Source organism: Ischnura elegans, chromosome 8 (assembly GCF_921293095.1).
Source record: "Ischnura elegans chromosome 8, ioIscEleg1.1, whole genome shotgun sequence".
In the NCBI taxonomy this organism is placed as follows: domain Eukaryota; kingdom Metazoa; phylum Arthropoda; class Insecta; order Odonata; family Coenagrionidae; genus Ischnura; species Ischnura elegans.
Window position 1 is genome coordinate 106,600,074 of NC_060253.1, and position 576,716 is coordinate 107,176,789.

Here is a 576,716-nt window from a genome sequence, read left to right on the forward strand (position 1 = left end):
TTTTCGGGGCTGTGATGGTTAAAATTGATATGTTAGTGACGATTTGCTTTGATAATTAGCTGTTCTCTTGCCTGTCAGTAGTTCGGATATTTGTTTTTATAAAAAAATCATACAGTTTGTCAATTTATTTAGTTACTGCTCTCATTCGTTGGGACGCTTCTTGCTCTACTTCTCTGATTTCGGCTCGATAAGTAATAATTTTGTTTTTGGAGATAACTGTGTTCCTATGGTGATTCGTTGTTAATGCGACTGGAAAACGCTTTAGCATAAATTCACAACGTTCTCTTTTCAAAGTTATTGGCTGAACATGTTTTTCTTCCTGATTTCTTATTCAATATGTTTATCTTCTAAGAGGCGATACTTTTGGCGTTATATATACATTTATTTCGCTTCCAGTGTAATAAGAAATGGTGAATTTGTTCTCTCTCTCTCCTAACTCACTTGAAAATCGATGATTTTTTCCGACGCTGTCTTAATATGAGTAGAAAAGCCGACTAACTCACGAAGACTTCCATTCACATACATCGAATATAATGGGTTTCTTTATGGGCTTATTGTACCTATCGTATGCTTGGATGCGTGGCCCTTGCAGCGTACATCTTGTGAATGATGAACTACCTTTGGTCCAAACGCTGTTGACTACATTTTACTCACATAAAAACATGAAAGCACGTTGACTATTTATTGAAACTTACATATGTAACACAAGGTATCATTGACGGTGACAACAGCAACTAATCCCTTAGTGGAAGCATTCGAAATGTGATGCTTCTGAAGAAATGGTGACGAATGAATGAATTGGCTGAATGAGTGTTTGGGAGCTACTGAAATCGATTGTCGAGAAGTATTTTACATACACTTAAAAGTAATTTGAGGAGAAAAACACGTCATGAGGCCTCATTATCGGAGGAAGACAATCGTGAATAAACATGTTGACAGGAAGAACAAAACAGTCAAGAAATTCCTCGCTATGAGATTTATGATGCAGCTGGTGAGTATGATATACCGTGGGATAACTAAGCAAGTGTGAAATTTTATCTGTTAGGAGAACTGAGAGGAAAGCTGCGATAAATCAATGTCAGAATTGTTGATCTTTATCAATTATGATGGTGAATTACAGCTCGTAGAGAGAAAAAGCAGAAGCTAACGATTGCTCTTGCGATTACCAGGAGATACTGATATGGTTTTATACGACGGATTTATACGCGATGCCTTGTGCAGAATGCAGGAAAAGACATAGTGAAATACGTATGGTACATACAATGGGGTAGAAGGATAGTGAAAAAGGCTATGGGAGGTTAAGGAAAGGGAAAGGGACAGGAGAAGGACACATAATGCACATATGCAAACTTCGTGGGGACAATTTTAGAATATTTTAAGTTGTTGGCGAGTTTACTTTTCGGAGCTTGCTGATTGCTACAATTATATTGAGTAATTTGTCCTTCCAAAGATCTTTTGAGCATTTATTCGACATTTCCTCTTCATGATTATGTGGGAGTGTTGAAACCGGTCAAGGATGTTCCGATTATAAGCTTTGAGGAATGGACAAAGAGCTGAATATATTTATTTAGCAAGGTTAAGAAATTTGCTATGTCTAGGGTTGGGGGTGTTGAGGATGAGTTGGATTTATGATGTTTTCCAGAGATGAGGAAGGCTGAAAGTGGGTATGGCGTGTCCCTGAGTCACACCATTTCGCCAGGTGGGTGAGGAGGATGGGGTTTGGTGGTGGATGGTGGGAGTTTAAGGAAAGGTGGAATGGGATAGGGAGAGAACAGAAGTCCAGTCAAAGTCTTTCGTCGTGCTTTAAAATTTTAAGTGTTACAACGTAGCCTAGGGCTTCAAGGTCGGGTTACTTCTTATCTGCATGGAGGATCTGTGGTCCTAAAATACTGAATTTTTTCTCATTTATCCCATTTATATATTTTTAATTTCATCACTCATAGGCTTATATACTCAATACTTTATATAAAATTATATATGATACATTTACCAAGATTTTTGTTTCGACTTGAATCAATTTCACGAAGTCACGCCGCAAACAATTGATTTTATCCGATACTGAATGGAGGGTACTCCTAGGTCAGAAGTTCTTCTTGCTCTTAGTAACGATAGCAAGTGTAGATGGATGAAACAATAAATTTGTTTCGGAAATAGTCTTTATTTCCAAATATTGGGAGAGATACCTGAACCTCAATGGCAAGCAATAACAACAGTGTCTGCCGGAGAGTTATGGCCCATCATTGAGACAACCTCTATCTGTTTCATCCTAAGATCAACCGCAATGCTTTGGTTTAGACGTCAGAATGACAGCCACGGTGGAATTCTTAGATCTCTAAAATAAAACCATATTCGATCACGGCATTTCGCCTGAGCTCATACATCTTGAAGAAGCCAGCCGGAAAGTGAGCACAAAGACTTCCTTTGAACATGCATTTTTACGTTGAAAAATCCAATACCCATTACTCTAACTTGAAATCATAACAGAAAAATTCAGTATATACATTTTGAAAACCTGTCTTCAATGAGCCTACTAGATCATTTGTTGGTTCAACCCGAAAATTGGTTGGGATACGAGGGCAAAGCTCACTCCAGACTACCAATAAGCCACATGAGTATGAATTTTAGACATTTTGTGAAGGAGGAAAGTGCCTGTTCGTGGGCCACTTCATCGCATGAATGTATTTGACCTTTACGATATCCAAAATCTTCTCCCGGATTTGAAAACGGGACTGTTCGATCAGTTGCCACCAGACATCATGCTCCTCCATCATCTAATTCTACTTTCACATACTACCATGCGAGCCACCTCGGGGGTGTTTGGCAGGGAGTGGCTAACCGCCAACATGCAGCATACAATAGGTATCCCATATGCCCACCACACGGTCGTAAAAAATGCACCATAACCAAAACAATACGTGCTCATCCATAAAGTTTGAAGTGAGCTCCCCACAAGTGTGCACCGCCCATGCAACCCGAGACCATAACACAAATACGTTTAAATAGATAGCCAACACTTGGCAACGGCTAGTAATTAATGTAGTTCATCCATCCAGGGTTAGAAAAATGCAAAGTAACAACCCTGAATAAATACTTAGAAAACGATGCTCAAAATTAAGAAGCTGGAGAAAAATTAAAATAAAATGCAGTAAGAACAAAATGTACGCAAATGGACAAAGAAAAATATTCTATGAGTCGTAGCGAGTGACGCCATTCATTTTATTAATCGAGATACCGTTGCTATCTCTGATAGTTGTTGGAAAAAATGACATACCATACTCTTCGTATTACAAACCTGTCTATTACAGTTCGACGGTTAACGAAGAACATTTTTCATATCGCTAGAGAAAGAAATTCTCTCCGAATTTACTTAGTGAATTTAAGGTTTCAGGAAATGGTGATGACAATGACCTTGCAGAAAGACAAATGGGAGGCCATTGCTAACGAGCGCTTGGATTGGAGCAGAGAAGATGATTATGATTGGTCGCCTCCCTCATCCACCAATCATCATCTCTTTGCTCACGCACTGGTGACGCAGGGTGTGGCTCTTCTGTTTCATTTCACAGTCCATGGAAGAGATTTGAGCTCTTTAAAGCAACTCTGCTAAAATCTAGACGCTCTGTTTGGGAAACCTAGTGATTAAAATTCAGGAATCAGACATCTTTTGTTTATAAAATCTTGGGAAAAGATTGTTTTTATTTCCCTGGTTCCTTAATTTATAATTTACCAAACCACGAATCTCAGAGTGAGGATAAGAAAGAGCGTTTATTGGCTTAAAAAAACCGTTGTCGAGTGACCTTTCCGCAACTCCATGAAAATTCTGTGCTGGGGCAGGGCGCTTAGTGCCTTATTCCGTCGATGGATTGTACCTGCGAGTTAATCTTGATAAATGAATTCCTGATCCTGTCAAGAGATGTGGAATTGTATAGCATGCAGGGTTTAGTGTGAAGGTTGTACTCAACTGTAAAGTACTCTTTATCAATCGTGGATAATCTAGAACCGAGGGTGTATTTCTTCATATATATCTACACTCCGCAAGCCCCCTACTGAGGTGTTTGGCAGGTGGTGAACCATCACCAAGAGGATTAAAATTTACTCCCACCAGCATGCACCACGCGTCATGTATGTGCGCTACTTAGCACATAATCTACTATATCCTACTTAAGAATTCTATCTGTATATGAGGCTAGAACATGCAGAGCATGCTGTTAGAGATATTAGGATAGAAAGAATACGTAATTTAGTAAGCTACTGCATCGGTATTCCAATGCCCTAACACTACCGTTAAAGTCTCGCATCGATCGAGGAGAAAACGACATCTTGAATCTATCTGTTAACAGAATTCTCCAGTCTATCTCTCTTATTTTATTTTTATGATCTAATATACTGTAGTACGTTGGCGTTAGTAGGATTTGGTTACCTTAATCGGAAAATAAACTTCTTGAATTAAAATAATATGCTTAGACTACTTCTAATCTAAGTAATTTCTCACACTTTGTCGTCGTACTTTCTAGTATTCTTTTAAAAAATTCCAATTGATAAATATAATCGTGAATGGAGATCACTAAAAAGAATTCCTCTTTCCTTTTATCTTCTCATTCAGGTTTAAGGGTGGATTGAAAGTGCGCTGATAGTCAAGTAGTTTATTTCAAGTTATATTTATTGTGCTCTGAAAGAAACTGATTTTTTAATCCGTTGGATTCGCGTGGTTTCTATGCATATTTTGTTCTCTGATTTGCTACACGAGCCATTTTTAGGGCGTGGATGTTATCGACCTGGTGAGTTATTACAAACCCTAACATAACGGAAGAAACCCTTTCTGCTCTTTTGCCCCAGAAGCTTTTGTGTAATACCTAGAACAATAGAATCCAAGGGAATTGGCACCGTGACGATATTCAAGCAAACATGTTGGCATTGTATGTCTTGAAGCGTAAGGCATCTTGCCCTCTGAAGCCAATAAAATTCCGCTGGGGAAATGGAAGTTTGTAACGTGGAATTACCGCTTTCTATCGGAATTATCAGGGAAAAAATAAAACCTAGGTCGTTGGAAATCCATCTCTAATGTCATTTTTGAAAACTTTGTCTTATTTCTTCCAACTCATTTCGCAAAATAGTATTATGGGGGAAAAATTCTTGACAAAGTTATTGCCGCCACTACGAGAAAATACGTTTCCTCTGTGATGTTAGGCCAAATGCTGACGAGGGAAACTCAAATACGTCGCATAATCTTCCTCTTCTAAACTTTACGAGTCGAGTACGGTTGAGTTCACGAGACTTGCCTGTCCCTAGTTTAATTTTTAGTGGTCCCTCAATGTTTAAATTTAAGTGAATCATTTACCTCGCCACAGTGAAAGACAATGTACTCGGTTTGAAGAAAAAGAGGATAAGAGCAAAAATGGGGTCTGTTTTCGACATTAGAGCTACGTAGAACATTTCAAAAGCAAAAAGAAGGATTTTCTAATGATTCAAAGTCCAGGCGACAAGAATACCTAAGTTGTGCCAGGGGAATTCAAACTGTGGTGATTCGAACATAATTCACAGTGTCCGGCGATATCTTGTGGAAATGTTTTATATCCATGAGAATAAAATAAAATAGTAAAACTTCCATACAATTTTATTAATAAAGTACCGACCCGGTTTCGACACACTTCGCTTGATAATGACACTCCGTGGCGAAACCGGGTCGGTACTTTGTTAATAAAATTGTGTGGAAGTTTTACCATTTTATTTTATTCTCATGTGGTGATTCGTGTCAGACTTGCACAGTGGAAATAAGGAGTCAATGCCGCGTGTCTAGTTCCACGGACTAAGAATGAAATGCCATCAGAGATAAAACTAATCATCTCGAAGGGTCGAAATTTTTGTCGGGATAGATTTTTCCCCGTTGTGCATCAATTAAATAGCAAATCGCGAGATGCCGTGGTTTCTGTGGATGGTGTGTACCACGTGGATGTAGGCGTCCGTTTCTTGCACGCCGATGGCGGAATGTCGTCCATGAGGCGGCTGATTAACACTCGGTGTGGTATGAGCCGATGGAGGGAGGCGTGCGTCGTGTCGACCCGCACGGGACCTCCGATTCCCGCTCCGAGAATAGATCACACGCGATCACTCGGCTGCACCAGATCCCATCGCCCTCTTCCGACAGACTTCAGCCCCCGGAGTCGCTTATTCCGGGAGTCGACCGTCTAAAAAGGTCAACTGCCTCTTTGAGGGCAGCCCGAGTGGCCGTGACACTACGGAAATAATCCATCACAAACCAGACCAAAATAATTTTTTCAAAATAATGCAATGCAATTTTTTAATAATAATGCAAAATAATTTTTTCAAGTTCAGCGATGAATCGTTTCCACGCTGTTTCGCCAAAGATGTCAAGTGAGGTGTGAAATATACCATTTTAGATTTATTGCACTTAGGGCGTATATCACCTCCCGGAATAATTGAGTGCATAGAGATAAGATTGCCGTGTAACAATGACTACCTATAGGGATAATGTCAAGCGAATCGTGATTCAGCAGAAGCAATCAAATAGTGACTCAGTTTAACACTAGAACGTCCGGATTGTCTCCTCCCCAAGGGACTCAAATTGATGCCCTCCGAGATTCCCCTCGTTGTATAGAGAAATAGTATAGTAGTTATATTATGACAAAAGTATTATACCATTTTCCCGAACTGAAGGCGGCTGGGTGGAAAATAGAAAGTAGCCAATGGGAAGCGCTGCCCCTTCCACCTCTCCGTTCCCCTCCATCCCCTTCCCTTTTCCCCTCCGCTCCCGTCTATCCGGTCGACCGGTGTTGCCAGCCTTGGGAGTAACGGTACTTTCGGGGGCAGCAGAACGAGCGCTCGGCGATCTCCAAAGATTCGGCTTGGCAACACTGCCAGCTGGAGAGCGATGTGCACTCAACGGAGTTCGGAGAGAGACTGCGGGCTCTTGCACACTTTTTCCTGTCGCTCTTCTGTGATTGGCTAGAAGAGTGGGTGGGTTGCGAGCACGCTCAAGGTCAGCCGCCTTCAGTTCGGGAAAATGGTATAGTATTTATACCGGCCATTTAGTTGATATGACTTTTTAAAGTCGATAATAGGCGAGGTAGGATGTAAAAAAGACAGGCTACCGGTAGTTTTGGCAAAACATCGGCATTCGTTTGGGTATCTCCCACTGCGCCCCAGTTTTTTGAGGGGCTCGTCATTAGAATCTGTTTTTAGAGCGTATCGCCATTGCAGCATGAAAGATGAACGCAAATATCTGTATTAATTATCCATTAATATAGAAATATATCACAGCGTCTAAATAAAAAATGAGTGTACTTCCTTCTTTGGATTTCGGACACTCGAATTTCATCCCAGACCTTCAGAAAAAATCTGAAAAAAATTCACCATCATCTAATTGTCGCTGCCCATTTTTTTGGGGGATTTGAAGGGGAATAGAACGTTAGGGAAATCGATTAGCATACACGAAAAAGCTACGCAAATGAGTGAAGGAGAAGCTGTAAGAAAATCAATGCCATCGTGGAAACTCTTGGTTTTTCTCCCTCTCTACAATGTTTTGGTTGAGGGATCAAATTGATCCCAGTGATCGTTTAAGGCAAAAATGATATTACCGAAATACGATCTACTGTCATTTCCTAAGAGAATGCTTGGAAAAATTGCAAAAAGATCAAATTGATCCTCATGGACGTACGCGTGCTAAAATAGTCAGAAATCATTGGGCATTAAATGAAGCAATGAAAGGGGCACTACTTTACGGTAGAGTCAGCTATAAGTTAGATAAAATGTGTAGAGATTTTTTCATTTTGCGAGCCCAAAAAATTAAACTAATTGCGTATCATGGCCTTTCTGATGGGAAACTTAAATTCCGAAATGAAAGACGTGGAATGAAAGAATACGAAGAATCAGACGCACCTTCTCTATTTGGAATCGAGTAATGAAATTGTTCATTCTCACTGTGCCATAACTTCAATGTTGGCTGTGATAGTGTTCACCCTGACCCAACTCAAAGATGGGTGAATTACCTATATTCGTGGCAGTGAAGGCCAATTCTTTTCTCATGGACACCTTGAATTGCAAGAATTTAGTTGGAGGTTGTCCAGAGGATTTACCTTGAGATTTTTAACGTGAGGCTTCTTGTTCTGCAGCCTTATTCTGCTCCCATATGGCCAAATAATGCCTATAAAAGGTTATAATAATTGCATTTAAGGGATCTCTTAAGGGTCTGCAGTAAATGATGCGTGTCTCACTCATCGGGACTCAGCGTCCGCGTCAGAATGTTCTTGGGCTACTGCTTCCCCCATATTGGACCTTCTGTCTTCGTAAGGGCGGATTAACGCCGTTTTTAATGGTAGGTGCCCATTGCTCATCGTGGCTCGCGGATGCTATGTCATTCATCTCCTCGGTACAGGTGTTTAGATAATCTCCATTGAAAAATGAATGGACATGATACACCATTGAGAAACACATTAAGTACCGTGTATTGAACTGGCGGAATAACGATTTATGTATCGAAGGAACGTTTTCTGTACCATTTTCCTATTTTCCCGACACCAGACCTGCCTCTGTACCCCTTCTAATCCGTCAACTCTACCATGTGCCCATCACGAGGATGAATCTGGATTTTGGTATTACCATACATTGCCTAATAATGACTATTTATTGAGATCTACTACGGAAAAGTACCTTGCTTCAATAGTGATGTCATAAGTCTCGAGATCAATTGACACGGTATCCATTGGTGGATGAATACTTTATTACCCATTTTCGACACTCAGCGCTTCAACCTAAATGTTGGTGTGGATGTGTGAGGGTTGAGCTTACCTCAGACTAAACTGCAGGAGTGTGGATACCACAGATCAAGGGAAGGGACCCAATGTTCCTCTCTGGACTTCATAGCACTGCGGCTATTTTTTGGAGGTGTCCAATGGTCAATAATTTTTTATGAATAATATCATTTTTACTCTTCGCCGGTTCCATTACAGCCGTAACGTCGCTCGTTTCAATAGGTATTTTGTCTATAGTAATCAGGGTAAGACCGTGTTGAACTTATGACAATGGACGTTATGGCGACCAGTGAAACGCCGTCGTCAATGAAGCCTTTGACACTAGATATCGCCAAACAGACATCATTGACTATATTTTCTCCAAAGAAACAGAACGTGATTGAAAATTCTTCCGCTCTCTATTAATTTCTTTACTTTTGGCAAGCTTGTTCCCTAATGTAAATCCGTGTTCTTTCAACTTTTGTATGTCATATCCTAGTAGGAACAGCGTTTGGCTGCAAACTATAGGGTCGTGAGTTCATATCTTTCGGGCACTCTCGGCAAACATTCTCGCGGTTCAAGATGGACAATGAAATAGAGTAACTAACGTCTAACCTGAGTACTTATCAAACTTGTGGGTTGAAGCTTTCAGAATTGGTTGAGAGACTCGAAGCTGCGGAGAGTGTTTCAGTGAAAATATGAAGTATCGCGTTTATTGACGTTAGAGTTCTTCTTTTATCAACTTGTGCTTAACCAACCTCCAAGCCTCTTTCTCCGTGTGTGGTTGTCAGCCGAGAAGCAGCATCTTTTATGACGACCTTCCGGGAATTAAAACTGCTAATGAGGTCGACGCCCTCCATCTAGTGGTCATCCCTTAATCAACTCAGACAAACCTCTCTTGGAGACCTTGACTTTCTCTTTCGTCAGCTCAAGATGGTAGTGTGCATCTCGGAGTCGTAACTGGTTTTCTTTATGACAACTCAACCATCATGAGGTTCCTCAAGAATTAAGGCCAATTTATTGGCGCGGTGTAGATCCCTCTGAAGAGCGAGATCAGTGGAAGGAAAACGATGATATCCGATTTTTTTCCACGGAATAAAATGCATTGAGTCTGGGAATACTTTATGGAATATTAATTCGGTAAGATTAAAAATTTTTCATCTAACTAGGAGAGTAGCACGCCGTTTGCGTATATATGTGATAAATTGGGTAGGAAATTTTGTAGTATATTTCTTAGAATCGTGAACGAAAGACATATTTAAACTTTTTTTGCTTAAGATTACTCATAATTTTTTTAAGAAGTGGTGCTTCTTTGTAAATTGCAAATTACGTCATGACTTTTTAGCTTTGGCTTTGTTTGAGCATGCGTAATTTTCAAACCATGCTCATAGAAAGCACTGTGGTTGTGGACTTCAAGTAGATTAAAGTAGATAAAACGATTGTCCCATTTTCTCTCATTATTTCTACCATGACTGGAATCTTTCAGTGAGTAATTTGGCTTTCTGTTGCTGAGATTCAATTTTAAATCCCAAAGTGTTTTGATAGCTTTTTGTTATTGGTTCAAGAAAAAATACTGTTTTAAAACTCTCAATTGAAATTTATATATATTCGGCTAACAGGCTATCTTTGTAGGAATGTGCTCGGATGTACTGTATTAATGACTAGCCGATGGTAAGTTCTAGCTTTCTTTGTGAGTGTATTTTTGTTGTGGTTTACGGTTGCATGGAGCAATGCACGCTTTTTGGGAGCTCACACCCCCTGCACATGTTTTCGTTATTGTGGGTATTTTGTAATGACCGTGTGGTGTGCTGGGAAGGATCCTCTTTCATGCTGCATGCTAATGATCAGCATGCCCTGCCAACTTCCCTCGAAGTGGCTCGCAGGGTAATATGTAGAAGTGTTCCTACGCAGCCTCCCATCCACATGGGTACATACTATTCGATCTCTACGTGCCTAGCTCAATAATGGCGATCGGGCGAGAAACAGGGTTTTGTGGCCACGTGGCATGGCCGAAGACATTGTATCGATGGCTAAGTTCTAACAACACGTATCTAAAAAATAGCAACTTTCCAGGAGAACTAAAAAACGATTAATTTATTCTGCTTGTACATTGAAATTAAAACTAAAAGTTCATAAAACTGAAAAAATGATGATGATGATGATGCCAGCCTACGCCGTCGAAACGTCGGAAGAATGATTTTTGGGAACCCGTAAATGAATACAAAACTAGTGAACGAATTGAAAAAAAAATCAGTGAAGTATTCCGCGGTGGACACACAATCCAACAGACTTCAATCCTGAAGTCTGTTAGATTGGGTGTTCCTCTCAGTTCTCTATATTTTCTACTAGGCCATCGCAGCTCCTTGCAAGCTCCTTGCAACTCTCATTATACGTAAAATACAAACCACCAGTGAAAATTGGCTCTAATACCGAGTAAATGCGCACAAAATAATCAATAAATCCAGCGTAAATCGAAATGTCGAATTTACAATGTTAAAGTAACTTCTACCCTAAAAGTGTGCACACATTCAAGCACTGACGAAATATTTGCGGTGACTAACCAAATGCAACAAAATAAGTGAGAGAATCAAAATTTCGTTGAGAAGCTGAAGTGGCGCAACAAACTTAGTTCCAAAACTTTTGAAAGCGGCTGCGCATACCATCCAGGCTCTACGTAACGTAATTTCTGCGATCGGACGAGACTCGTGGCTTTGGGGCGACGTGGTGTGGAATGATGTGGAGTTATCACGATAAATCATAATCGGAGTTGGCGGGGTGAGGCCATTCTCCACTGCCCGTTAAGTGTCTCGCCCCCCTCCCTTCCCTCTTCGCATTTCGCGACTGTGTATTGTTGGTCAGCGTTGTCCTATCGAGAGCCGCCACCGCCGGAACTTCCTCCTTCCCTTCATTCAACCCCCATTGCCCACCCCCGCCCGCCCCCCCCCCCCAACAACCCGATCGCCTTTTCGGACGCCCTCGTGCGCGGCACCATAATTGGAAGAATCGATCCAAGAGGCAAAAGTGGAACGCACTGGTCGGTTGCTTGGTAGGTTGTGGTTGCCATTGGTTTCGGTGCCAATTCGGTGCCGGTGCCCGTCGCTGTCCCCCTCCCTCCTTGTTTGGCCGAAAGGTAAAGTAACTTAGGCGCTTATTCTGGCGTGCGAAATACTGAAAAAAAACAAAATATATAGAGTTGATAATAAGAAGCAGTCATCTTGGTGACTTCTGCGATTAATTTTATGGATTGAGGAACCGTTTCTGCCTCTGCTAGTGCGAGGACAGAATTGATAAAATATATATTCTTATAGAGTCCTTTAGTCCAGATTGTGAACAGTTTAATTCGCAGAGAAACAAAACACACCATACACTTTTTATATCCACCACAAACTAACCTTTTCCTAACAACAATCAGCTAAACAAACCTGTGTAAAAAAACATAAATGAAAAATATCATGGCAACACCATATTGCAAATTTCTATATTAACAACACATTTTATATCCACCACAAACTAACATTTTTTCTAACAGCAATCAGCTAAACAAACTGTTTAAAAAAACACAAATAAAAAATATCATGGCAACACTATATTGCAAATTGCTATATTAACACCCCCCTCTATTTGACAATTCTTTAACACATTTACTTTTTCCGTTGACATAGAGAAACGTGTGGTGCAAAGTGGCTTAGTTAACATATCAGCCTTTTGGTGACTTGATGGCACATATTTTACATTTAAAATCTTTTTCTGAATAAGATCACTCAGAAAATAATATTTCACCTGAATATGTTTCATTCTACGATACTTATGTCTAAACAATAAATGAATGCAGGACTGATTGTCCCAAAACAAGATTACTGGCTTTTTTTACATCTATACCCAGGTCTTCTAAAATTCCAATTGTCCATTGGGCTTCACATGCACCCTCACACAAAGCTACAAGTTCCGCTTCTGTTGTGGATAGTGATGCGGTCGACTGTTTTCTTGTACTCCATGGTACAGTGCAACCAAAGACTTCCAATACAAAACCAGATGTGGACTTTCTGTCTTGTGAATCTCCAGCCGAATCTGCATCAGCAAAACACACTACCGATTCAAGTGAATCCTTCTTTGGAAAAAATAATACGTAATAAAGTGTACCTTTAATATATCTAAGCACTCTTTTAAGTCCTTTCCATAGTCCCTCAGTGGGTCTTTTCTGATACCCGCTAAATAAATTTACACTCAGAAACAAATCAGGTCTAGGAATAGACATCAAATGCATTAAACATCCAATAAGTTCCTTTACTGGTTTATCAGTTATAATAGGCTCATTCTCAAAATCGGTACCACAAAAGTTTTCTTCAATTGGAGATTTGGTAGGTTTGCAAGCACACATATTAAATCTACTCAACATATCTTCCATGTACTTCTTTTGAGATAAATACATTCCAGCTCTATCCATGCCAATCTTAATTCCTAAGTAGAACTTTAAATTTCCCAGATGAGTCATCTTAAATTTTTCCATTAATTTTCTTTTCACATGACTTAATTCTACATCACTACTACAGGCGATAAGCAAATCATCAACATAAAGTAGAATACAAATCAAAATAGCTTCCTTAATGTACACATACAGACATCTATCATTCTTTGACTGAACAAAACCAAGGCTTTGCACATACTTATCTAAACAACTATTCCATTCCTTGGGGGCTTGCTTTAGTCCATACAATGGTTTCTGGAGCTTGCAAACCAAGTTTCCTTTAACATTAACTCCTGGAGTTGGTAGCATGAATATTTCATCATTTAAATTACCTTGAAGAAATGCACTCTTTACATACATTTGACCTGAAACTAATGATTTATGGTTAATGACAGACAAAAATATACGAACTGTAGACATTCGAGCAACAGGGGCATATGTTTCTTCATAATCAAGTCCTCTTCTTTGAGCGCATCCCCTGATGACTAATCTTGCTTTGTATCTAGAAGTTTTTCCATTTTCATCTTTCTTCACTTTGATGATCCATTTTGCATCAATAGCTTTTCTTCCTTGGCAGTTCACATGGTGTCCAAGTTTTATTTTCTTCCAATGACGATAATTCCTCCTCGATGGCTTCCTTCCACAGTGGTGCATCTCTCCTCTGCTCCACTTCTTCAAATGTGGCTGGTACGTCACTAATATACTCTTCAGCCATTAGAGCATATGCTACGTTTGATCATCAGTGTCTATATCTTCTACATAATCATTCAAATATCGTGGTGTTGTTTTTTTTCTTTTTTCCTCTTCCAAGTTCTTGTGAATCGTTGTTACGACTTCTTGGTAGTTGTATTGGCTCTAAAGTTTCTTGAGTCTCTGTATGTAGTTCTTTGTCTATTCCTTGAAAATTTACACCTTGCATTTCAATATCTTCATTCTTTCCTTCTTCCTGATCAGTACTGGAATAGAACTCTTCATTCTTCCATAATGACTTAATTGTTCTTTTCTCATCAAATATAATATCTCTTCCACTGATTAACCTATTAGTTTTGATATCCCAAAGTCTGTATCCATTTGCACAGTATCCAAGCATTATACAAGCTTTAGAGTGGGTATCAAGTTTTCCTTTTCTTAATTCTTTCGGTATATCAAGGTGAGCAATACATCCAAAAACTTTGAGCTTCCCAATATTTTGTTTTCTTCAATACCACAATAGGGTGGTTTCCTATTATTTTTTTATTGCTTTAATCGAAAGATTATTACTCCTGGAGTACGTATTTCACGCTTTTAGATTTTTAAATGACAACATCTATTTTTTGCGATTAAATGAAAAGTGAAAATTTTCAAGCGCGCGAAAACGCGACGCTTAAGTATGAATGCCGGGAAATATCTCCGTACGTCGTATTTCTGGTTCCCCCTCCCGCCCGGTGAGGTGACCTTGAGGCGAAGCTTAGCGCTGATACGTCGCAGGGTGCTAGCGGATAGCTGAGTACCTTGCTGGACGGTAGCGCTTGGCTTAAAAAGGGTTTATTAATACCTTATCAAACGAAGAAAACTTTCCGAACTTAGCCAGTTTTAATAGGTGATTATTAAGACATGTTTCCCTGAGCTCTGTGCCTCATGCATGCATTGGTAACCTCAGACGATGTATAACTCCTATCCTCTCGTGTAGAAACTAGGTCCCTGTGACGTCATGCGGAGTGGAATCGCATGGGCGCCAATCTGGCCTTTTTCAAATGAGGATAAAATTTGACCCTTGCCATTCGTCTAAACCGGTATTTCAAAAACCAAATAATTTGTGTATTGTGAATACACTAATGGTGGGTAACGAATCGCAATCAATGCCTTTCGTTTTCTTTGATGAAGGAAACTACCCTATTCTGCTGGAATGGCATTTTTTAAGGCTAACGTGGGACATCTGTTTATAGTATAAACTGCTGACATTACTGCTTCTGACCAGAATTTCTTTTCAAGTCCAGAGTCCGACAGCATACATCTTGCCTTGTCCATTATGTTCCTGTTCATCCTCTCAGCTACACCATTTTGAGATGGTGTGTATCTCATAGTATATTCCACCTGTATTCCTCTTTTAGCAGAAAATTCTTTCATCATAGTTGAGACATACTCTCCTCCATTATCACAACGGAGTCGACTCAATGGCAAATTGAAGTGAGCTGTTGCTATGGCTGTATACATCTGAAAATACTTAAAAACTTGATCTTTTGATTCAAGCAAATATGCAACTGTAAAATGGGTGAAGTCATCAACAAATATTAGGACATATTCTTTGCCGTCTTAGGATGTAGGACTAATAGGCCCCATCACATCACTATGAATAATTTCCAATGGACGATTTGCCCTATTCCTAGAAGTATTGTGTGGCAGCTTTGTTTGTTTTCCTTCCAGACACACTGTACAAATGTCCTTTTCCTTTTCTTCTATTCTCAACCCATCAACAAGCTTTTCTAATATTTTCATGTTTTCATATACGAGGTGAGCCAAACCTCAATGCCAAAGTGCAGAACTTGAAGTTTCTGAGCTAATTAGGGCCTTTTCCATATTGTTTTTCTGTAATATCAGCTCTATTTCATAGTTTCTTTTTTCTGTATCCAATTCCTAGTAGAGTTCCCTCTTCATATATTTTCCCTGTTCCATTCTTAAACACAGCTTCGAGTCCTTTCATGTCTAATTGAGCAACTGAGATTAGATTGATGTCTATATCAGGCACTATAAGAACATTATGCAAGGTTATGTTCCTCCATTTTCCTTCCACATTTGTCTTTACATTTATATCTCCTTTTATTCAGCAATTAAGAATCTATTTATTTTGGCTATCTTTATTTTAATTGGTACATCTAGCTTGCTGATGTGAAAAGCTTCATTCTTCAAGTAGGTCAGATGCTCTGATGCCCCTGAGTCAATAATCCATTTGTTCCTTAAATCTAAATAATCTAATTCTGAGTACTCAGCATTCAGTGTCACCGATGGATCTTCAAATTTGCAGGTTGTGAAACTGTAGCTTGCTTTTGTTTCATACATTTCATTTGCTCCTTTTCCATGATCACTGGAGTCAGCCAGATTAACTCCACCACTATAATGTCGAAATAGTTGTTGCGGCTTTCTTCATTGAGCTCTCGTGTGGCCGGCAATTCCACAATTATGACACGTAAAAGGGAAAGCTGGTATTTTCTTTTGTGGATGTCGGAAATCGTTTTTCTTTTTATACTCTTGTGCCTGTGGCTTTCCATGAAAATTAATAGGATTTCTCATATACTTTTCACTTATATACTTTCCTTTTGACTGGGCAGCAAGTATTGAAATCGGCTGGTCTTCACACATGGGTTTTTGCTTGCTTGTTCCTCGTTTGGCTTCCTCATCTATTAATCGGCCTTTTACAAAAGATAGAGTTAATTCTTCAGTACGGATGGTCTCAATTGCTGTTACAACTGCATGATATTCCTTAGGCATGGTTAATAATAAGTGGCAAATTATGTCATTCTCTTCCATCGTTTTTCCTTTTTCTTATAGCTTTATCAAGCCTTAAGAGGCGAGCTTCCAATTAATCCTGAGATGGATTGAATTTCATGCAGAGCAATCTCTTCATTAGTTGTATTTGATTTGTGATACTTTTCCGCTCAAATATAGTCTGCAGTATTTCCCAGGCTTCAAATGCTGTGGCCTTATCCTTTATGTATTCCAAGTGGCTGTATGATGAAGGTTAGTTTGTGGTGGATACAAAAAGTGTATGGTGTGTTGTATTTCTCTGCGAATTAAACTGTTCACAATCTGGACTAAGGGACTCTATAAGAATATATATTTTATCAAGAATTATATTGTTAACACTAGAAGGACGTATGGCTACCTAGAAGGGCTATTACCCCTCATTTTGATGGGTAATTTCTTCGTTTATGTTAAAATTAATCGATAACCTCCATAACAGCAATGGGACAACGATATTCCAGCAGATAAAAATAATTGATTGACTGATAAATATTGGAGAGGCGTGTTTTGCGTTATAAAATAAGTTTAAACCAAGAATTTTGTTGTTCACACTCCTGAGGCATACTGAGGGGTTTCGTCAAAAACTGCTACGGGCGTAGAGACAGTGTTACCCAGATGTTAAGCGAATTAGGTTGGGAGCCGTTGGAGACTCGGAGGCTGCGCGCTAGGCTTTGATTGCTTGAACAATTGAGAATGGATATCTTTAAGAGCGATACAGTGAACATAATATTAGAGCCACACTATATTTCCAGGTCCGATAGAAGCGATAAATTACGAGAGATATTTTGTTGAACGGATAGATATGGGAATTCTTATTTCCCCGGAACCATAAAGGACTTTAATAAACGCTAGTCCCAACCTCGTTAAAGCACTTCATTTTTTTCAGTTGTAAACCGCTGGTGTCCTAACACCCCCTGCCACACGCCTTTTAGGCGGCTCGCGGGGTATTATGTAGATGTAGGGGTTAGCTCTCAGACCTTTGGACCAACCTTTGGATTGATCTCTGACTGACTGATTTTAATCTATTACATAAAATAAATTGGCATTCGCCTAAGCTGTGACCTTTCTTACCTACTTGCACGTATTATCCCAGACGGCAATTAGCTTGTTCTCAATGTCTGCTGAAAATGGACCGATGGCGTTATTTTTTGTAGTCCGTTTTGAGTTGGTGGAGGATAAGAAAGTTTGGGTGGTAACCACTCGCCGGCTCTAAATTTCCTCGTTTTGCAAAAAGATTTAGCATGGGTCAACGGGAGGATTGGTGTTGTGGATACCTTGCCGGAGAAATATGGGATATCGTAATGCTTTTTGTATTTTCATATCATTATCTTAAAATTTCTCCGATATACGAATTAAATGATAGGTATTTAACAAGTTTTTCAAAATATGTTTTTCTTGCCTTCCACAGACTAGCACTATCAAACTTATCCTCTCATTTCGAAAATGTTAGAGACTACAATCCTAAATTGAAAATCATCCTTGAGCACACATTCAGTGTTTTTGCATTTCTAGAAAAAAATATTACAACTAGAATATGCATGCTGACTGGACAAAAACTGCTCGTAAAATTGCATGCTTACTTAGATAAAAATGAAATGCATTGAAGAATGACGAAAGCCACTGTTTTTTGTATGACATATTGATCAAGCATGGACTATCAGATAATCATTTTATTACCTGCTTAAAAAACCATTTACAGACTTTTTGCCTTCCAATGAATTGTTATATATTTTTAAAATTATTCATTTTGGAATGGAATCTAATAACGGTTTTTTGGAATGATATCAATTAAAATTCATAGTTTTCTTTCGCTCTTAGTCGTGGTAGGGTACAGGTTGGCGTGACGGCTCTCGAAATATGCTATCAGAAATTTATGAAAGGTGATTCATGATTTTTCCTGTTTCATGTTTCCAAGATCTGTATATAAGCATTACTAGGTTATCTAAATCACATCTATGTGACAATTATACCTTACACTACCCGGTGGGAATTTGATGCGATCACTGACGCACATGCGTAGCGTGCTATTATTCCATTATTTTAGATTCATCCATTACACAGGCCAACAATGAAAAAACTTTTTTTACTGAAAATACCTTATTATTATGTTTTTAAAGTTGCTGAATCCAAATATGATGGTTTAAAAGTTGTATCATTCATGAAATCAAGCAATGTTTTTAGAATTTAACAGATTTTTTATAGTTATAATAAAATTGAAAAGTAGGTCTAATGAACGAAGATAATGAGGATTACTGTTGGCACTTCACCGAGAAGTTCAGCAAGCGATTCATCGCAGGAAAAGCTACACAAGAAGCTTCAAGGAAAAAAGGGAAAGAAAATGTAGACCAATTCCAGTTGACAAGTGAACCCTGAATTATCACGCTGTAGTAAATACAAACAATTTTATCACGATGTTGTGAATAGTAAATACAAACAATTTCGTGATGCAACACAGTGTTTAATTGATTTCCCTGCATACCGTATAGGGGTATTAGACTAAATATACATATTGCTTGGAAACTATGGGTGATACAAAAAAACTAAGGCCAGGTTTGGATTTGGCACATCAAAATCTATAAAGATCAGCTATTAAAATAAAAAAGTTTTCAATCAAAATTTTTTTGTTGGCCTGTGTTATTTATCCATCGGCTGAATGGTTGGTTACTGCAAAACGAGAATCAACGTTACTGAGTGGTAACTAACGTCCATTCCTAACGGCGAGACAGATTTTATTCACACTGTAGAATCCACAATATTTCCTCGTCGTATTCAAAGATTGATGGCTATCGAGTACATTTGACGTGCCGTGTGGGTGTTGGGACTGAGTTCGATTTAAAAAAAATGGAAAAAGCGTTGTTTGCGGACGATATCTCTTTCGAGAATCATTCGCCTCTGTTATTTCCACCTCTTCCCCCCCCCCCCCTTATGCCACTCACATGTTCACAATGGCCCCTGTTAAGGGGGCTATTACCCTCCCTCCACTGTTAGATTATCAATACCCCCTCCCTATCCAAACCCTAAGCTCTTCACTCCAAACCTTATCCAACCCATTACCCTTTCTCTTTGTCCAGCTGTGTGCACATAATGCTATGCTCATAAATAATATCTTATTAATGCGGGCTGCTGGAGATAATTCGATCGCATAGAAACAAGTCGTGACAGTTCAGAAGTCTTTATGCATTCCATCTCACGCTTTTTATTTGCCAAAGCATTTTCAAAAATTTTCGTGAACGAATTCACGCGTTTTCTTAGTACAAGAATTGTTTTGAGTTTGCCGAAAACTGTATTTACGTTCCAATTTCATGCAGAATTCTTGGCGATCTGTCCGCAATTCCTTAATTTTCAACGAGTCATCCCTATTAAGGTGGCATCATGAAATGCAAGACCTGCACGCGGGTGCAAAATCCGGTCGACCCTCTGCCGTGTCTTTTGCTCGCCTAAAGCCGTGCCTGGCTCCACCCGCGTCAATGTAGCGTAACTAAAGCTGCGGTTCGTACGTTTAAGTGTGAGCTCTTGCCCTTGGAGACGGGAAGCGAATGGTCACACACAAATATTGAAAATTTTACCCAAATTTAATTTCAATTAAAAATCCATACTCCATACGCATATTGGTCTGACAGCAATGAACGACTATATAAGGTTTGATTCACGTTAAAAACCAATACTTACAATTAGTGATGCATCTTTCTTGCGACTGCTATGCTTACGTCGCAGCATAATCAAGTTCATGGCTGTATTTTCTTCGGAAATCTGTGCCATTCGGCAATACGTGCTGTAATTCAAATTTGTTAGTCCTTGATGACGCATTCGAATTAGAGATGCATACTTTTGTGGAATGAAGTGTTTTTTCCTTGGAATCCTTGGATGATTGGATTTCCTGATACCTTTGAACGTGTCAAGTAAAGCATTAGTGGAGTTGTATTTGTGGACTTTTGGCTTCAAGAGATGCCAGCTTGGTAATGAATGCTTGAGTTTGGGAGTGTCTGGTGACGGATTTCCTGTAAAGTCTTCTCAGTGCATCCAGTTGTAGGAGATAGCTCAATCGGCTCATCTTGAACCTCGGAAGTATGCATTGAGAGGACGGATATTGAATTTCTAATGACCCTCACCTTCTGGAATAAATTCAAATTACGATTTCATATCTCGGAAAATAAGTCTCCCTTTCTCCGCAAGGAATGTTAAGTTACTTTTCTTCGAAGTATTTCCGAGGAAATGGCCAAAATTGCGCTGTATGTTAGCGCTGTAATAATTTTAGCGACTTGCTTCCTCTAGGATTCCGAGAAGTGCATGGAATAGCAAAGAAATTTAGTAAAGAGTTCGTTTAAGGAGCATATTCATTAGTTCTGCTCCGATTTTAAAAGCGTGTCGTTGAAATTGCTAGCAACGGCGTCCCAGAGCTCATTCATTGCAGAAAATTTATCCCAAGACTTTTCGTTCGTTTGAAGGTTTCACATCCTCCTCATTCCTAGGGTTTATTTCAAGGTTTGAGGCTGCATTGGGGATAATGGAATTTGCTTTCCACCGAACTGCGTGAGTTTCCTCCGTTGACGAAGCATCCGTAGGTGATGAAGTTCGAAAAATGTTGTCACGCAATGATCCAGTCTTTGAGGCCGTACTCGTATCATACTGATACTTAATGTGTACATTCCTGCATTCCTGATCCAATACCGCTTTAAAATTTGATTCGGAATGGAGTGAATCTTGGAAAATTTTCTCTTTGTCTTACTAAGGAGATACAGGCGGAGGAGTGTCGTAGTCACCATTGGAAATTAACTCGAGGGTTTCTTTCTAGATTCTTTGAGATCCCTCGCGGATGATATTCCTCGCAAAAAGACAGTATTGATTGGTCGTCGTACTTTTATATTCGGGGAATTCATCTATTTTAATCTTTCATTTCTAATCCAATAACCCTTCGATTCACGATGGAGTGAATCTTGGAAAAATTTCTCTTTGCCAAACGTTAATCTTTTTTCACCGAAAAAATAATCATAAAATTTGAGTGATTATTTAATATTAGCGTTCTAGTATTTCCTCTTCAACCTTTTTGCCTCATGTGCCCGAATCGAATCATTATGGGGATCCGTTTAGTGCGGTGGCAAGAGCGTTAGATTCTTACTCGGGTGGTGCGGGTTCAAATTCGAAAGTGACCACAACTGTCGGTCGAATTACACAGGTCAACAAAAAATATTGTTTGAAAACTTTTTTTAAATTTTAATAGCTGATCTTAATAGATTTTTATGTGCCGAATTCAAACCTGGCCTTAGTTTTTTTGTATCACCCATAGTTTCCAAGCAATATAATATTTTAAAATTAGTCTAATACCCCGATACGGTATATAGGGAAATCAATGAAACACTGTGTTACATCATAAAATTGTTTGTACTTACTGTTAAATTACTTACAATGGTAATGTAGCGTGATAATACAGGGTTCACTTGTCAACTGGAATTGGTCTACATTTTCTTTCCCTTTTTTCCTTGAAGCTTCTTGTGTAGCTTTTTCTGCGATAATCGTCTTCTGAACTTCTCGGTGGAATACCAACAGTAATCCCCCATTATCTTCGTTCATTAAACCTACTTTTTCAATTTTATTATAACTATAAAAAAGCTGTTAAATTAAAAAAAATATTGCTTTATTTCATAAATTTAACTGTAAAATATGAATAAATGGTGGGTGATACAACTTTAAAACCATCATATTTGGATTCAGCAACTTTAAAAACATAAAAATAAGGTATTTTCAGTAAAAAAGATATTTCATTGTTGGCCTGTGTTGTCATCAGCTGGCGTAGTCGATTGTTTTAGAAGCGCGGCTTGGTACTTTGGTCACGGGCGACCACGGTTCAAGCGCCGGTGATGGTAATTTGTCTCTGTCTTATAATAATTTTAGGAATCACTGTCGCAACCAAAACTACTCATTTAAGTCAGTCGCTTTAGTGGTTTTCTATTTAAACCTTATTTTATGGATTTTCAAGTTATTCTGAGTGAGACCTTTGGCCTGGATTTCGGGGATTTTATTTTGCCATTACAGGCACACATGCCGCCCTACGGCATTTAAGTTTGGATTTCGAAGATTTGTGAATACTTCTTTGAATGAAAAGGGATTGAGATGTCCGCTGCGCTACCTCGAGACCGAAAAGGATGAGCTGAATGTTTGTTGCACTGCGACGGTTGCCCTCGTAATTATAATTTTTATGGATATAATGGGAATTTACCAATATTGAGCGGTCTTATATTTGAAATAGCTGGTGTAGAATAATTATCCACAAGTATGGCTCACAGGGGTAATGTTATCACGGTATTTGCATTCAAATTTATGTTGCAATTGCTTTGTGGTTTTAACTCGGTATTTTTTTTAGAAATGTCAGACTCTAAAATAAAAAATAACTCGGTCTATTTCTGACAGGCATTCGGCATAGATGGGTTGTACAAGCGCTATTTTCTAGGCTTTCCTGTGTTTTGACATTCGACATTCCTAATTTTCTGCGAAAAGACTTTATTCATTCAAATGGCTTCACGAAGTATCGCCTGCAATGGTAGTGTTTAGATTAGACGTTTTTTGTGCACGAAACTGCGTTCTCTCTTTTTTTTTATTCAGGACTGTTCGGTTCGTTTTTTTTTAATGACTCGGGAAGAGAACACGGAAGTTTCGAATGATTGATGATTGGAGCGCTGCGATAGAGATAAAGAGGAATGGCCGAGGGAAATTTATGGCCGTTGTCTCCGTGGAGAATTTCTGCGCGCATGTGTTGTGAACCGATCATTCTTGCTTAAATACGAATTCCACAACTTCGAAATACATGCTTAGCGTCCAATAATAGGGTAGTTTCCTTCATCAAAGAAAACGAAAGGCATTGATTGCGATTCGTTACCCACCATTAGTGTATTTATAATATAAAAATTATTTGGTTTTCGGATTCTCAATTTAGACGAATGGCAATGGTCAATTTTAACTGCATTTGAAAAAGGCCAGATTGGCGCCCATGCGATGCCACTCCATATGACGTCTCAGGGACCTAGTTTCTATACGAGTAGATAGGAGTTTTACATCGTCTGAGATTACCAATGCATGCATAAGGCACAGACTTCAGGGAAACGTCTCTTAATAATCACCTATTAAAACTGGCTATGGTCGTAAAGTTTCCTTCATTTAATAAGGAATTAATAATCCTTATTTAAGCCAAGCGCTACCTGCTAGCAGGGTACTCTGCTACCTGCTAGCATCCTGCGTCGTATCAGTGCTCAAAGCCTCGCCCCAAGGTCACCTCACTTGCGGCAGCGGGAACCAGAACGACGTCACACGGAGTTTTCCCAGCATTCATACTTAACCGTCGCGTTTTCGCGCGCTTGAGAATTTTCACTTTTCAATTAATCGCGAAAAATAGATATCGTCATTTAAAAATCTGAAAGCGTGAAGTGTGTACTCCAGGAGTAACAATCTTTCGATTGAGGCAATAAAAAAATAGGAAACCAGCCAATTGTAAAGGGCTTGTATTGCGTGTAAACCATCGAAATATTTGGAGTACGCTTGAGGTAATGGCTTGTGGTGGTGAGACATTTATGTTTTTGCTGAATAATTCTTTTCTAGAGTTCTCTTACTACCCCTAAAAATTTTCTATGATCCGAAAATACAGGATTTTTTCGTAGTGTAGATTATACATGGACATTAAAAAAATACGCAGGAGCGAACGAATGCTGTGTTGCCACGTCTTGCGCATGAAACTTTGCTTCCTGGTTACCGGCACTAGCCCCGCGCAGCCCCGTTTGGCAACATGACATTTAACACACACAAGCTATGAGCATTCACAAATATAAATAAATTTTATAGATTATCGATTATAGAAAAATTGCAAATAAATTAAGAAGTGTTTCTATCAATTTTATTTTTTATTTCGGGGTAAACTGTAGACCTAGATAGTGTTTAAACAATTTCGTTATTTTGCAACATAATATGCGTGATAAAAATACGCAAAATTCATTTTATCAATGGAAATTAATGTTTGCAACTTATTGTGGGAGGTGAATGTTGTAGACGTAGTAGTTTTCCCTGGGTTGAGTTACAAAGTTCATGAAGCTGACGAAACGAATGCTGCGTCTAGCGCACAAAACTTTGCTCCCTAGTAACCGGCACTAGCCCCGCGCAGCCCCGTTTGTCAACATGACATTCAACACAGAAGTTAATAGCATTCACAAATATAAATATTTTTATAGATTATGAAGTTATTTTTATAGATTGTGGATCATAGAAAAATTGCAAATAAATTAAGAAGTGTTTCTATCCATTTTATTTTTAATTTCGGGGTAAACTGTAGACCTAGATAGTGTTTAAACAATTTCGTTATTTTGCAACATAATATGCGTGATAAAAATACGCAAAATTCATTTTATTAATGGAAATTAATGTTTGCAACTTATTGTGGGAGGTGAATGTTGTAGACGTAGTAGTTTTCCCTGGGTTGAGTTACAAAGTTCATGAAGCTGACGAAACGAATGCTGCGTCTAGCGCACAAAACTTTGCTCCCTAGTAACCGGCACTAGCCCCGCGCAGCCCCGTTTGTCAACATGACATTCAACACAGAAGTTAATAGCATTCACAAATATAAATATTTTTATAGATTATGAAGTTATTTTTATAGATTGTGGATCATAGAAAAATTGCAAATAAATTAAGAAGTGTTTCTATCCATTTTATTTTTAATTTCGGGGTAAACTGTAGACCTAGATAGTGTTTAAACATTTTCGTTATTTTGCAACAAAATATGCGTGATAAAAATACGCAATATTCATTTTATTAATGGAAATTAATGTTTGCAACTTATTGTGGGAGGTGAATTTTGTAGACGTAGTAGTTTTTCCTGGGTTGAGTTACAAAGTTCATGAAGTTGACAACACTGCTAATTTTATAATGCGCTGAGTCATTTATTGCACTCGCGTGTCTTGATTTTTGAATTTTTCATAAAAAAATAAATAAATTAGAATTGATAATAAAATTAACTTTAAAATGACGAATTATTTATCATTATGGCATGCACTGAAGTCTAAATATAAATTAAAGTACATCGGCACATCATTTTGACGCCGACCGTAAGCTATACGTCGAGTAACAAGATATTTTTCTAAGGTGTAGCAAAGATGTTACAAAAATTAGACGTGGTCGTTGCAAGTTTTAATTTTTACACAACAATATTACTCCTTGACTTCATAAATTATAAAAGTGGAGTTTGCTGTGTCTTCAGGTTCTATAGAGCCGAATTACGACGCTAGGAGCAAGGAAATATTGTGAGGATACTAAAAGTATTCTATTAGTACTGAAACTTCCATATAATTGGTATTAATATTTGCTATGATATAATGCAAGTGATAATGAGAGCTATTGATATGATATTAGTGATGGATTGATAATGAGAGGAATGCCTCTGGAGTTGTTATGGAAAGTATGGGAGTATAAATGAAAGATATATATACTCAAATTGTTATAGGTATAATTTTGAAGCATAATAAATGTTTTTAAGGAAAATTTTCAATCTTTTGTTGTGTACATAGTGTACAGTATTTCATAAAGATGTGATGCAGAAAAAGTGTTTCATACACTGGTTTATTCGGGTAATAAATAATGTGTTTCCCCTGACATTTAACGTTTACGAATGACCATTGCGGAAATTCGATTTCTAAACTCGTAAAATTGCTCTCAAAGGTAAAAATATTTGTTCATGTGATCTTTTCTCATAGCAGAGAATAGCATATTTTTTATATTTTAATTGCTCGTTGGATGTTGGCGCTTTATCCAAAATGTCCTCAGAGCAAAAAAAATCGGCTTATTCGCCAATTTTCTTCACGGCTTCATTCAAAAAAATTTATTTATTGAATGAAATGTGACAAAAACTTTTTTTACTTGTAGATTAGGGCTGTATCTACAATAGAAAGAAATAGAAAATCGAAGGGGTAGCAACATCGTAAAATTCATTTAAAAATTAGATTTTTTATAAACAAAATTAGCTCATTTAAATGTCATATGAAGTCACATATTACTCTTTTTAAATTCAAGGCCTCATGAACGTGACGTAAAGCTATAAATATTCCGGATTTTTTGGCTAAATAATGAACAAGTGCAATGCTTTTTTTAAAGAGTTTTTAGGTGGTGTAAGAAATTAATTAATTTCAAATTATAGTGAGTGATTTTATTGAATTTATAATGTTACAGGAAATTCTAAGTAGCTGTTTGTGCCTACGCCTGTGGTTTTGTTGACTTGATGGCTTTACTACTCAGAGTTCCTTTTCTATAATGCCTTAGTAACTTCCTTCGTATGATGTCGGCAGAGGTTCGGCTACTGTGTTTCTATGAGAACTTGAACGTTCCGGGTCAAGGTTAAATTGATATTCATCTTAGTATTACAGTAGGTTTGAATAGGTGCGTCAAGAATTTTTTTTTGGAAACTCGTCAAATCGTGAAATTTCCCTGCCGCCCAAAATGCTGTATTCTTGTAATAAACTCATTCCAACGCGGTCTCAGGCGTTATTTTGTGGAATTGCTTCATTATACAATAAAATTATACAAAAAAAACTTTGTTTTATTCCACACTTTATTTTAAATAGCACGACCCGGGTTTCAGCATCTAGTGCTATCATCAGGTTTTTTTCGGTTCTCCCCCTCCACCCACGGTTACCTATTTAAGAACATGCCACCCATCGAATTGCACCTGAATTGCAACTAGATGCTGAAACCCGGGTCGTGCTATTTAAAATAAAGTGTGGAATAAAACAAAGTTATTTTATTCTATCATTCCAACGACTGCCAGGCCTTCCTTGCTGCTTCACAGTCCGCGATGTCATCAGTTACCTCGTCACTCGTTTGCATAATAATTGACGAAGTGGCAAGATTAGTCTGACTTCTCCATCGCGTCTCAGCTGGCGAAAGAAGGATGATTTCTGCGCGGCCCTCATCTCTATAACCGTGAATCGCCTCCCATGCTTCCATAAGTAGAAGATCTGAATTTACTCGGGTTTTCCTTGCGATCCAGTTTCTCCTATTTAGCTTGAGAGGACTACAAGATATAGGTGCTTCATTCTCCATCCCTGATTTCGCCCGTGAACACCCGCGACAGGAAAACAATAACGCACTCACAATTACATCACACTTTTCGACGGAGCATGGGCCCATAACCTGTCGACAGAGGTTCGACTACAGTGAAAACAAAGCTAAAACTCTCAAGCATCTTGTGTGTAATTTTTCCGCCAAATCTTGCGGGAAAAAAAGGTAAATCGGCGTCACTTCTTATTTGGGCGGAGCGGAACCTCAGCCGGCTGGTAATACTCTCCGAGGGTACTTGGACACCCGTCTCATTCCTCTTTCCTTCCGGTGCGGAGTAAAAGAGGCTTCTGGGAAATATATGCTCGCACGTTGCTCCATGGAAAGGTGAATAGCTCTTCCCGTGCGGGAGGAGTTTTACCTCTCCCCCTGACGGACCACTCAGTGTGCCTCGGATGCTTCATGGCGGGCGGCTCCCGCTTTTAGACACTCGTTCATGCATTGGCGAAATAAGCACATTTTTCACTGTTTTTCCTGGCTGAATTAACAGACTTCCGATCTTCATCACTCACAATCATGCCGTGCTAAGTAATGCAATCTCCGAATTTTGCTTTAGTGCATAGGGATTGCATAGGGCACAGGCTGTTAAATGGGGCAGTTAGCTTTGGTAGTTAAGTATAGGCTAATGCCATCATTCATCTACCTCTAAATAGTTCCCACGCCCCAATTGCGTGTGTTTGAGGGCATAATAACACCTACTGTTGCAAAAAAGGGAAAAATTGAGTGTCCACTGCACACTGGAGGTATTTGTCTATCGAGTTCCATGTAGTGTTTATTAAAGTTCTTGATTATATCGGGTCAAAAACAAATTCCTATTGCTATTCTTTCGGCAAAATACCACACTTACATTATAGTTTCTATTGAGCCTAGAAACCCATCGAGTTTCTAAGAATATATTCTACGTGTCACGGTAATAGATGTAATCCTAGCACGTAGTCTAATAGCTTAAAGCGGTTACCAGTTTTAATATTAAAATATTGTACCGATTAAGGTAGGTTTCCGTGGAGTACTTAAGAAGAATTCTGGGAAACTCCCTATCCATCAAGAACTTCCCTCTTCAATTCACAATAAGGTCTACTCCCTTTCATTCTATCGAAAAAATCCTATTCTTTCCCTCGTTTACCTACCCTCCAACACTGTTTTCAGCATCCCCTCCCCTTTAACAATAAGTACTCGCTCCATCCATAGCTTCTGTCTCCTCCGTATCTCATTTAAAAGCTGCCTCTTCTCACCCACCATATCCAGCACTTCGTTATTCCTCCTCCTCTCCGTCCGCTTCACCTTCTCCTTTCTTCTCCACACCCACGTCTCGAATGCCTCAAGCCTTTTCTCGTCCTCCTTCCTAAGTGTCCATGTTTCCGCATTGTAAATCGCTAAACACCAGAATAGACTTTTCACTGACCATTTCTTTAAACTCTTGCATAATGATCCTCTCATAAGCTCCTTCCAGTTCATGAACGCTTCCTTTGCTAGTGCAATTCTCTTCCTGATGTCGTTACTACTGTGTCCGTTATCCTCTAACGTGCTGCCTAAACAGTTGAATTGCTCTACCTGCTCAAGTTTTTCCCCACCCACCTTTGTCTTTAGCAATTCTTGTAAAATCTGTTTTACGCTTTTTATACAATTGCAGTTTATCAGACCGGTGAACCTGATAAAATGCAGACTTTGCATTTTATCAAGTTCACCGGTAAAAAAATTTCTGAGCCGTTTTGCATGTGCTCGCTTCGAATCCAAGGTGAGACCGGTCTAATGTGATGAAGCAGCAGTCTTTCCCTTTTCCATCCGAAAACCTCCCCACATCACTCCTGATGAACATAATTTGTAACTGATGTAATTTCGTTCGATTCCGGAGAAAAGCTTCTCTGATTTACTGCCGGGGAAAGATGTAATATTGGGATAACTTAAAGCAGGATTTGATTAATGGATATTAGATTTTCATTTTTCTCTTGTCTTGAACTCATTTAATTAATGATAAAAAATTCCTGGAGTATAGGTCATATAATGCAAAAAGTTTTTGCATTATATGACCTATAATCCAGGAATTTTGATCATTAATGGATATACTATCAGACAATCGTGGATTGACAATCGATTTTAATGTGATTCTTTTGGAGAAAAGACTTGGTGCATTCCTGAGTTCACCAATATGTTTATTAAGTCATTCCATTAATTTTCATCGAGGGGAAAAATAAAATGGCTTTGGAGTGTATTTCCTCCCCATGTTTCATATTCCCTCGAAAGGAGCACATGTAAGCTGCAGACATGTGCGCCCGCTGTCGGAAGGTCTTCGGGAAAAAAAGAGATAAAAGAGATGTGCTGTTTCGCCCTCGACAGGCCTCACCTTGAATGCACAGCGAGCGTATGGGACACGGCGCAGAAAGGCTTAATCCGTGAACGTAATAAATACAAGGGATAGCAACGTAATTTTTCATAAACTGGCACCAGCGTAGAGAATGCGTTACACAGATTTGAAAAAGAAAAACTAGGGTGGCAGTCGCTAGGGAGTCGGAGGCTACGCTCTGGGCTTAGATTGCTTGAGAAATTAAGAATAGATGCATTTCAGAGAGCCAGAATAAAATTATCCTAGAAATTCTCCATATCTCCGGGTCGGACCAATGCGATAAATATATTTTTCCTAACAGAGAGGCGTAGGAATTATTTTCCCCCGAACAATGAAGTGAAGTACTTAAATAAATTCAAGCTGAAACTTCGTAGACACATTTCATTTTCTTTTTTATTGGCGGCTGGTGTACTTACACCCTCCGCCAGTGTAGTAGCCAGGAATTTTGTTTAAGGGGGGGGGGGGTCCAAAACCAGGGGGAAAAAGAGTTTTTGAAAAACAAGGTGCTAAGTGGAAGACTTTAAACTAATTTTAGAACATTTAATAACCGAAAAAATCATTTTTCAAGGAAATCTTTTGTAAAGTCATGGTTTTTAAATGTTTGTTTTTCCTTTGTGATGCAAGGAAAGTGTGGTTTTATATTTGGAGGGGGTCCGGACCCCCTCTTCCCCCCCTCGCTACGCCACTGCCACCCGCCACACGCCCATTGAGGTGGCTAGCGGGGTAGTAGTGCGTAGATTTAGATGTAAATAGACTGCAGTCCGCCCTCTGCCGTTAATAACGAAATCACTAAATTGCCTTCCCGTTCTTTAGTGGTTCACGGCATGTTGGTCCCGTCTCCATTACAGGCGTTGACCCTGGCTGCCCACTCGCAATCTCTTCAAAGAATAGCCCCTTCGCATTTCTCGAGAGTGTGTTTTTTTGGGGGGAAGGGGGGTTTGCCGGAATGGAGCATGCCTGTACCCCTCCCGAGAAGGAATGAGTTCCCCTGCAGTTTATATTTCGCCTTCCGCCCCGATGAGATGAGATTGGGACGAAAGGTGGTTAACTTTTTATATCGCCCACTTCCCGCCTGGCGGCGCCCCAATCCGAGCGCACCTCCCCCTTCTTTTATTTATTTATTTTTTCTCCCCCGGTCCAAGGAGGTTCTTCTAATGAAGAAGTTTGATGAGTAGGATGCCGTCCTTGTCCGTGTGCTCGTGAGGGAGGTGGCGCTTTTGCGAGGCGACTCATTTTGGCGACGAGGTGACCGCGGAATTGGAGAATTAAGGAAGCGGCTCCGTCCAGAAAAAAAAAGATATGAGAAAGAGCTGGCTGTTTTCCCTCGAATTGCCGCACTTTATCGTGAAAAAAGGCCTTCTCATGCCATTACATCATTAGAATCTGGACAGTTTTGGATATATTCTCACCCTAAAATTTTGAAATGAACTATTATTCAGAGATATTATGTTTGCGCGATGGAGGATGAAGCAATAAAGGTGATATGGGCTTGTCTTAAACTTTTATGAAATTCAAGTTTTAATAGGATAATTGAAGCAGGAATAAAGTAAAGTCATTGATGCATCTCAGCCTGCGGATTTCAAGCAAAATTTTAATGCTGTTGCTGGACATGTGAAATATTGTTCTTGTAGCATTTCTTCGAAGAAGACTTCCTCCACGGAAAACACATTCTCCTTCTGATTTCTATTTTCCGCAATATAAATCGAATTTTCAATGAAAAACTTGCATCAGATTGCATCTCACAAAGTTACGCGCATGACTTACCACACGAAAAAAATGGACCTGGCCCGGCCATACTGTTATTTTACCCTAGAGATTCATGTAGACTTTGATAACCGGTTGCGCGGTTTTTTTGGTATAATTGCTTAGTTTCTGACGTGTGGCCTTACTGCTTTCGTGACTATTCATTACTAATGCTAATTTTTCTTGCAGTATTTCCGATACTTAAAAAGTTAATTTTTTTATGAGCCCACGTTTCGCCACCAAAAGAATGGCACCTTTAGAGCTTACATTAGAGCAGCGGTTCCAAAGCTTTTATTTCTCCCATACACCCCTTTATGTGTATAGCTGATATTGCATCCCCAAAAATGTAACGTGCACAATTCATAATTTCACCAAGGATAGGTGACACTTTTAGTTATAAATAATCGTATGAATAGAAAATTTGCTTTAAATACCCCATATAATATGTGCACATATTTCCTGGTTAAGAGATACATTGTTCTTTGCGTCCGCTTTTACCGATTATTTTCGGTGTACCCCCGACTGGTTCGTCGCTTACCCCGAAAGGGTACGCGTAACATCGGTTGGGAACTGCTGAGTGTCACCGGCGTTAATGGGTGTTTACATTTAAACATAACTATTTACAATTCGTTTGCATCGTATCACGGTATGGCAAAAGCTTTTAACCTCCTCTACCCTGGCGTATTGTAAACAATACATCGACGTTTGATTTGTTTCCTATTTGGCTAAGTGAAGTATCGTCATTGCAACTTGTTCAGTGCTTCCTGACCGACGACGGTATCACACAGAATCATGGATCACATAAATGGCTAATGTTGTTTGTTGACGTTTAATAAACCAGAAAATATGAAATTTAAACGAAAAATAATGGTTGATAGTTCCGGTACGAATGAGGCTAATACATAATCGTTTGATGTTGGACCCCAATTTCTTTTAACTAGATTTTTTTATTGCTATCGGCTCATGTGCAAAAGCCGCGGGTCGGCTTCATTAACGAGATGAAGCGGTCCTTTCCGTATTTTAGGCGTTGCCTCCTCTAACATCCCCATCCCCCATCACTCGGCCCTCCATTACCGCTCGGCTACGTGTCGTTAATCTGCTGGCGGCGGCGGCGGGGCAGGCCAGGGGAATGGGATATGAACTGGCCACAGAAGATGCATGTGGAAGTGCTTCACTCTGTGTGGATGCTGGGATGGACCACTCACGGGCCGCTCGCGGGGCAACGGAGAGATACCATCTCCAACATTTTGAGCCCCTCCGAGGCTATTCATGGACCCCCTTCGCCATCGTCTTTTAAGAGGTGGTTGCCCTATGACCCCCGTATAGCGGCATCCTTGCTGCCATATTGTCTCTAGATCGCCTCATCTCAGTGTTGTCTTACACAGTTTTTCACTATAGTTTAGTTTTATGATCCATCTACATTTTCCGATCAGCTAACAGATCGGAAGATTGCTGTTTATCCGCCGGCCTCGGTGGTGGCGAGGTAAAGTCCTCGCCTGCCTAACCAAAGGTCGCGGTCTCGAGTCCCGATTGGTTAAGTTATCCTGAGCCAGGGCGTTGATATTTGTGAACGATTGATTGTTAACATTTACCAAAAATCCTGATGTAAGGGCCGAATAAAGCTGTTTTCGTAGGTTTGAAAATAAAAAAATAATAAAAGTAAATTAATAAAGAGGGCATAGCTGCTGATGATATTCGTGCGTAGGTTTCCGCGGCGTTGTTCACGATGACTGCTAATTTTCGGGTTCTCCAGCCGCGTCTGTCGTTTATGGTTGACAACAGTTTCGTGGAAGAGAGTACAGACCAATCAGCGCACAGGGGGAGATCGGCCAGTGCTTTATAAGACGGCAATAAATCAAAACTTCTCACCTTCGACCTGAAGACGAAAGAAAGATGGCTTTCGTAACTTTTGTCAACCGTAAACGATAGACGCGGCTGGAGAACCCGAAAATTAGCAGTCACTGCTGACGCCATGTAGAGCACATATAAGATCGGCGTGGATTTACCGTATATTTTAGCCAAAATGTTATACTTTAGAATAACTCGATAGGAAGTTACATAAACAATTGAGAATATCACTGCAAGAGCTATTTGATTTTATTTTTTAACGTAAAAAAATTGGCATAATTCGGCGATTCATTGTAGAATAGTTGAGAAAAATCAGCCTCTCCATCAATTTGCTTGACTGAGATCCAGGAGCGAAAAATGCTGGTGAGTAAATTTATGAGTAGTTAGCTTATTAGACCGAGCGACGGTTTATTGCCTTGACAAACAAGATTCCCATGAACTGGGTAAATAAGTAAGCGCTGAGATAGTGAAAATTGGTGCTCGAAGTCATCAATAGCTGAATTTGCGATGTATATAACACGGTCATATTACAGCGAAAACTTCAGTGCATTAAAATAAACTATAGTTGAACTTATCCAAAATTATTTCCACAGTTCCCGCATCTTTCTCAAATAAAGCGTATGCTCTCATATATTTTGATATCTTGTCCCAGATGATGGCTCTGTTAGCTGAAACGCGTCGCACGTGATAAAATAATTGTGGAAAAACGCAACTAGATTTTATTTTAATATACAGAAATTCCACCATACATTCGCTTGCCAAGGCGGCCAGGCACTTCGATATCACTGTTCGTCAAGAGAGAATGTACTGAATTTTCTTGCGATGGTCAACAGATGGCAGTGCGATGGGGCCAATCTCTCTGACGGATACCTTGTGTCGTGGGCGTCGTGGGTAAGCATAGAAGATCCCCTTTGGCCTCTCTCTTTATCTTTCGCACTCAATGGAAACGTCCACTGCTGGACCATGGGTTGCTGTACTCAGAGTCCTCTAGATTGCTCTCTCAACACTACTCTCTCGTTATTATATGGCAATATAGAGGACTCTGCTGTGCATTACTACACCAGCGCATTACCATAAAAAAAAACGGAGCGGTAAGCTACGTAACTAATCCCTTATCAATCTTATTTGAAATGAAACCTATTCCATACTTACTGAAAACAGTCCACGAGGCAATACTAAGCAGCCTTTCTTTTGAAATAAACAGCTGAGTTACAAGTACAAGAGCCATTATGGAACTTGTATGCCATTTATTTATTCCGAAAAGCAGTATTCTTAGCCTGCGATCTTGGAATATTCAACTGATTTTTCCCGATAGAACATCATATTATTTTGCGTGGTTCATTATAGAGATGAGAAAAGCAAGACTAACCGAGGATAAAGTTCCAAAATTATTCACAAAGAAGTAGGTATCAATGTATGTATGTATACTCAGAAGAAAGTGGAAAAGAGACAAAACAAAGCAATATTGCTATCTTCACAGTTAGTGAATTTGTCATTTATGATCTGGTACATTTATGTGACTAGGTTAACAATTGTTTTTCCAGATTCGTCGTTACTTTCAAAATCTTTGCAAAAGCCGGTTATCAGCGTGTGGATATTAGCTAGCCTTTCAAGAGATAATGGTTCTGAGGCATTATTTTTAATGCTATTAAAATCAATGGGTTTCTCGTTGAAAATAGCAGTGGGCGCTGGGAAATTACCTTCCAAAATGGAATCATACTCTGGTTATCGTGGTTATAAAGTTGCTTTCTGGGGATGTACGCAGGATTGACGTAGACCTCATGATATTACCAGTGCGTTGCTCGAGATGTCAGCATTCGTCCGTTGTCTCCGTGACGCACGCGTGCCCCGCGTTCTCTCTGAAAGGAAGCCCTCCTTTGTCGATTTTTATCTTGATCTCATGGGACCCTTACTGCTAATTACATTTTTGTAGGAAACAGAGCTTGGAATAATTAGAAGCGAACGTTTAATCCATTAAATGTAAATGCAATTCAGATGAGTGGTTTGGGAATCAGATTCGTTTGAATGCTAACTAAAGTGCTGAATTCCTAGAGTGTCGGCCCGGGTTCGAATCCGTGCGTTGGCTGAGAATTTTCAGGCTGCCCGATCCCCACTTCAGAGCTTCGTGGAGGACATTTCAAAGAACAGAACTCCGTCCGTCGGATGGGACGTCGAGCCGTGGACCTTTTGGCGTCTTTTATTGAAGAGCAGGCTTATGCCGACGCCGGGTTTCTCTCCGCTCTTCTTTCTTTCTCTCACGTCATTCTGTTGCAACGACAGCTATCGGGGTAAGGCCAGCTGCAAATGCGGCACAGAGTTTCGTAGCATCAACATGCTTGGTAATACGAATGAGAGCACAAGTAGATTCTGAGAGAAGCTCTGGAAAACATTTAAATATTAATATGTGATCGCGTCTCCCCTCTCTCCCATCCACGGCTATAAGTCCGAAGACCAAAGAGTTGGCACTTCGAAATGCTTCAATACTTACCGAATTTTTGGAATAAACCGGAACGAGCTACCAGTCGTCTGTGGCTAACGATAGTTTTTTTTCTAATGCCGTGCACAATAAATAAATAGGCGTAATAGCTGTCAGTCGCTTCCTCCAAATACCATACTCAGATGACTGTCGAATATAACTCGGCTTCGCAATATCTGCAAAAGCTGGACACGGTTTTTTCGTGAATCAACAGTGAATATAGCGGATTTGCGTTTCAGTTGAAGGAATGGAATCGGGATTAGATTTTATAAATATTGTAAAGTAGAACAATGCGGCCAAGGCTGTTTTTACCGCCGCGGAAGCACTTTGCTCTCTCGTGCAACTTAATTTTAAGGCTATATGAGAAACTTTAGCTTCGTGGAGAGAAATAAGAAGTAACTAATCTGAATTTTAGCTCATTCTAAAATCTGAATGGCAGAGTTGATGTAGTCTGCGTCATTCGCTCCGGCTATACCTTTTGATGCACTGAATGGTACCTCACTCGGATAGGGTGCATCTGATGGCAATAGATAGGTCACCGCGATTAAAGCGATATTATTCTTCTCCTCCTCTGTATTGAGGAAGCACGAGAAGGTCTTGTTCTTTGGTATCTTAAAAGCGTGACCAACATTTTTGGAGGCTTGTTGATGCTACAACTTTAGGCTAAAATTAAGGTGAAGGTATTAAATCGTTTCTGGCTTGACGTGTTGGTAATACGATGTATTCATGATAAATTATAAACTAAAAATGGTAATTTCTACACTTTAATAAATAGCTCCACTACCGACATTAATTTCGACGTATAGCTTGTTCAGTATTGAAGTTATTTAATAAAAAGTGGAAATTACCATTCGTAGATACCGCGCCGTCGATGCAACGTCGAGTCTAGTTTGCTCTATGTTACAAAGCTCTATGTTTGCCTTGCCCCGCAACGATTATTAAGAGAAATTAGGAGAATGAATCTAATTGCGGAACGAAAGGAAGACACCGAGGAGGGAAACATAGATCGCTTATCTTTTTCTAAACACTCAGCTTAAGACCAAAGAGAAAGGCACGATACTATTTTATCATGGATTTAAGGTGAAGATTTCAGTGGCGGTGGATATAGACGGTTTGCCGTCCTCGATGACGATGGGGTAATGTCCTCGTCTTTCAAACCGAAGGTCGCGGGTTCGAGTCCCACTTGGGTGGTTGCCTTTATCCAAGATATGGGGGTTTGTGATCGTCTTACGTCGTTTTTCGTTAAATTCCTCCCCTCTGTGAAGACCTTAAATGCGATATTTTCAAGATGATGAAGATGGGAATAATCAGAGTATTCCTTATTTCAGTGTATTTTTAATACATGATCGTTTCGGAAGCAAAGTTGTGTCCAATGCCATGGTCGCAGATTCTGTTGCAACGGCACCTATCGAGGTAAGGTCAGCTGGAATCGCGGCACAGAGTTTCATAACATCAACACGCTTGGAAATACGAATGAGAGCACAAGTAGATTCTGAGAGAAGCTCTGAAAAACATTTAAATATTAAAATGTAATCGCGTTTCCCCTCTCTCCCATCCGCGGTTCGCTCCCATCCATTCCTTGAGTCCAACGGCGCATCCCCCGTCCCTTCAGAAGCATTTTTTCTTCCGCGTCATCAGCTCCTGAATCTTGTATTAAGAGTGCTAAATCGCCATCACCCCCTTTTATTATTGTTTTACGACTTCAAGGAGTCGGCATCGCTTTCTCCCAAAAAAGACTCCCCATACTCCGTTCCCTAGATCGTTTCCCAGCTTTCCCATCACCATGGAGACCGCGCCGACGATGCAACGTCGAGTCTAGTTCATCGTTAAACAAAGCTCTACGTTTGCCTTGCCCCGCAACGATTATTAGGAGGAACTAGGGGAAATAATCTAATTGCGGAACGAAAGTAAGACACCGAGGAGAGATACATGGATCGCTTAGCTTTTCCTAAACACTCAGCCGAAGGCCAAAGAGTTGGCACTCCGAAATGCTTCAATACTTTCCGAATTTTTCGAATAAGCCGGAACGAGCTATCAGTGATCTGTGGTTATCGATAGTTTTTTTTCTAGTAGCGTGCACAAGATATGAGTAGGCGTAATAAAAGTGGCAGACATATTTGCCGCATTAAGATGATAGTATTACAAAATCATCTCTAATATATATGAGATATTTTCATAAAATAAACAATCATACGAAAAATCATTAGTTTCATTCCATTAATATTCTAAAAATGTGTTCAACCTTAGCTTTAATTTCGTGAGTTTCGGAGATGAATTGAGACGATTTTCAAGATTTTTATTTGCTGCTATGAGTGCTGGTGTTAAAAATCTTTACATTAATAATGACATTCAATATTCTTCTGATAACTGCACATTCCAACTTACAATCAGGAAAAAAAACTTTTTTGTGGTTTTCGACATATTTATTCGATTCCAGGCCATCGTCGTAGTAAATATGTCTATGTAAGAAAATGAATAAACCGGAGGTACGTGTCGAATTCAAAATGAACGTTGGTCAATATTTCATTGATGCAATCAAATTATGGCTTACCTATAAAATTTGACCCGAGGGAAAAAGGTTACTTTTTGATGGTATAATAAAAAGAGGATTTAACGGCTTCCCGAGTGGCGTCAACATTTTTCTTCTACTTTTAATGCGCCATTCCTGGTTTTATGTTTTTATTTCTTCAGAGAAATTGAGCTATAAAGTTAGCAGAGAGTTATTGGTAAATAAACTGTTCTTGTAAAGAATAAATGCTCAAACTTAACTTTTATTTAATGCTCAAGTTTCATGTTTTCGACCACTTTATTCAAAAACTCTTTTCACAATATTTATCTGAAGAATTTTTCTATCAAAATTTTATCAATTCCTATTGTTATATGTTTAGAAAGATGATGAAATCTGCTAAATTTTCCAGTAAGTAAGTCTTTCCGGATTAATCTTTCTCTCCACTCATTAGCTCTTACCAGGAGAGGACCAAACAATTAGTCCCGGGTTATTTTCTCATTCTGAAGTTGCGGGTTCTGTCCGCAGTAAGTGTGGAGATTTTTAAAATAAAAATTTAAAGTCTATATCAGTACGGTAAATACTGTAGTTCACGTACAGGAAATAGTCCGCCAGAGCAGACGTTAGGTAATATTGTCCACTTGCAGATTTTTTTATTTTAGAGTAAGCCAGCCAATACACCGCGTTTTCATTCCCTGTTTTCATTCATTTTTTTCTTTTTTCATTTCCTGCCATTCTTTTTTTTTGGCGCAAATGACGATATATATTTGTTGTTTTTTCTATGTACCATACCAAGGTGAACCAGTCAGTACCAGCTTAAGCATAAGTGGGTTGTAGCAGTAATCACCCTAAGATTGTATTCTCCCTCATTTTTTCACCCCAAAATTTTGTCTACAAGCGATTATTGACTAATTCAGGGTTCAAATATTTTAAAAATCTCCCAGAAGAATCTTATGCCCTAGCCTTTTAATTTGAATGCATAACATAATGGCTTAGCAGCAATCTGAAGATAGTAACCGTGATAAAAAGGTCCAAATACATAAGCTGGAAAGTACCGGGTTAGTTTCAAGATCTCACTTAGCTAATTCAGGCGGAGTTTAGTAATTACTGCAATTAAAAGGGCAAAATGCGACTTTAAAATACCGATTTATCTGTTGAATTTATTTAAATTGAGAATAAAGGTTACACCCCGGGAAGGCAAAGTAAATGAGAAAATCAGAGTACGTTTGGGGGATTTCAAATTATATTTCTCTTTATGACATAGTTTTCACCCGTGTAAAGTATTTATAATTCTTATCTCCTTATTTGGCGTAATTATATTTATGTAATGTGTTGCGTTTAATACATTGTAGGCATTAAAAAATGAGGAAGAGGGTAATGTATTCGGAGAGAGGTGGTTTTTTACATTTGACTTGTCATTCGTTCAGGATGGAGGGGATCATCTTAGCCTAGCACAATAGTTTAATGAAATGAGGTCTAGTGGTATCCTCGTGAACGCGGCGTGGAGCGTCACACGTTTGTAGGGGTATTAAGGGCACGTGGGCTCATTAATATTGCTCCTAAGATTAGCGTTATAACCGGAGATTATGGCAAGAGCCAAGCGAGAGTGGAGGTGATCCGATGGTTGATTTCGAAACGCAATAAAGGGCGTTGATGTTGGAGAGTGAGAGTGTGTGTGTGTCGCGAGATAGAGGCGCGCTTAAACACTTTCCGGAGGCAGATAATGCGCTCGCGGCGATAATAAACACCTTCCCCGCCGAGTGAGATAAGAGGCCGTGTCTTCTTGGAGAAGCTGCCTTCAGAGGGTGGCGGGAATACTGCGGTGGTCCTACCACGGTTCCACATTATGCACTTGCATCTTCGCAGGACGAGGGGTTTATTCTGTATTTCCGAATGAAAATGACCGCATTCGGGGAGCTGTTGGGTTGGATCTTCGAACGAATCGTTCAACGAGTCATTCATTGCTTGAGGAAAAAACGATGATACGATGATAATGAACCGTTCCCGAAGATGTGAGCCCTTTAAGTGAACCGTTACTCGCGCGCCGTCTCTTATCGAACTTCTGAAAAATACCCGTACTTGGCTACTTCATCCGAATTTCGAATAACATCACCGATTTTACCAAGTTCGCGTACACATTTAGCCCAAGTTCGGACATACGTGATAATCTCCCTGGGTTGCGGAGGACGAACATACTAAGGTAGGATCTCGAATCGGACGATCTTAAATCTAACCTTGAATTCTGGAATCACGGAGAGAAATGCTGGGTTTTCGTCGGAAGAGCGTTAACAACTGTATTCCAAGAAAATATACGAGCGACCTTTTACAGTTCCAAGCTGTCTGCATGGCGATTACCGGCAGATAGGAAGGCATCGTTCACCGGTGATTAAAAGTTATGCAGTCAATCTCTGCCCTCTGATGGCTTTACTTCACAATGGATTCACTTCGCCTTCTTCGCTGATTTTGCGCGCGCTCTTCAAAATTCCGATTCGTCCGGTCTGGAGGAGGCGACAGGAAGTTCAAGAAATTTCCGCCGCAAGTGAAGATTGGGGAGAAACCTTTCGTCGGGATTAGTCTGCTATTAACGAATGGTGCCTGGGAGACTCCGGTTTAACGTTCCATCTTACGGACGGAATGATTTACTTGATGTGCTCTCAAGCATTCAAGCAGGAGTCTCTGAAAAATTCTCCTCCAACCTGGGTCCACAGGCTGAGAAGCCAGAGCTCAAGGCATTGTACCAACTCTTTCGTTTGCGCCTGATTTGGCGATTTATGGAATAAAAAAGTTTACTGCTCGCATTTTCCTAAGTTATAACTCTATGTTGGTTGACTTTGTTGCTATAAATCTCATTATTTGATCGGTAATTTGCTGATTCTATGATATTTACTATATTCTTCAGCCTGTGATCGGTTCTGTAGAATTGATAAAATTCGTAAAGCGAGGGTAAATTGAATTTTTATATTCCACTTTAGTGTCCGTAATAATTATTAATATGTGCATAGTGTTTACAACTAATTAATAATTGGCGTCACTTGGTGCTTCTGTAGAACGAACTCGTCTAAAATCTACCATCCTACGAGGGGCCCAATAGTCTGTAATCGCTCTGGCCGCAGCTTCGCCATATGTTTCTCTCTAACAGCTTCCTTGCAGAGTTTTCTTTTTTCTTGGCGGCGAAGAGGAAATATTTTTTGCAATTTATGAACCATCCTTTCCTTTGCTGATACTTTGGGAAGAAACATTAAGAGTATCATTTGCGTCACCAGGCTTATTTTTGTTGTAGCCTAGCGATTCGTGTAATGAGTAAGGAGGAGGATGACAAAGCATTCATTTCCAGTTATACCCAAGGTGCCGTCAATTTTAACGTCATGTGCGATTCAAGGAATGCTGATATCTTCGTGGAACTATACTGCAGAGGGTACCATTTCGTACTATTGGGATTCGAACCCTGCTCCTGCAGTGACCAGAAACTCCACCTAAATTCGCCATTAACCTCCCACTTATCTGGTTGGAGATCGAGCTGTTTCTTACTTTATTTCCATCACTGATTCCAATAGTAGTTGACAATTTATAACGGTACAATATTTTCTTTATCCTCCGTTTACTCATATCATGTATAGTCTGTAACCTGTGAGGGAACATCGGAATTGTAAGTGCTTTAATTGTCTGTGACGTGAAAAGTCACTTAGGTCATTGGCTTCTCTCTCCTAATGGTATTGAACGCTGGGTCGCGTTGTGTCCCTACAATTTTGCAAATATGACAAATTTTGCATTATTAATAATATCTAATTCCATTGATGGGGTGAACATTTTGGTGATTTTTTGTTATCGATATATCAGTGAGTGACTGTGCGAAGAAAAATTTTGTTTTCTCAGAAGGTCTACTTTTCTATCCAATAGGGTGGTATTATTTTTTATTGCCTACATTTAAGTATTATTACGACTGGAGTACATATTTCATGCTTTTAGATTTTTAAATTACGACGCATATTTTTCGCGATTAAATGAAACATGAAAAATTTCAAGCGCGCGAAAACTCGACGTTTAAGTATGAATGCTGGGAAAAGCCCGTGTGACGTCTGGCTGCTGCTGTGTGAGGCCACCTGGGTGCGAGGCTATGAACGCCGCTACGATGAAGGCTGCCTGCCGCTGAGCATGGCGGCAGCGTCGAGTACCCCGGTAGCAGGAAGCGCTTGGCTTAAATAAGGATTATTAATACCCTGTCAAGCGAGGGAAACTTTCCTAGCATAGGCAATTTTAATAGGCAATTATTAACAAATGTTTCCCTGAGGTCTATGCCTCATGCAGGTAATCTCAGACGATGTAAAAATCCTGACTGCTCGTATGGAAACTGGGTCCCTAGCGTCACGTGGAGTGGCATCACATGGGCGCCAATCTGGCCTTTTTCAAATGAGGTTAAAATTGACCATTGCCATTCGTCTAAACTGGGATCTCCAAAACCAAATAATTAGTATATTATGAATACACTAATGTTGGGTAACGAATCGCAATCACCGCCTTTCGTTTTCTTTGAAGGAAACTACCCTATTATTGAACTAGTTTGCCTTTGTATTATATTTCATGTCACACCTAATGGCTCTAATGGGTCTCCTATAGTGATCGAGTAAGAGTAATTAATATTTGTTGCTCAAGATGGAGTAGCTTAAAGGTGACATGAATTACAATGAAATATTAATTCCAAAGGAAAAATATATGGTACCTACATATTATACGGTAATAGGGTAGTTTCATTCATCAAAGAAAACGAAAGGCATTGATTGCGATTCATTACCCACCATTGGTGTATTCATAATATACTAATTATTTGGTTTTAGAAATACCGGTTTAGACGAATGGCAATGGTCAATTTTATCCTCATTTGAAAAAGGCCAGATTGGCGCCCATGCGATACCACTCCACGTGACGTAACTGGGACCTAGTTTCTATACCAGTAGAAATGAGTTTTACATCGTCTGAGATTACCAATGCATGCATGAGGCACAGAGCTCAGGGAAACATGTCTTAATAATCACCTATTAAAACTGGCTAAAGTCGGAAAGTTTTCTTCGTTTGATAAGGTATTAATAATCCTTATTTAAGCCAAGCGCTACCAGCTAGCAGGGTACTCTGCTACCTGCTAGCATCCTGCGTCGTATCAGCGCTCAAAGCCTCGCCCCAAGGTCACCTCACCGGGTGGGAGGGGGAACCAGAAATACGACGTTCGGAGATATTTCCCGGCATTCATACTTAAGCGTCGCGTTTTCGCGCGCTTGAAAATTTTCACTTTTCATTTAATCGCGAAAAATAGATATCGTCATTTTAAAATCTAAAAGCGTGAAATACGTACTCCAGGAGTAATAATCTTTCGATTTAGGCAATAAAGTAGTAATAGGAACCACCCTATTATGAATTTTGTATTAGTTTAATATAGAATAAATAAGTACATAAGCGTCGTCGAGTATCAACTCATTTTGTCAAAAGTCAAATGGGATACAAGTCGATAAAATATTGCAAATAAAACCTTTGATCACGAATCAAGACAAATTAAAAAATTTATTGGCTATTATGAACCTATTTCAATTATCTCAACCATAAATTCTCTTCTCATTTTCAAGGGGTTCGGGTGGCATGGTGGCTATAGTGACGGATTTGCACCCTGCCGGCCCGGGTTAAAATCCCGGCAATGACACAGTATTGTCAGAGATTGCCCGATCCATGTTTGATTGCTTTGCGCACATCATTCCAGGTGTAGCCCTCCGTCTGTCGGATGGCCATTAAATCGCGGTCACATTGTAGGCTTTGGTTGTGTGCCGGCCAATGCCGACGTCGGGTTTCTCTCCACCCTTCCCTTCCTTACACCTCCCTCATAGTGCAAAATACCTCAGCTGTCGATCGCCTCTTCCGAATGCCATACCAGCCCTACAACCAGTGATTAATTTCTAAAAAAATAGGTTCCGTAATGCACACCATCATGCTTAATCCTCACATGCTCACATATAAGCCGCCGTCCGGACGGACGCGTCCCCCCAAAATATCCGATTTTCAAAACTTTTTTTCCTCTTAATTTACCTCATTTAATTAATGATAAAATAATTGTTGAAGTATCGGTCAAATTTATATATGATGCAAAAAAGGAGTTAGCCAACGTGTCAGTTATTTAAAACCTTCATCAGGGCTATGAATGAAAACATGAGAAACACAATAAAATACAATGATATACAATATTGTTGCATAAATAAATGTTATGAAAGAGTTTTTTATTTACAATAATATAATTAAAAAAAAGAAGAGAATACCTACAAAAAAATGTTTAAATACCTTATTTTGCACATATTTAGTGATATAAGATAACTAAACTATTACCAAACCTAGTTACCATTAACTTTGATCAATTAAATAAAAATAAATTTAACTAAGGTTTTCAATGACGAATATTTCTCGGGTTTGCAGCCAGGTTCGTGCTTTTATACAAGCCGACGTTTCGGGAGACGACTTGTATAAAAGCATTAACCTGGCTGTTAACCCGAAAAACATTCTTCAGAAGTATTCACCAGGAAAAATTAAAAAAAGGTTTTCAGTGTCTGTTTTTTTTTATTACAGCTGTAAATGGATTTAGATATGTGAACCATTTCTTTGAAAACTTTTTTTCAAATTAAAATTAATTATTTTTTTTTAACTTCTAATAAAATTTATAGTGAGGAATCATGTTTTACCAAATATATAAAAACGAAGACTGGTTTTTGACATAATTCAATTTTCCCTGAGAGGTGCTGGAACGCTGTTCCGGTTCGTTCCGGCCGAGATTAAGCACTGCCATTCGCAATGTCCTTTCCAGTGCCCACCAATAAGCCCTTTCTCATCACCAACAAGTTCATGTGCTCACGTTGTCGCTTGTTTTGTGTCCAGCTGGCAGTTCCAACCAGGGGCGCAGCTTGGAATTAAGACTTGGGGGGGTTTTAGGTGCAACTAGACCTGGGGTGTGTGGTATACCCGCCAGGATAAGCGGGTGGTGCGGGGGCCGTCCCCCAGAAATTTTTTAAGATAAATGGTTCAAAATGGTGAGTTTTATGGCTTTCTGAGGGATATTTTATTAATCCTTACACTTTTCTATAAGTATATAAATCAAATGAAGTAAAATGGATTAAACTTTAAAGTTTCTCTGAGCTCTGGGTTATCCCCCAAAACCCCCCCTCGCTGCGCCACTGGTTCCAACAGCCATCCGACCTCATATCGCCACCGTCGTCGCCATCCACTGCGGTGGCCTAGTGGAGTGGACGAGCGCCCGTCTCAGGCGTACCTTGATATCTTGTATATTTGAAGAGGTTCTATTTATACAATAGAAGATAAGTTGCCGAGCGATAGAATACCTATGCGTTACGCCATTAGCGGAGTTACAGAATGTATCTCTGCCGACGACCCAGATCCTCTTTGCCGTTTCGTAGTGTTTTAAGAAAGAAAATCTTGCCTCACGAATCAGCTCAAGCAGTGAAAAGTTTAAAATTTGCGTTCTTTTTCTATTAATCAGTTCAAAGCTTGCCGATTGAAATAGTGGATCAGTGTCTCCATGTTTCTGGGTTTCACCGCGTGGATTTTCTTTTTTGCGACGACAGTTTCTCCGGTATTCCAACCGGCGTCTTCAGGTCGATGTCTGTCAGGTCGATGACCTAAAGACGCCGGTTGGAATACCGGAGAAACTGTCGTCGCAAAAAAGAAAATCCACGCGGTGAGACCCAGAAACATGGAGACATCATCTAGACAACGCCGCGGAAAACTACGCATCAACTTCGTAGTGGATCAGTATGTTGCGAGTGGCGCTAATGACCTTGATCGTCCACGTACCGTAAACCCCATTGCTAAATAAATATCTTTAGCATCAGGAGAACATTTTGGGTCATTTATCACGTCCAAAACGAAATGTTAAACTATTTTATCCATCCTATTCCTATGAAATTTCACTATTTTGTGTATGTTTACTTACGCTATGCTAGTACAGAGAGAAATTTTCATGATTACCGACAGAAATCTTTGTGATGGGTGATATATCTAGGAAGGCTATGGATCCTTTTGTCATTCAACGGGTCCTCCTTCATTACCTCTCATTGCCGCCCGGCTTCTTCTCCATTTCCTTCTGTACCCTCGAGGTTTTATTTAAGAATAAAACGACACGTAAGAATAAACAATAAATGTATTTGAAGCCTTATAACCCGTTCCAATGTAATTCCCCGAAATCAAGGATTATGATGGCCCGTGGGTTGCTTTATACGGAGCCAAGAGAAAATTGTGGTTTTTGCAAATAATATCTTAGGAATATTGATGGCGTGGAAAGCGAGTGTTTAAAACGGTTCGAGAATAGGCAATAAGGGCTCGCTTTGAGATTTTCACGAAAATGACGTTGACTTCGTGTCTCTTCCGAATCTGTTCAGTGGTGAGGGAGTCATAAGTCATCGAATCGGGCCTCTTTGTTTGCGAGCGCCAAATTTCACGAGGCCTTATCACGGAACATCTGCGCACTCAATTCTGCGTAATCTCGGCCGCCGCGTGCCGCTTGTGATTGCTTAGAGGGCGTTGCCCCGAAAACGCCCGTCCCGTCTAAGAACGGCAATTAGCGGCGCCCACGAGGCTCTCGTGATGAGCGTTTTCCACTCCATTCGGCAATTAAACGCGGCGAAAGTTTGACGTAGAGTCGCACAAATGTATGAGCGGAATATATATGTACGAATGCCATGGTTGGTTGGAGACTGAGTCAGAGTGTTGTAATGCGAGTTGAAATGAGTTACCTTCGCGTTTACTTTATCTTCCAAAAGTACAAAGAATAATTCTACATCTACACCAACATAATACCCCGCAAGCCGCCTAAAAGGCGTGTGGCGGGGGGTGTTAGGACACTAGCTGTTTACAGATAAAAAAAAATGAATTGCTCTAACGAAGTTGGGACTAGCGTTTATTTAAGTCCATTATGGCTCGGGGGAAAAACGAATTCCCATATCTATCCGTTCGGAAAAACATCTCTCTTAACTTATCACTTCTATCGGGCCTGGAAATATTGTGTGGCTTTAATATTAAGTCCTCTGTGTCGCTCTTAAAGATCTATTTTCAATTGTTCAAGCAATCTAAGCCTAGCGCGCAGCCTCCGAGTCTCCAGCGGCTCCCAGCCTAATTCGCTTAACATCTGAGTAACGCTGTCTGTACGCCCGTAGCGGTTTTCGACGAACCGCGCAGCCTTCCTTTTTATTTTGTTCAGTTCGCGGATTAAGTCTCTCTGCACCAGATTCCATACGCTCGCTGCATATTCAAGGTGCGGGCGGACGACTGCGAATTAGCACCTTTCTTTTACTTTCTCATCCGAGAAAGTAATAGTTGTGAAGCCGTTAGTTTGGATTGGTCCAATAAGTATGAGAATCTTAAGTGGTCATGCTACATTATGTTATACTTTTCGTTCTTCGTTTTTTTTTCTATTTTTTTGGACCCGAAGACGAGAGCTGGAACGCGCCCGAAAGTGTCGTCCGCCAAAAATGAATCGACGCGGAATTAACCCGAAAATTTATTATCAACTTAATCACTGCGGAAGCCTACGAAGCACAAACAGTTGTTGCAGTTGTGCGGGTAAAATTGCTATTGAAATTTGAACGTAATATTTTTAATATTGCAGAAATAAAAGAAAATTCGTTAAATAGTCAGTTAATGGATGAAACAAACGACTGAATTGAAAAAATGAATAAATAATAAAAAACAATTTTTTAAAATGTCAACAGAGCATGAGTGAAGGGCTACCTTGGAAAGTTTAATGTCTCCAACCCTTAATTGTTTTGACAAAAGTTGAGATGTGTTGATCAATAATTGCACGTTACGGAGGTAAATTTAGTCCCTGGTTATTCATATTTGCTGAATTGCATCACTTTTACGATCTGTCTGAAGTTTATTGAAAATTTCGGGATTAAAGTTACTCACATGTTCGCCTACTGTTCAATGATTAGCAAATATCGTAGCCGAATATTAACTATTAAAATTTATAGCGTATTCTATTGAGCATTTTGAACAGTTCCACCAGTTCAGCCGATAGAAAGAAATGAAGTACACCCACTGCAATTTATTCCATAAACATGACTAAAGACAAATTTCTCGCATGTCTTTGCCATTTACTAAATGTTGAATAAAAGTGATCGCTTGTATCGCAAAATTTTCGTTGTCAGTGGATTGACGTTGTCTTCTTAATATGTGGAGAAGGTGACCCGCAGCTAAGGTAATTTATGCCCAAGGGTATGGAAGGAAGGGTGGAGACAAACCACACATCGGCAGCAGAGACTGCTCTTACAGAAAGACACCAAGGCTGGTCTTATGCGACGGACGGAATATTGCACTTGGTTCCACAAGGTACTCAAGCAGAGATCAGCAAGTCTCTGAAAAGTCTCTACTACTGCCGGAATTTGAACCCAGATCCACTGGGTGGAAAGCCGACACTCTGGCCACCACACCAACCTAATAAGAAAAATTAGCGGAGAGTCTCGTGGGCTCAATATTTACGTGATGTGTCCGCTCGTGAATTTGAATGTATTCTTAACCGTCGCGTGACATCCACTCGAAAACTAATTCATTAGCAAAGTTTGTCGACCGCATGAAGTATTTGGGCGGGTTCAAATTTCTCTGAGAAGTTGATAGGCTTCGTTTCACCCTTGGGTTTTTGTTGCGACATCACTCGTATTGTAGAATTCTTTAGCGCTACTCTGAGTAGCATGCATTTCTCAACTGCAAAGAGGAATTCTTCATAGTTTAGTCTCTAGTAAGGCGGACGACCGGACGTAACATTCGTACTATAGGTGTAATAGAGAAAGAAATGAGGTAGCTATAGTCGCTATAGTAGCTATAAAAATTTTAAATTTTTAAATGTCCATTTTATTCTCCATCTGTACAGCCAGAAAGCCATTAAATTACGGATAAAATTTACGAATTCAATTAATTTTTATCGACGTAGAACGTATTGTTATGTACATGCCCTAAAATAAATGCCAAATACTACGAGTTGCAACGTGAAGGTTCTGTAAGTATGTAGTCCGTAACTTACTGGGCAGTGAAGAAACAGTGCCCAACGTGAGCTTTGACGCCTTGAAATGCCCTCCAGGTGATTAACGGGCACCCTTCTGTTGAATTCCTGAATCATAACTTCCCTATCGCACTCGAAGGCACTTTATTTGTACACGCGTCAATTCATTTCCGTTTTTCTCGAAGCGGGAATAAACATAAAAAGATTCCCTGGAACCTTGGACTCGAACGGTGACGACATTGACTATCCGATAGCGCTATCAAATGAGGCGAGCTGAGATAATCGAAGGTGCGTAATCGAAATAGTTAGACTCTCGCTTCGTGTCGCTCTTATCGTCTCGGCATTCTTCCCGACTCCGCCGCTCTCCAGTCCTGGCTTTCGCAACTGCTCTCGCGATCACTCGGCTCGGAGTCCGGGGACTTCGCGCCGCCGTGCGTGTGTAAGCGTCGCGCGTTCTAGGCCTCCGGGGGCCTCTGCTCAGCACTCGCTTTGAATTACGCGTTCTATTTAGATATCGGAGTGTTTCTCGAGTGTGTTGTGGTCTGGCTGCCTTGACGCGTCCCAAAGTGCTTCCATGTTGACGAGGACTACTCTTTGTGGCGAAGCTGGGCTTCGACACCGAAAGCAATTGTGATGTAGTGTCTAAAACTTTGCGCCTCGTAGGTGTGGGGGGAACTGTGGGAAGTTTTTCGAAGCCTATACGTTCAAATCAAATACATCCTCGGATGCAAGTGGTGTGCGACTTCTCCAAGGATTAACACCATACCGTCATGCTTCGAATTGGAGACCCCAACGTGACATGTGCAAGTGTAATGTGGTATTCGGCTTTACTCCTAGCCGTGAGCTCGAACTTGCGGTGTTGCTGTGAGACGGGGCCTCACATCTTATTTACATGACTACTATCTTAGGTCTCAAGAGAGATAGTAATATGAATGCAAAAGTGCTCGCATACTTAATTGTGTAATCTGACGAGGAATACGCGCTCGCTGGTGGGCTTGGTTTAATTTCCGGATGAGGGGATGAGAATCTCATTCGAGTGCGGGTATTTGACGGAATCAAAGGAGCTTCCTTCTTCATTTCACGGTGGCTTGTCGACACAATCCCCGCGAAGCAAAGCCTTCTTCTCGTTTCAGCCATTTTTCACTGATAAGGCGTCGCCCCTTATCTGATTGCGAGGATGGAATGCGTGCATTCCTTTACTCTGTCGGTCGATTCTTTTTATTTTTATATCTCGATGGGCCTGTGCGCGTAAACACAGCAGCAGTTGTTTCAAACCTTGAGTTAAGTTCAACAGCCATTCGCGCCCGCTCTTATCCCGGAAAGTGACTCGGCTTTGACAGCCTCAGTTGTGAATATCTTAGGTGAAGTGACTCCTTCATTCTTCTCCGTCAAAGCTCACGCTTCAGTGACATCATGGTGGTAAAGAACGAGACTTGGTGCCTAGCGAGTGAATTCTGAAAGTGGGGTCCTTGCTGGGATAAATCGAATGGCTCTTGTTATTATGTGTGTACGTGACGGGTGTTCTACTGCGCTTGGCGAAAGAGTTCTCTTCCCGCTCCCACCCAATTTCCTTGCGCCTCCGATGGGGTGGGCAAATCTCTTTCCGTGCGCTTGCTGCTGAAATATCGCAAGGGCACGACCGTGAAAGAGGAAGCGTAGGAGCACGAATATAAACATTGGGATATACCGCCGGAAGAGGGCGCCTGCTCTGAGTCACTGCGTGCCTAGCTTTCCACCGCTTGTACACGACATGTCTTCGAGATTACCGTAGCCTTGGAGTGCTTCTCAAGATTTGTGGTAGTAAAATCCTTGTTCACTCGGCAGAAGGGGATGGAAAATTATTTGTGAGAAGCGCATGTTCGGTGTCATGGTCATGGTGGTCATGAAGTTAATTTCCGTCTCCATGGAAAATGTTTGCATAAATTATCGTGGTTTTTAGTTCCATATTGGAGGCGTAGTGACCGCTATGGTGGGAATCTGCGTTAAAGAAAATTTTATGTGTGAGAAAAAAGTGATTAATGTGTTCATACAATTATTTTTCTTCATCTTGGGTAGCATATCTACCTACGGCAAAGGTTTTCAGTACTGTAGTGGTGGCGTTTTAGTCGCCATGTTGATAATGATGTGTGGATAAACGAACCTGATCTGCGAGAAGAACACAGGGAAGGATAAGAAACATTCTTATTAGCGGTCAAGGGGTAGATTTCCGTCGTATAAGGGAGTTTTAACATCCTCAACTACGGTAGTACCATATTGGCGGCGAAGCTATCGCTGAGGTGTAACTTAGCGTCTTTAAGATTGAACGGTTGCCGCATCACTCGTGGGCCGTGCGGCGTAGAGAATTCAGAATATATGTTCGCGGGCAGGAGAAGTCTGGCTCGTCGCCGTTGCGAGCGACGGTCGTCTTTTGTTCCGGTCGCCACCGTCGTCTTCGCATTTGAAGAAAGGATTTCTCGAGTGCGGGAGTGGGGAGGAGAAGTTGGTCGTACGGGGGGGGATGGCTGACGACGGTGGGCCCTTCATTCGCCAACTGGAGGCAAAGTGGAGCAGGAGCGACAACTGATTTGAAAAAAAAAGAAATAGGCGATCCTTTCTGTGGATCAAAGTGAAAAAAATAATGGCGAGGCACTCCATGAGATCCTCGTAGGGAATAAAAACTCGAGAATTCCACTTCCTTTCAAAGGGAAGCCGTCGGGAAAGGAATGTCAAGTGCAGATCGGTTAACGTTTTCCACTTTTTTTCGGTTAGAGAGGTCTTTGCCGTTGGCACCTAGTCCCGACCTCACTGACCTATGACTGAACTGCTTCGAGGAAACCATCACGAAGAGGAGAGGCCTCAAGGGTTTCCTCAATATACCATGAGGACCTTCTGAGTTGCGTTCTAAACAATAAGAGTTTCGATTCCGCGAATACTTAATTAAAGGGCAAACCTCTTTTGAGGGAATGAATTACAGTATTTCGTGCCGGTAATCAGCGCAAAATTATAAGTCTGCTTCATGACGTAAAATGATCATCGGTTGACCGGATCAATAGGTCTATCCGCAATCATTCTGAGAACGTTGAAAATTCACTTTTGTTTGTAATGTATGAATTATCAGGTTTAGCTAATTAAATTTTTATTACACTATCACGTGCAAAGGTGAGAAAAAACCAAAACATTAGATGATAAATTTTCTTGGCTCCCCTAATAAGTTTCCAGTACGTAAATACAACTTTCTTGCCGCTGTGAGTCACTGAATTGGGTGCGTTCAGTTAACCCTCAACCAGTTCCCAAGGAAAACCTCCAGGTGCGCCGCATAAATTATTGGTCCATGGCAGAAGGGAAATTTAAAGGTTTACTATTTATTAACTACGTAATATATTTAAAATATCCAAGATACTTTGCTGCAAACGAAATGCTATTTATGTGCTGCCATGTTTGAAAAAGTAGAAAATTCTTTAGATATAAATTCTGGCAAAAAAGATAATATCGCAAGAAGATAAAATGATTGAACATTTACAACGTTATGAACATTTGTATTCTACCCCGTAAGTCGCCTTAACATGCGTGTCTCGAAGTGTTATATGCCAGTGCAGAATTAATTGAAGCAGTAAAAGTTCATTCCACCTGATCTATATGTATATAATTTTTAGCACCCGATATTCCTAAGGCTTCCGAGTGAATTCAGCGACATAAAGGCAGAGCGGCAAATGTGTTTGAACGTGATCGAAGAACCTGTGTGGGCTCAATTCATGGGAAGAGAGGAAATGATTTACGTTCGGCGGATTCGTGCGAGTGGTGATAATTCGTGGAGGCGCAGATAAAGGCCCACTGCGGTGGATATTTCCCCGTGGCCCTTCGTCGCTCATGGAGGCCATGGAGGGCCACTCGGAGGATTTGGAGCTGCGGGGTTCGCTCTCCCGGCGGATCAAAGCGCTGCTGCCGCACAAGCATCTGCAGAAGGCGCAGTCCACGGCGGACGGGCTGCTGCAGAGGAGCCAGAGCTTCTTCGAGGAAGGGACCGGCCCTGACTCAGCCCTCACCCCTGGTCTCAAGCGGAAGATGTCGAGGTCGCAGAGCCTGAGGAACGTTGCCCTGAACATCAGCATGAGGATGCGAAAGTCAAAGGTCGGTCTCGTCTAAAAACATCTCGACAAAAATCTTCTGGAAACTCCCCCCTCGAATTTTTATTTCGACTTTATTTGCCTTCATTATTATAAGATAACAGTGGTGAGATTGATTTGATTTAGCTCTCCATTCCGCTCTCCTATCCTCTAGCCTTTTCATAGCGACGTATTAATTCCCTTTTACACCTTTTATAACCTGCCCTATGTAACTCATTCGGGGCAGTCCCTTGCCCTTCTTCCCTTCCACCTATCCTACGATTGTCTTCATCAGGGCATTATGTCTCATAATGCGGCCAACTAACATAAATCATCCTTAAGAGTTTTAGAGGACTTATCCTTTCTCCCACTCTTATTAGCACTCCCTCATTAAATACTCGGTCGATCCATGTCTTCATCACTCTGCGGCAACACCACATATCGTCTTTCAACGTCCGAGCTTCGCTCCCATAAAGAAATAAGCTCCATTGTAGTATACAGGGTGTCCCATTTATCTTGACCACCCGAAATTACTTTTTGTCCAGATGCAAATTCAAAAATGTGTCAAGCAAATGTTCATTATCCGTCCGGGGGACATTAATCAGCATGATTGCCTTCCTTGTAGCTTTGTTTGTAGATTGGTAAGCATATATTTTTTATTCGGCAATTCATTTCCTCTCCTAAAGACTTATTCAAAAATGTTGCACAGTGGACCATTAACATAAACAGAACGTTATGAAAGCATAAGAAACTCGTCCACTTACTGGAGTTAGCAGTAAAAAAATGACAAAGCAAGTCAAAATATAACACCAAAGTCACTTTGAGCCCGGGACCACAACCGCGTTCACGTCTATGGTGCCATTTAAAAAAGACATACCGCTGTTCATATCACTGTAAATAACAAAGCTACAAACATTTAGCTGCGAGTAGATTTTTCTTTTTGCCGGAAGCCCTCTCGCCTGTACTGCTAACTTCTTTCCCTTGAACATTGTAAATGCTGGAAAATTTCACGGGTTGTCGGCTAGGAGAGAAGTTTCGAGATGCGATTCCTTTCTCCTCTTCGGTTAATGCAAATGACGAGGAGCGAGGGGAACTTCGAAACGACTGTTATTACGGTCCATTATACCCAATAGATCATAATAGAAAATCCGGTTAATTCGCTGACAAAGTGCTAAATATTAATTGACGGTAATCGTTGTATTTTTATATTTATTAACCACATAAAGTATTCCTTCTCCATTTTTCCAATGAGGGCTACTTGCAAATATTCATTTTATAATATCACATAAAATTCTAACTATTGTACGCTGCCGTAACATAATTTACGAGGACATAGGATCTGAATCAAGTCATTTGCACACCTTGGTCCTTCCAGATTGGCGGGCAAAAATTTATGGCTAAGTAGTAATGTTTAAGAATGAAAACTAAGTTTGCAATTATGGCTTCTAAAATGTATTCGATATCATAAAAATATCCTGATTTTCTTTCTTCAACTCATTATTCTTGAATTGACACTAATGAAGCTGCAATTTCTTAGGCGTAGCGTAAATGAACAGTATTATAATAATTGCTGGATATAATTTTGCTCTACCCTGTTTCTACTGCTATATGTTGTGCAAGGATATGGATTTCATCATAAAAAAAGTATTTTGTGTTATATAAGGCTTTATTTGTCGAGTTTTTTTTATAGAATGGAAATATCATTATCCCACCTGTAAAAGCTTTAGGGTCGTAATTCATTTATTACTCTTCAATATGAGATAAATATTTCGCTGCAAACGCTATGGAATAGGCTTTCCAGACGATTGCCTATCAAGAACATATTAAGGTCAGCGGATTTTCTTGTGGCCTCTGTTTTTGTCCTCCATTCTACCGCTTTTATTATCATATTTTACACTCTGATGAAGGCATTGTGGTCAACGGTTGGTACTTTAGCCATAATGAACGCTTTGACGTCAGTAGAATAGGTGCAAAAGTATATGTGTACTCTTAATAAGCACTGGTTTATAGTTGCCCATAATATCATTAAAAATAGATAACAGTTTTTCTCTGCAGCAATATTTTGTATAAAACCGTAAAAATTTATTCATAATGTGTCAGGGCTAATTTACTAGCATAGTTCGTGGTCGCTTGCATTATCTGAAGTGGTTAGTTTAAGAAACTAGTTTTGTTTTTTCTGCTTTAAGTGGCTCTATGACCTGTGGTTGCATCTCTACCTATGCTTAAGATATCTCCTTTTTCATTTTTGGTTTTAACTTTCTTCGTATAAAGAGAGTTTGTTTTGGGCTTAATATGGTTGAATTACAACATATTATTGAATTTACTGGAAACTCTTCTCACACACTTTTTCATTCCTCCCGAAAATTGGTCAATTATTTCTCCAGCAAACCCCCTCCCCTCCTCCCACTCTCCTTTCCCCTCACTTTCTTCCCCTCCGGAATATTTGAGCGAGATGTTTTGAGAAGAAGTCTTATTAACATAACGCAAAATCTTTAGTATTTGTGGAAAAATGCCGGTAACTTTTAATTTACCTACTCTTTGTATAAGTTTTCCAACGCGGAAACCACCAATCAGCGGAGTATTTTTCTTCTCCTGCGGCTGTGTGGTTATCTCTCCCGTAATTTTCCGTCTTGGTGAAAAATGTCAACAGCTCTGTCTAAGGTGTGAGATTCCATGGTAACGCAAATGGAGAAATATTGGATTTTCCATCTCTCCTTCCTCCGTTTCAACGAGCGACTCCCTCATCTTCTCCACGGATCCAAGAATTCAAATGCCATTCCGTTCACGATTGCCGGTTGACATACATTTTTCCCAGGTTTGAGCTGTATCTTCTCTCAGCTTCTTCGGATTGGTCACTTCTTACTTTTAGGAGTCTTTCCCTCGTATTGTCAGGAATCATCTGGTATATATTTTATCTCAATGAGAATTTATTATACATATTTAAAAGGTATTTTTTAATATATTTAAATGTCAAACCTATTTCTCGGGTTCTTATCCGTACGAAACTTGATTTGTACTCATTTTGTATGGGTACTTTTTTATCTTCAAATAAGCCGTTGGAAGGGAGTTTGAATCAGGTGGGAAAAGTATATGGATTTAGGTTGTACATGCAATCGAAGTATGAGTTTAACAAATATAAACATTTAAATAATAAGTTAATCATTATGAGATGGCATTAGTGATATCGAAAATGAAACATGGTGATATCAGCACGATTGATTGTAAGCGAAATTTTGAACAGGTTATTGTTATCTTCAGTGAAATATCTTCTCTTTTAATCAAGAGTTTATTCCAAAACAGATGAGCTTCCTGAGGCTGTTCATTGTGGTTTCATCATCAATATGAGTTCTTTATCTCGAAATATTATCTTTATTGACTTATAGTTTCATCACTTTCCGTTGTTTTTATCCCTCCGCATGCCGCTGCTGGTATCGCATCAGTCATGTGAGCTTTCCGATCGGAGAAGATTCACGGGCTCATCTCGCCTTCACATACTTTGGCTTTTGATGTTCTTACGTGAAGCCTGGCTAAATTTGGAAAGTGAATTTCACGTTTTGAATTGACATAAAAAAATTCCGCTTACAATGGATTTGACCATTTAAAATTTTCATTTTTCCTGCATTATATTCTCCTTTCTCAAAAACTATAAGTTTTTTTAATTTCCTCTTCCTTAACGGGAGAATTTTATTTATAAAAATGAAATTTATCTTGACTATCAACTCTTCTCGACAATCGATAAGTGGGAAAATCAAAAATTATCTTTTTAGTCTATTAATTCGCTACGACATCCACAGGCTTGGTTTTTGACGAAAACTAGGATGGGGAGACACAAAGGGAGATGGGTGGGATGGGAACATCAGTACCTTTCGTTTAGATGATGAGAGGGAAGCTCTGCGGAGTTTTCTCTTAGAGTCGGCCAATGGTGCGATAAATCCCTTTTATTTCTATGTGACTAATAATTCAATAGACTCGTATTTTCACTTTGAGTTTGTTTCCATATTTTGCAAATTATGTTCAGCATTTGATCGGTTTCTGATGCCAACGGAGCACTAAAGGAATTAGGGATCATGATTGTTTACCAATTTAAATTACATCCCATCATTTTCGACTTGTTCCGCGAAATATTAATTGGAAATTTTGGAGAGGAGAGATCACGTGCTCCCTTTTAAAAATCCGTTGAGGCGGGTATGTGGGTGCGATGCGGATGTCAGTGCAGTCAGGCTCAGGGATAACCCCCGTGATGAATACGCTCACTAGAATTCTGATTTTCAATCTCGGTCCATCGCAATTTCTTTTCCGACCCCAATATATTCCGGTGCATCGTGTACATGACATTTTGAGCTTTTTCGAATTGGAATTCGTCGGGGCTTGATCGTGTCATCTCTATCGGTACAAGTTTACTTTAATATTTTTTTAGATTTGTGTACTCGCGGCGTTGTATCCACGCATTCGCAGTTTTCAAATATCACGACTGAAATCTCCAAAGCAATTGCAGCGTGAAATAAATCTATGAGAACCTTATCCTGATCTATTTTTAACTCCTCAAATTAACTCTAGAGGCATGGTGTGTTTGGTATTTTATTTATCACGTGGTCGTGCTCTTTCTAATGCCACTTCTGTTTGGGAAACAAGTTTTCAATTTGTTATTCCAAATTGCCTATCCCATGCTATTCCTTGTAAGTCGAGGTCTTTTTGGACTTACGGGATGAATGGGCATCGTTTTCCGGTCTTCCATGAATATTTTCCATGTTTACTGATTCAAAAACTTTTGATGATGAAAAACTCAAACATTTCGTATGTTCAGTGGGAGTTTGGATTTAAAAACTATGTCCACTGTCACAGGAAAACTTGAAATTGAATTTTCAAGTAATGAAATACCTAAATTACTGTTACGCGAGGATAATTTAGTTCTTCTTAGTAATTCTGTTACTATAATCACCAATGCGGTAGAAAACGATAGATTCGACTTTTACTGGGCGAAAATTCATGCAGAATGAACTTAAAAAGCCTTTCTAAATTTCTACTGAATTTTTTAATGGCACTCAGAATTTTTTATTGTACCAATAAAAATCTTTGTTTATTTTCATTCACCAGTAGTCTTTCGTCAGTATTCTGTTATTTGTACTAAATAATAACAATTTATCTACTACAAATCACAAATATAAATTTTTATTGCAAATATAAAGAAGCGATAAAATTAATAAATACATAGTTTCATGCTATTACACTAAGTCCTAAGAACTTATAGGTACTTTATTAGGTATTAACCATTTCATTGTTGATTAAAAAAATACATATTTTAAAAAATTACCTGTTATCTTGAAGTGTTGGCAAAAAACTTGTCAGACGTTAGTCGTAAGATGTAGCACCTACTATTATGGGTATGCAGAAGCAAGGTATAAAATGGTATATGTCGGAAGATGTAACAAAAATATTTCTAAAATACTTAGTTTGAGTGACGAAGAGAAGTCTTCCACTAAAGAAAATGGAAATTGGACGTGAAGTGAACACACATAAATATAACGTATGCTACTTTCAACCTTTTTTTTTAAAGATTCTTCTCTTATTTTTTCTACTCTTTTTCTAGCCTTTAGAGCATTATAACCCATATAGACTTTAGAACAGTATCTTTATAATTTTAAACTCTTTTTTTAAATTTTGCTTATTTAAAAAATATTTTACTTGGGCCAACGTTACCCTTGAAAATGAGTTACTTTGGCCCAAGGCGACTTCATCCACTTAAAAGCATTGTAAGAATAACAAAGACCAAAGAAAGTATTGGATTCAAGAGGAAATTAATATATTTTATTTAAAACACATTAAAGAGGCGTTTTAAGCTTAAAAAAATTGTTTTAAAGAAAAAATATTAAAATAAGACTGTTGTTTTATTTTTATTTTTTACCTAAGTACTTATTTTAAAAGTAATCGAATTACATTATCCACAATTTTAAATCCTTTTCGATGTAAATATAATTCAAATACGTAGCTTAACCTGTGACCCCAACTGCCGCGGCATATTGCTTACTGCTAGTTTTGTTTCATTTTAATATATTTAAGATATGCCGACACAGTTATGTAATGATATTTTTGTGTATGTTTTCATACTTTTATTCAGTTGTTTTGCCAGCTTTGGAACTACTTTGACTTAGAGAGAAGAACAATACATGCATTAAAAGGATTTATAATGGAGGAAGACAAGGTTTTCAAAAGTACAACCTACTTTGTCCCAGAAATAAGCTGAGTCAAAGCAGGTTTTAATTTTGATGTTGCTAGACCTGTTGCTATCATGAAATTATCACATAAAAACCTTATTAGTGTTTAAAGATATTAATAATAAAAGTAAATAAATGTAATTAATAAAAAAGTAATAATTTCAACTCTACTAATGTCTTAACTATTGAATTGTGCTCATAAACACTTACCAGATTTGTAGCAGATATAGAGCTGCTTTCACAAACAAAAGTTTATGAGCACAGAAAAACAAGGGCTTTGTACAAGAAAAATAAAACCACCAGTGCCGATCCAAGTGGTGAACAATTAAATGCTTGGAATACATCACTAAAAGCTTGATGCTGCAGGTTAAGGGAAACTGCTGGAATCAGAATCAGCCTAAGAAAACCACGTTTACGGTATCATTGTGATTCTCTTTCACGTTCCACCCTGATCGACCGAAGTCTCCAACGTTGACGAATAATCCCTATGACAAAGGGTTGGATCCTCTTGTGGAATGTCAATGCTCGCCTTCTGATAAGTTTAAGCTCCTGCGCTACGCGTTAGGATAAGACATTTATGTTTACTCTTCAGTTTGATCGATTCTGAGTCACCACTTATTGAGTGTATTATACGCAGAATTGTATCAGAATGAACAATCGCACAATAAAGTGTCTCGTCATTGGCTGAGCAATCGCGCATCACTTGACATTATCGCTCCCGCATTCTTGGAAGCGGTCTCAATGAACTTTCGGTCTAATATTTGACCATGTATGTATGTGTGAAATTTCGAAGTCTTCCGCGTGAACGACGGTATTATGTACACGAATTGCCATGAGAAAAAATTTCCTGCATTGGGAATCGAACCACTGACGTTTGATGAAGGATTTGGTGCTTTCCCGGCGAATCTTGTTGAGAATTCGCCCTGAAGACGATGGCAGAGAAGGCCATCGAAATTGGTTGGCAGCAATGTCCATCCTGACCCGGCTGATCTCCCGAGAAGACATCATCAACACTGACGTTTGGCTCTCTGGTCCACTGCGCAGACCATACTTTTTATAGTTTCTCGGTAAATGTTATTGTAATACAGGAACATGGATAGCGAAGTGGTCTGTGCAGTGACTCGGTAAGCCAAAGTTTCATGTTTCGCCTCCTAGTCTAGGGGAATTTTTTCTGATGGTAATTCATGTATATATTTGCCTGTGTTTCTTGAAACGATGAAAAATTTAACGCTTTCACGGTGGGTGGTTAGAATCAGTGGCTCAGCGAGGGGGGGAGGGGTTTGGGTTTAAAACCCCTCCCCCCCTCGCTCCCAGTGCTCAGAGAAATTTTTACGTTAAACCAATTTCTTTATTGGATTGATATAACTAATAGAATAGTGTAAGGATTAATCAAATATCCCTCAGAAAGCCCTAAAACTCATCATTTGAACCGCTTATCTTAAACTTCCACAATTTATTAATCTCGAACCTATCGCTTATCCTGGTGGGTATCAGTGGCGCCGACTCCATGGGGCCTGAGGGGGCCCGGGCCCCCTCAAAGATTCGTTTGGGGGGGCGGAGCCCCCTCAATAATTCAAGAAAATAATTAAGTAATATAATGCTTTGTGAAATCACAAAAATATATTGGTGATTTTTATTTCCCATGTTTAACAATAGTTACCTTTTAAAATAAATTCAACAACGTGTGCTGAAACAAATAATTATTAGGTTAAGCAGGTTAACCCATTATAACCCAATGTTGCTTCAAAGTAACGTCAAAAATGTATAAATTTTCAGCTCTTTTTAGGAAATATCTAAACTACGTATTATTTTGGGGTGTAAATTTTGATGACGAAATATTTATCTGCCTCAATAATTATGATAGAGTGCAAAATTTTCATCTATTCAGAATAAAAAATCTTGAAATTTGATTTCTACCTTAAGCAGCTCTGGGTTATAAAGGGTTAACTGAATCAAGTGGTGTGAATCATGGTAGTGTTTAGGTGCTGCGACACACTTTGAATTTAACCTCTTCCCGGGGCAAGACCTCCGATATGGGCCCCCCCAATATTTTTTATAAGTCGGCGCCCCTGGTGGGTATTCCATACCCCCACATTCCCCGGTATTAGTTGCACCTAAACACCCCCCCAGCTTTAATTCCTAGGTGCGCCCCTTGTTAGAAAGTATTCTTCTCGAGTATTACACGGTCATATGGTCCACGTTGATGACATTTGGCTGGAATACTTTTTTAGCATCCTCATGGCTCAAGTGAGAAACCGCAGATCTCTCTTTCCGGGTATTTATACTATTCTGCATCAACTGGGTAGATGTGGCAAAGCTAGGTGGTTCCGAAGAGTATTGGGCCCAGCTCACCAAGTAGGCAGTTGAGATCCGCCTCGACAACAAGAACATCTACAGGGACCACGTCCTGGCTCATAGCAATATTTGGAACACAATAATAAAAAAATGACTGAAATGATTGGTCGAGACAATACTAATCAATGACGACCCAATTGATGCAGATTCGTATAAATACGTATTCACCCAAAATGATAGAACTGCGGCACCTTACCTCAGCTCTGAGGATGCTAGGAAAGATTTCAACGAAAGGTCGCAGTGGGCTGAAATCGAAAAAAGCTGGACAGAACCTCAAAAACGATTTTTTTGAGTGCGGAATTTGGAACTTTACACGGTTGTTGCCAATACTTTAGTGCATGTTTGGACGCAAACCGTTTTTCACAGCTTAATTGTTTAAACAAATTATTTGGCCTCAAAGTTGAATAAATTTCGCAAAAATTGCCCGCATTGAATTTTTTTTCGAAATTCAGCATGTTAAAACTAATGCCACACCTTCTGTAGTTTTTCAATAGAAACAAACATTTAAAATGTTATCATGTAGTTTATTATTGTTAATTCTTGACAACTTTCACGACTCAGTTGTATTATTTGTGGCCGATACGATACAAAATGGCAAACCCTGTCTTTCGTCGAAATTTTGTGTTCATGTAGGATTATAAAAGAGGATCACCGAATTACCTCGAGATATTTACACCACATATACTAAAAAATATACAGAGTATGATACCAAAACAGGAATTGCGACCACCTGCGACGCCGGAATTGACATCGATTTTTCGAACGTGCGGCACAGTTCGCAGCTCGCTGTTGGCCACGGCGAATATCGTGCTCGACAGATGTTGGACTTTGAATCTTTTAATGCAGATCAATTTTTATTTTTTAGAAATTAGAGATTTTATTCGAAAACAAAGTGGGCGATGATCCCCTCCTCCTTGAACTTGGAAATGCTTGGAACGAACTTGGATGGAAATGTTTGGAAGGTTGGCGCATTTGAGAAATCTCTATCTGGTCGATTCAGACTAAGGGAACACGAAGTCCTCTCCCTTGACCACCCACGTCTTATTCTTAATCTCATGTCAATCGCATCAACAGCAGCCGTTATCCTGATCGTCTTCGGCCTCTCTTTCATTACTTTCTAAAGTTTTTTAATCCTTTTATTTTTGGTGGCAGCATCTCAGACGTAGTCCTTCATGCGGTCTCTATCCATCAGGAATACTTATTTATTTATTCATTTATTTCCATTACCCCATAAACAGCACATTTACGGCCTTTACAATGGGGAATTAACAATTAACAATGAAGGACATTCACACACGCCCATGCCCTGGATAAGGGTAACTTACCCAGGCGGGACTCGAACCCGCGACCTTCGGTTTGGCAGTCGAGGACTTTACCCTGCCGCCACTCATGCACGTCCTTCACTAAATATCCCTAGTCTTTGTTTCGGATATGGCCAGCCCTCAACTTATTCCTGGAATATCTGACTTTGATTATGTCTCGATGCTGATGCTGTTTTGTACCTCAATAATATGCTTTTTTCTCCATTGTCCCCTTTCATATGTGGCCCACAGTTTTTTCCCGAAACCGATCAGTCAATGATTAAGAGTTAATCAACACGTTGCTTCACCTCCAGCCTTTTGCATTGGGGTCTTCATCTTGTTCTCCTAGGTTTTCGTGACTTTTAGAGCCGTGCTCATGGGCATTAGTCATTATGCCACGTCAATCAAACTCCAACGCCATATTTAGTCAGTCAAGTCAATCTAATCAATCTGCTTCTCATTGTATTCTCTGCTGCATCGAAATACTATCAGGCAGTATTTATGCCAGTTTCTTGCTAGCATAGTAAGGTATAGATGAAATTACCCCCATATTGCCATGATGAGAAATGAGAGAAATGCCCTTCAATTCTTTGAGTCCATTATTTGTATTTCATAGGAGTCCATGAAATTCATGTATCCTTTTCAAATTTGACATAACGAAAGTTATTTGTAATTAATTTTTAAGCTGGAGATGATGAGAGGATTAAATAAATGTCTTGAATATAAAAAAAAATACTCGAAGGCTTCAAACATCAATTAAAATGTTTTGTAGTTAAACCCTCAAAAGACATTAGAATATGTTTAAAAATTTTTTATGGTCAACTTATTAGCTGACGTTATGTTACCAAAAGTAGCATTATAGATGGTATTTTTTCACAACTGTAAGGCTTTGTTATATTTTATATTTACTTTTCGTCCATGAATTAATGTTTACTAGCGTTGGAGTAAGAAAAGTTACATAAATATGTATGGTGTAGTGTTTATTTAATTAATTTTGGGCTTAGAAACTTTAAATCACGTCCGTTGGCACTATTAATAGATTTTTAAAGTTAAGAATTTAAAATTAAGTTTATAAGATAAAATTTTAAATTTAAGAATTGATGTTTAAAGTTTTGTGTTGTTTAAAGTGTTGTGAGTGGCAGTCAATGCGCTGGTAGTGGATTTTAAGCTATGGAGGCAGAATATTTAAAATGAAAACTGAGGGAATTATACTTTCTGAAATTATGGAACTTATTATCACCTACTTTTTGTTTCCAGTTTGCGAAAAAGTTGAAAATTGAATGGGGAACATGCATGAACTTTGTTTCTCCCGTTATTGTAGGCTATCTTATAGAGAATTTTCTCACCAATCCGAATATATAAGTCAAAGTTGTCTACGTCAATCACAAATGCTGTAAAATGGTAATGAAATTCTTAAATAAATCGACGAAAGTCACGTGACCCGGAACGCTTTCTCATTGGGTTGACGTCAGCGAACAATATTCAGTCTCAGTGGCCTCAGTTCTCCGTAAAATTCGATGCCTAAATACTGCAGTTTTTCAATGAAGACAGATCTTTAATGTCGTTAGGGAGTTGTTGATAAAAAAAGAGGGGGATTGTTGGAGGAATGAGGTGAAAAGAAAACTGATTCACAAAATGACTGAAGTGGGATTTAAGAAGGCGCAGTCAGACAATTTACCTATGGTAGACTCCTTTATTGTGGCCGCCTTCCTTAAAAACAGTGATTCTTTCGTCGCCGCCGAGATGCGTGGAGTGAAAGCAAGCAGGTAAGCAAGCTATTTAATGCATAGGAAAAATTTTAACTTTTAACATTGTTTTCTGTTTATAAATACTTATTTTTGAAATCAAATAAACTATCCTTCATCAGCGGTTAATTATTAGTTGCCCATAATTTTAATACCAAACTTATCATGCGGTTCTCTTATATCAGCTCCATAGTCGTTAGAATATAAGTAATGAAATAATAGACTTATGTACAAATATGTTTCAGGTATGATTAATGCCTAATAATTCTGAATTATTACAACATCTTCACTCACCAAAAATACGATTCGGCATTCAGCAAACTAAATGTGTCTCATAATATGACACTATCTCTGAAAAAAAGAAAAAAGGAGCTGCACTTTGTGTTGCTGCTCCTGATTTTGAGAAGACAAAGAATATTTCTTGTCTATGGATCGAGTATGACCATGATTTTGTAATGAATGTTGTGGCTGCCGCCACAAGGTTTTGGGAGAAAAATATTTTTCCTATTCTTTTCAACAGCTGTAAACATGATTAGTTTTTTTTAGTTACCCCAGAACTGGCCCCATATGCTTCTTGTTATATTTTGTAATAAATTTATTTTGCACTCCCTTTCATTGTCGGCATTTTTTCAAGTGTGCTACTTTATTAATGGAGCCTGAAGATCAATTAAGCCACAAGATATAATAATCACATCATCCATCAAGGTAATAAGATTGTGATCTATACAGGCATGAGAAACTAACATTTTAAATTCCCTAATGCGTCTGATAACACGCTCAACATGAATCCTCAAGCTGGCAATATTTTCGTCTCCATTACTTCCTTTTTGGTGCTCTTAACTTCAGACTTAACACTGGGGGGTGGGATTAATTTGCAGCCTTTTGTACCAAGAAAGCTATCAATGTGTTTGAAACCCCGATCAGCCATCATAGCACAATGAGAAGGCAAGTATTTAAAGTAATCACATTGCTCTACAAGCAGTGAATCAGATATCCGACCTCCAAAGCCCTTAGATATGTAATTTATTAATCCATCAGGTGAGCTAGACACCAAGTACTTCAGAGTATTTGCAGACTTGTATTCCGACCATGTTAGAGCTTGTTTTACAGGGTCCGATGGTTTTTCTATCTCTACTTCTAAGCAATCAATAATTGATTGTACATGGCTATACCTTGATCGAAATGGTATGGGCAGTAACTCTAATATCTTTTTCTTGGCTGGCCATATAATGAGCTGTTTCATACATTGGGATATTTTTGGAACAGCATCATGAAATACCCTACTAGCTGTGTTGAATGATATGCTTAAGTCATCAGAGAGAATAGTAAAGCATTCATTAAGTCTAATCTTTTTTAGAGTTAGCATGATCATGGACATATGTAAATTTGTGTTTCTCTGAAGAGTGCCCAGAATGAAGCTACAGTTTTCAGGTACACCCATGTATAGCTTAGGGTTTCTATTAAATAAATTTATTCGTGCAATTGCTACTTGCTTTCTTTCAACTGAGTCATTTTCATTAAGAAATTAAGCTTCTTAGTCATTAGATGAATTATCAGAAAAACTGTACTCATCTTCTTCACTCACATCCTCCTCAGAGCTCGACTCCGCACAAGTTTCACTGACTTTCCTTCTCTTCAAACTTTGAATGGGGGGTGTCTGGGTATTTACATATTTTATTTTTTTGGTGATGTCGCCCTATCAGATACACATGTCTTTATTTGCGTTTGTTTGCTCCTGAATTTAGTGCGTACTTGAACCCCAACACTTGATGACACTTGAGAGGAAATACCTGAACTACTCTCCTGGTCATCCTCTGACTCAGCTTCACGTTCACATAGTTTGTCAGCTTCATTGCCACTGGAACCTGTGCTCAATTATTTATATATATGAATTGAAAAATGCAAGTATCAAAGCTCCATGCACACGTACTTAAACCGGTAGAAAAATGCTCGGCAAGGTCAAGCCGAAAACCTTGCTGCGCATGCTGCACCACCCCGCGAAAGTCTCCATCAACACGGTAGAAAAATCTTATAATAATACTTTTCTTGAAATATAATAACACTTTTTCCGTTCATAATTAAGTTTTTCCTTTGATGTGATTGTTTGTAACTTTTCAATTTATATTACGTGGCAATAACATCCTTTGGCTCAATTCAATCTTTTTTAACTCACAAAAATAAGATTTGCAACCTTACTGGCACGTACGCTGAAATGATCCTCACAACAGAAAGCTGTTGATAATTTCGAGATAGAATTTACGTCTCTTCTGCAGGCTCTCAACCATTTTAATCTCTTCTTCGAATCTTTCGGGACATAAATGAAAACCTTCTTCGGCGTGGAATTTGAGGTATTTGAGCAACAGGGCAGGACACAAGATTTGTAAAACTTTCTCTCTTTTTTCTCGTTTACATCCATTATGCTTGTTATGCTTGAATGAAATAATCAATTAAGATTAGTGAAAATCACTAATTAAGAAGCAAAAGCAATAATTTACTCGAAATGCCGTTCCATCATTCATCCACTTACTTTCTTGTCAAAATATAAACAATGGTCTCTAGCGATATCGTTCTGTGACGTCACGCGTCCATTGCCCCATGACGCAGTGTTTTCAGGCTGCCGAGAAAGAATTATTTTTTAAGAGTGATATCTCAGTAAAAAACCGCAGGTCACCTGTGAAATTTTTACCAAATCCATTTTAGATAGTGGTCTTCCGATTCATCAGGTTATAAAAAATTGTGCATGTTCCCCATTGTTTAAGTGGATATATTGTGAAATATCTTTACTGGAATGCTTATTGTTCACCCCAGCATTAAAATTTTTGGCGTTCGTCATTTGACATCCGTTTGAATGAGGGCACAGTATTGGGACGCAAACTATGCGAAGTATAAACATTTGAACTCTCATGGATGCATTATAACCTGTTCTAATTGCAGATATTAATTTGGCTGAAAGAAATTTAACTCTAAGGGACGAATATAATGTATTTTTAGGAGGAGAGAAAACATTTTCAGTTTCCAGTTCTGAAACAATAATTTGAAAGCTGATTGAATCCATCAGCAATCCATGCAGAATTTTATCATCAGCGAAGTTTTCATGGAGAAAATACGTGAAAATATATTGTGCATCGTTTGGAAATTAGCTCATTACTTTCTGCGACTTTTACTTATGATTTATTAATTCACTTTGTTTAAATACCAAAATCATAATGTCCTTTGTAAAGTCCATTGCAACCAACCAGAGGTGGTCTGACCAGGTCGGCTTTTCGGCGATCGCCGAGGGCCCCGAAGTTTGGAGGCCTCCACAACGCAATAAGGTGGTTTCCTATCAATTTTTTATTGCCTAAATCGAAAGATTATTACTCCTGGAGTATATATTTCACGGTTTTAGATTTTTAAATGACAATTTCTATTTTTCGCGATTAAATGAATAGTGAAAATTTTCAAGCGCGCGAAAACGCGACGGCTAAGTATGAATGCTGGGAAATCTCCGTGTGACGTCGTTCTGGTTCCCGCTGCCGGCGTGTGAGGTGACCTTGGGGCGAGGCTTTGAGCGCTGATACGACGTAGGATGCTAGCAGGTAGCAGAGTACCCTGCTAGCTGGTAGCGCTTGGCTTAAATAAGGATTATTAATACCTTATGAAACAAAGAAAACTTTCCGACTTTACCCAGTTTTAATAGGTGATTATTAAGACATGCTTCCCTGAGCTCTGTGCCTCATGCATGCATTGGTAATCTCAGACGATGTAAAACTCCTATCCATTCGTATAGAAACTAGGTCCCTGTGACGTCACGTGGAGTGGCATCGCATGGGCGCCAATCTGGCCTTTTTCAAATGCGGTTAAAATTGACCATTAGCATTCGTCTAAACCGCTATTTCTAAAACCAAATAATTTGTCTATTTTGAATACGCTAATGGTGGGTAACGAATCTCAATCAATGCCTTTCGTTTTCTTTGATGAAGGAAACTATCCTATTGCGTCTAATGTGAAGCGTATACAAAAGGTGTGATAAAAGAGACTCGGATTATTTGAACCAAATACTTTTTGCAATCATAAAATTCTTAGTTTTCACTAGATGCTTTATATACAACATACTCAGGTAATAAGATTTTATAAAAAATAAATAAAATAAAGGTGTCAGAAGAAAACAGAGAGCCTTATGCTTTTTTGAAAGGGTCGTTCAAAAAGGTTACTATATATGTTTTTTTTTAAATTTCATTGCCATTTCAAGGAACCAATTCCCTAAGTGGAAAATAGAATCATAATACAATGTTGTATTTTAAAAGCAGTAAAATTCTCATTATTCACTGTGTTTTTTAATACAATATTGATGTTTTTTATTGAGTTTTATCTGATTTTGAAAAGCCAGAATAGCGTCAAAATCTATTTCTGGGCATGCAATTTCCTAATATTTTCCGGGGAAGGACCCTCGAGTCCCCTGATATGGAGGGCCCCATCATGAGCTCCAGCTTAGGGCCCACAACCACTCCAGACCGCTCCTGCAACTAACGTTCGTTAATGATTTTATCACAGGATTTTTTGCATCTTAAGATGGATGCATGAAGTCTCCTCCAACTGTATATATTTGTATCCTGGACCCATGGATCAGCTGTCAGGCACTCATCACGTGCCGTGCTTTTCCAACCCCCATTTCAATGTGATAAACCCATTTTCAACCGTGAATTTTATTTTCTTCTGAAATTACGTTTGTATTCTGGTCAAAGTTCATGAGTAAATACGCCAATTCGTCCAGTGTCATTCATTTCCAGTATTGAGGTCAAGGCGGCTGGCATCATTAAGCAAAAGTTGGACTTCGCACTGGACGTTTTAGTTTGATTTCACGGAAAAGTTGAACTTCTGCCGCCTCACACGTCACACTCTTCCCAAAGGACACCCCCAACCAGTGTAGTGTCCCTCTGTCTTCAAAGATACGCCTTTGTCGGGATTGCTTGGTCGGCGAAAAACTTATCCAGTTCTTTATCGCTTACTTCCTTTCTACGAAGACATTGGCATCATTAAAAATTTGGCGTCGTCACAATCTCACTGCCCCAAAACTCACGGGCATCATTTAAAGTTGTGCATTATTCTGCAGATGTGAAATGTTTTACCCAGGAGAGTATTTTCAATTGAAAGCCCATTAAAATTATTTCTAATTTCGTACTTAACGCCGTCCCAAAAGCGTCTCTTTTCCTTATTACCTGTGTTCTTTTCACGGCCATGTTGTATATTCTTATTCCACCGATTTATTTTTCTGCATATGTGCAGAATTTATCCGTATTTTGAAACAATGCAATTGCATTGGGGAGGATAATATTATAAATTTCAGCTAATAAATACGATTTGCCTCCCTATCCGTGTCGAATAGATAAAAAAATCTTAATAATTAGACTAGCAAGTTTTGCCAAATTTGTAAATCTGTCTGTTAAGCTTGCCCCTATCGCACCCATTCCATGATAAAACTTAAGTTCATCACCATAACAAATGGCAGGGAAGAAATAACATCTGTCACGAAACGTGTCGTAAATTACTGAATAAAATTTGTGGACAAAGTGCCTTATCTCTTTTTCTTATTAATTCAAGACATCATTTCACTATACTCACCTGCGTTAGTTACAAATATTTCCCCATTGCAGAAATATTTGACAGCAATGCTTGTTGTAAATCTGCCTCATGAAACGCAGTTATTGTGGCTTTCAGTTGCTGAGGCTGATGCTTTGTTGATGCAACTAATTATTTCTATCATTTGCCATTCGCTTCAGTCCCGCGTAGTCACTCCATGATATTATTAAACTCGTCCAAACTCTTTTTCCTCGATTTTTCTTTTCCTTTCTTGAGTACTACTTCTCTGAAATTGTATGCGAGCTGACTTTGTGGAATATGTTCATAATTAAGTAAATCAATTGATCACTTCATCTTTGTGTTTCCTATACTTAATGTCTCGGGAACGTTAAAACCAGTCAAAGAGAAACAAATAAAATGTGTGCAATATACAAAGTTTACTAATTAAGTGTGAAGACTTGTTTAACTCACTACTTTCCCTTCAAAAATATTTTTTTAAACTGCACTGTATCTAATGACTTGTGCAATAAATTTCATTTTTCTCTTCGCCATATTCGCCGGTAGCCATGTATTCTTGTATTCCGCATAACTTTCAATTTTGCCTTTCCTTTTGGCCTGCTCGTATAATAACACGTTTTGTTTAAGTTTTCGCTGTCTGATATTTTATTGGAACTTTTTGTTTTTGGAAATCTGTACCGTTTCTTTGAATAATCTTTCGGTTAGGGGTTTAATAATAAGAGGTTTTCAAAGGCCCTTGGAGTTGCATTTTATTCGGCAGCTCATTTACTCAGCATTTCATGGTCATGGCTACAACTGAAGCCATGTGGCAATGCCACATTGTGGCAGTCACGTTCACGCGGATTCCCATTGTGTTTCTTTCGGCTATTAGTTTTTCAGTCGACCACCCTAACTTTCGATGCGTTTAACGCTGAGATGTCTGATAAATTGGAATCAATTTAAGCATATAATGCTTGTCATCTTCAAGATACAGACATCCAAATGTAGGTGAACGCGGAAACGAACATACCACGACTTCCATTTATAGACGTGTCATCACTTTTGGAAAGTCTTGGCATAAAATCGTTTGGATTATCAACCTAAAATTTTCACATAGTCTGTGTGGTGGTAGAGATGCCAATGCTGATTCCAAATCCAAATCGGTGAACTCATAAAATTTCTCGACTTCGTTTGATTTCAGTGAAGTATAGGTATTTTAATAATTATTATGACAATTTTCTTTATTTCGTTTCCCTACAAAAGCTACTTAAATGGAATTATATCGTTCCTCAAAACATTTATAAATGTAGCCGATTAAATATGGAATTCCATGGAGAATTTAATTTGAAAACAGCAATGTGATGCCGTAAAATAAATTGAAAAAAAATCAAAAGTGGCAAAATTTTAGAGGCTTAAAATAAGAGTGATTGGCAAACCTTTAGCCGTAATAATTAATTTCGACTGCGCAAACGATTTATTCATGAAACCATCAAAGGAAACGAGATTGTGTGATATCTCAAATACTTCCGTAGTAAAAAGGTCCCGGTTATGTGTCCGAATATGCGTTCGGAGAAACTCCAACGTGACGTGCTTCCAAGAATTGAGTTTTTATCTCTCCGCTGAAAGTAATTTATTGACAGACCTATATTCGCGTTTTCCCGTCGTTGAGATTACATCCGAGTAAATAGTCTGAGTGCGGTGACCGAATTCTCAAAGACATGTGCTGTGGGGATGTCTTGCTCTCCGGATTACCTCAACCACCGCTGTCTCCGTATCTGGTGTGCTATCACTCGTATCTTACGCCGTTTTTTATCATACTTAGTTGAATTTTCCCAGGTATTACGTACCACCGTCCATAAATTCTTTTTTATTTCGCAGAATGTGGTTTTCATGAAGATGCGTAGCATTCAGTTTTCCAAATTATGATGAATTATATGAGTATTGAGTCTAAAATGAAAATGATTGCGTTATCGGTTTTAATTTGGGAGATGATTAATTAACTGTGAAATACTTAATCTAATTTTGTGTTTATGGAAATAGAATTTATTAAAAAATATTGTATTTGGAAAAAATGAGCAGCTTATTAACTTGGTGACCAAGCGTACACTGAGATGAGCTCTACCTTCAACTACAGAAACCAAACTTTGGAATGGATTGAGCGGGAATAGGTTTAATTTAGGTATTCCTGAATTACGTTTACCGGCGCTAGGAAAAGTTCATTAGGGCATTCCTGGAAATCCTTCGTCATTTTTGACGGAGAACAAAGCATTTACTCACTCAGTGATTCAACCCGAAGGTTGGTTTGGTTAGGTGATGGTAGAGCTCACCCCGGAATAGGCCACGGGGGTGGGAGGTATACACACTCCAGGTTGAGGGTGGCAGTTCCTTATTATGGGCCACCTCGCACTTTCATGATTTTGATTCGGGATGTCCGAAGGCTTTACTCCCGATGTGAACCCGGGTCCCCTCGATCAGCAGCCAGTTGCTAGACCCACTAGGCTAACACGCTCCCCAAATAACTATATATAACCTAAAATAACTTCTATTATTAGTAATACTCCTCAGTTGTCGACTGCAATCGAGCGGAAAATGCCATTTTCCAGTTTTAATAATTGTGACTTCTAAGAACGTCTTGTCATCCGTCTTTAATCCGATTCGCGTGTCGAACCTAACTAATTTGATAAATTAACAAAAATCTTTAAACGCTTTATTTTCACTTTGCTGAAAGAATAATTAAAAATCTGTAATTCCTTTGTAAGTATTTAAATCCCCCTTCCCTTTAATGTGCTTCTTGTCGAACATAGATGGTTTTTAGTTTCAGATACATTGGAATTCGACTGGTATTTTCAAACATTCCCAGCTTTAGTGGGATATCTTTGTAATAAAGTGGTCACTTAAGAAGTAGCTCCCGATATTAATAGCAACTACTTGTATTTTTGCTATGCCAAAGTTTAATAATTAACCATTTCTGCTACCACAAAGTGTCAAATGTATTTACTTACGTCTCTAAAAATTATCATGATGGAATATTAAGTCTTGGGAATCAATAAATTTGGACACTATCCCGCGAAAATAATGATGAATGCAAAGGAATATCTCTTGGAAATAACAGACCTTGTCGAAGTCGAAAAAGATGAACTTATTCGTTATATGCGTCGGGGTAGCAATATTCTCTAGACAGTCAAGAAGAGAAAGAATTCATAAAGAATTGGTGCTTTGAGTATCTTGCGTCATTCCCAGTTGGCTTGCAGTTTGGTATTAAAAACACGTGCAGCCATTTTATGATATTTTTTATTGCCCTTAACCTATTTTTGTACTTGTAAGAAGGGCCTTTTCACTTAAATGTCCTTTCAGTAGCCGTGTCTACTTCAGGGCACATTATCATGCGGAGTAATATAAATTTCCTCGTCTCCATTGTAAAAAATATTTCCCATCGCATCTTTCGTGCGCACGTGCTGGGGTTAAGTAATGAACTTATTTACATGGGCTTCGCCCGGCCCTCCGTTCAATTAGGGTAATGAGAAGGAGGCACACTGCTGTTGGGACCACGGTGGCAGCCACTTGGGACCAAGGCTTGCCAGACACTTGAGCGAGACGCTGGAGCAGTTCGACGCCTGTCTTAATTCAACGGAATATTCCTAGCCTTATCGAGTTCGTGCCTTCTTCTAAATCGATATTTTTTCTTTCTTATCGCCGAATTTATCAGGGGAATCTCAGAAAAAAATATAAAATAGCATCGAAATTATAGACGGAAAGCCATTTCTCATGCCTTCTGAAAGTATTGGTTATGTTGTGAATCCATTCGGCTCAAATGAAGGCTTGGATAATGGATTCTTATCTCGAAGAACTGTGTTCAAATTATTGCGGTGGCTGAGGTTTTCAGTGGAAATCTGGCTTCATACTGAGGTATTTTGTGCAGACTATTCGATAAGCAGCATTTCGTCAGCTGAATGGGAAGTCAACGCATATCGTTGCCTTACTATTTTCCTCCCTTTTGATTTGCAGCCGGAAAACTCGGAAGCTGATTCATGATTATGCTGAAAGTACACCAACGGATGAAGTTCACCATGAAAAATTATTTGACTTAGCCGGAATTCGAACCTGGATCTTCCGATTGCCGGTCAGGTGTGTTAGCCTGTTACACCACCAAGCCATTTTCCCAGAGTGAACTTCGGGATGGGTTTTACCGAACAAGATGTTCCTGCAGTACTTTGACTATGCTGAAAATTTCTTTGCTATTCATCCTCTATGAGCATTCCCTACCACCATCGAGTTGTGACCAGCGCTGATGACCTCATCTGTAAATAAACTTCTCTTATTTCAACAGTTGAAAGTTGAATTTCGTATTAAATAATATTCCCGACGATGACGTTAGAAACTAACTTGGAATCTTATCTAATAGGGTGGTTTCCTATTATTTTTTTATTGCCTGAATCGAAAGATTATTACTCCTGGAGTACGTATTTCACGCTCTTAGATCTTCGAATGACGATAGCTATTTTTCGCGATTAAACGAAAAGTGAAAATTTTCAAGCGCGCGAAAACCCGACGGCTAAGTATGAATGCTGGGAAAAGTCCGTGTGACGTATTTCTGGTTCCAGCTGTCGCCCTGTGAGGTGACCTTGAGGGAGGCTTGAGCGCTGATACGACGCTGGCTGCTAGCGGGTAGCTGGGTACCCTGCTGGCTGGTAGCGCTTGGCTTAAATAAGGATTATTAATACTGTATCAAACGAAGGAAGCTTTATGACCTTAGGTAGTTTTAATAGGTGGTTATTAAGACATGTTTCCCTGAGCTCTGTGCCTCATGCATGCATTGGTAATCTCAGACGATGTAAAACTCCTGTCTACTAGTATAGAAACTAGGTCCCTGTGACGTCACGTGGAGTGGTATCGCATGGGCGCCAATCTGGCCTTTTTCAAATACGGTTAAAATTGACAAATGCCTTTCGTCTAAACTGGGATTTCTAAAGTAAAATAAATTGTATATTATGAATACACTAATGGTGGGTAATGAATAGCAATCAATGCATTTCGTTTTCTTTGATGAAGGAAACTACCCTATTCAAATAAAAATGGAATACAATCTGGAGATACATTTTATAATGAGCTGCAAGACTTGAATGGTGTGGGTATATGAAGTTGAGTCATAGGTCGGCGTGTGATCTCCTTCGAACGAGTTTCCTGGTCCACCCAACTCCCGCCGCAGCCACGGTTTCCGCTCCTGTGTTACGGATTATAGAAAAAATGAGGATAGAAATTAGAGTGGATGCAAAGATGTTTGTATGTATTCGATGTTACAATACATATACCGTTGTGGTTGCTATCTTATATTTATGGGCTGTCCTTAAGAAAATATATTTTTTGATTGCCCCGAAAAATCTTGGGTTTGTATATGAGGTGACACTGGGTTTCAATAAGAAGTTTTAATAAAAATTTGAAAGCTATATTTCAAACTTTGAGGTTGAGTGGACGTGAATATTTTTATTAAATTCAAATTGAAGGCAGAAAGAAATGTGTGTGTAAAATCGTGATTAGTGTAATATGTTGTAGAAAATGCTTTAAAGAATTGAAAAGAAAATTCGTCGTGGGATATTATTTGGTTAAATGTTCTATTTACAAGAAAATAGTCCCCAGCGTATCTTAGAAATATTTGAAATATATTTTATGATATTTCACCCCTGCGACATGTATTCAGTTCTGTGATATACGTTTTTACGTATTGGTATTTTACATAATTGCAGTACTACTATATGTCTGATACTTTAGAACGGAGGATACATGCATAACCTTCCTCTTTTATTTGCGATATTTTTCTAGCCCTGGGTTGCTGACCTTGCTGTTGTAGCATTTTTATTCTTCAATTTTAGGTAAGCTTAGGTATTTTTACACATACCTGCCCTTGAATAATGCCCAATGCCGTAAAATTAGGCTAAAGTCAAAGAACAAAATATTTAGGCCAACTTTTAACTGCGTATTTTATAAAGATATTTCTGAAAGATATTTTTGAAAAGTCTCAGCTCCCTACTCCTGCTGAAATATGATTAAAAAAATGATTAAATTTACACATAATTTTTCCTCTTCAAGCTTATTTAATTATATTTTGAATATGATATTCAAATTTAGAATATCAGTTTTTTGTTGCACGAAAAAAATACCAAAATATCTAAAACATCAAAAACTTATCTATTCGCTCAAGAAAATGTTCATGAAAAATAGTCGTTTCGTAAAAAATAGCTAAAAATGCTTTCACCTGCAGTCAAACAGGCCCTTCATCCCCCGAAGTACCCATTATTATAATTACAAGACTCGACACCGCTAAAGCATGGCCCTTATCGAAAAGATTGTGGCCTTTTATCGATGATCAATACGGGGGCAATATTTTTTTCCACCCACCACAGCAAACCTTGGTGATGTGCGGCATGACTGCTAAGTCCGGCGGCCGCGGGTTTGTTTCCGTTGAGGGGATTGGTGTTTGGACTTGTCGGATAGGGGTCGTAATTCATAATGATGGGTGCGCGGTAGGTCGGAATGGGAAAGTATGGCTTACGGAGGAATGTCGTCGGATATCGCGTTTTGATTGGATGGATGTGCTCGGCCCTCTCCCCTCCCTCCCCCGCCCCCCCAGTCTTCGTCTACCCCTCCCTCTCCCTCTCTCTCTCTCACTTCAGTTGCGCGCGGCCAGTGATGAGGACTTATATCGTTCCCAGTCGTGGGTGTATGGATTCGAGGCTGTTAAACATACAACGAACATAGCAATTTTTGAATGAGTATCGTCCCTAAGTCTTAATGAGTTATTACCATCATCATAAGATAAAAATATTACATCTTTCCTGCGGAGATGTTTACGGGATATACACCTCGTGTGTCCATATATGTAGACAACAGTTTCGCCGGGGCATTGCAGGTGTCTTCTTCATGTTGAAGATGAGAAGATAGGTTCACGATAAATGTCGGCAGCGATGGCGAGTTTCCAAATACTGCACAGGCGAGTCAAAAACTCATTCAAACCGCAAACTTTTGAAGTTGGTTGGCGCATGTGATTGCTTTGTCGGATTTAAATGTTTTTCGTGTGAAAAGGAAACTTAAAATTAATATTTATTAACAAAATACAGGAAATGATTTCACAAATGGCAACAGAATGAAAGAAGATATTTTTATAGTTGTATCGACATTGTTTTATACGCATTCATGTGTCGTAGTCAGGCGTCTTCTCATTGGTCCATAGGAGAGGCTGGAGACTCCTCATCGGTCCATCTTCCCTGGCGTTTTTATTTTTCTCTTGCGTTCGTTTGAGCACTTTTTCCTTGAGTTGGATAGCTGCATTGTCTTGTCTGTTAAATGTTTTCGAGGATTTCGTAATCGCGAACACTTCCATTTCTCTACGTTATCTTCAGCCATTATATCTCGAATCTTCGATAGATGTTTGATATGGAATGAGTGGAAGTGTAAAAGAACAAACATCATGAACATTGAGGAATACTTAGATTGAGTTGATGTAGCTTGCCATTTATTTCTCCGATTCGCCAATATTTTTATGCTTACGTTTATTTGGCTCTGCATAGAATATTATAGCGGTTTTTAGAGCGTAGGCCGAAGTACTCTAGGCTCATCAAATCGAGTCGGAAGAATACTTTAAGCTCAAACAATGATAAAATATAATTTAAATGGCATATTCTCTCATAATTTTATCTACCGGGTTAGGTTTAACTTTTCAGTGAGTCGATATGATGATGGATGATAGAAAACATAATCTTAAAACATAAAGCCCGGGTGTTTTCTAACAAATTTTTTTTTCACATAACTAATTATGATATAAGTAGTCTTTGATGACTAAACAATTATGCAAATATGACTTTAAGGATTAATACTTATCATTGTGTGTAATTATACATAAAAGTCGTATCAAAACAACCCAGATGATATTCATTCATAGGCTAGTAAGTTGGCCGGAGCAACTGGAATCTACATTCTTTTTAACCGAAGGTTAAGAGATGTAGTTTTTCAAAAGTACCTTAGGAGATCGTGGTCAGAAGTATTTTTTCTGACTTTAACCCATTTTTTCCCTTAGAAATGTCTCCTTGCGATTTTGTAGATATTGAGGCATTCCGATCTTACGGTCATCTTAAGAAAATACGATCGTTCTTTTGAAAAATTTGGTGAGGCATTAATCAAACAGTTTTCTCAGAATGACCCGTGGTGTGAGTTAAAATTATATTTTCAATGCCCTTTTATTTTATCTTCTATTATTCTTGCATCCTATTTACAGACTGTATGCGTCCATACTGAAATTCCGATTTGCAAGTGTTTCTTACAGCAAGTGGGATAATTTCTACCAGTTTTAAAAGCAAACTAATAGATGGATTTGGTTTACATAACCTTAATCAGTACATCTGAGACAATTTTCAAGCAAAAGAGCGCGCAGTTTTTCATCTAGAGTCTCATTTACCTTGCGCGATAGAACATAGCCAAATGTGTGCGGTGGGTGGAATGGGTTAATACAAATGTAATTCATGAATAGCAGCACTTTGATTTCATATTATTCAACTCTTAAATCTACCTCTTGTTAATGCATTAAATGGATTTTACCTAATAAAGCAGTGATAATCATGCTATATTTTCTGAAAGATTTTTCATAACTAGTATTTTGTAATTTTCGGTATTCATAGCTAAAATGTTTGACACCCGTTGGTCCCTTAGAAGAATAAATATCCTGGTGGAAACGCAGTGGTGTTTAGGCAGTGTTCCTAACGCTACGGCGGCGGCCCCACTCGGTGGGGAGAGGCAACAACGTGGCCTGATTCATATTCATTCCGTGGACAGGCGAGGGAGGGCGGGCCTGTCCGTCCGAACGCGGTGATGAGTGGATCGGCGAAATTCCTCGAAATTCGGGGCGGCCGATTCGCAGTGAGGGCTTCCGCTCTTTGCTGCCCATCAACGCCGCGTTTAACACCGAGGTTGTCTCTCCGGTCGGAGCGCGAACAACAGATGCGGTGGAACATGCATGAAGAGCCACGACACGATACCGAAATAATAGGCATTTTGATGGTCACCCGCGCGAAAGCTCGTGGGTCATAACAGGTTATCGTTTTTTTTGTCGGGCGATTGAGAAATAAGAAAAAAATTTCCTTTCATCATTATCGTAAGCCAAAAATCGTAAAACTGGTTTGACAAAGCTCTCCGATTCTGATCTTTTATCTAATAGCCTTCATATATTTGAAGCATTGGCTTGGGAAAGATGCTATGGCCGAAAAAAATCGAAATTTCGTTTATTCATGGAGAAGGTAGTACATGCACATGCCAATGTCATGGGCAGGGCAGAAAGTCAACGGGTGCAATATATATCAGTTTCTACGATTGATGAAGTGTGTACACTAATATAAGCTTCACAATGTTATATATCCTGTCCTATGCAACTCATTCGTGGCCGTCCCTTGTCCTTCTTCCCTTCCACCTGTCATTCTACGTTTGTTTTCATTTGGCCATCATGCCCAATAATGTGGCCAACCAAGTTTTCCGTCTTCTCCTTAAGGTTTTTAGAAGACTTCTCTTTTCTCCCACTCTTCTTAGCAAGCACTTCCTCGCTACTAAGTAGGTTGATCCATTTATCTTCATCATTCTTCAGTAGCACCACATTTCTAATACTTCTACACTTGATATTAAAATAAGACACTGCAACACTATTTCCACTGATTGTGTGTTTTATTATTAATCCACAGATTGAGATAAAGTTTGGCCTGGTATGCTATTCTATTATCTTAGCATTACGAATATCTTGTATGATGGTGGGCTCGATATGGAGAAAGAGTTCAACCATATCGTGCCAAACATCATACAAGATACTTCTACTCTTGACATTTCTGCACCGGTCAACGTCCAAACTTCGCTCACATTGAGAATCATGCTCCATTTGTGGCATCTGATGATGTGGCACTTACTCGGTCGATCCATTTTATCTTAATCATTTTTCGGCATCACGACATTTCGAATGCTTCTAACCTTTACTTCTCTGCAGCTGTTGACACCCAAGACTCGCTCGCGTAGAGAAACTTGCTATTTATATGTAGAAGATAATTATTGTATTATGAATGTATATATGTATAGTGAATTATTTACTTATAGCTATGCTTGTATTTTTACTCTTAGATATTGTTGTAATCGTGGGATTGGTTAATGGCTGGCCTTGATTATTCATTGTCCCATACCTTACCTTAAATTCTCTATCGCTCTTCTTACCCATATCCTTCCATTCACTACACCAAGTATTAGTGTATTCAATCTCTGTAGGTTATTAGGCATTCAAGAACTAAAAATTTTCTCCGTGTCGACCTTAAAGATGTCTATTCTCAATTTCTCAAGCAATCTAAGCCTAGCGAGTATGAATTGCACTTAAATTTTCCAGAGAGCAGGTGCATTTTATATTCATAGAATTATATTGAAAGAGAAGTGTATCATAATGATTTGGAGGGTAAAAGTTTGCCTTGCGATTATTCTCCGCTCCGCGAACAGCGCGTGTGGAGTCGAGCCCTCCAATTGGCCCTTCGCTCGCGTCTTCCCCACCATTTCTCCATCGCCCGTATTCTGCGAAAACAATAGGATAATTCCCCGCGAATAGTTTCGCTCGCTCTCGGGTGAATGCGGATAATAAGTGGTTGGAATCTGCTCGAAATCTCATCGCATATTCTGCGAAACGAATGAGGAGTAACGCTGTCGTCCCAACCAGTCTACCTGAGCCCTATTGTCGATGCAACAAGAAAGGCTTATTCAATCAGAACGCGGTTCTCGGTGAGATTTCCCGCAAACCATTAAAATAAAAAATAGTTATCATTCCTATTGTGACGCTAAGTTGCCGTAGTTGAACCTCCAGACTCTCCAAGTCAAGGATTCATTGTCATCCTTGTACATATTTTGGCTCGGGCGCCTCGGAGGAAAAAAATCTTCCTTTCCTTCGCTCTTTTATTTTATAGCGTTGCAAACGAGAAAGATCCTCGCCGAACGGGGTACTTTTTTTTATTATTTTTAGGTTGCGTGTTTGCCGAGCAGTAGCAGCGCCTTGAGTCACGGCGATGAAAGGAATGGAGAATGGAATAGGGGCCATTGTCGATTCCATTTTAGGCGAGGAGAATTCTCTCTCCCGCCATATCCCAAAACTTCGCTTCCCTTTTCACAACGTAAAATAACTCGCATCCTCGCTGTTTTGTGACGTCACGTTCCGACTATCGCGATCGAATCGGTGCAACAATGCCATGGATTCCTATGCGATCGCTCCACAACTATTCAAATATGGCCTTGGGTTAGAAAATCGTCTCGTTTTTATTTTTCCATTGTTGCACTCAAGGGATTTTTGAATCCCTTGAAGAAGGAGAGTGCTAAGAAGAGTGGGGTAAAAGAGAAGTCTTCTAAAAACCTTAAGGAGAAGACGGGACAACTTAGTTGGCCACAATATGGGAGCGTGGTCACTGAGATTCGTTAAATCGAGGGATCGAATCCGGATTTGCATTACCATGAGTGAGGCAAAGTTTGCATTGTTGGATCACTTGCTCCTAGATTGTTGTAGTCTGTTTATCGTGTGCGTATTTCTTTGACAGTAGGAGTAAGGAATTTAATATTGAGCCTCGCTTCCGCTAAAAATTCAGCGACTACCTCGTCAAACTGGTGATTTATTCTATATGACTCGTATAGTCCACAACTCGATTTTCTCATAGCTGTTTTGCCTTCAATCTATTCGCATTAATTAATCGTTGAGTGTTATCAATAAATTCCTAAATCGCTTTACATATCTCAAATCTCCAATTTTCCCTTTTAAACGTCTGGTCATAGAAATTTAGGCCATAGACATGTCTGATCACTCCTCAATGCCTCAACGTGGATTGCAGTATCTTGAGCGGGGATGGCGAGTGAATCGATACGAAAAATTTTAGGGAAACGCAAATACGAGGCCAAGGCTTAGTTTCGTCCCCAATTAAAATCACCGAGGAGTTTAGTTTCGACCCGGGACGAAACTTTACTCCCTGAAACGAGGCTAAATTAATCAAAACTCCGCTTCTCCTAAACCAGAAGTTGAGTTGAGGGGGATGAGAGGGAATAGTTTCGACCGATTACGTTTGACATACTTGTGGAGAGGTTGAAACATTGAGCTTGAAAATCGAATGGCCAGTTTGCGTTCACCGTTCTCCTGTTAGCGGTAAAAATATGAGTGCACCATGCATCTAATGGCGGTATGCCAAACCTCCTCAACTTCATTCAACCGCACCATCTCGGTTCTGGGGTCGAAACTAAATTGTTCGAAGGTGAAGCACGTGGTCCCTCCGGTGCAAAACATTATCTGGGTTTCGTTTCGTCCCAGAGTTTTAGTTTAGTTTCGACCCGAACTGGTTTTGACTCCGATTTCGTTTCGACCCTGAGTTAAGCTTCCCGGGTTATTCTTTTTCATTTCGTTTCTACATTTCGCTCCCGGGAATGAAACTATTGAAATTTTACAGGTTTTCACATTCCTTTAGTTTCGGTTGCCTTCCCTGATCTTGAGATACCAATAGAGACAGTCTGAAAGTTGGCTCATTTGAATCCGGAATGCATTCTAAGGCTTTATGAATTCTCTGATATTGAGCGTGATGGCTGAGATTCAAAAGGTCCAGGGGAGTTCTTGAATGCTCCTGGACAATCCTTTTAACTAACTGCTTCCACTAACATGCTTCCAAGCAATTCAAACTACTTATTAACGATAGAAAAGCGAAATTTACTGTAGTAAATGATTCAGGCATGAGAAAAACACTTTCAGGTAAAAGCGTATTTCTTATTTTTCATGCTTCCATTATAGTATTTTTTATCATTCCATTAAGCACTCCCAGTATTTCATTTTGAATTAACAATTATCACAGTTGAGTCTCTATTGCAGATATTTTGGGACTATTTATTTAGATTTTACAATGTAAATTATATGTGATAATAAAATTTTTCGAAGGCTGCTCATCACTTAAGAGAGCATGAGAGTGCCTTGGGTAAACAGATTGGCTTTCGGGTGGTCCTCGGCTAAAATATAGGTAAAAAAACATAACAAATCGGGTCTAAAAGTCCACATTAAAAGCGTATTTGAGACGAACCTGACCCCTCTCTCGTACAGCACCTACGCCCTGAGACAAACAGTTGTAACCCGCGACCAAATTATTGGCTGAAAAGGTTAATATCCGGTTTCTGAGGTGGACCCAGGGGTGGGAGAACAAGAGAGGACTACGCAATACGTACAGCATTGAAGGGTTATTCAATATCCCCCATTCCCATCAGGTAGTTCAATGAAATAAGTATCAATGGCTGTTGTACACACGCTCCTAGATTGGTCTGTTTAACCGCAAGACATGATCCAGGGTTTGCCACTGCTCCTAAGCTGGCAGGATAGGTACATAATTATCGATTTTTGTCTAGATATATTTACAGGCCTTCTCCAAATAGAGTAATACTGTATTTGGTTATGGCGTTGTCATGGAGATGCTCCTAGAGGCGAAACTATCACCACAAACCAATGAATACACTACTTAAATTGGAAAGGTATTAAGTTATTTATAGTTAAGTTAAGTTTAAGTTAGTTATAAGGATATTTATAAATATTGCCTTTATTTATTTCTCAATCGTTTTGGGGGCATGCACCTACATTATTTCTGCATCTACGGCACTAAATATGCGCCATTATTTTACGAATCTGTGCCAAAAATATATTTATTTATTTACACATTGCAAATAGGCCAATGGCCAGGTGTCAAGTAATACGCAGCTGAAATGTGAAGCCTGTGCTATGATTACATTACTAAGCAAGCAAAAAGAAAGTAAAACAGTAGTCGGATATAGTGTGAAAAATGCACTCAATAAAAACAATGCGGCATGAAATTAGTACTTGCATTAGATTTTAAGAGTACCCGTCTTAACCTGAGGCTTACTCCTTTGAACTGATTATACCGAATGGCCTCTCTACGTGGAATTCGCAATTTCCCGGAATCAGCGGCATGAATTAAATGGTCCATATGGTTCCACCGGTGGCATTCGCGAGTCGGGGCAAAATATTGATCTTCCTTTTCGGGGAACCATTCGTCTTTCCAGAAATCCTCCTCTGCGAGCACAGCTGGCGACGCCGCAGCCGCCGCCGCGACGCTGCACGATGGCTCCGTCAGCGCTCCGCCCTCGCCGGCCGCCCACGCCGCGGACGCCTTCCTGCTGGGCTGGCCCACTCCGCCCTCGTCTCCCCCGGCGGCGCATCGAGCAGCCCCTGTGAGGGGCGACCAGCACCCGCCTCCTGCGGCTGCAGCAGATGCCGTGGGCCCCGGGGACCCGGAGGAGTGGCCGCCCCTGCCCGAGAAGGCCCAGGTGCTGAGGCCGAGCGGGTCGCGACCCAACTCCCTCTTCAGGAGTTCCTCCTTTTCCTCCCTCCTACACTGTGAGTACCGTAGAGTTATTGAAGCACTGTGTACTCTAAGGTGAGTACTCTCCTATATTCATTAGCGGCAGAAGGGGGCAGGTATGCAGAAAGGGCATACACCTGCATCGTGCGCGTGGAAAGTTCTGCGAAACTGTTTTGGAGGGATTCGAACTTAAGCGGGGAATGGAGAAAAACTTAGGATAATATGTTAGGTAAAACATTTCACCTTCACTTCGTGGTTCATGTTTAAATGCTACTTTTATCCACCGGCGATTTCCGAATACTAAGCAACCGTTTGTTGTAATTTATTTGATCAAATTTGTCTCTGTGACTAAACGGTTTAGTTTATTTTATAATGTTGAGATCACCAGCTGACACGCAAAAGCCAATCTATAAATACATCGGATAAAATTGTATTCTCAGACATACATGTCACCGTTTTTGTGGAAAGATAGGCGTGAAATGTTTGGAGGGATGCGAATTTCGGCGGGGAAAAGAGAAAAAACTTAGGATGACGTTATGTATCAAAACGATTCGGCAGCACTTCTTGGTTGATGTCAAACTTTTCGTGTAAACTTGTAATGTTTCAGTATCTTAATACAGGACTCAGAATTTGTACAGAACTCTTGATTTATAAAGCTATTGATAATATCGGGTGTAGGTCGTCAGTTTGGGCGATTTAAAATAATTCTTTGTCAACGTTTCGTAATTTATTGACTTCCATTTTCAGAGCCTATAATTTGATATAAGGGTATATAATTATTTCTATATGAATTTATGTTTGAATGAATTCTCCAATACTTATGGAAACTGGATTAACTAAAATAATGGAACTTAAAAACAATAATAAGTCGTGACCTCGGACGAATTGTTTGTGTGGTTTTAATAGAAAACAAACTATAACAAATCAGCTTGATCGAATATTATTTGACAATTACGAATCGCGTTTGAAAATTTCGGGTGTATTTTATCGAAAATTTCCTTCATGATAGGGGTGACCTCGGTTTTATTTGAAATTCTACAGCATATATTGCAATTCTCAGTTAAAAACTCAACTTTTGGTGATAAATTGAACCGTTACCAGTGAAAGTCGTACATGTGAAAAAGTTAAAATTATTTATAGTGACTGTAGCCTTAACCTCAACCAAAACTTTCCCATTTTTGAGAGTGACATTCGTACGAGTGAGTCGCTATTGGACACCATTGTCTTTTACTTTCCATTTCAACATGTTTTATCTTCATATCTATTTTATCTGCAGTCTCTGAAAAGAAAAAGGTTCCCAAGGCAGTGTGATTGGCGATAAAATTGTGTTCCGTGATATTTTTAAGCTCACAGCATGAACTTATCTTTCATCTGAGACCACTCCTCAGAATCTTACAACGGAAGGCTTAGCTTGTGCCCGAAATATCGAGGAATGATTGAGAACCAATTGTCACTCGTTTCTTGGGGAGGAGAGAGCTGTTTTCGCGGGATTGTAAATGTCTTCTTAAAAATTAGACTGAAGTGAGTGCGATAACTTCCTAATACTTAGGAAATCATTTGGTGAAAACTAGCCCATCAACTTTTTCTCTGTCACTAAACGGTTTAGGCTTTTTTGTATACCGTTGAGATCACCAGCTGACACGAAAAAGGCAATATGTAGATAGTATGAGGGAAGTGGATCGTAAAATTTTGGAGGGATTCGAAATTTTAGGGGATTGAGAAATTAATGGAAAAACATCATACACACCAACGGATGAAGTTCGCCATGAAAAAATATTTGACTTAGCCGGGATACGAACCGGATCTCCCGATTTCCGGTCAGGTGTTTTAGCCAGTTACACCACCAAACCATTATATCATTGTCAGAGCGGGACTTCGGGATGGGTTTTGCCGAACAAGATGTTGACGTCACAGGTCCACACTGTGGCACATGTGTTGAGGGTCGTGCTTACTAAGCTTGGCATGGTGGTGTAACTGGCTAACACACCTGACCAGCAATCGCGAGATCCAGGTTCGAATCCCGGCTGAGTCAAATATTTTTTCATGGAAAACTTCATCCGTTGGTGTATTTAACTTTGCGTCCGTGCGCATGGCTGCGTACAAAGTCACTGAAGTGCTCTGAAACATCATATATTCAACAAATATCGGTTTCACTTCGTGGAAGTATTTCCTACTCACCGAATAAGTCTATTTTGAACGTATTGCTTTAAATCAGTACACGGCTTCCTAGGTTTCTTTCCCACCCACTGCCATGTCTTTTTCATCCTATTTTATTTTATTTATTATCTTTCAATAACAATTATAGATTTTATGACACCTGAATTTTTCAAGTTAATGTCTTAAATAGGCCTTGTTATAACTAAAATGCATTCTAAATATATACTTTCATTGTTTATGAAAATAACGCTTTGTGAGAAGGTACTTCAGAGGGTTGAGAATGTGAGCGCAAATTAGTAGATATTGAGGAAAAATTTGATACCAATAATTTTGTCTTCCAGCAAAATGGAATGGCCGCATGTCAATTCCTGTTGCCTAGGCTTGGTTCACAATCAGGGTGGTGATGCTGTCACCGATGGGTAGGGTGGTTTGTTCCTATTTTTTGGCTTTAGAAGTATAAAGGGTGCCAGGGACACACTCTGGATGCACCGCCTAAAGATAGGCATGACTCACGCACAAAAAGGTCACTGATGCTGCAAAGTCAGACTTCGGATTAGGTCAACAGATAAATTTCATCGGAATCGCAAAAAATGAATAAATTACATTGATTATTTCGCAATATACTGAAGTATCGTGGATGGAGATACAAATATTTTTCGTCCGCCCAAAGTCACACTCCCTAAGAATTTTATCAAACATTACATCTACGTTATCCCGCAAGCCGCCTAAATAGGCGTATGACGGGGATATTTAGAACACCAACCGATAATAAATAAGAGGAGAAATGCTCTGACGACGTTACGCATAGAATTATTAAAGTTTATTTTTGCTTTATTAAAGTACTTTATTGTTCGGAGGAAAAGATTTCCCACACCTATCCGTTCGGAAAAAATATCTCTTAATTTATCGTTCCCATAGGATCTGGAAATATAGTGAGGTTCTGATATGATGTTCTGCGTGTCGCCCTGAAAGATATCTATTTTCCATTTGTCAACCAGTCTTAGCGTGCGTACCATGCAGACTCTGAGTCTCCAGCGGCTCCCAGTAAAACTTTTTTAGCATCTAGGTTACGCTTTCTGTACGCCCGTAGCAGTTTTTGACGAATCGCGCATCATTCTTTTGTATTTAATTAATTCCACGGATTGCATATTTATGCACAAATCTCATGTGCTCGCTGCATGTTAAAGGTATCGAGGACGAGGAGGTATCGAGTTAAAGGACGAGATCGAAATGGTTGCTAGAAAATTCATGGAAAGAATTAAAACAAATTGCATTTAGCCATCATGGTAGTGTTCCGCTCCTTCAGGAGGGGAAACTCAGCCCATCTTCGGCCGCGTGGTGGTCCCCATGTGAAGTCAATTTAAAATTTACACTCATGAACAAAGCCTAGAAACTGTGAGCATAGCACGGTATAGGATGTGTTGACAGTGGAGTACCAACAGTGGAGCGACACGGCACTTTACAAATGGTCGGTGGATCGGGCGGCGCGGCAGAGAGGACCTCATGCGAGTGCCCGCCGGATAGGAAAAGAAGGGCTAGGAGAGCGAGGATAGGAGGGTGGAAATGAGAATTTCACTGGTAAGTCAACAGCCGCGAACAAACTATTAGCTAATTAGGGGCCTTGAGGTTGCGGTGGAAACCGCGACAGATTGTAAAATAACGAAGCATATAATTATGCGTAATAAAAACAACAGTATGTATTTTCTAAGTAATCATTTTGGGGAAATGCGCCAGCATTAATACGAGAGATACAGGCCCGTCTGCATCGGTGATACTCGAAAGTGCAACATTGAATTTGGCATTTGAGTAAAGAATTAATGGCAGTTCGTATGTTTAGCAATTGCGATTGAAAAACATCGCTAGGCTTGACTCGACATTTTGGCCTCTATTGAAAGAATAGTGGAAACTAGGCACGAGTGCATAAAAATATAAGGATTTATTTGGAATAGTTATTAAGCATGTGAAATGTATCGTGGCCATATTTCATGGCCACACATCATTCGCAGAGCTGAGATTTGAAGTTGGTGGAGTAAGCCGCTCATATTCAGAGCGGTGGTGCAGAGATTATACCCTCGCCGCGATTGCTGCATTTCCGTTCCGCGTCATCTGCTCCTGGTCGTGTTCCACTAATCGCGCTCTCCCACGAGATACTCAAAGGGCGTTCCCTTCCATTCGCTCCGTGTGCACTGCGGAACACAAACTAATTAGAAGTCTCCTTTGGGAGATTGTTCGGTAAAACCCAGCCCCGGATTTGCCTAGGAAGAAGACGGCTGGATGATGTAACTGTTATCGTACCTGAGCGGCATTGCGAGATCCGGGATAGATTTTCCGGTTAAGCCAAATGATTTTTTTTAGCAATGAATTTTATCCTTCGTGCATGTAATCCTGGATATGATCCACTGCGATCTTAGGATAAAAAAATACACTTAAATGGGACTTTAAAAAATATTTTTTAAGGAGATTTCCGCAAGAAACGAAAGAAAGGTCAATTTCATGAAATTTAAAAACTATGCTCTGTCTTTTGTTATTCGTCGATTGGCGATAAAATATGTGTTGGGCTTTCCCAATTTGTTTCGTGGATATTCAATTCTCAAATCAGATTTGTTACAATTTCAGAATTTCGGCGATTCTGGAGTAAGGTTAGGGAAGCTTTGAACGTAGGTTTTCTCAGCGAGGGGCATCGTTGCTAACGGTTTCCGGGTGCAGCTGCGTGTTGCCTTGTCGTGCAAGCTTTCGCGACCGTTACAGGGCGCATCATCAGGCGATGAAATGCCTCCCTTCATCGCCTGATGATGCGCCCTGTAACGGTCGCGAAAGCTTGCACGACAAGGCAACACGCAGCTGCACCCGGAAACCGTTAGCAACGATAAGGATAGGGAAATTATTGATTACAATTAAGTTAGAATTGGCTTTGTTATAAAAAATGTAATTATGTTATGTGTACTGAAAGTAATGGGAAGATGGAGCCAAGATATTCACCATTCTTTTCATAAATTCTTATTCGTCGATTAATGTTAAAACTGAAGTCAGATCGTAGTGTTTACACGTAAAATGTGCTTCGGGTGACTCATTTAGCTTTAAAATCCATAATTCTATAATAAAAGCTTTTAACCGTCTAAACGATATGCTCCCCCGTTTATTATAATGGAGTTTGTCCATGAAAGCTAAACTTTTGCTCTAAAGTTTGCATGCACCATTTTTCAATACACAAAGAAAGAAAATACTGCATAGAAGAGGTAGTTTTAACTTTCAAAAATATAATACAATAGAATATGGTTTATTGCGCGTAGAGATTGAAAAAGTACTAAATTGGCATTCCGGAATCGAATAAGTACATCTCAGTTGAACGGAAATAACGTTTTCAAGCACTTCATTCACGATAGGGTGGGAGCCTCGGGAATGGCCTCTCTACATTTCAAAAATCTCAGCTCTTGTGTAGAAAAATTCACCGCTTGTATCTATGAGCAGACAAAATATATAATGCATGCAAGTTTCATTTATTACAAAATAGTATCTTAATGGACACTGTTTATATTATAGTTTACCCGTTGCTATGCGGCCATTACGGCCGGATGGAGTCCCTTTCGGCTTGTCATGCATAGCTAATCTTTGTTCATAAAACTCTTTTTGCAACTCGATGGCAGTTGATTTCTTTTGCATTATTTAGCTCATTCTTCAATTTATTATATATCTAAAAATCACTTTACGATTCCGTCCGATTATATAACTTTTCTCTCATTTAATAAAACTTTTCATCGTGAAAAATTAACGACGCTCCATTCATGATAATTAATTTCTCCAGGGCTATTTTCTCCAAAATATAAACAGTAAAAGCAAATTTATATTTTTAATACTTATTCCAATTGATTGAAAGTTAAAAAAATAAAATCAAAGGGACCAGTGTACTGTAATCATATAATATATCATAGTTTAAAATCGACCGTCCATTTAGGCGTCTGCGACTCCGAGACCAGTGCTTCGCTTTTCTCTCACTTTAACACTTATTTCTACGCGAAGGTGCACACATACTAACCCGTGAAATACACTGTTATGCAGTTCATGCATACTATTACGCAACCTAATATTTAAAAAACCCCATTTCAAACTTTCATTTTTGGACTTTTGTCCACCTAAAGTGGGGTTTGGCCCCACTGTGGCGACGGGCGGAGTGCTGTACTTTCCCTTAATTTCCCCCAAAAAAAGGACTCAAATAGGGAACGTGAAATGAATGATAAATTTAAAACATAATAATATAAAGAATGCATTTTTATACCGATGATCTCCGATATTACAAAGCATACATTATGGCCACATGGGAGGCAAATCAGTCATCGAGTATTAATTTTTAGCCACTCTTTCTTTTGAGCCGTTTGATTTGACTGACGCTATTTTTCCTCACAAGAAAAAAATTAACCAGGTGTCGCCACAGGATTACGTTCGAAATTTGCAGGTGTATTGAAATTTTAATAGACATATACTTTTGTTGGAACGTCCGATTAGTCCTAGTTTTTGAGATATTTTTAGTATAGTGTACAAGTGAAACTTCTTTAAGTATGTAACCCGTGGTAAATAAATAAATTTCCCGGCATAATATGCTATCCCGCGCTGTTTAAATACAGTTACAGTTATAATATGCTATCCCGTCCTCTTAAATACAAATAATTTTCCTTATCATTGCCATCCCCATTTCTATGACGGCTTTCATAACGCAGTAACGTATGTAGTCTCTTTATTAGGAAATTTTAGTTATCTTTATCATGGTATCGATTCCCAGTTTCCTCCAGGTATCGCATAATACGTCAAACCCAATTCAACTAGATATCTATCATCCATTACAATCGGTCCCTGAGCGTCTGCTTTGATATGCCTTAACGCTCGACAATTCTATATGTCATATTACAATAAAATGGAATTGCTCTCTTCCATAGATATTTTAATGCGTAAGACACATTTCGGCTCACAGCCATTATCTGGTACAAGACCATTGGCACAAGACATCTGGTACTAGACGAGATGGCTGTGTGAGCCGAAACCTGTCATTAGCATTAAAATAATTGTGGGGAGGTGCAATTATATTTAATTTTAAATACGCCGAATCTATTCAATACAACGCCTGAATCGGTTGATCTTTATGTCATCCATTATTTCAATTTTTCGTCTAGCACTTTCTCACTTTCCCATAGTTTTTCCTTCAACAATTCATACACAGTGGCAATTTTTTCGAAATAAATGTCCCAAATCCTCTCTTCCTCTCTCTGATTCCCTTCCGCCGTTATCTTTCCTCTCCTATTCCATGGACTTAGGGCCTATTGTCATTGGTACTTCACGTTTTATCCTCTTCACCTTGAGAGTTTATGAGTAAGTTTTGCATTATTTTGTGATTGCTCGGTGCTCATATTTCGCTACCGTAAAACACAATTCTCCCAACAAAATACTTATTTGGGGAATTAATAATATTTTGGTGAGGTGCCTTTGATTCGTTTGGATTATGGCTCTTTTTTACTGACCCAATTTTACCTTTTTTGTCACATTTACAGCCATCTTGTAATCCAATTTTCCAATGCTAGAGTTAATTTAAATCATTTTTGGAGTATCGGTTCAGCAAATAAATTCGTATTCAAAGCAAAGATAGTGATACAGCGAATTAATTCTCTATGTTTTGGACTAACTACACAACTTTGAAAATTTTACAGCTGCTAACCTGGATGATGAAAAATACTTATTTAAGGTTACAAACAGTAAGTAGTACCACAGTGAAAATAAGGAAAAATGAAAATGTATACAATTATTCATACCACACGAAATCTATTACACTTTTACTTTAAAAATTTCCTTCTATAGTCTATTGGAGTCGCTGTAATTATAGATGCATTACAAAATTTGGAAGTAAATATTGCATCATTAGTTAAAAATGTAGTCAAAAGTGTGCATGCGAAAAGACCTGTTGTGAAACTCCGCGAAATTTTTTTACGCCTTTGATCAGTGGAACTTCCTAATTGGACTCGCATACATTTTAGACGTTTGTGTTGCTCAAGTTTCAGTTTTCAATTCATGGGCATTGAAAAAAGGACTTTTGACCTTTCAATTGATTTAAACAAGTGCCTCAGTATGCTCTGTAGTACTTTTTAATCCCTTCAAGTTAACTCCTAGTAGATTGAAGTCGCCAAATTTCGGTCCGTGCCGATGTCTCTTATGCTGTTTTATCTAGGTTATAAATTAGGATTGTGAACGTAGAAATTGGCATATTACTCCTCATATTTTTTCTGGAGAAGATGTGTTTTAAAATATGCATGTGAAATTTTCTCGTCTTGTAGGTTCTCTCAGCCATTGTAATTTAAACTCATCGCTTTCATTTTAAGGCTCCATTATACATCTCTTTATCTTCACCGCTTCACATTCTTTCTGAGTCTTTCTTTTCATGATAAATTAATTGAATTTTTAACGAAAGCTCATTCATGGGGATAGCCATAATGTTTTCCTGACTCCATTTTTGTACCCTTGTGGTACACCCGAAGGGCTGCAGCATATTCAATCCTCTTATTGACAATACTGCTCCGTTGCAAGGTTTTCAGTTTTTTAAATCTCCTTCCTCTTGAAAATTGACAATTCTACAATATGTAATGCCCATTTCCACTGTGAATTTCATTAATGAATTACGTCGGGCAGTAAACCACACTTCTTGAAGAAGTGAGGTTAAAAAATGATATCATAAATATTTCTATGCGCGGGAAAGTTGGATAAGCTTGGCCTTAATCCTGCACCATAATGAATATTAAATAAAGTCTCTGCAAAAATAATTGTCATAATTATCGCAAATGCAAAATATATTATACCTCTTTGGCATGTGAAAATTCTCTCGGTCCATATTTGTCACCAGTTTGACTTTGGTATGTAAGTCTGAGAGTAGGAGTGCCAAAATTGATATCTTTTCCGGAATAAAGTGACAACTCCTGTGAAGCAGAAATAGTTCAGCATATCTTGAAAGTGTTCAATCTACGATCTCATGGGATTTTAGTTATCGCAAAGCAGAGATCTTGATATGGAACTTTCACAGCAGCATTGCACTGAAGCCACGGCTTAACGTAATTTGCAGCAGTGAAGAGTCTGTGCAATATTTTCTGCACCCCAAAAGGTAAACGCGTTCCGAACAGTGTTCGCATGCTCTATCGCCGGAACATCACATTTCCTTGGGACACCTATCAGCTGCTCATTTTCACCAAAAGATATGACAATATTACTTCCTTGTTTTCAAATGGGAACAGTTTACTATCCTAGGACCGAAAAAGAAACTCCAGAATGCATTCTTGAAATTGAGTTGTACGAGGTATACTTTATTTTTTGGCAAGTGCTTCTGCATTCACTTGAAGATATTCAAATACGTTATTACCCTCACTGGCGTAATGGAAACGTCCTACACACCTTCACATCTACATACTGCCCGACAAGCCTCCGCAATAGGCGAATGGCGGGGGGTGTTAAGACATCAACCGTCAACAAAAAAAAGATATATGCTCCAACGAAGTTCTGCCTAGCTTCTATGAAAGTCTGTTATTGTTCGGGGGAAATGCGAATTCCCATACCTATCTGTTCCGCAAAATATCTCTCTTAATTTATCGTTTCCGTCGGGCTTGGAAATTTAGTGCAGTTCTAATATGATGTTCTCCGTGTCGCTCTGAAAGATATCCATTCTCTAGTTCTCAAGGAATTTGAGCCTAGCGAGCAGCCTTAGTCTCAAGCGGCTCTCAGTCTAATTCTTTTAACGTCTGTGTAACGATTTCTATACCACCGAAATAGTTATCGATGAGCCACGCAGTTTTCCTTTGTATTTATATAAAGAGCTCGGATTAAGTCTGTCTGCACCGGATCCCTTGCGTTCGCCACATATTCAAAGTGCGGAGTGGAGCCTCTCTCTTTCTTTTTCATATTCCCTCAACACGCCTGACGAATCCTAACTTCTGCTAACTAACCAAAATACCTAACTAACGCTCTGCTAAAAAACATTTTGTTTGAGTCTTTCCCACGGAAGTTTCGAAGATAACCCCTCATAACTCCTAGGTATCGTAATATCTTCTTTTAAAAGCCTTAAATTCGTTCTTTTTGCCATCGTTATGTCGTTTTCTCCATATTATCTGTAATTCAGCTGACTTCTGTGGACAATGGAATACTATTCTAGTCGCAGTCATGCTGGCCTTTACCAAAATGCGTAGGGGTAGCGTCCACGCCTGCCAAACAAGAGGTCGCGGGTTCGAGTCCCACCAGGGTATGTTGTCTCTATCTAGAGCATGGTTGTCCGTCCACGTTGATATTGCTAACATGTTGCAGACCCCGCTGAGAAAGGTCACGTAGAGAATTTTTCGGTAGCATGAGAATAAAAAAACCTTAGAGACACTAACCTTGAGAGTAGGTATCACATTCTCGTACAGTAAGCTTTACCTCCCGTTCGTTAAAAACTTTGAGTAAGAGAAACTTTATGTCGGATGGAAATTTGTGCAGTTATTTGAGGATTAATTTCACCCATTTCTTAAGTAACGAAAATGACTCGCGCGATCTTACATTGGACACACTATACAGGGTGTCCCATATATCTTGACCACCCGAAATAACTTTTTTTCCAGATTCAAATTCAAAAATGTGTCAAGCAAATGTTCATTAGCCGTCAGGGGGACATTAATCAGCATGATTGCCTTCCTTGTAGCTTTGTTATTTACAAAGATATGAACATCGGTATGTCTTTTTTAAAGGGCACCCTATATTATTTATTCGGCAATTCATTACCTCTCCTAAAGACTTGCTCAAAAATGTAGCACAGTGGACCATTAACATAAACACGGTGTTAGGAAAAATGACTGACTCTCTAGCGCTTAGTGCAGGTACGCGGGTATTGGAACTACTCCACTTGCTGACGTTGACGGTGAACAAATGAAAACAGTAAAATGCACACCAGTCATAAGAAACTCATCCACAGTAAATGGACAAGTTTATTATTTAATTTTTGTTTTTTTTTCCCGGCGAACAATTGCAGTGAAGTTTTCTCGGGTTTCACACCGGGTCAGGTCCTCCATTTCTCCTTCCAACGTTTTGATGAGCAACTCGCCCATCGTCTTCAGGGATTCAGGAATCCAATACCAATTCCTCAAAAACGTTGGAAACGTTGGAAGGAGAAACGGAGGACCTGACCCGGTGTGAAACCCGAGAAAACTTCAATGCAAGTTTATTATGTTTTCATAGCGTTGTGTTTATGTTAATGGTCCACTGTGCTACATTTTTGAATAAGTCTTTGGTAGAGGAAATGAATTGCCGAATAAAAAATATGGGGTACCCTTTAAAAAGACGTACCGATGTTCATATATTTGTAAATAACAAAGCTACAAGGAAGGCAACCATGCTGATTAATGTCCCCCTGCCGGCTAATGAACATTTGCTTGACACATTTTTCAATTCTCATCTGGACAAAAAGTTATTTCGGGTGGTCAAGATAAATGGGAAACCCTGTATAGAAAAACTCTTGAAACAGGTTGAGAAAAGGGTTATCAGCGCGGGAAGCTAATGCATGTTTTTTGTGACTTTATGTTTAATTTTGGCGAGGGTTACAATGATTTGATTTCAATCATGTGTTGTGTAGACCGTTTTAGATGTATGAAATTGATATTAGGAGATGAGAGCTAAAACTTTTCCGTACCGGAAAATGAGGGACAATGCACGCATTAACCATGAAGTGTCATTGTATCATTTAAATTTGCCATTTAATTTAATGTTGCTTAAATTGCTGTACGTATGAATTGAATTATTCTTTTTTATAATTAGGAGATGGATCGTATCACTTTGAGATAATTTGATATTCCGTGGGGTACAATGAGTGTCTTATAAAAATTTTCCTTTGAATTAATGTTTGCGATTGGTTTTGCTGTATCGGAGATGGCTAGCATATTTTTAATGTATGTTTCAATTTTCCAGTGTTTTCAATTTTCATCAATATTTGGATGATGTTCATTTATTCTTTGAGGTAACCTATATAAACAAATAAGAAGATACATTTTTATTTTATGCTTAATTCATCCAATTTATATTCATGCATACGAAGCGCTGTAGTATACGAAAAACCTTTTGCAATTTGAATTGAGAGATTATCAGAGCTTGAAGCGCTACATTGTTTTTAGTTTAAAGAATTCTTCTCAATTATAGGCACTGTGGAATTTTTTACAGGAAACCCGATACACATGACATTCGTGGGAGGTATACTTACAGTTTTTATTACACTAATCCACTACCTCGTTGAGGAATTACATGAGCACGCTATTGAGCGGGCAGTGGCCTCTTAAATGCTTACGACGCTCGCTTGGATCACCTCTGGCCACTCCAATTCGTTAAGCCGTAATTCCCACTTTGTTGCCAGCCTCCGTGTTATAAATTCCGACCTGGTTGCCGCGAAGCACCGCCAAACCCACCCTTTTCTCTCCAGACACTCTCGACTAATTGAAAGCCGGCTTCCTTCCTTCCTCCCAAAGCTGACCTGCACGGTTTCCAGCGAGTGCGCCGCCAAAAAAGGAAGGTTGGCCCGCCGACTGCATAATTGAGTCGGGGCATCCCACGTACCTATCTGTTTGTCTCTCTCATCTTTCTTTAATCTCCACTCGATCGACTGAGATTGGAGCACTCTTGCTGTGCAGTTATTGAGGCATGCTGTAATATACGCTCCCCAAGTTTTTATTGATGAATGCAATCGGTTGAATAATTGACGAAGAAACTGGTTTTAGCATTCTTTTATTAATTCGAATTAACACCGAAAACTGCACTTCATTGGCTTATACTTCGGGTTTTCTCACAACTATACGCACACAAAAATGCCAGCTCAGGATAGGGCCAATATAATTAGATGATACTCGCACCCGCGACCTTCAGTATGGCAGTCAAGGACTTAATTCCGCCGCCATCGAGGTCAGCGGTCATAATTGAGGGGGTGAGAAGCCAATGGGTACAAGTTTATTTTTCTTAAAAGAGCGAGGAACAGAAATATATAAAACATATGTATTTTTATTTTATATATGTATTTAATATAGAAAAACTTTGTTGGCTGCCAGGGGATACGAGTAAGCGTCTCTGTTCTGTGCTGACATCGAGTGGAAAATGAAATGCACTAATTAATATTTGGTTGATCTCGTTCGTTTTCTTCACCTAATTTCTATGCCTATCTCTCTTTAGAAAAAAATCACTTGAACCGCTCGGAACCTCATTTAATTCTTAAATTGATTAATTGATTGTTAATTTATTTCAATACCTATTGTAACGTTTCATATTTAAATACTGTTACTTAGCGTTGTCAGGGATTTGTTGATAAATAGGGGAGGGGATTGTTGGAAGGAAAGGAATGAAGTTGCTTGAAGGAGTGAGATAATAAAAAAACTACAATTAGAATTGAATAAGGAGGAGGAAAAAACAATCGTCTGACGTCACGCTATCCAAATTTAGTGTAGAATTAAAGAGAAGCGAATTCAAATTCTATTTGAGAACAAATACCGTATGGTGTATGAATTTTGTCCCGGGTTGTAATCCCTGGTGAATGAAGCCCTCGGATCCCCTTTAAAATCCTCCAATTGATAGTTGGCCCAGGGGAAGGAACTAGCCCACCTGCCCTGAATTTGTGAAATTCATACCCCTTTGGCTTAGTCCGTGGTGATATCTGCCCTTACCTCGGCAAAACAAACATTTGGGTTGAATAACTGAGTGGTTGATGGATTTATTGTATGAAGATGAATTTCGTGCTGCGATTTGTAATGCCAATTATTCAGCTTGCTCCAAACATTTTTTATCCTCCACTTACTCAAAATGGAATGCGAAAAATGGCGTCATTGGTCCATTTTCAGCAGACATTGAGAAAAAACTATATCTCGGGAATATACGTAAAAATTGGTAGGGCAACGACTTAGGTGAGTTCCATTAATATGTTAAAAGTCATTCAAGTCAGTGATCCAATGCAAAGATTGGTTTGGTTAATTGAGGGTAGAGCTCACCCACGATTAAGCTTCAGGCATGTGAACAGCAAACATCCGGGTTAGGGGTGCTAGTTCCTTTCCTAGGGGTCCTAGCGCTCCGAGAATTTGTTTAAAAAGGATTCACCCAGGATTTGAACCGGGGAACCCTTCCACTAACAACTTTTCAATTCCCACCAAGCTACCTAACGCTCGGTTAAGACATTACGCGCTCACCATATTTAAAGGCAAATCCTCTGTGACTTAAATTTTGGCAAAAATTTAATATTTTTAAAATTTTATTTTAACAAAGCGAACTCATTAGATTTAATGCTGGGACCATGTTTTCGTTCTTTTTTTTCAATGATCTATCTTTTTCCATAAATTTTAAAATTATATTTTTTTAAGTATTCCAGTTAAATTGGTGATATTTTCCCGCAATACACGTATTTATTTCCGCTACTTTTTCGCTCTTTATCAGTATTTAGAAGATACCCAATCAAACCTAGTGATTTTGTGAAAAAATTGTAAGCAACGTTATGATACATTCAAAATTGATCTGTTAGCCTGAAAATGATACTAATTTATACCATTTCATAAGTTTTATTACACTAAAGTAAATATTACGCGCGTTACCGATATTTTTTACGACGGTGTTCATCTTAATTTTGGATAATACGCATACATCCTCAGTCACTCACTTGCGGCTACCTTGACGTAGATGTTACGTCACGAGCACCAAATGTGTTAAAATAGGGCATATCAAAGTTAAATTGAGGTTTTGATCAAGTATTTGCTATTATACTTACATTAATATTCTTCCACTAAAAATTATATCACCTTAATCGAGAAAAAAGTAACTATTTTTATTCCTAATTCCTATTTTTTCTGTAGAGCTATCTCGATAATTATCGCCCGTTTTGGGAAGACAGTCGATTTTTTAAATACGGATTGACTAAATTTTCTAATCTTAAAATACTGGCTAATTCTCAGGGAAAATTAGGGAATTGGCCAGTAAATAAAAGGATATATTTCAAGTAATAGCTCTGGCAAGAGATGGCCTAAAACGCATATTCCATAAGTTTCCATCTTTAAAAAATAAATGTGTGTGGTGAATGTGAATTGAATGATGTCATATCTACTCTTAAAATATGGTTTTCTTCCGATCACGATCAGTGATCATGAGTCGTTTCACTTCCTGTAGTGAACCGTTTTATCTTTCTCACTCTCTGTATCTACATTTTTCATAAAAATTTACTTTATGGCATTATTCAAAAATATTTTTTAATTAAATTGTATCCTTTCGTGGAACCCTTCTTACCGTTATTAGGGGGCATCTATTAATTATGTGAGATGTGAAGTGGGGGGGGGGAGGTAAGCCGATTCTCACCCAACCTCACGTGGGGGAGAGGGGAGGTCCTGGAGAGTATCACGTAATTTTTTTCCACAAGAAACTTCGTAAAATATGATAATATATTACGATCTTAGTAATCTTAAATACTAGTCTTAACAAATAAAAATTATGTTTTTAAATAAATCCAACGCAATGAAGCAAAGATTTCTACATCTACATAATACCCCGCAAGCCGCCTAAAAGGCGTGTGGCAGGAGGTGTTACGACACCAGCCGTTTACAACTTTACGTATTTACACAGAAAATACACGTTTTGTGCAATATCACGAGAGATTAGCGGGAGGGAGTCAAATTAAATCTCACGTTATCTCATTAAGAGGGGAGGGGGTTGTCTAGAAATCGCCAAAATCATCTCACGTTATTAATGTGCGTTCCCTTACGGAATTTTTCCAAATAGACCCCCATTCATAACATAGCTTTGAATCATATTTTCTGTGAAAAAAAACAATCGTCAGACGTTACAGGGTTTGGGGGATTGAGTATGAATGCAAAGGCAGTAAGGAGTGGGTAGGATGTATGACTGGCTAATTAAATCAAAGCAAAGGAGCAGGTGTAGGTGAAGGTCATCATACAAACAGCTTCGGCATCAACATATTACCCTACAAGCCACCTATATAGGTTGCACGTTCCAAAGCACGTTGATTTTTAAAATCCATTTTTTCACACGAAAGCCCGTTTCTGCGCTCACCCCTTCAAATTGCAAGGCGTGGTGCATTGTGGTTGTATTACGGATTTGGGTGTGAGAAATTCACCGTTACACCTGAGTGTATGTTTTAGTGCGCGTTTCACGAGAAGTAACAGTCGTCTTTTATAGTTCTCTAGCAGAGAGGCATAAAAACTCTGGAATTCCATAAAATGGCGGAGAAGGTCACGAGATCTCTGTCTATCGACAAGAATAAAAGTTTTCCTTATCTTTGAATGGTTTTCTCGGCTTCGGTTGTAAAACATGAGCTGTCGCATTCCGCCAGGGCTTTAATGTTCTTTCGCTTGCCTGAATTAATTATTCTAAACTATGGGCGCATTTGGGAAAAGAGGCTTGTCAAACCTCGAAACAATGCAAATTTTCAAGCAAAGTTAATTTTGAAGCATTCATGCTCATGATTTTACTTAGAGTGGATAGGAAAAGTTATTAAATTTCATTATTATAGGGCATTCCGATGAGCATTGGTAAGGGAGACATATAAATGGTTAAGTACCTCAATTAATTGTACTAAAAAATTCTGACCTTGGATGTATTGCGCTGGTATCTAGTAATGCTATTACATTATTCAGCAACAAGAGTGGAATACCAATTTTATTTACTCGGAGAATATGAGGTACAAAAAATTAAATCCACAAGATATCAGATTTACTATCAACCAATTTCTTAACGTTCTGTAATTCCGACAGTTACGTCCAGATTTTTCCTTTTAGTGTCATGCCTCCCTTGGAGGCAAAATTTCAGCGGCAGAAAAATATTTTGGCGTATAGATTTTAGCTCACTGTACTGAATTTAATTTTTATCTGCTGATGAATGAAAAGATAGCCCTCCACTCCGGTTGTTTTAAAATAAACTTGTAATTCACCAAAATGTTTACCACTTACTGCGAAAGGAAAGGATCCGAAAGGGCTTTTAAAATATCTGCATTAACAGTCATTTCCCAAGTTGAATACGATCCCTTCGGTCGCCTCAACACTGACACCTATACCGTCCATGTAAAGATATTGCTTTTATAATTTAAAGAGTGATCTTAAAAAATTTACGACCCTAGCTAAAATTTTATTGCTGCCAATTTTTCGTAGAAATCTGGATTGTCGTTTTAGCAATAAATCTATCTTATTTTATAATTTGCGTAAGGAGGTGGAAAAGTAATGCTGTTCCAAAATGGAATGTTATATATGTCACACTTGCGTCGTCTGCTCCTATTTTCTCAAATAATTTATGCTAGTATGTACAAGTATTATTTACTAGTATTAGTAGTCATTATTTTTTCTTTCTTTGTATTTTATTCAGTAAAACAATTGAATGTTGTTATTCTCATCCATGCGAATGCTCGTCATGGATTTGTAGTGCGGTTCAGCACTTCAGTAAGTTTTGAGGAATCATTTTGGCGGACTTGTAGTGCTGCATCTGTCTCGGGTGTAAGCGCCTCCATGGTCATGGTTCTCCCTCCAAAATCGTGTGCCCTCCTCCCTTGAGGCATGCAGAAATCGCATCGAAATGACTTTTTCTCGTGCGCATTGCGATTTTCTAATTTCCTTCCTCGGCCCCAAATGGGGCGCCCTGGTCCTTCCGGAACCACACCCCCTCCAATGGAATGTGTTAGCCCCCACCCCACCCCTCCCTTCCACCCTCTTCAACTTCCAATTTTTAGATATTTTTTTTTCACCCTGCCCCCCATTATGTTCACGCAAGCCCTTATGCCCGCCGCCCCAATCTATAAATATTCTCCACTCTTAACCTCGTTCCATCTCGTTGTGTTTCGGGGGCGAAAGGTGGTCGAAAGCCAACGTGATTGGCTCGCGTAGTCGTTACCTAGATCTTGTCATACAGTGAGTGCAAAAAGTATTCGGACAGCTCTTGTTTCTAGCTAAACTTTTCATTTTCTCCGTGTTGCTGGCATGAAATGATTCTCAGTGTGCACTATTGAAACTTTATTTGTGCATGCACTGCAGCAACAGCAATAAATAATAAACTTTCGAAGCTTTAAGTGAAATAGAAAAAAAAACTTCAAACGTGTCGCACAAAAAGTATTCGGACACCTGAATTTTTCATATTAAATGAAGTTAAAAGGCACACTTTACGCAATACTTAGAATTTTTTCGCATTCCTTTTGGTTTTCAGGACTGCCTAAAGGGGATTTGGCATTGAATGGACCAATTTTGAAGTGAAAATAGGGTATTTTGAAGGGGGTATTTTGTACGTTCTTATTGCAAAGCAGTATTGAGGTAATTCTTGTTTCACATATGCCTTTCCCCAATTTTATTTCCCTAACACTCCACCGATGCGCTATCGATTTGAGGTTTAGTGATTATGAAGGGGTGTTCAACTCTTTGAATGTGTCATATACTATCCTCAGGTTTATATTCTTTGCTTTATTTTAAAAATCTTTTTCCTGTTAAAATAATATATATTTGTTTGTCAGTCCCATCTTTTCATTATTAACTTAAAAAATTTGCTTTATTATGACAATATACATCTTGTGGTCAATGATTCCTTCCACAAAGTGCAAATTACCCACTCCAGACGAGCCTATGCACCCCTATACCACCACAGCACCAACCTAATGTATCACTGCTGCTTTCAAGTTCTTAGGATCGAGCTTACTTTTGTTCTCATTCAACTTATTTGATGACCATCGGATCAGAATAAGTCGTACTTACTCTCGTCAGTGAAAATCACGCGATCCCACTACTCTAAAGGCTCAGATTAATGTTCCCGCGCGAACTCTACATGCCTCTTGCGATTGACTACGCTGATCCGCTGTATCTTCATTGCTACTCGGCCGTGGTAACCGTTTTCTTTCAACACATTCCGGACGGTACCTACATAGTCGTAAACACCACACTTCTGTTGGTTAGCAATTACCTTGGGAGCGCTGGATTTTGGATCTTTCTTGATTTCCTGCACGATGAATCGGTTGTCACTATCAGTCAATTTCCGTGGACGTCCACTTCGGGATTTGCTAAGAAGAGTCTCGGTCTTCCTGAATCGATTTACTCTGTCGTACATAGTTGACCTAGGTTGTCCGACAAGTCCAACTATTTAATTCAGTGACTTACAATGATAATTGTATCTAATAATGAGCTTTCGCTCAGCTTCAGTCGTCTCAGTTGCCTTTCGTCCCATGCCTGTCAACACTTCGGGTCGCCGTTCGGTCAGAGGTGCATTTCACCTCACCACAGCCAAGGAAGTATGTGCGCCAACGGTCGGACAGCAATGGCACCGGTAAGCTCCGATAAACGCGTGTGAATCGACGTGAACCGTGTGTCCGAGTACTTTTTACACGCGAAAATGTTGTGTACTGCTAATGGAATCAATCTCCAGAAAAATAGCAACAAATTCTGATTCTTTCAAGATGTAGGTACACCTTTATCAAAGCAGTACATGTTAATACTATATTAATGCTGAACCCGAAGAACAAGTGCAACGAAGCCAAAATAGTAGTGGCTGGAAAAAATACTGTCCGAATACTTTTTGCAGTCACTTTATTTGTATTCGGAGTTAAGATAAAGCGAAAGTTTACCTCTGCACCCTATGAACGCTTGGGAAACGATTGCATCATTCAAAGGACCTTTATGACAAGAAGCGCAAAAGTGATTCGTGATGACAGTGGCATACATTATGTAGGCCAGACAGGGAGGATATTAAAAGACCGGCTGATAGAACACAGGAGCAGTGTAATTACCAAAGACCATTAGTCATATTTTTCAGAGCATTGGAACATTTTTAGCCAGTTTTGCAATTTTAAGTATAATGTTTAATTTTGTGCTGACAAATGTTTTACGCCAGCCTCAGTGGCGGCAGGGTAAAGTCCTCGCCTACTAAAGCAAAGGTCACGGGTCCCACCTGAGTAGGTTGTGTCTATCCAGAAAATGGATGCTCGTATACTTTCAATCGCTAAATGTTATGAAAACTCCGATTCAGGAGCCAAATAGCGCTTTTATCAGTGATATGACAATAAATAAATAATTAATGGCTAAATCTGGACTTTCACGAGAAATTCTAAATTACCAATTCTCCGGATAATCTCTGTGACGACAAAGTATACGATGTGATTCATCTCTTTTGTATTTTATTATTCCTCCCCACCTTGTGCAAACACAATAGTCTAACACCTATATAGGTGGCTTGTAGGGTAATAAGTTGATGCCGAAGATGTTTGTATGATGACCTTCACCTACACCTGCTCCTTTGGTTTGATTTAATTTGCCAGTCATACATCCTACCCATTCCTTACTGCCTTTGCATTCATACTCAATCCCCCAAACCCTTTAACATCAGACGATTGTTTTTTTTCAAAAATCCTCTTTATTTCCTTCAACTTACAGGTTTTTACTGTCTCACTTCTTCAAGTAACTTTCTCCCTTGCTTATCTTCTCAAAAACCTCCCCTCTCCCACCATCAACAACTCCCTGACGGCATAAAATAAGCGCATTCATTAAATATCAACATCAGTATTTGAATATCAAACGTCGCACCCTCTTATGCATAGCCTCCCCATCGTCGGGTCATTCAGAATTGAAATTGTGTGCTGGTAATTACTAAGGTCTTTCATTCTCATCCCATGATGATTATTATAACCGCTAAATTGAATAAGGAAATTTAAACCGGCCTCGGTGGCGGTAGAGTTAAGTCATAGCCTACCAAATTGAAGGACGCGGGTTCGAGTTCCGCCTACGTAGGTTGCCCCTATCGAGGGTATGGATGTTTGTGTACGTTTAATTGTTAATAGATGGGAAAACCTCCATGTAAGTGCCAACTATAACGCTGTTTTCGGTGGTGTGGTAGGTAATAAATAAAAAAAACTAGCATTAGAACTCACGTCTTCATTGCAAAACTTTTCGGTTAGGCATCATTCTTCTTCGATGGCGAGGCAGTGAATAGGTAAGAAACTTCATTTTAGGAGACTTTGAATCTATTGCCAAAATTTCATTCTGAGTGTGGAAAACATCCTAAAAATGTAGTATCCTTGTCACTGACAGTTGATTGGGCCCTTAAAAACTCATTGGAGAGGCTGATATTTTGAAAATGATGTTTTCAAAGTCCAAGGGGCATTGGTCACGCTAGCATCTAGCATTGCATGCTGACCTCAACTCATTCCCGACATCTTTAATTCGTCTATTAACAGTTTTTCCTAAATTTTTGCTTCTGATGTTTTCACCAATGTAGATATTTATATCAGTTCTGTTCTGCTTTCATTATTTGTCTCATTCAGAATTTCAAATAGTTTTTGCTTAACAAATGAAGAGGTGTATTTTATAGATCCTTAATTTAGTTTTATTTTTTTTGCCGTATACTAATTAAAGAGTTTCGTGGCTTTAGGATATTTTATTTCCTCTTGCCTTACTGTCAGTGTAAGGTTAAAACCTACGCTGCGGTTGCATTGTTCATCAAACCCTAAAATTTTCTCCAAGCAATGCCTAATGGAGAGATAAATACAATGATTAAGGAAAACTTATATTTTCCAAAATCCAGAGATACATTTTGGGCTAATATTTGACATGTAAGTGGTAAGAGTTGCATTTTTTACTTCAAAATATGCTCTTGGAACCTTCCGAACATTATGTTGCATGTGAGATGGGATCATAATTTCACCCTGCCTCAGTGGATAAAGTGTGTGTCTAGGGGTATCTTTCGTGGATATCCAAGGCTTGATTTCCGGCGACAACGGAAATTTTCCTGCCCGCAATCCGATTCCTACTTGGGTGCATTTAGTAAAGCACTTCAAGTACCGCATTGCATAATCCTAATCATATATGAGGCAATGCGCCTGAACTCCATTGGTACCTGTCAGGATTCACCGCTCCAGCCAATATCACGTTCTAGCACTCATGTATGTACCTTTGTTTCATTTCCTGGCATCACATGCATACAGAAGGTGTTGCTATGATGATTGTGCTGAGACAAATGGTCAAGCCTCTTTGGACCACCACAGCTAGGATCACCTTCCTCAGTCGAAGCAGTTTTTTATCAGCGGTTCAGATTAAACCAAAAATTCATTAAATCCACAACGGAGTATTGTTTGTGTCGCATAAGCCCTATAATAAGGATTTGATAGAAGATGAGCTATCATAAACATGAAATAGATAAAATAGGAACGAAAAATACAAAAAAATGATCAAAGTGATAAAAATTGCCACTTTAAATGGAAAAAGGTAAACAAATATTTTTTTGAAAAAGAAGAAAAGGCAAAATATGATAAAATCAAAATACGATAAATTAATCTGTCTATTACAATCGTGAAATCACTAGTGTTCTCAATTTAGAGCATGAGTTTCTGCTACCATAACCAACACATCTACCCACACAACACAAGCAGATGCCCACAAAAATTATTGTAATGTAAACTGGCTGGTTTTGGTGAACTTGATGTATCCGCTTCGGCTGAAACGCGCCAAATAATTTGAGTCTCATTTTATAGTCAACGGATAGCATTTAAAAGCAGATGTCCATGTACAAATATTTGGACTGTGCGCTTTAAAATAAGGAAATTGCAGTTATGATATTAAGAGCCGGCTTTATAATGTCTGGTTAGATCTAACCATAACATGATATAGTCTTCTAGTCTTATGTTGATTGAAAGTTCTGGTCATCTTAAAGTTAGTTCTAATACAGAAGCTAGCGAGACCTTTTAACAGCCTCTAGGTAAAATAAGGCCCTAAGAACTTAAGGACATGTTTATGAATAACAAAGAATTAACTAGGGAAATTGTGTAAACGTATGAAGAAAACATTCGTAAATAATCTTAAATGGATTGTTACGCTGTTGTGGGAAGGAACGTGGGATTATAGAAGTTAAGAAATAAGTATAATAATTAGCTTTGGTCCTTTTAAGGTGAGAATATTGAGGAGATTCCAGAAAGCGAGATGGTCGAAGAGGAAAACGAAATTAACACTGGTCTTTCATTATGAAATCTACGAAAACCTTCAACAGGGATGACGAACGCCAGGAAAAAGCCTGGGAAGACCGACAAATGAGAATAGTCATAGAAAAATGGCGGTCGCAATTGATTTTTCGAGCAATCGATGTTTAATCGTAATGAAAAGCTCACCTTTTCAACATTTTTCGAAATTTAAACCAGAACATCAATAAATTGAAAATCGATGGTTTATTGAAAGAAACACAGATTGTGCAAAAATGTTTTTTATTCATTCAAAAAGCACTCAAAATATAAATTTAACATCTAGAAAAAAATTTGCTGAGAATACATGCTTGAATTGTGGGTAGTAAAAATTTACAAGTGGTGGCACATTATACTTTTGGGATCACTGCTTGGAACGATTCGGCTTCATTAAAATTTTTAAGATAGATCAACTGATTGAGATGATTTCTTGATGAGCAAGGGCGTGCCTTGTCACTTTTACCGGCTTTAGAGACAAGTCTTTCACATGGGACGGATGACGTTATCGTAGGCAGGTAGTGATGCTGAAGAGATGGTCAAGATCGGAGTTGAGCTATTGAGTTTGGATCGCAACTCGAGGATCATGGCTCGGTATCGATTTCCTCGATTTTTTACTGCTAAAATCAAAATTTCGATGTTAATCGAAATCGTTACAAAATTATAAGTCTCCGGCCTTCTGTATGGACCTGGATGCAACAGATGAGAAGACGCTTGACTCCGACGTCGGAGTCACGTAGTCTTTACATGGAGTTAATAAGACACTCTGCTCTTCTTCGACTTGAAGAAGAGAGCTGCAGTGCCGGCAAAACTGTTGTCCAAAAAGGTGAACAGACGCGGTGCATGTCCCGTGAAAATATCCTGTACACTTGTCTTAATCGATTGCTTGATTTGATAATAACCGTACTAGTTTCCATCATTCTCCTACTACGTTGGAGGTAACTTGTCGCAAAAAGAGCTGTAAGTGTCCTGAAGCCAATGGCAACCGACTTTGGGCCGCCGTTTTCTCTCATCTTTCGTCGTGAAGATAGTTACAGAATGGAATGAGAAACTGCGACATCTGCGAAGTACCGGTCCAGCAGGAAACGGAGGGAAAGCACTCATTCAGCCAACATGTCTTACCTGGAAAAATGTGTGTGTGACAGTTTATTTATATCAGCGATCAGGAATATTTTCACGCTGGAATATTCAAAGTTCAATTTAAATTTCAATTATATTCAAACGCCAGTTCTGGTGTTTTCATAATTAAAGTGCTCAAAGTAATAAACAATCCTAATTTAAGGAATGTTCTTTTCTCTTACACATCTCTTCGATCGATTTCGATCTCTCTTTGCTCTGCACACATCTGGCTCAGACATCACTTGTTGTTCACTGAGGTAAATGCACTTTTCTTGTAAGGAGTAGTACTAACTGACAGTGAACACAAAGTTGGTGGAATTTCATGCACGTCAAATGAATATTTTGGTAATAGTTATTGTAATCAGTGTATTTAATGACTGCTGAAATGCTGGCATTTTTTGCCATATTTTGTGCTTACATTTTTACTTTTTTATTCTATATTAGGGACTTCCTACTTTTCCTAGAGGTTTATATTCCGACGCAAAAGTCGCAACCAGGTATGTGCCCTATTTTTGAAATATCAATGTTAACATCTGAAAAAAACTATAATCTTTTTCGATTTGATAGAATGCGTATTTGTTTTACTTTATTGTTTTCTGAAATCCACTTACTTCTTATTTATCCCCATATCCCCTCGACTGTAGTTGCTCATGTCTGATTATGATTATGTTTATGATGTCTATTTTCTTTTTTCATATCATATTTTGCTGTACCACATCTTAGATGCTTAGATATTATTGACGTTTGTGTAACAGCTTCCCAACTGTCCTATATATCGTATTGGAGTTTTTATCTGGAAAAAAAGTCGAGTTTTTTTTGTCAAATCGCTAGCATTTCTGTCTGCGTCTCTTCATTATTTACTCCAATCCACTCAATATTCTCTTCTTCTTTTTTCCCGGTGGGCCAGGGGGCCACAAGAGTACGGGCGGTCGCAGCCGGCGGGCCGCACTGTCCCGCGGCTCCGTCTCCTCCACTTCCATCAGTTCGTTGGGCGCCCCAGGAGAGCAAGCCATCTTCCTGTCGGGCCGCGAGTGGGGCGGCGATGGAAAACAAGCGACGAGCGACGTAGCGCACGTCTCCAAGGAGAAAAGCGACCACGATGGAGGTGCGCCGACCCCGCTCTCTGGCGGAGAAAACAAGAATAAGGGCGCTGTTACCGTGACTGTCGTTGGAGGCGCTGCTGCACCGGCTGGAATATTGTGAGTCACACTTTTTGAACTTTTTTCAATCATTCAAGATATAATACGTTCTTGGATCAGAAAGTCTAAAAATGCATACTGAGGTGCAGTGGCGCAGCGAGGTGTTTTTTTTTGGGGATAAACGCCCCCCCAGAGAGAAATTTTTAAGTTTAATCCATTTTTCTTAATTGGATTGATATTACAAATAAGATGGTGTAAGGATGAATATAATATCCCTCGAAAGCCGTAAAACTCACCATTTAGAACCATTTGTCTTTAAAATTCCGCAATTTATAAATCTCGCACCTACCGCTTATCCTGGTGGGTATACCGTACTGCAACACGAGTTATTAGTTGCACCTAAACCGTACAGCAACACTACTAAACGTAGTACCGTACTGCAACGCAAGTTTTTAGTTGCACTTAAACCCCGCCCAGCCTTAATTCCTATGCCCCCCAGGTGAAGTGCGTCATCAAGAGCTTGGTCGGATATTTGGACGTCCCACCACTCTTAACTCATCCCACAGTATTACGACAATTCATTTGATTGATGTTGACAAGCATGGATTTTGAATAATATATGGTGAATTTTTTTGTTGCATAATTCACGTTAAAGTGCGATGAAAATTAAAATGAACGATTGAATGAACGATTTGTATTGCAATGAGTGCCATTAAAAGCGAAGAGTTGCACTTCATCTTCTCTAGTTCGCAAGTTTCCACAATAGGCGAGTGGCGGAGGGTGTTATTAACAAAAAAAAAGATACCTTAAAATTTATATCTTCTCTAATTCAAGGTATCCTTTCAAGGTATCTTCTCTTGTACCGGGAATCGAATCAAGGACATGCGACTTTCCGAGCCACTACCAAGCTACCCTTTGTAATTGAACCGGTGCAAGCGAATGTTGGGGAACTTTCACGTAGCAAGTTTGAAATATTACCAAATAATTACGGAAAGTTGGAAAAATAAGTATTTTTTGTTTATAAATCACATGAAAACCTCGCTGAGTCTTAATTTCACCACGACAGGCAACGGAGCTCACCAAAGATGCGTAGAGGGCCAGACCATTCTTCTCGGTTTTTTCCCTAATATTCCAGCGATGCTCAGCATGAGTTCAAGGCAGCCGTCATTTCTCTCAACTATTGCCCCCATCGTCTTTGCGACCAGTGTTCCGAATTCCTCCATGACCACAGCACAAATACCTCCATTTCGGGGCACGTGAGTGAAGATGGCGGGCACGACTCCGGAGGCATTCCTCAGTGGATTTCACGCAGCCTGGCTCGCTCCTTTGATCTCGGGATAAACTTCGGACGCTGTGACTTCGACTGCGGTATCTTTTGTGTGGACCAAGACCATCCCTTCAATTTCCCGCTTTACGTGAGCGCTGTCTTAAAATGCCTCCTCTGTATTTATACCAGACACGCTGCAGTATTTTTCCTCTTTGGTGTGCAATCGGCTGACGCGAAAGTAAATCAAAGGCTAATGATTCCAAGTACCCTCGATTACTTTTCAGTTAGCGAGGCAAAGGATAAAATTACACGTGCAAAATTTAGCTTCTTTATAGATCTAAATTTCTTGCGCATAGTTTTACTAAAAATTGTTGATGATAACTTGTAGCAAGAATTCTGATTCATTCCTATACTTAAGAAAATATATGATTGAGTAATCTTTAGTTTCGGGGTGTCAGAATGGTTTACCGTAATTTTTCGAATTAAAGAGGACAATGTTTCTAAGCATATGCGTTTTCTCGAATCCTTTTCGGATAAAATATAGCACGAATGAATTTCAACTTGTAATTTTTTTCTAATTAAAAAAAGAAAACCACGGAAATACTGCAATTTTAATTAGAACACTCCACCCAACATAAATCCAGGCATCAGAATAGTTGCCGTCGTGAAGTTTGAGGCTTTAATTGTATGGCTTGGTCCAAGATTCAGGCAGGGTAGGTCTGGATGAGAAGGCGGTGAATAACTGCCGGGGAGAACTTAAGTTCCCAAAATCATATGAAAATTTTTTAAAAGTGGTGGTGAACAGACCCTTGGAGAAACACTTCCACCCGTGTGAACCAGCTTTAAAACAGAATTGAAAAAGAGTTCAAGTGCAGCAAAAGAGCCGAGAAATTGAGGATAGACGGGTGAGCAGAGTATTTGACAAAAGTAAATAATTACATATCCTAGTGATTATGAGTTGATGATTCTTGTCAATGAAAAATTTTCAAAGTTACAACTGAAAGTTCATTATTCTCAAAACCGTTATCTCTGTGGGAAGCATCTTAAATAATTTCACGATGCCAATTAAATTATGAAGAGGGAAGTGATGAGGATGCAATTAAATGCGTTTTTTAATTTATTCTAAATGTTCGTTATGGGATATATGAACAGAGAAGGAGAAGACGGATGAATAATATAAAATATTTGAAGTTTTATTAGAAAGAAGATCAACCACGTGGAATTCAAATCAGTTTTGTGCCTTCTTTTCGATGTTGTTGAACGAGGTACTCGTGAAACCAACTGCGGTAATTCCTCCCACCTCTCATTTTTGCTAACATTGCCCTCTCAGCATTCAGCAAATCAGTACATCTACATGTAACCCTACAAGCCGCCTAAAATGGCGTGTGGCGGGAGGTGTTACGACTCCAGCCGTTTACACAGAGAAAACAAATGCTCAAACTAAATTACGAGTAGCATGTATTAAAGTCCCTTATGGTTTGGGAAAAAGCGAAATCCCATATCTATCAGTTCGGCAAAATATCTCTCTTAATTTATCGCTTCTGACTGAACTGAAAAAATAGTTGGACTCCGAGTAGTATTAACGCTTAAGTGAGGTGCCTTGCGGAGTATTTTTTACTAAATTACAGTACACAAATTGCAATAGCTTTAAAAAGACTGTCATTTACAGCAACAAGTGTAACGCACTAAATAGGGAGGAATACGCCCACTGACCGTCGCGCCAATCGCCTAAAACTTACAAAAAGTCCTTGGAAGGCTTATAGGAAAAGGGCACTTTCCACTACGGCATTAAAAAAAACTGATGACAACAATTTAAAGCTTAGACTGGATTTCAATCAAAAGTAGCGGAAAGCTTGCGAAATGCCTGGTGACTCCAACACATACGTAATGCATCACATATTATATAGGGTGTCCCATTTATCTTGACCACCCGAAATAACTTTTTGTCCAAATGCAAATTCAAAAATGTGTCAAGCAGATGTCCATTAGCCGTCAGGGGGACATAAATCAGCATGACTGCCTTCCTTGCAGATTTGTTATTTACAAAGATATGAAAGCGGTATGCCTTATTTTAATGGCACCCTGTATATTTTATGAACGACTGACGTGCATTTTACTATGTTTTCATTTTTTCACTGTCAACGTCAGCAAGTGGAGTAGTTCCAATACCCGCGTACCTGCAGTAAGCGCTAGTGAGTCAGTCATTTTTCATAACACTGTGTTTATGTCAATGGTCCACTGTGCTACATTTTTGAATGAGTCTTTGGTAGAGGAAATGAATTGCCGAATAAAAAATATAGGGTACCATTTAAAAAAGACATACCGCTGTTCATATCTTTGTAAATAACAAAGCTACAAGGAAGGCAGTCATGCTGATTAATGTCCCACTGACGGCTAATGGAGATTTGCTTGGCACATTTTTGAATTTACATCTGGACAAAAAGTTATTTCGGGTGGTCAAGATAAATGGGACACCCTGTATGTAAACGGCTGGTGTCCTAACACCCCCTGTCACACGTCTTTTTAGACGGTTTGCGGGATAGTCTATAGATGTAGATTGTTTTTTAAGAGGTATCTGGGGTGCCCCACTTGGCCCAATGCTTTCTAGAGCAGTGCCTCGACCTAGAACTCTCCCACCCACGACGACTTCATGGTTCAAAGACTATCTAGCGGGTCATCATCATGTGCGGGGGTGTCGATGCAGCAGCGAGGGTGGAAAGTTCAAGGGTTACGGGGAGGGTTGGCGGCGGTGGGGGTTGGCGAGGTGTTTGCAATCATCAGGCCGAGAGAATTGGCACGGGATGGAACGGATGGGGTTCTTTTTTGTTGATGGGGGGGCGTGGATATCACAGGGAAGCATCTTTTGTGGAGAGAAGAAGAATGGCTCGAGTTCCGAGGGTTTTGCTTTCGAAGGGAAGCGTTAAGGGTGTGGGTTGGGTTGGGGGAGGGTGGGGGGGGGGGGGGCGGATTTGGCGGCGGTGGTGTATTGTCCTCCGGGATGGGAGAAGGGGAGGGGGTGGGAGTGTGACGTAGGTGTGATGAGGATCTGCAGCGAGTTCGCACTTTCGCCGACAGGTGTCGAGATCTCTGTGGGAGGGATACGGAGTTGGTTCACGTTTGCGCCGCCAAGGTGGCCTTCGCCTCGTGCGGCAAAAGAGTTTTTGAGCGAAAGGGGTGTCTGTCAAGTGACGTTTTGTGGAAAAGCCTGCGATCATTTCAAGCCCTGTATGCCTTGCTCACTTGCAGGCATGCATGTATTCAGGCGCAGCATTGCGCTGCTTGGAATGTTGGTTTAAGGTCACGAGAACAGAAAAACTTGGATTTTTCATAGGAATTCCTAGGACTCAATCCCTACCATTTAATCGTTCCCTTGCCAACGCTTAGAAACAGTCTAAAATCGAACTCTGCGCTACGTCACTAACAAAAGTAAACACAATCGAATTAAAGACATCAGACGCGCTCACATAGTTCCGAAAGTACACTATTTTATTTGAATGCAAACTGTGCGCCTTCAAAAAACCCTTCCATGACACACGCTTGAAGAAAATTTGTGAGAATACCCTATCCAACGGAAACGCTTTAATAGCTACAGATTTCCAAAAAAGTATATTCCAGTAATACCGAATTATTTCCTTCCTCTTTCATTAAAATTTTTTTTTGACTGCGTTTACGATGCTTATGTGTTTTTGTCCATGCAGTTGGCCGTCAAAGACTAAAAAATTTATAATAATTGTTTCGAAAAAAAGGGAACCAGTTGCAAAATGAAAAAATATACAAATGGTAAAAAACAAACAAAAATAATAAAATATCATAAAAAAGATATTGAAAACAAAAATATCAAGAAAAAATGAAAATTGTATGTTAAAATTGTTGTTTTCCATTCGGAATAATTTCCCAATGCCAGTTAACGGTTATTTTTCGGATCTCATTAGATTTAGAGTGCATTGGACGCGCTCACTTTCGACTTTTCCTTCACTTACACAGGGAGGAAGAAAAATTGCAAATGGTCCCTTAAACTTGTTGTGTCATTTGTTCGCATTCAACGCGCAATTTATCTCGTTGAAGAAGTGGTATGTATACTTACTGGCAGCTGGACCATTACTATCCATCCCTCACCGGTATAATTACTGGGGTCGTATTTGTTGGTGAAAGAACGAAATGGCAACTTATCGTAAAATATATTGAACTTGTAATTAATCAGCATCGAAATTCGTCGCATTTGGTATTGATTCGACGCTATTTCTTACCTGAGGGAAATATGCATAGTTTCATTGTTCAATAGGTGTCATGGAAATAAATCTACCCGCAGTTCATATGCTGTTAAATCAAGAAGTGCATTTACATTACTTCTCTGCATTTCGGATTAGGTACCTTTCAAACAGAATTTTCAGTCACGCATCCGAAATATACATATATGTATACATATATATATACATGTGTAATGCCTAAGCACTGCAGAAACGAGTGACTTTGTTCGCAGTCACGCGCACGGGTGCAAAGTTAAATACACCAAAGGATGAAGTTCGCCATGAAATAATATTTGACTTAGGCGGGAGTCGAACCCGGATCTCCCGTTCGCCGATCAGGTGTGTTAGCCAGTTACACCACCAAGTCATTTCCTCATGGCGAACTTCGGGATTGTTTTTAAACGGAAACGCACTCAGAGGATGCGGCTATGTCATTTTCACGCAATACTGCAGGTTAAATCTGATAATATTTTAATAGCACTCTGTTTAACTCTAATGCATCAGGTAATCTTTTCCTGCAAGCGTATTTATTCCTTTTTATATCCTTTATTATCTTTCATATTCGAATTTTTTGAGGCCACGCCCTGCTGATCTTACCGTCCGTAATTATTCTGATGATAATGAAATCATTATTGTCGCGTAGGAGAGTCTTTTAACTTGCGTAAGCATTAGTGGCGAATAAATTTCTCACTTTGACGCCATAGTGTTCTTGAAATAATTTTCTGTCGATTCTTAGTCTTTGTTGGAGCCATATGTCACTGACGTTTGGTCACTGCAGGTTAGTTTAACCAGCTGATGTCGGTTAGGGTGAAATCCCCCCAAAAATAGATCCTATTTACGTGAATAGGTATAGAGGAAGCAACAGATTCATAAATCATAATTATGTGGAATTCAGTACCCTTTTTCGGGACGAGTTCTACCTTCATTTTGTTAAAGCTATGTAAGAAAAGGATGTAAATGGTAGTATTATGCAAGGAGCTGGCACGAGATAATGGAAATAATTGAAAGAAAAATACTATCGTCGATATGTCCAATGGAAAGGATAAGGATGACGTAACGGCGATAGTATGTAATGACAAACCAGAGAGAAGTAGACATGTGGGAAGTGCTAGAATCAGGGAGGAGACCCGAGCACAAAGGGATTCATAATGATTAGGAGGGTATTTTAACTTGCGCAGGAGAGAAGAGTTATTAGGCATCACCCAAATGAAACAAAAAAATCATTTTCGTGGCTAAAATTTCATTCTGAAACGTTGCGTCCTATTCAGGCATTTCGATCCGTCTCATAGATGTCTCCATTGCATAATTGTATTCTGAAAATCCTTGAAAACAAATGCTCATCATTTATGTTGAACTTGGGTGAAACGACCTTTTAACGTAAGCGTTCCAGAATTTTACATTCTAAGAAGAGGTATCAATGTGAAATTTGAACAGGTACTTTCAAATTTTTACTTTATTCATTCCCACGACCGTCGTTCATGATTTATATCTTATATTGTTAATTCGCGGAACTGTGTACGGGTATTAAATGAAGAAGTTACGTAAATTGGATACTACTAACTGCAAGAAAAACATTTCTTCAAAAGATTTATGTTTCTTTTAGTATACATTTCTATCACCAGGGTCTCTCATCCCATTCTCAATGGCGATCGATTCTATGTAGGGAACTGAATCCCAGAAAGACGTGTTCCAATCTGTGACGAATGTCTCCAGTTCCCTCTTGGGTCACAGAAAGTATTTTATCTCTCTATAGGGAGCCATTAACGTGCCTAACCGCAATCCAAATACACGCCTTTGGGGACGGTTGAATGTCCTGAATGGGGACGCCGAAGAAAAACAAATCGTTGTGCGTGAATGCTGAGTCTCACACAAAACCCACTACGGCCGTAAAAAAAGTATGTCAGGCAAGACATACTGTGCCCTAGATTGATTTCAATTCTGATTTGAGCGGTTGCGAATGTATATGTGTAAAAGTTTTTTCATTTGAATTGCTGAAGTTTCTCATTTTGTCAGTTAATATTTAATGTCTCCTGGAAGGATCTGCAGCCAAAAATACTTCCGTAAATACTCTTAAGTAAATGTAAAAATTATACGCATGAACTTATCTCATTCGTCAAAAACGACTAATAATATGTTCTACAAATGCTATGATACCTCAACACAAGATAAAACGGTATAATCGACCGTGAATAAGCCGCCCAAAATATTTGCTGAAAAGTTTGAAACATCGGCTTTCAATGTAATATGTTTTTATGGTTCTCACATTAGCCGTTGCGTGGTAACAATGTGCAAATTAAATCAGCTGCTTAGAAGGGATGCCTCTTCTCAATAGTTATTTTACTTTATCTTATTTTTCGGCATCGCTGCCTGTAGAAGTCTCCGCGGTGTCCTCGCCTGCCGATCCAGGGGTCACGAGTTTGAATCCAATCTACGTGGGTTTTTCTCCATCCCGAACTTGAAAATACGTGCGTGCCCATCGACTCAATTGTAAAGGAGGACTCTATTTTTCTTATTTCGGATGATAAATAAATATCTACTAAAAAGATTATTATATTATAGTTTGATTACAAAGATTCTACAAATAGAATGTAAAGTAATTGTTAGTGTTTCAATCAACGTGAATATGAAAAATACTTAGTACAGCGATTGGAAGGGCATGGTGTTAATAATGTTCCAAATGATCCAAAAATGATTATGTATTTGCAAAAAAACATAAGTATGGTTTGCCTCCCTTTCCAACTGTGATGCATCTATTCTACGCACATAAAAATCACTCGCCCTCTATATCTAAGCCCAAATGATGAGGATAGATATGAAAATGTTTGGTGTAGCCATAGGCTTACATAATGCTCATAGTTTATCTGTGGTAGATAAAAGTGATAAGGATGAAATACAGAAAAATAAAATTTGCTGATGAGAACGATTCAATGGACTTGTGCCTTATCTATCCATCCTCTTCATTAACTTTTTTTCTAGCATAGTGTATCACACAATGGGTTTCGATATGGAATCACTGCATTTAAATTTTTTCGAGGTAGCTCCACGTCGCTGGCCAGACTACTTAGATAAGTGAGGTTTATTCTGAAGCGACTATCTAATCTATTACTAGCTTGAAAACTGAATTTTTTTGACTTTAGAGTTCTCAGGGATCAACCCTGCACGGGTTTTAAACTGATGGATTCGCAACCGAGTGCCTTCATAATTTTTTGTATAAAATGGGCCCTTCCAAATTTTACATAATACTTATAGATGCATCGAGTTATATATAGTTTCTCTGTGACAATTACTCAGGGTTATCTATGAATTTGCGAGTTTTTCCGCAACTCGGAGCTGTTGTAAAATCCAGCGGTAAATTTGGAAAGAGGACTCAATATTTGCATAGAGTAAGGATATATAGAGTGAATATACTTACTCTATGATATTTGTCATCACGAGGGCGCGGGTGTTCGGGAAAACGCCCAACGCGCGATGTTGATATGAAGCTGCGATTTAAGACTCTCATTTAAAAAAATCCGCAAGCTATGGACCGAGGAAATGGGGAACAAAGTTGGAAGGGAAACGATTGAAGGAGGTAATACGAATAATATGACCACATTTGGACGTTAAAATGTCAGCCAATCGGCAAAGACCTTAGATGCCCGTTGAATGAAGTGGGATGAGGTACGGGAGGGACCCCTTGAGATGCAAATATGGAGGCTTTTATCAAAATCGGGTGATTGGGTCGATATCGATAAATTTTCATTGAGTAACTGAGAATGCGACGAGTCAATATTTTGCTGATAAATGCAACCAATTGCCGAGGAAATGAACTATGAATACTTCAGCTAAGTACCTCAAAGTGACTGCTCTCACCTTCCGATTTACATCTACTGCAGGCAACGGCATTTGGAATGGGATTCCTATTCTCCTTTTTCATTTTTCAAATTAATTTTTTAGCTATGTGCACTATGTTTTCTCTTTGATATATAATAATATTTTAAGGTGTGGCATGAATCTCCTTTGCATTTGGATTTTCTTTTTAGTTCTGTCGTTATTAATAATGCGCTCACTTCCAATCGAATGAATGCCATCGTGAGTACTCTCTTGTATTTATTTTGAATACCCCACGGTTTTTGTTGACATCGTACATAATGTACAAGACTCTTCATACCTACTTATATTGAGCAACTAGTTCTAAGAAGCATACAATTTGTTTTTGAAGAATAGGGAAATAATTCTTCGTAGAGGCGATTTAAGCTGGAATAAAACAAAGCTTGCATAGCTTATGGAATTCTTCATCATCTGAAAATTTCAGTGAATTTATCATTCGAAGTGAATTACAATTTATAAAGGATGAGTCGCAATGCCTTCTAAGGGAAATAAACACTCGTATAGATCCGTAAGTTTTGTCAGCAGCTTAGGCCTCAGATCATTGCCATTATTTGAAGATGATAACCACTTACCTATTTCCCTCGCGAACATAAGCATTTTACTGTGATAACTATTTTTAAATGAGCATAATTTATTTTTCTGGTTTCATTTTAGTTTACCGTTATACTTTGTCCCTCAGCAAAATCAGGGTGCCATGGCATTTTTGAATGAATTTTATTTGTTTGCACTCGTGGTAAATTCTGATTTTTTCTTTGTAATCAGTTTATCAATCAAAGCAAATTATTTGTCTAGAATAGAATGTATGAATAATGAGAATAATGGTGATGTAAGCTTGAGTTATACATTGTACACATGTAATGTTTAGCACCATTGATAGGGCCAAAAAAGTAAGTTTTTTATAACGTAAGTGAAAAATAGAAGCCGAAGGAAAGTCTTAAAGATATTTCTCTTTCAACTGTATGGTTTTCTCCCTGGAATCCGAGTGTGTGAAATCGGGGTTGAGGCAATTAATTGAAATACCTTCAGAAAAAAATCTTTTAATTTAAAATTAGCCCTGGTACTTTCTAATTTGAAAGACTAACTTGCACGATTTACAGGAGATTGTGTAAGAATTTTTTAATAGTGAATCGTTTGTAATGCTTCGAAAAATGTAATAAAAATTCTTATAAAATATGTGTTTTTCTGGGAATTATTCTTTCGATGTAATGCATGGTGATGAAGTTAGTGCCGAGCGTTCACTGATATTTTCGACTCACACCAGAAGTTGCTTCCTGCAAGTAAAAAAATATACCATAACGTGGGAAATATATGCAGACACAACGATTAGAGAGGGGTTGATGATCCCTCCGGAGTAGGATGGGATGACACCATTTGTGAAACGACCACTTGAGGCAATTTCCTGATAATGTGTCACACCCGATTGACATTTTTGGGGCTTTTTTAGTGTTTGCCAGTTAATCAATCATCAAATCGAAAGGTGTTGACGAGAATAGGAAAGGATCATCTCTCAAGTCGGATGTTTAGCGACTTTAATAGCTCTCTTTGTAAGGATTATGATGACAGGCATCATCTCCTCGTGATGGCTGCATAAGTCTGGTCAGCCTTCTGCTATAAAGCTTATTACCTACCAGTAATAATGAGGAAGTAATACATTATGAAGGGAATAAAAATGCACGAGATTTATTCCTTTGTGTTATCTTGACCTGTAAATGTAAAGAATTTTTTATTTGAATAACAAATCCAGGCATCCATATTCAGAGAGAAATTCTATCATACAAGCTGAATTGTTTGGATATAGGTATGGCAAACTACAGGTGAAGTGACAAAAATATGGAGACTGATGTTATCATATCCGACTTCAAAGAATTATGTGCGTAATGAATTAACCTATATGTACTCAGTGCTGGTTAAATTTCAAACTTTCAGAAAATGATGATGGCTGTGATGATGTGTCCGGGAAAATGATTTTTTTTTCGATTTTCATCATTTCGATGTTGATGCATTCGCAATAGTGCTTTTGCATTTTCAAGGTTTCTTTTGCCTCTATGAACAGGTGCATGGCTTTGACTTGATGACTTTGTCTGTCTCTCTGTAGCACTCGGAAGTCTGGAGAGAGAATGTGTTTCCCATCAGTGTGAAGTCTTCATATATCCCCTCTCTCCAATAATGATAACAGCGACAGCTACGATGAACCTCTCCATCCACGCTCTCTTTCAATCCGCCGGAATCTTCCCCTGCGCTAACCCCAGGGCTTGATCAATGGACCCTCCAATCCGACCTCCAGTCTGTCTATCGCGGGTGAGGAGTGGGATGGGGGGGAGGCAAACATCTCTATATCGCAGTTGGAGAGTGACGAGCGACACCTTATAAATCGAGGCTTTTTCTCCCGCCAGCCAGTGTGGCCAACGACAATCAAAAGAAATATCAACGTGTCATAAAAAATGGTGCACCATTGCGGTACATTTTGGTGTAAAGAAAAATTATTATTTAACAAATTATCACCATGTGTAAAAGCTCGGAAAAAAGGTCCGTGGTTCGATTCCCGGTCCAGGGTAATTTTTTCTCATGGCAATTCATTTATAAACTGTCACAAGTCGACCATGTGGATGGGTGGTAAAATGGAGGATATAAATAAAAACATAAAATGTGAAAAAGTACAAAATATAAAATATTAATTATAAAAAATACATAAAGGCCCTCACAATTTAAATTTTCCAGCCTCGGCATAATAATTTGAGTCTTAATTGGGAAGGGCTCCAATATTTCCTCGAGTAAACCATCCCTATCTTCTATCCCCCTTTCTAGGAAGGATCATTTTGGGTGCTTGCCTCGAAGGCTCTACCTTAAAATTCCTTCATCGTCAATTGATCAGAGCCTTTCAACCTGTTTGAGAGGTCATTCCACATAGGATCACCAATGTGTGCTTTACAGATACCCTTAATTCGTGATTCTCTCCGCATTGACTCTAATGATTTCTGACCCAAAATCTTTAGCATCCTAAACAGTGTAAATATTGCCTTCCTTTTAACAATTACTATTTCCAGTCTTGCAGCCTAGTGTTGAACTATTATCAGGGGAAAGACTGAAAAATTAGTGAAGGAAGTTCAGTGACCTTTCAAGGGGGTGAATGAAGTTAAAAATAGTTAAATATATTATATTTAGTATGTGCTTAATTCCTTTTCCCGGTTATATTCATGTTTAAATTTCCTTCGCCACGTGATACATAGAATGGGTTTACTAAAGAGAGCGTTGGCTACCCTTTTCTCGACTATTTCTTATCAATGTATGAAGTGGAATGAATGAAAAATATCCGAATGACTGACAGCATTATACAGGTTTTTATGATCTTTTTTTGTTTTTTTTACCCTTTGAGACCAATGCCGAACGAATCGACGCCGAGACATTCGTATCGCGCTGTGATCACTTTATTTGTTTTGAAATTACTTCATTAATTTGTTTTAAGTGCTTAATTTTTTGTCTATAGAGAGTCTCTATGGACCACCGATTGTTACTCAGAAGAAACATATAGGAGAGGGCGTGTGCTGCGCACCACGGGACGTGGTTTATTTACCGGACATTTGAATTTTCGTTTCGTAGGAAAACCTGAGTTGTTGACTGCACTCAGCTGTGGGGAAGCGGCATGGCCTGCTGGTAGTTGCAGCCGTAGGGTGGCAGCACGTGCCCCTTCAGACGCTTGAAAATAAGACAAGAATTTTTATAAGGTTATCATTACGTTCGTTTTGCTTTATGCATTGCGGAGCCTCAATCATTTAATCCTTGACTCCAATTCATGAAGACAGCTTTGTCGGTCATTGGTCATTCGCTAGTCAGCACACGAAAAAAAGCATCCCCCAAGTGGGAAAGTGGCACGCTTAACTTATTAGTATTTTCACATCAACAACTTTCATATTAAAAAAAGAATATTTCGCTCAATAATTGTATGTTGTTTTTAATCTCAAATATGAAAATTCCGATCGTCTGTCAGACCCTTGTGTCCCCCCTGAAAAAAATCCCGGATCCGGCCTTGGTTATAACGGTTCCTAAGGTGCAGGCAGCAGGTGCTAGGTTGTTCTCGGTTATGCCAAAAGATAACCTAAAACTCAGGTTTACCGTCCCTAACAAAACCAAATTGTAACTCTGTAACTGAAGAAAAAAAACTTATGAATATGACAGGAACCTTGGCTGGTGAAAATGACCTTTCTCTCGATTTGTTTCTTTGAGCGATATGCCATCAGAAGGAAAACCACTTTTCCAGTATAGCAGTAGTGGCAGCACAAACTTTGTTCGGATGCTTGTTTCCCCCGTTTCCAATATAAAACAATTTTTTGTGAATGTGCACCCAAATATTACCAAACCATAAATTGGTTACGAGTGATCCGCTTCGTGCGATCGGCCGATTACAGGTCTATGTATCAACTTAAATATTTTCAAATATAATTTATAAGTCTCCAAACGAGGGGGCGGGAGTCCCTCCCTCGGCGCTTCTGGCACTGCGAGGGTCAAGGGTCACAACCTGTATAATGCAGTTGCGCGATCGTCCCGGGCACCACAGTATCTTACGGGCGAGTGCTCTTTATATTCAAGATCTAACTTTCGGTGTGCGTATTTGTTTTTCTCGAGAAAATTTTGCTTTTCTACTCTATGTTTTAGCTTTGCCTAGTTAATGTGGATTTGTTCAAACTCAACTAGGCTTTAAACGATGCGTTTTTAATATTCAAATTTAAATATATTATTACATGAATAATAGATATTTCACTAATTAATTGTCCTTCAGTAGAAACCATTTCCTGTATTAAATCCAATTTGCACATTTTCTCTGTAGTAGTCAGAGGAACTTTAAAGCAAAGAGATAAGCGGGTTAACCATGCGTGTAGAATAGGTGAGACAGTAGTAGGAAGAACGGCTTTCCTCTTGTAGATGATTCTCTATTTGCTTCGAAATTTTTCATTCGTGGTGTTGTAATAAAGGCATATAACGTTCTGTTTTGGAACCAATTTTTAAACTGCTTCTCGTTTTGCACTTCGTGGTAAAATATTATTTGTTGATCAAATCTCTCTTAATCATTGCCCCAAGGAATTCCAACAACTCAACATTTGCAGTCTGTCAAACTCTACCTGGACCGCACTAATAACTATTCCTAGTACCTATCTTCAAAGACTTTCTCCTTTTCTCTGTTTTTCGAATTCTAGCTGAATTGATATTCCTACCCACTCTCGCTGTTGTATACTATCAACAACAATCATCATCGCTCGCATTTGATAGTGCCACCACATCAGTAATCATTTTAATAGATCAAATCCGGCCGAGTTTAAATTCTATGGAACTATGAATTAAGAACTGCTTCAACCAACTTATATGAAGTGAATTTTACGCAGACTTTCAGCCACTTATTTTTATTTTATTGTATACGAAGCGTTCTTCATTTATTTAATTCCATAATACATTATGATTTGATGCATAGACGTTAGTTTTGAATATTGGAATGTTTTTAAATATAGGCGTAAATAATTTTTTTTGTGCTTATTACCTTAAAAGAATGCATTTCCATTTTTAGAAATTTTATCCACTCTTATTAATACGAATGTAATCACTGAATTTATTTGCATAACAATAATAAGAAAAAAGCTAAAGTATTGATTAATTCTTTATGCGGGGATCTTTTTATCAAAAGAGGACGTGGAGCATAAAAAAATTGAGTGGTTCCATTTTTTTCTTCAGATCCAATCTCGATCGACATCGGGCTAAATTTCATTTTCATCTCTCCCGCAAGCGAAAACTGCAAGCAAATTAATTAAAAATTCCTTGTAAAAAAAGTGCACGGCGAACTAAGCTCAGGAGATAATTTTAGTTCTCGACTCATTGCACTGAGGATTAAACTCCTGGGTAATCGCGAGTTTAAAATTTGAGGGGAGAGCTGAAGGGAAATTCGCCAACGAGTTGACTTTGACGGAGGTTGAGAAGGAGAGGTTGACGTAAATAGCAGTAAAATTCTGTCAACGGCATTATACGTTTTTTTTTCACCCGACCACAAGTGAGAAATAAATGACATAGCTTTCGTTCCAGGATCCGACCAACTTTGAGACCCCCCACTCCCGTACCCCCGACCCCTCCTCCTTCTCCTCGGTTTTAATATCGCCGTGGACGTCACTGGGGGTGGGTGGTTGGGGGGCAGGGGGGAGGGGTGAGGGAGGGAGTTTCCCACACGGCGGCACCAAAGCGTCCAGGGTGAATGATGACTCTCGCCGCGACTTACATTCCACCAACTACACCCCACCCACTGCGCCTTCCGCCATCTTCCTCCTCCCATCTTTCAGGTGTACTCCATTCCAAAGTTAGCCCATTATTTTCGAAGAAAAGGTCTCCTAAACACTATTTTAAAATATTAACAAGAACTCCAAGCTAATAAATTAAAAGCTAATGGCAATTTCCCAAAAAATAACGTCATTGCACAACCGATTTCACTACATTTTGTATTATCTTTAGTATCTTTATTGGCAATACAATGTTTTGAAACCAGTCATGTAATTGATGTATTTGTGCAACTTTGCCTGTAATGTTTAATTAGTTTAATTTGACCAGTGATGCATACATTGGTTTGAATTCCTCGGGATTAAACCTGAAATATATTTAAATCCGTCGTGTATACATAAATCCTGTGTATAATTATCAGTAATTGTTATTACTGTTTATTACTAATAAGAATAAAGTTTATTTATGCTAGAATTGCGAGAGATGTAGCCAGAAAATTTCTACATAGAACTCAATGCATCGATGGATAAACTTTTATGTATTCATGCGCACAATTACAATTCTGAGATTCTTCAGCTCTCCATATATCTCTATCGCAAGCAAGTTTCTCCACTTCCCTCACGTTCTTCTCCCTTGGTCGTGCTATATATGTTCCAAGTACTTATCTCTTGATCTTTCTCGGAAAAATTTTTCCTCATCTATCTATCCATTATGTTACTCACGTATTTGCTATATATTGTTACATGATCTATCCACCGAGTCCTTTGCTATCTTATGGTGTTCCAATGTTCTCTTTCTTCTCTTAATCTTCAGTAAAACTCCTCGTTTCACATCATATCCATTTATTGCATAAAAGAGTAAAATATTTTACTTTCTGTGACCGATATTTCCCTTTGGACTACATTTAAGTATATGTAGTAACAGATGCAAAATGTTTCCTTTTCTTGTGTCTTCATTTACTCAATTTTATCTTTTTTTCTACGTTGATGCAAGCAATTTTCATGGAGCGTCATTTTTCTATTCGTTACAAGAATTTTCAATGAGACATTTGTAGTATATATTTTCTCATAGCTGGTGTCTATATGCACGAAAATTCTTATAATGCTTTATTAGCAGCCTTCGATTGTTTCATCTTAATTTGAAACGAGATTTTTTCCACTTTTTAAATTTTCTTAGGGACATCATTTTCCAGATAGGAAATAATGTTAGACTCTCCCATTAATGATACGTCATTTTTTGTCTCTGATTTTAGGATTTTAAACCTAGCCGTGCGATTTTGATGCAATTTGGCAAACAAATGTTGTAAGGTTTGTTTTATGCAAGCTTGTTTTTTTACTTTTTCCAAATTAAAGTATTCTCATCGTTTTTCCCATGTCCACATACGTAGGATACGACATTTTCACCAAGAAATTCAGCTTTATTTCTACCTTGAAATGTTTAACAATGAAACCTAATAAGGCGAAATACAATTTCGCATTTGGACCCGCATTAAGTGGTAAAAATCATAAAATTTGATTTACGTCAATTAAAACTTACTATCTTTTCTGATGTGTGTTTCGAATGTAATCAAAACCACACAACTGTAAGTCCCAGAAATAAGACTTAAAAATTGGCGCACAGTTGATGGGAGTCTGAGTGCATGAATATATTCCGTTCACTTACTTCTTCAGGTATTCCTTCCCCCTCCCCTCTCCCCATACTTTACCGCATAACAGTTGAAATTTGAATGCGCTACATATCATTTGTACCTTGAGGGTGATGTAGTTATATCGAAACCTAGGTCGTAATACATTTTTTAATCGTGGAAAATTGAAATTGTTTATTTCAATATAAATATGAATTGAAAAGTTCTGGGGTTGTATTGAAAAAAAATATCGTTTTACCGGGCGCACAGTCAGTGATGAGAAACTGTTGCTCCAGTAGGGATATTTGTCAAATAGGGTGGTATCATATTATTATTTTTAATTGCCTAAATCGAAAGATTATTAGTCCTGGAGCACGTATTTCACGCTTTTAGATTTTTTAAATAACGATATCTATTTTTCGCGAATAAATGAAAAATTTCAAGCGCCCGAAAACGCGACCCCTAAGTATGAATTCTGGGAAAACTCCGTGTGACGTCGTTCTGGTTCCCGCTGCCGCGAGTGAGGTGACCTTGGGGCGAGGCTTTGAGCGCTGATACGACGACTTTCCGACCTTAGCCAGTTTTAATGGGTGATTATTAAGACATGTTTCCCTGAGGTCTGTGCCTCATGCATGCATTGGTAACCTCAGACGATTTAAAACTCCTATCCTCTTGTGTAGAAATAGGTCCCTGTGACGTCACGTGGAGTGGCATCGTATGGGCGCCAATCTGGCCTTTTTCAAATGAGGATAAAATATACCATTGCCATTCGTCTAAACCGGTATTTCTAAAACCAAATAATTAGAATATTATGAATACACTAATGGTGGGTAACGAATCGCAATCAATGCCTTTCGTTTTCTTTGATGAAGGAAACTACCCTATTCTGCTGTGAGCTTTGTGTTTCTGTCTCTCTTCCGCGCGTGCGCATATGGAGTTTACCGGCTGCGCTCGGATGCAGGTCTCTTTGCCAGAACATACCACCCTCTCTCCCTTTTCCACCAACAGGAGAGAGGAACGTCGCCGGCACAGCGCACCTTTTCGTCCGGGGGAATGTGAGGCTTCTCCCCCCTCCCCCGCACCGCGCACAGCCCATCCCCCCCTGCTCTCGGAGAACCCACCTGGCTCTCTGATATTACTCACAAACACTCCCGCCCGCCCGCCCTCGCTAGCAAATGCCTTGGTGCTTCTGTGTGTCATAAACCCACCAGTGTGCGGGATTAAATTAAAATTTAACTGCCGGGCATAAATCATGTTATAGGAGTGGCAGCAATTAGACCGCGGTTTCCCGACGGATTTGGTAAAAGTAAATGGACTCGATTGAAATTACTCCAGCCAAAGTAACTTATAACAAATAAGAGTTACTTTTAAAAATAGAAATGGATGAAAAATAAGTACTTGCAATTTTGAAAGCCGCGGCGAACTTCAGTAGCGGACACCAACTCTCAAATTATCCCTGAGCTTTAAATTTTTAAATTCTTGAAGCTGCTCTAAATTACTTATCCATTATGATTTTTTCGCATTTAAAATCAAATACATTTGTTTTTCATTGTGACTATATTGCATTACATTCCTTAATTTAGGACCATTTACTTATTGACACAAGTCGATGGTAACTCATTTGAAGTTACACTTAATAAAGGCTATACGCACTAGCTTCATATAGGTGAAAGGAATACGAAGATGTTACTTTCCCTGGTACTGGAACGTTTCCGAAAATTATATTATGTGCTGCATGCCAATTTGAGATTTTTTAACGCAAAGGTTTTTGTTCAGTGGCGGGAATAATCAACGTAAAGCTCATTGGTGTCTGAAAGCAGCAATGCTCAGGAATTACTTGAATACGTCCGTCATCCAAAATGTTGTCTATTAATATGTTTTTATACGACCGGGAATTTTCAAACTGCATATCCCTTGTACTGGAGAAATTCAGTGACACATGTGTCGCTGCAGGATAATGCGTAAAATACCCAACTAAGAATTCTTCCTCAAATTTTCCGAACTATGTTTTCTATCACATCTCACCAAAATGGAGTTTATTCTCGTAGCAGACGGTTAAGATACTATCACGCCCCTGCTGTCGGATAATTTTTTGTCGGGTCGGCCGAAAATATGTTTTCTTGTCTACGTAAGAAATTATATATAGAACGCGGCTATGGGTATTCCTTCGAGGACTAAAATATTCACTCATTTGTAACTGTTCCATTAAGGGACGTGGGGTTAACGAAAAAAATTTCCTAGGAATGCATCACATAAGGATTTGATTTCCCCGCCGTACTAAATAAATGGTACGTCTTAGATTCATATTATAGAAGGCTATATAGCCACAGTACCTTTCAATGCACGCCACATATCGGTGTTCCCTTCAGCCAGGGGGCACTACCCGCTCGCTCAAAAAATCGATCTTAACGTCTAAAACCTTTGCTGTTATCGAAGTGTGAGTATTTTCGTGTCATCCGGTTTCCATTTTTCATATTACAACACAAAAAGAAACATTGAAACTGTAGTCTGCCATTTTTGCCAATCAGATCTTTGATACAGACGTTTATGTCAACGATTATTTATTAAAAATTACCGTTCAATTACAGCAATCACATAAACGGTTTAGTTTAAACTTTAAATTGCAAGGAGCAATAAGAATTAAAGTATTTTTAGCTTGAATCGATGAATTTTCGAAAAAATCATTGCGATCAATTGTTGCGAAAACACGTTGGACTTGAAAAGCTAAGAAAAATGGTGAGTTTCATCATATTCACGAAATTATTAACAATATGTGTGCTATTAGCCACCGTACAAAAAAACGTGCTTTGGCGTTATTGACCAAGTTTTTATGTCAGCCCACAGTATGCCGTATATTTTATTTTTTGATCTACTTTATTAATATCAAATCCTCTTTTATGTAGGAGGAAGCCTTTTCATCAAGGAGGATATAAAAAAGAATTTTTTCTGACCATATTGCTCACACAGCGTATTAAAAACATTATTATCACTGCATTTATGCAGTGATAATAATGGATTGTGATCAATTTTAATGAGGTAAACATCCTCCTCAATGGCGTGAGATCGACTGATCCAGGAATTGAATGAGGACGGAAGAAAGCCCGTTTTAACTCTGTAGTTTGACCTTTTTTTATTTTAAAGTTGAGCCATAAAACTATTGCTATAAATATCTAGCATTTTTCCGAATCATTGTCGACAAAATAAATTGCATTCAATAATAATTTGCATGCCCTAAGAATTATATTCAGCGTGCGGGATTTTAATCAATATTCAATGCTGAACATTCACAAGGAATAACTGAAGTATGCATTTAGCGGAGGTATAAAATAGATAAAATGCGATATTTTTAGGGAAAAATTTATTTTTCTCGTGCATATATTTTTCCTTTTGCTGTGCTGTGAAATTATGATAGCTGTTTGAAGTCCAACAGCATTTTGACATCCTATTGTGATAGCAACCATTCTTTGATACGTGAGAAGATTTACCAAAGGAAAACGATTCAATTTAGGGTGAACCATGCAATTTTCCATAACACTGCTCGTAAAACCTGGAAACATTGAAATTTACATAATATATTTCGTATAATTTGAGATAGTACGTTATGACAGCGTTTATTTCAGAAATGATTCATCTAAACGTCTTGTATGGGGAAACAAACATAGCTGGGAATTATCAGGAATACCTAATTTTTTATTTCGTATTACAGCACACAGTACGTATCTTTGTCGTTTCTTTTGTGCCATGATCAAAATACCTGGTTTATTTGACGTATTTCTCCCATACGCCACCAGAGCGGACACTGAAATCCCTCAAAAAGATTACCGTGACTGCTGGAATCTGCTACCTGGCTCTCGGAACGTGAAGCAGCTTAAAATGCCGTATCCTTTCAACGACGCCTAGAAAATAGAGAAACAGAAGGAAGTAGAACTAGGAGCACATGCTGCAAATTGTTTACATTGTTGAGGCTAGAATTTCAAACATTTCCGTCGATTAAAAAAATTGACCTCATTAATGGTGCCTATTACTTTTGAAGAAAAATATAAGCTACTTATATGCCCAGTTTTACTCGTTAACTATGTAAATGAACTGCATGTATTAATTTATGGGCATCAGAACCTTTTCAGGGCGCCTTCTCACTCGGCGTAACGACGCAATTGATGGTGCTAATTGTGCGAAGCTATCATGTATTGATTGCTTATGGATACTAACTATCATTATTTATGCACACTTTTCGTGCATTCTTCTGCTTCGTATGTTAATTACTCCCGTTGGAAAGATACATAATGTTCTCAGTCCGTCTCTATAGGCCACTTCTTAGAATAAAGGAGTTCTTTCTCAGCAGTGTGGACTTCTTTTCTGTAACTTTTCTCTTTTTGCGTATTACTCGCCCAGTTGCCCTTGGCATTTCAATTGAAGTGTCTTCGACGTATCTCTGAAGAATCCATTTTAATCAAGTCTCATGAATCTCTTCCAATAACAAAAATACTAATGTGTTTAAATAAAAAAATAGTCACGGAAAATATTATTCGTCGTGAAATTCTTCATTCAATCTAAAAATTTATTTAAATAATGAGAGAAAATTGGTACTTTCATGTAAATGCATAAATTAATTAATTTCAATAATGTCCTCGTCTATCTACTACGAATAAGAAATTGATATTTTTTTCATTTTAATGAAGGTTTATTTTATTTGGCCATGTCGCATATACAAAACAGATATTTAGGTCTAGGTTTTTACTTACTTCCTGGATTACTCTGAAAATATTATGATGGACATAATTATAATCGGTCTTCAGTTACCGTCCCGTTTTTAAGAGCGATTTTACACCTTATTCACTAGTCGCATTTTGATATTATACAATACTTGATACTCTTATTATTGTTTTACTGTGCTCAACTGCGGTTTAGTGTGGCAGCCATCAAGACCGCGTTTGGCAAGAGGATTACTGAAGGACCTCTTCAATATGCACAATTAGGGCTTTTAATATTGGATTAGAGAAAGCCCGTGACGCTGCCATGTATCTCTTAAATAAACTCTAGCTAACTGCGAAAAGAGAAATGCTAACTTTGCTAGAAATACTGGAATACTTGTTCTTGTAAGGTTTTTTTATTTTCACATCATTTAAAAATACACTGAGGTGACCTATTGTTTTATAACTTTGAGGCAATTACTACAAATAAATGGGAAATAATGGAGCTGAGCCTTACTCCTTCAACTGTTCGCGCATTTTGAACGTCGGCCGGGCCATTTGTCACATCAAATGGGAATGTATTTCCAGCTATACATCAACTTTATTGCAGGAATGATACCGATTAAAGTAGGTTCACATGGACCATTTTGCGAATCACTCCACCCGTACCCCATACTCAAATTGGATTTCGCCTTTCGATCTCTAGTTAGTCCCATTCCCTTTAATTCTGTCCGTATCTTCTAATTTCATCCTCCCTCTTTCCTCCCACTTGCAATGTTCCCTCATTTTCTCTCTTTAGCAACTCCTGCCTTCTTTGCGAAGTATATCATAGCCGAGGGGAAACAGTTTTTAACTAAATTTGAGGGGAAGAGTAATTTCCGCGGACTGCATTTCATTACAGCTAATCTGTGCGAAGTAAGACACGTCCGGAGAAAAATGAACGAGGAAATCCCTCTGGCAGGCTTCTAAGAAGAGGGAATATTATTGGTGGCAGCATAGAACACGACTTCAATGTAGACAATGAGGTATTTTGGTGGGAAGGGAGAGGACGAAAACCTATGTAACAGGTGGGTGGAAGTAGGCACTTAAGTTATAACAAATGGGAAAGGATCGTCGCTTCGGTTGGAGGTGAATAGATTGTTATGGCAGACTAAAGAAACAAATTATAATTGGGTTTCGGGAGAAGCTAGATGCAAGAGAAAAAAACGTAGAGGTTCCACCGGCGGAGAATATTTTTTTCATAACAATCAGAGCCGAGCTCGTCTAAAGATGTCGTTGCGCGTGCATCTGCTGATTACTTGCAACGATGATCCTGTTGACGGAGCTTTAATTTTATCCAGCGCCGAATCAGGGACGCACCACCGTGTGTTTCTGCATTATTTTGGTCTCCGTATCCAGGAGGTGGATTTTTGTCGAAATATTGTTGATGAAGCCCGCTTGAAAAGTAGGCCAGGGAAGCGAGGGTTGGGGTGGGATGGGGGTTGGGGGCGGGGTTCGGTGTAATTTCTGGGTTCAGAGGAGAAGGATGGGTTGAGGGGGTTGAAATGGGGGTTTGTGGGATTGATTCGGAGGGGAACCGCTGGCGCCACCGTCAGCAGCCAAGAGATTTTCTTTCTTTCTTTCTTTCTTCCCTCTCCGGCGATGAATCTTCTCTTTTAGACACGATATTGCAATGAGTAAAGTTTTGAAACTCTCTATGATGGGTAAGTTAGTGCGTGATTTGCCTCAGTTAGGATAATAGATAGATATTAGCTAAAAATAAGTACAGCAAAGTAGTGGTGATAAAGCAATGACCCAGCTATGAAGAAGAAAGAATTAGGAAAGGAATGAGACAAGGCCGTGCTTTGTCACCCGTAATTATCATAGTTTACATCTAGAAAGCCATTAATGATATCAAAGAAAAGGCCTCGCGAATTACAGAGATATTCATTGGAGAAAAAGTTAACATGCAAAGATTTGCCGATAACATAGCAGTCATAGTAGAGACAGAAAAGGATCTGAAAAAGAGTCTGTTTAATATGGGTAGTGTAACTTTCAGCTGAAAATTGGCACAAAGAAAACCAAGATATCAGTATGGAGCAGAGGAGAAGTCAAGACTGGCATTGAAATAAGGAAACAAAACTGGAAGAGATGGATGAATCCTATAATTTTGGAATCAGAATAACCATCGATGGAGGAAGCAAGAAAGAAATTAGCAGTAGAACACTTCAGGTGAAGAAAGCAATCCACGATAAGAAAGATATATTTACAACGGTAAATTTAAACACAGATTGTAGGCAACAATGGTTCAGAACTTCTTAGCGATAACTCATTTGGTGTGTACTACTTCTCTATGGAAGTGTGGCATGGACAAGGGCATTATAGGGAGAGGTCTTTCGAAATGTGATGCCAAAGAATGATGAGAATCTAGTGAGCAAAGGATATTTCTAAAAGGGTAGGAGAGAAGACAACCCTTAATATGGTTAAACTAGAACCTTAATTAGAAGGCTAAGTAACTTAATCAGCCATATCTTGAAGCAGGGTTGCCTGGTGAGGACAAGCGTCGAGAGACAAGTGGATACCAAGGACGGTGCGGACATTTCACAGAGAGGAAAATCATTCACCTTGATTCGAACCCTGATTCCCCGGTTTCCGGTCGAGTACTTCAGCCAGTTATCACCGCGGCTATTTCCGGTGTACTAAAATGCGTCAAGAGCGAACACCTCCTGTGTTCCAAGTTCGGGTTTTGCTCTTCAGCTGTGGCGCCGAGCGCACGGCTCGGCCTGCTGGTCGCATAATATGCTCAGTAGTCCATACCACCTTGTCTGTTATAGCCCACAAGTTTCCACAGAGGTAAGTGACGCCTGGGTAGCTTAACTGGCACTCGACCTGGGAGATCTGGGTTCGAATACCGGTCAAGGCAAATGAATTTTTGTCTGTAGAATTTCCGCGTTTACCAATTTTCCAACGGTACGAGGGAAAAATATTTACATCTTCAGTCTGACAACGTTCCCAGCAGGAGGAACAAAACACCGAGTTAAATATTAAGCACGCAGACATACACCCTAAAAATGGAATGTACTTTATAGTCCAACCTTCTTATTTTAAGCCAATCCTGGTTTCAGCGGAGTACTGCCATCATTTGGGGTAGCATTATTTGCAGGCAGTAAGGCAAAGGGTAATGGTGAAAAAGGTTGGTTTAAGATGCATGGGAGTTGGAGGTTGCGTCAATTAATAGTGTGTTATAAAGGAAGGAGCTTGGGATGCTGATTTTAAGGCTATCGAGGCGGGCAAAAGGCGGCTGCAGGCCAGAGATCTTGAGGATACGGGAAGGGGTGTGGAGAAAGTGATCATTACGTAAAACATGCAAGCTATTCACGATATATAATTACTTGAAAACGTTTGACGCCGTTGTAATTTACGTGTTAAATTTCAGTACATTAAAATGACCGGCACGTTCTAAGTTACGGAAACGGTCCACCAAATTAAGGTTTTCTCGATCGTCGACGTATAAACTCATGTGTTATTTTAATTTCTCCTTATCTGTTCGTCATGTTTTCCCTTCGCTCATGAGGGAAAATTATTCGCATAAAATTAATCTGAAGCACTTTCAAGTATATTCGAGTACTTACTCGTCCTTGGCATTGACTAGAATTTCAGCCAGCTTTTTGTTTCACCTTCCGCCCCAATGCTGTTCATTCTTAGAATAACTATTAGAAATTCTCATCGCAGGAGAGGGGACCGGTGTCGTAAGTTAAAGGGTTGTTATTTGCTCTAAGTGGCCATTGAGTTTGGGAATTCTGCTCCGTAGCTCTCATTAAAAAGTCACGGCTCGTAGAGACGGAGTAAAAACGCGGCTTGCTATGACCGTTATGTTGCGTGACGAAATTTTCCTGGAACTCTGAACTTGTCTCCGGAACTTTGTGGAGCGTGGCTTTACCATTGTGAGTCTCAGACGGTCGTAAAGTCTCAACGCGCATGGAATACTCAAGGGGAGAAAAAACTGCATTGCTCTTAGAGGGGGCCCAGGGTATTAGGACCGCTTGCGAAGCACTCTGGGATATGTCGATAGACTACCACGTGTAAGTTTCCGCTGTAAATCATGCCAGCGCGTGCTCTTTTATGGGAAGACATTTTTTTAGACTGCTTTCGGAGGTAAACGTGGAACCCAAAGAAATAATGGAAAATATTCACGTTCCATAGTGCATTATTGCATCGGAATTTTAGCTGGGTTTGAACGACTTTTGTCATGATAGGTGGGCGGCGTACATAAACCTCATTAAGTGGTAAAATGGAGTACCAGTTGTGTTAGCATATACCATTCAGGCCTCCTGCCGAATTAAAAATTCCTTTTCCCTAATTTCTCGGGGCACGATCCACAAATTACTCTCTCATGTGGTAAATGAGGAGAGGGGCATAGGCGAAACATCACTAATAAACAGCATTACGGTGGAAAGTTCATTTATTGATCGGAGAGTATTTTTTATCTTGAAATGAATGCTATTAAAGTCACCCCAATTTGGGACAAATGCAAATGATTAATGATTTTAAGTCACTCCCTTATCCCACACACTTCTATTTTTTAATCTTTTAATAAAAAAAATATTTTTTAAACCTCTCATCGCAAAAATTTGCCCACAATGTTGATGCAAAATTCCAACCCTGCGGAGGAATGGATGTAACGATAATAAAAAATACCATTGTGTATCACGACGTACCAAGCAGCCGCATAACAAAGTAATATGGATCATGAAATTTGGAAAGTTCCCTTGTTAGAGCTATAAGTTTTGGAGAAGAAATAATGGAAGTGCAGTTCAGCATTAGCGATGTCATATTCTATCATTTAAAAAATCATAAATAATTCGCACTAGCGAGCCAACTCATCGAATTGTCATCCATGTAATGCATTTTTTAAGTTAACGATTCTCTGTTTTATATTTTCCCTCCCTTTTCTTCGAAAAAATCTTCTTCTGGTGGATCAAGCATACCTAAGTGTGGAATCGCCCGGTGACTAACCATCATAAATATGGAGTAGCAGAACGATCTCGACTGCATCTGGAGAGTTCAACCCATCAGGGAATATTTCAAGAGGTCGTGACTCTCCTGCTGTGGGAAGATACCGATAATATCCGACCAAATTGTGTGCTCGGAAAATATTGGGAGCTACATCCACCGTACTATTCCTCAGAAGCTTTCTCCTCTTAGAATTTGAGGCTTTGATTAAAATTACAGGGGAACTAACTAGAGGGTGTTAGCAGTTCAACTATTTAAGCAGCACGCAACATGACAGTGAATAGAGTGGTAACGGCACCGTGAAGAGAATTGCCTTGGAAAAGGAGGCATTTATCGACTGGAAAAAATATTGGAATAAACATCTTTCCATGATTAGAAAATTTATTGCGACCTATTTCTATCGATGTAAATATATCATTTTCAAGGTACAAAATTATCCTATGGTCATGGGCACGTGGTCAATGGTCATTCATCTTTTGTACCTTGAAGATTGATTCATTTTGTTACTCCAATAAGGAAAAATTCCATACCATCACGCTTTAATGTTGCGATAGGAAAAAAACTGATGAAATGATTAAGTTATGACGAAGTGACAAGGCTATCGAAGAGTCTGATTTAGAGAGCAGCGATTCATGGTGTGGAAACGCGGGCGCTGAGGAAGGAAGACGAGGAAAGAGTGGAGGGTTTGAAATGTGGGTGGGTGGGAGAATTGAGGAGGTCAAGTAGAAGGAGAGGAATAGGAACGACAAAGTGCTCGGCGTGGTGGGCAAAGAGAGGGAAGTTGTTAATAGGGAGGGGACAGTGTGTGAATGGAACGGGAAGTAGGTAATCGGAAAATGGATGTTAGAATAGCAGCGGAATAGTCCAGGCGAAGAGAGCAGCTGTGGTAACGACACAGACAGCTGTAGTGATTTCCAAACTTTTTAATTTGCTCTACCGGTTACAATGTTTTCACATCATTATCAAGAGCTGTCTCTGATTAATATCGATGAATTTCCACTGAGAAAACTCGTCAACAGTCAGTCTGAAGCGAGCATACTACAAAAAGAAAAATCTACTCACAACAGGAAATTTAAACATGGAAGTAAGGGAACAGTTTATCAGAACCAAAATTTGGAATATTCTTTTCTAAGGAAGTGAGGCGTGGACATTGACAGCCGCGGAAAATAACGGCCTTCGAAATGTGACGCAACAGAAGAATGATGAGGATCACATGGATCGACCAAGCAAGGAATGAGGAAGTCCTAAGAAGAGTTGAAGAGAGGTGAAGCCTCATGAAAAACTTGACAAAAAGACGGAGGCCATGTCTTGAGACATGATGACTTGATGAAGATAATCTTCGAGGGACAAATAGACGATTAGTATGGAAAAGGAAGACCTAGAATGAAATATGATTGAGCAAGTAAAGAAGGATGCGAAAGAGAAGAAATAATTAGGTGTGAAAAAATTGGCTGATAGAGGAAATGAGTGGAGCACTGCGTTAAACCAATCTTAGGATTGTTGACCACTGGGGATGATGATGGGATATTAGAAAGGGGAGAATGATAGGTAAGCTTGGGAGATGGTGGAGGACAGTAAGTGGTATATGTATAGAGTGAAAAGGAATCGATCTCACTTGGGAATGGGTGTTCAATTTAGAAGGGGCGGCAGTCGAGGTGACGGTGAAAAATGGGTGTGGTAGTTTTTGTGTACGTAGTCACAGATTCTAAATAAACGTTACTGTATCTTCTATTCAAGATATAGTCCCCCTGGCTCACAAATCTAAATAGCTCTAGTATGTTGCGGTGAACGCTTCCGAGCTCCCTTGATTGGTAATAAAAATTCTGCAATCATATACTTCCTCAACCATGTGAGAGAATCGAGTGATTCTGTTTTACACCAAGTACTTGAGTAGCTATGAGCTCATATAGATTATAAAATTGCACCTCAGCTGGGGAAATAGCACCCCCGATAACTCTAAAGCCTTCATTTAACTGAAATGCAAGCCAAACGTGAGATTACACTGGTAACTAGAAAGTAAATTCTGTCGATTTTATTGTGAGGAAAAAATTAAGGGAGCTAAATACGAAAAGGCTTGTTACATATTATTTTCCTTGTGGAGGTCATAATTTATTATTGGATATGGATATAAGTTAGGTACAAAACTTCAGTAGAGACGAATAGCTATGCGTGGGAGAGCCTTAATCTGTGGCGTGGCTAGGAATTTCGTTCGGTTTGGGGGGGGGGGGTCGAAAATCAGGTTGGGGTTAATGTTAATAGATAATAATCAGACAACCAGTCAGGTCGGTTGGGGGGGTCGATAATCAGGGGGAAATTTTTTTGAAAAACAGGGTACCAAGAAGAGCGTTTTAAACTAATTTTAACACTTTTCATAATCGAAAAAAACTTAATTTGCTTAATAAATATTTGGTAAATTCATGATTTTTTCAGTATTTTGTTTTCTTTTATGAAGGAAAAAGAATGTGTTTTTATATTTCGGGGGAGGGGGAACGTCCAGACCCCCCGGCCCCTCACCCCCCCGAAATATAAAAATACCTGGCTACGCCACTGGTCTTCACCAATTCACGCGCAGCAGTACAAGTACCTGAATTATAAATAGGCGACTAAATCCAGTATTCTCACTTCAAATAGAATACGGAAGGAGTGTTGTTTCAGAGATCATGACCAATTGTTTTATCTATGAGCTCACAGACATTGAGAGTTGCGGGCACTAAGGAAGCGACACGTTTTGTATGGAGGTTACTTCAGTCATGTGCAGGGGCGGATCCAGGATTTTTTTCTGGGAGGGGCACAAGCAAGGCCGTATCCAGGATTTTGTTCTGGGTGGGGCACAAGGATACCTCGTAATACAAAACGAACGCAATGATAATGGGACCGTATTAATAACCATATATATTTTTGAGGGTCTGGGGGGGGAGGGGGGGGGGCCCGTGCCCCCGTGCCCCCCCCCCCCCTGGATCCGCCTATGGTCATTGGCCTCTTGATTTAAAAATCCACATAAAATATCGCGTTAATCAAGAATAATTAAAAAAAATTCTTTCTTGCTTCTTCCGTCGTTGGTAATTCTGCTTCCGAGAATATCTACTCCTTTTCAATTTCAGGTAACTAATTAATATTAGCATCCCCAAATTAAATTAAGAATTATTCAATTTCTACTATTATTCTCGCTTAAAGTCAAATTGAATCAAGCCTGCGAGCAAATCGAAATTTTATATCTTATTGCAAGTAATGAAAAATCTTTGTAAATGTTTGTTTCGGCAGTCGAAATTTGTTTCTTGTTTCTCATTAGAATATTCTTAGAGTTGTATGTCATTCTTAATATACAATTAGGGATTCTATTTGATATTATAGGGGAATAGCGGATTGAAGTACGTCATAACTCATTTCATTAAAGGACCGAAGTTTTGTTGAAGTTAGCCTGTAGTTCAGTTCCTTGCCTATATTTGCATGGCCTTGGATACAACTGTACGGCTTATTGATGTTTAAGAAAGGGAAAAGAAATCCCCTCGTCACGGCCGCGTCTTAAGTCGAATACACAGTGTGGATGGGGAAGGGGGTAGGGCTGCCGTCGTCGAGGAAACGCCCAGCGCAAATAATTCCTCTGTGCAAACATCCCCCTCTCGAATTGCTAATTTAAGAAGGGAAATGCTTCAAACTTCGCGATTAAGGAAAAGCAGCGTGATGAAAAAACAGGCGGGACAAATGAGGGGGAATATTCTTTGCCTCAGAGGAGGTGAACTCCGTCAGGTGCGTTGACAAAGACAGAAATTAATTAGAAACTTTTAAAGCTGAAATTTGCCTTCATAGCCAATTTTTCTTCAACAACTATTTGCAGAGATATTGATTTAAAAATATTAAATAGAGTATGATGTATGTCCTCCATTGATCAGTAGGGCACTCTCTCTCTCTTTGATATAATTATCTTTCCGTGTCTATTATTGAGAATTTAGTGGCAAGGGAGATGCAAAATTGTAATTTTTGAAAAGTAGTTCTGATGCAAGCAATAAAGGGAGCTGGTGAAAGAAAGCTATGCATGCATCTCTTGGAATTCGCTATTTTTGCTACCATTCCAGCGTCTGAATTGGAATATAATGCAAAGTTAGACTATAGATAGGATTTTTAATCTACATATGTTTGATAAGAGGTTATACCATAGATGGGATTTTTAATCTACGTATAATTGTAACATGTTCCAAGTTTAATAAAATTCGTCCTAGTATAGGTAGGATCGTCGAAAGCATTTCATATTCTAGTTTAAAAACGAGATTAAAATTAAGTGGGAAGATTTCTAGATTTCATTTTCCTCCTATTTTGAAAATTATTGATATAGATGTTAGTTGGTCAAATATGAATTTCGGGTATGGTTATCTCCCATACGGAGTTTTGGTTGGCATGGTACACAATTCGCAGAGGAGTCCTCATTGGGCTGGTGCCACCAAACTATTTTTTCAAATAGGTTCTAGTTTGAATAATTGAATTATAAATAATTGTCTTGTTGTGCGTGTTAATTTTCATATGATAGCTACAAAATATATATGCTTGATAAATTTGTGTATTTTTCAGATAGTAAAGCTTTTGTTAAAAATTATTCCAGAAAAGTATTTTGGTTTACATATGGGTGATTATCCTGATTAAGGTAATACTTATTGTTAATTCGAGGTGTAGATAAGTTTTGTGTACTATCGTGTATGTATTTTGTCGTTTGTCCGTTCAATACATTCCTGCTTTCAATGGCATCTCTTTGGATGTAGGTTTTTTAAGCGTACAATAAATGTATACGATAAATGTGCAAATAAGGCAAGAGGCATTTTATTCTAGTGAATTTGGTCGAATCGTGCAATTTTTATATGTTGTCAGTGCTTTCTTCTGTAATAAACAAAGCTCTCATGCCGTTCGAGTTACGGTTTTCACTTTTCAGTTTGTAAAATTGCAATACTTTAAGAAAAAAAGTACACCTCTAGCAACTGTTTTATTGATGACGCATTAATGCATGTGTATATATTGCTCGATTATCATTTATTCCCTTTTATAAATCTAACTTGAAAAATGGTAATGCTGTAAAACCTCATCTTCGACCGTAACATCAGTTATAACCAGGAGCAAGTTGTCTACTAATCTCAGGTCAGCTATTGTCCACTTCGTTAAATTTTTGGGATCTAAAATGAATCTCTACCTGTGTATTGCAACTGTTACTTTTACTATCATAATTCAATGGTTGCAGTGGATATGAAATACCCAACTGAATTCCCGGAGAAAAAATTCTACCGGAATTCTACGGCATCAGGAGCTCCCCGATAAACACAAGTCAAGTGTGGTAGAGTCAGCTTCTAAATAGCATACGCCGTTAGAATTTCAGCTGACACCGAGCTTCCGACCGGGATATCTCCGTAACCCTTCTCTCTGGCTGCAATTTGTCTTCGAGTGGCGTGTGGCAGGCCAGGAAATTGGACCGAGGCATGCTTGCTCCCTCCCTGTGTCTGAGGCCCGTGCTCACTGTGCTGGTTGAGTGCATATTCCACTATCCTTTCATCGCTCGTACACGGTCAGTACGAGGATAGAATATGGCCACAGCCGCATTTGGAAGATCCATCTTCTCAATGCCTCTCTTTGTCGCAAATATCATAACATTTTTCTTCCTCATAAAACAAGTCACAACAACTTTTTGGGTATCAATTGTGAAGGTGGGAAGAATAAGCTATGAAAATGCCAAATTTTGGTTGGTTTTAGATTCTGATATCGCAAAGACGTTTTGGAATAATATCACAATAGTGCAGGAAATATCTAGCTAGAGCAACCATAGAGGAATAAATAGGGGATGGATTACCTATATCATTTTCATTGTATTCTTTCATCGTGATCTGTCCGAGGATTTTCTCACATAAAGGCAAATGAAAAAATTACTTTTGCGTAAACTAATGGTATAGCGTGGAATGGCACTATTTACAATCTACTGAATTACATTCTGAGATATTATTTCTTTACACTAGAACGGCCAGGGGGATAAAATTGAACTTTTTTCGATTTAAGATAAATGTCGTTTGGAAACGATGTGTCTCGGAGTCATTTCATTTCGTGAAATTTTATCATTCAATAGTTCATTCGTGGGATTAATAGTAGGACCTTCAATTCTTTCTACTTTGTACGTAAATACCTAATTTTTCTTTAATAGAAAGAGGAGATCAAATGATCCCTCCGCAAGGAATATCATATTTCGAAGAATGGAAGGTTCTTAACTGACGTAGTTTCTGTAGCAAGTTAAATCTCCATGCTCTCCTTTATGGAATTGAATCATAGGAAAAGAATTTTTGAAGACTAATTGATTTCTACCAATCCAGTTTTCGGCACATAATTCCATTTAGAATACCACCTCGAAATCTGAGTCAGTAGAAATAAAGAAGACTGGAAATAGAAAAGTGCTTTCAGTATGTTAAATATCAAAGATTTCCAACAAATTACGCCGGAAACTGTATCTTTTATTCGTAGAATAATATTGAATTTGGGGTTTAAATGATTGCATCAGCATTTATTCAGCAACCCTGAGCGGTCTTCTTAAGTTATTTACTCCGAGAATATTTGTTCAAAAAATACTATATGCATTGAGATTACGTTGTGAACTTAGCCAAGGAGCCGCTCTACGTGACGAACTTGAAGGTGACACTTCAAGTCAACTGCTGCCAAAATCCTGGGCTTATGTTTCGAGTGGATGATGACATTAATGCAGCGGCTCCGATCGCTATTAATGTATGCGTAAATATTTGCATAGCTCAAAACGAGCGTTTAATCTTGTGAGGAAACTATTTTTTTCCCACTCCCGTTGATAACTGGGGTAGGATTCCTTGCTGAAGTTCCTCTTGGATCTCTCTCTTCATCCATTCACCTCGCAGTCATTAATTCACCGCTCGCCCAGATAATGGATTCAATCCGGGACCGAAAAAGGGGATCTCCTCGCCTCTATTAGTCAAAGATCCGATTTTCTCGTTAGTTTGCTTTTTCCTCCAAAAAAATGAACCGTGAGGCGCGAAGGGATGAAGAAGCAATTTAATGATCATGATGCGCTGGTGTTGCGTGATGGTTTCATCACGTCGAGAAAGAGTCACGAATGAGCGGATCTTGAGGGCGCTTCCGGTTCCCCTTCGGACTTGTTTATTTTGACGACGAGGAGGGTGTTAGCTTCCCAACAGCGCTTTTTTATATCGATGACGGCTGACACGAAGGGTGTTCTGAAAAAGCGGCTCTCAAATTATTCTCCCCTTCCGATCTTACAATTTTATTTTTCTCCCCGAGAAGGGATTACGACAGAAAAATATTGAAATTGATGCCTACAGTGAAAAATGGAAGCATTTGAAATGTGGTGCTGTTGATGAATCATGAAAATATGATAAAATGGATGTTCCTGGTAAGAAATAAGGAAATGGGTGGAAAGAAAAGTCCAATAAAGGCCTAAGGAGAAGACGAGACGACTTAGTTGCCCACATTACTATGAGGCAAGATGGCCTGATGAAAGCAAACGCAGAAAGACAGGCGGAATGGAAGAGGGGCATCGAATGAGTTGCATAGAAAATGTTATAAAGGATGTTAAAGAGAAGAATTACGTCGCTAAGAAAAGGATATGAAAGGATAGAAGAGCGGAATGCAAACTTAAGATTGTTTAATGATGATAATGATGGTCTATTTAGAGGCAATGTACATATTACCGGCTATGTAATGTCGTCTCTTGAGTTACGTCCTTCAAAAAAGTGCAGAATCAATTCATAATTCGTCAGCCTCGGTGACGGTGGGGTAAAGTCCTCGCCAGCCAAACCGTAGGTCGTGGCTTCGAATCCCACCAGTGTAAGTTATCCCTATCCAAGGCATGGATTTCTGTGTTGTACTTTGTCAATTCTCTTTTGTGAAGTACTCTATGCGTTCTTTACGGGGAAGTTGGAAAGAAATATATATCATACATCTTTTTTTAAATAGGCATTATCTTATTATAGTTAACACATAACAGACATTTCCATAAAAGCAGCTAAATTTTGTAGAAATTTATAAGAGAATGTGCGAAGTGCTATTCATGAGCTCATATTAAATAGGGTTAAAAAAATCCTCTTATATAAAAAGGAGAAGGGGAGAAAAGTCTCTTTGACTTGACTCGCACTGTGCAAAAATGTTTACCGGTTAAATGTGCGCAAAATCGCCTTCTCAAGCTGCCGTAATCTTTCTGAAAGCAGAAAAAAATGAATAGCGTCGGGGGGGAAGCGGAGGAATGTTTTGAAAATGGAGAGAGTGCTCCTCTTCTTCCGTGAGATTTAATTTTGCTCCGCCGTGGAACTCCTTCGACAGAGGCGCCGCGTGGCGTGAAACACGCACGGCGGCGCTCGGGCAAAGGGGGATGCGTGGCCATTCCTCACACCCCTCCACCCCTGAGCTCTGGAACGCAAAAGGCCGCTCGCTCCCCCCTCTTCAAAAAGACTCCTTGCCTCGTCCCCCCCTGGAATGAAGTTAAAGAGTGCAAACAGCGGGCACAAATTAATCTCGGGGGACGTCAAACAAAACCGACGACAATGAAGAGGGGTTGGCAGGGTGCTCTGCTCTCTCCTCAGGATCCTCAGTCGTGGATACATCCCCTTTTTTGTCCCCCCTCCCCCTCCCTTGTTTGCCAGTCCCACTGCTGCGGCTCGTGGTCTGTCGCAGAATTTCATTCCGCCTTTTCCACGAAGCGCAATCCACCCGACGATTCGAGATGCGTCCGTCGTTTATGTGCCATTCCTAGAAAAGTGAATCTAGGAACAAAGAAAGTTTCTTTTGGGAGATTAATATCTTTGGTGATATATATTTTCAAAAAAAGTAAAGTGGTATTCAATTTCTGGAATTTTTTTTTTCACCCATGAGAAGTCTTTAAAATGAAGTTAATGTTTTCACGTTATATTTAATAATTTGAGAGTGCCGACCGTGAAGAAAGATCTGGTGCTTTCCCGGCGAATGGACTGAAAAAAGTTTTCTTGAATGTCGCCACTCGCTTCCCTAGTTATTATTTAACAGATTTCCATCGTTGAATATTAGTAGTTTCAATTTTAATTTATACTGTGTATTTATTAATACTTATCATACCTTAAAACAAAGTCACGGGTGAGGCATCAGATATGCAGCACTTCGGGTTTCATGCCTTCACCGCAAATCTTGACCAAAAATAAGCACCAGTCTAACGATACCACTCTCCGGTAACGATATTTCTTTTTCTTACTCCAAACGGGTGAGAGTGTCAATTTTCTCCTTCCCCTCGACTTTTCCACGTCATCAGGGGCAGAGAATAATAATTTCCTTCCTTAATTTCGAGGAACATTCCCTGATGACGAGTAACGGACCAGATCTCAAAAAGTTGGAGAAAATGGACACTCACCAAGATGAAAACCTTATTCAGTGCCGACCATGGTTTTAGCACCCCATCTCCATCGTTATGGTGAAGGTATTAGCACTGGTAATTGAATGTTGTCACTCCGATATCAAATTTGCGAAACTGAAATTCAGCGTCTGAAAATATGAAAATTTTATAAAATTACAAGTTACAATCTCTTCGTATTATAACAAACTTTGATGTCTTACATATCGAGGAATTATGTTATAAACTGCAGCCGCTTGACCCGTTAATTGCGGAATATGAAAGCAATCTAAATTAATGTTAATGCTACCCAATTTTTTATTTGAGCCCTTCTGAACCAAGAAATAGAAATACCAGTATCGTCACAGCTGTTACTTGTGCTTAAAAGAGGTTTTTAGAGAAAAAATAAAAATTGAAGTCCTGTATATTTGCTGTCTCATCCGTGAATATTGTCTCTCGCATTATTAAGCCATAAAATAAACTTGCCAAATTAAACTTTGAAAGGTACGCGCTAAGATCTAATCGTACGTGACGCATCTCAACTAACTGTGAAACTTAAATTAAAAAAGAAGAACTTTGTGCTTTCACATTAATATTTATTCACGACCATGGTTTCAACGTTAGACGTCATTATCAGGTGAACTCTACAGAGGTCTATCGCATCCTTTTATACCAGGCTAGGAGTGGTAGGGAGGAAGGTTACTAGGTTGAACGGATTGGTCAACAGAGATGAGGGAGGGGTAAAGAACCTGGTCAAACGGTAGAAAGAAGTTAGGGGGAGGAGGCTCCCTTAGGGAGGGCATGCAGGTGGAGGGGGGATGGTTCAGGTGAGAGAGAGGCCGAAGAGTTCGTCATGTCATTAGCCAAGGAATTTAGGAGTGGGAGGCTTAAAAGAGGGGAGTGGTAGTCATAAAAAAAATTCGTTTACAATGTTGTCATTGGAACGTACGTGCTGCAAAATTTCCATTTGTTCCAAAGCGTCTAATCTAGGTCCTTTAGGTTCATAATGAAGCACTTCAAAAACAAAATCACTTTGATGATTATTATCTAACAAATGTATAGCAAATTGTGAAGTAGTCTTTTTATTTCTCTGGCAGGCTTGATGTTCTTTCACCCGCTCTTGAAATTGTCGCCCCGTTTGCCCAACACACCGCGTTGCATTCACATTTTAGTCTATACACCCCACTCCTTTCTTCTCTTGGGATGGGATCTTTTGTGAGGGAAAGAATGTTCCTGAGGTTGGATTTATTGTAAGACGCAACTTTAATTTTATCCTTAGGCACCTTTTCGTAAATCTTCGGCCCGATATCCTTTAGGAAAAGGATTCTACGCCACTTGGCCGTGAATTCTTGTCACGTTCGGGGTCCATAAATTTCTCCCACTGCTTCTTTTTTTAATTGTTTCCGATATAAGCTATCAATTAACTGTTCGTTGTATCTATCTAACGATTTGATCGTTGGATTATTCTTCCTCATAGAATAATCCTCCAAGGTCGTTAGTATATTAATTGCGTTTTGCTTGGTTTCGCTTATAGTAGGGCCCGCCCGCCTTGTGACGGTGCGGGAATCCTCGTCCCTTCCTTCCCCGTCCTTTCCCTGGAGGCGTCGTCGGGCTCCTATCGCGGCGGCGCCTCCTTTCCTTGTTCCTTCCCGTCCTTCCCCTTCTGGGTGCAGAGGAGAAAAGCAAGCGCTTACAGTCCCTGCCCCAGGAGTGTATCCCGCGAGCCCGCCCTAAGGGTTTCGTTCCACCTGTTCGTTGTATCCTATCTACCGATTCGATCGATAGATTTTTCTTCCTCATAGGAAAATCTACTAGAATTGGTAGAAGAAAAATTGCGTACGCATAGTTTCGCTAGGTAGGGCCTCCTTCGCTTCTATAGCGCTGGAGTGTTTAATCCCTATTTCCCCCCCTTCCATTCCCTTCCTTTCCCTGGATGCGTCGGCGGGCTCCGATCGCGACGGCGCCTCTATCCTTTTTCCTTCCTCTCCAGCCCCTCCCCGGGTGTCCTGGCGTATAAGCCTCGGGCTTGGTTCCGGGCCCCGGTGTGTTGTACCCTTAGCAGGGTTCGCCTTGAACCCTCACAATTCCTGTTCGTTGTATCCTATCTACCGATTCGATCGATAGATTTTTCTTCCTCATAGGAAAATCTACTAGAATTGGTAGAAGAAAAATTGCGTATGCTTGGTTTCGCTAGGTAGGGCCTCCTTCGCTTCCATAGCGCTGGAGTGTTTAATCCCTATTTCCCCCCCTTCCATTCCTTTCCTTTCCCTGGAGGCGTCGGCGGGCTCCGATCGCGACGGCGCCTCTTTCCTTTTTCCTTCCTCTCCAGCCCCTCCCCGGGTGTCCTGGCGTATAAGCCTCGGGCTTGGTTCCGGGCCCCGGTGCGTTGTACCCTTAGCAGGGTTCGCCTTGAACCCTCAGAATTCTTGTTCGTTGTATCCGTTATTTTTAGCAATTAGTTTAATTAAGTTTAATTCCTCATTGAACTTGGCAGGGGAGCCTCCTCCCCCTAACTTCTTTCATACCATATGACCAAGTTTTTTCCCCCCTCCCTCTTCTCTCTGTTGACCAATCCGTTCAACCTAATTACCTTCCTCCCTACCCCTCCTAGCCTGGTATAAAAGGATGTGATGGACCTCTGTAGAGTTCACCTGATGATGACGTCTAACGTTGAAACCATGGTCGTGAATAAATATTAATGTGAAAGCACGAAGTCTTCATTTTTAATTTAATTATGAATCGCTTTCACCAAGTTACGCCTCAAACAATCAATTTTAACTGTGAAACGTCATACTTGTATCATTGTGATCGAGCCGTGGAAATTGTTCTTAGCTTTGTTTGATATAATGTATTGTTTAAATTTCCACTACTCTCAGATAATGGAAAATGTAATTAAACATGTAGGACTCCATTTAGGTTATTTATAGGCATATTCATTCCTGCTGATTTTGTACCATCATTCATTCAAATGATGATCAAAATATGATCATGCATGACAATGCGTATTTTAATCGCCATTTAAATTCGAGACTGTGGTTAAGCCGTGAGAAGTAGAAATGAATGTATAGCAACAATCAAACTTTGAAGTACTAATGTTTAGCGATGAAAATGTTCTAGAGAAGAATTGGGATAGAACGTGATGTAGTCCCTCGCTTGAAATTGCGATGACTCTCGAAGCACACGAGTTTTGTGTTGAATGGTGGGTGACTCCCCTCTTCTGGGACCTGCGTGGACACAGCACGCAATCCGAAAACCGACGTTTAAGGGGCATTTTGTATTGGTGTGCGTCTCCAGCTCATGGGAAAGAAAGCAATGGCGGAAGAATGGGGAGAAATAAAAAAAAGAGATGAAAATGGAAATGCGTTCCGGGCCATTATTGTTTTCGCTGTGTTTGCAGTGGGATTGGGGGTGGCTGAGAGGGATCGCGTCTTTCATCCCTCCCCCTCCCCCCCCCCCACCACACCACACACATATTCGGCCTCTCTTTTGCCTCTCGCTTGCGTTTGAGGAAAGCGCGACTGGAATGTAACCGAGGCGGTGTTTGTACATTCGCTCGATTGGTTTTTATTGAAGAAACTGGATTCACTTGTTGGTTTTCCTTGCGCATTTGAGCAAGCAATTGTTTCCAATAATTGAGTATAATATCCCTTCGCAAACTTGACGGTACGGGGCAAAACCTCTCTGTGCAGTAAATATCCTGCTTAATTAGGGTAAGAATGTGTTTGAACTGTTGGAGTGAATGCATTAATATTTAATTACTTTTTATAAGTAATATTGTGTTTATTATCCCATTACTTCGTATAGGAAATATTTTTAATTGCTTTCTACTGATCAGAGACGTATCTATCATATTGGTGTAGATCGGGAATGAAGCAATTTAAATGGCTATTCTATTATTTTTTTATTCTTGAAGATTAAAAAATGCATTCGTAGAAAAGTGATGAAAAAAAATTTTATTTAATTACCAACCCCTAAAATGAGTGTTCTGGTAACATTGCATCATCAAATAGTCTCTGGCATTCCAACCGGCTCATGTCAATGAACTAATTGCTGTAGACTAATGCATAAAAATTTCAAAATACAAGTTTTGTAGTCATGAGCCGATTCTCATGGTGATTGACGCAAGTTTTCGTTTTCCGATGTATAGGAATTAAGGTAGTGCTCACTCTAGTTTTGTAGTTCATAGGGTGAGTGAGTTCATCTCTTAAGGATGAGTGAAAAAAATTACTGGCCACCAATCTTCTAGAGACGGAATTCTTTGATTACATGCATTGCATCTTTGTCAGAAAACTACGGTATTTTAGATATATGATTTCCATGATAGGCAACTAGGTTCCCGATGATATTAGATGAATTCCGTACGCTTACTCTGACATATTCAAAATCTTTTGTTTCTCTTATTCTTTAGCGGCGAAAAAAAACTTTAAAAGCTTAAAATTCAACTTGGAGGAGTACGGGGAAAGTTCAAAGCATACATATTGCATCCTAACTAGCTTCCCTCCGTCATTTGACCATCGTCATCCAGGAATGGCGATTTTTATAAGTTGAGTAGGAAAGAATGTATGGTTTCAATTATCACCACTCTCATATTATGACCAATGCAGTTAAAATCATATGTATAATAGGAACTCCATTAGGGTGAGTTGTATGTAGGGATGGAAAAATAGATTTCGATTTAAATTGAAAATCGAGTGTCTAGTCGAAGATCGAGGTAACCGGAATATCATGATGATAAAGTTTCCATCCAAACTAGATGTTTAACTTCGATCTGAACCTCTTTGTTTGGTATCAGCAGCGCGTGGTGGTAACATACGCCACTGCCGCGCGCTGAGTGAAGGCTAAGAGCACGAGAGAGAGAGAGAGTATGATGAAGTCACCTGTCCCACGTGAAAGACTTTTCTCTAAGGCCGGTAGGGTTGGAAAGTCACGCTCTCCATCACGTAGAAAGCTTATCAATTAATTAATCTTTCTGAAACATTTTCGTGAAGCAGAATGGTTACAAGCGATGATTCCCTAACTATTATGTGCATGAATTTTTAAATTTTCATTAATAATAATTCAAGCATGAATTCTACGTAAATTTTTTCTATCACTCAAGTGTGCATTTTGAATGTTTTGCGAGTGAATAAAAAACGTTATTATTATACAAACTGTATTTTTTCAATGATAACCGTAATTTTTTTTGATTAATCTGCCTTCAAAAATTATGAAATTAAAAAAGAATTAATCAACGTTTTGGCTCAAATTTCGATTTTTTTGAAAAGTTGAGCTTTTTATTTCGATTAAAAATGGATTTCTCGAAAAATCGAATTTGACCGACATTCTTCCATCTCTGTTTGTAGGCATACTCATTCCCGCTGATTTAGAATCAGCTTTCACCCCAATGATGATCAAAAACTCATTCTTTCGCTGCCCAATGCAAGGGGGCAACAGAAATTGAGAAGCACATAAAAAAACGGTTTTTTGGTGATACCAAGTGAAATTGGCTTTGATGTTCGGCTCCATTTCAGTTTTAAATACCATTATTATGCAAATTTTTCAAATATAGAAACTAAGGAGATCGCGATTTCCAGCCTACGATTGTTGCAACTAGTCAATGACGTCAGAGTCGAATCTGGGTGGTTATTCTGTATTTCTGAATGAAAATGACCACTTTCGGAGAGCTGTTAGACCTTTAAACGAACCGTTCAATGATTCACTCAGGTAGCACGATGGAAATGAACCGTTCCCGCGGAAGTGAGTCCTTTAAGGAAGTGAGCCTTTACTCGCGCGCCATAGGTGGTCACTTGTTGAACTTTTAAACAAAGCTCGTATTTGTATAAAACTTTGACGTCATCAAAATTTTATCCCTAATTCGGAAACACAACCATGGAAAGTGTAATTTACTTGTAATTTAATATTGAAGAGGAACCATATAGGTAAAAACTGTGAGGATGTCACTCACGAGGACATATTTCGTAGGAAAGTGAGTTAGTGCTGTGAAGAGCTGAATTGTCGCTCACGCTCACCCATTTTCATTTGTTGGAAAAGGATGGTGCCTTATGATGCATTTAAAAAATAAAGGCGAGATGGCTTCGGGTGGCCTCGAGTGCGAAGTGGCCTTATTTTTACGTTTTGCGAGTGAACTGTCAGATCCGTTGGGCCGAGGGAACAAATATGCGCGAGCCTTTGATATCGCAGCTCCACTAATTTCAACGACGCGAGGCGAATTAAATCACGGTGTGAAGCCGCGCGAAATGAAGCCACGGAATGAATTAATAACGCCGCAATGGTGTGTCGCCTTTTAATCCCCTTTACGGCCGGGAGATGGCAGTGCGCGCGCTGTGGATGGTTGGGGATGGAATTACCTCCCCCCTCCACCCCTCCTAAGGGCCAGGGTAATTACACCCCGCGCGCCGTGGTCTTCCGCTGCTCCATTCGTATAGATTCTCCCAGCAGCCCCAGGCAAGATCTTCTTCGTCTCAATGCGCTCATTTCCATGTGCAAGTGTTGACTTCCAAAGGACGATCGTTCTCTCAGCCGTTTTTCCTTTTCGTTCCGAATATTTTCATTAACGCGATATCTTAGAGATTAACCGTACAGAAATGGTAAATAAATCCTGACGATCAATTAGAACATTAGCAAATTGCAACAATATCTTAATGTGCAATGGTGCATGAGGAGAGTGTTAAGTAAGTTTAATTTCCTAAACTAAGCTTGATGGTACGAAAAACAAATTGAAAGTTTTATAAAGGATGTCCATGAAGAAAAAACCGTGTGGGAAATTTCGAAGTAGATGAGAGATAAACTTGTATCGCGTGTGTTGCGACGTGAGAGATTTCTCAAAAGGAAAACCAAAGGGAAGACTAAGTGGAGGGCACAAATTGCAGTCTCCAACTGGGCTTTATGACTGCAATCATGAAGATCGTACAAAGAGGCATATTAGCAACTGGAGATGAAAGTTAAAAAATGACTCATGCCAACCAACTCCGTGGTTGAAATGGAAGGAAAATAGTAATATGTTTTCAATACTCTCAAGAGAATGTTATAGCTATTTTAGTAATTGCCATCAAGTGTCCAAGAAATTTATAGAAATCGTTCATCATAGTAGACCGTCTGCATATGCTGCGAAACGGAGTAGATAAGTTTCATTGGCTGTATTGTACTATGTATTATCTCACCGGTTTAAAAATTTAGTTTCCCCAATATACTTGTCGTGCATTTATCGTATCGAATTGCACGTGTCGTATGAAATGCTAACAACCATATCTTCTAGACTAGTTTAAAGTGCACATTATTCTTACACGCAAGACAAAGTGTAGAATTTAGAAACAAAAAAGTATGAAAACACTATGCTTACTCGCCCAATGCAAACTTCGGCTACTTATCACGACCAACCTGACGGAGTTTATTATATGTTCTAAACCTTCGATCATTTTCATGGAATAAATTGTGAATAAATCGTTCTAGACTTTTGTAAATATTTGTGCATGTTTATATTTTAAATTTTAACTGAAAATCGAGAGCTGATAACGTTTTGCCTTGGATATGGGATGCTTTCGTAAACTGTGTTGGCGGCGCCATCCATTAGCGAAATGGAATTTAAATGCGCTCATGTCTGCTGCCTCGTCTTGAATATTTAAGGGAGTGCCATTTATCGATGTCTGCGGTTTCCTTTTACCCGTTGAATGCCTCGATTTATCCTTCCCGTTGTTCCTCACCGAAACACGAGTAACACAATCACATTAAGGAGGATTCACCAGATGAACAAGAACAACGATTTTAGTAGTAGTTAAAAAACATCTCCTTTCCACTTCCCATTTGTTTAATATCATAAAACATAGGCCTCATTCTCTATATGTTCCTGAAAATAGCATGTAGGAAATCTTCATGTATTTCTTTAGATTTTTGTCATTATCTATGAGCGCAGAAAAATGAGATAGCCACTGGAATAGAAGCGCTATTTTGACAAATATATGTGGTATAAGGAGTGTTATATCTCAAGAATCACTATAAAATCTAAGTTTATGAACTTCTTCATGCATAAAACGCTTCGGCTCACAGGGCCATCATCTAGCACAAGACATCATGGACAAGACATGGTTTTGACTATGTGAGCCGTAACGCGTCGTACGCATTGAAGTAATTGTAGAAAAGTGCAACAAAGCTTTCTTTTCAATAATGCAAAAAGTGCAATAAAGCATGCGAAACTTTCACTACATCATGCCTGAATTGGATGAATGTCTTCATACTAATTAATGACCAATTTGTGGGTAAAAACTAAGACTTGAATCGAAACAGCCTTATTGAAATAAAGTGAGACTTTTGCTAACTCGAACTTCTGGGAAAAATCTTTAATAACAGACGCAGTGTGCGGCTAATCAGTCGGTACACTATGAGCTCTTATATTGCTTCGAAATTTGAAAAAATGTCACTTGAAGTTTTTCAAATGCTTAATGAAGTTACCACAAATGTTTTGCTTTTACTGTCGACATCAAGCCGCTGCAGAGCCTAATTAATTTTACCTCAGTAAAAATACCCAGGAATCGATTTGGCATTCCAAGTCATTGGATAGGTCATTGCAGAGTACATTTATATATCTCATTTAATTATCGAATTACAAATTGGTCACGTAACTATGGTACCTATTGTTAGCTAGCAGGAGAGACTCTAGGAGTGTATGGAAATAAGTGCGAGAAGGCTATAAGAACGAAGTACATACTTATCATGATGAGCTAATCTATAAATAAGAATATAAAACTTAATAGGCATGCAGAAGCTGACGAAAGGAGACTAAAAAATCCTATTGAAAAGCTATATTGGATCTTTTAATTACAAAGCAATTTCAATTATTTTTTTGCAGCTGTTCATAGGGTGGATTTTTTCAGAGGTGTTAGTTTGCCATCGTCTTCGGGATGATTCACTATCGCCATCTTCTGCAATCACTACAGCCTTCCTTATGGGTCCTCAGAGGACAGTTCCGCGTTCCATTCTGAAACGGTCCGTTTCCCCACATGATGGATACACAAGTTTACTGAAAAAGGTGCTATTTTGCAACTGGAATAGAAGTGTTATTTTGGGAAATGTATCTGGTATAAGGCGTGTTATACTTCAATGATGATGATAGAATCAATGATTATGAACCTCACCATATTAGTCTGTGACCAATTGGCGAATAAATATGTAGACTTTTCCTAAACAGGCATATCGATGGATAACTTCTAACAACACTTATCTCAAAATTTCGCCGGCTCGACACAGGTATCTTAAACAAAGTGTAATAGAATTAAAGAATAAAATTCAAGAAAACAACGACTCTTTGTTGGCAAATGTATGCTTCTTTTTCAGTTTTATGAACATTTGGTTTTTAATTATTGCGTAAAATTAGAAAAAACTAAACTTGTTTTTGCTCTCCAGAAAATTTGCTATTTTTGAAATACGTGTTGTTGGGACTTTGCCATCGATATTGAAATAGAGCGAGGTCACTCTTTACTCGAACTTCTGTGAAAATCTTGATTGATAAACGCAGCCTTTGCCTGATCAGTACACAGCTTATCACTGACTATCCGCTCCGTCAACTAATAATCCTTTCTAATAAGGAAAGAATGCATTCCAGTAGGCAAAGTTCAGTGAAAATAACCGACGCCGCGATGATAATAGGGTGGTTTCCTAATATTTTTTTATTGTCGAAATCGAAAGATTATTACTCCTGGAGTACGCATTTCACGCCTATAGATTTTTAAATTAAGGTATCTATTTTTCGCGATTAAATGAATAGTGAAAAATTTCAAGCACGCGAAAACGCGATGGCTAAGTATGGATGCTTGGAAAACCCCGTGTGACGTCATTGTGGTTCCCGCTGTCGCCGTGTGAGGTGACCTTGGGCCGAGGCTTTGAGCGCTGATACGATGCAGGCTGCTAGCAGGTAGCGCTTGGCTTAAATAAGAATTATTAATACCCTATCAAGCGAAGAAAACTTTCCGACCATTGCCAGTTTTAATAGGTGATTATTAAGACATGTTTCCCTGAGCTTTGTGCCTCATGCATGCATTGGTAATCTCATACGATGTACAACTCATATCTACTCGTATAGAACCTAGGTTCCTGTGACGTCACGTGGAGTGGCATCGCATGGGCGCCAATCTGGCCTTTTTCAAATGAGGATAAAATTGGCCATTGCCATTCGTATAAACTGGGATTTCCAAATCCAAATAATTTGTATATTATGAATACACCAATGGTGGGTAAGGAATCGCAATCAATGCCTTTCGCTTTCTTTGATGAAGGAAACTACCCTATTAGAGATTCGATTCCCCTCCCGATATTTCAGTGTCTGAGGATGACGTCACGACTTTCTTCTTCCTTACGTATCCGCTTTTACCGCTCGATACACCCTTTCTCTCACTCTCTCACGGACACTCGTAGTCGTCGTCTTCACTATACAAAAGAGCCCTTCTTCCATTCTATGTGTATTTTTTTCTCATCCTCCTCCCTGCGATAGAACTACCGGGGCGCGGCGGCCCCAGGTCTTCAGCCATGAGATATTCAGAGGTCACTTCCACAAGAGGGGAGGGAGGCAAAGGATAAAGGGGGGGAGGGAGAGGGGGTGGGGTGAGGAGGGTTGGGTGGAGTCTCCCTCGGAGAGATAGGCCGGAAGTTGAGTTAGAGAGTGTGCGGCGCGTGTTATCTCTGCACCGCCGGGTGCGGCAAGGGTGAAGGCCTCGCCAGTTAGTGTGCGGGAGAGAGAGCCCCTCTAGCCAGTGCGCCCCCCGAGTTTCTTTTTTTTCCTCATCCGCCCTATTTGCGTCCGAGGAATCTCACGCGTGATACGCGGATGTGACTGACGTCATCCGACGCGATGATGCTCCATTCGTACGCGCTCGGCTGCGCTGTCGGTATTTATTTATCCTGGCCGTTCTTTTTTAAATAAATGCGCAGTTCTAAGTGAAATTCTGCTCGGAGTGGTATTTTATTTTTTTATTTCCCAGGAGGTTATATAATCTCGTGGACACGAACTTTTCCATTGTTAATTGTTGTAGAAACCTCCGATGAAAAGGCCTCATTTTGCTGTTTTCGGAGGAAATTAAGATGAATTAAATAAAATCTCAGAATACTAAGATTAACTCGGAGAATACGATATAAAGAGCTGTGTAACACAGTTTTGAGTGAAATTCTGCTCAGCATGGTGTTTTATTTTTTGATTTCTCGGAAGGTAATAAAATCCTGTGTTGACTAAGTTAAAATCCTAACTTTCGTGAAAAATGTTGATTGAAAAACAATGACTTCGGTTAACTGGCATATTATCAGGTATTTTGGCTGATAATATGTAAGAATGTCAGGTGAAAAGGTTTTTCAAAGTCAGTTACCACTATAAGACAGCATTAATAATTTCAATTGCCGACTTCTTGACATTCCAGTATATAAAATAATATATAAATATAATCTAGCGAAAGTTTTTGCACATTTCAGTGCAACATATTTACGGCCTCTGTGATGGCGGATATAAGACCTCGTCTGTTGTACCGAAATCCGCGGGTTCGAGTCTCTCCTGGATAAGTTGCCTTCCTTGATGGTTAATTGTTGTAACAAGCGCATTATTGATAAATAAATAGGACGATATAAATAACTGCGTAACAAACTGATATTCCTCTTCTATGCAAGGTATGATGCGTGTAATATGCTCATAAAGGACAAGAGTATTAGAGTATTAGTCGACTCATAGATGCCAAATTATTAAAAGGATCAAACAAGTATTTATTGAAGATTGTTAGCGCCTTGATGTAGATTCTGTGGAGTAGTCTCCAACAGAATATAATCCCTTTGCTCCATTCCTGCATTATAGAGATGAACACCAAATATATTTTAAGTAATAACTGTGCCAACATTACTATATATCCATTAACAATATTGTGTGTAGATCGAAAATTTGGGCGATTAAAAATTATTCTTTTCCAACTATACGGAATTTAATGAATTCCATCTTCAGAGATGGATAGGAAGAATCATATGAAGTTAAAATACCTATATTTAAGGAATTATTTATCAAAATTGATATAACTAATTGAGGGATAACTACCTTAAATTTTTTTGCATGTGTCTACAAATATTGCTACTTCGTATTTGGATGAATCCGCCAAAAAATAACATAATAATATAACTTAAAAAAATACTAGCATGATGCCACAAAAAACACCAAAAGATTCAACATGTATGTACAACATATAAACGGTATCAAAAGTAAAAGTAAGCCAGTATGTTAATGAGTACATCCATCAAGAAGTCGAGAAAGAAGATAAAGCATCAATATATTTACAAAAATTGAATGGGGGTCAATGCATTTGTGAATAAATTCCCCCTGTGAATAAGTGCAAAGTACAGATACACTGGTGAATGAATAATGTGAATATTTTCCTCGGAGAGATTCGTAGAAATGAATCGAATTCATGAATTCAACCGGACGCGTGGGAAAAGCGTTTGTTCGTGCAGAGAGTGCGCCGGGAGGTGGCGCTTGGCTTTGTCATTCGAGACTCGCTGCAAAACGGGATGTTGTGACGAGTGCATTTTATTTCGTATTTTAAATCCGGACGGCGCGATTGTATTTTTTCTGGAGTTATTATACTGAGGCTTTGGCTTGATTCGCGTGGTTGCCTTCGGGTTTCCGCCGGTTTGTTTTGATATAAATGTTTGCGTTGCAAATACGCATTTGTGAATCATAAATATCGAAAGCATTGGAAAATTGAAGGTAATGAATGCATTCCTCGGTTATTTCATCGCATAGCCGATTCAAATGAAAGCTAATCCAGTGATGGGAGTTTTTTTTACCATGAAAACCGCACAGAGAGTTTTTGCAGCTAACTCGATGCCATTGCAAACAATCCTCGTTGCCAAGCATCAGTTATAATCTGACGCACGATTTTATTTTCAACAATACTATATCAACATTCTCATTCTCTATAAATAATTTATCCATATATTTGTCTTGCAATGACTGCAGAGCTAATGATAAGTTACATTAAACGCTGAAAATGTTTCTCAAATCGATGATATAACTGTATACTGTTGAAAACCCTCTGCCGATTCTGAGATAACAAAACAACCAGCGTATTAAAATCACACGGCCAATTTATGTTTTCTTTTTCACTGCAGAGGTATTTCGTAAATATTTTCCATAGAATAAAAAAGGGAAAATCACTACAAAAAGCAACGTTTAGAATTATTCCTATGGTATGGTATGGTATTTTGAGGAGGCGACCGACAGCTGAGGTCATTTGCGCCATGAGGCAAGGGTAGGTAAGGAAGGGTGGAGAGAAACCCGGCGTCGGCATTAGCTTGCTCTTTACGAAAGGCGCCAGGGGGACCACGGCTTAACGTCCCATCCGACGGACGGAGTGTTGCGCTTGAAATATCCTCCACACAACTTTCAAACAGGAATCTGGCACTCTCTGAAAATTCTGTGCCGCTGCCGGGATTTGAACCCGGGCCCACCGGGCGGGAAGCCAACACTCTAGCAACCACACCAACCCGATCCCCGAATTATTCCTTCATGTTGCTTGTGGCCTTAGATTTGGGGCATGCCTATTTACGATCTTGAGGGGAGGACGATGAAGGTAGTGTAGGAATCAAGATTGGTAGCTTCCAAAATGTTGTGTAATGGAAGACAGATGAAGGTAATACGGATTGATCGTGCGTGTGACGGGGGTGTTCTAACAAAAGTGGGACGCAAGTCTTTTGAAAACCGTGGATAAAAGAATGGACATTTTTTTCGGCCACATCATGAGACCAAATGGCAAAAAAATTTATCGTCAATGGGCAGTTGGAAGGAAAGGCCGTCAGAGGGAGGTTACGAATGAGATACATGTAGAAAGTGATGAAGGATTTAGAGATGATGAATAATTATATTGGTTTAAGTTTAGGTGTTCAAAGACCAGACTATAGCGAAATGAGTAGAGTGCTCAGTCAAGCATGTCTTAGGATTGAAGACTCTTGCTGATGATAAGTGGCCAATAGCTCTATCTCACGTTGTATTCCTGAGCTTTAGGACCGAGGACAGAATTCTTTTTCCTATCAGTCACCTGATGGATTTTTGTGTATGGTTCCAAGTAGAATACTCAGACCGCTTGAAAGGCACTTGGGTGTTAACGAAAATAAATAGCAGACTTCGTTGATTTCCACTGATTTATTTCGTCCGGACGACAAGTTTCGAACCATAGAGGTCATTATCAAGTACAACAAATTTGTATGGGAAGCAAACATATATACTCCTTGAAGGGGATGGGGGAGAGGGTGGAAGGAGTGGGTGTCAGGAGGTTGTTTTCTCAATTCTCAATACAACCTCCACTTGGGGTTTCCAACCCAACACCTTCCCCTCCCCCTCCTGACACCCACTTTTTCCACTCTCTCCCCCATCCCTTTCAAGGAGTATATGTAAGTGTTTGCTTACCATTCAAATTTGTTGTACTTGATAATGACCTCTATGGTTCGAAACATGTCGTACGGACGTAATAAATCAGTGGAACACAACAAAGTCTTCTTTTCATTTTCAAGTATTAACTTCCACATAGTTGAGCCTTACACAATTGAACGGACTGGATGTAATTTCATTACACATTACACGTAAATATAGAATCGTAAATCGTTCATTGAAAGGAATACAGATATGGCGCCTGAATGTGCGCCATTGACATTTCTATTTCTCTGTCAAAAATGAGTTCTATCTTACCAATGAACACCAATCTTAGGGAGATTAAGGCAGTGAGTTAGGCTTTTGTGGAAATCTATGTAATTTATGGGATTTTACATCGTTCCCTTTTGCACGGGTTTGCGTGAAATGTTTTTTAATCTGGTAGATGAGCATGACACAATTTTCTGTTGATCGCGGGAGCTTGACATATTTTATCATGTGTCTAAAAAATTTTAAATTTTTGCAGATACTTGTGTTATTATTAGGAGTTAAATTTGCAGAGAGGGAAGTGGGTTAGCTGAGTGGATAAGAAGTCTCGGTTGTTGATCGAAAGGTCTCAGTCTTGCCTCTGTGATGAAGCATTCGAGCAACCCCGGAGAAGACTCCTCGCTCTTCGAGGTGATCAAAGATAAAAACTATCACCCTTGCACTGAATGAAATATCACGCGCCTATGGCTCAGACTAGGCTGAGCTCTACTCTAACATATTTGAACCAACTGCCGGGTGTAAACAGCGCGTGAGTGCGAAGTATTGTGAAGACAATTTTTGGCATTGAAAAATATGTAAATTTAAAATAATTTGAGAATGGTTGGGTAGGAAGCCATTTTCTATTGAAGTAAGCATGGTCTGCGTGTCCGGAAGGGAAAAGAATAAATTGTGAGTGGAGAAAGAAGTTTTTACGGTAGGGAGGATGTTGAAACACATCCTATTTTAATATGCGCAAAACCTCTCCCATTCTTACAGCAGTGTGTGCCCGGACTTGGCTACTTCTGGCTATCATCTTTTCGCTGCGATGAAGAAGCGGCTTGGAGAAATTATTTCGCTGACGATGATAAACTTAAAAACGCTGTGACACATTGGTCTCAACCGCAGGCGGCCGCTTTTTTATGCAGAAGGAATTGGTAAAACGTTACAGCAAGTGCTTGAATAATGGGGGAGACTACGTTAAAAAATAGAGGAGAGCCGTACCTTTTGTTATGTAAATAATGTTTTTGACCTCTGTGCCGGTTTGATTTTTACAGTGATTCTGAGGTTACTTTCCAAATTCCCCTCGTGTTACCAATTTGAGAAAATAGTATTGGAGAGGAATATGGGGGGGAGGAAATATATTATGGAACTTTCCCAGGAGATCAGTGGATGTATCACATGTGCGACGTATGCGCCCGAAAGGTTTTAAGCATTATTCACGCAAGGCTTCCGTAATGGCCTTGGTTTCAGGTGTGTTTGGATGCTAGGAAACCACATTTGTAACCAAAATGTGTAATAAGCCAGCAATATGGTCGAGGGAAGCAATGGTGGCAGAGGTAATGCGGGAAACGGCATCATTCATATTGGAAAGGGATTGATTTAGAGGAGGACGAGAGCCTTATATTCCGATTTTCTGGTGTTTCTAGTGTGCGAAGCTAACGGGAGGAGAATGATGAGGACGGACGATGAGCGATTAGGAAGGGACACTTTGTGCTGCTCCTTTAGCGCGATTGATAGCCGAGGATTGAGGAGGACTTAATGCCTCGCTCACGATTTACAAAGAGGTCTTTGAAAGGATATCGGCGAGGCTTGGTGAAGTTTCAAGTTAGTGGGAGATCTCAGGGATTATGGGGAAAGTTCGATGGACAGAAAGGATGGTGGCCTAAGTGGTAAGGCTGCGGAATGGGGTCGTTGCTGCTGGAGGAAATTCGGAGTGGAGCAAGTGGAAGGCAATTGAAGTCGTCGTTTCAGAAGCGTCGTTGAAGGAAAAGTGCATTAGAAGCGGGGAAGCAATCCATTCAAAAGTAGGCTGTGTTTGAGAGAGAGATTTTTGAAGGTTAGTGCGAAGATGGGCTAAGGAAAAATGGTAATAGAAACTTTTTCGTGGTCTCTTTTTTAAAAACTGGCGGCGATAGTTTCCGCATGGAAAGGCTGAGGAGGGAATCATTTCATACTCTCAAAATAGATAGTTGCTAATAAATAAATAGATAGGCGGACGATTTGCAGAGTATCCTGATAGCGTACCTATTAGTGGTCAATGCTCTAGATAGATTGTACCTCCAAATATCTTAAACTTGTTCTACTATGTTTTGTGATTTTGCAACCTGGTGATAAAACCTTATCTCTATCGGAGAGGTTTTTCGACCCGTGTTCACAAATTTATGACGATATGATTATGTAGTACAATTTAAGTTCCACCATTATACAAGCACTCATTTTTTATCGTTATTTATGCATTAGATATCGTTTCTTTCGATATCCTCCTGTAATTCTCATATCACTCTATTGATTTAATTGCCCAAAAATCAGCTAAAGAAAATTAAAGTAAGAAATTTCCTCATTAATTTCTCTTAAAAACACATTGATATAAATCTAGGCTTTCGATTTACTCGCAAAATAATCTCAGATTAATTTCTGGTATTAATTTCCCGGAAATGCTTATTTGTTACATGAATTACATTGAGTCAATATCGCACTTAAAATGGGAAAGGGCTGGAGATTGTTGCATGTAAGACTTATGCCACTTTAATTAGCGACGGGAAAAGCAGTTCAGTTATTTTTTAATATAATAATTTCATTAGATTTAAATGGAAGATATTATGTTTAGGTTTCCTTTTCAGTAGAACTGATTTTTAACTTACTCTGAAAATATTTATGAATTAAATAGATAACTGATTTATTTTTTGGCTGTCTTTTGCAGTTTGAATTCATTGTTAATGAATTAGACAGTTTTAGACAGGAGTAATTTACTTAAACAGGAATGTAACTTTTACAGCCTTTTTGCCATGTTGATAAAATTTATTTTTATAAGCTGTAAACAGACCTACTTCTGAGCTTATTTTGTCATCAAATCACTCGAATCTCTTTCTTCTTATTCTTGTTTTGAATGAATAATTGGTATATTTGCATGCGGCTGTACTTCATTCTCTTCGCATTAGAAATGAGTCAATCTCAATTAATAAGTAAAACGGTTCCTTTGCTCTTAATAGGCACTCAGAAAAGCGCGCTTTGGACTCAAAAAGGACCAAAATGGTAGATTGAAGAACCCTAGGTTTTATATAACATTAATAAGTTCAGCCGAGCTTGCAATGAAGAGGTCTGTCTACGTTAGAGATAAGGTAGGGACGAATCAAAGAGACTTTTTAAGTGCTTTTAATCGCAGCCTGATCTAATGGGTTGTCTAATGCCTTTTCTTTCATCACAACTTAAAGTTAGAAATTCACATGCGCGGATGAAAACATCTTAAGAAATTTGGAAAAAATTAAGAAATAAACTTTTTAGGAGGCATATCGCAGGATTTTCATAGTCCATGATACGCAGCTTAAATTTATATATAATAATTCAGTAATCCGCGCATTGTTTCTGTTTTGCTGAAGAATATAAAGTGAAGCCGAATGAATTCAATGAAATATGAGAACTAATACTGATAAAATCCGTTGCCCTGTGAACGGGGCGTGTTGAATGAAACTCAACGAGGGAATGGGAGTTATTTACAAAGGCGCGCGTGAGAACAAGAAGGATGAAATGGGCATGTGTTGAGAGGAGAGCCTGGGATCAATACTTAAGGATGAAGTAGTCCTCGGAAGACGACCAGAAGGAAAAAGAGAGCACCTGGCTCAAGGCGGTGGACTAAAGCCAGACGTCAACAGACAGCAGGGCGGAGCGGAAAGTGGATGAAGGATTAGGCGCAAAGAGACGCCAGGTCACTCCATTCGGACGCGGTCAAATCCCAGCGGAGACTCTCTGGCAACCAGCAGAGTTTATTCACTCTCTCACCCGAGTTTATTTTTACCATTCCAAACAGGAATCATTGAAACGTTTTTCTAATAACGTTATTTTTATAAACTCGCTTTGTTGTTGGCCATCTTGTCCGGGTGAAATCTTGCAACTCAATTTTAACCCACTTTCCGATTAGTTTACCAGCTGCAATTTTCAGGATAACGCAGATCCACATGACAATGCAATATTCTAACACTTTCATTATGATTTTGACTGTATCTCTATTTTTATTAAGAGTTTACAATTAAATATGGAGATTAGTTCACCAAAAGTCCGAGGGTGGCGCTGCGATCATTCAAAGGAACGGGGATGATAGTCGAGGGTGATAAAACAAATTTGTTTGCATAAAAGTTATTTGGAAAATTGATTGAAAAAAATTATTAGAAAAAGAAGGAGCTAAAAATACATAAAGTTATATTCACATGAATAATGCCATTTGAATATTAGAGTCCTTTATAGCTCGCGATAAAAACGTTGCTTGCTATAAAAATGTATTTTATGTGTAATTGCTTTCATTACAAAGATTCCTTACAACAATTCCTTACAAAGAAATTACTTTCACATCGTTCCTGAGCTAGTGTTTCAAAAACTTAAAAATCAAGTACGTCTCATGCAAAGTATTGTAACGGCTTCTACAAAAAGAGAAAAAAATTTCTACCGATTTCATTCCCATTGTTAAATTTGATCACTTTTGTAAGTCAACTCTTTATTTTTTTTAAATAAATGCAAACTACGATGAACATTCTAACGTAAAATTATCCATTGTTCACTATCACACTGGGATTTTACTATAAAAATCGATTTTACAGTACTGCAGAACTTTTGAGTGATACGTGTTTTTGCAATTTAATAAGCTAATATTGCTCTACTAGCTGCTCTATACTTAGCTACTATTGCTATTTTAATCAATATTTCTGAGTCAGAGTGGATGAAAAATGTGGAAATGTTAATTTTAGTGTAAAAACTCTTCTAATTGTCTGCTAATCCTCCGCTCCGTTACATATTGTTTTTTAAAGCGGAAAGATCTATTGAAGCACATTTTTTACATAGTCAATTTTTTGTCGATGTTATAATGCCCTGGACTTGATATAATAAATTCTCTACTTTTGAATAGTACATCTCATTAATGGTGAAGTTATATGAAACTAACTTCTATAGGGTAATGTTTAATGTTACTACAAGTTAGTTAAAATTATATATGGCTAAGTTTACTCATTCATCCTTTGAAAATCTTCTTAAAAAAAGGGTTTTTTATTATTTTGTTACACCTGAGATGAATTGAAACGCAGTTGAATGAAATTATTTTTTGCAATTTTTATGGCTAAATTGCCATTTAAATGGCATCAGACAAAATGCTTTTTTTTCTATTTGCGCATTGCTTTCATTTCCAGCCGTAAATCAAACTTGAGCTGGTTCCATACGTGATGTTACAAAGGAATCCAGAATTTCAGCTATTAGGCTTTAGCACTCACATTTATGGCATTTGCAAAATAATTTTATTTTCCAATGATCCAATTATTCAATTGCTTTAATGGCATCATGATTTACAGATGATCAAAAACTTATGGCAACACGTGAGCACATTTATTACACAGCCAAAGCTATTTTACGGAAAACATGAGTCAATAGCAATGGGAACACAATTATATCAGATCATTATTTTTGCTTGACACCTAATCAAAGATGAAAAGGAATAAAATATTATCAAAATATTTTGAATATGTTTAGAAGTCATGAAAGTCCACTAAAAGCTAGGGAACTATTCATTTTGCTATCATAACTTTAGTCTGAGGAAATCATGAAACTGCAGTTAAAGCCGGATTAGTGGATAATAGCTAATTTTTATCTCCCAGACAAAAACTAGCACTTAATGGCATTGTAGCAATAGGGCACGTGCTGGCGTGATCCCAAATACTGATTTCACTCCTCCGAAATATTGCTTCGAGGGCTTCATCTCGCAACACGAATCTACTCGAAAAAAAAATTGCTCCTAAGGGCGCGCTACGAAATACAGAGGGAGCGGCGTGAATATTCCCCAGAATATAAATTTACAGCTCGCTGATTACATTGCTTCCTCCACCATTGTGATCCCCATGGATATGTTCTTGTGAACACCGATAGAGGACAAGCAGGTCGCCGTGACCTTGAAGGGGCACGAAGACGGAGTTGTGTAGGACATCGTAAAGAGAGAACTGGGTGCAGCGAGCACTTTAATCTCCATTTAAATCCATCGCAAGTGAATTACGATGGAGTGGACTACTTTAAATGGACGGCGCGTCTAGCATCTCTCTGTTGCCGCATCAAATGCTACGGATAGTTAAGTGCCCAGGTCGTAAAACACTCTCTTGAAGTGGTTTCAGTGCAGGTTAGGACCCTTCTCACAGGGCCCATGTCGATTTCCGACTGTGTTTTCAGACAATCATACCTCTTTCAATTTACTGAATAAATATCACCTACATCGCAGCACTCTGCCTTATAGATGCTTCTTTACTGTATCCGTATGTATCTTTCATTACTAGTTATTCTATGCGCTGATTCCTGCACAGAAGAATATTTACCCTCCCCTGGACATCAACTTTCAAGAACCATTCTCGCATCAACATTTCACTTTCAACTATCGCTCCAATTTGAAAAATAAATTTTTTTCTGGTAGCTTTCCTCATTTTTCGTACATTATTGACTGCATACTGAATACTTAAAGAGAATTTAATACCGAGGTGTAATAATCAGAGGCTAGCCTGTTTTGCCCTCATGAATTCCCCCTCTTCCTATTTGACTAACCCTCAATCTCTGAGGCTACGCATTTGTAAATGAAAGACTTCTCATTTTAAAAGATAAGTAACCTTGTGATTGGTAATGCATAGATTTTATCATCGTGGTGGTCATTTGTGGTGCGAAATTTTCATGCCTTATTATTAATCCATACTTCTTTAGGGTAAAATATTTTGTTAACTTCGAAAGAAATGTCTCCCTCAATCCCTGAAATACTTGCAGGCTTCACTTGATGGTGGTAAAATATAAACTAAAAATGTCAATTTCCACACTTTAATATAAAACTCCACTTCCGAATATAGTGTCGGCATTCTAGGTCATTTTCTAGGCAAAAAAAATATATAGAAGTTGAAAGTTTGGTTGGCAGCGGAGTTTTACATTTAAGAGTGGAAATTACTATTTGTAGATTATGTTGTACCATGGGTTTCTCCCTTAAGACTTGAGTTGAAGACATTTTTGTAGATATCTTGAACATAAATTGTTATATCTGGTTGTAGAGTATTTATGGAATAAAAAAACACGTGCACAAGGGTGCTGGCCTCTTTTCTCCGACAAGATTTCGTTGCTCAGCTTCGCATTCGGCCCCTCACCCCTGTTGATCCCCTTCGTAAACCCCGTTCTTTCCCTCCTCTCCCCTCTATCATGGTCTTGGGCCCAGCCACTTCCTCCAGCCGCCTTCTTATCCCGCATAACAGCTTCCTGTCTCCACCCACCGTGTCGAGAACTTCTTCATCTTCACCCTCCTCTCCTCCACATTTCGAACGCCTCGAGCTCACTCGCGTCCTCCTTCCACGGCGTCAACAGTTCCGCCAACGCCTCACAGTATAAGCACACTTTTTGCTCTCCGTTTCATTACATTCCTGCACATGGTCCCTGTCATTAAATCTTCCTTGTAGTGGAATGCTCCTCCCTTTTCCGACCGCGCTCTCCGCTGCTGTTTTTTTTCCTCTCTTCAAGAATCCTTATATCGAGTGGCGAGCAATTCAATTAGCGGATGGTTCCTCGATTTTTGTGGTTAAGTGCTTCTTCCTGGATTTTCGCCTCTGGCCTCGCGTCCAATCCCTCCGCCACTTTTTCCTGGCATCGGAGCACGCAGCTGCTCATTTTCGTTCGCTCTGGGCTCTCATTATTCTTCCGGCTTGTTCATCACGCTGACGGAAAATCAAAAGACCCTCACTATGGGGAAACAAAATAACCTGTTCTCTGTGTTTTGATTATAAATCAGCAGCTGAATGTTTTTGGCTTCCTCAACCTAATATCGCCACGCCTACGTCCCTGTTTAGATTATTAAGTCAAAGCCGACGTAGTGAAATGAAATTTCCGTTTTTTTAATCTTCATTTTCAGCTTATAAAATCTTATTTTCCCACCACGGCTCTTGATTTAACCATAAATTGCTCGGTAACTCAATCAGAATGAGAAATGAGGATAGCGGTGTTTCTGAAAATAGGGAGGTAATACTGGAGGACGTTGGTATATTTCATTTTTAAAGAGGGTTTTTAAATATTTTATTTGCGCAGCGCAACAAATCTCTGCCTTGTTTTCGAAGTCAAGAACTTCAGGCTGAATTTATTAACTACAATAGATTTGCATACTCCAAAGTTTGATTTTTAAGAAAACTTTAACTTCATTTAATTCTTTGGAAGGGCATTATTTATATTGATCTAATTACTGACCTATACAACATGAATATTTCGAACCTTACCTGAAACATATTTTTAAAAGGTTGGATTATTTGCAACAAGTTAAAAAGCGAACATACTTAGTGGACATTTCTGATCTAAAGAGAAATAACATCAATTTGAAGAAAGATAATGCAAAATACTATCTATTATGCCTGTGAGTTTGTTATCGCTGTCTTCAGTTTCCTATTGAGTGGCTTTGTTTTCAATCCATTAATATGCTCTGAAATTTCACTTTAGTGAAGGAAGAAATCGATAGGTGCGGGTTCGAATCCCGGCTAATCATTTTAATAACATAGCCAATGAAGCCAATTAATTTTTTTCTGGGCAAATTCCACCGTTGGTTTATAGGAGAAAAAATGACAAAGCGGACGTGTTCTCGCATGCAGTGGTTAAGTGAAAGCTCAACGTTCAAAAAGTAGTCGTCTATTATGAATGCTGACGACGATGTGCTTACATCAGCCATTTTTTATAGATTTTAATCCTAGCATGAGTAAATTTATCCCCTATTTGTACTCCAAATTGAGGCAAACAGTACTCTCAATTCGTCGTAAAAATTGATTCGCAACACATTTGATTATTCATCGCGTAAGGAAGAGTTCAAAGCACCCACTCACTCTTTCTTATAAAGACTGAAAACACAAGTCAAGTAAAGGGCATTGCGCCCTTGGTGACACTTTTTCTCGTTAAAATAATGAATCAAACCTTTTAGATATCAACATAGAACTAATACATTGATTCTGTGGCAATGATTAGTCATACATGGACATTTATCCCCGATATGTTAAAAAAAAATGTATGGCCTGGTTATTAATCAGTCCATTATGTTGTGGAGTGCAGTGAAAGCTTAATGATGAAAGGCCCATGTCACTTCAAATTTAAGAAAATTATCGTCACAATTTATAAAATTATTATTTTAAATCAAGCTATTGACATTAATGTACGTTGAGTTTGAGAATGCGATCAATAATTTGTTTTGACACATTCATGCATACTCGAGTTTCTCCTGACTGCTTCAGACTTTCCGTATATCACCACTAATTCTCCATTTGGTGTACCAAGCATGTAGTCGTCGAGTGTGCCTTGTGCTATTTCAGCATCTAACTCCGCATCCTTGCTTGTAGTAAGAGTAACCGCGTCGTATGAGTCTAGCGCTATTTTCGGCCTTCAGTCCTTCGTATCTTTCGGCTTATCGGACGTAAAAAGTTTGAAAAGAATCGGCTTGTATGTTGAACCCAAGGAGACTACATAGAGGAGGCCGAATTCCATTCCATAGAAGGGTGATTTCTGTTGAAACTTCGTCACATTTTAATCGGTTTTCTAAAATTTCCACGGCGCGGTGATCAGTGCAAAGTGCACTTTTTTCCCAATATTCTGCTGTATAATGTTTACAATTTCATGGATATCATTGAAAAGTTATGAATTTGATAGTTCACATCATCATGTATATAAATTTCGGTCAACACCCTTAATCATAACTTATTTCACAATAAAACTTGGAACAATTTCTCCGTCACCGACACTAGTGGCGACTTTTGTGAACCCACTTAAATGCGCGGTCGGTGACGAAACGTTGAGGCTGATTTGAAGATCCTCTTTTGTAGTATTCGTGGTTGAACCTTGGGGACACCTGATTTTGGACTTTTCTTTTCACATGGCGCAATTTAAATTTAAAATCTCTTTGCTATGAGTAAGAAAACGTCCATTTTAAATCAAGTGGAGAATTTTGTGCACAAGGCGTCGTGGCAGACTTTGTCGAATGCTGTGGATGCATCGAGGTATATTATTCCTATTATCATTTCGCTTTTATTATATCCTTCCGTAATGTATTCTGCGACACGGCGTATTTATTGTGTAGTTGAGTGCTTAGATCTGAGTCCAAATTGTCCTTTGGGTAAAATGACAATTCTCTCTGCATATAGTTTAATATATATGGTACCATTGCTCACACCCAATATTTCTCGAAGTTGGATAAAAGAAGTAGGGGTCTCATTTCTTCCGGAATCGGTGTCTACCACTGTTTTTTGTAATACATTAAATGTGTGAATTTTTCTATACTCTCGAAAATTGTCCTGTCCTTATTGATTTGTATGCTTTACCTGCATTGACCTTGCATCTTGTTAATCACTTCATTTGGTATATTGCCTTACATTGTCTTCTGCGGTAGCTTTTCTATTGGGCAGGTTTTTTTTATTATTGGTCGTACTTTATTTTAGGGCCGTATTAATAATCGACTCTCAGGATTCCTCTAGGTGTAGATAGTCCGTTACGGCCCCCCACGCACGTATCATTTCAGGAACAATCTCGAATTTAATTTACCAGTTATCGGTATTGATTTCTTATTTTGGGAGTGGAGTGAGAGGCTTTATTTATAGCAAATATGTTCTCTAGTGCATTCGCTGTCAAATTTGTTTTGTCTTTTGGGGTTATACGTTCCCTTGTCGTCAATTTTTGCCATCGTATTGCTCTATGACGTTTGTATCAACGATTTAACAATTTTCCAAATCGATCCGTCATTCTTATTGAATGCAAACAGTTGATCCTCCCAGAAGTCTGCGACTTGGATTTTTTTGGAAATTAGCAAGAATAAATTATTGTATCTCCGATATCAGTTTTAACTTTAACCCTCATCGTTTCGATGCTTGACATTGTGTGTTTTTTTTTGTCTCTCTCATGAATGAGTTCGTCTTAAATTAGTGTTGCCACACCACCCGAGATACTCCTCGTTTACTCTTAATTCTATCTTGCCTTAGCACGTAACCATTTGCCTCCCATACCTCAACCGGCTGTAATTGACTTTAAGAGACGAGATATGGGCATTATATTTTCTTAGAAATGGAAATAACTCCTGCGTCTTATTTATTACGTTCTCATTAATATGTTTTGATGATTATGTCCTCATAATGAGTTTTAATACTCAGCTTGTTCGTAATTTTCGTGAACATATACTGAAATATTTGCATTTTTTGCTGAGGCATTGCTGTGAATGTCTTCGATGTCAACAAAATACTTTTCAACTCAATTTTACCGCTGTATAAGAACTAAGTTGGAGGGTTTAAAGAAGAGCTTTTTGTCTCCTCCTGCGTGTGAGTTTCCAAGCCGCCTTTGTTTGCCATCCTCGTGGAGTGATTAAAACTTCGGTCATCTGCTGACCTTGTCCTTGTATTAAAATTCTTGTCGGCTGTCGCCTGTGTCTTTGCGTGATTAAAAATTCGGTCATCTGCTGACCTTGTCCTTGCGTTAGTATTCTCTTCTGCTGCGGCCCGTGTCGTGGGATTAAAATTCAGGAGAGCTTCCCGCAATTCAGTTGTTTCGTTTTCGTCTATTGTGAGCACGTCATTCCGTGTTCTTTTTTCCGCTCCACCGCTCTTTCCTTCCAAATGCTGTTGGTTGGTGGCTCAGCTGGTGCGATTTCAATTATTCTCTTCAAGCCGGATCTCGATGCATTCCTTTGTTCATATCTCCTGGAATTCCGCCTTACGGAACAGGATTTTTACCCCGTCACAAGGAATGTCGTGGCTGTGGTTGATGACAAGGTCTGCCACTACAGATGTCTTGGCTTGTTTCGGGATCGCGATACAAAATATTCTCTTAGTAGAGCCTGGAAGCCGATGTGGAAGAGGACTGCTCGACCCTGATACGGCGGTCTACTAGGTGTTTCGTCGGTTTCACTCTACGTCTCGTGCGATTACCAATAGCCATCCCGGAAGAAAAGAGGTCCAGATAAATATGTTTTTTACAATGCTGCTGTTTTATCTCTAACAAATTAAAACTTCAAATGAGGGGGTGAGAAGCCAAGGGGTACAAGTGATTATTTTATCGACAGATTAAGGTAAAGTTAATTGTTAGAAGAAATTACACAAAGACTTGGTTTCCAAGGGAAACGAGTGAGTCTCTGTTCTGTGCTGACATCGAATGAAAAATCAAATGCGCTGTTATGTATCTAATTGATCTCGTTTGTTTTCTATACCTAATTTCTCTACCTATGTATAGAAAAAGGAATTCACTTGTACCCCTTGTCTTCTCACCCGCTCAAATAACTCTTTATATGAAAGGAATATTCCATGAAGAGGAATATTCCTAAACGATATTCTTGCTGTTAATATGTCTAAAAACCACAAATGCTGAACTAATATCCACGTGCTCTGGAACCTTTATTGAATGTACATTTTTTGAATTTACTTGACTTCACATCAGCACGGAAGATGGGAAGTAACTCGGCTCCCGAAACGTCGGCAACAGTGTCAACATTCACCCGGTGGGAAACCTGAGTAGCCTTCCGAGACGCCGTAAGCTGGGAAAATATAAGAGAACACTTCATATTCATGGCATTGCACAAATGTATCGCGATATTTCAGAGTCAGAATCTTATGCAATATTTCCATCGCAAGCGCAATAGGAAATGCAGTATGCAAGAGTGCCAAATGTTATCCTTTGATATTCAGATATTTTTTACCCTAGAGAGGGAATATTAACTGGCTTCCGTTACGGACGTCACATGTGCCGCCGCTAGCAAAATCCGGTCGGTCACCGCCCGACTGCCTGGAATGCAGAATGTGCGAGCCAAACGCGATGGGGTCGGGGAGTGAATCCAACGGAGGGAGGGAGTGTTTGGGAATTCACCGCGCTGGGAAAGAGCTGCTCTCTCCGCATCAATCAGACCCACGGGTCGACCAGTGAGTGGTTTGCCCAATGAGGAAGTTAATTCACCTTTTTAGGAGCTTATTGTGAAATAGGTTAAAGGGTTGGATAATTTATCTCGTCCCCTTTGTGAATGGAAAGGAAAGTAGAGTAAAATTTGGTGATCTAATGACTACCCGTAATAACATTTGCTAAAGTTAGGGTAAACAAGGTACTCGTTGATTTTAGAAATTGATTGCTGAGGACTTATCCGTTGAGATAATGCTGAGGATTACCGAGGTAGATATATTTTTTTTAGCTGATCGTTAAACTTAATTATGAAATGGTTTCATTTTTGGAATGGCACTTACAAATCCATCAGTGTAAATAAGTGCAAATAATGTTGGTGCGAAGGCTTAAAGTGCAAATAATGATTAAATGTACTTTCATTTACTTTCAATTCCATTTTTACGGTTTGACACCGTATAAATTTTCCTTAGACAACTTTGATTAGTCCTGAAAATAACGATTTTGGTTTAGATGACACCTACTATGGAAATGATGCCATTAAAAGTTAAACAAAAATTGTAATAAATTGGATTTTTTTGTTTCATAATTTCCATTTTCCATAGGTTTCATTGTTTCATAGTTTTGCTGGAAGGTAATTCAAATCACTTTTCATGGTGCAATGCACAATTGAAACATTTTTAAAATATGTAGTTTTGCAGAAATATATTGATTTCCCCCTTTTAAGCATTGTTGTGGACGCTTAAAGTTTTCATAGCTTTTACGTATTGAATTTTCCTTGTGGGAATTTGAATTTGAGGAGAGCTATAAACTAGTATATTCCGTGGGTCATTTGCTTCGAAGCTTGAGCAAGGGAATCCTCACTGCTCCCAGCTTGCTCTAAATATTCGGAAGCCTATGCGAAAACAGTGTATATTGCCGATCCACCGCTACGACCCCCGCTTTCATCCGCGCACATATATTTCCAATCGAGACATCTCGACCATAAAGAAAAAAATAAAGAGCGAGAGAACGGTTTAGTCTCTTTCTCCCCGATTCCTCGTCGCGAGGCTTGGATCGCGGTTATGTATGTACACATTGAACGGTCTTTAGCTGATCCCAGAGGGGACCTAATAAAATGGAGTGAATAATGTTGAGGGCGTAATGCGCGGGATCAGCTGGTTGCGAAAGGGGGAGGGGGAGGAAGGGGGGGAGCTGGCTTACGTAGTAGCTGGGGGTTGAGGTGGGGGTGGCGGAGAGGGTCCCACCACCCCCCACACCACTCTCTGGATATCGACCAACTTTGGTGGTGGGATGGGAAGGCAGCGTTTTCCGTACGTGTTTTGAGGGGGAAGGGGGTGTTGTATCCCTAGGGTTAAGGGGGAGGGGTGGGTAAGATCACCGCCATGCCGTCAGGCGCGCTCTCTCTGCCGCACGCACACACTAGCACAACGGGGGAACACCCAGAGAACCCTTTTTCCTTCTCCTCCCTCTTTTACCCTCGAGCGTTGGCCTTTTTTTTCCTCCCCGACGTGCGCGCCCCTACAGGGGGTTGGTGGAAGTCTCTCTCTCGCAGACGGGGTTGATTTTAGGGGGGGGGGGTTGGAGTAGGGGTACGGGGTTGGTGGGGAGAGCAACCCATTCCAATTTGAAGGGAAATCGCGGTGGGTCGAGAGAAGAGTTTTGCGACGCCCACAGGTACTATTTTTTGTTTCTTTTTTTTTCTTTTTTTTTTTGGAAACGCTTTAACCTCGTTTTTTCCAAACCCTCTTTTTTCCCCGCTCTTTCCCCCATCTCTTCAAACCCCCATATACCAACCCACGCGCAATCCCTCCGTATCTCCCTTTAAACCCACGGTCGGAGGGACGCCAACCCTCGATACCAATTCACTCACTCTCTGATTCCTACAACCCAGAGGTTGGCGTCGATAGGTGAGGAAATCACGGCGTCAGGCAAGCAAGTGTGTACGCAGTCAAGTTCACGAGTGCAAGTGTACGCCAAAGATGGAGTTTGCCATTGAGAAATGAATCCAGAGTTTGAATTCCGGCTAAGCCTAATGATTTTTTCATGATAAATTTCATCTTTGGTGTCGGTGGGGAAGGGTACATCTCAACTCAGACTATGTCAAAAGCGTGGGAGTATCTCATTGAGGGTATCGGAACCATTTCCTTTCCCTCTGGCAGTTCACACCGCCAAGATTTTTGTTTTGAGGTTCCAGGTGCTTCGTTCGGATCTGAACACGTGGCCGATGAGTCATAAAATGCCCTATCAGCCAGGTTGCTTCGTTCCTCCGGAGAATCGCTCGTAGAGAAGTGAAATACCATTATTTAGATTAATATTGGGAAGTATGTTTGCCAAACTGTCAAACTATGAATGTTAACTCCAAAATGATGTTTACGATTTTTTTAATCGAAAAAATAAGATATTTGCAATTTTAAATTAAATAGAAAAAAATATTAACAGAATATGCAGAGTCAGAATTCTGCGTTATTCTATGATTAAAAATTGTATTCACTGTTTAATATTTGTTTGATCACCATGATAATAAGGTTTGACGAATAATATCCTCATATTTTTCTCGATCTCGAATCACAGCACTGAATCTTTTTCATTTACAATCGTCAATCTCGTTGGTAAAAACCATCGTTCCCTCACTTCACTGCTAATATACCACGGGTATCACTTATGTTGATTTACGAAACTATTCGTCGAATAAATTGCAGCATTGCTTGGTGACCTCTAAACAATAATTACATAATTGTCCCAGATATCATTGAATCGCAATATTAACGATGAGATCGCTTCTATCACATTAGCTTGATTGCAATCTTCAAAGGCATTTTAAGGGAAAGAGACAATCAGAGTTTGATGCGTGAACCCGCGCCTGCACTTGTGCGGGTGGGCGTGGGGGGAGTCGGAATTGACTCTGACTAGCGGTTGAGTGGTTATAGGCTTCGGCTTATAATTGAGGATAGTTTGTGGCTTATCCGAACCAGGCTATGAGTAATATCACTGAGTAGCTGAGGATGAAAGTAGTAATTGCATTTATTTTTATGATAAATGCAGTAGGCCGTAATCAATTACGAATAAAGGAAGAAAGGATTACACGAAAAGTAACGGCATTAATTTATAAAAGATAACGAGATAGATACAAGGCATAATGTTAATTTATAAGGCTAAAAAAATATATGATTTTCCATTCAATTAAGCCGTTTTGAAAATAATGCAGAAAATAAGAAGCGAAGAGAATAAAAGAAAAAATTGCTCTTCTCGGGAAATTAATGCACATAGTAATACAATTATACATTATTTTAGCAGCAAAGCAATAATTATATCATTTATTTCCTGCTAAGTCTAAATTTTATCGTCTTTTTTATAAATATTAAAACATGATTCCTGATTGTAAATTTTATTTCAAGTTTAAAAAAATTTGAGTTGGAAGTTTAAGGAGTTTAAGTGGGGGCTTATAATTGAAAATGGTGTGAATTAAATGTGTGGTTATGCATTTTAAAAAAATTCCTAAAATGTTTTGAAATAAGCACTGATTATAACTACATTTTAATCGTTAAAGCACTTGCATTGATTTAATTACACTGGGGAATATCTATTTTGCTGTATTAGATCTGTGACTTGTTTTTTGACTAACTTTTGGCCCCTAGATAAGAAAGTAACCACAGTTTTATGTGTCATGTCAACTTTTTAAGCTACGGATTACCCTTTTTTCTCGTACGTCGTACAAAATTTGCATATGTAGCTTGAAGATATTTTTAAAGGAATTTAACTTTTAGAATTATTTACTAAACGAAAAATGCAGCTGAAGTAATGAAATGCATGATGATTTATCGATGCGTGCCGACTGACAGCTAAATATAAGTGTAGGCAACTTTCACACCACCCAACCTCCCCCAGAAGCACATGTCTGCCAAGCTACATGCCTGCGTCTCACTTTAGTATCTCCGGCGTGAATAAACAACAGTTAACCTGTCGCTGGTCTCCTACGGTGTCATTCGGAGAAGGTTCATGTCAGCCGCAATGTGATCCATAATCAATCCAGCAATGTGATCACATTCACATAGCACAGAGAAAAAGTTGACATGGTACATAACTACATTTTATAAATATGTCTGCTCAGTGGGGGCAGCGAGGGAGGGGGTTTGGGGATAAACCCCCCCCCCCAGAGCTCAGAGAAAATTTTAAATTTAACCCATTTTACTTAATGGATTAGTATTACTTATAGATTTTATATATTTTAGATATTACTTAGGATTAATCAAATATCCCTCAGAAAGCAGTAAAACTCGTCATTTTGAACCATTAATCTTAAAAACATTTCTGTAGGAGAACCCCCGCAACTCCCACTCACCCTGGTGGATATGCAATACCCCACACCTCTAAGTATTAGTTGCGCCTAAAACCCCCCCTAGCCTTAATTTTTGGCTGCGCCCCTGTGTCTGCTTATTGTACTCTTAAACAGCTTAAAACTGTGATTTTAAGTCAACAGAAATTGCGTCAGAAGTTGTTCCCCAGTTTTATTCGTCTGATTATAAAAGGGCAGCACGTTAAGCACTTGTCCTAGATGGCAGCTGTGGGACTACCCTTCCACCCCGACCACCACCTCCCCCGCTGGTCTCCTTCCCCCCCCCCCACACCCGCGAATATGTCGCTGTGACGCTCCGATCCGTGCCCGTGCATCCACTCGGAAGTAAAAGGAAGGAGGATCTGCCAGAGAGTGGTCGCCGCTTGCTCTCAGATTAACTTTGAATTACTGTCGCCCTCCTCTCTCCTTCTTTTTTTTATTTGCCTTTTTTTATTCAAACTCTTATTTTTCCGCTCCCTTCTTTTAGTTTTATATTTCAGCGCCCAGCCTAAAACGCTCTCGGTCATTTTTTTCCGCTCAATATAACTTTTTTTTATTCGAATCTCGCTTTCCGAATGATTAACTGCGTTTGGGCTTTCGTTTTTTATTTTGCCATTTTGTTCTTTTTCAAGCGGTCCATTCAAAGGGATGAGCCTCTTAACTCTGGAGATTCTTGTACTATCAGCTGGTGGACGCTTCGTGTTTTACTATGGACTGCGTCTGATGGATGAGGGATTATATGAGCGAATATATTTTTTGGAATTGAGTAACCTCTTTTTGACATCATATTCCTTTCTTGTGATGTTTAAAGTATCTTTGGATCTTTGGCCTATAACATGGGATTGTGTGCTATTCCCATTAAAAAATGGATATGGATGTCATGCCAAAACATTAACGATTCAATTTTTTTACATTCTATGATATAGATAGAGGTATATATTTTGAGAACGTTGCAAGAATAGATATTAGATATTTTTACTTTATTCTGACGTTCAAAGGAATATATAACTGCTGAAAGGAAAACAGAATAATCTACGTAGACGGCAATGATTAATATGAGTTTAGCAGCAAACATCATCGTTACAGTTATTTCTAATCATGTGACCATTAGTGAGTAAATATTTGACTTATTACTATTTTAGAAGACAGCATAATAATTTTGAAAAACAAAACTTTTTATCTGGCAAAATACATAATCATTGGAAAATGATGCTAATAAAGATCGAGTAATGTAGGTACCCATCTAAACTAGAGAAGAAATGATTGTGAATAAAAAAATACTCATTTTTTAGTCCACATTGTTTATTTCACCGACCAAAACTCGACGTGGGTCGTCATGTTAATTAATTCTGTTGAACTAGGAAGTCCTTTCTTTGAAGTCCAACCTGGGTAAGCGGCATGAATATTCGTACATTATAATTGTGATATGTTATGATTACCCCGACGTAGAGGCCAAATAGCGTTGCTTTCGGTGGTATGTCGAGGGTAAACTTAAAAATAAGGTCGCCGATTGAAGTGCTAGGTGCGATCCGCCAGCACCGCCGTGTTCCTTGGTTCCTCCGCTACCACTCTCCGCCCCCGCGAAGCATTGTCGACCGCTCACTGTTGCCATAGCAGCCGTCTCCATCGAGCTTCTCCTCACCTCTTCGTCCAGGTGTGAAATCCGGTCTGTCAGACGAATTTTGACCGGGAAAAAAGGTGAATTCTAACGACATTAATTGCCAATTGGTTGAATTTTACAGTGAAAAATGTAGGGATGTTAAAAACGTTCGTAGGTAGGGACACACGTTCCTTTCCGGTCGCGCAAACGTCCAATGCTAGGTGGGTGCCCAAACAGCTCATTGAAGACCACCAGAAGCAGCGTGTAAAATGTGCGGAAGAGTTTGTGCGCCATTTTGAAGAGGAAGGGGATGATTTTATCACTCAGTGATTTCCACATGTTGCTCGCCCTGAGGAAAAACCTTGGAGAGATGAAGTTCGCAACGGGCAACGAGGTGCAAGAGGAGGTAAAATCCTATTTTCGTAACTCGGGCGGAAGTTAGCATGACGACGGGACTCAAAAGTTCATCGAGTGGATGAGGAAAGTTATGGAGCACCAGGGTGACGACATCGGAAAATAGCTGAAGCCATGACCTCTCCAACTATGTATCCAATAATGTAAATAAATTTTACAGTCAATGAACGAAAATTGGAGACCTTACTTCTAAGTTTACCCTCTTATAAACAAATTTCTCAAGTCACGTCTGGGGCAATTATATCAGTGTAGGAATGGTGCTATAAATTGCTTGGGTTAACCAACAGGTCCATATTATGAGGAATTATCAGATGTATTCGCCTGGATAACACCCAATCGTTCTCTGATATCAGAGTATTCACTATGTTTTCAATTGTTTTGGACATTTAAGTCACTAAAAACGCGCTACTGTTAAAGCTACTGTTATGGATTAGGAGTTGAAGGAGGAAATTAGCAAGCTACTACGTGTTTCGCAACAATATGAGCCAGAATCGGATATTGAACTTACAAGAATAGTAAAAACAAATGTGTCTATGTTTGTGGTCGCGAAAAATATCCATTGAATCCAAAAATATTTTTATTTCACTTTAATCCTACCATTCCTTTTTTTTTTAAATATCAATAAAATAACATGGATTATTTTTTTCGGTCTTTCATCGGGTTAAAATTTCACATGTTTGGCTGACGTATCGAGGTAAAAAACGTTTCTCGACTTTCAAGTAGACATTCCTGCGTATTGATGCCATGAAAATTGCGCCCGTATTCACGCCAAATTCCGATTCTCAGTAGCCAGTAGTTTATGTTTTGAAGTCATTTCTTCTTCAATTTCATCTCCTTTCAGTCACCTAAATTTTCATGAAAATTTTGTCCCCCTATTAGTAATTGTAGCAAAATATTTCCGTTTATTTTCTTTGAGCAATCTGGTAATATTTTACAGTCGCAGTATTTTGGCATCTGCATCTTCCTTAGTCAGACTCTTGTTAGTTGAATCACCGGTATTCTTCATTCTGCTCGCCCTAAACTGCCATTCCCACCCGTTGGTTTTGGCAACATGCTCTCCGCCTCGAGAGCTAAACAAACGTGTGTCAGGATGGTGTACCGGATCCGGAAGCGCGATGCTTTTCTGAAAGAGACGCTCCCACCGTCAGCTCGCTCGTTCTGAGCCCTTTCCCTTCTAAGTATTAACAACACACAATTTCCAAGGGAATGACTGATAATGAGTCCCTTTTATAGTCTGCCAGGGATTAAATATTGTATACGTCTAACGAAAATACGTCTCTTCGATAAAGTTTCTTATATCAATTTTTTGTACCTGAAGCTACCTTCATTCAGTACAATAGTTCCCAGGCCCGATTTAAGTTTTTCCTGGAATACCTATTATCATGACTTATATGATGTTTATATATTTATAAATTACCTAAGATCCTTAGGGAATCCTTTGGCCATCTAAATAAAAAATTCTAGATTCGCAAATTGGGCCAGGAAAAGGACCCCCGCCATGATTTAAGGCATAACACGGCCGTGGCTTAGACTAGGGTGATCTTCATACCCTCGCTAGTCCAAACCTATCTTCGAGTTGATTCACTGGGTGAGTAAGTAGATATTCGAGGGACACTATCAGGAGACAATTTTAACCTCCTGATGTGTTTACCTATCGATAATTATTGGCATAGAGGCATAGATCACTACATTTATGTGGCGAAAAATAGGCTAACTTATTGGCAAAAGTGTTCATGAAAGCAGAATTAACGGTCAATAGCACATAATAAGTTTCATCGACATGGAGACAAAAATATATGAGTGGAAGGGTTAAGAGAGGAACAGTCTCTCTCCACCATTCCTTCCTTAAGCCTTCCCTCATGGCACTAATGACCTCAGCTGACGTTCGGCTCTTCCAAATAGCATTCCATACAATACGAGGTTGTTTTTTCCGAGTCGAACGGAATTTAGCAAATGATAGGTCGAAATCAGGCAGTCAAATCTCTCTCAACGCGTGCCTAATGTTTTTTTTGCATTCTGGGAAAGGTCAACGGCTGGTATCCAAACTCACGAATATTACAAACGAGGATCCTCAAGTTCGCCTCTAAATATGCTGTCACCCACCCCACATTTAAATGTGTTTACAAAAGTCGCCACTAGTGTCGCTGGCGGACAAAGTGATCCGAATTTCACGGGGAAATAAGTCATGATTATGAGTTTTAAACGAATTTTATACAAATTAAACATTTTTCAATGATATTCCTCGCAATTACAAGCAGTACACTGCAAAATACTGGAAAAAGTGGATCGCATTACACTCATCACCGCTCCCCAGACATTTTTGTAAACCGATTAATCCTTTCTAACCCAAAGCTACTTTTTTAAGAATTCAAATTTCAAGATTTTTCATTATGAAAACTTGAAAATTTTGCAATTAATCATAATTACCGTGGCAGCTGAATATTTCGTCATTACTATTGACACCACAAAATAAATCGAAGCTTAGATATTTCCTAAACAGAACATATAATGCATACATTGTTGATGTTGCTTAGAAGCAACATTGGGTTATAACGGGTTAAAATGAGACCGAAGTGGCAACAGGAATCAGCCTTGTATGGGATGGAATTGGATCTCCTATATATGCAGTCCCCCTTGTTCGCGCCCATTGCAGCGGCTCACGAGATATACCTAGCACGAGTTTCCAAAGTCGGAGGCGCGCTCCATCGACGTGAGCGGCTCTTATTTCTACCCTCGGCCGAAACGTGGCGCCCCGGTCGCTCGCCCACGCTCTCTCGGTGACAGCGCGCAGATCCTAAGGGAGAGTGTGAGTGAGTCCCTTTTTGCGGTCGAGCTGCTCCTGCCGCACCACCCTTCCCTTCCATTCATTCTATTACCCCTCCCACAGCAACCCTGGGGGTCGCCCCTCCCTGCTCTTAAGACTCCGTGGGTCTCTCTCTTCCCAGGAGTAGGGGTTTTTGTGGGAGGAGGGGAAAAGATGCCTCCGGAAAGCACGACGGACGCGGGGTGAAAAATTGAATTCTCCCCCCGGCCACGCAGACTGTGCGTGAGATACAATGCCTTGAATATATCAGCGACTGTAACGTTTTGAGGATCTGCAGCCGGGTCGGATTAGCTGGTTGGGAGATAATTCAATGCCATTCTCAAGTGTTGAATTAAAGAGGGAAGATAATGTTTCCGTCTTAAATGTGATCAAGATGTTAGTATTGTAGAAAAAGCTATTGTTATCAGTATTATTTTAGTGAGTATCTTTGTCAACCGCCAGCATTTAAGGATGTTTTGAAAATCGTGCGTATAGTGAGCAACGTATTTTACTCCAATATGATATTCACATACATATTTATTTTCCATCAGGAATCGAAAATAAGGTAGTTTTTTAATTTTAGTGATAAAATGAATCATTTGGTAAAATTGTTAATGAGAGCAGGATTAACGGTCAATAGGAAGAGCAGTGCAAAACAATAATTGGAAAAATCGTAATGTGGGATAGGTACCAACCTGGGAATAATAATATACTAAGTCAATCACGTACATCGAACAATCAAAAGTCAAGCATCATAAATGTGTGATACCATGAGCCTAAAAATGTAAATATAGGTTGTAATTTCAAGAAAGAGTGCGATATTTTCTGAATGGCAGCAATCGTGTCCATTATTGTTTTACCAGTGACGCCTGAAAACGTCCGATTAAATTGTAATTGAAATTAAGTAATAAGAACTAGAATATTATTATTATTATTCAATGAAATAAATCAAAGACATCATGCAAACACGAATCGTTCTATCCACTATTTATTTGAGCGCCACATTTTGCGTTAATTCTCAAGTCTTATAAAATCCGTCGCTAAAGCATGTGACGAAATTAATATCATATGATCCATCATAAAACATGATCACGACCTTTTTAAATTAGAAATAATTATATGAGCAAAACGTAGAGCTAGCATAATGCTATACATTTTATTCGTGTGCTTTTTTATTTCGTGTAGGATAATTATTTATGGATAGGTATATGGAGGCTTTCTAAATGCGATACCGCAGAATAATGATGAGGACCAAATGAATCGACTGAGTATGTAAAGAGGAAGTTCTAAGAAGAGTAGGAGAGAAGAGAAGCCTCATGATAACCTCACAAAAGAGACGGAACAACCTAATTGGTCTTATTTCAATGTCTTAAGGAGCCAATCTTCGAGAGACCAGAATATGGTAAGAACGGAAATGCTCGAATAAAATATATGGAACTAATACAGAAGCATATGAGAGACACTCAGAAGAAAGATACTGAGAGGTGAGCAGAATAGCTGATGGTAGAACTGAGAGGAGACATGCGTCAAACCAATCTTAGGATTATACGGAGAGACTCTTTCTTGACGTATGTGAACACTGAATGTTTCTCGGGCCTCCACTAACTAAGGTTAAAAACTCCGTTGTCGCTCAAGTTTCGAAGAGAGCGTTGCTCATCGCCTATAGGGCAGTATGATGCAGGAATCGAACAACCGGGCTAGTATACGATTGCTCAGGGGTCAAGCTGCATGTGATTGGTGGATGCGTCATATTATTGGATTCAATTATTGGTCTTGGTCAAAACTTTTTCCCTTTGTCAGCTGGATCTCGATGGTTCCTTCTCCTCCCTGTCCCAGAAGCCTCGAGAGTTAAAGAAAAGATACGTGTCTTTCAATTTTATGGCATTGCGTTCTCTGCGACCGGCGACTTCTCTGGTTGTCTGGCAGTCTGAGGTTCCGTCGTTGATCCTTAATTATGATGTCTATATTTATGCAATATTAGAATTGTTGGGCGGTAATGATGATGGAAAACTGAGAAAAATCATTGGCCTTCTATGTCATTAACGCTCTCTAACACAGAGCTGATTCAGGGAGAAATCAAATTTCAAGATTTTTCATTCTGAAAAATTGAAAATTTTGCACTCAAATATAATTATTGTGGCAGCTAAATATTTCGATGTAAAAATGTGTCAATAAAATTTACATCACAAATTGATACCTGGTTTAGATATTTACATAAGAGAGCTGAAAATTAATACATTTTTGATGTTGCTGAGAAGCAACATTGTGTTATAATGGGTTTAAGAAAATTCACGGCTGGGCTAAATAGACTTTCTCTGATGATGCGAATCTGTCTCTGTGTTGCAGCAACAAGAGGGAGGAGGCGAAGGGGAGTCGTGGGCCTGGGTGCGGTCACCTCGGCGGCAGCTGCGAGCGGCTCGTGAGGCGATCCCGGGTGCGGCCCTTGCTGGTGCCTCCGTGCCCTCGCTGTGCGTCCACTGTAGGTCGGCCCTGGTCGCTGGACGTCACGGCCCTGGTCGAGGAGGACGAGGAGCAAGCAGCAGCCGCCAAGGACGACCTTGAGGTACGGTCGATGCTTTTTTTTTAATTGCTCGGTTGCGAATCCCGAGGGCTATGCCGACATTTTCTACAATTTTTTTATCAGTGGTGGAAGCTAAGCGGTGGTCTGCCCTCCTGAGAAAATCGTAAAGTTTGCAAAGTATCCATCGTCAGATGAAATCTTGGCCACAATCCTTTACATAGTTATATTTAATGGTTGTTTCACCGATAGTAACCAAGTAATTCCATTATTCCTCAGCTATGCGCAGGTTGAACATATTCTATGTATTTTGATCATATATAAAAGGCATGAATGATATTTATGAGCGTTTATATATGATTAACAGGAAGCCAAAATAAATAGCAAGAAATGTTTGAGCTAATTGTTGAAGATTTGATGATTTGACTAGTTTTGTTTCTATAATTTTTTAAAATAATAACAAAATTACCATTGACTGCACCCTTTACATGTCTAGTCTCCAGGAAAAGTGTTATACTATAACATTTTCAGGAAAATCTCTACATGAGGGCAAAATAAACTGACGTAGAAGAAAGGCGAAGCGGGAATCTAAGAATTCTCTGGCTTAAGTCTATTTCTTCGTCTTCGTTAAGCCTTTAATACTCACGTATTAATCTTCCAATTTATTCTCAAACTCTGCATTTTTGTAGATAAGTCACGATGGACTTTCATTGTGGTCTCCGGAAAATTATTTTTAAAACATTTATTATTGATGAATTGTAAATTCAACGGACTGCTACATTACCCTGGAGTGACTGTTAAATATGAGTTGAAATTATTCCTTGTTTTTGTATCCATTGAAAAGAAGAAAAAAACGAGTATAAATCTTCATAGTGCGCTGAATTAAATGTGTATGATCATCATAATAGATAGAGATAATTGCCTAATAATTAATATAGATATGGAATATAGCATCTATTTTGCGCCTTTTTAGTGTATTAACAGATAATTATTTCATGGAAATAAATAAAGGATTTCAAACGTTTCTACCGACAGAGAATTGAAACTACTTTAGAGATGTTTCCTTCAAGTTATTCTTTTTGGTTCCACTGTAACCTCTTCAGTTTACAGTTATTTTATATTCTTGTTTCTATTTTACAGTTGTATCGGCCAATACTTTTAATTTTGCTGCCATTTGTTGCTAACGTGTTGATGTATGAAAATGCATCGATGTTCACGGATAGTAATTGCGGAAAATCCGGTAAATATTTTTATTCTGCATTGGTTAAAATATCGGAAGACGAGTGTTTAAAATTTAGCCCCGCTAATGCAGCCTACAATTCAGTGATAAAGTGAAATGATCAGAAATCATCTTGGAAAGAGGGAATGCGGTGCTTCAGTGGTGAGAAGTCTGATCTGAGGGTCCTTGATTCAAAGTCCGGGTAAAGTATTCGTACACCCTACTCAAAAATCCTCAAAGTTAGGGGTGTGCCCAGGGAGACGAACTATACCATATAACCTGAATGTGCCGAATTTAATCGAAAGTGACTTAGTTAAGGGTAAACATTTTCTCCTCTTCTATCCGAACAACCTTATGGTTGAGTCGCTAAGTGATACAACCACAGAATTTTTATTCCCAAGGTAAGATGTATAAGATTAAAAACATGTATTCATAGTAGCTATGTGAATAGTCGTTGAAATTTGTCGTGTTGAACGGCTGAGTCCACTCATTTGTGAAATATCATTCTCATAGCACGTAAAAATACAATAGATAAAATGTGTAAAAATTTATGTAACTTTTACATTACCTTTATCTCATACGATATTTCTGAGGATTCCGTTTTATTTTGGTAAAATATGACTGCTAAGGAGATATTTATTTAACCGTTGATAGCAGTGGTAAATAAAAATCTCGTCGCTCGCTATCGAGTCAACCGCATTTCAGATCAGGCGCTAGATTTCAAATTTTCCATACGCTGCGGTTTAAAAATCTTACAACAAATCTTATCTAAAATACTTTCTTTTCAATGCAATCTTTTCACGTTTCCTCATGCGCTCTGCCCGACTTATCGTCATCCCTTTCCAAGATTGCGAAAGCGTCGCAAAAGATTTCCTCACACCTTCGTGAAATGCGTTGGGGCGTTAATTCCCTCACTCGCGCGCGAGGAAACGTTTCGACGAACGCAAAACGAAAGCATAAGCACACACGTCGTTGAGATTAAAATTAGCTCCGCGTCGTGTAGAGGGAGAGTGAGTGGGGATGATGATAATTGTTTCTGTTTCACGGAGTAGACAACGGCCGCACGAAACCCTCCTCCTCCCCTCCGGCTTCTCTCGAGCGCCACCGGTGCCATCTCTGGGCGGGAGTACTAATTAAGTGCCACTGAGGGGTGTAGCGGGTCTTTAGTACTCGAGGGACTTTTTCCGCGGATTCACCGGGAGTGTGGGGTTGGGATCGGGGGGGGGAGGGAGGTTGGAGGGGAAGGGGATGAGAGCGGGGAGGCTCCTGCTCGAGCAAGGAGGGGGTGAAGGGTGAGATAATTGCGCCGGAAAAGGGTGAGAAGTGAAGAGGGTGTTTAATGGGAAAAGTTCGTCCCAGTTTTTCAGTCTCCAATAAAAATATTAAAAGCTCGCTAAACTTCACCCCCGAGGAAGATTTTCAAGCCTCCGCCCGTGGCGAGTGCGTGACTTCGGCGGTGCGTCGCACCGGCGCAATTACTCGCGGCAGAGTGGCAAAATCTGGGTCGGGGGTTCCCCAGGGGAAGCGATCGCTGTGATGATGGAGATATTTAATCTGGTTACTTCATCGGCGGGTGTCACGCTGTTAGGGGTAAAGACCGACACCCTCAGGAATACGTGATTCCCGCACTAACCCATGATCTGACTGCAAGACATAATTTCATAGTTGCGCTTGTATTTGAAAATTTCCATCAATTTGAAGTCTTCTGCAGTTGTGCATTCTACATATCCAACGTCGTCAGTATTCACAGAGCAATTAAGCAAAATGTAAAAACAAATATTACAGGGGACATTTCATTCTACATCCTCCTCTCTAATTTAATGTGGATTAGTTAGCGATCACTCTAACTTTCTCTGGCTGATCTTTTAACTTTTTGCAAATCCATCAAAACCATAAAATATAATGCTAAATTTTATAAGTTATTGAGGCCACAGCCTCAGTTAAAATGTTTATTATACCACACCTTTGACTGTGCGAAGTAAAGTGATGATGGGAATGAACACATTACCTTCAAGAAAAACCACTCTATTACTATTGAATCGGCTGAAAATTCGGTGGGTAAGATGTTTCTTCTCAAAGCTTGCATAAAAGGTAATCGAAGTAGGCAGCTGATAGTAAACTATCAGTATGAAGTCATAAATGTAGTTATGTACAGCATTATAGCAGGAAATGGCTTATATTGAGTCGGACTTTTATTTACTCTGCATCATCGAATGCTGCATTCGTTTCTATATATTTTTAGGATGCCATTGCGGCTCTAAATGCGCCCTGGTAAAACCGTCAACAGGCCATAACTTGCAAAGTTGTAATCATAATCCACGAAGTGAAAAGCCTCACGGGATGCACATTATACTGCAGACATCACTAAGCAATTAATGGAGACTTGGAGTCAGAAACAAATATTAACTTACATCTCACCTAACCTAATAAATTGTATCCATGCGTGGTTTCAGCGTGTTACTGCTATATACTAGCTGAGTGTTGAAGAAGAAATGAAGGTCTAACGATAGTAAATCGAGTAAATAATGCTAATAAAATTAATGGAGTTCACAGTAAATCCATGATTAAGCGATGAAGGAATAAGTTAATACAAAGTTCTTTCTAACTGCCTTTCGAATCTGAAATTTTGACTTTTTTCAAAATATATAAAAATTCAAGTTTCATTATAAAATTTGAAATAGAAAAATATACTGACCTTTTACACTGAAAAATTATTTTATGAAGCATCCGCTTTTAGAAGATAGATGCAGATCATCTTCCTAAAGAGATATTCATAAAAAATACAATGTGGCGCCATATATAAAGTGTCGTTCTAGAGAATTGGGTTTCATAGTCACATAAATTATAATAGACGAACTTCCCGATTCGCTCGTTCAACTGTAGATTTTATTTATTACACTGAAATTCCTGCTTTTGATTCTGCCAGGTGGTTAACTATATTGGCTCGTGGAATTGTTATTTCTAAGCAATAAAATTCCATAACAAGGTATTATTTCCTTATTTTATCTTGACGATATTCATTCGTTTATTTTTCCCATTATGACTTGGCATATCGATATAAATGATGATGATCGTTAGCATAAATTAGTAATCCCTCGCCGTTCGTACGGTAATACGAAACTAATCACGGTACTTTTCTTCCCCAATTATATGTCTGGGGTTACACCAGACCAATGGCTCTATTCCCTTTGCAGCTGGAGTCATTTTACTAGAGCGAGAATGGTTTTACTGCTCAGCCATAACTGGTGAGCCAAGGACTACTTCTCATGGTGGCGAGGAACGGCTAATCTAACCGGGAGTTTAAAAAAAATGGTTGAAATAGAGCAGGTAATTGGAGGCAATGTGGATGTGAAGGCCTTATTAGTTCGTAGAATAAACTGCCCTTGGGAAGGATATGGTGGGACACTAAATACAGGTTTTAAAGCAGTATGCATAACGCGCTAGGCAACGTTTATGAAATAGGCAACACAATCTGCATTTATGTTGAGCTGGTTGCATCATCATCCCTATCTTTATAATTGGAGCGCGAAAAATAGTCCTTCGTTCTTTCAAAGATAATTCTAGATAATATGACAAAAAAAATTACTTTAAATTTGAATCGATTTGAGTTGCTAACTAGCATTCCTGTAGAAAATATATTGATAACAATTATTTTAATTCCAGACTCCGCGTACGTGAAATATTCAGTGGTTGGTTCGGGAAAATAATTTTTAAACATGAGTTTTCATTAAAAGATTTCATTATTTCCAGACCTGCCTATTTAAAAATCTTCTTATGAATAGCAAACAAAAAATACTTATCGTAACACTATAAAATATCATCGCAACTGTGTCTTCCTCATCCCTCACGACCAACGGAGATGAAAGTTCAGGAAAAATTGGTGTGTTTAAGCAGTCAAAATTGATCAAGAGCAGTAAGAAGAGTACTTAGCAGTTATTTGAAGATATGCAGTCATCCCCCCAAAATTCGTCCTTTTTCAAAAAGTCGAAATATTTTATCTTCGCGCTCAAATTTTTTTCCTAAATGATTCCATATTTTTTTTGAACAGCTCTAAACTGCTCTACTTACAGCGTCAGACTAAAGCAATGGTTGTACGAGATAAAACAAGGGAAATTTTATGCTCAGCACATTCATCGAATAAAGTATGCAAGTCAAAGTATTTTTCCGGGCCCTGAGAACTTCATTCATTCCAGAAAACTGCAAAAATGTTTTGCAATAAAAGATATGATTGCTTAAGAATTGTTTCGCTTCATCAAAATGTTACTCTGTGTATTTCTATTTACAAGTTTATCGTGTCATCTTCCTTTTTCCCAGCAAAAACTAATGCGTATCCTATCTTCGTTCATGAGCCTTATTGTAATAACTTGGCTTCAGTGATGTGGGATGTTAAAATTTTTCATTTTATTATTTTGCATTATTTTTCATTAGCCAATATTCCAATTACCTTGACTTCATTAAAATACAATTAGAAACTCGTGGTGGAATGCAGACCAGTTTAAACCCAATGTGATTGAAATTCTGAGTGCTTTGCGGCGGTTTATTGATTACGATTTGGTGTTCCGCGGCTGAAATGTTTTTCACTGTCATTAGGGATTTGAGTACATGGATTTATAGCCTAATTGTTCAGTGGTTCAACGGATGATGACTAATGAAAATGACTCGTCTGAATGAATGGTGTTTGGGGATTATTGTATGTATGGCTCTTCGTTTAGTCCGACTGTATCTTCTTCTTCGTGGTAATATTTCGTTTCAGCGTCCAAAAATATTATATTTTATGATTCAACATTGACATATTAAAATGCGGCTAAAATAGCCTTATCTTCAAGATTAAATTAAATTAATTTATTATCGTGAACTGTTTTGGCCCATGAGATATTTTACAAGAGCACAACAGTTCAGTAAAAAGCATTTTACAGAGGTACAAAGAAAAAAACGCGACAGAAAGGCTCATACATACAAAATAATTGAAAAAACAAAATAGAAAGCTATACATGCATAAACATAAACTTCCATCTCAAATGCGGATATCTAGCAACTAAAAATCTAGCAACAAAAAATGTCCATACATTTTAAATACATTGGAAACAATATCACTATTTGTTCAGAGGAAAACGTTCAGGTCTAACAGAAAAACGTAAGGATTATGAATTGGTATTTGAATGCAAAATTAAATGTTCTCATGATTAAGTTTATGCATATATATCCTCCTTATTCCTCCCCTGACTCCAGAGTCAGGGTCAGACAAAGGAGCAAAATAATAAATTATATGTGTAAAAAAGTAATTTTTTTGCATTATAATTCATGCTGAATTTTCATACAGCTGGTGATGCAATAGTTCTTGTAATCTGAGGTCAAGAAATGGCATTACATACGCTTCACTCGTGATAAATGCAAGATTTTATGCTTTTTAATGGTTTAAAACCACTTTCTTCTGAAGGATTCCGAGATTACAGTACAATTATCGTTCTAGAATTGAAAAGCAGTGCTGCAGAGACTTTTATCAGCACATTGATATTCACTTTTAGCACCCTAGATTATTCAAACCCATACCTTGAAACGATACCAAAAAGCAATCCAAGGCTACACCTTATTTTATGATCTATCTTGCCACTTATGGTAAGAAGAGAGTGCTTTCTTTGACGATTTCTTCTTCCTGTGCACCGTCCTTTGCCGACGGTCAAAATCATATCGTGGCCATTTCACCATGGGAATAATACTTTGAATTTTGGGCACTCAGTATCGCATTCTAAAAAGTCGTAGATGATGATTTTGTGGAATTCCATTCTGGATTGTAAAGAAATTACACGTGCACATCTTTAATCCTTCAAGGAGTCGATTATCCTTACAATTAAATATTTTTAATGTTACAATGGAAGAATATACTGCCTGATAGCTACAATTAATTTATAATTTTTAATCAAACACGCAATTTTGTCATCACTTGAGTATAGGAATTTTGTGCTTCATAAATATCTATTATCTGTGCTCGTGATACCCAATGCTACATCTAAGGTGAGAAATAATAGCAGGATATAATACTTTTAGTGCATTTTGATCGAGAAATGAATTCAAGTTCACATGTATCTTTATAACAGATTTTCCATAAGTATAGAGCTTAGCTTTAATTAATCTATTCCCGATCTCCTTTACCCACATAATGGTTGAATAAACTCAGTCAAACATTTAACAGTAAACTCAGTCAACAAACATAATGAGCATACACAAGGTGAAAGGCGTGTTAATTTCATGGAATTTTATTGCACTGAATGATTAAAATTCATTACTTAGACTCAATTAAATTTTGTGATTTGGGTGCTACACTCAAATGATCATTTCCATCATAACAATTGGAGATCAGCTCAGTCAAAATACGCACAGGAGAGTTTAGAAAATCTTCGAACCTACAAAAGGAAAATCTGTTTTACATTTTGATAAACATCAGCGCTAAGGGAGATCATCACTCTCCCTCTACCGGTTTTTTTTATTTTCCACGAATCACTTATACTTGATGGAGCTATCATCTTCAAATATTCAGGGTACATAGAATTTACCCTTGTCGATATTTGTCAGATACCTACCTGGGATTCGTCAAGAGTGTTTTGAGTACATTTTCGGATAAAATGAGTGAAGGAGAGGTGATATTTCGCACTCTCCCGGCCACACATTGAATATTCAGCGAACCGCTGCAGAAGGGTTTCATCCATGAACTTCATGACGTACGAAGAAAAGCTGCATGATTCTTCCAAAACTGCCCCAGGCGTACATAAAGCGTTACGCAGTTGTTGGCTGAATTAGTCTGGGCGCCGCTAAAGATTCGTAGGCTGCGCGCTAGACTTGGATTGGTTGAGATTTAGAGAACAGATATCTTTCAGAGCGACACGGACAACGTCATGTAAGAACCCCATTACATTCCCCGGTTCGACAAAATAGATTAATTAAGTTATGTATTTTGCCGAACGAAAAGGTATAGAAATGGGCTCCTTCCCCGAAAAATTAAGGAGTTAAATAGATGTTAGACAGAACTTTGTCAGATCATTTCATTTTTATTTGCTAACGGCTTGTGTACATAAACGCCATACGGCTATTGAGGCTGCTTGCAGGCCGGTATGTAGATGTAGGTGAAAAGTTCCCAATTGCAGCTCCGAGTTAGATATTATGGGCTCAACAATGTCTCAGCTATCACTATAACGTGATATTCTACATCACGTATAAACGGAAAGATTCTACTTTCTTGGTATGGTAGACAGCTCGTTTTTTGATACTAGGTTTGAGAAACCTTTTACAAATCTGATCGTGACATCGATTCACCTTCATTTGTTCTCCTTCTTCATTCTCCATCACGCCTATTGAGGCGTCTTGCGGAGTTGTAAGAATACGAAGAAGCATTTTCTAAATAGTAAAATATTTCTATTTAAGTCGAAATATGTACACCCTTAAACCAATCTATCAATTCTAAAAATTTCTACAGTATAGCGTAAGTTTTCAACAAGCATAAAGGTAAAATGCGAGCAGTTTAGGGGATCGGGTTGGTGTGGTGGCTAGAGTGTTGGCTTCCCACCCAGCGGGCTCGCATTCAAATCCCGGCAGCGGCAGAGAATTTTCAGAGACTACCCGATCCCTGCTTGAGTGTTGTGTGGAGGACAATTCAAGCGCAACACTCCGTCCGTCGGATGGGACGTTAAGCCGTGGTCCCCTTGGCGCCTTTCGTTTAGAGCAGGCTAACGCCGACGCCGGGTTTCTCTCCACCCTTCCCTCATGGCGCAAATGACCTCAGCTGTCGGTCGCCTCCTCCAAAAACCTTGAACGAGCAGTTAAGCGGTTACTACTTCCTTATTCCATCTCTGGCTCTATAGTGAGACACAAGAAAAGGGGCGAGATAGTGCTCTTTATTTGTAAAAGCAAAAAATTGCTTTTCGCACGAGGATTTGTATTAATTTTTTTAAAAGCTGTTAATGCAGCAATACTACGCATTTGAGGTCAATAACTTACCTGATATAAGCTCTTGTCCAGGTAAATCTAAGATCTCTGCCAATGTTTCGTATATATAACTTCGAGAGCGCTAAGAAAAATGAAATTTTGCGGGAAATCGTTTGCTTTTCACTTATAAAATAAGTCAGCGTTGGCATCGCACCTGATTCTGTTCGCATTTTCCCCTCCCAACACATTTTTTGTTGGCCGAGTAGACTTCATTCACTATTCCGCCCTCGTTCCGTCTCCCTCCCGGCCACTTCTCCTCACCGCCGGTGACCCGACATCTCCCTTAGCGCTCCATTTTGGCGGATCGCCAGCACAAGTTGCAGCTGCTGATACAGATACATGAAAAAAGTTTCTCCGAGAGTCGCCCTTGCGAAACCAGTTCAGGTCCGCTCTCTAGCGGGAATGAGAGGAAGTAGAGGCCCTATCAGTTTAAGTCATGCCGTCCTCTCGCAGCGGTGCAACAAATCATGCTTCGGTAAAACTAAACCAAATAACTCCCGACCCGAGTTTATGGGAAAGTGGATAAATTTGTATGGAAGGATTTTTTTCCCCAAAAACTGCAATCGCAAAGTCACAGCCTTACCCGGAAAAAAGGTGTGAAAATTCCGCTGAGGTGTGAAAATGCTTTGACCAGTATTCGAACCCGGATTACCAAAAATTTGCTGTTTTCCTCTCTGCTATCGCTCCATCTTTACTTTTGCTTTTGCACGACATCGTAAGGGTTCGCCGTTTCGCAATAATTTTGTTTATTATAGTTTATTCATTTGAGACCAGGAAATTAATATTTGTTCATCCATTTATTTTATTGACCACATACAATTAATCCATGGCGCGGTATGGTAGCTAGTGGTATCACCATAAGGATTTTTTATTTTCAGATTCCTAAAAATCATTACGCATGGCCCACCCTATTACAATTTTCTTATGCAGAATGAATTTAAATATTCATTTCTATTGCAAAACGAAATTCCTTCAGATTCTTTAAATTATACTTGTATCTAAATTTCAATTAAGCTCCAATGATATTGGGTAATGTAATTTTGTGGACTTAATATTTTATTCTGTTAAGAACAAGCAGAAGAAATGATTGCAAAATCATTGGATTTTAATTTAGAATGTGATATTGGTTTTTGGTCCCGTTCGCAAAACAAATAGCAAGCCGACGGCGAAAATATCGGCTGGCTGATGGATTTCAATTGCGCTTGTTTACTCTTGTCACTGGCTCTTCCCCCTACTCTTCCCCCCCCAAAAAAAACCATCCCCATCACAATGCCTCGCCGGGAAATTGAGTGAACAAAGAGGCCGATTCGGATGAAAATTCGATTTTTGATGTGTCAATGTGAGCGGAGGGGAGTTATCAGACGTTTCCGCGAAAAAAAGGGACGAGAAAGATTTGGGATCACAAGCTTTGGCGCCTCGCGGACCTTGAAAAGGTCACTGCGCGGTCTGAAACAAACCCTGTTAGTCATTTTTTTTATTTAAATATTTTAAATAATTCCATTTATATTTTTGAAAAATACTGTTACTCTGGCCAAATCCTTTGATGCTAAAAGTAAGTACCTGGTTCATGTAATGTAGACTTTTTTAGATTCACTGTATTTTATAATAATCCCATCTTCGATATGTTTTAGGATAAATTTTATCAATATAAGTTAATGGAGAAAACATTATTATTTTAGATACTCTCTAGGTCATATAATCAATTAGTTTTTCTATCAACAAATTTGTTTTTAGTTTTAACACTATTCTAATTTAGCGTATTTAGGTATGACTCTACTTGTAAAAATAGAATCAATTTTTTTATTTTTCTCATTAGTAAAGACATAATTGATTGATGTTTCTGCAACCTTAATTTAGCAATAAAAATTAAAAATATTTTTCAGCGTCTGACATCGTTGCAGCAGATCAGATGGGGTAACCAGAGCATGAAATTAATATCCATAAGTTGGCTAAAAGTGTCCGATATATTGTGTACCCGGTCCTTCAAGCTAAAAATTGTTTAATGACCATGTTCAGCTTAGAAAGTATCAGTTTTAGCTACTCAAAACAAGTTACTGTAGGTCATCCTATTAATATTTACCCGAATCAATGCTATGAAACATCTTTAATCGATTATAATTCAAATGAGGTTTACGCATTAGCCATAACTGAGGTATTTTCGACGCATTTCGTAAAACTTAAAATATATAAAAGCATTATTCATTGTAAGGTACGAAGGTTTTCCGTAAAAAAAGGTTCCCTTAGAGCTGCAATCGCGATTAACGCTGTTAAACGTGATCCGAGGACACTGGGATGAGGGTTGGTTCTCCCCCTCTCAATTCTTGCTGATGCGGTTAGAATAAAAAAATAGTCTTTGCTTGGCAACGTTGATTCTCTCGAATGGTGCGAATAATCCTTAGCGATTCATTTGTTTACATAGAACACTGCTCCGATGAGCATTCATTCCCAAATGATTGAAATCTGCGGTGCTCAGTTATATGAGGGCACAACGTGCAAATGCCACGGAGAGTACAGTGGACGCACACATGTCCAGCAAAAGCAGCGTTTTGGATGGCGACCCAAAACATTTACAAAAGTGGAATCAACAATGCATGGAAGGTGGTAAGAAGCATGTCCTTCGGAGGGCACCGGGGGATTTCTACGATGGAGGCCTAAAAAACCGTACACCGTATGCAAAAATGCATAAATTTCAGCGTTGAATAATAATAAAAACAGGAAAAAGTTCAAGCTTGCCAAAAGTATTTCTTTAATACCTAAGAACTTGTTTTTCATTGTGAAATCTCATTGGAAATGTTGTTTTACGCTTAACCCTTGTAATACTAATGTATTATTTCTTGCTCCTTAAACATTAAAACATTTATAGATATAATACTGAGCTTAAATGACCCTAGAGAATTTAGCGTATTGGCGGGATTGAAAAAACTTTCATTTGAAAAACAATCATAATACTGCGTATTTTATTGAATTGCAAAAATGACTTAAAGATGAAATTTTGATGCACAAGTTATATGCAGTAATATTAAGGAAGACAATTTTATAAGAAAATAAATGGAGTTTAACTTTAATAAATAAATTTTAAAAAGTTATATGGTCTATGTTCTTACTTCCCTTAATTGTTTTTGACAAACAGTTGTAAATTGTTGGCCCTAATAATAGAAAGCTTTGTTTCAGCAATTAAACATTTGGCTTGGGCATAGTTACATGTGAAATATTTTATGTAGGATTCCTTTGAGATTTTGACCGACGGCATTAACAGATTTCTGGTTTATTCCCTCGTTGATCCATTAATGGATAACTTATGTTAAAATAGTTCTTGGAGTGTAGGTCAATGTATGTTATGCAAAAAACTATCATCAGGGCTTAGCTTTGTACAAATTTATTGATGAATTAATAAATAAATTAAATTTTAATTATCAATAAATATGTGCAAAGCTATGCTCTGATGATAGTTTAAAATAAACAGAGACGTTGGCTAAAACTTTTTTGCATAACATACATTGACCTACACTCCAAGAACTATTTAACATGAATTAAACGAGGTCAAGATAAGGAAGAAAAAATAATTAATGGATGACTACATATAACAAAGAATCACTGCCAACATATGCAGTATTATTTTTACATGTGGAATGACCAGTTTTCTATCACGAGTCAGTTAAGTGGGATTATAATAGCATGATATTTTGGATTTTTATCTCGAGATTGTGACATTGTGATTGCTTCCCGTCGCTTCGAGGGAGGTTTGGATGAGCGGCAGAAGCAGCAAAGAGCGTCGCCGCTCGACTCGACGCGATCTCAGCATCCACTGACGTAATGCAAGGGCGATCGAATCGCTTTCATCCCCCTCCCACTTTCCCAACTCCCCCCACCCCACCCTATCATATATATATATTCCTATCCTCCCCCGTAACTATCCTCCTCCACAACCAACCCCCTTTCTACCCTATGCGCGCGCGCGCCGTCCAAAATCGCCCAACTAACCCCCTCCGTCCGAACCCGCCCTTCCCCCAAATTGCCGCCAGTCGGCTCTCGCCCGCGCTACGGGAAACCCATCCAGTTTAACACGGCCGCTCCTCTCCCGGCCGCGTGCTCCCGGCGTGCTCCCCACTCCACGCGCGTTTATCCCCCGCGTGCCAACCGGAAAATCGTGTCCAAGGTCCAGGAAAGTTGCATCGTGGTGTAGTCCTCAACCTTCGAAGAACTCGCATATTTTTTCTCGTGCCAAAAAAACAAACCTTCGTGTTCCAACACATACTCCGCGGGACAGTCTTTCTACTCACGCCTCTCCCGGAACATTTTCTTTTCAACTGAAAGTTTTATTCCTTCGAGAAGTTCTTCATCGCTCCATTCTTTCCCCGTCGTTTTCCAAGCTGTCGTGTTCTAAGGGTGACGATTCCCAAGTCAACTCGGAACTTGGCTCCAGTTAGTGGTCCCCCCTTCGCCATAAGCCTTCCTCGGTCGGTGGGCGGACTAACAATCGCATCTGTTCGGGGTGACTGCTCTCAATCTGTCGGGTGGCTTCCGGGTGAAGGAGGAGGGGAGGATCTTCTAGCTCTGCCCCCTCCTATTTGACAGCGAAAAGTGGAGCTGATAGTGAGAGCGCCACGGTGTGGACGTTGACGACATGCTTTCGGACGAAGGTGGCGAGGTGATTGTTAGGGCGTTCGCTAGCGGATGGAAAGTGTTTTGCGAATACGTATGGGACTTTGTTATTCGATAAAAGTGGACTAGAGTGAGTGCTGTGCATTTAGTGACAAACTTTTGGCCACTAAGAAGTGTTGTTTTGCTTTTTTCAATCCTGATAAAATCCTACGAGGAAATCCTTATTCCTCCAATAGCTTCAGCGTTATCGAGAGTGGATAGTTATCATCTCTCTAATAGGACCACATGCTGCATTCTTGCCTTTCCCCTGTACATGATAATATTGTCATTATCTTCGGGATTTGGAAACATACTGCCGATCCTCTGCTGGAATCTTATTAATTTATCCTTTGGATTTTGAAACATCTTCATGTCAGAAACCAAGAGTTTTTGACTTCCGATCACTGTGTACCAGATACAAATAAGAAGACGGCTCCAAGGCTTTATTTCACCAATAAATGAAACTCAAGCCTTGACTTTGTGACCAGTCCTCAGATTTTCCATCAGACTCAGTCCGTTTAATTGTAGCGCCGAATTCATGCTCGTGCCCTTCATCACTGTTGTTTTTCTTCTGAGTGATTTGGTGTTCACATCTTTCGTGAGTGCTGGAAAAGTGCAAACCTCCACTGTGAAGACTCTCTTCCTTCGTTCAAGAAATTTCCTGTTATCGTTTGTGGATGGGGCCAAATCCTAGTGGATAACTTTCCCGTGCGATGGGGTGCAATGCCAATGCCTGATTTTCCTTGGTCTTCAGCACCTTTGTTGAAATATACCGAAATTGTCCATTGCCTTTCGCATGATCAATCTTTTGGTTCAGACTTCTTATATTTTAATTATTACTGCGCTCTCTCATCAACGGGGCTCTGTTTACGTTTCCGAAAACCATTTGGGATTTCAGCTCTCTTAAATATTGAGTGAATTACCATCATTCTGATCCCCCTTCAATTATTTGCATATCAGGTGCAAATTCTAAATTTTTAGCGAGCGCGTTCTAGACTCCCGATTGAAAAACTTAGACGGAATTCCTTCCCGTAGACTTGAAAATGTTGAATATTATATCTTTTATAGGTATTCATTATTTGTGAAGATCATATCAATGTAAGTATAGTTAAATCTCTTTTCGTCGATACTAATAGTACGAAGAAGACATTTTCAAATATCTCTTCAAATTTATTTTATTGGTTTTTGTAAATTGACGACAATTCCTTCAAATCAACAATGCTGCAATAAGAGGTTCAGCTTGACCCTTAGGCGAAAAAGTTTACGAAGACAACGTTGCTTGAAGTGGAGTTATCCAATTAGGCTGCCATCAACAGTATCAAAATTTTGTGTCAAAACTTTGATAAATCTTTTATCAAATATTGGTGGTCGTTTTAACGAGGAACAGTGTATTCCATCTCTTCCTTAGAGAGGAGTTTACAGTTTACTGTTAGACATGCTTGACGTTTCAGAGCTTAGCGGTGGATCGGTGTAAGCAATTAAAATATAACATCAAATCAACTTACTTTCACTGCTGAAGAAATAACTTTCTCGAGCCATAACGCTTGGCAGCTCTGCTTTGCAGACACAAAGCTAACTTCTTTGACCCGAGATCTCTAACAATCTCCCGCTTCCATCTACACGTTGTGTGAATGGAGCTGAAAAGTGCTAAAGTCGATTGTGTTGTCTTCTGAGTGGGTTCCATGAAATTATTTTCGTCATCTGAGTAGTCCCTCACATTGCAGCTGTGAATAGACCAATAGACCATCCAGTGGAGTACATGGATATGGTTTCTTTGGAGTCGTCAAAGAGCAATTTTGAAGATATTAACTGCTAGCAAGGTTAGCCGGCTGGCTCTTCCAATCTCCATAAGCGGTCAATTTCCAATAACATTCACGACTTGAGCGATCGACGGCTTTCCATAAAAAGCAGTGGCAATTCCATTAAGAAAGAGTGAGATCATAGCGTCAGCTTTTCACGATTGAGCATTGAACTGTACCGCCGGAAAAAGAATTCAACCGTTACGCTATTTCAGAGGGTTGATCTATTATATAAGTCCAATCCTATTTCTTTCGTTTTATTCCGGTAAGTGTTGATGTTTTAGCTGAGAAAACGTATTTCGCATAGCTAATATTTTTACGCAAAGTATATGGTGATTTAACTAATGGGTATATTGATAAATGAAATTGCCATTACATTATTTTTCTAACGATTTAGAGAAAAGTAAACGTTAATTTCATCAGGTAACTAACTGTTTTCCCTCTAAATTATAGACGCGCATATGGAAATTAAAGCAATATCATTGCAAAGCACTTAAGTCACTTTCACTCATTGAAATCGCTTTCACAATTATTTTAAGTTGATTTGAAAGCAATACGATATCCGCTCAGTTATCATTACAATTTGAAATTTTTATTGGATAACTAATTTTTTTAGTGCCGTAGAAGAACTTTTTTTAGGAAATCTTATTCCCTGTTGTAGTGGTGAATGAGAAGTTGGTTTGATTGTAATTCATCATATCTGCGTGTGTAGTACGCGAAGTAGTTTTCAATACATTTCCGAGGAAGATTTTCTATTCTAATTTGGATCGCGTTTCCGTTCCTGATCCTTGGAAATGCGCGTAGGCACGTCCGAAAGGTTATTCTCGCTAAACCGCAACGCATTGATATACTTAAAATGTAGCGAGTTCAAGTTATTCAAAGGAGTTACTCATAAAGTTACTATGGGCATGTATCTGGAGCGTAATTAAAATTATTTCCATCAAGACTGAAGTTTTGGAGAGGAATTTTTCCTAATGAGTATTTACAAGGCCTATCTTGCAGGTTTGTTATATCGTGGAAACCTGAGCTTTAGCGTCAAGTAATTTGCTCTCTTAAGGCATTTGGGTGCCTCCTTTCTTGGAATATCCACGAGACCACATATAAACTGTTAAGAGCGTAAAAATTCTCTTCATTGAGGTTTTTTTTAGCTCACCTCCGGGGTGTAAACGTAAAAACTGTTGCCCAGCACTGGGAGTTGTCGTGCGAGGAAAGACAGAGGGAGCGCCCTCTTATGGAGTGACGCAACTATAACGGCCGTAGCGATTGAAAGCAAGACTTTGGTGGAGGCCACGAGGTCTTCTCCAAGGCCATAAAATTCGATCATCTGTCCACCTAATTTCGGAAAGCGGCTCTGATATTAATCGGCGTCTTTGAGTAATTGCATGGATTGCAAAAGATATTTTTATCCCTGAAACACACCAGTTGAATAGCGGTTGGTGGGATCTAGTGCTCACAGCGAATAATTTTGAAACCGCAGTTCCACCAAAGAGAACTACCGCCAACTACTCCTTGAAAGACTATGAAAATTTATTGTGCCAGGTTAATCACCTCTCTTGGGTATTTTGAAATTATACCAATAATTATTTTAAACGGGCCAGGGACCTATTAGCCAAAAGAAATTTATGGCAACATAGTATCCAAGGCATCTTTACTCATCAGAGCTCGTTCATTTTGTGTCCATAACTTCCGAAATTCCTGTAAGTTTTGTTTTGTTATCAGTTTTGGAATTGAGATGAGAACGTTAACTTTTTTATCATCCATAAGGAATACAGAGAAATTTGAAAACTTTTTAGAGCCAAATTTAAAATTAGACTGAAAATAATATTCCCCCAGAGCAGAGTATTCAAAAAAATTCCTCCTAAAGTTTAAAGGTTTAAAGTCCTAAAATCTTGCCCTGGTAGTTGAAAAAGAAGGCAAGCTATAAAAGCAGACATTTCACTGATTTTTTAAAAAATTTTCTCTAGTTGTACCCTTTAAAAAAGAAATTTCTGAGTCCCTCGTTATCTGAATGGATCCATTGTAAAAAAAATTAGAGGCCTAAAGAAACTGAACTTTCTTTTTTTCTGAGGAATTTGAACATACGAATAAAATTCAGTGTGCCACCCTTCTATCATTTGATGGAATATATGTCATAAATGCATGGGCTAGTGCTTCTGCACTGTTCCAATTATATCATCATTATTAAATTGATCGTTATTTACAAACTTACTTAGAGAAAGGGAATTTTAAAAGAGATTCCGCAAAGCACCCAAGAAGTCTCCAGCTTTATGCTCCGGGTTCAAGGTATTCGTCGACATTTTTTTCACCTCGACCTCTTTTTCTGCAAAGTCGGCCATTCATATCGGTGGGAATAAAAAGAAAAAGGGAGCGCCCTCAACGAGTTGTGCAAGTTTGGAAGATTTTTCGAAATATTATTATTTTTTTTCCCCACGAGGGAGAGCGAAAAAAAGCAGAGACGGGGACGTAGTCGTCGCTTCATTCGATTGATTTTTTTCTTCCGCGTCGCTCCGAGAGAGAGAGAGGAAAAGAGGTGCCGGTGTGTGTGTTGATGATTCGCGTACGGCGGGCGAGGTCGACTTTTGCCATTCATTTCCTGTGGGGCGCGCGTAGGGCCTGCCTTCCCGTAAGCAGAGGAGGCCATCGGGCCGAAAGCGCGCTTTGAAGCGAGACGCACCAGCCTGCATTTCGCTCACTTCCCCACCACCACAGGCCGTGACACATCCCCGTGCGAACAATGCGATCTCCCCCGCCCGCGGAGGGAACCACGGGACATTGTGGCGCTGCTGCGGGCGTGACGGAAGCCAGATAAGCATCTCTTCCCACTGGACCAGAGCGAGGGGTCGCGAATCCACAACAAAAAAATTTTTTTCCCCCATTTCCAGGAGCTGTATTTCACTCAACGGCGCTCTGTTGATGGTACCGGTCCATTGTTGCTCAGGACCGATACCATATATCTGTAAATACACTTCCTTGGCAAAAGATTTGTTTTACATAATTATTGCTCTCTTACCGAGATATAAATAATCGTAGGCAAGATTTTCTTTGCGAAATAAAATCGAAGATTCATCATTTACATTTTCCTTCTATAGGCAAGTACTTCCACTTCGGTAATACTTCTTGAGCCTGCAGTCGTAATCACCTTTTTGTCAATAGCGGCAGATAGTCGATTTGAGTACACTAAACCCATATTTCACCATATTTACAAATCAAATTTCAGGATTATATCGATATTTGTTGCCCAATTTTCATTTGAATGGTAACTAGAAACCTTTCACGGTATGTTTGTCTCAAATACGTAGCCGATCGAGCCGAGCATTTTTTATAGTTTGCCGTATTTTCAATCGATTGCTACAACTCGGAGCATAGCATCACAACCGTCTACGGTCTGTCATTCTTCCCCTCGTGGGGATATTACTTGGGACCACGGATCGCATCATCCCTTATTCAGCATTCTGACAGCATAAGGAAAGAAACTCGGCTCAGTGACCGACAGCGAGAGGTTACATATCCAAGGAATCCAAGGAATCCAAGGAAGGAAAGGTTCTGGTGGTGGGGAATTTCTTTTGCATAATTTCTTGAGTTCTCATTTCGCTCACACCTTCATAATTTTTTGTCTCTTTTTGCTCATCTTTAAAACTGTAAGTCCTTTTATATTTTTGTCTGCCCTCTTAATCTGTAAAGAATTTCATTATTGGTGGATTTGAAAATTGTTTTAGTGAGTGGAGCAGGTAGAAAAATGAGGTGTTCAAATTTTGTTTCATGAATTTTAATTAATTATATTCTCGTTTAAGAGTGATTAATAATCGTATTATTTTTCCAAAGTATTTTTTATCTACAAGGAATATTTGGCCTGCGCTTTTAACACTGATAACCAGGTGTATTAATATCATCGAATCGAAATAAGGACTATGTATAATGTTTGAAAGGCGTAAGGAAATATTGAACTCTATTCATTAGTTTCACGTAGAATCTTTGGTTAGAAAAATATTTCAGCCTTAAATTCATGCATTGATGAACCCCAAAGTATAGTCAGTTGGTGGTTAGTTCGATTACATACAGCCAAGCGATTGGTTTATTATACGCATTAGAATTTCTTGGCGATTTTTCGGAATTTTAGTGGGCTATTACGGAACCGTTTGCTGTTATCCTTCACTGTCTCTAGTAGAAATATTATTTGGGAGCACAGTGTGAATAAATTCTTTTTCAATAGCCATATTATATGCGCAATTTTTTCATCGATATATAGCTTATAATAAGCAAAAAATATCTTCATATTAAGGCTTTGTAGGGTTTTCATCGTCAGAAATACGTGAAAATAATCTGATCTAGCCAAATCCGTGACTGAATTGAGCTCAAAAAGGTGAATGCCCATTGTGAAATACTGAATCACTTTCTAGCTCAGCAAAATTTAAGCTCGGGTAGGAAAGCTTTTTCGCACCCACAGTGACCTAACGAAATATTCACTTTATCCCCCAGCGGGTTCTCTTCTCTGTGACGAGCAGTGCCCTGTGTAGGAGCTATAGACCTCGCCGTTCAAACGCCCGAGGCGGAGCTAATACGTGGGATAGTATCCATTTGCATATCGGGAATGGAATGAGAGGAGGGATTTGCTTAAAGATAAAATCGCTTCGTCCCCGCTTCCAGAATCTGCTGGTGAGCCGCTAATCTCTCGAGCCACCACTGGGGAGACTTAAAACGCGCGAAAATTTCATAACAGGCGAAAACCTCTTCGGTTGCTTGCCTCGCTGTGGAGAATTAAAAGCGAAGAGAGATACGTGGGCCGAGCGAAAAAAAGCAGACGTTTCATATTCCGCCTTAACCTACATTTTCTTTTGTCTCCAGTTTCTCCCTGTTTTCGTATTTGTTGGCTGTGGTGGCCGGAATCTGTTCCACGTGGGATTGAAGGAGAGATAGAGAGTCCCTCCGCATCGCTCTCTGAGTGAGCGAGGAAAAAGATCAGGGTTTCATCTTCCCGCATTTGCTTCATTTTCATCTCTCCCCGATTCATCCTAGATTCTCTTCTATTAGATTGGGTTGGGGTCGTAATAGTGTTCGGATTGGATTGATTGCTACCCGTCCCGGTTTCAAGTCTCGAAGTCGGTAGAATTTTTTTAAAGTCAAACTAAACCCAACCTGAATTGATGTTTAGAGGGTACTTTTACTATAGGTACACGTGAGTATATTGGGACCTCTAATCCGTTACTGCCATTCCTTGAGAGCAAGCTAGCCCCCGTCGCCAGTTTTTACCTCTCCTCTCCCTCGACGACCATTTCTTTTGGTAGTAAATGGTTATAACTCGTCTCCATAAACCTATAGCAGTGCCATTGGGCGGGGGATATTTCCTGGCCTTCCACGTGCTGTTAAAGGGAGGATAGCGGCTCCACAGCGCGCTCCCGAAGTGCTGGCACTCTGCCCACTCGTCCCCCTTCAGCACGGCGCGAGGGAAATTGAATGGAAGTGTGAGTGAGAGCAAGGCCTCCTCCCTTCGTAATGTAGAGCGGCGCGCGTGAGAAGGCCGTCACCGTAGACGAGGATCACTCCGCCTCCGCCCAACTCGCCCACCGGCCGCCGTGGTTCTTTTTTCACCCAACTGGGCCGCCGCCCGCTTGCTCCATCTCCCTTTTGCGAAGGCTGTGTTGTTTGTTGTTCCCGAAGGAAACGTTTCCCTCGCATTCCAAGCGCCCGTACCATCCCTCCGTCTCTCTCTCTCTAAGCGAGCTTGGAAAATCGTGGCTCTCCACACTTGGACTGAAAGAACGGAGAAAGGTCGAATGCAACGAGATAAATCGGACCTGATTTCCTGTCATAGGATGCAAGCCTTTCTGCAGTGCGAAGCATTTCATGATGGACACGCCTGAAAGCTACCGATAAATTTGGTTGACCCTCAATCGAAAGTCTTTCCCTGGACTGTGCTCGCCGCAACAAACGGATAAAGTGGTCGTCAGACCGTGACCTTTCTACTTGGGTGCCCAGCCGCTAACCAGAAATCAGCTTTGTGGCACGCTAGCCTTTGTGGAAATATTTTTGGAGTTGCATTGTTTTCTACTGCTGAGTCCTAGTGCCTGGCGTACATTCGGTGAGAGGAAACGATCTTGCTAGTTGGGACCCTTTGTTGGATAAGTAAGCCAAGCACAGCTAGTCTTGTTTAGGGGAGTATTTATTTATTCCCCAACTCTTTCATCTCCATAGCCTCTCACTCTTAGCGCATACGGACCAGATTTCTCGATCGGGAACAGGTCTAAACCGTTGACTCAAATATTTTGGTCCAATTCACGATTAATCGCCACCTTTAAGCTCCTAAACATAAAAATATTCTTTGTTTTTTGTATGCCTGCAGTGCGGTTCACAGTTGGGAGCCGAAATATATCGCTTCGATCGGTTTTGGTGACACTTGCTGTAAGTAGTTAGCTGTGCGACCATACCTGAGCTTGTCTCGTTGTTCCACTCAAGAAAAAACAGAGAAAAAATTCTGGAAGCAAAACTTTTGACGTGTGTTTGTAAAAACTATATTTGGATAAAATATAGAGGTTATTCAACAAGAACATCGCTATTGCGATTGAAAATGGCGCCAAAGTATTCCATTTCCGCTTCCAAAACTGTGGACACGCTCAGCAGTCGTTGAAGCCCGGCGCTTGGCGCTCGGAGGTAGTGGCGGACTGATCTTTATTACGGTGCTTGGCTCGCCCTTGTCTGTCCCTCTAAATTTGCAAATTCCTTCGCCGCCTCCCAAACATCGCCATCCACCCGCCGGGGGCAAGCCGTTGGAGCACCACCGACACGGCGATTCACGTACATTGAGGCAAATTCCGTTTCTGGGTCAGGACCGCGACGTAAATCACTCCCCGGATATTATCGTCTTGCATCGCGGAAAGGGGTGCTGAAAAGGGGTGGCCGAGGCGGGGGTGCGGATGGGGGACGAGTGCCTCGCCCTCTGACGGGAGAGAGAAAAGGCCAAGGGGTTGTCGGCGAGACGACGTCGAGTAGCGCCTGCCCTTCCATCCATTTCAGTATCTGGTAGTGTCTGCAACGGGGCCAAGGACGTTCTATCCTAACACACAGCTACATTTACACGCCCCCCACGACCCTATACAAAAAAATTTGAATAAAAAAAAAAGAAATTTGGGGTTGGGATATCTTCTCCACCCCCCTTTTCGAAGAACCCTTTCCCGCTTGTTGGCGGCCGCTGTCCCGTATCCAAGGAGACAGCGGAAAGCAATTGATCGGGCCGGGAGGGCAGATAGCCGCCGCCACCCGCGGGATCAAGCGAACCCACTTGCTCTTTCTCGCCCCTTTTGTGAGTCCTGGGCTCATCGAAATCCGTGCTCAGGCACGAGCCACTATCCCAACGTCATCTCTCGGTCGGGAAAAGAACAAAAAACAATTGAAAATGCTCGATTGCTGAGTTACAGAGTGGACAAAAACTCGATTACTCGCTCGTGATTTGCAACGCTCGCGAATCCATCGGGAATAATACTTTTTCTCGCTTCGCTGAAAGTAATTAAAGCATACGTGCTCTCGAATATTTCTTTTAGGATCGGATCCTCTTTATTTCCTGGGCAGAAATGACCAATTGAAGATTATTTTGGAATGGGTTTCGAATTTTGATGTGCATTTTCTCCGCCGTCTAATATTGAGTTTTATCAAGTCCTGCCTAGGTTTTTGCAACGCTCAATACCTCTCTACTCTCACAGTCTGGTGGCATCCACCCCAAGGCTCGCTTCTATCAATAAAAGATTACCCTATTAAGTGAAATAAATTCCAAATTATTTTCAATACATTTGTGCAAAAATATATTTAAAATTGCGGCCGGTGTAATTAAAACCTTTTTCAAACGCATCAGAAGCATGTTTTTTCTCCATCATTCAAGGTACTTAGAATTTTTATTATTACTATGATTCAATTTTTTGTATAATTTCAAAAAATAGTTTTACAACTCGACGTCAAGTGTTTTTTGCGCATCATGCTTTCAGATATAATACATTTATATATGGTTAAATTCATTTAAATTATCCCCATTTGAGAGAAAGATATATATTGCAAAAGTTTTGCCTTGCTCGCCAGATTCCGTTTCCTTTATCATCAAGTCCAAAGTTTCTCACGCCTTGAATCTGTTAATTAACCTTACATAAGGCCTATTTTTGGTCTCAAGAGATACAAGATACCTTTTATACCAAGGTACCCTTTTCCTCTCACAATTTTAATGAAATGGCTTTGGCCTTCAAAACACCTGAGATAACAGGGATTTCCCTGCTAATCGAATTTTCCGTTCCATGTCAAAGCCCGACGTAATCTCATCACCGTTACTGTCTGTCGAAAAAAAAACCTTGAAAAAGCTGAAACGGGAAAACGAGACAAAACGTTAACGACTATAAAACGTCGAGCAGCTTTTAACAAGGCGAATGGATCAGATGTCTTAATTTCGTCAGGAGACCGTAAACGCTTCGAATCTTCGTTAGCAGACTGTCCATAATAGTTCCACCAATCACAGAGACGCTTTTCTGGATCGCCATTAGCCTTTGACGGCTACAAATATCCCTCGATCTTTCTTCGTGGCGGGGAAAAATAGGACGTAAGGTATAGCTGGAAAGATTGAGGGAAAAGAGCATCGCTTGAGGGAGCGACATTGCCTCGCTTCATCCCGATGTAAAAAATCCATGGCTGAAGCGACGTGAGTGAGTTTCCATGGCTACCGTGACGAAGAGAGCTCTCGACAGAGTGCACTCTGGCAGAACAAATGAACACTCAACCGCGATTTTCCGCAGGCGATTTTTTTTCGCCCTTTTTTAAAAATCTTCTCGCCAAGAAGGTTTAAAAAAAAGAGAGATGGTAATGATATTCTTCCAAGAGCGCTCTGAAAGATTCCTTGACCAGAGGCACTCGCAAAATAGCAGTGCATTTACTCCTCCTGCGAGTGAGTTCATGGAAAAATTATTTTCGTTTTCATCGAACGAAACAGGAGATGATAATAGAGAATTGAATTTAGAGGGTTGAAACGCCTGTCGTTACCCTATTCTTCGAAGGTTTTTTCCTTCGAGTTTTCTCGTAAATGTGGTTACTCATGTAGGCCCAAATTCAGCTGTGTATATGTTTTCATCTTTTAAGCAGTGAAAATGGTAATGTATTCGGCGTTATTGGACGTTATATATTCTCCTATTCGCCTCTGGTGTATTACCTGGTGTTAGGGAAAAGATTTAGTGAATGCTTGATCACTCGTGATATCTATAGTTCCTCCAAATAAAGTAAAATTATTTCTCTTAAACCAATAATCTCTTCCAAATTTCGCACGAAAATGACATCTCCAATTTGAGTTGGTGCAAATGAGTGATAAAAAATTGTCTTCCGGTCCATGCGTGAAAAAACTATAGTGAAGACAGGTGCAAGAATTTAAGTCTCGTCTCAGCTAACTGAAATCAATATCCATCGCACTAGGTTGCCGATTTACTCATGCTTATTGAGATAAAGATTTCCTATGATGGTCAAAAATAAGGGAAATGTAGATTTTTAAGCGTGAAAATTCCCATTGAAATTTTAAATCAATGAATAGTGCTGAAAATTTATTTAGATCAATGATAAATTAATTTTTTTACGTCCCGCTGAAAGGCATGGCTTGACTAAATCTATCATTTTGTCCTCATTCATCGTCGAAAGAAATAACTTTTAGAAGAATTTTGAAAACCAATAGTGATCAATGACGAACTAACCCGTGGACATTTAGAATATTCACCTATAACCACGCTTAGATCGTTATTCGATGTCATAAAACTTGCAGGAAGTGTTTTGTCACGGTATTAAAGAGTCTAGCAGTATTAGGACAGATGTTCAACTTGCGATAGGTGTGAGTTGTCGCGAAAGGTTAAATAAATTTTGTATTTTTCCAAATTAATTTGACGGTTGTTGGCGGCTTGAGTAAAGTTAACATTTGAGAATATTCTCAAACTTGTGACAATCCACGGAGGGAACAATCGGAAGTTGCGTCTTCGATTCTAAAACGTATAAGACTGCACGAAATAAATGGGCGCTCTAAGCTCCTAAGATTTGGGCGGTCTGTAGATTTTATGTGCGTGTGTGTGTGTGTGTGTGTAATTTTGTCTCTTCTCGTTAAAGAAAGCTTGAGCAAGCCTGTATTTTCTCGAAGCAGTACAAATAGTGATAAATTAGTGATGAAATTGTATGACAATATATATACATAAGCATGGCTGAGAAGGCATGTGAATGACCCTGCAGGAAGAGACCACCATATATCCTCCGCTCTTTCCGACAGCTTTCCCTCGCCGAGGAGGGTGGCCTACAGAAACCAATCGGCTGGACAGGGTCTGAATATTAGGGGAACGTTTCGCTTATTCTCGCCGTATATGAGAATCGAGGTATTTCCTCATCATTAGGAGATAGGTGTGTAAAATCCTCGACCCAACTTCCTCAGCTACGATCTTTAGAAAAGTATTCCTATCGCGTTCCTTCGGGTGAAGACCACTTTCTTCGTGTAGTCCATTTTTTAATCTTTTCTTTGAGATTATCTCCCTCTTAAATCGATAAGTAAGCGTAATGTCTCATTGCACAAAGAAAATCGTCGCTTTTTATCGCATCTATCGCTGTAAATATTTATAATTGGGGTTCGAATATTCAGTTAAATCATCTGACTGATTTTTGGCCGGGTAGTTCAAAAATCAAAGCGGCATTTTTTTTCGAGAGGTAGTGGATTGTGGCGTATCTCCCGGTGGTAATTTCTGTGCAAATACTTCCATTCTGCTAGGTGTCCTAATTGGAATTACATCCCTTCTCTTACTCTCCCTGTTTCTTTTGGCGCTGTGCCCTTTGTACATACGATTTCTCGCGTATCACCACTAAATATTTCCCCCGCTCACTTGTTTTCCGTTTGGCACTTGGTGTCGTCACTTTCACGGTCTTTCCACCCACCAATCACATTCCCGCGTGCCTTCTTCACGGCTAAGCGATATACTTACCAAGTGCAAGTTATCTCGCGGAGCCGTAGCGTGTGCTCAAACTGATCGCTTGTTTATATTGTCCACACTCACTTCGGGCTTAGCGAGTCACAAAAAACAAAGTTTTCCCCTTCTTTTCTTGAAAACGAATGCATTGTCAGGGGTGATAGGGCAACGGGTGGCAGCTATCACTTTAAAATTTGCTGCAAAAACTGTCCGACACTCCATTGTGGTTGAGCGTTATTCAAAGAGACAACTTAATTGTAAAATTAGGAAGAAAATGAATATTTTAAACCCTCATTATTTTTAAACCTTGTTCAAACGAGCCGCCGTTGACTCTCTGGTTTTCTTGAACTAAATTAATTACTAATTGAAAACGCTTTCACTGGCCTTTCGAGCATTTTGAATGCATCCAAAAAGAATATTTAGATTATCCTTATTTGCACTGTCAGTTTATACACCTACTGTGAAACATACATTGCTATAATTTAACTGGATAAATATTTAAAATGTTAATTGAAACTAAAAATGAAAACTATTTTGTGGAACTGAACATAAACACTTGATGTTTTAACAATTTTCAGGGATTTTAATTTCGGTTCTATTGCCCTCCTTCTAACATTATGGTTCATAATTCTTCTCATGTCTTTGAGTGAGATTGAAACAATTGAAAGGGTTGATGCGCTGGAACATTTTTGCGAAATAGAGAGGGATGCTTTTTGTCGGATTGGCGGAGTAGAGAGGAGGTAAGCGAAACGAGGTCGCTCGCCTGAGAAAAAAAAACTGAAGGTGCATCTCCGTAGTTTCGGTGCGATTTTGCACGACCGTGTGCTATCGACCCGAACCACGCGCCGTAGAAGAAGAGTACAAATTCAAGAATAGTAATATCACCCCATGGCGGCCATTTTACCCAACCATTAGGAAATCAGAAAGCGCAACTGTTATCATACGATATTAAGAGTATCGCATCACTCGCTTGACCTGCGTACAATAAATTCTAATGGAGATATCCTATCATAGTTTCATACTGAATGTCTGTATATAATCCTATATTTACCAATATTTTACACTATAGTGACATAATTATATTCTTCCAGGGTAATTTTTTCCAAAAAATTGGCAATTGAGGAGTAATAAATGCGAACAATAAGTAAGATAAGAAATGAAAACCCCAGTTCATATGCGCAGGCATATGCTCACATATTTCTATAAAAGGTGATAAAAATATCATTTGCAATCCATTATTTCTCGACTTCTCCGCTGCGTCGTCGATAATTTTGTGTAACGCCTCGAGGTTCGTATTTTTCCTGAGCTAAAAATATCTTGATAGAGGCCATTCCTTCAGATTGAATATTTTTTGTTATTCTATCCAAACTGTGATGCCTTCCACCTCAAGTGATACACTCGCGTGTTCTCTTCGCCGTATTCAGCCGTAGGCAACCGTAGGTTTATCTCTGGATTGGACGCCCCCTACTGCTTCCAGTCGTCGACAATATTGGTGCGGTATTCTATGAGCAATAAATTCCCTTTTCGTTCGGCGTTCCCTACGCAATAATAATAATAACAATTGGAGTTTTTGTGTGGAGGTGTGATTCTCGCTTTTAGCGTATAGTGTTCTGCGGCGGCTCTGAGGCTCTGGAGAAGAGAGACTGCGTCGATATCAATCACTCATCGGTTGAGATTTCGCGGGAGAGGCGCGGCGCTTTCGCCCTGGGCCGCCTCCACACCCCGGAAGCGGCGTTTCCGCTCCCCGTCTCTCGCGGTTCGGCTCCGAAAGTGGTTTTTTCCGCTCTTGACGTTGACGTGACTTGTGCGAGTGCGACCGTTTCTTTTTTTTCCTCTGGAGCCAGATGGAGTGAGCCCAATTTCTCTCTTCCTTTTTTTCTCTCTCTCTTCGTGGGAACAATTCTCGGGTGTGAACGTGTGCGATCACTGGAGCGGAAAAATACTGCGAGTTAAAAAAAGGAAAGACGATAATTCCGCTCCGCTTTCGGTGAAGTGACAACACTTATCTCCTCGAGAGATCCTTCGATTAGTGGAGCCAACAGTGCGACGAGGATCTCCCTCTGAGTGATCTTTTAGTTAGTTTTTTTTTTTAACTCATGTCAAACATAAGATGAATCATATTGAGTGTTTTCTCTGGATTTATGAGATTATGACTTGCAAACCTCCCTTTAACTTACGCTGTGAGTCACTTCGCGACATTCCTGGGACAATAAAAGATATTCATTCATGTGATCTCAAGGGAATGTTTTGAAAGGAGGTGAATGTCACAAAGGAGGCGAAGAGTCCGACGAGTGACTCACTACCTCTGGAGATCGAGTAATGGGAGATTTAAAAAAAAATTCGATCTTCTGGTGATCCTCTCTTTTGAATCGTGAATTCTATGTGGGATGCAGAATCCCATTTTCATGGATATATTTTGATTTATATTTTGCCGCAAAGACCAAAGCGACGAAATTCCCAAAAATGGATATTCAGTTCAAATTTTGAAAATTGCTGAATGGATTAACACATTTATGAATGGATAGTAACTCGCTTTCTGTGTGGTGCTCCTTTGATGGCGAGAAGAGTATATTTCGTGTGATCTCATGAGATAATTTTCTCCATAGAGGAGGATTTTTAATTGTTCGTGACACGTTCTTATCTTGAGTATTTATTAGTGAGCGTATAAAAAAAGAGCTGCCGATATCCTGGTGATTTTTTTGACGGCGTGAGTGAGTGTGGTGATTGTTGTGTGTGAATCGCCGTGGAGACAGTGTCTTCCTTAGGGGGCCGAGGCGCCGCAATAGGGGGGCGTGGGGAGGAGGCGAGGGGGGGCGGGGGCGGGGGGGCGGTGGGCCCCGCGCTGCAACTCGTCCAGGACTGGCGTCGACTGCTGGACAGCGTGAAGCGGCGCGTGAAGGCGGCGGGCCGCGCCGCTGGTGATGCGGCCGCCCCCGCCAAGGGCCTCTCGGGGCCCCGACCCGCCCAGCCTAACCCGCCGCTCCCCGGGCCAATGGCCCCTCCCTCCCCGAGGCCCTCGTGCAGAGGCAATGCGTCGCCCGAAACCACGGCCAGGGACGACTTTCTGCGAGCCACCATGCGGATATTCCTCGTGGTATCACCACCGGCCGGCAGAATGCAGGTACATATGCGATGGACATTGCTGTTGTGTTTAACCACTAGATTGGTTTCAGCGGCGGATTTATGGGAGAGGCGGGGTGTCGCATAGGTCTTGATAACACAATCCCCCCTCCACAACATTTACAAAAAAAATTAATTTTTTTTTGTCTAATAGTTTTCATATTTTCTTAAAGGAGTATGGGGAGTGTATGTGCAGATGATTACAAGTCCCAAATGTGAGAGAAGTTTGAGTTGTATTTTTTGGAGGGCGTAGCTTCCAGAACATTTCACAGTGGAGAACGTCACTCTTTCCCGGGGGGTTATTTCATTCTCCCAGGGCCTAGGCCATGATCCCCCACCACCAAATTTAATGCTGATCCACCCCTGATTGGTTTCCGGATTTTACTACGCGTTGATGGTGACGTTCCTCCTACCTTGTTGTGGATATTACATAGTATTTGAAGTAGACTTCGGACAGATGAGGCCATTAGTGCCATGAGGGATGGGTACTACCCATTGGTTAGGGAAGGAAGCGAGGAGAGAAATCCGACGTTAGCATTATCCTGCTCTCAGCTTTGCTTGATGGGACGTCAACCCGAGGTCCCCTTGCTCTCGCCAACGGGTTAGTGACGGATATTTTGAGACTGCCTCGCCATATATAACAGTCATGGGAATACAGGAACCTGATAGCATAGTGACCTGCGCAGGTCCGCAAAGCTTAAGGTCCGTAGTTTGACTCGATCCTGGGGGATATTTCTTCTTGCGGAAATTAATGTAAAATGTGTGCATAACTTGTTTTATGTAATGCAATTGTGGTCTTCCTCGGCAGTTTCGCCTCAGAGTTTATTATTCAATGATTCTTGTCGAAGGTCCACCATGACGAAGATTGTATCCATAGAAAATGGCTCCTCTATAATTTTTTTTGAGTCGAGAAATTTCTATCTTCTCCTGCTCTTCTAAATACCTCTTCATTTTTAATTCTGTCCATCCAACTCATTTTCAGCATTCATACGTTCCAAGTTGAGGTATATCTTAGATTTATGAGCACTCTATTTGCAACATTTCAGTAAGGTGGTGCTCCATAACTATTTATATAATTTTTAATGTGATAATTTTACTTAATTTAATTTGAACTTATGATTTGCTGCTACCTAATCGCATAAACTATTAAAAATAAGGCATTTTGCAGGTTATTTTATAATACTTTTAAAAGTATACATTTAAAAGTTTAAATTTTTCGCAGAGTTCGTCCAACTTTAACCATGTTTATGCTGTGGATGGTATTAACATAAAGGCAACAGACGAAGTGAAGTACCTAGGAGTTACGATAACCTCAAACCTCTCGTGGGGAACACTTATAAGGAGTATTTGCGGCATAGCCCTGAAGAAATTAGGATTCGTCGAGAGTACTGCGGGAAGATTTTTGGATCAGAAAGTAAAAGAAAGGTGCTATTTCGCACTGGTACGACCGCACCTTGAAAATACAGCGAGCGTATGGGATCCGGTACAGAAAGACTTAATCCGCGAACTGAATAAAGTACAAAGGAAGGCTGCGCGGTCCGTCAAAAACTGTTACGGGTGTACAGACAGCGTTACCCAGATGTTAAGCGAATTAGGCAGGGAGCCGCTGGCGACTCGCGCTGGGCTTAGATTGCTTGAACAATTGATAATGAATATCTTTATGAGCGACACAGAGAACAAAATATTAGAGCCACACTATATTTCCAGGTCCAACAGAAGGGATAAATTAAGAGACATATTTTGTCGAACGGAGAGAGAATGCGAATTCTTTTTCCCCCGTACCGTAAAGGACTTTAATAAATGCCGGTCGTAATTTCATTGGAGCGTTTCCTTTTTATGTGCAAATGGCTGGTGCCCAAACCCCCCCTGCCACACGCTTTTTAAGCGGCTTGCGGGGTAGTATGTAGATGTATATATCCAGTTAATATAGTTTTATGTGTCACATTATATGAAAGAAATCGTCCTGTTCACTCTCCCAAACTAGACTTCTCTCTTTTATTTGAGATAACGCATACTCTCTTTCATTCTAGCTATATATTATTTTTTTTTCCTTCCCCTCCTCCAAGCATTCCTCTCTCGATCATAGCATTTAGTATATTTGTTAGAATTCTTCCCCTTTCCGGTCAATGCTTGCTCTATTCAAACCGTCTGCCTCCTCTTTATCTTATATGGAAGCTTTTTCTCTTCACCTACCATGTCCACCATTTCGTTGTTATTCTTCTTCTGCTTACACTTCCCTTTCTTAATCCTTGCTTCTGCCCAAGTTATAAAGCCTCCAGTATTTTGTCGTCCTTTTCTCATTGGGGTCCACGTTTCCGTACCGTATAACGCAAGGCATTCTAAGCCAAGCCAAGCTAACCTTTGATTAATTCCTTCCTGTTCATGACCTCCTTCTTTGCTAACGCATATCTCTTCCTAACATACTTGCTGCTGTATATTTCCCCATAGTATCCTGCCTTTACAGCTTCACTTGTTTTAGTTTGTGACCACTTCCTGTCACTTGAACCTCGCCTTTCCTTGCACGCGGTGCGTTACAAAACCGCATGGCTTTGGCATTCCTTTGATTAATTTTAAAGCACCGTTTCATTTTATGAAGAAAGAAAATTTTTTGAGAATTAGCATTTGAATTCGATGAATAAAAATAAATTTGTTTTCGGATTCTGTTTGAAGTTCCATTGAGAGAGTTAATATGAAATCAGAAACAGGATATGTATATATTTTTTTGACCGATATATTGTCAGTGAATGGCCTTATATGTGGATGAGTAGGTATGTTTGAATCATCCTCAGTGAGGCATCTCCATTCCTCTTTCATCGGCTGTTCCCGTACGAAATACGGGTATAGCACCGGATTGCTGACCGAAGTCTTTGAATTTTAAAATTCCCGCCACCTGATTATCTTTTTTCATAAATCGATTCGGCAATTATCTTTTATTTATTTATTTTCAGCTTCCCCGAAAACGGCATATAAAAGCCTTTTACAACGTAGGAATTAGCAAAGCACGATATAAACCTCCATGTCCTGGATAGGGACCACCTACTCATGCGGGATTCGAACCCGCGACCTACGGTTTTGCAGGCGAGGACTTTACCCCACTGCCACCGAGGTCGATCTTATCACTTAAAGAGCTACTCTCGCTGATAAAATATGAGTATACGTTTGGGATGTTTAACTGAAAATGAGTGGACATAATTTTTATGAATTGGATCTTAAATTTTTCAGTTCCTACGGTGTTGATGAACATTGTTTTCATTTGTAAAATGCCATAAAAGAATGGTAAGGCCATATTATGTAAAATATTTGTCTTCGACTATTCCATTAGGTGTAGATACTACAGATTGCACAAATTGGGCGTTTTCCTGACATCTTCTCGGGATATTCACCTGATAAATGCGTTGCACATAACCAACTTTTAAATGGGCGTTTCGTCCATCGTCATCAGGGTAGATGCATAATTTTGACTGAAGCATTGAAACTTAGGAGATATAAAACGAATGAAACTGGCGGAAATCTCGATAAGACTTCATGCAAATAATTAACCGGGAAAAATAACATCCAATTGAACGTTTTTTTCCTCTCAAATGAAAATAACGAGACGTGATGACAATGGTTCAACTACGTTAATATTTTCACTCATCTTATGTTTTAACAAAAAAATAATAATATTAGAAAATACAGAATTTTAAAATGTTCATTCATTTCATAATTTTAAGTTCACCCAAAATGAAGACGCAATAATAGCGTAAACTATTTTCACAATAATAAATCATAGTAACAGCCGTAATACATAATGAGCTCAATACACTAATAGTACAACTAATTACTAAAATAGTCAAGGCCGGCTTAATATCTTATAGGTACTATATTCTTTACAAATTTATAAAGTCACTGGCATCAAGTACGGGTACTGTCCGCGAAACCTTTCCTTGGGTAATTTTATATTTAATGCACTTGAAATTCCATTGAATGAGATCACTATTCTATTACGAGGGTGGTTTGATAAGTTCTCGGAATCACCACGAGATGTCAACGCTAGCGCAACGATTTTTTCATGTGATACCTATAGTTCTATGTAAACACATGCCACGTCTATGCTCGTGGAAAAGAACTGTGGCGGTAACGTGACTCTGTTGTTGTTCCCGCATAGTGATTTGCAGAGATAGAAAAAATTGAGATTCGAGCAGTGATTAAGTGCTTCGAAAAAATAGGCATGAAAACAAAGGACATTCATGCCGATTTCCAGAATACACTGAGGGACTCTGCTCCTTCATATTCATCTGTTTCCAAGTGGACAGATGGATTCAAATTTGGTCGGGAGAGCTAAGATGATGATCCGTACAGTGATTGGCCAAGATGTGTCACTACTCCAGAAACCATTACAATAGTGCCCAAAATGGTCATGGAAGATCACCGTTTGAAAGTGGGTGATATACCTTACGCTTGCCAGATGTCATCTAATAGGGCATATCATATTTTAACTGAAGATTGAGAAATGAAAAAAATATCTGCAAGATTGGTGCCGCGACTCTTGACGTTGTATCAAAAACGCATGAGAATGGACATATCGGAACAATGTTTGGCCCGATATAAAAGAAACGGAAAAGATTTTTTCGCCGATTTGTAACCAAAGTTGAAACGTCGGTGCACTACTTCGGCCCAGAGACAAAACACAGCCAAAACTGTGGAATAATGGTGATTCTCCGCCACCAAAGAAAGCAAAGATAATTCTTTCGACTTGAAAGGCCATGGCAACAAGGTCCTAGGATGTGAAGGGTATTCGGTTTGTAGATTGTCTCCCCACTAGGCAAAAAATTTCTAGAGAATACTAGGCTAACCTCTTGGATAAATTGCAACAAAATATCCGCGACAAAAGGCCAGGTTTAGTAAGAAAGAAAGTCATCTTTCATCAATACAATGCGCGCCTGCACACATGTGTTGTCGCCATGGCAAAATAACACGACGCATGGTATTATGGAGACTACATTGAAAAATAAAGAAAGAATCAGTGATATAAGAACATTTTTTCTATTCCATTCCGAGAAATTTTCAAACCACCCTCGCAATTGGTGAATTCATACAATAATTTGTATTCACTTTTCTTGTACAGAATATCCTTTTTCGGAATGCAGCCCTTTTTGCATAATGATTCGTCTCAGGCCAATTCCGAAGTAAATTACTATGTTCTACTCATGGCCGCTGTCGCTGTAATTTGAATCTCGGGAAGAGTTTAGCTAGAAAATTTAGCATGACATCATCGTCCATCGCTTGAAAAATTCTCTCCGTAAAGGACGGGGCTTCATCTCACGGTTCAAATCTCTGAAGCCTTTTTAGGGTGAGGACCCCGTTTGGGTTACTTAGTGCGTAGTTCCAAAAGCAATTTTGGAGCTGAGAATCTTCAAAAGCATATGTGCGCACGTCTCGCGAATAGGAGGGAGAACGTTCCTCTTCCCTGATTATCGAGATAAGAGATTAAGGGTCGGTCGTGGAAATGAGGAAAACCATGTACACAATTAGCAAGAAAATACGAGAGAAGACTTATGAAGACAATGGAGAAATACTCACTTCCACTTTTCGCAAAACCCTTTCGCTAAAATAACAATCGATACATTAATTAAAGAATGAATTAATGAAGTTTATCTATGCTCTTGGTTTCCTCATGAGAGTGAATGCAAATACTTATAGCAATTTATGATCAAACATTAAAAACAAAGATATACCTGGCGCAATTCTCTTGGCAATAAGAAGCAAAAATATCACGCCGAAGAAAAACATGGCACCTAGTTGGGGAAGCCCGGGCAAGAACATAGTGCGGGCAAGAAGAATAAGCGGTTTTTGTCACAAATCGCTTATATATATGGTATCACGATACGCGTAGGCCAGCTCAGCTGTTTTTTTTTTTTGCGACGCAATAACAGTAAAAACGCTAGTTTGGCGTTAAAGGAAATAAGAACGACTTCTTGTCTTCTTACTATTTTCGATAAGGTTTGTACGTATGTTTTTGCACTAAATTTCTAGTGATCAATCATACCTTTTTTTCCCGGTGGCACGTTTATTTAAGTTTAATTTGTTACGGCAGTTTTCCATTGACCGCCAAAGATATCTTAAAGCTTTATGCATCTTTCTAATATTGCGGCTTCAGGCAAGACGGGTATGGGAAAAACGGATTGGTACTCGTTTCTGAGGAGAATCACAACTTTTTTGTTACTAACATGCATAACATGGACGAACAGGTGTGAAGAGCAGCACAGCTACCACCACCAATAGTTTTATCCATCAAAATCAAAAGCCAACTTGGAGAGGGTCCACCAACCACTATTATTTGCTTCTGAAATGCAGCCGGTTGCTGTTTCCTTACGATTTTCGCAGTTTTTTTACATATTTTTTGCACCAATTGTCTTTAGGGCAAACAGAAGGACCGTCAAAACCAGCACCTTCGGCAATATTCATACCACTCCCAATCAGACCCATACCAGCAATGGTTGATCCCAAAACAAACCGCAAATGCAAGGGGAAACAATCAGAGATGTTGACGTACACTTCTGTTAAAGCTATAAAATATGACAAATTAAAAAAAGACAAAGATAACAGAATTTTCAGGATCCAGCAGTTGCAGGATGACAGAGAAATCTAAGAATAAAAATGCCATACCAGATTTCTTTTGCTTGGTGAGTACTGGAAAATACAGTGAGCCGATTGTCGAAGACTGGATATAGTGCAGCCAGTGCCGAGGATAGGCACACGACAACTGCACATCATATGCAGGAGTAGGCAGCTACTTCCGAAATGATTTTCAAGACTAGCTATAGAATATTTCAAGTTATCCTTCTTGCCCTTAGAGCGTATCCGTTTAGCCCAGATACTACGCTCAAATCGGGGACGGTACTATGGTAGCAGGTATGGTTTTACCGGTATTATGGTAGTATCACTTCGCGGTAGTATCCGGGGAAAACAGATAAATAATACTTTTTTCATTTAATTGATTTTAGAAGAAGTTACCATTTAAGTTATCATTTTTTTTAATAGCTCAGTCCAAGGTCTGTGAAACAAGGTACTGATTAATAATGAAGAAACCTCTGTTGATCGTATATTTGTACCTTTTTGTCTGGCACTTTCCTTTAATATAAGCGTCTTGCCCGGACCTCCCCTATATAATCAGGACAAACAGTGATAATCACGAGGAAGATAAAAAATTAAAAAAAATTATAATAAAAATTATGAAATGATTTTAAGAAAAAATTTCAGCCAGCTGTGAAAGAAAATAATTTTACCGGGAAAATGGTATCCTTGCACTTCCTTCAACTCCTGAGTGTTTTCATCATGACTACCACGAATTTCCTCCAGTTTAGCTTTATTTCCCTCTGTCATTATTTAGGATTCATGCCATGCTCATCATGGTTTAGCCGCGAAGCCTGAATCAAAACAAGTAGGTAATTATTTGTTCATTCATTGTAGTGCGAGATCATCAGTGGAGGCACCCTGGTGTAAAACAGCCTTCTAAATGAGATTGCAATAATTGCTTGAGAAGAAGAGGAAAATAATATTTCAGAGAATAGCGCTATCTAGTATTTGTTGCAATGTTACAATAACCAAATGTGCAGGTTAACCATGGTTTGATCCTCCAGATATGCATCACTGTTGCAAACGTATCTTTTTCCAGTTTCACAACTATCGTTGCCAGTAAACCGTGAAACATGAGCTTTTGAATATTCGGAAGAGGGCCCTCTGAGGTCTATCGAGGGAGAAACTCTTCCGACCCTATCTTTTCACGCTGATAGTTCCCGTTTCGGTCCTTCGAGAGGAATTCTAAAGAAGAGAAGAATCGTGTTTCGGATTCGAAGAAAGAGGGATTTGGAATGGAAACCTTGGATATTATTCTTCGTCACACACCCGGACTCGCCACCCCAACGTATCATATAGAGATTGAACATGAAAAAAGAACTCTTTTATATCATTCCGACCCTTGCGTTCCTACTTTATTCGCTTCATTGCGACTGTATTCGGTAAAATTGTCTTTTGGATCTTCTCTCATCTCTCCGACGATACATATCTTTGTGCTTACGTGTGCATTCCCTTTGGCGTATTTCCTGTGAACATCCATTCTTGTCCGTAGGCGAATAAAAGGTTCTTTGCTCATAACATGATTTTTGCCAAACTATATGCCATTTAAATATATTTTTATGTATTACTTTAGACAGAAGTATGAGGCACCACATAGAAAAAAACCAACGTAAACCAATGGAAATTATTATCAGTATCGTTCATGGTAATTTTTTGTAGGAGACATTTTGATTTTCTGAGTATGGGCGGACATTACTTTGATTTTACAGAAATATTGATGTGTGATAAAATTTCGTTTCCAATATTTACAGGTGATAATAGCCTTACCCAGGATTCATTTCAAATACAAAATTATTCCGATAGTGAGAATTAATGAGATGTGAAATACATATTTTTTGGAAAATATAGAAGTGAAATTATATCATCTGTTTTTATTTTAAAGAAAAAAGCATTGACATATGACGAGCTACTTATACACACGGTTACTTAGCTACACGATTTATTCGCAAATTCGTTCTCTGCTTTCTAACTCAACACCTTATAGCATTGAAATAATGCAATTTTAGCGTTTTAAATGGATTTTTATGTCGATGTAGTCAGCGGCGTCTTTAAAGCATGTGGTCTGCCCGGGGCAACCGTTGAGTTTGGCACTCCCGGCCCCGAGGTGGCGCTCGCATCAAGCCTCACGGCCCTGGAGATGGACTGCTCCCTCCATCTCCCTACCTAGTTACAGGCTCATGCTTGCATTTCTATATCTAGCCTTCTAGCGATTATGTTTTTCGATTGATTTATTAGAGATTATTTCCTTATTTTATTCACTATAGACTCTATAGTGAATAAAATATAGTATATCGAATAGTGCAACCTTTCCATATAATGTTGATGCTCGCGCCATCACAGCAAACTAACTCTATGAACTCTAATGATACTCCTTGAGCAGAGAGATAAGATAGTATGGAGACCACTATGTCTTTCGCAGACCCGGAGCTTGGAGAAACATAACTCAAATACACAAAAGCCGGTTCTTTTAGTAGAGAATGGTGTTCCGCTATAACTGTCCGACAGTGCTCCTTCGATTCAATAATTTCTATTACTCTGGTATTGACTACCCTTCCGTCAAAGTATAACCGTGTAGCTCACCTAAATCAAGATGGATTTGCTGTAAATCACTTATAATATTTCTCTTTTCCCTTCTAATTCTACATCGGTCAATGAACTTAGAAGTATATTCTTCAGTTATAACACCAATGTCTACAAGTACACTTGATGCTATAGCAGCAGCTGTACGGTGAGACACCCCGTATTGATCACAATGAAAAGCTGTACTTTGGAATTTTACCCTCATTTGCCATGGTGATTTATATTTTTTTGGATGTACTAGGCATGTAATCTTCCTAGTCAACAAATTTCTCCTTGATTGTTGAACTTTGCGTTGCGTCATTTAAAACCTCAACATCTTCACTTTCGGCTTCAATAGGGTTAACATGCTGCCTTTTTAAAGTGCAATTTTGCCTTTCAGTTCTAGTGGCCAGTTTTATTGTCATTTTTGATCTAAAGAGCTAATTAAAGCTTCACAAAAATTATCCTCAAGTAATTATTACAAAACTCTGAAAAATAGGCGAAATTGCAAAATTTATACATTTTTAATGATCTTGTGTGATCGGTAATAACAGTTAAACGCCATAAATATGCATATATAAATAATAACCTATGCTATTTGTAATCATTTTTTGCTACAGCGTTAAAAGGTATTAATTAAATTAAATTTTTTTACAACGAAAAAAAATCAATTTTTTTCATTTTGATTTTTTTTACAGGCGTAATATTACGTCATCCATTTTTCGAAAAATCGTACTTTGCCGTTTTTAACAAAGTGGTTCTAAACTGTAAATAAAAAAGTAAACTAAATAAAAATTCCGTCTTTAAAATGATACCAAACACGTATTCCTCGCATCAAAGGCTGGTTGTTAAGAAATGACACAAAAGCAGTGGAAATGCTAGGGCTCTGGAGTGCAGATTTATAGTACTAAGGTCAGCACGAAAAGTGTACACCCGAACATCTGCTTAATCCGAACAGATCACAGGTGAAACTTTTAACAAATAAAATTAACCTTTTGTAATTAAAAGCAGTTACTTTCTTTAATATGTAGGCCTTAAACACAGTAAAATCATTCTTTGATGTGCAAAGTTTAAGACATATTACACATTATAAACGATAGACTACGAACAATATTCAATACTATATTCAATGCTAATTGCAGTGCATTGTTGAAAATTCTAGCAACTAGTTTTTCTTGAAGCTTAAGGGTTGTGTGCGCTTCCGCTTTCTAGACACATCAACCGCACTTCAAAACACAAATGCTCACATAAAACATGAAAACTCTGTTACCACAGTTGGCACACTAAAAACTATAGTGTGTAGCGACGACTGCCCAACGTGCCTAGAGCAGCGTGAGTATGGTGCGTAGAAAGAAGAAGGGGTGGGACGGGCATAGTCTTGCCCGTTTACGTGGCCCCATGCACTGCGCACGACTGTGACTTCTTCTTCTGTTTCTATCCGGTTTCTTAGTAATCCTAATGTAGGCTAATCTGAACACTCAAGTAATCCAAAGAGGGTTCGGTCCCAATGAGTTCGGATTAGTGGGACTCCACTGTACTTGCATGATTATTGATTACTTTTTATTTTGTATTTATTTATTGAGATCGACGGGATAAACTCTTAGCATTAAAATTCTTAATTACAGATGCGAATAAGTTTATGATATTCACATATTGGAGTAAAAAAATATATCTTCACTCGATTTAAAGTAAGAAAACAGAGACTATTATAAATTTGATAATTGATGCACGCAGTATTTGATACTCTTAAAATACTAACATCATATACATAAGTAAACAATAATACACACTAAGATAGAAAAAATGTATCTAAAATAATACCCAAGATCAATTATTTATGCATCAGTAGGCATGGTTATAAGTTTAAATATATTTTTAACTGTCTTCTTGAAAATCGAACGCGAGGCAATGGCTTGTAAATCAGTCGATAGAGCATTCCAAAATCTGCGGAGCCTGTAAATGGAAATAATATATTCAGGATACAAATAGGAATGCAATTCACGAATGATACTGAGTGGCAACGTGAAGAGAATTTAGTTGTCTTTACTCAAACATTTCCTCTAATTCAGCAGTACACGTAAAGCCATGGCGAATGTTACATATAAGAAAGACGTCGTTATAACGGTAGGCATATTCAATTGATAGAATGTTAATCGCATGTGATATCCAGTCATAGTCGTGATCAGTAATATCCATTGGTTTTGTCCAGATAGTATCCATTTGTGTTTCATTTTTTACACTACAAACTCTTCTTCCCCATACTACTACTCTGAACCCTATATTCCGTAGAGATAAACGTTCATCCGACTTTATTTCCTCGGTACAAAATTCTTTATCCATAGATTTTTTCCGTGTTTATGCTATTTACCTCTCTGAATCCTTTACCGTAGGGCAGCCATTCTTTCTGGAATCTATTTCCTTTCAGTGGCCATGAAATTAGTCTATAATATAATGAATCTTGTCGTATTGGCTACTTATTTCTTTAAGCCCTTTCGTTGGCCTTCATGCCAACTTTTCTCGGGTTGAGATCCCGTTTATAAGTTATCTATTAAATCAAACCTTCCACTATATACTTTTCTACAGCATGTTTCCCCTGGACACCCATTTGAAGTTATTCACGAACTCCTTCGCACTTGCATTGAAGTCATCGCTTGTTACGCTGACAAGAAAATATTTTGAATAATCGAGTAAGTATATTTACGAAAAGGTGGGGCAAGTTGATACTCGTGAAGATATTCTCCGATGTATGAACGAAAAACTTTATCCGATCAAAAAGCATCGCGTTGCAGAATACGTCAAATCATAGCCGATGACGAATTCCATGTAGCAGGTATTACAATTTGCGTTCATTGTACTTCACGACTTTGAATTGATTCCATCATAATAGTGAAACTCACTTACTACATAAAGATGTCGCATTATTATCAATCTTAGCTCAAATAGCCACAATATTCGCATTTCTCATTATTGAGGTCATCGGTAATAATTTCAGCTCGAAATTTATAAAAGTATGTTAGCGTATTCATATTTCTCACAAATAAATTTTGACCCAAAATACTGGACGTAACAAGTATTTTTTACAAAGCCACGCGAGCAGGAGAAAATTTAACGCCAAGGATGAGATCCACTATGAAAAAATCACTTGACATTGCGGGGATTCGAACCCGGATAGGCTTTAGGTGGTGTAACTTGCAGCGTGCCGGACCTGCACTCCGAAGATCCGGTTTCGAATTCCGGCAATGCCTAATAAAGTTTTCATGGCAAATTGCATATTTTGTGTAAACTTTGACCCCTTTCCCTTGCTCATAATACTTGGCTATAAGTCTATGTGTAAGTATTGGAAAAATTGGCGTACTGTGATAAAAGTAAATAAAAGTTTGAGTTCATTTTTCGTAACGCAGAGGTTGCTTTCTTAGTGGGATTCCGTGAGGGATGAATAGGATCAGCGGAAGGATTTGAATGGCTTACTTGAAGGGACTCAACATCTTGGGGAGAGGGCAGATCCATTGTGTGGATACCTCAAGGGCCTGCTTTCCCCAGTCACGTGGCTTACCTATTCCATTAAGTGCTCAGTGCAGCCTCCTCCACATTCCGCCTACGGGTCCATCTTCTCCTCTCACTCCATCGCTTTCGATTTAATATTTCCATTTCGCATCGAACGCTCCTAGCCTGACCAGCTCCTCTTTCAATAGTTCTTAGCAGCCATAATACTGTGTGCTCTGTATTTTTTGAGACGGGTTCTCATCTTTTCGAACCATTGCCGTATTCTATTTATCATAATATTCGCGTTTAAAGATATGTACTAACATCTCTTTGTTAAGAAAAATACATGCAAAACGTTGTGTTTAGTTTTTATTCCATATGCTTGAATTTGGAATAAATTATACATCGTATATTTTCATAGATTATACGCATTCTATAATTACACAGCGCATAAATTGGAAAGGTCGCACTTTGCTGTGGAACGTGTATTTTTCAAATTAATTATTAGAATATAATTAATATCATGAGCCTTCTTTCTATTATATACCACGTTTTATTGATTGCGTTATTAAGATGCAGCCTTGTTTTCAATTTATAAAAACATAGATAGTGGTTTCTCAAAGTGGTGAGCCTTCCATTCATTTTCTTATGATAAACTTATCATCATAAGATGTGAATAATTAGGTACCTGTCAGTGTTAGAGTAGTTTGGTGTACAAGAGGCCGCATACGCTCATCGTGATAAGGGCATAATATCTTGATCAAGTAAACTTAAGGATAGTTGCATGTCTTAATGCGACTGTATTAGGTGTGGAATCCAGGAGCATGGATATTGTTATTAAATTACTTCTCCTCTTCATCCTTTTCAGCTGTTCCAGATTTAAGTCATCGAATTCCTCTTTTTTGGCGTGATGAATTTGATGATAACATATCATCCTCCATTCCACCGAGCGCTTTTATTTGGCGCGCTTAGGTCTAAACTTGGAACATTGCATATGTTCACTAAATGTCCTTTCTGACCTTTTAGAAATCTTTATGAAAGCATAATTTTGTTCCCATTTTCACCTTTTAAACTTTCTTTTGAAGAGCACTCCAGAAAAAGTATATTTATAGCATTCTCAGTCCCTCCGTATTTATAGCATGGCTACCGTCACTCCTGTTATACTTACACTCCCCTTTTAACAACAGTCAGCGAAGTCAATTTGCACTCTTTTTGCATCTATTATCTATACATATCTATAAAAAAAGGTTTTCTTACAGCCACTCCATTTATTTTATTTTCCCAGAGATTTGGATTGCAACTGGTTCTAGTATTACTTCACCCAAGTTTTATGTGTTCTTATTATTCCAAACCGTTCGAAACCCGTTTTTAAATAACGTTTTGAGAATATACACAATGTATTAAGTCTTACATGCATCCTAAAAATCGTTGGTTCAATTAAATTCGCTTTCAATCATTTCTCAAACTATTTAATAGCATAAAGATAGTAGTATGGAATTAACCTAAAGCATGCTTAAAAACACTGCATACCTAGGAGGCACTTCTTATGGCGGGCGTGTTCAACAATGTACACTAGGGTGCCTCATTACGCCACTTTTTTTTAGGATCGAATCGTAATACCTGGCAAAAGTTGCATACCCGGATGGGCATTACAGTTATGATTTTTTTTTCAAAATCGGTTAATATCTTCTGTTCCCCATTTTGTCTTGAAATTTCGAAATTTTTAAAGGAAAACGTTAAAAATGTAAATAATTTAAATTTGATTTCAGCAAGCTCTCATTTTTTCCAATAATGTATACCATTGGTCTTTCTTTGATATTTCAGGACAAATAAGTCAGCTCTATTCCTTTTAATTATCGAGAAAATGACCTTTTATCGTGTCCCCGAAAGCAGGTTTTTGTGGGTAGGCAACCCGCAACACACTTTCTCATTCTACGCTATGCATATGCGATAAATGACGCGAAATAGAGATGTTTCTCAGTGAAAAACGTGAAAATCATGCCTGAAGTTCAAGGGTAGTCACCAGGATTAGTGTATGCTCTTTTATGCCATATGTGGTTTTAAGTGGTGGAATAGCTCGAAGTGAGCTGAAACATCACCTGTCCGAACCAACCATCGAGTTGAAGGACTGAGTGAGTAATATCTTTCGATATTTATAACTGGACATACGCCTCATTTCTTCTAGTCCTATTATATGAATATATATAAACGCTGCCATGCAAGGCACCTTATTAAGCGCGATCCTTCTCACCGAAATTCCACCTTCCCTGTATTCTCCACTCTTTCCTTCGCAGTGGTCTTAACATTTCATAAATCTATTCCAAGTGTCAGTCATCATTTTACCTGTCTTTTTCCAGACGCTCGCTCTCGACTCAAAGAATACCTGCGGCGACAACTTAAGAGGCTAAAGTAGTGCGCCGCTTGGGCGAGACATCTCCAAGAAGGGGATCAATTTTGCGGCCTAATCCCTTTACTCATCATCTTGGCATTAAACATGCTATCGCTCTCGAGTTGCATTTAAGAAGACATCATCACCACCTTCTTTTTTCGTGATATTTTACCACCTTCAAGCGTAACATATGCCTAAAAATGTCTCGATGAAGCAGGTAACTCTCAGAAAATAGAGCACTGGAGGAAATATTATTACTATTTCACAGCATTAAATTCTAGCCAGGTAAAGCTATCGGCAAGGATTATTATTTAAACTATTAATTCTTTTTTTTAAATAGATAAGTTTCATGTTGCCAAAAATCTTGTAATTTTCCTGAAAGTTTTCAAATAAAGAAATTAAAGTGAGCATAGTTGAAGCTAACAAAATTTCTTTTTGCCTCTGGATTTTCTACAACTATTTTAAATACTTTAAACTGTCCACACGTCTTTCATCCCTTGTCGTTTATCACCACTGCTGCTTTCAATATTGATTCGAGGCGTGGTCGTCGACTCGTGACACATCGCTCATCGCTGATTCACTAATGCCTCGCCATACTACCTATTCTCCGCAAAAAGGCCCTCCGTCAAACGGAATGTTTAATAATCCCCCTTTCCCTATTCCATCGTTCATCAACTTCCCGCTAATGAGTTTGGTAACGCCACTTGCCGGTGTTACCACGATCCTTTTTTGACATCCAGCCGACACGAATGCATGTCTTTCCTTCACACGAACCTTTGGATGCCTAATGTGACAGTTTTTCAATTTTCACAGAGCTGTGGGCAGAACATGAATTACAGAAAGATATATACAGCTTTATATATCTTTCTTTTTGCTAACTTTATATATTACGCATAAAATTTTCGTAATCATTTTCTTCGACACATGCCACTTGTTTTATTTCTCCCTTATTTGGGTTTCCACGAGTAATTAATTACCGCCATTATTACTGGGTAAAAAGTATTCGTAAATAGGTTATTTACATACTACCCCGAAAGACGCCTCATTGGCGTGTGGCAGGGGGTGTTTTTCCTCGTCATTTCCCACACTCTCCACTCTGATTCCGACTCCATGCTATGCTTTCAATTCCAAGCACAATTTTCAGCTTCAGAAATAAAGACAAAGCTATTTTTGTGTGGCCGTTTTATGGCCTCATTCTTCAATTTTCGGTCTCTTTGTAATAATAATAAACAGTGATAATACCAACGTGGCCCTTAGTACGGCTGTGCGAGCTTAAGACGCCATTTGAATGAATCATGAGTTCTTCAGTTCTAAGCAATAGTTTGTTCTTTTAATCTGTCATCTGGCCTCCAAATCACACGGGAGCTTGAAAAACTCATTAAAATTAGATTTCTACAAAATTTCATGTGGGTTGAACTTCCCTTAACCTATATATGATTTCTCTCCATTTATAACGAATATTAAAGGGGGTCGAGTTGATGTTGTGGCTAGAGTGTTGGCTACCCACCCCGTGGGCTCGGGTTCAAATCCCGGCAGTGGCAGAGAATTTTCAGAGACTGCCCGATCCCTGCTTGAGTGTTGTGTCGAGGACATTTCAAGCGCAATTCTCCGTCCGTCGTATGGGACGTTAAGTTGTTGTCCTCTTGGCGCCTTTCGTTTAGAGCAGGCTAATGCCGACACCGGGTTTCTCTCCATCCTTCCTTACCAACCCCTCCTAAAGTTGTTGGTCGCCTCCTAAAATACCATACCATACGGAGATTAAAACTGTCCGCATACGGTTCTCTATCGTTCTTCTATCTTAGACCGCTGTCAATATCTCGAAGGGCATTCTCTATTCCTCCATTCTAAAATTCTTAGTTATCAATCCAGGGATGATGATAATATTTTTACGATATTAACAGATTCCTCCAATCATTAGCATTTTAATAATATTTAGACGAAACATTTAAAACCACCCATACTACCCATGGATACCCAAGAGGGACTCGAACCCGCGATCCTCGACTTGGTAGGCGACGTCTTACCCACGCCGAAACCGAGGCCGAATAACTGCCCCAGCAACGCATTCTTGCTTGCATTTGCGTAGAAAATGTTTTTCCTAAGTTTTCTGCACAAATTCTCTACAATGTATAGATTGAATACTTTGTTATCATTAGTGATCGAATCAAAAAGTTTGGTTGAAAACTTTCTTGAATCAATGGAAAAGAGAGATTTCAATTTTCCACAAATTTATTTGATAATGTTCGACGCGTTCAGACCGTCAGGTCATTCTGAAGTAAAATGTCCTGACCTAACGGTTGAAACGCGTCGTACACATTTAAATAAATTCGTGGAAAAATTGCCATCTCCAATTTTCATTAAATCAGGATGTCCTTTCACTACATATTGCCTGCCTCAGTTACTTTTAGTTAACTACTTCATAAAAGTGCAACACTAAGATATCTAAATATCTTCCAGCGTATCGTATTCCTCCAAAATGAGAAACAAATAGAAGAATAATTTTATTGCATGAAATGTATCGCTCTCACTTCGTCTGAATGGTGGCATGGAACTCTGTAGTTGGAACTTTTGCCTTTCAATCACCTCACATCCATGAGATCGCAGAATCGCAAACTAATCGCTCCCTTTAATCATTCCCTTCAATTGAAATTGGTTTTTCTTCCTTTGCATACTGACAATTGCCAAACTGCATGACCGAGATTTCGCTCCTCTCCTTTAATGGTCCAGCATCTCTTCTCCGTCTTCGTCCCACAGCATCCCTCTCTAACCCTCCGCATGCTTTTGTCAGGCATGAGGAGAACCCAACGGTGATGTGTCAAAATTTTGCGCCAAAAGACAGCTTGCCACCAAAGTGGAAAGCGGAAAAGGTAGTTTTTCATAATTAATCTCGTGCGTCATATCGGGGAGAGGTAAGCGGACCGCTATTTCAATCATCCAAAGTCATTCATCAACGCCTCTGCATTATTTTAATAAATTCAAAATTAGCAATCCACGTGTGAGTAGAGATTTTCATTTAGATTTTAATGCATTCTATCTTTGAAAAAAATCCCTTGCACGCACCGAATTAAAAAAAATGATCTGTCATTTTATTCGTAAAACCACTGGATATAGTAGGTTTCTTCTTGATTATAACAAAAATAGGAAAACAGTCAATGACACACGCGATTATTTTTTTACTACGCAGCTTATAACTTTAAATTATACCTGTATAAAAAATAATTTTTATTTTTACTTTTCTTGCTGCAAAAAATAATAATAAATATCAAACACCTTTGCACTGGAACATGTAACCGACCGTTTGCATGTACCTAACCGATTGAGCTGACTGTTGAAAGTCTAAGGGCAGCTATTCAAGTTTGAAAATTGATAAATATATTCCGAAGAGTGAATATCATTCGCTATTTGAATCCTCCTTGAAACAAATATTTTATTGACATTTTCTCGCATGCAGTTTAATTTCTACTTTATTGCAGGCTGCAGTTAGTCTCTTTATTGCAGCACCGTTGCCTGTTATAATTTCATACGTTTTGCCTACGATGAATATTTGCTTCCTTATACCAACATGCATACATTGGACATGAATATATTTCTCCACCGCGTTTCTTCTATTTTTTCACTGGCTGTGATAGGTTTGCTTGGGTCCTCGGCTGGTGTTTCCAACTATTTCTAGCCGCGAGGTAATTATCTAGACAACAACTGATGCTTGAAGGTACTTCGAGCATAAGGTTGAATAGCGAATTTTTAGTTTCTGGTATCAAGTATGTGTTACTTGATATCCGCTTTTTTACGCCAAACTTAATTTGGGCAATCCAAATGGCTTAATTTAATTTCCATCGTGCATTTCAAAAAACGAAATACGATTTTTCTTTACCTTGCCTTTGCTTTCTGCATATCGTGCTATCATCAGGATTATATGATAGCGTGATATGCAAAAACCCGGATCGTACCATTTGAAATAAAGTGTGGAGCATAACAAGTGTTTTTATTTTTAACATGTCAGCGGTTAATTTGAAATTTCACATACTTTTAATGCGTATATTTTTTCTATGTAACTGTGGAAATTAAATATTTTAATTGCCAGGAAAATATTTTGACGCCGCGATTATTAAAGCATTGAACTAAAGATTTTTAAAACCACTTCAATTCGAGTTAGTGGTGTATTTTATCGAAGAATTTCAACATCATGGGCATTATGAATCAAAATCCGTATGAGTGAATTATTCCCTCCTCAATAATAGAAATGGAAACTAATTTACCATTTTATAGTCATCTGAAGGCATCAGTACAGCACCAATTAACATGATTCGTGCCGCAATTATCCCTAAATTGATTATAATGACGTTTGAGAAGAGTTAGAGCCGAATCGGTCCAATTTGTGACAAAGGTATGGCAGTTTAAAGCTTTCAACTCGTTTAGGTACGCCGTGAATTTTATGAGCGTTTAATGGGTTTCTATGGTTACAATGAAACCTCCGCACATTACGCTGATGTAAAATGGACTAATTCCTTGCGAAGCATAAATTGCGAGTTCGAACGAATTTCGCGAGAGTGCGTTGGCTGCGTTTGAGTCGCGGTCTTGTCACGCACGCCGATCAGAAAGGAGGGTGATCGATGAAAGGTTTGAATTGGAAGTGACGGTTGATAAGCAATTGGATTGGCGGACTCCAAACGGTCATGTAATTGCGCACCCGAGTATTCTCTGCGGAAATTACGGCGTGAAGAGGATCCGAACGCAATACAAATCCAGTTTCCGCGCCCGAATTATCTCTTCCCCACCTGTCCTTGTCGGTCCCCCTCCCACCCCATTCCCCCTCGCCCCCTGATACTTGGACACGAGGGTGTATAGATACCTGCCCACTGCGCAACGATGAACCTGCATGACGCCGCCGGGGAGCGCGTTATTAAATAATTGCGCACTATCTCTGCTGTTCATGCACGGCTGGGCCCCGGCCGTTTCCACCCGCCTAACCGATTAACCCGGCCATTGAAGGTGGGTGGCTCGCTATCAATCTTAAATTGTTTGCGAGCTAACTTTTTGGTACTTGCTCATGGTCAAATAAATGTACCAATAACTTTTATTTTCATTCATAACAACTTTATTTGAGGTGTGAAAAGTGATATAAGAATTGAGTGGAGAGCTGTTTTAAACCAATCATCTGATTATTTACCAGTGATCATGATGAGCTTTATTTGGCACAACCTTGACAGATTTCAACACGCCCTTGCCATTATTTGAATGTAATACTTGAGTTATTACAATATATCCTCCTTATAATGGCATGGGTGTGCTGAAATCGGTTGAGGTACCAATTAAATATGTGTGAAATATAAAAAGTTGTCAATATTTTAATTTAACCATTTACTATTTAAGTTTCAAGGATATAATTCCGCACGCAACATTTGACAAATATCTCACACTTTTGAAGTGGAACCTGAGAGTGATCGTTTACACTAACCTATCCGGTTAAGCGGACTATTGAAGGTCTACTATTTAAGTGTAAAACTTAGATAATAAATTTACATGAGTGAATATCATCCGCCATTTTGGCTCAATCTTGAAACCAATCTTATAATCATAAATTTTCTCGTAAGCAGTTTAATGTCATCTATATTAAAAATTATTTCCTGCTTGTTCTTTGTAAGCATATGTATTGTATGTATCCGTGAACATTTTTCCACGAACCTTAGTCAAAAAGTTTAACAAAATATTTTCTCTATCATACGGTTTAAGCTTTTTGTTTGACACTATGACATTGCCATCCATTTTCAAGTGCCTACTGAGAACGCTTTTTTTTAGAAAATGAGATTTTTAAAATTGTTTAAAGGATAATCAAAATTTATTCCGTCAGTTTTTTTTTCACTTTCACAATTCATTCGTTTTGTACACTGCCAGTGGCGCCTACTCCATGGGGCCTGAGGGGGCCCGAGCCCCCTAAAAAATTCTTAATGGGTATGAGGAAAAAATGTGTCAGGCTTGCCGATTTTCCCCGGAGTGTCCAGATATCGTGATTCGAGTTATCAGGGTTCTAATTTTGGTCATATAACTCTTCTAAAACGCTTAAAAACTCAAAACTCACTACTTATGAAACTTCCCGGTACAAGAACCCCGGTTTGGACCCCCCCAATATTTTTTGTAAGTCGGCATCCCTGTACACTGCCTCAAATATTCTTTTAAAGTGAAATTGCTGTGTGAACATATTCTATCAACTCTTTGATCCGGTAGAGCTCATCTATCTCTTAACTGTCACGCTTAATAATAAAAGATAACAAATAGTACCTGCAAGACTCATCAAGTAACACATACTTGATACCAGAAACTAAAAAATACAACATTCTCTTCTAATGCTAAGGATGCATTGAATCTAGTGGGGTATCTCATGGGCTGCATGATTTTTTTAAATTTGTTGTTGTTAAACGTTGCGTTGCTGAAGGACAAGGGCATAATCAGTGGGTATGAGCTTAAGCCGTGACTATCTGCGAAAGAAAATGTATTACTGCTAATAACTCAATGCCTAAACCAATCAAAATGGTTATACTTATTTATTTTCACGGTATACTTTGGTATGATTTGCTCAATATAGTGCTAACTATGATTTTTACCTAAATTATACAGCAATGATAATTTTTTCAAGAATGTCTCAAGAAAAATGTGTGTCATTTTTGACAATATTCTTGTCTGTGATTATCTCGATGTCCTCAATGTAGCCCATTGCGACAGTGGGAAAAATTTATAACTCGCTTATCAGCACAACCAATCACGCGGTTAGCAGCTAGGATTGGAATATTATCTGTATGATGCCAGTTCAATTCAAATTGCTTGCCTATCAGCCTGGATAATGAAGGACGTAATGGAATCCTTCGTATAATACTGACAAAAATTGAACCATTTATCTGGAGGAAATCATGAAAATTTCCATCGCGCAAGAAAAAGATTCAGTAGACGTCAGTGTTGTTAATGTTATAATTGAGTGAGATTTCTTCGTTCGGCATTTAATCAATCCTAAATGGAGGAATAATGTGGAGGAGAAGGAACGCATAAAGCTTTCAGATGGGAGTGAAACTTTCCCAAGCAACTGTTGTTTCTTTAATGCATTCTCTAATTGTATCCTTTTTTGATAGCTACAAAATAGGCGAAAAGAATGAAAATTTTGAATTCCATTTTGATTCAGATGCCGAAATTAAGTTTGGATACAGCATGAGAAGTAATTGATTGCAAAATGATGGAGTGAGATGGGAATTTTCTCATCATACGAAGACAATCGTAATTAAAATACTAAATTTTCCCGGAAAACTTACACAATTATTGTAACGGGTGAGAGAATGTTTACTTAAAACTTCATATATTGAAGGCTAGATTTGGTGACCTTAACATGTTGAAATATCTTGAAAAAGCTGGATAATTGCTATAGAAATTGTTCTTTTTACTTGACCGTTTTCCTGTCTGCGCTTTAATTTTCGTTCAAACGCGTAAAAGTATCGCACGGCGCGCCGCGGCGCCACCTGCCTCAGAAGAATTGGATCTTGTCCATTAGTAATTACAGTATTAAACGACACGACAGCAGTTACGAATGCGCCCCAGCTTGTGCATTGGAATTTACACTCAAACACCTTGTGTAGAGGCCTCCTTGGTGGTTGTATTTGAAATCTTGTGCTATGACATAAGGGTGGTTTCCTTCACCAAATAAAACGAAAGGCATCGATTGCGATTCGTTACCCACCATTAGTGTATTCATAAAATACAAATTATTTGGTTTTATAGATCCCAGTTTAGACGAATGGCACGGTCAATTTTAACCTCATTTAAAAAAGACCAGATTGGCGCCCATGCGATTCCACTCCACGTGACGTCACAGGGACCTAGTTTCTAAACGAGTAGATAAGAGTTTTACATCGTCTGAGATTACCAATGCATGTATGAGGCATAGAGCTCAGGGAAACATTTCTTAATAATCACCTATTAAAACTGGCTATGGTCGGAAAGTTTCCTTCGTTTGATAAGGTATTAATAATCGTTATTTTAGCCAAGCACTACCTGCTAGCAGGGTACTCTGCTACCTGCTAGCAGCCTGCATCACAGCGGCGCACATATCCTCGCCCCAAGGTCACCTCACACGGCGGCAGCGGGAACTAGAATGACGTCACTCGGGTTTTTCCCATCATTCATGCTTAGCCGTCGCGTTTTCGCGCGCTTGAAAATTTTCACTTTTCATTTCATCGCGAAAAATAGATATCGTCATTAAAAAGTCTAAAAGCGTGAAATGCGTACACCAGGAGTAATAATCTTTCGATTTAGGGAATAAAAAAGTAATGGAAAACCACCCTATTGCAAGTCACGAAATATAAGGAGAAAGAAAGTCCTGGACATAGGGAGCGAGAGAATGGGACAATATCTGTTTTACAGTGGCATAAAAGTTTTCTCGGACATTTTTCGTTCGTTTCAAAAAAAGGCAAATTCTGTAAAATGAAACAATTTATAGCTCGGGGAAAACCTAAGTATAGTCCTCAGGCGTTTTCAGAAGCTTTAGATGTAAATGATATCGCGGTTTGGTTTGCTTGGTTTGCCTTCTCTTTTCTATCAGGCATATGAAACATCGCTTTCTGAGTTTTCTACTTGATAAATACAGAGTTGGCTTTGGTGGCCTTAGAATAATTTAAGAACACGGGAAAATCTGCGTTACTGCAGTAAAAATTATAGCGGTTGGTGTGGAATTCAATGCCATAGCGATTGCCGGCCACGAGATTAATCAGCCAACTGATAAACATCTTTGCATTATTAAATATTTTCTACACAATCTGAACCTTAAATTACTTTCTAAACGAATACTGGCCTAAACTTGAATGTATTCGTATATAATGGCATTATTCTTTTGAATTTGTACGGACTGAATGCTCTCAGAAAAATTAAAATGCGCCTAAATCATTTGAATCTCTTCTCCTTCAAAATTAGTGCTACTAGACCGTACTCCTGTGTGGAGCGGGCCCCATAAGCTTCACATACTTGATATCAGGCAGGGTTCATATTCAAAGGTGTGTGACATTTAAGGAATGGTGCGGTTGGAATTAAAGATCTATGTTTGAAACTTGAACAGCAGATGGTTTACTTAATATATTGATAACTTTGTATTTTACACACAGCTTTAATATCGGGTACATGCGGGATACTTACTAATACCGAATAAGGATCATCACCTATTACTGTCATAAATAAAACACTCATAACTATTACAGTAGTAACTTCTTAGCAATTTACTCTGCATAATGTTTACATATGCGTTTACGATGGGATATTTTTTATTTGTACAATTTATCGCCATATTGACCAGATTTTCCACAGTAACTCAATAAAATAATTAAAAATAGAGTATTCATTGACGGAGGTGAGTAAAGTAACCGAAATGTTGGCCTTTCTCCGAGTAAAACATTATATCCTGACGAAAATTCGAGACAGGATAAAAAAATAGTTATGCAAAGCGATTGATATATATGAATGAATGAATTTATTACTCCAACCTAAAATGTGCACTTTTTTTTAACAACACGAAATTAATGGAGCTTTAGGTAGCTTAGCTACGGTTAAAAGAAAAAACCAGCATGGAAGCTACTATCTTATGTCCGCTATACACGGTGAATGATCATGCGAATGATCATGCTGAATGATCACGTGATCATTCATAGGATCATGCGAGCAAAATAGAACATGTTCCAATTTTCACTAAATTATCATGCGCATGAAGGTTCATTCGCGAATTTTTCCGCCTTACACGTTGAATGATCATGCGCATGAAATCATTCGCCGTGTATAGCGGCATTTAAAAAATGAAATTCAAGGCAGGCCAGAAAACGAAAGGATGTATGCATAATGTTTCTGGAATATTATCCTTATGAAACATATAGATGACAATATACAAGAACAAATTATAATACATGGACAAAATGAAATAAAATATAATTCCTATTTCTCCTTTCACAAAAAATATAAAAAATAACATAAAATAATATATAATAATACGTATGTATTCACAAACACATCAAAAAAGAACATTTATATTATCATGGGATTGCAACCAATCTTTAGCCTTTTTACAAAATTGATATATATATTGATGTCCCAGTCAATTTTTCCACCCTATGGCCACCTCTTATATTCGTTTTCCTCACTGTTCCTCGTGGTATGAAGAGAGAGAGAGAGGTAGGGCGGGAGGGCGATAGGCCAATATCTGTCTGTCGTGACATCAAAGTGCGCGGGTCGATTCCGATGGCCCCGGGGAAGGGGAGGAGGTCGCGCCGGAAAAACAGACGGCGGCTATCTCTCCGAGGTGCGTCGCCGTCGCTTGTTGACGATAGGGGCGCATGGCATGGTGTGGCTCTCGCCCAGGTGCTTCTTTCTTGGCCTTTTGGTCTCCCTCGGTCGATAGACACGGGCCCTCCGAAAAGAGACAACCCTTGAGAGGCAGCAACTGGCACACGCATTCTGCAAATATTACATTAGTTCCTCATTAAAACTTTCGCGGGTACTCGTCATGTTGGATAAAAACTTTTGGGCTATGTCGCCGCGTCAATTCTTGGGTGGCCCCAACGTTTCCCGACCGATGCTGGTCGCTTTCTCGAGGGATTCTGAAGAGTGGGGAATTTAAATTCTTACATATAGGTTTCTGTGTCAGGTGGCGGGGGAGGGGAGCGGGGTAGGTTGGAGGAGTTGATTGTTTTTCCTCACTACGGGTTGCCAAGTACGGCTAATTTTAATGCCGGTGTCCCTGCTGAAATTGTTCTTTCCTTCTTATATATTTCAATGGCTTCTCTGGCGAGTCTCTGTTTAAAACCTTATACATTTGTTGGATATGCTGCGTCGTTCATTCATCATATCTGTTGCGCTGGCCCTCCTTAAAATACCCTGTCAAGAAGCTGGCGGCTAAAAATTTAAAAATTGACATTTTTTTCATGTCCTGTCCCAATGTAGGATCACAATGTGACCCACCATATTCTAAAGCAGGCCTTGTGAATGACTTGTAGGCAAAATCTTTAGTGCTGGTGCAGCTTTTACCCCAGAGTTTTCATCTAACAGCGCAATATGTACTTTAAAAGCTTTAGTGGTCGTGATTTCAGCATGCGGTATCTATTTTAAGTCCCTACTTAAGGAAACCCATAAATATTTACAACTATTGTTCAGGAAATAGCTCATTGCTCAGAATAATACTTACATTTCGATGAATTTATTGGCTTTCATCGGGTTTATACCCCATGATTTATATTGAAACCTCATTACATTAAAAGTTAAAAAATAACGGGAATTTTGTTTTTTTTTCATCGAAAAATACGTTTATTCATTCATCTTCACTAACGTTCTCCCCTTCAAAACATTCCATACTGGATAATATGCACTTCTGCCGACGTTTCTTCCAATCCTCGAAACTCTTTTCAAAATCGATATTTAGGGTAGTCTTTAGCGATTTATTTTAGTGTCACCTATGCTTATTAAAGTACGGCCATATAAGATTCTTTTCATTTTGAAAATAAGAAAAAGTCACACGCAGCCATGTCTGGCAAATATGAAGGCTCGGTCATCTTTTAATGATTGTTTTTGGGCAAAAATTCTTGTACAAGCTATGAATTCTGAGCCAGAAATCACTTAGCTCATAAAAACACATCTATCCGCAATGGTTGCTATACACAAAGTAAACAAGTGAAAACAGGTGAAAATTTTACCATACCTGAGGGGTCTATGTCTACCGACGTAATAGAAAGAATTTACAATCGGACTCTCGATAAACTCGATAGAAATTTAAAAGTTTATTCCCCATTTATTTTCGGGACTCACCTCGTAGGGTGAGAAAACTAACGGTCGATTTTTTCAGTCAAATTTTTCACAGCAACTAATGCAAGCAAGCATGCTTTGGAAGTGGAAATGTCTAATATAAGTTGCAACGCATCAAATTCCTTCGAATAACTAGAGTAAACGAAACGCTCAAATATTTTTTCTTGAGTTTTACAGCTTGAAGATTTGAAATCGTTTTTATTTGGCATGAGTTCATTTTAACCACCCAAAGTACAATCAGGGAAGGAATGATTTTTCAGTCATGTTGGATCAACATTAAATTGTACGAATTTATCATTTAAGAAATCTTATTAAACTTTCGGGGGTAATGATACCCCTGTATTTTCTCTACCTCAAAAATGTCCATCTGCTGGATTAATACAAGTTCGATAAAAAAAATTTCTAATTGTTTTGACTCAAAGCTCTTGGGCGGAAAAGGCACAATCCGCAAATGGAAAAAAATGGTCGCTCGGTTGCATCTGTCTCGAAATTTTTCCCGTGCGGACTGCGACTGCTTTATCCAGCAGAAGAAAGGAGAGACGGTGAAAAATGAGGAGGCAAGACGACGGAAAGTATGAGAAAGGAAGGGAATATGAATACCAAGAAAGTTTTGAAGAGTCGAGTTAAAAATCTTTAAGAATCTGCAAAAATTCCTCAGAGAGATCTTTATAGTTCCAGGCAATTCAACTGAGAGCATACTCGTAAAAATTACAGTTTAGCATATTTGCAGACTTAGTCATTAAATTTTAGCATAGTTAGGATAGTTCAAACGTTTTCTATGCTTGCATTGTTTCATTGTTTTTGTTTTTATGGACCTGGGCGAAATTTCAATCAGCTTGATTATATATTTTTGTGACTGAAGCTTTAATGAGATTGGTCGGTTTCTTCTCGGCCATATTGAGTAAAAGTTTTCTTTTTGCTGCTTAGGAGTGAATTCATTAAAAAATATTTCATCGCCAACATTATTTCATTAACGCAACGGACATTGTTATAATTTTGAGTGCAGTGAAAATTTTCTGTTTTTTTTTTTGCAATGTTGTCATTTTGAATACCTATTGCATGGAGGTACGTTTAAAATTTCTTAATATTTTCTACTTGAGAACTTGTTGCGAGTTGCTCTATTCGAATGATATTTTTGTTATATGAGAGTTTGAGAAGCCAATTGGCACAAGTGGTTTTCTTTCTAAACAGAGTTAGTTACAGATGTTGATAAAAGAAAGATAAAACATATTGGTGGGATACGAGTGAGTTTCTGTTCTCTGCTGACATTAGGTGGAAAATCATATGCGCTACTGAATATCTAGTTGATCTCGTTTGTAATCTATTCCTAATTCCCGTGCCTCACTCTGTTAAGAAAAAGAAATCACTTGTACCCCTTGGCTTCTCACCCCCTCATATGAGTATACATTAAATTTTAAAATTTCCTTTTGGATAGCTCTAGGCGACAGTGGCGCTATGAGAGAATTTTTCAGTCCACTGCCATGATAGATTTGTATGAATGAATGGGGCAAAGACATTTAATCAATCCTAAACGGAGGAATAATATGGAAGAGAAGGAACGCATGAAGCTTCCAGATGGGGGTGAAAATTTCCCAGGCAACTGTTGATTCTTTAATGCATTCTCTAATTGCGTCCTTTTTTGAATGCTACAAAATAGGCGAAAAGAATGAAAATTTTGAATTGCATTTTGATTCAGATGCTGAAATTAAGTTTAGACACAGCATGAGAAGTAATTGATTGCAAAATGATGGAGTGAGATGGGAATTTGAGCAGGTCTAAATTCAAGACAGTGCTTTCACTGAAATGAGTTAGTGATTTACACTAATGAATTGGCATTAGAAGTGTTGGTGTTAATGTTTGTTGGTGTCACCGTATTTAATGCTGCTCATTCCAATATATCGGTTTGGTCAGTTGCATGCAAATATTCAATCGGCATTCCAAGTAACTAAGAGTATTAGATCATGTGTTAACAACAGACTCAGCTTACGCCGATAGTAATATTTCATGCCTAAATTTATTCTTATCTCATTGCTTTTTTTTAACACCTTGACATGGTTTGCACCCCATTCATCCCATTTATTTCTATTGTCTTTATTCACGTTTGCAATGCAATCGATTTTAACCAGCTTTTAAGATAAAGGTCGTATTGTGTTATCAGATACCGGTATTTTATCCAAGCAAATTCAAATTAGTATTTTAATAACCTTAGCCAAAACCTGCATTTAATTCTACAAAATACCACTATAATGCCCATGTTTCATATGACCAGAAAATTTTGTAAGGGTAGCACAATAGTGAGGAGTTTCTTTGGTTTCCAATCCATTCGGCTACATTGAACTCATTATAACAGGGGAAATCAGAAGTTAACAAGAATAAAAATATTCATCCCCCGTCTTCATCTAAATAATTAAGATCTGTCTAAAACTCCATAAGCATATTTAAACATGCGATATTGCTAGAAAAGTTTTGAGGCAACTACAGAAAAGTCGATGTGACTTCTCGATTTGCAGTCTGATGCCCATAATTGACTGTGGTAGAGTACCTTGGGATTTACACGATGGTGAGTATGAGATTAACACAATGTTAACAAAACGAATGCATTCATTTATACACGCTCAGGCGCTGAACACAATATAGCCAATTTATCTGGATGTGGGTGAGGGCAGAGGTCTTGATCCTGAGCGATCTTTTTCAAAGGCCAATATCATAAGAATGTGAAAGATGGATACTGCGGTCATGTTTCTTCTTCCTTTGGCTGAGAGGTCAGACGGAATACCCGGGGTGAGGTAAAAGGGTGCCATGGATCAAGGGTCATGTATAATTTAAAAGGCTTTCATTCCTTGTATTAGAGAGTAACTCCTACGCTAAAATTAACTGAGCCAAACTATCTATTCTAATAATGAACGAAGTCAGTGACTCGGATAACGAAATGAGTTGATAGAACGGCAAATGAATTTTCCACAGGTACTTCTCCCTTTTATTAAAATATTTCACATAAATAAGTTTAATTTAATATTAAATCATTCATAATTGCACACATTTTATTAATATGAAGAAAATCCCAGTTAGTCTATTGACTAGGTACACATGCATAATAGGTCCTTCTCGATTCGAAAAAGATATCGACTGCTGTGCTTCTTCGTAGTTAACGCACGCATTTTATCAAACATTATGCTGATTATTTCACTAATTGGCCATGGCTAACTTAATCACTTGAACTTTATGATAAGGGTAAGAAATAACTTACGCAAATGCGATTGGGTGAATCAAATCCTAGCGAGGTGATTTCAAATAGTAATCAATTGGATTTCAAAATATCTTTCTTTTGATGAAATCAACGTTTGCTCTCACAGAATTAAAAACGTTTGCCACATTTTAAACTTATCTACCTCACGGGAAACTATTGTCAATACCTGTTAATACGGATTCAAATATCTCTTTATATTTCTGAGAGTAAGGACGAAAAACGGACGTGAAATGAAACGACATTTTTATCATCATCAATTTTCCTCTTACTATATGAAACCAATTATTTAACTAAAATTATGATTGGATCGACTGTCTTCTCGTCCTTGTGTCGTATTGCTAAAAAAAGAAGGAAACCCTGCCTTAGTGCTCATTTGTATTTAAAAGTTTTCTTGTGAATAATGTATGCTGAGAATGGATCACTTAAGAATTCCATTGGGACGCCTTTAATTATAAAATATTTGGTAGCGCGTAATGATCCAAGTAAATTTAGCGTTTTTCTTATAAAACCAGTGTATTTTAAATTATATGTGGTTTTATGATTTAGCACCATTATTTTCACTGATATTAGCTATGATTTGTGGACAAATAACTCTTCCTCGATAGGAATTCAAGTTATTTTCAGCTCCAATAGTAGATATCATCCATTTCTTTGCTTTAAAAACAAGTTGAATGCTGAGCAATAAAATTGTTGGGGTTTTGAAAATATCAGCATCGATCATCGGATTCCCCCGCGCCGAGGATAAACTAATAAAAACCATTTCACTGCAGAAGTTTAGTTGATATTTTAGTTGCATCAATCATCTGCGCATGCAGTCAAATGCAGTTTTCTTTGTTGGATTTATTGTTTATTTATCGATATTAATATTATTTACTGATTGCGGTTCACTCCTCCATTTTAAAGTGTCTTCTTTTATCCAACTATAGATTGAGTTATCCGATTGAGTTATTTCTCAACCCCTCTGAAAATTTGGACGAAAGTCGAAGTATATAATTCATTTTCAGGCAAGGAATAATATCAATGCTACCAAAGATTTGCATCCTGCCTCATGATGCCACTTAGTATTAATATTAATGAAGTGTAAAACAATATTAGTTAAGTTCTGATTATGTGTCTTTCTTACGAAATTGGACTTAATTAACAGTATACAGGGTGGAGAAAAATTGTGCCACAAAATATTCACTTATGATAGATGATGACAGTGGGTTCGGGGGTCCCAGGGCGGGCCCCGCAAAGGATACGCTCTCGAGGACCGGGAACCAAGTCTGAGACTTATACGCCCGAGCCTCTCGAGAGGGGGAGGACAGATAGGAACAAAGGATTAGAGGCATCGCCGCGATTAGAGCCCGACGACGCCTCCAGGGAAAGGACGGGGAAGGAAGGAAGGGACGAGGAATCCTGCACCGTCACAAAGGCGGGCAGGTCCTACTACTAACGAAACCAAGCAATATGCAATTAATATGCTACCAATTCTAGTAGATTTTCCTATGAGGAAGGAAAATCTATCGATCGAATCGGTAGATGATAGATGATGACAGTATGAACCAAAATTACTGATGGTTTTTTGGTCGAAAACGCATAATTTTTAAACTACAGAAGCTTTTACTCCAGCGTTCCGATTGGCCGCGAGTGTGCCCTGTTGCCGGATCCTCTGGACTATTCATAACTTTTAATACTTTGCCACCCGGAGATAGTGATGTATCAAAGGCGTTATATTTTCTTAAAAATCATGTATTACGGTGAGAGGCCTTTTTTTGTATTTTGCGAATCTTTTCTTAGATCAGCTTCTTTATTTAATGCAAAACAGTGCGCTCTCGATGGCAAATGTATCGCCTTCCTGCGACGTTTAGATTTCCATGGAGAAAGTAGGTCTGCCGCCTGGAGCTGGTGGGCGCTATGGAAACGGTTTCGCTTCGCTCTGAATCGTCCCTCTCCCATCCAACGCTCATAACTTTAGCGCCGCTTTGGACGGCTGAGTCAGGTGCAAGGGACTGGAATTGCACGTATTTTTTATGGCTTTAAATGGGAAAATCACTTCCCGAAGGAAATCCCTTTCTCCAAGGACCTTAACAGGAGCATTTCCAATCCGTGGCAATGGGTATTTGAGCACGGTTCCCCAGTCGTTATTCAAAAAGAGACAGGGTCGAATATTGGACACCTGGCTTTCTTTATTCGGTCTCATAATAGTTTGACTCGTGTTTTAATATCTATTCTCTGCGCCTGAGTTGGTTCATGTGAGGGTTTGAGCCCGGTCTCGTGAAACATTACGATTTCCACCTGCTTTCACAATCAGCGCCATCGAAATGCCGCAAACACGAAGGAAAGTATGAGTGAAAAATCCCTTTTCCCGAGAAACATTTAGAATTGTTTATAGTGCATGAGAATTTTCATTTATTTCAACCTCGAACCTCCAGTTAAAAATTTTTTTCCATACTAAGTAAGTTAATGCAATTGATAGTAGCAGATGAGGTACATTTTTGGTCATATATAAATATTTACTCATTTTTTAAGGAAGCTGCGCCCTATCCGAAAAACGAGCAGTCGTCATAATGTTTCTTTCTCGCTGCACAGACTAAATCCTATTGCATAGATCTGTGTCCAGTAGGCAATATCCTAACAAGAGATGTGAATGGCCTCACCGCTACGTAGACTTCCTGGACCGGCAGGCTCAAATGTAACTCGATGCGGCACATCGGGGCAGATTTCAGCGCAACTTCGCGTTTATTGCGGCACGGGCATACCCCAATCTCATTTAAAATTTGCATAAGCATTTTTTAGAGGCAATGCAACGTAATGGGGAGGAAGTGGGCGAGAGCTCAAAAGTTTTTCAAGCCGGAAAATAAGAGGCAGCCTAGTGTCCACATTCCCTTCACAATCCTCCTTCACTTTCCTAACCCATTTTTTCATCTCTCTCGCCTCTACTTTCCTTGTCATATCCTTCGTGATCCCTCTACCCTCTTAAGTACCCAATCAAATTCTCTGCTGCTTAGATAGTTACAACGTTCGCTATTTTCCATTCCTACTATACAGCTTGCTACTTCCCTATCTATGGAATTCTATTCTCCACTAGCTCCTGTAGTCACCGTCTTTTAGTCTCCTTCAGAGCTTGTGGCGCGAGTTTTTGCCATATCTAAACTTTTATCTCACGATGGTGAACTATGTTATACTTTTTCGCATCCATCGGACTCTTCCATAAATATAACCACCCTTAAAGAAATTTGGTAATGGGTTCGTCGTCAATAACCTGATCTGTAAAAAATTCTACTTCTTTCTCCACGAGGTTGATTCTCATACCCAGAATAAATTCCCCCATTCCGTTCCCATCTCTCTCTTATCCTACTGAAGCATTCCACACCCAAATCATAATCGCTTGGGTGTACCCTGACTATTTCCTCGAGCTGTTCGTACACCTCGTCTACTCCCTCGTGTTGGAGGTTGCCGGTCGTCATATACACCGAAAAAATCGTATGGTTGGTGTTCTTGCCTCAATTTCCACCACCAGAGTCATATTGTTTACAAACATGTCACCTTACCGGGTTGTCATCCTCGTCAATTCGTCTTCGTGACTACAGTTTCGCCAGCGTTGCAGCTGGCGTCCTCACTTCAAGCCTGTAGATACTTGCTGCAAAGCTAGCTAAACTTTCGCAACAAAGATGAATCGACACGGACGACAACCTTGAAGCCTTGCTGCGCCCTCTGCGCTACTCCGCGGAAGTATCCATTACACATGTCACCTAACCCCCTTTTAACCAGAATTCCATCTAATACCATTGCTATCTCACTTTGGTTGTCCTCCCGGCCAATACATAATCCTGAATCCCCACTATCCAGCACTTCACGCATTCCCAAAATATCCATTATCGCAGTTATTACATGTTGTCACCCCAAAAAGCAGTGTTTGTTTTGTAATTCCCGAGTGAGTGAGGCTTAAACGGAAGCGTGAATTGTTGTGCGAAAACCATATTTGAAGTCGGCTCACTATTGCTAAATTCTGTCGTTGAAAGCTTCCACTTACACCTAAGGCTGCGGCAGGATGCATATTTACAGTCAGATTCTGGGCTTTGGTCCTCTTTTCCTTCGATCGTCAAACATTTATTACATTTTAATATCAATCAATGCAAAATAATCACATTTTTATCCGATTAAACGGCATTGAAAATAATTTCAATAACGTAGATTCGGGAAGCAACTAATTTAGACAAAAAAATTCGCTTTGAGAAATAGTATACGAGTAATAACGATGCAACTCATTTCACTTATTCACATCAGATCTCTTTTGATACATAATTACTATCGGTACTTACTTTTATTTTGGTTGCGTAAACATCATGCAATGGAAATTTTCCCATGGAAATTTTCGGGGGCTCACAAATGAAATCCCATCCTAAAGATAGCGGAGGAGGGTCCAATATTTTGAAGGAATAAGCTTAGGACTACGGAATGAGGGGCCGCTTGTCCTCCTAATGATATTACCCTTCCCACACCTCCTTCCCTCCTCTCGTCTGCCCCCGATATCCATTGAGCCTGGATAATCGCCCCCGAGCAAAGGCCGCCGAAGACGTCTTCACACGGAGTGGGTGGGCGGGTGGGCTGGGCGAGGCCGAAATGCCACGGGGGAAGGCGCCTGTACGTCGCCCGGGCGCCGGCGCCTGCTCCTGATCCACCAGCTAATTCTCTCCTTTTCCATCGCTCTCTCTCTGTGCTGCCACACCAGCGCACGAGGGAGCGCCGACTAAGTTTGCCCGTCCGTCTGCGCCGCATCGCTCTCATCCATAATTTGATCGCGCGATTAGATTACTTGGACTATGTCTTGGAGGAAAACGGGAACCATTTAGGACCGAGTTCGGTTCGGAAAACAGAAAAGGAGACCTCCCCTTGATAAACGCGATTAGATTCCGGAACTGAAGCATATCAGCATCACCCTATTTTCTACTTTTTGAAGATTTGATGCGTTTTTTTAAGCAGGTGCTGTTCATTCTTAATATTTAATTATATTTGCCTTTACTATTCGGAAAGCAAGGCGAAATTACATTTATGTGGCTTTTTAAGTACATCAGGCTTCACTTCGAGGAAGATACTTATGTTCATAATTATATTAGCACATTTCAACTAAACTTTAATATCGCTTCAGTATGCTTCTCTGTCAAGCGGTATTATCAAAAATGTACATGAAAATTCACAAAATTTAATCATCATATACATCTGATGCTGCCGTTTAGAGGTGAAACATGTTCAACCAGCATTAAATTTTAGTGGGAAGGTACTAATGTGATTATAAATATTTATGCGTCTTAATTAACGTATTATATAATGCAGGTTTTGTTTAATAATTTGTTTACTAATTTTATAACTTATTGCGTATGCGTCTCTTGAATCATCGTTTTCATAGGCTCTCATTTGCGTAAATAGGCACAGGTAAAACGCTATTAAAAAGGATGGTGACGAGTCTGATCCGGAATGTATCGCTTTACGGTGCGTAAACTTTGACACTGACGAAATAAACGAGATAAGAATGGAGGAATAGGAGATGTGCTTATGGAGGAGAATGAAGAAAGGGAAATGGACGGAGGAATGGAAAGAAGTGATGAACATGGTGGGTGAGGAAAGGAAACGTGCACATGAGATACGGAGGAGACAGATAGTACGGATGAAGTGAGCACTGAGCGGGGAGGGGATGAGAAAGACAGTTCGCCCGAGTTTTAGAGGGAAGAATATTTAGTAAGCATAAGAGGAGAGGGAATAGCATTTAGTCAATACACATGTATTGAGAGAGAATGGGCCCTATAGGACATCGAAGAGGGTGGTTCAATTTGGCGTAAGAGGCCACTGGGGTGATAAGCAGAGTAACCATGTAACCTTATATTAATCAGTGGAACACCTCAAATAATAATGCACGAAAGTATTCGCAGATAAAATATGTATATTCAGGTCACCAACCTATTTCTTTCAACTTTTCCTCACCACGTTTTACCTATATATTTTGGAGTGTGACTTTATCGCAAATGAAAATAGACTCATGTATCCTACGTGGTTCGCAAAGGTGGAATGACCTATGGAGTGTGGTGGCCCAAAGGGCCCTGGATTACAGATAGAAGGATACCCGCTTCAAATCTAAATGAAGACCTGAGATACATCAAAGCTAAAGTAATTTATTTAGTTCTATGTAGCCCAAGGAAAAGAGCTTGGATGTCAACGACACGTTTTTAGATATTATTGTTGTAATCCAAAGAATGAGAAAGTTTCAATTTTACTCAAACATGTTTGGATGAATAAAATCATTTGAAGATGCAGGCAAGCACAAATGAATCAAATAGTTGTAAAATGGTGAAGTTTATAGGTTTCACTTATTTTCTCAAATAACCAAGTATTTGAATACACAGAAAAAAAATCGGAGCGGTTTTATTTGCGCTTATACCGGAATGCGTGGATAGGTCTTAAGTAAGATCTTCTACCAAGCGAACCCTTATTACGGGAATCAACAAATGGAACATTCAAAGATGAATGCACGCAGGTTTATGTAAAAGTCACATCGCTCTTTTTTTTTAAACAAATCTTCGTCATTGATGTCCAAAATATGATAGAATGATTTGATAAAATACCTTGGACACATTTAGCATAGTTCAGCTTAAAAAACGTGGGGAAAACCATGATAACGGAAAAGAATAACGCCCAGTAAATTTATGTGCCAGAATAGCCTTAATGATTATGCTTATTTTGATGAGTTGATTATTCCATGAGAGTAAGTAGGGATCCTTCCCAATCATTTTGGTAATCAATAAATCGCAATCATAAAAGCCTTTATACGAGTCGAACACATTAAGGAAATACGAACAAAACTTGTTTTTCCACAAAAGTATTCAACATACGGGTATGTGTGATGTCTGAAACGATCAATACTTGAGCTGGTAAACTTACTTCAAGATGCGAAGAGTAATGAGGCTGACATGGAGAGTTGGTTTTAAGTGAATGAGAAAACGGAGCCAGCGGGGTGAACAGAGCTGATTGAATGTGGAAGAGATTAGACAATGGAGAGGGTTGGCAGGGAATCAAGAAATGTGAGGTTTGGGGAGAAAAAAAAAAGCTTCCAGAAATTCGGCGGCCGAGAGTATGAATGGCTGAAAAAGCTAGGGGTGACGGGATTCCGGCATCAATGGAACACGGAAGAACGGGCGAGAAAGTGGATGAAAGAGAGTTCTTGCAAAGAATGTGTAGGGGACCTCGACTCATGCAATCGGACTAAGAGATTAGCTTTTTCGGAGTTTTAGATATGTAATAAGAGACATTTCTAACTTCAAGTAAAAGGCTTTGTTAAACAATATCTCGAGAATACGGGAAATTACCATTTCCAGTTCCCACATTTTCGTTCTCCTAGTACTACTTACAAAGTGATGGAGATGGATTTGCCTGTCCAATTCAATATACCCTTGCCTATCTTGCTTATGTTTGTGTCAACATTCGTATGCTGTTTCTTGATAGATGTAAAAACCTAAAAATATATATTTTTTATACCATAGATATTTTTTTAAATGATATTGAATCTTTTCTGTGCAGGAAACGATATGTAGTTTTTTTCTCTGCTCTTACAGGTTATCCTAGAGCAGAGTTCTCCAATTTACTAAACCACGAGGGGCACATTCCAAGTTCCGAATCGCCCCGCGGGCCGGATAGCAAATTTGCCGATGACTGAAGTATTCGATACCAACGTCTACTGAAGAATCCGGTGGCGTATTTCTTATTTACGAACAGTTGAAGGCGACTTAGACGCGTAGTACAGCGCTGCAATGCTCCTAGCGGCGTCTCACAGAGTTAAACGAGCGAGAATCGCGCGCTACTTGAAACGAGTGTGCGTGCCGGATCCGGCCCGCGGGCCGTATTTTGGAGTCTCCTGTCCTAGAGTATTAATAAACAGTCATTTTTTTCATTATATACTCACGTAAATATCATGTCTTGTGACATCCGTCGAGTGCTTCCTTGGCGTACGGCGATCCACAATTCCAATTCTTCTCCACTTCTTCGGCACACTACCTCTTCTCTTAACCTATTCGTCCATTTGATCTTCATCATTCGCGTCGCTAGTACCGGATTCTAAAATGCTTCTTTTCGTTCCTGCTCAGATTTTTTAATGTCTAATGTTTCTAATGAGTACCAAATCCCACACTAATTGATTCACATATTTTCATATATATGTAGCTTAATTGTGTGCACCTTAAAGTGTATGAAAGCATATTTAGTCACTCACCATGAAATTACTTAGATTAATGATCAATAAATGTTCAATGGGGGAGACCGGCCCACTGACACTGCCCAATACCGGACAGTGTGTGTTTCGAAAAAATAAGCTAGATAGCTGGGTCACGCACCCTGGCCCTGAAAGCGCTATGCCACCCAAAGTCATTGCGCAGTAGGCAGCCATTTCCTCCCAGTCTTATCAGAATCAAGCAGCTTATTGTAAGAGGAGGTGGGAACGTGGGTATGGGTCACATTGAGAAGGCATTCTTTGAAGAGCTAATAACCAAATTAGCCGAGCATTTAATAGATCTAGACAAGAAGATGAATCCTATGAACAAGAATGAGTTTCTAAGATTTTGTTTTGAGTCAGCTGAACACTTCAAAATTCCACACTACTTTAATGAAGAAAAGAAGACTGCAGGAGATGAGTTTTATTACGAATTTTTAAGCCGCCATCCCCAAATTTCGTTGCGAAAACCACAGTCAGCCAGTAATTAAAGAGCTCTCTGTTTAATCAAACCACAAGCAGACCTCTTTTTCAACAATTATGAAGAAACGCTAACAAAATTTAACTTTATTTACTTATTTACTAATTAAGAAATTTATATACTCGTGTTAAATGAATTTTTCATCATGTTAACCAATGTAATCAACGTGTTGGTCAGTGCTGATTTTCGGGTTCCTCAGCCGCGTTGGTTGTTTTTGGATGACAACAGTTTCGGGAGCCATCCTGCTCCCGTCTTCAGGTCGAAGGTGAGAAGTTCTCGTTTTTGGCTGTCTTATAGCCAGATATGATAACGCCAGGATAATCAACGTGTTCTTTAAGTGTCCGGTACTGGGACCTGTTTTTAGACCGGGTTTTTGGACCGTTACAAAAATTAAACCTTTCTTATTTGTAAATTGGATATATTAAACCACTGTATTTTGCAAACATTGATTTTTTCTCTAAATAATAAACATTTTAACTTTCCAGAAATTTCATTTTTGTTTCCTACACGTATGACAAAAAAATATTACTTTTAAAAAACCTTAGGTGTTCGATACTGGGCAAGTCTCCCCTATTTTCTTGCACTTAATTCAGTTGTAATTGCGGTAATTTCAGGAAGCTTGCTAAGTTACGAAGTGCACGTAATTATTAATAAGGCAGCCAATCGAGTACAAACGCTCTCCGTGATAGTACGTGAGCATAGCCGTGCCGAGTCCCGAATTTTCGATTACCCCGCCAAAGGGAGGGCTATCGGCCTGTTTCTCCGTCAAAGTGCCAGTATAAGCAAATTACTCGGCTCGATTATGGCGGGGAAAGAAGGCTGCTATTGAATTCTCTTCCGCAAATAGAGAGAAAGGTCTTCAGTATCGGAGTATAAGGGGGAAGAGAGGTCAACCGATAATATCAACCAGGACTAACGGTCTTTAGATCAATACAAGCATAATTTTAGCTGTATCTGGCTGCTTTGATCAATGCTGCCGATAATATTACATTAAATCGTCAATTTAAATGTAAGCAAGTGGAAGTTCACGGATTTTCCTTCTTATTTTTACCTGCGTTTCTTATTTTCATCTCTGTATTTCGTTCACTATTGTGTTTCCTTATTTTTGCTCTATTTAGCTTCAAGTATGTATATTTGTAAACATTTAAATTCATTCCGCTTCAGTTTCATGACTTACCTTTTTGAGGATCTTTTTCAGTACTAAGACACGTTAAATATCTGCGTTATAGAGGTTTTATTTGGTTTTTTGTCTTACGGTTTAATCAAAATTCCGCCACTCTCCTTGAATGCATGCGGAATTTGAAACAATCGAAAGCAGTCGTTAGGGAGAGAGGATGGAGACAAGTACCGATAGCCATATGTGACCTAGCCATCTGAATTGTTGTCCTTGGAGGCATTCTCCAGAGCATGAAATGGGCCGTTATCTTATTGATGACCTCTTGTAGCTTGCATCCATCCGGCCACGGAGAATTCGAGCAGATGCTTCGATGTTACAGCGACATCCCCATGGATCCACTGAAATTCTCTCCCCCGGGGTTTGAACTAACGATTCGCCGGTTGACGAGCGTTTTACTGTCGGTAGCTAATCGATGACAGCGAATGGTATTCCATACGATATGAGTTTAGTTACATTATTAATGACTCTTATAATGTGCTTATCTATCGATTGAAAAATTAGTTATTATTCAATATTGACGGACATTTGTAAAAGGAATGGAATTAATTTTTTTGAGCGAAATTGCTCGAAACGTTTCAGCAAATATTTTGCCACCATTAGGAGTAACAAATCAAATGCCACAAGCTACCACAATAAAAAAAGCATTGGAACTAATTTTTACATGGATGACACAAAATATAAATTATAAAAATTAATAATGAACAGCCATATATAATATCCTTATTCCTGGACCAAATCTCCTATGTGATAAAAATATTTATTGTTTATAACTCATGTAGTGAAATTGGTCCACACAATATGGTGTAATAAGAAATATTCCTCCTAAAAACTAATAAGAAATATTCCACAGAAGAAGTTCAATTGAAATTGCAGCAATCATCTGCGCATGCAGTCGAACGCAGCTTTCTTTGTAGGATTTATTATTTATTCATCATTATTAATATTATATACTGATGGTGGTGAGCCCTTCATTTTGAAGTGTCTACTTTTATGCAACTATAGATTGATTTGATTGAGTTATTTCTCCACCCCTCTGAAAATTTGGAAGAAAATCGAAGTACATAAGTTATTCTAGGGTATTTATCAGGCAAGGAATAATATCGATGCTACCAAAAATTTGCATTCCTCCTCATAATGCCATGTATCCATCTCATAACCGCAGATTTATAAATTCCAATATCCCTTATGACTATTTTGGCTATTCTCCTGTAACCGTACAAAATTATGTCCATAGACTGCCGTAACAAAACCATTAATACTAGAGCAAAACCAAACTGGCTCATAATTTTATGTACCCTTTTCAACTTTTACTGAAAATTTAGTGAAAAATATTATATTTCCCAAATTTAATGTCCAAAAACTATGATTAATCATGTCCCTGGGAAATCCCACATAGATTTTCTAAGAGGCATTAGTTGTATTAATAACCTCTACTAAATAATCTATTTTAAATCTATTATTAAACAAGTTACATCAATATAAACATTCAAAAATAGTCTTTTCGGATTGCTTTTCATTATATTTTTATACAATTAAAAAAAACTCAACCAGTGTGTAAAGAAGGAGATAGTCGGCTATATTGGGTTGTTTGAGTTAATATTTGGTTTATTGAATGTTTGAATGGTAGAAGAAAAAGTTAAGTACAGTTTATTGGCTGAGTCAGGATCATCAGTCATTTCCGTGGACAAGTGAAAAGATGTAACTAAACACATTTTAATGATTACAATTGAGATTTCTTTTACGGCTATAAGATACAATGTTAACGTGGTAAGGACATTGTCCTATCCTATTCTCTGTCCCAATAGGGTAGTTTCCTTCATCAAAGAAAACGAAAGGCATTGATTGCTATTCGTTACCCACCATTAGGGTTTTCATAATATACAAATTATTTTGTTTTAGAAATACCGGTTTAGACCAATGGCAAGGGTCAATTTTGTCCTCATTTGAAAAAGGCCACATTGGCGCCCATGCGATGCCACTCCACGTGATGTCACAGGGACCTAGTTTCTACACGAAAGGATAGGAGTTATACATCGTCTGAGATTACCAATACATGCATGAGTCACAGAGCTCAGGGAAACATCTCTTAATAATCACTTATTAAAATTGCCTAAGGTCGGAAAGGTTCCTTCGTTTCATAAGGTAGTAATAATCCTTTAAGCCAAGCGCTACCTGCTAACAGCCTGCGTCGTATCAGCGCGGTGGGTGGCAGCGGGAAGCAGAAATACGTCACATGGACTTTTCCCATCATTCCTACTTAGCCGTCGCGTTTTCGCGCGCTTGAAAATTTTCACTTTTTGTTTAATCGCGAATAATAGATATCGTCATTCGAAAATCTAAGAGCGTGAAATGCGTACACCTGGAGTAATAATCTTTCGATTTAGGCAATAAAAAAATAATAGGAAACCACCCTATTATAATTTAATTTAGAGGAAACCATCATGTCTGTAGACATCATATCCGTGAACTCTGCAGTCCACGCACATGACAGATGGTAACGGACATGATAATACACTATGACTAGTTACAGAATGTCCAATGACAATTTAAACAAACTTTTTCTCGTGAGTAAATACATAATATTCCTCTTCTTTCGTGTCCAAGGGCACATATGTCATGTTCATAAACAAATGAATAAGAAGGCAACACAAAAGTAATAATGAAAAAACAGTGTAAATATTAACACCGATCTCTGCCACTTACGTCATTAGATTGCATGGATGACAAACCGTAATTACACAATTTTGATTCTTATTTTTTTTTCTTTATCTTGACCTCGTTTAATTCGTGTTAAAATATTTCTTGGAGTGTAGGTCAACGTATGTTATGCAAAAAAGTTTTAGCCAACGTTTCTGTTTATTTTAAGCTATCATCAGGGCTTAACTTTGCACATATTGAAACGATTTTACATATTTATTGATCAATAAATATGAAAAATCTTTTACATATGTGTTTAATGCTTAAAATCGGAGGAATACAAAGTTAAACGTTGGCTAAAAATTTTTCGCATAACATACGTTGATACTAATTTTTGATTCTTACATAGCCAAAATATTTTTTTTTGCCTGCAGAAAATGTACGTTTCCGGGAGAATGATCCATTTATGAATAAGCCACATCTAGGTTGTTTGCGAATAGCCAAAAATACATTGAAAATAAATGTTACCGTAAAAACCTTTTTATGGAGACAGGGAGCATTGGAACACCAAAACGGTTGGGCGCACTTGGAATATGATCCACTGAAATTTTCCGAAGAGTCCACTTGTCTGTCGGAATGGCCTGGATGGAAACAGCCTATCGCGTCGGCGAATAACACAAAGCGTGGGAAGTATCTGCATAATTAGCGTGGGATGTATCCAAAACCATTTGAGCTTATATCTATGTCATACATCACTTGATTGACTTTTAATTTAAATTACATGAGTAATAGATGGCCTTCATGCATTTACTGATGTGCTCCTACCTTATGTGCGTTGCAATAAAATTGAATTGGCACAAATTAGATAGGGATGAATGATAATACAATGAACGTAAATAGTAATTAAATTCCGAATTTATAGGAATTTGAAAGGACAGGCTGAATAATGAATATGACCGATTATAAATAAATAAATAAATAAATAAACTTTATTGGCTCTAGGAATCCTTTCCTTTGGAGCCTAAATAAATACATAATAATAAACACTCAGACTGAGAAGGTTAACATAAAAAAAGAAGAAATCATCAAACACTAAACCAACCAACTCAAACAACCACCTTTATACAGATTTCCAATAACATGAAACAAAATCAAAAACCATACAAAAAACATACAAACCAAAAATTGCAAGTTGCAGACGCTTATATAAATTCAGTTATCATAAAAATAAAAAGAAAACAAAGACTTTTTGAAATTATTGAATCCTGAGATATTTTTTAATTCTTGGGGAATCGAATTCCATACATGGCATGAATTAATATAAAATGAATTTTGATACATCGTTGTTTTATGAATAGGTACAATTAATTTATTTTTATTTCTTGTTAATCTTGTTTTTTTCATTAAGTTATCTATGTAAGGATGGAAAATGTAACAAGGAGTTTCAGTTTTTAAAAGTTTATACATAAAGAGACCCATTTGAAATTTTCTTCTTTTTTCAATTTTTAAAATTTTTAATTCCTTATAATATGGAGTGACATGCTCATAATATCCAATGTTACACACATAACGCAAGATACAATTTTGTATTTTCTGTAATTTAGATATCTGACATTTATTAATGTTCGACATCACCAAAGAACAGTAATCAATATGAGGAATCAACAAAGCATTCGCTAGTTTGAGTCTCAATGGTATTGGCATTAGGTTACGGAAGCATTTTAACTGGTGCAAAGATTTAATTACCTTATTAGAGATGCATGCTATGTGTTCGTCCCAAGTTAGTGTTTTATTTAGAATAACGCCTAAATTTTTAACCTTTTCAGAATAATCTATTTCTACGTCATTAACTTGAATTTTAGGCAGTGAGCCGATGTTTATGGAAGACAAGACCTTGGCGCTGCCTATTATAATGCTCTTTTTTTTCTGTGAGTTTAGTTTCAGACAATTTTTAGACGCCCATTCACATATAATTGAGATATCTTCGTTAACTTGAGCAATGGCGCTAGAGATCGCATTGCGATCGCAGTCAATATAGATCTGCAAGTCATCAGCGTATAAATGGTACTTACAATGACGTATCTTATTTGGGAGGTCCTGAATGTAAATGACAAAGAGCAATGGCCCCAGTATTGACCCTTGGGGGACCCCATGTTCGACAGGGAGTAATTCAGAATGTACATTGTTTTACCGAGTACAGTGTTTTTATCCATTAATTTCAAGAGTGCGTTGCCAACCCACTCGTACACATTCCTTACTCCATACGCCGATCCCTAGACTATCCCTCGTTAAGCGCTCACTCCAACACTGCCTTTGCTCCCTGCTCAATTCATTACCAGACAATATTGATCTGTTTTTTCTGCCCTTAAACTCATTTGTCAAACTCGCCATGTCCCATTCCTCGGCTAATAAATAAACTTCCCTCTCCACCTCCCTTTTCTCGTGCCTTCTATTTTGTTCTTTACTATCTTATGCCTGTACTCTTTGTTCAGATTTTTTATGTAAAAATTTCATGTTTGTTACTGCGTCACTCACTGGCGGGGCGAGGGGGGGTGTTTGGGGATAAAACCCCCCAAGAGGTAATAGAAATTTTTAAGTTTAATCCATTTTACTAATTTGGATCAGCATTACTTATAGAATAGTGTTAAGATTTATCAAATATCCCTCAGAAAGCCGTAAAACTCGCCATTTTGAACCATTATTCTTAAAATATTTTCTGGATTAGGGCCCTTGCAACTCCTGCCTGCCCTGATGGGTGCGCAATACCCCCACACTCGTAAGTATTAGGTACCCTAAAAACCCCCTAGCCTTAATTCCTAGCTAGTTGGGGGTGCAAATACCTTCTATTGGACCATTTCGCACGTAAAGGATTTTCTTTGGAGATCATCCGAGACATGTACCCTTCGTTCAACTGCCGAGCCCTTTACCAAATAGACTAGTACGCTTAATACTGCGTAAATTATTCTCTTCAGTTGATGTACCAGCATTGACTTCCAATCGCCTTATCACTGTAATTTACAAATGTAGCGAAAAGGCGCCAATGTCCTGTGTGCTTGCTCCCATTACGATGCAATGCCAAGCATCCAATCCCGTGAGTATCCATGCATCGTATCCAGGCTGCAAATTGCCAATATAACAATCACAACCAACACTCTCACTTCACCTTGGACCTGCCCTGCACCGTAAATTTACAATGTAACGAATTATACGGTTAACGATTTCTTTCTCATGCATTTATATCTTTACTATCAATAAGCGCATTGATATGGACCTCCATTGTAGTGATGAGAAAGCACTAAGCTACAACTTAAACTAAAATGAAGAAACTTTTCATAAAGGAATCCGTTTTTATGCAACAAATCTATTAGGTTTGTAACTTAGTATACGGGAAAATATATTTTTCATACAACCTACCGCGTAATCCCTCTTAAAGTTGCAAATTAGTCTGAAAAAGGAATAAAAAAGTTCGTAAAACAAGATTTTTAACCAAAAATAGCATAATAAACAACAGCTATATTTTTAGCAGTGAAAGATTCTGGGGCGGAAGAAAAAGTGAAGCAACGCGTTTACACACTACAGCCGCAATTCTTTTAATACTTTGTTTATTCCTCAAAGGATAAAAATAACCACATGCTCAAAGATGGGATACCACAAATTGCTTATCATTTCAGAATTATTCGGTCTGACACATATCGAGGTTCTCAAAAACATGAAAACTTTTAAAGGAAGCAGGTTAAGATGATTGTTCCGGTTTTTTATCCAATCCTTAAATCCTTTAATTCTAAGTCTGAGTACTATTACGGTGAATTTGCTCCGGGTCAATTTGCTCCCTATCGATCAGCAAATATAGTTGCGGGAGGATATGGATGACCCAACTTCATAAGGAGCAGAATAATATTTTATAAGCATTCAAACCATAACAATTAAAGCTATAAAAAAATATTGAATTCTCATAAGCAGCCGAAATGAATATTAATAAGTTTTTGGGCCGCGAGGTTCCGTTAAGTCATCCTGGAAAGTATGCACCACTAGTCGTAATTGTAATTAATAACAAATATTTCTATTTATTCAAAAAAATACAAGAATTAAACTTAAAAATATATAGTAGCCACTATTTGACATAGTAGAATGGTTTCAGAGACAAATTTTTATTAAAGGCATGCGCAAAAAGATCAGCGACTCTTTTCTGATCGCTGCAAGTGTTTTTGAAAACGCCAACCTCACTGAGGTACCAGTTTACGTAAACATTTTCGGCTGAAACGTCGGCAATCTCATATTTAAGCCAAATGACCACTTTAAGCGGTGCCGATCAAACAAAAATCAAATATTTATTTTCATAGAGCACTTCCGTCGTTACGGGAGCTAAATGTCGTCATGTTTTTTTTTCAAATGACACACTGAAAGAAGGCAAACTTTAAAAAAAATTGCTTTGTTTAAAAACTATATTCAAGAGTTAGTTTTAATACAATTATTACGATACGATTTAGAACGGATAACACGTACTGGATATCCCGAAGCGTGACCCGAATTGTGAGTTATGGGCTTCAGTTCGGCACTTCTCACGGGGAGAGAAAAAAGTTCATTGATCGTCATCTTAAGCCCATCATAACTTCCTTCGCCCTTAATGCTCTCTAAATCCCTCTCTGGCTCCTTTCCTCGGATTACTCCAACTCCACCTCTATATCACCTTTTTCGTCGTCGCCCACTCCTTATATATATATCACCCCTTATATCCACTTGCTTCCCCCGCAAAATCTTTTCCCTTCTTCTCACAACCCGATTTTTTGCTTGGCTTCCGCCAAATCTAGTTTGTGTTCATCGTTCCTTCCGGATTTCCTTCACAAAGATATCCGTTTCGTCATCATCTTTCTTATCCTTCAAAGCCTTTATTCTGAGATTCACATTATCAAGTTCCACAAATTCAGCGACGATTAATTTTTCCTTGGATGCACTACACTAAGGAAAAGAGGGTAAAAACAACCAGATTAGGCCGAAACCAAAACCTTACGATGCTATATTTTTGCTTTTGTGGTCGCCCTCTGATGGCTCAGGGAAGAAAAATCTGTGGCCTAAATGTGTGAATCCTGTGCTTACCCTGGCGCTAGATCCTCGCATCTAACTCACCAATCGTCGGGCTAGAGCAGTGAGCATGGGATATATTTCTACACTTATATGACCCTCTTCTTAATAAAATCTGTTTGGGCTAAACATTTCTTGGCATTAGTTTTCATATTTTTCCTAGACATATTTTTGGATAAGTTTGCATTTAATTGACAGCCAAAAGTACTGATTTATCTCAAGAGATATTATGTAAAGAAAAGTAGGTGTTACATTATCGCATTTAGCCTCCGTAAGAAAAACATCATATTTATATCTACTCTTCTTACAAAACGTCAATGTGATCATAATATTTTACTCAATCTCAATCAGAGTAGCATTCTTGTATCGCAGATTCAGTAATAATTGATGATTTTGTTAAGTATAGATTTTTAAAGCGATAATCAAGAATTTACCCGTGCCATTTCCTTTGTGGATTCTGCTGGCATGTACATTCCCACAGAAATCAACTCTCTCCCTTTGATTAGACAAGTAATACCCCCACAGCCTCTATGAACATTTGGATTTTTAAATGGGATATCCTGCGGGTAACCTATTTTTTGTGGTAATCGGTTTATCTAGTGCAATTGGAAGAGCATATTTTTAAAAATTTTCGTGCAAATAATACATACTTACTTCAATTCTGGCACCAACCTTTTTAAACAAATTAAAATCGTTATATTATCCTTAATTTAGTCAATCAAGAGTGTCACGGCGAAGGCTGGTATGGATTTTTTGAAGACAAAGCTCATTCCAGACAAATAACGCGGGAATGAATTTCTTTTACTAACACTACATACTCGTAAAGGGTCCAATTATCGCCAGGGGACCAAATCCGCGTTTCACCAAAAACTGCTACGGGCGTACAGACAGTGTTACGCAGATCTTAAGCGAATTAGGCTGGGAGCCGCTGGCGAATCGGAGGCTGCGCGCTAGGCTTAGATTGCTTGAACAATTGAGAATGGATACCTTTAAGAGCGACACAGAGAACATAATATTAGAGCCACACTATATTTCCAGGTCCGACAGAAGCGATAAATTAAGAGAGATGTTTTTCCGAACGGATAGATGTGGGAATTCGTTTTTCCCCCGAACCATAAAAGACTTTAATAAACGCTAGTCCCAACTTCGTTAGAGCACTTCATTTTTTTAGCTGTAAACGGCTGGTGCCCTAACACCCCCTGTCATACGCCTTTTAGGCGGCTTACGGGGTATTATGTAGATGTAGATGTAGATGAAATACATCCCCTCGGCTACTTCACATCGCGAGAATTTTCATTGGTGTCTGAAGGCATCACTTGTATTTTGAATTCAAGAATTTCGGATCACTACTATTCTCTCCACTCCCAAGAACCCTATTGCTTTCCTAAGTGAAATAAATAAACAGTATTGCCTTCTTCAGGCAAAACTCCACTGTATACCGCAAAATAGGGATCAAAGTTTTTGTTGAAGCCGCCGCCGTTGAAGAATTAACGCTTATTTTCATGACGTTTGTAAACTATCTGCCTTCAATGCATAAAAAGATTGAATTGCATGCAAAGTTATAATTTTACGAAATTGTTCTGGGTTCGTATAAATTTTTTCTAGTATAAGACTCCGTTATTCATTTAATTTGCAGAAAGATACAAACAGCCTCTTATATCGTGGCGAACATAAGCTTTTAAGTGGACAATATGCCTTATTGACTTTATTTGCATCGTTAAATTTTACAAGAGTCCAAGTACAAGGATTGAATGGGGAGTCCATCTATGGATAACTTGATCTTTGAAATATTTTTAGGAAAAGTATATGATATAGAAGAATAGAATCTATATGTTTACCAGTAACTGCCTGGTAATTACGTCTGTGTGATCATTTCTAGAGTGAAGAGATAACTTTAATAGGGTGTGGCGGCAAAGGAAATATTCATTCTTATCTTGAATACCTATATTTTATGGAAAAGACAACATAAATGAGTAAGGTTTGGGAAGCTTACGTTGCAGTAGGAGTCTGTAAAACGTGATGGTAGGAATTTAGAAGATATGAGCATCTGAAACCAATAAAATAGTAAAATACAATCTCGAATACAGACTTTTGGCGCACAGGGTCTGACAATGAACGCAAACTCTTTTTCTTTTTTTTAGTCGTCACTTATTTGATCCTATCTTTAACAATGCTCTCTTTTCCCTCCCCTCAGCTTAGCTCTAGCTTTCATTAGAAGATCAACTGGATGATAATAGTTTTTAAATAGCACTTAAAAGGCAGCGACAGTTACATCCCATCTTAAATAATGTTATGATCACCGTTGGTATTGTTTTTATCGTTTAACTTGCTTATATGCCCTTATGCCCTTATAATATATAATTTTTCCTTTTTATTCATAATTTTATTGTGTATATGATATCTTTTCACACCATATGCTCAATATAAGAATAAATGTTTAGCTGTGATCAGGCAAAATTGCTTTTCCTATAATTTTTGTGTACTGTCCTAATATGAAATCGATATTAAAATGTGCTCATCAATAATTATATATAGTAGCTGTAGCTCATTGTCGGATGTAATAATTTTTGAGCTCAGTAACTCGTCGTAGAGTTGCAAGTGTGACATATTTTATATCAATTTGAACCTCTAAAGCATTACCGCCGCCTGTATGATTCAAATTAATTTCACTGTCGACAAAGTTGCAATTCATACTATTTTTCGACTCAAAAGTGTTTAGCTTGCGACAAGACGCGTCGCTCCGAGTACGCAGTCGGCAATTTCCGCCTATGCTGACTTCAGGCCGTCAGTAATATCCTGGGTCCGTTTCCATCCGGCCGTTGCCGGCCCTTATCCATTCCAGCCGCGCACAGGAACCCTCATATCGGCGGACACAGATCTTCTGCAAATGCTGCACAGCTCGGACCATGGGGCGCTATCTCTCTCGGAATCCAATATGTCCCCTGATCCAATCACAACGACGTCATATTGACACTATATACCCACGTCCCATGGTTCCCTGAACCATGAGTCCAACAGGATGTCGTCTGCAACATATCGCCTCCTGTGACGCAGTCACCAGCAGTGCGGGCTGGGACGACTCATAAATGTTTAAGGCGGCCTTCTTTTAGGAGACGCTGATGAGGGAAATTCCGTTTTATAATTCACATATTGGGTCGATTAACAAAAAATTTTAGTAACCTTACGTTTCTTCCTTATATATTTCAACAAAACACAATCCAATCACGGCAAAATGGTCCAATAAAAAATTTTAAATGAATTTTAACGACGCATCATTTAATGTTCATCCGTGATCAGGAAAAAATTGCTTTTCCTATAATCTTAGTAGTATTTTCTCATATTCAATCGATATATGAATATGCTACTTACTTATTATATGTTGTAGCTGTAGCTCATTGTCGCACATTATCGTTTTTGGGCTCAGTTTTATCTTTGACTTCCAAATTTTACCCGTTAATTCAGTATTGTTTCAGAATCAATCTGCATTGCTTATCAATTTGAGAATGCTTCATGGCAAGAAATGATTGGCATGATAGCCTAGTGTGGCCGATAACATGGTCATGATGCACAATTTTTTTCCTCATTATATCTCATTCAATCAGTCTAAGGATTCTGTTTACTTTTTATATTTAATCCATATTTGCGAAATAACTTTTCCCATTCAAACATTTGTTGATACTTGGAGGGGAAAGCGGAGAGTATTTGATACGATTAGCGCATAGTCAAGTTTATTTCCCAGCTCGTCATGTTGATGTGTCATAACTTTGAGGCAGTAATGTTAGCGAGACCAATGTTTGAATTCTATTTCCAATACTGATTTTTCGTAAATCTAAATAATTTCTATTATATGGAATGATTCTTCGTCCCAACTGTCCTCGGATATTACACTACTTGCTGAAAGGAAAGTTAAAAAATAAATTGATATGTTCCTGAGGAAATATGTTTCGTGCTAAAGAAAAAAATTATTTTTTTAGTAAGTAGTTAAGGAAATGTAAATGATATTGTACCGTCCAACATTTTTGTCGCAAATATTCGTAAGGTTTTCCAAATTGATGTGGATTGTCAAGTACAAGCTTCTTTTCGCTCATCAATAGGTGATGCAATCCCACCGCATGTCATGACTGGCTGTAAAATCTGCAGCTTAAGTGAAATATAAAGTTGCTTACGCAATATTAAAAAATGAAAATTCACTGCCAATTTGCTTAACTTTGCCAGTAAATTTTGATAAATCAGTATTTTAGAATTCCATGATATGACTTTTCAATTAAGTTCCATCAAAATACTCAGTGTGCTGACCCATTACTAGCGAAAGTTGAAATACAAATAAGCTGATGGATATTAACAGCCAGAATTCATTATTTGTGCTCATAGCATCATAACAGTTTTTTAACATGAAGATGTGAATTGAAATTTAATAAGAGAATGTATGGGCTCTTAAAGTTTCATCGATGATAGAGTTTGAATATTTACATTTATGTTTCGCCTGTTTCGATCCCGAAGATTTTATTTTATCGCTTTCACATGTTTGCACATTTTTATGAGCATTAAAAAATGAGGATTTTGGTCGAAATTTTGCGCAGTAAATTTTCTCTTAAATATTAAGGTTATGTAAGATGCACGTGGAATTAGCTTAAGAAAGTTTTAAGGAAAAAAGGAAGCATGAAATCTTTTAGGTTAAGCGTGGAATCAACGCGGCAGGGGAAATAATGGGTCATAGACTAAAATAAAATTACTTTGTTGTATTCCACACTTTATTTTAAATAGCACGACCCGGGTTTCAGCATCTAATGCTATTATCAGGTGATAGCATTAGCACCTGATGATAGCATTAGATGCTGAAACCCGGGTCGTGCTACTTAAAATAAAGTGTGTAATAGAACAAAGTAGTTTTATTTTATTCTATGCTGAAGCAATTCCACAAAGTAACGCCTGAGACCGTGTCTTATAGAAATAATGGGTACTACATTTCCAACAAGGCGTTACCTATTTACAATTGTTTACGTTGAGGAGTGAACAAATGATTAGCAATCGAGGAAATTTATATTATTATTGTAGAAATATTATTAATTTTAATTCTTTTAAATGTTTTGTTTGTTTTCATGGCTATTGTTCGCTTATCATTCTAACAAAGTGTTCCCGGGCATAAAAATAATCCGTCAGTATTTCATATTTTATTAATGGCCACCCTCGTTATTAATACAGACTTTGTAAATAACAAGTCGCTTCGAGACCATGATCGGGTATCAAGGAATCGTGGAATATATATGACGTAATTTTTTTCCTCTTTCGGTGGATTGTTCAGTACCGTGACCACCTCGGCCTTAGACTCGAGTTTTCAATGGCCCCTACTGCGTTGGATCAGCCCCTCCGTATTCGAAGAATATATTTAGTGGTGGTTACCCCATTTTATGCCTAGGGGTTTTCTCTGGGAAGAATGCACTAGACAGCTCTGCCCTATTCATAATCAATGATCGCCCCTTTCCTCCCGGGCCGAGAGAAAGGCGCCCTCAATATTCCGTGCACTTTCACGCAGTTTGCTCTTCACTTGGGATTCCCGTTTTATACCGCGGTCCGTGCTCCTCGGAGGGGTTACACCGCCTACGCTTCTCGACGTGCTTCCCTCACTCACGTGCTGCCCCCCTTCCCAACTGCGGGACCCGAGTCAACTAATTTTACAACGCGCGGATATTCCCTGGAAACCACCTTTTGTTCATGCCATACCGTTGTGAGACGAAAGCAAGCAGATGCTGGATTATTCAAACCTCTCCTTCTCCCTTGGGCCTGATGGGAAGATATTACTCCCTAGGAAACTGGAAAGACTACGTAATGCCTGACAGTGTATTTATACATCTACGTTTTAGTGTGTTTTTAATCAATCTTGCCACCATAGTTGTTTGCAGGTATTCCCTAATGCTTTTTCATTTTTTTTTTGTCCGAGGATTTATTTGTGATGCTCCTCCTAAAATTGAAAGTAATTTTTTTGATTAAATGCTTCGGATTACAATTTATCTGGATAAGGTACAAAATAATTTTTTAAAACTTTTATATTTTAGATATGAACTGATATTGCGTGGTCTATATGAATTGGGAGCCATGATTGAGGCCATATATTACTTCAGTTTGACAGAGATTCAGTACAGCTCTCTTACAATTAATACTTTAAATAAATTGTATTTTTATCAACAAAAATTAGATATGTAGAATCAAAATAAAGCCATCTTCACATTTATAACCCCATAATGTTTAATGAACCAGCATTTATTAAAAAATTGTGAGAATTGTAGATTTTTTGAGAGAAGTTCACGTGGAATATTCGTGGATACGTGAATAACGTGGAAGGGGTACTCGTATTTGCCGCAACTTACGTAGAGCCATTATTCTCGGGTATATTTATGACCATCGTTTAACGCCGATTTTACGGTAATTTCTAATAGCCTTTGAGGTATACCAGGAAATTGCATTCTCGCAAAAATTTCTCCTACAAATACGAATAAAATACTCATAAAATGGGAGCTGGCTTTATTAGACCATTAAAATTCTGCTTAACTGCGTTCTACTTCCCGTTCAGCTGAAAGCGGCAGCTTCGGTACGCGGCCGTTCGATTTTCTCTCCATGTATAGTAATTTTCGAAACTTGCAGCTCATTTTTTTATTCCTCAATATCTATTGCACATAAGTCAAGATTTAACTGCTGACTGACTTGGTACATGGTTTATCGACGGATTCCTTCATTTATTATTATAGGTTATATCGTTTACCATTATAAGTAGCTGGTAAGTGCCAATTGATTACCTGAAATGGCTAACTAATGGTACTGAATGAGATATTAGCGCAAAAATGAAGAGCATAACTTTGCGACAATATTCAGATTTAACTATTTTTACAGCATTTTTTATCCCATCCTTCGTTTTTAGGTAGAATGTCGTCTTATTAAAACACATTCCAATGTTTTGAACGGCGAGTGGAGCGTAAATTTGCTAACTTGAGTAAATTCAAAGGTCAAATTTGATGCTAGCATTGGGTGAAGAATGTCTGTTAAAATAAAGATCAAATATTTTCAGATAGACTTGATGGAAATTAATGAATTGAAATTAGATTTGACTGACAAAAATATTATAATACTCACTTATTTGACTCAGGGCCTTGCTCCATGCAATGAAATTTTGAAAATTTTCTAATTTACGATATATCTCCAACATTGATCGTGGAGATCCACCATCCAACTAACCAACAACTTTTGCCGAAGTGGAAGATCTTGAACATTTAGAATTTAATTTTTATTATAGGAATTATTGAACCATTTTCTTTGCTTGCATGAAATTAAAATGGTGAATTGTTTATGAGTGGTGGTATAAAAAAATCTCTCCTGCGATATTATTCGTGTTTGACGCGAGTCGATAAACCTTGTCTAAACTCCAATATGCCTGAACAGTCTTAGTATAACACTTATAGATTCCTCAGAAGCACTTCTCGGAAGACATTGGATACCTAAAATACAATTAAACCTCAAGAAGGTTAATCTCTTCTATTTATGGCTGGCATTTCATATATGTCAGATTAATTAGAGTTTCCTCACACGACACGACACAGCAACAAGTTTCGAACCTTATAGTGCTTCTCTCGTAAGCTCCCTTGGAAATACTGTTTTTAATGATCTTTTTGCTTATACTTAGGTGATAATTATATAACTGAAATACTTTCACCATTATTATTAAAAGCGCTTTTGAATATGACTTCGTTTCTTTATAACTTCTAATTTTACACGTATTTCTAATTCTAGATTTTTCTCACCCTTTACCACTTCTTTTAACCACTTCCTTAATGGCTATTCCTCTTTGATCTTCACTCTTAATCTCTGTATCAATGAATTTTCATACCTTTATACCGTAGAAACAATCAGTGCTAGAGTGTACTACTCAGACTCAGTGTCTTTTTTGAATTATCATACGGCTGAAATTCATTTTGTTGTGTAATCTTTACGGGAATTTATGATTAATGAGAAAGACATTATATTTGTCTATTAATATCAAAGGAATTTGCTCAGTCATATTCTCAATCCCTGCTCACCCTCAAATACTCGATAATTCATTTTAAATTTCAGCAGTGAGGATTTAATGGTTCTTCAGGAAAAGGTGATGTTTCAAGTTTCTCCTTTCGCGGTATGATCATCACCGTTAATGAATTATTAATTGAATCTCCAAGACTTTGTAAAAGGATAACACTAAACGTATCCTGGCAATTTTTTGTTACACGCGATGGTGTATATCGAAAAAAGCATCATACACTGCTAAAAATAATTTTAACAGCCATTAAACTCAAGAAAAGTTTTGATTAAAGCACAATAATATACACGAAAAATCACCTCCGGTATAAATATACAGTGTGAATTGATGAAAAATATAAAATGAAGACCTATAACGATAAGTCTATAAAGTTTCTGCAAATAACATAAAGTTAACTTTTCGTGGAATTTATTTTGTTAATTGAAAAGATTTTACCACTAATAATTGCAACGATTGGTAGCACATTATTTTTTTATAACGTTTATCATAAAACCAAATTTACAGATAAGGGATTGTAACAAGTTTTAGCCACTTGAAAATGACTCAAAGGCGTTGAAAGCGATAGAGGAGAATAAAACCGTGAGGAATATAACACAGCTGTTTCCGTTCAAAGCCATGGGAAAACTCCACCATGTAAGCCCGTTGAGTAATTTTCTATATTACTAGGCGTCGGTTCGTCGTTGTTGCCTATTTGTATCAGATGACTTTTATTTTGAGTGAATGTGCTATGTAATTACTGATGAAACCAAGTAAAGAGGCGTCAAGCTTTGAATGCGTTGGATAAATGATTCTATTCACTTCCTTATCCCCGTCTCTCTCCACTGTTAAAAAAACCTCCCCTTCCCTGCATCATTGCATAGTCGATCATTCACTTTTTAATGCAAGGCAATGTAAAATTACTGATTCATCTACATCTACATAATAACCCACAAACCGCCTAAAAGGCGTGTGGCAGGGGGTGTTAGGACACCAGCCATCTACGCATAAAAAATGAAGTGATCTAACGAAGTTGGGACAAGCATTTATTAAAGTCCTTTATGGTTCGGGGGAAAAACGAGTTCCCATATATATGCGTTCGGCAAAACATCTCTCTTAATTTATCACTTCTATCGGACCTGGAAATATAGTGTGGCTCTAATATTATGTTCTCTGTGTCGCTCTTAAAGGTATCCATTCTCAATTGTTCAAGCAATCTAAGCCTAGCGCGCAGCCTCCGAGTCTCTAGCGGCTCCTAGCCTAATTCGCTTAACATCTGGGTAAAACTGTCTGTACGCCCGTAACAGTTTTTGACGAAACGCGCAGCCTTCCTTTTGTATTTTATTCAGTTCGCGGATTAAGTCTTTTTGTACCGGATCCCATACGCTCGCTGCATATTCAAGTTGCGGCTGATGATACCAAGTGAAAAAGCATCAAACTTTGAATGTGCTTCAAATGATACTTCCTCTGCTGTTCTCAACAACATCTCTCCATTATGATTAAAAACTTTTGGGTTATGTCGCCGCGCCAATTCTTGGGTGGCCCCAACTTTCCCGACCGATGCTGGTCGCTTTTTCACGGGATTATAGGGATTATTTAATTCAAGGGATAATCCCTTGAAAAATGTGACCAGCATCGGCACCAGAATTGACGCGGCGACATAGCCCAAAAGTTTATAATCATAATGACGAACACCCGCAAGTTTGAACGAAGAACACCTCTCCAATTCTACATCGTTGCATATTTGATGATTGTCTTTTATTTCAGGGCCGATCCCGTAGCCTCACGCACATTGACTCTCTGGATCCGAGCATGCTGGTCAAGGCGGCGGCCGCGGTGGCGTGTAGCAGCAAGGGAGGCCCCTCGGACCCCGATGACCCCACGATGCCCCTCCTGCTGGACAACAACGGGGGCAGCGGGGTCGGCGTGCTGGGGCCCTCCAAGCGTCTCTCCGGCTCCGCTGAGCTGCCTGCCCCCAACGACCGCCTCTACGTCCCCGGGGGCGGAGGGGCGTGGAACGGTGGATCCCAAGACTCCAAGATGCGACGACAGAAGCTGACTAGATCGCAGGTGGATACTCCGTTCCTCTCTTTTTACTCACTACATTTTAGATATAACATACATTAAAGTAGGGATGCTTTTTTCGAACTTACCCCTGTAACCAGGTATACTTTCCAGCAAGTTTGTTTTTTTGCAGCCAGATATAAGTATGATCGGAGGTTTTCGCAGCGTTTCTTCGTAAGAGTCTCGGCTTCCGGGCGTTCCTCCGCGTTTAGTTGTCCATAGGTGACGACAGTTTCTCCAGCCATCCTGAGGTTAGAAGATGCCAGCAGAATGGCTGGAGGAACTGTTGTCACCTATGGACAACTCAACGCGGAGGAACGCCCGGAAGCCGAGACTCTTATACAGATATAAGTAATTTTTACTTCATAACTCAATTACTAATAAAAACACAAAGGAAATCGAGTTTAATATCGTCTAGTGATATAATTAGCAATTCGACGAAGTAGTTTACAATTAGTTTTCTACATTCTGCTTTTATATGTGCAGGTGGCATATAAAGGCAGAATTTGGAAAATACCGGTTAACTCGTGACCCATCAGACAAACAGATGGCGCGTGAAACACGAGTAAATTAGTGGCTCGTCCGCAATGTATTAAGAATGACGCTAGAAAATTTATGTCACTTATCGGTTCCGCTTTTGATGAGAAACTGGTGTGAAGGCTTGAAAAAAAATCGCCATACAGCCGTAAACAAATTTGTAGCCGTTAATAAAATCGAGTAAAGTTTTAATGTGAACATAATAATATAACTTACATATTACTTCCGAAAGAATCATGCAGATAAATATTACGAAAAAGGTAGATCTAGCCTTATGTGTATATACTATCTGCAAATGAAATAGTGTGAATTGAACCAGTGATGATGTCAATGTTTGGTAGCACTACTTTTGTATATACGATATATTAGAAATGTTCATCTCCTAAATGCCGCATTAATTATCGACGCATTTTTTCCTCCTGAATAATCGCACCCTCATATATCACCCTCACCCTCAATCATAGTGCAACTACATCTCATACTCATACTAACTTTCAAAGAGTAATTATCTTATCTCAAATTTCTTATCTTAAATTAATCTGTCTTAAATTTCAAACATTACAAAATAACTACACCTTATAAACATTTTAACACGCAAAACATGACATTTATTATATATTTGATTGCCTGTATGGAATATATCTTCCGTTCGAAAACTATTTTAATATTTCAATGACTTCTTACCCACTCCCCTCGTTACATTGCAAAAGATATAATGTGTATTTTTGTTCTTTCTCTTAACTTCTTCTCCGGAGTGCCGGCTCTTCATAAAGAAAAAATATTCTCAAAAGTACGTAGAGTACGTAGCGTGATGCAGTACTATATGCAAGATTCCTCTAGCCATATAGAGAATATGGATATATAACGCAGCCGAATCCTTAGGCTCAGAGGACCTTTGAAGGTGCAGCTTTACCAGTGCGTATTCAAACATGCCGTTTAAGTTCATCTAATAAGAGCTACCAACCCGGTGAGATGAAAAATATTACGGATGTTGATTCCGCAAACCCTACCTCACCTTCACGCTCGACAACGGTAGAGATCTCTGTCTCCGAACATTCCGCAAAATACCTCAGGTAATGGCTGAATGAATGGCCCCCAAAACATTTCCTACGATTCTTCCAACACAATGGAAAACAGCGGAAACGAGGAAATCGAAACGAGTTTGATATTTTACACAATGGCCACCCTAAGTAATCGGCCGCATTAACATGTTGGTGCAAGACTTGAAGAGAATTCATGCGCTAGCGTTTCTGTGAGCGATCAATTCCGTTACTGTTATGGTTTTGTAATGTCTGAGCTGTCTTCCTTCATTTTTCTTGCCGAGGGTCTTTCATTCTATCTCAAGCAGGACTAAAAATATTACCAATATCAGTAAACTAGACTACCAGCCAATAAGATCGAAGAAAGTTTTTGTTTAAACATAACTATATAACTTATAGATTCCCACCGATAAAGTCATGCAGAAAAATATATGAAAAAAAATTAGATATAGAAAAAAATTAGAAGCGAGATAAATTTTAATATGCGAAGTAAATATAATCTCTTGAATATATTACACTTATGTTATAACTTTTTCAGTTATTATTGCTATAAATTTACATAAACCATTTCGAGGAAAACGACCGAAAAAACACACGAACATATTTTGAATGCATATGAAACGATATATTTGGTACGATTGTTAAAATGCTTCCTGTTCTTCAAAATCATAAAATAATCTTATTAAAATAAATCCCCGTCTTGTTTTAAAAAGTTATTAATTCGTATGCAAAAATGAGACTGTATAAAATTGGTGGCCAGTTTCTCTGGTCTAATATCAGATGAAACGTATTTTTTTAATCCCACCTCAGTTTTATGCTTCCTATTTTGAACCATTCCTCTATTTTACACTTTCAAGGCTTTTCCTACGCTATATACACACGTTAAGGCAGCAAAATAATGCATTCCTGAAGATGATAGCATTAGCTTTGGTTGCAATCCTGGTTAATGACATAAAAAATGTACATGGCTGTAATAGTTTTTTTTACAAACCAAATTATGCATAAATATGACTTTTTTAACGTATGCCGTATGAAATCGTTGAAATATTTTTCTTTGAGCTTCTAGATTACTTGATTTGGGCTAATGCTTGACGTATTTTAACTATCCTTATTTGTTTACAGCGCTTTCCATAGAGGGCACTAAAATCATACCAGCTGCTTCATATCCTAGAGAAAGTCACTAATGAAAGACATTTCGCAGGTTTATCATTCCGCTAGTGGTAGTTTGATTTTTATCATGGATGATATTCCGAATATTAGCAAATGCTTGAACAAATCCATGAATGATTCGTGGTGCTACGTGGTGCGTGGCTCGTGTTTGCAGACTCGAGCATTGAAACATGCGCTTAGGGTGCAGGACGCCAATCGATATCTTCAAATTTAGGAGCGTGATATTGGAGCTAACCTCGGGCGGACTTTTCGAGCGTGCTTGTGAATACACGGGAATTCTACGTCATCCCTGCGTCACGCACGGGCTTGCTCTCGTCAAGCGCACATGGGTGCTGCTCTCGTCGGGGTTGGATTGGTAATTGCTGTTGACACTCGGCTAGGAAAACCGTGCTTTCGAATGAGTTGCGAAAGCGCCTGCGGCCTGAATATTTCAACGCACTCTGCTCACACTTCGAAGGATGTGTTACTCGTGAAATCCAAACTACGACGACATTCTTCAACATACTTTGTCAATATAAATTTAGAAATCTGACGCATGCCTAGAATCAGTAGCGGATACAGAAATCAATCGAGAGGGGGGGGGGTGCAAAAGATAATTTGAACTACCTATACTTTTATCGTTATGAATAATAACCAAGTCACATGCAACGCTTTATTCAAACTGATTATGCATTCATACAAGACAATGCCATCTTATGATGTAAAAAAGTTACAATTGTGCTTCTACAATGTCCGGCAATGAAGGCGGCCCCGCAAGGGGGGTTGGCGCGCCCCCTGGGTCCCCCCATATGTATCCACCACTGCCTAGAATGAAGAATTTTTAGCAAGTATGCAAGGCTGTTGAGACTTTTGTTGGTGAGAAAGGTTTCTTTTTTTAGGTAACCGAGAAATATTTATCTGAGACAAAGATAAAAATATTTTTTTAACATCAGCTGAGTTTTGTTTAAACCGAAAAAATATATTTTTTGTATTGCTGATATTTAATATTTAAAAAAATTATATTTATTTGTTTCTTAACAGAATACGATACGTAATTTATTTTATTTGCTCTTATAGGTGCCCAAGAGTATTAATAAACATTCATTTTACCCGTTCAGATTCTTTGCGGATAATCGTGCGAAAGTTTAAAAGTCCACTGAATCAGCAGCTAGAAAATAAAACATCAGCTTGAATTCGGAAGGCCTTAGTTCTTATTAATGAGTAAAAAAATGTTAAGCAGCCAGAAAATTGAGCCAAAAGATTCAAATTAGCTGAAATTATCTCCAATAACGCATGTACACTCGTCGAGGATATTCTAAAAAATTTCATTTCACATAATATCTTGATGTGTTTAGAATATTCAATTTAAGTTGCACCGCATTCAAAGTTCCCACTAATGTATGTCACGCTACGCCATCGACTGGATTCTAACGGAAATACAAGCAAACACATCTTCGCGGTAGTAAGCTTGAGGAAGGAGTCTTCATTCGATCGGCTTGATAAAGTTGGGTTATGTGCTCTTTAAGTTGTGACATTTGGGAATCAATGGAGATATTCACTTCCAGTTTGATAGGGTATGAACAAATTTTGCTTCGCTAAATAATTAGTAGGTGAATAAACGTAAATTGCCTTCTTCAGCACACATATTGCGAGTCATCATCTGCACAATTCATGCATTCAGACAAAATACAAATATGCCTCATAACCACATGTAACTTTCTCGAAGGATTTCATTTTCACGAACCGCCGTCCACTCTGATTATAAAAGAAAATCCTATTAGCCTTTTCTAGCTTTCGTATACATCGTGTTAATCTACGTGGACCTTTGAGGAAATGATGAACCTGCATTGTTGTGCTTAATGGCGAGACGGAGTGAGAGCGTCGAAGTTATCCTGCGGTGGTTGCAACACACGTTACGTATGTTTTTACATACCTTGCAGGATGCTCGGCTATTGTATCGCTGATCTGAAAGAAACAAATTATTTCAGGGTACCTACATTTGACGAATGATTTTCAATTTTTACTCATTCATTCCAGATTTATTCCAATTTGTTTCCTCACCTATTATCGTACCTTGAATTAGTGGAATTTTAAGATATCACTTGAATAGTCCTATTTAAATCAAATGTAATTAAACATTTCATTATTCTGAAGCGAGTAGGATTTAGGAGAAAGTAGGAAGAAAAAAATAAATGATAAATGCATACTGACATGTTCATTATTTTTGCAACTATTATGAAATATTCAAAATGACACAAAAATAAACTTAGGCGTAACTGTGTAGACGCTGTGAGAAGCTAATCAATGGATCTAGCCGTATCGTGCAGTAAAAAATTATTTTCCTGATTGATAAAAAAAACTTGTACAGTAATGAATCATTTTATTGGAGTAAAGAAGCTGTTTCGCAAAAGAAATAAAATTCACTACGCCTGAATTTTGAAATGCGGGATGAAGTATAACGAAAGAGAAAAGAATGTTCGGAATATTGTTAGAATAGACCATGTGATATGAAAATTTTGTAGGAGTAAACAATTGAGTTATGAACAGAATTAGCAAAAGCTATATCCTTTTTTTATTAAATTTTAAATTTGAAATCCATAGTAAATTTTGTGATGAAAACTTTTTGAAAATTATTTTTAAAATTTCATCTGGCCATGATCGCTGATACAATAACATCACACCTGGAAGGCCGTATAAAATGAGAAAAAAGCATTTTTTGTGAACGGATTAACGTGGATTTAGAAAGATGATTGAAGGAATCTAGAAGAGCAATTTTCGTTGGTGTACAAGTTCCAAGAATTTCCATTATCATTAGCGGTCATCTCTAAGCCCCAGGCAAAGGGCCAGAGTGTCCAAAGATTAAACTTGACAGGAATGTCGGATTAAGGGGCTTAAAGGAAGACCTTTTGGTGCTCGTGTGCTTGAAGGTACAAGTTGTTTACTTATTCCCGTTATAATCCAGTAGATGGCGCGGCTACCTTATGAGGGCACATGGAATGTAGTGCATCTTAATATGATTATTCTAAACATACCGATATAGGTATTATATGAAATGACATTTTTTAGCATTTTCTCCACTGAATAAGTTAGTGTGGCTAATTTCAGCTACTTCAATCTTTTGGCGAAGTTAATTTTCGTTGTGTGTGCCTTTTATTGTTCATTACCAAGTACTTAGCCCCTCCGAATACAAGTGCATGTTTCATTATTTATAAATCAATTCAATGTTTTTTATCCTAGCTTACCATTGCATCATCTTCTGCACAATATTGTAGGTTATATCATCGATATCTTACATTTTTTGCTATTTTGAAGCTAAAGCTAAAATGTTGCAGGATTATATTTATGCATAGCTTTTTAAGGCTCAGGATTGAATTTTGTAGCGGAATACGATAGTCATATAGTCGTTTAAAAGAAATTCCTAACGCATTGGAATTCGAAATTTGGCTCCCTTTAGATTTAGGAAGATTGCCAATACGATATCCCTTTTTCCCCACTATTGGTATTATAGATCCCTAAATCATTTTACAGAATAATGGAAGTCTCGCAGAGATTAGGAACCATGACAATTGATTTTCTTTTGAAATACATCTGATTTTCTTTTGAAATACGTCATGAGAAAGTGCAATTCTTGATTATCTCGTCTTAAATTTGGACGAGATCCAAAATATATAAAATTGTATAAAATGAGTATGGTCTCACCAATATGAAACGTAACTCATGCATTATCACCATTTCTCCACCATAAGAGCTGTAGAAATTTTATGACTCCGTAAAAAACTGTATGGTTGACTTAACCGTGGTGTATTTTTGGAGGTATGGTATTGATAAATAAAAATGCGCTAACTTCTTTACAGATGTTTATTAGCGGATTCGTATTTCCTCTGATTTGTCGTTGTAGATTCAAATTGAAAGTGGCAGAACTATTACTCATCGAGATCTAAATTTTTTTTTTGAAATAACCGATTTATCTGTTGCAAAATTCTTGTGATATCTTTTCTCATTTTACCTGGGTTTTCATGAAAAGGTACACCACAACAATGTCTTTTTTGGGCGAGTTCCCAAGCATTTTACACTCCTTTGTCACAGAGCTCTAGAATGCACGAGTGGTTTTCCTGGAAGACGGCCAGGGACTAGTGTGGGTGGCTATGAGGGTGAGTTGATCCCCCCTTGGCCCCTTTCTCTCACCGCTGCCAAAGTCGACGCGCTCATTAGTCGAGTATATTCCACGATCTGCGAGATGCTGCGGAGCCAATCAATGACGAAGTCAATTATATACAGTTTTTTCTCCATTCCAAGTCTAATCTATGTTATAAGTCTTTTATCATAAAAGATTCATTTTAATGTACCTAACAGTAATTACTTAGTGAAGTCTTCAAATTAAATGTATACACACTGTCTCATTGATCGTGTCTCATATTTTTACCTCTAATTTTAGTCACTTTCCGTCGAGCTATATTCATGAATATTGGCATATTCATCGGTAAAGATTGTATGTTTTACTGCGTGTGAGCACACTTTTACAATTTTGAACTTTTGGCTTCATATATTGGTCCAAATCAAAATATAAAATTTGCCTTATGGGGTTTCCATTTTAGCAAATTTGAGATAGAAAAAGTCTGAAATCCATTCACAAAGATGTCAATTCTTAGGTTTTCGGAGACGAGAAAAACAAAAAAAATATTTACAAAACCTCAACTGTTAACCCGTGAAGATCACAGTCAAGGTCAAAAGGGCGGCAAAAAGAAAGCAGGCAAACCAATTTGTCGATTCATATGCCTATGTATTTATGACGACGCTATTCATCCAGAGACACATGCTGTTGCATGTTCATCAGTTACGTTACAGTTCAAATTACGGTTTGAAAATTTAACTTATTGTAACATATACCATGGAAAAATGGCAGGTAGTGAAAAAACACGATTGCGTTCCGTTACAATATAATGATTACATGATTTCGTGGAAAGATAATCTAGTGTTCTCCAGCTATTCATACTTATTGAAACTTATATTACATTCTGAGTGACTGTGTTGTTTTATATCTCTTTTCAGGGATCAAAACCTATATTAAAGGAGAAAAAATCTTAAATGGGTACACATAAATGGCTATAAACCTATATTCAACCGTTTTCATTTTTTTACTGCCATGGGAATATTGTCGAACTTTTAGTATGGAAATCGTATATTTTCATTTCGGCCGTAAAATACACTCGAAAATTATCAAAGCCAAGTCGGAGTGGGAGCATATTTTGGAAACGAAAACTTCCCTCTCTAATGCGACTCGGGTCGCTTATTTTTTGTGAACTTCATCTGCGAGCCTTCCGTAAGCTCATTACATGCGGCTTTGGGGAAGTTTCCCGGGTTTTCTGTCTTCCCATCCGGCAATCTCCATACGATTAAGGAGTTCTGAGGAACTGTTTCTTTTTGGGGACGTCACGGGAAATAACTCAAAGTAAACTAAGTCCCCCTCATCAATTAAATTTCATCTCAACTGAGAAATGCATTGATTGTAATTCAGTTAAATATTCGGTGAATAATATTTACTCACGGAGATTATCTGTACTGATTAAATATTTTAAATAAATTGATGAATTAAACAGTCCAAAAACTTTTTCATTTCATCAGTTTTCCGTGATACCATCCACTTTTCCTATCTTTTTTATGGTAACATACATACTTTTTGTAATATATTGACTCACAACGCTGGGAATATCGCTTTCCCTTTGACAGTGTTATTTAGATTTCTTATTTATTTATAAATTATTATTATATTATTATTAATTAAAATTTATTTATAAATTTTACATAACAATGAGATAAAATGTTGAAACTTTAACCTTCTGCAAAACACTAATTTGTATCTTTTTAAGAATTTTTTTTTCCTTTTTCTTGGCCTCATTTAATATATAATATGAGCTTTGTTCGCGTCGCTGCAACTTCTGCACTTTCCTGCACCTTTCTGCCACTTTTGCGTTCGCGTCGCGGAAGTTGCAAGTGACGAACGCTGTTCGCGTCGCGGGTGCAGGTTCAAAAGGTGCAACTTTTATCTGCACCTTTTGCACCAGCTTCGGAGGTGGAGCAAAAGGTGCAACTTCAGGAATCATGGGTAATAGCAGACGAAAACAGGCGGAAAGCAAATGGCCATGATAGATAATTGGAAGGTATTTCATTTTGACGTTACTTCTTCGGAACTAAAACATCTGATATTTGAAATACATCTGACTGGGTGAAATATTAATAATAATAAATTTTTTCAAGTGGTTTAATAGTAAACACAAGCGAACTTATAATATATAGTCAAATGAAATGGACGCTTCTCATTAAACGTGGCGAAAGTGCTTATTCGAATGAAAAATACCTTAGTTTTAGCATAGTAACCTATCAATAAACAATTTTCTAAAACGATTTGTTCGCGTCGTCGACTATACATTTACTATAACTCCCACGGAGGACTGATGCCAATCCAACAGCAATTTTTTAAAACGTACAGTAGGTATACATTCTTTTCTCGTGAATGAAACAGTATCGTGAGTGGATCCATGTAGTGTTGTTAAAATGACAGCTATACCAATGTAGACAAGCACAATGAATTACTCTTCGATGAGGATGGAGTGGTATTTGTCGCTATGGTAGGTGATATTGTGATTAATAAAAATGTTTTTTTGCCACAACTGACCACTTATGACTTCGAATAATATGACGTCTTTCACACCACCAACCTTCTCAATGAAATCCACTGATATTCCGTTAGTTCGATTCATGAATGTTAATTAATCTTTCCGCAGTATTGAACGAGTTTTTCATTATTTTTCACCATGATTTCTATGAAATAGATGGTCGTTTACAACGATAAAAATACTATCTCAGATTCTAGATAGGGGCAAAGATTTCCTCGACGATCTTGGGAATACAGAGGTAATACTTATATTATATATACGACCCTGAGGCCATTGAACCAACGAACCACTTGGACCAATATGGAATGAGGCAGCAACAAATATCCTTTCATTCATATGGGCAGTATAGGTACGAAGGAAATGCCAGACACAAAAATATTCGGACAATGCCTTCCAAATGACCAAATTGCCTTTGGTCATTACACTTAAGAATTTCATTACGGACCACTTCGTGTTCCCGAAAAATTCGAACGAGATTAGAAAAATTGTTAGTCCCGGTGGTCACGAATCCTTTTAAAAAACTTGTCAAGTAATTTTCCCTATCTACTGGAAGTAATCGAGTAAAGAAATTAATGCGTAATAAAAATGCAATAGCCTTTAACAAAAACAACTAGCATAACTAAAAGGCGTATATGAAGTGAAAAGGCAATGTTTACATCTAAATGGTAACTTCAGCTCATTGACACCTTTCTCACACCAATTAATAAACTTAGGTCTAGGATATCGATATCAAATTTGCCATAATTGCAAAAGCTTAAAACCTTATTCTTAATAAAGGAAGACGTAGAGGCATTTGCAACGCAATGCCAATACAATCAAACAACAAACAAGCAATAAACAAATGTGTTCAATATTAGTTCAACCAGAATCATAACAAACCCGAGTAAATCGCAACAATTACTGGAATAACACGTTATATCTATCCCGCGGCTGAATGAAAGCTGGGAAAATAACATTACAGTCTTCATAAAAATCCTCTTCGACAATGTTTATTATAATCATGTCCCGCGCCATTTTTGTTGTTACGTTGCCGTTCGCGTCGCACGAGTTGAACCTTCCTGCACCCGCCTGATTTTCATTACACCTTCCGGTGCAGAAGGTGCAGATGGAGCAAGCGACGCGAACAAAGCTATGGTTTTTCCTGGAGTATAGGTCATTTATACAAAAGTTACATGTTACATCAAAATTAATGGTAACCTAGGTTGTGGCAATACCTTAGAAACAAAACATAAATAAATACTATGTTCAAAGTTTAGAGGTATGTCAAATTTTTTTGTATATTCCATTTTGTTCTTTTATATGTTTATATATACATATTTCTTTAAATTATATTGTATTTAAAAAAACCAATTGTTCCTTTTGTATGTATAAATATTGTGTTTCGTCTTATTCTCTGTATTTTATATTGTTTCACACTTTTTCTAACATAGCCCTGAAGATGATTTAAGAAAATAAATCGAAACGTTGGCTGCTAACTTTTGTATAAATGACCTACACTCCAGGAAATACCATATTATATCTTTTTAAGATAAATTTCATTATGTCACATTCTTTAAAATGATCGATTTCCTTTCGAGGAAACATTTTTTAGCATTGCTTGCAGGTGCCAATATTGCAGAAAAATATGCCATTTTGCCTGAACTATTATTAAAATTATTTGCCTGTTGAGCTTTTTTTTAGATTTCTTTGCTAATAATTATTCTGGTAGTACAAAAAATGTATTTTACCAATATATTTTCTTATGTTAAACCCCTGCAAGTCTTCTTTTCTTGTGAAAGGAGGTTTGGGGAATTTCTCTCACAAATATTAAATTGATTGCGATTTGAAAAAATTCAAGTGAGTCATTAGTCTGATCCAGTGATAAATTTACAAAATTCATTTACTCATGATTAACTTTTTGGTATTCAATTATACGTTTTCTTGGATATTACACAATTACTTACACCACTTCCTTTTTACAGAGCGCGACCCGGGCTTAGATGAATTATCATCATCTACAGGCGCATAATATGATCATAAATTGCGCCTGAAGATTCATCGAAACCCGGGTCGCGCTCTGTAAAAAAGAAGTGGTATAAGTAATTGTGTAATATACATGAAAACTGATTAATTTACATTCCTTCTAAGCTCTGTTTTCATCAATTACGCAATTGTGCAATGCTTTATGTAAAGTTGAAAATGTACCTGAATCACCCAAAATCAATTTTATATTGCGATATCTTTTAATTCAAGTTTCTGTTGTTAACACTCACTGTCCAGTCCTCTTTTCCGTCTTCGTTTTGACTATTGAGTGACTCATCCTCTCTTTATCTTAATAATGCCACGTGGATGATGTTTGGGGTGCACTTAGGTGTCGAGTTCGGAGTACTTCAGCGTGAGCTTCGAGTGCCTCGAGGACCCTGGGCCGGAGGAATTCGTCCCGGCCACCAAAGGAACCACCCTCGCGTGAGTAATCCACCTCTATGACCTGCGTGCATGTGTGTTTGTAGGTGTACTGCACTTGCAGCTCTCATGCCGCCTGAACTGCAATTAGTGTCCCTTGATGTGCAAGTGGACCACTATCTGCCATTCCTTTTTGAAATTATGTATTCAAATTCGAATGGCAATAACACGGTAAAAGTGGTTGTGTGGCCAACGGATACTTTTGTTTAGCAACGGTCGAAGGTCATATATATGATACCTCTATTATATCTGAAAAAATACCTTCACATTCAGAGTCTCGTACCGAGAAAATACCTTGTATTATGTCTAAGAAAAATTGGATTTGCGACATTATGTTATCAATAGCAGTGAAATAATTGGTTTATTTAAGTGCGTCGAACACTTTGGCCATTTTACACCTCTAACATAATTTTTCAAGCATGCAAATATGTCAATGCCTTCATCCGCTAGCGTATAACTTGCAGATGCAAGGCTGTATTTAAAATTGCTTATAATTTATTAAATACGTTTATTTCATTTAAAAAGCAGCGAATTTATTTACCTTGTGATTAAGTTGCGGTGGCAACAATTTATCACTCTTCATGTTATGGCAGTGAGGAATTTTACATATGATAGCCCAATACTTAACTTTGAAATATATTTTGTATTTATCGGTAATAATTTTCAAATTGGTTAACGTATTTGTATCTAATCTTTAATTAATTTGTGTAAGTGATGAATTTTACAGGCTTTTGAGTAACCAAATCACAGCATGGTGCAACTAACTTTGTATGTAGTAACGCTCACAGTGCAAAGATATATACACCAAGAATGAAAGAAAGAATGAAAAATCATTTGGCTTAGGCGGGATTCGAATCCGGATCTCCCGATTGACGGTCAGATTTGATACCACTTACACCACCTAACGTTACGTACAAACCAAAGACGCCATAGTGGTACGAATCATAATTTTAAATATTTATTTAATGCTTTCGAAATGTAGGATTTTTTAATTACACATCTACTCTAATGTGCAAGAAATTTTACTTTATGTTTCAAAGAAAATGTAGCTCCTCGCATGTATTTTATAAAGAACTTCTCTTAAAGTTCATGCACGCATATTGAAATACTTAACAGAAATACTATATTAAATGCTATTTATAAATTTCTTTTTCATAGCTATTCCAATTAACCAGACTGTTATACTGTCATTTACTGTTTTTATAATTTTAAAAATAAAGGTTTAAATTTTGGTTTCGTCATTTTGAGAATGCGGTCAAATGTCTCAAACTTTTATTAGTCTGCCATTATACGTGTTTTTCATTTTCATATCCAGAACCTCAGGGACGTATACGTTGATCAATATTGGAAATATTGGAATATATAAATACAGTTATAAACCATTTTATTCCAAGGCGCATCTTAGACTGGGTTTTACCGAATGAAACGTTGACGCATCTACTCCGCACAGGAGATGGAGGTCATGCTCACTAATACACCGTTGAAAAAGTAAACCCTACTTTGTCGATATTCCGCGACTTACGACTGTGAGAGCTGCCTTGTAAGGATATGGCTTGGTGGCGAAACTGTTAATATATGTGACCGGAAATCGGAAGATCTGAGTTTGAATCCCGACTAAGCTAAAACATTTTTTATCGTGAAATACATTTTAGGCTTTAATTGATTTTGAGACCATAAAAAGGCATCGCTATCTTTAATGACATTGACTAAAGAGTTAATGTTCACCCGCCTGATAGTTTATATAGCCGATATACGTTGTTATGAATTAGCAGACCCCATCTAAAGTTTCGTCAAATCAGGATTTACTCGGGCAGCTTTATTCGTGAGGAAATCCTTCAAATTTAGTTTAAATCTAAGTGGAGCGTCATCAAGTCTTTTTGGTCGGAAATTATGTGTGGCTTTGTTTGGTGGTATGTTTTTATTGCTTATTAATATCACTCTACCATTGCAGTGAGGCGTTGAGCTTTGTGTGCTCAAAGCGGGGCATTGACTTGTCGACCGTGTGCATTTACCAGGAGAGCGCCAAGAAGCCAGTCTCCATTTACAGTACTGACGCCTCCAGGCTGGGCGGCAAGCACTTGCGGATCAAAGGTAAAAGCGGATAGCTGTATTTAGAATCTTGAAATGCTCATGAATTAGTTTTACAATAGTTTTTATACCGTGGTATGCCTGTATTCATTCGTGGTGCATGAATTATGGTTTTAGAAGGTTATGTATAAGGATTTATGAAGGTTAGTTATAAATTCTTTGGATGGTGAGAAGAAGCAGTAACATTTTATTTAAGTCACTCATTTTAGCACCGGAAATACCTCGATCGTTGTGTTTTTTGTGGGACACCCTCTTCTGAGGATTATTTTAAATTAGTTTTACAAATCTGTGAATATATCTCTGATATTTTTCCTCTCCTTTATTTTCAAATTTGATGTACCGTGAAATCAGGTAATATAAATTGCAATTTTTTTGTAGCATCATACGGAAATCATTAATTTACAGCCTTTAATTCTTTCAAGTTTTTTAATCCCTAATTTTTGTACATTTGGAAAAATTACTTTGAAGGTTGAATTTTACGTCAGTCACTTGGACAATCAAGGTTTTTTCTACGTTCATTCAAAAATTAAAACGTCAGCGTTGAGGTATGCTTAATTATAGTGGAAAAAGGTCTTTTAATCGTAAAGAGAGGCAGTAATATTGGGTTTAATTAATTCTATTTATCTCCGGAAATATCTCAATCGTTACGTGTTTTTTGCTACACCATTTTACATAGTAATATTTTACATTTCATACATTTCACAGTAATATTTTACATAGAAAATAATTTTCTTTGAAGTTTTCTCATAGCATTAGGATAATATTATACCTAATTTTATAATCAGGATATTTATAATATTTTTCGTGTATTTTTGCGGTACATTCCGGATCTCTTATTATTAATTAGGCTTCAAGTTGCTTTTTATCTCGTTATTTTTTTAGCATCAACTTTTAGGCTACGCATGACACATGGGTTCCAAGTTTATTGTGTTGGATTGTTGCGGCCTCAGTAAAATACTTCTTTATGGAACCGTGGTATAGAAAAATACGCATCGACTACAGAGTTTTCCATTTTAAGAAAAAAAATCTCTCGATGTGACGCGTTCCATTGTCTGAATGTCTCCGCTGATAACGAAATTTTTTCCTTCAAATCGATGGTCAGTTTTTCTGGCGCATGTCATGGCAGATATTTTTCTATCCTCCAGACTTACCTCCTATTTAACACTGCCTGACCAAATTGTGGTTCGAGAAAATATGAGATGTCCATCCGAACGTCGCATTTGTCACGAGTGTTCCATGATTATCAGATTGAAAATCAAGAACATTCTAAAAATATTCCGATATCAAAAAGTTTGTTACGTTCGTAGAAAATTTTATTTCTTTGTAATAATTCGCCGGCTAAAATGAATATTTCTTTCCGTCGCACATTTGTGCACTTTGATTAATACGGGTAAACATGGTTTCCTTTGAATAAACCTATTTTTGCCTTTCATTTAATTGCCTATTCGTAGCAGTTGGATTTTCCCATCGGCCATAATTTCACGAGCAGGAAAAATTGTAATTGAATCGAAATTCAACGGGACTGACAGTCTAATTTGCGGCAGTTCGCAAAAGCAGCTATATATACATATTTCAACGGGTGAGGGGGAATTTTGCCATTCCGTACTTCGTTAGTGGCGCAAATCATTATTTTGAACGGCTAATTGTATGTTTTCGAAGTTAAAGAATCTGGAATTATTTAACCCTGATGAGAAAGAAATGTTCATTCATGTATTCAAAAAATATCTAGGTCCTCGCGCATATATTATAAATAACTTTTCTTGAAATTCATGCACCCATATTGAAATATTAATTCTATGGAAATACTATTTAAAATGCTATGCATAAATTTATTTTTGAAGGTATAACAATTTATTAAGGCCGACTTCGTAAGTTTCGAAAGAGAGGTACCTATATAATATTGATTTCGTCAATATGGGGGATCGAGTTGGTGTGGTGGCTAGAGTGTTGGCTTCCCACCCGGTGGGCCCGAGTTCAAATCCCGGCAGCGGCAGAGAATTTTCAGAGACTGCCCGATCCCTGCTTGAAAGTTGGGTGGACATTTCAAGCGCAACACTCCGTCCGTCGGATGGGACGTCAAGCCGTGGTCCCCTTGGCGCCTTTCGTTAATGGCTAGTGCCGACGCCGGGTTTCTCTCCACCCTTTGTTACCTACCCTTCCCTCTTGGCGCAAATGACCTCAGTTGTCGGTCGCCTCCCCCAAATACCATACCATACCTTCGTCATTATGAGAAAGCGGTTAAATGCCAAGCTTTTATAACAGTCTATCATTATTCATGTGTTTCAATATTATATTCAAAAATTTATTGACATATACAATGATCGAAATCGCTTTTGATATTTATTAGGTCCACACTCAGAGTCATGCACATCGCATTTTATATAATTCTTCATAATTGGCCTTTTAAAATTATATGCTGGAAAAATGATTCTATACTAAGGATTTCTGAAAGCTTTAATGGGCGAAAATAGGAATATCTGCCTCTAGCCGAGCAGAGGCAAAGACCGTTTCATGTGATGTTAAATAATTGTATTTCGACTAAGAGCAAAGGAAAAATCATCTGATCAATTTACAAAGTTAATCTGCACCCCCTAAATAAGTCAAATATCGCAATATACTGCTTTGATATCGGCATATGCTTATTCCCTTTTGATTTTGTACAAGCCTAGACCAGAAAAGACATTTTCCTTCGCGAAGGTAATCATCCCAGCGTAATTTCGGGTGAATTCGACGCGGTAATGGCTCGCCTGTTTCACGATTTTGAATTTCAAAGCACGAAACTCATTCCGAAGCCCGACCCGACTCGTGCAATACAAATATCAATCACGCTTCCTGTCCGTAGACACTTCCATCAAAAACTCCGCCACCGACACATCCGTATATCCAGCTGCGTTTTAATCTTTTCCTTTATCACAAAAATATCCAATTCCTGGATCTCATCTTTTCATTCCTGAATGACTAATGCACGTTAATCATTATTTTACAGTCTTTTTTCGAAAATAATAATTATAAAATTTCATTGTTTTTATAAAATGTCAATTAAATATCAATAAATAAAGTTTTTATAATTTTATTTAGCGTCAATTAAAATACTGCTATTCTGCACACATTAATTTTTATGTTATGATGGTCTTGGTTATTAATCTAAATTTAATTTGAGTCGAATATTCAAATTCTATATAAGGTTAAATATCCCTTGGAGCTTTACTATTCATTGAACTCATTCTTGCAATGATGCTTAATTAATGGACCGAATGGGTGTTACGGTACAATATATTTAGCCGTTCGAATAGTTATGCCTTAATATTATTGAAAAATAAATTGACCTGGGTCCGACAAGTGGCAACTTCGTTGTGAACTGCTAAACCACAGCACACTATAGTTAGAAATTTAAATGATGCATACATATTATAAGTCATTGCATTTTTATCTCTCTCATGCTCTGTTGTATTTTCGCAGCAAAGGAAGAAAGGAGCCCATCGCGGTCCTTCAAGGGCACCTCAAGTTCCCAAGGTCACTCCAGGAAGACTTCTGGGGTAAGTACACGATGCTCGTATATTTAGTGTCTCTCAACAAACTGAGTTTACATTTAAATACTTGAGTTGTTCTGTAAAACTGTGAACGTTTTTGAGAATTTTTCTGCAATCAACGGAAGTCTACAGCTAAAAATCGAAATAAATCACACGATATAAGTTAACTAGGGCTCGCATTACTGTAGAGCTGATGATGGAGTAAGCCTACACCAAAAATCAAGGCATACAATAGCGTTTGTTGAGTTGGCAACGGCTGTGTTGATTGACTGTGCCATCAAACGTAAAGAATTAAACAAAGAAGTTTCATGCAGGTAGTACTGATATTAAGGTCTTACTTTGTCATCAGATGTTTAGGTATTTAACACAAAATATGCATTTTAAATTTATTAGTAACTGTTCTCAGCTTTTCCTAATAAATAAGAGTTATTAAATAGAAATTGAGTCTCCAAATCATTGGTCTTAGCAGAGTGGAGGGCTAGTTGAGTCAAGTAGCAACATATTCTTTTTTCTATAATGTGGATTCGGATAGATTGGTGGCAATTCTATAGTGCAATACCGTCCATTAGTTAATTTTTGCCCTAATTTTGAATAATTTTCGATCCATTGCGCTGCCATTTCATTTTCTCCACATGTTTCCCTTCCACTTATATCGTAACTTCATTATAGCTTTTTACCAAATTTTTACTGATCTTCCAGACAAAAATGTAATAGGATTTATTTGAGATTTTGATAATACTTGTCCTATTTATAACAAAGACCTGTCACATGTATATCACTGCATCATAGATTCCAGCGTGATTTATTTTCCTGCAACACGTGAAAATTTGTTTTCCTCTGCGGTTGATTGATGGTTATGATTAAGCTCCCTGATTTTGGCCAAACCGAGGAATTTAGTGAAACATTTCGAGCAGGCCCCGTGAACAGCGGTGAAATTCACCTGAGTTGCCAGGAGGTAAAATTATCCTAGACTGAAAATCGAACCACGGACCTTTGGGTATACGAACATCTAGTTCCATGTGCCTCGGTACATCTGTAACCTGGATACTGTGGCCTGCCTAGTTTCCAGGAAAGCCTAATTTTTGTTAGCGGTTAAGCGGTTAATGTTTAAGCCATTAGATGGATCATCTGATATACTTCCGTCATCACCTACTTTAAATTTTATACAAGCCTTTCCACTTGTTTTCAAGCGTTGATTATAATCAAATTATCAGTTACAATGATGTGGCCGATGTCCCGTTTTTTCTTAAGGATTCCTCCTAAAAACCCATAGGTCTGTAGTTTGATACCCGGTTCAAGGGATTATTTTTCTCGTGAACAATTCACGTAAAAAAAGGAAATTCGGGCTCTGCTTTTTTATATAAGGAAATTCTAATCCAATTGTGAAAAAATTCCACAAGACCGGGAATGGAACCGCGGACCGTTGGCCTTCCTAACATCTAGTTCCATGAACCACGGTACCACTGTAACCTCGATAGGGTTTATATTTCCTTAATTACTTTTTTTAACTCTCTGTGGAGCTTATATCTGCTTCTTTGAATCTGCAAAAAAAACCTATGGAAGGATATCATTTGAAATTAAACGTTACCAGGATTAATTCTATGGCTGCGCGCAATGGCTTTTCTCGTTCCTTGGTGATGCGACGGCTCAACCTGCATATTCCTTGCCTCGTTGATTTTGCTCTCTGCTGCTCAGCAGAGCGCGTGTGTAAATGACAGCTTCCCAATACCCCGGAATGAGTTCAAAAAGCTTAAGTGGCCACAAGGAGGCGAGGGAAGTTTGCCGTGCGAGGCGCTGTAATTTGCAGCGGAGATGGAAACTCAAGGACTTACTTGGGCCGACTTCTACAAGGAGCGAACTTTGCTTCGCGCAAGCCCTTGCTATGTTCGGTAGTAATTCAATTTTTACAGAAACTATTTCTTAAATTGAGAAAGGATTTTTGCTCCTTGTGCAAGCCATTATGTTCTTTATTAAATTATACGCTCTGTAATGAATAAAAAATAGATAAGGGGAGAAGACCGATCATTTTCGACGGTTGTGCGTCATCTTCATCACGAATAGTCAGCAATCCGAGGGTTGATTTGATGCAAATCTTACATCCATTCTCCAATCTGTTAATTCATAAGCCCTTGGATGGATCATACGTTGTACATTCTTCATCACCTACTTGATAAAACTTATCTTAGACTTTCCGTGGCCATTTTTCCCTTCCACTTGTTTTCAAACGTTTGTTATTATGAAAATATCAGGTGCTATGATGTAGCCGATTTCCTTTTTTTCTTAAGGATTTCTCCTCAAGACTTTCAACTTACTCACGTGATCTATTCATTAAATTTTTATCGTTATTCTTCACCATCACATTTCTAACGCTTCCCATCACGACTTCCAAAACCGCCTTGATATAATGGTGCAAATAGGTAGAAAATGTTTGTACAATAAAAACTGAGTATGGGTATCTGGGTTAGCCTTTGATTTTACGCGTTTGTGTTCTTTAAAGTTCCATTGAACTGAAATTTAATCTACAAATTTTCATTTGACGACTGTTTAATTCAGTATTTTTGATGGTTGACGTCTCAATATTTCTCAGATGCAGTCAATTCCTCAACTATTCGTAAACATTTTTTTCTTTTTTGGACATAACAGTACTTGATAATTGAGTTTTATGGCTGCATAGGTTGGATTTTATAGTTTCATAGAGTAGAAACGGTTTCTTAGGTATCCTACGACGATGATGGCGCTTCATGGAACAGTTTTGAGCTTCCGTTTTTGCAATGTTGAAAGCTTCTTTGCATTCGCGATAAATCCGTAAATCTCTTTTGGTGTTTCCTCATCTTCTCTAAGCAGAACCTCCTCCTTGTCACCTGTGCCACTATCCCACGCGTTTGTTTTTGCGCGAGTGAGTTACGCCCGCGCCTAATCCTCTCCCTTCCTAATCCTCGCCTTCGCAGAGCTACAAGGGTTACAAGGCGGGCAAGTTCTTCAGCGCAAGCACGGAAGAGCCGAACTTCTCGTCTTCTGAGGGTGCGTCCGGACACCTGGACCTCAAGGCGCCTCAGCCCCCGCCCTCCAAGGCGCCATCCCGGCAGCGATGGAGCGCCATCTTCGGAAACAACAAGGTATGAACCAAAAAGCCGCGCTCAATCTCATTTTGAAGTCTGCCATATGGATGTTAGCTTTTCATTTCTACTACTACAAAGACTTCAATTTCTTGCATAAACAAATTTGTCCTAGTTCATTTCATCCAAAAAAAATTACAGCACCTAATCTAACTTATATTCATCACATTTTCTGTGAACGTACCAATCTCTAAATTAATCTTTTTCATAATCATGGTAAAAATACAGCTAAGTGATATAAAACATAATTTTTACAATTTAAAAATTTGACAAAAAATAACAAGCTGTTAACGGTAAACTTTGAAATTTGTTTTTTTTTTCGTGCTAAGCTGAGAATCGTTGGCAAATATCATTATACAAGCGGCTATGTACAAACTAGCTCTTTCTCTGCGATTATAAATAGCCATACTCACGCATGCGTTGAATCTTGTAATATCCTTTAAATTTAAGGAGAAGGTAAAGATCACTTTGTTTAAATTGAAAGACTACCCAATCAAATAAATTGTTTGCTACAATCTTCACAAATTGGAAGTAACTATACCAAATCTGATCCTGTTAAAAGGCAATAGAGAGGTAAAAACTAAAGGCTTAAAAAAGAAGAACGGAAGACGTTCTACCTGGTCTTTTGCACATGGAATTAGCGTTGTTTTGAAGTCTTTGCAGGTCAATTTGAATAATGGAGTGAATATGCTGCCGTGAATTGTTTTTTCGACTTTAACGCCACTAACCATCTCTCTACTGCTACCCTAGGATACGAGAATGGGCACCCTGTCGGAGACTTTGGACAACTACAGTAAGAACGGTATTCCTGCAGCCTACAGAAGCGACGAATCATCGTCAAAGACGTCTTCCGGTGAGGGTCAATCGTCAGACGAAACGCTTGATGACGAAGGTAAGATGCGGAACAAAATGTTCACCTTATTTTATCGGAACTTCTTTTCTTTCAAGAAGGCTAGGACACTCTTTCCCCTTTTCAATCTTACATTATCTCTCGTTATGTATCGGGCCCGTGGCCAATGCCGCGTATTACGGCAATATGCCACTGCTTAAAAATAATGATCGTTAATTGCAAGCCATTGTAATCGTAAAAGATTTAGTCCACATTTGCACGCTATTCTCAGTAAAGTGGGATGGAATGAAAGATATTGGAGCTGAGAAGAAATCGGAAGGAAGAAGGGACCACATAAATTTTAACCTTCATTATTCGAGGAAATCTCCGGCAAGATACGCATCAGTGCTGATGTATAATAAAATGACTGTCGCTAAATCATTATATCGTTATAATTTTAGGTTATGTAAGGTTGTAGTTATCCTTGCCAGGCTTTTGATGTTTGTAAAAAGAGTAAAATGTCAAAATGTGCTTAACTCAGGCCAAAATAAAACTTACACATTAATGCATCATGTATATAATCTGACGTGCGAACGTGGGTGGATAAAGTGAAATTATTACTGTGATTTTATCTTCCTTATTATATGTTCCCTTCAAATGCTTACTTATTTTTCACAAATTTTTCATCGATACTTACAGCGGGCCAAATAAGTCTCATGACATAACATGGATTTGGTCTCCATGTTAGTGGGTAATCAGACTTCTCAACCTGCGCATATTCACTCTGTGATAGTACTTGGAAATAAAATTAGAAAGATGCTCCGAAATTGATTGGCTGAATCCATCACGGTATTAATAGGGATTAAACCAGTAAGTTTACCAGTTATTTACGCGATTAGAGCTAATTAATGATAAATACAAAATAATAATACTAATATGGCGTGCTCAGCGGCCGACTCACCCAGAAACAGAGATAATTTTTAAAGCATATTATCATCTGCTTTTGAAGCATCCTAATCCTGATTTTCAGCATCAATTTTTCAAAGCATGAAAACCGAACTTTTTTCCCAAAATCCGCAAAAATTTAGGGAAAGTATATTTTTCAAAGATTTCGAAGCTGCGGCGCAAACTTTGTTAAAGGCAGAATGCTACTTTTTTTTTAACGGTAGCAATAGAAATCTCCGCCCGAGCCCCTGCTTTGCTCCGAAATTCCCAGTCCGCTCAAACAATAGCGCTTCAAAGCAAATGAATGAAACGGGTCAACCTTTTGTACTTTGAGGTATGCGCTACCACAAGGGAACTTCACTTGTTCCCCGTTGGCGCTGCGAAAGCACTTGGAGATGTAAACGTAGCTCACGAGCCCTTGACCTCGCACGGAGAGAAATACTCTTGCGACTCTTGCTCTATGGGGACTTCACCCGCCATTTGTGCTTTGTTACAACTCTTGGTGAGCTGCTGAAGGGGTGCAATTTGTTCCAATTAAGGAATTAAACGATTCTAATTCGGCCTCCAAAGCTACCCTTCAGATTCAGGAAAAGTTCTAAGCCTCAGCAGAACTTTCCATTACTTCGAGCTTATCCCCCGTTCTCCCTCATGAGAGGAGGTGAGGTTGTATTACCTAGAGGAATGGGCTCGATCGTCAATTTACTTTCATTGCCGATTTTGTCAAAGCTTAAGAAAATAAAGAAATTCGCAGCAAAATTCGCTTGTCAGCATGGTGACAGCAAAACTCATTGTTGCGTTGACGAATGGCATCTGCTACCGTGGATCCGCTACGCGAGCGAAAGTCATTTATTCGCAGCGCAACCACTTTGGCCCCGGTTGCAATTTGACTGTTCTCCGCCAGATGTCAGACTTGCTGAGGGAACATATTTACTTGTCATTTCAGAGTTCAGTTCCTGGCTCAGCTAAGTGGTTTGCAAACTTAATATACGATATTGTGGCGCTGGCATTCGTTATTGCAGGAAATTATCGGTACTGAGGACGAAGTTTCTGCAGAATGCGTAATGGGAATTTTGCTGTAAATGATAGATTTTCTAGATTTCCTGGTAATTCAAAATTTATTTGAATCAAAAATCATGGAATATGTATTTTGATAGGGTTGAAAATCCATTAAAATACATGAATGACAGCGGAGTTACTCTCTGGGTAACATCACTATGCGATTAGCTTAGCAAACCTGATGAAAACAAATGTACCTATATCTAAAGTGGCAACAAAATATGGAAATTATGAAGAGGCTAAGTCATGAAAAATCATCGTCATGCAATATTTGTGTGGTTATCGCATATTTTACACTTAATTTTAAACTACGAGTTCCTACGAGAAATATTTAGTTACCTTTAAATGGTGTACCTCTGCACCGCATATTTGTCTTCATTTGCCAAAGTGTTGCATACAGTGATAGAGGATCCAATAAGTGGTCAGCACTCAAGGAAACTGAATGCGTCTGAGTTAATAACCTAATAGGCCTGCTCATGCTCATTCACTACACTACATGCTCATTTACTCCCAAGTTTCGCAGCTCAGCGCAAAAGACAAATCGCCATCTACCAATGTGAATCTAAGCATACCTGTTTTGTTCCTTACACTCCGGATACTTGAAATAAAAAACCATTAAATAATACTGGGAATTAATTGTTAAAGCATAACGCGATGCCTTTGTATAAAAACATGTTTTATGCCAAATATGATTTTATGCTTTCCCGGCGAATAATGTGGGTAAACTTTTCTCGGGATTCCCACCGGGTTAATGTTTTTATAACGTTGGCCGTGATAAAAACATTAACCCGGTGGGACTCCCGAGAAAAGTTTACCCAAATGTTTTATGCCCTCTCCGGTTATTGAAAATCGTTAATAATTTGCATGAACAATGTCAAACAGTGTACAAACATTCCTATCCATACCAAGCGCCGAACTACAGATGAAAATAGACAACGAAAATTATTGCGATCAACGATATCTTAGTATTCTTACCAATCTTCGATATGTTAGTATACGAACACATTTTCAGGAGTTCGGATAACGTTTGCACCGGTTGAAAACATTTAGATAGGATAAACATTTATTTGCTTTTTTAGGGCCGGTTTTATAATGTCTAGTTAAAATATTGCAGAGCATGAAAACTGGAGTTAACTCATCCTTGTGTTGGAGATCATGAGTTTAACGGAACGTTATTTTGACCTATTTTTACTTACTGTAGCTTACTAAAATTCTCCAGCTAAGGTTTTGGCTGAACCATGTTCCGGTTAAGGCTAACCAGACATTATAAAACCAGCCCTTAGTAATTTTCCTTGTCCTCTTGGCAAATTCTGAACCAGCAAATGGGTATTTATACATTTATTTCCACTTCGATTCGTCGCCTGCTTCTCAAGCCATTCACGGCGAAAAATTGACAGCCTTTCGCAGATAAGTGTATGAGGTCGTGAGCTCATGCAGAGCGCGTTGCCGCTTCATCGCTACTCGTCGGCCTTGCGTCGTTCTTCGTTCTTTCCACTCCTGTGAGTGATTCGTTCCTAGAAGAACGATTCACTTTGAAAGAGCTCATGAGGTGAAACACTAATGACGTCATCAACCCGTGAAAACTGGCAAGTGGTAACTTCGACGTTTTCATATCTTTTAAACTTACGAGAGAATGGTTGAAAGGGAAAGTCGTAAATTTCCTTTGCCTTCCATTCATCTCACTATGCTAATGAATTTTAGGAAATGATATCATTTTTTAGCAAAGTTTATCATTTGTCAATGATGAAATAAATGTTAGTGTTAATATCACGCGGGTTGCTTTTATAAAGCTACTTTCTTTCTTGTGCTAATTTATTAGTTACATGACATTTTCCTTTAATATACATATCCCTTTGTGTCACCTAGCAACTGAATTGATTCTTGGAAAGTGAATGATGAAAAATTTTAAAATATTTTCATGTCAATATGAATCAATTTCACCAAGTTACACCGTAAACAATTCGTTTTTTGCATGAAATACGTTCAATTTCGCAAAAAGCACCCTGCGGTTTCAGCCACCGTACTAAACCGATGGTCAAATCTCTCCTTTTTTGCAGAGGACTTGCTGTTTCTGGAGGACGACTGGCGAGAGGTGGTGGGCGGGGACGCACTGGCCGCCCACCTCACGGAGAGGGAAACCCAGCACCAGAACGCCATCTGGGAGCTGCTCACCACCGAGGCCGCCTACATCCGCACCCTCAAAGTCGTCACCGACGTGAGTTTACTTAAAAGAAAACCCGTTTCTGTACCAATCCACGGCCATGAGAGTAAACTAAAATGGTAACCTTCCACAATTTGATTTACTAAAGTACCGACCCTGTTTCGACACGTAGTGTCACTATCAAGATAACAATTTGGCTTTCCAAGTTCTATATATACCGTCCAATAAGAGAAAGGTGGGGTTGAAAGGATATCAAAGGAGGGGGGAGACAGTTTGACTAAAAAGATGCGTAATAGGGAAGGTCTTTGAAAGGGGGACTAGGGATTACGTACAGGCAGTGTATCGGGGAGGTAGGAAGAGAAGCCATAGCAACCAGGAGATGAGTGGATGTTGGTGAAGGTCAGAAATTAAAAACATCTATGTATTCACAGAGCGGGCAGGAATGTTCAGGGTTAAAAGAGGCGATTGGGTAGAATACACTTCATCCTTACAAAGATTATGCGGGCTGTTAACAATTTCAAATTTCTCGTAAAATTCCAGCTTTTGCCCTTTCTCTTACCATTTTAGTTTAGTTTATTCTCATGGATATAAAACATTTCCACCAGATATCGCCGAACACTGTCATTTCTGTTCGCAATCCATGGCGCCTGCATTTCCCTTTTCATGTTCTGCATCGCTCTGAAAGATAACTATTATTTATTGCTAAAGCAATCTAAGCCTAGCGCGAAGCCAATCATTAATCATTTTGCTCCTCGTATAATTTTTCGGTATTACACTGCAAATAATATCCGGGCCCTTCTCCGATTATTGGGGCTTCACAGTTCCATTTCTTGGCCTGTTTTTCGGCACACCAACTCGATTTAAAGCCACTCTAACTTGACTTACATTTTTCCATGGACGTGGCCGTCACTATGAACTACTTACTACATATTACGTACCGCTATTAGAAAATATTTTATTACTACCATTTGCTGAGAATTCACAATGAACAGATACATATACATGTATTTTGCCGAACCGATAGGCATAGGAATTCGTTAGTATCCCAAACAATGAATGACTTAAATCATTGCTGAGTCAAAATCAGGCTGCCTAACGTCTCATAACGCTCATCTAAGTTTTTTTAGTTATCCACCACAGGTTAAAGGCAGTTTTTGTTGTAAAATAAAGCGCGAACCGAGGTGTCGTGCTGGGCACTACGTCTACGTAGATTTAAGAGACACTGTTACTTTGAAAGCAGTGTAGCCTAGTGGATGGAAAACTTGGCTGCCGACCTAAGGGTTGCGGATTCAATTTTTTTGGTGAAGTTTTCGTACACCCCGCTCTCCCATCCCCGAAGTGCGAGGTGACCCAGGGAGAGGAATTGTACCCCCTCCCGGCCATGAATGTGCGAATTCACGCGACTTCAGCCACGTCTGGGGTGAGCTCTACTCCCACCAATTCAAACCAACCCACGCTCAGCGGTCTGAAATCGGAAAAAGCAGACAAAAGTCCTAAATGGCCTTATTTTAGATAGAGACTTAAAAACTTAGCATAAATACTCATAAGAGATTCCCAAGTATGGATTTTTATGCCATTTTAGATAAATTTTATCCGTTGCTGAGATACAGTAGCCCAAAACATGACCAATTTAGCAAAAATGCGCGCGATCTCGTTTTTCTCCGAAATTCTTAGAATTTAAGCAGGTGGTGTTGCGATGGTATCATTTTTATGGAACAAAAAATACAACATTCCATTAACCGAATGTTTTGGCAGTATTATCCATGATTTTTGAAGATTTGGTTCACATGTGAATGGTTTTACTACACAAAATGGCGTAACCATTTTTCGTGTGAAATTTGAAATAAAGTAGACATTATGTTTCGCTGGCGAAATATGTATCTGGGGAAATTTATATCACAGTATGGAATTGACATTTCTTAAGAATTCTATCAAGAAATCTTGGACAAAAGTTTGCGACCAAGGAAATGAGAGCGATTTTTCGATCGCGGGTCTAGTCTGAGCTACGCGATGCGGGGCCCAGGGGCTCGGTAACTGGGGTCGATTTATCAATTTTTTTTAAGAATTAATTCTTCAAAATTGTCATTTGAAGCTTGGCACATGGTCAATATTGGCCTAAAACGCAATTACCAGGATAATGGATCGATCGACTTGGCCATTTAATGAATTACTGTAGTGAAGTTGGTAAGGAATAGATGTTTCTCCAAACCATTCCACGTTCAAGAAGTATGCTTCGGATTTTGAAGTATTGCTAAGAGATTAAGTCGGCATAGAAAGAGAGAGAAATACACATTTTCTGGGAAAGACAGAAACCTATGCTCTTTATCTCTCGGCTTTTATCGATTTCAGATCGCTATGTCACGGGTTAATCACAAGGAGACATTACGAGATATATGTCGCGGAATTTAAACAGCGGCATTATTTTCTGAATATATCCGGGAAATTAATAAGCATTTTCATGACTTTCTTCCCCACAGGCCCGGCTTTGAGAGATTTCGCTTGTTTGGATTTCTCGTATAGATGTCGTCTAGATACACTAATTTCAAATTTACTACTTGGTGTAGTGAGCTAAAGCAAATTGTCTGTTATCCTATCCATGAGTTACCTGAGTTCGTATCCCAGTGGAGGTATTATCCCAGGAGGCACCTGAATTTATTTTCTATTTCACGATTCAAAGAATACCAATAACAATCCTAATCATTTCATTGAATCCAGTTGAATTTTTCTCCTTTTCTTTTTTAATTTTATTATAAGGATTTTTAATTTACCTTCATAATGAGAACCTAGGACGCGATTTCGAGAATTAAATTTTCCCATTACGGCCTCACATGATGCCCTTCGCATTACTTTGGATTTCGAATGCCATCAAATACTTCTATGAATACCAAGGCTAATAGGGAAGTAAGCCGAGACACATTTTCTACATTTTCTGTATAGTTTCAGAAATTAACATCGTCGTTAAAATCCCGAACATCACTCTCGCGTTGTCTCCTCAGCGAGTGAGATACTTTGGCTCGATATTTTGTGCCCTTGTCGATTGCGGTTTGGAGAGAAGTGATTGGAGATTTGTGGCCTCACTATGTTTTCCCACTCCTCCGCAGCTGTTTCTGGCGTGCCTACTCAGCCTGCAGGCGTCCACGGGCATTCTCACCGAAGTGGACACGGAGTGCCTGTTCAGCAACATCCGCGAGATCCACGACGCCAACCTGACCTTCTGGCGCCGCCACCTGCTACCCATGGTGCAGCAGGCGCGCCGATGGCGGGAGGGACTCGCGGGGATCAACCCCCTGCACCCACGACCCCTCGACCCCAAGGACATGAAGGAAGGGTTCCTCAAGGTGAGCATGAATAAAATTTACGGATAGGCATCCAGATCGAATTCTACCTTAAGCTCGATATGATTTCTGCAGGTTAAATTATTTCTTTGGAAACAAGTAAATTTTATTTCTAGATTTATAAAAGACACTGATGACATCGATTAAGTATTGCCAGGATCCTGGGTTTATTCGGGTGGACTTCATTTAAATTGAAAGTTCTACCTGGCTCCAGGCCAAATATGTTTTAAACAGCAATAATCCGTTGAAAATAATATCGACTTTTACGAGGTGGATTGCTAGAAAAGAGGCTTAACCCACACTTTTATATTTATTGAGGTAATTACTTGAAAAAGACGCGCACTGGTTGGGAATCATTGGAAATGAATGAGAGTTTCTTTATAGATGAGAATGCCGACGTCCTTCAGGACGAATGGAAACCCGACATCAAAGATGCAGCCGGGAATGTCTCCTGGATTGGATATTTTTATTAGTTCTAGTAATAATCGGTTTTTTACGTTAGAGTAATGTTTAACTGTTAATTATCCCGGTGAAACTTTGCATTTTGATGGCGCAAATAGCAGTACTGGTTTACTACACCTTTGTGGTATATAACTCACAATTTTGTAGCGGATAAGATTTGCAACTGCTGAAATTTTCATATTGAAAATAATCTTTTAAGGAAGGTATTGCATGTAATTTTCTTAGCTTTAACTTTAACCACTGTAAATACATCTACTTTTGGTCTTGCTGGGCAAAATTTCATCTGAAATTTTTTTCTCTCAATTCACGGGTAACATGGAAAGATTTACTATCTTTACGTAGAATGCGCACTATTATTAGATGATGCGTCACACCTTCTAGTCTGACGTACCCTTATTTTGACCCACTTATTACGTACAAATGACTGGTCAATAATCTCACGTTTATGCAAAATTACCCCTGAGCTTTAGCCTTCCATTATAAATATGGGTTGTGAGAGTTAATCGCATGTTATGATCGTGTTTTTATTGCAGTTTAGAGAGATATTTCACCCGTATACCAAGTACTGTGGGGATCAGTCCCGCTGTCAACACTACTGCCGGGAGAAGATCCAAGAGAACGAGCTCTTCGCTGCTTATCTTGTCGTGAGTATCATCTCTTCAACTAATCTAACTTCTTCGCCGTTATATCACATGGGATACATAATATCACATCCTCTTTTCATTTTTGAGTGAAATCTCGACATTTTTTGACATGGATGCTGGTATGGGATGAAATAAATAGTCTTCTTACTTATTTTACGGATAAGCAGCCAAATTAATAAAATTAATCGTCCATGAAATTTCCTTGTGAAATTTTTGTATGGTTTGAAATTAATATTTTTAAATATTACTCACGTTTTGAAAATAAATATACTGATTATTAGTAAGGGTTAAAATTAATATTACAAACGTTTTCATTTTAGCTCAGCCTTATTAATATGTAGCCTATTTTTTTATCTTAAGTTCGGTAAAATTCTTTTTGGTCAAATATTTTCTATTGTAAACCAAGGACTCTAATATCTGTACTCATAAAACCCAAATACATAGCCGGTTTAATATTGCCATGATCCATAATTTCTGTAGAATTCAAGGATAAGGATAATATTTCCACACAGTTGTTCTAAGCTGTAGTATAATATGTAATCGAACTCAATGCCAGATATTTTTCAATCATCGAAAATTCATTGCAATCATTTCAATATCGAAGTAATCATTTGGATATTCATATTTTTTAATAATTTTGAATATTGCTTTAGTCATTCGGATATTCATGTGTTTACTCAAGTATTCATGTGAGTACTCGAGTAATCATTTGAAAATATGATTAATCGTTCGGAATCCGAATAAACAATGAGTGATTGCTATGGACACAATCCTTTGCTGTGTGACTCATGGCTTCCATTGTTCCGTTGCAGTGGTGTGAGACGAGGAAGGAGTGCAACCGATTGCGTCTGCAGGACATAGTGGTGAAGCCGATGCAGCGGCTGACCAAGTACTCTCTGCTCCTCAAAGCCATCCAGAAGCACTCCGAGGACCCTGCAGACATCGACAGCCTCGACACCATGGTGAGATCGCGCTGGTCAATTCCAGGCATTCCACGTTATTTTTCTCGAAACGAGTTCCAGTGCCCATATCAAATTTTCAGCTTTAATGAAAATATCTTCGTGACAGACCTCTGTGAGGAATTATTATTGTACAAGTTACAAGTTGGCTATTTGCCAGGTGGTAACAGTTTATACAAAATTTTTAAAAAACAAACAAAAATATGGTAAATGAAAAATACATCACTAAAATGAAACTAGGTAGTGAATGTTGAAAATGCAATGATATTAATTTTCCATTAATTTATTTAATTAATTTTTTCTCGCCTTTACACCTCTTTTTGAAAATCTTTATGTTGTTAGGGTAGGGCTTAAAGAGTTCTTCAGGGAGTCTATTAAATTCCGTAATCGTCCTGTTGAGGTACGAGAATTTCTTTACGTTAGTCCTTTGTGGCCGGCATTTCATCTTGTATTGGTGGTCATTCCTAACAATATAGCTGGGGTATTCAATCTTCTTCCGTAGTTCACCCCATGCCTTTTCCCCTTTCAGTGTGCGGAAGAGTGCGCAAAGCCTATTTATTTTTCTTCTCCGTCCTAGTGTGTCCCATCCCAGTACTTTCAGCATTTTGCCGACACTTTCGGTCTTTTTATGTTAACCCATTACGTACCTTGCTGTCTTTCTTTGCACCTTCTCTATGGATTCTGTTCGTCCCTTTTCATACGGGTCCCACACTAGTGACACGTACTCTAAAATCGGTCGGATTAGTGTCTTATACGCCTTTTTCTTTGTAGTTCGATCGCTTTCCTTTAGATTCCTCATCACTTAATGTTACATTTAAACGCCTTTTTTGTTAATGGAATGTCCGCCGTGAGGAAATCGTTTTATCCCGTTTGAGGATAGGTGACTGCGTCCTAACCAATTCAAGATTCGCTTGTATCCCCGGACATAAGGAAATAACCGGGAATGAGAAGGTAGACGCAGCAGCCAAAGACGCACTCTGGTCTCCGGGTTACGAAATGTCTCTGGTACCAGCAGAAGATCAGGGAAATGTCATGAGAAAAATAATTCAACAAAATTGAAAGACTCAATGGCTTACAATGCTCATTGGCTCATAAACTCGAGACGCAGCAAAAATTCGTCATTTCTCTTATTTATTCCAGTTGACCAATATAAACGTCTTCGGAGATCAAAATATGATAATGAGTGTTAAATGAAATAGATACAGAAAAGGATAGAAAACTAATGTACATAGGGGGGCTTCAGGTAACCTATAATACAACCTAAAACTTGTACCATATTGCGAATCTGTGTTTATATTGTCACCATTTCGATTTGCGGACCATAGCATACAGAACTTTGAAAGAAATATATTCCAAAGTGTTGAAATGATTTAAATGTTGAAACATATTTATGGAAATTTTATCTAAATATTTCTTAAATTTCCTTGAAAGTAAATACCCAATTTTCTACTTTTTTATACAATACCTCCTCTTCACCGACGCAATTTAAGCTTCTCCAAAATAGTCAATGTAACAAAATACTTCCATAAACCTGTACTATTACAAACAAGTATTTTAGCTTAGAAATAGTAGATTATGTAATTTGTACACCCGTACAGTGGCGCAGCGAGGATGGGTTTTGGGGGATAACCCCCCACCCCCCCTCCCCCGATCTCAAAGAAGTTTTTAAATTTTATCAATTTCACTCAATTGGATTATTATTACTTATAGAATAGTGTAAGGATTAATATAAATATCACTCAGAAGGCCGTAAAACTCACCATTTAGAACCATTTATCTGAAAAATTTTCTGGTGGAGGGCCCCCGCACCTCCCATTTACCCTGACATGTATACCACACCCTCAGACTCCCCGGTATCAGTTGCGCCTAAACCCCCCCCCCCCCTTTTCCCTTAATTCCTAGCTGCACCACTACACCCGTAAGTACCTAAATTGGAGTAAATGGAAAAGTTAAAATGATGGGAAGGATGTGTGATGACGCTCCTCATTGATCATTACCCAGATAGTCCTCTTTTTCATGGGAATACATAGTTGGATTATTAGAATTGAAGAGATGAGAAGCCAGCGAGTACAAATGATTTTTTTCTCAACAGAGATTGGTTTAGTCAATTGTTAGAAAAAAAAACCAAAAACTTGATTTCCAAGGGAAACGAGTGAGTCTCTGTTCTGTGCTCACATAGTGTAGAAAATCAAATGCACTACTAAATAACTAATTGAACTCGTTTGTTTTCTTAACGTAATTTCTGCATGGTAAAGAGAAATCACTTGTACCCCTTGGCTTCTCACCCAACTTTTTCATTTGTAAGTATCCTATATTTTGTTTATTTTTAGTTAAAAATAACATTTAAGGCAAAAATTTCAGAACTTTATTGATATGGAAATAAGTTTAAAATTTAATGATATAATTAATTTTTAAAAGGTTTTATTCATCTGTTCCAATAATTTAGAGTGAAAAAGTAATTTTAAAATTTAAATTAGAACGAACATAAAGAAATAGAAAGAGCCAATAATAAAAAAGAAATAATTTTTATGTTTCGACCTTGAAAATATATTTCCAATCACACCCTTATAATAGAGTAATAACTAACCCGAAATGTTGGCCTTCAGTGTTTATTTAATAAACATAATACCTCAAGAAATAGTCTAGGCATGTATTCACAGATCAAGAAGATAACTCATTTTACTGATTATCAATACTATTAAAAGAAGCTCCTCCACATTTGATTGGTCTTAAAAATGACAAATGATTCCGATCATGTTCGATCCTCCCTGTATTCATCCTCTGCTTATTTCAGATCAAGTCCGTGGATGAGTTTGTGAACGGCGTGAACTCAACTCTGCGGCAGCGACAGGAACAGGAGAGGCTGCGGGGAGTCATCGCCAGGATAGAGGCCTACGACGTGGTTGTAAGGGATCCTTGTTTAATTATCCTTCCTTTTATTCCATTGATTTTTTTTCATTTTATGTGAAAAATCACATAAATATTTTTTTGACTACCAGCAAAATCCTACCGGAAACTGTCAGGAAAGTTTAGTTAATATTTTTATTGCAATTAGTAGTATTTCTACTACAATTAATCTGAGTTCCTGTTCGCATATAGGCAAGAAGAAAATCCATCTCCATATTTGTAAGAAGTAACTACTTGAATTAGTTTGAGGGAGGGAAAATTGGAATACTGCAAAATGCAACCCTTGTAATTTCAACGTTATGAATGAAGTATATATTAAAATTGAGCAACAAACTCTGATAATTGCGTAGAGCACTTTTGATGAGAATAACACCTGGAATATTAATATTTTCTCGCATTAATTCTCTGTGAAAAAAAATTACTCGATGTTCAAAATATGCGATTACTATGCGTATCTTGTGGTTAAAAAAAAATTTTCAAGTTTGACTTTTATATCTCTACCTCATTTCATATGATGGACGACTTCATGAGGACGACGATGATAATCTATGGTTTATATTTTGTATTTTGAAGCATTATACGGTTACATAGCATCAAGATACTAATATTAGTCCGTGAAAAACTTCTTATTGTTTTCTAAATTGATTTATCATGGAATTCCGTGTAATCACCCCATCACCATGTTGCCTGAATGAGCGACGGAGGTATAGCTATTAATAGCTGAAGAGAAAGGGGACAGTTGAGGTCATTGGAAGCCATTTGGCCGCTTTTGAACTTCCTTTAATCCGCCCTCCCTCGCGTGCTCAACAAATTTTATCCGTCGACCTTTCAAAGTGGGGTCTCATTGGACGCACACTATGATTGTTTCAGATTTAGGTCGTCCATTTTTGGGGTAATTAAGACGAAGACAATTTCCTCAGCCTCGAGGTCCTTGGCCTAACCTTTCTTCGTGGCATTTGTTTGCGGAATAGTCAGGGAAATCGGGGCACGTCTCGTAAAAATAAGTATATTCTGGCGCAGTTTGATCCGGGGCATATCTAGGAATAAGTCACGGATGAGACCACGACAGATACCGCGCAAATAACCTAGTTTCTTCATTTTGACAAGCAGATTATCGGTTGATATAATGCAGTTTGAGTGTGTTTTTCCTGGTTTGGTAAAAGTAACAATGAGTATTTATTGTATCAAAATGCATCTGCAAGGTGACAAGCAATTCAAGGATAGATTTCCAAATAATTTGAGTAAATATTTTCTTTTAATTTACTTTACGGGACTCAAATCTCTACGTAACGCAAAATAACTCTCTTGCGGGTGTCAATTACACCTCATCTTGAAGGTTCCATGTACATTATTATTCTTGTACTTTTGCAATGAATTTCTTCATTTTCAAAAGGCCAAAGAAAATCTACTATCTCATTATAATAATCCTTACAAAATAATCCTTATTAAAATCCTTAAAAATTATATCTACACCTGTAATACCATATGCGTTATTTTTTAATCGATTTTTCCTTTTTTATCATGAAATTCTCATTATATTATACATTTAGCTTCGTATGGTCATCACAATGCGAAGACCGCTAAAAATATATTGTACATCTAGCGTCAGCCAATCTACTTAAAGTAGTTCAGCATGATATTTGATGGCATTCTTGATCGTGTTTGTTTCGGAATCATTTGTGGCACTCTCTCCAAATAGGAAACCAAGGACGATGAGACGGAGAAGATGGTGAGGCAATACTCTGAACTTGATCTGACGCGTCCGATGCCGGGATGCAGGCCACACCAGAGGAGGCACCTTCTCATGGAAGCCGACGTTAGGCTGAGGGACCAATCAACCTCCAAGGTGACACCATTCGATGAACACATTTCAAAGGGTTCTAGCAGGTTAAGATGGTGAAAAATTCCCCCTGATATTTTGAAAAATAAAAAATAGACACTTTAAGTGCATCCAAAATTATGTGTTTTCCCAAAGTTTCAGGCCTCAACAATGGACAATAACCAATAAAAAACTGAAACACGATTTTTAGTTTTTTTAAAGCCATATCTTCAGTTTTCATTTTTTGTAAAATCGTTTCCTTTATTTTAAAATTAAAATACTATTACGTTCTACCATTCTGATTTTTTTCAAAATGTTTTGACCGAAAACTAAACTTTAACATAAGTGTGAAATTTTCAAAATTAAATTAAAAATTTTAGGAAACACATAACTTTGGATGCACTTTGAGTGTATATTTTTTACTTTTCAAAATATCTGGGGGGTACTTTTCACCATCTTAACCTGCTAGACCCTTTACCTCATAAATGGTGGTAAATTTCACGTGAATTACCATTTAAAATAAAACTCCTGGACCGGGAATCGAGCCGCAGACCTTTGCTTTGTGAGATGCCAAGTGAATCAAGGAGCCGAATCAATTGATTGCGTGGTGATCTGCGCATGGTTCCGAAAAGTCAAAAGTCTCTGGCTCCATTTTGCGGTCTATTGAATTTTTTCCATGGCTATTCTTAAAAATCCCTCCAATAAATCAAAATTTCAATTAGGCAGATACGTAGTTTTCGCCATTCTGTCTATCCTATTTATGAAAGATGTGGGCAGTTGTTTTTAACGCTAAATATATGTGATTTTGGTGAAATCAAAAGAAAATATTAATGCTAATATTGTAATTAATAACTATATAATTCCAGGAGACATAAATGAACGAATTACTAGTTTTTTTTAGGCGGGGGTTTAGGAAAATGTATGGTCAAGTACAGGACAAATTAAAAGGGTAATGGAGAAAATGACACCATCAGTAATTATAATATAATCTTTATGGGGAAAATTCGATTGTGGGATTATTTAAAGGCAGGAGGTTGGATTGAATAGAGCATGAGGAACAGATGAATAACGAAAAAATAACCTAAAATAGCAAATCCAATCCTCTCAATGGGAAGAAAAACAAGAGGAAGATCAATAAAAAAGGAGGATGGATGATAATAAGAATATATTCTACGAATAATCCAATGGTAAAACCCCCGCGGTGATTACAGGGAAGGGTGTGGACAGAAGATGCGAATAGTGCAGAGCCGTGGTTTTAACGTCGGACGGTCCACTGTGTCTGAACACCGTCTCATTCGCAAACTTTGTAAATGCTTTCCAGATGTTAGCTGAACTAAAATCATTGCTTAGCTGCTACTGAAGACTGCATGATGACATCGACCGCGCTACAAGACTTTCAACTTAAACCTTCCAAGATTTTTATATTATTCCGGAAAAAAATATGAGAAATATTTTTCTCGAGGAATCCGTTGGCCAATCAAGACTCTTCCGTCTAATTCGCACATTCCATCCTCTTTACGCATACATATTCTTTATCTCAAGCCACTGTGACGTTTCCTGAAATTCATGAGTAGGTAAAGAGTAAATAAAATGAGGTAACCTCAAAACCGAAATCGCAATCCATTCAATGAATTCGGTTGATGAAAGGGAAAAATATGCAATATTTTTAAATAGGGTAGTTTCCCTCATCAAAGAAAAGGAAAGACATTGATTGTGATTCGTTACCCACCATTAGTGTATTCATAATATACTAATCATTTCGTTTTAGAAATCCCATTTTAGACGAACGGCAATGGTCAATTTTATCCTCATTTGAAAAAGGCCAGATTGGCACCCATGCGATGCCACTCCACGTGACGTCACAGGGACCTAGTTTCTATACGAGTAGATAGGAGTTTTACATCGTTTGAGATTACCAATGCATGCATGAGCCACAGAGCTCAGGGAAACGTCTCTTAATAATCACCTATTAAAAATGGCTAAGGTAGGAAAGTTTTCCTCGTTTGATAAGGTATTAATAATCCTTATTTAAGCCAAGCGCTACCTGCTAGCTGGGTATTCTGCTACCTGCTAGCAGCCTGCGTCGTGTCAGCTCTCAAAGTCTCGCCCCAAGGTCACCTCACTTGCGGCTGCGGGACCCAGAACGACGTCACACGGACTTTTCCCAGCGCTCATATTTAGCCGTCGCGTTTACGCGCGCTTGAAAGTTTTCACTTTTCATTTAATCGCGAAAAATAGATATCGTCATTTAAAAATCTAAAAGCGTGAAATGCGTACTCCAGGAGTAATACTCTTTCGATTTAGGCAATAAAAAATAATAGGAAACCACCCTATTACCGCCTGGCGGCGGCGGATTGAAAATGGAAAATGCGTGTCTGTTTATTTTTCAAAAAGTATCACAATCAGTGATGATATAAGATAGATGACTAAACTCATTTTAACGAGGGCTTGTCACCGAAAGGTCCCATAATCAAAATTGGATTGAATCTTTCGAGTACGCACCGCAAATAGACCTCTAAGAACAAGGAAAAGTAAGGAACCTACACAATAGCACTACCCTGAATGCTTCTGAAATTCACATGCCTCTTGATGTTTCCAGAATAAACGCTACCCTCACCTATCGAGTACTTAACACGTACTTTACTCCAAGGACACGAATTCACTATACTCCCAGATGTTTGGCGGCCCACCTCGGCCCACGCTACCTTCAAATCCCCATTCTCACCTGCGCATCTTCCTACTCTTTTCCTTGATTTTTAAAATTAGGAATATATTTTTATCTACGTCATTTCGTTTCGGTTTCTGAGGACTCTTAATCTTCCCATACTTGGTTGACTTATTTTGTGCACTATCTTTTTTCGTCGAAAACTGCTACTGTCGTACAGAAAGCGCTACACAGTTGTTGACCGAATTAGGCTAGGAGCCGCTTAAGGCAAGGATTAAACTGCTTGAGCAATTGAGAATATCTCTTTCAGAGCGGAACGGAGAGCATAATACATGAGCCCCACAATATCTCCATGTTCGACTGAAGAGATTAATTAACACAGATATTTTGTCAAACGAATAGATATGGGAGTTCGTTTTTCCCCCGAACCATAAACGACTTTAATAAACTCTAGTCGTAATCTTGCTTGAGCAATTGCTTTTTGTATGCAAGCGACTGGTGTCCTAACACCTCCTGCCACACGCCATTTTAGGCGGATTGCGGGGTAGGACGTAGATATAGAATCATAATTTGTTCTAGAATCTGAATATTTTCTTAATGAATGAAACAAGTTGTCACACCTGAGATATGACAACTTGTTTTGCATTCCAATGAAGGGTGATATTAGCCTCTATTGTCATAATGCATGTTTTACAATTCAAATGCAAACACAGCACTGATATAATATATCTGAACATACATTCAAGCAAATTATATTATGAACTTATAAGGTCAATTCATCGTTTTATTACCCTATTTTATTATGGCCTTTTGGCAGGGATGCCGACTTACAAAAATTATTGTGGGGGCCCAAACCGGGGATCTTGCCCCGGGAAATTTTATAAGTAGTAAGTTTTAAGTTTTTCAAGCATTTTAGAAGAGTCATATGATCATCATTAGAACCCTGATAACTCGAATGCTGATATCTGGGCACTGGGGAAAATCGACAAGCCTAAAATATTTTTCCTCACTCCCATAACGATTTTTTGAGGGGGCTCGGGCCCCTCAGGCCCCATGGAGTCGGCGCCACTGCCTTTTGGTATGATGGTATGTAGAAATGGAGAGCATCCTCACGGGGCGGCTTTCTTATTCCTCAGGTGGACGCCCATGTGTTCCTGTTCACGGATATCCTGTTGGTGTGCAAGGCGGTTGGAGGTTCGAGGCGCGTGAAAGGGGACCCGGGGGGTCAGGTGGTGGGTGAGGGTGCCGGGGTGGACGGGGGTGCCGGGGGTCTCGTGTCTGGGGGGGTGACGCCCGTCGGCTCCTCCTCGGACCTCCGCATGCTCAAGGTCATCCGCCAGCCGTTCGTCGTGGACCGCCTCGAGGCGAAGGTGTCCGCTTCGGGCAGCGCCCTCTCCTTCGTCTACCTCAACGAACTCAAGATGGCCACGGCCGCATTCACGCTCTCCGCCTCCGAGCCCAAAACCACCAAGGTGAGAAACACTCCCGAAGCAAGGTGGTTGTGATTATCTGTAGGGGGCACCGATCTAACGATTTGATCGTTGGATCATTCTTCCTCATAGAATGATTCTCCAAAATCGTTAGAACATTAATAGCTTTGCTTGGTTTCGCTTTTTAGTAGGGCCCTCTTCGCTTCTATAGCATTGAGGTGTTTTTCCCTGTCCCGTTCCTTCCGCTCCTATCCTTTCCCAAAGGCGTCGTCGGGCTCCTGTCGCGGCGGCGCCTCTATCCTTTTTCCTTCCTCTCCAGCCCCTCCCCGGGTGATCGGGCGTATAAGCCACTGGCTTGGTTCCCGGCCCCGGTGCGTTCTATCCTCGAAGGGTTCCCCCCAGAACCCTCATACTCTTTGTTGGGGGCACCACTGGTTTCGAGCGAAAAGAGGCTGGAATGGGGGTGCTTGGGTAGGACAAGCCACGCCCATTTTGACCAAAACATTGAGAAGGGTCAATGCTACCTATTTGGTGAAATTTGTTGTCATAACTCGTTGATACATTGAAATAACCTATGGAACGCACCATGTAAACATTACTTCATTGGTAGGCTTCGCGAAGTTATGACTCAAACATCTTTTCCCAGGGAAAAATTATTATCAAATACCTCGGTTACGTTCTTCAACCAGCTCAGCTGAAAATAAAATTTTACGAAAGTAAACTAGTCTTTTACCTGCAACTATACTGGTATTTAAATTTATTATAGCCGACGGAAATCTAACTATAACAGTAAATAAGTATATTTTCAAGGATATTCCCACTAATAAAGTAGCTAACAGGCCCAGCGTTTATACATTAATAGAAGTATCACGAGTTATGCGAAAAATCCAGTAACAGTCACGGGCGAAATGCTAGTGATTGTAGTAGCATTTTTCACTCATTGTAGTGCATTTTCGGAATAAAACTTAGCCACATCAAAATATAAGTGGGAGACTAAGTCCAAAAATTGTCAAAACAAGATGGTGGAACTTTTACCACGCTAAAAACTCGGAAACAGCACCTCCAGATATTTACAACCTCCTTTCCCAGAAGCCACTGCGGCGGAATAACCCTTTTTCGCCCAACGTAACAGAGGGCACATGAGAGCTGATTGTTCGCGCATATAATAGGGGTTCTTGAGGGAAATTTTAAACACCTCCGCTCAATACGCAAACTGGTATTTTAAATTTTATCGCAATTTTAAATTTTAATTCTCTTAAAGCACTGCAGGAACAAGTGACTTTGTACGCTGTCACGCGCACGGGTGCAAAGTTAAATACACCAAGGGATGAAGTTCGCCATGAAAAAATATTTGACTTTTGTTATCCGTATTTTTCATGGCGAACTTCATCTTTTGGTGTATTTAATTCTCTTCGTCGTAATCCATTCAGTTCGTGAAGCATGATCAACTATTTTTTTCGGATGACTCGATAAAATCAAAAATTACATTTATTACGACCAAACCCGTTTTCTGTTTCCCCTAAGTAGGAGTAGTAGTTACGTTCTTCAGTATTTTCCCAATAGCTAGCCACTTAAAGCTTTTGACTATCAACCCATTTCCACCCACCGTAACCATACTCTCCGACTCTGAGCGTATGAGGCTCTTGAAGAAAATCCGCTCTCCTCTTTGCTGTCCAAATGTCAAAAATATGTTGTTGAAGCTTGCAATGACTTAATCCGCTTGTTAGTTTATTTTTGAAGCCGGTCGAAATAGACCCACTGATGGAAAGTCTACGGGTGCGAAACGGAAGTTCAATATGGACGCCTTCTGTCTGTAAATTACATGCAAGTCTCATAAAAGTAAACAGGAAATGGCATTTTACAGACTATTTTAACTTACCTTCATCCAGAAATATGCTTGCCCAGAAGATTCTTCATTTATATCAAAGTCACTAGTAGAAATTGAGCAACATTAGATTCTGACCTCGTTACCACCAAATGTAACTGTATGATCACGGGTCACTTTCAAGAAAGAAGTTCATATATCACCGAAATATTTCCCCGGATTACCTAGGACTACCATGGGAGCAACGTACAGTCACTTTCCAAAGTTTTCGGAAAAAATTTGTGGCGCCTTCTGCTTCTCGAGAAATTTTAGTTTCCCTTACTCTTTTCGGTGAAAAAACATATGCGTAATGGTTTACCATGCCAGGGACTCGATCTCACGATCACCACCATCACAGTCGCACCAGGCCACCGCAAGTGATAGCTGTGAATGTTCCATAATACGTAAAACATAAACCAACTGTGAAAACCGGTGCAAGTACGCAGTAATTGCACGCGAAATAATCATTAAATCCGACATAAATCGAAACAGAATTATCAATTTTCAAGTAACATCGCCCTCTGCGTGAATATAACTTCACGCGCAAGCGAAACAGTTTCGGTGACCAAGGAAAACAAAAACAGCAAGGGAAACTAAAATTTATCGAGAAGCAGAAGTGGCGCCACAAACTTTGTCCTAAAGCTTTTGAAGTGACTGCACATATCTTCACACTCGCAATCAGAACGTTTTCTGGGAGTAAATGTGTTAAGGGGACGGGGGAAGCGGCAATTTCAGGACTAATTAATCCTCTTCGGTCCTGGCGTATGGTATAAAATACATCGAAGTTTGAATTTTTCCCGCATGGCGAAGTTAAATGTCATTTATTGAAACTTATTCAGTGCTCACTAACAGATGAACGCATCATTCAGAAGCACACAAATCGCTAATTTTGTTTGTTAACATCTAATTAACCAGGAAACATGAAATTCAGACCAAAAATAACGGTATATATCCAGGGACTGTGGAGGTTATAAATATGGTAATTTTGACGGTGTATGCGCATTTAGGGGGGCGTGGTGGTCTAGTGGGCCGAGCATTTGCCTGATGGTCGAGTGGTCCAGAGGACCTCGTCAGAATTTTCCCTAAGGGCGTCAACCTGGATGAAACTGAAATCAGTCAATTTATTTACATGATGTTTCCTATTTGTTTTATGTTTAGCGTGCTGGATATCTCCTATTTGAAAAGACACTATATTCTTCAGGATTTACTGATATCTTCTCTATTTAAGTTTATATCTATATTCTATAAAGTCCCCTAACGACCACTCATTCATTCATTCATTCATTCACTCACTCATACAAATGTTTGGGATGAAAGAGACGAGATACGACAAAAAGTCTTATGAAGACCCCCTCTAAAATTGTCTGAAACCCCAGGAAACATTATGAAAACAATAAATTTCCAATTATTTATCTGTCTATTCAAATTAAATTGAGTATGGGGATTAGTTCAAAAAATGGCCACCAAATTCCAATGGCGGCGCGGCGATGATAGAAACAAATCATAGTAACACCTTTGTTTATGCAAACAAGAGGGGCTAAACTGGGAAAGAAGATAAAGGAATTAAAACGAAAAACTGATAAATATAAGGAAGGAAATTAAGAAAGTAATATTTGAAGTATCTATTTTTTTGCTTCTTCTTTCCGCAAGAACAAACATCTGTTTAAATCAAAGCGCATTCAAATGAAAAGGGGAGAAATATAAGGTAGGAAATTAGTTGTTGTTTTTGGTATATTACATCGAAAGTGTGGTGGTTATTAATTTCAAAGTTAACAAGTGCACTAAATGCCAATTTAGAAATATGATTTGTGCTGTTGACTATAGTTCGTATCTTGTCGGCGATACACGATTGTAGTAGAAAGACTTTTAAACAAGTCTTACATAATATAGGTTGGTAAAAATGATTATATTTTCATTTTTTGTGATAGTGATAACTTTTTATTTTTGTGTACGTTCTTTTTTCCGTTAATGTCCTTTTTAATGTACAATGTTATCCGTGAGCTGCAGGAGTGAATAGGCAGTGAATAATACAATATGGAAGATAAGTGCAAATAAAGGTATTTCTTATTCAATAATTTTTCTTGGGAAAATCACGTTTCCTTGAGTGACTAAGTTATTTAACTGTGAAAATTATCGAAATCTTGACATTCACAATGTCTTGTACACCAAAGGCTGTGATCCGTTACTCACCAGATTTATTGCGCATTGCGTTGGATATTAAAGCTGAGATATTTGTGTATCCCGATTCATTAAATCTTTAAATAGAGGTATTTCTGAAGTGAAATCATTCGCGATCAGGATAAATTATATTTCGATAAAATTCGTCATACTAGCCCCAATTCATGCTAAGGCGCATTTGTTCTAGATATTGATATTCAGTCCCAACGTAATTCGCTTACGAAGGGGAACAGCTGTTACATCTTATTCGTATATCAAGAATTTGGTTGAGTTTTGTGGAAAATAATTAATAAACGTGTTTTTCATTGTAATACGTAAAGTCGTTATGTCATGATATTACGTATGCATTGGGTGTTACAGTGGAACGTGGTCTCAACGTTTTTTGTATTTGAATTGAATAAGTTAGAGAAACTCGTAGAAATTTATTTTACTTTTTTAGCCCCTCAGAAAAACGTTTCTCTTTATAAATATTTACGTTCATATTGTAGCCTTCGTACCATGCGCTCGTTTTACGTGAAAGTGGAAATATTGCTTATACCTAAGCTAGCCAGCTTAAAAGTAAACGATCCTTAAGTAACAAGTAGCAAACAAAAGTGTAAGACCTCCCACAGTGAGCATAACAGGCCGCAGGCCTTTTTCGGGGGGGGCCTATGGGGGGCAGAGCCCCCCCAGCGAGCAAAGCGAGTCTCTACATATACACCAGTTAATCTCGTGCTAGAACAATATATATTCATTTATTGGGATGTGCTGGTGAAAATAAGACTTTGTAGCTTTGGGGATTAATTTCAACTGACATGTTGAAACAAAAAGACCCACAACTTGGCGCGTCCTGGGTGGAGCCTTCGAAATACCCCAGACAATGACAGTGCGAAATGCGAGGAGGCCTAGGGAAAGGAACTCGCCCCTCTACCCTGAATGTGTGGTTCACTCGCTGTGGTTTGGCTTAGTTCAGGGAGAGCTCTACCCAAACCTGTCCGACCAATCTCACGGTTGAATAACTGAGTAAATATTTATGGTGCGCCTTCCCATTGAAAGTTTTTATTTTATTAACTTGACGAATAATGGTCGCATTCAGCCGATAAACTTATATGTAATTTGCTGAAAAGTTTCTCGGGTTTTCCACCGGTTGATATCGTCCATGTCTCCCGACGCTTCGATCAGCGACTTGCAGATCCCCTGAGGATGATCAGCAAGTCGCTGATCGAAACGTCGGGAGACATGGACGACATCAACCGGTGGAAAACCCGAGAAACTTTACAGCAACTGATACGCCGGGAAAACCTAAGATATTATTTGTAATTTGTACTCAATGGCTCTAATACGGTCTACCAGTGCATTGTGGCTTTTTACACCTTAGTATAGAACCGGTGAATCGGATAGTAAACAGTCACTCAAATGTAGTAATATGTAGCTAACACAATGCCTATGACTTAGTAGAAAAATTTCACCTTTTTGAAAATGAAAAGTGTTGAAATTTAATTTCTCCCAAAAGCAGCTCTGGATTAGAGAGGGTTTGTAGGATAATTGAGTAAACCTCATTATGTTATGGAGTACACCTCTTATTATATGACTCCATGAAAGAGACTAAAAGTGTTACGACTGTTTGATGCGGCGGATTATCCTCTCGATGGACTTCATTTACCAATCGCCTTCCAGACCTTGCACGAGAACTTGCTGCGTGCCCGCGCGCAGTACGACCGCGCCAAGAGCAAGGCGCGGTCGGAGGAGGTGGAGGAGGCGTTGTCGAGGCACCAGCAGCAGCAACAATCGCAGCCCCCGCTCACGCCCACCCGGCACCACGCCCCCAAGCTGTCCGCCCTCAACTCCCCCTACGACTCCGCCGGCAGCACCTGCTGCCTCTGCTTCTACGAGGACTCCCCACACGGCAGCGCGGCCGGAGGCGGGAGCTTCGGGGGCGGCCCGGGCGGGGGCGGAGGAGGCGGAGGGCTCTCTGGGTTCGGGGACTCGGCGTTCGGCGGCCTCGTGCCCTCCTGCCCCCGCAGCCCCCGTTGCAGCTCCAGCAGGGGCAGCCGCCTCTCCAGCCTCGCACACTCACACAGGTGAACACCGCTTGCATTCGTTCAATTGTATTCGGCTCAACTATGTGGAAGTCAATACTCGAAAATGAAAAGGAGACTTCGTTGATTTCCACTAATTTATTTTGCCCGTACGACATGTTTCGAACCGTAGAGGTCATTATCAAGTACAAAAATTGAATGGTAGGCAAACATATATATATATATATATATATATACTCCTTGAAGGGGATAGGGGAGAGAGTGGAAGGAGTGGGTATCAGGAGGGGGGGGGGGGAGGGGAAGGTGCTGGGTTGGAAACCCCAAGTGGAGGTTGTATTGAGAATTGAGAAAACAACCGTTGGAGGACGGCGCTGGTGAGACGAAGGGAACCAACCTTCTCACCCCCCCCCCTCCCTCCGTCTCAGGACAAAATAAATCAGTGGAAATCGACGAAGTCTCCTTTTCATTTTCGACCACTTGCATTTTTCATAACGTTTTCATAAACTCGCTCTGTTGTTTATCATCTTGTCCGGGTCAAATCTTACAACTCAATTTTAACTCTTTCCCGACTAGCTATCAAGATGACATTTTCACAATAACTCAGTGCCAGATGACAATACAATATTGTCGCACTTTTATTAAGGTTGTTACTGTATCTCGATTGTTATTCATCGTTTAAAATTTAACGTGGAGATTAGTTCAAAAAATGACCACCAAAAACCGACGGCAGAGCTTCGATCATTTAAAGGAACGAGAATGATAGAGAGTCGTAACGAAAATATTTGTTTCCATCGAAGCTCATTGGAAAATTGATTGAACAAAAATTTACTGACAAAAGCAGAAGAAGGAGCTAAAAGAAAAAGAGGAGACGGATAAGGTAGGACATTTACAACTTAATATTTGAAAAGCCAAATCCTTCATGGCTTGTGTACAAATGAACTATCCCACGCTGAAAATTTTGTCGTTGTTATCCCTTTAAACTTAATGCACTCTATAAAAACTATTTTTATGAAAAATTATTTTTTGTATTATTATTTATTTAAAATAGATACTTCGAAATGTTCCTCGACGAGTTAAATAACATATTAATACCCCAGGCTGGGCAGAATCACAGGACATATAAAAAGATAAAAAAGCACTCACAGTACTAAATTTTCGGTGGCACATTACCACCTTCTTCAGAGTTAGGTAGGAGACTCAAACTTGAGTCTCCGCCCTAACTCTGAGGAATTTATTTAAAATAATTTTCTTGAGCAATAATTTCCATTCTTAACTCCAAGTTTAGCTACCTCACCATTCATTTGAAGGCTACATTTTGAATAATACAGAAAACAGTTTTGAGAAATAATTTGGACTGCTACCAACGTTATGACAGAAAACTCCGCAGTCAACTTCATAGAAATTACTTGCAGAAAGTTCAGTATACTGTGAAAATATTGATTGAAGTTTTTGATGACCATTCATTATATATAAATTTCTTTTCTTCGGTGTCCCACGAGGCGAACACTTAGACATTCTACTCCAACGCAATGCCCTGCGAATCACCTCTACGGTGTTTGGCAGGGGGTTACCAATCAACAGCATACAACTGGATGCCCACTTGCATTACCTAGGCAACCATCGTCAGGGAGGAGAGTGTGTTGTAACCTGCCCAAAGACGTGGTAAGATGATGATTGCCTAACCAACCGAAAAACAGGATTCAAAGTTCAATGCCCTATGTTCATTGGCCTTATGATATACATAGACTATGCAAATATTAGTTCATTAACTAGGGGTTTAAATGGAAAAAAAGGATTTTTTTGTCTCAATTTGGCCCTAGCAAAGCTATTTTATTGCTATAGTACTACTTAGTTGGCAAAATATGAGCCATGATGGCCTTACGAAGAAAATCGTAGGACAGATAGAAGGGTAGAAGGGCAAGGGACGGCCCCTGAATGAGTTACAAAGAGCAGGTTACTAAGGATGTCAAAGATAAGAAATGCGTCGCTGTGAAAAGGCTTGCGGAAAGGAGAGAGGAATGGAGAGCTGCGTGAAACCAATCTTAAGTCCACTATAAACAGTGAATGATCATGTGAGTAAAAATATTCCGCGCAAAAATATAACATGCTCTAATTTTCATTAAATGATCATGCGCATGACGGTTTATTCGCGAATTTTTCCATTATACACGGCGAATGATTTCATTCGCATGATCAATCAACGTGCATAGCGGGCTTTAGGATTGTTGACTAATGATGATTAATGTGATTTTTACCATCATCCCCTGCAGTGGTTCCATGGAGATGGCGCTGGAGGCCGGCTTGGCGGGGGGCGGCGGGGTGTCCTCCGGGGGCTGTTCCTCCGCTTGTCAGAGCCGCGGGGTGAGCGTGGAGACGATGACGGACCTGCGTGGCTCCAGCCTCAGCTCAGACGAAGGGTCGGCCGGCGGCACCACGGCCGCTCACTCCGACTCCGGCACCAGCCTGGGCAGCGGCGGTGGTGGCACGGCACCCTCGCCCGCACCCTCCGTGGCACCCCCCGCCATACTCCACCACTACCACCACCACCACGGCGGCGGCAGCAGGGCGCAGACGGCGCAGCAGCAAACAAGCTCCGCTCAGCAACAGAATTCCTGCCTGCAGTCAGGGCCGTCGCCTGGTCTTCACCAGCCGGTGACTCCGCTGCAGCCGCCCTCGCCGAGGGCGGAGAGGTAAGCTTCATTGGAAGGGTGCCCAACAGGACACTCATCCCTTCCACATCTACATAGTGTATACAAATAAATAATAGTAGCGGACTTGAACTGGTGGAAATTATTGGCATAGGAGCTGAAGGAATGAAAACTTTGCTTTTTCCACGTGATAATTTATTTTGTCCGACTATTTCATTACAGCGGAGCATTTGAAAGGTACAGGAAGGAGTACAGGAAAATTTATTTTTCAATGTTCATCACCTTTTCAATTGTTATTCTCCTGCTTGTCTGGTTATTTTTCAATTTTCCTGTATCTTTATAAAATGTTACGCTGTAACGAAACAATGGTCGGAAAAAATAAATCACCATGCTGAAAAAACAAAGTTTTCATCCCTTCAACTTCTACGATCTACATAATACCTGCGAGCCACCTTTATGGTGTTTGACAGGGGGCGATTAATCAGCTAAGATTAATAAATCCTATAGTAAATCTATGCAAGCTTAGATCAATGAAAATAATAAAAAAACATGCTTTGAGTCGTCCGAGCGAGTGAAATCATTGTTATCAAGCGCATAGGATGAGGTTTAGGGGTGGTGCATATCTGTCCTAGTGTTATTTTGCTGCTGTCAACCCGTTATAACCCAATGTTGCTTCTAAGCAGCATCAAAAATGTTTGAATGTTCTGCTCTATTCGGGAAATATCTCAACTACGCGTTATTTTGTGGTGTTACTTGCAATGACTAATAATTTATTAACCACGATATTTATGATTGACAGCAAAATTTTCAAGTTTTCATAATGAAAAAAAAGAGTGTGTTTTTCCCCAAAGTTTCAGGCCTTAACAATGGCCTTAACAACAACAAAAATTTTAAAATCAAGAAAACGATATTACGGAAATTTAAACTGGAGATTTGGTTAAAAAATTAAAAATCGTGTTTCAATTCTCTTTGGGGCCAATTTCCATTGTTAAGGCCTGAAACTTTGGGGAAACAATTTTTGATGCACTATAAGTGTCTATTTTTTTTATTTTTCAAAATATCCGGGTGCACTTTTAACCATCTAATCCTGCTAGACCCTTTGACTTCCCCCAAAGTAGCTATGAATTAGAAAGGGTTAATTCTGCATCCCATTGGCATCGATTGTTGGGGTTGTGAAAGGGACACATTTACACCATCAAAGGAAATAGGGTGGTTTCCTTTTATTTTTTTATTGCTTTAATCGAAAGATTATTACTCCTGGAGTACGTATTTCACGCTTTTAGATTTTTAAATGACGATATCTATTTTTCGCGATTAAATGAAAAGTGAAAATTTTCAAGCGCGCGAAAACGCGACGCGTAAGTATGAATGCCGGGAAATCTCTACGTGTGTCGTATTTCTGGTTCCCACTGCCGCCCTGTGAGGTGACCTTGAGGCGAGGCTTAGCGCTGATACTACACAGGCTGCTAGCGGGTAGCTGAGTACCCTGCTGGCTGGTAGCGCTTGGCTTAAATAAGGATTATTAATACCTTTTCAAATGAAGAAAACTTTCCAACCTTAGCCAATTTTAATAAGTGATTATTTAGATATGTTTCCCTGAGCTCTGCGCCTAATGCATGCATTGGTAACCTCAGACGATGTAAAACTCCTATCTTCTCGTATAGAAACTAGGTCCCTGTGACGTCACGTGGAGTGACATCGCATGGGCGCCAATCTGGCCCTTTTCAAATGAGGATAAAAATGGTCCATTGCCATTCGTCTAAACCGGTATTTCTAAAACGAAATAATTTGTATATTATGAATACAGTAATGGTGGGTAACGAATCGCAATCAATGCCTTTCGTTTTCTTTGATGAAGGAAACTACCCTATTACCCTCACCTGGGATCCGAGCTATGGCGCGGTGTCATTTTATTCTCAGGGCGTTTATTCCGGTTATTTTTCGTAGTAAGAAATCTCCAACATCCTATTGCTAGCTATTCTTGGCTGTAGTAAAGGTTTTTGCGAGCTGGATCATACGGGATCGGCCTGTTGAGGACATTGTATTGTCTAGAAAAGTATGAGATGCTTTACCGTTGTACCATAAGTGTAAGGCACTGAAGCAGAACTCCAACGGATATAATGCTTATTATTAATAATTAGTCCAACACGTCTAAATCATGCACACACGTAGAGCGCCTTTTGAAATAATCAGTTTTTTCAGGATAAGAGTCTTCATAGGCAAAGAGAAAAACAAATGATATCTGATAGTGTGATTATAAAATGTATTTACCGAGTGACATGATTTTTATGCAAGAAACTTCTAGTTCAAAAATTGTGAGACTGTTCTTCGGCATTGCACGAGAAATGGAATGAGGGACGTCCCGGGGCAATTTCGCATCTCAGAACTTACTATTCACAAAGTTACATGCACGGAAGATAAAATCTCTCTTGACATATTTGAAGTTCTAGCCGACATTAGGACCCGCGATACCAAGTTTCTCAATATTTCTTCTGTAAACATTCTCAAATTCCTTTAAAACTTGGAAACTGATGTTTATCTTCAAAAGTTACCTGAAAGCTATGAATATTCGCTGCAATTATATTTGAATATGAATACGATAGCTGTTTATCGAGTAGACGATCTTAGGTTTAACTTAGTCAAAGTATTTAATTAAAAAAGTTTGATTGAGTTCAACTTCGCTTTTCTCTTAGAATATGCAAATGAATGAATTATCTTATATTCACTTCACTCCACGGCACCTTCAACATGACCACTGCCAATGGCTCTCTCCTCGAAGTGTCTATACCTTGCCGCAACAACTTTTACATTCTAAGATCATTGAAGTCACAAGTATTTAATATTTTCTGCAGTGAATCAAGGCAGATTATATTTGTGTTTTGCCATTCAGACCCCCCAAGCAGTCATAATATTTCGGTATTTGCATCTTCTCTCGTCCATACAATTCACCTCGACGTTACTTCGCAAGCGATGAATTTTTTACCACTACGTACCTCGACTTTCTCCACATTAGTGCGCTAATCTCTTCATAATCGGGCTTTTATGTATATTTTTCTTTCTAGTTATAGATATATGTAGAAGAGTGCCCACATTAAAAAGATACTTATTCTTTGGGGGAGAATCTATTTTCACTGTCAATCGTATTGTATCTAAATTCATAAGTTATATATACCTTACATTACTACTACTTATCAAAGGCCCCAAGGTTCAATATCAGGAGAAACACTTCAACATGCTCGATTTTCAGTCATCCACGTGCAGAGTGGAAAGGAAAGTAGCTCCCTAATAACCGTGTGAAGTGTAAGCATCTGTTACTTATTTTAAGGTGAGCTCTGACCTCACCAACCCACAAATTTGTAGTTCTTCGGGTGTTGCACTGGGTAAAATAGCTCATTATATCCGCTGCAGCACTCGTAAAAATATTTCTTCGAAGAATCGTCGCCAACGTCAACGCCAATCGTCTCACCAACCTACGGGTTGAATTACTAAGTCAATGAGGACAGGAGACAACACATGGTCAAAAATTTCAGTGTCATAGGTTTTTATCGTAAATTAGCCATTTTTACTTCTAATGTATTCATCAAATACGACTTTGCGGAATATATGTAATGGCATTGTGCAAAATAGGCGAAAAATTCACAGGCCTCAGCTAGTTAGAAGACATTTTTCGGAATACCTCCAATGTGGACTCTAAATTAGCTTAGAAGGAGAGTCCTGAGGAACTGAGGGAGGTCCTTTCATATTAATCTCGGAATGATGAATACCCTAGACTTATTATTTCCTAGATGTTTTTGGAGTAGACCAATATACAAAATGGCATGCGACTAAAGAGAGCTAAGATAGTAATTTTTAACTCCCCGTTAGTACAAATCTTCGTTGCAATCTGATCGTTATTCTGGAAGCCAAAGCATGAGAATCGTGGGTTAGATTCTTCATGTCTTATTTGCTACCTAATTTTCCGATATCTCTTCAAAGATTCTTCTTAATCCTTTTTTGCGTTTATATCTTATAAACATGTGCAATATTGGGATCTATTATCCATGTCTGAGTTTCAGTGCATTACAAATTCACGACATTAATCTGTAATCATCACTCAATAAACTTTAACACTTTGAGTGCCGGCCGCTAAAGCCCTACTGAAAAATTCAGCCATTTTTACTAAATTCGCAATTTTTTTAAAACATTAGCATCAAAAATATATTTATATCGATGTGTATTTCAATAAAAATAGACTTTGCTCTTCTTTATGAATGAGTTGAGTAACATTTATTGCTAACGTTAAATATATTTTTTTACAATGAAAACCTGCTGTTTTTTGAAAAATAAAAAGTTGCAACAAATGATGTACCGCCATAAAATGCATAATATTTTTTATCACGCTCAATTTGAGCTATTTAAACCATGGAAATCATACAAAAGCATTGTTCCAAGCAAATCATTCAAAATCCTGGATGACAAAAAGGGCCGCTGCACCCTCAACGAACGGTTCTTTCCTCCAAAGAATTTTCACACAAAGTAGGCTGGGATAAGGGTGCCGGTAGCTACAGAGGACTTTTCGTCCTCAAGACATTAAAGGAACTCTTTTTCCATCGAGCAGTTGATTTTTGAAATAGCAGAACCACTAAGCAGTAAACTGTAAAATTACCACGGGGAATCCTTACAAGGATTAGCAGGACGTAATATTACGCCCATGGCACGCAAAGTGTTGACCACGGTTCAACGTCCCATCCGACGGACGGAGTGCTGTACTTGGTCTCCACTCATCGAATAGCATTGAAGCAGGCATCGAGCATTCATCTTTACATAATCTCAGCCATCACCGGGAAGTAAGCCTGGGTCTTAGTTTACTTAGTTTCCTAAATGGAAAAAATGGAAAAGTCTAAGAAGAGAGCTAAAATACCTTGAAAATTCAACAAGCGGTAGTGGGTGAAAGGATGAAATTATTCTGTATGCCTTGAACGTTGATCTCTGCATTCTCTTCGGGTTTTCACCGCGTCCGTTGGGTTTTGGCGGCAACAGTTTCGCTGACATTGCAGTCAGCGTCTTCAGGTCGAAGGTGAGGTAATATATCTTCTATTCTATATATATAAAAGAAAGTCGAAAATCGTGTTAGTTAGAACACTTATAACTCGAGAACGGCTGCACCGATTTTAGTGACATTAGGCTCTTTGGATTCGTCTCAGCCCCGGATAAAATATAGGACATTAAAAAATAGGAAAAGTTCACTAAAAAAATTCAACTTTATCTTAGATATGTGTTTTTAGGAGTTGATTGTTGAGACGGTCAAAAATAAAAGATTATTTTCGTTTTTACTAATGTATTGACTGATCTTTTTAACAATATTAAAAAAATTTTAATGTTCAAACATATTAAAATATTAAAATAGTATTAAAATAATTGAATTAGAGGTAAGCTCAGCTCGAATTGAGTTGTCAACAAACACATAACTACCGTGTGTGTAAACAAATCTCCAAGCAATTGTTGATTATCAGTAATGTCCGTGTACTCTGCATGAATTCAAATCTTTTAACTTTGTAGTAAACGAAGACGAAGTCACCAACTATCTATCTGAATATTTAAAGTCTTTGGACGCACCTGGCTCACCACGGCACAATTTACAGCAAATATTTTGTGACCTATCCGTCCCCCTAATATTAATAACCAAATGTTTTATAAAAAGATTCTCTGAACTTTTGGGGGAGTTTTATCCCCCAAAAACCCCCCTCGCTGCATCCCTGCTTCGCTTCGCTATTTTTATTTAGCTTCATTCGCTTTATCTTGCGCCTGATAACAAAACAAAAACTGTTGTTTATCAGAAGGTGCTTGACGAAAGAGATGTGTGGGGCACCCGAATGTGTAGGGCACACCGTGGTGCGTCTACGCATGCAGCACGTTTACGCACTGTATTTTTTCCAAACAGAGATACTATAACGGGCGCGCCTAAAGCCATTTGATAAGAATGCTGCTTCATAGGAGCTTTTCTTACACTATTTTGAGCATTAGTCAAGCGTCGGTCTAGCGTTGCGTTAACCTGCCCCGTGAGCGAGCCAAGTTTACGCTACGGGCTTAGACCTAAAAACATTTTTTTACGGTTAATAACACAAATAGCCAACAACTGAATGCGTATAATTTTTATTTCATCAATATTTTCTCATTTAATTTATAAAAAATCAAATATGATTAAAACGATACAGCCGCTCTTTATTTATAAATGGTGCAACTAAACTAAAAGTTCATTGAATGTTAGGCGGTACGAAGTTCGCCGGGTCAGCTAGTGTATAGTATAATCTTTAAGAGCGAAACAAAGATCATTATCTTAGAACCTCACTATATTTCTGAATCTTACAGGAACGATCAAAATAATTTTGTCGGACGGATAGATATGGAAATTCGTTTTTAACCCGGGCAATAAAGAACTTTAACAAATGCTAAGTGATACTCATTTTGCGCATATCGCCAACGGCTTATATCCTTGACACCAGTGGTGTAGCGGGGGGGGGGGGAAGGGGGGGGGGAGAAGGGGCACGTGCTCCCCTCAAACCCATTAATTTTAGCGGAAAAATATTGACCTGTAAAACAAATGTATTCTTCTCCACCATTACGTTTTAGCAAAATAGCTTCCCGACGACACATCAATAGTGTCATTTTAAGGGCCAAAATAGCATACAATGTGATTTCTAGCGATAAAAATGTTCACATTTTCCCCCGTTCCACCCCTATGACCCCCCGGGTCGGGTCCCCCCCCTACACATCGTCTTTGCTATCGCCCCTGCCTAAGGGCCGTTTTACACGAGACACGTCATAGCGCAGGTTAGCACTGAAAACATGTTTAAATTGCGAGAATGCGAGCTTTGAATTAGAGCAGGGGCTATTTTGCCGTCTCGCATCCACGCAAGTGTTCTAGCAATTCACCGCTTTACACGACGCAATTTTGATAGTGCCTTCGTACACATGTCAGATTGCGTAGTGACGTGCCCCGTGTAAAACGGCCTCAACGTCCTCCGCCACTCAGCTATGGAGGCGGCTTGCTGGGTAGTATTTATTATTATTATTATTACCTAAATGGTTACAAGTCGACCATGTAGTCGGATGGTAACATAAAGTCAGGAAGTACATTAAGACAAAAATATAAAATGCAAAGTACCAGCTTGGTTGATAGGTTACAGCACACACAAAAATATACATAAAACAAAATACAAAACAAAATAATAAATACAAAAAAATTTTAAAAGCCCTCAAAATACCATTTTTCACACAAAACATGTCCCCATGTATGTAAATATCACCAAATCAGAAAAAAATTAATACATGACTACGTCTAGATTGTCCTCATCATCCATTTTTACTCAATAATATACGAAGACCAAAGTAAATAAAAAACAAGAAACGCCAAGTTCAGAAAATACACGTTTATAAAGCCCTCAAAATTCAATTTTATTCATCCTAATGATAAATACAGTGGCGTTAGTTGGGAAGGGCTCAAAAAAACTTCCTCCGGTATACCATTCCAATCTTCTCTCCCCCGATGTAGGAAGGAAAATTTTAGTCTATTTGAAAGCTGCCTTGTAGCCTTAATCTTATAATTATGATCCCTCCTCGCCAGATACCTTGGTCCTTTCAACCGCTTCGTTCCTCCACGCAGGATCACCACTGTAAGCTTTAAATGCACACTTCAAGCGTGCTTTCTTCCTCCTTGACTCATAAGATTTCCAGCCGAGCGTTTTTAGCATCTCCGTGACGCTTGCCTTCCTTCTGAAATTTCCCAAAACAAATCTAGCTGCTAATCGCTGAACTTTTGTTAGTTGCTTGATCTCTCGAGTCAGATGAGGATCCCAAACTGACGCCCCGTATTCTATAATAGGCCTTTAGATGTACATAATTCCATACTAATTCGATGTTTTGTCCGCAGGAGAGCAATACTGTCGCGGTCGCCCACCCCGAACACGCTGTCTGTGACGGCGATGCCTTACGGGTCCTCGTCTTCTCCCTCGCCCTCCGCCTCCACGTCCCCCGGGGGCAACTACGGAGGCGCCCTGGGGGCCACGTATCTGGGGGGGCAGTCCCTGCCCAACCTGAGCGCCGTGGCCAGCGGCCGCGCCCTCTCGTCGTCATCTTCGCAGCAGCGGGAACAGCCCTCGTCGTCGGTGGCGTACCTGCTGCCCCCGTCCCGCTCGCCCCCGCCGCCCCCGATCAACCAGAGGGGCATCTCGTACCCGCCCCCTTCGCCCCCCCGCTCCCTCCGCCGCTCCCACGCCGTGGTGCACCTTCCAGGGGGCCGAGGGGGGGCCCACCACCACCCCCCACTGACCAAGACGCGACACGTGGGATCCCTGCTCGGACCCCCGCCCCCGCAGTTCTCCACGGAGGCGCCAGAGAGTGCCACCGTGCAGCCGCCCGCCGATCTCGAAGTGCCCGTCATCGGAGGTGAGATATCAGCAGTGTTGGTAAAAGCAATAAGTAAAAAAACATAACTGGGCTCAATGGCGTGCTCTCGTAAAATTAAAACAGTAATTTTTTACAGGCATAGATAACACAGGCCAGCAAAAAAATTTTGTTTGAAAACTTTTTTTATTTTAGCAGCTGATCTTTACAGATTTTCATGTGCCGAATCATAACCTGGCCTTAGTTTTTTTGTATCACCCGTAGTTCCCAAGCAGTATGTATCTAATATTTAGTCTAATACCCCTATACGGTATACAGGGAAATCAATGAAACACTGTGTTACATCATAAAATTGTTTGTATTTACTGTTCACTACATCGTGATAAAATTGTTTGTATTTACTGCAGCGTGATAATACAGGGTTCACTTGTCAACTGGAATTGGTCTACATTTTCTTTCCCTTTTTTCCTTGAAGCTTCATGTGTAGCTTTTTCTGCGATGAGTCGCTTGCTAATCTTCTCGGTAAAGTACTAACAGTAATCCCCATTATCTTCGTTCATAAGACCAACTTTTTCAATTTTATTATAACTATAAAAAGCTGTTAAATTCTAAAAATATTGCTTGATAATAAAAAACTCATAAATCATAAAGTCATAAGTTCAAAAAAAAATCATCAAAAAATCATAAATTTAACTGTAAAATGTGAATAAATGGTGGGTGATACATCTTTAAAACCATCATATTTGGATTCAGCAACTTTAAAAACGTAAGAATAAGGTATTTTCAGTAAAAAAGTTTTTTATTGTTGGCCTGTGTAATTAATAAAAAGTTAATGACGCATACAAAACATGCATTCATAATTCTCCAAATTTTTGTCGCTACATAGCTTCGCAGTTCGCGAAAACTACTAAATTCTTTCGCGCTACAAGAACGCCCTGTGACGTCAGAATACGAGTAAGCAGATTCGCTCCATAGAAATAACAAACAGCACGACGATAGCAAACAGCTGCGACGATACTAATTCATGACTTGAAGGGTGTGAGAAAAACAGTTGTACATATTTTACGGCGTACGTATTGCACAATGGCTGACACGGTCTTCTTAAAGGCACATTTTGCGAACATCCTGAAGGTAGATTAATTCATGGTCGCTGATTTCTTTTCAGGCATTGAAGATTTCTCGGCGCGGAATTGAGAAGCCACAAAATTGAAATTTAACATAAATTAAATCAACTATCTCGTTCGCTAGTAATCTAGATCTCGGAGAATAAATTGTATTGAGAAAAAGTTACATATGTTTTTCTAAAACTGGGAAAAATAGTCTACTGACACCACGAAAACGTATTGTTTACTGGACTCTGACGTCGCGCTAAGCAAACATGGAGACGGGTCGTTTGGAGCGCAAGATTACTAAAAAATTTTCAAAGTGAAGTTTTACGAATAATGCGCAGGTTATAGAAGAAATGCTTTCACTATAATTTTCAGTGTGGAGGATATTTTTTTATCACATAATCACCCATTTTCAGTGAAATTCCCAATTGCAGCTACTGCGTAGGCACATAAAGTAATAAATTACGAGTATAAATTACCGATTCAAAGAAAAAGTCACCATGTTAGTCACAATAACTTCTTGTAAAATCCCACCATTCCAAATAGGATAGGTGGGATTCCCCTATCATCCTACTCTCATTCTTATTCTTACCCTGGAGGTGTCGTCGGGCTCTCATTGCTATCCTCGTCTATCCTTTTTCCTTCCGCTGTCCTTCCCCTCCTGAGGTGTGCGGGTGAAAAGTCTCGGACTTATAGAACTAGCCCTCAGAAGTGTAACCCCGTGAGCCCGCCCTGGGACCTTTAAGGGCCGTATTCATAGTCGCGTCTTGATTGTTTACTTGAGACCGTCTTCATGAAGACCGCCTTATTGGTCAAGGCGAGATTATTTGGTTGTCACTGCCCACCACTCATGAGTTTGTGACGTCATTGGGGTTCTGTTAAATTAATGGCTTAGTGTAAACTTTTTATTGAAGTCGATTAAGTTGCTCCTTCTTCTTCAAAGGGGTTTAAAAAGCCTTTTACTTTATTCATTCACCTTCGAGCTTCCTTACGTTTCCCTCAGTAGATCCATCCATCCTCAACAGTACCGCATTTCCAATGCTGTTATTAATTTTCCGCTACCAATATGGTCCATATTTCACGAAAATGAGATTTAAGGTGCAGATTGAGATTCTTCATTTTGGATAAACGAGGCATTATCTTTCGAATCATAATGTTTTTTCTAGATTTTGGTGAAAACTATTAAATAGAGAATAATTGGTCAAGGTAGTAGGTCAAAGTCATTGGTAATAGGTCAAAGTTGAACAAATTTACCGAAAAAGCACTACCCTCGATTTGTTCTGAAAATTGTCGGCATTATCCTCATGCATTGGTTTCATGAATAGTTTTATCGACTGAACTGTTATACCATCTTAGTTAACTCTTCATTTACTTTCATTTTTAGGGTTTTTAAAGATTTGTTCAACTTTGACCTCACATATATTGTTAACGTGAAAACACAGGAAAGAAATAATCAGGAAAGTTATTCACAATTTATTTGAGAATATGTTTTCGAAGTTTCAACTTCCTAGATTAAAAAAATCGTTTTTGAGGTTTTGGCCAGATTTTTTCGATCCTAGCCCACTGTGTGTCGGCATCATTGGAGTCCATTACCCGGTGGACAGCCAGAGCTCAACAACAAGACATGGAGTGATCCAAGATTTCCGCGAATTCGTCGGTGAGAAGCGCCAGCGGCTCACGTTCGTCAATTGTCTGTTCCAGGTGTTCTTCCACCTTCGAACGAGGGCAGCGGAGAGGACTCGGCGCTGCTGCAGGAGCGAGAGGACAGCGGAGTGGTTTGCGGCGAGGGCAGCGGGTCAGAGGTCATGGACGCTTGGTCACCGTGGGCAGCGGGAGAACCGCCCCAACCCGCTGCAGCTGAGGCGCCGTCAGAAGGCGCCAGTGCTCAGATGGAGCCATCGAGCCAAGTGGCGGCAGAGGTGGGTGGCCAAGGAAACCAATAATCATTACCTAAAGACTCGTAACACGCTCATATAAATCTTATGTTTTATCACATGCATTTTATTTTAACAAACGTTGTATTTTGTACGCAAAGTTATTTCAGTAAGCTTAATATATAGCATGTTAGAGGTCCGCTACATCGCCAAAAAAAGAGTGGCCCTGTCTAGACGAGATAACAGAGGAGTTCCTTCACGTAGGTAGAAGATTAATATTTATACTGCCACTATTTTAATAGGTTTTACAGGTTTTCAAAAAGATTCGCAGCAGAGCGATTCATTCTTTACCAATATTAGCAAAATCCATCTTGCATCCACGAGGAATAGCGATGAAAAGTAACTAATTTTACAAATGACACCATTACGAATATAACTGTTAAAATGTTAAAATCCCAAATTACAGCTTATTTTTCCTTGAAATTCGAATCGCTCTGCCCGTCTGCGATGGGAGTGCTGGTCCCGGAAATGGGGCGGGTCAAATGGGGCACGTGCCCGGGGCGGCAAAATTTGAAAAGTTAATATTTTTCATTTATTTAATTTTCCTACTTAAATAATTTAACGGTAATATTAATAAAACTTCTTAAAATCAAACATACGGGGTGTAATTTCAACTACCGTATCTCAAAAAATAGCCTACGCGTGTATTATACTTAACTGGGGGGGGGGGGGGGGGACGACGGAGAGAGTGGGAATCAGGAGAGGGGGGGTGGCAAACAGATCTCCCCCCCCCCCCCGAAAAAACTCCTACTTCCGGCCCTGAGTGGCCCCCCGGGAGAATCGCGCACTTTAGTATACGTGATCTATGGAAAATCGTCGGGTTTCTCATCTTCATAGGGACATCGTTCCGTTCTGTAGAAACACCAAGACATGGTTTCGCTAGTCGTGGCCCACGCTGCCCTAATGACGGCACTGAGATTTCACTATCTTATTTCTTTAATCCCTATCATTTCTCCGGAGGCGTCAACGGGCTCTCATCGCGGCGGCGTCTCCTATTCTTTTTTTCCTTCCTCTGTCCTTTCTGCGATGTAAACGCTAATTCAGCATGAATTGTTACCCAATAAAGGAGACGACGCCAATCCTTGTGGCAGTCTCTAGGTTGCTATAATCGTGGTCACATCATTCAAAGGGACATTACACTTTCCCTCCCGATGTTTAAGGGTAAAAAGTCTCGGGCTTACAGACACGGCCCTAGGGAGAGTAAAGCGTGAATCAAACGATCATTTTCTTTCGTCGCGAAAAGTGATCACTGGAGCGCTTTTCGCGACGGGAAAAGTGATCGCTCTAGTGATCATTTTTCCGAGTCACACGGTCCCTCCCGCCGTCGCCTTTCGCATCACTTTCGATATCACACCTCGTTGTCATAGGATCCGCATCACGAAAATATATAGCGTCTTTGTTTATCTATGTCGTTCTCATGATTGTCAAACGTTGCGCTGCAATCGCTCCGTACGGGAATGCGTTCTGATTGGCTGATACGGAGTTTTAGTGGCGGTTTTAACGATGGAAAAAGCGACCGGACGATTGATTGGAATCCTCATCGCGATCGTGATCGCGAAAAACAATTGCTGGCGACGATCATTTGTGAGTGATCACTCTAGTGAGAACTAGGAAATGACGGGTAAAATGATCGTGCGATTCAGGATTTAACGCTATTTTCAATACTTGAGTAGACGTCCAAGTAAACTTGAAACATTCCTTTCCGGCAAGTAAATTAAATAATTCCATTTTACAAAGGAGACACTAATGGAGATAATAAGTCCGGTGTAGCCAAGCATTAAAATGCAGTAATTCTAGTAATTTTGCATCCGATTTTATTTTTTATATACAGTGCAACCTCGATAAAACGAGGCCCCACGGTGCTCAAACAAACACTCGCTATAGCGAATTGTCGGTTTACCGGAGGTGGAGCAAATAATAGCCAATATACCTATTGCGAACAGTTATACAGGAACAGGAGTGGTGGTGACAGATAAATTTATATCCGATAAACGTAAGCATAAATCCAGACGAAAGGCGATGTTTTTTGCATCACCAGCAACGAACCAGACGAGTGATGAAAAAAGCCATGGGAATCCTCAACAATAGAGTGATCGCGAATAGCAATTCCCGGCGACGATTGTTTGCGAGTAATCACTCTAGTAATCGCGATAGTGATCACTCGGGAATAACGGATAAAATGATTGTTTAACCCCATCGAGCCCGACCTGTTTACCCGTTTCACTTGTAGTATTCGTGGACCCCGCTATTATCCATCCTTCTGAGGTGTGTTATTTAATTTCATTTCTCTCTCCCACTTTGAAGCAGATTGATGGAGTCGGCGGCAATGGACGCTGCGCCAGCCCTGCGCCGAATTTACTCGACGTGGGTGACGATAAATCGTCGGAAATCCCACCAGAACAACGAGACCAGCCTGCCACCATCCGCGGAACGGAAGGCAGCGATGGGAACAGCACGAAGAGCAGTGAAGCTTCGTGCCCGGTGCACGACTCCTGCACGGACAGCAGCTGTTGCTGATGTCATAGTGCGTGGTGGTGCTTTGGAGGACTGGCTGGTGCCCTTGTTGGTTCCGGCTACACCTCGACACAGTTTGTCGGCCTATACTGTTTTATCATATCATTCGTTCGATACGAATGTAGAAAAACTGAACACAACGAGTATTTTCCTTCGAAAATAAACTATAAATAATAATTAAATTGAAGCCTAATATTTTAAAAATAATTTCTTGGAATCGTGGTCCATAATGTATAGAGAATAAAGATGATGTAGCTTGTGAGAAGCAGCTTGCACCTCAAAGTGACGCCGTGAATGCATTTAAAGAGCTTTTTTGGAGCAATGAAATGTTTTTTAAGGGATCTTTCTAGTTTTAAGAATATTTCTTGTTCATAGAATAAATCAGCATACGAATATGAGAACCATTTTTCATTAAAAAGGACTCCTCTAACGATCATGCGTTTTTAAGGCACCTTACACTATTTCAGCCATAAATAGGTATATTACCATATAGGTATTGAAGTGACAGCCAGCATTTTTTTTGAGGCTCAATTGATGAATCCTACCCCCATCCCAAAATATTCATCTGCGAAAAGTATTCAACTAATTACCCAATCACTCATTTGATACTTGATGAATACATGATTATCAGGGAGAGTGCATTTACACCTTGATGATTAGTTGTGTGCAGGAATTAATATAAGAGCATTGCTTTTGCTTCCCTAATTAACCTCTCTCCCTCCTTCCTCTTCTCTTCCTTACTCAGTGGCGCCGACTCCATGGGGCCTGAGGGGGCCCGAGCCCCTCCAAAAGTTCGTAACAGATGTGAGGAAAAAATGTGTAAGGCTTGTCGATTTTCTCCGGAGTGTCCAGATATCGAGATTCAAGTGATCAGGGTTCCAATGTTGATTATATGACTCTTCTAAAATGCTTAAAAAACTTCAAATTCACTACTTATAAATTTTATTGGGGCAAGGTCCTCGGTTTGGGCCCCCCAAATATTTTTTGTAAGTCGGCACCCCTGTCCGTACGTGCCTCCTCTGAATGAGGATATAAGCTGCAAAAGGTGATAGTGTCAGTTCAATGTTTGCTCAGCCCAGCCAATGGTGGACTCAATCATAACCAACCTTTTGAGAGGGCCTTTACAATGGATACCAGCTGTTTACATATCAAAAGCAATTTCTCAAACAAGATTACAACCAGCATTTATTAAAGTTCCTTATGGTTCAGGGGAATAATGAATTCCTATACCTATCTGTTTGGAAATACCAATATCTCCATGGGCGTACCCAGCGAGGGGCAGAAGGGGGCAGCTGCCCCCCCTAGAAGCAAAAATCGCATATTTCTGTAAGGAAAATAATATATTTTCAAGCAAATAATTTAAAAACTAATACATAAAGATCTGTTACAGTTTCCTTAAAATGTTGATTTCATTCACTTTTTCCATACTTAAATCTTACCTACAACTTGAACAACCATGTCTTGCCCCCCCACCCTCTAGTTTTGATCCTGGGTACGCCCTTGCATATCTCTCTTATTTTATTGCATCTGTCGGACCGTGAAATATAGAGGGGCTCTTATATGATGTTCTCCGTGTTGCTCTTATCAACATATCTGTTCTCAAACGCTCATATTGGGGTAGTTATTATTCCCAGCTATGTTTAGAATCTTTCTCCTTGGCTCTCAATTGTACACAGAGACTCAGCAATAGGTTTGCCTGAAAATATAGGTAGGTACCCACCTCAGGATTTTGGGAACATGGATGATCTTCATAAACCTTAATGCGAGGAGAGGGTGACATTTTAAAAGACTTGCCAGTGCATATACAGGGTGTCCCATTTATCTTGACCACCCAAAATAACTTTTTGTCCAGATGTAAATTCAAAAATGTGTCAAGTAAATGTCCATTAGCCATCAGGGGGACATTAATCAGCATGATTGCCTTCATTGTAGCTTTGTTATTTACAAATATATATGAACAGCGGTATGTCTTTTTTAAATGGCACCCTATATTTTTTATTCAGCGATTCATTTCCCCTCATAAAGACTTATTCAAAGATGTGTCTCCGTGGACCATTAACATAAACACAGTATTATGAAAAATGACTGACTCACTAGAGCTTAGTGCAGGTACGCGGGTATTGGAACTACTCCACTTGCTGACGTTGACAGTGAACAAATAAAAACATAGTAAAATGCACAATAATCATTCAGTCAACCATCCTCTGTTGAATTGCCAAATAAAAAATATATCAATCCAATTAGCACATTGCGTATCGGTGTAATTAAATGCAGGGGAACGACGTACCTTGGTAGAGGTGTTGAGATTGAAAATATGTGCAGATTTGGGAGAACTGCTTTTGATTTAAACATGGCGAAAAGTTAATGTTTAAAATACTAAAAACTTAACCCCAATCAAACATTACAATACATCTGTTCATAATAAGTAACGAGCAACAACACAAAAACGTACAACCAAATTCCTTTAGTATGCTTTAAAATTGTTCAAGTTGAAGCGCCTGAATGACAAGAATATTCATCATCCGTCCGGAATGTTTGGGAAAAATGACAAGAATTATCGTCATCCGTATACAATGTGTTAAGTAAAATGGATTAAACTTAAAAATCTCTCTGAGCTCTGGGGGGTGCCTTGCTGCGCTACTGCTCCCCACCATTCACTATTGCTACATGCATTGAAATTTTATTCCGAGGTTACACGTATTGGCATAAAACATGGTTGCCTCATATTCATTTCATAAAGTGGTGATACCATATATTTTGTTTTTTTTTTTGTATGGGTTCATTATTTCTATAATGCCCAGGAATTCCTTTTGTTTGATCTTCATCATTCTCATCATAAATATCATCCAGTTTTAGCCAAATTGCAATAATAATATTTGAGCTTACATGGGGAATAACAATATGCCACCCTAGGCAGTTTTATGGCCAAATTATGCCCAAATGAAAAAGAATTTATCTATTATTTTATAGCTCATTTATCCAGCACACACAGCAGCAGTTCTTGAGTATTTCCCTTTTTTGGAATAGGAACTAGGGCAGATTTCCATTGAATAGGAAAATGATCTTGTGATAGTGACGAGTTGAAAATGTTGGTGAGGTACCATGGTAGAATTAATGGGAGTAATGATTTAATGAATTCAAGGGGAATACCATCTGAACCCTGAGCTTGAGATTATAGTTGAAATGGAAGACTCCTGCATACATGTCAAGGATAATTTAATGATTCTACCCTAAGAATTACATAAAAAAAGAAAGCAATATGTATCCTCAAAGATTCAATCATAGTGCTGCAATCAAAGGATTGCCATATACTGCAGCCCATTTCATCCCAGCCCATGCCATGTTTTGTTTTCTTGAGGTTCCTCCTCGTGTCCTTCTTGATCAGCTCAAGTCTCCAATCAACAATTATTATTCTCCTTTCCTCTTCTAATTAGATAGATTTATCTATTGGTCTACCTCAGGGAACTTGTTCTTCTTTTACCCTCCATTAAGTTTTCTTGCCTAACTTACTTAACGAACTTCTCTGAACTAACGCCTTAATATAGGCCATTCCACTTTGTTTTTAGCTTTCTTGATTAAAATTTGTGATTCCATCATATTTATTAAATTAAGACATTTATTTGATTTTAGTGCTTTGATTTGTGATCATTTGAAAGACATTCTAATAATACATCTGTTTTATAATTCATTTGTGTTAAAAGAAAAATGTTATGGATTAATCAAGTAGTTTTATGAACTTCTCCAAGTTTTGCAGTTATGTACTTAAAATATTTCCAAAAAGGGGATAGTGAACCACGACAAACACTGAATTATACATATTGAAATAGTGAATAGGCCACCTTAACTTGTAACCTTATGATGACTCTAATGAAGCAATCAAATTTTTTTAAAGCAGGGGCAACCTAAAGCATGTGATAGGGTGGAATTATTTATAAATTTAAAACCAAGCTCATGATCCGACTCAACAGATCAAATATAGTGGCTCAATGGTGACTTTGGGAGCAGAAAAATATCATAATCCAGGAGTTTCAGCACATTCCGGTGCCATGACACCACTACCTAAATTGCGGCGCCAGTTTTTTTCGATATAAATTTTTAGCTTTTCTTCACATTCAAAAGTAAATAACCAAATACAATTATTGAGCATTTACACTATTTTTATCATTACTTATGCACTCCAGGACACAGAATTCATTAAAATAATTATTCCATCAGCAAAAACCATTTACATTCTTTAAAATGTGATTAAATACTATAATTCAGGCAATTAAGACATTCAAGGATACAAAAACTTATAAAAATAGAATTTTTATAAAACTAAGGGGCATGAGTATATGTTACCCCCCTGAAGTAAATTCCTTCTTCCAGGTCCAATTTTTTATAATACCCATTATTTTCACATTATCAGGCATGTCTAAAATGGTTCAATATATTCTAATTCATGATACAAACACTATTAAACTTATAAAGAAAGATTTGTCCATAAAAATGGGGAAGGGGTCTGGCAAGAATGGAATCCCCCCTTGAGAGAGGAACATTCCTTCTCCCATGTTAAATTTTTAATACCCATTTTTAATGCGTTTTGGAGCCAAGTTTTTACTTCAATTGTTCAGAGTAGAATAAATTGAGAAACTTTATTGAATTAATGATATAAAAAACTATTAAGCTTATAAAAATGGAAACTTTTTATAAAATTTGGGAAGGTGGACCCCCCCCTGAATCTGGCTTTGGCTCTGAGTAAGTGGTCTCCTCAGCAGATGTATCCTTGGTAGTCACCACTTGGGAAAAATATAGGGGGAGGCTCAATGGGTAGATCCAGGATTTTTTCTTAGGGAGGGGCCTCCAGGCAGTGGCGCAGCGAGGGGGGGGGTTTGGGGGTTAATGCCCCCCCAGAGCTCAGAGAAATTTTTAAATTTAATCCATTTTACTTAATGGATTAGTATTACTTATGTAAAAGTCTTAGGATTAATCAAATATCCCTCAGAAAGCCGTAAAACTCACCATTTGGAACCATTAATCTTAAAAATTTTCTGGAGGAGGGCCCCTGCAACTTCCACTTACCCTGGCGGGTATGCAATACCCCAACACCCCAAAGCATTAGTTGCTCCTAAAACTTGCTGTGCCCATGCCTCCAGGGTCTGATAGGCTTAATAGTATATAGGAATATCTTGGATTAAAAACAAAATGCAACCATTGCTCTATGAAATACACTCTTAATTTTTATATAAAAGTTATTTATACGTAATTATTTACAACTTTTATTATAAAATAAAAAATTGGTTCATATTTTTATTGAAAATCCAATATATTGTTTAAGTGTCTTGGGGGAGGGCACATGCCCCCAAACCCTCCCTAAATCCGCCTATGGGGAGGCTGATGCCCTCAAAGCCCCCATCCATCTATATGGTATAATGGTATTATGTTTCATTTCCAAAAACTTCATTATTAATAATATCTAACTACATACTTAAATACAATTGAAGACATTTCAAGATTATGCTGGATACATACACATGCTGAATACACACATACTGAAGGCCGAATATCATCACACTTCACTCAATGCTTTCTGCAGGTATCCCCTTTATTTACCTAGTTCAATTTTCAACTGATGAATTGGTACGTGTCAAACCATATACGATAGATCAAGGATGAATAAAATATCCCTCAGAAAGCCGTAAAACTCCCCTTGAACCATTTATCTTTAAAATTCAGCAATTTTTTAATCTCACACCTACCGCTTATCCTGGTAGGTATACCATGCCCCACACACACCAGTGTTAGTTGCACCTAAAACCCTCACAGCCTTACACATAAACTTTTTTAATTTTAAGACATCATTCACAACATAGACTTAGTATATTATTCAAATGTTCACAAAAATTAGCTTTCTTGGCTTCACTTGTACAAAGTAGTTGAAATAAATTACAGGCACATCATTTAAAAGCATTTAGTATCATCTTGAGGCACAAAAAAGCAATAAAGAAATACAAATAGTAATAAGGAAAGGATACAATTAATCCTGGTAAGAGTGTTGCTAAATTATATTTTCATAACTGCAGTACAAATGTACCAACTGTTTTAGCCAGGGATAAGTCATATATGCTTACCATGAAGTAACCTTTACAATGTGCAATTCATGTAGGGAAAAAATAAACTGATGAAGAAAATATATTCTGTTCCTCCATTAAGAGTGTGGTTGACAATTTCGTAAAAGGGGTGTACAAATAGATGACTTATCCCCTTTACACCCCCTCCCAATGATTAGGGAACAGTTTGGATTTGAGGGGGGCATGCACTACACTACTTATAACACTACGACCACAGCTAATGAGAATAAAAAAGTACATAAAATATAAATTGCAAATTCATAACAATCAAGCACTACTACTACTAATATCATTCATTCATTCATTCATAAACCACAATCCATTTACTCACTTCAATGTCACCATGAAGCATATTTCACCCAAAAGAATGAAAATAACAAAAAATGAAAACATTATAAACAGAACTAAATTACACGAGCCAAATAATTAGATAACATTCTATCACTTCAAACCTCCTAAATACAAAGCACAAATACAGAGTTTGAAATTGCACTAGGATACCAGACTGCTTTAGCCAGAGGAAAGTCCAACGCCATAATTCAAGCAGGAGATAAGGTAAATGATTCATTACAATCAACAATTGATTGGTAAGACTTTCCTCTGTTTATCCCCCTCCCCACGTAGAGGGAGCAGTTTGGATTTTGAGGGGGAGGGAGGGTGGGGAGGGATTTTTAGTGAAAGGAAAGGACAGTTAGTGTCAGTATTGCTACTAACACTACCATTAGTACTACTGCTACAAGCACACACTCATTCATAAAATCACATTCCATTCACTCATTCATCGAATCACATTCCACTCTCTCATTCTTAAAATCACATTCCATTCATTCACTCATCAAATCACATTCCACTCTCTCATTCATAAAATCACATTCATCCATTCATACATCCCTGCCTACCTAAATACGACTCTATACGCCTGAATTCATTAAACGCCTAAATACGGAATCGTGGCCACGATACACGAAGACCTGCCTAATCTGAATTTTTTCTAATCGACGCTAAGACGCAATATAAAATCACTACTCTCCTGCCGCAAATCCTAACTATAGCTGAAAAAAAACATGCATTAATAAAAAATATACAAACACCCTGTACAATAATTGCAACAAAAAATGCAAAAAAAAACAACTATCTTCAGGCTTGGTGACTTCTTTCTTCCTATCTTCATTCTTCCTTTCTTCACGATATAATCCTCTAGTTGTCGGCGCAGTAACCTTCAGGCGTCCATTTCATGGACCTCCACAGTTGTCTCCAAAAGCAATCGCTGCCGTCCACAAGCTTGACCTGTGGTAATATAACAAAAACATTCCAGTCCAGCGAAGGGGAGACCTAAAAAGTTAACTCTCAGCTCAGAAATATCATTTCGAGGAAGACGTTCAGAAAGTATTAACTTTTTAAGTGTCTAGAAATTTTTAAAATTAAAAATATGCAAGAGTGGGTAATTCCAAATTATTTGACGCTTATCTGATCAGCGATATTTCAATGTATTTTCATTATTCTTTAAACATTTTAAAAATATGATTGAGCAATATTAAAAAATTTCCTGGAAATCATTACAGTGAGCTGAGTGTGTTATTTATATAAATTTTTTTAAAGGACTTACTTGGACTTCATGAGTATTACTAAAACTCTATAGCAAATATACCATTCTGCATTTAAAATATGTAGTTACTATCATATGAATTTGAAAACAATAATGAAATTATAAAAATCAATACGATGAAATTATTTAAAAAGACGAAAACAGAAGTTACAAATACGGCATCCACATTAAGGATACCACACCTATCCAGGAGGTTGTATTTCAATTATTTCTTGCAGGATGTAATTTAATAATTAAGTCTTCTGATACGATAGAAACAATATAAGTTAATTCTCTAGATCATGCAAAGAGCTAGAAGTCAAAGTATCACTTCAGAATCAAAACAGCCGAAAAAATGAAAAATATATTCGGATTTTTTCGACACCATTGGCTTAATAAACATTTAATGGCAAGGCAAAACGCGTCACCGGAAATTAAGTGCCCAAAATTAAACAAAAAAGTGTATCAATCATTGTAACATTATTGTTGCGACTTTTTTTTAAACATATCACTTATACTCATTACAATCACGGAAAAATTCATAAAGGTAGAGATATGACCGTAATCTCATGTTTCCCTCAGGTTGGGTCTCCGAGGTAGAATTTACTTGAGCGCGCATGACGGTTGCTGGGTTACCAAAAGCAAGGCCAATATAGTAACCTCGTCCTCCACATAACAATGAGAAAATTAATCAGCAAAGTAAATACTTATGATAGATTTACGAAATTCCCCATAACTGTCCTTCATTCGAACTATTAAATTTAATGGAAATGAAGTTTCAAATCAAAATATATGAAAGCAAACGCTATCGTCGTCGTCAACCAATCAATGCCTTGAGATTCAGCGCGGGATTAAAGTTTTGTGAGTATTGCAAAAAAAAGCGCGAGATCTTAATTTTGGGTGCGGTTTAATGAAATATTTTCGCGTAGGAAATGTGAAAATATTTATTTATTTTCTCACGCAATCATTACTTTTATCATCGAGGTTTCTGAATGTAAAAATTATAGTGTACCTATGTGATCAAGAAATAGTGGTTCTGAACTGAACTCAAAACTTGGAAGAGGAATGAAGTAAATCTTACCGTCTGCCTGCGGGAACGAGCTGTTTTCCTTCGATCTCTTTGCACGTGCTTTCATCGAGGCCTCGAGTTGTCAACTCTCACAATACGATCCTACGAACTCTGCAATTGAAAAAAAACGAACACTCATAAAGAGACAAAGTCATGTCCTAGAAAATCGGCCTCATAGCCGAATCAATCAATAAGTTTTCTTATGGCGCATGGAGATTACAGAGTGAATAGGCCTACCTCTTAAATAGATTAAAAAATTTTCCATTGAAAAAGTAAATTTCCCGTATTGTAGAGGCAATTAAAATATTATTCAATTAATTAATAATACTTATTATAATAAAATAATTCCAATTAAATGGAACTATATCTTTGTTTAAATAGGAAAAATAAAGGATTGATTGTGAAGTGGGTAATCTTTCACAGGACAAAAAATAGTTAAATAATTCTGATTCAGAATGAAAAATCATGATGGAAAATAAAATATGTAATGAATAAACGGATAATTAGAAACTAATTAAAAATAAAAGTTATTCGGACTGCTTTAAAATGGGAAAATATTTTGTGGAGACTGTTAACGGAGGTGATATTTTGACTCGAAAACATTTGGAAGGAAAATACATTGATGTGTGATTATTAGTCATCCAGAAAAATGTTGGCACAAAAAATATTTTTTCACAACTTTTCAATTCAACTCATAGTTAATATAGGTCAATGAAATATCACTTCCAGTTACTAATTACCAAGTACAATTTTCAAACTGAGTAGTCAATGACTAATTTGAGGAGTATATTATGTTTATTTGTTAATTTTGATGGCATTATGTGCAAATTAGAAGTTCAGTATAACCATGAGCACCGTTAATGAATGCAAATTTGAACATTCTCAAGCAACTCGTTCATTAAAAAAATTTATTTGGGAAAAATGAACCAAATTTGAATGAATATTATGAGATCATACCGCTCCTTTAGTGCTGCAACTCATGTAGAGCCACAAGAAGCCGGCTCGGTAATTTGCACCATCCCATCTTCTTCCAAGTGTCTTCTTTCTCCTTATCATCATGTCCCGCGATGACTCGCGCCTAAGGAGAGAGCGGGTTAGTGCATACACAAATAAATAACCCTTCCGAGGATTTGCACCACTCCAATGCAGCACACAAGAATGTGACAATGGCATCAATAGGAAATCATAACTTCCCTACCTAGTCACAGCCACATTCCTGCATGATGCAATGGAATCCGTAATGCAAAACCACGGCACAAAAAACTAAAACTAACGCACGGAAAAAACGCCTAGCCTAACGCAAATTTATTTTCCTTGGCCAGAAGGGCCCAAAGCTAAGATGTCGTCTTCTCCTGGTCCCGCGATGCCATCCTCTTCTGTCTTCTGTTCTTCCGATGAATCTTCGTTCTTCTCTTCACATCCAGCGACGGCTTGCGGACCTAGGGAGAGAGCGGGTTAGTGCATACACAAATAAATAACCCTTCCGAGGATTGCATCACTCCAAAGCAGCACACAAGAACGTGAATTTGGCATCGGTAGGAATTTCCTACCTAGCCACAGCCGCATTCCTGCATGACGCAATGGAATCCGTAATGCAAAACCACGGCACAAAAAAACTAAAACTAACGCACGGAAAAACGCCTAGCCTTACGCACATTTTTATTCATTGACCAGATGGGCCCAAAACTAAGCCGCAAATATCGCACACGTCTTCTTATGATGCTTCTCTTCTTTCTTCTGTGAATACTTGCGTCTTCAATCTCCTCTTCTTCGTGCAGTCTTCACTCTTCCTTCCTTGAAGTCCAGCGATGGCTTGAATCTGTGAAGAGGTAAGATTAGTGCATGCACAAACAAATAAATAAATAACACTAACATGCAAGCCCTAACGCGACGCAACGGAAAAATACTCGCAGCACACGCAAATATAAATAATCACACGCAGAATAATATCACACGAAATCACACGTTAGATAAAAAACCACACGCAATCGGAATCCTGCCGTTCTTCGAGCTCAATTTGATGTCTTCAATCTTCATGGCTGGAAGGGAAAGAGTTACAGACATGTTACAATTAAGTACAAAAAATATACCCAGTTCAGGTGAGGGATTATCAGTGTCCACTCATTCCCGATACACACTCAAACTATCTTCACTCTTCTTTCTTCATTCTTCGAAGCCCCAGCGATGTCTTCAGTCTTCGGGGCTTCAGCTCTGCCTTCATTCTTCACTCCTGCAATAAATGGTGTTAGTACAAAACCCACCCAAATACCTTACCACGGAAATACACCCATGAATATCCTGCCTAAGAATGCATTTTCTGTCTCGTAGGACCGGTCTCATTCGTAGCTTATACCTTTGAAGTGTGTTTCTGGTACCTTTATTTCAGTGGTGTTTAGAAACCTTTTTAAACTTGCTCCTTCGAGCCATTGCCTTTTGTGTACTTTTTGTGTCTCACTATGTTATACCAGTGTGAATTCACCTTCTACCGGGAGTCTCTCATAACTCCAGTTGTGGTGTGTAGATCGTAGTGTATTTACCATTTCACCTTTATGTAACCTGATATACCACCTTACCAAAACATACGCAAATATGCAGCATCTGAGGAAAACTGTTCTCTTCCCAGCCTTAAACTCTGATTGCTGAATGGTGTCCGAAATCCGGGAATAAATTTTTCTCCAACATTCACTCTGAAATTGAAAAAATTGAAATTTAAATTAATAATCGAGTCAAATCTCTCCGAATATCAAAGAAAAAGTAGCAAAGGAGGTCTCGCGAGGCCGTCGTCTTCATTCTTCTTTTTCTTCTTAGTATGAGCCTCTATTCTTCTCCTCACATCCAGGGATGGCTTGCACCTAAGGAGAGAGCGGAAAATGAAATTAAATATAAGGACTTATAGGTTTCTGAAATGTGGGGGACTTTACTCCAATTCAACGAAGGCTTTTGGCCTAGAGTCTCATAAATTGATAAAAATTTCTGTATAGGTCATCTTCCACCTGAAATTTCTCTGAGATAGTTTTAGGAATAAAATGTGGTGATAATGTGCATTTTAATTATTTTGCATATTTTAACGTGCCTTGTGCCCTTTTAAAAATCCCACAGTTTCACTTTCAAATCTTTTTAGGCATCATTTATAACTTATTTGAAAGCTATGAGTGTGTAAGGCGAAGTGAGTAAAAAGTTATCTAATGGCCTATCTTTACTAATGCTATATTTACGTATTTGAATAACTGTTTATAAATTTTTCAAAAAATCTGACACCCAAAGCAGGCATTAAAAAATCTAAAATGATTCACAGATTTGTTGATTGGCATTTAGAGAACGTCCAATTTTTAGGGAGCTTGCTGAAGTGATATTTGTAAATCAGAAATATATAAATTATATCAATGGAATAGTAATGGAATTCGCATAATAACCAGTACCAAAAGAATACGATTAGTATTACAAGCTAATGATTTGCATACAAAATAACTGGAAATATCACGCAGTAAATAATATTTCGTATTTCAAAAAAAAGTATGACAGCAACATAGTAGTAATAACTTACTATCAACAGAATGTATAAGTAACTCAAAACATTGAGGTTATTGACCAGAATTCACGACTACAATGTCGGCATGTTACAAGTTGAACAAGCTTCTGAAATTGTATCGACTTTAAATATTCGAATCCGCAGTTGCTTTGTTCCACCGAGATCACGATTTACCCTTTATATAGAACGTTATTTTGGAAAAATTAGTACCGAAGTTCATTTTTAATCGGTAACAAGAGCCATTATTTTTTCCTGCTAAATAAATCGTGATAAGGCTCCTTGGATCGTAATTTAACTCTTTGCCTTCGTAAAATGACCTCTCTTGACAAAAAATCGAAGAAATTGATAATGGACGCAAAGGAAGCAGTCATGTGAAACTTATTTCTGTATTTTACGGGTGAGCTCAATGTTCGAATGAAAAGCAATAAATTAATGCCATTACCATTTACCACATGAAATCATTAGGTAGATATGAGGTATGTTCCATAGCCGCAAATACGCATGGAACACGTAAGACACAGTGAGTAGAAATTCATTTTCTGACCTATCTGCATCATTTTCATATTTAGATCTTTTAAAAATGTTAATTTATTTTTATCAATTACTCTGTATTAAAATTGGCCAAAACCTTAATTTAGAAAACAAAATACCAATTCAAAAATAAAATAGATCCCTGATTGTAATGAAGAACAGAATTTGGCGAGAAGCAATTTTGATATAAGATATTTTAATACGTTAAAGTATTAAATTATCTTATATCAAAATTTATTGAAGACGTTAGTTTATTCTGAGATTATCAGAGATCTATTATAATAATTGATAAAACACCAAATATTTAAGTAAAAATCATAAGACCACTCATGAAAAGATAATATTTTCAAGTATTAAAACTTCGTATTAATATAAAAAGCTGAAAAATGATTTTCAGCGACGACCTGTTTATTCAAATTATCTTTTAATCAAAGAAAATTTAGTTAAAGAAAAACAAACGACTTCATTCATCATATAAAACGTACGATTATTTTGGATCCAATATAAAAATCTATGGGACTGTTAGTATATATTGACCGCAAAAAATGAAGTTATCGTTACTATAAAGATGTAAGAGGGTTACTTCACATAGTTCTGCCGACAATAATCATAAAAATCTCAAAAGCGGCGAAGCAGTAAATGGCTGAAGTGAATATGCAATTTTTTCCTTTACCGCAATTGGCTCTCTCATCGATATTTATCAATTTTCGATTATGACAAGAGTTTTAATATAAAACTGACCACTATTTTTCTCTACTTCTGTTTTTTGCCTTCTTCCCGAGTTATTCGCAACGAGGATTCAATAATTTTTAACCCCTTCGCAAATTAGTTGATTGCGTCACTAGCTCATGCTGAACGTGTATCCGGTTGCCCTACTTAACACCGCGTCGTTGGTTTTTTCCCAAGGTTCTTAGACTGTAAGGTTGCCTCATTCGTAACTGCGCATGCGCCAGCAGAAGTCCCGTTACGTCACTGTAGACCCTGTATCCCAGCTGATCCTAGCCATTTCATTGTTTGCACGCTAGAAATTGAGAGAGAACAAGTTCCTGAGACATTGTGCCACCTTGTGTTTAACGCGAATCTGAACACATTTCCTGCAATTTCACTGGAAATCGTCTTTGTAATCCACTACTCATAAGACGAACTTTTTGTGGATAAAGAGCGCCTTAAATCGTCGGATATGCCAGGCTCCCGTTGTACTGTGACAACGTGCTCCAACAGCTTGTCGAAAACGAAGAAAGCTGGACGGAATGTCTCATATCGCAGGCGGATGCTTAAGTTGAAAAATCTTTTTATTGTATGTATTAACTAATCGAATGATTGACCGTGTCTCGCCCCCCACACATGTGAAAAAAGTGGTGAACGTGAATCAGTCAGATTCTAAGTGGATATGCTACAGATTTCGTAATCAAGAACTTAGATGCCCCTATTGCATTCGAAAATCAGGAATTATTCCCTTTTAATGCGAATTGAACTTAATATTTTGCGCACTCATTCATGCAGGGACTTTTTTGTAAATTCATCGTTTACCTCGTATGCTATGAGTAACATCGTGTGGCAATGGTAAGATATCAGGTAAACAAATTTCTAGTACTAAGTCTGTAAATTTGAGTCCTTTCGTATGCCTTTGACAGCTATTGACAAATTTTCGAGGCCACGGTTGCGCAAAATTGTTTATTAATTTAGGGGCAGATAAGTTTTAGCGTGTATAAAAATATTTATCAGGAATCAAGTGTTAAATCGTAGTTCACATAAAAGGAAAATTACGTTAAATTTAGTCATAATATTTTCTCTCGAACTAGTAAATTGGTTAAGAATAGCCTATATAAACTTATGAATGATGACTTGAGTCAAACCATATGATATTTTTATGCACTCCTTCGCGTGTATATTTACCTGCGAACTGTAATGAAGTACACTCTACCCTCTAATTAGGACTAATTCGACAAATTACCAATGTTCTGTGCTGTGTCTCCAACTTGGACAAAGCAATTATTAAATGTTACGCCAAGCAGAGGGTCTTCACAAGAATAAAATGTTTGAACAAAAAATGCAACAAAGAAGAGCAACTTTGGTAGTGCCACTAAAAAGATTTAAAAATTGTTCAGTAAATCCTTTTACATAAATTCTTGAGTCTTATTATTTATACCCTCTTCAATATGAACCTTGACCTTGGAGCTAAATTTCTACAACAGACTTATGATCGACCAAATAGCTGATATGCATTAGTTTAAGTTTTTGTTTCAGCAATTGTCACTGAAAATAATCGAATTTGCTTCCTGCAGTGCTTTTTGGTGCAATGAAACATTTTTCTTTTAGGTTTTTTGACCAAAGGCTACAGTGGAAACTTTCTGTGGGATTTAAGATAGAGAAGAGTCCTTTGATTCGAAGGCTGTTCTACACTCAAGCGGGCAACTATGGTGCTGTTTTGATAACGGCAACTGTTGGTGGTTCATTTTCCATTTCTAGAATTATTTTACCTGGGAATTCTTATTTCTCTCAGCATAATATTGAAGTTAGTTCCATTTCATCTGTATGATTTTTTGTTTAACGTATTATCACTTTGAATTCCTATTACGAATGATTTGAAAATGGTAATAACGGTAAATTTACAACTCTTATCACTCTATATGCTTATTTTTTTCTTCCCATTGAAGCAAAGGATTTCAATGTCCTCTTGCATAATTTACTTTATCTTAATATAAATAATTATGTGCGTATTTTAAAAGCCCGGCGAGGAATGAAAACGAGCATAATTTCTATTTAAAAAGTGGCGGAACTGTAATTTTTTGAAGCAACTAATTCGTTTTTTCGTATTTTCCTCCAAGTCATATTAATCTAAGTTTAAATTATGTTGCGGAAGTATCAAGGAAAACAGTGTTTTGAGAGTTACAGGAAGGAAGTGTGGACACGGAATTAACTCGCACACCTTCCCATTTCATCACTTCATCAGGAAATTATAGCGTCTGAATACACGAATTTATCTTTTTTTAAATCTTATCATCATTATTTTCATAAATCCGCATTCAATTTAAAATTCGGCTTATAGTGTTCGATAGAGGGTAACTTCAAGAACTCGCTGCGGTAAGCAGTTACGCCCGCGGAAAGGCTAGAATTTGAAATGGCGCTAGGAGTTGGGTCTACAGTGACGTCAAGCCAATGGGAGCCCGAGTCGCGAATGAGGCAACCTTTACTCTAAGAACCTTGGTTTTTTCCCACTAATATGAAGGATTCCCTCCCCCCCCCCCCCCCCGTAATTAAGATTCTTCGTGATCGAGTACATGAAACCAAAATCTAGCTACGTCACCAGCTCATGCAAAAAGATGGCAACTGTCGCGTTCTCTCATAGTATATTCTCTCATTTTAAACGAGATGGAACGATAGAATGTAGAAGATTTTATTTTCCGTATGTTTCCCATCCATCTGTCGAATAGTTACAATAAATTTCGATTCCAGATCAGAGTGAACGAGTACCCACTTATGTCCAACTCCGAAGACGTCTTTCTTGGTGAAGCTCCGAAATATATAGGTTGTACTAATCACATCGATAAAATGCAGTCATTGCTTTGAGCTAGTAAAACCCAGTTAAAATAGGTACGATGCCCTATCTAAGTTTGAAAATAAGAATAGTCGAATTCAAAAGTGATGACGCAACAAATTGAGCGGCGCCACATACGCCACAGTTCAGAAAAAATGCTATATGCATCATTTAAGGGAAATATAAATCGGACATTTGAAATATTTATTACTAAGTACATGAATTGCGCAGCTCATGCTTAATAAATATCCACCGCCAGAAATTCAATTTACATTCTCTCGTAAATCGGCCGATATGTCAAAATATCATATATTATTTGTATTATAGTATATTATATATTATATCATATAAGAGTTAAGTCTTGATTAGACATAACAAACGTAATATATGTGAAATATCAGCACAATATCATATAAATATCAATATAAATAATGCCACTGCGTGTTGCAATTCAGTTTTTGTAACTATAGGAATCAGGTTCCTTCGCTTCTTCGAGCTCATGGAGCGACAAATTAGACGCAATAGATCTCAGCGAGTGAATTGGCGTAGTGGTAATGTAGCAGGTTATCCACAATAAGCCTCCAAATGCTCATGGTTGTCGGAATGAATTACTTTTTCAATGCCACAAAACGGTACCAAAATATTTATCCTACCTACTTAAATGCATACTAAGTATTAATCTAAGCACTAATCCGTTATAAACGTTTTTTATAACGAAAAAAACATTTTTTCCTCGTTTTATTTAATTGTCTCGGCACTTCATTTCATTAGCGAAGACGCTGTCGGTACCACTGACGCAGCAGGAGTACATGCTGCTCGTACACAAGTGTAAACAATGGCTTTATCGCCGACTCCAATGGTTGTTTTCTGGGCCATCTTCTTTCCTCACCATTTGTTGCGAAAGCCTTAAGAAATTGGAAAAAATAAGATTATCTTTAAGAAGGGGATACGGAGATCGGCGAATAGTGAATTAGCAACTAGTTTACCGTTATGGTATTTAACATTTGGCATCTACAGCAAGGACTGAGGATTCATTTTTGTTACATCATTTCTTTTAACCCGAGTGTATGCCTGCCGCATCGAACGCGACCGTGATTCACGCTATCTGTCGCTGTAAACGAAAGAAAAAATAAAAATCGCTCTAGCTTCTAATGCAGGAACTATTTACCTTATCAATGTGCAGCTAACCATCAGAGCATTTATTTTCTGTTGGTAAACTGACTTAGTGTTCCAAATATCCTAATTAAATACGGAACCGAAACAGCTATATAAACAGCTATATATTCTGAGTTTGCAATACCCTAGTTGATCGTCTGCAGTAGTTAATTCTTCCAAGAAAAGGTTTCTCTAAATCCTTTTTTTAAATGACATTAGCCAAATGCAATATCGTTCTATCTGTGTTCCATCGTCTCAGCCTTCACCGACCACATCCTTCTCCATATCACGGCGGCTCTCACGCTTTTAATAACTATGACTAACACAAGGCCTTTTTCATGATTTACCGTGAATACTCGTAGGCCACGAAAAATTATTGAGGACGCTGCCGCCGATGAATACAGACTGCCAGCGCTCAATTTTACATGCTTCTGAGAGGGGAAAAAGGAGAGCGGCCAAGAACGAACGTGAAAATATATGTAGATTACAATTAATATGACCACTAACACTAGGCGTTGAAAATAAGGATTGAGGATTCGTTTTCATTATCCCATGACTGGTTACCATTGGCGGTTTACATGTATTAAATTCAATATTTTTCCTCATTGCCCCCATATTTCTGTAGATATTGACGTTCACCACGGTACTGCTTGCACGTTCTATATACTGCGGTCTTTAAAGACAGTCATTTTCCCTTTCTCAAGATTTCGCACTAATGGGCAATGATGACACTAATATTCTAAATGGATTTGTTATCAGACTATTTTGACATCTCCTCCGAGAGTCTCCGAACACGGTGAACAGCTGGCAAGAACCTTTATCTTACTGTTCCCTGTATGAGGTAGCTATCACAGACAGAAACCCCGCTCACATCCCTTGGGGAATGCTCAAATATATAAGCAGGAACATTTTGCGGCCAATCACTTTCTTGTTTAGCGTTCTTGTGCATTTGGTGTATGCATCTCTACGGAAGTGAGGCATGGACAATGACAGCAGAGGAGTGATCACGGATAGAGGCCTTGGAAATGTGGTGCTATAGAAGAATGATGACGATCAAATGGATAGTCCGAGTAATGAGGGAGTACCACGAAGAGAAGGAGAGAAGAAAAGCCTCATGAAAACTTCGACAAGAAGAAGGAACCATATGGGCCATATCTTGAGACATAATAGCCTAATGGAAACCATTCTAGGAACATGTAGATGGTAAGAACGGAACAAGAAGACCTCTAATGAAGAAGCAGGTGCAATTTGCACAATTTTAAATTTATTGGTACTAACGGTTTCGCTTACAGTATCATCAGGTATGAAGTATATGAAACAGGTAAATAAGGATGTGAAAGAGAAGAAATACATCGGTGTGGAAAGATTAGTTGATTGGAGAATTAAGTGGAGAGCTGCGTCGAACCAATCCTAGGATTGTTGAATAGTGACGATGATTACTAACTAGTAGTTTGAGATAAGTAGTACTTGAAAGAAAAGCCGATAGGTGTCAGCCCACAAAAAACTCCATCTATTGAGTTAATTCTTAAGAATTCATGAGTTACGCCATGTCACGACGATGGGAAGATAGTCGTTATTTGGTTAGAGCATTTTTTATCATATGTCAACGGCTGGTGTTCAAACACCCCCTGCCTCACGCCTTTTTAGGCGGCTTTCGGGGTAGTATGTAGATGTAAACTAAAGGGCAGTGAGTGCAACGAGGTCTGAGGCTAAGATTGGCTACATTCAGTTCGTGTTCCGCTCCCGTCGGGTATGGATGTGTTCTCACTCCGTGTGGTTGACTCAGCGCTATGTTTCGCCGGTTGCGATCCATTAAGTTTCCGGCTAAATTTTTCAAAATAGTTGCCTTCATTGGGTGGAAGCCTTATTTGTGTAAAGTAAAGTGTGCTAAATCGAGCTTACAGTTACAGTTGTATCCGCCATGCCTACAACATCTTTCTGGCATTAGTTCGTGTGCAAAGTGCAACACATATTCACGGAATACAACTTCCATCAATAGCGATACCTGCCGTAAAACCTTCCATGGATTTTCTCTACCGGAGTCGCTGACATCGAAGGGATTGAATCAAGAGGACAATCCTGGAAATGTGTGGACTGCCAAAATTTACGAAAGACATCCCGGAAAGACAGAAGTAAATCGGAAGGTAAATCCCTTCAGGAAATATTTCATTTGTTCGTTGAGGATATAAAATGACTAAAGAAAACGAATCAAAAAAACTAGGGAACACTATTCATAAGCCACGCGAAAAATTGGAAGACAGGTTACAGGTAATTGAATCGCGAATAAATATTAGAGGAATTTTTAGATCAAATATCCAAATTGAAGAGTGAAAATGTGGTGCTTAATAAGCAACTTTTTGACGCACTAAACCGTTCTGATGGCATTGAGAAACGCATGTTAGGTATTAACAAGAAAATTCATGGCATCCCCAGCCAATGTGATGGAAATATGGAAGTAGTAGTGAATAAAGTTTGTGCTGCATTAGATGTAGAAATAAATAATAGCCAAATTGTCTACTACTACCCGTTTAGACGAAATCTAGTTGGGACACAGGAGGAATTCAACTCGGACTTCTGAATCAGCACGTATATGATAACCTGTTAGCTAGGTGCCAAGTGAAAATAATTTTTTTGTATTCGACTCTTGACCTTGTAATCCGTTCCTCCTAGTGATGTACAATCGTTTTCAATAATATGTAGACATCCAAGTGTCCCATTTTAGTGAGTTAAAATAATTTCCATACCCTAGGGCTATAAAATTATTTAAACTACGAATGTATCGGGTTAGTTATTGAGTATTGTATATACTATAAGTTAATATTTTACTCTACGGATATTTGACAGTAATTGGCCGCAAGGAAATTAAGATACAACCACTGCCACTTCCCCTACTTATTTCACCTCAGTGATTTAATCTGTTTAGAAAGAAACGTGTTAAGGTAGATAGAGCCATTACTTAATAAAATGTAGAATTGACTCTTGTATACTCTATTAATTTATAAAATGAAAAAGAGAATAATTAATTCGAATTTAAATACTCCCACATTTCACCGCAACAACCGCACATGTAATGAACCTACTAAGCTATGGAGCCACTACTTCGTAAGTCAGAAACGGTGAGTCACGTATGTATATGAAAAGAGGATATACCATGCCGCAAAGTCAAGTTTTTTTCCGGGGAGATATCGCGGAACAAAATATCGAATTGATGCAAAGATATCGTACTGCCCACTAATTTCATTCCACTCCTCACAGCACGTGTTTCGATTCCTATACAGTCATAATCGGATACCAACGAATTACTACTTTGGACAGAAATATATATCTTCAAAAGTATCAGTGTCGAATACATATGACCCACCCTTTGCGGGATCGGCCGCATCACCTAATATTTCAGAACCTAAATTGTAACTTTTTTATATCATAAGATAGCATTGTCTTGTGTATGCGTATAATAATTTTGAATAAAACCATCTTAAACTTTGCATGTGACTTGAGTACTCCTCATTACGATTAAAGTGTAGGTAGCTCAAATTATCTTTGGCGCTCCCCCTTGAGTTTTTTCAATATCCGTTACCGAAAAGTAGGGAGGGGAAGGATCATAAGGAAGTAGGTGGAGAAGTTGTAGGAGGAGGCGCAGACTGTAAGTCAAGAAGAGTCCATCATACAGACAACCTTAATTCCGGTCTTGCGTCATGTCACGAGGTAAAAAAGGTTTTGGGGAAGGAAGTGGGGTTAGGTAGTAGTCATGGGATTACGTATAAGATGATGGAGTGACTAAAAAACTCATTTACGTTCAGTTAGTCAAATTTCTTCCTTTTCTTTTTCACAATTTCCCACTTCTCGGCCGCATCTAAAATAATCCCTTTTTCTTGGAACCGAAAAATTTTAATATCGAAATTTCGATGCATGTTTTTGTGCCATTGGGCGCTTTGAAAAGTTGGGTCACGGTTCTTCAAGCTCCTTATTCGTTCGACATAAGAGTAAAGAAGTTCCTCCCAGTGTGGCCGATATACACCCCCTCAAGTGAGTCTAAACATACTTGCCGATGAGCCCGAAAGAAAATACTCCGACAAGGCCCCATCAATAAAATGGGACTGGCGGGTGTATGCATATAATTGAAAACGATAATACTTGTTTACTTTGTGCTGGTAGAAAGGTGGGGTGGCGCAGAATGATAAGCACTGTAAGTATCTTTGGATTCGTGGAGGTTAAATTTATTGGAGAAAAGTAGAAAAGGAGCCAGCAATTGTAGTTAGCATCATGGATGATGTAAAACATCTTTGATCATTGCTTTTGTGATTCATATTTCAATGGTATAGAAGTTATACCTAGACTATAAGCCAATTTTATGGATATAAATATAATTGTAAATGACTTTAATGGAATGAATTCCCTATTGATCGTCCGTCAAAATATCCGAAGAACTAGAACCAATTTTAATTTACTACTTCCACATTTAAATAGCATGTCACAATTACCCGATATGAATGAAATATTAATATAGTGTGATTAAATTAATGTATATACAGTGAGTGGGTAGGAACTATTCTTATGGAAATTGTAATACTTCTGAAAGAGCAAGAGGTGTGTTAGTGTTTATAAGACATGACATAACAACCGTACTGAGGCCTTGTCATATAAGCCCTACTGATGGCTTGTTGATCAATATTTCATGCAAGTTTTGAATATTTGATCTCTTTGTCGTCTACAGGGACAAAACATTTAAATTGATCAGTTTGTTTTAGATTTTGAACCCTAATCGAGGGGTATATCTAAAAAAAATAGTAAGAATCGGTGATATGACTAAAATGATGTGAAAAAAGTTACTAATGCCCAGCTGCGATTCAGTTCAGTTTACAAATATCATGAGTTCATGTGGCCTGACTAACTTAATCAACGAAGCAACCAGAATTACTAGACAATGAGCTACCTGTTCAGATCACGTAATCACTCGGTTCTTCAACACATTTAATGCAGACCTCCAAGCCAAAGTTATGCATTTAGGTATAACGCATCACTCTCCAGTCCAACCAAATCTCCAATCTTTCTGCTCGCGAAGAAAAACGAAAATACACCATCTAATGTCACTTTGCTCTAGTATTGCTGCCGTAACTCATGAAATGAAAATGTTCGACTGTATTTTTGGGAAGTATTTTATGAAGAACATGAAATTTCCTAAACTTTTTTTTTACATTTTCAAACATACTGATAACATGTGTAAATGAGTCTTAAGAATGGTCAGGAAAGATCGTGCCGTAAAACTTAAGCCCTGGATCACTGAATCCTCGATGAGCAAAGTTGCGCCTAAAAAAATCTTTTTCAAAAAGTACGTCATCACCCGCACAAAAACGGCTTGAGAAAAGTGTACGTAAAGATAAGAAATAACCTGTGTAAATGTGTCCGTAATGCGGATAACTCCTGTTATATGGAACAATTGGAAAAAGTAAATCGAAATAAAAATAAAAGTCGAGTATCTTCAAGGAATTAATGGGAGCGAAACAAACTTCGGATGCATAAACTAATACAAGGAAATCGGACCTTAAATGACCCGGTTATTATTGATATTGACTTCAAGAAGGAGTTCATGAGCACGTTTGTTTCTCCTAAATTGTATCCATTCGTAAAAAATAATTCAATGATTGATAATTCATCAAATAGTAAAAATCATCTAAGCCTAAACCCCTTTTTGGAACCACTCACCACGCCTGATGTATTAAAAATTGCCAATAGCCTATCTTTAAAAAAGCTACCCGTCCAGATCAACTGAATGCTGGTATGATAAAATTATCATATCAGACATTGCAGATGTACTCCGCCATCTCTTCAATCAAAGCTTGCCAAATGTATGGTTCCCTGCATCCTTAAAGCAAGTAATTATTGTTTCCGTTCACAAAAAAGTCGAACTACGTGTTATTCACCGTCCGATTTCTTTGCTCTAAATTTATTCTAACGTAATTGAAAAACTTGTAAAAAGAATACTGGTAAATTTTCCGGAAAAGGAAGTAGTCTTGTGACAGTCAATATCGTACGAGGGTCGTTTAATAAGTCTTTAGAAAAAGGTATAAAAACAAATTGTATTGGACCAATTATTATATATGTTTGATTTTAGTCTCCTTTCAGCTCTATAATATTTTTCAAGCAAAAGTTGTTCTTTACAATCGGCAACAACAACGAAACTATGGGATGGATACAGCTAAAACTTCAACTGCTGACGAGTCTCAAGTGCTTATTTCTAATTAACATTAATTTTGGAAACTAAGAGAGCAATTTTTCGGAAATTGTTAGAACTTATAGAACGAACCTCGTATTAGGATAGGTAAAAGTACAGAGGACGCTTGAAAAACTTTATCACCCAGATTTTCCAGTCCATTAAATGTAATAAATGAATCGCTGCAGTATGCATAGTTATAATAAAGCCTTTAATACAATAAAATACTAGATGTTTTTGGATAAACCACATATGGCAGAAATTCGTAGCATTTCTATGAAGTCATTTCGAAAGTTTCCTGACTGCGCACTTAAAGTTTTTAAGGTACTACAATAGCCATAGAAGTTCCGAAAATATTTGTTCGGGAGTGGCTCAAGGATTGGCGTTAGGTCCAATATGATTTTAATTATAAATCAATCATCTGTGTAATCTAAATTTCAGTTATAAACTAACCATCTTTGCGGATAACCTAGTCCTGTCTTACAAAAGTGTGAACTGGATTGACGTACAGCAAAACATAAAATGTGATATAAACGATATCAACCGATGGTTTGCATCGAACAAACTTAAATTAAGCGAGAAAACAAAAATTATATTTAAATTTATACAACAGCTGCCCCATTGACTGATGTTGTGTACCGTTCTTCCAAGCGTACTAAAATGACATGCTGATAGTTTCACACTGGTTCGACTTGAGGAATACAAGCACCATGGTTTAGCAATTGATGAGCATCTAAAATGAAAGCATTATACAAATAATATTACAAATAGTTTTAAAAATTGTAGAATGAAACACTACTCGATTCGTAATGAGTGTTCTTTATCTGTAATTTACAATATTTATTATGCTTTCGTATATTCTAGGGTGAATTATGGTATGTTGAGCTGGGCTAGTGCATTTAAAAATTCGCTCAAACGTACGCATACAGATTTAAGAGCAATCACACTTGCTCCTGCAGCCGGAGCAGATGGCCTTTCATTCTCTTTTCCTATAAATCTGCAACTGCAGAACTAACTGCAGCTGCCTACTACCCCTAAGAAACTGATAAATCTATTGAGGTGCTAAGGTTATCTACCTTCGTGGTGGTAGAGGTATTCCAAAAGTCTTCGATAAGCCCCGATAATACTATCTATGATCAAAAATTTATATGTATCACCCAAACCAAATGTTATTTTCTAAAGGCATCTTTCTTTTCTTGGGACCAAAAATTTGCACTAGTTTGCGAAAAACAATCAAAGAGAGTAACAACATGTATACGACACGAGAGTAACAACATATGCACCATCCTTAAGCAAGTGAACCTGGCTGTATATTAAAAAAAATTATAGGGGATATCTAATAGAAGTATTTCCAAACTATATTCCTTTTTTATCGATTTTTCCATTTTTTAGTTTATTTTTATTGTTTGTTTATAATGAATCAAAAGTTCATCAGGAAGGCATTTCTTGTTTCTCAGCAATATGCACACAATTACGATTGTATTTCTGAAGGTAATCCCTCCAACAGACAATAGACCTTGTATGATATTTAACTTTTAAATTGTTTAAGGAGAAATACATGTAACTATTATGGTAACTGATGATGAGAATACAAGTTAGGCATTTCACCATTGCAAGTGAAAACCAATGGTTAAAATCAACGTGAAACTTAAAACAATAAACTCGTTTTATTAAATTTGGGTTTTATGCGCTTGCATTAATGTGGCGACAGATATGAATAAACCTTAGGAGAAAAAGATGACTGAATAATCAAATCACTATTGTACAAAAAATGTATGGCCTTCAAAAGTAAATGTCTAGTTGCGACAGGCCACAAATAGTAGGCATAATTCGCTTGATTATTTCTCGCTTTGGAAAACAGGTACGACAAGAAGAGGAAGACTCGGAGAAAATCATATTAGAACAACACTGTATTTTCAGGTCCCTCAGAAACGATAATAAGAGATATTTTTTCGAATGGATGAATAATTGAATTTGTTTTCCTCCCGCACGAGAAAAGAATTTAATAAATTCTGGGTAGAACTTCGTTACAGCCTTTTCTTTTTATTCGTTAACGGCTGGTGTCCTAACACCCCCTGCCACACGCTTATTCACGCGGCTTGCTGCGTAGTGTACGGATGTAGAAGGGTAGTTACTGAGAAGAAGTAAAATGGGAAAGCTGCGCTTAATATATTGTGCATAAAAGTCTGCTCGTAGTCTAGACCCGATGTGGGAGGTCAATGGAAAAAACTCGCTAGGTAAGCGATATACCACCACAAATATTTTCGCAGGAAAACTCCTGATTCGTTTCACAGGAGAAATCCAGACCTATAAGATCTTCCCTGTCATCACACCACCACCCCTCAGCTCACATTCCACATAACATCCCTCAAGTCATGTAACTTCCCCTTCAAGATTTTGAAACGACATTCATTTGATAAGGCCTTCAAAACTAAAGTTATGTGAGAATTTATTGAAAGAACAAAAATTTGAGTTGCGATTGGTTCGGCATAGCTATAATTTCAGACATTCGAGAGAAAAGAAATCAAAAATTAAACAATATCATATTTTGTAACAAATGAAAATGACGAGTCATTATCATTGGTCAATGTTAACTTGTAATCGATTGAAACATGCTAATAATGAGTGGAAACTATTGTGCATCCTTGCATGAATGTGAAGGAAGTGTACTTAGTATTTTGTGACCTGTCCTAGATAAATGAATTTGTTTCAGTATCAAGAATTTCTATTTCTTACAAATATCCTTATAGATTGCCTCCTATTCCATTATGCAGCATAGATAAGAGGTCTTAAGCAATGTGCTTTAAGTCTAATTTGGGGGAAAGGAACCCTACTCTTGTTATGATAACAAGGAAATAAGTTTTAGCCATGATGAGAAATACGAGAACAGGCCGGGTCGCAGTGCGCAAGTCAGTCGAAGTAAGCTAAAATAATGCATTGGGCAAGTAAAAATAAACGGCTCTTAAGAAAGTTATTTGACTTATGCCTACCGACTGAGAAATTGAAAATTTTATCACGAAGTGAAAGGAGAGCCTGGACTGCCCAACAGTGACCCAAGCACTAGAGACCCACGCCGCTAAGTATTTCGCTGCGGCCCTTAGAAGGCAAAATTTAACAATAGGATCGATTACTCAGACAAGAAACCGCAATTCTTTATTAGAATTCGGTTGATGAAGTGGGAAGATTAGTTACGAGGGAAAATGATCTTCTTCATTCAGCCATTCTCTGTTTAAAATGAAAAGATACGAGAAGGTACTGCCCACATATCATGAGTTGGTGATGCCATTACATCTCTGATAAATCAGAACCGATCAGAGAGGGAAAGCATTTTTAACTAGAGAACCGTCTAGTTGCTCTCTTGTAATAATAGCGTAACCTTCCTAGACTAATAATTGTTGTATTTATTTTATCAGCAGTTATTTTTTAATTGTGCGCACAGTGTCGAATCTCTGAGTGGGCTAAGGGGACTATAGACCCCCCCTTGGGTGTCCAATTCACACTAGATAGAACAGTAATTTTTTCGGACCCCCACTACTGCTGGTCGGATAACCCCCACTCAGCCTCCCCCGTTTTCCCTATTCTGGATTCGCCTCTGCTGATCCGCGTCTTACTATATTTCTACTGTTTTCATTCTAGTAATCTAAGTTTTATATAAGTATTATCGTCGAAAGAAATACATAAAATAGGCGGCAATCAACTTCTCTTGTTACGCGGTAGATGCTTGGGAGTATCCAGGGGCGGTGACTCGCTCAGCATTAATTTGTGACGGTACCAAATTTTCTGCCAAAGTCTCGACACCTTCGATTTTTCACCTAGAATTGCTCGATAAGTGGACGATGGGTTGTAAACGGAAAAATGTGACAGTACTATTATCAAAATCGACGATAAAAGAAAAGCCTGAATTGGTCTATTGTGTCAAAAACAAGTATGAGCTGAAATAAAGACGTATCACTCGAGCTGAGAAATAGATCGAAGTAAGAATGGTGCATAGGAGGCAAAGGGGACAAGTAAGCTGGTTAAATCGCGGTGCGCAAGTCTTTCAAAATAAGTTATAATGATGATTATTCATGGTTTCAGGTCAACCTATTTATCTGAATGAAGATGAACAAAACTGTAAATCCTCGCAATGGATTAACATGACGACTATTAATTTATCACTGTGAAGCTGAAACATGCGTTTTATTTGTTGATGATTAAAACATAATTCTAAAAAGGATTATTGAATGTTTTCATGATACATGACCCTACCTAATGCCACCATTGAATAAAAGTTTTGAGTATATTTTGGATATTTTTTCCGGGGAGTCTCCGTCTCGGAGGAACAAAGCAGACCGAAATCTACGTCGAGAAGAAGTTTACAATGCCCGTGAATCACCAAATTAATGGTAACTTCGCCATTAAATTGTTCTACTTTGCGAGTGCATTGAGACAATGTGAAGTAAAACGAAAATTTGACTGACTTACCATATCTTAATCACCACACCTCTCCCATGTGACCTTGTAAGGATTTTCCTGAAAATCTGATTTCACTTCACGCAATCGACAATGACAACGGATTTGCAATGCTGTAAAGAGAGAAAAATAACAAATTAAATTTCGCCTCGACTTAGTGCTCGATTAAAACGATTACTGTCCTTTGTAAACCTCTAGTCACACTATAAATATTATCACTAGAAAGAGTATTAAAAAATGCGAGAATATCTGAGTGAGCCATATTGATAAATTTTTCAAAGAAGTAAATGAAATTAAAGAAGGTTATTGGAATTCGAGACTGAGAATTTTTAAAAATTTCGTGCCTAGTAGTGAACCAAGCGCTGCTTGTAGTCACCAGTAGTCACCCACGCTAACGTGTATTTCGCTTCAGTTTTTAGGAGGCAAAATGCCACAGTAGGGTAGATTTTTCAGACCCGAAACCGCAATTCATTATACGTATTCGGTAGATGGAATTGCATTAGTTACGTGGAAAGTCCGAAGATTATTATCTTACGAGGAAAAATAATCTTCATAACTCAGCCATTCTCTGTTTAAAATGAAAAACACGCGAAGGTAACGCCCACATTTCACGAGTTGATGACATCATTACATCTCCGGTAAAATTAACAGTTCAGGTGGAACTAATCATTCAGGGAAAGAATTTCTAACTTCTTGTTGTCTAATTTCAAGTTATAATTTCTAACTCCCTCAGAATTATGGCCCAACCTTAGTTCCAAAGAAGCGTTTATATTATGTATCAATGTACTCATTTCCTAGACCAATCCGTGGAATAGGTGGCTGCAAGGTGGAATATACCAGTAACGATTGACAAAAGAGATGATGTTACAGATTCTGATTCACATCGCTACATAGTTATGGCATATACGAGTACTTACTTTGATTAACAATTTTTGGCGCAACCAATATGATACATCGGTGAAAACTTGAAAAGACAATGTCAGTATCAACTGATTATGACGATATAGAGCAATGTACAGTCCCGAGAATCGCCGATTCAAAAGCTTACATTGACGACCCGGTCAAAACATTTCTGGAGCACGTCTTCTATTCCTTAGTTCACGCTTGCCGAGAAATAGTGAATTTAAAATTTTAGAGACGAGAGAAATTCACCACACACAAAAATGGATATTTCATACATTGCAAGTATTTTGCAAGTCCCAAAACTTGTCCAAACGAGAACGGTTCATGTAAACTAACGATGGACACTTCCCTACGGAAAATATATTCACGATCATCACATCGATAACGATTACATTACGTAGCCTCAAACATAGAATAAGATATGAGAATCACTTGATAAGCTTGAAGACTATACGGGGTCACTGGTTCTCAGCACTTCGTTGAACACGATTTCCCGCAAAATTAATTTACTTTACGGTTTCCATAGTCACTCGCCACAACAATTATTTTCACATGCCCAAAGTCGGAATCACACACCATCAACACCGGAGAGGAATGTAAAATATGCAAGCTGATAACTTTTTGGGAACACTCCCGAACTCACCTCTTAACTCCATGCAAGTTGCCGCCAGACTGACGAAAGATTTCGGGAGACGAATTCTAGGCCTCCTCGAGTGTCACGTGACTACCGGCCGCCACAATAAATAGCTCCAATATGTTTTGAAAAAAAAGCATTAAGGATTCAACATCACCAAACTAAAAATTAATAAAATATTTCAACCTTTATTTTGCTTATTAATTTCATTTTAAGAATAGGTATTCAAAATATTTGATTTATTTCGCGCGATAACATATTTAAATTTTAAGGGTGGACAGAGTACCTTTAACGTAAAACTGTATCCTTACGCGGGGGTCACGAGTCCATTTTCGTGCCTTCCGGAAAAATCATCTCATTGTGGGAGGGGGAAAACGGCTTTAAAGGTCACTCATAACCTCAACCGTATGTTTATCAGAGTTTCACAACACTATTGCATTATTCCATTGCCTCAAATAGCAATCTGAGCCTCGTCGTTGAATTGGGCAGTACTTTCCTTAGCTATTTGATGTCACGCCTGCCTCAATTCAACGGTCGAAATCACTCCCGTACCCCACCCCCTCTCCACTCCAACCGTCACGAGCCTTGGAGTCATTTCGAACAAATTATTTCTTAACATTACACAGCTTAGAGAACAAACGAACCGCCCTCGACAGCATTACGTTTTATCTCAGCGGTTACGAAGTTCGTGTAGGAAGACTGCCCATGATGGCGGGGAGGCAACGAAGGAGTTATAATACCTCTTAGGATGGCCGTTTACGTGAGTACGAATATGTAATACAATTGAATAACAATTGATAATTTTAACTTAATACGAAAAAGGCATGCGGGCTATTTTCTCGTAATGTTCATGATATACATGGGTTCTATCAGTGGATCAAGTGAATGATACATGTAAAATCTCGGTATCCAATAGGTCATATTTTCAGTAAATCATCAGTGGAATGAATGTACGCAAAAGTCACATGACAGTTGCTCTCCTTGGCTCGATGAAAATCATCTCAATTATTCTTATAGAAATGAGTTTATTTGCTGCACCATTAATAGGGTGGTTGCGTTGTACGATCAGATTCAATTGCATTGCTGTTTTTGTGTTGTTAATTGCTTTCCATCCATTCGAGGTTAACTTGATCAGTTTTACTGCATCGTGCATTAAGTACTTTAGGGTAAAGCTTACACCATATTAATTTACGAGCGTGTGTTTTCGTAATGGTTTTCCAGTGTAGTTTTAGGTCGTAGTCGTATTAGCCAGGGGACTCAACCGAAATGCTGTAGAGAATGGTCGCATGCGAATCCCTCCTAATGAACCCATCCTCCTTCTCCCCACGAAGGGACTTGCAGGGACTGTTTAAGATCGTTGTTTTAGGAGGTTCATAATATACGTGGTGCTTTTGTGGTGTGCAATACCTCTTAGCGATATTACGCCTGAGGCTTGATATGCGTATGCGAGTGGCTTTGTGGTATTCGTCAATCGTTTTTACGACGTTTATTAACCTGTTTAAACGGAAGGGATGAAAAAATCCTTTAATTGATAAGCCACATGAAAGATTTCAATGCTTCCAATTTTTCTGTTAATTGCGTGAGTGGGCCCTAACTTAATCTACCACTGGGCTACGGTCCTAATTTCAATGACGATAAAGGTAATAAATTAACTCTCTCAAACGCTGCCAAACGCCCGTGCGATGCCTCTTACTTGTTCATTCAGTCGTCGTATCATTCTGATTTCCGTGCCAGTTCTAAGGATTCCTTCCGGGTAGGACACTGCATTTCTGTCGATGACGTTTCGATGGACCCGTTAAGAAGTCCGAGAAAAATCCATTGCATATTTATTGCCATTTCCGTAAATATTAAGGAGGAAAAACGTTACTCATGGGCAAGATTTAACTGCGAGCATTGATGAGGCCGATTTACCTGACGAACACTAATATAACAAATTCACATAAATGTAACTCATTACCCCTTTACTTTCCACTATTGAGTTGTTAGACCAATTTACCAATCCATTAACAGCTACGGCCCACGCATTGATATAACCGGCTAAGCCCCATTTTTTATGCGATGCTTCGCAGTATCTTCTTCCTATCCCATTTCAAGGGAAAATTCCTCCTTATTCGGCACAACTGACGTGAGTGAAAGCAGAGGATCGAGCCGCCTGAACCTTGAGTTTTCAATTATGAAATATTGTATGTTTTTTACCCAAAACATTGAAAAAATTATTAAGTGAGGGCTTTCGGTTAAATTTCTGGCATTGCACGTAAATAAGCATTGCAAATTTTCTTAAATTATAAACAAAGTAACTTTATTTTGAAGTCTAATAAATACGTTACCGTTGGAGTTTTCTGTCGTATATTTAGTTCCAACATTTGGATTAAAAATATTTGTACCAATTTGTATCAATCATTGATGCGTGGGAATTTTCGCATCAAAAATGCTGTCATAACGGAATTATGGTATTTTGCATGTCAATTTTACTAATATTTTAATCTGATATGGCTTTGCGTGCTTCGGAGAATTTAAGGAAGATTTCGTCTTTTACATATAGTCATACTGCGACGCATGTGGTTGAATTTGTCTGGTCCAAGGCGAATATATAGTTTAAACATTACCGGTTGTCTTCTTATCTGGCAGCATTTAGACGCCAAAGAGCTTTGCGTTAAATTTTACCCACACTTTACTCCCTTGAGATTGCAAGGCAACTTCTTACCGTAACCATACGGTAATGCAAGGCGTTAACGTGTTAAGGTCATCGCCAAAAATAATAAATTGGAAAAATTTATCATATCAATTTTTTTGAGGAAGAATAGAAAATTAAACTTAGAATAAAATACGGCGGTGGAATACTGAATAAGGGCAGCTCACTTTTAATGAGGATGAAAAGTAATGATTTTTAGTATAATAATGAGTAATATCTCGAGCGAGGTATGATAACTTTTTAATAATGCGTTTGTGGCATCGGAAAGAGCATTTAAATATGGAGCATAATAGTTCTCGACGTCTCCACTAGCATGATCGGCACTGGGTGAACAAGGTAGCAGCGATACGGTCAGGTGGTCGTGTTGTCTGCCGGGAAACTTGAGTGAAATGAGATAGGCTGGCATTGTGTGGACTGTTCTCGATTTTCAAGACCCTGCGTAATGCCTGTATGTGTACCAGCACGACTGCAATAAGTAAGTTTACCTACTTTTGTCATTTTTTCTTGGAGTTGAATGTTTATAGCATCATAAGCTTGGACTTTTCCCTTAATTTTTGCGCAAATCTATGCCTTCAATCCTTATACATTTTCATGGTAACCTTACCTGATTTCGATTCAACGTGACTATTATATTCTTACCAAAGATTAATTAATCAGAATGTGTGCCTAAATGTACTTTCGTTGAGCTATTTTCATGTGCGCCCTGTTCACTGGTACTGAGATGCTTTCATGTCGCCGTCGTTCTCCAAATTGTGTTCATTCCGGTTTGAGATATGTTCTTGACTTACTTATCTTGATGTCGATGGGTAACTTTTAAGTTGCTTCAGCCATCAAATACGAGAAAAGACGATCATAAACAATGCCAGATCTTGACGAGGTAAGTTGGGTTTGAGTTCAGACGGGGCACGATGTTTGTTTAATGTGGTAGTCAATGATGCCGGATGCACTCTGATAATCAAAAATTCAGTTTTATATTATGTGAAGGCTTAGAAGGGTACAGTCCAGGGGCCTTAGAGCCCCAAAATCAAGGTCCTTGTGAGTAGGGGTTCAACCCCCGAAATGTTTGGGAATACCATCATAACCTTTTCTTGATGGGGCCACATATTAGAAAATGCTACTTCCCTCACAAATTCCAAAACACATTTTTTGCATTGCCAGTATGTAGCTTTTACTATGCAAGGATCCTCTCAGTTTAAACCTGTTTACCTAAGGTGGGCTGGGGCCCAGCGAGGTGCCAAACTTTTTTCTGGCACGAGGCTGAGATTATTTCCTCCTTTTCCTGCTTGAGCACCCCTTAACAACATGCCAGTGCAGTCAACTATTTGTTTATGCAATGGCTTTCCTAAAAAAATGTTTTAGAAGCAACGATTTTAGTTTAATCGGAAATGAATTCCGTAACTTTTTGCTATGCATTGATAACATTCAAATGAAATTCTACCAATAATATTAAGCTCTCTCCAACAATTTGTTAGGATATTCTTTTCCACACAAACTGCTGTTAAAATAATGATAGAACTCCACTTAAATTTGTAGTTTTAGAACTAAATGTAAAGAATGTACAATTTGCCTACTGCACAATAAGTGCTAAGTTTGTTATTCCACTGCTCCAACCAGCAACTGACTGCGGACCCGTGATGTGAATGGGGCACACACTGTGAAGAAAGGTCATGATAATCCTCTCCTGCAAACAGAGATAGGGTATCTAAGGCATCCCGAAACAAACTCCTTTATTATGCATACCTTATCGGCCTGCTTGGGGCTAGCTTAGCTGCATCGCTTATATAACACATCGTTTGTTTGTTTGACCAGAAAAATTGGTCATTGATTGATTGAAAAATTCATTAAAACATCTTTTTTTTCGCTTGTATTGGAAAATGTACGTCTTGTTTAAACTTCATCTGTAGCCAAAAGGGTTAAGTGTACCCCATTCAAAGGAACCACCCAAAAATGTACTCATTTCCCCCCCCCCCCCCCCCCCTGCTATCTTTTCTTGGCTACAGTCTTGCTTGATACCTAAACAGATATTGCAGGTTCAAACTACCCATCAAAAAGAATTAGTCTAAAGTTTTTCTGGCTCTAGCTTTTTATGCAGTGCCGGACACTAAAAATCTGGATACCTTATTTTTCATTAAGAATGGAGTGCTTGATGTAGTCGCATCGATGATTCCCAAGATCCCATTCTCATATGGCTTTCCATGAATGCATTCCATTCCTCTGCAGAGCATCCTATATCCAATTAATTGCTTGCCAGTTATTTTGAAGGGGGAGGGAATATCATACCACAGTAGTAGATAATATGAGTAGTGCACAAGGAAGGGTGATACCTTCCTTTTGTACTCATATTTTAATGTAATGCTTCATTTGAGTCTTTCTTTATCATAAAAATCAACTTAGGTTTTGGCCCTCAATGTCCTTTTTCATTACAATTATCATGTTGTCAAATCATGTTGATACTTTGTTTTCTTAATTTTCTTAGCCATTTTAAAATAGATAGTACTAGTAATATGTCATTGCAAAATCATAATAAGTCATCAATTCAAAGATTAGTAAAATCCAGGAAGTGGATATTTTTGATTTACGTCATTCTTATATGAAGCAATTGGTGAATAAGCTTGAGCACGACCCTTTCCCAAACCCTTCCTTGACCAGGGGCTCATCTGGAGACAACCGTCAGTGCTTGAGGTTCCTCTGGAAGAATTATGCAGTCTTGGTACATGTTTTGCTTTACTAATTCAGAAACTTTGTGATTAATAAATTTGGTAGCCGTGATCCTGATGGTGGAGCTATTAATAATGCCATTTGATCGAGGTTCTGCAATGACCAATAGTGATTTTAGGTGATCAGATTTTAGCCAAATGCATCTGAAATATTGGCAATGCCAAAGCTATGCGTGGGGAGGGGGGGATATCAAGAGGTGCCTTTTACTCCCATAAGCAAAAGAATCAAACAGGACAGGTACGGTCAATAACAAAGGAGAAAATGAGACCTATTGATATTATTTCAATTTGATATATCTTCATTAGGAAACGTTACTTATCAAAATAGTTCATATGCATGTAGAGAATATTGCTCTCTTAGCAATCTGTGAAAACTTTTATCCCCTAACTATGTAAATAAGTCTGAAAAAGGCATCTATTGAATGCACACTTGGATCGATTATAACTTTCACTCTAATCATTCTCCACAATTCTATCTCCTCCCCAAAATACACAAACCCAATAACCCAGGCCGCCCCATTGTGTCTAGCCGCAATTCCCCAACCGAAAGAATATGAGCCCTTCTAGATCACTACTTGCAACCTCTTGTCACCACCCTTCCATCTTTCATAAAAGACTCCTATCATTTCCTAAGCACACTTAACTCAACCCCTATCCCTACTGGTACCAATCTCCTAATGGTGACAATTGACGTCGTTTCACTATATACTTCTATTCCCCACCACGAGGGCCTCAATGCCCTCCACACTTTCTTGCCCAACGCCCTCAGCCTCACTCTCCCTCCACCAACTTCATCATCCAATTAACCGAACTAATTCTTAACAAAAACGCCTTCAATTTCAACGACACCATCTACCTACAAAAGCGAGGAGTCCCGATGGGAACCAGAATGGCCCCAGCCTAAGCAAACCTCTACATGGGTCTCCTGGAAAGCTCTTTTTTAAATTCCCAAACCCTGAAGCCTCTCCTGTGGGTCCGATTCGTCGACGACATTTTTTTACCATGGGCCCATGGGCGTGATTCGCTTGACACATTCATTGCATCCCTCAACTCCACCTCATCCGTTTCTTTCACTTCATCAATTTCTGCTTCCTCCCTTACCTTCCTTGACATAAACATCCGCCTTGAGAACAATACCTTCATCACCTCCATCCACAAAAAAACCACCAGCCATGAACAATACCTACACTACACCAGTTGCCATCCACCTCACACCAAACACGCAATCCCCTACTCCCTCTCAGTCCGTGCCCATCGCATGTGCAACAATTCACCATCTCTTCAAAGAGCCACACAGAACCTCCACCATGCTCTCCTCAAACGAGAGTATCCAGAACCTCTGCTTAAAAAGAAAATACTCTCTCCCTCCGAACAGTACACCCCACGCACCAAAAAAGAACAAACGAACAAACTTAATCTCACCACCACATTCTTCCCGGGCACTCAAAAAATTAAAAAAATTTTAAAAGATCTGTACCCTATCATCAGCAAAAACAAAATCACGGCTGCTCTTCTTCCATCCTGCCCCTCCATTGCCTACAGAAGAGCACCTAACTTAGGTAATATTTGAAAATCCACCCGCCCCCTCCTCCGGCACACACTACCCCCACCTTCCTCCCTGACTCCATGCAACCGCCCCCGGTGCAACTGCTGCCCCCTGTTATGCCCCACCACTTCACCTGTCATCAATAGATCCTCCTCCACACCGTCTTGTACTTCCTTCAACGTTGTCTACAGGCTGTTTTGTAATTTTTGCCCCTCGTACTACATAGGAGAATGTACCACATCCATATCCATCCAAATGAATAACCACAGCCACTCCTGCAAAACTCCCCCCTTTCATGAACCCATCCCCATTCACACTGCCTCACACAACAGTTCTTTCGACCAATGCTATTCCCTAACTTTCATTGAAGTTCTGCCAGAAAGGGCAACTATCATCGAGGTGAGAACGAGGGAGATGGCCCACATCTGGGTTGAAAAGGCATTTGAAACGCCCGGGCTAAACATTGCCCACTAACAGCCAAAGCAAACCCTACCCTCCCTTCCCCCCTCTCCCCTTCCCCTTCTTCCACCCCCTCTACTTCACCAAGGAGGGCTAATGGAGGAATTTCCCCTGCCTGCAGCAGTTCACCTCCCGCACCGAAGATAGCGGGTCAACCCGCTGAAACGTCTGAAAACTTTTTTGTGAGTGTCCTTTCTTTATGTGTTTCTGTGTTTTTCTGAGTGTTATTTTTGTCCGTTCTCCTCGCTCGACCATATACATTCATGCCCAAACGAAATATTTAAGATTCATAGCCAATGACAAAAAAAGTAGTAAGGGAACCTAAATTTTCTCTGGGAGCAGAAGTGGTGCCACAAACTGTCCTAAATCTTTTGATGGGGACTGTAACTCATTCAAGACCATCCTTGGCCCTTCTTCCCTTCCACCTGTCATACACTTGTTTTCATTCGACCATCATGACTCGAACATAATGTGGCCAACTAAGTTGTCCCCTCTTCTCCTTAAGGAGGTTTCTTTAAGGTGACTCCTCCTGTCCCCCACTCCTCTCAGTCTTTCGTCATTGCTTACTCGGTCGGCCTGTTTCATCTTCATTACTCTTTGGCACCACGGGTGAAATGCGTCAACTCTTGAGCTCTCTTCACCTGCCAACATCCAAGTCTCGCCTCCATTGAGAAACATGCTCCATATGTAGCTCACGATGAATTGTTTCCTTACTTCTATGCTTGTACTCTTAAATGTAAGTAGATTCTTCTCTTTGTAGAAAACCCTCTGTGCTTGCGATATTGTAATGACTATTTCTATTTTGCTTTTTCCATCATTGGTAATTTCATTTCCCAGGTAAGAAAACTAGAGGTAAGCAATAGTAGAAAATGTAGCAAACTACCAGGTAAGCAAATGTATTATGATTGTAATACAAAGCTGAATCATGAATGTATTATAAATTGTATTTCTTTCGTAATACAACTGTGTAACAGTTCCAAATGCAAGATTCATCATGTGTTATGTCTAAACCCATAGTTAAGTCACCAAATAATAAGCAACTGTTAACTATGGGCTTGGAATTAACTTCGTTGCAATTAATTTTTTCATTGAGTCTCAAAAAGCAAAATAGCCAAGAAGTTACCCATTGATTATTATTTTGGGTTGGTATAAAACAATTGCGCAAATAGGTTTCAATGAAATTTCCATGCGATTACACTTCCTGACTTCCTTTTGATGGAGAGAGACTAGAGAGTGGGAAATTGCACTTACTATTTGTTTCGAGTCAGGTCTGAAAAGAACTAATTAAATCTTTTAACTGAAGTAGGCATGCACTAGAACTTGCACGAATAGTTAACACCAACAGTGCCGCATTGCTTCATAAAAAAGGTATTGCTCTTGTTTGACTAAGGAAAAATTATGGTTTTAATAATTGATATATCTTGCTTATACAGTAAAACCTCTATGTAGTGAACCTCTTTACGTCATAAACCTCCATACATCATACCATCCCTACGGTCCCATCAGATTTACATGTAAATTTATAGGCAAACCTCTTTGTAGTGAACCTCTTTATATCGTAAAACCTCCACTTATCATACCAAGGAGATACCCCCGAGACGGCCTAACTACCTCTTCAAATCAAACCGAGACAACTAAACACCGTTAATGCAGCTGCGATTATGTACATGGAATGGCATTTTCAGTGATAAATGTTTCACACTTATTATTTGTTTCTTATATACCTTTAATATGCTGTAATTTTCACATAAATCATTAGTTGTGGCCATTTTGTTCCATATGAGAGCATACCTAACAGTAAATAAGAACAAAGGTATCTAACTATCCTAATCATTTTAAATGACTATTGAATTAAGAGAGATCTCATAATTTTCTCTCAAATCGTAGTAAAAATCATGTGATAGCACACGCTTTCTGTAATTATTATGTATATAGGTAATAAATATATGTTCACTAATCCATGCATGTTTGTTTAAACACATACATATAATGGTTTTAGAGACAGTAGTGCCTTTCGTTTCTGAATGATATGAAAAAATGGTGCCTATCACTAAAACCTCTCAGTAGTGAACCTCTATACATCATAATGCCCAAATTTTGGTCCCCACCGTTACGATATAAAGAGGTTTTACTGTATTTTTCTCTGTATTACAATGGTAATTTAATTGATTTGTTTACAAGGTTTTGGAATACAGTGGTAATACCATGGTTTTACAAATATTAATACAATTTGTGACTGTACAAGTGATTTACAATTTGTGTAGAAGGGATTGTGCTGTCTGGTCTATGACCCTCTGCTGTAGAATAACAAGCTGCTTCTCATACAAAATTAAGGAATAGTCTAAGTTTCAATGAAAAATGTGGAATATTACACTTACCTATTTTTACTGTCCATCCCACAATTTATCCAGCCCAGTAATCCAAGAATTTCACCCTGAAAAAAATAATTTTGCTGAAAAATTGCACTGTGCTCGCTGTGGAAAACAGCATTATATCAGTCCCTATCAGCCTATAATCCTGACAGGCAGTGAGCTTTTACCTAGTCATGAGTAAATCCTTAAAAAAATATCATGATACCACTGAATATTTCGATGTATCTCTATTTTATTCAATTTAAAATTTAACATTTCTCGTCATAAAGATGATGCATAATTTTGTCAAAACACTGATTCTTCTCAATGCACTGAATAACTCAGCTCTCCAGCAATGCAACATTTCACTAAAAAAAGGGCACTTCCTTCCAACCTTTCTTCACTTTCTCTTTCTTTGTTTCTTGCCTCAGGTGGTCACAAAATTGAGTTTATATAATTATCATCCTGCATGATGAAATTGAGATTCACTACTGGAAATTCTACCTCAACTTGTGGCAAAGGAAAGGTAGATGAGAGAGTGTAGAGAGTTAAGCTAAGTCCACTAAGTATCATAGGCATAATTTGCTCATATCAGTTTTGGGTATTGGCTGAATTTGGATCATTGTTCACCAAGTCAAACGTGATTTGACCCTTGACCTCTAGGATTTAAACGATAATGGTAATAAATGTTTGCCTCCTGAATTAAAAGAAATGATTTTCAGCATTTTGCAAAAGTAGGTAATGGATTGTAAAATGGGTATTTTTGAAGTAACAATTTTTTTGCGAATATGTATGAATGAAATTTTGGATAGCATATGTGTAATTAGGTAAAGCCTAACTTTGTGGATACCAATAATTAAAATACATAATTTGATTTCAGTAGAAAATAATTTTATCCAATCACCAACCTGGGTTTCAAGACCTAGTGGCATCTAGGTGACAATGTCTGATCAATTTTTATATCTTGATAAAATTTTCATGTCCTTGATGATGAGTGAACAAATTGAAACAAACGACTTTCTTACTGCATAATTACTCCTTAACAAATGCCGACAGCCAGCTGTCCTGAGATTTAAGGTTAACTAACAGGGAATGCTCATATGTGATGAATACATTAGGTTAAAATATGCCATTCAGTTAGTTTTTCTAGAAAAGGCTTATGTCCATTATCTGGAAAATTTTCCACACATGATGTTCCCATTTGTATAAGATGAATATCAGTGGCGTAACTATGTGGGGGATGAGGGGATAGATCCCCCCAAAGCCTCAAAGAAATAAAAAAAATATTATAAGCTATTGTCTGGTTTTGATATAGAGTGACTGCATATGCTCAATATTAAATATTAAGTGCCAAAATGATGGAAGATGTATTTCCAGGTATGTCATTTTTCAAAAATTTTCCGGACTGGTGGGGGTAGAGGGGTGACTCCGCCCTCCCCTGTTGCCCAGGGGGGGAGTCGCCCCTCTGTCCCCAACATCCCCCCGCCCCCCGAAGCTTATTCCTAGTTACACCACTGGTGAATATCATTTCTACTCTAGGTGATTCTATTTTACATGAGTTGTGGGTTCTTGGAGTTACTTCCAATGAGAACTATATTGGGAAATTATTTTATTTGGGCCTTTCGTCTTGGTAGGCTTTATCAACAGATACAGTGCAGCTGAGAGCTGGTCAAAAGTGAGCTGTGCAATCAGTATAGCTGCTGCTAAGCTTTGCAATATTAGTGCTTAAATGATATCAAAGTCAATGTGAATTCCAAGAGAATATTATCTAGCCTTTTCCACCGCATATTTCACTTTTGACAGATTAGAAAATTGCCCCGATACGCCATGTTTATCTGGGATTGTATTCTTGCTTTTACTTCCAGAGGAGTAAACTCCTTTTTTCTTCATCGTGAGTAATGTTTAGAGGCATTTGATGAGGAAATATTTGTATCATTTGTAATTAAACAGAGGAATTCATCATTTATAATGGAACATAGGATTTTATCATTTATTATTTTACACATACATATTGGCTGCACAGGCTGCTTCTTTGTCATTAACGTTTTTTAGAATGAAGCCATGATTTTGAACGGTTGCATATTGGTGTTGTTGATTCTGATTTAATAAGGTGAAATTAAAAGCTGTCTATATGGTGAGTTTGTCAAATTTGAAGTAATTTGTATTGAGTTTGTCAAGTTGGTGGGGAGAACTTGTAATTTATTTTCAGAATTTGCATGTCAAGAATGGTAGTTAAATTCTGTTGTTTTCTGAAACTGTTCTTTATATTGAGGAAAATTTGTGTTTAATTTTTTACCTTTACCATGGCCATAAAAATGACGATTTATGGCACCAATTTCAATTATCCTACGGAACATCAGTTAGGCAACTCAGCTTTTCATTCAAGTATTGCGGGAAAGTATATAATTTTAGGATCATCATAAAACCATATCAGGCGGTCATACTGGGGTGCGTTCCGAATCACGCATCATGTGCATCGATGCACATCTGGCCGTTCTGAATCAAGCATTGATGCGGCCCCGGATTGAGTATTTTTCGAGGTTCCGGAAGTATCAACTCGCATCGGCTCGCATCAGAAATTCTTGATGCGGTTGATGCGAAAGCGGAAAAAGGCGTCAGTTCAGTTTAAAGATGGAGACGGTGTACATCAGAATTGAAGGGTGAGATGACCACAAGGAATTTATTCTCTCGCCTGAGGATAGCCAACGTGCTAGAAATGGTAAGTGAAGTGTAATAAAGTATTTATTGATAGCATTTATACAATGACTACGATTTATTTTTTTTTTAAACTTATATAGTATGCTCGTTAAATATCATCCTTAGTGTTATGATTCCGTTGATTGTGGTAATTGTAGTTTAAAACGAGTTACTATGTAGCATAATTTATTCTTAAGTGTTTTTTTGTTAGCCCATGCTTTTTTATACATATAATGAATAATATTTTTGACTCGCCATGTGGCCGGTCACATGGCGACTGAGGAATAAATTCAGTTAAAAGATTCTTGTCAGACGTGTTGCGATTAATGAAATTAAGTTCTTCGGGTTTCATCGCATACAGTTTACGAAATTCTGTAATCCCAGCTTTGTAGTGGATATTATTTCCATTATTTTGACTTTGGGGGTGGCGTGGTTTTGGGAAGTAGAAGGAATTGGCAGTTATTTAATGGGATGTGACGTTTACCTGGATTATTCCTCAGCTTTGTTTCCTAAATCAATTTTTATTGTAATGGATTTGTTTTCATTATTCACATTCTTCTGTATATTTTGCATTCCATGCATGGTAATGGCAAAAATAATAAACGCGCTCACCCAGAACAACGTTGTACCTTATTGATATGTATTTAAGTTCACGAGCTGAGATTATTATAGTATACATATATATACATAATTACTAGTATCAATATGGTTCATCATAAATTTTCGTAGCAAGTGGCAGTGGTTGACGTTTCCTAACTTATAAAGTATTCATTAACGTATTTGATGCGTCGGAAAAAAATAAGGTACTTTATGGGAGTCGAATCATGTGTGCTGTACATTCTTAGCATACCAGAATTCCACTTATTTATTTGAAAACGTTGTCTTTTAAGACATGGGCCATTGTGATCATAAGAGAGGAACGAATGCATAAGTAATTGAGCAGGAGTATTCCATTGGGTTAAAAGTTTGTCTTTCTGAGGTCAAAGGCTGCTCGGGCAGGATACTAAACTTTACTAATGAGCCAAATTTTTGAGGGCATATCCGGTAGAATTTCTTCTGTATCAATGTTGCAATGAAATGAGTTATACAAGAATCGTATCTGGCATTATAATTTTCTCATGTGCCCACCTATTTCTTAGATCCCCAGTTCCTGCATATGTTGCTGCAAAGCAGATTTGGAGGGAGTTCCAACCAGGAGGATCTAGAATCAAAAGGTAAGATGAGCATTAGGTGTTTTTGATTTTAAAACTTTTTAAAGCTTTTAACAATAATATTTATTTTAACGGGCACAAGCCGTTTTACAGATTACACATTAAAATAGAGGAATTGCACAATTATCTGTACAAAAAAAATGTACTTACTTTAAAAATGCATACAAGGAATACTAGACACATCTATTGTGTTATTTGTCTCTTCTTCCCCATACCTACTTGAAGTCTACTAGAATGATATTTTCCTATGACCTGTGGTACAATTTATTTTATGGAATGTGTATTTTGATACTGGCTATTTTCTTTCATTCTCAGAAAACCTGGGCTGCTCCTGGAGCCATGAGGACACCCTGCTCCTTCTTGAGGTAAACAGGGAGAAGGAGGGTGCCTTCTCTAGCAAGCGCCTGCCAAGGTGTGGGAGGAAGTAGCGGAAGCTATTTCCTCCAAAGCTGAAGGAATTGGGGTCATTGGTCGCCAATGGCAGGCAAAGGTCAGTGTCCTCAAGAGAGCTTATAAGGAGGTGAAGGTGAGGAAAGCCAAGTCTGGCAATGGTTCGTTCGATTGGCGTTATTTAGAGGTGAGCTCACGTTGTGACTTTATTTTTGTTGTAATGCTTGTATAAGTCTTCATATAAGCTTGTAAATGTTTCCTGAAACATTCCATGAAGTGCTCAATTTAATTGGGCCATCATTGGACATGACCAAGGGGCTTCATGGGTCTGGCAGGAAGCCTTTGCCTGCAGAGAAGCAGCTGCTGCTGGCTCTTTGGTACATGGGCACCCCAGACTGCTACAGGTTGGTGTACTTCAATGATTTCCGTTTACACAAGCAAACTCTGTCTACCTTTCAAATTGATAACTTCATCTCAAACAACAATTTCTATAAATTAAAAATCTAAAAATCCTCATCTTAAATTAATATTTTTACATCAACACAGGTCAGTCTGTAGGAAATTTTATGTGGGCAACGCAACGACCCTACGGACCATCTGCTGGGTGTGCTATGCACTATGATGATGATGACGCACACGGAACGCACATAAAAATTGATGGAACGCACATAAAAATTACTGCACCGAGGGTGGATCCCCAGCCCTACGTTACCCCCAACGATGTGCATGCGATGCATTTGCAGGTGAGTTACAAGTGAAAAATGCTAGGGTAATGGTAATTGTGAGATGTATCTGCAAAACATGCAAATCCCAAAACTGCTTGTTTAGCATTTTGTGAGGCCCATAGAGATGTCATTCGATGATTTCATAGCAAATGTTCAGATTTCTATTTGGTTTAAGAGGAATAATCAATAGAAATATTTGTTGCAATAGTAAGAAAATTGTTGTAAATTAAATATAAAAAACAGAGGCTAGAATTTTGACATACCTCTTACTCAACTGATTTGGATTTGTTCATTGATGGTGACTAAGCAGAGACATTTCATATTTGCCAATCAATTTTGATTAATCAAATAATAATAAATTTTCCTTAAATTTTCAATGTCTGCTCTTTCATCTCACATATTTTTGTTTGTTTAAATATGCATCATTTCTTTAAATAATCGTTTTGTTAAATTACTTCATATTATTTCACTACTGTAGTAGATATTTAAAATATCCAAGATATTGGAGATATTTTCTAGCATTCAGGAAGAGATTTTGTGCTACGTGGGTAAATATATAATGATTTTCAGAAAGCCTTTTATTCCGTCAATACATACCAATTGCTTTGTAAGTTGAGATGTTATGATATTAATGGTAATCTTTTGGAATGGTTCTGTGACTATCTTTGTGGTACAGCAGGTGCCCAGGTGGTCGAAATGAGATCCATCTGTTATTCCTCTTTCTTTATTTTATTATTATTATCGTCATTTCAGGCTTCCAGGCTGTATGCAATGATGGAGCATCTTTTACCCACTGCCTTGCGGGAAATGCAGCATCTGTGCATGATGCCCACATTTAAAAAAATTCTGCTGTTGCCCAATACTTGGCAGCAGGAGACAATTACTTTCCTGAAGATGGGCACCTCGTTGGGGATGGAGCGTATGGCATCCATCCTCACACGATGGTGCCCTTCAGAGACAATGGTCATCTGAGGCAGCAGCAGAAGGAGTTTAACAACCGGCTCTCAGTGGCACACCAGGTCATTGAGAAGGCCTTTGGGCTTTTGAAGGGGAGGTTCCGCAGCCTGAAGGACAACCTTCCCCTCACAGATTTCGAAGCCATGCCTCAATTTATAATAGCTTGCTGTGTCCTTCACAACATCTGCATGAAGAGGGGCGATTTTATGGCAGATGTAGAGGACCCTTTGGCTGCAGATATGCAGACTGTTGAGGGGATGGAAGTTGGCTGCGTCCATGCCAGAAACGCTGGCCAAGACAAGAGGCGACGAATTATTCTGTCCAACACATCCTCTTCATCGCTGAAGATGCTGCTACTGGAGCTACTGCTGCTGCTGGTCTCCATCGTCGCTTCATTGGCTTCAGCCACACGAAGTTCTTGTAGGTCTTCCATTGCTATTGCGAGGAATTTTGTTCGGGGGGGTCCAAAATCAGGGGAGAATTTTGGAAAAACAGGGTACTAAGTAACGGGTTTTAAACTAATTTAAACACCTTTAATAATCGAAAAAATTTCATTGTTAAAAAATATTTTGTTAAATCATTTTTTAAATATTTTGTTCACTTTTATGTAGGAAAATAATTGTTTTCACATTTCAGGGGGGGAGGTCAGACGTCCCCCCCCCCTGGCTACGCCACTGGGAGCAATGCAACTCAAGGATTGACTTACCCACTTAAGACTGCAGCTATTGCCAGCAGGAACTATACACCAGTATATACAGCAAACTGTTGCCGCAAAGACTTGCGAATTTTTATCAGCGATAAAACTTTGCTTATTTAAGCTAAGTCCAATAGAATGTCCAGACTGTGCCAGGTCAAAACTGGGATTAAGGAAGTCCAAACGGTGCTAAGTCAATTTACAGGAAGCGGTCAAGGGAGGCAATGTGCGAGGTTGCTGGTAAAGTACGAATGCAAAGTGACGGATTACCAGCTTCGCTGGGGGTGGGGGAATAGGTCTACCAAGCAGAGTATTAGTCATGCCATGCACTTGTGACGTATGGTCATGACTAATTTTGTACCGTTCTTTCCGATTACATGCTTGACTTTTCTTACTACCCATTACCCATATCATCAGTGCCCTGCCCACCCGAGGATACAGCCCTTAAGATAACATAAAACTATAGCCGCATCTTGGATAAACCACTCTCAATCTATGACTTGAGGTTTTTCCAGTAATAATTGTCGACAAAACCCTCTTGTGGATTCCAGCCGGGATAGCCCGAGAGAGTTTTGTCAACACACCGCTATCATTTTTCGGCGATAAAAATTAAGCTGACATATTCGACATTCGCCATGAATAACCATGATCCAGTGCTAGTACATATTTTATTAATTCTCTTTAAATATTTTCACTAATCGAAGTTGCCCTTAATACTGAAATCTGTATCTTCATCGATTCTTTAACGCCTCAACTTCCTTTAAGGCTCTTGCGGGTATTTTGAACGGTGGAATACTTCCCGCTCATATCGCATCAAGCCGTTCCGAATCACGCATCAGCATAAGCGCATCAATGCCTTGATGCAATTTCGGAACGGCTGCATCAAGGTCATGCATTGATGCAAATGATGCGTGATTCGGAACGCACCCTAGGAACGTGGAGCGGTGCTCATGTCAGGTGGTTTTTGACGAATTTGAACATAAGTAAATGCCAACCTTGTATGAGATGCCTCATATTTTTTTTGGAAATATGATGTATAATTCTACTCCTGTGTATATATATATGTGCTGTCTATATGTATACATTCTATGGAGGAAAAAGTATTCCCACAAAATGTGTCTATGATTGATTTTTGTGGACCAGAACGGAGCATGTACAAATGCATTAACCAAATTAGAACGTATTTCAATTTTATGTACATGCATTCACACAAGTTGGGTGGTTACACAGTGCATTTTCGTGTTCATTCACGCATTCATACATTTAGACATTGACTTTTACCGGTTAATGTACAGTTTAAACAGGCCTTTAGAAAAGTGAGTTTCCTTTCTGATGGTACAGCAACCAAGGTTGAGACAGAATAGGACACCTGCCTCCTTCTTGCTGGTCACCAGAATGGCGGTGTATTTGATATATGCTCAAACCTATTTTCTATTTCACTCTCTCACCTACCTTTTTCGTACCACCTCCCTATCACCCTCCTTTCTACGCTTAGGACCTTCTCCTTCACCCGTGTAAGTCTTCGAGTTAGCTCCAAGCCCACCTCGGCCCCTTTGCTCTCTTGTCTTTGAAAATTTGAATACAGGAGTCTCTGTAGTCTGTATTCTGCAGGGTGGCGCAGGGGCCCGCCGGCTACCTGAGTTTTTATGGCTGGTCCATTCCTCCCCCCAGTGCTCACGACTCGCTGACCGACTCAGGTAACTGGCGGGCCCTTGCGCCACCCAGCGGTATACAGACTATAGAGGAAATGAGCAATGGCAATTAGGTACTTTGAGCAGTAGAGAGGATGGAAAATAATGTTGAATATCTCAAAAAACATCATCATATCATCATTACAGTCATTTTGATAGAGACGGCTAATGAAAATAGTTACTCAATACTCAAGAAAATCATTCAAAGTCTTTGAAATGAGGATGCATAAAGTATTCAAATGATGTTGCAATTAAAATAGCATTAAAAATTATGCAGGTAATATTTTCCTTACACATATGAAATGCATAGCAGAGTGTCTAAGATACTTTTTTTTTTCTACATACTATGTTTCGATTTGGATATGTCTCCTATTAAAAAAGTTTTGTGTGTATTTTTTAATAAGTTAAATTTTTGCATTCTAAACAATTTCAATAGTCGCTAATCCAATTTAGGAAGTGTTACCTTCATGGTCGCATGATAATAAAAATAGCTCATATTCTTAAATAATTGTATTTTTGGTTCACAATTCATCGTTAAAAATAGAGATGGGTCGGTTCAGGTACCCGTTTCTCGGTATATCCGGTTGTGCAGCCATGGCCTGTGGAACCGGTATCGAGGACTGAGTACGGTACTGAGGACGGTATAAAATCGGTACTTTGGAACCGCCTAGGAACGGTCGTGAGCATTTGAATTTGGCACTCAAAGCCAAATTGGTATTCAAAGCCAAAAACATGGGCATACCCAGGAAGGGGCAGGAGGGGGCCACTGCCACCCCATGTAGAAGCAAAAATCGCAAATGGTATTTAAGGAAAATAATATTTTTTCAAGGAAATAATTTTAAAAACTAATAATAAGTTGATAAACCTATACAAGGCATCGAAAAGTATGGCTATCCTGGAGAATGCAACACTGCATAACAATTGTGCGTTATCTCACGGCCGACCAGTTTATCCATGGTGTCACTGTAACGGTATGTTGAGCAGTTTATTGTTGTGGTTATAAGATCTGTGTCAGTGAAACATGCAAATAAATTGTCAATTAAAATAGCAAATTTAGCTACACCGAAGAACACAGAATGTATTTTGAACTGACTCACAAGTTACAACAAATCAATACAGATGATGTCGTCAGATGTTGGGGGAGTTTCCTATTGATCCTGATGCTGTGCAGTATGTAAACTGAGCTCCAAGCATATTAGCGCGGCCCTTCATAATCAACATCGACCGATACTGTTTCCAGTGGATGCCTGTTCCATACTGCAGGCAATATTTCCACCAAAAAAAGAATAGATTATACCCAGGTAGGGTAAAAATGTTGAATTAAAAACAATCAAAACCTGGAAAAGGAAAGAGTGTCTGCAATGGATGTAATGTGACATATTGGTCGATCAGGGCCAGGCCTTCGCCCTTCTGACGATGGTAGAGAAGGCCGTTGAAACATTGGCAGCAATGTCCATCCTGAACCGGCTGATTTCCCAACAAGACTTCATTATGTGCTATCTGATTTTTAGCAGTATCATATTATAATTCCAATCTCCTGCACTTGATTATAAGGACTCGGAGATTATTACAGAATTTTGTCATAGACCAATCTTTCATATTACCGCATATTCATGTATTCAGTGGAATATGAGTTGTAAAAATTTGAACTTCTTTCTATGGTTTAATTGGAGTGATTATTAGGTACATGATTACATTAAAGATCAGACAAAGATATATACTGTCTTGAATAAACAAATTGCTGAGAAGAAATAAATAAATGCTACTTACTGGTATATAACCATACTGGATAATGCAATAGGACCCTAATACGAACAGGTGCTTTATTTCGAGATCACTTCAATGTGGTTTAATGTATTTTGGAAATAATTTCTGAAATTTATAATTCATTGGAAGCTATTATAGATTCGTTTTTCAAATTCTGTTGCTCAAAATGTAATACTATGAGAAAGTAGGCCATTTTTTAGAATTTCTTTGGTTGGCTGTCCATATTGCACTTTACCTCATAATGCATCCTTTGATTTAAATTTTCACAGAGTTCTAATGACCTCATATGAGGCTCATCTGTGTATAAATATGAATGAATATTTTTATTATGCTCAAGGTAAAACCTATGAGAGCAAAAATATAGAAAATACAGGAAATGTTGTACTCTAAAAAAATGACATTTTGACAAAAATATGGCAATACATATGGAGATTATTGCTAGGCTAACAAGTAGTGATATTTAGACAAGAAAATGTAAAATATTCAATATTAATGACACAAAAATATAAGTTTTAACACCTCATAATGAACACACACAGATATATGTATATTTATGTTGAAATTTTAGGTAACATCACAAGTCTAAGATGATTACTTTAATAAGCTGATGAGACAAACTTAAGCCTGAGACTTCAAATAGGAGTACACCCTTCCTTTAAACGACTCAAGTGATTGTGACGTCTTTATATTTGGTGGTAGAGAGTTCCAGAATCTAGGTGCTGTTAGATGAAAAGATTTGAAATATATATTGGTGTGGGTTTGAGGAATTTGTAGGTCAGTAACATGGCGGGTGGAAATTCCAGTAACTTTTTTACGGGAGATGAATGATTCATACAGGTATACAGGAGTCTGGTTTTGGAATAAGGAGAACAGACAAGATCCCAAGATTTAATTCCTTTGGCAATGAAGAGGTGACCAATGCAGATCAATGTAGAATTTGGACAAATATTTATCTCTATGTAAGTCAAAAATAAATCTAACACAGGAGTCAATTGGTCATTGCAGACACATTTCAAATACACTAGGTAAGTCATAGTCATGGATAACTGGTTCACAATATAATATCCTGATTATTTCCATTGGTTTTTAATAGATTCTTGTTTCATTTCTAGCTGATGATTGTGAAAAAGGGCGCATTCTGCTGTGAGCTCTGAAGGGCATTTCTTACAGAAAGGCCCTTCAGAGCTCACAGTAAGTCTTCTTGGTGTAGTACCTTTATATATATGTTCCAGTATCCTGTCACTGCATTCTATAAGCTAACATGTTATTTTCAGGTTTTATTGCATCGGTCATTTAACATTTATATGCAGAAAACAGACAAGATATCTGCCCTTAGCAATGGGGCAACACCTAAAAAGCTGCAGGAGCAGCTATTATTAAAAATTTTTGGGAGGGACTACATTGGAGGCCATTCTGCTAGCGGCCAAAGGAGAGGGAGAGTTGGGATCCCTGCTGCAGATGTGGAGACCATGGAGGCCGTCGATGGTAATTACTGATGTTGCATGGGAGGAATCTAAATTCTAATTCTTCCCTTGGAATGATAGGGCATGTTAAATATCCATGGAATGTTGAGTAAAGGCTGCTTTACACGATGCACGGAATTGTGCAATCTGATGTACATGCGAAGGCACAGTCAAAATTGCGTCGTGTAAAGCGGTGAATTGCTAGAACACATGCATGGAGGCAAGACTGCGAAATAGCACATTTTCTAATTTCGTTCATGCATTCCCGCAATGCCACGCCATTTTAGAAATTAATGTAGCTCTAACCTGCGCAATTCCGTGCACCATGTAAACCGGCCTTAAGACTTTCAACAGTCCTTGAACTTGTGGAACCACAATAGTCAATATTATATGTACATATTTTTGTGTCAAGTTTGATGATGATAATACGAAAGAGCTGCTGACTGTGAAAAACACATTTAACAATACTGCTTGTTTTCCCAGCATCTAGTGTAGGTTTTTCCTTTATTTTGATTACCCTACTGTGAAATGGCGGTGTATTATTTGTAGCAAGTCCTTTGCAAATTGCATAATTTGTGATAATTTCAATTTATTATAACACTACTTACTGCAACTTATGCATATGTTGTTCAGGCTGTTGCAATGGCATTTCTTTTTTATCTCAATATTAATCTTGTTCCTATGTAGTGTAGCTTATGTGAGTGAGTATTCACTGCTTAAGATTTGAACAGATGAAGATTGCTTTAAATCTTTCTTGGTTACAAATGTTTTCTATCTCATTTCTATTTCAATGGAAGTAGGTACCTTATAGTTTGTTATATTGTTATATTTATTTATTTTTTATGAATGCGGCATAGTGTAGTATTTTTATGAATGTGCAATGTAAATTTGTTATAGAAACCATCCCCAATATCTCAGAAAAATCTATTTCAAATTAGTTTCATCACAACATTTTCATCTCTTTTCATAGAAAGCAATATGTCTGCCTACTCCGTAACTACTCATAGAGAACTAAAATCAGGCTTCATTTAGGGAGTGATATAGCACACAAATTCTAAGATTACCATTACTTTGATTTCAGCATATGTCAAGATGGAGTTTAAAGGTCAAGAGGTTCCACGGCTTTCAACGACGTATAATAACCTGGCGAAGAATGTGCAGGTATCCAAGGGTTACCAGGCCGGAAAATACCATTATGTGAAGAGTTAAATATCATTTTAAATTGGTTGATGTAGAACAGGAGCCCAATGGCTTATACTGGAAATATTTCTGACAAGTCTGTGAAGAGCTTGCATTGCAAGTACTTCGCCCATAAAATGCAAAATGTCCACAAAGAAAATTATTCATTATCAACCTCGAAGTGAAACAAGAATATTCCTTTGTAGAAGTGGCAGGAGTACCTAATTTTGGTTTGGGGGTCATATCACAGGCCAAGCAAACTAATTTCCCCCTTTGGAATTTTCTTAACTCATGACATTCCACCGCCACATAACCTCTAGTTTCTTGTCTTAGCCCTGATTTGATCATCTCCACATGAATTCACTTTCATACAATTTTGATGAAATTAAATGGAGCCCTTTCAATTGAAATGTTTCTAACTTACTAAAGTATGTGCTTGAAACAAACTACAAGTTCAGAGGTTAAAAAGATGTTTGTAAAATATTAAAATTTTTCTGGGTACTTGTCATTTTTTGGTAGCTGTAACCTGACATTTTTTTATCTTATCAATGTATTTCTGTTCATCATTGACATTCTGTCATTTAAGAAATAAATTTACCTTAACTGATGGCTCATGACTGCAATGCTATAACCAGTATTGCTATAGAGTTTAACTTTAAGGCAAACAGCACAGCTAATCCTTAAAAATTCCAGTTTTGCCCATGAAATTTAGATGTTCTAACAATTTAATGTCTGTATTCTTTGTAATTTCAGGAAGGCAGCCAAAGAGGCATGTGGAACATCATCATGAAGATTTTCGTTTGAAATGATAACATTCTCATAGCATCATTCTTTTGCAACATTCGTTTGTTTCTTGAGTATGCTTATATTAACCCATTTGCATCCGCTCCCCTGGGATTTAAATCGACCCCAATCACCACGGACTTTTAAAGAATTTGACTCAGACAATTGTAGTGTTGGTTTAAATAAGACATTTATTATAGTATTTGTTGCCCGATTTTGACCAAATTTTGAAAAGTTTGTTAAGAGTTAGCTGTTCTTACATTTAGTTGAAGTATAAATAACAAATAATGGTGTACTGTGTACAAAAATGAAAACATTCAAAATTATATAAAATGATTTACATCACTGGAGATAATTCTTTAGGGAATGATATGGCTTGAAATGTTCTAAACATAGTGGCACTTCGCACACATCACACTGCCATGTGGACTCTCTTCTTATCTTTTTCTCCAGGCACACCGCACAACGTTTAGCCGTTCTTTTACCTTTTGCGTCGCTCGGTTCAACCTTTTCAGGGAAATGGCGACCAGTTAGTCTCACAGGCAGGTCTGGTAAATTTTTACTACGTCTCCTCACAACGCCTTCTTGATAATATTTTTCCATCAACTCCTCGGCTAATTTCTGTTTGAAAACATGAAATGCTCTATCTTTTTTTCTTATTTACAAATTTATAAACAACATATGTATTTATAAGCATCATATCTAAGAGGAAAAAAAATATTTTTTTATATGCTATACTATACCGACGCATGCAGTGAAATTTACTCAATATCTGATCTCCCAAGTCAACTCCTCCCATATTTTTATTGTAGTCTATAACAGCAGTGGGTTTAAGAATCACTCTCTTTGTTTTCCGGTCAACTTTTTTGGTAACTGTAAACTCCAAGGAATGCAGGGTGCTAAGTAATGTAACATCCCTCATGTCTTTCCACTTTATTGCAGTTATACTATTACTGTAATATGATACGGCTTCACCTTTTTTGTAGTTTTAATTTGCCTATATCTTTTGCATATTTTTGCGTAGAGCTCGCACAGTACCACATACATTAGTTCCTAAGTTGTGTAAATTGTGAAACAAATCTTGTGAACTATACCAATTATCAACAGACAATGAGTATCCCTTGTTTAGAAGATTAGAGTCGGCCATCAAATGCAATACAACCTTCGTACCTACAGGAATATTGCTTACTCTATCTTTTCCAACATAAATTTTTAAGTTATGAATATATAACCATTGCTGGAATCGCACAACTTGTAGAGTTTTACCCCAAATCTTGCCCTCTTAGTCCTAATGTATTGTATAAAGTGTAGTCTTCCTCTGCACTTCATTAGTGACTCATCAATGCAAATAGAATGCAATGGTGTGTACACTTTACAAAATACGTCAGTCATCATATCAATGACTGGCCTCAATTTTCTAAGAGGGTTATCGATAGCTAGATTTTCATTGTTTTCAAAATGTAGATTCTTACTAATTTTCAAAAATCTTCTTCGAGGCATGATTGTTCTAAAATATGGTGTATTCATGCTTGGATCTTTACACCAATAATCTTGTAAAGTTGGCTTTTCTATTAAACCCATCAAAACAACAAGAGCTAAATACACTTTCAGCTCATTCGTGGTGATACTGTCAAAGTCACGATCAGCTGATCCATACCTGTTCGTCTCCGAAACCACATGCAGGACAATTTCGTCATTTAATAAAAGTTCAAAAGCACGAAGCCTACTAATTCTTTCATCTAAATCAATTCTTATACCTGAATTACCTGTATAATTATTGATAATTGGATTCTTTAGATTTAGAAAACTTTCAAAAAAACTCTTAAGATAGCAGCAGGATCAACTGACAAATATCGCTACGCATTCTGCGTATGGGTATGCTTGTGGTGTTTGTGGCCAGTTTCAGGTCGCGTACCGGTACGCTTGTGGATGCGAATGGGTCAAAGGATTGTGCATTGTATTTGTATTTAATAAATTTCTTTTGTATCCAAATCTTACTGTCATTTATTTTGCTCCATAGAGTTACAATTTAAGCTTCAGCAGCATGAAGTATGAACTTAGGCTCCTTTCAATGAATTCTATTCTATAAGCAATCTACCATTTGTAGGGAAATTCAACAAAAGCAATTTTGTAAATTTAGGTGCATTTTAGTTAGTGTCTGTTGATACTCAGAAAAAGAGTTTTTCTCACAGTTATCAATCTTTTGAGTGCCAATTTTGTCTTAATAAGGAATACAGTTTACCTTTTCTTTGACAAGTCTAAATCTGGTCATTTCCGTCTATGATATATCTTGATCCGTTCCTTTATCAACATGGATCAGTGAATCAGGATCTTTGCAAATTTGCCTATCCAGATTTACTTGTTTTGTCTGCTTCGTTAAAATATATACTGGGAATTCAATAGCCTTTTCTAGGCTTTCAATTATTGTTTCAAGGAAAGAGTATTATAATGAATCAACTGGCTGCCTATGGCAACTGTACTGTGGCAACTGCACTCTGACCGTGCTATGGCAACTGCACTCTGACTGCTAGGGCAACTGTTCTCTGACTGTACTGTGGCAACTGCACTCTGACCGTGCTATGGCAACTGCACTCTGACCGTGCTACGGCAACTGCACTCTGACCGTGCTATGGCAACTGCACTCTGACCGTGCTATAACTGTACTGTGATGTTTCAATTCAAGTGCAGTCTAAGTAGAGTCACAGTACAGCCCTTTTAGCACAGTTACAGTGCAGCTTTAGTTCAGCCACAGCACTGATTTTTTTGTATGGGATTATAGACTAGTATGCAGTAATCAATAATAGGGAAGATATAACACATGTGACAAGCATAATTCTCGTGGGAACAGAAAGATTTTTCTTTTGTAGTTTCAATAAATAAAGAGCCTTATTCCCTCTATTACATACTTCTAGCACATGCTGACCCCATGATAGATTGCAGGTGAGCGTGAGTCCAAGATATCTCACAGTCTTGGTATCCGGCTCAGAAGTGGATGCGACACTTAAATTTAGGAGGCCATCGCAAGCAATTGTAGAAGTCTTTTATTACCAAAAATTATAGCTTGAGTTTTGTTTGAAATTGCAATTGCTAAAGGTAAATTTGATTTTTTAAATGTCATTTGGGGGATGTGCCTATAATGATAGAGGTTAGATGCTTACAAGTGATGAAAACTCATTGGAATGCTTACTTTTTTGGTTGAATTTTTGAAATGGTTAATGACTAATTTTAGCTTTTGTGACTATAGTCAGCAATCCACTTTAAAAAATATTTCATCTCTTAAAACTTAGCTTTTTAGCTGTTACCTAGATATCTTTATTTGTGTATCAGGTCATCATTGTAATACTCTAACACAGTTGTACATAAATAAAATTGAAGGTCAACAATATTTCTTAAAATGTCACATTTAAATGTGGCATGGTATTGACGTCAAGATTAAATTTTTTTTAAATGTCAGTTTTGATTTAGTACCTTGTGTTTTGTTGCTCATTTCTAATTGCATAGTATTATAACAGAAAATGTAAACAAGTATTATGTTTCTCCATGACTTCTTCAAAGAAAACAATGTCTGAAAATTTTTGAATGAATTGTGGAGTGGACCATTTCCTCCATTTTTCAGGACCATTCCTACAATGCAGTTGAAGTACCCCTTTAAGAATTTTATTGGATAAAAAAATTTTTCTTCCTAATCATTATAAAGTAGTGTAATAGTGCACTGAGAGAAAAAATTGGTTGTGGTATCCAAGCGTTGGATCCCATAAAGATGGTTGCTGGGGCGCCATCCATTTAGTTGGATGAGGGAGCCATTTTAAATGGCTGGGTAAGAGATGGCTGTAACAACCAACTCGTTGGATACCTCAGCCAGCATCGTTGGGTCTTAAGCCCATCTATATTGGATACCACAGCTTTGCAAATTTGTTGCCGCAGCATTTAATGAATGGGTAATATTGCAGCGGATATTATTATTAATAGTGTCACCGTTTGAAAGTAACATTATAATATCCTTTCGTACTACTACCTCTGCCACTTTCAATGAACATTAGAGCTGGAAATTTCATTTGTTTAAATAATATGTTTTTTTACAGTTAATTTTGAGGTTCATAATTTTCACTGCAATTATTTCTATTTAGTTTTTGAAAACGGTCACCCCCAACCCAAAAAAAACTATTTTTTATACTACAATACGTAAAAGGCAAAAAAATCATTTAATTGCAGTTTTTTATTTAAATTATAATGATGCAATTTTATAACACTTATGTAGTAACACCAATCTGTCCAGTGGCGTAACGAGGGAGGAGGCCCAGGGGGTCCGGAAGACCCCCCCCCCCCTCCCACCGAAATATGAAACACAATTACTTTTCTTCATAAAAGAAAACAAAATATTGAAAAATCATGAATTTACAAAAGATTTCTTTGAAAAATGAAGTTTTTCCGATTATAATAAGTGTTAAAATAGTTTTAACCCTCTACTTAGTACCCTGTTCTGAAAAAATTTCCCGCCCTGGTTTCAGACTCCCCCACCCCCCAACGTAATTCATGGCTACTCCACTGTATTTCCACAATTTAAAGAGATAAATCTACAAATTTTGAGTTACAAGGTTCTTTTTTCTGGCAAAATAATAAATGACAAATTGCTCGGAAATTCCACCTGGCATTATACTTACATCAGGTATTTTATGAAACTTTACTATAGGAAATATTGCGGTTTCTTAAAAAAAAACGGAAAACCCGAGTGAAATAAAATAGAAATTTCATATCATCACGTCAACCTGCTGATTCAGTAATCTCTTCTTTGCCATCGTTGGAATTCTTAGAGAACTTTCTGGACACTTCCATTAAGCAATATAAAGTCAATACTGTCATAGAAGATAGACTTCAGAGAGTCTTACAAACATTCAGACTACTCTATATAGTTCTATCATACCGATTGAGATCTCTTTGAATAACGTTTGGCAAGGGTGAAAATAACAGGGATATACCTTATATATGACTGAAATTCTTATTAGCAATTTCTTTTTGGGGTGACTTTTTAAAAAAAATAGAACAATACTTAGACTTCTTAAATTATTTTTGGGCGAAAGTTCAACCTTTTGTGGCACAGGAAATCAAATTTTGTACAAAAATTCAAAAAGTCCTATCCCAAAGGGTACATACCATAAAGACCCCGAAAATGATAACCAGTTGAGTGCAACGCACTCAAGATTTAGGGAAAATCCAGTCACTCGAACGGACTGCTACGCATATCACGCAAAGTTCCCGAGTACCTATCCCGTGTATTGCGGGTCACTGGGCGCGAGAGATCCGATCAGGGGCGGCTCCAGGATTTCCTTGAGGGGGGGGGCGCGACGGGCTGCTTACCCCTCCCTCCTCCCCCCACTCTCTCTCTCATGATGTGGCATACAAGCGTCAAAATAAGATAAGAGTTTCGGCATTATAGTTGAGAAAGAATGAAGGAATTGGTACAAATTGTTTGGTTTTAATGAGCGAATTGCACCGAATACACCGAGAAAATTGCAAAAGCCCGTGTTATTTTATGGAAAAAGTTGTAAAAGTAATTTCCGATTAACGTGTGGAATTTCAAACGATCTGTATATTTTTCGTTCCAAGCGGGAGACACAAGCTTTGAATAGACGTTCGAATCGTAGATTTCGATGGAGAGTTGAGGGAAATAGGGCGAGGAAATAAAAAAAACGCTGTGCAATCTTATGGGAAAATTGTGAGTATAATTTACGACTCATGTATTATTTATGCACTTTCAATTATGATCAAATCATGAAAACAGAGAATCCACACCAAATGCAGCAAACCATATCCCTGTAGATCAAAAATTGAGAGAGAAAAATCAGACATAAGCGTAACATTTATAAACAGAGGGTAGTCTACGGTACGTGATGCGAGTTCGCATTTTATACCCCTTGACAAAAGTGCTTAGCGGGCGAAATGAAGTTTTCTCTTCAATATATTAAATTACAATTTTACCCTTAAGTATTTAACTTTTGGATTTCAGGAACTACTGTATGATTGATCGAGAAAATACAACTGAAGTCGACAGTAAAATCATTTGCCGCATTTCATTTGAATATCTTGGAAAATGTTTTTGAGAAGTTATTATAGAGATTATTATCAAGTATTTATAAATACAATCATGTGCACACACAAAGTTCCATGGCAGTTTTCATTGGTTTCATGTCATTAAATTCCGTAATTTTTTTTTCAAAAAAGTTATCTCATTATATAATTCCGTTAACATTGTACTTTTATTTTTTTTCAATAACGGTGCATATTTATCACAATTTTTTTCAAGCATGCTTTCTAACGATTCCGAATTTTTTATTTCCATGAAAACAGCTGGGATTAGTGTATTCAACTTGAAGCACTCTATTGACTCTCCAGCAAATCTGTCCTTGATATCCTAATTTACGTAATCTAAGATGGGAATAAAGATTATTTTTTCCCAATACCTACGCGATTATATCGTCTTCATCATTGTTAGCCGGGTAATTTGCTCGATTCTTTTGTCGATTGGCTGCACGTGGAATGCGGATTTGAATGTCCATTTCCTCCATAATTTCTTAGCCTTTGTAAAAATTACAGAGAAAATTTTATAAGAGTTTATCCGCTTATCCTTTAGTACTTCAAAAGTTTGGTCAACTTTTTTTAGCTTGAAAAACATTACAGTCTCATTTTGCAAATATCTGCTTAAAACATAAATTGCACTCAAAACATCACTCAGACTATATACAGATCAAATGAATTCACAATTACAAATTGATAACAATAAACATCTTCCTTTAGTTGCCGTTTTATAATCAACCCACTTTGACACTTTTTCGAGAGCTTTGGCAATATCATGTAAGTCGTCTCTAAAAGTTACAATAGCTTTATGCCTTTCTACCCATCTAGTCTCACAGTTACCTGTCATTTGATGAACTAAGATGGTTTTTATAGGTGGCCATGTTTTATTACGTTTCCTTGATGCTTTAAAAAGTCGCGGGAAGAGATGCCGAATCTTGTTCCTTTGAATCATTTTCTAGCCGAGGCTTCTTCCTTATTAGCCACCTAACCATTTTGCATATCTATGCAAATAAATTTAGATCCACACGTACACAAAGAAAGAGAAATCAGTTTGATAACATAAAAAAAGAATACAACCCCAAAACGAATGCAACTTTCCAAGCTCACGTGTGATTGATGAATTACTCCAACCGTTTCAGAGAGAAAGTCTTCAACTTTAGAATGTGCCGTCAGAGGAAATCTTCACCAATTTTTGCTCGTAATTGTACAGAGCTCCTACTTCAAACAGCAGGCCAGCAAAACAGATACCTGCGCTCCACCTTTGTGCTGCTTGACCGTGCGCACGAGTGGAAACGACCGATGAATCTGTTGTCGGAGTTGCAGACTTTCAAATTCGAATCATGGATCTGGCAAGCTCATCTAAGGAATATATAGTTGCAGAAATTTTCTACAAAGAAAATAAACTCGCCTGCCGACAGTGAAACAAATTATTCGGAACATCTCAACTTCTAGAAAAACTCTTTCTGGCAGTAGGAATGTATGTACCGTAGAATGGGGTGACTTCGGCCACACGCGCTTCGCTTCACAAATTGATACTTGGTAGCACAATGGGTGACGAAACATCATTTCCTTCTCGCCTTTCCTGGCATAGGTAAGAGGGGATTGCAAGCAGCAAAAAAATTCCGTCAGTCCCCGCCCAGGGGGGGGCGCGCGCCCCCCGCGCCCCCTGGCTGGAGCCGCCCCTGGATCCGATCGTCATCAATTTGCTTTATGAGGGAAAAATCGGAAAGTTTTCGCAGGATTTTATTTTTCCGTTATGTAGAATACGCATTAGACTAACTGTTGATGAAAATATTTCCGCGGAGATGAGTATAAGTTTATCTCTGATATGGTTAAAATTTAAGCGAAAAACAGTTAGTTTTTAAGTAATGTATAATGGTGTTTCGGAAAGTAATATCTTCCAATAGTCAAAGCTTAATAGTATATAATAGATACTCATTATCGTTTTATATTCGCCAATAGAATCATATTTGTTTATCCCGAACATCAGGGTAACAAACACTGAGGTATTGGTTTGGACTTTCGTGATTTTTTGTCACTTTTTAAAGGTTAAAATACTTGAGTTAACGATTCGATGTATTCTAGAACAATACTATGCAACTTTTAGATCAATTCAAAATGGTAAAAAATAGGTTTTGGCCACCATTTTGCGATTTTTGCCCACTGTGCGATGTATTATAATCGCAATACAAGAAGAGGTGTTTTGGAAAGGACAAAAGATTAACATAAGGCATCGAGGCCGAATTCTACAGGTTAGTTTTGTGGAGGCCATGCGATTTCAAGCGAGCAGCTGAAGAAATGACAACCTGTGAAATACTAGAAAAAATATACTACAGCCCCCGTTTCTATCACTATGATTGTAAGATAATGGAGAACTTAGCAACTGCTCGATCAGAAAAAAAAGTGAGATTTCAATGCACGTTTTTACGGCCTTATTCATAACATCATCTCAGATAAATTGTTCATCATTAATAATAAAAATTTCCTGGCGAGAATAAACTGCTTCACGTTTATATCCTGGTGTTTGTACTGCCCTCAACCTTGCTGATAAGGGACATGAATATTTCTGCACTCATCGTAAAGTAATGTAGACAATAATTTACGGGAACATTGGCAACAAACTCCTTCTCCAATATGGAAGCACGCTTTCATCCCAACTTCCTGGCCAAGGCCTATTCCAACACTCCCTCCGTTTTCTATGTTTCGCCTCTCTAATGTTCAAGCGGCCTGTTCAGATGGTTACGACTGCTAAAAAAGACAGAATGGTTGGTCGCAATGTAACAGCGCTCATCCTCATTTCGCTTGATACCTCGCCGCACAATGGCAAACAAAGCATTTAGAGGGAGAGTGAGTACTCGTCCGCCAACGGGAAAAGATCAAAACACGTAGGGCAACTAACAGGAATACCTTCTTACAAGTTATTCTCGGCGTGGAGATACAAGTGTCATTTCTCGAAGATTTTGGCTCTGAGACGTCATTTTTGTCTTAAGAAGGGTAATTTGGAAGCCAGCTATTAGCGTCGTACGTTATGTGAGAAAGTATCTTCGTAAATGGTGTCGTTAGAATTTGTTTACGTATTTTCTCGCGATGTGTAGCTTTCGTGGTTGTTGACTATTCACTGATCACCTTACCGTCCCTCCCCACAACGGCTGGCTAGACATAATTCACCCCCTGAGCTCATCCTGTATGCACTTAGTACCTCGCAGAACAACGGCAAACAAAGCATTGAGAAAGAAGGTGAGTAGTCGTCCGCCTACGGTAACAGCGCAAGTCAAGTAGGGCAACTTAGAGGAATACCTTCTTACACGTTATTCTCGCCGTGGGGATAAATTGATTCCAATAGACGAACATGCAAAACTTTCACGCGCAAAAAGTATTCGTGCATATGGTTCACGTGGATTTACACGCGATTATCGAAGCCCACCGATGTCATTGCTATCCAGCTGTGGGCGCACATGCTTCACCTAGGCTGTGGCGAGGTGAAACGCATGTTTGACCGAACGGCGACCTAAAGTCTTGACAAGCAAGGAACGAAAGGCAACTGAGACGACTGAATCTGTGCGAAAGCTCATTATTAGATACTTACTGTGATCAATGTAAGACACTGAATCAATTGGTTGGACTTGTCGGACGACCTAGGTCAACTGTACACGACGTAGTATATCGGTTCGGGAGGACCCAGAATGTTCCACACAAGCCCCGAAGTGGATGTCCAATAGGGTCGTTTCCTGTTATTTTTTTAATTGCCTAAATCGAAAGATTATCACTTTTGGAGTACGTATTTCACAGTTTTAGGTTTTTAAATGACCATTCCTATTTTTCACGATTATATGCTAAGTGAAAATATTTTCAATCGCGCGAAAACGCGACAGCTAAGTATGAATGCTGGGAAAAGCCCGTATGACATCATTCTGGTTCCCGCTGTCGCCGTGTGAGGTGACCTTGATAGGTGATAGGATAGGTGCGCCACTACGATGTAGGCTGCTAGAAGTTAGCAGAGTACCCTGCTAACAGGCAGCGCTTGGCTTAAATAAGGATTATTAACACCCTATCAAGCAAAGGAAACTATCCGAACTTAGGCAATTTTAATAGGTGATTTTAATTTTATTAAAAGATGTTTCCCTGAGCTCTATGCTTCATGCATGCATTGGTAATCTCAGACGATGTAAATCTCCTATCTACTCGCATAGAAACTAGGTCCCTGTGACGTCACGTGGAGTGGCATCGCATGGGCGCCAATCTGGCCTCTTTCAAATGAATTTAAAAAGTGACCTTTAAGATTCCTGTGAACTGATATTTCTAAAACCAAATAATTATTATATTATGAGTACACTAATGGTGGGTGACGAATCGCAATCAATGCCTTTCCTTTTCTTTGATGAAGGAAACTTGATTGTCAGTGACAGCCGATTCATCGTGCGGGAGATCAAGAAGGACCCAAAAAACTTGCGCACCCAAGGTGACTACTGATCAACAGAAGTGTTGTTTTTTACGTATATATAGATATCGTCCGGAATGTGTGGAAGCAAAACTGTTACCACTCCCGATTTACAAGGAAGATGCCCCGTATCAATCGTATGTGGCAGGTTTATTTTTCGTGGGATTTGTCAATTATGAGCCTTTATAGTAGTGGGATAGCGTGATTTTCACTGACGAGAGCAAGTACAAAATCCGATGGTCGTCAAATGATGTGGCGTCGGAACAATACTGAACTTGATCGCAAGAACTTGAAAGCAAGACAAACATGGTGCTGGTTCTTTGATGGTTTAGGGGTCCGTGGGCTTGTATAGAGTGGTTAATTTGCACTTTATCTACATCTACATCTACATAATACCCCGCAAGCCGCCTAAAAGGCGTGTGGCAGGGGGTGTTAGGACACCAGCCGTTACAGCTATTAAAAAAAAAAAGAAGTGCTCTAACGAGGTTGGGACAAGCGTTTATTAAAGTCCTTTATTGTTCGGGGGAAAAACGAATTCTTATATCTATCCGTTCGGCTAAAAATCTCTCTTAATTTATCGCTTCTGTCGGACCTGGAAATATAGTGTGGCTCTAAGATTATGTTCTCTGTGTCGCTCTTAAATATATCCATTCTCAATTGCTCAAGCAATCTAAGCCTAGCGCGCAGCCTCCGAGTCTCCAACGGCTCCCAGCCTAATTCGCTTAACATCTGGGTAACACTGTCTGTACGCCCGTAGCGGTTTTTGACGAAACGCGCAGCCTTCCTTTGTATCTTATTCAGCTCGCGGATTAAGTCTTTCTGCACTGGATCCCATACACTCGCTGCATATTCAAGGTGCGGTCGGACGAGAGCGAAATAGCACCTTTCTTTTACTTTCTCATCCGAAAATCTTCCCACAATACGCTTGACGAATCCTAATTTCTTCAGGGCTATGCCGCAAATATTCTTTATATGAGTTCCCCACGTGAGGTTCGAGGTTATCGTAACTCCCAGGTACTTCACTTCGTCTGTTGCCTTTATGTTAATGCCATCCACTGCATAAACATTGTTAGTGTTGGACGAATTCCGCAAAAAATGTACCGCCATGCATTTGCTCAGATTAAGTTCGAGTCCCCACTCTTGACTCCACAATTGAACGTTGTTTAAGTCCGATGATAGATTTCCATAGTCAGAGTGATCACTAATTTCGCGGTAGATGACAGCGTCGTCAGCAAATAAACGTATTTTACTGCTAATGCGGGAGCAGAGATCGTTAATGTATATAATGAACAACAGGGGGCCGATTACGCTTCCTTGTGGAACACCTGATGTAACTTTTACAACATCGGAGCTAATTCCGTCAAGAACTACTTTTTGTTTACGATCTCTGAGGAAGTCGCGTATCCAGTTTACAACTGTTTCGTTTAATCCGCATGACTGTAATTTGTATAAAAGTTTGTTGTGAGGTACAGTGTCGAAAGCTTTCTTAAAATCTAGAAATAGTGCGTCAACTTGTCTTTTCGATTCACCAGATTTTATAACGTCGTGAAGAAAGAGCGCGAGCTGTGTTTCGCAGGATCTATTTTTTCGGAATCCGTGCTGACAGTCATGGAGGAAGTTACGTCTGTCCAAGAAAGTCATGATATTACTAACAACGATATGTTCAAGTATCTTGCCTATAATTGATGTTAGGGAAATTGGACGGTAGTTGCCTGGGTCATTTCTGTTTCCCTTTTTGAAAATGGGTGTAACACTTGCAATTTTCCAGTCGGGCGGTAACTTCCCTTCGGAGAGTGACTTCTTGAATATGATCTCTAAGTAAGGCGCGATCTGTGGAGCTAACTCTTTGAGGACACGCGCGGGTATTCCCTCCGGACCCGGAGATTTACTATTCTTAATAGATTGTAGTTGTTTAGTTATCCCATCACGTTTTATAGATATTTCTTCCATCAAATCCTCAGTACATGGGATGTCTAAATTGAATTGAGTATCGTCAGTAGTGTATACACTTTCGAAGTGGGCATTTAAAGTGTTAGCTTTGTCAATATTTTCGGTGACAAGTTTACCATCTTTATCAAATAACGAATCTACGGTTGAATGTTTTCCCTGAAGCTCTTTCGCGTACGACCAAAAGGATTTCGGATTTTCTTCGAGTAATTCACCAAGTACTTTTTTCTTAAATTTTCGCATTGCAGTTCGCATTGATTTCTTGGTTATTGAGCGTTGAGCAGCGTAACTTTCTTTAGCTTCAAGTTCCTTCGATTATGGAAGGGATATTTATGGAAGGGATCGTGGACAACAAGATGTATATAGTCATACTTAAGCAAAATTTTTAAGTACTACTGAAATTAATGCTAGGTACTACTGAAGCAAAAGATTTTTAAGTTAATACTGAAAATATCGGACTGAGAAACAGGACAAGGATTCGAAAAACACGGCAAAAAAGACAAAGCTGAGTATGACATATTCAAACTGTCGAACACCCTTCCGCAATCACCAGACCTCAAGTCGATAGCGCATCTGTGGAGTATTCTGGAGACAAAAATTAGGGGAAGGTATATATCAAACAAGAATGACTGCCAGACTCCTGTGCCAGAAGAATAGACGAAACGACCCCTATTTTCACATCAAAATATGTCGATTCAATGCCAAATCGCCTTAAGGTAGTCCTGAAAACCAGAAGGAATGCCAAAAAATACTATGTATTGCGTAAAGTGTGCCTTATGACTTCATTTAGCATGAAAAAGTCAGGTGTGCGAATACTTTTTGTGCGAAAAATTTTAAGTTATTTTTTTTCTATTTTGTTTAAAGTTTCGAAAGTTTATTATTTCTTGCTGTGGCTGCAGTGTATGTATAAATGAAGGCTGTCTATAGTACACGCTGAGAATCATTTCAAGCCAGATACATAAGCGCAACACAAAGAAAATTACAATTTTTGCTAGAAAAAAGAGCTGTCCAAATACTTTTAGCGCCCAGTGTACAAATTGACTGACATGATAGCCATTGGGAGATTAGGAAAAACATTTGTGTCGAAAATTTGCGAGAAGGACAATGCTTAAGCACAGTTGATCAAGCAGAATATACGATTCCGTTTAAATCAGAAAAGTTAGAATCAGAATCCCTTGAGAAAGCGACCAGCATAGGTCGGGAAACGTTGGGGCCACCCAAGAATTGACGCGGCGACATAGCCCAAAAGTTTTTATTCAACAGAATATACGAATTTTAACGAATTATAAACAGAGCAGATAGCATTATGCAACAAATTGCAATATCAGAAAACTTTTTAAAATAATTTATGTGTTATATGCATATCATTTGAGAGCTTAACCGATTCTCGAAATATGTCATCGGATGGAGTTATTGCACATAAGCATTTGACCAAACACTCGATCGCTTTGGCTTCCCCGCTGACCTCTTCACTCGCCTGACCTCGCTCCTTGTGACTTCCTCTTCTCAGAACCATAAAGACCGCTGAAAGGAAGAAGATTTGAGGCGACTCTAGCTGTCGTGGCAAATGCGACGAGGGAACTGAATGACATGGCAATAGGAGCGATCCAGTTGTGTTTCCCAGAGTTGAAGCACTGTCGCGTCGTTAGGATAAGTGTGTTATCGTGTCTGAATGATTTCCATTTCAAGAATAAGTCGATACTGGTACTCATTACCAGAGAATATAAGACGCGAATGAAGAATACATAAAAGAAAAGTATTTAAAATTAGCGTATAGTAGATTTTATAAGAACTATACCAATACCTTTTGTACAGAGCAATTTCTCTTACTTTAAGCGCAATGTAATCGTTTGTATTTTGTTTATTTATTTTTGTTATTCAGTTGTGTTTATTTTTTTCTTATCGTATTATTGACGTTCTTCATTGATATCTTCCTTTAAGAAGGAAGTTGTCAATCCATCTTATTTCTGATTACGTATTATTAAAATGGATCAATTTGAATACCCTGTCGTCTTAATAAACCTAAGACAATCAAGAAAACCACACTTTTCGTCTCAAACATATGTGTCACCCCTTTCGGTATAGAACTTAATTTGTAACAGCAAACAGAGCCATTATTAAAGAAACATGGCAGTCGTGGAACTGCCGTTGGAAGTGAAAACTTTTTATGTTCAAAAATTGAGGACGATGATCGACGAATTTTTTTTAAAGAAAATATGGTTATCTTCATTATTTTGAAAGTAATATTTTAATTAAAAATTATATTGAACTAATTATCTTTATTAATTTGAAAATTGTTACAACTACTGTTTATATAGGTAATATACACTAACTTAAAATGTACAAGAAGCCCATCTTGCCAAATGAACGTTATGTAATTATCTATTTTCAGTATTAACAATATCTGAGTTCCCATCTTCAACGGTAATTTCAATAGGGTGGTTTCCTATTATTTTTTTATTGCCTAAATCGAAAGATTATTACTCCTGGAGTACGTATTTCACGCTTTTAGATTTTTAAATGACGATATCTATTTTTAGCGATTAAATGAAAAGTGAAAATTTTCTAGCGCGCGAAAACGCAACGGGTAAGAATGAATGTCGGGAAATCTCTCCGTGTGACGTATTTCTGGTTCCCGCTGCCGCCTTGTGAGGTGACCTTGAGGCGAGGCTTAGCGCTGATTCGACGCAGGCTGCTAGCGGGTAGCTGAGTACCCTGCTGACTGGTTGCGCTTGGCTTAAATAAGGATTATTAATACCTTATCAATTGAAGAAAACTTTCCGACCTTAGCCAGTTTTAATAAGTGATTATTAAGACATGTTTCCCTGAGCTCTGCGCCTCATGCACGCATTGGTAATCTCAGACGCTGTAAAACTCTTATCTACTCGTATAGAAACTAGGTCCCTGTGACGTCACGTGGAGTGGCATCGCATGGGCGCCAATCTGGCCCTTTTCAAATGAGGATAAAAATGGTCCATTGCCATTCGTCTAAACCGGTATTTCTAAAACGAAATAATTTGTATATTATGAATACAGTAATGGTGGGTAATGAATCGCAATTAATGCCTTTCGTTTTCTTTGATGAAGGAAACTACCCTATTAATCTTGTATTGCTATCATTGTCTTTATTTGTACATTCTAAAACTGATAATATAGGCTTATGGTAACTGAAGTAAGGAATAAACAATTTTGACTCGAATCCATCCAAATGTCTCGTATAAACAGCATCTATTGTAGTTTTGTATCTTGTGGTGCTTTTAATTCGATCATTTGGCATGGTTAATCCAAACAGTGCATTGTTTTTCAGTTTAGAGATCCAATCTCGCATTCCTATTTTAATGTAATTTTATTAAATGTAATGTTTATATTAAATAGCGGTTTCGTGATAGTTTGTGAAGAGTTTTGCTCCAGCCTTTCTAATTCCATTGATAAATTTTCACGATGAGTTTTCGACCTCTTTTGATTTGCTGATCCTTACCTCTCGTGTTCGTTTGCAGCGGCTAGGTTTAAGAATTGATTACCAAATACTTTTACAGCTGATGTTACCAAATGTGGTGGAGAGGCTATGGCCGTTAGCGAAAGGTAAACAGTGCCTTGCTTTTTAGTTTAGAGATTCAATCTCTTTTAATGTAATTTTTAGGCACTTAACGTTGTACATAACATTTACACTTCACCGACGTGAAATAGTGTAAGGTTAACAAGTTCTCAAGCGCAATACGCTAAATCTATTTCATTCGATGTTTAAATTGTTCGACGTAGCGATGAACATCAGCAGGATTTACATTGTCTCTTGAAGCGAAAAAATCTTTCCTTAGGGAAAATCTCTTCCTCGTCAAAACAATAGCCATACCTCGCCCACCTATCTAATGGCAAAACGATCTCCTTGGTAGGTGGGAGCTTCCAGCGCAGACTCAGGCCAGTAAGGAAAGCTTGACGGGGTGCGACCATTACAAATTTATAACTCCCCTTGCAATCGAGATAAAGTTACAATTCTTTCACCATAAATAATTTTATAGTGTTATCCAAATTTCATACGCAGCATATATGGACCTATATCGTATGATACTACAGTTAGTAGGCGACTGCTTCCCACCATACAAAAATAGGCAATTTAGGCCCATAGATACTTAACTGAATATAGCAACGTCGAAACTCAGCTAAAAACATAAAAAGGTTTACCTTTATAAGAAATTAGGCATCAAAAACTTACCATGCAGTTTTTAGGATGGTGTTAAAAACTGTAAGCCGACTTATGAATAAAAAATCCACAAAAGAGGCCGTGAAATAGCAAGCGGCTTAAATAATGGAGCGGTAAAAATATTTGAGAAAATTAAAAATTCATAATTCCTTTCGTACTCAAGATAAAGTTATAACTTTTTCACCAAAAAAATATATGAATACAGTTTTTTTTTTCAAATTTCATACGCAGCGTATATGGACCCATACAGGAAGATAAGATAGTTAGCAGGCGATTGATTTGTACCTTACAAAATTCCATATTTTGCGTCCAAAATATAAATATAAACAGACACAACAACGTTCAAACTGAGTTGAAAAGATATTATAGTTGACCAGTATGGTAAAAATGTACAATATACGTTTCCTGCAAGTTTCAACTTAATACTAAAAACGGTATGCCGGCAACTGGATTAGGAATATAATCTTGGAAAACCCAAGTTATTAACCGAAATTAGAGGAAATAATTTTTATAACTATTGCTATGAACAAAATCGACCAAATATTGCCAACACTAAACGCAGCGACCCTTTTTGCTTTAGAATATATTTTCAGGCTTGTTGAACGATCAAATTCAAAAATCTTTCTCTCTTTATTTCCCTCTCCTTCGTTAACATCAAGGCGTTGAAGGTTTTGAGGCGACGATCACGCGAGTTCAGAGTTTTTTTTTTACCCCTCTGAAACAAAGTGCGTGACGCGCAATCGGAAGTTTTCGCTTCAAAAATTAGTCTGCAATAAAATCTGCGGAGAGGATGAACCTCGCCAAGGAGCTCGAAAGAAAAACCTGTCTAGGCCCAACGTGAATGTGGACGTGAGTTACCTCAGTGCATTCCATCCGCTAATCTTAAATCGGATTGAGTTTTTGCTCCTGGAGTTTGACTCCAGCGTCGGTAGCTCAGTCGCGTCCGCTGCCGTCCTCTTGGGCACTTGGTGCAGCGAAGGCAGGCTAGCTTCATGTGTCCCAGTTTTCACTTACCTGGCCCCTTCAGTTAAGTGGGACTCGTGGGTGTCTAGGCATTATTGAAAACGATCTTGAATGCAAGGGGAGGGAAGGAAGAAGCGAGAGAGAGAAGGCAGGGAACGTGAGCCTTGAAGTGAGCGAGGAAGGGAGTACGTGGTGAGAACTTGACATGCATCATTTATTAAATATCTGCGATATTTCGAGTTTTTATGATCGGGCAGTCTATAACCTTCTAATAGCTCTGCATTGCTCGCGGTGTATCAATGGAAAAAGGTTCGAGACGTCAGAAGAGTGTTTCGCAGGGGGTTACAAGGCATCGGCTTTCAGCATAAAACATGATCCCTGTTTAATCGCAAGTACGCGGTGTCATACTGTTAGACTAAGTCAGGTAATCTGTCGTAGACGTTAAATAGCGGAATTCTGGCAGGCAATGTTATGCATCACTTTAAGACGATAGCAACTTTTCCCAGCCAGTTGGCTGTCTCCTGAGAATTTAAGGTACAGTTGGTTTTGAAAATATATAAATCACTTTATTCCGTCATAACATAGATGGAGGGTTTGAAAGAGGGTGGGGGTTAATTAGTGGTGGGTAGGGTGGTAGGAAGGACGCATTTTGGCAGTTGGTGCTTGGGGTGTACGGGTGGTGCATATGTATTCACTGCAGCCAGTTAGGGGCGTTTACCTCCCTCGCGCCCTGGAGACTGACCCACGCAAGTTCTTATATTGAAGAAACTAATGGAAACTTAGAATTTAATAACAGAATAAAACTGAAGCTCAATTAATCTGCTTCATTTCTAATTACGCCCTTCATATATACCTCACAATAGACGCGAGCGTTGTGAGGGCCCTCGGCGATCGCCGAACAACCGAACTGGCCAGACCGCCCCTGGGTACAACCCGGACCACATCCCAAACACCAAGTGGCAAAATGCGTCCTCCCTAACCCTAATTAACCCCCACCCTCTTTCTAACCTTTCAACAATGTCATGGCGGAATAAAGTGATTCATATATTCTTGAAACTATGTAAGTGTACCTGAAATTCCCAGGAGACAACCATTTGGCTGGGAAAAGTTGCTATCGTCTTAGAGTGATACACACTGCCTGCCAGGATTCCGCTATTTAACGTCTACGACAGATCACCTGACCTAGTCGAACACAAAGACACTGCTTGCTTACGACTTACAGAGGATCATGCTACATGCTGAAAGCCGATGCCTTATCACCCCCTGACAAACACCCTGGTGAAGTATGAAGGGCAGATAGGCGACTGCGTTTTGCCTAAATGGTGATCACTCTATTTTCCAATAAAGGAACTAGGGATGAGTCGATTCCACTTTTTTTCGATTCCGATTCCAATTCCGGTTCCTTCAAATCGATTCCCGATTCTCGATTCCAATTCCATCGATTCTTATTCCTTCTAACAGGTGGGATTTTGATTTATCTGTAGCATTTCTGTCATTAAAATTTAAGAATTGAATGGAATAAAATAACTAGGGATGGACGGATCCAGGATTTTTGGAGCCAGATCTTCGATTTGGATATTTTTGAATCCAAAGGCATTTTCAAATTCCTGTCATTAAACAAAGTCATTATTCAATTTTATTCTGGATACATACAATCATTTTTATTTTATTTTATTTATTTTATTTTATTCTAAAACCACCGGATACAGCTCTCATTGGCCATTTTACACCGGGGTGTTCAACATATGTAACAGTAAACGTACACAAACAACCATGCCCTGGACAGGGGAAATCTACCCAGGCGGGACTCGAACCCGCGACCTCTTGTTTGGCAGGCGAAGACGTTACCCCGCCGCCACCGAGGCCGGCCGGCCGGATTAAAATGTGCATGAAAATCTAAAAATCATGGAATGATTTTTAGATTTTCATACACATTTTAATATTTTTATAAATTAAAAATAATTTTATGGGCTTTCAAGTTGTTTTTTAAAAACATCTTTACATACTCAGGGCCTAAACTGTTACGCTTGGGTTTGGAAATGAAAATAGGAAAAATCTTAAGATGAACCACTGACCAGTGGCATAGCAAGAGGACCCCCCAAAATATAAAAACTAGTGATGGGTCGGTTCGATTCCTCGATTCTTCGATTCCTCGATACTTGACCAAGAACCGGAATCGAAAACGAGTACTTGCCAAAGTGAAAAATCGATTTCGATTCCAGTAGTACTTCAAACCACAAATTTATATACGACCGCGTTTCCAACAGTCATTCGAATTTTCGCGCCACGTAATCGTAATAACAAAACACATATCTTGGGATGTGCGAGTACTCGAAAATTCGAATCGAGTCGAGTAGTTAGTACTTTCAGCTTGCCGATTACACTATATTTGTCGACGTGGGCGCCGAATACCGTTACGCCAGCCGGGGCGGCCGATCGTCTTCCTACCCGGCGCACACTGGTCCAAAATCGGAAAAAGCTGGAATAAAGTCCAAAATGACCTTTTTGGGGGTAGAGACAAAAAACTTAGCGTAAATACTCATAAATCATGACCAGATATAGATTTACAGCCATTTTACATAAATACGACCCTTTAGTGAGATACAGTGGCACAATTTTTCAATGCCACGCGAGATATCGTTTTTCCTCAAAAAATCTTTTAATTTATCCAGGTGGTTTTGCGTTGGTATGAGTTTTATGAAATAAAAAACGCTATATTCCTTTGACCTGGTGCTTTGCCTATACTTTCAATGACTTTTGAGGATTTTGGCTCTCATCTGTCTGATTTTACAACGCAAAATGGCCGACCCGTTTTTCACGTGAAATTTGACATAAAGTAGACATTATCTTTCGTTTACGAAAAATATAACTCGGAAAATTTGAATCACAATATAGAGTAGAGATTCATAAAGAGTACTAATTAGAGATCTTGGAAAAAAAAAAGTTTGCGACGAAGGAAATAAGAGCGATTTTTCAATCGCGCGTCAAGGCTGAGCTACACGCCGCGGAACTCTGAGGCTCGGTAACTGAGGCCGATTTTTCAAATTTTTTAAAACATTAGCCTTAATAATCGTCTTCATTGACTTAAAACACTTAACTGAGGATGTTAAAAAGGATTATGTATAGATCGACTAGACCATTTAGCGCATTACTCGAGTGAAAATACTAAGGATTGGATATTTTTCGGAACCATCCCACGCATAAGAAATATGGCTCGGGTATTGAAGTAAAGTGAAGAGATTAAGTCAGCATGCTTAAGAGAGAGAAAAATGAACACTTTCCGTGAAAGGCAACAACCGATACCCTTTTTCCCTTTCCACCTTCGCCGAGGTGAGTCGCGCGGAAGCGGGAGTTTTGACACCACAAGGCTCTTTTAGCCTTTTTTATTACTGCGTCCGTCTGATGTGATTTTCATGTGTAGCGTTTATTTTCTTTCTTGAACTTAAAAAAAGCAAGAAATTTTAAGGTTGATTTAATGACGTGAGAAAAATAGAATTTTTTTGGCTCTACAAAACTAAAGTTAAGTTCTAAAGTTTGTTTGCTTCGTCTACTTGAATTCCATGAAGATTCAAGATACAAAAAAAAATCGTTGGTATAATTTTTATTAAAATTCCAAAGTCTCCGAAATCTTGCAATTTTGGTAGGAAAGTACTTGCTCAGTCACACAAGTGTGTAGCAAAAGGCAATTTTCTGCAGCAGCAATACTTTAACATGGAGACGTCAAAACCTGCTGGCTGAGCATATAGAATAATTGGTTATTCTGCTTGAGAATTTGAAAGGGCCAAATATTACATGATTCATAGACGTAGTATGTAATCTTTATTATAGCTGTGAAAATTACTATACTCAGGGCTCTCCCTTGTAGTTGGATACATATATATGGTCGACATATTACTTGGGGTTAATTAATTTCAATTGTCCCTATGGAACTGTTGAAGACACATTAATTTTCATTCATCTCCTACTTCTGACAATAACCATCAACCATCCTCATTATATTTCCCTTCTTAAATTAGGCTATACATTCGTCATAGAAAATTGGAGTAGAATATATTGTAGCATGCATTGCTGTATTGCCTGGTTCAGAAATTATCATACTCGACTCGACTCGATACTCGTGAGTAATTTTCAACTCGAATAGATATCAAAAAGTGCTACTTGGAAATCCCTATTAAATTCCGAAGGAGCAAATACAGACTAAGGAGCCTGTGACAGGTATATGGTCAAGATACAGTGATGCATTTGGATAAGTACCCAAAGTCACCATAGCAAACACTGTTGAAGCTGAAGTGGAAGCTTATTTATCAGAGATGAATGCACTATCAAATTCTTCCCTGGGAAATACTGGAAGACTTGTATCTCCTACCCAAGGCTGAAAGTATTAGCGAAGAGGTTTCTTGCCATACCGCCATCCCCTGTGTTCAGTGAAAGACATAGCAGGAAAAATATGTGAAGTAAAATGCAACAGGCTTTATCCTGACAGAGTGAAGATGCTTTGCTTTCTGAGCAAAAAGTTAAAAACTGTAAAAGGAGACTAAATTTGTGAGCCATTATTGATAATGATAAGATATTATCAATAAAAGATAGATATTAAAGGAGATACTTTTACTTTAAATTTAAACATGAGTGCTAATATTCTAAAGTAATACCTATCATGTAACAACACTTTTCAGGTATGTTCCGTTTTGAAATTTAGCTATTATATTTTAATTACATAGTGATGATATGAAATATGCTTTTGTCAACTGACTCTTTCACAGAGTAATATTTTTTTAAGTGGTTTTCTTGTTGCCTGGAATTAAGTGATATTTTTCTTGGAGCCTATGGCATGAGAATCGATGGGATCGGTATCGGTAGAATCGGAATTGGGATCGGAATCGATAAAATTCTGGAATCGACCCATCACTAATAAAAACACAATTGCTTTCCTTCATAAAAGGAAACAAAATATTTAAAAATCATGAATTTACAAAAATGAAAAATGAAAGAAAAATGTATCTTTGCAAAATGATTTTTTTTTCTTTTATGAAGGGTGTTAAAATTAGTTTGAAACCCTCTCCTTTGTACCCTGTTGTTTAAAAATTTTCCCCCCTGGTTTTGAACCCCCCCCCTTAACAAAATTCCTGGCTACCCCCCTGCCATCGACTGAATTCAAATTTTCCTCACGCACGTTTCCCCCGAATTTTACTTTCTCATCGCATACGGACTTGTGTTTCACCCGAAAATGCTTCAGTATGGTGAGGTGGATTTAGCACATCTTCGCGATAATTTACGCCACAGTGCACACACACGGTTCGGTTCGGAGTCAGATTTTGCTTCAGTGACGTCGTTGCCTTCAAAGCGAAGCCGGGCGCACTACGTGATACATGTAGTTGGCGTTTCCAATCTGTCTCTTATTGTTTGAGGGGTTAATGTTGCGCTTGTTTCTTTGAAAATTGTGCTGTTTGTACAATGTTGCATATCAGTAAAGTCTAAATGTAGAATTATAGATAGAAAACTGAGCGGCGTTCAATTAGAGCTGAAAAATAAACAGAAATATGGTCAGGAATGCGTCTCGTTTGGTCTAATTCTTTTTTAAATCTCGCGCATATCATCTTATTGTCGAACAAAGATTATATACTCTAGAAAGATGTGTATGTACGTGTTAAAAATGACGTAGCAAGTTTTGGCCGCCTACTGTAGCGCCATCTTACTTTTGCAGCGGCCAAAAAAGTAACTTCGGCTATGCTAGAGCGCTAAATTCAAATTGAATAGCCTTTTTCCCCGCCCCCCTTTCCTAAGGATTACCAATATTACTATTTATTAACAACTCGGGCCAATGACCCGTTATCATAGTTGATATCCATTACGGTTCGCTAGGGTGAAAACACTAAAAAAAAATAATTGAGTAATACAAAGCACATTTATTAAGATTTCTTGCATATTACATTGTGATCACACTGCAGTAGCCTTTGACACAGAACAATAAAATGATACAAAACAATTATACAAAAAGATGGGATTATATCCACAAATGTGAAGTAACAATCAAATGTGCAACAGAAAAGTTTGAGAACTGCACCTCAACATTAATAATGAAATGAATCCCTAAGGGTGCTATTCGTAGACGGCACTTTAAGCTAAAGTATACATTAGCTGGGCTAAAGTCTACTTTAGCCAGGCTAAAGTCTGCTTTCTCTGTTTCATAAACACCACTTTAGAAGAAAAATGGCAGAATTGTCACTTTACCGTAAAGTGCCCAACCGGAGCTCACTTAGGGTAAAGTGTTCTTTACGGATGAATAAATATGGCTGCTTTTGAAGTTGAAATATGAAGATATTTGGGTTACGGAAATTAATAGGAATTAATTCTTTGGTGAGACTCAGCAGAAGACAGGCATATTTCAAGAAATAACCAGACACGTAATGTGTCTCTCTTTCCGGAAAATATATCGAGTCAGTATTGCTGGAGATGACCCATTACTTCTGCAGTTGAACTCTATTAGTTGTTATACTACCTAGGACATTTTTACGATTATGTGATAATTACAGCACAGTAAGTGGTTGAATAGGTTGGCATAATTTGTGTTGATTTTTAAAACAAGCTAATTATGTTCTTAGGTTATGCATGTGTTTATATTCTAGAATTTCCCCCTAGAAATGATAGCAAATTTCTGTTTATATTGGAGCCAATGGTCCTCTTAAGCAGACTTGATTTTCATATCGTTTGGCAAACCAAATGCTATTTTCTAAACATTTCATTGTATTTTAAGCGTTTTCATTCCATAATTGCTTTATGTACTCTTTCCACATGCCTCCATATTATGTTAACATTTTCTTGTTTCTGTCATTTTGAAACTAGAGAGTTTTTGTTTCGTTTTTCGATTAGTCATTTGAATGTTTACAATGATGAAATAGTATCTTGCCATGAAAGGCAGCAATAAATAAGTAAAACATACTTTCCCTCATAGTCATATTATCTGCAGCTAAGCAATATTTTATCGAGGATGTATATACATACAGCCGCATACATCAACATCCCAAGAATTAAAATACTGGTAAGAACAAAAAAATTCAATAAACACCAATACCTACTTCAAAATATGCGTCCACCTGAGACAACCACTGATTGGAAAATCTTCAAATTGATTACTACAGTTTCATGTTAACGTGAGAGAATTTCACTATTTCACCCACCTTCAATGAACTTATACCATCAAACTTCGACTAACATGTAGTCCAAACAACCGTGTGCAGTTAAACAGGCAAGATTATCATAAAATGATGTGAAAATATCAGCATTTGTATCTTTACTTTGCTGAAAACATCGAAGTGCATTTCCAATGCAGGAAGCTAATTAAAAGTGAGCTTTTATTCACCTAACTCAGTCATTATCATACAAAAAAGTTAGTGGGGAAAAGCTTCGGACAACGCAGTATTAATTTACATCTGCACACAAAATGAGAGAACGAGAAAATGTAGCTTAATAAAATCTTTGCACAATACAACATGGAAACCTAGTCCCCAAAAACCTGTAAACAACTTAGCAATTCATATCCTGAGTCAATTTTTTGTTAACCTTTATGAAGCGTTCATTGCCAACACTCAAAATTTCAATGCCTGATCGAGACTTAAGCAGCTAGTTCCACTTTATAAAGTGAGATCCTGGGGATGCCTTTGAAGTGAACTTTAGCTAAACTCTCACTTTACCGTAAAGAGACTTTGTAAAGTGAGGAATTTTAGTGTCTCTATGAATCGCACCCTTAAATGCTTTTTTACCCCAAAAACACTTTGTATGGCACTGCATAACATAATAAATAAAAATGTAAATGAAATACAAAGATTTCTTAAAAATCTAATGGCACAATTAAGTGGTCATGATTCTAATTGGTTACGCATCATTGTAATTCCAAATACATACAGCTACACCATTGATATGAAAACACTGACTATAAGATGGCCTGTAGGCAAAGATAAGGAATACCTTAGATGTACACCATGGCAATGTCAAAAATTTTACTTTTGCATATTTTCCTATCAAGGTTATTAATTTGGTTAAGAGCAAAGCTTCATTTCCATGTCCATTGCCGCAGGAGAAATCTGCAGGTTGAACCACTTCAGCAACTTCAGTTTCAAGATACTGTCAGAGCAAACAAAAAATATATAAAAATATGTCACCCAATAAAAAGCAGGTACTCATAAAGATGAATGCGAAAGTACATTAGCAATCCCATCAAGTTGATTACATACCTCTAAGCTCCATGCCTTGGAATGTTAGAAATCCAATGGAATTTTTCAATATTCAATCCCATTCATCAGTTTAACTGCTCCATTATCCTGATCTAAGGTTTCACATTGTACTTGGGTGATGAATGACATCAATTCAGATACTGTCAAGGTAAAAAAAAAGATAAATGACAATATGTTACCTGGTAAAAGAGAGATGGCCATAGATATGAATATCAAAGTACATAGTCAATTCCATCAAGTTCAACACGAGCCATTCCATATCAATGCAAAATAAAGTGTTTACCTCACCATTTTAGATTTTGTGGAAATTTGTTACGATGATTGCAAGTGCTGGAGCAATAATTACCAAATTTTCAATTTTTTATCTGAAGCAGTTACAGAAATATGGCTAAGTAATATTTTCATAAACTGACAAAAAAGGGAGAACAAATATTTTTCATCACTCTTTGTGCTGTCTTAATTGAGCTGCAGAGATGGGAAAGGTGTCATATACCAACATTTTGTACACTATTTCCAGTGAGATACAAGTATTAGATAGAAAGTTTTGCAGAAGGGTTATGCAACATTCTTTCAAGTTCTCTGCTGTATTTATCCATCTGAAGATGGCATGTATAGCAGGCATTCCAGTCTGCTTCTTCAGGCTGGAAGTCAAGGTTCAAATGAAAAAAAATGTCAACTGAATTAAAAAATCAGCTTGAGTTGACATAAATAAAATGGACGAGTGCCTATTCAGAAACACCTAAAGTGGGGGAACTTGAAAATTTGGAGAGTGAAATGTTTCAAATTTGATGACTCTTGACATTTAAAGAATATTCTTTTGACAGGTGGAACATCTAAATTAAGTCATAACTTAGGAGTTTGAGACATAATGCAAAAGAACCTCTGATGATAAAATAGATGCACATGACTAAGGGCCTATCTGAGGCTTTCTGAGTCCGTACTTCACAAGACTTAATCTACAACCAGATAATGAACGACTATCTTGTTTCTCTGTTGGTGAGACTTTTTCCTTACATTTTTATTGAAGATAAAATTAAGTACCACATGGCTAAGCTATTACATTATGTCATGATGATGATCAAATCTGTTGAGTGATTCATTTATTAGCTTAATTATTAGCTGGACTGAGTGGCCACACCCCACTTGTGAATATTCAACTCAACAAATCATAAAATGAATGAGTGACAATGCCAAGCAAAATGTGGCATAGAAAATAACTTAAGTAATAACAAGCAATGCAGTGTAAAATAGCATTTCAACTGATCACCAATTGATTGAAACATACGTACATAATTCTGAATATTGCCCTTGAGAAACTGTTACACCTAAAACTTTGCAAGACTCCCTTGAAGTAAATTTAAATTTAACATGTTCCACTCTGACTGTAAAATTCAGTTCATTACTGTAACCTTACTCAGACTAGATCATTTAATGTGATCTGTAAAACTGGAATTAGCATAAAATAACCTGCAACATGGCCTCCATTAGGCAACCAGCTCTCTAGCTCCATTAGGACTGCCACAAGTATAGCTGAAACAACACCATTAATGTATGAGCCAGTTTTTCCAAACATAAGAATTCTTATTCCATAAAGAAACTTATATCAATTTTAAAATTTGGTAGATATTTAGTATCAGAACCAGCTATGGGTGTACCACTTTTGAACAATATTAAAATTACGATTTTTCAACAGTAAAGGGCACCCAACAGTTCAGAACCTCAATCATACAAATCCAATGTCTCACGATAGAAGAGGATAATGAATGAAACCATTGACTACACAGCGAAGAAAAAAAGTTCTACTAGAGAAAGACTCCAGTTCAGATCAAAGGGGATGTAATCGTAAAATTAAATTTCAAAGATCATTACCTATTCCATTGCGTTGAAATTTATCCAAAAATCACACCCCAACATGATAGAAATCCAAGAGCATTTTACAACAGATCTTGCCAATATTCACTTAACCATGTCCAGCATACAAAGCCAATGTCCCATGCTATACGTGACTGATGAATTATAGCATAAATTTCACTGTGAAGAAAAAAAAAAAGATAGGTTCCCATTCGAAGAGGTCATATTCATAGAATGTAATTAGAGTTCTTACCTATTTCATTGAGTTGATCTTTATCCAACATTCACACCTCAACGTGATAGAAATTGAAGAGCTTTTTTCAATAGAATACGCCAATTTTCACTTGACAAAATACACGTCCAATGTCTCATGCTATATGTGATTGATGAATAATAGCATATATTACACTATGAAGAAAAAAAGCAAATGGGATAAGGTGCACAATCAAAGAGGTTCTAGTCATAGAATTTAATTAAAATAATTACCTATTCCATAGAGTTGACCACGTCCAACATTCACACCTCAACATGATAGAAATTCAATTCAAGGGCACATCCTTCCTTACTCAAATATCGAACATCCATAATTATTTCCACTTATTTTCATGTTTTAATTGTCCAGATAACGAGATAACTGAGTAATACTGGTAATACCTCGAGCAAAACGAATGTTTCTGTCAACAAAAACATAGGCAGGTAAAGCAACTGCACAATGTTCGCATAGTACAGTGGCGTAGGTTACTTTTGCACAATATGCATTAATCCGTATAAAATATCGTTCATATGTATCCGCAGATAACATTACACAATATTAAAATATGTTTCTTCCGCTGCACTGCTCTTTATTTTGCCAATGAAAAGTAATTCACACTAAAAGGATTATGTTGGTAATAGCATGAAGGATATCGAATAGGATGCTGAACTTGATGAATTTTCACTAGCGCCCCAGGTCTTCACGCGGTGTCTTATCCACAACATTAGGTAAGCCGGCGGCCTATACTTCTTTCACGGCCTTGTTGTCGAAGCTTTAATGATATCTTCGGGCCCAGAATTCACTCTCCTAGCATTTTTCGTCTAGAAACGGAGAATTGAAGCAGGTAGGCCAAAAAAGGTCAGTTGGTGCGACGAGGTAGGGATGAAACACGCTTCAATTGTTTTCGTGTGATTTCATATTTTCCTTAGAAGACAATGATTTATGATCCGTTTGATTTCGGATACGAAAAAACAACAATAGAGGCACGGGCTGATGGACGGCCAAAGGTGGTTTTCTGAAATCCGCGACGTTGTTACTTTTGACGTGGTTATTACGTTATTATCCTACGGCGCTGAGATTCCCCCGATGATTGTTTAATCTCTTGGGAAGAGTCACACTATGTGCCAGTCGTATTTTGCCTTTTTTATTTTCTGGCTGAAAATCCTGGCCACGGCTGAAATTCTACTCGTAACCTCTGCGAGAGCTTTCAAGCAAAATGGTTCATGAGTAGGACAAGAATCGCATGCGACGGCGCATTCGAAGAGAGAATCGGAACTCTATCCACCCTGATGGGGTGTTGCATTCACTGAAGCTATTATTTAAAATTTCGGATCCAGATCCGATGTCTTCCGCGACTTCGGATCCGATGTATCCGATGAAGGGCAATATCCGCGGATATTTGGGTCCGAGGTATCCGATCTAACCATCCCTAAAAATAACAGTAGCAGCGGTGGCTAAACAATAATGTAGCGTTCATTGCGTCCATACATACCAGAGCAGCCTGGCGGGTGCGCGGTGGCGGCCGGAGGCAACCTGTCGAGTCCGCCCGGAGGCCGCGGCGGCTTATGCCAAGCAAGTATCAACTTTCTCAAGGGTTGCATTGATGAAACTGGGCTATACAAACGCGAATGTGTCTAAAAATTTTATTATTGACGCAGACGCGTGTTTGTCTAAACAAAGTTACATATATAAAAAACCCGCTCTCAGCGCGTATTTATAACAAACTTTTTTCGCAGGAGAACTCGCCGTCTGCACGTTTTTATTATCATCAGACTTCCAATACCATTCAAAATTTAAAAAAATATATTTCGATCTATTATACTTTAAAATTGGTGGTCCAGATGAATTCTCCGAATGTGATTCATAATGCCACTCTTGCCGACATTTTCAAGTTTCCGAGGCCTCTTAGGCATGTTCGTCGCAGCACCCGCGTGCCGGGCGTATCCTCCGCGCGGGGAAGGCTGACACCGCGGCCGCTTAGGTGTATGGCAGCCTTTATGCCCCAAACTTATAGTCTATGCTCAAAACATTTATCTTCCTGGAATCGATGGAATCGGAATCGACTTTAGGCGATCGATTCTCGATTCCGATTCCGTTCCCTAGAATCGGTGGAATCGAGAATCGACATTTGGAATCGACTCATCCCTAAAAGGAACCATTAAAAATGCAGAGATATTGGAAGGATATAGACTGTCCGATCATAAAAACTCTAAATATTGCCCTTTTCACGTTTTGGTAATTTTTTTAAGAAGAACCTATCCAATAAATTAATAAAATAACTTCCACGTTCGTATCGGCATCGTCAGACAATTCCGTGAAGACGCTCTTCTGAGTCGTCGGGGTTGTGGAAAATCCCATTCGTTTCTAATGATTGCCTCCAAGTCGAATCGGACAATATCCAATACTCCGCCTGAGCATTCCGAGGGTGCATTTTCTGGTTGTGCGGGGCATAGCAGTCATCGAACGCCCTCTCGGCCTCTTGACGGCTATCGGTAAGCGGGCCAGACTGCATGCAGCTCCTTATTGTTGGCAGTCGGGATGGTAAGGAGAGAGTTGGTCGTGTGACTGTCTTTTGTTTGACGCCAGCTCTCAAGAATGTCGTCATTTTCTCCACTTTTGGAAGGTCCTCTGCCACCCTATTATACATTATCTTTACGAACACCATTCAACTAGAGTTCTCCTATTCAATGTTTCAGGAGTGTTCACGTTGAATTAGACGGACCCCAGTCCTTCCCCACCATGTCCCCTTTCCACCCAACAGACGGCTCTAGATGTGTATATAAGGCAAAGAGCGGTCTCTTTTAATTCTCAATGGTTCTTCATTCGCCGTGCTGTTAACATACGCGAGTGCTGCCGGAAATCGTTATGAAGAAGTTGAAACGTTGGTGTGTCTGCGGATTCCTGGACATCGTGGTTGCCTCGCTTCCTGCTTTCGAAATGTAAGTCGATCATTAAATGCCGAAGAACAAGAATTATTTCAATTGTCTGCAGTAATTTATATGGAAATATTTGAGATTGTGATATGTTTATCGTGTATACTCGTGAATATTTGGGCTTTCACTCCGTAGTGTCTATTAATCTCTGCCAATGTCATGGGCCTTACTACTACTCTCATATTTAATGATTCTTATATAATCCATATCGAATGATTCAGTTAGTATTTAATAATTGTATTGTAGCACCGAGTTCAAATTAGGTATTGAAATTCATTCAATCCATTCATTTCAGGCAACTGTGGCTCATCGCGTCTCGGTCTGTTCCTCAGTCTTCTACTTATTAATTAACGCTCTCCCAGCTGAGTCTTCACTCAAAAGTTCTCCTTTCCTACTCGCAGCGCTTCTTAATTTGTTCAAATTCATCGCTATCCTTAATTTTATTACTTATTTCTTATTCAATGCTATATTGTCTTGCAGTGCAACTGAATTTATCTTCACTGAGTTTTTCTATGCCTCGTTGACGTTCGTATACCGAAGTGGGTTGCGACAATGTTGACCATCTCTTTTTTTTTTTTTTACCGTAATCCAATTTCTTCTGGATTCTCTAATGCTCTCAGTAATGCTATTTGAATCTTATCCTCAATGCACGCATTTCTCACGGGGAAAAGAATTATTTCTCCGAATGTATATCTGGAACCTCTATTCTATAATCTTTACTTCCTTCTACACCATTTGGTTTAACTTCGCCGCTCTTCGGTACGTCCAGTATATTTTCTCGTTTTTCATGTAATTCTCTTATTTTGTTCTCGCAATCATTTGATTTCATCGCCAAAATCTGAACCATGCTTGGTATTACAGGCACGGATTCCGACTTATCTACGTCTGCCTTCTAAATTCTGTTAAAATTCGGTAATTAGGAAGAAATAGCCTCTTGATATTCTCTGTGAAGCACGCAGCTTACCTTAAATTTTCATCTTTCGTAATTTTCACAGCACAATTTTATAAAAGTTGTCATTTGTCTTCGCTTAACCTAATTGTGGCTTCGATCTCCTCACATTCTACTAGATCATCAATAGTGCAGCAAGCAGCAGAGAAGAGAGTGATTAGTGCAGTGTGAGTGTGATAGTGTTCTTGTGAAATGGTCAGTTGTGTGATTAGTGCAATGCGACGTGGGATCGCCGATGGAAAGCAGAGTTCTTCCGCCGAGGGACCTTGCAGATGATTCGAGGTAAGGGATCGACTCCTCTTCCAGGGCACGCAGTGTGTAGGGCGGTTAAGGTTATTTCACGAGACATGGTCTTTTCGCGGTAGGGCCCTCCGACGGGGCATTAAAGAAACATTTTATACTCTGTTCACTGCTCCAGGTTGATGATTGTGCGAATTCTCTCCCGTTGAATTCAAATTTGTCTATTTCCGAGTTTCTTTGACTAGAGCACTTTGCGTAGTGCGTAGTTTCTTTTTCAGGTGGACGAGAAATAGCTTATTTTCAGAAATTTAAAGAAATAGCTTATTTTCATTATTTTTGTGCTTCTACTGATTTCGATAGTGATTATTTCTTATGGTGTGATTTCATTATGTCGTGTGTATTTTTTTCAGGTGGCTGTGACAAATTAATTTCCGTTAGTTTTACCTTTATTTTGAAATTAGATTATTCTGACAGCTTTAGATCGTCTTTGCTACGTTAAAAATATTCTTCAAATAATATTAAATTTTGTTCCACGCGAGTAATTGAAATTCGTGTTGCCGTGTAGTGGTAATTAATTAAATATCTTCTTGGAGCGTGCAGAGTATAAACCCCTTAGAGAAGTGGAGGGAGAATGAAGTGACTTAGCTGATGGGTTAGGTAGGACACTTAAAGATGTTAGGCAACTAATGTGACACTGTAAACACACAGTTAAAGCATTAGGAAATTATATGAAACTTCCATTCCTCCATTAATGATATAATAGCAGCATTTATTTGGGTTAGATGTGAAATATTGTATTTCTAATTTTTAATGAATGCTTGTATATGTCCTAATATTTTTCTGTAATTGTTTTATTATAGTGTAATTTATTTTTATTGTTCCTGGTTGTTAGCAATATGCGACTCTACATGTTGTAATAAAGTATTGTCAAGGAAATGCTAATACTGTCTCGTCATTTCTCGTTTCCGAAGGCAGCCTTTCATTCGCCTGTTTTGAAGGCGGGGCTGTAACATGGCACAGTAGGACGTCTCTCGTATCTTTCATCATGAGAGGTGTAGATACGAGATGCGTGATTGGGCCGGCCATTCGGCCTTCGTCGCTTCTATGACGAAGGCCGAGAATTGGGTCCCAACGATGCTAGCATGGTACCCCTTTGGGTGGCAACAGGAAACCCATGCAACTTATCCCATTTTCCTATCTCTGATCTCTCTCTTTCTCTTCATCCCCTCATTGCTTTTTTATATTCTTAATTCTTAGTGTAGTCGTGTGTGTAGTTTTCATGCTGGTATTCACGAAGATCGTATGTATGACGACGAATATGACTAACTCATCTTTCTCGCTCACCTGATTACATATATTTTTTGAATTTTCGTGTCTTGCTTTGTTTTCAAATCGGGATTTCGCATTCAAATTTTGGTCTTGATCCAGTCTTGATCTTGATTTCTTCAACTGTGCGATGGTTACGAAGTTCAATTTTTTGCATTTATTTTGCTTTCGAATCAGTACTTTACACGGGAGAAAGTGCTAATGCGATAGTTAACTCATGATGAAGTCTGTGCTAAAATAGATCACGGGAAAGAAATACCTCGTTCGCTAGCGTGAACATAGTTAGTGACGATGAATCTATGAGCGACACAACTGACGCCTAAGCAATCATTTTCAAAACTTCTCGAAGAACAGAGCGGGAATGTTGAGTATTTTGGTGGGTGGAATTATAATCTATCGAAGTTCACCCGTACATCAAATAGTAGTAAGTCATCCCCACGAGATGCAGTGGTAATGCTATCTTCATTTGATTATTACATAATATTCGGTCTTGAATTCCGGTCAAGTGTACCATTTTCTTCGGTAGAATTTTTCACGTTTAATGGAATGCTGATACTCGCTGATGTCAACTTTTCAAGATTTCATGTGTCATTCGTTATTCAAGTTTTTTTTATTTTTTTTTGTACTGCTTCACATTTTTTTCAAGGAGGCGTCCACGTTATCAGGAGTTGAAAATATTTTTTTTAGTGACGACTGGAAAAATACGCCATTTTAGAGTGTAGAAATTGAATATAGATCGTGAGGAGTTGAGATTGAAATGGAAGGAGTTCGTCCTTAAAATTGTAGTGGTGCACTTTCGGGCGATTCTTAAAAGGTTTGCCACTAGCCAGCCGACAGTTATTCATCGAAGTGTGATTCACTTCTCATAACTGTGATTGGGATAATGTCGGAATGGGATCTATCATAGGTATTAACGCTAAAAATATCAAGATGGTAACCTCATTTTTTCGTAAGGTTAACAGTAAACCTGTTATGGTTTGGGTGATGTTTTCATAGACGTTGTTTGAAACTATTTAATCAATAGAAAGACTTGATTTGAGTTACTTTGATTAGGGTTTTTAGCGGAATTTCATGCATGCTGATTTATTTTACAGATATCCTTGATTAGTGTCACTTTAATTGGTGGATATTTTTCAGGGAGACGGGATTCCATAACCTTTCGTATATTGTTCCTTATTTTGAGTTCAATTGAATTTTATTTACAGGGATGAATTGAGTGTTTTCCTGGATCAGTCGTTTTGTCCTCCGAATCCTTAACTATGCATTGCGCCTGCAATTGCAATTCATAGTGGTGAGTATTAATTATAAAGGATTGTGGATGAGTCAGATGGCAGTAAGTTGGATGCATTTTAAAGTTCATTCGGGATGTTCTGACTTGAAATAGGTAAGTTAATCGCTAGATTACACGTCGTTTGTTGGTTGTTTTGTTCACTTGTCCATATCCCTGCCTTCTTCTAATACCAGCATCTCGACGTCACCTCGCCCGCATTCAGTATTATGTCCTATGTTTAGACATAGTGACTGTAGTCATCCCTAGACCACCGAGACATGGGTGTACCCTGGATCACAACTAGGGGAGGGGGCAAGCCGTAGTCGTTCATTTTCTAAATATTTGGCTTGAAAAAATTATTTCTTTAAGTACACGTTTTATGCTCAAACCATTTTTATTCAAAATAGAATTTGTTCCAAACTTTCGTTTTGAATTACAATAATTTTTGCTTCTTGGTGGGGGGCAGTTGTCTCCTCCTGACCCCCCCCCCCCCCAACTGAGTACACCCATACTGTGAGATTAACACACAACTTTTACATCGCGGAATGACTCAACTGCACCAAGCCATCGAGGCGATTGCCGGTAAGTGCGGTCTCTCTTTCAATGTCAGTCTTAGTAGCCCAGAGGATTAATTGCAACTTACGCTTTTTGAGATTCAAAGACTGCAATTCCAGTTAGCACTTAGATCGTATTGTGGAGGTGAAATATCGCTAGGGAGTTTTTCTTTTGTTCTGTGTTGGTTACTGGCGACTGGAAATAATTCAAATACTTCTAGCTTCATTCTTGATGAGGCTGCAAAACTTGCAGAATTCGGAGCGCCCTCTGAAGGGGCGAATTTCCCAATTCCCTGAAGTCTTCAAAACTGGACGAATTCGGCGCAGTGCATGAGGTTTCTTCTGTGCTTGCGAATTGGAGATCGGATTCAGATGACTTCAGAGTTATCAAATACATTCATCGTTCGGAAGGTCAATAAGTGACAGCCAGCAATCAGAATGAACTAATTGTCTTTATTATTTCATTATTAATCAGAGATAGAAAAGATACTACCACTTTTCATCTCATGTTCCACTTCGCAATTCGATATTTTTGGGATTGTTAAAAAGTCTCCAAAGCCTATTTTTTATTGAACTCCATTTTTAACGTATCAGGTATAAAGTTCACATGTAGTAGTTGAAGCTCTATGAGGGAAAATCCATTGCCTATTTTCAATCAACATATTTTTTGGAAAATATTATTGTTTACGCGAGGCATATGCATTGGCGTGTGACCCTTTGCTTTTGGTTATTATGTAGGTATTTGCTTTACTGCGCGCGAGTAACGGCTCATTTTTAAGGCTTTCTTTCTCGAGAACGGTTCACTTCAATGTCACAATCGTATTTTACCTCGTGCAATGAATGACTCATCGAGCGTTTCACTTTAATAACTAACAGCTCTCAGGATGCGATAATTTTCATTCGTAAATAAAATATAACACCCTCTCCCCCCAGATATTGTTACTTGAAATGATTCACCATATCATGGCCAATACGAGTACTCTATTAATAGCCTTATCCGCTGCTTTCGAATCTATTACGGGTATCGACTAAAGCTGTCTTTAAGAGACAATTTTGCCAATAGGGTAGTTTCCTTCATCAAAGAAAACGAGAGGCATTGATTGCGATTCGTTACCCACCATTTGTGTATTCATAATACACAAATTATTTGGGTTTTGAAATACCGGTTTAGACGAATGGCAAGGGTAAAATTTTATCCTCATTTGAAAAAGGCCAGATTGGCGCCCATGCGATTCCACTCCACATGACGTCACAGGGACCTAGTTTCTACACGAGAGGATAGGAGCTATACATCGTCTGAGGTTACCAATGCATGCATGAGGCACAGAGCTCAGGGAAACATGTCTTAGTAATCACCTATTAAAACTGGCTAAGGGCGGAAAGTTTTCTTCGTTTGATAAGGTATTAATAAACCTTTTTTAAGCCAAGCGCTACCATCCAGCAAGGTACTCAGCTACCCGCTAGTAGCCTGCGACGTATCAGCGCTAAGCCTCGCCCCAAGGTCACCTCACCGGGCGGGAGGGGGAACCAGAAATACGACGTTCGGAGATATTTCCCGGCATTCATACTTAAGCGTCGCGTTTTCGCGCGCTTGAAATTTTTCACTTTTCATTTAATCGCGAAAAATAGATATTGTCATTTAAAAATCTAAAAGCGTGAAATACGTCTATCTGTGGTATGTTCTATATTATTTCTACTGTATAGATACCTTTTTCTCAACTTATGCGCAGCCAAACTCTACAAATGAGGTACCAAAATGCACAGAATTTATCAGAGAACATGCGACGGCATATCTTACTTCCTAAATATTGCTATTGTTTCCTAAAGTTGGTTTTCAAATGATAAAAAAAAACTGTAAATATTCCTGACGTTACCAGCGCACAAACTGATACATTTGTTCATGTGCAACAATATCTCGCTTTCTTTAAATAACTTTTATCAAAATGCGGCTGTTGGCCTTTCATACTCCCGCCGTCGTGGTTCGTCGGGGAGACGAGGCGCGGCGCTGTCGGCGGTTCGCGATGGGAGTGAGCGAGGCCTGGTGCGGACGACAAGACGAGAGCAGTCGTGAAGCGAGTCGTGAAAGGGGCAGAACCGACTCACTTGTTCATTGTACTAGCAACCAAATTTGTTCGTAAATTGTAATAAACCATCTTAAGGCAAAACGACTCGCGGCGTTATAATTATTATCCAGCTGCAGGCGTTGAGACCTGCGTCAACATTTTTGGTGACCCCGACGTGATCTTAAGCAATTCAACGACAATAAAACGGACTTCAAACCACGTGGTGACACCCTGGAGCTGTTTCAACTACTTCCGAGGCCAGCAGAGAGCTTCAGTCAAGACGTCCATCCGCATGTTACGGTATCGGTGAGTGGAGATCATAATTCTGGCTTTCTCTGGCAATTTCCGAACCCATTACCATGACTTCCAAGCCTTGCTAACCCTTGCCATAGCAGTAATAAGAGTGATTTCATATTCAAATTGCATTGGGATTAATAGTGATGGACACTCCAGAATTTAAACGACTCATTCACAAACGGGGGTTAGTGAAGTCGCGTCTCACGCGCTTTAGACAGTTCATAGAAGACGATAGTTCCTTGGACTCACCTGGGCAGATTAAATCTAGACTTGCTCGTTTAGAAGAAACGTGGTCAGAATTTGATGAAGTGCAATCGGATATTGAGCTCGCGGAACAGGAATCAAAACTTTCGACGCCATCAGCATACGAACGGGAATCATTCGAACAGAATTATTTCGAATTAATTGCTCTTTTCCAAGATGGTCTACGATCCGCCGGTTCACGTGCTGACTGCAATGAGTCACGCATGAGACACCCTCACCCTCTGCCAATTCCGCTACCAACGCTTCAACTTCCAACTTTCAGCGGATCATATGATGAGTGGTTGCCTTTCCATGACTCGTTTCGGTCTCTGATTCACCATAACGATGCATTATCACCCATTAAAAAATTTCAATATCTAAGGTCGGCATTGAAGAGTGATGCTTTGCAGTTGCTTCATTCATTGGAAATGTCATCCGACAATTACAATACTGCATGGGAGCTATTAAAAAACCGATATGAATGCAGAAAATATATCATTAATAAGCACGTCCAAGCGCTTTTTAATTTAAGCGAAGTTCAAAGAGAATCATCCACCTCCCTTCGCAAGCTATTGGACGATTCCGAAAAACACATACGGGCTTTAAGGGCTTTAGGTCAGCCCACCGATCAATGGGATACAATATTAATTCATATGATATCAAGTAAATTCGATGCTATAACGAGAAGATCATGGGAATCCTCTTCATTTGCCGGGGAAATGCCTACTTTCAACGAACTTAAAAATTTTCTTCAACAAAGATATAAGGTGCTCGAGATTTGCGAAGGCGAAGTAAAACCAAAATTGCAGCAAGTGCAACGGAGCACACATTCAGATCAGGAGCTGAGAGCATCCCAGTTTAAACAACGTATTAAATATTCATCTGCTTACGTTAATACACAAGTGACGTCATGCTCAGTTTGCAACCAAGAACATCACATTTTTCAGTGTCCTTTATTTAAAAATATGAGTGTGACGCAGAGACTCAACAAGGTTAGAGAGTTGAAATTATGTAAAAATTGCCTTCGTTCTGGACACATGACCATTCAGTGTAATTCAAGTCTCTGCCGAACATGTAATAAAAAACACAATACGTTACTGCATTTAGATAGCAACAATGAAGAGCAAGAGAAGGGAGTGACAGGCACTGATGAAACAATTAATGGTCTTCATAATACGAATGATTTTCAACAAACACTCCTCGCAACAGCGATAGTCAATATAACCGATGTGAAGGGGTGCATGCATCAGTGCCGAATTCTTTTAGATTCTGGTTCGCAATCGAACTTTATGACTCATTCCTTTGCTCGTGCATTGGGCATTCAGCACACAAGGGTACGCCAACGAATCATGGGGATTGATCAAGAAATGATGAACGTCACGAGTAAAGTGCAAGCCATAGTGAGTTCCCGGATTAATTCCTTTCATGCCAACGTTGAGTTTTTAGTAGTTCCGAAAATCACTCAAAGATTGCCCATGCATCAAATCAGCAAAAAACTTTTGAAAATACCTCTGGGAATAACCTTGGCAGATCCGGAATTTAATGTCCCCCGTAAGATTGATGCTCTCTTAGGTGCAGACATATTTTGGCAACTCACATCCATTGGACAAATTCGTACTGCCAAGGATCTTCCAATACTTCAAAAAACGGTGTTTGGTTGGGTCGTTTCAGGAAAAACACCAGGCAAGTGCTTCGAAGGTGATTGTGTAAACACTTTACTCTGTCATTTTAGCATGCAGGAGGATGTTGACCAACTTATGAAGAAATTCTGGGAGATAGAAGAAGTGACTTCAAGCAATCTGTCAACTTTATCGGACGAGGAGCGAGCATGTGAAGACCACTTCCGGAGAAACGTTCGCCGAGATGAACGTGGAAGGTATGTGGTAAGACTGCCTTTGAAACATAGTCCTACCACTTTGGGGAACACCAAGCGGCACGCCGAGGACCGTTTCCACAAATTGGAGAAGAGATTTGAGAAGGACAAGAAGCTGAAACAGAACTACAGCATGCAAATGAATGAGTATTTGGAACTCGATCACTTAGAACCTTGCTCTAATCAAACATGTTCTGATTTAATTCCAGCTAACTACTTACCACACCATCCTGTTTTCAAGGATTCAAGCACAACGACGAAACTAAGGGTGGTATTCGATGGATCAGCAAAATCGACCTCGGGTATTGCCTTCAATGACTTGCTGATGATTGGTCCCAACATGCAACGCGATTTGTTCTCAATATTAGTATCATTTCGCTTTCATTCTTATGTATTCACAGCAGACATAAAACAAATGTATCGGCAGATAAGGCTGCATCCTGCTGACACCAACCTGCAATGCATCTTATGGAGAAATTCACCGGAGGAAGCATTATTGGCTTACCGTTTAACAACAGTCACCTTCGGATTAGCCTGCTCACCATTCCTAGCAACGAGATGCCTCTTAAATCTGGCGGAGACTGAGAAACTGAGATATCCATTGGCAGCAGCAGTTACCAGAAAGGACTTCTACGTGGACGACCTCATAACCGGTGCAAGTACAATTGAAGGAGCCTTAAGGTTGCAGAGTGAATTGGTAAGAATGCTGAGTGAAGCTGGATTTCATTTACGCAAATGGTGCGCCAACCATCCCAAATTATTGCAATATATTGCAAAGGAGGACCAAGAGGTTAAATATGATATTATGGAGGATTCAGGGGTACATACCAAAACATTGGGAGTTTCGTGGAACCCAATTGAGGATCATTTTGGGTTCAATTATACGCCAATTAAATGCTCAAATGTGTCTAAACGGAATATACTAGCCTCAATTGCTCGATTATTTGACCCATTGGGAATTATTGCTCCTGTGATTGTCAAGGGTAAAATCATCATGCAGCATTTGTGGTCACTTAATCTAGACTGGGATGAATCTATTCCAATGAATGTCCATACCCAATGGAATCAATTTCAGGCAGAGATGGCAGTTGCTGAGCTATTGACTGTACCCAGACTAGTTAGCAGCAAGGAGATGGTGCAAGGTCTTCAGCTTCATGGCTTCAGCGACGCATCAGAGGCTGCTTACGGGGCTTGTATTTATGTTCGTTGCCAAGATGTTAAAGGACAAATCTCTTGCCATCTCCTTTGTGCCAAATCACGCATTGCTCCATTAAAACGAATCACCATTCCTCGATTGGAGCTATGTGGTGCTCTTCTTTTATCCCGACTTGTCGCAAGGCTATTGGACACCGGGATTAACTTTCATGATTTTTATCTTTGGACAGATTCCACAATTGTACTAAATTGGATCGCAGCGCCATCACACCGTTGGAAGGTCTTCATCGCCAACAGAGTCACCGAGATACAAGATATCACGAGTGGAATGAAGTGGGGTTACATTTCTACCAGTGAAAATCCTGCTGATATATTGTCTCGCGGCGCTTCCCCAGAGCAGCTACGGAGCTCTTCTTTGTGGTGGTTTGGTCCAAGTTGGCTGCTGAAGAAGGAAGAGGAATGGCCCAAGGCAACTGAAAAGTGTGTCCCAGGAGAAGATGTCCTTGAAGCAAGGGTATCGTTAGTAAACTCTTACATTGCCATTGCAGATGATGTTCACCTTTTCGATAGATTTTCATCACTTAATAAACTCAGAAAGGTGATTTCTTATTGTCGAAGATTCATTACTAACGCTAGGCAGCAATGTCAAGAGAGAAATTTCGGATTGATCACAGCACAAGAGATTAAAGATGCCATGTCATGTTTAATTAAGATTGCACAAAGACAACATTTCTCTAAGGAGATAGAAGATCTTAAGGCTTATCAATGCGTTTCTGGGAAAAGTAAATTAAGGCCACTTTGCCCATTCCTCGATGAATCTTGTGTCATTAGAGTGGGTGGTCGGCTAAAAAATTCACAGCTGTCTTATGGGAGCATGCATCCTATTATTCTTCCTGATAATTGCAATTTGACCTCATTAATTTTTGTTCATATCCACATCAGCTCACTCCATATTGGTCCTCAAGCATTATTGGCTGAGGTGAGACAAACTTATTGGCCTCTTCGGGGGAAGCATTTAGCTAATAGAACTGTACATCAATGCATCAAATGCTTTAAAGTGAAGCCAACTCTTAGCAGCCAACTAATGGGAGAGCTACCCGCCGGGAGAGTAACACCATCAAAACCATTTCTCAATACTGGAGTTGATTACAGTGGGCCAATTCACTGCAAACAAACTAAGCATAGACGCTCTCCTGTGGTAAAAACTTACATATCTCTATTTGTCTGTCTTTCAACTAAGGCTATTCATCTGGAACTGGTAACTGAACTCACATCGCAAGCCTTCATTGCAGCTTTCAGGAGATTTATTAGTCGCAGGGGACAATGTATCAATGTATACAGCGACAACGGCACCAACTTCGTAGGAGCTGATAAGGAGTTGAAGGAACTTCGAAATCTCTTCAACGCAGAAGCCTATCAACGAGATGTGACAACCCACCTGGCCAATGATGGAATTGCTTGGCACTTCATCCCTCCCCGATCTCCACACTTCGGAGGCCTATGGGAGGCAGGTGTGAAGATGGTTAAGTATCATCTAAGAAGGGTTTTGGGCAATGCAATTTTGAATTATGAAGAACTGAACACAATACTCACTCAAATAGAGGCTTGCCTAAATTCCCGCCCATTGACACCACTCTCAGATAACCCTAATGACTTAAATCCTTTAACCCCAGGCCATTTCTTAATTGGCCAGCCTTTCACCTCACTTCCTGAGCCAGATTTGACTCCACTCCCGATTAATCGTTTATCCCGTTGGCAGTATTGTCAGCAGCTCATGCAGGATTTCTGGAGAAGATGGTCAGCGGAGTACCTGCCACATCTGCAACAGCGGTCGAAGTGGGTTTCCAGAAGGGGCGATCTGAAGGAGGGAATGTTGGTGATGCTGAAGGAAGATTTTCGTCCCCCCATGCACTGGCCAATGGGGAGGATTATTGCTCTTCACCCTGGGAAGGACGGCATTAGCAGAGTGGCCACCATTAAAACAGCCAAGGGATCAGTCAAAAGAGCCATCACAGAATTTTGTGTCTTGCCCATGGCGGGCAATCAGTAAAGCATATTTATTTCATTCCTTTTTTTTCAGAGTTGAAAGTTAACCTTTCAAGGTGGGCGGAATGTTGGCCTTTCATACTCCCGCCGTCGTGGTTCGTCGGGGAGACGAGGCGCGGCGCTGTCGGCGGTTCGCGATGGGAGTGAGCGAGGCCTGGTGCGGACGACAAGACGAGAGCAGTCGTGAAGCGAGTCGTGAAAGGGGCAGAACCGACTCACTTGTTCATTGTACTAGCAACCAAATTTGTTCGTAAATTGTAATAAACCATCTTAAGGCAAAACGACTCGCGGCGTTATAATTATTATCCAGCTGCAGGCGTTGAGACCTGCGTCAACAGCGGCTGATTCCACATTCAAGTCTCCTGATGATACGCAAGTATGAGTCATCATGTGCGTTTATCAGAGGATAGTGTAATTACTTCCAATGTTGTGATTAAAGAGGTCCTCTGACCTCAATTTGTACATGAACATTCTCATTAAATTTGTGCATAAGACCCTACCTTTTTTTCTACATTTTTAAATTAGAAACGCGCCTATCCCTCTGTAGACCTGCATTGAAAAGAGCGGGGGAAGCCCGCTGGGAGCGGGCGCAGCACGCTCGTAATTCAGTATTCTGTTTGTGCTTCGCTGTGAGCTCCGTCTCCCGAGGGACGGCACGAAAAGCATCGCTCTGCGGTTAGGTGATGTTCATTTCGTGGAAATGGTTAGTTGATTCTTTCCAAATGCCTATGCAATGAATTTTCTCGCGAATATTTGAGTGGAGGATCGTCAAAGCGCCCTCTAGATTTCTCATCATCAACACCATATAAAACTTGGTTTAAAAATTCGCCACTCGCGTCGCTCACGAGCAATCTGGTCTCAATTTCACGGAGAAGTGAGCCATAATTGGGGCTGCTAACCAAATTTTCATATTCCTATTGACGAATCATATCAAATAAATAACTTTTCCCGGCTATTCCTAGTTCTTATTAGGGTAATGTTCAGGAAAATATTGGATAAATTGATTGGAATTATTTAGTGATGTTTCTAACGATTATAAAGGTATAATTGTAAATGTTGAGGATAACTCAACTGAAAGTCCTTTAGATTTCCTCTTGATTACATATGAAGTGGAATCGTCGCAGATCGATGGTAAATCGCCCCACTAATAGCAGACTGTTTTGAAGCGTAAGCGTCGAGACGTGTGGAGTTGGATCATTTTCAATTTTCCCATGAACAGTGAAGTGAAATGGACAATTCGTCAGCAGTAGACACTTCGAATTTCTCCACAAATTAGTTCACGGTTTTCATTTCATTTTCAACGTTCTTATAGTTGTTGCGCTTCATAACTTGTATAGTAATTTAGACCCGCGACCGTCGGAATACCAGATGAATTCAATCATGACATTCAAATACTCCTGATCGTACAATTCGTTGACTCACATACTCAGGCTCGTTTACATCTGGTAGGGCTACAGAGTGTTCAGTGTGACCGAGTACACTAGAGAATTAGTAGTATAAATATTGTGTGCATGTGAGCTATATCATCAATTATCGAGAGAGAGCTTGGCTAAACGATCTCAAACGTAAATTTCTACCCATCACTTTGCTTTGAATGCGTGGAGTGGCTTTAGAATCTCACTGCCTATGTGCCTGTCCTGAGTCCTATGTGCCTGAATGCTCATTCCTCGATTTGCTTCCGCGTAATAATATATTCTCATTGCATTGATAAACTTATTATACTCCTGTTACAAGGCTTTGATTAGGCCCGTCATGGAGTACGCGGCAATAGCTGTTACATAATATTCTAGAGGAAAAAGAACAAGAGAAAGAAGAACTTGCAATTAGTGCATCCTTCTATCCCAAATAGTGGGAACGATACAATGATGTGATAGTGAAAGACTATAGACGATTTAACTATTTATATTCAGTAGATTCAATCTATCCATGTTGATACATTCTAACTTTTACACATTGCTACTCTCGACATATTCTATCCTAAGTATGTTGAAATTTTATATAGTTCATTGTACTGTGGTGGCCTGATGGTGGTTTCATGGGTTTCCTGCCGTCCTTGGGGTGTATTCCGTGACGATACCATTCTAGTACCAGTGTTAATCCCTAGTAATGTTGAAGAGGCAGCAGTCTAAACAGCTCCGCTTTCATTTACGTGTTTTTATCCATGCTATAATGAGGAACTTGCATGGGTCGTAGATTGCTCTAAAAACTATTTTGAATAAGTCAAACGGATACATTAGCTCGCAAAAATACCTTCAGTTACTCCATTCAACATCAAAAGAAAAAAAATTGCATTTAAAATCGAGAAAAATTTCTCTGCGCCGACTACTGCGCGAAGACACCTGAGCGTTGCTGAGGCCAGGCGTGACGTCATAGGTGCCTAAACCACCGTAGGGAGTTGGGAAATATGCTGAGCGCATGGTGTAAAATTTGTTTTGAGGGAGTATTTAGCCGCTCATAGTCACTTTATTTTGTTCTATTATTCTTGGGCAAGTTTTCCTATTGCTATTGTGCCTAGATTATTACTTTGGATATTAATAATGCGGCATCGGGATGATGAAGTACAAGCGTTTCCCTTCGTTTGCTTTAGTTATCACAAAAATGGATGATAACGTTGCCACTCGTTCGAATAGTACACCTGAAATTCATCTACATCTACCTAATACCCCGCAAGCCGCCTAAATGGCGTGTGGCATGGTGTGTTAGGACACCACCCTTTTTTTAGGACACCAAAAATTGATGCCACGACCCTAATGGAATTTGTTAGGACAAATTATTTCTATACGTCGGCGGCAAATCGATATATAAAAGAAACTTGTAACTCTGTAGGATAACGATCGTAAGTTGTGCTGTTGACATTAGAGTAAGCTGTGCTGTTGAATTTGGCAACGCTGAATTAGCGGAGAAGGTAGTCCTATCCGTCCTACGGTACGAATTCACAGCAAAACGGTCTGCACACAATCCACATGTGAGATCGCGAATCGGTTCCGCTGCCAACACACACACACAAGCTACAACCTATTTCAATAATATAGGTAAATCCATTAACAATATACTAGCATATACCATAAAAATATTGTTGAAAGAACGAGGCAAACGTCGGGCGGAACACACACGTCTTTATTGCACGGACGACAGACAAGAAGAGAGAACAAGGCTCGAAGTGCACAGCAGTACACGAGAGAATGATACATAACAAATGAACAACGAAATGCCACTGGAGTGTAAACTCAACACTCCCTCTCACTCTAGGGACATTGGCAGTGAATTAAGTAACAATTTATACAAAACAAGAAATCAAGACAGTCCCAAACAGTCTTTTAGTTTTGAATGTTTAACCTTGCATAGACTTTTAGTCATAATATCTGCCACCATTAGATCAGTTTGTAGGTACTCCACATTCACTACATTTTTCTCAATCAATTCCCTAGTAAAATGATATCGAACATCAATATGTTTTGTCCTTACATGAAACACTGGGTTTTGGCACAATTTGATAGCACTTTGATTGTCACAATAAATTTTTACAGTTTCCACAACATCTAACAACTCTGACATTAGGTATCTAAGGTATACAGCTTCTCGAGATCCCTCGGAGAGAGCTACATACTCGGATTCAGTGCTTGAAAGAGCAACACACTTCTGCTTTTGGCTTCTCCAGGTGATGGCAGCTCCAGCAAATTTATATACAAAACCAGTGCATGACCTTCGATCATTATGATTACCAGCCCAATCAGCATCGACATAGCCAGTGGGAAATAGGCAAATACTCTTATCAAAAACTGGAAGTTACTGTCACATTCTTATATTCATCACGTAAAACTTACAATAACAGAACTATTACATAACATTATGATGAAAACAACTATTTATTCACTGATTTAAACCCTTAAATTAGCCCACACAAGTGACACAGGTGACTTTTCTAACTACTATTCGTTGAAAAAATGTAATAACAAACTTCACACAGTTTTTATTTCAATAGCGTGATCGTGAAATGTCATATCTACGGTGAACAACGGAGATTAGCACGCCACTGACAACGTTTACACTAGTGTTAGACAATTATCGATAGCGTAATAGCACTTTTTACAACTCAATCACAATGGAACACTGATAACTCTTGGCCGATATTTTTCAACCTTGTCAAACTTTGTACATTACAACCTCTGGCACTGTGATTATTAGCAGTAGCTTAACGGGAGATGTCACGTTGAAAATAACACTATTTTGGCACAAAAATGTTCCTAGATGTCTCCAATCAGCGAGCAAAAGTTGCATTGACTGGAATTCACCCCATAATACAAGCACAGACAATCCTAAACGAAGAATTCTCCGGTACCTACGAATAAACGGATGAATTTATTGTATATAAAAGCTAAGCGAACAAAATCGTTCTAATTACGTACTTAAATGAATGATGTGCCGTCGATAACATCAACTTACAATTAACGTATCCCTCTACCAATGGCCGTTGGGGGCAATCTTGTGGTACTGCGAGCATAGTGTACCCATACACAGCCTTGTGATCACCTTCTGCGTCAAGAAGTTTATTCTACTTAGTGAAGTGCCTTTTCCCGACTGCTGCGTCAACCAGCATCCGGACAACCCGCCTGGCGGCGACGCCATGGCGTCAACATCGGAGGACGACGACTCTCTCCACGCTGACCACGCATACTCCGACGAGGACATTGAGCGACTGTTCGCGCAGCCGACCTCAGCAGCCAGCGTCAACGGTGCCTCATCCTGCGGCACAACCAACCCGGTTCCTGACGCGGTAAGTCACAGTGTGGCTCCCCCAAATCCCAATTGGAAATTGATTACTATCAGCGTCCCTGAAAAGCTTACCTTTGACCCGCGATTCAGGCAATTAGCTGGCCTTCCGCCAACCACGTCAATCGACTCTAACTTGTCCGCTAATAGTCCCTCTTTAGGTCCGTCCAACGCCACAAGCACTCCAGAACTCAATAGGCCCTCTTTAGGTCCGTGCAACTCCACAAGCACTCCAGAAGTCAATAGGCCCTCTTTAGGTCCGTGCAACGCCACAAGCACTCCAGAAGTCGATAGGCCCTCTTTAGGTCCGTGCAACGCAACAAGCTCTGCAAATCCTGAGGCTGCCGACGAGGACGATAGGCCTTTTGTAGGACCAATTAAAAGGAAATGTGCCAGACTAACTCCTCCGCTCCAAGAATTTACCCCAGTAGCAATTTCAAACCGTTTTGATGCGTTAACTGATGTTCCCGTGCATGCTTCTACGCGTCAAGATGTATCATCAGCTCCTTCGGCTTTTCACCGTTCCCGAAAGGACTCAACCTCATCAAGTCTTCCTAGGAGTCAACCTAAATCGGCTATTCCTCCGATATTTCTGAAGAATCCATCCGATTGGTCATCAAAGTCAAAAGAAATTAAATCCGTTTGTGATTTCCCACCGGTTTGCCATTCTACCGGATCCAACATCAAGGTGCAGCCGACTACATCGTCTGATTTTAGAGCAATAGTTCGTCTCTTTACAGAGAAAAAGTGGGAGTACTTTACGTACCAATTACCAGAAGACAAGAAAATCTTTCTCCTTCTACGCGGTCTTCCTGCTGATACTGATATCTCGGACATCAAATCGTCCCTGGCCAATAGATCCTTAATTCCTGAAGAAATCGTTCAACTCCGTACAACTCGTCCTACCCGGCGCGAACAAGAAGCACGCGACAAGCGCCTAGCTGAAGATCCCGCCGCTATTCTTCCGCCGCTGCAAACCAGACTGCTTCCGCTTTTTCAAGTCAAACTTTCATCTCTTGCTGATCGTCCAAAGTATGAAGCAATCACCAACCTGTGCGATCTGGGTGTATCTTTCGAAACCTTCAAGCCTTCTCCTGGTCCACCCCAATGTAAAAACTGCCAGCGATTTGGACATACGCACAAATCATGTGGATTACTAACGCGATGCGTGAGATGCGGAGGACAACACTCTCACACTGAGTGCACTGTAATTAAACCAGCTCCCCCAACCTGCGCAAATTGCGGAGAAAGCCATCCAGCAAACTACAGACAGTGTCCTTCATACATTTCTTATGCTGAGCGCTTCCAGTCAACGCGCCGAGCTGCAGCCATTCCTCCTGCTCCCTCCCTTAGCTCCACTACTACCTTTCCTTCACTTCAAGCTCCCGCTCCCCCTCCTCCAGCTCCTACTCCCCAACCTGCCTCTATCCATGATACTATAAATTTCCTATTCCCTCCTTCAACCAAAAGAAAATTATTCTCCTGGCTTTCTTCATTAATCAAGAAATTAATTACTCCATATGAGAAACCGAAGTTAGACATTATTCTAGAAGAAATTATACAAGCTGCCCTAATGTTTATCAATGATGGATAAACAAAGCATTGCTAATCAATTACGGATATTCCAGTGGAATATAAATGGCATTGCAACCAAAACTGAAGAATTGCTGCACTTGTTACGTGAGCACCAAGCCGACATCGCATTAATCCAAGAAACTCATTTGACCTCAGGCAAAAAACTCTTTATTCCCGGTTTCAAGCAATTCCGTTGCGATCGCCAAGGCAAAACCGGTGGAGGCGTCTTAGTATTGGTCAAAACTTCTCTCCGATCTACTCAACTTCCCCCCCCTGACTTGCAATCATTGGAAGCAGTCGGCGCTGATATTCCAACAAAAATTGGCAACATCCATCTTTGGTCCATCTACCACCCGCCAAAACAGCTGTCCATGGATGATCTTCGTGCGATTATCTTGATGATGAACGAACGTGCCTTCTTAGGTGGTGACTTCAATGCGAAGCATATCAAATGGGGAGCCTCAACCACTAATGCAGCTGGACGCAAACTGCTCTTCATCGCCAACGAAAGGAATGCTGCGATTCTCTCCCCAACCAGCTTCACGCACTACTGCAACAATGGCACTGACGACATCCTTGATATTGCCTTTGCTACCAAAATGCCTCCAATCGCCAATCCGTTTACCATCGACTCGGCTGCCTCCGATCATCTCCCACTTATTTATTCCATCAACTGCTCTCCAAGCTCCCGTATTGCTCCACCGAAGACGGCAATAAATTTCAATAAATTTTCTCGTCTCATTAGAGATAACCTCTACAAACTACAAGAACTTCCGCTGTCCTCCCGCTCCGATGCAGACAATTGCATCAATTCGCTTACCGATACAATTAGTTCCTGTGCCAACAACGCAAAATTCCTCATTCCGGAAGAACAAAGAAATGACGCTCTACCAGTGGAAATCTTGTCAGTCATTAAAGAAAGGAATCGAGCCAGGAAATTGTGGCAATCCCTCAGAACAAGAGAAAACCATGAAAAATTCAAGGCACTACGTAACCGAGTCAACTCCCTCATCAGACAACATCGGAGAGCTACCTGGGACAAAAAGGTAGCCTCTCTCTCAGCGTCCGACAACTCCGTCTGGAAAATGGCTCGCTCTCTGAAGAATCCGGCTCAATCTACTCCTCCGCTCGTCTCTGATGATTCCACTGCAACAACTGACGCAGAAAAAGCAGCTCTCTTCAAGGCCATCCTAGAAGAACGCTTTACCAACAATTTTCCGTCCGAACTTGAAGAAGAAGCTGAAAACCACTGGATGAGCCTGAAATTCTGCCCGATTGATCGGCCTACCTTAACTTCCACAAGCGAAATTATGAGCATCATTGACAACCTGAAAATCAAGTCTGCTCCTGGTCCGGATTCAATTTCCAATAAACTCCTCAAACATCTCCCTTCTCCTGCAATAGCCTTCCTCGCCGACCATTGGCGATCCAAATCTCCTACTTCCCTACTGCCTGGAAATGCGCCAAAATTATAATGATCCTTAAACCTTCCAAACCTGCTACCAATCCTTCAAGCTACCGTCCAATATCCCTTTTAAATACCCTTTCCAAAGTCTTCGAATCCTTAATTCATTCCCGGCTCCAACATTACCTTTCCTTGCACAATTGTATAAGGCCAGAGCAGACTGGCTTCCGGCGACACACGTCCACGACGCATCAAATTCTACGCCTCTCGGAAACCATCATCGGCGGATTTAACCACCGATGGATAACGCAAGCTGTTTTCCTTGACTTAGAAGCTGCCTTCGATAGGGTTTGGACCCTGGGCCTTATCTACAAACTCTCCTCTCTTCCTATTCCTTTATTCCTCCAAAAATTAATCCTATCCTTCACCTCAGATCGCTCCTTCTTCGTCCAATGCAACTCCTCCTTTTCCGAAACTGCTCCTATTTCCTCTGGTGTCCCTCAAGGCGCCATTCTCTCCCCTGTCCTGTTTAACCTCTTCACAAATGATCTTCCCACCATTCCCGGCGCCTCAACCTTTCTTTATGCAGATGATACCACCTTCATTGCCCAGGGTTCAAACCCAAGAACTACAGCTGAGCTCCTTCAACGCCAAGTGGATATCTATGAAGACTGGGCAAATACTTGGAAATTGTCGGCCAATCCAAAAAAATGCGTTCATATAACGTTTTCCCGTCGTCCGAGAGCAGGCATAGGAGAGCCAATCTTTTACGGCAACACTGAGATTCCCCGCCGAGAGAAAGCCACCTTCCTTGGTGTAATTCTCGATAAGCAAATGAGATGGAAGCAGCATATTAATTATGCAACTGGAAAAACTCTTGCAGCTGCTCGTTCGCTTGGTCCACTACTACATCAAAAGTCAGCGTTATCGTTGAAGACCAAACTGCTTCTCTATAATACAATGCTGAAACCACTTCTTTATTATGCATCGCCGGTTTGGCTCATGGCAGCCAAAACCCACCTCAACCGCATCCAGACTACTGAAAATAAAATCATTCGGAAATTAATAGGCGCTCCCTGGTTTATTCGTAATAAAGATATACGGAAGGACCTTAAATTCATTCCAATATTAGTGGAGTTAAAAGCAAATCTTGCAAAATTCGAGCGCTCCTTAGAATATACTGAAAATGAATTACTCCAGAACCTATGGAATTATTCCCCAACCGACATTGGTAAACATAAAACCCCGAAATACGCTTTAGTCCCCCACCACATCCCCTCCCCCTAATTATCACAATCTGCCACACTGTGACTTTACTGATTAAAATTTACTAGAAACGAAAAACTTGAAATGCACTGTAGACAGCCTTTAAGGCTGGGAATAGTGTGTTAAAAATTTGGAAATCTCGGCGTGGCGTGGCGTGGCTCTACCAATGGCCGTGGCTCAGACTCTTACAACGATGTTGTTTAGGTACTATACATTTTTTTTAACTGCTCCAGTTTTAAATTTTTATGCCCTAACTCAGATATTAATATTATAAATAATGCAAAATATGAGGGCTTCCAAGCCTCTATCGTCGGATATTTATCTTTAAATATAAAATAATCAACACGTCTAACAAACGAAGCTCTCACAACTGCTGGCAACTAGTGATGGGTCGATCATGAACGATTCGATCAAAAAGATTGAATCACTAGGTGAATCAAATGACTCATGATTCATTTTGTTAAACAAGTCGATCATCAATCATCAATCGCTCCGACTTCCGGTTTCATATCAATCATCTCGGTTTCCAGTTTGTTTCAAAATTTGGAACGATAGATGCTTGATCTCTTTTCCTCAGGGCAGAAATAGTTGTGAGAAAATTAAATACTATGTTATAAAGAACTGAATACTTGTGTAATCTTTTTATATGTGTTTTCCAACAGTTATAAGTATTAATAACACCAATACACGTAAAAGGAAAATATTAAGATGACTCTTAAATTGTAGGAGAACGTTAAGAAGTAGAAGTTAAAGCTGTTATCATTTTACTGTGCCGTTAATAAAATTATCCTGCAGATCAGATTCATGGGTGTGGTGTACTTAGTGTTATATTTTGAGATATATAGTTAGAAATTCTTCTATTAGTGTTAAGAAACTGTGGCAGTTTTGCCTTCCCAAATATTTTTATGACACTACTTCCTTCATTTTTGCAATCTAATTTACTGATCTAGTAAATCACAATCAAAATAGTATATGAAATGATAATATGGATAGCAATCAGCGTTACCAATGATCTTCGCAGATGAGGCAGTATTTATTCGATTATTCAAAGTGATTTATTACATCCATTGATTGAGTCTTTTCGATTTTGATTCCTTTTGAGTCTTTTCGATCATGATTCCTTTGAGTCTTTTCGATCTTGATTCCTTTGAGTCTTTTCAATCATGACTCCTTTGAGTCTTTTCAATCATGACTCCTTTGAGTCTTTTCGATCTTGATTCATTTGAGTCTTTTCGATCATAATGATTGAATCAATTGATTGAATCATTTATGTGACTCGAGTCAAAATGATTGAATCACCAAAATGATCGACTTTGCCCATCACTACTGGCAACTATTACAAACAATCACAACAATAGCTTCACGTGATGTTTAGGCAACTTTGATGTCATCGAGGCTTCGTCGGCAGTGGCTTGGGGGTGAGGGAGTTTTTCCCGCGCTTTAAAATTCGTTATATTTATCATTAAATATCTCGCGAAGAAAAACTCAGATATACACGCGGTTTTCTTTGTTGTATTCAGAAAATAATTTTCTGCCCGCCTGTGAAATAAAAAAAAATCATGCGAGTACCCCACTTATTTTGTTAAAGTGTAATATATTTTATTTATATGATAACCTGCAGAATAACCTTTGTTGAACTGAACTAATTATTTCGTACTCCTCGCCGTTAATATTGTTTACAGCTAATGGGCTACAATACCCACACAATTTGCTCTAGCCATTGTTGTGAGTACCTGGACATATCCAATTCGAGACTTGTATTTCATTCCTAAGCCTGAATCACACGATCATTTTTTTTTCGTCGCGAATGTGATCACTATCGCGATTACTGCGCAAAATGATCGTCGGCGGCAATTGTTTTTCGCGATCGCGATCGCGATGAGGATTCCCATCGCTATTTTTCATCACTCGTCCGGTCGCTTTTTCCGTCGCTAAAACCGTCACTAAAACGCCATATCAGCCAATCGGAACGCATTCCCCTATGGAGCGATTGCAGCGCAACGTTTGACAATTGTGGGAACGCAATGCCTTCTTAAGCTTACGAGCCGTGCTGTTAAATTTGGCAACGCCGCAATAGCGGATTAGGTAGTCCTATCCGTCCTACGATGGTCCGATTCTCTTAGCCAAGCATTGCCTACGCAATTAGGAAAGAATGCACAGAGACGCCAAAAATTACGCTGCTGAACATATTTTGTCTAGAAAGCATAAATGGTTTAATTCATTACCGATTATTGTGGAGAAAAACTTTCGAAATAATGTATAAATAACATTGGGAAGAGTTTCAGAGTAGGTTCCGTAAGTACTTCGCATTTCTTACCTTTGAAGAACTCTGCAGATGCGATCTTAAGGATGATAATAATAATATTTATTGTTCTTGGACAAAATTGTCCATTAAGAACATAAAAGATATTACAAAATAAACTTGTACAAAATATATGAGATATTTTCGAATGGAATTTAGCACAACTAACACATCAGGGCATAGAAATGAAATCTTGAAGTTAACTTAAACAATCATAGCAAAAAATACCTAAGAATGCACATATACCCATCGCAACATTTAGGGTAGAACATGAATGGATCGCGGGGAAATGCCTGGATTTGTATGTAATTATTTAGAGGAAATGCACATTTTATCTGAATTAAGGAAAGAGTTGTAAAATTATACACACACCAAAGCAACAGGTAATAGGCAAGCTTCTCGGATGCAAGACCTGAAAGACAGTTATGGAAAAGAAAACTAGTACATTTTCAAGAGCTATTTTATTCGTTCAATAAGTTTTGTATTTACAAGGATACACAAGTACTGTATTTACAAAGGCGAATAGATCTCTTTCACACACTAACTGGTAAGAGTCTAAATTTTCCTTATTTTGCTCGATCTCTTTTTCTCGAACGCTAATATATATATATATATAACGTGCTAATAAATTTTCAAATTGTGACCATCTAGTTAGCCTCAGATCAGAAGGCATTACCTAGCTTAAATCATGAGAAGGAATTTCAATGCCCCTGAGAGTTACCTTTATAATCAAATTCCTATGCACAAAAACACTGCACACCACCTTTAACTCGTCAAAATGTAAATCGTCAATGTTCAAAACATAAAAATATACACAATCGTTGTCTTTAACTTTCCAATTCCAGAATTGGCTGTCTACATGTTGAGGAAATTCCTTAATAAAATTATTAAAATCCCTAACACCATCACTGTTAAGGAACGTGTTTACCTGCTCGTTATGACGCTCCAATGTTTCTCTACGCCTGCTGTCAGGGTCTTTACTTTCAGTTGGCTTTCGACTGGTTAAGTACCCAGGTAAATTTCCAAATAAACGAGGCACAGCATTTTCACACAATTTTGGGAAGGATAGTGGAATCTCCTCCACAACACCATTTGCACTTCTACACTTCTGCAACTTAATCACATCACTATCTTCAAAATGCAGGACGCAAACGGCAGAATTCGATGATGGAATCCAGGCCTTTCGTGGAATAGCACGCAGCCATAATTCTCTCCTTTCCGAATCTTTAGGGAATCCAAATGTTGATACCGGAGCATTCCCTTTCAATGTACGTGCTGTCATAATTCGATTTACAGCCTGGTACACAACACCTTCTAGGCATCTAGTCGAAAGAAGATGATAAAATAACGCGTATGTTGAGATTAAGGACGTAACTTATTATTGTAATAAGCAATAAGTAATACCTCGAAAGCGAGTACAAAAAACCTTACCTTACTAACAGATAATCACGATCTTTCCAGCGAAGATACATCTAAGAATCCGTCGTAAACCGCCAGCAAATTATCATTAAACCTATTTTCCGAAAATAGATGAGTTTGAAATACTTTTAGTTAACTTGTGGAGCTACTGCGAATTGAAAATGATCAATTAGTCTCATAAACGATGCTCTCACAACTGCTCATGCAAACATGTGAGCGATTCACAACGTGGTCCTGAAGTGAGTGCCGGACTACCTCCTGTGTTGCCAAATGTCCAGCATCACGGCTCGTTCGCTTAAGAAGGCACTGGGGAACGACATAAATAAACAAACACGCTATATAATTTCGTGATGTGGGTCCTATGACAAAGAGCTCTGATATTGGAAATGATGCGAAAAGCGACGGTGGGAGTGACCGTGTGATTCAGAAAAATGATCGCAAGAGCGATTGCTTTTGGCGACGGGAAAAGTGATCTCGATAGTGATTACTTTCGCGACGAAAAAAAAATGATCGTGTGATTCAGGCTTTACGAATTATTATTATTACGAAGTATTACATTCTTACAGGTAAATTACCTGTATTAATGAGCGAGACAAACTTAAAAAATCGATTTATACGTTTAAAATGTTTATTTTTTTACCAGTAAATTTGAGTAGAGGTTTCAAGAGCCAGTAATGGGGAAGTTGCATGAAATTTTTTTCATCGAAATGATATATGATTCTTACAGCAATTTTCACCAGGAATCCATTTTCACCAATCAAACTTCTCGTAAACCATTGATTTTATCATGAAATTCATTTAAAACAGTGAAATGCGTCTGCAAACGCGAAGTTAGCTCTGATTGTTGGTGACGTCATTTCTCCCTACGGCGTTTTCGTTTTGCATGTACGGCCGCAGAAGCACAATGAAGCAGTCGTTGAGTAAGTGAATATTTCGGTATTTTTTTAATCCTTTTTTCTCTCAGACATTTTATGACGTTATTTAGTCACGTCAAGTATATTTTATCCATTTTCTGTATTCGTAGAACAAGAATATATGCGAAATGGAAGACGATTTCGTGAAAAGGCTGTTGCGATAATCTGCGAGAGGTGAATTCCATAATGATGGCATTATATTTTTAAAGTAACCCAGACTTTTTGACTGCAGAATTAAGAGAAGTGAAGGCTTCGCGGTAAGTTTTTCTCGTTAATTATGGCATTACTGGACCAGCTTTTACGAATACAGTAGTAGCTACTCGGCCTCCGTTGAAAATTTCTGCATGAAATGTTAATATGGTACAAGTTATGATTTTTTGCTTTCTGTATGATATCAGCTTTTTGATTCAGTATGTTGTGAAATGCTTTCTGTGCACAGATTTAAGGTTATTTTTCTGTACACATTATGCACATCATACTATGCACAGTTTTAAGGTGTGTTCTGTATGCATACTGTCTGAAGTGTGTACAGGTTTTGACATGTTATGAACTTTTGTAGCCGCTTTTGTAGTGGCTGCTTAACGGTAGGCATAAGCATAAGAGAATACAGCTTTTGTTACCTATGAAACTTCTATTAGAAGCCTACAAAATAATTATAAGCTATTTAGCAAACGTATGACAAAATTCAATCATTTATGTTAAATAGTATTAGGTGCGCAACTAATCTCTCGCTGTTTTTTAAATGAAAAATACATCTTTATTTAAAAAAGGTTATAAATGAATCATTAAAAGTATTTTCCGTCGCTTCCTAAAAAATTTCCCCATCATTAAGGCAGAGCCCGAATATCGTTATGGTAGAAGTGATTGTCTTTTAAAGCTATCCTCTAATCCTGCTTTTTTGCGCCAAACGGTTGTCAATGCAGGAATGAAGGACAAGCAACTTGTATTCCCTGACCTTTCTTATTACTCTCTCCACATGGGTCCTAAAGCTTTCTATTTGCTTAGTTAGCTTAACTTCATCTTGAGAGCTCTCTACATTCTTGGAAACTCTTGGTGGTCTAATTAACTCTCAAATTTTACCACTGAATGAGTGAACAGTTAGTTTGAACGCGCGATCTACTTTTACCCCACAGCCTTTTAGGATTTGCTCAAGAAATCCAGTTTATGCGAATGACACTATCTATTGCCCGGCCACCATTACCCCTCGAAATGAAATTTTATAAAGAAGAATCATATGATTTATTTTTTTTGATTGAGTTTAGATAGAAATATTTGAGCTATAAACAATTCATTGGTTTTATAGTAATGTTAAAAATGATTCCTTTTGAAATAACATTATTTCTATTTTTCTTCACAATCAGCAGTATAATGCACGGACTAGTACTGTAAAAAAACGGATTTAGAGTTTCCTTCGCAATTCAATTTTTTACTTTATACCTATCGCAGCGTAATAAACTAAGCGCAATTTGTTACACTGATCGCAGTAAAAAGAACTGATCCATACAATAGAAAATGTCACCCACTGCAGTGAGTACTGATCTATTTTTTTATGCTCCAATTCAGGTTAAACTTTGCCAAATTGGGTTACCTGGCTTTTCTATTTCTATTTCTAAACAATCAGTAGTTGACTCTACAATGTAGAGTCTACATGTGAAGGCGAGCAGGAAAGGGAATTGGCATATTAAGCAACATCTTATTTTTGTCAACCCAAAAAACTAGATTTTTCAAAAGACTAGCCACCGGAATAATGGAAGCAGAGAAATATCGTGCCGCTGTCGAGGGTGAGACATTGGTATCTTCTAGGCTAAAATATTGAAGGATTTATTGAGTCTAATTTTCCTGAACTTAGCAATAACAGGTAACCCAGTCTTTCCTGATAGCATATCGACAATAAAATAATTTTCACAATCTACTCTTAAATGCAATGCTGCCTTTTTTCCAAGAAAAACAATATACTTGACCCTTTGGCTACACTCCCTGTCTGATTCCATGTCAGTCACTTATCATATTCATAGGAGAAGTAGCAGCATTGGCGGAAACAGGTTTCTTTTACTGAACACAAACAATTTTTGATTCTAGTTTCAATTGGCATGACTTTTCCTGACCTCGACTTTCCACCACTTCCTCAGGTTGTATTTACTCCTATGGCTCAGTCAGTTGATTTGAGGAGGTAGTGATTATGCATCGGTGAGTTTCTTACAAATTATACATTGCTAGGTAGCAAATATGGTTTTGAGGGAGTTCAGTTGTGAATCAATTGATTTCGGAGAGAGGGGGGGTAACCTACTGTATGCACCCTTAAGTATTCTTATCATGATTAATCATTGACGAATTCAAAACATACAATAATTATAAGACATCGGGTACTACGAGGGCCGTCAACCTACGATAACTCAGCAAAAACAGCATGCAAGCGACAGGCGGGTACTGCGCGAACAGGGCAACTGCACGTCCTCCGCACCACACGCTCAAGTCATTTCTCAGCATAATTCTGTCGTAATTACTTAAGGTAAAGTGATCTTCACGAACAAATCCCGTCGTTTTCGTCGACAGATCGTTCTTCCTCTTCATCGCGTTAACCCACTTCTTTCTTCTCGCTTTATTATTCGACATAAGTACAAATATTTTATTAGAATTTCGAGATGTATTTGAACGTATAGGCACCACGCAATATTTATTATTCGATATTATAAACAGCACTTCACGTAGGTAAACATACCGTCTTCCTGGCGTACGTATACCGCAACAATCTCGAAGCTCTACTTTCGTTCGCAACCCCCACTCCTCCACTTTGACCTTTAATATCTTGAATACTAACGCTTGTATTGAAATTTCCCCCGGTAGATATTCTTTCCTAGAGGTTTACTACATTTTGACATATTTTTCAAAAAATGTGAAAATTCCCCATTTAAGCTATCTTGCCAATATTCCAACAAATCTTTTTTAGCCCACAAAACCCCGCGGAAGTTAAATAATTTGAAATATAGGTATATTTCCGGATTTAATACTATCTGATATTAGGATATGAGTAATGATGAAATTTATTTCACACCAAATGATACCACTTTAGAACCGAAATGATGAAATTTGCAGGGGGTATCAGAAAAAAGACAAATATTTCACTCTATGATTGACTATACTACTGACAGCTGATCACATTATCTGGGCATAAAAATCTACGACCAATGAGAAGCTCTGATTCAAAAGCACCTTCGGTTGAAGCACAGTGGGTTGGGTTGCTTCCAAGAGATTTTCACTATTAGTATATGGTATTGTTTTCATTTTTTTAAGGATGAATTTGAGTTCTAATCAAACAAATACACGTTTTTGTTGCTTAATTTTAGCCGTGTAACGAAAAAGAAATGAGCTTATGCACTATATTGAGCACAAATGACACAATATACGATGAAGGACGTAGCTTATGAGAATGCTTACGTTCATCAGCAAGTAAATAATGCCAGGAACCTTGCCATGTTGTAGCTTTATTGAGCTCTTCACAAAAAATTACACTTCCAGAGTAATGGCGCACATATGGCGAAGTATTCCTCAAATTCATCTACCACCCGGTTGTATTTTTCTTCGCTGTCACCGTCAACCGGATTGGAAATCTTAAGTAATCGTCAGAAATCGCTTTTGCAGAATTCACGGATAAATATCACTGCATTACCTGTGTGGGCACGAAGTAAGTATTACTATGTATGTGTAATTTTGTTGTGGCAGCTATCGACATTCATTTGGGCACATAAATGAATTACATACAGATTTTTCAAATGCTTCTTACGATCAAAATTATTGGACCCAATTTTAAATTTGTTTGTTTCCATTATAAAGTTTCTTCCTTGGATAAATTTTGCATAAACCACTTCTTTTTCACAAAGAGCCATTCGGATTTCGATGAATAATAATCATCTTCAGGAGTAAATTATTTTGTAATTATCTTATTAATGTAACCAAGTTACCTAACGGAGGAAGAGATGAATTTTTGAAACGGATGGACGCCAGAATAGGGGAAAAGGATAGGCGAAGATATTTGTTTATGAGATTGCTTTCCTGGCTATTATTTTTTTTTAATTTTTAACTGCTCTCTAGATTATAATATAGATCTTATAAAAATCAATTATCACTGCCAACCTCACTCTACCCTACCTAAGCCCTTCATATTTCGTCAGCTAAAGAACTTCGATGAACTCAACTTTCACAATGAATTAGCGACTTTGGACTGGAGTGATGCGTTTAATTCCATATGTGTTTACCCTCAAAGTAAATTGTTTAAACTCTCACCTGTTATAATGCCTGAATCTTATAGGATGCCATGGAGGATCATTGCCCAAAGTATCCTGTTATACAAAACGTACTCTAGCCATTTGTTGTAATGAAGGAATCCGTCAACAAAGTCGAGAATGCAATAGCTTCTGTGGTATTCATTCAAGAACGCATTGACTTTTGCCTGCTAAGTGCTACGTAAATTCATTATTCTTCAAGCATTTGCTTAGGATAGTGGCCATCGCAAGCATTAATTGCAAGACTTGTTTACCTACTTTTAATCATTGTAATGCACGCTGAGTATAACTCTTATCTTTGCTTGTTCCGTTGAGAGTTCCAGCCAAGTCTTTTCCCTTTTTTTGTCTAAATTTCTACAGGGACCAATGCACGCCTGGTAATGCGATGAATTTCGATGTCCTCCAAACGATTAAACGTTAGTGTTTTCTTTTACAATACTATCACTTGCACTTTGAGACGAATACCCTGTGGCAAGGTAGTGGGTAAACAAATACTGCTTGTTGGTTGGAATGCCGAAAAAATACCAACGCATCCTGATCTGGCCTTTTATCACTCGCTTCACATAATATTTGGAGAGCATCTCCAATTCATGAATTATTCTGGATTCCGAACGAGGCCATAATGAATAATCGCTAGCATTGAATGAATGATTTTGAATCGCACCCGAATTCACAGCGACTATCCACTATTCCGCAAATTGTATGCAACTTACCCCTTATACTGCCACCGGGCCCATACATCGGCCCTCGCTGGTTGAGCGAAAACTGCCAGGGGCCGAATTATCGGCCCGAATTATTTCACTTTTTTTCGTGATTGTGACCTTTTCCACGCCTGTAATTTAAGTAAATCCCCATAATCTATCTATGGTTATTAGATATAAATGTATCTTTAGTATTGGAAAAAAATATAGATGTATTAAATGAAATTAAGTAGCTGAAAATTTTTAAAACGTGAAACGTTGCAAATTCCGGAAAATAGCCCCATCCCCAAGCCCAATTGTAAACCCCGACTTAAATTATTGATATGGGAAGCAGCAAAGGTTATTAAGAGAAATATTCATAGTTCGAATTTATTTAATCATAACTTCCCTCCCCAGAGGGAATCCTCCTCAGGTATGTTCCCGAAATTACCTCGTCCTCACATCCACTAAGCTATTTAGTTGTCTTGATGACTTTTATGATAGTGCCGCAAACATGTAAAATTTGGTGACGTTTTTGATGGTGAAATAAATTAAATAAAAAGTAAATATGGATACACGTAAATTTGGAAAGAAAAGCAGATAAGAGATCAGATTGGAGAGCGACGTCAAAGCAATATCCTGATTGCTGGTATACGATGATGTTGAATGCATAGGAAGTGCACTTAAAAACTCACGATCAGTCCCGTGGACTTCTGCTCCGCGCTCTCCTTTACCTAATCTATCCATCACACCCTACTCACATACTCTGTACACACAGTGAAACAGACCTAATATGGGCACCTTAGAATCATTGCCTTAAAAACGATCGTGAAGAAGATTGCTGAAAACTCCACACGAGAGACAGACTTAAAGATTTTATTTTTTGGCATTCCTGTGAATCTATACAAGAATCCCAAATTTTGAAGAAATATGAGGAATTATCGATATTATTTCTGGAGAAGCTATCGCGAGGATAATGCTTACTATTGAAGTTAAATCACAAAATGCGAAAAATCGACCACTTTGTTGTGTTCTGTTGGCAATTTGCCGATAAGCGGCGCACTTAAACAATGGAATGCGAATTATGATGGCAATAAAAATCAAAATTGATAATATTTTACTCAGGGCCGTTTTAAGGTCATCGTAGGCCCTAGGCACTATCAAAGTCGTAGGCCCTCCACGACGTCATTTTTAATATTTTTCATGAATGCACCCGAAATTCTTTGCGATTTGAAATCTTAATAAATTTTTCCGCATTGTTAATTATTCTATGCAGTGATGATGTTGTAATTCCGGTGTTACCTCATGCGCTTTGCATTCGTTGTTTATCGTTAATCGTGTGCTTCTTTTTTCTTACATTTTTTTAAAAGTAACGAATGTACTTTTAAATAACCATATCTGATGGATACAAGAGGAAACACGAGAGTGGATTTGAGAAGCGGAAGGAAAAGGAGGAGAAAGAAAAAGCATTGAAAAAAATTCGGGGTTCTTTGCTGCAATTTATGAGCAGAGACACTGATTGCATTACTCGTAAAACTAGTAATACTAGTGATAATGACATTTCATTTACTTCTTCGGCCACAATGGACACCAACAATCCCGCAATACCAGAAATAATGTTGCTGGACTGTGCTGAAAAAAGTGGAACAACTGAAACAAGTGTTACAAATGAAAAGATATCTGCAAATTCTGTTGTGGTCATGCTGAAGCTGCTGTGTTTGATTTTCCTACAGACTCAGACTGTATATTAGGGTCAGGAGGAGATGCCAGTAAATTTGAAATGTACGCAGCTATAGCAAATGAGCTCTCACAAACAGAATAAAGAATGTACAGTCACTTTCACAAGTCAGTCCCCACGGCCAGCGCGAGCAACTACGTTTAACAAAGAGCTCGACGTATTGCCTATACTTTCTATGCTTTGAAAGGGCCAGTTTGACTTTCTCTCACCGTCCGCGAAAGTCTTACCGAGGCATTCTTCTTTATTTCTAAGTTCTTCGCGGTTTCCCCGACTCCCGGTGCAAGAACACAAGGCGAAGCATAAGTTCTCAGTCACACGATTGCCACCCTGATAGTATTGAGATATATATTCTGAATATTCTGACTTGTACTGATAAATACCGAGAAGTATTATCGTCGCAACGCACAAATATGGAAGAAACGAAAATCAGAATTTGCGCCAGAGACAGTATTCTAAAAGTTGCCAACAAAATAACCTTCTAGTTCATCCTTTAAGCACATCATTACCAAACACCACCAATTCATATTGCTCTATTTTTAAGTATTTTAGACACATTTGCACAATAATACTAATGTGTGCTAAATTATTACGTTCACTTTGTTATGATATTTGTTCCAGTCGTCGCGAACATTTCCCTAAGCAAATATATAAGTAATTCTTAATATATTCCAGGTATCATTAAGTAATTAACCCACATATTCATGTTCATCGATAGTTCGAATGTCTTAATAGTTATCATAAATATATTTTCGATAATGAAAAAAAACATCGGAACAATTAAATGACTTGTACGCCAATTTCTTACCATCATAAGGCACATTTAGTTTATCTTTTATATTTTCCCTTTTCATTGAGAGGTCAAACTAAGTCTTTCCCCTTTCTCGTTTCTTTTTTCCTGCTTACTGAAAATCCTTCGCCGCCGACACGGGTGAATGCGAGCATAGATGGTAACCGTGACGCAAACGACAGTATTAACATTGGCTATATTTACGTATTTTTCACATTCCTATGTTGAGAAAAAAATACTGGAGTACAATGCTCGAAAGGCTCCGAAAATTTTATTTGTACTATATGTGATGTATAAGTTCACCAAAAGATCAGATGTTCTTCTCTCTTCCTCGAGCGATGGGTTACCTGCCGGAGAATTCCTTAAATTCTTCTCCGCTTTCTTTAATGGTAGAATTGCTTGGCTGCGGGAGGGGGTTCACGGGGCCTCCCTACCTCTGAGTCGTGCTTGGGGCTCTTGGCGAGGGATAAAGTAGTCAAGTTGCACCATTTGCACAACCTGATCCAGTCAAATAGATCCCCAGTGGACAAGGAATCCATGAGCAATACGCGAAGGTCGACTACAGATAATAACGGAGACGGCTGCGCTGGGTATGTGGACCGAGATTTGAAAGTGACTGTACTATCGCTTTCAAAAGTATGTAGACACCCAGGAGTCCCACTTAACTGATGGGTCGGTGAAAACTTGTGAGGTTGGCTCATAAAGCAACCTGCATCCTTCACTCGTTTGCCACCAAGATCCGACGAGGACGGAAGCGGACGCGACCTAGCCACCGAAGCTGGAGTCGAACTGCAGGAGCATAAGCCCAAACACAATTAAGATTAGCGGATGGAATATACTGAGGTAACTTACGTCCACGATCGCGTTGGGCCGTAGGAGTATTCTCTTTCGGTCTCCGTGGCGAGGATTTTCCTATCTTTGGATTCATATTTGGACTCACCGTTTACCTTTCACCAATACGTAGCCGAGCCGAGTAGGTCTATCCAGTGCGCTGTAATTTGATGAGAATCCTGCGAGGGATTAAGTCCGAATTATTCAATTTTATGTGAAAAGGTATGTTCGTAAATGTTATCATTAAAATTTGTTTAGAATTTTCCTTGCGTTCTTTAGCTTTAATGGTTGTTGACTATTCACTGATCACCTTATCACCTATTCGCAATGCACCCCCTACGCTCATCCTATTCTCGCATAATACCTCGTCGAACAACGGAAAACATAGCATTGATACGGAGGGTGAGTAGTCACCCACCAACGGAAACAGATCAAGTCAAGTAGGGCAACTTAGAGGAATACCTTCTTATACGTTATTCTCGCCGTGGGAATACAAGTATCAAATGTCATAGCTTTTTACTCTAGGACGTCATTTTTGCCTTAAGAAGGGGATTTTTGAAGCCAGCTATTTGTGTCGTATGTTATGTCAGAAGGTAACTTCGTAAATGGTATCATTAGAATTTTGGTGTGTTTTTCCTCGCGGGTTATACCCCGTTCACACTACGTTCTTTTTACGCCGGTTAGCCCAGACCATGCTCGCAAAACGGGTTGTGAACGCCTGTTACCGTTAACCGTGGTTGGGATTCTGGCCACCGTTTTCCGACCATGGTTGGCGGTAATTAATGCGTGTGTGAACGCAAGTTTGTTAAAAGCTGGTAAGAAAAAGAAGAAGGCGAAGCAGCAACAATGTGGGATAGGAGGAACGAAAACAGAAAGTAAAGCATTCGAAGAGGAGATGGCCGTTCTTGTTGAACTATATTCGTCTGAATTAATTCCAAGGAAAGTGCTATAGATTCATTCTGTAATTTGTTGAATATTAATAAATTTTAAACTTGATGTAATTCAGTGCCATATGCTATAGTTCGTGGTGTATTAGCCATTGGCTCGCATTTTATTGCTACGGATGTATTTAATAATCGCCATAAATATTTTCTAGAATAATGTTAAATGTGCGAAACTACCTTAATGAAAATATGATGGTCACATAGATTTTAATGTTTTGGTAAGAGTTCTTTGTCCCAGTTAAAAAAAGATCACTTGTCTACATCTGCATAATACTCTGCGAGCCACCTCTAGGGTGTTTGGCAGGGGGTGATCAATCACCAGCTTTCGGCATGCAAATGCTTCCCACATGCCGACCACACAGTACAAAAAACGTCACGCTTACTAATAAATTATACTAACATATGCTGTTAGAAATAATAATAAAATTAAGAAACATGCGTTAAGTGTTACATATGTTAGTAGGCTACACTACAAGTCATATAATGTTTTTATGAGTTTAATCGCTGCCGTTATAATCTATTATTGATCGTGGAAAAAAGATATTCTGAATCTGTCTATTCTACAATCTATCTCTCTTATTTTATTAGTCATAGGGATTGCATTAATATTACTTATAGAATTTTGTAAGAAAGAAAGCCGTAAAATTCCATTTATCCTAATTTTTCTCTGGGAGGGCCCCCGCACCTCCCGCTAACCCTGGGGGTATTCCATACCCCCAGACACCAGCGTATTAGTTGCGCCTAAAACCCCCCTAGCCTCAATTCCTAGCTGCGCCCTTGACTCTAGGGAGGCCTCATTTAGAAAATGCTACTAGTGTATGGGACCCTTACGAAGTAGGACTAATGGCTGAAATCAATCGAGTACAGCGCCGGGCAGCCAGTTTTGTGATGAGTTGTTACTACAAGAAGTGCTGCGTTTCCAGTATGTTACACGAGTTAAGATGGTTACATGAGCGTAGATCAAAGTATAGGCTTAATTTATTTAGAAAAATCGGAGATGTTTTCTCAGACGACGTGAATCATATCCTTCGTTTTCCATCGTACTATAGTAGACGCGATCATGAGAAGATAATAAAAGAAATAGACTGCAAAACCGAGAGATTTAAAATGTCATTCTTCCCTCGTACTATTAAGGATAGTAACGTTGTATCAACTGATAGGACTAATGACATCGCTCGCTAGGATCACTCATTGCATATTTTTTCATAGTTTTAACCTTGCATGTATTTGCTCTAGGAATTACCTACCTTTACCAAGTTTCTTTAATGAATAAGCATGTATATTTTGCTAGTATGCGTAATATTTCTATGACCGTGCGGTGTACATGAGGTCCTCTTGCATGCTGCATGATGGTGATTGGTCATCCCCTGCCAAACACCCTAGAGGTGGTTCGCAGGGTATTATGTAGATGTAGATATAGATATAAAAAAGTTGTGATTCCGCTTTGTTAGGCAATGCAGTTGGCCCCGAAAGAGGTAGGGCGCGCGCCCACTGAGACCCAACTATGGCTCCTTTATTACGTGGCGATACAAGTATCAAATCTCGATGATTTTCATTCTGGGACGTCATTTTGGCATTAATAAAGGCGTAATGGAAGCCAGCTATTCGTGTCGTTTGTTGCCTATGTCAGAAGTTATCTTCGTAAATGATTAGTTAAAATTTGTTTACGTTTTTCCTCGCGTTCCTCAGTTTTCGTGGTTGTTGACTATTCACTGATAGCCTAATCGACCCTCCCCACAACGGTTTGCCAGTGGTCTGGGCTCATCCTCTTCTCGCTTTGAACCTCCTCGAACAATGGCAAAAAAAGCATTGAGAAGGAGGGTGGGTAGTTGTCCGTCGCGCCAACAGCTCAAGTCAAGTCGGGCAACTTACAGGTATACCTTATTACACGTTATTCTCGCCGTGGTTATACAAGTCACAAATCTCGAATATTTTGCTCAGGTCCGTCATATTTGCCTAAAGAAGGGCATTTTGGAAGCCAGCTATTAGTTATCATGTTATTTCAGAAGGTATCTTCGTGAATAGATAAATAAGAATTTGTTTTCGTTTTTCCTCACGTTCTGCAGCTTTCGTGGTTGTTGACTATTTACAGATCACCTTATCGTCCCTCCCCACAACGGCTCGCAACTCGTAATGAATCCCCTGCGCTCATTCTCTTACCGCTTAGCATCTCGCCGAAAAATGGCAAATAAAGCGTTGAGAAGGAGGGTGAGTAGTCGTCCGCCAACGGAAACAGATCAAGTCAAGTAGGGCAACTTACAGGTATATCTTCTTGCACTTTATTCGCGCCGTGGGGATACATGGCAGCGCGTGTCCTCAAGGAGTTTGCCCCTTAGACCGCACCTTACTTAGAAATAAAATTGAAGAAGTCAATTTTCGAAGGAAAGTTACCTCTAGACTGGAAATTTGTAATCGTTACACCCATATTTAAAAAGGGAAACAGACATGACCCAAGCAACTACCGTCCAATTTCATTTACATCGATTATAGGCAAGATACTTGAGCATATCGTCGTTAGCAATATCATGAATTTCTTGGGCAGACGTAACTTCCACCATGACTGTCATATCGGATTCCGAAAAGGTAGATCATGCGAAACACAGCTCGTGCTCTTTCTTCACGGCATTCTAAAATCAGGTGAATCGAAACGACAAGTTGAAGCACTACTTCTAGATTTTAAGAAAGCTTTCGACACACCTCAAAAGAAACTTTTATTCAAATCACAGTCATGCGAATTAAACGAAATACTTATAAACTGGATACACGACTTTTCTCAGTAATGGTAAACAAAAAGTATTTCTCGACGGAATTAGCTCTGATGCAGTAGAAGTTACATCAGTTGTTCCTAAAGGAAGCGTAATCAGCCCCCTTTTGTTCATTAAATACGTTAATGATCTCTGCTCCCGCATTAACCGTAAAATACGTTTATTTGCTGACGACGCACAGTGGGCGGGTCTCGAAAAAGCTTGACAAAACTAATATCCCCGTCATTATTCAACGTAGATCCACGATTTTTTCGATTTTTAATTATTTTTACCTCCTTAATCCGAATCTAATGTTATTTTAGCTCTAGAACAATCAGGGGCCGCTCTTAAACGAAATGGTGGAAACAGTAAAAATCCCTAATTTTAATGTTAAAATCGCTGCCTGTTAGATGCTTATTATATTCATGCAAGTACTATCAATGACTTATAAACTTCGATACATAATCCTAAACAACTTTACCGTAATGTATCGATACGCAGTTTCGATACATCACAGAATATGATTCGTTGCGCGGTATCGATATAATATGAAGTTTAATGATTTTATCAATGTATTCCACGGAAATTAATTCAAGTATTTTTCGATTATTTTCATTAGAAGTTAAAAACATATTTTTGTATCTGGAATGAATGACTACTGAAATGGAAATAATGCATACCTGAGTAAATACAGTTATAAGTCTTCGTCATCTGAATCAATCTCGTCTCCATCCGACTCAGCGTTCTCGTCAATCAGAAGGAGGCTCCTAGCTCCTTTAGGTACCTTCAAACTTCCGTTATTCGAATCGCTTGATAGGGATATTATTGGGACCGAAGATAGAAGAAGTCTTCAAAAAACATCTTCGAACGACACCATTCTTGAAAATATTCTGGAGTGCTGCTCCCTGAACCTCCTAATATCCTTGTGCCTCGATTCAAGGGCCTCCTCCGACAATTGTTCAATGGGCAGCACTGCTGCGCTTACAATAGACGCCTCATGTTCTAGAATCTTATGCGCAGTTGGGGGCATAAAATACCATTCATAGTGCTCCACATAAAGGGCAATAGTGGAAGAGCAATACTCGCGGAAACGATCTGCGTCAACTGGAAGTCCCAAATTTCCCAAAAAATCCCTTATCTCTCCATCTCCTTAAATGCTAAATTTTTTTGTATAGAAATTTGAATGCCAATAGCTTTTTCGACTCCATCGTCTGCACCATTCCTTGGCACATAGCATCGTGCAGTTTTTTTCTAGTCACTTCCCTCCTCTCCATTTTCTCCGCTGTCGGAGATAAAAACTTTTAAATCTACAAACCACAAAAAATAGCTACATTTTCTAACGTTGTCTTATCGAGAGTAAATCTTTCTACAACTAGTGGTGTTAATCATAACTTTGACCGAATTGAATGATGTACCGTATGAGTAAAACTGAGGAAGCAAGACATTTTCTAAGCCAATAGGGCGTGCGACTTTTTGGAAAAACCGCCTTGTAAATCGCCAGCTAACTCGTTCACTAGCGTGTTCCAGAGAAGCGATCTTTTGGAGGGCATTGACCGATGCACGTGCACTACGGTGGTAAAACAATTAGCGGCGACTTTTCAAAGAAACAACTTAGCCCCAAACACCAAATTCACGAGCCCCACATTTTGAAGGAACAATATACTGGAGAACTCAAGAGGTGTCACTTAGTGAACTACTAGTAGTGGAAGCGGATCACCGCCCCAAGGAATAATTGCGGTCCATCGGTCGTGTGCACTGACCGCGCCTGCTTCGATTCTTTTCCCTCTCCTCAAGGTCGGAGGGATTTCTGGTTTGAAGGGACCTAAAGTGCGGGAAATTCCCTGTGTATATGGAGAATGTGCATGTGAGAATAACTACGAATAAGGGAACAAAGCACTCTCCCGACGAATGATCACACGTCCTCATCGGGCTCATGGGTGACCAGCGGCAGCGGCGAATTTTCCACTTTCAATGTGCCACAAGAGAGTATGAAAGTTTTTGGACAAAACATTGCCTTTACTTTTAGATTTCACATCTTTCCTAACAATTGGGGTAAAAATAAAAGTGGTGGAAACATTATTTCCTTTAAACAGGAGCAAAAACCAAATCAGGATATTACGCGGCCGGGCCGGGAGGCTGCGTTACTTATCCCGCCCCATAGCCCATACTTATCCCATATCATATCCCATCTTTAAAAGAAAGGTAGCGAGTTGGAGCAAGATTTTTCTTTTTGATCATATAGTCAAGATTCAGGTCTTTCTTTCTATACGAATTTTACGATCGAGTCTCGTTGACCTCATAATATGTTTTGAAATTTATGGAAAACCATATTAACGGCCAACGAGCGAAAGTAAATATTCGATTTTTGCAGAATTTCAGACTTGAAATTTTTTGTAATTTTTTCTCGTCTTTAACGGCTTCTAATGATATAATGGGCGAAACAAATATTTAAATGCCATAGTTCCTTAATTCTAGGGCATTTTTCTATCGGGCGGTACCATTTTTGCTTACCAAAAAAATAGTGAAAATTTAGGGTTTTGTCAAGCCTTTTTCGATTTCCGCCCACTGTGCGACGCTGTCATCTATCGCAAAATTAGTGATCATTCTGACTTTGAAACTCTGTCATCGGACTTAAAAAAACGTCCATTTATGGAGCCAAGAGTGGGGACTCGAGCTTGATATGAGAAAAAGCATGACTGTACATTTATTGCGGAATTCGTCCAACTATAACCACCTTTATGGAGTGGATGGTATTAACATAAAGGCAACAGACGAAGTGAAGTACCTGGCAGTAACGATAACCTCGAACCTCTCGTGAGGAACATATGTAAGTAATATTTGCGTCATAGCCCGGAAGAAATTAGGATCCGTCAAGCGTATTGTGGGAAAATTTATGGATGAGAAAGTAAGAGAAAGGTGCTATTCCACACTCGTCCGACCGCACCTTGAATATGCAGCGAGCATATGGGATCCGGTGCAGAAATACTTAATCCGCGAGCTGATAAAATCCAAAGGAAAGCTGCGCTGTTCGTCAAAAACCGCAACGGGCGTACAGACAGCGTTACTCAGATGTTAAGCGAATAAGGCTGGGAGCCGCTTGAGACTCGGGATGCTTCGCGCTAGGCTTAGGGTTCTTGAACAATTGAGAATGGATATTTTTAAGAGCTACACAGAGAACATAATATTAGTGCCACACTATATTTCCAGGTCCGACAAAAGCTATAAATTAAGAGAGACGTTTTGCCAAACGGATAGATATGGGAATTCGTTTTTTCCCCGAACCATAAAGGACTATAATAAACGCTAGTCCCAACTTAGCTAGAGCACCTCATTTTTTATGTTTATACGGCTGGTGTCCAAACACCCCCTGCCAGACGCCTTTTAGGCGGCTCGCGGGATATTATGTAGATGAATATAGATGTAGAAGTCTCAAATCTCGAATATCTTGTCTCTGGGATTTCACAGTTGCCTCATATGGGTGTTTTGGAAGCCAGCTATTAGTGTCGTATGTTATGTCAGAAAGTAACTTCGTAAATGCATTAATAAGAATTTGTTTACGATTTTCCTCGCGTTCTGCATCTCTCGTTATTGCTGACTATACACTGATTATCTTATCGTTCCGCCACACAACGGCAGGTTAGTCGTAACTCACCCACAACGCTCATCCTATTGTCGCTTAATCCCTCGCCGAACGTTAGCAAACAAAGCATTGATTCGGAGGGTGAGTATTCGTCCGCCAACGGAACAAGCTCAAATCAAGTAGGGCAACTTAAAAGGTTACCTACTTACACGTTATTCTCGCCGTGGGGATACATGTCTCAAATCTCGAAGATTTTGACTCTGCGACGTTATTTTTGCTTTAAGGAAGGGATTTTGGAAGCCAGCTATTAGTGTCGTATGCTATGTCAGAATTTATCTTCGTAAATAGATTAATAAGAATTTGTTTACTTTTTTTCTTCGCTTTCTACAGCTTTCGTGGTTGTTGACTATTCACTGAACGGCTGCCCTATCGTCCATCCCAATATTGGAGGCTAGTCGCAATGCACCCCTTCGCTCACCCTCTTCTCGCTTGGTACCTCGCCTGCCAACAATACCAAGCGTTGAGTAGGAGAGTGAGTTATCGTCCACCAACGCCAACAGCTCAAGTCAAGTAGGGCAACTTACAGGTATACCATCTTCCATGCTATTGTCTCCGTGGTAATGCAAATCTCAAATCTCGATGTTTTTGACTCTGGGACGTTAATTTTGCATTTAAAAAGGCATTTTGGAATTCAGCTATTAGTGTCGTATCTCAAAAGGTATCTTCGTAAATGGTATCATAATATTTTTTTTATGTTTTTCCTCTCGTTCCGTAGATTTCTTAGTAGTTGACTATTCACTGAACGGCTGCCTTATCGTCCCTCTCCACAACGGCTGGCTAGACATAATGCACCCCCTTGGGCTCATCCTCTTCTCGCTTAGTATCTCGCCGAACAATGGCAAACAAAGCATTGAAAAGGAGGGTTAGAAGTCGTCCGCCAACGGATACAGCTCAACTCAAGTAGGGTGAATAACAGGTATACCTTCTTACACGTTATTGTCTCCTTGGGGATACAATTCAGCGCGTGTCCTCGAGTAGTTGTCCTTCTTACTTAGAAATAATATTGAAGAAGTCACTTTCCGAAGAAAAGTTACCACTAGACGGGAAATTTGCAATCGTTACACCCATATTTAAAAAGGGAAACAGACAGGACCCAGGCAACTACCGTCCGATTTCATTTACATCGATTATAGGCAAAATACTTCAGCATTTCGTCGTTAGCAAAATCATGACTTTCTTGGACAGACGTAACTTCCTCCATGACTGTCAGCACGGATTCCGAAAAGGTAGATCACAGCCCGCGCTCTTCCTTCAGGATGTTTTAAAATCTCGTGAATCGAAAAGACAAGTTGACGCATTATTTATAGATTTTAAGAAAGCTTTTGACACGGTATCTCACAAAAAACTTTTATACAAATTACAGTCATGCGGATTAAAGCAAACAGTTGTAAACTGGATACGCGACTTTCTCAGTGATCGTAAACAAAAAGTAGTTCTTGACGGAATTAGTTCTGATGTAGCAAAAGTTAAATCAGGTGTTCCACAAGGAAGCGTAATCGGCCCCCTGTTGTTCATCATATACATTAACGACCTCTGCTCCCGGATTAGCAGTAAAATACGTTTATTTGCTGACAACGCTGTCATCTATTGCGAAGTTAGTGATCACTCTGACTATGGAATTCAATCATCGGACTTAAACAACGTTTATTTGTGGAGCTAAGAGTGTGGACTCGAACTTAATCTGAACAAATGCATGATGATACATTTCCTGCGGAATTTGTCCAACTATAACCATGTTTATGCAGTGAATGGTATTAACATAAGGCAACAAACGAAGTGAAGTACCTGGGAGTTACGTTAACCTCGAACCTCTGGTGGGGAACGCATGTAAGGAATACTTGCGTCATATCCCGGAAGAAATTAGGATTCGTCAGACAGCGTTACTCAGATGTTAAGCGAATTAGGCTGGGAGCCGCTTACGACTCGGGAGGCTGGGCGCTGGGCTTGAACTTGGCTTGCTTGAACAATTGAGAATGGATATCTTTAAGAGCGACACGGAGAACATAATATTAGAGCCACACTATATTGCCAAGTCCGAGAGAAGCGATAAATTAAGAGAGATGTTTTGCCGAACGGAAAAATATGGGAATTTGTTTTTCCCCCATCCATAAAGAACTTTAATAATCGCTAGTCCGCCTTCGTTAGAGCACTTTATTTTTATATTTATACGGCTGGTGTCCTAACACCCCCTGCCACGTGTCTTTTAGGCGGCTTGCGAAGTATTGGTAAAGTATACTATCTATGTACCAATTGTATAAAATATAATCTTACTTCCTGTGAAAAATAAATTCTGAACAAACAGGTGAGTCACATAAAATATTTTGGCATATATTTTCACCAAAATTGTAAATGGAAGACTCACATAAATGAATTAAAATCAGAAATGATTTCTATTGTCAGAAAATTCTACTTCTTCAGACACACATGCGCTGAATCAATGTTAAGAATGGTATATTATGCTCTTGTTAATTCAAGATTGCAATATGGAATAGCCTGCTGGCGTGGAGCATATTTTACCGACATCAAACCATTAATAATGTCGCGTTATAACCCTGATAAGGGTTATCAGGGTTATAACGCGATCGTATAGGAAAAGCAACTAATTCCCTCTTTTCAGTAAATGTGATATCCTCCCTTTAAGGCATCTATTAATTTATAAAGTCCTTAGAGTTTTCTATAACCGTAGCGGTGTGAAGGCCAGACCACAAACTTATTACATCAGATCTTGGATTAACTTTAATATACCCAGGCCAACGACTGAAATTTATAGACAGTCATATTAATACTTGGGGCCAAAATATATAGTATGTTGCCAAAAATGTGGCAGAGAGGGAGAAGAAATGGGGTTTTACATCCGCAGTTAAAAAATGGCTTATGCAGTATGAGGAAGTGGAGTTTCTGCTATGAAAGGGGGTATAAAACGTTTTCAAATAAAGGTATAATGTGTGAATGTAATTTTTATACGTTATGTTAGAAAGTTAGTTATCCATGCGTAAATTACTTGAAATTCACAATCGAATGCAATCGGTAAGAAAACAAATCTCTGAATTAAACGAAATAAATTTATTTTTCATGTACGTTAGCACCAGTCATATTTTAAACAGTGTATGATGGTAGCCCCAAAACTATTCCACAAAGGGGTACCTATATATTCCACAGTTATTAAAGGGTTTTTGCGATATAAAGTATTTGAATATGAGTGGAATAAAATTATATTATTATTATGTAGATGCAAATAGATATATAAGTTTCAAATCTCGAAGATTTTGTCTCTGGGACGTAATTTTTGTCTAAGAAGGGTTTTGGAAGTCAGCTATTAGTGTCGCATTTTACATCAGAAGTTATCTTCGTAAATGGATTAATTAGAATTTGTTTACATTTTTCCTCGCGTTCTGTAGCTTTCGTGGTTGTTGATTGTTTTCTTACCGATGGCATTCGATATTGAATTTCCAGTAATTTACGCATGTCATGCATCATCTACGGCATTGGTTGAACCTCATTATTCGTGATAACTCACTTAAATACCCAATCGAAAGAAAGAAAATTTAAAAAACGCTAGCGTCCTAAACAATGCATCAAATCCACCGCGGGATCTAGGTCTTCACCTTTTAAATGCTGGTCTAACGCACAGAAATCGATGCCCGCTCTTGTGCAAATTTCGTATGTAACTCAGAGAAAATAAATCCTCTACCCTTGGAAAAAGTATTTTAATGTAATTTAAATTACGCACTTAGATACTCGGATGAATCATTTGGTAGTCGGCGTGGCAGGAGCACTTGCATCCAGGTGAAGTCTGACCGGAGTATTGGCGGGAAGTGGCCGTCTTCTGTTTGTAGTGCTTTCTCTGCTGTTGTCGCCTCATTCCATTAAAGATTATGTGCGTCAGCCTGAGTAGTAGTAGCTCCTCTCTTATTAAGGGCTGCGGTTGTTCCAACAGCTTGTCGTTTTCTGGCTCTTCCCTCATGTACTCGTACGCGTAGTCCAGGAGTATCTCAATTTCCCAAATAGCCTCGCCTCTCCAAGCCCTGTCCACCAGCACCAGAAGATAATCCAGCGGCACTTCAGAGATCCCCGGATTTTCTGCGGGCCGCCTCGGTGCTGGGGGATCGGCTGAAAACCTGTTACCAGGCATCGAACAGTTTCCTGGTTCCCATTCCTCTGTGGGCCCATGTTGGCATGGATGCCTAAAGTCCAATTTAGCTTGGAAGCGATTTTTGATTTAATTAATTTGCATGTATAAAACTTTTCATCGCCGCATAAATTGTTAATACAACTCCCCCTTCAGTCATCATAAACATCCGGGGATAGTATATTTTTCTCTCTCCCCCATCATAATTAATTAGGGTCAACAACCCCTCTCCGTATCGGATACAAATCCCCTCCATCCGATACTTCTACAACCCTCCAACTCTTACTTCTTGAGGAAGGTGAACTCCTCCAGTACATATTGTAATCTTCTCCTTAATAATCGCTGCCAGAATAAATGGATAGACAAAATACCTGATAAATTAGATGCATTATCATGTATTTCATAGCAAAAAAGAAATAAACCCTTTCAAATGAATAGGAGAAGATTGCAGTGTATGCGAGGGTATGGAGTGGCGGTCGTGTAAGAGGTGCCTGTCGTGGTAGTGGGGGGTGATTTCCATCCTTCAATAACAAAGCAATAAATTATACCTATATTCCCCTCAACTCGTTATATTCCGTATATTTTCACTCATAATGAACGTGAAGTTGAATCTCAATGTTTGCAACACTCATAAATAGCATGTTATTCCACCCATTTCCGCGAAACACCGCAGGTAAACGGTAGAGCACATTTATTTTTTATTTGAGGTATTCTAGTTGACATTTTTTTCTATTTCCTTTCCTATCGTAGTTCTGCAACTTTTCCTAATGACGGATTTAGGGGGAGGGGGGTATCACAGGGGTCATGACTCCGTAAATATCTTTTATCGTTCTTTTATATTGGATTATTATTGAAAAAAATTAAAATTAGACGAGCCATTATCTCACAATATTGCTTCAAACTCGGGTGCTTATAATTATGACGTGGGAAGTCAATGAACATGACAAATATGGATCGAAAAGTTGGAAAAGATGCTACAAAACTATTGACCAAACTTCTAAATAAACAAGAAGCGTTACTAATAACTAGAGAGACGTGTATATAGCACTTTCATTTTAATTCAATAGCACTTTCAATTACAGTTTATAGCATTTTGTATCGTCTTTCTCTTCATTATTCATTATGCATTATGAGTAGATGACGACAAAGTGCGGTGAAACACAGTTATTTGACAAAATAAGGAATAGTTTCAATAATTATGTGGTGGAAAAAAAATAAATTAGGGGATAAGATATATACTAAAGTAGCTCACCCCGGCGAACTTCGTACCACCACATAATCAATGAACCGTTTCGTAACACCAGTTGTAAATCAAGAGCGGTTGCACCGATTTTAATAACTGTTTGACTTATTATAATAAAATAAGAAAAAAATCTACACAAAAGAAAGCTACAAAAATAAGTATCACAATGGCTTGTTAGAATGACATTTTCCTTATTCTACATATGTTGGGAGACTTAACTTGCTCGTTCTTGGGACAACCTTACGCAACGCTATAACGCGATACTTGACTAACGCTAAAAATCTCGTGAATAGCGCCTAAGAAGCAGCATATTATGTCATGACTTGTAGTGCGCTATAGTTTTAACTCGGTAAGGGAAAATTGCACCGCGTAAATGAACCCTGTGCGTAAACGTACTCCCGTCTACCCTACACATTCGGATCTATTCCATTGAGCCAAGCCCCTTCTGATATGCAAGGCAAAACACAAAATGTCATTTACGTTAGATATAGATCGCTTACGATTTTTGGTAGCGTTGTAATAACCGTAGTCAAGGTCATTGTCTGAAAAAACACCATTCTCAGGAGGAAAGGCAAAGAGAGGGAAGCCCTTCTATATTCCAATTGGCGAACTCGCCGATTTTGAGCCTTTTAGGAGTTCGCAGCGGAAGAGTGTGAAAATGGGCTGGCGGGGGCGGCGGTGTAGCTTGTATGGTCTAGTTTTAGTCTCAGTCAATAAGCAGCAGGTGCCGGAAGAGCATTTCAACAGCGATCGCCACTAAATTTACGAATTTTACCATGAAAAAGGCAAATTTGCTGATGAAAGATCTTAAAATTCCAATCGTCGTGCCTATGTCACATTTATTCACGTGCATTGCATCGATATCACATTTATTATCACATTAGCGATTTTTACGCATCACTACAAATAACTTATCGGTCAAGAAGCACGCTCGTTGGTTCAAACAGGGGCTATCCATGTCCTCTCGTTTCTTATCGATCTCTAAGCTCTCATGTTACCGCTAATTCTTTTTTATTATCCAATAATGTTAAAAAAATTAAAGCATTTTCTGCATCATCATTAGGATACATCTATGTAGGTAATTACATATTTATTGGAAAAGTCAATGGTTTTTCATTACAAAAGTAAGCACATTCTTCTACCATAATCAACTTATTTTAATGTGCGTCATCCTAATGAGATTTTTTTCATTTTTATATTTCGTACAGATAATTTTCTATCACCATTTTGTTAAGAGCCTCCGACTTAATTCAGAATACAAGCTGGTAGTGATTGCATTGAAGTGGAAAGGTTATAGAGCTTGAAAACGATAGGAAATATTTAAAAAAGCTAAATGGAAGACAGTATATGATCTAGAAAATATTTAGTTGTTTAAGTGGTTTACTGTCAAATAAGTAGGAAATGCATCGGTAATATTTAAAATACCAAACAAATTTATGAGTATTAATAATTGTGATATTAAGCAATAATATTCACAAACTCTGGCGAAAAAAGACGATATTCAGGAATTTAAAGGTTCATTTTGTGAGATTTTTAGACCTATCACCCTTCCTACTAGAGCAAGTGTCCTTTACAATCGTTTAGCCGCTCTAATTGTGAAAATATTACTAAAATCAGTTCATTTCTTCTATCATTAAAATGCGAAATTTTGGAGATCAGGTAAACAGGAGTCCTAACATGACTCATGGTCCCAAAAATCCATACAAATGTATTTTAAGCATCAAATTACGGGAATAATTCTCTTTCACATCCATTTAAAGCGATTAATTTACCCACTGGAGACGCAAAGCTTATATTACTTTGCTAACCTTTATGTGATAAGGATGCGTCAGGCGTCTTCCTAACAAAAAAATGTCAGCTTTATTTGAGTGATGGAGTCATAGATGATTACCACTTATTTCTCTCATATACTCAGCAAAATATGGTCCATACTGGAGGAAAAATATCAACGAAGTTGGAAACTCATGCGCTAGAGACATGGGAGTTGGAATAATCAACATATTGGAGTAATTATCAAGGATCGTGACTACGGAAAACATAAGTGACTTCTATTCATCTTATCAATGAACAGGTAACTTTAATTTTTTAAATAGGTTATGTATATATTTAACCAACATGAATCATATGTTGACATCTGCAATGCTTTATTTTAATTTCTTCAATCATTTTCAATAATTATCTCCAAACTTCTTTGCAATACTCAGTGATAAGAATTTTTAGGTAAATGTTGTTGTTTCCTTAGATGTCCAGCCGCGCTCGTGAGAGAACAGGATGCGTTGCAAGTGCAAAAGGCGAGCATTCTGCTCCACAATTGTCAGTTTTTGGTTCAAAGCCGAATCTTACCCTGCGGAGCACTAGCCTCCCAGTGAACAAGTCACGCAGACGGTAATAAATCCGTTATGTGTTTTGAATCTGATTTCTCCCAAGCTCTCCCAGTTGTAGCCCGGACAGTCCGCGATCCCGATTTTCAGGGCCCTGGTCGCCATAGGGATGCGACAATATTTTATTGCCCCCCCCACAGACCCTTAAAACAATATGCAATATTTTTAATATAGTCCCATTATCATCGCGTTCGCTTTGTATAACGATGTATCCTTGTGCCCCCGAGAACAAATTCATGGATACGATCGTGCTTGTGCCCCCCCCCCCAGAGAGAAATCCTAGATCCGCCCCTGATTACCATTATATGTATAAATACTTCAGGAAATTCCTCTATGAGGTGTATAACACAAAAATGTCCCAGGTTGGGCGCGCACAGTAAAATACCCACTTAAAGATGAAAATAAATTTTCAGGAGTACATACAACCTTCCTCAGAGTTAGGAAAGATTTTTATTAAATTGTCTTGTGCTGTGTGTGCCCAACCTGGAATATTTTCATCTTATTCATATAAATATTTGAGGATGATATCCCAAAACCCCTTCCCTTCCATCTTAATGCCTAACAGACTTATATATTTAAAATAACACAATGCAAATTAGCTATGCAAATGAGGCTCTAATTTTCATGTTGAATTGACCTGGGAGATCACTGCTGAGTTCTCAGTCAGCCACATAGACTGAAAGGTATTTGAAGAAGGTAAAGAGTTTGGGTGTTATGTGGTTTGCATGCACTGATACTCTTTTGTCGTCGCATTGGAGGTATCATACAACGATACACTCGTTACAAACTTACTAAACAGATACTCAACGATGAAAACATCTTTCAGCATTATAACAATTCATTGATTACTGGAAGACAAAATGAAATGTAGCCACATAATTTGAAAATTGGAGTGCTGGAGGGCTTGTGGTCTTCTCAGCAGATGCGTTGAAGGTAGTCACCTCCAGGGGAAAAATATATGTTTATGCCCCCAAAACACACCTATGATTATAAAAATTAAAACATGCATTATTAAAAGCAATTTATACTGATCAAGCATTACCAGTACTATTACACTTATTCACAAAATCACATTCATCCATTGTTATCCAATCCATTGTTAAAAAACCCACCTAACTAAATACCTCAACATGCACGCCTGAATTAATCTAACCCCATAATATGGACTGATTATCACGATGTCCGAAGGCCTGCCTTGTCTGAGTTGGACTCGACAGCATTATATAATTAATATATAACCCATATTCTCCTGTTCCAAATCTAAACTGTAGCCGAAAAAATAAATATTCCTAATCTTAAAATACAAGTTCCTAATCGTTTTGTGTAACAATGTCATAGTATCATTACAAAAATGGATAAACAATGATAACAAATTGCCAAATTGCATACCATTGAATGAATTAAAATATTGTTATGCATACAATATACGCCCAATGTAATTGCACCTAGATGGAACCTTTCTGAATATGTTCATTTTATTTAGGTTCATTTTCAACTGACGAATGTAAAATTTCGTCAATACCTTAACGACATTCCAGTTCACTGGATTTGTACCAGCACTTTAATTTTCACCAAAATTACAAATTAAAATGTTTTATTTTATGTTATCAATCACAAAGATATTAAAATATTTTATTTTTACAACATCTCCTTAGTACCATAGTTAAATGTATATATAGAAAATAGTTTTATTGCGTTGACTTGTACAAAGTAGTAGGGAGAAATTACATGCAAACCATTGAATAGCATTTAAAATTATTATATTAATAATTTCAAATGTTATTAAATTAATATCATTTAAAAATTGACACAACAACAAGTTGACAAATATCAACAACAAGAATAAAAATCGACCTTAGCAATGGGTACAATTTTTTCTGGTCAGGGTGTTACTTAATTATATTTTCATGGTCGCAATATACGAATACCTGCCTATTCTAAGTCATCTCTTATCAACTGTAAGATGCAATATTACATCCCTACTCTCCTGCCCCAAGTCTAATCTATAGCTGGAAAAATATACATGCATTAGTTACAAAAATAAAAAAGGCTCTGCACAATATTATCGAAAAACATCGCAAAAACGTTAATGCAAATAGTACTAAGCACTGGAATAAAGATCACAGCTGCATATCATATATTGTATTCAATGGTTTCACATATTTAAATACAAATCACAAATGCACCAACGGTTTTAGCCAGGGATAAGTCATATTTGCATGTTATCAATAACCTTCACAATTTGCAACTCATGCGAAAAAACCACAAACTTTGGAAGAAAAATATTCCATCACATTCCCAATATCGGTACAATTTTATAAGCATTTGGTGCAAATCAATGACTTATCCCTGTTACACCCCCTCCCCACGATGAGGGAACAGTTTGGATTTGAGGGGGGCATGCACTACACTAAGACCAAAATTAATAAGAATAAAAAAAGTACACAAAATATAATTAGCAATTCATAACAATCAAGCACAACTACTACTAATATCATTCATTCATTCATAAACCACATTCCATTTACTCACTCCAATGTCACCATGAAGCATATTTAAACCAAAAGAATAAAAATAACAAAAAATGAAAAGATTATATACAGAACTAAATTACACGAGCCAAATATTAGATAACATTCTATCACTTCAAACCTCCTAAATACAAAGCACAAATACAGAATTTGAAATTGCACTAGGATACCATACTGCTTTAGCCAGAGGAAAGTCCAACGCTATAATTCAAGCAGAAGATAACATAAATGATTCATTAAAATCAACAATTGATTGGTAAGACTTTCCTCTGTTTATCCCCCTCCCCACGTAGAGGGAGCAGTTTGGATTTTGAGGGGGAGGGAGGGTGGGGAGGGATTTTAAGTGAAAGGAGACAGTTAGTGTCAGTATTGCTACTAACACTACCATTAGTACTACTACTACTACTACTACTACTACAAGCACACACTCATTCATTAAATCACATTCCATTCACTCATTCATCAAATCACTTTCCACTCTCTCATTCGAAAAATCACATTCCATTCACTCATTCATAAAATCACATTCATCCATTCATACATCCCTGCCTACCTAAATACTGCTTTATACGCCAAAATTAATTAACGCCTAAATACGGAATCGTGGCCACGATATACGAAGACCTGCCTAATCTTAAGTTTTTTTAATCGACACTAAGACGCAATATAAAATCACTACTCTCCTGCCGCAAATCCTAACTATAGCTGAAAAAAAACATGCATTAATAAAAAATATACAAACACCCTGTACAATAATTGCAACAAAAAATGCAAAAAAAAACAACTATCTTCAGGCTTGGTGACTTCTTTCTTCCTATCTTCATTCTTCCTTTCTTCACGATAAAACCATCTAGTTGTCGGCGCAGTAACCTTCAGGCGTCCATTTCATGGACCTCCACAGTTGTCTCCAAAAGCAATCGCTGCCGTCCACAAGCTTGACCTGTGGTAATATAACAAAAACATTCTCATAGTCCAGCGAAGGGGAGACCTAAAAAGTTAACTCTCAGCTCAGAAATATCATTTCGAGGAAGACGTTCAGAAAGTATTAACATTTTAAGTGTCTAGAAATTTTTAAAATTAAAAATATGCAAGAGTGGGTAATTCCAAATTATTTGACGCTTATCTGATCAGCGATATTTCAATGTATTTTCATTATTCTTTAAAAATTTTAAATATATGATTGGGCAATATTTAAAAATTTCCTGGAAATCATTACAGTGAGCTGAGTGTGTTATTTATATAAATTTTTTTAAAGGACTTACTTGGACTTCATGAGTATTACTAAAACTCTATAGCAAATATACCATTCTGCATTTAAAATATGTACTATCATATGAATTTGAAAACAATAATGAAATTATAAAAATCAATACGATGAAATTATTTAAAACGACGAAAACAGAAGTTACAAATACGGCATCCACATTAAGGATACCACACCTATCCAGGAGGTTGTATTTCAATTATTTCTTGCAGGATGTAATATAATAATTAAGTCTTCTGATACGATAGAAACAATATAACTTAATTCTCTAGATCATGCAAAGAGCTAGAAGTCAAAGTATCACTTCAGAATCAAAACAGCCGAAAAAAATGAAAAATATATACTGATTTTTCCAAAACCTTGGCTAAATAAACATTTAATGGCAAGGAAAACGCGTCACCGGAAATTAAGTTTCCAAAATTAAACAAAAAAGAGTATCAATCATTGTAACATTATTGTTGCGACTTTTTTTGAAACATATCACTTATACTCATTGCAATCACGGAAAAATTCATAAAGGTAGAAATATGAGCGGAATCTCATGTTTCCCTCAGGTTGGGTCTCCGAGGAAGTAATTACTTGAGCGCGCATGACGGTTGCTGGGTTACCAAAAGCAAGGCCAATATAGTAACCTCGTCCTCCACATAACAATGAGAAAATTAACCAGCAAAGTAAATACTTATGATAGATTTACGAAAATCCCCATAACTGTCCTTCATTCGAACTATTAAATTTAAAGGAAATGAAGTTTCAAATCGAAATATATGAAAGCAAACGCTATCGTCGTCGTCAACCAATCAATGCCTTGAGATTCAGCGCGGGATTAAAGTTTTGTGAGTATTGCAAAAAAAAGCGCGTGATCTTAATTTTGGGTGCGGTTTAATGAAATATTTTCGCGTTGGAAAAGTAAAAATATTTATTTATTTTCTCACGCAATCATTACTTTTATCATCGAGGTTTCTGAATGTAAAAATTATATTGTACCTATGTGATCAATAAATAGTGGTTCCGAACTGAACTCAAAACTTGGAAGAGAAATGAAGTAAATCTTACCGTCTGCCTGCGGGAACGAGCTGTTTTCCTTCGATCTCTTTGCACGTGCTTTCATCGAGGCCTCGAGTTGTCAACTCTCACAATACGATCCTACGAACTCTGCAATTGAAAAAAAAACGAACACTCATAAAGAGACAAAGTCATGTTCTAGAAAATCGGCTTCATAGACGAATCAATCAATAACTTTTCTTATGGCGCATGGACGTTACAGAGTGAATAGGCCTACCTCTTAAATAGATTGAAAAATTTTCGAGTGAAAAAGAAAATTTCCCGCATTGCAGAGGAAATTAAAATATTATTCAATTCATTAATAATACTTATTATAATAAAATAATTCCAATTAAATGGAACTATATCTTTGTTTAAATAGGAAAAATAAAGGATTGATTGTAAAGTGGGTAACCTTTCACAGGACAAAAAATAGTTAAATAATTCCGATTTAGAATGAAAAATCATGATGGAAAATAAAATTCGTAATTAATAAACAGATAATTAGAAACTAATTAAAAATAAAAGTAATTCGGACTGCTTTAAAATGTGAAAATATTTTGTAGAGACTGTTAAAAGAGGTGATATTTTGACTCGAAAACATTTGGAAGGAAAATACATTGATGTGTGATTATTAGTCATCCAGAAAAATGTTGGCACAAAAAATATTTTTTCACAACTTTTTAATTCAACTCGAAGTTAATATAGGTCAATGAAATATCACTTCCAGTTACTAATTACCAAGTACAATTTTCAAACTGAGTAGTCAATGACTAATTTGAGGAGTATATTATGTTTCTTTGTTAATTTTGATGGCATTATGTGCAAATTAGAAGTTCAGTATAACCATTAGCACTGTTAATGAATGCAAATTCATTCACGATTCATTCAATGCAAGAACATTCTCAAGCAACTCGTTCATTAAAAAACTTATATTGGAAAAATGAACCAAATTTGAATGAATATTATGAGATCATACCGCTCCTTATATGCTGCAACTCATGTAGAGCCACAAGAAGCCGGCTCGGTAATTTGCACCATCCCATCTTCTTCCAAGTGTCTTCTTTCCCCTTATCATCAGGTCCCGCGACGACTCGCGCCTAAGGAGGGAGCGGGTTAGTGCATACAAAAATAAATAACCCTTCCGAGGATTTGCACCACTCCAATGCAGCACAGAATAATGTGGCAATGGCATCAATAGGAAATCATGAATTTCCTACCTAGCTACAGCCACATTCCTGCATGACGCAATGGAATCCGTAATGCAAAACCACGGCACAAAAAAAACTACACCTAACGCGCAAAAAAACGCCTAGCCTTACGCAAATTTATGTTCATTGGCCAGAAGGGCCCAAAGCTAAGATGTCGTCTTCTTCTGGTCCCGCGATGCCATCCTCTTCTGTCTTCTGTTCTTCCGATGAATCTTCGTTCTTCTCTTCACATCCAGCGACGGCTTGCGGACCTAGGGAGAGAGCGGGTTAGTGCATACACAAATAAATAACCCTTCCGAGGCTTGCATCACTCCAAAGCAGCACACAAGAACGTGACAATGGCATCGATAGGAAATTTCCTACCTAGCCACAGCCACATTCCTGCATGACGCAATGGAATCCGTAATGCAAAACCACGGCACAAAAAAACTAAAACTAACGCACGGGAAAAACGCCTAGCCTTACGCAAATTTATATTCATTGGCCATAAGGGCCCAAAGCTAAGATGTCGTCTTCTTCTGGTCCCGCGATGCCATCCTCTTCTGTCTTTTCTTCTTCCGATGAATCTTCATTCTTCTCTTCACACCCAGCGATGGCTTGCGGACCTAGGGAGAGAGCGGGTTAGTGCATACACAAATAAATAACCCTTCCGAGGATTTGCACCACTCCAAAGCAGCACACAAGAACGTGACAATGGCATCGATAGGAAATCATAAATTTCCTACCTAGCCACAGCCACATTCCTGCATGACGCAATGGAATCCGTAATGCAAAACCACGGCACAAAAAAACTATAACTAACGCACGGGAAAAACGCCTAGCCTTACGCAAATTTTTATTCATTTGACCAGATGGGCCCAAAACTAAGCCGCAAATATCGCACACGTCTTCTTACGATGCTTCTCTTCTTTCTTCTGTGAATACTTGCGTCTTCAATCTCCTCTTCTTCGTGCAGTCTTCACTCTTCCTTCCTTTAGTCCAGCGATGGCTTGAATCTGTGAAGAGGTAAGATTAGTGCATGCACAAACAAATAAATAAATAACACTAACATGCAAGCCCTAACGCGACGCAACGGAAAAATACTCGCAGCACACGCAAATATAAATAATCACACGCAGAAAAAATCACACGAAATCACACGTTAGATAAAGAAACACACGCAATCGGAATCCTGCCGTTCTTCGAGCTCAATTTGATGTCTTCAATCTTCATGCCTGGAAGGGAAAGAGTTACAGACATGTTACAATTAAGTACAAAAAATATACCCAGTTCAGGTGAGGGATTATCAGTGTCCACTCATTCCCGATACACACTCAAACTATCTTCACTCTTCTTTCTTCATTCTTCGAAGCCCCAGCGATGTCTTCAGTCTTCGGGGCTTCAGCTCCGTCTTCATTCTTCACCGAAACAATTAAGTGTTAGTACAAAACCCACCCAAATACCTTACCACGGAAATACACCCATGAATTTCCTGCCTAAGAATGCATTCTCTGTCTCGTAGGACCGGTCTCATTCGTAGCTTATACCTTTGAAGTGTGTTTCTGGTACCTTTATTTCAGTGGTGTTTAGAAACCTTTTTAAACTTGCTCCTTCGAGCCATTGCCTTTTGTGTACTTTTTGTGTCTCACTATGTTATACCAGTGTGAATTCACCTTCTACCGGGAGTCTCTCATAACTCCAGTTGTGGTGTGTAGATCGTAGAGATATTACCATTTCACCTTTATGTAACCTGATATACCACCTTACCAAAACATACGCAAATATGCAGCATCTGAGGAAAACTGTTCTCTTCCCAGCCTTAAACTCTGATTGCTGAATCGTGTCCGAAATCCGGGAATAAATTTTTCTCCAACATTCACTCTGAAATTGAAAAAATTGAAATTTAAATTAATAATCGAGTCAAATCTCTCCCAATATCAAAGAAAAAGTAGCAAAGGAGGTCTCGCGAGGCCGTCGTCTTCATTCTTCTTTTTCTTCTTACTATCAGCCTCTATTCTTCTCCTCACATCCAGGGATGGCTTGCACCTAGGGAGAGAGCGGAAAATGAAATTAAATATAAGGACTTGTAGGTTTCTGAAATGTGGGGGACTCCACTCCAATTCAACGAAGGCTTTTGGCCTAGAGTCTCATAAATTGATAAAAATTTCTGTATAGGTCATCTTCCACCTGAAATTTCACCTAATTATTTTGCATATTTTAACGTGCCTTGTGCCCTTTTAAAAATCCCACAGTTTCACTTTCAAATCTTTTTAGGCATCATTTATAACTTATTTGAAAGCTATGACTGTGTAAGGCGAAGTGAGTAAAAACTCATTTAATGGCCTATCTTTACTAATGCTATATTTACGTCTTTGAATAACTGCTTATAAATTTTTCTAAAAATCTGACACCCAAAGCAGGCATTAAAAAATCTCAAATGATTCACAGATTTGTTGAATGGCATTTAGAGAACGTCCAATTTTTAGGGAGCCTGCTGAAGTGATATTTGTAAATCAGAAATATATAAATTATATCAATGGAATAGTAATGGAATTCGCATAATAACCAGTACCAAAAGAATACGATTAGTATTACAAGCTAATTATTTGCATACAAAGTAAATGGAAATATCACGCAGTAAATAATATTTCGTATTTCAAAAAAAAGTATGACAGCAACATAATAAGTAATAACTTACTATCAACAGAATGAATAAGTAACTCAAAACATTGAGGTTATTGACCAGAATTCACGATTACAATTTCGGTATTTTGCAAGTTAAACAAGCTTCTGAAATTGTATCGACTTTAAATATTCGAATCCGCAGTTGCTTTGTTCCACCGAGATCACGATTTACCCTTTATATAGAACGTTATTTTGGAAAAATTAGTACCGAAGTTCATTTTTAATCGGTAACAAGAGCCATTATTTTTTCCTGCTAAATAAATCGTGATAAGGCTCCTTGAATCGTAATTTAACTCTTTGCCTTAGTAAAATGACCTCTCTTGACAAAACATCGAAGAAATTGATAATGGACGCAAAGGATGCAGTCATGTGAAACTTATTTCTGTATTTTACGGGTGAGCTCAATGTTCGAATGAAAAGCAATAAATTACTGCCATGACCATCTACCACATGAAATCATTAGGTAGATATGAGGTATGTTCCATAGCCACAAAAACGCAAGGAACTCGTAAGACATAGTGAGTAAAAAATCATTTTCTGACCTATCTGCATCATTTTGATATTTACACCTTTTAAAAATGTTAATTTATTTTTATCAATTACTCTGTATTAGAATTGGCCAAAACCTTAATTTAGAAAACAAAATCCCCATTTAAAAAAATTAGATCCCTAATTATAATGAGGAACAGAATTAGGCGAGGAACAAATTTTATATAAGATATTTTAATATGTTAAAGCATTAAATTATCTTATATCAAAATTTATTGAAGACGTTAGTTTATTCTGAGATTATCAGAGATCTATTATAATAATTGATAAAACACAAAATATTTAAGTAAAAATCATAAGATTCACTCATGAAAAGATAATATTTTCAATTACTAAAGCTTCGTATTAATATAAAAAGCTGAAAAATGATTTTCAGCGACGACTTGTTTATTCAAATTATCTTTTAATCAAAGAAAATTTAGTTGAAGAAAAACAAACGACTTCATTCATCATATAAAACGCACGATTATTTTGGATCCAATATAAAAATCTATGGGACTGTTAGTATATATTGACCGCAAAAATTGAAGTTATCATTACTTTAAAGATGGAAGAGGGTTACTTCACATAGTTCTGCCGACGAAAATCATAAAAATCTCAAAAGCGGCGAAGCATAAATGGCTGAAGTGAATATGCAATTGTTTCCCTTACCGCAATTGGCTCTCTCATCGATATTTATCAATTTTCGATTATGACAAGAGTTTTAAAATAAAACTGACCACTATTTTTCTCTACTTCTGTTTTTTGCCTTCTTCCCGAGTTATTCGCAACGAGGATTCAATAATTTTTAACCCCTTCGCAAATTAGTTGATTGCGTCACTAGCTCATGCTGAACGTGTATCCGGTTGCCCTACTTAACACCGCGTCGTTGGTTTTTTCCCACTAATATGAAGGATCCCCCCCCCCTCCGGAATTAAGATTCTTCGTGATCGAGTACATGAAACCAAAATCTAGCTACGTCACCAGCTCATGCAAAAAGATGGCAACTGTCGCGTTCTCTCATAGTATATTCTCTCATTTTAAACGAGATGGAACGATAGAATGTAGAAGATTTTATTTTCCGTATCTTTCCCATCCATCTGTCGAATAGTTACAATAAATTTCGATTCCAGCAGCTCGATTCTGTAAATGTGATACGGCCGTCACAAGCGGATTTCGTCAATGTATTCACGGCTTTGACGCTGGAGCGATTCTGAAACTTTTTAGTGACGTCACTCTCACAGCCGCGTCCGTGAAAGTATTCACGCCCAAGAGGGCCCGTGGTAGCTTCGTCGCGGCAATGCGCTCTAATTTTTCATTATGAATTTACGCTGTGATTGATAATTAATAGCACATTATTCATTAATTACGATGGTGGCTATTTCATGTTGTCACTTCCCATAAGTAATATGTATTAAAAACAAATAAAAGAAATGCGTAAAGTTAAATTTACATTCGCGTCCTATTTAAATTGATTGGCCTTCATTGCGATTGAAGTTGGTGGGAAGTTAAACCTTGCGCTGAGGGTTTGACAATTATCTTATATTTGTGCATCTTCTAGAATGTACAAGTAAAATACTCACAACTTAATGTTCATAATAATTTGGAGTAGAACCAACGGTAAAAGTATTGTGCAGTATTGAATGTTAACAGATTTATTTAATATTTGTTTCGTAAGTTCAAGCCTTCGATTTGTTTTTATTAACGAGAATGGAGGCTCTTTACATACCTCCGCAACTGTTGCATGAGCACCAATGTCGACGGAGGCAATATATGCATATACTTCGGCGGCAGATACGCGATATCAATCCCTTCGAGACGCGAGATTGGCGATGGATCACTGAGTTCACACCACGATTAATTCGTAGACGTTTAGATGGCTTGCCGGGGCATACTTTAGTACGTTAAGATAAACATTGATCATCTATTCCATCTCTACCATGCATTATTGCTGCCGTTCAGTAACACGACCAACATGATTCGTTTTTCTGTTGACATAATAGAAATACTAAGACATGTAAACATCTCGCCCTCTAGCAGAAACTTAATAATCTACTCGTATTCGCGCCAGAAACATTTTCATCAGTATAAATCGTGAATAGTGGCATGTGCTTGCACAATCAGACATATATATATATGCACCACAGCGCATTTAAAATTATGTACTGAAATGATGAGAACAGCTCAAACGCATACGAGAATGAACCATTATAAAATAATAAAATAACACTTGTTCTCATTCCGCGTAAGCATTAGCTCCATATTATGAGGAAATTAGAGCTAATTGTGCCGGTAATTATAGAGTAATTACGAGCCCGCTACGTGATAACTGACTTTGATACGCAGCACTTGACAACATAAAAAGAGGTAATATACAGTTAATAGCTATAAACTAATTAAGCAACCGTAACTTATCATTGATAGGTACTTTTAAAAGAAATGACCTCACTCAAAATTGAGTAAAGAAGTATTATTTACTTTGGGAGTGAATATTCCACGGCATTGTATATGTTTCTCTATGGTAACTGAAGTTGCAGTTGGCCGCTGAAGTAAGTTTGTGTCGGAGATTCTGATTCGTTCCTCGCGTCCGCACAGCTACCAACATAAGAAACTGAAGTGATCGTTCGCAATCCGTCAAACATCTCACGACACAGGCTTACAGGATCGCTTGAACGTCTTTCACGGTGAGAGGCGTGAGAACTCCACTGTGGTTCGAACCACGCGAAGCACAGGTATGACATTTACAGAATCGAGCTGCAGGTCAGAGTGAGCGAGTATCCTTTTATGTCCAACTCCGAAGACGTCTTTCTTGTTGAAGCTCCGATATATATAGGTTGTACTAATCACATCGATAAAATGCAGTCATTGCTTTGAGCTAGAAAAACCCAGTTAAAATAGGTACGACGCCCTATCTAAGTTTGAAAATAAGAATAGTCGAATTCAAAAGTGATGACGCAACGAATCGAGCGGCGCCACATTCGCCACAGTTTGGAAAAAATGCTATATACATCATTTAAGGGAAATATAAATCGGACATGTGAAATATTTAATACTAAGTACATGAATTGCGCAGCTCATGCTAAATAAAAATCCACCGCCAGAAATTCAATTTACATTCTCTCGTAAATCGGCCGATACGTCCAAGTATTATATATTACCATTAAGTCTTGATTATACATAACAAACGTAAAATATGTGACATATCTGCACATTATCATATCAATGTCATTATAAATAATGCCACTGCGTGTTGAAATTCAGTTTTTTGTAACTAAAGAAATCAGGTTCCTTCGCTGTTTCGAGCTCATAGAGCGACAAATTAGACGCAATAGATCTAAGTGAGTGAATTGGCGTAGTGGTAATGTAGTAGGTTATCCACGATAAGCCTCCAAATGCTCATGGTTGTCGGAACGAATTACTTTTTCAATGCCAATAAACGGTACCAAAATATTTATCCTATCTACTTAAATGCATACTAAGTATTAATCTAAGCACTAATCCGTTATAAACGTTTTTTACATCGAAAATACATTTCTTTCCTCGTCATATTTATTTGTCTCGGCACTTCATTTCATTAGCGAAGACGATGTCGGTACCGCTGACGCAGCAGGAGTACATGCTGCTGGTACACAAGTGTAGCAATTGCTTTATCGCCGAATCCAGTTGTTGTTTTCTGGGCCATCATTTTTCCTGACCATTTGTTGCGAAGGCCTTAAGAAATTGAGAATACCAAGATTTTTTTAAAGAAGGGGATACGGAGATCGGCGAATATTGAATGAGCAACTAGTTTACCGTTATGGTATTTAACAATTGGCATTAATAAATAGGATTGAGGAGTCATTTTCATTATATCCTTTCTTTTAACCCGAGTGTATGCCTGCCACATCGAACGCGACCGTCATTCACGCTGTATGTCGCTGTAAACGAAAGAAAAAATAGAGATCGCTCTAGCTTCTCATGCTTATTTACCTTATCATTGTGCAGCTAACCATCGGAGCATTTATTTTCTGTTGGTACTGACTTAGTGTTCCAAAGATGCTAATTTAATATGGAACACAAACAGCTATATATTTAAATTAATATATTATGAGTTTGCAATGCCCTAGCCGATCGCCTGCAGTAGCAGTTCTTCCAAGGAAAGGTTTCTCTCAATCCTTATTTTAAATGAAATTCGCCAAATGCTATATTGTTCTATCTGTATGTGACCATCGTCTAAGCCCTCACCGACTACATCCTTATCCATATCACGGTGGCCCTCACGCTTTTAATAACTATGACTAAGATACACAAAGGCCTTCTTCATGATTTACCGTGAATACTCGTAGGCCACGAAAAACTATTGAGGACGCTGCCACCGATGAATACAGACTGCCAGCGCACAATTTTAGATGCTTCTGAGAGGGGAAAACGGAGAATGAACGTGCAAATATGTAGATTACAAATATGATCATAAACAACAGGCGTAGAAAATAAGGATTGAGGATTCATTTTCACTATCCCATGATTGGATACCCTGAATACCACGTGCGGTTTACATGAATTAAATTCAATATTGTCCTCATTGGCTCCATATTTCTGTAAATATTGAGTTTCACCACGGTTATGCTTGCACGTTCTATATACTGCGGTGTTAAAAGACAGTCCTTTTCCCTTTTTTAAGATTTCGCACCAATGGGCAATGATGGCACTAATATTCTAAATGGATTTGTTATCAGACTATTTTGACATCTCCTCCGAGAGTCTCCGAACACGGTGAATAGCTGGCAAGAACCTTTATCTTACTGTTCTCTGTATGAGGCAGCTATCACAGACAGAAACCCCGCTCACATCCCTTGGGGAATACTCAAATATATAAGCAGGAACATTTTGCGGCCAATCACCTCCTTGTTTAACGTTCTTGTGCAATTGGTGTATGCATCTCTACGGAAGTGAGGCATGGACAATGACAGCCGAGGAGTGATAACGGATAGAGGCCTTGGAAATGTGGTGCTGTGGAAGAATAATGAGATCAAATGGATAGTCCGAATAATAAGGGAGTACCACGAAGAGAAGGAGAGAAGTGAAGCCTCTTGATAACTTCGACAAGAAGAAGGAACCTTTAGGCCATACCTTGAGACATAATAGTTTAATGAAGACCATTCTAGGAACAAGTAGATGGCAGGAACAGAACAGGAAGACCTCTAATGAAATATATGAAACAGGTAACGAGGGAAGTGAAAGAGAAGATATTAGTGGGTGTGGAAAGATTAGTTGATAGGAGAGCATTTTCTTTCATGTGTAAACGGCTGGTGTTCTAACACCCCCTGCCGCACGCCTTTTTAGGCGGCTTGCTGGGTAGTATGTAGGTTCAAACTAAAGGGCAGTGAGTGCAACGAGGTCCGGTGCTAAGATTGGCTACATTCAGTTCGTGTTCCGCTCCCGTTGGGCATGGATGTGTTCTCACTCCGTGTGGTTGACTCAACGCTAAGCATCGCCGGTTGCGAGCCATTAAGTTTCCGGCTAAATGTGTGAAAATAGTTGCCTTCATTCTTCATTGGAAGACTTATTTGTGTAAAGAAAAGGGTGCTAAATCGAGCTTACAGGAGTTATATCCGCCAGGCCTACAACATCTTTCTGGCATTAGTTCGTGTGCAAAGTGCAACACATCTTCACGGAATACAACTTCCATCAATAGCGATACCTGCCGTAAAACCTTCCATGGATTTTTTCTACCGAAGTCGCTGACATCGAAGGGATTGAATCAAGAGGACAATCGTGGAAATGTTGGACTGCCAAAATGTTCGAAAGACATCCCGGATGGACAGAAGTAAATCGGAAGGTAAATCCCTTCAAGAAATATTTTATTTGTTCGTTGAGGATATAAAATAACTAAAGAATACGGATCAAAAAAACTAGGGAACACTATTCATAAGCCACGCGAAAAATTGGAAGGCATGTTAAAGGTAATTGAATCGCGAGTAAATATTAGAGGAATTTTTAGATCAAATATCCAAATTGAAGAGTGAAATTGTGGTGCTTAATAAGCAACTTTTTGACGCACTAAACCGTTCTGATGGCATTGAGAAACGCATGTTAGGTATTAACAAGAAAATTCATGGCATCCCCAGCCAATGTCATGGAAACATGGAAGTAGTAGTAAGTAAAGTTTGTGCTGCATTAGATTAAGAAATAAATAATAGCCAAATTGTCTACTACTACCCGTTTAGACGAAATCTAGTTGGGAAACGGGAGGAATTCAACTCGGACATCTGAATCAGCACGTAAATGGTAACCTGTTAGCTAAGTGCCAGGTGAAAATATTTTTTTTCTATTCGACTCTAGACCATGCAATCCGTACATCCTAGTGATGTACAATCGTTTTCAATGATATTTAGACATCCACGTGTCCCATTTTAGAGAGTTAAAATAATTTCCATACCCAAGGGCTATAAAATGATTTCAACTACGAATGTATCTGGTTAGTTATTGAGTATTGTCGATACTATAAGTTAGGATTTTACTCAACGGATATTTAACAGTAATCGGCCGCAAGGAAATTAAGATACAACCACTGCCACTTCCCCTACTTATTTCAACTCAGTGATTTTATCTGTTTAGAAAGAAATGTGTTAAGGTAGATAGAGCCGTTATTTATATAAATGAAGTATTGACTTTTGTATACCCAATTATTTTATAAAATGAAAAAGAGAATAATTAATTCGAATTAAAAACCTCCCACATACCACCGCAACAACCGCACATGTTATGAACCTACTAAGCTATGGAGGCACAACTTCGTAAGTCAGAAACGGTGAGTCCCGTATAAATATGAAAAGAGGATATACCATGCCGCAAAGTCAAGCTATTTCCGGAGAGATATCGCGGAACAAAATATCGAATTTTTGCAAAAATATCGTACTGCCAACTAATTTCATTCCACTCCTCACAGCACGTGTTTCGATTCCTATACAGTAATAATCTGGAACAAACAAATGACTATTTCGGACAGAAATATATATCTTTAAAAGTAGCAGTGGCGAATACATATGGCCTCACCCCCTTGCGGGACCGCCCGCATCACCAAATATTTCAGAACCTAAATTTTAACTTTTTTATATCATAAAATAGCATTGCCTTGTACATGCGTATAATCATTTTGAATAAAACTATCTTAAACTTTGCATGTGACTTCATTATTCTTCATTACGATTAAAGTATAGGTAGCTCAAAATATCTTTTGCGCTCCACCTTGAGTTTTTTCTATATCCGTTACTGAAAATTAGTGAGGGGGAAGGATCAGAAGGAAGCAGGGGGAGGGGTTGTAATAGGAGGCACAGACAGTAAGTCGAGAAGAGTTCATCATGCAGACAACCTAAATTCCGGACTTGCTTCATGTCACGAGGTAAAAAAGGTTTTTGGAAGAAAGTGGGGTTAAGTAGCAGTCAGGGGAGTACATACAAGATGGGGGTGTGACTAAAAAACCTCATTTCCGTTCAGTTAGTCAAATTCATTCCTTTTCTCTTTCACTATTTCCCACTTCTCGGCCGCATCTAAAATAATCCCTTTTTCTTGGAACCGAATAATTTTAATATCGAAATTTTGATGTTTGTTTTTGTGCCATTGGGCGCTTTGAAAAGTTGGGTCACGGTTCTCCAAGCTCCTTATTCGTTCGACATAAGAGTAAAGAAGTTCCTCCAAGTGTGGCCGATATACACCCCTCAAGTGAGTCACATCATAGTTTGTACTTGCCGCTGAGCCTGTAAGAAAAGACTACGACATCCAACGTGTGCGTGAGTTTCCTCAGTGCATTGCAACCGCTAGGGTTTTACCCCCGGGAGTTAGACTCCCATTTCGCTAGCCAGGCTGTCCGCGTCCGACCTCGTCGGCGACGTAAAGGCAAAGGAAGCAGATTGCATTGAGTGCCAACCCTGTAAGTGGTCACCGAAATGGCCCCATAAATAAAATGGGACTGGCGGGTGTCTGCATATTATTGAAAACGATAATACTTGTTTACATTAATGAGACCCTTATGTGCTGGTAGAAAGGTGGGGTGGCGCAGAATGATAAGCACTGTAAGTATCTTTGGATTCGTGGAGGTATAATTTATTTGAGAAAAGAAGAAAAGGAGCCAGCAATTGTAGTTAGCATCATGGATGATGTAAAACATCTTTCATCATTGCTTTTGTGATTCATACTTCAATTGTATAGAAGGTATACCTAGACTATAAGCCAATTTTATGGATATAAATATAATTGTAAATGACTTTAATGGAATGAATTCCCTATTGATCGTATATCAAAATATCCGAAGTTCCAGACATAATTTTAATTTACTACTTTCGCATTTCAATAGCCTTTCACATTCACCCGATATTATAGCTTTGAGTGAAATATAAATACAATCTGATTAAATTAATGTATATACAGTGAGTGGTTAGGTACTATTGTTATGGAAATTGTAATACTTCTGAAAGAGCAAGAGGTGTGTTAGAGTTTATAAGACATGACATGACAACCGTACTGAGGCCTTGTCATATAAGCCTTACTGATTGCTTGTTGTTCAATGTTTCATGCAAGTTTTGAATATTTGATCTCTTGTCTTCTACAGGGACAAAAAATTTCTATTGATCAATTTGTTTTAGATTTTGAACCCTAATGAAGGGGCATATCTCAAAAATTAGTAATGGTGGGTGATATGAATGTTCAGTTACTAATGCCCAGCTGCGATTCCAAGCAGTTTACTAATCTAATGAGTTCATGTGGCTTGACTAACTTAATCAATGAAGCAACCAGAATTACTAGACAATGAGCTACATGTTCAGATCATGTAATCACTCGGTTCTTCAACACATTTAAAGTAGACCTCCAAGCCAAGATTAGGTAAACGCATCACTCTCCAGTCCAACCCAATCTCCAATCTTTCTGCTCGCGAAGAAAAACGAAAATACACCATCTAATGTCACTTTGCTCTAGTATTGCTGCCGTAACTCGTTAAATGAAAATGTTCGACTGTATTCATGGGAAGTATTGTAAGAAGAACATGAAATTTCCTAAACTTTTACTACATTTTCAAACATACTGTTAACATGTGTAAATGAATCTTAAATATGGTCAGGAATGAACGTACCGTAAAACTAAAGGCCTGGATCACTGACTCCTCGATGAGCAAAGTTGCGCTTTAAAAACTCTTTTTCAAAAAGTACGTCATCACCCGCACAATAACGGCTTGAGAAAAGAGTACGTAAAGATAAGAAATAACCTGTGTGTATGTGCCCGTAATGCGGCTAACTCCTGTTATATGGAACAATTGGTCAAAGTAAATCGAAATAGAAAGAAACAATCGAGTATCTTCAAGGAATTAACGGGGGCGAAACAAACTTCGGATGCATGAACTAATACAAGGAAATCGGACCTTAAATGACCCAGTTATTATTGTAATTGACTTCAAGAAGGAGTTCATAAGCATATTTGAGTCTCCTAAGTTGTATCCATTTGTAAAAAATAATTCAATGATTGATAATTCTTCAAATAGTAAAAATCATCTAAGCCTAACCTTCTTTTTTGAACCAGTCACCACGCCTGATGTATTAAAAATTGCATATAGCCAATTTTTAAAAAAGCTGCCCGTCCAGATCAACTAAATGCTGGCATGATAAAATTATCATATAAGACATTGCAGATGTACTCTGCCATTTCTTCAATAAAAGCTAGCCAAATGTAAGGTTACCTGCATCCTTAAAACAAGTAATTATTGTTTCCGTTCACAAAAAAATCGATTCACGTGATATTCACAATTACCGTCCGATTTCTTTGCTCTAAATTTATTCTGACGTACTTGAAAAACTTGTAAAAAGAATACTGGTAAATTTTTCGGAAAAGGAAGTAGTTCTGTCACAGTCAATATAGTACGAGGGTCGTTCAATAAGTCTTTAGAAAAAGGTATAAAAACAAATTGTATTGGACCAATTAATTATTATATATGTTTGATTTTAGTCTCTTTTCAGCTCTATAATTTTTTGTAAGCAAAAGTTGTTCTCTACAATCGGTAGCAACAAAGAAACTATGGGATGGAAACAGCTCAAACTTCAACTGCTGACGAGTCACAAGTGCACAATTTCTGACTAGCATTAATTTTGGAAACTTAGAGATCAATTTTTCTGAAATTCTAAGGACTTATAGATCGAACCTCGTATTAGGATAGGTAAAATACACAAGACGCTTGAAAAACGCCCCGATTTTCCAGTCCATTAAATGTATTAAATAAACCGCTTCTATATGCATAGTTATAAAAAAGCCTTTGATACAATTAAATACAAGATGTTTCTGAATAAACCACATCTGGCAGAAATTCGTAGCATTTCTATCAAGTCATTTCGAAAGTTTCCTGACTGCGCGCTTAAAGTTTTTAAGGTACTACAATAGCCATAGAAGTTCCGAAAATATTTGTTCTGGAGTGGTTCAAGGGTCAGCGTTAGGTCCAATATGATTTTTTATTATAAGTCAATGATCTTTGTCAGCTAAATTTCAGTGGTAAACTAACGGCCGTTGCGGATAACCTAGTCCTGTCTTACAAAATTGTGAACTGGATTGATGTACAGCAATACATAAAATGTGATATAAACGATATCAACCAATGGTTTGCATCGAATAAACTTAAATTAAGCGAGAAAACAAAATTATGTTTAAATTAATACAACAGCTGCCCCATTGACTGATGTTGTGTACCGTTCTTCCAAGCGTACTAAAATGACATGCTGACAGTTTCACACTGGTTCGACTTGAGGAATACAAACACCATGGTTTAGCAATTGATGAGCATCTAAAATGAAAGCATTATACAAATAATATTACAAATAGTTTTAAAAATTGTAGAATGAAACACTACTCGATTCGTAATAAGTGTTCTTTATCTGTAATTTACAATATTTATTATGCTTTCGTATATTCTAGGGTAAATTATGGTATGTTGAGCTGGGCTAGTGCATTTAAAAATTTGCTCAAACGTACGGATACAGCATTAAGAGCAATCACACTTGCTTCTGCAGCCGGAGCAGATGGCCTTTCACTCTCTTTTCCTATAATGGTTAAACTGCAGGTTCCTACTACCCCTAAGACACTGATAAATCTATGAAGTGCTAAGGTCATCTACCTTCGTGGTGGTAGAGGTATTCCAAAAGTCGTGGATAAGCCCCAATTATTATATCTGTGAACAAATACTTCACATATATTGCCCTAACCAAATGTTTTTTTAAGGCATCTTTCTTTTCTTGGGACCAAAAATTTGCATTAATTTGCGAAAAAACAATCAAAGAGAGTAACAACATGTATACGACTACGAGAGTAACAACACATATACCATCCTTAAGCAAGTGAACCTGGCTGTATACTAAAAAAATATTATAGGGGATATCTAATAGAAGTATTTTCAAACCATGTTCCTTTTTAATCGTTAATTCCATTTTTTTAGTTTATATTTATTGTTTGTTTATAATGAATCAAAAGTTCATCAGGAAGGCATTTCTTGTTTCGCAGCAATATGCACACAATTACGATTGTATTTCTGAAGGTGATCCCTCCAACATACAGTAGATTCCGAGGTCAACAATAGCTCCAAAATTATTTATGTATGTATGATATTTAACTTTTTAATTGTTTAAGGAGAACTACATGTAACTATTATGGAGGAATGATGATAAAAATAAAAGGTAGGCATTTCACCATTGCAAGTCAAAGTCAATGGTTAAAATCAACGGAAAACTTAAAACGATAAACACGTTTTATTAAATTCCGGTTTTATACGCTTGGATTAATATGGCGACAGGTATGAATAAAACCGTAGGAGAAAAAGATGATTGAATAATCGACTCACTATTGTACAATGGGCTTCAAAAGTAAATGTCTAGTTGCGACAGGCCACAGATAGTAGTCATAATTCGTTTGACATTTTTCCGCTTTGGAAAACAGGTACGACAAGAAGAGGAAGACTCGGAGAAAATCATATTAGAACAACACTATATTTCCAGGTCCCTCAGAAACGATAATAAGAGATAATTTTTCGAATGGATGAATACTTGAATTTGTTTTCCTCCCGCACGAGAAAAGAATTTAATAAATTCTGGGTAGAACTTCTTTACAGCCTTTCCTTCTTACTCGTTAACGGCTGGTGTCCTAACTCCACCTTCCACACGCCCTTTGACGCAGCTTGCTGCGTATTATACGGATGTAGAAGAGTAGGTACTGAGAAGAAGTAAAAAGGGGAAGCTGCGCCTAATATATTGTGCATAAAATTCTGCTCGTGGTCTAGACCCTATGTGGGAGGTCAATGGAAAAAATTCGCAAAGTAACCGATCTACCACCACAAATGTTTTCACAGGAAAATTCCTAATTGGTTTCACAGGATCAAATCCAGACCTCTAAGATCTCCCCTGTCATCACACCACCACCCCTCAGCTCACATTCCATGTAACATCCCTTATGTTATGGAACTTCCCCTTCCAGATTTTAAAACGACATTCATTTTATATGTCTTTCAAAACTAAAGTTATGCTAGAATTTATTGAAAGAACAAAATTTGAGTTGCGATTGGTTCGGCATAGCTATAATTTCAGACATTCGAGAGAAAAGAAATCAAAAATTAAACAAATTCATATTTTGTAACAAATGAAAATGACGAGTCATTATCATTGGCCAATGTTAACTTGTAATTGATGGAAACATGCTAATAATGAGTGGAAACTATTGTGCATCCTTGCATGAATGTGAAGGAAGTGTACTTGGTATTTTGTGACGTGTCCTAGATCAATGAATTTATGTCACTGTCAAGAATTTCTCTTTCTTACAGATATACTTATAGATTGCCTTTTATTCCCTTAGGCAGCATAGATAAGAGGTCTTAAGCAATTACATGCCATTACATCTCTGATAAATCAGAACCGATCAGAGAGGGAAAGAATTTTTAACTAGAGAGAATCGTCTAGTTGCTCTCTTGTAATAATAGCGTAACCTTCCTAGACTAATAATTGTTGTATTTATTTTATCAGCAGTTATTTTTTAATTGTGCGCACAGTGGCGAATCTCTGAGTGGGCTAAGGGGACTATAGCCCCCCCCCCCCTTTGGTGTCCAATTCACACTACATAGAATAGTAATTTTTTCGGACCCCCACTACTGCTGGTCGGCTAACCCCCACTTAGCCTCCCTCCTTTTCCCTATTCTGGATCCGCATCTTACTATATATCTACTGTTTTCATTCTAGCAATAAAAGTTTTATCGTCGGAACAAATGAATAAAATAAGCGGCAATGAACTTCGCTTGTTATGCGAGAGATGCTTGGAAGTATCTAGGGGCGGTGACTCGCTTCGCATAAATTGTGACGGTATCAAATTTTCTGCCAAAGTCTCGACACCTTCGATTTTTCACTTAGAATTGCTCGATAAGTGGACGATGGGTTGTAAACGGAAAATGTGGCAGTGCGATTATCAAAATCGATGATAAAATAAAGTTCTGAGCTAGTCTATTGTGTCAAAAACAAGTATGAGCTAGCTCGACATACAACTCAAGCTGAGAAATAGAACGAAGTAAGAATGGTGCATAGTAGGTAAAAGGAACAAGTAAGCTGGGTAAATCGCAGTACGCAAGTCATTAAAATTCAGCTATAATGATGATTATTCATGGTTATAGGTAAACCTATTTATCTGAATGAAGCTGAACAAAACTATAAATCCTCGCTATCTATTGACATGACGACTATTAACTTATCACTGCGAAGGTGAAACATGCGTTGATGATTGCAACATACTTCTAAAAAGGTTTCTTGAATGTTCTCATGATACATGACCCTACCTAATGCCACCTCATTGCATAGAATTTTTTAGTATATTTTGTATATTTTTTCCGAGGAATCTCACTCACGGAGGAACAAAGCAGACAGAACTCTGCGTCGTACAAAAGTTAACAATGCCCGTGAATCATCAAATTAATGGTCACTACGTCATTAAATTGTTCTACTTTGCGAGTGCATTGAGACAATGTGAAGTAAAATCAAAATACAAATGAAGCAAAGGCTAAAGGAAGCGAATGAACCACCAAGGATATATAAAATTAAAATGAACGAAAATTTGACTGACTTACCATAACTTAATCAGCACACCTCTCCCATGTGACCTTGTAAGGTTTTCCCGCAAAATCTGATTTCACTTCACGCAATCGACAGCGACAACGGATTTGCATTGCTGTAAAGAAAGAAAAATAGCAAATTAAATTTCGCCTCGACTTACTGCTTGATTAAAACGATTACTACCCTTTGTAAACCTCTGATCACACTATAAATATTATCATTAGAAACAGGATTAAAATATGCGAGAATATCTGAGGGAGGAATATTTATAAATTTATCAAATTAAAATAAACGGAATTAAAGGAAGTTATTGGAATTCGATCCCTACCGACTGAGAATTTTTAAAAATTTCGTTCCTAATAGTGAACCAAGCGCTACTAGTAGTCGCCAGTAGTCAACCACGCTACCATGTATTTCGATGCAGTTTTTAGGAGGCAAAATGACGCAGTTAGGTAAATTTTTCAGACCCGAAACCGGATTTCATTATACGTATTCGGTAGATGGAAGTGGGGACATTGTATTAGTTACGTGGAAAGTCCGACGATTATTAAGTTACGACGAAAAATAATCTTCATAACTCAGCCATTCTAAGTTTAAATTGAAGAACACGTGAATGTATAACGCCCATATTTCACGAGTTGATGACGTCATTACAGCTCCGGTAATTTAACCGTTCAGGTGTAGGCATTCATACAGGGAAAGAATTTCTAAATTCTTTTTTTCTAATTTCTAATTCTAATTTCCAACTCACTCAGAATGATGGCCCAACCTTAGTTTCAAAGAAGCGTTTCATATTATGTATCAATGTACTCATTTCCTAGACCAATCCGTGGAATAGGTGGCTGCAATGTGGAATATACCAATGATGATTGACAAAAGATATGATGCTACATATTCTGATTTATATCACTATTTAGTTATGGAATATACGAATAATTGGATTGACAATTTTTGACGCAAACAATATAACACACCGGTGAAAACTTGAAAAGACAACGTCGGTACCATGTGATTATGACGGTATAGAGCAATGTATTCCCGAGAATTGCCGATTCAAAAGCCTACATTGAAACCCCGGTAAAATATTTCTGGAGCACGTCTTACGACCTTGGTTCACGCTTGCCGAGAAATAGTGAATTTAAAATTTGAGAGGCGAGAGAAATTCGCCACACACAAAAATGCATATTTCATACAAGTACTTTGCAAGTCCCAAAACTTGTCCAAAAGAGAACGGTACATGTAGTTTAACGATGGAAACTTCCCTCCGAAAATTATATTCACGATCATCACATCGATAACGATTACATTACGTAGCCTCAAACATCGAATAAGATATGAGAATTACTTGATAAGCTTGAAGACTACACGGGGTCACTGGTTCTCAGCACTTCGTTGAACACGATTTTCCGCAAAAGTTAATTTCCTTTACTGGTTCCATAGTCACTCGCTACAACAATTATTTTCACTTGCCTGAAGTCGAAATCACACTCTATCAACACCGGAGAGGAATGTAGAATATGCAAGCTGTTAACTTTTTGGTAACACTCCCGTACTCACCTCTTAACTCCATGCAAGTTGCCGCCAGACTGACGAAAGATTTCGGGAGACGAATTCTAGGCCTCCTCGAGTGTCACGTGACTACCGGCCGCCACAATAAATAGCTCCAATATGTTTTGAAAAAAAAGCACCAAGGATTCAACATCATTGAACTAATAATTAATAAAATATTAAAACCTTTATTTTGCTTATTAATTTCATTTTAAGAATAGGTGTTCAAAATATTTGATTTATTTCGCGCGATAACATATTTAAATTTTAAGGGTGGACAGAGTACCTTTAACGTAAAACTGTATCCTTACGCGGGGGTCACGAGGGGGTTTCGTGCCTTCCGGAAAAATCATCTCATTGTGGGAGGGGTAAAACGGCTTCAAAGGTCACTGAAAACCTCAACCGTATGTTTATCAGAGTTTCACAAGACTATTGCATTATTCCATTGCCTCAAATAGCAATCTGAGTCTCGTCGTTGAATTGGGCAGTACTATCCTTAGCTATTTGATGTCACGCCTGCCTCAATTCAACGGTCGAAATCACTCCCCCACCCCACCCCCTCCCTACTCCAACCGTCACGAGCCTTGGAGTCATTTCGAACAAATTATTTCTTAACATTACACAGCTTAGACAACAAACGAACCGCCCTCGACAGCATTACGTTTTATCTCAGCGGTTACTAAGTTCGTGTAAGAAGACTGCCCATGATGGCGGGGAGGCAACGAAGGAGTTATAATACCTCTTAGGATGGCCGTTTACGTGAGTACGAATATGTAATACAATTGAATAACAATTGATAATTTTAACTTAATACGAAAAAGGCATGCGGGCTATTTTCTCGTAATGTTCATGATATACATGGGTTCTATCAGTGGATCAAGTGAATGATACATGTAAAATCTCGGTATCCAATAGGTCATATTTTCAGTAAATCATCAGTGGAATGAATGTACGCAAAAGTCACATGACAGTTGCTCTCCTTGGCTCGATGAAAATCATCTCAATTATTCTTATAGAAATGAGTTTATTTGCTGCACCATTAATAGGGTGGTTGCGTTGTACGATCAGATTCAATTGCATTGCTGTTTTTGTGTTGTTAATTGCTTTCCATCCATTCGAGGTTAACTTGATCAGTTTTACTGCATCGTGCATTAAGTACTTTAGGGTAAAGCTTACACCATATTAATTTACGAGCGTGTGTTTTCGTAATGGTTTTCCAGTGTAGTTTTAGGTCGTAGTCGTATTAGCCAGGGGACTCAACCGAAATGCTGTAGAGAATGGTCGCATGCGAAATCCCTCCTAATGAACCCATCCTCCTTCTCCCCACGAAAGGACTGGCAGGGACTGTTTAAGATCGTTGTTTTAGAAGGTTCATTAATATGCGTGGTGCTTTTTTGGTGTGCAAAACCTCTCAGCGATACAACGCCTGAGGCTTGATATGCGTAGACGAGTGGCTTTGTGGCATTCTTCAATAATTTTTAACACCTGTTATTTGGCTGGTTAAACGGAAGGGATGAAAAAATCCTTTAATTGATAAGCCACATGAAAGATTTCAATGCTTCCAATTTTTCTGTTAATTGGGCAATTGGTACCTATCTTAATCTACCACTGGATTACGGTCCTAATTTTAATGACGATAAAGGTAATAAATTAACTCTCTCAAACGCTGCCAAACGCCCGTGCGATGCCTCTTACTTGTTCATTCAGTCGTCGTATCATTCTGATTTCCGTGCCAGTTCTAAGGATTCCTTCCGGGTAGGACACTGCATTTCTGTCGATGACGTTTCGATGGACCCATTAAGAAGTCCGAGAAAATTCCATTGCATATTTATTGCCATTTCCGTAAATATTAAGGAGGAAAAACTTTACTCATGGGCAAGATTTAACTGCGAGCATTGATGAGGCCGATTTACCTGACGAACACTAATATAACAAATTCACATAAATGTAACTCATTTCCCCTTTACTTTCAACTATTGAGTCGTTAGACCAATTTACCAATCATTGACAGCTACGGCCCTTCCATCGATATAACCGGCAAAGCCCCATTTTTTTTATGCGATTCATCGCAGTCTCTTCTTCCTATCCCAGTTCAAGGACAAATTCCTCCCTATTCGGCACAACTGACGTGAGTGAAAGCAGAGGATAGAGCCACCTGATCCTTGAGTTTTCAATTATGAAATATTGTATGTTTTTTATCCAAAACATTGAGAAAATCATTGAGTGAGGGCTTTCGCGTAAATGTTCTGACATTTCACGTAAATGTCGTTGTAAATTTTCTCCAATCATTGATAAAGTAACTTTATTATGAAGTCTGATAAATACGTGCCCTTTGGAGGTTTCTGTCGTGTATTTAGTTCCTACATTTGGATTGAAAATATTTGTATCAATCGACTTATTGATGCGTGGGAATTTTCGCGTCAAAAACACGGTCATAACGAAATTATTGTAATTTGAATGTCAATTTTACATATGTTGTATTCTGATATAGCTTTGCGTGCTTCGGAGAATGTGAGGAAGATTTCGTAGCGGGGTTTTTTACGTGTAGTCATACTGCGACGCATGTGGTTGAATTTGTCTGGTCCAAGGCGAATATATAGTTTAAACATTACCGGTTGTCTTCTTATCTGGCAGCAGTTAGACGCCAAAGAGCTTTGCGTTACATTTTTCCCACACTTTACTCCCTTGAGATTGCAAGGCAACTTCTTATCGTAACCATACGGTAATACTAGGCGTTAACGTGTTAAGGTAATCGCCAAAAATAATAAATTGGGAAAATGCATCATTCCACTTTTATTTGGGGAGGAATTGAAAATCAAAGTTAGAAAAAAAATACAGCCGTGGAAAACTGAATAAGGGAAATTTACGTCTGATAAGGATGAAAAGTAATGATTTTTAGCATATAGAATGAGTGATTTCTCGAGCGCAGTATGATACATTTTTAATAATACGTTTGTGGCATCGGAAAGAGCATTTAAATATGGAGTTAATAGTTCTCGACGTCTCCACTACCATGATTGGCACTGATGTGAACAAGGTAGCAGCGATAAGTGCTGGTGTTCGTGGTGTTTGCCGGGAAACTTGAGTGAAATGAGACAGGCTTGCATTGTGTGGACTGTTCTAGATTTTCAAGACCCTGCATACAGCCTGTATGTGTACCAGCACGACTGCAATAAGTAAGTTTACCTACTTTTGTCATTTTTTGTTGGAGTTGAATGTTTATAGCATCATAAGCTTGGACTTTTCCCTTAATTTTTGCGCAAATCTATGCCTTCAATCCTTATACATTTTCATGGTAACCTTAACTGATTTCGATTCAACGTGACTATTATATTCTTACCAAAGATTAATCAATCAGAATTTGTGTTGAAATGTACTTCCTTGTGCTATTTTCTTGTGCAATATGTTCACTGGTACTGAAATGTTCTCCTAATTGTGTTTATACCGATTTGAGATTTGTTCTTGACTTACTTGATGTCGGATGGGTAACTTTTACGTTGCTTCAGCCATCATAGACGAGATAAGGGATCAAAAACAATGCCAGATCTTGACAAGGTATATTGGGTTTGAGTTGAGATGGGTTATAATGTTCGTTTCATACAATGCCGGATGCACCCTGTTAATCAAAAGTACAGTTTTATATCATGTGAATGCTTAGAAGGACGTGGTCTTCGGGTTGCAGCCCCCGAAAATTATGATCCTTTTGAGTACGGTACTCAGGGGGTCAAACCCCCCGAAATGATTGGGAATACTGATCTTAACCGTTTCAAGATGGGGCCACTGGAAAATGCTAATTCCCTCACGAATGCCAAGACATATTTTTTGCATTGCTAGTACGGAGCTTTCACTATCCAAGGATTTTCTCAGTGACCTGTTTCAGTTGCTAACGATGGGGGCCCAGGGAGGTGTCGAACCTTTTACAGGCACCAGCCTGAGATAATATTCTACTTTTCCTGTTTTGGCACCCATTAACAGCATGCCATTGTGGTCAACTATTTGTGTTTACTATGGTTTTGCTAAAAATATGTTACTGAAACTACGATTTCAGTTTTATTGGAAACAAATTAAGTCAGTCTTTGCAATGTCTTTACATGCTATGATTTTAAATGAAATTTGACCAATGATGTTAAGTTCTCTATAACTATTTGTTTGGAGATTCCTTTCCAAGTGAACTGCATTGAAAATAATGATAGACCTTTTAAAATTTGTCGTTGTGGAATGCTGATTACACTATAAGTTTGTTATTCCACTGCTCCAACCAGCAACTGACTGCGGACCCCTGATGTGAATGGGGCACACACTGTAAAGAAGGGTCATGATAATCCTCTCCTGCTGACTGAGAAAGGGTATCTAAGGCATCCCGAAACAAAGGCCTTTATAATGCATACCTTATAGGTCTGCTTGGAGCTAGCTAGGTAACACTGCTTTTCTAACACATCATTCATTTGTTTTAACAGAAAAATTGATGCCATTTTAAAACGTATTTATTCTCTTGTATCAGAAAATGTAGGCCTTGTTTAAACTTAATTTTTAGTGCAAGGGTTAAGTGTACCGCATTCAAATTAACCACCCAAAAATGTACCCCCCCCCCCTCCTATACTATTTCTTGGCTATGGTCTTGCTTGCTAACCTAGATATTGCAGGTTCAAACTCCCCATCAAAAAGAAAAAGCTTAAGTTTTTTCTGGCTCTAGCTTTTTTGTTTAGTGCAGGACACTAAAAATCTGGAAATGTCATTCTTCATTAAGAATGGAATGCTTGATGTGGAATCCTTGATGATTCCAAAGATCCCATTCTCATATGGCATTCCATGAATGCATTCCATTCCTCTGCGGAGCATCCCATATCCAAATAACTGCTAGCCAATTATTTTGAAGGGGGAGGGAATATAATACCAGAGTAGTAGATAATATGAGTTGTGCACAAGGAAGGGATGACCCTTCCTTGTGCACTACTCATCATCCTCCCACAGTTAATGTAATGCTTCATTTGAGTCTTTCTTTATCATAAAAATCAACTTAGGTTTTGGCCCTTGAAGTCCTTTTTCAATGCAATTTTCATGTTGTCAAATCACGTTGATACTTCATTTTTTAAATTTTCTTAGCCATTTTAAAATATATTGTACAAGTAATATGTCATTGTAAAATCATAATAAGTCATCGATTCAAAAATTGGTAAAATCCAGCCAGTTGATATTTTTGATTGACGTCATTCCTTCCTCGACCTTTGAGAGATAATCCAGATCCTCTGGAGACAGCCGTCAGTGCGTGAGGTTCCTCTGGAAGATTTCTCCAATCGTGGTATATGTTTTGCTTTGCTAATTCAGAAACTTAGAGATTAATAAATTCGGTAACCATCCTCCTAACAATGGAGCTATTAATAATCCCATTTGATCAGGGTTCTACAATGATCAATAGTGATTTTACGAAAAGTGATCAGATTTTAGCCAAATGCATCTGAAATATTGGCAATGCCAAAGCTGTGCGTGGGGAGGTGGGGATATCAAGAGGTGCCTTTTTCTCCCCCACTCCACTTTTAAGCTTGTCCAGTTGGATGCAGATTCTGATGGCGTTTGTCACGTTGCCATTTTTCACTAACTCACATTATTTCATCTATTCCTCTACTTGCGGAGGGATGGGTAAGTGGATAAAATAGGATGGATAAGATAAAGTAATGAAGGAAATTGTAGATAAATCGTATGCAGTGAGGCACTCTGCAAGTTACACGAATAAAATTAATTTTTCGATGTTATTTACAGTTTAAATATTGTACTTAGATTGGCACCTGTTTTTTGAATTTTTAAAGTTAATAATGCCCTCCTAGTTTTAAAGTGTTGAATGATGTTTGGAAGGAATTTTAAGTCGGAATAAGCTTAAATTAAGCTACAGTCGAACCCTTTCCCTTCCAAAACATAAAATAGAATTTTAATTCTTTAAGCGTCGCATCCCAAGTAATACTTAAGGGCTTTTTGATTCTGATTTCCATGGAAAACTATATTATCAGCAAATGGGAAGCAGAGTCAACCGTTCGTAAATATTTAAAAATCATGATGACGACTTACAAAAAATATTGGGGAGGCCCAAATCAGGGATCTTGCTCCAGGAAATTTTATTAGTAGTGACTTTTAAGTTTTTTAAGCATTTTAGAAGAGTCATATGATCAGCAATAGAACCCCGATAACTCGAATCTCAATATCTGGACACTCCGGGGAAAATTGAAAAGCCTGACACATTTTTTCCTCGCACCCATAACAAATTTTTGAGGGGGGTCGGGCCCCCTCAGGTCCCATGGAGTTGGCGCCACTGCTCTCGCAGCATCATGTGTATTCTACTGGGCCACTGCAACTGCTGACATTGGCAGCCTTATAATACCTATAATACCAACCAACATTGAAAACTGGGGCAAGTACGCAGAAAATGCACGTGACATAATCATTAAATCCAGCATGAATTGAAACAAGGATAAATTATGCGATTTATTTCTCCCTTTGAGCGCATACATCTTCATGCCCAAACGAAATATTTAAGATTCATAGCCAATGACAAAAAAAGTAGTAAGGGAACCTAAATTTTCTCTGGGAGCAGAAGTGGTGCCACAAACTGTCCTAAATCTTTTGATGGGGACTGTAACTCATTCAAGACCATCCTTGGCCCTTCTTCCCTTCCACCTGTCATACACTTGTTTTCATTGGACCATCGTGACTCGAACATAATGTGGCCAACTAAGTTGTCCCCTCTTCTCCTTAAGGTTTCTAGAAGACTCCTCCTGTCCCCCACTCCTCTCAGTCTTTCGTCATTGCTTACTCGGTCGGCCTGTTTCATCTTCATTACTCTTCGGCACCACGGGTGAAATGCTTCAACTCTTGAGTTCTCTTCACCTGCCAACATCCAAGTCTCGCCTCCATTGAGAAACATGCTCCATATGTGGCTTACGATGAATTGTTTCCTTACTTCTATTCTTGTACTCTTAACTGTAAGTAGATTCTTCTCTTTGTAGAAAACCCTCTTTGCTTGCGATATTGTAATGACTATTTCTATTATGCTTTTTCCATCATTGGTAATTTCATTTCCCAGGTAAGAAAACTCTACCATCTCTTATTCCTTGTGCTTTCTATGTTAATGTTCATCCTAACCTCCTCTCTTTCTTGCATACTAATACATATCTTACTCTTCGTTTTGCAGATTTTCAGCTGATATCTGGCCATGAGGTGGCATTCTCACATAAACGCCACAGCGAGGTGTTGGAGGAGATAGCTGTGGATATGGCTGCAGTGAATAGTGCCCATAAGGCCACTGATAAAGATAATTGGCCCTTAGCACATGTGCCTTGACAAAAGGGCAAGGAAAGTCTGCTTGTCATGGAGCTTGCCGTTGGCCTTTTTTTATGTAAGTTCATTTACAGTGATAGTAAGTGATTGTCCTTTCCATGTTTTTCACAGTCTTCTTCAAATCATTCTCATTGTCACAACCATGACTGCTATGTTTTCAGTAAATTTAAATGTACTAATTTTCACTCCTCGGGCATTGTCACCCCAAGCCTTCTCCTTGATTTCATTGATGGTGCATTACCATCATTATTACAACACTCAAATTTCAGGCATTAAATTTAGTCTTAATGCAAGCCTATGGAAGTCCATTGTCATATTTCATGACAACCTAATTCCACATAAGCTGCAATGCATAGCATCCTTAGGCCCCATGAGCATACATGTACAAGAGTGTAATTTCATGCTTTTACCCTCAGGTTTCAAGGCGGAAAAATACTCATCGTGACACGTATATAATATTGTGGAGATGGCTAAGCCTGAATTAAGTTCCATTTCAGAACTATTTCATTGACCATTAGTTCAGGATACCTAGGGCCCTCCCCTCAAACCTTATTACTAATGATGTTAAATAAAAAATCAAAATCACAGTCATAAAACAAATATGTCCAGAGAGAACAATTGCTGTAATTCATCTGTAATACAGTCGTGATATAAGGGTTTTTCAAACTGGAGTATGTTGTATCACAATCATATTACAGTATTATTACAGTGTCAAATATCCTCTTAAAAAATGCATTATCATTGTAATACAAAGCTGAATCATGAATGTATTACAAATTGTATTTCTGTCGCAATACAACTGTATAACAGTTACAAATGCAAGACTCATCATGTGTTACGTCTATACCCACAGTTTTGTCACCAAATAATAAGCAACTGTCAACTATGGACTTCATTTGCTATTAATTTTTTCATTGGGTCTCGTAAGTCAAATCGCAGAGAAGTTACTTTGATTATTATTTTGGGTTGGTGTAAAACAAATGCACAAATAGGTTTCAATGAAATTTCCGTGCGATTACACTTCCTGACTTCCTTTTGATGGAGAGAGACTGGAGAGTGGGCAATTGCACTTTCTATTTGTTTCGAGTCAGGTCTGAAAAGAACTAATTAAATCTTTAAACTGAAGTAGGCACGCACAAGAACTTTCATGAATACCTAGTTTACACCAGCAGTGCCGCATTCCTTCATAAAAAAAGTATTGCTCTTGTTTAACTAACGAAATGTAATGGTTTTAATAATTAATATATTTTGCTCATATTTTTCTCAGTACTACAATGGTAACTTAATTGATTTGTTCGCAAGGTTTTGGAATACAGTGGTAATATCATGGTTTTACAAATATTACTACAATTTGTGAATGTACAAGAGATATAAAATTTGTGTAGAAGCGATTGTGCTGTCTGGCCTGTGACCCTCTGCTGTAGAATAACAAGCTGTTTCTCATACAAAATTAAGGAATAGTCTAAGTTTCAATGAAAAATGTGGAATATTACACTTACCTATTTTTACTGTCCATCCCACAATTTATCCAGCCCAGTAATCCAAGAATTTGACCTTGAAACAATAACATTTTGCTGAAAAATTGCACAGTGCATCATATCAGTCCCAGACAGTCTCTATCAGCCTATAATCCTGACAGGCAGTGAGCTTTTACCTAGTCATGAGTAAATCATTAAAAAAATAGCATGATACCAATGAATATTTAGATGTATCTCTATTTTATTCAATTTAAAATTTAACATTTTTCGTCATAAAGAAGATGCATAATTTTGTCAAAACACTGATTCTTCTCAATGCACTGAATAACTCAGCTCTCCAGCAATGCAACATTTCACTAAAACAAGGGCACTTCCTTCCAACCTTTCTTCACTTTCTCTTTCCTTGTTTCTTGCCTCAGGTGGTCACAAAATTGAGTTTATATAATTATCATCCTGCATGATGAAATTGAGATTCACTGCTAGAAATTCTACCTCAACTTGTGGCAAAGGTAAGGTAGATGAGAGAGTGTAGAGAGTTAAGCTAAGTCCACTAAGTATCATAGGCATAATTTGCTTACGTCAGTTTTGGGTATTGACTGAATTTGGATCATTGTTCACCAAGTCAAACATGATTTGACCCTTGACCTCTAGGATTTAAACGATAATGGTAATAAATGTTTGCCTCCTCAATTAAAAGAGATGATTTGCAGCATTTTGCAAAAATAGGGAATAGATTGTTAAATGGGTATTTTTGAAGTAACAATTTTTTTGCGAATATGTATGTATGAAATTTTGGATGGCACATGTGTAATTTGGTTAAGCCTAACTTTGTGGCAATATGTAACATCCATAATTAAAATACATATTTTGATTTCAGTAGAAAATAATTTTATCCAATCACCAACCTGGGCTTCAAGGGCTAGTGGCATCTAGGTGACAATGTCTGAAGTTGCTGAAATTTATACTGTTGAAGATTGGAATGGTGAAAATGATGAAGGTGCATTTGGGTGGGAAATATGTAGCATCAATTGAAGGTGTGTGGGGTTGTCAACCTTTCCTTTTGCCATTTAATAATGGCAAGCGAATCCATGTCAGTGAAGTGTTAAATATAAAAAGGGCTTCTAATTTAAGGTTCAAGAATTTGTCATTCCTAGATCGGAGACCACTCCAGCTAATTTTTATTGTGAATGTTATTACTGCCATCAATGAATATCCAGCTATTATGTTTTGATATTAATTTAGCATTAAAGATGATACACTGAATATCCTATCTTGTAGTTTTTATTAATACTTGACGATTCTTTCTTTAGATAGCCACTTCCTGGTCAACAGGAAGGAGATGATATGAAAAGTAAGAAGTTCACAGTAGCTTATCTTTAATGTGGAATAAGTCTCTTCCTTCGAATGTGTTAAGTTTAAGCAATCGCAACATTTTATTTTCTGTGATACAAGTGATTTTGGATGCCATTTCTCCATTATTTACAGGAAACATGGGACTCATCTGGAGGCACCCTCCTTCTCCTGAAGCCATACGGAGAGAGAAAGGGGACCTTCCCACATAAACCCCACAGTAAGGTGTTTGAGGAGATTGCTGTGGCTATGACTGCAGTGAATAGTGCGTCTGGCACTGGTTGTCAGTGCCAGACGAAGATCAGTAGCCTCAAGGGTACAAACCATGAAACAAGGGTAAAGAAAGCCAAGCCTGCTTACCATGGAGCTTGCCATTGGCCTGTTTTTGATATTCATTGGCAGTGATAGCAGTGGCGGCTGGTGGGAATTTATCTAGGGTGTGCATTAGAGCAGATATAGGATGATTTAATAATATTATGTTAATACTAGAGATGTGCGAATAGTATCCGCGAATACTCGAATACCTCGAATATTAGAAAGTATTCGATATTCGAGGTTTCGAATAGTTATGCCGAAAGTACCGCCTCGAATACCTCGAATACTTTGAATTTCGCGTCATACATTGTCGCACGCACGTCGTTGGTAGTTGACTCGGAAAAATGAAGAGAACTCTAGTCGTTTAGTGCTCGCTGCGCCGTTTTACGCAAGTTGACGAATTACATCAAATTCGTGGATTTTAGCGGAGAAAAGAGTTCGACAAGGGGAACCGAAATGGTCGGGTGAAAAAATCCGAAAATCCCCGATTCCCCCCACCAGGAGAACTTCAGTGCCGTGGGATAGCAACGTAAGGGCATTTCCCACGTACCGCTATCCCCCTCCATTCAGCACTTGCCTCACCCACTCTGACGCTTTCCTCTTCTCCGAAATCAAACAAAAGGCCCCAGATCGCGCAGGGATCGCATTACGAAGACCCCTGCTTCGAAAAAAATATCAAGTTACGAGAACAATAAAAACGTGTTTCACGCCCTCCCCCCTTTTCTCACCCACTGACCTTTTTCTGGCTACCTGCTTCGAAGTTCCCCGTTTCTGGAGGTCAACAGCTGTGTGAGTAACGTGGGATACTTACATTAGCGCATTTCCCAAGATCCGGTATCCCTCTCCATTCAGCACTAGCCCCCCCTCTGAGGCTTTCCTCTTCTTCGAAATAAAAAAAGGTCACAGCTCGCGCAGGGATCATATTACGAAGACCTTAGCTTCGAAAAAATACCAAGTTACACGAGAACAATAGAAACGTCTTTCGGGCCCTCCCTTTTCTCCCCCACTGACCTTTTTTCCTACCAGCTTGGAAGTTCCCCATTTCTGTGGAGGTCAACCGCTGCATGAGTCATCTATTAGCACAAAAGGTGTCTAAGAATGACTTTCGTCAATTGATGTTACACCTTTATTGAATTGAAACATTAGTAATGTGCGCGTAATTTCAAAAAGAATAAGACCAAACACGAAGTATTTCTGAGTTTATTTAAGCATTTTACGCAAAGAAATAAATGTCAAAATACGACAGAGACTTAGCATTCTGGCGAAACTCGATATGAGCAGCAGAGCTTCTCGGGAGTTGATGCCGTATTTTTTTCCGAAAACATATATCAAGTTACAATTTATGAGTGGTGCTATAAATCTTTATTGTTACAGTCCCAGACAAAGGGATATTTTCTCAGAATATTTGGTTTCTCCCTGATAGCAATTCCAATTCATCTTCTTATCTCGTGAGAACTCCCAAAGATGGACTAATAATAATAACTAACAAAAAAAACTAACAAAATAATTGAAGAAAATCCGGTGGAAAAGAGCTTGTATTTTGCAAAATGCCTCAGATTGTCAGCTAGCACTTGGCAGCAGGAGTGAGGGTAAAGCGATGTTAGTTGAATTAATTATATGCCCAATTGTTTCCATAAAATTAAAATATTCATTAATAAGCTAAATTCCTGTTCGAATCATTTAAAGGAAATCAAAATTACTCCCCAAAATCTTGTTTCCTGCTTCATAGGCAACCGAGTCAAACATACCAGCATTCATCATTTAGTATTCGAGGTATTCGAAATTCGAGGTATTCGAATATTCGAGCAATGATTTAATATTCGAATTCGATATTCGAATTCGAGAAATCTGCTATTCGACCCATCTCTAGTTAATACTAATCCATAAGCGTCATATTTCGTCATAATAGCATACATAGCAAGCAAAACATATCACTGGTATATTCTACCCTTAAAATTGCATGAACAGAAATAATATTAGTATGCATGTAAATAATTATTCTAAACACACCTTTAGAAGTGACGGTAGGTGAAATTCATTCTCCTTTCCTTACACCCTATTAGGGTTTTCTACACTACTTCCTACTCAGGAAGTAGTGTAGAAAATGGCCATACAGATGACTCTGTAGACAGACTAGGATCCTGGGCGCAGGTAGTCAAGGTGGCGGCTACACCACTACACTACCTGAGAGTCACTCACCAAAAATATGCGCGTGCGCACTCGCATCGTTTTGATTCTGCTCCCATCACCCATTTGAACTGTACATACCCCCCCGCTTACTTCGTCCCACCAGAGCACCCTCAAGCGATCGCACAGACCGAAAATGCGCCCGGCATGATGCCACGGGATCGCACACTTGTAGAGCGGTGAATTCGAAAAGGAGATAGCTGTAGCGTTCGGAGCTTCATGTTTTTTGCCTATGCAGACAGGATTTTTATCCTTCTCGTTGCAAAGGAATAGTTTTCTTTTATAATTCATTCATCTTTGGGTGTGCACTTGCTAACATGCGTATACGCACGCGCCGCCACTGAGTGATAATAAGTGACATTGTATCACACGTAACGTGAGTGATAGGCTTTCTAATTCTTAAGTTCTTTTTCCCTTCCAGAAAATGGGAAGCATCTTTGGAGGGAAGGCATGGTTGGAGGTTCCTGCCAAACCCACCAGTGATAAATCAGTGCCTCCAACCTCTGTCTCACATACTGTATCCTCTAGTCGTGGTAATAATATTATTTCACTTGATTTGAAATTTATTCCGCTTTGCAATTATTGCGGCATTGCTGAGGGTGGGGGTGTGGGCATGCGGGCATGAATCTTGTCCATGCATCATTCAATCAATGACACTTCCCTGTTTTTGTATGAAAATAGTGATTCTGAAGGGGAATTCTTTATTCCGATTCTGAATGTCACCTTCTAGAAGTATAAAATGTATAAAATGTTCCAGGTGCCAGTTTTGCAGCAGCCAAAGCATGCTCACTGTATACCTACGGAATGGTAATTACCCATACTTCCCTCAAAACAAACAAACTCTGGAATTTATCATAATTTATTATGATGTATGACATGATTTGTTAGCTATATGGAGGTTTTGGCACTTCAAAGCGTTCATGTATTTTGGAACGATAGCTTCAAGGCCATGAACTGGGTCGCATGATTCAGAACGCAGCCCAGTGCGGTCAAGACAAATGTTCTGTTTAGGTATTCTACTTTATTTCTATAATGTATTATTTGTAAAATGCATACATGCTCATAAATACTTTTGCAACACTAATAAAATATTGTACTCTGCTAGTGCAAGATAATCAACATTTGATATAATGCACTTGTCATACAGAAATAATAATATCTGTTATCATAAATAATATATTCTTATGTCTACGATCAAGTTTTCGTGTCCTTGATGATCAGTGAACAAATTGAAACAAATGACTTTCGTACTGCATAATTACTCCTTAACAAATGGCGACAGCCAGCTGTCCTGAGATTTAAGGTTAACCCCTCAACGCCGTCATGCGTACCCAGTACGCGCCCTTTAAATTTCGTATGCCGCCGTCATGTGTACCCAGTACGCTTCCTGACCTACTGTATATAATATTTTTTCTCCGCCAGATATTGCATGTTAAATTAAAACTAAGTACTCTATCATTTGAAGAATGTTTTTCCTCTCCAATAAAATATTACTGTGGTGGAATGCTGTGTGGTGTTCTTTCTGGCAATATGTTGAAATTCTCATCGGGTGTACTTCCTGTGAGTGGTATTTTTTTATAATTGGAGATCCTACGAAATGGGAATAGTATTGAAAGGCAAAATAGAGACTCGGAAGTCTGTTTGTGTGTTAGGTTATAGTAAATTCATTGCTGGGGTGAATTTCAAGGACCTGTTATTGCATTCATAACTAATGGAAAGAAAACGCCATTACAAGTGGTGTATGAAGTTATTTAGGAGACTATTGAATGCGGCAGTCCTAAATTCATATGTTGATCATAGGAAAAACACGTATAAAAATTTGACTTATCATTTCGCGTGCCATTGGTCGAGGTAATGTTTTTGAAATATCCAACGTCATACGAACTGTTTGGACATGGCCGTCACTCATTACACAATTTAGTACAAAGACTCACAGAAATACATTTCCTCAAGACAATTCCTGCAGCTGGGAAGAAATCAAAGTCTCAAAGGAGGTGTGCAGTCTGTGCCTAATATGGGAAATGAAGAGATTGCGTGTACTGGTGTGAAAAATGTGCATTGGGATGATGTTTGGATTGCTTCAAATCATGTCACACAAAGCAGATTTTCTAAGGTAAATCATTTGATTATTCACTTATTGACGTTTGAAACATCAGCACGTGATTACCTAAATGAAATGATACGGTAATAATGGAAATAAGTCAGAGAAGTGGGCGGAGTAGTAAATTTTCAAGTAGGTGAAACGGGTGATCCTATCGAAAATATCCAATCTGTTATGACCTTTTCAACCCCAAATGACTAAATTACATAATGAAATTGCATTTTTTTAATGCATGGAATGTTAGAGATCTCGTAGCTTATTCGAAACCAAATTAAAATCTTTCGAAATTGAAAATTTATTCATTAGTTCATAAAAGGAGATACATAAAACAATAAATGTTTTTTCAAATCGCCCGAAAAATTATTATATAGTAGCGCATTATATTACGCAAGTTCACTAAAATTTTCAATGTTACTGATCGTATATTATGAAAGATATAGATACTATGCCAAAAAGGCAAAGTCATTTAAATCTCATCCGGCCGCTGAGATGGGATTTAATTAAATGCCTGCTGTGCTTGAGGGGTTAAGTAACAGGGAATGCTCATATGTCATGAATACATTAGGTTAAAATATGCCATTCAGTTAGTTGTTCTAGACAAGGCTTATGTCCATTATCAGGGAAAATTTTCAAAACATGATGTTCCCATTTGTATAAGATGAATATCAGTGGCGTAACTATGTGGGGGATGAGGGGATAGATCCCCCCAAAGCCTCAAAGAAATAAAAAAAATATTATAAACTATTGACTGGTTTTGATATACAATGACTCCATATGCTCAATATTAAATATTATTTGCCAAAATGATGGAAAATGTATTTCTAGGCATGTATTTTTTCAAAAACTTTCCCGGACTGGTGGGGGTAAAGGGGTGACTCCCCCCCCTGTTGCCTGGGGGGGAGTCACCCCTCTGTCCCCAACATCCCCCCTTGCCCCGAAGCTTATTCCTAGTTACACCACTGGTGAATATCATTTCTACTCTAGGTGGTTCTATTTATCCTGAGTTGTGGGTTCTTGGAGTTACTTCCAATTAGAATATTGGGAAATTATTTTATTTTGGCCTTTTGTCTTCGTAGGCTTTATCAACCAATACAGTGAGGCTGAGAGCTGGTCAATAATGAGCTGCGCAATCAGTATAGCTGCTGCTAAGCTTTGCAAATGAATGTGCTTAAATGAATATCGAAGTCAATGTGAATTACAAGAGAATGTTATCTAATCTTTTTCCACCACTTATTTCACATTTGACGTATTAGAAAATTGCCTTGATACGTCAAGTTTATCTGGGATTGTATTCTTGCTTTTACTTCCAGAGGAGTAAACTCCTTTTTTCTTCATCCTCAGTGGTGTTTAGAGGCATTTTATGAGGAAATATTGTCATCACTAATTGTTATTAAACACAGGATTTTATCATTTATAATGGAACACAGGATTGTATCATTTATTATTTTACACATAATGGCTGCACAGGCTGCTTCTTTTTAACTAAGGGTTTTCAGAATGAAGCCATTATTTTGAACAGTTGCATATTGTGTAATTGAATCTGCATTAGAAAGGGTGAAAACAATGCTGTCTAAATGGTGAGTTTGTCAAATTTGAAGTAATTTATACTGAGTTTGTCAATTTGGTGTGTAGAACTTGTAATTTATTTTCAGAATTTGAGTGTCAAGAATGGTAGTTAAATGGTAACGGTTGTTTCCTGAAACTGTGCTTTATATTGAGAAAAATTTGAGTTTATTGTTTGACCTTTACCATGGCAATAATTATGACGATTTATGGCACCAATTTCAATTATCCTATGGAACATCAGTTAGGCAACGCAACTATTCATTCAAGTATTGCGGGAAAGTATATAGTTTTAGGATCATCATAAAACCATATTGGGTGTTCATACTAGGAACGTTGGATGGTGCTCATCTCAGTTGGTTTTTGACAAACTTGAACGTAAGTAAATGCTAACCTTCTATGAGATGCCTCATTTTTTTTAAGGAAATATGATGTCTAATTCTACTCCTCTGTATCTATATATGCTGTCAATATGTATACATTCCTACATTCTATGGAGGAAAAAGTATTCCAACAAAATGTGTGCCCAGTATCGCTCGTTAAGGCCTGTTTACAGGATATATTACACACAAAAGTTAATGTTTGTTTGTATAGTTGACTTTTGTGGACCAGAACGGAACAATTGCCAATGCATGAACCAAATTAGAACATAGTCTAACTTTATGTACATGCATTCACCCAAGTTGGGTGGTTACACAGTGCATTTTCGTGTTCATTCATACATTTAGACATTGACTTTTACCGGTTAATGTACACTTTTACACAGGCATTTAGAAAAATGAGTATCTTTTCTGATGGTACAGCAACCAAGGATGAGACAGAATAGGACACCTGCCTCCTTCTTGCTGGTCACCAGAATGGTGGTGTATTTGATATACATATGTTCAAACGTACTCTCTATTTCACTCTCTCACCTATCTTTATCCACCCACCTGCCCACAACATTCCCCTGCCCCGCGAAGCTTATTCCTAGTTACACCTCTGGTGAATATCATTTCTACTCTAGGTGGTTCTATTTATCCTGAGTTGTGGGTTCTTGGAGTTACTTCAAATTAGAACTATATTGGGAAATTATTTTATTTTGGCCTTTTCTCTTCGTAGCCTTTATCAACGGATACAGTGCACCTGAGAGCTGGTCAATAATGAGCTGCACAATCAGTATTTCTCGGTACTGCCTGTTGTACAGCCACGGCCAGTGGAACCGGTGTTGAGGACCGATCGCATAAAGTCGTTACTTTGGAACCGCCTCGGAACGGTAGAGAGGATTTGAATTTGGTGCCCAAAGCCAAAATGGTATTCAAGGCCAAAAACATTGGTATACCCAGCAAGGAACATTATTCATTTCTTGTGATCGTTCATTTAAATTTGCATTAATAGGGTGGTTTCCTATTATTTTTTTATTGCCTAAATCGAAAGGTTATTACTCCTGGAGTACGTATTTCACGCTTTTAGATTTTTAAATAACGATATCTATTTTTCGCGATTAAATGAAAAGTGAACATTTTCAAGCGCGGTAAAACGAGACTGGTAAGTATGAATGTCGGGAAATCTCTCCGCGTGACGTATTTCTGGTTCCCGCTGCCGCCCTGTGAGGTGACCTTGAGGCGAGGCTTAGCGCTGATACGACGCAGGCTGCTAGCGGGTAGCTGAGTACCCTGCTGGCTGGTAGCGCTTGGCTTAAATAAGGATTATTAATACCTTATCAAACAAAGAAAACTTTCCGACCATAGCCAGTTTTAATAAGTGATTATTAAGACACGTTTCCCTGAGATCTGCGCCTCATGCATGCATTAGTAATCTCAGACGATGTACAACTCCTATCTTCTCGTATAGAAACTAGGTCCCTGTGGCGTCACGTGGAGTGGCATTGCATGGGCGCCAATCTCGCCCTTTTCAAATGAGGATAAAAATGGACCATTGCCATTCGTCTAAATCGGTATTTCTAAAACGAAATAATTTATATATTATGAATACAGTAATGGTGGGTAACGAATCGCAATCAATGCCTTTCGTTTTCTTTGACGAAGGAAACCACCCTATTCAGATAATAAGAGTTCATCCTTGGAACCGAGGATCGAGAACCGAGAATCGAAAAAATTTAAGAACCGACTCATCCTTAGAAATAATGTTAGTTATGTTGACATTAGTCATAATACAATTTATATGTACCAAAGCAACCTCATGTGGACCACAGTTCTGCAATGCAGTTATTAGTAGAGTTGTTTAAAAGGAAGTTACAGTTTAATTCCTCATTCAAAATATTTACAATCAAAATTTCAACCTTTGAAAATATTCCCATAAAAATCAAAAAGTGAATCTAGTATGTACTGTTCATTACCTATTTTCTATTCATGATCATATTTGAAGTGCATTTTTAAATGAAGTGGAATGTCGATTAAAAATATACCTGCACCAATGTAGAATAAAACCAGTGCTAAAAGAGTTTTTGATTGGACTGGATTTTGTAGCAGAATGAAGGATAAGCATATAGCAACTGTTTTCTATTCCCATTGCACTGGTTATGCAGTCAAGGGAAGCAATTAAAGTGACGAATGTCTGCCAGCACCCAATGTGATTGCATGGTACATAGTATGAATGAACAACAAAAAATTAATTATTGTATTTCAGCAAAATATAAAGCTATTTGCACTGCATAACAATAGTAGTATAATGCTTCTAAGATTGATTTATCTTTTTGTTAATATTATTGATTACCTGCCAAAAGTTATTTAGAAAATTCACTGCCTAACATTCTACTTGGTAATTTTTGTAACCTGCCCTTGAACTTTTATATATAGGTATGAAATGGTGATGTGCTATCTGGTGTAGGATTTGGTGCTTTCCCGGCGACTCTTGCTGATGAAGTTTTCTTGGGAAATCAGTCAGGTCAGAATGGACATTGCTGCAAACCTTTTGACAGCCTTCTCTGTCATTGTCATCAGGGCATCATCATCAGGGCCAGGCCTTCGCCCTTCTGACGATGGTAGAGAAGGCCATGGAAACATTGGCAGTAATGTCCATCAGACCCGACTGCTTTCCCAACAAGACTTCATCATGTGCAGTCTAATTTTTAGCAGTATCATATTCATCTCATTTTTATTCATTCATTTCTAAAAAGATGCATTGATCACCATGCATATTTGTTGTATTATCTTCCACCTTTTAAGTTTTGCTAACAGAAGATGACAAACCTCACCAAAGTCTGGTTGATGGAGAGTGAGAGTTCAGAAGAATGAAAATGAAGTATGGGGGAAGAATTATGTGTGCATCATGTGATGGAAATTGCAATTGCTAAAGCTAAATGTTTTTTTATGTCATTTAGGGGATGTGCCTATAATCATAGATACTTACTTAGGGGAGGTTAGATACTTACAGGTGATAAAAACTCAATGGAATGCTTACTTATTTGGTTGACATTTTTAAAATGGTTAATGCCTAGTGTTAGCTTTTGTGACAATAATCAGCAATCCACTTTAAAAAAATTTAATCTCTTAAAACTTAGCGTTTTAGCTTTTACCTACATACCTTTTTTTTGTGTTTCAGGTCATCATTGTAACATTCTAACGCAGTTGTTTATAAATAAAATTGAATGCTAAGGTGAACAATATTTCTTTAAATCTCACATTAAAATGTGACATGGTATTGACGTCAACATGAAATTTAAAAAAAATGTCCATTGTGATTTAGTACATACCTTGTTTTTTTGCTCATTTGTAATTACATAGTATAATAATAGAGAGTGTAAACAAGTATAATGTTTATCCATGACTTCTTCAAAGAAAACAATATGTCTGAAACATTTTGAATGAATTGTGGAGTGGACCATTTTCTCCATTATTCAAGACCATTCCTACAATGCATCTATGGACCCCTTTATGCGTTTAAGGACCCCTTTAAGAATTTTATTGGATTAAAAAGAATTTCTCCCTAATCGTCATAAAGTAGTGTAATAATGACCAATAATAAAAGAGCTGGTAAAAAATGTACAAATTGGAAGTAAGTTTGTTCCATGGAAGTGTTTAAACTCTTTCACAACTAACAATGAAAATATGCGCCAGTACGTTTCTTGTTCCTGGAAATGAAAGCCAAAGCTTTTTGTGGAAGATTTTCCTATTCAGACAAACAAATGCTGAAAATACACGTTTTATTTGCTCTCCTCCATTTATGAGTCACGAGTTCCCGAAGTCTTAGTTTCGGGAAACAACACAGCGGGACGTAGGACATACCCTCCAAATTTGGGAGCAGGTACCCGGACCCCTCATCTTATATTACCCCTCATCTTATATTACCCCTCATCTTATATTACCCCTCTTTGTGGTAAGGGACCGTGGTCGTATAATTGTTCATCCAGTCAGTTTGCAAAAGAAATATTTGTTCCTTTCTTAAAAAATACACAATAAGAATTCAATTATATTGTCTTTTGATCAGTGTATATAATTTTTAAATAAAATTGTATGATAAATATTAACTTATATCTCGATTTCAGTTTTACATGCATAGTTATTATTACATACAGTACATGCAAATTGTTGATACATTAAAGTTGATAATATTGATGGCAGAGCTTCGTTCAAAATTTGGCAATTCTCAGAATAAAAGCAGGAATTCAATTCTGCAATGGGAAGTCTGCAATTTCGGTGCAAGCAACAATTACCCATTTGGCTAATTCATATGAACAGGATATGAATTGTTTGCTAACCAATGCTGCTGGTAGGGTTATCATTCCTGAAAGGAGGGAGACCAACTACCCTTGGAGTCGGAGATAATGTAGAGTGTCTTTGGGAAGGTTTGAAAAAAGTTGGTGCTGAAAGTGTGTGATTATCCACAAGGCCCTTGTTAACAAAAGTCCTGAAAAAATGGACCATACAGATGGGACATAAAAGCGTGTTTGGGCTTAGTCCAGCATTCATGCTAATTGTAAGTGGGAAAAGTTTTGAAAGTCTTGAAAGGGTTTAATTTTATTGAATTGAATTTAATTAGATTGAAGCAAGACAATATTATTCTGAAGATACCTTGCTCAATCATTTCTATTTTTGTTTGCTTACTCTATTAGATAAGTCATCTCTCATTCCTACGAAGAACTGTTTAATTCCATCCATTATTTACTGTTAAGGCACTCAATATAGCAGGCACTTACTGAACAATGCCTTAAGCCGGTGTCCCACAGTCAAATTTGCATCAAAATATAAATATATATTAATATCAAACTCTGTTTGGTCCAAATGGATAGGACAGGTTCTAAATTTCCATACAATGGGATGAAACCAACCAGTCACAGGGTATTTGGAAAAAAGCATCGCCAAGTGCTGACACACAGGTTATACTTACTTAACATCTGCATGAGCATTATAATTAATAAGTATATATATATTATCTGTGCAAAAATAAACTGTTCGTTTCCACAAATTATGCTTTAAAAACTCAATTGAATTCGACCTTATCAGGTCATTATGATTCACCTCATGATAATGGCCTACTAAGGTCAAAACTGGTCGAGTTTTCTCATAAATACGGTGCGGAATACAGAAAGGTTTATTTTTGAATCTATAATGTTGCCATACCACCTAGTGAGCTCATAAAACATTGATTTAAATATTGAATATACATAGGCATGTTCATTATCGTCTATTTAATCGTCTGGTGTGATCCTAAAAATAAAATTGAGCAAACATTTGACTCGAGTGGCGATGAAAATCCTCAACGTGCAAATCCGTAATTATGAGATCATGTTCGATTAGAAGGAAGTGATGTACAATTGGCGGGGATCGATAACAGCTGGCCAAAAATCGCTGTAGTATAGCCAGATAAATGAAAATTTTTGCATATTGTGCATTTCAAAGATGCAATGAGAGTTATTTACGATGACTTAGTCCGCAATATTGTTAAGGGGGGCGATGAAAAAAATAGAAGATAAAGTGATACGGGATGCATAGTGGCCAGGGGCAAGTCGAAATTTTCCTATAACGTCTTTTATTTATTAATGAATCGAACAAACTCAGCCAAAATGTCCTTAACATTCAATAGACAACTTAAAATCTGCATCTTTAACAAATATAAAATATGAATAGGATATTTAATAAAAAGATTCAGAAGATGGGTTTTAGCAGCTGCCTCTTGAATGATCTGATGGGCGTTGAAAGATCCAGGGAAGGGTGAGTAGTCGAAATGGTATTAAAAGAGGTAGGGAGTCTGTGAAAAAGTGATCTCTGAGAGAGAGAAAGACGGAGTTTCGGTTGGTGTAGTAGGTGATTGTGACGAAAGAGACGGGTGGAAATGTCGAGTGAAAAGAAAGGCAGTATTTCTGAGGATCGGAACTTGCCATTTAAGACATTGTAAATGAAGGGAAGATCATGAAAATTCCTTCGGGAGGATAGTGGGACCAACGATAGGGCAGACATTACTTCAGAGCGAGAAGAATTACGGAGGTGAAGAACACGGTGTCGGACTACTGAAATAGAGAAATTAACAGGATGTTCAAGAATTTTAAGTTTGGAAGGACAGGCAGGGGAGTAAATAACGGAGCAGTACTCGAGGGTTAGGAGAACGCAACTAATGAAAATAGCACTCATGGCGATAGTGTCGGTAACAGTGGTGAGTCGATAAAAAACTCCCGCGACTGACATGGCCTTGGATTTCATTTTGTTGAGGTGCGGAAAAAAAGTTAGTTTGGGGTTTAAAGTAACACCCAGGTCATTGATGGAGGAATCTATCGGAACACTTTAATTTAAAATAGTGTATTTATAAAGAGTGACTTATAAAGGTGTGTTTTAAAGAAAAAGATATGTATTTCGATTTGCTTGTATTGATTTTGAGTTGCCACTGAAGGCACCAGGCCTCGATGGAATGAAGGAAAGACTGAGAGTCAAAAGTATTCTCAACTCTTTTGAATATTTTGCAGTCGTATGCAAAGAGGAAAAATCCGGATGCGTTGGAAACTGCATAGCTCGTAATATCCTCAATGAAGAGGGAAAAGAGAAGAGGTCCGAGAACGCTGCCTTGGGGGACGCCTGAAAAGATAGGGATGCTTGGAGAAGACGCTCAGCCAAAACAACTCGCTGATGCAGTCGGTTAGGAAATTCGATGGTATAGACATCAAGAGAAAGATAGAATTTCTTCTATTGGTAACAATTTCAAAGCTATCGAATAGCTGTGCCTGTGATTAAAAATTGCTATTCGGTCTATAAACGAAATGTTGGTCATTGAAGCGTTACAATATAGAATATTCCGTAAAGAAATAATTTTATTGCTAATTGCTCAAAAGAAGGCTTAAACTCTTATTCTAAGTCTAAGTTTGTCGAAATCCATGACACATTTCTGATATGCTTTCGAAGTATCTTCTTATATCCTTGGTCCAGGGTTCCAATGCATTCTTCCAAGAGAAATGATGGCATTTATCACTTATTCTATACCTATTCCCGCTCGATGCATGAAAAATTTAATGTGAATAGTTGGTGTCATGTGATGCCACGGATAGAGTTTTTCGTACAGTTTAGCTGTTTTAAGACTGTGGGATAAGAAATCTATATCAAGTCCAGTCGATACAATTCTCAAAATTCCTGAGATGCTAGGCGAGAAGGGGATGAGCGCTGGTGGTAAATTGCATTCAGCCAGCCGTTGTGGGGAGGTACGATAAGGCAGCCGTTCAGTGAATAGTCAACAACCACGACAGCTGCAAATTGCGAGGAAAAACGGAAACAAATTCTAATGATACCAATTGCGATGATGCCTTCTTACATAATATGCGGCACTACTATCTTGCGTCCAAAATGCCATTTTTAATCAAAAAATTACGTCTCGGAGTAAAAATATTGAACATTTGAGACTTGTATCCCCTCGGCGAGAATAACGTGCAAGAAGGTATACTTGTAAGTTGCCCTACTTGACTTGAGCTTTTGCCGTTTGTGGACGACTACTCACCCTCCGTATCAATGCTTTTTTTGCCATTGTTCGGCGAGCTACAAAACGTGAAGAGGGTGAGCGTAGGGGGTTCATTACGTCTAGCAGCCGTAGTGGGCAGGGACGAATAGGTGGTAATAGTCAACCACCGCGAAAGTTGCTGAACGCGAGAAAGTACGTAAACAAATTCAAATGATGCCATTTACAATTATTTGTTCAGACATAATACACGATTTTCATACCCGATTTCCAAAATGTCTTCTATTAGGCAAAATGACGTCCCAGAGCCATAATATTCGAGATTTGAGACTTGTATCGCAACGTAGAGGCGGATAAATATGGGGGTATCAGGGGCGCGCGTTCCCCCTTGCGGTGCCACTTGCATTGTCTGACATAGCGGAACCACATTATAACTTTGTTATATAATGAGGTAGCATTATCTTGTTTAAATAAGCATTTTCAAACTTCGTATGCGACTTATTTTTCATTCCCATTTTAAAGTCACCCCCTGGAAGTAAAACTGGTCGACCCCGAGATGCAGCATTGAATCTGGCAATGGAAGAAGTATTTGCCTACATGGAGAGTAGTGACGACTGTCAGTCTACCCTGGAAGAACTAAAAAATGTTGGCAAAAATTCATATCTTGAAAAAAGAAGTGTTAAACTGCGATTGGTATTAAATATGGTTATAAGGTTATTATCACTGAGAAAACCGGTAAATTAGCATATATATGCTTAATTGATAGTCATTATGATCAATTTAATCAAGAAAATAAGAATTACTTAAGACCCTTAAAGTGCGGTAGTAATTATTCGAGATGATGTTCAATCGGCAGTCATCGATAATTCTCATTATCCTCCACCAGGACGCATGTTGGTAGATACAAAAAATCTTATTCCGTAGTCATTGACAATAGTTTTAGAGCATATTATATTAAAAGATCAACGGTTAAATTTAGAACATGAAATCAGTATGTACAAATTTTTCCTAGTATTATAACTGCAGTTAGACCTCGGTCTTTCAAATCGCAGCTAGAATTGGGTATTGCAGTTTTTTTCATCGGCAGTTTGCCTTAAAACGATTCATACAAATTTTTAGTACTCCAATCGCTCACAGAATACATTTTCGCCTTTCAGCCTATGAGCTCCAGTAAAAATCACCTGCACCTATCCTTTTCTAAACAATCACGTAATAAAAAAAACGTGAGCAATTTGCTTCCCTTCAAATGCAAAAAAACTCAATTTAAATTTGTCTAAAAAGCAGAGTGAAATCTTAGGATCATAATTGAACGGCTGGAATTTGCTGGATCGAATACAATCATTTCTATGAATCGATCGTGCAATGGCGAATTTAAATCATTTTTTTCTCATGAAAACAATCTTAATGTTGCAATGATGTGGATGCTCTGTTATGGATATTCTTAGTTTTGAATGCAACGCAGACGATTAGGTTTTGTTCATTGATTCCTCAGCTTAAAGGCTGTTTTCGCTTGGGGCTGGTAATGCACCCCGTGGAAAAGTGTGGCATGTGGAAAGATCAAAGTTCAAAGTTGTAATGGAGACCTTGAAGGAAGGCTCAGAACTTTCTGAGGAGGTGGACGTGGGGCTTTCATGAGGCGTCCATTTGAATGTTAACTGACTTGGGGATTGCGCAAACATTAACCAGATCACTTGACGCATCCCTTCATTCTCATGAAAAACATATAACCTGTTCTCCGGGCTGAAGAAGAAATCCTTTCCCCTCGCATTGCTTTTGTTTGATGTGGAATCCACTGGACTTTTGTGCTTCTGGTTTTTGGGGGAATTGATGGAGAGGAACAGCCATTCACGACTCGTGTGGAAAGTTACCCTGTCCTCGTTAATTCTTATCCATCCGCCGAGGCAAGTTTCGGGAAACGACTCACTAGGCAATATCAAGGCGTGTTTCAATGGGTAGAAAGTCGTTTTCGCTTCGATGCTTCGCGGAATGGATACGAAGCCAATAAACCGATGATTAGCCCGAGAAGAATTCCGAAATATTATTTATTCATCGGGAGAAACTAAAATCGTACATCAATATACGTTCATATAACCTTCGTCCAAATCCTCATTTCCCACTGCAACCGATTAAATGATTTATTCTAGGATTTAAATGACACGTGGAGAGTTAAACGGAAGGTACACTTCAGTAAAGCCAGCGAGTGTCATTGACGTCACGTAAATAGAGCACATGTTAGGTCAAAAGCCGATTGATTGGAAGCCTTCCGTTCACGCAAACGCAACACACCATACAATACTGTAGTCGTTGCATAAGCACCAGGATAATGACACGAATTAGCAGTTTGCCAGCAACAACGAAATCCACTCTGATGAAGTCTATTATTACCTCCATTAAAAAGATTCCATGGTCTTAATTTAGCACCTGACATGGCATTCATGCAGTGTTTCTCTATCTCCGTTCAAGTGAACGGTCATCAGTCCTGAGAATACTCAGAAAGCCTCCCAACGAAACGTCGTCATCCACTGTGCAGGCCCTAACCAGGAGGAAAACCCGAGAAGAAGAGATCCTAAGAAGACGCGTCACTCCAGCACCTCCGGTCGCGATTTTCTTCATTTCGAGACCAATTACTCGTTTTAAAACTCAGTTGTCATCTTGAAAATTTCCGCGTGGAGAGGAGAGGATCCTTGTAGAAATTTGCCTGCATTCCAAACTGCAGATGTCACCTGGGTATGGTGGCGCTTGGTGCGGGAGATCACCCGTGGTGACGGGTTCTTAGGGCGTGGATGCGTCTCTTGCCTTCGAGCGTAAGCCATTGGCATTTTGAGACCTCGGGGAGAGAGAGGCAAGGAGAAAGGGAAAGAGGCTGGCGCTGCACAGTGGCCCACATTTGCTGACAAATGAGGCACGGCAACCGATCTAAACCAAAGGAAAGTATGTGAAGGTCGATGATAATAAAGGAGGCTATCGAAATATTCAAGAAACCTGTAAACTTGAATGGAGAAGACTGCTACCCTCTCCACAACTCGTGGAAGAGGGTCATACAAGAAAAAAGGAGGTGGACCAATCAGCATCCAGCATGAAAAATTGGCGCCAGGAATAAACTATATAATTCATCAAAAATTGAATCCCGACATCGACCTGAAGACGCCGGTTGGAACACCGGAGAAACTGTCGTCGCAAAGAAAATCCACGCGGTGAAACCCAGAAGCATGAGGACATCATCTAGACAACGCCGCGGAAAACTAGACGCATCAAATTTATGTGAAGGTCTCTGGTTACGAATTAGACCTCGGAACTTTGAAAAAAATTAAGGTATTGTCGAACGCTATAAATCTGTCCTCTCGAAATATTGTTGATCTGTAAAGTTTATCCAGCTTAGAATATTTGTCAGTGAAATATTTTTATTGCAAAAAATGCAGCTTGATGAATGTCGTGCACGATGATTACGATTTTCTGAAATGGCGATATACAACAAAATCCCTTGTTCTAAGTTTCTTGCAAGGGCTGCACGCAAATTATAGCTTGGGCATGAGCAGGATTAGAGGTTTCCTTCATTTTAAGCATGACTTTCGTCTCTAAAAACTGATGCACCGAATCAAACGTGCACTTTCAAACTTAAAGTGCGGAGAATCACCTAACTTAATTAATGTTGGAAAAGAATGACTTGGGTGACACCGTTCGACCTTCTTTTCCAACTTGTGTGGTATTCTGACACTCGGAGCTCCGGAGGTTTTTCTGTCGGAATTATCTCTACTGCCAACTCGTGCCGGAATTCTACAACTCGATGGAGAATTCTCTAGCGCCCAAACGGATGAGGACCCTCCTTGCAGCGAGGCTTCGCTGAAAAATACAAACTAGGGAGTCAAGGGACGAATTTGTCCACATCGCAATTTTATGATTTCGTTGGATTCATGGCGAAAGCAGGCGTGTGGATTGATTTATGATTTCCATCTCTTCGGGAAGATTCGCACTCACTTCATGTCGTATTTAATCTTAAGGAGCCCGACGACGCGACGCCTGCGGGGTAGTGGCGGGGCCGGACTTTGGACGTGGGTGGCCCATTTTGGTGGGAGGGCCACAGTTTCAAAGCGTTGCAATTTGTAACGTAAGGACAGGAGGAGCAAGTTACACGATTTTCAGCAAATTTATAAACAGCATATCGAACTGAGCTCTTCATCTTCCTAAATACACAAAGGGCTGCGCGCGCAATTCGTGTTTCCGTCGACACCGCTCGGCGTTCCACTGTTCGCGTTCAGAGCAACATTAACAACGCCAACGGATTAAGTGTTTTTTATCATCAGCGTTAACCATTTATTAACGTCAATGTTGACGACTACATGTCAACCAAATGCAACCCGGCTTCATTTCAAATCCTCTCATGCGTGATGATTTTTTTTCTGTTTTTCCGATTTCGTGAGATTTACCTCTATATTGTCGGTAGACGCATGCAAGTTAGGGCCCTGGCTCTAAGGCCCAAAATCCACTACCCAGGGCCCTTTGATGCGGCCCTGGGTAGTGGATTCTGTAAGAAGGATATGGGGTGGAAGTTATGGACCAACTCAGACGCATAAGTTACGTCGGATATCGATCACAATTCACTTGATTGGGTAGATCGTCGGTCACTCATTTGATGTTTAACTTTTAAAAAGACCTATTCCGGCATGTTCAGCGTTCCACAAGAAAAGGAATTAATCATAGCTTAAATTAAGGTCCAATCAATGAAATCATTGCCAATTCCGAGAAGCGTTCGCCATTACGAATACCATTAAATAGATGGCATTGAAATAGGCGCAACAAGGCACGTGGTCTCCCTTCTTAAGTCTCGTAATTCGATAAAATCGACAAGAAAATCTCAACTCTGCAGCATCACTTATTTTCGTTTAATCAACCGGGAATTAAAAATGTCCTAAAATATTCAACGTAATAATAATTATTGTCTTTATTTTTCAAGCGAATTTAGGACAGCATTGTCCTCTCTTACAATTAACTTGATTGACAATCACAAACATCCATGCCCTGGATGGTGATCAATACACATAGGCGGGATTCGAACCCCGCGACCTCTAGGTTAGCAGTCGGGGAATTTACCCCGGCGCCACCGAGGCCGGCAAGCTAGCAACGTACTAGCAAAGGACGGAGAAAAGCTCTTCGTATGAGGAAAATTATAACTTTGAGCCCCATTTGAGAGCCTATGGTCGTTATTTTCATGACACAGGCGTCCGTGCGGCCGAAAATAGCTCATGTTTGCGTTCTCCAAGATAAGTCCAAATGAATATCTCTCCATTCCGAGTGACGCAAATAACCTCAGTATCCGGCCGTCTCCCCCAACTGTCGCGTCTCAGCGATAGAGCGAACTTTCAGACCAATCTATGCTTATTTATCTCTCAGCCTTCTTTCCTTCTTTATCAAGAATCAAAAGATTTACGCAAACTCATGAAAATTAACTAGGCACTCGCTCAGCAATATCGCCGTGTTTATGCTAGATTCGTGTCCAAGTTTCTATAATCGCTTCAAAGGTTGTATTTTAAGATGTGGTACCTGTATTATAAAAAACTAAAGTATCGCAAAAAATACTCGCCCAGCATACAGAATCATTGACCTATAAATCCTATAAATGGACACGGCTAGGAATTTCGAATGCGAGGAATTGTCATTTGAAGTGGTTACAGTTAGACAGTGCGAATAAAAGGAATATGCATTAGGAATGGACATAGCTAAGTATTTTGAGAAGTAAGTAATCGCTACTCAGTACTCAACACTGAATTATAAAAGAATCAGTCGTAATCGATACCGGGAAGTGTTTGCACGGCCCAAGCGTAATACTTAAATGACAACCTTTCGGAACTTGTGTCTTATTTCAGATGATGGAATCGGATGAAACGATGGATGGAACAAGCAATTCGACTCGAAGATGCTGGATCTGAGCAAGAAGAGGCTGCTAAATAAGTGCAGTTTATCCATGCAGTCTGATCACGTGACTGATTTCCAGCACGTAGGCATTTAGTGATGAATTTTTCTTCGGGAGTGCGATAGGGTGGTGAGTGGGTTTGCCTACATCGACATGGTTGTCGTCCATTGGATCGCATCGGAAAGCCATGCGTTTCATTAAATGAGCCGTTTATTTCGTTTGCGTGATACTACTATGCCGAAATATATGGTCACCTTTGGTTTTCATTGAAGAAGCAATCTGCAATCATTATAGCTTCCTGAGGCCCGGCAGCCACACTAATCCTGCAACTGTGTTTTTTCTTCGCCAAGAATATAAAGCTGATAATACAATCAATCAGTCTATCCTGTCAGCATGCAAAGCAATCCTTTAAAATGATTAAACGCATTAAAGCGTATCACTATATATTTTGAATGATAGATGATTAGTTTTTTGTAAATTAGGTTTTCATGAGAATCTGATTGGTTCTGTTTGAATATTTTATCCTCACAGAAGCATGTAAAAAATGACGTCATGCTAATTATTTGGTGATTGTTTTTCGGGTTCATTCCGCGTTGACTCATATTAAAAAAAACATGAGTCAACGCGGAATGAACCCGAAAAACAATTACCAATCAACTCACCGCGGAAGCCTCCGTAGTAATGCCAATTATTTGTGGTAAGTAAATTTTATTCTCACAAAATATTTCTCATTTATTAAACTCGCGGGAATTTTGGCTGTCTTGGTGTTTAACTGTTGTGTGTTTTCAAGTAGTTTAATTTTTATTGCATATTTTGCTTAATTTTTTGTTGCATGGGTTTAGTGAACTATACATGTTGTCGTTAATATCTGTATAAATATTTACATTTTTTATTAGATCCTGTATCAGTAGCTAAATCATGGATGACAATACATTCTAGCAGCAATTGTTTAAACTATTTACTTGTTTTGAAATATTGGTTACAGAACACCATATAAGGAGTGATTTATGGGCAATATTCGATGATCTGCAAGTGTACTCTATGTGATTATCAATGCTTCGTTTCATGCTCTGTATACTTCCGTGTATTTATCACTAAATGTCGTAGTGTTGCAAATGAGATTCATTTCTGCTTTATTATCTTCAACGTGATTCGAGGACAGACATTATGACATGTGGTTAAAACGAAAAATAGGTGACCCCCTATGCTAGTGGTTTCATCAGCGGATGTATCGCGGGTAGTCGCCACAAGGAAAAATATCGGGCGGGGAAAGAGGGGGGGGGGGCTGAAACTACCCTCTGGCTGCATGCCTCCCGGTGGACGAAAATTTTCATCTGCTGTGTGACGCATCTGCTGACAAGAGTTATTGTCGAACGTTCGGATGCAGGTAACCATTGGTGAGGCGTCGGAAAAAACGGTTCATGCGCGAAGAACGGCTGCTATGATACGCAAATGATCCGTTCACTTGAAATGTGAAATGAGGTAATTCTTCTTCACGAGCCACAAACCACTCGTGTCAGCACATAAGTAAAGTGTACTATTTAGCTTATATCAGACCGCGAGAGTTGTGAACTGCGCCGAAGGAATGTTTTTCGACCGATTTTTCCCTTTGTGAACCCAATCAAACGCTCTATCTGGACAAAATTATTAGGAAATTACCCAAAATACTTCATAAAGAGTACTGAAAGATCCCTGTGCAATTATTGAGACGGAAGATTGGTATCCAAGTGTATCCATTACAGCCATCTATGCACTGATGTGCTGCTTTTTATCTTCGTATTTCCAGAATATTAATATTTACAATGAAATTGTTTCTCCTTTGGTCAAATACTATTGCGTGAGATTTTCATTATTTTCTTCTCTGTTCAGAATGTTTGCGTTATCACGATTTTTTTCGTTTTTTTCAATATCTTTTACATAATTAACTCCCATTTTATTTTTCGATAGACGCTATCCCTCTATTCATGTAATTGATTGTTGTATATTGCATTATTATGTTTTTATCGCTTCATAAGCCAAAAAAGTCCACGTTTAAAATTAGAATAGAATTACCGAGGACCTTGAATACGCGATTTCGTTTCCGAGCGATAGCAAATGTTTTATTTGTGATTTTTAAATTACGATAAATCAAATATGGCTCATGGGGTGCTGTTCATGCATTGCGTTTTTTAGAAATATTTTTGGTTGTACTGGAGCAAAGTATTTTTAATGCAAGAGTATTATAGTATGATGAAATTCTTTTGGACGTAGTATTTTCAATAACGCATGCGATAAGGGCCGGCAAAATAACTACATTTGAATGATCTAATTTGAATATTTCACATTAAACGGCCATTTTCTGGTCGTATGCTCGTGATAATGCTGTCGTGGACAACTTTTGAAATCTTCTGCAGACGCATCTCCCCGCTGGAGACACGCCCTGGATGCGTGATTGAGGTCGTGGTGGCTTCTTTTGTGACGCAATCGAAGCCGATGGTGGTTGGGAAGTAGCCACGAATGTCACAACTCTGGAGAAAGTGTTCTTCCGTCGGCCACTTGATGCGCTGTCGCTCAAAGCGCATTTTAATGGGTTCACCAAAGACGACACTCGCGTCGCTATAAAATTTATTCGTGAAATTTATGTTCGAGTTTTGTACATTTAATTTTTAATTGCTTGATTTTTTAATTGCTTAATATTTTTGTTTTAAATGCATAATTTTTTATTGCTTTTATTGCTCTTCTTAGGGGAGAGGTCAATGTTTCACCCTGGTTTCTGGGATGTGGTTAAAATTAGACTCATAGGAAAGGTTTCTGCTTCCATATACGTATAATGCCTTCTGTTTTATTTTCATTCAGTTTCAGATCATTCATCTCAGTCCACGTGTTAATGTGTTCAATAAAAGCAATAACGTCATCGATGGTTTGAGGTAGGTTTTCTTGAGTTGAATGCTGGTTTATGTGAAAAACATCGGGATTTAGAAGATTAGGTATTACAGTATCATTAATTACGGTAGATATTTATTTAACACCACAGATTGTTTCTCGGGGAATCATAGAGAGGTAGGCCTACATGTTACAGACGCCAATTCATTGCAATAACTATTGTAATAAGATGGTGACGAAGGAAAGCAAATTATTCATATTCAGGATATTTCTCGTCAAGGATAACTAGATATTTATAGATTTAGTGAATATTTCAACTTTGTCTATTACATTAGCACAATTCATTCGACTTTATCTCTACTAAAATACACGCCGTAGTGATATGTAATGTTTCCAAGTTCAAGGAAGCCAATCTGTGCGAACATTGAAATTCAAAGCTCATCCTCGCCAGTGCAAATGCACTGGTGCAAACACTGAGAATGATTCGATCGCTCATGGCCTTGCATCTTGGCAGTCGTGCGCAAAGCGGCGACGTCAATCCAGCCAATGATGGACTTGGGACTCCACTTAGCCCCCATGGCGCGCCCTTTGACCCCAAGAACAGGGGGTGGCCGAGAGGGTGGCAACGCGTGATGCTGGATGCGAAGACGACAAGATATTAGGATGGCTCTTCGGTCATCTCTCGTCTCATTTGGACCCCACTTGCAGTCGGAGACGGACAACAGCTCGCCAGCATACAATTCAAACCGAGGCACTGGTATCACGGTCACTGGTGGACAAAATATCGAGCAGAACAGAGGTGGCATCACACCAAAACACAATTGGAGGTGATTTATTCATTTAAGCATTCTACCGATTAAGGTACGTGGAGCATTTAGTAAATAAGCCTGGCCTTTCATTCCAACCAACTTGGAGTTCCGTCTTCAATTCACTATAAGGCCCATCCCTTTCCATTATATCTATGTATTCTATTCTCATCGTTCCCCTCTCTCGTTTATCCATCATTCTACCCTCTAACACCGTTTTCAAAATCCCCTCCCCGCTACGTACTCCCTCCTTCCATACCTTCTATCTCCTACGTATCTCATCTAAAAGCTACCTATCATCACCCACCATGTCCAGCACTTCGTCCTTCCTCCTCCTCTCCGTCCACTTCACCTTATCCATTCTTCTCCATACCCATATCCCATAAGCCTCCAGTTTTCTCTCGTCCTCCTTTAAAAGTGTCCACGCTTCCGCACCGTAGAGAGCTGCACTCCAGATCAGACTCTTCACTACCATTTTATTTAAATTTTTGCATACCAAATCTCCATTCTTGGTCGATCAATTAGGGGGGGCGATGCTGGTGACAATTTACATACTTCATGAAGTAAATCTTCCCTCACTGTATTCTACGAGTGAAATTCGTTTCTAAGTGACAGAAATGATATGCCCAAGGTAGTATTCTTCAGTGGGTAATCTACCATAGGATTGGAACTAGCATTCACGTGCAGAGTACGTCATATTTCCGACGCCAAATATAATCCATTTTCTTATTGAATAGCACTTATTTTTAGGGATTCCATGGTGAATAACAATACAATTTAGGGCATGGATACGTGGCTATATGTCGATGCAATGCATCATAAAATTGCTTTCGTAGCTGGAACGCAAAGGAGTGTACTAGTTGTTGAAACGAAAGCATTAGCTATTACACCCTCTTTCCCTCTACCTCCTTAACTATCCCCGAAAAAGATTTCTTTGGTTATGAAGGGAACAGTCTTAACGCTGAAATCGAAGAGAGGATAATTTCTGCATGCTGGAATAAAATAAACTTAACTCTCAAGAATGTTTTCGTAATTGAAGAATATATTTTTGAGACCACAATTTTCGTGCGATCTCCTCTTCAACGAAGAAAAAGTTCTTACCACCTATTTTGGAAGGGCATGATCTTAAATCAAGCGCGTTTCAAGAAACTCTTTTGATCAGCAATGTTGAAGACAAGCCGCGGAGCGACCATGTGGCCATTGAGTTTGGAGCAGCAAAGAGAAAATTAAAACTTACCGGAAATGATATAGATCGTTAACTTTGAAGTGGTTCGAATAGTGCCTTGTTAACACTCGCTTTCTGTTCCAATTCCTCTCCAAGGTTCTGCGGCTGAGTGAATGACCAAGGTTGGCAATCGGCTGAAAGCACCATGGAGACGAGTTTGATAGTAGCAGTGGTGCTTGGATGGGTGATCGGCCAATCGCAGGGAGGGATGCAAAATACCGTTAAGACGTCGTTACATCTCGGACCCGTTGATGAAACCAAAGAAGTGCCGATACTGGTGGACAGCTCTGGTAAAATGAGATTAGGTATGGTACTTGATAAGACATTTATCTTCAATATTGATCGCTGTTCGGAGGAGGTACGATGGTTTAAAGATATTTTTTTCGTATTTACCCGTCATTATTGGACTAAAATTGTATATTACTCGTGTTGTATAAAATAGTTCGTTAGCAAATTACGAAAAAGCGACTCTTTTTATAGTATATGGAAGACAAATCGCTCATAAGATTATCATAATTCATTTGATTTTTCCTACTAAAATATAACTCGAAGTGATATTTAATATTTCCAAATTCCAGGAAGCCATTCTAAATCGCATAAAAAGGATGACACCGAAAAATATTCTCATTTCTGCAGAATATGTAATTACGAGTATGATGCTAGTGTTAGTGACTCAAATTATCCTGTGAGTTTTCGGCCGAAAATTCTGGTCCTTAGGAATCCTTGATGCTCCAGTAATGCATACCGAAAGAACTCTTTAAAGAACACGCTCCCGTCTCTACAGCTATTCTTTCGAACCATGTTTTCTAGAAATTATGTTGGCGAGGAGAGACAGCTTTTAGATGAGATACGGAGGAGACAGAAGGTATGGATAGAGTTAGTGTTTAGCGGTGAGGGGATGTTGAAAATGGTGTTAGAGGGTAGAATGTTAGGGAAACGAGGGAGGGGAAGGAAAAGAATAGGATTTTTGGATAGATTGAAAGAGAGTAGGCCTTACAGTGAATTAAAGAAGGCAGTGCTGGAAGGAAAGGGAGGCTCCCAGATCGCTTCTCGAATACTCCATGGAAACCTACCTTAATCGGTAGAATACTATAATAATAATACTGTTTTAGCTCTCCTTTCATCAGCTCTGAGGTCATATTTACATAAGTATCAGGATATATGATTCGGAATCCTGGACGACTGCATTTACTAGAGAGCCGTGAGAATGAAAGTGAATATTCTGAAACTGAGAATTCTTACTCTAAATAGGGTCAGGGATGAATTAAAAAAAACTTATCAAGAAAAGTTTCAGAGACATCATAAAATACATATCTATCGATCGTAGCGAGACAAACTGAAGGGCGAAAAAGTGTAATAAATTGAGAATAATTGTAACATTCATACCCCAAGTGTAACGAAAAAATGTTCATGATTTTGGCGAGGAAATCAGTTCTGCCTATAATTTTATCATAACGGGATTTGTAAAACTTATAAATATATAAACTGTAAATATCTTTTGATTCTGAAATTATCGTTTCATAACTAAAAAAGCTACGGTTTCTGCACGGGTAGCTTCGTCAGGATAACATGAGGTAAGGTTAGTCTGACGAAGCTAGCAATATTCAAGTACCAATCCTTTGGGGAAATAATAATCGCAGAATCCAAAATAATTTGATTCCCTGAAGAGATAGACATCGCTTTGAATTAAAGTTATGCTTAAAAATTTATAATCATTTAAACTTAAACTTAGAGATGAAAGGGAAAACAAAAAATCCTGTATCTATACCGCCTTTGCAAGAGACAAGGGAAAGTAAAACTAAATTTAACGTGATTATAGAAACCATTTTGATATATACATTATTATTAAAATAAACTAATAATCGCTGTTTTTCTGACCAATGTGAATTCGTATAATAGTGATTCAGTCTAAAAAATTATTTAGGATTTGTCACTTAAATTTATTTTTGGATTAGTACTTCAGATATGTCTTTAATATGAAATAAAATTTTGGACCAGTTCTGACTGATGGATTATTAGGTAAGCATTAATTGACGATGCTTCCAATATTTAAATATCAAAATAATGGGATATGAAAGTTTGACATTTTTACTTATTTTACGAAGGTCTTACGAAAAGTCTTAACTGAAAATAAGGAAAAGGCTGGGCTCTGCGACAATACCGTAGATAAAAACTAGGAATTATATGAATCAAGAAATTTTTTTTAAATTCAAGACTTAATATTTGCACAGAACGCGAGATTTTTTTCCGAAAAAAATTTAAGCGTCTCAAGGTATTGGTCTAGTCTCAAATCGACATTTCACCAATTCTGAGACCCAAAGGGACAAAAGTTCATTGATCAGATGGTCTGAACATCTTTTCCATGTCAGTTCGAGGTGCAACCATGTCGCATGAATTTAAATGCTATGGCGCATTACCATATCAAAATTCAATTACAGCTTCTTTATAGAATTTTTCCTTTATATGGTTTCATTCATTTTTGGGCAAATTTATGTACGATTAGTATGCTTTTTCCTTTATAATTTGTAGTGCTCACAATTTCTTAATGTCCTGCTGTCCCCATAGTTAATGGGCACCATGGCAACCTCGGAATATTTTTACTGAATATAACTAAAACTTCAGGAGCCATACATACCTACATTACTCATTCTAATATCTTAGTGAGAGATTATCCGCCATAATGTGATGACTGTCCGCAGGTCCATTCCATGCCATCTGGTCTCATCTCACGAAAGTGCCTCGATCCGCCATCACGGATTCCAATGACATTTTCAGCTAGCAATGACACACATGGTTCACTTAATCATCGGTAAAATTTTACGTTTGGCTGATGCGATACTCTATACTTGCTGAGATATGGTCATTTTTTTTTACCTTAAGTCGCGGCCATATTCCTACGGTTTACGTCCGCTTTTCTGAAACTTAATGACATTGCATCTCCTAAAATATAAATAGGAATGAAATACCACTCTGGTGTACAGCGTTTACTGTTCTGTTCACCAAAATGAAAAGACCTCATCAATGCGCTCGAGCTGTTTAGATACATTCTGACCACATAAACGAATATGTCTACGAAATCAAACCCCTTAAAGAAAGACAAAGTATTGATGCGTGTGCCACCTGCGGAAACAAGTTTGATCTAAGGTTTCCGCGACGTTCCTCCATTTCAGTCTCGGCTTCCGGGCGTTCCTCCGCGTTGTGTTGTCCATAGGTGACGGCAGTTTCTCCAACCACCCTGCTTGCAAGTGTTCTTCTGACCTAAAGACCCCAGCAGGATGGCTGGAGAAACTGTCGTAATCTATGGACAACTCCACGCGGAGGAACGCCCAAAAGCCAAGACTTATACTGCGGAAATAAACATGATGCTTGCGGAAATAAACATGATAAATGACACGAAAATAATGTTATGCGCGCTTTACTTTTCCGATGATAAAAATTAATATTACGAGGGTGGTTTGAAAAGTTCTCGGAATCACCAAGAGTTGTCAGCGCTAGAGCAACGAACTTTTCACGTGATATTCATTGGACTGTTCGCTGTAAGCACATTCCACGTCAATGCTCGTGGAAAAGAACTGTGGCGGTGACGAGGCTTTTTTGTTGTTCCCGCATAGTGTTTGGCGAAGATGGAAAAAATCGAGATTCATGCAGTGATTAAGTACTTCGTAAAAATAGGTATGAGGGCAAAGGAAATTCATGCTGATTTCCAGAATACACAAAGGGACTCCGATCCTTCATTGTCAACTGTTGCCAAGAGGACAAAAAAATTTAAATTTGGTCGGGAGAGCTTAGATGATGGTCCGCGCAAAGGTCGGCCAAGAAATGTCACTACTCTAGAAATCATTGCAAAAGTGCACAAAATGGTAATGTAGGATCGCCGATTGAAAGTGGGTGGAATTGCTTTTTCTTGCAAAATGTATGAGGATATATTATATTTTGACTGAAAAATTAGAAATGAAAAAATTATCTGCAAGATAAATGCCGCGACTCTTGACGCTGGATCAAAAACGCATGAGAATGGACATATCGGAACAGTGTCTGACCCGTTTTAGGGAAAGCAAACAAGTTTTTTTGCACCGGTTTGTGACCAAAGATGAAACATGGTTCCATTGCTATTCCCCAGAGACAAAAACACAGGCAAAGCAGTGAAAGCATGATGATTATCCACCATCTAATAAATCAAAGACAGTCCTTTCGACTGGAAAGGTCATGGCATCAGTGTTCTGGGATGTGAAGGGGATTCTGTTTATAGATTGTCTTCCCACTAGGCAAAAAATTACCAGAGAATGCTATGCTAACCTCTTGGACTAACTGCAACAAAATATACGCGAAAAAAGGCCAGGTTTAGTAAGGACGAAAGTCATCTTTCATCAATACAATGCGCGCATGCACACATGTGCTGTCGCCATGACAAAATAACACGAACTAAGGTATTAATCGTTGCCACTTCCGCTTTATTCACTTGTGCCTCCGTCAGACTTCCATCTCTTCCCAAAATTGATATTTTTTCATGGTGGACCTGGTAGATAAAATGGTTTACCTTAAATGAAGAATTAATAGCCGGAGTTGACAACTATTTTGCAGGCCTAGAGAAATCTCATTTTCTAGATGGGATCAAGGCACTAGAAAATCGTTGGAACAAATGTAGTAATCTACAAGGAGACTATATTGAAAAATAAGTTTAAATGATGTAAGAACATTTTTTCTATTCTATTCCGAGGACATTTCAAACCACCCTCGTAAAGCAAAATTTTGTGAAAACATGGCTACGCATCACTTCACTAATCGAGTGTAAAATTTCGAATTGAGTGTAAAAAAAAGCATTCTCAGACCACCATAACAAAAAGAGACCCTCTGAAATTTGCTTCTAGATATTATCAACGAACAGTATCGCATTTAATCTATTTTTAAAGTTCATAGTGATTCGGCGGGGGAGTTCCGGAAACACAATCAGACATTGATTGTTTTGTGGCCATTGCAATGCAGCGGTGGCCAACGATCGTCAACCCCCTTTATCACACATTGATTCGCTAAAACGAGTCGCGGCTTATCGAGGCCCATCTTCGGAAAATCGCAGGGTTTCTCCTCCTCATAGGCGACGGCGACGTGGGCATGAAACAGCGCGAGCGTGTGTCACGGCAGAGCAGAGCAATTTTAAATTAACGGTAAGAGTACCGTTTCGTTCTTTGCGTCGGTCGTCGCAGGGCACCCAATTGAAGCAATGCTCAATGATGCACACTGGAGAACATTTGCGCACTTTGGGGGAATTTTGGGAAAAATGCTAAATTTCAAATCTAACGTCCATTGGGTATATGTATTATTGGGTATATCTATTGTTTTAACAAATCAAATACAAGATATTGACACTGAAAGGATATAACTGAGAGGTGAATCGATTTTGTGTGTTTATATTAGCTCCTTTTCGCAAATGAAATGTGCAGTTTCTGTGCAAACCGCTCACTGCAATGCATTACGGAAATAATCCACGCAGGAAAATACACTATTCTAGAAATGAAATTATACAATATATTTGCGGTGTTTCTTGGCGGGCATGGAAACACTAAAATGTAAGCCAGTTGGAAAAGTTCAAAATATAGTCCGGCTACATGCATTGCAATCAGGTTTTACTGTTACAATTGCGAAATTTTCACCGGCTTGAGAAAAATACTTAATTGACTGGACAACTGCACAATATCATAAACTCCTCAATGCAAAAACAGCAAAGAAACCAATTTCAAATGTGGTAGCTATAGCTACATGCATTGAAAGCAGTCTTAAATCCAACTTTTCTCCGCCGTGATTAACATATTTTTGCCAAATTTTCTACAGAAAACATAGTGAAATATTTATATATGGTGGCTTTTGCCTTATATTCCAAATGTTCACCGGTCAAAGTCTCAAGGCCGAAATCCGAAATTGAACATTCGTCATCTCGTCAATGGAAAATCGAAAATGGTTTATTCCTCGGAATTCTTACGACTTATGAATATTCCAAGATCAAAATCAAAAGGCAAAAAATCTAGTATTTTGATATTCAAGAAATTCGTCCTACGATTATTGCAAATCGGTCAAAAAAATCCAAAGATATACCCATAAGAAAAGCATTGGAAATTTTTAAAAAATTATAAAAAATACTTATAATCAAAATGTGGCCATGACAACCACACCAAAAAAAATTTTAAAAATCTTGTTGTTGTCAGAGGGATTACATGTTCCGGAAACATTTAAAAATACAAAATAAATGGAAAAAAGTTTTAGTCACATAAGGCTCCTATGTTAATTCAAGTCGAAATATCTCGAAAACTAATCGACTTTTTCGAGTTTTCAGATTTTTCTTTCCACTTAATTTTTTTTACTTTTACGTCCAATAAGCCATATAAGACTTTATTTAATTTTTTTTAACATTTTTTGACATTTAAGACTAAGCCATATAAGCCTAGCAATAAAGCAGTAAGCCAAATGAGCCTTGAAAAACACGTTTTGCGCTTACTCAGAGTAATCAACTACTGAAGTTCCAAAATTAAAACCAAATGTGACGACTGAGAATTCACGTCATTTGACCATCATGAGCTCCTCGATATCATTCATTATATAACCCTACAAATAAAACTACGATGTGTATAATCATATTTCTGGTAATGATGTATTGATAACTATTATTACTGGCAAGATAATGGCAATTTCTACATCAAAGATTAAGAAAATAACTGCAGTCAGAAAAAAACTTAAGAGAGAATGGAATACGTGCTACGTAAAATGGATCAAATCCACATTCAAAAGGAGTTCTTTTTTCTCGATCTACGATTGATTTTTTTATAGAATTGATGCAATTTAGATGACTTATGCTCTTAATTCTATTAACTTAACACTTATAATTACTATGGAATTCAATATTTATTCTGATTTAATAAGTTTTCTGATTGGAAGTCAAATATACTAAATAAATATCCACCCCATCAGTAAATTGAAATATAAGGGAGTAATCATACCCAACCCGAATGATATTTTCTGTTTGCTTACGCATTTCCGTAAACCGTATTTCTCTAGGTGATGGCTAAACACAGAGGGATTTGTTCGGCGGGCCGGATGACATTATGCGTCGTGCTGGGTGTGACCCACGGCCCACAGCTTGGAGACCCCTGACCTTAACCAATGTATTACTTACCATCCAGGATTTCCATGCATAGCGTCTTAATTCTTGAGCGATGGATTTTCCAAAATCACTTCGTATATAAAAAAAGGTCACTCTCCGTAGTTCAGATTTTCTCTTAATCCGTTGCCAGGAAGTGTTCTCTAGCCTCCAGCGATGACGGGATTGGTGGTAGTTAGCCAAAATTGCATCTGATAAATGTAGGATCTGCGTCGACATCGAGATTCAACTCCGCAGCTTTGGATTCGAGAATGCAGTTTGGTTCTTTTTCATCCAGATATTCTGTCGCTCATAGAAAACCTACTCATGCACCATGATGACTTAATTTTCTTATATGCAGAGTTGAAACGCACAAATAAAAGACGAGCGAAATTGGTTGCAAAGGTGAACTTTTAATTTCGAACTGAAATATTGGAGGCGCAAATTATTCCTGTCCCGTACCTCATGTGTTTCAATAATTTTATCAGCAGAGTACAACGCAGTATATAGCGTTCAATTGTATCAGGATCAACTATGTGGAAGTTGGTATTCACAAATAAAAAGAAGACTTCGTTGACTTCCACTGATTTATTTTCTAGGTACGACATGTTTCGATCCATGGAGGTCAATATCAGGTACTTGAAAGTGACCTCTATGGATTGAAACATGTCATAAGGAGAAAATAAATCAGCGGAATTCAACGAAGTCTTCTTTTCAATTGCCAGTATATAGCAATTCTCCCCATAATATATATACAGGCTGTTAAGACAAAGCAACTTGGGGCAGAATCTCTTTAAACTCAGAAAAATCGTATGGTGCCTTAAAAAACAAGTTTTTGGCATTGTAAGCATCGTATATACGCACCACGTAAAATTACCAAAGTTTTGTTTCTGCTCTTTATAAAATAATACTTTGTGTGATATTTCTTTATGAATGTTTAATGCCATTATTTCAACGATTATAGATTAGAAAAGAAACTGAAATAACAGACTGGCTCCTCACTAATGAGAAATTTAGTGACGTTGTAAAACATTTTCGTTTTTAGGCTCTGAAATGAGTGATGTCATCAGAAAAGGCATAAACTGGTAAATTAAGCATTTTTGGCTGTAACGAATTACCTTAATTTTGTCATATATAATCCTCAATTAACTTATCATTTCATAAAATTGGTTTCTTGAGTAAATGAAAAAATAGGCGTGTTAGGCAATATCCTCGGCTTAGTGATGACTTAGGAGAGAAAAGAATGGATTAGGAGTGACCAAATGACACGATATAAAATCATTCTATAAAGATAAGCTAAAATGAAGGCTATATATATAAGGAAACTTTACATCCGTGAGATATATTTATCAAATATTTGTCATTACTGGCAAGTGAATATATACAGATGCAAATTTTGACTATAAAATAATCACGTTGAACTCATCTGTGCATCAGCTCTCTAAAATATCCCAGCTGCGGATTAACGAATTCAAAAATTGATTAAAAAATTATCGTTCCCGAAGGTATACAAAATGTATTGAAACCTGTTTTAGGATAAAATATTTATGGGCAATTGCCACTACCAATAATTTTTGCGTTAATATTATTTGCATTATTTTATAATTTCGCTGTGTTAAACCTGAAAGCGTTCAACGGCTGCAGGTATTTTAGGAAACTGATTAAAAGGTGGCACCATGCATGATTCAAGCTTCTACAGGAGGGACTGGAGATCCCCCCTCTGCGTATGGAACTCAGTCAGAATAATTTCCCTCTATACACTTACTGCAGTGTAATCCCGTGGTGTACTACACACTTAGATGAATGTGAGCTGATGCACGGCCGTCTTTAAACAGGCCGGAGGGATGATATTTGGCAACAACGCGGAGGAGGCCTGTTTATTATTTGTTTATCATTCTACAACAGTGGACTCGTGGTGAATAAGATACTCGACATGACTCGTTTGAAGTTAATTTTCTTCCTCTAAACCCTATTTTTGCAGGAGATGACGTTAGAAGATTCATTTTTTAACCTATCATATTAGCTGTAATCGAAGGTAAGTTATTTATTGGAAGATGATGAGCTCATACTCAATCAGTTCGACCCCCTGGAAATTATGAGCAAACCAATATTAATCACTGCCGAGGAATATTCGGGTCTCAATTACGTTTGTGGGTATTCTGTCAGGATGGTATTGCAGCACTTAACCATTGATATATGTGCATGTTCATGTATTTCAAATGAGGGTAGTGAAGATGCCTATTTCAAAGACTTTACACGGCACACGGAATTGCGCAATCTGACGTACGTGCGAAGGCGCAATCAAAATTGCGTCGTGTAAAGCGGTAAATTGCTAGAACACATGCGAGAATGCGTGGACGCGAGACGGCAAAATAGCCCATGTTCTATTTTCGCTAGAACAGGGGCTATTTTGCCGTCTCTACTTACTACTTCCTCGGCACCACAGCCCGGTATGGGCTTTGGCCTCCGTCAAGACGCCTGTCCATTCTCTCCTGTTCTGCACTTTCTCCCACAATCTGACAATCCTCATAGCCTTTATGTCTTCTTCCACATCCTGCATCCATCTTTTCCTCGGTCTTCCTCTTTTTCTCTTTCCATCCATATTTCCATGTAGAATCTTCTTAGGCATCCTTTCTTCACTCATTCTTTTTACATGACCTAGCCAAGCTAGCCGTTGGGTCTTCACAAATCTCACTATGTCTTCGCCTCGGATAATATTTTCTATTTCCTTGTTTGTTCTTATCCTCCAAGTTACCCCATCTGTCCCGGGACCATATATCTTTCGCAAAATCTTCCGTTCAAATATCCGCAGAGCTTGCTCGTTTCCAGCGGAAATGCTCCACGTTTCTGCTCCATATGTCACGACCGGTCTGATAAGTGTCTTATAGATCTTGAATTTCATCTCCTTAGATAGAAGAGTTGACTTCAGGAGCTTAATATTAGCAAAGTAAGCCCTATTTCCAGCCATTATCCTCTTGTTGATCTCTTCAGTCATTGAGTACTTACAGTTTAAATTAGTACCGATGTAGCTGAAATATTTTACATTTTCAAAGTTGTACTGCCCAAATGTAACGTTTTGAGTCCATCTTCTATCTTCCGTGGTCGACATTTTCATGTATTTCGTTTTTCTCTCATTGATTCTGAGCCCTATATTCTTACTCTTCTGTTCTAAGATTTTGAATATTTCTTTCAGAGAATCCATATTCCGTGCCATTAGAACTATGTCGTCGGCATAGGCACATGCCTGAGTAGATTTATGCACAATTGTCCCCTCTAACCCCAGTACTTTCATGGCTTCATGTAGACACAGATTAAATAGTACTGCTGATAGAGAATCTCCTGGTCTTACTCCAGTTGTTATCTTAAAGGCTTCACTAGTCTTGCCCCCGATATAGGGCGATATAGCTTGAGATCCTTCCATAGTCATATTTACCAACTTAATTAGTTTTTTTGGTATTCCAAATCCCTCCAATGCCTTCAACATTTTTCTTCTATTGACACTATCAAAAGCTTGCTGGAAATCAATGAAAAGCATATGTAGGTCAATGTTGTACTCATAACATTTCTCCATGCATGCATGTCTCATTACAAAGATTTGGTCGGTTGTTCCTCTTCCCTGCCTGAAGCCACATTGGTATTCACCAAGGATTACTTCAGCATACGTGTTAAGTCTCCTCTGCAGTATACAAGAAAGTATCTTATAAGTGACATTTAGTAATGTGATTCCCCTATAGTTGCTGCATTGCTGCATTTATCTCCCTTCTTGAATATAGGGCAAATTAAACCAATCTTCCATTTCTCAGGCATCTCTTGTTTCTCCCATATTTCACATATCAGTCTATGTAGGTTCTTTGTTAAATTTTTTTCTCCATACTTGATTAACTACGGTACAATTTGATCTTCCCCTGGAGCTCTCCCATTCCGCTGCCGTTTTAACGACTCCTCCACCTCCTCAATTGATGGCCAACTAATACTGGTGTCCACCCTCATGTCCAACATTTCTCCATCCTCCTCATCTTCCTCATCTATCTCATTGACATTCAGCAATTCCTTAAAGTACTCGGCCCATCCTCCCATTACTTCTTCCTCTGTTCCAAGCAACCTCCCATTCTTATCCTTACATGCGTTTGTTCTTGGTTGAAATTTATTTGTCATCCATTTGATTGCCTGGTATAACTTTCTACTTTCATTTTGTGTGTTCAATTCCTCAATCTTTTCCACATACCCTTTTAAGTACTGTTTTTTCTTTTTTCGTAGTATTTTATTTGCTTGTCTTCTACTTTCTTTATATCTTTCGACATTTTGTCTTGTCTCTATCTGGATGGTGTTCCTTCGATCTATATTCTTCCTTTCTATAGCTTTTCTGCACTCATTATCAAACGATTCTTCATTCCTTGTTCTCTTTCTTTCTCCTATGGTCTCCTTTGCAGTCTCTTCCATAGCCTTCTTTATATTAAGCCATTTTCTCTCTTCCAAGTCATTTACACTCAGGTTCTCTGCTCCTTCTTCTAGTTTCTTACCCAGGATTTCCTGGTATTGGGCTACAATTTTGCCGTCTCGCATCTGTTCTAGCAATTCACCGCTTTACACGACGCAATTTTGATTGCGCCTTCGCACGTACGTCAGATTGCGCAATTCCGTGTACCGTGTAAAACGGACTTATTTCTCCTTGTATGTCTGTAATAAGTGTTGGTCTTCATGCATTGGCCATTATGACTCTAGCAGAACCCAAGTATCAGGCTACATTTCTTAAAATTATCCTCCTTGACGATAATTTAAGAGGAATTTATGACGACAGCTGTTTTCAGTGCAATGTACCGAACAGTTATTTTTTTGCAAGATTTATTAAAACTCTGACCAATGTATTTCTAAATAATTATACTAAAGTGAGGAATAACAGATTGGATGTCGCTAGACACTCTTCCAATAAGAGAAAATACTCTACAATTATGTGACTGCTTTCAATTCGGTGACTATATATTTCAATAAAATCATGTTTTATACATGACTAATTTGTATCATTCCTGTCTGCTCCTGTTTCACAATCAGCAATGGATGCATGATTATCCCGTGGTAAGTAAAACAGCAGTTTTTTAGTGGATTTCCTTGCCTCAAAGCGATTTCTTTTGCCGATATTCTACGCCGAAACAATACACTTGGTCGCAGGTGAGAGCAATCCCGCAGGCCTCCTAGATGACGGGCGCGCGACGTTGCCACATCGGTCACTCCGGCCTGTTTAAAGACGGCCGTGGCTGATGCCTCAGATTCCAACCCACTCTGCGTTTCCTCAAGCATGCTGAGTTACGCTTCGACTGATATTTTGTTTCTCCTTCAAACAGGAGCTGCGGGCGAAATTTCTGATGAGACAGTCGAGTGGGAAATTATGAACGCTGAAATGCATGAAGATTGCTATGAGCGTAAGTATTGCCTATGTTGCTATTCACTTATATAATCATCATCGCTCTTCCATCCGAGGACTGGTTTGCCCTCCTACTAATTCAGCTACCCTTGTCACGCTCAAGTATTTCCTCTTTTCCCATTCCTTCATTACGCCCAACATGTATCACCTCCGTGGACTTCCTCCGCTATAAGGCAGTTTCCTTCGTCAAAGAAAACGAAAGGCATTGATTGCGATTCGTTACCCACCATTAGTGTATTCATTATATTCAAATTATTTGGCTTTAGAAATTCCAGTTTAGACGAATGTTAATGGTCAATTTTAACCTCATTAAATAAAGGCTAGATTTGCGCCCATTCGATGCCACTCCACGTGACGTCACAGGGACCCAGATGCTATACAAGTAGTCAGGAGTATTACACCGTCTGAGATTACCAATGCATACATGAGGCACAGACTTCAGGGAAACATCTCTCAATAATCACCTAGTAAAATGCCTATGGTCGGAAATTATCCTTCGTTTGATAAGGTATTCATAATCCTTATTTAAGCCAAGCGCTACCCCCTAGCAGGGTATTCTGCTACCTGCTAGCAGCCTGCATCGTAGCGGAGCTCATAGCCTCGCACCAAGGTGGCCTCACAAGGCGGCAGCCGGAACCAAAATGACGTCACACGGGTTTTTCCCAGCATTCATATTCAGCCGTCGCATTTACACGCGCTTTAAAATTGTCACTTTTCATTTAATCGCGAAAAATAGATATCGTCATTTGAAAATTTGAAAGCGTGAAATATATACTCCAGGAGTAATAATCTTTCGGTTTAGGCATAGAGTACGTATATATACTTACTCTATGGTTTAGGCAATGAAAAATAATAGAAAACCACCCCAATGTGGAGCTGCGGGCTACCTTTCTCATTCTTCCCTTATACGATAATTTTAATTTTTTCCATTGTTACTCATGATATGATCAATTGGTTGTTTCGTCTTCTACACAAGATTCTCGATATATCAATCTTCTCTCGTACCCAACTTGAACTTCCGCATTACCAATCACACGATCTATGCATTCAATCTCCATCATTCTTCCATAACACCACATTTCGATGGAATCCCACCTCGATTTCTCCGCAGCTGTCATCGTCCTTGCCTCGCTCACATACGGAAACGTCTAAGTCCTGATGAATTAGTTCCCAACCCTTAACGTTTATATTTTCAGGAGTAAGAAGACGATGGTTTTTTTTAAGGAATGCTCTATCCGCTTTGGCGATTCTACTGACCAATTCCTTCTTCCTCCACTAGTCACGCGTCTAGCACCAATCCCAAGCAGCACGAATCCTCAAGTCTTTTGTTCCCTTGTCTAAGGTCGATCTTGGCCATTAACTTATATTCCCTTTTCTTCCACTTTTAACGATTTATCCATTCCAAGTGAATATTACGAGTAAAAACTACATTAACCCTTCACCAATTCGCCTCACCGAGAAATTTTCCAAAGGGCACGGCATTTTTATATTAATAAGGCCTTCTCTTATTAAAAAAATTCATTCGATTGCGCCGGGATCAAAAGTTTTAAAGCTATTTCAAATTGCTTGGTTACGATGGTGATGTTGACTGTTGTACACAGGTAATATGAGCACGAATTTCCGCGTTAACTTACAGAGTGGTGTGGAGTGATTGGTTGAGATCTTCTCGAAACTAATACATATGTTTCCCTTCCATCGTCTGTAGTTATTCTTTTAATGAATATCGATCTCGGGTCCGAATTAACGACCACACTCTTGGATTGTTGCAGGAATAGAAGGATCAACAAACTTTGCTATTTCCACATGCCAATTTAATGAGACCGACCATGTTTTCGCTACAGAGTATCATTGTCATGGTCAGCAGTGACGCCTAACCTAACTCCAACCCCAACCCCTACCTCCCCCTAACCAACGGCTCCCGGAAATTTCCATACCCGACCTTCTGCTATATTTACTGTCAATTTACCTGCATTTTTCACCTTGATAATGCTACTCTTTCTTATAGATACACCTTGATAATGTTACTCTGTAACGAAACCATGGTCGGTCTCAATAAGTTGCCATGCGGAAATAGCAAAGTTGTTGATCCTTATCTTCCTGCGATTATGGATTTCCACCAAGTTATGCCCGCTACAGTTAATTATATTCTTGGATTGTTGATTTCTTTAAAGATTGAGCCAAGGTTGTCTTCTTCCTGCAGATGTGGAGAAGCCAAATCGGCTGCACTGGCGAGCGGAATGGGAGCGAGACCAGATGAGGGAGTCGAGGGATTCGGTGGACCTCATCGTGGTCAGGGACGGAGGCCTCGGCTGCTCCCGGATGCGGCGTTGCCGCGCCCTCGTCCGCTCCCTCAGGGGCCGCAGGAAGAACTGCGAGCTTAGGGACAACTTCTACGTGGGGGGGGACGGGAACGTGTTCGAGGGTCGCGGGTGGCGGGCCCCTCCCTACTGGCACCTGCGGGGCCTCACCGCCGTCACCGTGCACTTCCTGGGCGGCCCGCCTTCGGCCCGCGCTCTCGAGGCCTACCAGTGGCTCGTGGACGACGGCCTCCTCAGCGGACGGCTCTCTGCCGGCCACGCCGTCATCGCGATGGCCACCCTGCTCAACGACACGAGTCACTCCAGTCGCGGTCTGCAAGACGCGGTGTCCGCGTGGCCGAGGGCCACTGACGTGGCTCGCCTGTCCCGCTCATGGGAATACGTGCTGCCTCGACACCTGAGGCTAGTGCGGAGAGCCGCGTGGGACGGCGAAGGGCGGGCTTCGAACCGGACCCGCTCGCGCCCGCAGCCGAGGGGAGTGACCTACGTGATGATCAGCGAGGGCGGGGAGCGGTGCAGGGGGCGTGTCCAGTGCACGGCCTTCATGACTCGCGAACGCCAAGAGTGGAGCGCGGACCTGCGCGGCGACCTGCCGCACAACTTCTACGTCACGGACGGTGGGGACGTGTTCGAGGGTCGCGGGTGGGAGTTTCGGTCGCCGTGGAAATTGAAACGCATCGAGAACAGCTACGTCAGCGTGCAGCTGTGCGGCAACTTCACGACCGACGCCCCATCCGAAGAGGCCGTCAATGCTCTGAAGCTGTTGGTGGCGAGCGGCGTGGAAGTCGGCGAGGTGTCCCCTCGATATAAATTGGTTTCCATTGGCCAACTGCTCTATGAATCGAAAGGATCTCTTGGAGAGGGCTTGCAGGAGTACATGGAGGGTTGGTCCGCTTGGTCGGAGGAATGGACGGTTGGCCGGTACCGATCATCCAGCACTCCCCTTGCTATCATCGAACGCCGCGATTGGGACTATCGATCTTCATCTTGCTCGCAATTCAAATCGCAATGGTCGTGGTGGACGACGGAGGGGAAAGGTGCTACACTCGTGAAGAATGCGTACCCCTCATCAAAGAGAAACAATATAGCGGCAGTGACACCGTGATTTACAACTATTACATCGGAGGAGACGGTTACATTTACGAGGGGAGTGGGACATGTCCGTCTATAGTATCTAGTTTTTTCTCTGTTTCTGATGTGCTGGCCATAAAATTTATAGGTTCCTTCTCCGAGGATCGCCCTTCTGCGCTGGCCCTCGGGGCATTGACCGGTCTCCTGGGTTACGCTGTGAGATCGGAGTTTTTATCGGGGCAATACAAACTGACGTCTTTCCGGGAGACATACAGGACCGGAGCGCCCTCCCCTGCGCGTGGGCTGGACGGCTACTTGAGCACGTTGCCATCGTGGACGAGTTACTCAAACCTAAAGGAAGATTTATTTTCGAATGGTCGAATTCCATTCCGAGCATCGAGACTGGATTACCAGTCGTCGGTAGCGAGCAATTTCACAAGTGCCGTCAATTACGTGGTTATTGGGGAGTCAACTGTAACTTATTGCCTGAATGAACTACAATATTACTGCTTGAGCGGCAATGCCAACTTTTACATCAGTGAATATGGGAGATCGTTTGAATACCGCGGCTGGCAGTACCCCTCACTCTGGGAAAGAAAAGCCCTGAAGACAGAATACTACTCGGTCGTATTCAGTGGGAATTTCACCGAGTCGCTTCCCTCTCGTCCGGCAATGATGCATTTCCATCACCTCGTGAGACTCGGAGTGGAGGCGGGTAAACTGGCGGCAGACTACAAGATACTGACGTTTCGACAGATAGCCGAGGGTTCACTTGCGAGCTACCCTGGTGATAAGTTTTGGAATGAGATTAGAACTTGGGGCAGATGGACGGAAGTCGATCCTCTCCCGCTGTAGAGGACCGCTCTCGATACGATTTTAAAAATGGAAACCAATCATAGTTTGCATGCTTGAACATATGTTTTCATTGGTCGCAAGGCTTAAGAGGACTCATTCCGTCAGTTGGGCTGGTCTTTTTAGGTAAAGGATCACAATCTTACTACCTGCGATGTCATTGATAGATTTCTCTGGGGTTTCCATTCGGTTATGAGAATCTGTCTGGTCAAGTATTTCGATAACCATCATGTACCTCTTCCCCAGGAAATGATGCTGGTGCCATCAGTGTCACCCGTATTTATTACAATCTCTTATGTGTAGAGTTTTCCCATTGGTTGATACAAATTTAGGCTCTCCAATAATCTGTTAGTCCCAGCACTGAGGAGTTAACCGTCGTTAAGTTGGACAAGCTGAATTTTCAGCGAACTCATTCGCTACTAGCAGGGATAGCAACATAGAACAAAAACAAAGGATATACAACCTCAATTTCTGACAATTTTTTACTGTTTCTAACCGGTGTGATAGGCAGTGCAAAGTAAGGCTGGTAAATGTTAAATAATCTATGTTCACAATAAAAAATTGATTTTCTCTGATAAGACTCAATACTAGACATGTAAATACATATAAAAATTTACATATTTCGCATTAATTACTTGGTAGAAAAACATTTGTATAGCTCCGTGAGTGCAGCGATGAGGCGGGGATAGGAAGAATGAATCCTGAGTGTGACGTGTGATTACCTGGATCAATGCCGAACAATTTTACCGAACACATTTCATCATTTACTACCATCAATTGACTTAATGAGAAAAAATACCTCTTTAATACCTTATACCTGGAATCTATCTGCGGACCTGCGTCTCCTAGACCACCGGTTTCTTCGTTCCCGTGGTAGTTGCTCGAGGTTCATGGTATTAGGTCGCGTTGGTAAGCGCACATAGTACAGTAAACTTCATAGCGTAGAACAACGATTTAACATAGCAAGTCAACAATTACTCCAAACGGAAGAGGCATCCAGATATCGTAGAGGAATTAAAAAAAGTGAGCATGGACTATTCTAATAGTACCTATGGTACGAAAGTCGTTAACGCAGCGAAGACTGCTAGATGTCTCCTGCGTTGGAGGTGGTTTGTAAATTATCACGTGAGATAGTTGTGCTACGTCATCAATTGCTCTCTGAATGAGGTTATCTTGATTTTTTGCGCTTTCGGAAACACCTTTTGATCGTTTCAGACCTAGAGTAGTCAGAAGACATAATAGTCAAGTAACACTTTTATCAATTTTTGGTGCCTCAAAATTTCTAATATATACATTCGTAGGCAAAGCAAAATATTTTTCTATTCTTTATTCTATATTTGCTGAAATTGGTTAAACACACAGAGTAATATTTCAATTGTAAAAAAGTTAAGGAAAGTGCGTTCCGGCACTGCTAATGTTACCATGACATCACTGACCATGAAGGATTTCAAACTAGGGATTATGGGCTTCCAAGAAACTGCTATCAGTCATGCTATCGCCAAAGAAACGATTAGCAGCATTTTTGTAAGAATACTTAATCTCTGCAGCGTAGACGAGCGTCGGTAAAATTCACGGTAATTGTCAAATGAAACAAGGAATCTGGATAGCGTAGTGGTCTGCGTGGTAATAGCTAGAGCCAAAACTCCGTGGTTCCGTTTCCTGTCTGAGGGAATTCTAGTAATAAGCTGAAGGAAGAGTTCGCGGGTTTCCAGCCGGGTCCAAGGGTTTTTCAGCACCAACGTTTCGAGGGCGATGTCTGCCATCGTCTTGAGGGTGAATGTATTAAGCCAAGTTTTGTCTGTCCGGCTTCTTACTATAACGTCTAACATCTTGGCTTAATCCATTCACCCTGAAGACGATGGCAGACTTTGCCCTCGAAACGTCGGTGCTGAAAAACCCTTGGACCCGGTTGGAAACCCGAGAACTCTTCCTCCAGTCTATTCGCCGGGAAAACCTTAGATCCTTCATTAGTAATAAGCTGTTACCAATTTACGCTCTCCAATTACGGGATAGTTTTCAACTCTGAGGAGCTGGTCGTTTTTCTTGCGACGGATAACTCCCTTAACACCTATCCTATCAACGATAGAGTTCTCTTGGGATACCTACCACTCGGGTGAGAGAATGTATCCGGTCCATTTTTTCGATGACCTTAGAGTGTGGAGCGTCGCGTTTATTTATACGTATGAGTGTGGTATTTCTGGTGTGTGGTTTGCGTCAAGTTTAGATCACTCATGTCCTGATGGTCTGGCTCCAGCCCTGGTCCCTTACGATGAGTTGCTCATGAGTTTTCCAATCCAAATTCAATTCTCTCCGTGGATATTTTGCCCCAATAATTTGAAGTTCGGCGGAATATTTTGCAGAGTTGCGTCGAAAATTTCCGCTCCGGGTCAATTATCTGTTCTTCCCCATTCGATATGACCATCGCTTGAAATATCCAGGATGCAGACACCACTAAATATTCGCGTGATTGTCAAAGTTGAAAATTTTGATTCGATACTTTCTCGGATTCAAATTTCTTGGGGAAGACTTGGAGAAGAACTTTGACGTCATATACTTTCGTCGACCATTTTCGGGTGTGCTGCCGTGTGGAGCCGTGTATGAATTGAAGAACTGCAAAAGCGCATGGCCTCTTAAAGCTATCCTTTCGAATGAAGTAGCATAAACATTTCCTTTTAGACATGAGAAGAGATTTCCCGTTTCGTTTTGAGTTATAATCGGGATGATGGCTAATAATTGAACCGTGTGTAGAAACGATATCTTGCTGGATTGGAAAACCAACAATTCAATGAAGACAGGGAGTGAGTGAGTCCTGAGACACTCATCATAAGAGGCCGGTGCTGGAGCCAGACTCTTGAGATCTGGACGAAGGAGAACTGACGCTAACCAATGGGAAGACAGGGAGAACTGCAACGCTAAAAAGATTTGTCCTCGAAATGAACTAAAAAGAAGACTCAGCATTATTATCGATGAAATTAATCTCAATATTTCACATCTAAACTTTTCCTCGGCAGATTACTTACGAAATTCTTTATTTTATAACAATATTTCCTATAACATCAAAAACCGTGTCCAAAACGTCTTTTAGGGCATAATTTCAATCACCTTAAGTAAAATGATTTCAAATGATTAGAACAACCATAAGGTTTCAGACGTTATTATAAACATTTTCAGGTGTAACCGATAAATATTGGGGATTGCATGTCAGTCAAACCGACGGCGCTATCGACACTTCGATGATGGTACTGAACTCAAAACTTTGAATGAGTTGAATTGAGGCTGAAGGTCGTCCGGGTACTCCCAACGACTTCAATATCTTTTGAATGGGGAAATGGAAAAACTCAGAATTGAGGAGAGTTCGATCTTCAGACGAAGCTGAAGTAACCGCTCACCAAAAAAGCCTTGAATACTTCAACTTCGGAAGCGCATTAGATGTCGACTTAGAAGTTTAAGTGCTGAAAATGAGTTGCGATTGATAAGTTAAATTTTCAGCGCACATCAATTTGGTAGGACACATACCTTTATATGTCCTACCAAATTGATGTGCGCTGAAAAAAATTAAACCTCTCCCCTTCAAGTAAAATGGTTTGAATGTGAGTGCAATTTGACAGTGTAAACAAACAATATCATTTCGTTACGATCGCAAGCCAAATTCTTCAATAAAAACATTGTGAACACCTTTTGATTCTGTCATACATTAATGATGTGTAATTGCTGTATGAATTTTTTGGATCCATCAAAGTCAGTGGATTTCTCCTTAGAGCATTTGTAAAAATGTAAGGAACTCAGTCATCTCTTTTTTTAAGGATTACGGCGAATTTGAAATTTTCACGAGGTGTTATCACTCTCTTAATATGTGCGTGTGTTTATCGATAACATTACCAGTGTTACTCTATTGACAAAAAATGTTGTTACATGTGATGTGTAAAATGTTCTCACCCACGAGTGATAACAGTGTGGTTAAGTGACAAATAAGGATGAATGTACGGAGATGATTCTGTGAATAAAACTTGTTTAGCCAATTGGCATTGTTTTGAATTAATAATGCCTGCAAACATTAAATTGTTGGTATTAGAGAGCAGGAAATCAGTTTTCTTTAAATTTTCAATTTTAATTAGTTAATAATGCTTCGTTTACTCTCTTCGTTTTAACTTTACTTATTTTATAATTTTTAGCTCCCATTTAAAAGTACCAGTGCTACTCCATCGACAAAAAATGTTGTAAATACCCTTGTGAGATAACATGTGTGGTAACGTGACAAATAAGGATTTAATTAGAGCGATAATTGTATGAATGAATATTTTAAAACCGATTGATATCCCTTTGACTTAGCAATACCGGCCACCTTTTCATAATTTGAACTCTACTACATATCGTTATTTTCCTCCAAGAGGCTTTCAATTTGGAATTAGTGCTGCGATAGCGTAGCTTTCTAAATAACCGCATAATTATTTATTGAGCGTTTCCGTGTGTAATACATTTGAACTGTGACGAATGGTAATGCTATTATTGCTCCAGAGTGTGAATAACTGCTCGGCGAGAATTTTTAGCGCAAGCAAACTGCTTTCGTGTAATGTCAGATCCCATGGATTGATCTTTTTAGAAAATGAGGATTAGTTCGTTTGCTATCATTTGTACCAGGCCGCTTTGCAATTACCTCCCTTTTTTTTATATACCAAATTATACGTTGGGAGCATGTAACGTGGCATTCCATGGCAAATGCTTCAAGGACAGGGTTATTAGAAAAAAGTAGCGTAGAACATGGTGAGATTTAGGGGAAAATTACCGTGAAGGGCTTTGGTCGATTTTGAATCTGCGGGGAAATGAGCGCGACAATTTGGAACGAGCACGAGCTCTTTGCCTTTTTTTCGTGCGCATTTCGTCCGTGTTTTGTCAGCTCCAACCGTGAATCATAGAAGGACAAATATAAATAAAAATATGCCGATTGTGGAGTCCTTGAAGATTTTCACCTCCGAATCATTTGAAATGAAAACAATTTATTTGAAATTTTGCACGTAGACAGAGAATGCGTCAACGATCACTAGTCGATTGAAGCTTCCACCCTGGGGGTGGTTTTTCCCCCTTACATCAGAGTGGGCTTTTATTTTTTTCAAAATAACACCTATGATCTATGGAGGGCAAAGCTTTTGTGAAGCAAAATGTGTGGATTCAAATTTTCTTGATGTATAAATATCTTTTTAAGTCATTCATGAATGAGCATTAATTTTTTATGATGGAAGAACGAGTTTTTAAACGGTATTTTTTTACGAATAAATAGAAATCACTCCCATAATTGAGAAAGATGTGACAAAAAATTTTAGGTTATGAGTTAACAAGAGACCGTTTAAAGGAAATGGATCTAGTTTCAAGTCATCTTCGTATGCTTGTTTCCATTGAAAATGTAATAAGAAATGTTAAATGCGGACATATGCTTATTTTAAATATAAATTTAATGTTAACTGCAAACTAAAAAATCAAGATGACTAGACGTAGTGTGATTTTGCCAGAATAAAACACGCGTTACCGTTACAACTGAAATAAAAACGCTTAAACCAAATATGCATTTCTTGATATACCGAAGAATCAAAAGCAGTAAAGACCGGTGCATCATTCAAAATAACTTAAATAAAATATCGTCATGGATAATCTCCAACAAAATGGATGTGAATACGAATGCAAGTAAATTACATTCACGAGAAGGAGAAACAAGGACAATCGAACGTATATCTTTCTCGGGGTAAATATTTCCAACTTAACGATTAACATATAGTCCAGGAAATGAAGCATTTTGGCTTGCAATTTTTTCAAACTGAATCGATTTTCTTGAAATTTTCACAGTAAGTAGGGAATATACCAAGAATGAAAATCTATATCATGCCGACGGGCGCTTTTACCCTGGGGGTGGTTTCCACCCCATCTCGGGGGTGGAAAATTTTAATTATATTTTGACCACAGAAATCGATAGAAAAATAAATTCTAAGAATAAAATGTTGTATTCATTTTTGCGTCAAATAAATATTTTTCAAGTTATTTGCGATTGAATGTAACAGATTTTTGACGAAAAAATCAACGATTTTAATTGGTTCTAGGCAAATAACTTGATAAGTATTAATTTTATTAGGAAATTGTCACTTACAAAACTGTAGCTTGTAAAAAATTAAATAAAAATCTTATTTTATATTTCCTTTATGACCAATTCGGACCGAGATAAAACTTGCTGATGATTATCTTTTGTTTGCCGTACGCTAAATTTGAAAGATTCAATATCAAATAGCGGGAAAAATGTATTTTTCGAGAAAAACTTATGCAATCTGTTTAAAAGTATTTTAAAAAAACTTTCTTACAATGAGAAAAAAATTTATCATGAAATTTGAGCGAGTTATGATAAAAAATAAGATCAGTCCCCAGTTCTACGAAAACATTAGTGAAAACAACTTATTACCACACTAGTCAAAACTGATCAATGCCATTCAAAATTCCTCTTTATTTAAGTATTTTTAAATGATCCTAGAAGTTTGATTAATTTACAATTCTAAATTTTGAAAAAATTGGTGGTAAAAGTGAGAAGCTATTTTCTACAATTTCGTTAAAAATGCTCTTTTTTTTCAAAATAACTCCAAAAAAACTGGAGATATGAAAACAATGCATGAGTGATAAATTGATGCTTCTTTATTTTTAAATATTTTGGTTAGCTTAAATTTTCTGTTAATTAAATATTTGGTGAGATATTGATAATTAAAACATCTATTTCCAAGGGAGCTCCACCTTATTTAAACCCTTAAATCCTTAAAATTAAGGACTCGAAAAAAATTTAATTCACATAACCTCGTAGTCTGTAAAAACCCTACAAAATATTATTTAAATGAACTTTCTATCATCAAAAATAAAGGAGCTATGTTTGATATACCAATCAAATTTATTTTCGAAAAATTCGAAACCCACAATTCTGAGCAAAACATTCCTCATAGCCAGTATATACTTTGTGTGCTTTACGTTCGAAGCTAACCATACATTCAAAATTTGCTACAAAAAAACAGACATACCCATAAGATGTATATATTCATACACATATGTGAGTATGTGTGCTCTCGCTCAGTGACCTGTGTGCATGCATGTGGTGGGAAGACTGGAAGCCATACAGTCTCCGATGGATAGTGTTTCATGTAATGTCTGCATAAATGTACATTTATTTGCTTATGTTAACATGACGGTGTTTGTTCTGTTTATCCCATTGTTATATCTTTTCTGTGCTGTGATTAAAATCATCAGAGAAAAAAGTGAATACATAAAAAAAGGAGTAAGAAAGTGAATGAGAAGATACAATGTGATAAATAATTAATATTTTTAGGGTAAATAATTGTTTTACATTAACCCAAAATAAGGGCTGAAATATTCTAAAATTATTTTCAAAAGATAAAAAAATAATTATACCAATAATTTAAACTAAATTTTACCCGTATTTAGCTTTGAAATATAATTTTATAAGTTTTAGCTTTTAGAGGTAGTTTTCACCCCTAAAAAATAAAAAGTGCCCTACGGCATAATATAGATTTTGAAGAAGGGGATATGATAAGTCTAATCCCAAATTGTTATGCAAATCGAATCGGTTTGAAAAATTTTTTTGAAGGGGGTATGATTAGTATAATCACAAATTTTTATGCAAATCGATTCAGTTTGAAAATTCTTTTTTACATTAACCCCCAATAAGGGTTGATTATTCAGTGTTGAAGCATCTTAAAATTATTTTTCAAACATAAAAAAATAATTATCCAAATAATTTAGACTAAATTTTACCCGTATTTGGCTTTAAAATATAATTTTATAAGTTTTAGTTTTTAGGGGTAGTTTTCACCCCTAAGAAATATATAACGCCCTTCGGCATAATATAGATTTTGAAGTAGGAGGTTTGATTAGTCTAATCCCAAATTTCGAAAAAATTGCAAGGTTTTGCACTTTTATGAGCTTCATTTCCTGGATTAATATGGAGTTGAAAAAAATCAATTTCTCCGATCCGCCCTAATGGACACGATATAATTTCAAACGCGCCCTCGCAATTCCAGTGCTATGCTCTGTCCACAAGAAATGCATTAGGGCAAAACATGGAAAAACTCCGACTAATGCAATGTAATTAGCTAGGCAACCTCGTCATTAAATTTTAATGTATCCATAGGTGTACATCCAGTGAAATAAAATATGGTATTTGGCATGCCATGGTGATATTGCGACAATGTCTTTGGTGACATACATCATTATGTATCTATCTATATATCATGAAGCCCCTTAACGACCACTCATTCATTCACTCACCTATACAAATGTTTGGGGTGAACGAGACGAGATACGGCAAAAAGTCTAATGAAGACCCCCTCTAAAATTGTCTGAAACCCCAGGAAAAATTATGAAAACACTAAATATACAATTATTTTTCCGTCTATTCAATTAAAAGTGAGTATAGGGATTAGTTCAAAAAATGGCCACCAAATTCCAATGGCGGCGCGGCAGTCATACAAACGAACAATCATAGCAACATATTTGTTTATACAAACAAGAGGAGCTACATTGGGAAAGAAGATAAAGGAATTAAAACAAAAAACTGATAAATATAAGGAAGGGAATAAGGAACATAATATTGGAAGTCTCTATTTTTTTGCGTCTTCTTTCCGCAAGAACAAACATCTGTTTAAATGAAAGCGCATTCAAACCAAAAGCGGAGGAATATAAGGTAGGAAGTTAGTTGTTGTTTTTGGTGTATTACATCGAAAGTGTGGTGGTTATTAATTTCAAAGTTAACAAGTGCACTAAATGCCATTTTAGAAATATGATTCATGCTGTTGACTATAGTTCGTATCTTGTTGGCGATACACGATTGTAGTAGAAAGACTTTTAAACAAGTCTTACATAATAAAGGTTGGTAAAAATTATTATATATTCATTTTTTGTGATGGTGATAACTTTTTATTTTTGTTTACGTTCTTTTTTCCGTTAATGTCCTTTTTAATGTACAATGTTATCCGTGATCTGCAGAAGTGAATAGGCAGTGAATAATACAATATGGAAGATAAGTGCAAATAAAGGTATTTCTTATTCAATTATTTGTCTTGCGAAAATCACGTTTCCTTGAGTGACTAAGTTAAAAAGATATGCAAAGAATATTCTCCAGCGAAGCAACTTTAGTGCAAAGAATGTTCTTCATGAACGTCCAAAGAACCAACAAATGGCGCACTATCCGAGTTCAAAGAACATTCTCCTGCAGTAGTGCAAAGGGTGTTCTTTGGTTATTCATCTCGCACTACCTATGGCTAGATCGTGCGATAAGAAGGTTCAATGTTGCTTCATAGAACATGCATTGTGCACTACCCCTAGCTAGATGCTACATTGAGAAGGTTCAAAGTTGCTTCATAGGATATGCATCGTGTACTACCCCTAGCTTGATGCTACATCGAGAAGGTTCAAAGTTGCTTCATGTGATATGCATCATTCACTACCCCTGGCTAGATACTACATTGAGAAGGTTCAAAGCTACTCCATAGGACATGCATTTTGCACAACCCCTGGCTAGATGCTTCATTGGGAAGGTTCAAAGTTGCGTCATAGGACATGAATTTTGCACCACCCCTGGCTAGATGCTACATTGAGAAGGTTCAAAGTTGCTTCATATGACATGCATTTTGCACTACCCCTGGCTAGATGCTACATTGAGGAGGTTCAAAATGGCTTCATAGGATATGCATCGTGCACTACCCCTGGCTAGAAACTACATTGAGAAGGTTCAAAGTTGCTCCATAGGATATTCACCGTGCCCTACCCCTTACCAGATCCTACACTGAGAAGGTTCAAAGTTGCTTCATAGGATATTCACCTTACACTACCCCTTACCAGATCCTACATTGAGAAGGTTCAAAGTTGCTTTATAGGATATGTATCGAGCACCACCTCTTAGCAGATCCTACATTGTGAAGGTTCATAGTTGCTTCTTAGGATACGCATCGTGAACTACACCCGGTGAAATCCTACAGCGAGCAGGAACAAAGGTTCAGGAGGAGCAGGAACAATGCTTTATAAAGCTGAGATATTTGTGTATCCCGATTCATTAACACTTTAAATAGAGGTATTTATGAAGTGAAATCATTCGCGATCACGATAAATAATATTTCGATAAAATTCGTCATACTAGCCACAATTCATACTAAGGCGCATTTGTTCTAGATATTGATATTCAGTCCCTACGTAATTCGCTTACGAAGGGGAACAGCTGTTACATCTTATTCGTATATCAAGAATTTGGTTGAGTTTTGTGGAAAATAATTAATAAACGTGTTTTTCATTGTAAAACGTAATGTCGTTATGTTATGATATTACGTATGCATTGGGTGTCACAGTGGAACGTGGTCTCAACGATTTTTGTATTTGAATTGAATAAGTTAGAGAAACTCGTAGAAATTTATTTTACTTTTTTAGCCCCTCAGAAAAACGTTTCTCTTTATAAATATTTACATTCATATTGTAGCCTACGTACCATGCGCTCGTTTTACGTGAAATTGGAAATATTGCTTATACCTAAGCTAGCCAGCTTAAAAGTAAACGATCCTTAAGTAACAAGTAGCAAACAAAAAGTGTAAGACCTCCCACAGCGAGCATAACAGGCCGCAGGCCTTTTTCGGGGGGGCCTAGGGGGGGCAGAGCCCCCCCAGCGAACAAAGCGAGTTGAACAATATGACCAGGAAGGAAAAAATCATATTCACAACTATATTTTGTCCAAAAATCAGCAAAAGTAGTGTTCGATCAATATTATTTGAGCTAGTGGAGCTCATGATGAATATCCCTACGGCTCTCACACAATTTATAATGTAATTATATGATCAGGATGCGCGACAACTAATATTTTTGATTTTACAAAGAGTAAAGGAATAATAATCTTCTATTGTGGCATAGGAAAAGTGACACTTATAATATTCCCGCACATGTTCACGAAAATGGATAATATTTTGGATATCAATTCCATAGTATCTATCCATTTGATATAGTTGTAATTTTATTACGTTTATCTTGTGCGCGACTTCATCCAGCTCTCTACGATGTGGTATTCTTACACATTCAGCTTCAACAGTCTCTCCAGGCCTTCATGATATGCTCTCATCAAAGATTTCCTCTTCTCATCGAGAATTTTCAAGTCGCGTGTCATTGCTTCGTACTCATGGACATCGGCAGCGACATCTGCTGCCATTCTCCTCTCTTTGCATCGCTTCTGAGTTTCACCAGCTACCATTCCTCCCAGATAACCAGTTCTGCGGTGGTACTGGTTCCTTTCCTCCATAGATGAAACTTTGTGTTGACGGCAGTGGGTGTGGGAATGAATTCTTTTTTCTCCACCTTCCCATGCATTGCCGTAATCCATGCGATTCGTCTGTGAAAAAAAGAAAACATATTGTTATGGATAATGTTCAGCTGATCTCTCATGAACTTATAGAATTAAATTTGGAATCGTGTCGTTCACACTGATTCAAAGTCGCAAATCATTGAAAGATTTTTTTATTTAAAAGAAAGATGAGGTTCGACCAAAAAAATCCTCTCCATGTATTTTTTTCTCCCCTAAAGTCAATGTAGGAAAAATGAAACTTGTCACCCAGTTTTCACGAGTTGGTGTCTTAATTGTATTTTCTGGTTTATGTAATCGTTTTTAGAGTAGTAATATTTGTAGTGGAGCTATCGCTAGTAGTGGCGGATTCAGGATAGGGACAAGGGGGCTACGTGCTGACCTGGGGGGGGTCACTTCACAGCACTAGGGGGGGTCTGAGAGGCACGAAAATTGATGAGATTTGGTGTGCATTAATAACGTTACCTTTCCCATGAAAGGAAGGATACCAATTGCATTTTTTCTGTCCATTCTTTTACTATCGGCTGGAAGAACTCGATAATTTCCGGAATAAATGCGTTCCTTGGCGACATCGATTGGATATGCGGCATCTCCTTCGCCATGGAAGTGTCTATCCGTTCTGACATTCCCTCCATCTATTCTCTTCCCATCTGACCTTTTGAAGCCATATCTTCTCTATCATTGAGTCTTTTATTCTTTGAAATATGATGAGTCTCCCAAGCCTAAAGAGGTAAATATTTACAATCTTACTTGCACTCCTAATAAGCAGTTGGGAGCCGTCCATTAATTACGCGAGGTTATTTAGACGATTTTTTGACACCCCCTCCCCCATATTGAGATATCGTGAGATTTGGCTCTACCGGACCTCCCTCCAACTAATCTCACGTGAGATTGTTCGAAATGCGTTTATTCAGTGTAAATACGTTAATATATGATATGTTGTGTTGCATTTATCTAAAAAAACCAAATTTATTAATTGTTTTTATGGGAGAAACACGTTTTGCTCAATTCAACCTAGTTTTATCACAGTTTTGCATTGTTTCTTGTGAAAATAATGATCGCGTGTTACTTGCCAGGATCTCCCTTCTCCCCCACGTGAGATTGGGTGAGAATAAGCTTGACCCCCTTCCCCCCCTAAACGCCTCGCGTAATTAATGGATGTCCCCTTGTTTGTTTGCTTAACGTGGTACTTTGTCGCTACCATATGGTGATATGAGCTCTAAACTAATAGCCACACGATAACGTTTCTTTTGTTCTCAAGATTTTTTAATGATAAATAATTAGTAATTAAGCTCAGTTTGGTGTCCTTCACGGAACGAACGAATAAGTTGAAGAATGAAATTGCTAATTTTTTAAATTAAGCAATTGATGGAGATAACTGAAAATGACCATGGGTAACGGATTTGTCCATATTTTAAGCTCTGAAGTTGTGATGAAATATGAACAACACCTTTTTTTGGTGCACTAACTATTGGGTTAATATTACCACACGTATAAACTTTCTTTATTGGGCTTATTTTATTAATTATAAGTTTTTCGGGGTACCCGCGGCGGAGAAGAGACGCGTGTAGTTTGGTGAGGAATTTTTGAGGGTCTTCGGGGGTATTGCAAATCTTATGTGCGCGGATAGAGAGAGAATAAGGGATTGAACGTTTGGTGTGTGGTGGATCGCAACCGTGAAGTGGAGGTATTGCTGCTTGTTAGTAGCTTTGAATTAACTATGTATATCTATTTATGGTAACGTGGACACAGATTAGCGGTTAAAAAAGATGCGAAGAAGTGTGTGGATGGATTCAATAATATTTAATGAAATGTGTATGCTAAAGTAACTTGCCTAAATAAAGGAGTAGATAAGTCAGGAATTCAGAATCCCACACAATAACAATGTTTGCGAGTGTCCGGATGGCTCAGTTAGATAGAACATAATGCCTTTCACCCAAGGGCCCAGCGTTTAATTTCCTCTTCGGGCGCAATTTATGCCACACACTACTTGACATTGACATAGAATCGATAAAAAAGCATCATTTTATGCAACCCGCATGTCATTCAAGCCCTTGGGAAGTTTATGGCCACGTATTCGTAAGCAGCTAACTTTTACGCTTTCTCTTGTGGCTACCTAATGTTTTCCTGGAAGTTCCGTCTGAAAGTTTCCTGGAAGAATGAAGATCCTTCAAGCTCTCATTTTTCATTTTATTATTGTATTAGGTCCTCCTTTGGGAGAAAAATTTTACAGCTAAAATGAAAGACGTTTTATTTATCGCATGCATAGCGTAAAATGAGGAGACGTGTTGCGGGTAGCCTACCCAAGAAAACTGCTTTCGAGGACACGATAAGTGGTCATTTTCTCGATAATTAAAAGCAATGGAGCTGACTTATTTGGTCTAAAGTATCAAGGAAAGACTAATGTTATACTCAACTGGAAAAAATGGCATAGCGGTGATGTGGCTGTGACACCACGAAACAAAATGTTTGTCTCTTTTTCTTTGACCATAGCGAGATAAAACTGTCCCTGTAGCTGCGAAAACAAGAGTGAATGTTCCTCCGGCCAAAATGGTGGTGCACGAATATCGATGCGGTGCTCGCCGGGTTGCGATGACGGAGGATCTGGCATCTTTACAAATATGGTCCCAAATCCAAATAAGCTGGCCATAAATAATTTTTTCGACTTTTTATTGGGAAGTTTTGAATTATGTGCACCGATTCTGCAGGATATGGCCAACAATATTTTGTATCTGATAGGTCTGGTAGGTAGTTAGTGGTTACGACAGCAGCGTTTAATTAAGGTAATATGCGTTAAGGTGGATTTTAAAAATTGTTACTGCCATACCATGTAACACCAAAAAATTATTGCATTGAGGTTCGAAACACCGACTTCCGATTACTACCGCAGTAAGTCTTCCTCTTAACCATTAGTCCATCTAACTCCTTGACTCCGAAGGGGATTCATTACGAGCTTTGCCAGGAAAGGGAATGAACCAGTCTTCTAGTGTCACTTAATCAAACTGAGTTTTAACACTCAGTGGTATTATTTGCTGTGATATAGCGGCGGATATTTCATGTGTGTGTTTTGTTCGCTATCGCTGATCGAAAAGCTTCAGCATTAATTGTAAGACAATATACTTCGACGAAGTATATTGTCTTACAATTAATCGGATCGGCCAAGTTACGAGAGGAAGTAAAGTGACGTTCTGGACGTAAATTTACTATCCCATTCCCTTCGGAGTCAACGAGTGAGATGGGCTAATGGTTAAGGAGAAGACTCACTACGGTAGTCATCCGAAGTTGTTGTTTCGAAACTCTCGGCAATGATTTTTTTTTCAGTTACATGGTATTGCAGTAACATTTTTTTAAATCCACTTTAACGCATATTAACTTAATTAACTTAAAACACTGCTGTCGTAACCACTAGCTACCTACCAGACCTACTAGGTGTGAAATGTAACGGATAATTTTCTATTTTTCACGGCAGTGGGAATGATATTTCGAAGCACTAGGAGACGCAAGAGCATAAAAGATATTTAAATACTGTTGCATCTTTCTCCAAAATACAGAAATTTTTAGTAAAAACATTTTATAAAGACGAAGAAAAGAAACTAGCATTAGCAGGAGGATGTATTTCCATGCTATTTTTCATAGTCATTCCTTCAGATCTAAGGCCCGTACATCACAGGTTATCAAATCGGTTTTGCAGCGCGCATGCTACATAACGCCGTTAACATACTGTGCGTGTTCAAATGCTGAAAGAACTTTGTGAAACTGCGGAGGTCGCATATATCAGAAAATACTTGGTTACTGTAAAACGCGCTAGTTACCTCTTTCGTCAGTTGTAGATAGAATTTTTAAATTATACCACACTATGAATTCCTACTTTCTATCACAGGTTTAATGTCCTAGAACTTTAGATGAGTGTTTTGAAAAAGAATCCTCAAATTTAGGCAGAGTTTAAACAAAACCAATCACCTCTTTTTCAAAACGCTATTGAAGTTATTGAAGGTGATAAAATTTTGGTAATCGACGTAGTGAATGAAGTTAAAAATATCTGAATCAAATGTGGTCAGAGAGTAATTTCCATTAACCATCGGTAAGAGCATAAGTGAGCTCGAAGTGGGTGCAATAAACCCTGCAGATATCATGAATCACGTTAAATATTTCTATAGTAACTGCAAAGATTATTTAGAAGAGTGGACGCTATACTAAAATTATATTGAACATTTTCATTGGATTACATTAAAACATGAACTTAATTGGAATTATTTTCTAAAATCATTCGATCATTGTGCATAAAATTTTCCATGTAATAATATTTCCAAAAATGATCTTTTTGATGAGGTATCATTATTTAAAAAATATTTTGTTTAGAAAAGGGTAAAATCTTGGGCTGCAGCACAAATATTGATAGAGTACAAATGGTTATAAATATTTCATCATTTGTAACAAAGCATATTCCACACAATAGTGCACTAAAATCAAGGAATAATCTTTGCCCTTTCCACATGCTAATGCTGCGACTGCACGCGCTTTTTCCACTGTAAATGAAGTGTGTGCATCAGAAAAGCAATTCAATGTGTGAAATATAACTAAAGAAATTCGTGTGAAAAATTTCATGACCTTTTCCGCAGAAGAAATGAAAAAAATCACTCAAACATAATAAATATGCCAAAGAAAAAAATTATACTACACTTAATTTTAAATGCATCATATTTGTAAATTGTAATTGTGTTGAAATTTAAAAAAATATATATTAAAATACTATTTTTGCGTTGTAATTTTTTCTTATTGTGGATAAATAAAAATAATAAGTTAAAATAAAGACCAGATTTTTAATCAAGAACCCCTTTCCCCTCGGTCAATGGTGTCCTTTCTCTGTGACCTTTGACCCCCATTATGACTTTCGGAGGTCAAAATAAATTGTTATACGGATCAATGAACTGAGTAACCGACTTTGGCACCCTTCAAAACCTATGGTTTGACACGTTGGTTGTCATGATGGCCAGACGTTTAACTCTATGACCTTTGACCCCCATTGAGACCTCGGTGGTCAAAAAATCAACAATACGGATCTATGAACTGAAAAATCGTCTTTGGCACCCATCAAAACCTATGGTTCGACACCTTGGTTGTCACAATGACCGGGCGTTTGCCTCTATAACTTTTGACCTTTGGAGGTCAAATAGTGAATAATACGGGTATTAGGACAATACCAATGACTTGGGCACCCTATAAACCCATGTATCGACACCTTTGTTGGTATGCTATTCTTTTTGCCACCCTTAATGAAATCAACATTTTAAGAAAATTATAACAGCGCTTTATTAGTTTATGAGACTATTTCCTTGAAAAAATAATTTTATTTTAGTTACTTATCTTATACTAATACATATCATTTTTCGTTGGTTTAAAGAAAATTTGTTGAATACTTCCATTTCAATTCAGTATATCCCGTAACGAATCCTACATTCTTTAAAGTTTTGCCAACAGTTCGGTCTACCTTTAGTTATACCACATGAAAACATTAATATTCTTTTGCTTCTTAATTTCCAAGATTTCAATTTTCTCACGCAGTCACGTCGTCGGTTGTTATCTGACACAATTCCCCAACGAGGGCAGCACTGAGTTACGATGGTAACTTTTAGACGTGTAAACGTGCAGTAGTCGCGATCAACGTCAGTACGTTCGTAGTGTAAACGGGACTTACATGGTCTAAGGACGTTACGGATAACAAATGAGTTACGTTATGCGCGTCAAATGAAGATCGTGGAGCGCTGGCGCGAAACAAATGAGTGAGGGGAAGCGGATGAGTTAGGAAAAGGAGATGTGAGGCGCTGTGAACGATGGAGCGACTCTCGCGAGTGGGGGGCCGGCGAGCAACTGAATCCGAGGGGTGGGATCGGATCCGATTCAATCAATATAATGAATCAAATTTACAACTTACAATGAATATATTCAGGCATGCATTGCATATTGCGAGGGGGTTAGGTACCTTAGCTTCAATGAAAGTCAAAATAAAATTTATACATATCTTTTATTTCACTCATTTTAATATAAACAGTTAAAAATATCTGAAGCCAAGTGACTTCAGGCGTGGTGGTGGTGAAGGGGGTATAATTTCCAGGCATTCTAGCACTGGCCCACGATTCGTCCTCCTCCGCCTCCTCGGCTGCGGTGCCCGCTGCTGCTCAGGCTTGCACGTCCGCTATGGCTGCTGCTGCGGCAGATCCCCCTTCGGCCGCCGCTTGAGGATGGACACATATGATGGTGGTGGTGAAGAAGACGTCTGCTGAAGCGGCGGTGGTGGTGGTGGTGGCGGGACCGACGCCGTCGGAGGTGGTGGTGGCAACGGCGCCGTCGGAGGTGGTGGTGACGACGCCTTGCTCGGATGCGCTGCTGGAGGTGGTGGCAGACTCTGGTGAAGCCAACTCGGGAGCCAGACTGGAGATGGCGACGGTGACGGTGGAGCGGGAGTGCAGGGGGATCCATGGTTTCCGTCAATATCTCCCACCAGTTCATGGGTGGAGTTATTAACTCCACCCGCCGGGTCCATTCGTCCCGATCTATCGTTACGGCTAGTGAAGGAGGGTTCGGGAAAGTGAGAGGTCAAGGGGTTCTTCATTGGGGGGTGGAAGGCACTACCTGCAGTTTCGCGCCGGTTGAATAGTTTGCACGAAGCTGCTGCAACAACCTACGCAAGTTGTTGGGATAACGTCTCCCGTCGTCACGATATGCCTTTTCTCCCAGGCGACGACCTCCACCCCGACGCCAAAGTCGAAGCACAGCATCCGTCCGTCTGACTGCCTATAGGCGAAACTGATAACCACGCACAATGGCTCCATGGTGCAGAATGATACGATAATGGCTCCGTGCAGAATCTTCTATAAGGAAATAAGATGATGGGAATGGGAAGTTTTGTGTATGCATGACGTTAGTCCTTTGATATGTGAGAACGTGCGTACGACGGAATGTGAGAATATGGGGGTGAATACTCGACAGCTGCCTAAGTGGAGAGCGTGAGAGTGGCTTTCGCCTCTTGGAAGGATAACTGATATAAAAAATTCTGCGACGCCTTGAGGCGAGTGTAGAATGACTCCGCTGCTTCGTGACTGGCGTGGGGTGGGAGCGAGGAAGCGCGATTAAGCCATATGAGATCAGTGGCGGATACAGATGGGGGGCGCAGGGGGCGCGCGCCCCTCCCTTGCGGGTCCGGCCGTATTGCCAAACATTGCAGAACCACAATAGGGAAATTGCATACTTTTTATAAACAGTATGCTGATATACTGCAGTAAACACTTAGTACCGCAATATACTTTTTTCCGCTTAAAATTCAGTTTATACACTAGAAAATGACTCCCAAAAGTCTCCCGAGTTTCGCGGGCTAAAAAATACCGCCCCCACTAATCTTAGGCCGTGACGTCATAGTTCAGTAGGAGTCCAAGATCCAAGCCCAGTAACTGCAGGTTTGGAAGAGCCACGTTGCGTTTAAAGGAGAACATGGGTGAAACAAGGAAAAATTACAAGTGGTGCATTGCTCCTCTGTGCAATAACACCCCAGAAAAAATTTTCGTCTGCATTCCCACGGAGGAAATTAGAAGAAAAGCCTCGATGCATGCCGTCTGGATGAGCGTTACGGAAAAATAAGAGTATAATAAACGGAATGATAAACCCGTGTTCTATGTGAGCGAAGATAACTTTAATATAAATAATATTTCCGTATTTCATCGACTGAATAACTTGAAACTGAGATTTTTCGATAATTCGGCCGCCGTAGAATAAAAACTCAACTGCTCAACAAAAATCGAGATAGGTGTTTCTCGATGGTTACGATGGACTCAAATTATTTATGGCACTTGTTCAATTTCAGTTACGGAAGGACATAGAAAATTCCATGATGTTTAAAATCAAGGGAGGAAATATGAAAATATAGAGCAACGTTGATCCTCATGCATTCGAGTGCCAGCCAAGAAGACAGCGTTTTCTTCTACTGTGGTCGTCAAAATTATGTGCCGCTGTACTTTGCAAATTTATATCCTGGCTTCACTGCATGCTATAATAATGAACAATACGTCATTTTAAAGGAAATTTTATCCTAAATTCTGATTTATTTTATTACAAAAAAAATTGAAAAATGTAGACACGGCCAGTGCAATAAATGACTCCGCGCACCGAAAAATTAGCCGTTTTGTCAACTTCATGAACTTTGCAACTCAGCCTAAGGAAAAGTACTACGTCTACAGCATTCATCTTCCACATTAATTTACACTCATCAGTGCGGATTAATAAAATGGCTTTTGGGTATTTTTAGAACTTATATTTTGTTATAAATTAATGAAAATATTTAAACATTATCTTGTCCCATTGTTTACCCCAAAAGATAAAGGAAGTTGTAGATGGAAAAAGAATGGAATCCAGAGGTGGTCACAAAAAATTAATCGCAGCATTCTTTGATTTTATTCTACGCCGTTGCTTGCTTTTCAGAAAAAGTTGAGTCACGAGAGGAATGTTCCGCGGCCCTTGATTTGGAAACTGTGGAGGTAGAGGAAGCCGTGTGGATCAGCAATTTCCATTTAGTTGGTTGTCAGGATAAACCAAAGATCCATTTAAAGGTTGTCAGGCCATCGTATAAATATAGGACTGATGTGCACCACAGGGGAAATGGGGTGTTTGAGGGAAAGTCAAACCCAAAGTTCCCCAAAGAATGTGCAGTTCTATGTTGCTCTTTCCCCAGTTAAAACCAAATAGAAATTGGATTGGGATGATATTTTCACCACGGGTTCCAGTGATAGTGAGAGGGCAAGCAGTGGCGCCGACTCCATGGGGCCTGAGGGGGCCCGAGCCCCCCAAAAAATTCGTTACAGATGAGAGGAAAAAATGTGTAAGGCCTTTCGATTTTCCGCGGAGTGTCAAGATATCGAGATTCGAGTGATCAGGGTTCTAATGTTGATCATATGACTCTTCTAAAATGCTTAAAAACTCAAAAGTCACTACTTATAAAATTTACCGCGGCTAGGTCCCCGGTTTGGGCCCTCCCAATATTTTTTGTAAGTCGGCAACCTTGAGTGCAGGTGATCACGGTCATCGTCGAGGGTCATCCCTCTAGGATTTCCGATACGGAATTTTTAAGTGACAACCGATCGCGCAATGACGATGAGATCGCCTTTAGAGTAGGTTTCAGATATATCGTGAGAAAAGCTCCCAAAATGTATTAAAGACTGCTTGGAAAATATTCACATTTTAATGCTACTTTAGGAAGGCTTTCATTACAAAAGTAACTTATTAACACCTGAAGACGTTGTGTTTATTATATTGATCGAAGTGCGATTGACCGATTCTTTCTGCAGAATAGGAAGTGGCTTCGGGGTTTTTGAGTCACAAAATGGTAGATTGTGTTGGAAGTTCGTCTATATTATCGCTACTAAATTGAAACATTAATAGTCTGGCTTCCTCAGAGCTTCCTGTCGCCATCCAGGCAAGGTATTTTTAAGTTGAAAGTATCATCGAGAGCTTCGAGGTGGAAATAAGTTCACCATAAGACTCTCTACCGGACTGCCAAAAGAATACACATTTCACATGAGTATACGCTTTCCCCAATATTATACGCAAGTCTCACTTTATTATGAACTATAAAACATTTCAGATGCACATCAGCTACCTTACCATTTCTCGGCATCGACTTTCGGCGCCGACAAAGTCTACAGTTTCACTAAAATACCCTGTTATCATGATGGAATCAGTAACAGGAAGCTTGCTAGGATCAGGCTAAGAAAAACCATATTCCGTCATCTTTACTCAATCTATCGCTTTCAATGAAGGAGAAATAGATCAAATAATAGCCCTGAAGTCACAATGAACAACTCCGATACGTCTGCACTTCAATAAATGAATCATAACCACGCCGTCGCACAGTGGGCGGAAATAGGAAAAAGCCGGACAAAATTACAAAATGGCTTTTTTTGAGTTATAGGCTTGAAACTTCGTAGGTATTCTCAAAAATGATTGAAGTTTATGGACATGTACTATATTTGGCATTGATCGTACCCGTTACTGTGATACAGAGGCTCAAACGTGTGCAAATTTCCATAAAAACGCCCGTCTTCAATTTTCTCTGAAAATCTTCCAAAGTAAGTAGATGGTGAAGTTATGGATGGATTCTTGCGGAATAAAAGACCACATAATCTGATGGCATAGGATTTTTTCTTTCATTTCCCGTAATCTTAAAGAATATTAGCGATAAATTCTTTCCGTGCAGTTACAAAATGGCGGATACTGTTTTTCAACAAAGTTTTACATTTAGGGAGAGTTTCAAATGGGTTTTCGGCAAAGTCACGCGGAGTAACTTATATGAGAGCATTCTTTGAAGATTTCTTGAGGTGTTTATGCAGTTATCTTTGAAATAAGTTTGCGTCGCCGGAAATCACATTGATTTTTCGATCGCGCGGCAGGGTTCGTCTCCGTGAATTGGATTGGCTGCGACGCGGTAAGGTTATTGAAGCTGAATGGGTTTTAACGCTCAACATTCACCGTTTTTATATTTTGCTTCAAGACACCGATTCTCAAATGGCCGATGGTGAAGAGAGTGGAGGTTTTTCAGCCGAGGTTAGTGCACGTTTCATTGAAGTTCATTTCGTTTTCTTTGGGTACGATCGAAGACCATGCTTCTATTAAAAGCGTTCAAACCTCGAAAAAGTGAGTTGTTTTCCTGAGACTCATACAAAAATACCTACCAGAAAGATACCAGCCGAGACTCTTACACTTTCTTTACTATCCGATCCCTGACCCCCACCTTCTACCGCGATTCTACCGCGAAAACGGTCGTTTATGACACCGCGGAGCGGAGCCTTTGACCGTCTTTACGGGGTATTTCCACGGGAACTTCTAGCTTTTTTAAAATGTGTATCATACCCTCAGTTCTAATTTGACTTATAGAGTACTGATGTCTGCTACACATTTACCACACGTTCTCCCCGTGTACTCATTAGGACATTGGATAACCATTGGGTCTACAAATTTATTGTTTATTTATAAATTTTACGTAGGCTCCTTCCGCCATTCAATGGAAAATGTCTCCTCACATTATTACATGATTGGATAGCTATAAAATAATTTTGAAATTGGGAAAAATATCACTCACTCAGAAAAAAAATATTTGCTGCATTATTTAACGCGGAGGCTGAATTTAAAAGAAGACCCTTATGCTATGAAATTTCTCAATGACTTCCTGGCAAAACGCATCTCATGGCCATACCTTAAGAAGTGGGCAGAGAGTTCTCGAAACAATGAACGAATTTTGTGTCGACACAAAAATTGGTTCGCTGAATCCATAACACAGGCCAACAAAAAAATTTTTTTTTTTGGTGCCGGGAGTTTTTGAGCTGGTATTAACAATATGCGTGGTGCTGAATCCAAATATGATATCCGTTTTTATGTAACAGCTCTACTTTTTTAGATACCGCACATTTTATGATTAGATTCTTATAAATATTTGATATATTTCAGAAATTTTTTGTCAAATTCAAATCAATTTATAATTAAACTAATTCATAACCACTATACAGTATTTACTTTGAAAATCACCTTTATACCTTTGAGAAAGGGCTTGGGGAGGATTTGGCATCTTAGAAGAAGGGGAGACAGGCGTAGGTACAAGTGGAGACAGTGGGAAAAGATTCAACTGAGGGATGTGGAAATCCGCGGTGGAAAAGAACCCAAGTCATAACTGTGGAATAACGACACGTGGGAAGAATCACATAAAAGTGGAGAAGAGTAAATAAGGGGGATAAGGTAAAAAGATAGCGTGTCTTTGAAAATGGAGAGGCGGGAGTAAGTAGGTAAGGGGATTCCCGAAAACAAATGGTCAAATTCTCAAAGTTTTTTTGAGCCACCTCTAAAAATGAGCTGAAATCAAAGAAGCTGTGTAAATCACTGTGATGTGTTTCGTTACATTTGTGGGGAATATACTTTAAAAGAAAATAGGAAAAACATTACAGACTTCGTGAAACGCGCACGCCTGGGATATTTTGGTGTTCAGCTTGGTGACCAAGCTAAAAAGTGAGCACCGTACGTTTTGTGTAAAACATGTACAGAACATCAGCGGTAGTGGACTACAAGAAAAAGGAAAAGTTTGGTGTGACAATGGTTTGGAGAGAACCTACAAACCATATTGACAACTGTTATTTTTGCATGGTAAATGTTTCGGGAATTAATCAAAGCAATCGCCACAAGTGGAAATATCCAGATTTGCCTTCAGCTAGACGCCCGGTACCCTATTCAGAAGAAATCCCGATCCTGATATTTCAGACATTACCAGATTCGTGTGAGGATGAATATGAGCTATGTGAACACATTCTTGATGTTATTAACAATAGTGGTAGTGACTGCGAGGCAGTATCAACAAATCCTCAACTATTTAATCAAGATGAACTAAGCAACCTTGTTAGAGAATTGAACTTATCGAAGGAAGCATCTGAACTACCAGCTTCAAGGATTCATGAAAAGAATTTGATGGAACAAGGTACAAAAATTAATTTTTATCGCACAAGGGAAAAGGACTACCCTTGCTACCCTTCTTTACTCAAGAAGACAATCTTACTTTAGACGTTAGAGGTCTTCCGAAAGGAATTGAACTACCGCATCATGAAGCTAGTGATTGGCGTTTGCTCATTGATAGCTCCAAGCTCACCTTAAAATGTGTTCTTCACAATGTCAACAAGTTTGGCTTAATACCAATCGCTCATTCAACTGAAATGGAAGAAGAATATGATACAATGCGGCTTTTTTCTTATAGAAGATAAAATACCAGGGACTTCGCTAGGTGATTTGTGTAGATTTAAAAATGGTGAACTTTCTTCTTGGGCAGCAATTTAGCAACACAAAAATCCTTGTTTCTTTTGCCTCTGTGCTAGCAGGGACAGACAAACCACTGGATTAAGGAGGAGTGGTCAAAGAGAGAAAATTTAATTGTTGGGTAAAAACATTGCTGAGTCTCGGGAGAACGATAGAAAATCACCTTATCGCCCCTTCATGTTAAACTAGGCCTAATGAAGCAATTTATAAAGGCTCTTGACAAGGATGGACCATGCTTCGGCTACATAAGAATAAAAATGCCGCAGATAGGTATAGAAAAACTTAAAGCTGGAATGTTTGATGGGCCACAAGTCAAACAGCTAACAAAGGATCCTGCTTTTGTCAAGTCAAAGAATGAGATTGAAAAAAACAGTTGGCTTTCATTTGTTGACGTAATAAAAAATTTTCTGGTTAATCACAAACTGAATCACAAACTGAAACGGTAGAATTATCTCGAGCTGGTAAACAATATGCTCACTAACTTTAAATCACTAGGATGTAATATGAGCATAAAAGTTCACTACCTATACAGGCACTTTGACTGTTATCCTGAAAATTTAGGCGGCCAAGAGAAAAACATGGTGAAAGATTTCACCAGGAAATCAAAACAATGGAAGATCGCTACCAAGGAAGATGGGGTAACCATATGATGACAGATTACTTCTGGTGCTTAAAACGAGTCTGTTTTAAGAAGTGTACGCCAGAAAATAACGCAAAAGAAGCATCCGAAGTGTTGAGTGACAATTTTTACGTCTTTTCTTTTAAATTGTGTAATTTCATTAAAAAATGTTACTATTTATATTCAATTGTATTTTAAAACTATTGTAATTGTAGGTGATTTAACAATCCTATAAATAAATCAAGTCTTTATATTTTGTGGGTTTTATCATTTATGTAATTATCCCAAATCGTCATATTGAACATTTTTTGCATAAGTAACAACATATATGTATCTTGAAAACTAGAGCTGATTGGAAAAAACTAATATCATTTTTGGATTCAGCACCCCAATTATACTTGAAATCAGCTTTAAAAGCTCCGGCACCAAAACCACTGTTGACCTGTGTAATATTTCCAGAATTTGTTATTCCCGATACTTCAATGACAGCCGGTTGGTATTGTATTTTTGTAAAAATCTAGTCCTCTCAAATTGATTGATTAAATAAAATTCCCCCTTTAGATTTATGTTACAAAATTCATATTATATTTGCCAGGCACTCCCGGGCGGCTAAAAAAAAATTTCGCACCTCATGTGTTAGATCACGCAGAAGAAAAATTCAAACTTTAAAAACTACTACTACTGCTCTGCTTGCTCTGGCGGCATCTGTGAGTTTGAGAGAGAAGGGAGATACTGCAGCAGCTCAGATTATTGCAGAAATTACAACTACAACCCCTACTCAGGCTAACAGAGTTCTTTCACTGTGGAGGACGAGTTGAAAGGTCCACACTGAGATGACAGTCGAAGAGGCACTGTCATTGATGATTTTACTTTTTGCCTCTGAGTTGACTAAGAGTCAATATCGGTCTTTCCGTAGGACAGCTCTGAGCCATGGACACGAATTGAATCCCAGCTATGACAGAATAGCGCACGCAAAAAAGGCAGCTTATAACGAAGGAATTAAAATAACTGAGACCATATGTGTAGTAAACCTTCAAGTACTACTGAATTACACTGTATCGGGAATAATAGCCTGCTTAGCCACCACTAAAGAATTAAAATGTGTGGTGAAATGCACATTAGTCTCTAAGTACGGTTTTGATGGAAGTTCGGGCCACTCTCAATATAAGCAACTGTGGCAACAAGTGTACAGGGTTTGTCCGGAAAGTAATAGGACTGAGTCGATTTAAAAAAAATTATTGAGCCAATCGTTACAATTCTTTAAAAATTTTCAAAATAGGCTCCTTCTGCGTCGATGCATCGCTGCCAGTGCGATTTCCAAGCATTGAAGGCGTCAAAGAAGACATTCTCCGAAATAGCCTCGAGAGCCGAGGTACATGCTGATTGGATCCCCTATGTCGTCTCAAAATTCTTGCCTTTCATCGGCCATTTCACGCAAGGAAACAAAAAAAAGTCTGGGGGCACATCTGGGCTATAGGGCGGCTGCGGAAGCGTTGGGATGCCGGCATTGGTTAATTAGCTGTTCACATGAAAGGCGATGTGAGCCGCAATTTCTAGTCGTCAGTGAGCACTTTTGGGACCATCTTCGCGCACACATCTTGCGCATGTTCAAATGCTCCGTCACAATGTCATGAACCACAGATTTTGATAAATGTAACATCTGGGCAATTAAACGAATGCTAAGTCGACGGTCTGAGTTCAAAACTTTGTGCACACGAGTCAAAATGTCGGTGTTTGCCGAAGTCACAGGTCTTCCAGCACCGTCTTCATCAGCAACCTCTTCCCGGCTCTGCAAAAAGGCCCAGTGCCACCGAAACGCACCACTTCTTGCTAAAGCAACATCTGGGTAAGCCTAATTGATCATAACAAACGTCTCTGTCGCATATTTACCGATTTTCACTCAGAATTCAATCGCGTACCTCTGCTGTAACGAACGCTGCATTTTCGGCTTGCACCACTCTCAGAAACACGTCGTGCAAAAACGTCTGTCCTGACTCTCCAGGTGCTCGCAGACAACTGACCAGCCGCTCGTTCGTTAGCTAGGAACACCCTCTACCTAATACAGTCGGTGCAAACACGCTCCGAAGAACAGTCAAGGTGGAAGAAAATCAGTCCTATTACATTCCGGACAAACCCTGTATAAGCCCCCCAAATTGCCGGTGGAGTAGGTGGGGTGGGGAGAAAGCTGGCTCTACTGCCGTCGTCCAGGCACGAGCTTGTTTGACACCAGTCGCCCGGCCAGGCCCACCTCGAGCCATCATGCGCGGCTCATCCACAGCAGGCGTCGTCCAGTCACGTCCTGGTATGACTCGTCCGCGGCCGGCCAGGCCGACCTTGAGCCCGCATGCACGGCTCATCCTCCCCTGCTGGTCCCCCGGCATTACTCCGGTAAAAGGGGCCCGAGTACATCGGCTCACTCGCTGTTTCCTTCGCCCAGCCACATTGCTAACCGACGATAATTTGTTTTCTCCAAACCCAGTGAAGAGTGGTTGGGGGAGGGGAGGGAGAGAGAGAGAAGGGAAGGAGTTATACTTATTTTGGGGTATAGGCAGGGTAACAGGTCTACACCACCACCACCACCACAAGTTACCTAGGCCGAAATAAAAAATATACATAAATATATTAGCAAGTCATGACAATTACGATTAAAAAGAAATCGTTTTCAAAAAAAAATTTATAATCATTATGATACAAAAATTTGTTCACACATTCCCGCCTAAAGGGGGGGGGGGAACAAAATCCGTCCAGTCATTATGACGTAACTCGACGTCGCTTCTTCATCGACGAACAATGTTTTTCTTCAATCGGTCCCCACGGACACCAACCAAGGCAAAAGCCGTGGCGAGGAGAGTGAGGATGCCCGAGAGTAACTCTCCAACCAGTCTCGTCCTTCTTTCACCCAGCAGCAGGAGAGCCCCAAACTACGAGAAAAGGGGATGAGGAAAAGAAGGGGAAAAAAAGGTGGGAAGCAAGGGTGCAACCTCAAGGGCCGGAAGAGGATCCAAGAGGTTGTGACTGCTTCCGAAAATTTAGACATAGAATATCGCCCCAAAAATTTAGGGGTTTGAGAAAAAAAAACGCGAGCAGCGGAGATGGGGGCCTTACCGAGTCCCCCAATCTACCCCACCGCCGAGGTGTCGGCGAGCAGGAAAGGCCATGAAGGGAATATGAGGGTAGGTGAGGAAGGGAAAAAAAAGGAAAGGTTAGTTGTCGCCTCCGTCATTTCCGCGAATGTCATTCCCACCTGGCATGTGGTAAGGTTTAAGTTGAGAAACATGACAACGACGTCTGAATTCCCCCGTTTTGGGATCCCCGAGTTCCACGGTCACCGGGCTGGTGAAACTGGTAATTTTTAAGGGGTCGGACCACCTTGGCAATAATTTTCCTGATATTTTGTCAGGGGCAGAGCTAGTGGGATGAAGCCTATGAACGACACACTGTCCCACCACATAGGGTTGCCCCGCGCGAGACAAATTGTATTTTGCCGCCACCGTCCTATTTGCTTTCCTCAACCTGACTAAAACTTCCGCCCACCTTTCCCCCAAATTCTTATCTTTTATGTCAGTCCCCATCTCCATGTCGATCCCCCATTGCATTCCCAAGGGATGGTTTAGTTCTCTTCCCAAAAAAATACTCGATGGCGAGCAACCCGTCGATTCGTGTAAGGCGGAGTTGAAGGCGATCATTAGCATCGGGCAGCCTTCGTCCCATCTATCTTGAGAATCGTGATGGTATATGGTTAAAGCGGCCTTCAAGTTCCTATTAAACCCCTCTACCAAGGAAGCCTGTGGGTAGTACGGCGATGTGGTTACGTGTTTTATACCATAATTGAAACACATTGCCTTGAATTTGGCTGATAGGAAAGAGGGAGCGTTATCGGAGACAAGGGTTTCAGGAAACCCGAAATATGCGAAGACTCTCTTGATGAGATTTTGCACTGTGCTTTCAGCGGTCATATTTCTAACGGGCAGTATTACGACATACCTAGTGAAACCATCAATGATCACCATGAGGGAGGTATTCCCCGAACGCGTACGAGTAATGGGACCCACATAATCAATATATATCCTTTGCCACGGTCGCTCGGTCACTTTTGCAGCATGGAAACCCACTCTGGTATTGCGCGCAGGTTTGACCCTCTGGCATAGTTCGCATTCCCTGACGTATTTTGACACCTCGGGGCGCATATTAGGCCAGTAAAATTCGCGTTCGATTCTATTTCTAGTTTTATGAAAGCCTAAATGCGCGCCCAACATCGAATCGTGAAAGTATGAAATCACCATGTTACGCACGCTTTCAGGGACATATAGACGACTACGATTGCCCCGCTTCGAACGGCATACCAATAGGTCGCGAACTATTTTAAGGTTCCCCTTGTAACATCCTTCCCGGATCTTCTATCTTAATGCGCAACATTCGGGGTCAGTTTGTTGGTGGTCCCGCAGGGCTGTGAAGGATAACGGAGAATCTTGCAAAACGCAGACATTGGGATCCGAAGGACCTGTATTTTCAGGACATCCGTCGCTAAACATTCTCGATAGGCAGTCAGCTACGATATTTTCGCTGTGGTAGTGGTGGTGTAGTTGGTACGAAAACAGGGGGAAGGTTAAGGAGAAGAAAGGTTCACACCGGGCGGTGGGTATGACTGGGCGACAGCAGGGCCGCGCTGCAACGACCGGCACTATCCAAGATCCGGAAAAAACAGTGGGCTCTCGTCCCCCGGGAAGGCTTTATATAAGCCCCCCAAATTGCCGGTGGAGTAGGTGGCGTGGGGAGGAAGCTGGCTCTACTGCCGTCGTCCAGGCACGAGCTTGTTTGACACCCGTCGCCCGGCCAGGCCCACCTCGAGCCATCATGCGCGGCTCATCCACAGCAGGCGTCGTCCAGTCACGTCCTGGTATGACTCGTCCGCGGCCGGCCAGGCCGACCTTGAGCCCGCATGCACGGCTCAAACGGAAAGGTAATGCTTATATTGCTAACATTATTTTCATAACTTTTCTTAATCTTAATGCCGATATAATTTATTATCCTACAGGAAAATATAATCATTTCGAAATCAAGAAAAACAATTATTTTTTGTTTTCAACATACTGACGGACAGCTGAATCATGAGATGCTAAATCTGCGGAGCAAGAGTGTGGGGTATGAATAACTTAGGAGATGTAAAATATCGTAAACCTGATATCGATAAATATTCTGTTGGTTTGTCTACGCTAAAATGCCACATTCGATTTGTTTAATACATATTGGATATATCGTATCGATTGGAATCAAAAAAGTGGCATTTGATAATTTAAGTTTAAATTTATTTTAGTTTAGAAAGGCACGATAAGAAATTTTTCAGTTAAAATAAGTAATAACACTTAAATAACTACATATTTTGAAAAAGATTTCAGTGATTTATTCAAAAACATACCGGAAACGTGGGATTTGGACATTTTTACGCTCCACAAACCAATTCAAATCACTTTCACAAATTCAGCGCACTCAAGATAACTTAACCTTCCTTCACCGCAGACAAAGTAGAACTGAGGGTATGATACACATTTTTAAAAAGCTAGAAGTTCCCGTGGAAATACCCCGTAAAGACGGTCAAAGGCTCCGCTCCGCGGTGTCATAAACGACCGTTTTCGCGGTAGAATCGCGGTAGAAGGTGGGGGTCAGGGATCGGATAGTAAAGAAAGTGTAAGAGTCTCGGCTGGTATCTTTCTGGTAGGTATTTTTGTATGAGTCTCAGGAAAACAACTCACTTTTTCGAGGTTTGAACGCTTTTAATAGAAGCATGGTCTTCGATCGTACCCAAAGAAAACGAAATGAACTTCAATGAAACGTGCACTAACCTCGGCTGAAAAACCTCCACTCTCTTCACCATCGGCCATTTGAGAATCGGTGTCTTGAAGCAAAATATAAAAACGGTGAATGTTGAGCGTTAAAACCCATTCAGCTTCAATAACCTTACCGCGTCGCAGCCAATCCAATTCACGGAGACGAACCCTGCCGCGCGATCGAAAAATCAATGTGATTTCCGGCGACGCAAACTTAT

At 38.8% G+C, this 576,716-nt stretch overlaps 3 protein-coding genes and 2 long non-coding RNA genes across 11 annotated transcripts; 4 read left to right on the forward strand and 1 right to left on the reverse strand.

The window, feature by feature from the left end:
• Positions 1-50,100: 50,100 nt before the first annotated feature.
• On the forward strand, positions 50,101-336,599 carry LOC124163575. Of its 2 annotated transcripts, none has more exons than XM_046540564.1 (22): positions 50,101-53,848; positions 85,078-85,411; positions 110,540-110,831; positions 186,074-186,290; positions 273,470-273,772; positions 285,517-285,611; positions 287,560-287,699; positions 291,156-291,232; positions 294,175-294,342; positions 295,093-295,234; positions 299,230-299,387; positions 302,435-302,671; positions 303,664-303,774; positions 304,587-304,736; positions 307,528-307,638; positions 309,340-309,486; positions 313,261-313,596; positions 319,253-319,656; positions 321,885-322,304; positions 330,172-330,686; positions 333,455-333,672; positions 335,992-336,599. In XM_046540564.1, the coding sequence occupies exons 1-22, from the start codon at positions 53,588-53,590 to the stop codon at positions 336,202-336,204; spliced, it is 5,049 nt and encodes a 1,682-aa protein (XP_046396520.1). In that variant the 5' UTR covers positions 50,101-53,587; the 3' UTR covers positions 336,205-336,599. The 2 variants fall into 2 exon arrangements, with proteins under 2 accessions (XP_046396520.1, XP_046396521.1); XM_046540565.1 differs by having other exon boundaries at positions 335,995-336,599.
• Positions 336,600-378,358: 41,759 nt separating this feature from the next.
• On the forward strand, positions 378,359-379,986 carry LOC124164391. The gene is made up of 3 exons (XR_006866049.1): positions 378,359-378,402; positions 379,520-379,594; positions 379,907-379,986. It is a non-coding gene; the product is annotated as an uncharacterized LOC124164391 (long non-coding RNA).
• A 34,737-nt stretch (positions 379,987-414,723) lies between these two features.
• On the reverse strand, positions 414,724-415,174 carry LOC124164020. The gene is made up of 2 exons (XR_006865934.1): positions 415,087-415,174; positions 414,724-414,976 (listed from the first exon to the last, which is right to left on the reverse strand). It is a non-coding gene; the product is annotated as an uncharacterized LOC124164020 (long non-coding RNA).
• A 68,809-nt stretch (positions 415,175-483,983) lies between these two features.
• Positions 483,984-508,072, forward strand: LOC124164318. Of its 4 annotated transcripts, XM_046541578.1 has the most exons (6): positions 496,030-497,243; positions 498,330-498,482; positions 501,248-501,451; positions 504,357-504,557; positions 507,145-507,256; positions 507,481-508,072. In XM_046541578.1, the coding sequence occupies exons 3-6, from the start codon at positions 501,386-501,388 to the stop codon at positions 507,579-507,581; spliced, it is 480 nt and encodes a 159-aa protein (XP_046397534.1). In that variant the 5' UTR covers positions 496,030-497,243; positions 498,330-498,482; positions 501,248-501,385; the 3' UTR covers positions 507,582-508,072. The 4 variants fall into 4 exon arrangements, with proteins under 4 accessions (XP_046397536.1, XP_046397537.1, XP_046397534.1 ...); XM_046541580.1 differs by lacking the exons at positions 496,030-497,243; positions 498,330-498,482 and adding an exon at positions 483,984-484,244; XM_046541579.1 differs by lacking the exon at positions 498,330-498,482.
• A 19,645-nt stretch (positions 508,073-527,717) lies between these two features.
• Positions 527,718-547,149, forward strand: LOC124164029. 3 transcript variants are annotated; one of them, XM_046541184.1, is made up of 4 exons: positions 527,718-527,893; positions 529,160-529,368; positions 541,529-541,606; positions 543,809-547,149. In XM_046541184.1, exons 2-4 carry the CDS (start codon positions 529,209-529,211, stop codon positions 545,029-545,031), a joined length of 1,461 nt encoding a protein of 486 aa, XP_046397140.1. In that variant the 5' UTR covers positions 527,718-527,893; positions 529,160-529,208; the 3' UTR covers positions 545,032-547,149. The 3 variants fall into 3 exon arrangements, with proteins under 3 accessions (XP_046397140.1, XP_046397139.1, XP_046397142.1); XM_046541183.1 differs by having other exon boundaries at positions 527,718-527,859; XM_046541186.1 differs by having other exon boundaries at positions 527,718-527,859; positions 529,160-529,353.
• The last annotated feature ends 29,567 nt before the right edge of the window (positions 547,150-576,716 follow it).

What these genes read in the sequence shown, in the direction of transcription:
- LOC124164029 (XM_046541184.1), top strand. Translation starts at nt 529,209, where the DNA reads ATGGAGACGAGTTTGATAGTAGCAGTGGTGCTTGGATGGGTGATCGGC. An exon ending in CTCTGGTAAAATGAGATTAG is followed by an intron (nt 529,369 to 541,528) that starts GTATGGTACTTG and finishes TCCTTCAAACAG; the next exon opens with GAGCTGCGGGCGAAATTTCT. An exon ending in GCATGAAGATTGCTATGAGC is followed by an intron (nt 541,607 to 543,808) that starts GTAAGTATTGCC and finishes TTCTTCCTGCAG; the next exon opens with ATGTGGAGAAGCCAAATCGG.
- LOC124164318 (XM_046541580.1), top strand. Translation starts at nt 501,386, where the DNA reads ATGTGCCTTGACAAAAGGGCAAGGAAAGTCTGCTTGTCATGGAGCTTG. An exon ending in GTACAAACCATGAAACAAGG is followed by an intron (nt 504,558 to 507,144) that starts GTAAAGAAAGCC and finishes TTTCCCTTCCAG; the next exon opens with AAAATGGGAAGCATCTTTGG. An exon ending in TACTGTATCCTCTAGTCGTG is followed by an intron (nt 507,257 to 507,480) that starts GTAATAATATTA and finishes AAAATGTTCCAG; the next exon opens with GTGCCAGTTTTGCAGCAGCC.
- LOC124163575 (XM_046540564.1), top strand. Translation starts at nt 53,588, where the DNA reads ATGGAGGCCATGGAGGGCCACTCGGAGGATTTGGAGCTGCGGGGTTCG. An exon ending in CTTTTCCTCCCTCCTACACT is followed by an intron (nt 85,412 to 110,539) that starts GTGAGTACCGTA and finishes CCGGTGGGCCAG; the next exon opens with GGGGCCACAAGAGTACGGGC. An exon ending in ACCAAAGGAACCACCCTCGC is followed by an intron (nt 285,612 to 287,559) that starts GTGAGTAATCCA and finishes CTACCATTGCAG; the next exon opens with TGAGGCGTTGAGCTTTGTGT.